The sequence below is a fragment of the Pituophis catenifer genome, unplaced genomic scaffold, assembly GCF_029215685.1.
Source record: "Pituophis catenifer annectens isolate HBS135680 unplaced genomic scaffold, rPitCat1.0.hap2 SCAF_9, whole genome shotgun sequence".
Lineage (NCBI taxonomy): Eukaryota > Metazoa > Chordata > Lepidosauria > Squamata > Colubridae > Pituophis > Pituophis catenifer.
This window is the reverse complement of record NW_027256889.1, coordinates 25,328,962-25,905,677: the sequence shown is the minus strand read 5'-3', so window position 1 is coordinate 25,905,677 and position 576,716 is coordinate 25,328,962. Positions and strand designations below refer to the sequence as shown.

The 576,716-nt window shown below is 42.4% G+C and overlaps 1 protein-coding gene across 1 annotated transcript; it reads left to right on the top strand.

Annotated features, from left to right (window-relative positions):
* Nucleotides 1–183,398: 183,398 nt before the first annotated feature.
* Nucleotides 183,399–512,960, top strand: ADGRB2 (adhesion G protein-coupled receptor B2). The gene is made up of 30 exons (XM_070949232.1): nucleotides 183,399–183,491; nucleotides 267,241–268,063; nucleotides 326,786–326,869; nucleotides 346,882–347,046; nucleotides 389,405–389,569; nucleotides 405,687–405,851; nucleotides 408,704–408,805; nucleotides 413,247–413,353; nucleotides 419,920–420,114; nucleotides 423,176–423,244; nucleotides 423,365–423,473; nucleotides 425,367–425,513; nucleotides 428,105–428,180; nucleotides 428,287–428,413; nucleotides 431,267–431,310; nucleotides 456,541–456,667; nucleotides 458,597–458,700; nucleotides 461,182–461,284; nucleotides 469,319–469,469; nucleotides 471,009–471,078; nucleotides 471,628–471,694; nucleotides 474,823–474,908; nucleotides 485,650–485,821; nucleotides 489,238–489,333; nucleotides 491,668–491,707; nucleotides 492,953–493,617; nucleotides 499,354–499,389; nucleotides 506,800–506,904; nucleotides 510,850–510,903; nucleotides 512,778–512,960. The coding sequence occupies exons 1-30, from the start codon at nucleotides 183,399–183,401 to the stop codon at nucleotides 512,958–512,960; spliced, it is 4,530 nt and encodes a 1,509-aa protein (XP_070805333.1).
* The last annotated feature ends 63,756 nt before the right edge of the window (nucleotides 512,961–576,716 follow it).

Genomic DNA, 576,716 nt, shown 5'->3' with positions numbered 1-576,716 from the left:
AATGCCAGCGAGGTAAGGAAGGCACAAAGAATGAAGCTGACACTAAACAAGAAGTATGTCTAGCCTTCAGGGATCTTTGTAGGTGGGCCAGGAAGGGTGTACAAAAATTCAAGGCAACAGCCATGTCCACACAATCAGAGCTCCATCCCTTAGTAAATGTGTATTGCAGTTGTCATCTTGACTTTTTTGAACCCTTTAGGGCAGTGATGGCTAGCCTTTTTGCCGTCACGTGCCAAAAACGGGGGAAGCAGGGCAGGTTGCATGTGTGCATGCCCACAGCCATAATTCAATGCCCCCTGCATCCCGCGCATGCATGTGTGACCCCCCACCCTCCCCCCTCTTTTGGCATGCAACTGCAAAAAGGTTACTGGTGGGCCCGGTAGGCCCGTTTTTCGTCCTCCCCAGGTTCCAGAGGCTTTCTTGGAGCCTGGGGAGGGCAAAAACGGCCTCCTTCCCCCCACCCCCCGGAGGCCCTCTGGAGGCTGAGAACGCCCTCCCAGAGTCTCCATGTGAGCCCTGTACTTACCTGACATCCAAAACGGACTGCATGGAGACTCCTGGGAGGGGAGGGCGGCGTGGGTGGGGCCAGCCGAAAATCAGCTGGCTGGCGCGCACATGCGTGCTGGAGCTGAGCTAGAGCAACAGCTCGCGTGCCCGCAGATATGGTTCTGCATGCCACCTGTGGCATGCGTGCCATAGGTTTGCCATCATGGCTTTAGGGTCATCCTGATACCAATGAAGTAAGAGAACAAGGGACTGTAAATGCTGTAAGAGGGCAATCTATAGATTGTCCTCTACTTACAACAGTTCATTTAGTGACCATTCAAAGTTACAACAGCACTGAAAAATGTGACATGACTGTTTTTCACCTCTGTTGCATCCCCGTGATCATGTGATCAAAATTCAGATGCTTGGCAACTGGTTCATACTTATGACCAGTGGCTGTGTCCCAAGGTCACCTTTTAAGGCCTTTTGACAAGCAAAATCAATGGGGTAGCCAGATTACTAATTTATCAACTGCAGTGATTTACTTAACACTGACAAGAAAGATCGTAAAATGGGGCAAAACTCACTTAACAAATGTCTCACTTAACAACAGAAAACTTGGCCTCAGTTGTGGTGGTGATTCGAGGACTACCTGTATTATCCATTATCTACTTGCAATTCCATAATTTGCTGGTTCCCAGATAAGCTGTGCATCCTGGCTTGTGGCAGGGCATAACAGATTCTGTAGTCTAAATGCATGATTAACTCTCTGTCTTTCTCTGCCCAGAATGAAATGAATTGGAAAGCACTTTGACCTGGATTTGAGGGCAAGAATGAGCAATTATACTTTTGTGCAAAATTGGCAGCGTGTTGTGTGTTTGTGAGTGTAGATATACATACATAGACATGCATAGACACACATGCATAGACACACACCTCATCCAAAATCTGAGTTATATTCTGTCTTTTTGCTGTAACATGGAGCATATAATCACCCCAGAGTTTCAACCTGCTGATTTTATTACCATAATCATAATCATTATAAAAATAAGAGAGGAAAATAATTTATAGCATCAGCTTCTCTTGATTGGCAGTATAGGGTTTCTTGGAGCAAAGGGGGCTACTGTTTGGGGACTGAAAAGCAGAATCCAGCTGTTTTCTGCAATGCATCTGGGATCCTTTCTTACTTCCCCATAATCCCCCTTTTCCACTCCATTGCAAGTCTCTGTATCCTTTGTATTTTGCAAGGTCCAGGTGATATCTTCCTCCTACTAATATATAAACCATCATATGGCTCTCCGACATAGGGAGCAGATTCCTGCCCTACCTTTGCTTTAAGTATCTGTTGTTAAATGGAGACTTCCTTGCTCGCTGGGGTGGCTGCTTGCCAAGTTGAAACAAAGCAAGGGGGAAAGAGCTGGGTTACAAGCTGTGGGTAGTGAAAACAAGATAAATGAAGAATTCAGCCCTAATGGAATATCAAAATAGCAGGTGGACTAACTTTATACTTGCAATTTCCACTCCAGCAGATTCAAAGTGGATTTGGACAAGGAGTAGATCGTTTTCAAGGAAAACCCTTCAGCTCCTTCCAAGAAACTCAGTTTAGGTTTGATGGGGTTCATGAACTTTCTCAATGGGCTTCGGTGTGGTTTTAGGTTAATCCCAGAGATAGAGTATCTAGGTCGGAATTCAGAATGAATTCAAAATGAAGCAGAGGCTGGTCAGGCAGGACTCCAGCAGAATATTAGGAAACCTAGCAGAGCTCAAAACTCATTTTCAGGAGATGACAGTTCTAAGCAAGGGGCGATGTGTATGGCTTGGCATGATTATATTCATATTCCTGACCTGATTAAGGTAGGATTGGCATGTGGTTCTATGTGCTGTGAGAATGGAATTATACCCACCGTCTCATTTTCTGGGTTGGCCCAGTTGACTGAACTATCACTGACCCATGGCTTGGCTTCTCACAACAAAGTGCAGGTTCTTGACCCTTTGACCTGCAACAGTGCAGGTTCTTGACTCCTCGACCTGCAATAAATATTTCAATAAAAAGAGAGCAGCACTGTGCAAAGTTTAAAAATATCATAGAAGGATTAGCACATTATTACCTGTCCAGAAAGAATAAAAATGTCTTAGCCTGGAGCTGAGAAGATGTAAAGATGGTCACAAGCAGAGAGTGGGAAACGATCACTCATAGGGCTTTCTATGAAATAAGGCTTTCTCCTGGGTAGCTGCAATGGTATGTAGGAATGACCTTGGGAGACAGAAGGAAGCGCTGCAGACTAGGCAACTGTCAGGCAAGTATTAGTTGAGCCTGAAGGATAAATGTGGATAGGGCAAGTCTCAGAAGGGATCCTCCCTAGATTGTAAAAGTGATGGGGTAAAAGAGATGCACTTTCCGACTTGCAAGAATCTGTTAGAGCTAATACTTCTGGGTGTGCTTCTTCTCCAGACTACCTCACAAGGCTGGCAATAGATGCTGCCTGAATCCCATGATAGAGGGTATCTGGGGCAGATCTTCCAATGGTGATCCTAGACATAAGGAAATATCAGGCCCAAAGAACAGAATTCTGTGGAATTACTTTTGAGTTGTTCCTTATTACAAACAGAATCTTGCCAGAATAAAGCAATTATTTGCAATAACCATAAATATATTTTGTGAATTGCTAGGGAAGGTTGGTCTTAGCCCTCTTCCTGGCTATCAGAAAGTCTAAACTCTGCTTTCACTTTGCCCTGTGGGATTCAACCCCTTCCTCCTGAGACTACAGACTACATTCCACCACAGAAAGAGGTATTCCTTCTCCCCATATTGCAAAAGGATTTATAACTTAATACCAGCACCTTGAATTTGGATCAAAACATGTTCAAAAACTATGTTTTGTGTTCATACTACCCAGTATTTTGAATTTGCCAAATTTAATAGTTTAAATCTTCTGAGCAATCCCACAGATAATTTATTTAGACATATGTATGTATGTATGTAAGGGACGTGGTGGCTCAGTGGCTAAGACGCTGAGCTTGTTGATCGAAAGGTCGGCAGTTCAGCGGTTCGAATCCCTAGTGCCGCATAACGGGGTGAGCTCCTGTTACTTGTCCCAGCTTATGCCAACCTAGCAATTCGAAAGCACATAAAAAATGCAAGTAGAAAAATAGGGACCACCTTTGGTGGGAAGGTAACAGCGCCTTTGTCGTTGAGTCATGCCGGCCACATGACCACAGAGATGTCTTCGGACAGCGCTGGCTCTTCAGCTTTGTAACAGAGATGAGTACCGCCCCTTAGAGTCAGGAACGACTAGTACATATGTGCGAGGGGAACCTTTACCTTATGTATGTATGTATGTATGTATGTATGTATGTATGTATGAATGCATGCATGTATGTATGTAATTTAGAAACTGCCCATCTTCTTCACAGAGCAACTCTGGGTGCTGTACAAATAAAGCATGAAAGCATAAAAACTGTATATAAATATTATATGAAAAGGCAATTAAAACCAGAGTGGCGTAATTAAAATCCCAAGTTAAAAAGGCAGTGGGAGGACTTTTAAGCACTAACCAGCCCCATGGCTGCATGCTCCTCTATGAGCCCCAAGTGAGGCAGCAGAGCCAGGTCTTCAGACATCTCTGGAAGGCCAGGCAAGTGGGGAGAGGCAGGGGTGAAATGCTACCGGTTCGGGGCGGTTTGCCTGAACCGGTAGTAAAAAAAACGCTTTAAAAAGTAAAAAAAAAGTTGCAACGATCATGGGGCACAGTTGATTGTCTGAACTTTTTTTTTTTTTACTTTTTTAAAGCATTTTTTTAACTACCAATTCAGGAGAATAGGTAATAAAAAATGCTAAAAATTTTTTTTAAAAAAGGTTCCGACAATCAGCTGTGACAATCAGTTATGCTGCGCTATTGTCGGACCTTTTTTTTTACTTTTTAAAGCATTTTTTTTACTACCTATTACCCAAACCGGTATTATTGTGTAAAGTTTGTTTTTGAACTCTCTGTGACTCTGTGAGGTTCCTGCTTGTTGCAGGAGCCATTTTGTGTGAAGTCCAGCTGCTTTTGCATTGTGTGTGAGTCAGTTGGGTAGCTTTTGTGTTATATTTGTGTAAAGTGTGATAGTTGGTTTTCCCGGTCACATGACTGCCAAGCCACACCCACCCAGTCACATGACCAAGCCACGCCCACAGAACCGGTAGGGAAAATTTTTGAATTTCACCACTGGGGAGAGGGCACCTTACCTGAGTGGAGAGAATGTTTCAAAGGGTGGGGGCCACAGCAGAGAAGAGAAGGCTCTCTTCCTGAACACTGGCAGTTAAAATTATTTGACAAGTTCTGCAATCTGCCTTCCCTGCCGGACTGGGTGGGACAGATCCAATGCAATGGGGCAAGGAGCATGAATGTGAAGGACACTTCCCCAAACAGTGCAACCCCCCCCCCAATATTTCTGAAAGCCATGAAAAACTATTCCATTGTTTTGCTACACTCAGCCTCGCTTATCTCCTCCGTAATTCCCTCCAGTGTTTATAGTCCTGGAAGAGTTTTCTGCTACAAGCTCTCTGTTTATGCAAGAGCCTTTTCCAGCTTCTGCAAGTGATAAAACAGGCAGCATGGAGCCGCTCAGCATTAATAAGAACCCAGCAACGAGGTGATGTGAAATTGCCCAGCCTCCATCAAGCGAGCGCCGTGATCTCCGCACCACGAACCATTTTGTCGAGGCAAATCTAAGCCATCTCCCAAAAGGCTAGATGAGGTTGGAAAAAGAGGTAGATATTCCTGGCTAATTTTAGATGACACAGAAGAGGAGGGGAGCACAAGGGAAAGGTAGAGAGAAAAAGAATCATGCTGGTAATGCCAGATTAAATATTGTGAGTTATAAATAGGTTCTCAGATCCACGTGGGTAACAGTCAATCTCGCTTTTGCAACGTTTGTGATTCGAAAGGGTGGGCTCCTACTAGCCAAGACACCCTTTCTTTGGCCAAAGAGACAGACCAACACATACATATTTTCACATTTGTTGGGGCCAAATAATTGGCAAGTGTCCCCTTCCCCCCCCCCCCGGGAAATATATGGTGTATACAGTGCCTTATAATTGGCAGGAAGCCTCTGACGATATTTTCCACCAGGGATGAAGCATAGCTGAAAAGAACCAGCTAATTCAACTCCACTAAGTAGCTAATCCTGTGGTTCCCCCGTACCAGCACCAGGAGATCCAATCCAAATTCAGAATTTGACATCTCTAAGAATGCAAACATATAAACAGTTCAGAGTTAAATTTCTGGCAGATACAGGAGTATTAGATCTCAGGGAAATCTTGGGTGGAACCAGACTAATTGAGAATAGTCCCTAATGCCAAACAGCCTTCCAAATTATCTAGTGCTTAATGATTAGAAGGATTTTATTGGGACCCTTTCCATAGCCAGACCTTTTTTAAAAAAACACATTTTCTCTCCTCCATCTCTCCCGGGGTTGGTTTGACTGTTATTATTTCTATTGTTAACTGTTTTAAATCTGAATGATGAAGGTGGGAATTGCTCTTGCTCAGCTTCCAGTGGAGCAGTTTATAACACACGTAAAATAAAATAAATAGAATAGATCCAGGGCTTCTGAACGTATGCCTCATTTCCAACTTATTCTGAATTCATTAGCATGAACTGAGAATCTCCCTACAGGAAATCCTTGAGTTATGACCACAGCGAGCCTGCCCATCACAGCGGTAACTCATGATTGTAAAGTGGGTCAGCCATGTGATGAAACCGATTTTGCACCCATTTTATAGGGTGGTTTGTTATGAGCACGGTTTTGTCGAAAGTAAAAATGCAAGGTCATTATGAAAAGTGGTCAGATGCCCGTGGGACACTGCAAATAGTAAATGTAAATTGTACAATGTAAATTGTAAATGCCTGGTTGCCAAGCACTCAAAGTGTGGACACATGACAGTATTGAGGGGAGGGAAAATCATTAGAACTTTGGATCCAGAGTCATAAGTACCAATGGTGAAATCTTCCGCGGGCTGCCACTAGTTTGCTGCCCGCACATGTGCGGTGTGTACGAAATGCACGCTTCGTGCAGAAAAAGGAGCCTTTTGAAGGTAAGTAGAACAGCGAGGGGGGGAACAGCTGTGCCACATGATTTAGATTTGCTAGAAAGCAGGATTTCCTGCTTTCTAGCGAATAAAAATTGTGTGGCACAGCTGATTATCAGAAATACCAGTTCCGATGAACCGGTGGCTTTATTTTACTACTGGTTTGCCCGAACCTGTGGGAACAGGTAGCATTTCACCCCTGATAAGTACCCTCCAAGTAGGTCCATCAGAAATACAAATAGTTGCTTATGACTGGTCATAAGCCAAGGACTACCTGTATTAGCATTTTAAAATAAAATGATGATGACATCATCCTTAGGGATGTATTTCCCCCCCCCTCCTTTATTCTTTAACTGAGAAAGAGATCACAGTTGGGCCTCTTTTTATCTCTTTCTTCCCCAGGCATCATGAGTACCTTTAGGCAGGGGTGGGTTCTAAATTTTTTTACTACCGGTTCTGTGGGCATGGCTTATTTTGTGGGTGTGGTTTGATGGTCATGTGACAATTATTTAGGATTTAGCAGAGGTACTGGTCTACCAGGGTTTTAACTGCTTGCAGAGCTGTACCGATCTACCCATTTATTTTTGCAGGCACTGGTCTACCCATTTATTTTTGCAGGCACTGATCTACTCATGTATTTTTGCAAGCACTGGTCTACCCATTTATTTTTGCAGGCACTGGTCTACCCATTTATTTTTGCAGGCACTGATTTACTCATGTATTTTTGCAGGCACTGATCTACTCATGTATTTTTGCAGGCACCGGTCTACCCATTTGTTTTCTTTTAACACTGATCAGCTGTAGGGCGGCCCTTTGAAGCCCTGCGGCAAGAGTTTAAACAGTTTTTTTTCCCTCTAGCCATCAGCTGGGACTCAGGAGGCAGCAATAGATTGGGGGTGGGGCCAAATAAAAGGTAAGAATAATGTGGGGGGGGCAGGTGGCAGGGGCAGGAGGGCAGGGGGGCAGAACCGGTTCGGTGATGTCATATCGTCACCGCTATCAGCTCGGTGGAACCGGGCCAAACCGGGAGGAACCCATCACTGCCTTTAGGGATATTTCACTGTCAGGCCTGCCAACAATTAAACCTCTAAATAGAAATGATCCTCAGCTCCATTTGTTGGGAAATGTATATTTTTATTAGAAGTCAAGTGTTTTGCTGTAATGCATAGCCAGAACTGAGAATCAAGTGCCAAAATCCCTAAATTCAACTTTTCCTTCTCTTAACTGCCTCCCATCACTGCCCTCCCCCCATGATGAATCAGGTTCAAGCAAGATGTTTTCAGAATGGTCACTTCAAGCATGGATTGGTATGCAGCTGCATTCTTCTCCCACCCAGGTGTCCTTGAAGCAGCATCTAGGGGAGATACAGATGTTACTTTCATTTTCCCCAAGCATTCCTCCTCCCATCTATCCTCCCCAGAGTTCATGGCCGACTATCACTACATGGTAGTGAAGCACACAAGGGAGCATAAGGTGACAGCTGACATGTGACGCAGAAGAGGTCTACCCAAGATCTTTGTTTGTTTGTTTCCAAAAGGAGGTCATTTTTCCCAAACAATGAGATTTTCTGAACTGTTCCCAATATTTAAATTGGACATGTTGACTTTGTATAGATGATTTAAAAGCTGTAACAATGCTGCCGCTTTGCATAACATTGGACTGTGCAACACTGCAGACTGGCTAGTGGAATCAGGGATTACAGAAGGAAGACGAGATCAGAAGGACACCGTGTGCTCCATGAGCGAGATGGTTGTCATGCTAATAAGCTATCTTGCTTATGAAGGTCCATTCTGGTCACCCAATTTTGTCTCACTTTTGTGGATTCACCCCAACAGTGAAAGTGCCTTTTGATGTTGCCATAGCTAGCTGTGTCTGCAGAGATGGGGTCAGAAAAGTCAAGATGCACAAGCATGGGATCAAAGGTGACCAATTATGTCGCTGAGGCCACCAATGTGCCTTTTTGATGCCACTTCTCTGGACACCTCAGACCACAGCACTTCTGCTGATACTACTGCACCTCTTCATGTCCAGCTTGACTCCTTTTCTTGAGCATTTCATGACAGTGTCCAAAGAAGCTTTGGACTGTCCTCACCATTTCCTTCCTCTCTGCTCATCGCCCATCCTTGATCAAGCAGAGTGGAATTTAATGTTTCTTATTCAGAGCCCTTTGCCTCTAGCCAGAAAAGCCAGCGAAGTATCCAAGCAACCAGCACGGATATTGGAGCTAATGCCATTGTTTGCAGCAGGCGCTTGCAAATGACTTTGCACACACCAGCATGCCAGAAGAGGCTCCTGCGTATGACTAGACAATGCACCCTCCTGACATCACGTGCCACCAGCAATTATTTTTAACTCATCAGCATCATTCTATCATAACAGAAGAAAATAAACCCTCCAGGGTTGCAGCATTATCAAGGAGATCACAAACAACAATGCTCGATCTGACCTAGATGGAGAAGATAAAGGTCAGAGTGGCTACATCTTTGCTTGGATGGTGCGTTTTTGTGGCCTGGAGCAAGGAGAACACACCTAAAAGGCAGGGGTGGGTTCTAAATTTTTTTACTATCGGTTCTGTGGGTGTGGCTTATTGTATGGGCGTGGCTTGATGGTCATGTGACAATTATTTAGGATTTAGCAGAGTTATTGGTCTACCAGGCTTTTAACTGCTTGCAGAGCTGTACCGATCTACCCATTTATTTTTGCAGGCACTGATCTACTCATGTATTTTTGCAGGCACCGGTCTACTCATTTGTTTTCTTTTAACACTGATCAGCTGTAGGGCAGCCCTCTGAAGCCCCATGGCGAGAGTTTAAACAGTTTTTTTCCCTCTAGCCATCAGCTGGGACTCAAGAGGCAGCAATAGATTGGGGGTGGGGCCAAATAAAAGATAAGAATAAAGTGGGGGTGGGGGGCGCGGGCGGGGGACAGAATCGGTTCAGTGACATCATATCGTCACCGCTACTGGCTCGGAGAACCGGGCCGAACCGGGAGGAATCCACCACTGCTAAAAGGGCATAAGTTCAATCATAGGATGTGATTGCCGTCTTGCCTTTTCGACTCCTACCAAGGTAGAGATGCCCCATAGAGGTAATCCTTCTTTAGTGACATTTGCAGTTACCTTTTCTTCACCATGGATCCCTTTTAAAGACCTTTTGTGGCCAAGGGACCCCTAAGACTTAAGATTTAAATCATAACATTTTTTTTTCAAGCCTTCGCAGACCTCCTGTGATGACATCGCGTCCTGCCCCAGGGGTCCACAGACCACAGAATGAGAATCACTGACGGCATTGGTGAAAAAATAACTTTGTGACCAGCCCTCTCATTTTCAAGCTTTTTATGATCCTTACCTACCCAGAGTTGCCCCTAGCCGAGAACATAAATAATCCTTTTTTAGTGACTTGCCTTGTTTAGTGACCATTATGGCAGTGATGAAAAAATAACTTTACAAGCAGTCCTCACATTGACAACCTTTGCAAGGTCTATAAAATAAAAGAAAGCTGAAGTAAGATCTTAACCACAGTCACGGTTTCCCTCATTGACCGCTCCACATAATATCCAAGTTGCCAGTCCCAGTCATGGTCACTAAATGAGGATTACTTCTACTAGTTCTGGAAGCCAAGATTTGCTTCAGAGACAGGCAGAGAGAAGGGAAAACAAGGGAGAAATGGAAGAGTACCTGTTTAAAAATTATAGGGCTTGTCAGTGAAGAATAACAATTCTTCAAATCACAGTTTTAACATTTAATGGAAGGCAGTATTTCCCAAAGAGTCTCTACCAGCTTTCTAAAGCACTTAATTCTGTCTCTCTTGTCAGCTTTCCATCTCTCTCTGGATCAGCCGGGAGGGTAAGAGCAATTTTTGAAAAAGCCCTTTTTCTTTGCAGGGAAAGGAAGCTGTGCTTGCGCTACTACAAGCCTTTTCCTTCTCTCTCCACTCCCTTAAATTTAATGGATCCCAACTGCGAACTGCCTGGTTACCATCTATATTCCCCATGCTATAATGATCCAGATTATTTTCTTTGCTTTAAATTAAAGGTCACAGGAGGAAAAAGACGCTGCTGGATTTCACAAAAACAATGTAGTTGACTCCTTCCCTCCCGCCCTCCTCCCCCCCAAGGATAAATGTAGAAAGCTGCTCTTTCCATATTTATTCCCTGGCAAAAGGGATATTAGCTTTCCCTAGGATACTTTGTCATGAGTTCTAGTTGTGGTATCGGTTACATGCATAGGACAAGGGGCCCATGAAAAATGAGGCACTTTGCTCTTTAAGGCCTCCCCTCAAAATCAAATAATTCAGAATGGGCAAAGTACTCACTGAAGGAAGCCAAAGAGACAGGCTTCATCTATATAACTGGCAACAGTTCCTACAAATGGAGAATGACATTCTCCCTCCCCCAAAGGTAAGTACATTTGTAGGAAGTTTCAGGGTGTGCATTTGGGTTACTCCTGAGGAGTTTCCGGTGAATGTTTGAATGGAATCCAATTTCCAAATTGAACAGCTGAGTGTTGTGGTCCGCCAGCAGCCTGCGGAGCTGGCAGCAGAGTCGTACAGTGGGGAGGAACATGGGCCAGTCCTGGAGTCTGGGGAAGGCCCGGACAAGGGCTCTGCATTGGAGGCAGAGATGGGGCCAGAGCCATCTGAGAGTTATGTGCAGACTCCGGAGCTTCCAGAGTTGGATATCAGAGAGGCAGAGGAACAGGAGGAGCCTGTTCCTAGTGCACACATGCACAAAGCTGCCAGAAGGCATGAACAGTTAAAACTAAAGGGATGACCTGGGAGTAAGGCCTGGAGATGATAAGCCCCTTAAGGCTTAAAAGAGGAGCAAAGGCACATGGGCTCTTTGCAGGAAAGCAACATTGTTAATTCTGTCCCCAGTTGGCATCTCTGCTTGATGTCTCCTGCAGGACTTTTTGCAACTAATTGGGACTCAGCTGTTAATGAACGTAATTCACAGCTGTTGCAATAAGAAAGGTTTTTGGGACTACGTGTGTGTTTTAATGACTCAGGAAGCCTAGGTCACAACACTGAGTCTGTTCAAATCAGTGGACCAGGAGGCTGAAGCAGACCCCAAGTCAGAATTTCTGTCCCCCTCTGACCCACACAAAAAGACCCCAAAGGGGGAGACTTTCTGCAGCAACACAAGTGTTCATTGCATGTATCCGGCCCAGGGGCCGTAGTTTGAGGACCTTTGATTTAGTGCAATATAAAAAATGCAAATAATTTTTCTGCGGACCACCAGTGGTCCATGGACCACCAGTTGGTGACCGCTGGTCTACTATATCTTAAAATAGTGGAGTTTTTCCTAGGGATTACATGGCAGAAATCCCAGGAAAAGCATCTTCCCCAATTATTTAAATACTTCCAAATTATAAAATCTCTAATCTGAGGGTATGAAAATAAGCATGCACCTTCTTAGCATCTATAGACTTTCCTTCTTACTGTGAGTTCTGGTCCCACTTTAGGTACAAAAGCCAGCTGGGTGACTTTGAACCAATCAGCAGAAGATGGTGGACACAACAATGCAATCAAAGTTGAATCTGAGTCTTTTTGTGCATTGCATCATCAATTGAGCTATCAAATATGCCATCTTGGATGTTTTTGGGCCACAGTCTGTGGTGGAATGTAGTCTGGATTCCTAGGACAGAGGTACTGCATTCCAAAGATGCAGAGAAGTTACGAAAGTTTGCTCAGAAGAGAATTAAGAAGGCTCCTCCCCAGGGGTGAAATCCAGCAGGTTCTGACAGGTTCTGGAGAACTGGTAGCAAAAATTTTGAGCAGTTTGGAGAACCAGCAAATACCACCTCTGGCTGGCCCCAGAGTGGGGTGGAAATGGAGATTTTGCAATATCCTTCCCCTGCCACGCCCACCAAGCCACGCCCACAGAACCAGTAGTAAAATAATTTGGATTTCACCACTGCTCCTCCCTAACAATTTCCAGGGTGTATCTACAGTGATGCAAATAGTTGCTTTAGTTGGGCAACATTTCAGTTTATAGGTGAAGAAAAATAAGAGTAAAGTAACTCCAGTGTCTTTTTGGTTCTTGGTGCCTGGTACAACCTGTGGATCTCTGGTGGGGCCAAACATACTGTACATCATACTTGTTAGGATGGATTAAGCATGGATTCACTGTGATGATCAGCTGATTATCACTTCATTTGGTAAAAATGGTCACTTGAGTTGCCACAAGGTCTAGACAGTGTTAAAGTTACATGTTTCTTTTATGGCAAGCACATCTTCCATAGAAGTATAAGCTATGCAGAGGAACTACCTTTGCCATCGAGAAGGAAGGAATATAAGCGTCTTCTGGAAAATGCATCACTAAAGAGTAATGTTTAAAATCTTCTCTTGTTGAGGGAATGTGACCTTGAAAAAACATCTGATATCAAAACACCTATGGCAGTGATGGCTAACCTTTTTGCCATCGCGTGCCAAAAGTGAGGGGAGTGCGGAGGTGTCACGTGTGTGCATGCCCACACCCATAATTCAATGCCCCCACGCCCTGCCCTCCTGCACATGTGCGTGCAATCCCTCCGTGTTCCCCCCACTTTTGGCACGCAATGGCACAGTAGGCCTGATAGGCCTGTTTTTTGCTCTCCCCAGGCTCCAGAGGCTTCCTAAAAGCTTGGGGAGGGTGAAAATGGCCTTCCCTACCCCCCAGAGGCCCTCTGGAGGCCGGAAATGGCCTGTTTCCTGACTTCCGGTGGGATCAGAAGGCCTGAAAATCAGCTGGCCGGCATGCACATGCACACTGGAGCTGAGCTAGGGCAACACTTGTGTGCCCGCAGATATGGCTCCATGTGCCACCTGTGGCATGTGTGCCATAGGTTCGCCATCACGGGCCTACGCTATAACAGAAGACACATTCCTCACTAAACTGGCAGTTCTTTCCCATACATTGGGGCTAAACTAAGGTAGCCTCTCTTCCAATAATTCTGCATACAAATCCTCCAAAAAACCTCACTGTAAACTTCTGAAAAGTTTTCTTCTTCCAGGAAGGCTGAGCAGAGCCCTGGAGAATTTGGATCCAATATGTAAAAGAGAACAGGTGGGGGATCTGCTTATTAAGATTGCTTTTATTAAGACTCCAGCATTTAGATGGCTGGTTTAAACATTCCCTTTTTAATATTATAATTTTAGGGGGCTGAGATAACTTTCCAAAGCCGTTATGGTTTTGCAAGAATCAAATGTTTGCTGTGAATTAAAGTCTCCTGTCTGGTGGACAAAAATGGGGATGTGCTGATAGGGACTGGGAACAGGGGAGTCGCTGTTGACTGGGTTTCCACCAAAGGCTATCATTGTCTTACAAACATGAATTGTGCAGTTAGTGCCAAGCTGAAAATGGATTTACTGTTTTTTCAAAGATTCTCAAAGCTTTCTGGCAGTGAAACAGAAAGACTTTATCATCCGCCTCTGAGTTTCTATGGCAAGAAGGGAATGCCGATGACCAACTCCTGGGCAATTAACCAAGCTGATCAAAGCTCATGATTTGTTTCACAGCTTCTATTTCTTTCAGCCATCCCAGATTCACACAGAGTGTTTTGACCCAAGTTTGCCAGGGCCTGTTGCTTGGCCTTACTTGCCATTTCAATTTAGAAGCAGACATGCTGACACACACATACACCACATTAAAAGGGTTAGCATGACCCCATAAACATTGGGTGTAGCTCAGTGGTGGGTTCCTCCTGGTTCGGCCGAGCTGGTAGCAGTGACAATATGACATCACCAAACCGGTTCTCTTTGTTCGGGAGCTGGGCCCTCCTGCACCGCCCCCGTGTTATTCTTATCTTTTATTTGGCCCCACCCCAATCTATTCACTGCCTCCCAAGTCCCAGCTGATTGGCTAGAAGGAAAAAAATTGTTTAAACTCTTGCCGTGGGGCTTCAAAGGGCCACCCTACAGCTGATCAGTGTTAAAAGGCAGTGTGGTGGTAGACCAGTACGCTTGGAAAACAAATGGGTAGACCGGAATGCTCCAAGAACAAATGGGTAGACCAGTACAGCTCTGCAAGCAGTTAAAAGCCTGGTAGATCAGTACCTCTGCTAAATCCTAAAGATTGTCACATGACCATCAAACCACACCCATAAAATAAGCCACGCCCACAGAACCAGAAGTAAAAAAATTTAGAACCCACCCCGGTACAGCTTCTTGTTCTGCATTAGAAGCTGTACCCAACTTTGGGCTAACATACAGAAGGCGACCAAAATCTGGGACCCATAATTCCTGAGGGAATGAAATTTGGGAAAGTCGTGGCCGCTTCAGCTGCAGAGTTGCTGTGGTTACATGATCCTCATTTTCAATGTTCCATGACTGTTTCCCTGTTTAAACATTTTATTAGATTATAGAATAAAATACAAAATAGAAAAGCAAATAGAAAGACACAGTGGGGAGGGAGAGAAGGGGAAAGAGAAATGAGGTGGGACGGGGGAAAAGAAAAAAAAAGTGTTGACTTCTGACTCCCTCCGTTGCAGTCAAATAAAGCATTAACATCAAACCACAACTTTTTACTTTTCCATAATAATATAAACTAGCCATTTCTGTAAAAAGAAATCAATCTAAATGATAAAACCCAAAATCAAGGTTTCATTTTTTTTCCCCACCTCGAGCGCAAAGTCCAGAAGTGGTCTCTATGTGGCAACAAAAGTACTTGCATTCTTTTCTTTAATCAAAATGGTCAATTTAGCCTTTTCTGTCAACTCCATCAGATTCTGTAGCCATTCGTCCATGGTGGGAATCAAACTGTCCTTCCATTTTTGTGCGTATAGTATTCTTGCTGTTGTCAACATGTATAAGATCAAAGTATTTTTCCATTAAACCCAAAAGAAAAGTTTCTGGTTTCATCTTTATCTTAATTTTTTCTACATTAAAATATGAATCTTACTCCAAAATTTCTTTGCTTTGTCACATGTCCCTTCTTTACTTTTATTTGAAATATCTTTATACATTCTAGATAACTTCTCTGGTGTTAAATACCAGCGATACATCATCTTATAGAAATTCTCTTTCTATAAGAAGAGTTTAATGTTTAGTGTAAATTTTAAACCTTTCATCCACATATTTTCCCATTGTTCAAGCATCACATTATATCCAAAATTCCTTGCCCGCTGAAACATAAATGTTTTATATGTTCAGTTTCCAAATTCAATTTCAGTAACATTTTATAAATCTTAGCAATAATATGTTCATCACTACCACACAGTAAGATTTCCAGTTCATTTTTAACAAAATCAAACCCATAACTCTTTTTATTTAATTTAATTCTTTCTTTCAGTTGCTGATATGTAAACCAATGGCAAACATAACCTAATTCAAGTTCTTCCCTCAACTTTAGTGTAGGGTGACCAGACTTTAAAGCTATTATTGTACCATACGTCCACCAGTCTGGCTTCACCATCATTTCTTTTCTTTAAAAAAAGCTTCCTGAGGAGATACCCAAAGAAGCAACTTCGTAGACAATTTTGTTTTATATTTATTCCAAACTCTTAGTATGGCACATCTAGCAAAGTGATTATTAAAATCAATATTAACTTTAACTTTATCATAGCACAGATAACCGTGCCATCCAAACCTTGATTCTCTGGTTTCTCTTCAGATCGTATAAATCTTTTCCCCGTTCCATGACAGGTTCCCAGCCACTCTCACAATCCCTCAATTCTTTTCCATCCAACAGCAGCCTCTTACCTGTCGGAAGGGAAGGGAAGGGAAGGGAAGGGAAGGGAAAGGAAGGAAGGAAGGAAGAAAGGGAGGGAGGGAGGGAGGGAGGAAGGAAGAAAATTTCACACATCCTTCCTGGTCCATACTATCCTTGACTCATGTATCACTTCCTGCACACCCCCATGCACCCTTCCCAACTGAGCTCCCAGTGCCCAGACACTCATAGCACCTCTTGCACACTCCCAAGCACTACCAGGCATCCTTTCTTACTCACACTACTACCCTACACACCCTCCCCAACTTATGTGACACCTTTATACATTCCCTCAACCCCTTATTGACTCACACTGCCCCACTCCCATGCCCTACCCAAACTGTGTGGTATCTCTCATACATCTCTGTGTATCATTCCTGATCTGCACTCCACTGTTTCCTTCCCTACTTGGCAGCAACCACAATTTCCCCAAATTTAATTCCCTTGACCATCATGGTTTCCACATTTTGGACACATTCTGTAGGTTAGCTCATGTGAGGTTTCTTGGTTCATACAAAATGATGTACAGTTAAAAGTTATGACAATGAGATTTTAGTAATAAATAGATAATAACTATTATTTCTTTTCTTTTTTCTTTTTGCTATTTATAATACATTACATTATTATAATGCATTATAGTATTATAATGTTGGTAGATGATTTGTAAAACAAACAAAATAAGATCTTGTTTCTTGTTAGAATCTGACTTAGAATGAACTATTCTGTATTAACTATTTAATATAACTATTATTTCTTATCCCTCAGAGAACTCCAATAATAAAGGTGAAGTTGTATATACAAGGAAAAATAAATAAATAACTGTATCGCAAGACATCTGTTGTGTCATTATTTGGGGAACATGTTCCACCCACAGTCCTCCTCCCCCAAAAGCTATTTTCTGCCTGAAAGTTCAAAGCAAGGAATGTTTGGCTCAGCCCTATTACCTCATGCTATGGATGGATCAAATCTGTCATTTCCAATTTCTTCCATTTTTTCTATTTAAAAAAACAAAAACGAAACAGCACCATCTCATTTTTATGAAAAAAATGTGTACATTGTGATAAGTGTTACCTAAACAAACCAACTAACTAAATTTAGTTTAGTTTATTTTCACTTGATCTGCACCAGCCAACTTGGGCAGGGGGGAGGTGGTGGGGAGCTTAGAACTGGTCTGCAGGGAGCCACTCTTAATCCACCCTTCGAGGACCATAAAATCCTCCAACCTCAGCACCTTCCAGATGTGTAATGTCATATGGGAATGACTTTAGGAGACAGAAGGAAGAGCTACAGTCTAGACAACAGTCAGATCTATGGCACCTGAGTCCATAGAAGGGATGAGAGCCTGGCAAAACATCACAGAAGACATCATCCCTACATTTTCTGGACTGTAAAGATTGGGAAGGTTTTCATAGCTGTAAAATACCAGGAGTTTGTTTTTTTTAAGGAACAAGTTGAATTGAAACTGGATATTTGGACAGATCGTACGGAGCAGATGATACGAAGCAAGCAAAGACCCTAACACGCGTCTTTTAATTTTATGTAATTTTATTGCATTTTAAAAAAATAATTAGAGATTTACCATATTTTTCAGAGTATAAGACGCACCTTCCCCCCCCCCACAAAAAGGGTGAAAATCTGGGTGCGTCTTATACTCCAAATATAGCCCCGCCCAGCTTCTCAAATGGAGGTTTCAGAAGCTGAAAAAAGCATCAGAAAAGAAGCTTCAGAAAAGAAGCCCCCAAACAGAGCTTCAGAGGCTTTTTTTTCTGAAGCTCTGTTTCGGAGGCTTTCAGAGGCAGGAAAAAAAGTTTTTTCTGAAACAGAGTTCCAGAAGTTTCAGAGGCAGAAAAAAAAGCAAGGCACAGAGCTCACAACCAAGGAACCTGTTGCTAAAATTCACCTCTGGGAACAGCTGATTGTGGGTATTCCAGGAGGCCGATCCACCTGCCAATCAGCTTTTTTCTTATTTTTCTCCTCAAAAACTAAGGTGCATCTTATACTCTGGTGCATCTTATACTTTGAAAAATACTGTATGTATTTCATTATGGTGCTCTCTTGCCTAAAAGATGTATTAAAGGTTTGATGATGGCACTCACTTCAATATTTAGGAAGTGCAAGAATTCCATACTCTGATCATGAAGATGTACATTGCATAAGAAAAAGAAAAAAGAAAAAGACAAGGAAAGCAGCAGAACTCTCCTGCACGTTACTAGCTCAGAAAAAAGTCGAGTTGGGCAATCAAGAAAGACAGCAGCCTCAGAGTTCCTCTTCCACAGTTAACAACAGAGCCGGATGAAGCTTTGATTTAAAGATTCAAGTCAACAGCGATTCGATCAAATCATCTCTTTGAATCACATCTTCAAATTGAATTGTCAAATCAACTCAATGCATGAAATTGAATCAGGTACTTTTTGAAACGAAACGAAACTTCAATAGACTTTCATGCATTATGTCGACACACTGTTCAGCTCAAATCTGATCAAATGGAATCACGCGTTTCAATCAGACCTTGGATGAATCCCATACCTCTGGTTCACTTCTGGACACAGCTACAAATTGGGCGCTCTGATTAATTGGTGGCCGTCTCCCCTTTGTAGGGTGGAGATGCTTTGAATTTCTATTGAGCAGAGAGAAAAATTCCTTCTAAATTTATATCCGGATTCCGGATCTGCGCACTTTCCGCCGTGCCCTCAAAACATTTCTGTTTCAGCAGGCCGGCCTGGCCTAACTTTCCCTTTATATTGCTTTTGATTTTATTTTAAACTGGGATGTCTTGAATTATCTAGGACCAGAATGTTTAATATATTTTAATTGGTTTTTTATTAACGTTTGTATTACATGTATTTTTATCGTTCGCTGTTCACCGCCCTGAGTCCCTCAGGAATAGGGCGGTATATAAATTTAATAAATAAATAAAATAAATAAATAAATAAATAAATAAATAAATAAATAAATAAATACATATCCAGATATATCAACACATACTGGGGTATGCAAATTGGTGTCCTCTGTCCGGCTCCTATTTTGGTGGCACATATCTTCCTTTTTCAGAATAAGGGATGAGCTGCTTCAATCCTGGAGCCTAGTGTTCCTTGGCAGCAATTCAAGGCCATGCTGGACCTCAGGGCTTCAAGGTACAAGAAAGTACTATATAATCCTATGGTTGGGGAACTTGCGGGTCTTTTGATCCAACCTCCTGTCCAGTGCAGGAATCCTAGACCTGTGATGGCGAACCTATGGCACGAGTGCCACAGGTGGCATGCGGAGCCTATTGGTGGGCACACAAGCATTGCCCTAGCTCAGCCAGCTGATTTTTGGGCCTTCTGGTCCCCTCAGAAGTAGGGAAACAGGCTGTTTCCAGCCTCTGGAGGACCTCTGGGGTCGCCATCATGGCCCTAGACAAATGGTTGTCTAATCCTTTCTTGAAGACTTGCAATGATGAGCACCCTGGGGTTCAGGAAGCCAACTGTTCAATTGTTTAATTGATTTCCCAATCAAGAAATTCCTCCTTAGTTTAAATTTGGATCTCTCACTGTTACTCTTCCAACTATGAGTCCTTGTCTTATTCTCAGGTGCTTGGGAGATTAAACCATCTCCTTCTTCCCTGTTGCATCATTTCATGTATGGGAAGACTGATAGTTATGCCCAGATTGGATTATTGTAATGCACCGTATAGGGGGCTTCCCTTGAAGAGTATTTGGAAGTTTTAGATGGCGGAGAATTCAGTGGCATGGACAGTTATGCATTCTCCAAGAGCTGCACATATTATACTTCTACTTCTCAAGCTATTTTGATTAGAATATTGAATTAGAAAGCATTTCATGCTAGCCTTAGAGTTAGACCAAATGTCTGAATGGGAGAAACCCTCCCACAAATTTCTCTGAAAATGAATTGCAAGGTGCAAGAGAATGAGATGAATTGCTCCTCATTCTCAGAGAAATCAATAGCTAGCAAATGTTCACTATGATGGAAGTCCCGCTAATTAGCTTCTGGTCCTTTCTCCCCTTTCTCTTTTAAAAAAGAAAAGACCCATGATCTATATATATAAAAGCAAAAACCACTCACGCATTAATCATGAAATCTCCAAAACCGTAAAGCCTACAAACTTGAAATTTGCCACGTATGTTCCTCTTGGCTTCTAGGTGCTCACTAAGAAAGGATTTTTTGAAATGACCATCACAGTATTAGTATTTCCTATATTATTATTAACACACTCTGATGCTAAGGAGTTCTACTCCCCCTCCCCACCTGAAAAGAAATCTGTTCCAAATGCAAAACACAAGCAGAGGAGAGAAGTTTCACTTTCAGTTTTACTTTCACAGCAGCAAACAGCTTTACTACAGAACAGTTGGGCTAAACCACGCCCAGCCTCCTTCTTGCTCACACAGCAAATACTGTTTGAGTTTCCAAATACCCCTCAACTGTCTCACACACTGACAGGATGCTAGCCAGATAAATAACAATGGATGCTGCAGCCCGAGACATTCTACTCCCCCTCTCCCTCTGTTCCAACTGCCAGTTGCATTATACTAACACACTCTGATGCTATGGAGTTACACATTCTACATTAAGTTTCAGGCTGCAAGTGTCAATTTATCAAGCCCAAGCACATCGTTTTGTAGCGAAGCACAGGCGTCCAGCTAGGCAATGAATTCCATGTATTTAGTTATTGAAAGTATGATGTGGCTGAGCAATCTCTTCCAGCTTTATCTAACCTGTAAATACCAAGTGTGTTCACATGGACATTCCATGAAGTGCCAGAAGAGAGAAAAAGCCTTGTTATGTGCAAGACTTTTTAAAGGTGAAAGCAAACGGGGAAAAGATGACTCAGACCCTTTTAAACTCAGTCCATTCTCAAAACAGCAATGCCATTCCCATCTGCTCCCATCTGGTCTGTCATATTTTTTTTTCTAATGTGGGAACATTTTTTAGGGAAAGAAAATGGTCTGGAAATCTGCCTTTCCAAATTGGGCAGGAGAACAAAACTATTGAGGATCCATGCATTGCAGCAGCATCTGCTGATGAAGGAGAACTCTGTTTTCTTGAAGAGCCTCAAATGTGGATTTGGAAATCCTGTGACAGGTAGGATTGAGCAAAGGTCAGAGTTATTTGTTTGAGATCTCTCATATTTCAGATGCTGGCTTTCCCTCATGTCTTCATCCTTTTAAATGCATCTTCTCGTTTCCTTGAACTATTGGTCCACCCACAGAACCCTGGTGTCAGCTTTGAAAGCCATATTAGCACCAGAAGCTTCCACGCTGCCAACTCCTTGTGCTTGGGAAAATAGGAGGGGGGGTTTAGGAGAGTGATTTGTAGTTAGACATACCCTTGGCCTTTTGTTCAAGGCCATGGTGTTTATGCATCTAGAGGATGGATGATGATTGGACCATGTGACAGACTGATGGGTGCAGGGGCTGGATTTGGGGCTTTGAGTTACTGAGGGAAAACCTCAGATTCGGGTTTTCTCAGATGTCCCAGTAAAAAGGTAAAGGTTCCCCTTGCATATATGTACCAGTCGTTCCCGACTCTAGGGGGCGGTGCTCATCTCCGTTTCAAAGCTGAAGAACCAGCGCTGTCCGAAGATGCCTCCATGGTCATGTGGCCGGCATGACTAAATGCCAAAGGTGCACGGAACACTGTTACCTTCCCACCAAAGGTGGTCCCTATTTTTCTACTTGCATTTTTTACGTGCTTTCGAACTTCTAGGTTGGCAGAAGCTGGGACAAGACACGGGAGCTCACCCCGTTACATGGCACTAGGGATTCAAACTGCTGAACTGCCAACCTTTTGATCGGCAAGCTCAGCATCTTAGCCACTGAGCCACCGCATGTCAGTATACCTATTCAAATAAAGGGAACTTTGAGAAATGCGGAGTTTTTTTAATTGAAGTGGGGCTTTCTGGAACACTGACAGCTGGCTTGTTCAGTCTATAAAAGGGAATGCATAGAAGAGGCATGCCTTTCAGAACTGTGTCCCAAGCTGTGGTAGAATATCCTTGGAAGGGTGGAGGGAAGGAGGAGATACTTCTGTCAGGTGCGAGCAACCAGCTCCATTTATGAAGGATGCAAGTCAGCAACTTTATCATGTTTTACTACATATATTACAAGACTCTCACCAGACTACTTGCCTTCCCTTGGGAACAATCAGATAAGGTTTTATAGAACTTTAGGGGGGTGGTCAGGCTTATGACACTTGTGGCTCTGCAAGGACTCAAGGCTAGTTCCTTGCTTGACACCTCCTCCCTGCCTGACTGTGAGTTTCCCAATAGCTACCTAGGGAATGATCAGATAAAAGGGGGAGGAGTTCTCAACTGAGTAAAGGGCAAAAGAAACTAAGAAAGGTAAAGTACTTGCAGATGTTTCGTTATCAAACTAGGTAATATGTACTAATGATGTTATCTAGTTTGGTAAAAAAATGTCTGCAAGAAAACCACCAAGCTTAGAGAGCACCAAGAGCCCCACAATTCAACTCTGAGCTACAAACATTCTCTTCTATCAGTATTTAGAAAGCCTCCACCCTAACGTATAGGATGATATAAAGAGACTGTGGAAGATTTGGATTTTGAACAAGATTCTGTACCTTCTGTTTAATGTAGCCTTACAATCAGGGGTGAAATGCTCCCGGTTCGGACCGGATCACCTGATCCGGTAGCGATGGTGGTGGGTGGTTTGGAGAACCGGTAGCAAAAATCCCAGCCCCCCTCCATGCCCAGCTGAGCCGCGCAATCATCAGAGGCTTTTTATTTTATTTTTAAAAGCATTTTTTCTATAACCTCTTCGGCCAAAAAAATGCTTTTAAAAGTAAAAACAAAGCCTCTGCCGATCAGGCAAGTCAGCTGGGATCCTCAGAGGCTTTAAAAAAAAATCCTCTGCCGATCAGGCAAGTCAGCTGGGATCGTCAGAGGCTTTTTTTTAAAAAATAAAATCCTCTGCCGATCAGGCAAGTTAGCTAGGATCATCAGAAGCTTTAAAAAAAAGAAAATCCTCTGCCGATCAGGCAAGTCAGCTGGGATCATCAGAGGCTTTTAAAAGCATTTTTTTACAACCTCTTCAGCCGAAGAGTTTGTAGAAAAAAATGGTTTTAAAAGAAAAAAAAAGTTGGCCACGCCCACTCAGTCATATTACCCCCACCACCACCAAGCCATGCCCACAGAACCAGTAGTAACAAATTTTACATTTCACCACTGCTTACAATAAAGTAGAATTAGCTCATCTGGTGATGTTTCCTCTCTGGTTTACTTGGAGGCTGACTCAACCCTTTGGAATGTTCCTACAGAGAGGTTTGGTTGGTCGATCTACTGATTCTTTACCATTTGCACTATGCTTGCTTTGTTTAATAAAGCATTTTAGGAATGATGTTGCTAATTAGGCCAAACTGATTTTAATGGCACGTTCACTTGTTCCTGGCTTTTTCATCTGGCTTAGAATTGAAACATTTGAACTAATAGAAAAATGATGCTTTAATTTTATATATGACTGAACGTCCTTTCTTCATCTCTCTTGATTTCCACCAGCCTTGAATTTGCTGTGAATGAAGGTCAAAGGATACAGACCTTCACTGGCACACAGAGACCCCGGGGGCGACTACTTTGGAAATTATTTCCCTGCATTTTCCAGATATGGCAGGTCAGTTAACACAACAAACCAATTTGGATCATACGTTTTCTGAGGCCAGAGAACAAGAAATGAATACCAAAGAAGCACAAAGGGTAGATGGGGCTTTAGTTAGCTTCTGGTCCTTTCTCCGCTTCTTGGGTTTGGGTCCTGACCTCTGTCATGTCAAGGCCACGAGGTTAGCAGCTTTTTGCATTGAAGTTAGATGATCAGCGATGGGAATTGCATCAGAGATGAGATGAAGCAGAGGGACTGGAGTCAGCACTGGGAACAGTCAAGTCAAGCCAAGCTATGCTACATGGCAGAGTCAAACAAGCAGATCTTATCCAGGCAGTCATAAGCCAACCTGGTTTATGGAAAAATAGAATAGAATAGAATAGAATAGAATAGAATAGAATAGAATAGAATAGAATAGAATAGAATAGAATAGAATAGAATAGAATAGAATAGAATAGAATAGAATTTTTTATTGGCCAAGTGTGATTAGACACACAAGGAATTTGTCTTGGTGCATACGCTCTCAGTGTACATAAAAGAAAAGATACGTTCATCATGAATCATAAGGTACAACTCTTAATGATAGTCATAGGGTACAAATAAGCAATCAAATCATACTAGGAAACAGTCAATATAAATCGTAAGGATACCAGCAACAAGGTTACAGACATACAGTCATAAATGGGAGGAGATGGGTGATGGGAACGATGAGAAGATTAATAGTAGTTCAGACTTAGTAAATAGTTTGACAGTGTTGAGGGAATTATTTGTTTTGCAGAGTGATGGCGTTTGGGAAATAAGCTGTTCTTGTGTCTTTTTGTTCTGGTGTGCAGTGCCCTATAGCATAAACTATTTCAACTCCTCCTCGGTAGGAGTTGAAACAGTTTATGTCGAGGATGCGAGGGGTCTGGAGATATTTCCACAGCCCTCTTTTTGACTCGTGCAGTATACAGGTCCTCAATAGAAGGCAGGTTGATAGCAACTGTTTTTTCTGCAGTTCTAGTTATCCTCTGAAGTCTGTGTCTGTCTTGTTGGGCTGCGGAGCCAAATCAGACAGTTTTAGAGGTGCAGATGACAGACTCAATAATTCCTCTGTAGAACTGGATCAGTAGCTCCTTGGGCAGTTTGAGGTTTCTGAAATTAAGAAACGAAAGTTGGGGAGAATGCAAAAAAACACCCTAGCAAATTAGGAGAGTGTCAGATCCCTAAAAGTGATATTGCCATTCAAGTGGAGGAAGGGGGGACTTGGATTCAATTTACTAGCATGGCCTGTGTCATCAGATATTTTACAACCTATATCCTGGCGCCAAGGAAGCCTGAGATTCCCTTTACCTGCAGGAATTTTTATGATAGCCATGTGGGTTGTCTCACTTTAAAGGGTAGTGGTGGAATGCATGTTTGTTCGGGTTCTCAAAGGAAATAGTAAAGAAAACATCTTCACACTTGTGTATTAGCTGAAATCTGCATTCTGACTTAAAGGGAGGGGTCTCTACCACTTTAATCCTACTGCTTTGCCTAAGGGGATTCAGATTGTGTTTTAGTTGGATGGCTTTCACTTCTGCTTAATAAAAGAATCCTTTTGAACAATTACATTTCAAGAGTTCGTACTTTCTTAAGTTGGAAGGAGAGGTATGTTGCTCCCGGTTCAGTCCGGTTCTTGCGAATCGGTAGTAAAAGTGGCGGGAGGCTCTGCACACCCACCCGGACGTCATCATGGCTGATCGGCACATATGCAGAAGCACGCACACTCCTGTTGTGAACCGGTAGTACTAAAGATAAGTAAGTAGAACCCACTCCTGGTATTCACCACCTTGAGAGACTTTTAAAAATAATACAGGTGGGATAAAAAAAACCCTCAAACCACACTGGGATGAAAAATAAGGACTCATTCTCTCCAGTAATATCAAGATATTGTAACCATATTTCCTTGGCTTCTCGGAAACCCAGATTTTAAGCTTTATTTGATCCGTAGCCAGAATATAAATTGTATACACCTGCTGCAGCATGCGAGCTGTTGACTATGGCATAATAAGCTTTATAGGTGTTTCAGTAGGGGGTAAATCTAAATCAGTGCTGCATCATTCTAGCTTTCATTAGAAACAAGCTGATATCTCAGGGGCTGACATTCTGAATAGATATATAAAAACCGACTGCTCTCACTAATGGAACAGATGTGTGACCTCCATACAATTTGAAAGTGTCTTCCTTTAGAGGAGGAAAGTGCCTTCCTTTGTATTCACAACTAATTAAAGAGAGAATTCCAAGCTGTTCTAATGTACAATTCACTGTCATCTTATGGTTTAGATTCTTCCTCTGTGCCAGCCCTCATTTAGAAATGAAAACACTTATTTAGTTCTCCTCTATACCTTCCACTTTAACATATTTATCCCTTCGCTTTTCTCTCTCATCTGTCCTGCAATCGCTTGGTCCCCAATTCCTCTCCCCCACCCTCGCTGCAGTGATAATTCTACCTATCGCTGTGACAACCCTGAGCTATAAAATCTTGGATTCTGTTTGATGATTAATTTACTAATTGCCTGTTCTTCTCCCAAGGCTGGCTGAAAATTAAGAAGAAAAGCGGGGCAACCTAAATATGATGCAGTCAAGGCTAAAGTCTTGCAGAGCCAAAATTCAACCCAGAAGACTTCATTGAGGTCACCTGTTGGGATGGACTGTAGTGATAGAGCTGTCTCCTAGGAAGGAGGGAACACATTCAGAGAGGAAAGGAAGACAAGAGGAAGCACAACCCGGAGCAGAAGTGGAGACAGAAGAAGAGAGCTGGGTTGCCACTCCCTAGAATCCCTCAGAGTATATCCATGAGGGAAGTAAAGGTTTAGACTGGCAAGATTCTGTCTTGGTACTGTACAGTTGTCCTTGAAGCCTCTCTGTCAGAGGCATCCCCCCACTTAGAGAACCAAGACAGCATATCTGGGAATTTGATTGCAGTATTATTATTATTATTATTTTTACAAAAAGTCCATTGAACAGCAGGCAAAATGGTAAGATGTTCTTTGTCTCTCCTAATTTGCTAGGGTGTTTTTTTTTTTGCATTCTCCCCAACTTTTGTTTCTTAATTTCTTAATTTACCCTCAAAACAACACTATAGAGCACTGCACACCAGAACAACTAGGCACAAGGACTGTTTTTCCCTGAATGCCATCACTCTGCTTAATAACTAATTCCCTCAACACTGTCAAACTATTCATTAAATCTGCATTACTATTACTATTAGTCTTCTCATTGTCCCTATCACCCATCTCCTTCCACTTATGACTGTATGACTGTAACTTTGTTGCTTGTATCCTTACGATTTATATTGACTGTTTCCTAGTATGATTTGATTGCTTATTTGTACCCTATGACTATCATTATGTGTTGTACCTTATGATTCTTGATGAACGTATCTTTTATTTTATGTACACTGAGAGCATATGCACCAAGACAAATTCCTTGTGTGTCCAATCACACTTGGCCAATAAAGAATTCTATTCTATTCTATTCTATTCTATTCTATTCTATTCTATTCTATTCTATTCTATTCTATTCTATTCTATTCTATTCTATTCTATTCCCAATGGGAAAATTTCTAACTAAAGTATCAGGACACCCACAATTAAAAAACAAAAACAAAAACCAACAATATCTCTGGAGGGTACAGGTTGTCCTTGACTTAGGACCACTGGAACATCCGTTTCTAAGCAATCCTGTCATTAAGTGAGTTATGTCCTATTTTATGATTGTTTTTGCCACAGTAATTAAGACTCATACTGTCATTAAGCGAATGTGGCTTTGTTTGTCGGAAGCCCTCGGGAAGATCAGAAATGATAATGTGACACTGCAACTGTCACAAATAAATGCTGATTGCCAAGCACCTGAATTTTTATCACAGGACTACGGGGGCACCGTGACAGTCATAAGTGCAAAGTGGAATTATAAGACACTTTTTAAAAGCAATAGAAATAGCACTTAGATTTACCGTATTTTTCGGAGTATAAGATGCACCTTTTTCTCCCCTAAAAGGGGTGAAAATATAGGTGCCTCTTATATACCGAATGTAGCCCCGCCCACCCACTGCCCCCCACCCTTTGGCCTCTGCCTCACAGCAGTTACCTCCTTGCAAGCAAACAGCAAGAAAAACAGCTCCTTTCAGCTTCAGCACAACCTAATTAGCACAAGTTCATTGGATCGGCCTCCCGACTCTCAGCTGATTTGCTCTCAGCTGTTTTGCACAGGGCTCTGCTGCTTGCTTGCAAGGAAGAAAATTGCTGGAGCAGATTTTTTTTGTTTCCCTTGTGCTAATCAAGCTATGCTGAAAACGAAATTGAAAATAAAGCAGGCTGTTTGCTATTTGCCACAACGAGGCAAAATTGCTCAGAGGGAGATTTTTTTTTCTTCTTTTCCTCACCAAAAAAGGTAGGTGCGTCTTATACTCTGAAAAATACAGTATATACCACTGCAGAGTGTTTTACAGCCCTCTCTAAGTGGTTTACAGAATCAGCCTATTGCCCCCAACAATCTGGGTCCTGATTTTACTGACCTTGGAAGGGAGAGTCAACCTTGAGCTGCTCAGGATTGAACTCCAGACTGTGGGCAGTGTAAACCTGCAATACTGCATTCCAAGCACTGCATCACCATGTACTATAAGTGTTGTAATTTCATTACAGTCATTAAACAAAGGTCGTAAATTGAAGGCTACCTGTATGTGGGGTAAAAGAGGACTTCTTAGAACTAAAAATGCCATGGGAAACAATTTTGCAGCCTGCTATTTTCTCAAATATTAAAAAAAAAAAAAAACACCCACCCACAACACTAATAACCTTTCTCTGAAGAACAGAGTGATTTATCTCTAAGCAAAATTCAAGGCAGATCTTCAGTTCCCAACTGGGCTGAGCCAGGCTGTTTAAAGAAAACTAAACCAATGCTAGATTTGCATCCAAGGAGTATTTAATTTAGTGTTTCTCAAATAATAGTCTTGCGGACATCTGAGAGGGCTTCCAGGAAAAGCTTTGGCCTTTCTCAGAGGTTGAGTTTGCATTACCTAAATTATCCAACATGTATAGTAAGAGATGAGAGGGAGAAAGAAAATTTAAGAGTGAAATAGAATCAAACCAAGTCACCGGTTGACTTGTCTGTCATTGTCTCTCAGCCCATCCCAGGATTATTTTTCTTGTACTGCAAGTGGATGTAACCACATACCAAACAAAAATATTATGGTAACTTCAGCTCTTGGGATCTTTGCACCCTTTCGTTTTTTGCATGCCCAATATTTTTGGGTTTCTGGTTCAGATCCAAATCATTTCCTCTTTAAACTGACTCCTTTTCACCATCTCATTTGGCGATAAATAAAAAAGTAAATTCCTACGTTTTTCTGTAGTTGTATTGCTGGGTAATAAGGTTATATTATTTTTTTATGGTAAAACCAATACAAAGTCAATTAAAAGCAAAGAGGTGGATGGGAACAAGGGCCCAGGAGGATTGAAGCTGCAAGCCAAGAAAAGCTTTCAGAAAGCCGAATGCAATGGGTTTTTTTTTTTTTTTTGCAGGAACAATTTATGAGCATTCCCATCACACCTCCTGAGAAATCCCACTGGGTTGTAGGGAAGAGATAAGGGTCCTATTGCATCCTGATTCTGCAGGCCAGCTGCTTAAACGTCTTTCTGTTCAGCAGCAGCACCAGAAGCAGGCGGACAAATGACAGCTGATCCCAGCTGAGGATGTAGCCCAGAGAATATAAATAAGAAGAGCTAATTGGAAGAAAGAGAGTTTATTGCATATTTTATTTTAAATCCCATTATCTGAACAGGATAGGCGAACCGGAATTGTCATTCTGGTTTGCGGAACAGGAGCATCTTAGGCAGGGCTGTACAAAAAGGTTGAGATAGCAGTCGGTGAGACTTTTTGCATGAAACAAAAAGGGAAAAAAAGAAAAGAAAAGAAATTATGATGTATGGATTTGATGATTAGAAGAAATTGTAGATAGGAAAAAAAATGAAAGTTATGTTGTAAGCTTAGAGTAAGAGGTTGATTTAAATTTAAATTCGTAACTGTTGTAAAAGAAAATTGGAACTTCCTTCCTTCCTTCCTTCCTTCCTTTCCTTCTTCCCTTCCTCCCTCCCTTTTCTTTTAACTTTGTTCTTTCTTTACGATTTCTCTTTTTCCCAGTCTTATTAGTTTGTCAGTTTTTATTTTTCCTTTTTAAGAATACAATAAGGTTATCATTTAAAAAAAAATGATATAATGGGCACAAGGCATAATCAAAACCCTGTTCCTTTTTTTATTTCATGCGTTGTGGGAAGATCTTTGCTCATGTGGTTGAGACTGCCATGTTGAATTTTTTTAGTCCTGCTGTGGATCCCTTTTGTAAAGAGGGCCTTGTTTTAATATTGTTCCTATAATTGCTTCAGGAAGAAAAGACTGTTTTTGGATGCTTGAATGCTTGATGTGAGCCAGGCTGAGATTCGATATTGTACCAGGCCTCCTGTATTGTCTAAGAATAGAGACCAAACATGGAGGACACTACATTTTCCAAGGAAAGGAAAACAGGGTTAAATGAGACACCTCCATCTCACGACAACTTTGCACCACCCAAAGCCAATTCAGGATTTCATCATCGACAACAAAACTGCCCTAGGATAACTTTCAGTCCTTGGGCCACTTATCAGTTGCAAAACGAGGGAAGGACATTTCAGAGGTTTTAGGGGGGAAAAAGGTAAAAAGTAGCCAGTCTCCTGATATGTCAAGTCCTATTATAATTCCTGTCCCTTACAACTGTTCCTGGGAGCAAGAAGAAGTTGCTGCCATGAAGCAATTCTAGGTGCACTTCAAAAATGAAAAAAATGTGCAATTCTTGCCTGTTCTTTGGAGAACTCCAAGAGAAGGAATACGATGTGAGATGGTTAGAAAGGATGTGCCAGAACATTAACATGATGTGCTGGCCTTTGCAGTTTTGATTTGGGGAGAAGTCTGTGTGTCTGTTTCAACGCTTCTTTCTTGGGTATTAAGAAGTTAACTTCTTAATACCCAAGAAAGAAGCTTTGAAATGGACACGCTGGTAAGAACTTCCAAAGAATTCCAAGAAGTAGAAATAACAGATTAACATGCAACGGGGTATGAGATACAGATAGTCCTCCACTTATGACTACAATTGGAACCAGAATTTCCATTGCTAAGCAGAATGGTTGTTAAGTGTGACACACTCACACTATGTTCCTTGCAGAAGGCCCCAGTTGGACATTTATTCTCCACAACTGGGTGGAGAGGAAACTAGAACCTCTCAAGCGTATCTCTTCTCAGCAGTGTCCACTAAGTGGGGGCAATATTTCAAAAGGTTAAGATGGCCTTCCCTGTGGTAGTCCCACCAAAAGATAGCTGAGAAACATGGCAAGGAAATTATGTGCTCAGACTCTTCCAGTGCCATGTTTTAAAATGTTCCTGGGTGTGCCTGTTTTTTTTTTTCTAATGTTTTAATTCATTTTGATTGATCTGACCACCCTTATTGCTACAGCAAAACCAGTAGAAATGGAAACCACACTATAAAAACATAAAACATACAATAGTAAATATATAATTTGTCCCCCTAGCAATTCTCACTCAGTTGGATGAAAGAAAATTGGTTTTCAACATTTATTTCTAAGGGGACGATAATTTCAGAGAAATTCTTATTAGCTGAGCGTGGTATTCATGCACTGAGAAGGAGTCCAAGGGGTGTGTGCAGAGAGAGAACAGTTGCAGGGGAGTCAAACAAATCAAGATAGTGGCCACAATCGTGGGACTGATGCCAAAGAGACAGAGCTTCAATTACATGGTGATGGCTATCATTTGTTTGGCCTTTAGGGATAATCTAGACAAGAAATACAATGAGAGCTATCTTTGTTGTGCCCAAGCCCAAAGATGACACAGTGAGATCCAACAGAATACAATTCTTTACTTCCTTACACCTAATAGACAGAATCTTGCCAGACTCAAGCTTACAATCTTCTTGAGTTACACATTCTGTTAGAGAGAAGTTCCTTGAAGATGGGCTCCAGCACAAGTCTGAAATCTTGGAAGAGTAAGCCTCTGGTCCCAATGACCAAACCCAGGTTGGATTCCATTACCACCTTCTAACCCAATAAATATATCTGGGAAATTCTATGATATGGCTAGCCTGAACTTCTTTGTCTTTCCTCCAACCAATTCAGGACTATACAGTCTCTTTCTTAAGGCCTCTCTCTGAAATGTGCTGCCTCCCTCTCCTTCAGTTGCACATTTCATTACAATGTTTATTGCATGGGTGTCAAACCAGGGGTGAAATCCAGCAGATTCTGACAGGTTTTAGAGAACCAGTAGCAGAAATTTTGAGCAGTTCGGAGAACTGGTAGTGAAAATTTTGAGTAGTTCGGAGAACCGGCAAATAACACCTCTGGCTGGCCCCAAAATGGGGTGGGAATGGAGATTTTGCTATATCCTTCCCCCAGGAGTGGGGAGAGAATGGGGATTTTGCAGTATCCTTCCCCTGGAGTGGGATGGGAATGGAGATTTTGCAGTATCCTTCTCCTGCCATGCCCACCAAGCCACACCCACCAAGCCATGAACACAGAACCGGTAGTAAAAAAAATTGGATTTCACCACTGTGTCAAACTCAGCACGTCACATTGCCTTCATGTGACATGTCCCATTTTTCCCATTTGTGGAGCTGGGGTGGGTGTGGCCTGCATGTAACGCATCCAGCCTGTAGGCCACCAGTATACACACCCCTGGTTTATTGTATGATTACATTAACAGAATCTGGCAAGCCTGTAAAACAACTCACCTCTCCTCTTACTCTCCAGAAAACTAGAGAAGATCCCTTTGAAATACTTCCCACCCCTCTTCTTCAATGGCTAAAATATCTATGATGGTTGTCTCTCCTGTGGCCTGTCTCCCAAGGTCACTTGCACATATCATGACACGTCTTCACTTTCTAAATGTTTTTGACCTGTGGACAGCTCTGAAATGATGAAAGACATCACTACAGAATGCATCTGCATCAGTGGTGGGTAGCCCCCAGTTCGGACTGGTGTTCTGCCCCAGCTATGGACCCCAAAGAACGCAGCCACACAAAGTCTGTACCAAAACTTAATTTACTAAAATAACTCACTCTTTTTCAAACAAAGGCTGTTAATAAACTTTTTTAACAGCCTACAAGAAACCAAAGATAAAGTAATCACAATCTTACTATGGTTGGCAGAAAGCCCAGAAGCAATTTGCAGAGAATCCAGACGCGAAGGAGAGTGAACTAAAGTTGTTCCCTACAAATTGCTTCAGTCGGCATTCCTCCTTAAATAGGTTAAGGGAGTGGCCAATTAGCCCCAAGCCTTACTCTCGAGGAGACCTCTTCCTGAAGAGCCACTCCTGCCTTTTGGCAGCTCCGCGCATCCGTGCATTGAGAAGAGGCTCCTCCTCTTCGTCCTCTTCACTTAAAGGAGCTTCTGGAGGTTTTGAAGGCCCTGGCTGAATCCCTGCCTCTGGCACCACATCTTCTCCAGCCTCCTCATTGTCTGACTCGAGTGCCAGCTGCACAGGCTGCTGGCGCAGCACCACACCAGCCTCCTCATTGTCAGAATCAGCTACAATCTGCACAGGCCACTGATGGGCCACAACAACCGGTAGTAAAACTGGCGGGAGGCTCTGCCCACTGACCCTGACGTCACCAGAAGCGATCTGTGCTTGCGCGATCCTGTTGCGAACCAGTAGTAAAGGTAAGTAGAACCCATCCCTGATCTGCATGCCCCCCCCTCTCCAGCCAGAAGAAGAACTCAGAAACACCATCAACATTCAAAATCAAGAATTTTGAAAGAATTAATCAAGTGCCTTTAGCATAAGACAGCAAAAGAGAAAACTCTCCTGTTCGGCCACCAATTTTTTTCAAAAAAACGTTTGAGAGACTTCATAGCACACTTCAGCACAGCAGTGGTCTTCTCTGCCTTTGAAATATCTCAGATGCTTTTCACCTGCTGGTAGAGTCACATGAAAGGCATCATCTTTGATTGATCATAAGACTTATAGCCCATTTGGTAATTGAGTAAATGGGTTTACCTATGGATAAAAGCAATGATCCTGAAAGGCAACGTCTTCTTTCTCTGCTTTCAGGTAAAAGCAAAATCTGGTTTAAGGATTGCATCTCATTTGAAATCCTGTCCACTTTGCTTTCTATATGTAAGCAAGGCAATCTTCCAACTGTGGCTGATTATCTCTAGATTGAAGAAAAATTGGAAAGTTTTCTGACTGTTTACATTCATGCTGTTTCACAACATATGGAGGCTTTGTATGTATTTTCCCCTAATTAATGTATCTTTTCATATAATTTGCTCACAAATTCCTCTTTTTTAAAAAAAATGTAAATCATTCTGCTCCCCTTCTCCAATACACGAGTTTCCTTGATTCAGGCTTTTCAAATGCAAATGCCTCCGCTGTAGTAAAATCTCTTCATTGCCACTTTTTTTCACACAATTTTCAGGAGTGCACTTTTCTTTCTTTTCAACGCAGGAAAGTTTGCAGCTGATTTTTTAACCCAGGAAAAAACTGAATGTTAGCAGGCTTTGCTGATGTTAACATTCTTCCCACTGTAAAGTCTGGCATAAGCACCTACTTTAAACATGTGGAGAAACTGGTTCTTCTAGGACAGGGGTCAGCAACCTGCGGCTCTGGAGCCGCATGTGGCTCTTTCATCCTTCTGCTGCGGCTCCCTGTCACTCAAAATATGCATCACAACTGCCATGTGTGATACCCTCTGGCACGCGATTTATTGAGCTTTTCAACCCCCAGTAGGCCAACCATGGATAAATCCAAAAAAAGAAAAGTTTCCAAAGAAAACAGAATGTTTAATTCAACTACATATGCTAGTTTTGTGGCTGTTCAAGAAATAGTCAGGCATGGGATGGGTTTTGTGGCTCCCGGTGTTTTCTTTTCTGTGGGAAATGAGTCCAAATGGCTCTTTGAGTGTTTAAGGTTGCAGACCCCTGCTCTAGGGTAAAGCAGATGAGAAGCTGATTTTCATTAAAAACTATAGCATGCATAGGTCTTTCTGAGTCCGATGAAATCTACCTGCCTTGAGATGGAAACTAACTGGGAATTCTAGAGAAACCAGACTTAAAAAGGCTGAAATTTGGCATTAGAGAATGTTATACTTCACAACCCTACATTCAATTTTATGTCAGCTTTGCCCATGGCAACGTTAGTCAAAACATAGCATGTCCCAGTAAGAAGGAAGATGAAACTCACATTACGGTCGGGCTAATATCTGGATGGACAAAGCTTCTTGAATGTGTTTCTAGATAGCTTTCTGCATTGATTGATGGATTCACCTCTTTGTTCCTTATCGTTCTTTTGTTCTGCTCTTGGGTGGTGTATAAATTCAATAAATTAAATTGAAAATTGTCTTTATTAATTTTCTGAATCTTCTGAATCTCCGCTAACAATGTGTGGACAATGAAGGGGGAAGAGGAGGAGGAAGAGGAAGAAGAGGAGGAAGAAAAAGAAAACAGAGAATGAGAAAGGTTTTTTTTTCACAATCATTGAGGAAGAGAAGGAAAAGGAGGGGTGAAGTATCTTTGTGAAAGATCAGATTCAAGCCTGCACTCAGATATGAAGTGGAAATGAAATGGCCTGTAACCCAAAGGAACAAATAGAAGGAATGAAACAATTAATTAATTAACAACTGTCCAGGCTCATGTAGCACATGATTAAAAAAAAAAAAAAGCAGCTAAGAATCTGTTTAAATGTGAAATTAAATTATTCTCCCTTTCAAGAGTTTTGCATTCTCTCTTTGTCAGAGCAAAGTGGAAGCTTTCTACTTGGTAAAGATTTAAGTGCATTTGATGCTGGGTAACGGATCTCGTAAGAAATTTTTTTCAACTTAATCAACAACTGGATTTGGAAGTGGCACATTACTGTATGTAGAGAGGAAGGAGAGAGAGAGAGAGAGAGAGAGAGAGAGAGAGAGAGAGAGAGAGAGAGAGAGAGAGAGAGAGAGAGAAAGAGAGAAAAAAAACTGTGTTGAAAATGATTGTCAAATTCTGTTTTCGTTTGGAAGCATCAAGTTTAGTCAAGTTTAGTCACTTTTCTTAAGCTTATTAAGTAATATATATTATTACCAGGGGTGAAATGCTCCCGGTTCGGTCCGGTTCGCCCAAACCAGTAGTAAAAAAAGGCTATTGGTTCGCCAAACCGGTAGTAAAAAATGTCTTTAAAAAAGTTCCGATGATCAGCTGAGTGACGCTCGATCATTGGAACTTTTTTTTTTTTTTACTTTTTAAGCATTTTTTTACTATCAGTTCTTCGGAACTGGTAGTTAAAAATGCTTTAAAAAGTAAAAAAAAAAAAGTTCCAAAGATTGGGCATCACTCAGCTGATCATTGGAACTTTTTTTTTTACTTTTTAGGCATTTTTTGCTGATGTAAAAATGCTTTTAAAAGTAAAAAAAGAGGCTCTGATGATCACAGCTGCGGCACGCGATCGTCAGATCCTTTTTTTAACCTTTTAAAAGCATTTTTTACAATCTATTCACCCGAATAGGTTGTAAAAAATGCTTTAAAAAGTTTTTTAAAAAAGGTTGGCCACGCTCATCCAGTCATATATATTTCAGTTTATATATATAAACTGAAATCACAGCTGCCAGTTCTCTAGCTGATGTTGGCCTTCATTTGCATCGAGTTCTTCCCAAGAACCTAGGATCCTGCCATGCATTGGCAAGTATCTGCGTGGATCTGAGTCGTATGGCTTTTTGTAATTGAGAGAAGGAAAATTTGTCAGTGCCAACTTTCTAAGTATCCTGTAGGACCACCATGGCTAGTTTAGTCTTAGACCATAGTCTTTCACGTCAATTGATACTTAATGAACTTCTTCAATTCTTTGTCTTTTATTCTATTATCTCCTGGTATTGCTGGAGAAATTATCCATGATTATTATGGTTCTCCACACAATCATCCAGATGTTTAGGATAGATTTGGTATATTTATCCACCTATTGAGTACTTCCCAAGGACCAGGGATATGCAGATGTCATTGTTTGGTAGAGTCACAGGATGTAAGCTCTTCCAAACAAAGCTGCCTTTTGCAATTGACTGATGGTGAATTTGTCAATGCTGTTAGTTTTCAAGTAGTGCACCAATTGTTTTGGGATTGCACCCAAAGCTCCTATCGCTATTGGTATTATCTTTGCTTTTTTTTTGCCACAGTTGTTCTACTTCTATTCTTTAGTTCTTTCTCTTCTATCCTGCTGTCTCCAGGTACTGCCATGTCCACTATATGATGATGATGATGTTTATGAAGTTTATGAAGTTCTCACTTATTTCCCATGATTCTCTCCTTTCACCAGCTTCCAATAATGCCAATGGCTCTGTGCAATAAATCTTTCAATGTTCCCCCAGGCAGATTGATAAAGACATTTTATTTCTCCATCTCCAAATCCTTTGCTCTAAATGAGAGCTTTCATTTCCTTGTCAAATTTGTTCTGATTTTTTGCTTCAGACTCTTAGTCAAGTTTTTTTAAAGACTTTTCCCCATCCTTCTGGAAGAAGGCATAGAGAAAAGGTAGGCTAGAGTACACTTAAACAATGGGGTCATGGTTTCAGATTCAGAATTCATGAGCAGAGATCATTTTGGACATGGAAGTTTTGAACATCTGAGTCCAAAACTGACAGGTTCCTCTGAGTAGACGTCCTCCAGATCTCTCGCTGTCAACATGCATCTGCTTAAATCTTTGGTAACTTTCAGAGAGAAAAGCTTTCATTAAGGAAAGCATGTGAGGTGATTTCTCCATTTTCATGTCCTCACTTAGAGACTGGACAAAGTTACAACAGACCTACCAACTTACCATATCTTTCGGAGTATAAGATGCACCTTAGTTTTTGGGGAGGAAAATAAGAAAAAAGCTGATTGGCAGGTGGATCAGCCTCCCAGAATATCCCCAATTAGCTGTTCCCAGAGGTGAATTTTAGCAACAGGTTCCTTGGTTGTGAGCTCTGTGCCTTTCTTTTTTCTTTTTTACTTTTTTTCTGCCTCTGAAACTTCTAAAACTCTGTTTCAGAAAAAACTTTTTTTCCTGCCTCTGAAAGCCTCTGAAAGCCTCCGAAACAGCTTCAGACAAGAAGCCTCTGAAGCTCTGTTTGGGGGCTTCTTTTCTGAAGCTTCATTTCTGATGCTTTTTTCAGCCTCTGAAAACTCCATTTGAGAAGCTGGGTGGGGATACATTCTTTTTTGGGGAGAAAAGGTGTGTCTTATACTCCGAAAAATAAGATATACCCCAGATTCAAAGTTCTGATGGTCATCTCCCCCTCCGGTCATCTAATCACATTTCAGGAGTTCAGAGACTGGGGTGCATTTATGGCTATTTGTAGTGTCTCCCAGTGACATGACTGCATTTTATGATGACTGCTGAAAACCAGCATTTATTTTCAGTTTTCAGCAAAACTGATTCATAACACTTGTAAATTGAGGACTCCCGAAACAGAAAACCAGCATAATTCAATGGCATTAAAGCCAAAGCATAACAGACTGATCTTCCAAAGGCAGAGGTCCCTTCCTTCCTTCCTTCCTTCCTTCCTTCCTTCCTTCCTTCCTTCCTTCCTTCCTTCCTTCCTTCCTTCTTCCCTCTCCCATCATTCCTGGACGCACGCCTTCGAAGGCATGATAAACGTTTGCAGCAGCTTAGGAGGCGTGCTAGGGATTAGCACTGAGTCACTGGACCACACCCCAGAGACTATATAATAGAGGGTAGTGGTCAAAGGATCCTTGTGACGAACAAAGCAAAACCTTGGACAGTCACTAAAGCCTCGTCCGGAACTGCTGGGAGGAATATTATTTCTGTTTGGACTTTCTTGAACGTTCGTATCTTATCTGTCTGTTTGTGAAAATAAAGACCCTTGACTTCCGGTGGCTCCGCGGACCGACGAGGACGGTCTTTATAGACCGCCAGCCACCCGATCTGTTAAAACCGCCCTGACAGCGCTAAACAGCTGTCCGGCGGTTTGAAAAAACTCTCCTTCGGGCAAAGAAGGAGAGGAGAGTTGGAGGGGGTGGGTAGAGCTCCCCGTAAATCACTGAATTAATTCCAGGGACTCGGAGGGTGAGAGCTCCCCAGTTCACCCCTCCCAGTGCTCCGGATCGCTGGTGCCTCTGTTTATCAGAGCAAGTCGTCTGCGTCCAATTCTGCCGGCAAACAGTGAGTTCTAATGATTTCTATCAAGGCAGACAGAGCGGAAGCAAGAGTGCAAGCTTTTTAAAAGAAACAGAACTTAACTCCGTGATTACATTGTTGCAAACGGAGCTCTCCTGAGCTGGAGGCTGGAGAGGAAGCCTTTGTGATGGGCGGAAGGGAAAGTGAAAGTTAAAGTGAAACTGTTTGTTAAGAGCCCTCTGTCTGAAGAGTAAACTGCTGGGGATTGAGCATAGCTTGAAGAGTGGATTGTTTTTTTTTTTGGAAAAACTTTGAAATATACTTTCTAAGACTGTTTATAAGATTCTGTGGCTGCAAAAGGGAAAAAACTATTTTTAAAATAAAATGGCTGCTAAACAACTAAAGCCACCAACTTCTAAAGGGGGAGGAGGTTCCCCTGTAGTGACTCAAAAACAACTTCCGGCTGATACACAGTCACAAGACCTTAAAGAATTTATAATGGGTGCCCTGAATAATCAGACAGAAATGATGAAAGAATTTTCAGAGGAGTTAAAGAAACTTACAAGTGTGGTGGAGGAAAAACATAATGAAATAAGAGATGATATTGTTTTTGCAGTTTCAGGACTGGCTACTCATATGTTAAAGATTGAGGAGAGAGTACGGGAAATTGATGATGCTAACTTGGAGATTGCAACTAAATTAGGAGAGGTTATGATACAAACAGAGAAAGTGGATGATGAAATGGTTATGTTACAATACAGAACAATGGAATTTGCCCTGAGGCTGAGAGGTTTGAAAGAAAAGAGTGGTGAAAATTTAAAAGATGTTTGCTCCAATGCTTTAGCAGAGCTGATCTCAGAAAGGCCAGAAGATGTGGCAATTCAAATGGACAAAATTTACATGGTTAATTCCTGGCTGGCAAAACAAAAGCAGCTACCAAGAGATGTGGTGATTTATTTTACAACAAGGAGAATCAGAAATGATATTTTGCAAGTTTCTTACAGAAACAAGATTAAAGTGGAGGGACAAGAGCTGGTGGTTCTGAAAGAGCTTCCTTCTAAAATGTTAAGAGACAGAAAGCAGTTTGGTTTTTTGGTGAATGAATTAAGAAACCAGCAGCTCCAGTACAGATGGGATGTCCCATTTGGGATAATAGTGACATATGCTGGGCAAAGATATCGTCTAAACACAGTTGGAAAGGCAAAAGATTTTTATGCTAATGTTTTAAAGGCTGGAAGGCCACCCTCACCAGGGGGTGCTAGTAAGCAATTGGAAATTATACAACAAGAGAAAGATGGAGGCCAACCACAAACTTATGCCCAAGCACTAACTGGAGGAGCCAAGTTGGATGAAGATCCACTATTGAGTGGAGGTCCACCACCAACTCTTGAGTCATTAACGATGGTACAGCTGCCAAAAGATCAACGATTGACAAGAGCTACTTACAAACAACATCTGGCACAACAGCCTCAAGATTCAACCCAACAAGCCCAAAAAACACAAGCAGTGGGAGGAGCTAGGCCGAAGTCTAAAATGGCGGAGGAGGTTCAGCTGATGCTCTCAAAGCTTGGAACGCCTAGAGATGGCAAATAAATTTTTATCTTGGAATGTTAACGGTTTAAATTCTCCACAAAAAAGAAAGAAAATATTTCACTACTTGAAGCAATTTCAGAACGATGTTATTTGTTTGCAAGAAACGCATATTAAATCTTCAGATCAAAAGTACTTGATAAATTCGAAATTAGGTACACATTTTGTGGCATCAGCACCAGAAAAGAAAAATGGCCTAGTTATATATGTTAAAAGAGGCTTAGTGGCCAATTTAATTGAGGCTGACACTCAAGGTAGATATATTGCAATTGAATTAACAACACAGAATGGGAAGCTGCTTGTAATTGGAGTATACGCACTTAATCAACAACAAGATAAATTTTACAAACTTTTACATACTAAAATATTACAATGGGATTATAGATCTTTACTTCTAATGGGTGATTGGAATGGGGTATTAAATACCCAGAAAGATAAAAAAAGTCTTTCCAAGATTTCCACGTGTGCCAAGTTGCCTAAATCTTTTTTTGATATCTTGGAGGATATGGAGCTCAGAGATATCTGGAGAGAAAGGAATGTATTGGAGAGTGATTTTACCTTTTTTTCGGATAGGCATCAATCTTTTTCTAGGATTGATTTTATATTAACTACAAATGATCTTTTTTCTAGGGTGAAGAGTACGAAGATATGTCCAAGAACTTTAACTGATCACAGCCCGGTTTGGGTGGAACTAGAGCAGGAAAGAGGGGAAAGGAGGTCTTGGAGGTTAAATGAGAATTTATTTAGATATGAAGATAACTTGTGTGAGCTTAAAAAACAAATGAAAGAATTTTTTATTAACAATATGAATAAAGGAACTTCGATGGAGATGGTATGGGATGCGTGCAAGGCATATATGAGAGGAACATTAATTTTTTTGAATAATAAATATAGATTAAAACAACAAAATAGACGGAAAGAGATAGAGGAGGAAATTAAAAAGAAAGAACAATTGCTTATAATTAACCCGGGAGATAAAAAGGCAAAAGATATGATTAATATTTTAAGAGAGCAATTCAATATGTTAATGGCTGGGCAAGTAGCAACCAGCATACAATATGCCAGACATAATACATTTTGTAATGCTAATAAACCGGGGAGATGGTTAGCTTACACGATGAGGAAAAAACAGAAATCACGTGCTATAGACAAGATAGAATTTAGGGGTAAAGAGATTTATCAGCAGAACTTAATAAAAAAGGCTTTTTTGGAGTTTTATACAAGTTATATGCTAAAGATGCAATCCAAGATGTTGATATTGATAGATATTTAAAGATGGAGATTCCTGAATTAACGCTGGAACAGAGAGAGAGATTGAATCAACCAATAACTTCCGAGGAAATAGTTGGGGCAATTAAACAATTAAAAATAGGTAAGGCTCCGGGAACAGATGGACTAACAGCTGTTTATTATAAACATTTACAATCTGAAATGCTAGAACCACTCAAAATTTTATTTAACAAAATACAAGTAGGAGGAGGGGTACCACCCTCTTGGAAAACAGCCTTTGTTTCACTAATTCCAAAGGAGGATTATAATTCCATTAAACCTGCTTTATTGGAAATAGATTCTGAGACGGAATTGGTTAAAGACTGTATGATTAAATGGGCACAAAACTTTCAAGAGCCAGTAATGATGGAAACTTGGGAAAAGATTTGGATTAGAAATGTGAAATTTACACAAGCACAAAATTTAAGAGAAAATTTTTATAAAATGTTTTATAGATGGCATTTAGATCCTAAAAAATTATCATGTATGTATTCTAATGTGCAAGCTAAATGTTGGAGATGTGACTGTGATGATGCAACTTATTATCATATATGGTGGACTTGTAGAAAAATCAAAGCATTTTGGATTAAGATTTGGTGGGTGATGCAGAATATTTTTAAAAAGAGACTGAAATTTACTCCACAGTTGTTCTTACTGGGTATAACTACGGACTGTACAGTTGCAGAGACTAAATTGATTCTGAACTTGATAACAGCAGCAAGATTGTTGGTAGCACAATACTGGAAGAAGGACTTTTTGCCTACTATTGATGACTGAATATTGAAAGTAACTAATTTAGCTGAAATGGCTAAAATTTCAGCATATCTGAAGGATCACACACAAGAAAGGTACATACAGGACTGGAGAAGATGGATTGATTATATACAAAATAAGTATCAGACCAAAAAATATCAAATAGCTTATGAATGATTTCTTTTATTTGTATAAGCGTTATATAAGTGATATTAGAAGTATTATGTTTAAGAAATAGGATTTTATATATGGGGGGTTAAGAATTTTTTTTATAGGGATGTTAGTTTAATGATTGGTTATGCAATTTAGATTATTGTTAAAGATCAATAGAAATACCTTGTGTTCTGCTCTGGGAAGTCGGGGAGGGGGAAGGGGGGTTGGGAGGGGGGGTTGTGGGGAAAATGTGTTTGTTTTAAAACTTTTTCAATAAAAAAAAAGAAAAAAAAAAAGAAAATAAAGACCCTTGGCAGACGGTGTGTCTATCGCTGCCAAGTCGGAGATAAGAACTGGGTGCGTTCCAAAGTGTTTCCTTAACCCTCGACTGGCTGTGTGTGTGTGTGTGGGGACGGGGACAGATCATCTTGTTCGTCACACCATACTCCATCGTTAACCCACGATGGACCAACAGCTGCAGCAGCAGATACAGCAAATGCTGGAGGCCAATCAGCTTCTGCAACAGCAAGTAGCACAGCTAACTGCCCAACTTGCTTTGGGAAATGCTCCTGCAGCTCCCCCTCCTCCCCCTCCCCGTCCGAGATGCCCAGTGAATGTGCCAGATCGGTTTTCTGGGCAGCAGGAGATGTTTCCGGCCTTCTTGGGACAATGCCAACTGTTTATGGCGATGAGGCCGGAGGATTTTCCGGATGACCGGGCTCGGGTGGCATTTGTTATCAGCTCCCACTCTGGCACTGCCGCCCGATGGGCCACGCCCCTGTTGTTGCAAGATAGCCCCTTGCTCCTGGACTTTCAGGGCTTTTTACAACACCTGCGCACCATGTTTGAGGACCCCCTCCGGGTGCAGACGGCAGCGAGGCGCATCAAGGACCTCCGCCAAGGCAAGCGCCCCCTGCAGGACTATATTGCAGAGTTCCGACTGCTAGGCCAGGATTCGGCTTGGAATGAGGTGGCGCTGATGGACGCTTTCCAGGACGGCCTTTCCGACGAGATGCAGGACGAGCTGGTTCGTGTGGAGGCGCCACCGACCCTCGACGCGCTGGTGACCCAATGCCTGCACATCGACGCCCGCCTGCAACGGCGACGGCCCCGTCGGGCTCTTCCGGAACCACCGACAGCGTCGGCACCCCCGCGTTTCGCACCAACAGCGCTCCAGACCGCACAGCGTTTTGTGGCGACGGCTGAGGAGCCCATGGAGCTCGGAGCAGCCAGACCTCAACTGACGGCCCAGGAGCGGATGCGGAGACGTCAAGGGGGGTTGTGCCTCTATTGCGGCGAGGCGGGACATTTTGCCGCCTCGTGTCCCCGGAAGCGGAGTGGACCGCTCAAGCCTGTTCCGGAGTCTCGACGCGACCAGCCGGGAAACGGGCCAGGCCTGGCCTAGGGGAAACTCTGGGTCAGGCACGTGACCATGCCCCGCCGGAGTCGGCGGCTGTGGACTGTGAGCCCCCTCGGCACCTGATTTTGAACACCCGGGTGTTGTTGGCTAACCGGTCGGAGGGGCTCCAGGCGCACGCGCTGGTGGACTCGGGGGCCACCACGAACTTTATGGACCAGGCCTTTGTGGCCCATTACAAAGTCCCCTTGGTTCCAGTGAACCCTCCATTGAGGGTCGAAACTATAGATGGGCGGGAACTCGTGGCGGGACCCATCAAAACCGCTACCCAGCCCTTGCGCCTCGCCATTGAAAACCACGAGGAGGCGATCCAGTTTTACGTAACGGCGGATCTGCACTTTCCCTTGGTCCTGGGGATGGCCTGGCTTCGGGCGCACGACCCTCAGGTGGCGTGGTCGAGAAACGCCATCTCGTTCCTGAGCCTGCAGTGTGTCGACCACCTTCGCCACACCTGCGCCGGCCAGGACGTCTCTGCCCCAAACGTCTCCTTGCCTCTGGAGCTGACGCCCTTCGCCGACGTGTTCAGCGAGAAGGAGGCAGACCGCTTGCCCCCGCACTGACCCTACGACTGTGCGGTGGACCTAATGCCCAACGCGCCCCTGCCCTCGGGACGCCTGTACTCCATGTCGGAGCCCGAGCTGGCCGCCTTACGGGACTTTCTGGAAAAGAACCTGGCCCGTGGGTTCATCCGGCCTTCGACCTCCCCGCTCTCGGCCCCGGTCCTCTTCGTTAAAAAGAAGATGGGGGACTTGTGCCTGTGTTGCGACTACCGGTGCTTGAACGCCATCACAGTGCGAAATCACTACCCCCTGCCGCTGATCCCGGAGCTGATGGAGAGGTTGCGGGAGGCCTCGATCTTCACTAAGCTCGATCTCCGAGGGGCCTACAACCTGGTGCGCGTGAGAGAGGGGGACGAGTGGAAGATGGCGTTCGGCACTCGGTACGGACACTTCGAGTATACCGTCATGCCGTTCGGGTTGACCAACGCCCCCGCGGTCTTCCAGCACTTGATGAACGATGTGTTCCGGGACATGCTGGATCGGTTCGTGGTGATCTACTTGGATGACATTTTGATCTATTCCCGGACCCCGGAAAGTCACCTCCAGCATGTCCGCCAGGTCCTGCAGCGCCTGCGGGAGCACCAGCTCTATGCGAAGTTGGAGAAATGCTACTTCTTCCAGACTTCCATAGAGTTCCTCGGGCACATCATCACCCCCGAGGGCATCGCGATGGACCCGCACAAGGTGGAGGCCTTGCGCAGTTGGGAACCCCCGCGTCGGGTGAAGGACGTCCAGCGTCTGTTGGGATTCGCCAACTACTATCGGACCTTCATCCCGGGCTTCGCCACCCTGACCTTGCCGTTGACCCAGCTCCTTCGGAAGAAGGTCCCGTTCCAGTGGGGGCCCCCACAGCAGCAGGCCTTCGAGGTCCTCAAGCAGGCCTTCCTCACGGAGCCAGTCCTGAGGCACCCCAATCCACACCGTCCGTTCGTGGTGGAGACGGACGCGTCCAATGTGGCGATTGGGGCGGTGCTGCTACAGGCTCCGGTGGATGGCGGCACTCTTTTTCCCTGCGCATACTACTCCCGGAAACTCAACCCTTCCGAGCGCAACTACACCATCTGGGAAAAGGAGTTGCTGGCCATCAAGGCCGCGTTCGAGGCTTGGCGACATCACCTCGAGGGGGCCCGACACCAGGTGGAGGTGCGGATGGACCATCGGAACCTGGAGCACCTCACCACGGCACGGAAGTTGAACCAGCGGCAGATCCAGTGGTCGTTGTTTTTTGCCCGGTTCAACTTCCACATCACCTACATTCCGAGCAACCTCAACCAGAGGGCGGATGCGCTATCCCGTAAGCCGGAATACTTTTGCCCCAAGGACTCCCTTCCCCCCCGGACGGTGCTGCCAGCGGACTCCTTGGCCGCGGTCCAGGAACCGGTGGACCTGCGGGCTCAGGTGCTGGAAGCGCAGCGACGGAACGACTGGTCGCAGCAGCGGAGAGCGGACGTCAGCCCCGTGTCCCCATGGACCATGGAGGAGGGCTTGCTCAGACATCGGGGTCGGCTGTACGTGCCCACGAGTCCGCTCCGAGCCCTCGTCATGAACCAGTGTCATGACAACCCCGCGGCGGGGCACTTCGGCTTCTTTAAGACTTTGAACCTGGTGACACGGACTTTTTGGTGGCCTCGGGTACGGCACGACGTGCACGCCTACGTGACGTCCTGTGTGACGTGCCGACAGGCCAAAGCCGCGTCCGGCCCCCCTCCCGGACTCCTCCAGCCGCTGCCGACACCGGAGAGACCGTGGGGAGCCATCTCCATGGACTTCCTGACAGACCTGCCCCTGTCCGCTACGTACACGACCGTCCTCGTGGTGGTGGATGCGCTCACGAAGATGGCACATTTCATCCCGTGCCGCGGCCTGCCCTCGGCCCGCACCATGGCTCGCCTGTTCCTGCAACATATCTTCCGCCTCCACGGCCTGCCGGACTGGGTGGTTTCGGACCGCGGGGCCCAGTTCACGGCCCGCTTCTGGAAAAGCCTGATGGCCGCGCTGGAGGTGCAGGTGTGCCTGTCGTCGTCGCACCATCCGGAGACTGACGGGGGCACGGAGAAGGTCATCGGCATACTGGAGCAGTACCTCCGCTGTTTTGTCAACCAGCAGCAGGACAACTGGGCCGAGTACCTTCCCCTGGCGGAGTTCGCCTTTAATAACTCCCAACACACCTCCACCCAGATGACCCCGTTCCATGCCAACGTCGGATACCATCCACGGCTTTTCCCGTTGACCATCATGGACTCCCCTGTTCCCGAGACCCGGGACTTCCTCTCAGAGCTGCAGGCGGTGCAGCAACTGGTGCGGCGGCAGCTGATCCGGGCGAAAGAGGATTATAAACGGTTCGCCGATCGCGCCCGTCGGGCGACGCCACCGCTGGAAGTAGGAGATCGGGTGTGGTTGTCCACGAAACACCTCCCCATGGACCGGCCGGTACGGAAACTGGCCCAACGCTTTATCGGTCCCTTCCCTATCGAGGCGGTCATCAATCCGGTGGCCTACCGGTTGACTCTACCCCGCTCCATGCGGCTCCACCCTGTTTTTCATCGGTCCCTCCTGGTCCCTGAGGCCCCCGCGAGCCATCTCCGCCGCCCGCTGACGCCTGCCCCCCCAGCCGCAGCCGACGAGGATGACGCCTCGACGTACGAGGTGGACAGTATCCGGGACTCCCGTTGGCTGAAGGGGCGCTTCCAATACCTCATCGCCTGGAAGGGGTACGGGCCCGAGGATTTCACCTGGGTGGATGCGTCTGCCGTTCAGGCCCCTGACCTGGTGCGGGCTTTCCACGAACAGTTCCCGTCCCGACCCCATCCCGACCGTCAGACCCGGGGGAAGGGCCCTGCGGTGGGGGATAGTGTTGTGGCCCCGCCCTCTGAGCCTGTCCCATCGGAGGAAGAAAGCTCCGAGCATGAGGAAGAGGAGTCAGCCAGGCCTCCCTCTCCAGGCCCCTCCCCTCTGGCATTGTCTCAAGTGCCGGTCGAGGGAGAGGAGACAGCTGATTCGAGTCAAAGTGATAATGAAACATCATTCCTGGACGCACGCCTCTGAAGGCGTGATAAACGTTTGCAGCAGCTTAGGAGGCGTGCTAGGGATTAGCACTGAGTCACTGGACCACACCCCAGAGACTATATAATAGAGGGTAGTGGTCAAAGGATCCTTGTGACGAACAAAGCAAAACCTTGGACAGTCACTAAAGCCTCGTCCGGAACTGCTGGGAGGAATATTATTTCTGTTTGGACTTTCTTGAACGTTCGTATCTTATCTGTCTGTTTGTGAAAATAAAGACCCTTGGCAGACGGTGTGTCTATCGCTGCCAAGTCGGAGATAAGACCTGGGTGCGTTCCAAAGTGTTTCCTTAACCCTCGACTGGCTGTGTGGGTGTGTGTGTGGGTACGGGGACAGATCAGGTAGGAACAGATGAGTTGCATGCCAAAGATCCAGTACAATTCCCAGCAACATCAGTGTACAATACATTGAACTGTAGCTATACAGAATGGACTCCATTCACCTACCAGAAGATTAAACCACCAGAGTCTAACCAACATGAAAATCTCTGTACCATATGAATGCAGCTACTAGATTTGTGACCAGCTGGGTTGTGCAGGTTGGGTAAATGGAGGCAGAAGAAGGCATTTCCTTCTGTTGTCCTATTCACAATTCAGTTTGGGGATTCTTAGCCCCCCAGAGTCACTTCAGAATGAAATGGGAGGCTAATTAATTAATTAATTAATTAATTAATTAATTAATCAAGTAGATGCTCCTTAATTAGTTAATTAATTAATTAAGGACCATCTATTTGAGGATCCACAAGAATGCAACAATTCAGGATCAGAGAGGAAGGGATCATAATGGCTGAGGAGCATGGTTGTCATGAGAGTCAATAATACTAAGATTGTGGCTGGGATTGTGTGGTTGAAGATTCATTCTGTTTACCTCTGTCAATCTGGTTCACACTGTTGTTTGGTCTAGTGGTTAAGGGACCAGGCTAGAAACCAAGAAATGGTGAGTTCTAATCCTGCCTGCCTTAAGCATGAAAGCCAGCTGGGTGATTTTGGAACAGTCACTTTGTATTGTGACTGGTCCACCTCAGTATTGTGTGTATTTTCTGCCTTGAGTTATTTGTAAAAAATAATAAAGTTGGGCTATAAATAAACTGATCACACAGCTGCAACCATTTGTTTTTACCATCTTGGACAGCCCTACCGGGGAGGCCAACATCAGCATCTTCTAAATTAAGGGGGGGGGCAGACAAATAGCCTACCAATAGTGTTAATTCTGAACTTTTGTTCTTTTCAGAATAAAAACTGAAAAACAGCCCCCCCTCCCACTTTTAGAAGGAACCAGGCACGATTTGGTGAAAGAAGCCACAAGTTGAAAAAGGTCAATAAAAGAGCCAGCCCCATTGAGTTCCCTGCATTTCCACATTAATATATTGCCTGTTTTAAAATGTCATCTGTTGTTTATCCTCATCTTTTGTTAAAGCTTGGCATCACCTGATTGGATGATCCGGATGATTTATTGGCTTGTCTTGGTATTATTAGGAAATGACACGGCTACTCAGGTGTAACTCCGTTGGTTAGACAATCTTAATAGAGCTGTGGAGATGTTTGGGGCCCAGAATCCTTAGCAATTGGCTGTGTGTTTTTTTTTCCTTTGTTGAAACAAGAAGATTTATTCTTTTTTTTAAAAAAAAAAAATAAGGTCATTATTTGGGAGAAGATGAGAAGTGACAAGAGGGGAGGAAAGCAGCTTGCTGCTTCTGCAGTTGAAAATGTCTTCCCGGTAGCTAGAAATCCATCAGCAGGAGAACGGAATTCATTTCATTTACATTAATAACTGGAGCTACACAAAATGCAATCACAACCATGTGATTGATGCCCCACCCAAGGGCAGGACTTTGATGATGGCTGCCATCTTGATACTTTTGATCACATTCTTGTGGTTATCCCTGCTGTGGCTTGATCTTATTTACCAGATCTTGCCAATGTCCACTGTCTATTGAATTTGGCAAGTATAAACAATCTCAAAACTGCTGACATTTTCTTCCTAGTCCCCATCCACCACAATCCCATCTGCAAAGGTAATTTGGGGTAGACGCCATTTTAATGCCTTTTTAAGGGAGGATTTATTTATTTATTTATTGGTTCGATTTATATGCCGCCCTTCTCTGGAGACTCAGGGCAGCTTACAACGTGTTAAGCAATAGCCTTCATACTTTTGTATATACCTGCTTAGTAGGGCTTTCGCCCCCCCCCCCCAGCGGTGTTCTATTTTATACAAAGTCAGCTTATTGCCCCCACAATCCGGGTCCTCATTTTACCTACCTTGGAAGGATGGAAGGCTAAGTCAACCTTGAGCCTGGTGAGATTTGAACTCACAGTAATTGCAGGCAGCTGGTGCTACTTAACAACTTTAGTCTGCTGCGCCACCAAGGCTCTTTTTGTAGGTTACACTGACCTTTGCACCAGGGATGGGCAAAAAATAAAGATGGAGGCCAAACCCACATGATTGAATTCCAATTCTCTTTTTGTGTGCATTACAATGTATATATACACTGCTCAAAAAAATAAAGGGAACACAAGCAGAATTTCTTTTTTATCTTCTTTTTTTTTCCTTTTTTTGTTTATTTATAAAAGATGTAATGGAAATTGTGAATTGAGCTTGTGAAAGGAATGTAAGCGTGGTAACCATCTATGACCGGATCGAGATTTTTGCTCTTGAAAGTTATGTTTTTATGTTTAAATTTGAAAAAATAAATAAAAAATATTTACAAAAAAAAAAAAAGTGTTTAATAAGGCTATTTCATTCATTCAGATCTCGGATGTCTTCTGCTTGTGTTCCCTTTATTTTTTTGAGCAGTATATATATTTTTGAAAGAGAGTTTTGCTGACATGGTTGTCTCCACTATCTTAATTCCTTCATACATCTGGCTAGGTCTGGGATGGCGAACCTATGGCATGCGTGTCACAGGTGGCATGTGTAGCCATATCGGTGGGCACACGAGCTCAGCTCTGGTGTGCATGTGTGCGCTGACCAGCTGATTTTCGAGCCTTCTGGCCCACCAGAAGCAGGCTGTTTCCTGTTACCGGAGGGCTTTGGGGTGGGGGAAGGCCTGTTTTTATCTCCCCAGAGCCTTTCTAGGAGCTTGGGGAGGGCAAAAACGGCCTTCCTCACCCCCACCTCCTCCAGTGGGACCAGAAGTTGGCAAACGGGCCATTTCTGGCCTCCAGAGGGCCTCCGGGGTGTAGGGAAGGCCATTTTCGCCCTCCCCAAGCTCCTAGAAAGGCTCTGGAGCCTGGGGGAGAGAGAGAAATGGGCCTACTGGGCCCACCATGCCATCACGTGCCAGGAGCGGTGGGTGGGAGGGTGGTCGCGCATGCATGCATGGGGGTGGGGCACATAGAATTATGGGTGTGGGCGTGACACCCACTTCCCCCTGCTCCTGGTATGCGATGGCAAAAAGATTAGCCATCACTGGGCTAGGTCATAACAAGGGCTGAGATGTTCATAGAGTAGAAGAAACCTTTTTCTCTAAACTCTGGGGGTCCAACAACCTCCTTAAACTGATAGGCATGTCAGGGACACTCTCACAAAACAGTCGCTTAAGAGATATAGTTAGTCATAAGCTGTCAGATTCAAGTAACCAGGAACAGGAGTTTAGTTCAAAGCAGTTCAAGTGTATTACATGCTATTTATACACAAGAATCTGATCTACTAAGGGTCAAGGCAAATTGATACTAGACAGTGGTGGTTTGCTACCGGTTCGCCCCGGATCGGGCGAACTGGTAGTGGCGGCGGGAGGCTCTGCCCACCCGCCTGGATGCTTCTGTGCATGCGCAGAAGCGTTGCGCGGCCAAGCGAGCGAATCGGTAGCGACAGGTTTTGAAACCCGCCCTTGGTACTAGATAAGAGTCAATAAAATTCATGGGGGCTGGATTTGGATGTCATATGGGAACCTAGTGATTCTAAACTAATGACACGTTTGACCCTGCCCTCAGGCTCCAGCTGGTCATCGCCTACATCAACTCTTATTTGATTGTTTGACACTTTGTTTAGTGACCCTTCCAAGTTATGAAAGTGTAACTTGCTGTTTATGGATTTTTCATTAAAAATGAATAGAAATGAATTGGCGATATCTTTCTTTTTTCTCTTTTTTATATTTCTTTTTCTAATTTCCCTTTTATATTTCCAACATTTTTTAATCATATGTAATTTTCCTTTAATGAAAATAATATTAAAAAAACAGCTTTATGACCAATTTTCACATTTATGACTGTCACAGCATCCTGCGGTCATGAGGCTGCCTTTTTCAGGCTTTCCAACAAGCAGAATTAATGGAGAACATGGAAGTGAAATCACACATTGTGGTTGGGTGATGTCTTGCTTAACACTACGGTGCATCACTTAACGACGGAAATGGCACTGTAAGCCTGGCATGGTCATATGGTTTTGCAATTAGTGACTGTGGCATTTAGCAGCAGTGTTGTGGTTGGTAAGTAAGGATTATTTGTGGTTAATCCTTGTATCTACCTATGCTTTAATTAAATGACAAATGAGACCAATGCCAGTCTGGAGACAGTCTTGCAAAGAAAGCTGTTGTTGGGGCCTATGTTTTTTTACTCTATATTATATCAGCTCTCCATTTAATTTGATTTTTGGAATTAAAAATGTAAACAGCAGATGCAGAAAAGGACAGGAATAAACAGCACACCAGCTGATGACAGGGCTGATAGAAAAGAAGTAGAAGATAACAAGGAGCTCTTCCCAACTCCCAGGTGGTGTACAGGAAGTCCTCCTTTTTTCTCCCAGCTTCCTGAGATGCAAAGCTGTTTGTTTTGTAGGAAGGGAAGTGGGAGCTGCTGGAGTCACAGCTGATTGCAGAGATATTTGCACACCCACCCCACCCCCACCGCTTGGCTCAGAGAGCAAAGAAGGAGAAGGAAGCTGATCAAGAGGCAGAACGCTGTGAAAAATCAGAACGTGTTGCTAACCTCGCCAAAGAAGAAGCCAAACAGGAAGATGATGAGCCAAGGATGAAAGATGACTAATGAGCGAGCAGTAAAAGTTGCCGTTGGGCTGGTAAGAATGCAGTGGAGTTTCTGGACTTCAGCAAGCAAGAAGCAAAGGAAGAAAAGGAAGATTAGAAGGAGAAAGGCAAACTGAAAGCAGCCCCTGGTAATGGAAAGATCTTCCAAGCTACAGATGGGACTTAGGTTCATTTGGAACTGAATCTGACCCTCCAAATTCAAATTCAAATCTTTATTGTCAGTGCACAACCTATGTACAATGAAATTGGATGAGCTCCCTCAGTGCATCCCCCTCCCCAACACAATTCAACTCACAGTGAAGGCAGAAAACCCAATAGATCATATTAACAAAACACCCAGTCCTATTGCACCAGTGTGAACATATTACACATTGCACCGGCCCTGCAGTCCATCATACTACATAGTTATGATGTGATTTCTCATTCAGCCCACGGATAAAAACTGTTCTTCAGCCTGTTTATGCAGCTGGCTATATTTCTATATCTCCTTCCCGATGGTAGGAGGGTAAAGAAGTGGTGACCAGGGTGAGAGCCATCCCTGAGGATTTTCCTCACTCTTCTAAGGCAGCAAGCCCTAGCGGTCTCATCTAGTGGTATCAGGGTGCAGCCCACGAGGTTTTGTGCTGTAGTCACCACCCTCTGTAATGTTTTTCTATCCGCGGCTGTCAGACCAGCATGTCATACTGTGATGCAATAAGTGAGGACGCTTTCTATTGTGGACCAGTAAAAGGAGATCATCAGTTGTTGTTCCACCCTGTTTTTAGGCAAGACCCTAAGGAAATGGAGTCTCTGTTGGGCCTTCCTGGCCACCTGGATCGTGTTGCTTTTCCAGGTGAGGTCTTCGCTGAGATGGACTCCCAGGAATTTAAAGGAGGAAACTCTCTCTACACAGCCCCCCTCGATGTAAAGTGGGGCAGGTTCCTTTCTCTTCCTCTGGAAGTCCAACACCATCTCCTTGGTCTTGCTGATGTTCAGGTGCAGGTTGTTTTTGAAGCACCATGTGGGAGGTTTTTGAACCTCCCCCCCCCCGTACACTTTTTTGTCTCCACCTCTAATAAGACCCAGTATAGTGGTGTCATCTACGAACTTAATGATCACAGTGGATGGGTCTGACGGTACACAATCGTGTGTGTACAGTGAATACAGGTAGGGACTGAGCACACAGCCCTGTGGGGAGCCAGTGCTAAGCTTCGGGGGGGTGGATATGACAGACCCAACCCTCATTGTTTGTGGCCGGTCCCTCAGAAAGTCCCTCCAATTCAGCAAGAATGTCAGGTGGAAGGGAGAGGTGCTTGGTACAGAGATGAGGTATCCAAAGTGCATCTAAAGTATCATCCATCTCAACTCTGATTAATGGAATCTTCTTCACTGAGAAGATGGAGGAACTTCCAGCTGAATGAGATTAGGAAAATAGTACAGATAACCGTTCATTTAGTGACCATTCAAAGTTACAATGGCACTTACTTACGACCATTTTTCACACTACCATAGAAGCATTCCCATGACCACATGATCAAAATTCGAATACTTGGCAACTGGTTCATATTTATGACAATTGCAGTGTTCCAGGGTCATGTGGTCACTTTTTATGACCTTCTGACTAGCAAATTTAATGGGGAAGCCAGATTCACTTAAGAACTGTGTTACTAAACTGACAACTGTAGGTGATTCACTTAACAACCATGACAAAAAAGTTCGTAAAATGGGACAAAACTCATTGAACAACTATCTCACTTAGCGACAAAAATTTTGGGCTCGATTGTGTGGTCATAAGTCAAGGAATGCCTGTAATTGTGCAGTTGGAGAAGATCAGCATAATGGAATAGTGGGACAAATAAATCCAATCCCAACTTAGATAATTCAGAATGATCAGACTTGGACGGTGAAAGAAGCAACATGGTACAAAATTAATGACATGATCATCATCGGGGATAGAATCAAGATCACGTGAAGTCTTAATGCCACTTTATAAGGCCTAGGTAAGGCCACACTTGGAATACTGCATTCAGTTTTGGTCTCCACAATGTAAAAAAGATGTGGGGACTCTAGAAAGAGTGCAGAGAAGAGCAACAAAGATGATTAAGGGACTGGAGGCTAAAACATATGAAGAACGGTTGCAGGAACTGGGTATGTCTAGTTTAATGAAAAGAAGGACTAGGGGAGACATGATAGCAGTCTTCCAATATCTCAGGGCCTGCCACAAAGAAGAGGGAGTCAAGCTATTCTCCAAAACACCTGAGGGTAGAACAAGAAGCAGTGGGTGGAAACTAATCAAGGAGAGAAGCAACCTAGAACTAAGGAGAAATTTCCTGACAGTGAGAACAATTAATCAGTGGAACAACTTGGCTCCAGAAGTTGTGAATGCTTCAACACTGGAAGTTTTTAAGAAGAGGTTGGATAACCATTTGTCTGAAGTGGTGTAGGGTTTCCTGCCTGGGCAGAGGGTTGGACTAGAAGACCTCCAAGGTCCCTTCCAACTCTGTTATTCTATTCTATTCTGTCAGTAGAAATCAACGGGAATCCCCATGTATGCAGAGCAGAAGAACAGATACAGCAAACAAGTTCATGGAAAAGCATACTGGAATAGATTTCTCCAAATCAAAATTTCACTAATACAATTGTCCCCTTTTCTGTTTCCTTGCAGTCTTTTAAAATTCAAAATAAATAAACACATAAGGCAACTGAAAAGAAGATTTCAGTTTATGCACAGAATCATGTCATATAAAGTTGATGATGCCAATTGGCTTTATATGTGCTATAGTTCTCTCACTCTGTGCAACCTAGCTCTGAATATCCAAATTAGGTTGAGTTGGCCTACCATTGTCAATTCAATGAATGTCAAATCAACTACAAATTGACATTGCAATACTTGGTGTAGCTGGTTTTTTGAAAAGCCAATTATCCTTGCATGTTTTAAGTTGCCAGCTGTTTATTGCTTGCTCCCAAATGAGTGCATTACAAGTTTTCCACTGCTTTTGTTGACAAAGGCTTTTTTCACGCTTCAGTTCACAACCTTCCACTGTGAACACAATCTGTCAGCGAGGCAATTTTTGGACATGGGCTTAGCCCCCCTTTCAAAAGAGTGTTCAAAATATCTTTAAATAAACAGGTCTAGTAGCCTTCCAACTTGTTCAAAAATAGCCTGAATTTCAGGCTGTTTGCTAGCTTCCTAAAACCAAAGGGGATTCTTTTTATGGATGCTTTTTTGCAGAGTTCTCTTTAGCAAGATTTATTGAGAAAGGGTTGCATTAGTATGGAGAGATGTGAATTCGGCGTGAATCCAAAATTCAATTGCTCACAACCTTTGAGCACAAAGGGGCAGGAACAGTCTGCCCGCTTTTTATCTAAGAAATCACTAATTTCAAATTACTTTCTTCTGCCTGTCTTCCCAGACACACTCACTTAGAGGACATGTTTTTTAATTCTTCCTTCTGGATGTAGTTATTTAGATGCTAGGCTTTGCTGGTTCCTGAAATATCATTTTTGTTTTGTTTTAATTAGAGAACTTACTTTACGAGTCATTGCTCAGGTTAGCTTCCCATTCTTTTTTTAAAATAATTTTTTATTAAATATTTACAATAAAATTAACACACAATAATGATTGAAAAGCAATATAGGAAGCGAAACATAGAAACACCTAAACACAGGACTAAAACCAAACAACAAACAAGACTAACTGAGAGTTAAACTCACTCCCCAATTGATATTAACTAATATCATCCTAGCCAAACATTTCAATGCAATCAAATTCTTTTTACTAACTACAAAACAATTGGTCTGTTTTATCAAAATTATAAAGAGTTATAAAGCCTAGTAAATATCTAATTAATCTAATTAGGCGATCTTATCACCCTTCTCCTAAGTTTAACCTTATTTTGAGCCAAACAAAACATCTGTCCCAACTTCTATTATATACTGAATCTTTCTTGTCTTTTAAGATAGACGTTAGCCTGTCCATCTCAGCACATCGGAGAATCTTGTTTATTATCAGATGGTCAGGGGGGGTGTTTGCATCTTTCCACAGTTGAGCAAATGCCATTCTCGCCGCTGTTGAGACATGGACAAATATATACCAATCCTTCTTGTCGATGTAGTTCGGTCTTATTCCCAGTAAGTAGAGGTCTGGGTGAAGCTTCCCATTCTTGATCTGCATATCAGCCACAAACAATTGCCCATCAACTCTATCTATCTATCTATCTATCTATCTATCTATCTATCTATCTATCTATCTATCTATCTATCTTTGTCCTTAGGTTGCCATCCAAAAGTAATACAACAAAGAAGGAAGAAGGTTGGGAAGGAGAAGAGTCCCTAATATTGTAGGATATAAAATTGCTCAGATAATTTTGTTGGGAATCCTCCAGTTCATTTTCTGCAATCCCTCTTTAGCTGAGCCTACATACTGATAGAGTATCAGAGTAAGTGATGGCACCTGGCTAAGCTGCTCTGGGTTCAGAAGCTAAACAGGAGGGAAGGACTCTCTTCTCCTTGTAGGAAGTAGACTGTAAGGCAGGGCCTAAAAATATAACTCATACAATCAGAAGAAGAAAAAACAGAAGGGAGTTCATTCTCTTCCTAAAGCCTCCTGTGGTCACACAGATGAAAGAGGCAAAAGGTGTTTCAGGAGCCGCTTTTCCCAGAGTTATTTCCAGAATGCCCAGCTGTGGTATAAATAGCCCACTCCACTAGGGCAGGGGTGTCAAACACACATCATCACAGTGGCCTCATGTGACATATCGCGACTTCCCCCTCCCTCGCTAAATCAGGCATGGCCAACGCATGACCCATACAGCCCCGAGTTTTGAGTTTGATAACCCCTGCACTAGGGCTTCCTCCTCCTCCAGTGTTGATGTCCATATTGGCATTCCATGCGGGGTGCATAGAAACACAGAAATTCCAGTGATCTGTGGCAGGAGCTGTCAAACTAAAGTCCAGTTAGTTACAGCTGGCTGAGAAATTGCGGGAGTTGAAATCCATGCATCTTAAAGTTGCCAAGGCTGAGAAACACTGATCTAGTTAGCAGCCCAGATCTGCATCATCACTGCATCTTCATTACCCCTAGTCCAGGGCAGTGGTGGGTTCCTCCCGGTTCGGCCTGGTTCCACCGAGCCAGTAGCGGTGACGATATGACGTCACCGAACAGTTCTGCCCCCCCATCCCCCCGCATTATTCTTACCTTTTATTTGGCCCCACCCCCAATCTATTGTTGCCTCCTGAGTCCCAGCTGATCGGCTAGAAGAAAAAAAACTCTTTGAACTCTTGCCGCGGGGCTTCAAAGGGCCACCCTACAGCTAATCAGTGTTAAAAGGCAGTGTGGTAGTAGACAGGTGCCTCCAAAAACAAATGAGTAGACCGGTGTCTGCAAAAATAAATGAGTAGACCAGTGCCTCCAAAAACAAATGAGTAGACTGGTGCCTGTAAAAACAAATGAATACACCGGTACAGCTCTGCAAGCAGTTAAAAGCCTGGTAGACCAGTACCTCTGCTAAATCCTAAAGAATTGTCACATGACCATCAAGCCACGCCCACAAAATAAGGCACGCCCAAAGAACCGGTAGTAAAAAATTTTAGAACCCATCCCTGGTCCAGCGGTCTGCAACCTTAACACTCAAAGAGCCATTTGGACCCGTTTCCCACAGAAAACACCGGGAGCCACAACACCCTTCCCGTGCCTGACTATTTCTTGAGCGGCCACAAAACTAGCAAATGTAGTTGAATTAAACATTCTGTTTTCTTCTGAAATTTTTCTTTTCTTGGATTTATCCATGGTTGGCCTACCGGGGGTTGAAAAGCTCAATAAATTGCGTGGCAACAGGTGTCGCACATTCGCGGTTGCGACGCATATTTTGAGTGACAGGGAGCTGCAGCAGAGGGGTGAAAGAGCCACATGTGGCTCCAGAGCCGCAGGTTGCTGACCCCTGCCCTGGTCATTTCTCAGCTGATGGTCAATCACTTGGTTCACTAATGGAATTCCTTGCTGTGAGATGAAAGAATGGATCATCAAGAAGGCTTCATGTATAGATGGTACAAATGTGCATTGAGCCATGGTGACACAGTGGTAAGAATACAGTATTGCAGGCTAACTCACTGCTCACTCCAAAAGTTCGATTCTGAATGGCTCAAGGTTGACTCAGCCTTCCATCCTTCCGAGGTTGGTAAAATGAAGACCTAGATTGTTGGAGGAAATACGCTGACTCTTTAAACCACTTAGAGAGGGCAGTAAAGCACTGTGAAGCGGTATATAAGTCTAAGTGCTATTGCTATTGGAGTATTGGAGTGCTGCATGCTTATTAGCACAGTCTAAACAGAAGATTTACATTCAGGGATTGCAGGTAATCCTTGATTTACAACCACAATTGAGCCCAAATTTTCTGACATTTTTGGATCTCTTCCAACCCAATCATCCATACCTGGATGGTATATAGAGAGTTTCAAAGAAAAACAGATTACCATTTAATTAATCAGGAAATTTTTCCTTGGGGTATGGGGTAAGCAGAAGGATTGTTTTTAAAATGGTGCAAAATTTTCAGCCTCACCTATGTGTGATGGCCACAGCCAAAATCCTTTATCTGAATCTCTGAAGTATCTTCTTTCATTCTTCTTCACTATATTTAACCCCAAAGTTCTTCCCACCAAAATCAATCTGCAAGATGGCAAAAGGTATGCCTTCAGTTGATAGTCTATGAAGGACAGTAAAAAAAAATTCCCTAATTCTAACTATTTTAAGAAAATAATTATGGTTTACCACTTTCCTTTTGCCTGGAAATGACAAAACATTGGAAATCAAATGATATACTTCAGAACAGGAAGTGGAAAATTGCATCAGATGAGATAGGCTGATTGGAGACGATCAAAGCGTTCATAAAGCTGGTGCAATTTATAGGTATATCTCAAATGCATGCAAGGAACATTTATCAAATCAGCTTTTAGCTCATCAAATTATACTGATTTTTTTTCCAGAGATTGAGATGCACTATTTGTATGAAAAATAGGGATTTTTTCTTCTTCTTTGGATTCTTCTGTTGTTAAAGCGCTCCATTAAAGCGCTCCTTTAAAGCGCTCCATGGCATAGGACCTGGGTATTTGCGGGACCGCCTTCTGCCGCCGATTGCCTCCCACCGACCAGTACACTCCCACAGAGAGGGACTCCTCAGGGTGCCGTCAGCCAGGCAATGTCGGCTGGCGACCCCCAGGGGGAAGGCCTTCTCTGTGGCAGCTCCTGCCTCTGGAACGATTTGCCCCCGGAGATACAAAGGATATCGGATCTCCGGGTCTTTCGCCGTGCCCTAAAAACTTTTCTTTTCCATCAAGCAGGGCTGGCGTGAACCCCCACCCCATTTTTTTTTTAGCTTTTTAAATTGTCAATGGGTTTTAGTTTGAATGTTTTAAATTCTGGGCCAAAGTCATATAATTCTTTTAAAAATTTTAAATTTTGTATTGGTATGTGTTTTAGTTCTGGCTGTGCACCGCCCTGAGTCCACTAGGAAAAGGGCGGTATACAAATTGAATAAAATAAAATAAAATAAAATAAAATAAAATAAAATAAAATAAATAAATAAATAAATAAATAAATAAATAAATAAATAAATAAATAAATAAATAAATAAATATGGCTTGAGATTTAAAAGGAAAAAAAGCCAACTCTGACAAATCTTCAGAAAGGGCCCCTTTTTTGCCACTATTCTTTTCTTTCAGAGGAAAAAGAAACAAAGGTCAGATTAAAAGAACTGCCACGTAAATTTTGCAAAGAGTCAGCGCTCAGAAAGAGAACAAGGCCTGGCCCCTGGCTCTTGTATTTCAGGCACCCGAGCTGAGCTTTTGAAAGGTGCAGCCGTTGATCCAATCAAGCTAGTTTTCTCCTGGCCATTCATCTCCTTGATATGACAAACTGCTTGCTTGTTCCAGCAATACATGAATGGCGGAAGGTGGGCAGCGATTGGCAGATGAGAAGGCAAGGCATCATAAGCAGAAATAATTTTACAGCCAGGAGCTGGAAGGGAGGGAGATGAATCAGCCCTCCATTTCTCCAGAGGAAATAACCAAACAAGTTCAATTAATCCAACATGTTTGTACTTCCACAAATGTTTTGTTACTAATAATATTTCGGCAGGACTCATCCATCTTGCAGATGTCTACAAGCTCCTGATAGGCGGGTATGCTTCAAATTTGGGGACATAAGGATGAGAGAATCACATATATAAGTATAAGCATGAATTGAATACATGAAATGAATACAATTAAAGAGAACATTAGGACAGGGATGGTAGGCACGCATGCCCCTTACGGACCTTTTAGGAATGGGGTGAGGTCAACAGTAGACAGTTTAAGGTTAAAATTTTGGGGGTTTTGGGATGACAGTCAGGTAGTGCATTCCAGGCATTGACCACTCTGTTGCTGAAGTCCTATTTTCTACAATCGAGTTTGGAGCGGTTCACTTTAAGTGTGTATCTATTGTGTGCTCGTGTATTGTTGTGGTTGAAGCTGAAGTAGTCATTGACAGGTAAAACATTGTAGCAGTTGATTTTATGAGCTATGCTTAGGTCAGACTGAAGGTGGTGTAGTTCGAAATTTTCTAAGCCCAGAATTTCAAGTCATATAATGTCAGAATGATAAGAGGCAGGATCCAGATGCTCTGGGGGGGGTTTTCCTCCTACTACCAACCTGTTCCCATTAAAGATTGAACCCAAACAACCCCTAAATTACATTAAATCAAAACAAACCAAATCTTTATTATTGTCAAATAGATCAGAATAACAGAGTTGGATGGGACCTTGGAGGTCTTCTAGTCCATCCCTCTGCTCAAGCAGGAGACCATATATAATTTCAGACAAATGGTTGTCCAGTCCCTTCTTAAAAAGGGATGGAGCACCTACAACTTCTGAAGATAAGCCCTCCCACTGGTTAATTGTTCTCAGTGTCAAGAAATTTCTTCTTATTTCTAGGCTAGTTCTCTCCTTGATTATTTTCCATCCATTGCCATAGGTTAGAATATGGAATAGGTTGATCCCCTCTTCTTTGCAGTAGCCCCTTAGACTGTTTTGAATTACTACAAGATTTGGAGTGATAAATTAAAATGGATCCATTTTATTTTACCTTTGTAAAATTGGAGAAGGACAAGGAGGCATCAGAGAGAAAATCAAGAGCTGTTTTATTATTTGGGAAGATAAGCAACAATAATTACAAAAATACAGCACCTTCAGAAAGACAAAGGTATTTGAAACACATTCAGTGCAGGGGTGAAATCTAGCAGGTTCTGACAGGTTCTGGAGAACTGGTAGTGGAAATTTTGAGCAGTTTGGAGAATCAGCAAATACCACCTCTGGCTGGCCCCAGAGTGGGGTGGGAATGGAGGTTTTGCATTATCCTTCCCCTGGAGTGGGATGGGAATGGAGATTTTGCAGTATCCTTCCCCTGGAGTGAGGTGGGAATGGAGATTTTGCAGTATCCTTCTCCTGCCATGCCCACCAAGCCACGCCCACCAAGCCACACCCACAGAACCGGTAGTAAAAAAATATGGATTTCACCATTGATTCAGTGCCTTGATCAAAAACGCATTTGCATTGCTGACAGTTATTAAGAAAAAATATTTTTAATATAGCTAAAGTGTTGATCAGATTTGACTGAATTTGTCTTCTGTGATAGACATTGTAGGAGGAGAGTCATGCTACTCTGTGTTAGCCAAAAATCACAAGGAGTTAATAGCAAAACTGATGCAGGATTTAAACTGAGAGTTAAATTTAAACCATCCCAATTTAAACCCTAGATCAATTTAGCTGGTGCACACAATTAACGCAATCTGCTGTAGCTCGTGAAATGCATGCCTTTTAATACAATTTGTTACGTTAATCGGAAAAGGAGCTATCAGGCTCCTGTTCTTTCGCCATAGATTTTTGAAAAGCTCTTCACTGTTATTTTAATTTTTCAATCCAAATAAATCTCTGTCCCAAAAGAGCATGCTGAGAATGGTATATATGGCAGAACCTGGAGGCAGCAGGCAGTGCTGGAGCATCTGGAGGAAACTTGCCAATGGTTTGCAATCCTGGGAAGCTAGGAGAGACTGCAATTAGGATGTGGCAGCTCAGGAGCAACAAATCGCACATGACTGGATTAAAGAAGGACCAACACAAACATGTCTTTCTCCATCAAAACAAGTTAACTACAAAGAAACTCAACTACATCAAGGGTCCCCAATCCCCGGGCCACAGCCCACTACTGGGCTGTGGCCTATTTGGAATTGGGTTGCGCGAGTGGCTGGCCAGAATGCATCACTGGTGGGTTGCCCCCGGTTCGGACCGGTTCTCAAGAACTGGTAGTAAGACTGGCGGGAGGCTCCGCCCACTGACCTGGACGTCATCATAGCAGAAGAGCGCACGTGAAGTGAGTGATTGTGTGCGGGCGCGATGCGAACCCACCACTGCCCTAGTTCTTCTTTTCACTAGACTAGACATACCCAATTCCTGCAACCCTTCTTCATATGTTTTAGCCTCCAACCCCCTAATCATCTTCTCTGCACTTTTTCCAGAGTCCCTACCTCTTTTTTATAATATGGTGATCAAAACTGGATACAATATTCTAGGCGTGGTCTTACTAAGGCTTTATAAAACGGTACTAATACATCACGTGATCTTGTTTCTATCCCTCTGTTAATGCAAGCTAAGACTGCATTGGCTTTTTTGGCAGCTGCAGCACACGGAAGAAATGGGTATATAGGAAAGAAAGATCTCCAAGGTCAGCCAAAGCAAGGGGAAAAAAAAAAAAACCAGAAGCAAGGTGAAATTTACACTGAGGAGGGGACAAACAGCTAAAATGAAACAAAATGACAGGCTAGGAAAATGACATCCATTTTCACCGTGCTCAGATTTCTCTTGCAACCATTAAGGCTTCATGATCCAAGAGATTACTTTTGCACTAAAAATGATTTTCCTGGATTGAACTGCCAATCCTGTTGCTTTCGAAAGGGATGAAAAATGGGTCAAGAAAGTAGACTATCCCCTCTTTTGTTCTTTCTTTCTTTTTCTTTTTCTTTTTTCTTTTTTCTTTTTGCTTCTTACAGGAAATAATCAGTAGCAAAGAGACAAGGCAGATCTGAGGACGTGATGGAATATTTTGGCAAGTGGGGGGAGGGTCTCATTGTGGCCTGCAAACAACACCCGGCAGACTACCAGAAAATAATTGCAAGCAGGAATGAATCAGAAGGGGAGGGGAAGGCTCTGATAAACAATGGGATTTTTTCCCCCCAAAAAAATTCTGATCGCTGGAGACTTTGAGCAAAGAGAAACATTCTTGATGGGGAGGGCAGGTGGATGTCATTAATATGAGCAACTCTGTCCACAGTTTTCTGCAATTTCCTTTAGTGCCACAGTAAAGACAATACCTGCTTAGTTACAGGCGCCCTGTAGCTGTCCGTTCCCAGAACACAGCACAAATGAACTGTCACGCTGGCAAAGAGAAAGGCTGCTCAGGGCTACTCTGCTCTGGAGCGAATATCTTCTCTTTATCTTCTCTTTCTGTTGTTTTCCATTTGCGTACATCCTTACACAGCATTACGAATCCATCCGTAAATGCTAGAAAAATATCTCTCTTTCCCCCCCCCCTCCCTCTACCAGCTCTCATCTGATTGGGTGAATGGGAATTTGCTTTGGAAAACCTTTCAAAGGAAAAGAAGATTTCAGAGAAATTCTCATGACTGGAGTGGGAAGTTTCTGCCCTTTAGAAAGAAGGGGTTAAGGGACTTTCCCCATATTCCAGTCCAGATGTCAGCCCCTGCCAGGTAAACTATACAGGAAACGCGGCCAGATGAGCTAATTCTACTTTATGGTAAGGCTGCATTAACTGAAGATACAGAAGGTTGCAAAACTGAAAGTACAAACTTTCAGCTGCTACTTTTAACCATCTGATCAGGTTGATTGATTAGAGTGGGTCCTTCTTAAATTTCTTCCTCTGGTTGTTAAGCCACTGGGGACTCCTGCCTCTCTTGTCTGATTGTTCCTTAGTATCTCTTTTCCTTGTCATAATCATAAGTTTGTCAAACATATATAAGATAACAGGTAAAAGTATAAACATAATTTGAATACATGAAAACAGTAAGTAAAAAGGAATATTAGGACAGGGACGGAAGGCATGCTGGTGCACTTATGCACACCCCTTACAGACCTCTTAGGAATGGGGTGAGGTCAACAGTAGACAATCTAAGGTTAAAGTTTTGGGGGTTTGGGAAGAAACTACAGAGTCAGGTAGTGCATTCCAGGCATTGACCACTCTGTTACTGAAGTCTGAACAGAGTGAACTGCCCAAGATCACCCATCTGGCTTCATTTTGTTTATTATTTTATTTTATTTTATTTTATTTTATTTTATTTTATTTTATTTTATTTTATTTTATTTTATTTTATTTTATTTTATTTTATTTTATTTTATTTTATTTTATTTTTTTTATCGTATTATCGTATTATTTTATTTTATTATTGTATTTCTCACTGCTATTATTTTTACAAATAATTCAAGCAACAAACTTGCACAACACGTCTTCCTCCTCCTATTGTCCCCACAACAAAAACCCTGTGAGGTGAGTTGGGCTGACAGAGAGAGGCACTGGCCCAAAGGTCACCCCACTAGCTTTCATAGTCTAAACTGGGACTAGAACTCACTGTCTCCTGGTCTAGTACCCCCACCATCATACCAAACTGGCTTTCATTGCCTTCAAATCTAACTTGATGCATGGTGACTGCCTGGACAAGATTTAGGAGGAAGATTTGGGGGGTTAGAAAGTTGGAAGTCACTGCATATCAGACATAAGTACAATTGAGAGAGTCCAGAGGTATTTTATGAGAAGAGTCCCCCATTCCTCTAACCGCAATAAAATACCTTATGCCACCAGACTCCAAATTTTGGATTTAGACAACTTAGAACTACACTGACTTCAGTCTGGCCTAAGCATAATACATAAAATTATCTGCCACAATGTCCTTCCTGTCAACGACTACTTCAGCTTCAACCACAACAATACATGAGCACACAATAGATACAAACTCAAGGTAAACCGCTCCAAACTCGATTGCAGAAAATATGACTTCAGTAACAGAGTGGTCAATGCCTGGAATGCACTACCTGACTCTGTAGTTTCTTCCCCAAACCCCCAAATCTTTAACCTTAAACTGTCTACTGTTGACTTCACCCCACTCCTGTAAGGTCTGTAAGGGGTGTGCATAAGAGCACCAGCGTGCCTACCGTCCCTGTCCTAATATTCCTTTTTACTTAACTTTTTTCATGTATTCAAATTATGTTTATACTTTTACCTGTTATCTTCTATATGCTTGACAAATAAACTTATGATTATGATTATGATTATGATTAAGTCAGTGCATCACTTTGATTTTCTAGAAACTGCTTTGGGAGACTGAAAATAAGTGGCCTCTGTTATACCAGAACATTCTTGAAATCCTCCTAAATTGTTGGATTAACAGACCCTTTGTTGCAAAGAGTGAGTCAAGGTTTTTTGCCTCCCTCCCAGCCCGCATTTTATAGCACAGTTTTCACTGTGAGTCTCAATTCACCATACGTATTCTAAAAACACGACTCCGCCCCTTTTTTTGTTAGTCCTTAGGCTTCTATTCATGTATTTTTTTAAAATCAAATTTGCATGGCAGAGTTGACACACAGACAACAAAGGGGAAAGGCAAGGTCGGAGTTGCATGGTTCCCCTGGGCAAATATCACACAGAGTCTCAGTCATGCTGATAAGAAATCTGAGCTTTAGAAAGAGAAGAGCTCAGGGATGTATTTGAGCAAACAGACACCTGTTTTCCTTGTAACCTCAGCAGCCAAGTATTAACAGTTGGCATTGGAAATGGTAACAGACTTTGTGGTGCTAAAAAGCCCGTAGCAAATCTTCCATGTAAACCTTTCTTGGGACTGGAGTGAAGTTTCTCCATTACTGCACATTAAAAGCCAGTTTGGTCTACCCCAGAGGTGGGTTTCAGCAGGTTCTGACCAGTTCTGGAGAACCGGTAGCAGAATTTTTGAGTAGTTCAGAGAACTGGCAAATACGACCTCTGACTGGCCCCACCCCTATCTATTCTCTGCCTCCCGAGTTCCAGCTGATCGACAGGAAATGGGGATTTTGCAGTAACCTTCCCCTGGAGTGGGGTGGGAATGGAGATTTTACAGTATCCTTCCCCTGGAGTGGGGTGGGAATGGAGATTTTACAGTATCCTTCTCCTGCCACGCCCACCAAGCCACACTCACAAAATCAGTAGTAAAAATTTTTGAAACCCACCACTGTACTACCTTTAGTAGTAAAGGTACAGGCTGGAAAGCCAGAATCTGGCTTTCAAGTCCTTCCTTAGCCACAAAAGCCACCTGGGAGATCTTGGGCCAGTCACTCTCTCTCAGATCAACCCAACAACCACAAGGTTGTTGTTGTGGGGAAAAATAGGAGGAAGGAGGAGTATTAGATATCTTCCCTGTTCTGAGTTATTTATAAAGTAATGAAGGCTGGATAAAAATCAAATAAATAAGTTTACTAGGAAACAAGCTTGACACAAAGGAAACTTTATCATGTCATGAAGCAAGAGCCTTGGTAGTACAGTGGTCTAAGGCACCCTGTTGTTAAGCTGGTTATTAAGACCAGCTGCCTGCAATTACTGCAGGTTCGAATCTCGCCAAGGCTCAAGGTTGACTCAGCCTTCCATCCTTTCTAAGGTAGGTAAATTGAGGACCCAGTTATGGGGGCAATAAGCTGACTTTGTATAAATATACAAAAGGATGAAGGCTATTGCTGAGCACATTGTAAGCCGCCCTGAGTCTCCGGAGAAGGGCGGCATATAAATCAAATTAAAAAAAAAAAACTGATATGACTTTAGATAACTAAGAGCCCCTCCCCCCAAAAAGCCCTTTTTGGATGGTTGGAGAAAACAGAACACATCAGAAAGAAAGAAAAAAAAAAACAGGTGCAATGGGCAGCCCATTACAAACTGTATCTTCAGATCAACCAGGATCCTTAACTGTCTGTTCCCTTTGCTCCCTGTTAAGAGCTTCCTCCTCCCAGATCCCTGTGTCTGTGACCAGTGACTGGAAAGTCCTTATTTTGAGTCTAGAACAGGGCTGTCAAACTTGCAGTCCACAGGCCAGATGCGTCATGCACTTGCCACACCCACACATGCTTTAGCGGAGGGAAAAAAAAGTTGTGATACATCACATGACAACACCGTGACAATGGCGAGTTTGATACCCCTGGTCTACAGTGTGCAGCAAGAATTGGTCATCCCAACTTCTAGCATCCAACATGCTTCAAGGATTTTTCAGCATTCTTTTCCATGCAGGACAGGTAACACCAAGGTGTAAGTAAGATATTTAGATATATATTGTTCATAAACCAGGTACCAGGATTGGCATCCAATGGAAATGCCAAGGTTCCTTTGGGATGGGAAACAATGTGAGCACACCGGTTCTCTCTGTCTAAACTTACTGATATCTGGATGTTTCTGATTGGAACTGGTACACTTCAGTTATATGAGGTAAGCCCCAGCCTCATGTTTCATCCTTGGAAGTTTTCATCAAAGTGTGCATTGGTGAGAGAGAATGCATTGACCAAAGTCTGCATTGGTGGGAACATGTGCAAACGAAACAAACAAAATGTTAAAAGTTATTATATTTATGTAGTTAATTACCAAGCACATCTAAATTATATTAAAATAACCAAAATATCTTTATGATCCCCAAAGCATGTCACAACTTTTGAGCACCCCTAATGTTTGGAAATTGAAAGTTGAAAAATTTGACACGCCCTAAAATTATGCATTGTTAGAATTTCTGTTTGTATGAAGCATCACAGAGCAAACAAAGGGTACAGTCACCATGTGCTTTACTGTTCATCTATATATCTGTAACAGGAAACAGGAAACTCTGCTTAGAACAAAGAGCATAGAGCATATACCATAGATCCAGTAAATATTGCCATCTACTGGCTGAATACTACTGTAGTTGTTGCATAAAAATACATTCCAACAATGAAGTCCAACATGAATTGACCAAAGCCTGCACTGACAAAAGTGTGCATTGGTGTAAGCCAGTGGTGGGTTGCTCCCGGTTCTGTCCGGTTCTTTAGAACTGGTAGTAAAAGTGGCAGGAGGCTCCGCCCACCCACCTGAATGTCACAATTGACGATCTGCACATGCGCAGAAGCATGCACACTCTCTGGTTGCGAACCGATAGTAAAGGTAAGTAGAAACCACCCCTGGAGTGAGCGTGTGCGTTGGTGAGAGTATGTGTTTCATTGCATCACATTTTGCATCCACTTTAATTCCAAGGCGTTCTGAAGAAGGGAAAAGGGAGGAGAGAAAAAGATCACGTTATCCAAATCAATTTGGCTGCCTGGCTTTGAATTGGATCTCTGTTTCTGCCTCCCACATTCCAGATGGAGGCTTTGAAATGCACCAGGGCCCAGAGACACCCTGCTAGAACAGGAGAGCCAGACAGGAAATGCGTATACTAAGAAATTGAATTTTTATCGGTTTCTCTGTAGATGGTGTTTATTCATATGCTAGCTATTCATTGTCCGACTTCTCTTTACAAAATGGCTTTCTTCCTTTGCCTTAAATTTGTTTGCATAGATAGAAGCTGCTTTTTCCTGTTTTCAGCATTTCTTCATCTAAAGAAATGCTATTTTCAACGATGTGCTGAATTTCCCAGTTAGATCTCTGAGCTGTTTGCATGATACATATTAGCATGTTTCTCCAGGCTGGATTATTTTCCATCACAAACATCTAAATGTGGTGGTTGGGAGCATCTGTTGCTCTCAAAAGCTTGGCCGTTTGAAAGGTGTCAATCACTCCAGCTTCCCTTTTGTCCGTATCACTGAACCTGGTTGTAAAAAGATGGGTGAAGCAGTCTATGGTTTGCAGGCAGGGCCAGATATAAGCCTCAGCTTTGGAAAGCTGCAGAGGGTCTTTTCGCCAAAGGCTTAACAGAGAAGAAGGCCGTGTGCAAGCGAACATTTTCTTTATTTTTATTTTAATAGACGGTTTAATGGGCAGTTTGCAATAAAGTACCCTAAAAAAAAAACAATTTCAGTTAAAACATATGCGATCAAATCACATACAAAATAAAGTTGGCATATCAAATCACATAAAACTAGGCAGCAGCAAGGTGGCCTTTCAAAATCAAAGCAATATGAATTAAAATAGGATTAAGCTACAGTTCAAAATACAATTAAGCATTAAAAAGCCTGGGAAAATAGGAAGATCTTCATCTGGCAACAAAATGATGCTAAGGTAGGCACATCCAAGTCTCTTTGGGGAGAGCATTCCATAGATGGGGTGTGATCCACCATAGGAAAAAAGACCTCTTTTGATCCAAGATCTCAAGATCTAGGTAGGTACATATGGAGCACGGGCTCCTTCAAATAATTTGGTTCACAACTATTCTGGATGTCAAAACCAAATTTATTTATCAAATTTGTTTGCTGCTCATCTCACGGTGCGAGGTGACACTGAGTGGTTGGATGGAGAAGAACTTTATAATATGTTTGCATCCACCAGTCCCGATGAGCAGGGCTATTAGCTGCCCTATTTTGAACTATCTGAAGTTTCAGAATTGTTGTCAAAGGAAGTCCCACATAAAAACACAGTGCAATAATCCAATTGGGAAATTACCAGAACATGAATCACTGTTGCAAGACTCTCTTTGTCCTGGTAAGGTCACTGTTAATAAATCAGCCATAATGGATCATATGCACCCAATGCCACCAAGGTCACCTGTCCCTCTAGTGCAGGAGTCAGCAACCCGCAGCTCTGGAGCCGCATGTGGCTCTTTCATCCCTCTGCTGTGGCTCCTTGTTACCAGTTGGCTCCACAATTGATAGGGCTTTCAGTTAGGACAGGTAGAGGAAAAAGGACACCGTGCTAGGAGGAGACTCTATGGTGAGGTAACCAGACTTCCTATTGGCAGAGGAAAAAGGACGCCGTGCTAGGAGGAGACTCTATGGTGGGGGAACTGATCTTCTGGTCGGCTCCAGAATTGAATGGGGGGCTTCCGGTTAGGACCTTTGTGGCTCTTTGAGGGTTTAAGGTTGCCGACCCCTGCTCTAGTGTTAGTGTTGGATGTAGGACCACCTCCAAGCTGTCAACCTGCTTCTTCCAGAGCTGGACAGATGCACCATCCACAAACCATCTTGTTGGTCTTAATCTCACTTTGCTGGCTTTCAACCAGTTTATTTCTCTGCTCAAGCATTGGTTCAAAACATCAACTTGGCAAGAATGCTGCCACGATGTATCCCAAAGTCCCAATCGGGTGGGGAAGGCGGCAGATCTATTTTTGGACAAAAGCCAGGAACCAAGCAAGAATAAAACCTCTTTTAATCCATTAATGAAGAAATGTGAACGTTGGGGCTGTTTAATTCCCACTTTTAATCTGAGCACAAGTATTTGCAAGGGTGAGAAGCCGCAGCTGATGGCTGATGTGAGCACTTGTTCCCAGTTTCAGAGCCGTCTTCCCAGCCCAGTCCCCTCTCTGTTCCTCCTGCTTTGCAAATGAAATTGCACTGACTGATTCTGTATCCCTCCCACCCCCCGACCCCCTGCATTCTTCTCTTCTGGGAGAGAGAATCTGTAAGGAGCAACATTGCCAGGATTAATGTTCCTGTATTTTAAAATAATAATAATATGGCAGATAAAAAGTCTGCAGGATTCCACTGACAGCAATTTCTTTTTCCTTTCTCTTGGTTGTAATTATATTTGTATTTTGCAGAAATGCAAAGCACTTATATGAATAGCTGTCCCATGAGAGTGAACGAGGGAAGCTAGACTCTATGAACAAGAAGGACAAATGGGTTTTTTTACACACACACACACACAGAGAGAGACAGACCAACTTTTGAACCCAAATCCATCACCACTTCCAATTTGCCTTGTACAAGAGAGCTGTAGTTCAACTGATTGAGAACCTATTTTGCATGCAAAAATTCAGCCTGAAGTTTTCTTTTTCCTAAGGTTGCAAAAGTCTTGGGTGTAAAACTCAAGGTGTAGCGCCTTTGAATTGTTCTCAATTATTCAAAAAGATGTGGAGACTCTAGAAAGAGTGCAGAGAAGATCAACAAAGAGGATTAGGGGACTGGAGGCTAAAACATATGAAGAACGGTTGCAGGAACTCGGCATGTCTAGTTTAATGAAAAGAAGGACTAGGGGAGACATGAGAGCAATCTTCCAATATCTCAGGGGTTGCCACAAAGAAGAGAGAGTCGAACTATTCTCCAAAGCACCTGAGGGTAGAACAAGAAGCAATGGGTGGAAACTAATCAAGGAGAGAAGCAATTTAGAACTAAGGAGAAATTTCCTGACAGTGAGAACAATTCATCAGTGGAACAACTTGCCTCCAGAAGTTGTGAATGCTTCAACACTGGGAGTTTTTAAGAAGATGTTGGATAACCATTTGTCTGAAGTGGTGTAGGGTTTCCTGCCTAGGCAGGGGGTTGGACTAGAAGACCTCCAAGGTCCCTTCAACTCTGTTATTCTATTCTATTCTATTCTATTCTATTCTATTCTATTCTATTCTATTCTATTCTATTCTATTCTATTCTATTCTATTCTATTCTATTCTACTCTACTCTATTCTATTCTATTCACATTCACAACATTTTCTTCATCTCTCTCTCTCTGGGAGATACCTTCTGGATACTCACTGATGCTTTGGAACCAAATTATATTCTCTCAAGTTTTAGTCCTGCTCTGTTCTGTTCTACCAGGTATAGTAACATAATTTCTGCAAATGGGCAACATTTAGAATGAACAGGATTGAAGATTAAATTAGCCTTTGGTGGATCCACAGATGGCCAGCTGAATTCTGATTTCAATTGAGATTGTAAGATAAGCAACGCAGGTCATGGGTATTGTGATCAGGAGATTCACGCAAGTCAATTTTTTCAGTAGAGTCTTTGGTGCTTTCTGAGCCGGTTGTTTGCTTGCATATATTTTGATACCTGACTAAATGTGATTTGTTTAATTTTGGCTGAATGTGAAATGCTTCTTTGTGGATCATCATGTTGTCCCAAAGGCAGTGGTGAAATCCAATTTTTTTTTTATTGAAAAGTTTTATGAAAAATACAAACATTTTCACCCCCCCACCCTTCCCCCCTCAACCCCCCCTCCCCTTCCCACCCTCCCTTCCCCTCCCTCCCCCCACCCCCCTCCCTAGACTTCCCAGAACGAGCACAGGGTATAGCATTCACAAACCAAAAACTAAAATGTGCTAACAAATTATTACATTTCATATTCTCCCTAGGTTCTTAACTCCTTATAACTCAGAAAAAACAAACATAAACCACTTAATATTATTTCATTCATAAGCTATATGAATCTTCTTCCAATTTTTTTTAATTCCGGTTCTGTGGGCATGGTTTGGTGGGCATGGTGTGGCGTGGTGGGCATGGCAGGGGAAGGATACTGCAAAATCCCCATTCCCTCCCCATTCCTGGGGGAAGGATATTGCAAAATCTCCATTCCCTCCCCACTCAGGGGCCAGCCAGAGGTGGTATTTGCCGGTTCTCCCAATTGCTAAAAATTTCCGCTACCGGTTCTCCAGAACCTGTCAGAACCTGCTATATTTCACCCCTGCCCAAAGGTGCTTTTCAAAAGGCAACTGGCCATTGTTGTTTTTTGCTTGAAAATGCTTCATTGCCAATCACTCTCTCTCAGGCCAACTCACTTCACAGTATTGTTGTGGGGGGAAAAGAGGAGAAGAAGGGAGTATTATGGATGTTCACCACTTTTTTCACCACTCATTACTATACTTATAAAGTAATAAAGATGAGATAAAAATATAATAAATAAATAGTAGTGGAGTAAATGCCCTTTTTATTTTTGGAGACTGAATTGCCACCACATGGAGCTTTCCTAGGGCTGCCTCTTCTGGGCAATTAAGAAAACCCAATTGGAATAGGCCTTCCTTTGGGATTTAAGAGATACCTGAGTGGCCTGGAGCCGTTTTTTATTAGACAGCCTTATAAATTAAGTAAACGAAGGTGGTGGAGAATTTTGCTGTTGAGCTACAAACTGCTAGAGAGAGCTTGGCACTATGAACAGCTCACCAGTTAATAACACACACATTTGGCACCCTGTAAGTAAAATAGGAAAACACCCCATTGGACTCCTGGGGACTTACTTGAAATTCTCTTCTCCTTGGAAAGGAAATTTGAAAAATCATTTATCACCAAATTGAATAAGAATTCATGGGGGGGGGAGGGGAAATGCAGATTATTTTTCAATTCCCGTTTCGTTGCTAGTTCCCATTCTTGGCATGCGTGCTGTTTCTTTCTCTCACCATTCTTTATCCCCTCCTCTCTGCTTATTGCTGATTGCGTATGTGCATGTGCATTTTAAAGACACAGCCTTGTGGAGATTTACAAAGCAGCAGGAGTTGAGTTGCTGTGCATGGCCCAGATATAACTTGAGCTGACAGATTATTAGCTGACTGAAAAATAAGGGAAGGGAAGAGAAATGGGGGGAAATAGCTGCTTTGTCTAATTGTAAAGAAGACCTGCATTAGTTCAACGGAACAAACAATAGAGAAGCTTTTAAGCATCCAAGAACTTTGCATCTGGCATGTTGGTTAAATTCCTGGCAGTGGCACCTGATGGGGACACAGAAGAGGAAACAAAATGACAAAAGTTGCATTCCAATGGTGTCCCACCTGTTCTGCAAGTGTGTTCTGATGTTGTGTGTACAAAAGGAGCAGATTTTGTGGCATGACCGTCCAATGCCTTTGAACAACTGCCAGTTGTGTGCCAGTTATGACCATTCCTAGACCAATGTGCCCTTCTCTCAGTCACCCATATCCTGGTCATCTGGACTATTGCAATGTGCTCTACAAGGGACTGCCCTTGAAGAATATTCAGTAGCTTCAACTCGTTCAGAATAAAACAGCCCGAACAGTTTTGCGCAAGCCAAGTCTTATGCATGTGTCACCTATTTGGTGGAACTTGCATTGGCTGCCAATCAGGTTCTGGGTACAATTCAAAGTCTGATTATCACCTTTAAAGCCATACATGGCTTGGGGCCAGGCTGTTTGAAGGACCATCTCTATCCACCCAGCCCATCAGAATAGGAAGGGAGGGTGTATTATGAGTCCCTCCTATTAGGCATGTACATTTGGTGGGATCATTTTACAGGCCCTTCTCTGTGGTGGCCCCTTCTTTAGGTAACATCATTTCCCCAAAGGTATGGTTGGCCTGCATTCTGTTGCTTTTCCCAAAGGCCCGGAAGATGTAGTTTTGACAATGGGCCCCGGGACCCAAAAAGGAGACGGAACTGATCAAGTGGTTGGAATCTGTGATATGCAGAAAGAGGACCCTTCCTAGCTTTTTACATGGCATATCTAATAGTTATGCAAATTTGTGCTTTAGTCTGGCAAGATTCTTGTCCATAGGCAAGCAACAACAAAGAAACTACTCTGAGTAACTCCTTGTGTTGTTCTCGGTTCCTTGAGCCTGACAACAGCCCACTTATGTTAGCCCTAAATTTAATATTGCCGTTTGGGGAGGGAAAGAGCATTTAATGTCAGAAAGAGTTTGCTAGCACGCTTTAAGATTAATAAATTTTATGACAAATTGTAAGCTTTCGTAGGATGCTGCTCACTTCATTAGATGCATAGAGTGGTTTACGTTTATATAGGGTTAGAGCTAAATGCACAGTGGGAGGCAATGGGGCAGAAAGGTGAGGGGGGAGACAGGTTGGTTAAACAATTAAGAACCTTGGGGGACAGATTGCAAGTAGTTTCTCAGTCACCAATTGCAATGTGTGAAAACCCTTTGTGTTTATTCAGATCTTCTGAAATAACCTGAAACGTCTGGATGCATGTGAGTTCAGCTGTCTCACATTCAGCCAAGTGGGCAAAATTTCTTTGTTCCAAAAATGCTTCTTGGGGTGGAATGTTCTGGGATGACAAATGGCCTGCAATTACTTTAAGCCGGGGTGAAATGCTCCCGGTTCAGACTGATTCGGCTGAACCGGTAGCGATGGCGGCTGGTGGTTTGGAGAACTGGTAGCGATGGTGGCGCAAGGCTCCACCCACCCGGGCGTCATTACTTCCTGGTTTTAACCAGGAAGTAACCTGTTTTTTACCCTCTGCAGATGCACATGTGCATGCACAGAGGGTCTGCATGTGCACATGACTCATGCGCGTGAGCAAGCAAAGTGTGCACTTCCGAACCAGTTGGGAAGGTAAGTAGATTTCAACACTTGCTTTAAGCTGGTGTTGAGTTGGTGTCAATTTGATATCCGCTAATTCTTTTGCACCAGTATGAGTCCAAACCAGAGGAACATTGCTGGCAGAGGATGGCCTACACCTGGTCAGAGGAAGAATATGTGAAGGCACCTTTAGCTTTGTATGCATCCTTGTTGGAACTTGTTATGATCCAGATTGCCTAGGCAGAGGCAGGCTTCAATAGAGTCCTTTATTGCTCTGTTAAATTCCACAACAAAGAGCCCTACAATGGCTGGAAAGACTCTTCCACAACATTCCCTGAAGGCAGCCACCCATAGTTCCACAAACAAAAGTGAGTAAGCAACAAAATCAATTCACAAAGGCAGAGAGGAAGTCCAAAGACAAGGTGCAAACTCATGGGGCAAGGCAAAGATATAAGGCAAGACACAGGCAGAAACACAAGTCAAGGCTGAATTTTTACAAGGCCAGGGAAGTACACACCAAAGCAGGGGTGAAATGCTACCAGTTCACACCGATTCAGGCGAACCAGTAGTAAAAAAAAAATGCTACCGGTTTGTCTGAACCGGTATTTCTGACGATCAGCTGTGCTGTGTGATTTATATTAGCTAGAAAGCAGGAAATCCTGCTTTCTAGCAAATCTAAATTGTGCAGCACAACTGTTCCTCCCCTCGCTGTTCTACTTGCCTCCTTAAGCCTCCTTTTTCCACACGAAGCATGTGTTTGGTGCGCACTGTGCATGCATTCAGTGCGCAATGCCCATGTGTGTGCATGCAGTGTGTGTTTGGCGAGCACTGTGCATGTGCTGGCAGCAAACTGGTGGCAAACCGCAGAGGATTTCACCACTGCACCAAAGCAAAATAATTGTTCCCCACAAAGGCACCCTCACCCAGCCTCTGCTTAAGTCAACCCAAGCCAGATGTTCCTTGTGAGGAGGGTGGGGTGACCTTCTTTGAACTTGCCTCCATTGTACTCTCCATGCCCTGGGATTAGTTGGGGAGGCAGCTGTTCCTCATCAGAGGGGATGGGAGGATACATGGGAGGATCAGCTGCTGCCACTCAGCACCCCTGCCGGTCAGCAGCTGATCCTCCCATGTATCTGTGAGGGCAGACAGCTCCCCATCCGGTCGACCACCTCCCCCCAATGCCTGAGAAGCCAGGGGCAGCATCATCCTCAGCCCCTGACCCAAGGGTGAAATGCTCCCAGTTTGGACCGGTTCAGCTGAACCAGTAATGATGGCGGTTGGTGGTTTGGAGAGCCAGTAGTTTTAGTGGTGCAAGGCTCTGCCCACCCACCTGGATGTCATTACTTCCTGGTTTTAACCTGGAAGTAACCAGTTTTTTACTCTCTGCACATGCGCAGAACGGTTTGCACATGCGCAGAGGGTCTGTGCACACGGCATGTGCACTTCCGAACCAGTTGGGAAGGTAAGTAGATTTCGCCCCTGCCCTGGCCTCTCCAACCATTCCAGGGAAGACATACCATCCCCATCGGGTGGTCCTCCTCCGAACTAGAATTCGATAGGGCCATCACAGAACTTGTGATGGTACTATGGATAGAAATATGAGGGCAAATTAAATTTTGGGGCTTGTTGCAATGTATAGTTCTCACTGTTGTCCTGGTTTCTTCTTGCATGTCAGAATGTGCTTCAGGTTGGGCTTTTACAATGCTCCTAATTTAGGCAAGACCTATTTCGGTGATAGTTATTACCATGACAGGAGTGGAATAACAGTAATTGTTGCTTTATCAGATGTGATTATAACAAGCACACATAGATCACATTCCAGTGTTGCTAAAACCTAAATAATCTTTCTTAAAATAAAATCCAACATGTTTCTCACCTGTTCTATTTTAAATGGCTCTAGCTTAATGGTCCATATGCTGCTTGATAACAATTAATAGCAAAAAAATTAAGTTTGGCTCTTGGTCATTTGTTGATTTGAAGGCTCTGTAATCCCTTTTTCATATTGTAGTTCAAAAACAACAGACTCCTCATATGGGGAGGCTGGAATTTGAATTATTTGTACTCAGGCTGGAAAATCACACATCAAGAGTGTCCATAGGATACGGTAACAGAAAAGCTGAGATGATGAACATGACAGTATGATCAAAATTCCACCTGTTTTAGATGTGCTACAACTATTGTGTCAGCCATCTTGACATTTTTGACTGTGGTCAGATTGGAGATGTCTACTCTTAGACATCTCCAATCTTCCTGTAAAAATAACCCTAAAGACAGAAGGATCTGACCTTATTTTCTATTGCCAAAAAAGGGAACACCTTTCCTTAGATCTCCACTCCAACGTTTGCTCATCTTGAGTAGTGGGACATTTTCCATCAGATGGTGATGGAAGGGGTTGAAGGTCACCTTCACCTTCAAACATAGAAAATCTCTCAGTGTCTTCTGGCCAATTCCTCTCTCTCAGCCCAGTCTTCCTCATAGAGTTGTTTATTTATTTCTATTTATTTATTTGATTGTTTCCTGCCTTTATTACTTTATAAGTAACTCAAGTCAGCAAGCATGCACAATATTACTTCCTATTTTTCCCACAATAACCTTGTGAGGTGGGTTAGGCTGAGAAAGTGTGACTGGCACAAAGTTCCCCAGCTCGCTTTTATGCCAAAGGCAGGACAAGGACTAGTGAGTCCTTGTCTCTGTCTCCTGATGATTGTCACCCAAAGTCACCCAGCTGACTTTCATATCTAAGGTGGGACTACAACTCACCTTCTCCTGGTGATTGACCCAAAGACATCCAGCTGGCTTTCAAGCCTAAGGTGGGACTAGAACTCACAGTTCTAATTATGAGGATAATCAGTGGAAAAAGGTTTATACATGCTACCTTGAGCTCCTGAGTGAAAGATAAACCAAGCAGTCAACAAATAAAGACAAGTCTTTATGAAAATAGACTGAACCTCATTTGACTCACCAAATGTGGAGCCCAAGAAATCAGGTGGAAGATTTTTCTGCATTTCTCCAAGGAAAGAGAAGTTCTCCAACTATTTCTGAAGCAGTAAGAGTTTTCTTGAAAAGGAATTACATCCAGGGATGAAATGCTCCCGGTTCGGACTGGATCGCCCGATCCGGTAGTGATGGCGGGTGGTGGTTCGGAGAACCAGTAGCAAAAATCCCTGCACCCCCACCCAAGCCCAGCTGAGCCACACAATCATCGGAGGCTTTTTTTTAACTTTTAAAAGCATTTTTTCTACAACCTCTTCGGCCGAAAAAATGCTTTTAAAAGAAAAAAAAAGCCTCTGATGATCGTGCGGCTCAGCTGGGATCATCAGAGGTTTTTAAAAGCGTTTTTTTCTACAACCTCTTTGGCTTTTACTTTTAAAAGTTAAAAAAAAATTGGCCATGCCCACCCAGTCACATTACCCCCCACCAAGCCATGCCCACAGAACCGGTAGTAACAAATTTTACATTTCACCACTGATTCCATCTAGGTTTTTTTTCCGGGTTGCCTTGAAAAAAAGAAGTTTAGGACAATATAGGTGAGAGAATGGTGCAATGAAAAAGGGACTTCATATGGTCAACCCTCCCCAAGTTTGCTTCAGAACTAAATCACTGCAAAGCACCATGCTGTTCCGTGAGAATCTCTCACATTTTCTTTCCATTTGAAGAAAGTTCTCCAGCAAATTTTCTTTCATCAAATGGAATAGTTTAAAAAAAAAAGGGGGGGGGAGATAATTTCTCTGCCCAGCAGGCTCTTTGGACCAGTTGGAATGAGAAAAACAATGCCAACTGGAGGATGCTAGACATCTTCTCTATAACCAATTATGGAACGGAGATATTTGAAATCATGCAACAGCTTTCTCACAGCAGCACAATTGTTTGCCGGCAGGAGAACAGCTTTGCGGAGACAAGAACTGTGGCAAGCATAGGATCGGCATTAATAGAAAGCACAGAACTGTGCTGGAAAAAATAATTGAGGAGAGCGCTAAACTGCCTTCATATTGCCTTCATATGGTTTGGAGGTGTTACTGTTTCAGACAGGAAGGCTGTGTAGAGAGTGGTGAGGACGGCAGGAAAGATTATTGGAAGTTATTGAAACTTCCTTCTATCCAGAATGTGGCATATAAGCAGTGTGTGTGTGTGTGTGTGTGTGTGTGTGTGTGTGTGCATACATACATACATACATACTACTGAAATTCCATTCATAATGAAATACACACACACACACATACATACACCAGTGGTGGGTTTCTACCAGTTCGTATTGTGGCCCATCAGCGGCCTTTGCAGCTAGTAGCTGATTCCGACAGCAAGGAGGCTGGTGTGGTGCTGTGCCAGCAGCCTGTGAAGCTGGCACTCAAGTCAGACAATGAGGAGGCTGGAGAAGATGTGGTGCCAGAGGCGGGGATTCAGCCAGGGTCTTCAGAACCTCCAGAAGCTCCCCTAAGTGAAGAGGATGAAGAGGAGGAGCCTCTTCTCGATGCACGGGCACACAGAGCTGTCAAAAGACAGGAGTGGCTCCTCAGGAGGAGGTCTCCTCGAGAGTAAGGCTTGGGGCTAATTGGCCACTCCCTTAGCCTATTTAAGGAGGAACGCCGACTGAAGCAATTTGCAGGGAACAACTTCATTCACATACCTTCATGTTTTGTCTTGCTTATCTTATCAGCTTCCTGCAAATTGCTTCTGGGCATTCTGCCAACCACAGTAAGCTTTCAGTATTATTCTTTGAATTCTTGGTGGCTGTTAATGCAGTTAATTAACAGCCATTGTTGTAAAGCTGGGCTGGCTTGAGTTAAATTTTAAATTGATTTTAAATTGGGTTGTTTTAATTTACGGCCAAATATTTAATTATTTTAATACTGTTTTTAAATTTTGTATGCTCTGTTTTTACCTTGGCTGTGCACCGCCCTGAGTCCTATTTGGAAAAGGGCGGTATAGAAATTTAATTAATAAATAAATAATAAATAAATAATAAAAAACTGGTTTATTTAGTAAACTAAGGTTTGAACGGACTTTGTGTGTGCTGCATTCTTTGGGGTCCGTAGCTGGGGCAGAACAGTTCGCACCGGTTCAGGCAAACTGGTAGCATTAATTTGGTCTGGGTCACCAAAACGGTAGCAACCACTGGCTGGCCATGCCCCCAAACCGGTAGCCTGGTCACCGCTCGCTTGCCCCACCCGTCCGCATGAGTGCCGGGAAGCGGCAGCTGGCAGGCTTCTCGCAGTCACATCGAAAAAGGAAAAGCCTCCCAGATGCCTCTTTGACAGCTGCTTTGTGGCTGTGGTGGATGGCCGCAGGCTGCCAAAAACTACCGGAGGTCGCCAAAAAAGCCGCTGCCATCACATCCCATTGCCTGCTGTGTCGCATTCAGACTGACACGTCCCATTGCCTGCTGCATCAGTCCGAGCGCGATGCAGCAGCAATGGGATGCATGTGCATGGCCAGCGTGAAGAACAAGGTGGTGATGGCAGTGGCTTTTTTGGTGACTTCTGGTAGTTTTCAGTGGCCTGCAGCCAGCCGCCACAGCTGCAAAGCAGTTCTCAAAGGCTTTTTCTTTTTTGATGCAACTGCGAGAAGCCTTCAAGCCACTGCCTCTTTGCCAGCCATTTCCCAGCAGCAGCCACTGGCTAGAGGCCACCGAAAACTACCAGAGGTCAGCTTGCCTTCCAGACTCCAAACCAGCCACCGCGGGAGTAAGGTAAGCAGCCCAAAGAAAGAGGCAGTGGTGGGGGAGGAAGCAGGACTAGGGCCTGGGCCGCTGAAGAAGGGGAAACAGGGCGATGCGTGCAGCTGGTGAAGGGAGGGCAGGGTGGCATGCAGGAGGAGGCCAGGCCTGGGCAGAAAATAAGTAGATAGGTAGAAATCCAAAAAACATTCCTACCTTTTTCTGTGGGTGTGGCTAGGTGGGGTGGTCATGTGACTGAGTGGCCATGGCCATGAGTGACATCAAGTTGGCCATGCCCACTCAGTCACATGACCACCAAGCCATGACCACCCACCAAGCAAGCCACACCCACAGAACCGGTAGTAAAAAATTTTGAAACTCATCACTGATATATATACATGCATACATACAAGTTACTGTATATATTCTTTTGAGTGTGGGCATCAGAATTTCATTTTTAATATGTGCCAGTGTGTTCACAGAAAAAAGTGGCAATAAAGGTTATTGTATCTTCCCTTATCTCATGTCCAAATGAAGGATATAAGCAAAATGATTATCCTCAAGGGACCAGAGATTTGCTGCTATGAGAGGCAATTTGTACTTTCTTGGAGTAGATTGTGGCATGTAGGAGCATTGTGCTGTGGCTAATTTATTTATTCATTCATTTATTCAAAACATTTATACAGTGAATTCTGCATGGCTTCCAACCAACTAATTCAGAAACGTGCAATGTGTTGGAAAGATAGATAAGTTGAATGAACACAAGAAGATGATGGTTAGTCTTCTTCAAACTGGAGAAGCATTAAACAGCAGATTAAACAAGAGAACCTTCTGAATTAAATTAGATAATTTAACTTAAATTAGGTAAATGCTCTCCCATCCAACTTCAGGGACTCCATCATTGCTTCGTTAACAGTTTCTATTCAAGACTTGGATCTAACAACAGGAAGCTGAACTATCCGGGAGAAACGGAGAAATCTAGCAAATCTGAAATTTCAATCCTGAGTTGGTTGTCCACCACCAGAACCCAATCCAGTAAGGGATATTTGTGCTGATTTGGAAAACATCTTGTTGCTTCATGGAGATAACCCAGTTGCAGAATTCATTCATTTTCTGGATTTGTACCAAATGGTAGGTTCTGGTTTTGTAGAACAGATTAACCTATTGTGTCATGTTGTGCAAATATATTGCCCAGGGCTTTACCTGACCTGGTTAAGAATGTTGTGTGGGATTGCCAATAAGCCCAAACCCCCAAAATTGCAGATTATCCTGTAATAAATGGGATACGGTGGGTCAGTGGCTAAGATGCTGAGCTTGTCGATCAAAAGGTAGGCAGTTCAGTGGTTTGAATCCCTAGTGTCGCGTAATGGGGTGAGCTCCCATTACTTGTCCCAGCTTCTGCCAACCTAGCAGTTCGAAAGCACGTAAAAAATGCAAGTAGAAAAATAGGGACCACCTTTGGTGGGAAGGGAACAGCATTCCGTGCGCCTTTGGCATTTAGTCATGCCAGCCAGATGACCACGGAGATGTCTTCAGACAGCGCTGGCTCTTCGGCTTTGAAACGGAGTTGACCACCACCCCCTAGAATTGGGAATGACTAGCATATGTGCGAGGGAAACTTTAACTTTACCTGTAATAAATTGGCAGCATCTGGCCAGGAAAGGGATCACCCAAAGGGTAGCTATTGTGGGGAGGGAGGGGGGTGGAGGGAGGCAAATGCTATGCTCAGAAGTTTTTGGGAAATATCAAAAGTAAAGATGACCAGGAGGAAGGAATGGAAGAAGAAATTGTTAAGGGAGGAGAAATGGCAATTCAGTCTCAAAAAAGTGGAAAGAAAAAAAGAAAAAGGAAGGAAGGGAGGGAGAGAGAGAGAGAGAGAGAGAGAGAGAGAAGAAAGAAAGAAAGAAGGAAAGAAGGAAAGAAACTTACAATTGTTTTGGTTTCCTTGATTTTAACTTGCCCCATCCACTAACCAACTGTGGGCTATGCTGGCTCTTGTCTGACCATTCCCTTGGTAGCATTATTTGGCCCAGTCTCCCAAGGTCTTTCCCACATACCCTGACACTTTCTCCAGTGCATCTTTTTGAACACTGGCTGGACTAGATGACACGATAGCAGTGTTGCAATATATACGAGGTTGCCACAAAGAGGAGATCAACCCATTCTCTGAAGCACCTGAAGGCAGGATAAGAAGCAATGGATGGAAACTAATCATGAAGAGAAGCAATCTAGAACTAAGGAGGAATTTCCTGACAGTGAGAACAATTAATCAAGAACAACTTGCCAGACTTCCAGTTTGTCTGCCTCCGACGAAAGACGGTCCCTTTTTTGGACCGCCAGCCCCGCTGCCTGTAGAGGCGCTTCGATTTGAAGAAGTGGCTTGAAAATTCCCAAATCTCTAGGATTTGAGGAAGAGAGTGGGCAAGGAGCAGGTTGAGCCCCTGTGAGCCCCCAGAAAATCGCTACTGGGGAGGAAACAGGCGCGGCTCCCTTTCAACTTGCTGAGACTCCGGACGGCGTGGGACGACTCTGCCTAGCGCAGAGCAAGTCGGCTGCAGCAACCTCTCAATTTAAATTTAAATGAAACTAACTTCAATAATCATCGGAAGATAATAACTTGAACCTCTAAACTTCTAAACTGCAAGTATTGTTATTTCTGTGACTTTTTGACTTAAAGTACAAGCGTGATCGAGCGGAAGCGGCTTGAAAAATGGCGCTCGGCTTCAGCATTACAGGCTGAAAGTGAGAGTGGATTTCTAATGTTATTTTAACCAGCTACAAAGTTGCGCTGTCTGTAACAAGGAGGAAAAAGAAAAGAGAAATTTTTTAAAAAAATAAGCCTGAGATTGCTTCAATTTAAATTCTATTTCCAACCTGATTAAACCTGGGGGATTTTTTAGAGGACTTTGTGGTGGTGGAAAAGGAAAAAGGATATCCTTTTTCAGAAAAGCTAGTCTACGTGGCAGAATGGCCTCCAAGCCTAAACAGGAAGGAAAGGCAGCAGGGAGGGGGATCCCCCACACGTAAACCTGAGCAGCAGCCTCCTCCCAGCCAGCAGAGTCAAAAAAAAGATTTTGATGTTGAAAGTTTAAAAGATTTTATTACTCAGGCTTTGGATGATAAATTTCAAAAATCACAACAGGAAATTAAGCAGGAAATTAATGAAATTAAAAAGGTGGTGCAAGAGAAATATGACAAGGTGACTAATAAATTAATGAATGTGATGTCTGGCCTGCCAGAAGCTATTATTAGAACGGATTCTAAGTTGGAAGAATTTAAATCAGAAATGAATGTTAAAATGAAGGATACTGATTACAAAATTTCTGATGCTGATAATAAAATGCAGAGAGTTGAAAACAAAATTACGATGATGCAGTTCAGGTCCATGGAATTCGCCATTAGGCTTAGAGGTATTAAAGAGAATGATCGACAAGACCTGAGACAGATTTGTGCTGATGCTCTGGCTGTGCTGTTAAAAATTAATTCTGAAGAGATTTTTTACAAAATAGACAAAATTTACAGAGTGAATTCGTGGGTGGCCAGACAAAGACAACTGCCTAGAGATGTGGTGATATATTTTACAGACAGAAGAATGAGAAATGATATTCTGCAAAAGTCTTTTCTCTCTGCTGTGCAAGTAGAGGGAGCTCAGATTGGAGTCTATAAAGAATTGCCACCCAAGATGTTAAAAGATAGAAAAGATTTTGGTTTTTTAGTGAATGAATTAAAAAAACAACAAATACCATTTCGGTGGGATGCCCCAACTGGTATAATTTAGAGGTACAATGGAGAAAGACATCGATTAAACACTGTTGAGAAGGCGGAATACTTCTATTCTACTGTTCTTAAAGAGAGATCACCATCCCCACGTACATCCACTGTGTTGGAGATAAAGGAGAGTGACAAGGAGAAGCAACTTCAGCAAGAGATGGAAGAGCAGCTTAAGCAGGTGGAACCAGAGGCAGCGGAAATGCAGGGTGCTACAGGAGGTTTTCTGGAGGAGCCCCTGTTAGAATCTTCTCCAATTTTGACTACAAGAGATGTGGCTTTGGACCTAGTCTGGATGGCTGAAGCTAAAGACCAGCGTGTAACTCGAGCAATTTCTAAGCAACTTAAAGAAAAGCAACAACAGGAAAGACCTAAGGTACAACAATACAAGAAGGGAGTCAAGAATACTATACAAGAAAGTGAAGCCATGGGGGGAGCAAAGCCAAAGACTTCAGAAGATATTCGGCAATTCTGCTCGTCGCTTCAAAAAAGTCTACATGATGAATAAGTTTCTATCCTGGAATGTGAATGGATTGAATTCTCCACAGAAAAGGAAGAAGTTATTCACATATTTGAGACAATTTAATAATGATATAATTTGCTTACAAGAAACTCATATCAGAACACAAGATCAAAAATACTTGATAAACTCAAAACTAGGAACACATTTCATAGCTTCAAATTTAGAAAAAAAGAATGGTGTGGTCATTTATATAAATAAAAGACTGTCAGCTAAAATTATAGAAGCAGATGAAGGTGGCAGGTTCATAGCAATTGAACTGCATACAGTAAATGGCCATATTCTAGTGATTGGAATTTACGCTCCTAACCAACAACAGTTTTACAAAAAACATCACTTTTACAAAATTTTGCACACCAAAATACTGCAATGGGATTATAGATCTATTTTAATCATGGGAGATTGGAATGGAATAATTGACTCCAAAGTAGATAAAAAGAGTTTGGCGAAGTCAAGGATTAGACTACCACAGACTTTTTTTGACATGAAGGAAGATTTGGAATTAAAAGATATTTGGAGAATACATCATCCAAAAGAATTGGACTTTACTTTTTTCTCTGATAGACATAGATCTTTTTCTAGGATTGATTTTATTTTATTATCAGATGATTTACTTGTCAAGACAAAAAGAACAAAGATTTTTCCAAGAACTCTAACCGACCATAGCCCAGTATGGATAGAAATTGAGATTGGAAAGATTGAGAGAAGATCATGGAGATTAAATGAAAATCTGTTTAGATATGAAAAAAATATAATAGAACTTAAAAAGCAGATGAAAGAATTTTTTGAAATGAATTTGAATAAGGGTACCCCAATTGAAATTGTGTGGGATGCGAGTAAAGCGTATATGAGAGGGGTACTCATTCATATGAATTCTAAACACAAACTGAATCAACAAAAGAAAAGATTTGAAGTGGAAGCAGAAATAAAGAATAAAGAACAGTTACTTATTAAAAATCCAACAGATGAAAGAATACGTGGTGCTATAAAACTTCTGAAAGATCAATTTCAAATGCTTATGGCGGAACAAACTGCAACAAATTTACAATATGCGAAGCATAATACATTTTGTAATGCTAATAAACCGGGCAGATGGTTGGCTTATACATTAAGGAAGAAGCAGAGTATATGGACTATTGATAGCATCGATATTGGAGAGAAAGAAATCTTTTTTGTAGATTATTACAGTTATTACAGATTATTACAGATTATTATTAAGTTTTTGTAGATTATTACACTAAATTATATGCTAAAGATGATATGCAGAATGGACTTATAGAAAAATATTTAGAAAATAAAAGAGTCACAAAAATTACCAACCAACAAAAGGAAAGAATGAATAATCCTATAACAGTTGAGGAGATTATTGCAGCAATTAAACAACTAAAAACAGCTAAAGCTCCTGGAACGGATGGCTTGACTGCGGTGTATTATAAAACCTTGCAAGCAGAAATGGTGGAATATCTTAGAGACTTATTTTGTAACATACAACAAGGGGGTAAAATACCCCCATCATGGAAAACAGCTTACATTTCTTTGATACCAAAAGAGCAAGCAGGTCCTAAAAAACCTAAGAATTATAGACCAATATCTCTTCTGAATAATGATTATAAAATATACGCAAAAGTATTAGCCAACAGGTTGATGCCAATTATTCAAGAGGTGATTCATGATGATCAAGCGGGATTTATAGAGGGCAGATATATGAAGGACAATGTAAGGCAAGTTATAGATTTATTGGAATATCTTGAGAAGAATAAACAGATCCCTGCAGTGCTGGTTTTCTTGGATGCGGAGAAGGCCTTTGATAGAGTGGACTGGAATTTTCTATTAAAGACTTTAAAAAAGATGGACTTTGGGGATCAATTTATACAGGCGGTTTCAGCAATTTACCAAGAGCAAAAGGCACAGATTATTATTAATGGAAGTTTGACAACAGACTTTAATATTGAAAAAGGAACAAGACAAGGTTGTCCGTTATCCCCATTGTTATTTATTTTAACACTAGAAGTCTTGTTGAATATAATACGGGACTCGAATATCTTGAAAGGTATAGTGATAAGGCAAGAGGACTACAGAATAAGGGCATTTGCAGATGATCTGGTTGTTACCCTAACACAGCCGATGGAATCAATAATCCAGATGAAAGACATTATAAAAGACTATGGCACAGTATCAGGATTTAGACTGAACCAGAAAAAAACTAAGATGATAGTTAAAAATATGACACAAGATCGAAAACACGAACTTGAAAGGAGGGCAGGTTTTGAGATTGTACCAAAGGTTAAATATTTAGGAGTTCAGGTTGCAGAATCAAATATGAAATTGTTTCAAAATAATTATGAGGTGTTGTGGCGAGATATACAGAAAGATATGGAGACTTGGAAAAAACTGCAGCTGTCTTTACTTGGAAGAATAGCAGCAGTTAAGATGAACATTTTGCCAAGGTTTCTTTTTTGGTTTCAAATGATTCCGGTGCTTAAAAGTGATAAACAATTGAAAGAATGGCAAAGCGGACTGAATAAGTTTGTCTGGAACGAGAAAAAACCGAGAGTGAAATTGAAAATTATGCAAGATGTTCCAGAAAGGGGAGGTCTTAAACTTCCAAACCTACAGTTATATTGCGAAGCAGCAGCTTTGACTCAAGCAAGCGATTGGTTTGGAAGGAAAAAGACTGGAATATTGAATATAGAAAGTTTTGATCTTGAATTTGGTTGGCATGCTTACTTATTTTATGAAAACAAAGTGGATAAAGTATTTAAAAGCCATATACTTAGAGACTCTTTGATGAGAGTTTGGAAGAAGCACCGAACCAAATGGGATTACAAAATACCGCTATGGCTGGATCTTGGTCATATCATGTGGAATACAAATATAATGTCACTCGGGGGGGGGGTTATATAAAGAAGTTCTTTTTACAGATGCGGGCAGATGGCAATTGAAGACATTAGAAACACTGTTGGATGAAGGGATTAATCTAACTTGGTTACAGTATAATCAACTTCAATTGAGATGGAAAGAGGACCAAAAAATTGGTATAATGTTGCATGAGGAAGAATTGGTTAGACATATAAAAGAGAAAGGTCCAATGCATATTAAAAGGCTTTATAATGTTTTGTTAGAAAGGGATTCAGAAACTGAACTGGTTAAAGATTGTATGATTAAGTGGGCACAAAATTTTGCAGAGCCAGTGGTGTTGGAAATATGGGAAAAAGATTGGGTTCAGAATGTTAAATTTACACAGTCGCAAAATTTGAGGGAAAATTTTTATAAAATGTTTTATAGATGGCATTTAGACCTCAAGAAATTGTCGTGTATGTACCCTAATGTTCAGCCAAAATGTTGGAGATGTGACTGCTTAGATGCTACATATTATCATGTTTGGTGGACTTGTAAGAAAGTTAAGGCTTTTTGGATAAAAATTTGGTGGGTCATGCAGAATGTTTTGAAGAAAAAAATTCAATTTTCTCCACAATTGTTTTTACTGGGTATAGTTAAGGGTTTTACATTGGGTGAAACAAAGTTGATATTGTATATGATAACAGCAGCGAGATTACTGATAGGTCAATACTGGAAAAATGCAGTTTTGCCCACTATCGAGGAATGGACTTTGAAGATGGCCAGCTTTGCAGAGATGGCGAAGATTTCAGCATATCTAAAAGATCGCTCACAAGAGACTTATGAATGGGAGTGGAAAAAGTGGATAGATTATGTGCAGAACAAATATCAAACTAGGAAGTATCAAATAGCTTTTAACTGAAAGTATTATATAGAGATAGAAATATTTGAATTTTGTGAAGATGAAAAATTATATTGGGGATGGAGGGGTTCAGGTTTTATAAAAAGGGGATTTTGATTGGATTATATTTTGTGGAAGTCCGGGGGGGAGGGGTGGGTTGGGGGTGTTGGGGAGGGCTAGGGGGGGTTCGGGAGGGTTAGGGTGGTTGGGGAGGTTAGGGTGGGTTGGGGGGGGAAATGGGGAGAAAATGTAATTGTAAAACTTTTGCAATAAAAAAAAAAAAGAACAACTTGCCTGCAGAAGTTGTGAATGCTCCAACACTGGAAGTTTTTAAGAAGAGATTGGACAACCATTTGTCTGAAATGGGATGGGGTTTCCTGCTTGAGCAGAGGGTTGGACTAGAAGATCTTCCAACTCTGTTATTCTGTTAGATTGACTAAGGGCCTAATCCAGATTCAGATCTCATGCTCTTAGAATCTTATTTTGCATCATTTTGTGACTTTCCGATAAATTTTATCTTTCTGCCAAAGATTCAGTACAAAGGTTTAGGAGATTTTCACCTCCACCTCTCTGGTTCATGAATCCATTTTCATTTATCCTGATCTGCTTTCTCCTCTCCCTCCCACAAAGCTGTCTGCCTTTCATTGCCCCCTCCTCTCCCCCATCCCGTCAACCTCCTCCCTTGCAAACAAACACATGCCACTGAATTAAGATTAGTTTATTCTGCCGCTAAGAACTCTGAGAGATGGTAATTCTCTTACAAGCAATTAAAGGGAACCGTTTCTCCACCATCAGCTCCATTTGGATATGGAAATGATTTTTAATTACTTGGAGCCTGTATCATTTTATCACCCAAATGTGTTTGAACTAAGTTTACCCATATTTGTAGGATGTTCTAATAAGCTTCATGCAAATTTTCAATCTGATTCATTGGTGTGGTTTTTTTTTTTCCCCCTGCTATCTTTCACTGGTAACAGTGTTGTCCTTTAGTGGTGTAGACTATTTAATTTATGGGTTTCTTAATGAAGCATAAAATTCTCGGCTGGCATGACTTCTTCAGCTGAGGGGAGAAAGTACCCGATCATCTAAAGGGAAAAAAAAGCACTTACACCTTTCCAATAAAAAGGCCAGTTAAACACTGCATCTCCATGACTGCTTTTCTTTTCCTCATCACACTTCATCAATTAAGTGGCTTAAGATCTAATAAGCATAAATTTGTCTTAATTAATTCCATTTACATATATTTTGACCAGCATTAGTAAATATAGATGAATGACCAATTTGGGCTTGATTTTTTTTAAAATAGGAAGGTATGGATTCATTCTCTGTCTGAAGATTCAAAACGTTTATAATGCGGTGACCGGGTTCATGCATCATGCAAAGCTATGGCTTTTAATCACAATTTGTTGATTAGGGCATAACTGGATGAGTTTTCACAAGCCAGTAAGGGCACAAAGCATGGCTTGCAAATCACCCTGGTTGACTCCATGCAACATGATAAATCAAAACCCAATAAATGGTGTGGGAGCATAGGGGGATGTACAAATTAGGTCACTGAATGCTTTCCTCCAGAATCATCAGAACTAATACAGGGACATGTGTTTTCTAAGGTGCAAAATTTCATATCTGTCACCTATTGTGTTTCCCCAACAATTCTGGAAGTGGATGAAATTTCAACATAGATAAACAGTTACAGGTAGTCCTTGACTTATGTCCGGTTGCTTAACAACCATTCAAATTTATGATGAATGGTCCCAGAGGTACTGTATTTTTCGGAGTATAAGACGCACCTTAGTTTTCGGGAGGAAAATAAGAAAAAAGCTGATTGGTGGGTGGATCTGCCTCCTGGAATACCCCCAATCAACTGTTCCCAGAGGTGAATTTTAATTTTTTGGTTGTGAGCTCTGTGCCTTGCTCTTTTTTTTTTTGCTTTTTTTTCTGCTTCTGAAACTTCTGAAACTCCATTTCAGAAAAAACTTTTTTTCCTGCCTCGGAAAGCCTCAGAAAAAGCTTCAGAAAAAAGCCTCTGAAGCTCTGTTTGGGGGCTTCTTTTCTGAAGTTTCATTTCTGATGCTTTTTTCAGCCTCTGAAACCTCTGTTTGAGAAGCTGGGCAGGGCTACATTCAGAGTATAAGACGCACCCAGATTTTCACCCTCTTTTTTTTGGGAAAAAAATGCATCTTATACTCTGAAAAATATGGTACTTACAATCTGTTCTCAAAGTTACAGTGGTCACATCCATCTCTGCAATAATGTCATCACATTTTGGGCAGTTGGCAAATAGCTCATCAATAAGGCCATTTGCAGTGTCCCACAGTCATGTGATCACACTTTATGATTCCCTCTCCTCCTCACTCCCCCCCAGTTTTTGACATTTACTTCTGGTTTCCAGCAACTTACAGCATTCATTTAACAACCGTGGCATTCATTTAATGACCATTATATTCTTTTAATGATTGCAGTGTTCACTTACAGACTGTCACAAAAAACATCAAAAAATTAAGTTATGTGATGCCTCAATTTACGACTGTGATAACTTACTTAAATATGTATGTTTGTGTGTACGTGTGATTGAAATGAAATACTGATGCCTGCTCTCAAAAGAATATATACATAGATATTCTTTTGAGAGCCAGCTTCAGAGTTTCATTTTTTAATGTGTGCCAGAAAAAAAATGACAATAAAGGGTATCCTATCCTATCCTATCCTATCCTATCCTATCCTATCCTATCCTATCCTATCCATCATCTTAAATTCTGACCTTAATTATGAACATACGTTGGAAACTATGTGTACTTCTTGGGGATATCTACCATATTTCCCCAAAAATAAGACCCTGTCTTATATTTTTTTGAACCCCGAAATAAGCGCTTGGCCTTATTTTTGTGGGGGGAGGGCTTATTATTTTGGGGCGCATGGAGTAAGATGGGGCTCCTCTTGCCATTCTATCTGATTTCCAGCTCTGGGTTTAAATATTTTTAGGAGGGCTTATTTTCGGGGGGAGGCTTATTTTAGCGCATGCGCTCAAAAACCCAATTGGGCTTATTTTTTGGGAATGTCTTATTTTCAGGGAATCAGGGTATATCCACTTAAAAATTTTGTTCCAGCTATAGAAACCCAATGTTCCCACTTAAAAGTTCTGGAGCATCTTTCCCAAAGGATTCTCAGTCCCTGAACTTGGAATTATTTCTCTTGGGGGACAAAATATTCTGTGGTAATGTCCTTTTCTATGGCTTTTCAGATTTTTACAGTCCCTGATTGCTATTTTCTCTTTTCAAGCACACTTCCCACCAAAATGAACAGCGCCATGACTGCAATGCCTCCTGCCGCAGGAAATCATTCCGTAAACCAACACCAAGCTAACTGTTGTGGCCCCGCCCTCTGAGCCTGTCCCATCGGAGGAAGAAAGCTCCGAGCATGAGGAAGAGGAGTCAGCCAGGCCTCCCTCTCCAGGCCCCTCCCCTCTGGCATTGTCTCAAGTGCCGGTCGAGGGAGAGGAGACAGCTGATTCGAGTCAAAGTGATAATGAAACATCATTCCTGGACGCACGCCTCCGAAGGCGTGATAAACGTTTGCAGCAGCTTAGGAGGCGTGCTAGGGATTAGCACTGAGTCACTGGACCACACCCCAGAGACTATATAATAGAGGGTAGTGGTCAAAGGATCCTTGTGACGAACAAAGCAAAACCTTGGACAGTCACTAAAGCCCCGTCCGGAACTGCTGGGAGGAATATTATTTCTGTTTGGACTTTCTTGAACGTTCGTATCTTATCTGTCTGTTTGTGAAAATAAAGACCCTTGGCAGACGGTGTGTCTATCGCTGCCAAGTCGGAGATAAGACCTGGGTGCGTTCCAAAGTGTTTCCTTAACCCTCGACTGGCTGTGTGGGTGTGTGTGTGGGTACGGGGACAGATCATCTTGTTCGTCACCCCATACTCCATCGTTAACTCACGATGGACCAACAGCTGCAGCAGCAGATACAGCAAATGCTGGAGGCCAATCAGCTTCTGCAACAGCAAGTAGCACAGCTAACTGCCCAACTTGCTTTGGGAAATGCTCCTGCAGCTCCCCCTCCTCCCCCTCCCTGTCCGAGATGCCCAGTGAATGTGCCAGATCGGTTTTCTGGGCAGCAGGAGATGTTTCCGGCCTTCTTGGGACAATGCCAACTGTTTATGGCGATGAGGCCGGAGGATTTTCCGGATGACCGGGCTCGGGTGGCATTTGTTATCAGCTCCCTCTCTGGCACTGCCGCCCGATGGGCCACGCCCCTGTTGTTGCAAGATAGCCCCTTGTTCCTGGACTTTCAGGGCTTTTTACAACACCTGCGCACCATGTTTGAGGACCCCCTCCGGGTGCAGACGGCAGCGAGGCGCATCAAGGACCTCCGCCAAGGCAAGCGCCCCCTGCAGGATTATATTGCAGAGTTCCGACTGCTAGGCCAGTCTTCGGCTTGGAATGAGGTGGCGCTGATGGACGCTTTCCAGGACGGCCTTTCCGACGAGATGCAGGACGAGCTGGTTCGTGTGGAGGCGCCACCGACCCTCGACACGCTGGTGACCCAATGCCTGTGCATCGACGCCCGCCTGCAACGGCGACGGCCCCGTCGGGCTCTTCCGGAACCACCGACAGCGTCGGCACCCCCGCGTTTCGCACCAACAGCGCTCCGGACCGCACAGCGTTTTGTGGCGACGGCTGAGGAGCCCATGGAGCTCGGAGCAGCCAGACCTCAACTGACAGCCCAGGAGCGGATGCGGAGACGTCAAGGGGGGTTGTGCCTCTATTGCGGCGAGGCGGGACATTTTGCGCCTCGTGTCCCCGGAAGCGGAGTGGACCGCTCAAGCCTGTTCCGGAGTCTCGACGCGACCAGCCGGGAAACGGGCCAGGCCTGGCCTAGGGGAAACTCTGGGTCAGGCACGTGACCATGCCCCGCCGGAGTCGGCAGCTGTGGACTGTGAGCCCCCTCGGCACCTGATTTTGAACACCCGGGTGTTGTTGGCTAACCGGTCGGAGGGGCTCCAGGCGCACGCGCTAGTGGACTCGGGGGCCACCACGAACTTTATGGACCAGGCCTTTGTGGGCCATTACAAAGTCCCCTTGGTTCCAGTGGACCCTCCGTTGAGGGTCGAAACTATAGATGGGCGGGAACTCGTGGCGGGACCCATCAAAACCGCTACCCAGCCCTTGCGCCTCGCCATTGGAAACCACGAGGAGGCGATCCAGTTTTACGTAACGGCGGATTTGCACTTTCCCTTGGTCCTGGGGATGGCCTGGCTTCGGGCGCACGACCCTCAGGTGGCGTGGTCGAGAAACGCCATCTCGTTCCCGAGCCTGCAGTGTGTCGACCACCTTCGCCACACCTGCGCTGGCCAGGACGTCTCTGCCCCAAACGTCTCCTTGCCTCCGGAGCTGATGCCCTTCGCCGACGTGTTCAGCGAGAAGGAGGCAGACCGCTTGCCCCCGCACCGACCCTACGACTGTGCGGTGGACCTAATGCCCAACGCGCCCCTGCCCTCGGGACGCCTGTACTCCATGTCGGAGCCCGAGCTGGCCGCCTTACGGGACTTTCTGGAAAAGAACCTGGCCCGTGGGTTCATCCAGCCTTCGACCTCCCCGCTCTCGGCCCCGGTCCTCTTCGTTAAAAAGAAGACCGGGGACTTGCGCCTGTGTTGCGACTACCGGCGCTTGAACGCCATCACAGTGCGAAGTCGCTACCCCCTGCCGCTGATCCCGGAGCTGATGGAGAGGTTGCAGGAGGCCTCGATCTTCACTAAGCTCGATCTCCGAGGGGCCTACAACCTGGTGCGCGTGAGAGAGGGGGACGAGTGGAAGACGGCGTTCGGCACTCGGTACGGACACTTCGAGTATACCGTCATGCCGTTCGGGTTGACCAACGCCCCCGCGGTCTTCCAGCACTTGATGAACGATGTGTTCCGGGACATGCTGGATTGGTTCGTGGTGATCTACTTGGATGACATTTTGATCTATTCCCGGATCCCGGAAAGTCACCTCCAGCATGTCCGCCAGGTCCTGCAGCGCCTGCGGGAGCACCAGCTCTATGCGAAGTTGGAGAAATGCTACTTCTTCCAGACTTCCATAGAGTTCCTCGGGCACATCATCACCCCCGAGGGCATCGCGATGGACCCGCACAAGGTGTAGGCCTTGCGCAGTTGGGAACCCCCGCGTCGGGTGAAGGACGTCCAGCGTCTGTTGGGATTCGCCAACTACTATCGGACCTTCATCCCGGGCTTCGCCACCCTGACCTTGCCGTTGACCCAGCTCCTTCGGAAGAAGGTCCCGTTCCAGTGGGGGCCCCCGCAGCAGCAGGCCTTCGAGGTCCTCAAGCAGGCCTTCCTCACGGAGCCAGTCCTGAGGCACCCCAATCCACACCGTCCGTTCGTGGTGGAGACGGACGCGTCCAACGTGGCGATTGGGGCGGTGCTGCTACAGGCTCCGGTGGATGGCGGCACTCTTTTTCCCTGCGCATACTACTCCCGGAAACTCAACCCTTCCGAGCGCAACTACACCATCTGGGAAAAGGAGTTGCTGGCCATCAAGGCCGCGTTCGAGGCTTGGCGACATCACCTCGAGGGGGCCCGACACCAGGTGGAGGTGCGGACGGACCATCGGAACCTGGAGCACCTCACTACGGCACGGAAGTTGAACCAGCGGCAGATCCGGTGGTCGTTGTTTTTTGCCCAGTTCAACTTCCACGTCACCTACATTCCGAGCAACCTCAACCAGAGGGCGGACGCGCTATCCCGTAAGCCGGAATACTTTTGCCCCAAGGACTCCCTTCCCCCCTGGATGGTGCTGCCAGCGGACTCCTTGGCCGCAGTCCAGGAACCGGTGGACCTGCGGGCTCAGGTGCTGGAAGCGCAGCGACGGGACGACTGGTCGCAGCAGCGGAGAGCGGACGTCGGCCCCGCGTCCCCATGGACCGTGGAGGAGGGCTTGCTCAGACATCGGGGTCGGCTGTACGTGCCCACGAGTCCGCTCCGAGCCCTCGTCATGAACCAGTGTCATGACAACCCCGCGGCGGGGCACTTCGGCTTCTTTAAGACTTTGAACCTGGTGACACGGACTTTTTGGTGGCCTCGGGTACGGCACGACGTGCACGCCTACGTGACGTCCTGTGTGACGTGCCGACAGGCCAAAGCCACGTCCGGCCCCCCTCCCGGACTCCTCCAGCTGCTGCCGACACCGGAGAGACCGTGGGGAGCCATCTCCATGGACTTCCTGACAGACCTGCCCCTGTCCGCTACGTACACGACCGTCCTCGTGGTGGTGGATGCGCTCACGAAGATGGCACATTTCATCCCGTGCCGCGGCCTGCCCTCGGCCCGCACCACGGCTCGCCTGTTCCTGCAACATATCTTCCGCCTCCACGGCCTGCCGGACCGGGTGGTTTCGGACCACGGGGCCCAGTTCACGGCCCGCTTCTGGAAAAGCCTGATGGCCGCGCTGGAGGTGCAGGTGTGCCTGTCGTCGTCGCACCATCCGGAGACTGACGGGGGCACGGAGAAGGTCATCGGCATACTGGAGCAGTACCTCCGCTGTTTTGTCAACCAGCAGCAGGACAACTGGGCCGAGTACCTTCCCCTGGCGGAGTTCGCCTTTAATAACTCCCAACACACCTCCACCCAGATGACCCCGTTCCATGCCAATGTCGGATACCATCCACGGCTTTTCCCGTTGACCATCATGGACTCCCCTGTTCCCGAGACCCGGGACTTCCTCTCAGAGCTGCAGGCGGTGCAGCAACTGGTGCGGCGGCAGCTGATCCGGGCGAAAGAGGATTATAAACGGTTCGCCGATCGCGCCCGTCGGGCGACGCCACCGCTGGAAGTAGGAGATCGGGTGTGGTTGTCCACGAAACACCTCCCCACGGACCGGCCGGTACGGAAACTGGCCCAACGCTTTATCGGTCCCTTCCCTATCGAGGCGGTCATCAATCCGGTGGCCTACCGGTTGACTCTACCCCGCTCCATGCGGCTCCACCCTGTTTTTCATCGGTCCCTCCTGGTCCCTGAGGCCCCCGCGAGCCATCTCTGCCGCCCGCCGATGCCTGCCCCCCCAGCCGCAGCCGACGAGGATGACGCCTCGACATACGAGGTGGACAGTATCCGGGACTCCCGTTGGCTGAAGGGGCGCTTCCAATACCTCATCGCCTGGAAGGGGTACGGGCCCAAGGATTTCACCTGGGTGGACGCGTCTGCCATTCAGGCCCCTGACCTGGTGCGGGCTTTCCACGAACAGTTCCCGTCCCGACCCCATCCCGACCGTCAGACCCGGGGGAAGGGCCCTGTGGTGGGGGATAGTGTTGTGGCCCCGCCCTCTGAGCCTGTCCTATCGGAGGAAGAAAGCTCCGAGCATGAGGAAGAGGAGTCAGCCAGGCCTCCCTCTCCAGGCCCCTCCCCTCTGGCATTGTCTCAAGTGCCGGTCGAGGGAGAGGAGACAGCTGATTCGAGTCAAAGTGATAATGAAACATCATTCCTGGACACACGCCTCCGAAGGCGTGATAAACGTTTGCAGCAGCTTAGGAGGCGTGCTAGGGATTAGCACTGAGTCACTGGACCACACCCCAGAGACTATATAATAGAGGGTAGTGGTCAAAGGATCCTTGTGACAAACAAAGCAAAACCTTGGACAGTCACTAAAGCCTCGTCCGGAACTGCTGGGAGGAATATTATTTCTGTTTGGACTTTCTTGAACGTTCGTATCTTATCTGTCTGTTTGTGAAAATAAAGACCCTTGGCAGACGGTGTGTCTATCGCTGCCAAGTCGGAGATAAGACCTGGGTGCGTTCCAAAGTGTTTCCTTAACCCTCGACTGGCTGTGTGGGTGTGTGTGTGGGTACGGGGACAGATCACTAACCTTGGTTGATCATTAAGGCTACACAGGATCAGATCAGGTTAATACTGTACTTCCATATTGTAGTCAAGAAACCTAGATGGTGTCCAAGAAGTCACTAGAAGTTGGTTTGACTCAAGAAAACCCTGACAATATTTGTAATACTGAAAAATAACAATAATTCCATATTTGTGATTTTACAAGTGATATTCCTTCCTGCATTATGCTCACTTTGGAAACTTCTACAGAAATTATTTTCTTTTTTTTTTACATCAGTGATTTATTTTTTTTAAATTCCTTAGATTTCTTAGGTTTCTAATCAAAAATCTAATTTGATTTTTATGGGGATCCTACTGTGATTTAGTTGCTGTTAATAACAAATTTTGTATGGTAATGCCTAATATTTCCTGGGTTTGTAAACTATCCATAGGATTGATAGATTGAAGGTTGTGAAGGCACATATCTAGATAACAAATTCCATATCTTATTTATTTTGATTGAGAAGCAACAATGTCATTCAAATTAAGAAATGTGGAGTAAGGATGAATATGTCAAATTATTTTTTCTGTTATTATTTTTGTTGACCAGATGTTTAGACTGGGTTTGGCATCCACCTTTCAAGGACTTGGGATAGGCAAATGTTGTTGTTTGATGGCGTTAAAGGTATTGTTGTGGATGTAAGCTGTTCCAAGTAAAGCTGCCATTTGCAATTGACTGATGGAAATGTTGTCAATGCCAGTGACATTCACATGGTGCTCCACATGTTTTGAGATTGTACCCACGGCACCTATTACTATTGATACTTGCAGAACTATTTTGTGATTTTCTCCCAGTTCTTTCTCTTTTGTCTCAAGGTAGTGCCACATCCACTATCCAGACATTTTTTTGTCTTTCTTATGGACAGTTGTTAAGTTTGGCTTGTTATATGGCAAATGCTTCTCTGTTTGAATTCTAAAGTCCCACAGCACTTTAACTTTTCTATTACTTTGTCTATTTTTGGTCCACCAGTTCTTGCAGATCTTCCAATGCACCATTGTTGCTACTTTGTTGTGCTGTTGTTTGTAATCACTCTGTGTGATCTTCTTGCAGCAGCTAATTATTATTATAATTAATAATAATTGTTAGATCCCATGAAATTTGCATACCGAGCAAATAGATCAACAGATGATGCTGTTAATATGGCTCTGCACTACATCCTACAACATCTTGGATCTCCAAAGACCTATGCAAGGGTCCTCTTTGTAGACTTTAGTTCAGTATTCAATACCATCATATCGGACATTCTTCTAACTAAATTAAATCGGCTAGTGGTACCTGAACACACTTGTAAGTGGATCATAAGCTTCCTAACAGACAGGAAGCAGCAGGTGAAGCTAAGCAGAATCACATCAGATACCTGTACAATTAGCACCCCCCCTCCCCAGGGCTGTGTGCTCTCTCCACTTCTCTTCTCTCTATATACCAATGACTGCATCTCAAACAATCCATCTGTTAAGCTACTGAAGTTTGCAGATGATACAACAGTGATTGGTCTCATTCGAGACAACAATGAATCCGCATACAGATGGGAGGTTGAACAACTAGCCTCATGGTGCAACCAGAACAATCTGGAACTGAACACACTCAAAACCGTAGAAATGGTGGTGGGACTTTAGGAGAAACCCTCCCTTACTATTACCTCTTACAATACTAGACAACACAGTATCAACAGTAGAGACCTTCAAATTTCTAAGTTCTAGAAGACCTAAAATAGACACCTAACATCAAAATCGTCATCAAAAAAGCACAACAAAGAATGTTCTTTCTGCGCCAACTCAGGAAGTTCAAACTGCCCAAGGAACTGCTGATACAGTTCTACAGAGGGATTATTGAGTCTGTCATCTGCACCTCCATAATTGTCTGGTTTGGTTCTGCAACCCAACAAGACAGACACAAATTTCAGAGGATAATTAGAATTACAGCAGAAATAATTACTACCAACCTGCCTTCCATTGAGGACCTGTATACTGCACAAGTCAAAAAGAGGGCTGTGAAAATATTTACAGACCCCTCGCATCCTGGACATAAACTGTTTCAACTCTATCCTCAAAACAATGCTATAGAGCACTTCACACCAAGACAATTAGACACAAGAACAGTTTTTTCCCGAATGCCATCACTCTGCTAAACAACTAATTCCCTCAACATTGTCAAACTATTCACTAAGGCTGCATTACTATTAATCTTCTCATTGTTCCTATCACCCATCTCCTTCCACTTGTGACTGCATGACTGTAACTTTGTTGCTTGTATCCTTAAGATTTATTTTTTTTATTAAAGAGTTTTACAGAAAGGAAAAAAAAAATTACAAGTATTTCCCCATCCCACCCTCCCTTCCTTCCCCCCCCCCGAACTTCCCAGAACAAAATACAGGGTATACAATTGACAATCATATGCTAAACTAAGCTAATAAACTAAGGATTCCTATCCCCCCCTTCACACTTTAACTCCCCTTTTACTAACTAATCATCAATACTCTTAATTTTTCTATTCATTCATAAGCTATTTGATATTTCTTAGTCCAATATTTGTTTTAAATATAATCAATCCATCTTCTCCATTCCGATATATATCTTTCTTGTGAGTGATCTTTCAAATATGCCGAAATCTTCGCCATTTCTGCCAAATTCGCTACTTTTAATGTTCATTCTTCAAATCTTCCTTCTTCCAATATTGCGCCATCAAAAGTCTAACTGCAGTTATTAAATTTAAAATCAATTTAGTCTCTATAACTGTACAATCTGTGATTATACCCAGCAAAAACAATTGTGGAGTAAATTTTATCTTCTTTTTAAGAATATTTTGTATAATCCACCATATTTTAATCCAAAATGCTTTAACCTTTTTACAAGTCCACCATATATGATAGTAAGTAGCATCATCACAATCACATCTCCAACACTTAGATTGTAAATTTGGATACATACAAGCCAACTTTTTAGGATCTAAATGCCATCTATAAAACATTTTATAAAAATTTTCTCTTAAATTTTGTGCTTGCGTAAATTTTACGTTTCTAACCCATATTTTTTCCCAAGTTTCCATCATTATTGGTTCCTGAATATTTTGTGCCCATTTTATCATACAATCCTTAACTAATTCCGTTTCTGAATCTATTTCTATCAATACATTGTATAATCTTTTTATATGCATTTGACCTTGATCTCTAATTTGTTTTACCAAATTTTCCTCGTTCTGCATGATACCAATTCTCTGATCTTCTTTCCATCTAGCTTGCAACTGACCATACTGAAACCAAGTTTGAATTATTCTTTCTTGTTTTAATGCGTTTAAAGATTTTAACTGCAATAACTCCCCCCTTCCATTTTAAGAAGCTCTTTATAAGTAATCACCTCTTGCTTTTGTTCTATACTTATATTCTCTATCGCATGTCTGGGTATTGCCCATATAGATATCTTATAATTTAACTTATATTGATACTTTTTCCAAACTCGTAACAAGGCATTCCTTAATATATGGCTTTTAAAGGTCTTATCCACCTTTTTATCATATAATAAATAAGCATGCCAGCCATATAACAAATCATATCCTTCAATATTCAATATTCTTTCTTCTGTTGAGTTAATCCAATCACTAATTATTGTTAGGACAGCTGCTTCATAGTATAATCTTAAATTAGGCATTTTAAGACCTCCTCTTTCACGTATATCTTGCATTATTTTTAACTTTATTCTCGGTCTTTTTCCTGCCCAAACAAAATTATTAATACCCTTCTGCCATTCCCTCAGATTTTCATCTTTCTTGAGTATTGGTATCATTTGGAACAAAAATAGAAACCTAGGTAGAACATTCATTTTTATTGCTGCTATTCTTCCCAACAGGGATAATTGTAGTTTTCCCCAATTCTCCATCTCTTTCTGTATTTTTTGCCACAACATTTCATAATTATTTTTATATAATTTTACATTTGAGGCTGTGATATATACCCCTAGATATTTAACCTTTTTTACTATTTCAAATCCTGTTAGTCTTTCTAGTTTTTCTTTTTGCTTTGCCATCATGTTTTTAGTTATTATCTTTGTTTTTTGTTTAGACTTCTGCGCATGTCTAAGATGGCGTCCCGGCGCTGAATCCCGGATCCTTGGGGGGCAATGCCTCGGCTTGGGGGGACTTCGGGGGGGTCATTTTGAACAGCTATGACCCCCGTTTGGGAAAGAGAGCACCTGGGGATCCCATTGAGAGCTTTGTTAGCTCTCCGGACCATCCCAGCTCCGAGGAGGACGACGTTGAAGCGCCGGCGGGTGAGGGCGTGAAGGATGCGGCCTGCGGGGGCGGCACTAGCACCGGCGGCTACGGGCAGTCGCGGCGGCGGCGGCGGCGGCCCCCTGACGACGGCGACGTTTGAGGCCCCTACGGAGGTTCCCCACGCCCCTGGATGCCTCGAGGAAGATCTAGAGGCAGGGGGGGGCTGGGGGCGTCCGTGGGGAGGTCGATGGCGGCAGCGACGATGGTGGCGGCGGCGGCCGCGGCGGCGGCTGCGGTGACGGCAGCGGATGTCGGGGCGGCTCCCAGCGGCTTGCAGACCTGAACTACAGCATAGGATTCTTCAGCAGCAGCCTTAGACTGAGCTCTGGGAGACTGGAGAGTGTTGGACCCTTGGGGGAAGGGTTACCTCCATGGGGACCCAGAGACACCCCCCTAGGACGAGCTGGATGGGGGGGGAACAAAATAGGGCCGCATTATCCATCAGATAATGGTTGAGGGATTGCAGGGGTCGGAAAAGAACTACAAACCTATGCGGCTTGAATTTCCCCTCCCTCTTCCATCCTTTGGACCGAGTTTAGGCCTATGGGCCTTACTACGGTTGCAGCTACCCATCTACTTTGGCCTGCTGAATTATTCCAAATTTTCCCCCTTTTACATCTAGTCTGTCTGAACTCCCTGCCATGTAAAATCTCTTCAACGTGAATTTACGAACTTAAACCTCCTTCTGAGCAGGATACTTGGACCCCCAGATGCTACTAATCCCAGGAGGGATACTGGTTCTATGGACATAAGGCCAGTGGGAGGCGGACTATGGCTATCTTCACGCCCGGATTTCCATCAGAGTTTCCATGGGTGGCCTAGGTGAGAGCATGGCTGCCCTGGAACCTCCGGGGTCGAAGGATATGTACCTCCTTGGCCATTGTCGTGAGAGGACAATGGGCTTGATGGCCTAACCATGGACTAGAATTCTCCCTATGTCTGTAGCATCAGCGGTACTCCCTTCCCTTGGACTCTGTCTCCCCTGATTATATGTATTCGGTGTCGGAACTCCTCGCCCTGCGAGATTCTCCCCACTCGCAGGTTTGGCCCTCCACATTATCGAGGGCCTATCTCGATGACGGACTTTGGAGTCCAGAGAGATGGCATGGAGCAAGGAAGAATTTGTGGGGTTTTTTAGGGAAATTTTTTAAGATTTTAAGGGGTTCTGGGAGGGGGGTTTGTAATGATCTTTCTAGAGAAATTGGGAAGAAGACTCTGGGGGATGGGGGGGGAAATCCACCAGGGTCAGAGCCGAGCCCGGCACAGGGTAACGATTTGGGAGGTGTTGGTCGAGGGACTGGGAAAGGGATGGGGGACGATACCTATGAGGTCTGTACCATCAGCACGGTAGATGGGAGGGGCAGATATGGCGGGAGCAGGGGACCATATCATGTGTTGGGGGCTCGCACTCGCTGTTTGAGAGCAATTGCTTGCCCCGGTCCCCATGGCTCCTCTTGGAGACTAGGTGGCTTAGATACTCAGGATCTGGGCCTTCGGCTGATGTTATGCAATGCCAGGTCCGTGGTTAATAAGGCCCCCCTCATTCACGATCTTATACAAGAGGGAGGAGCGGACCTGGCGGGTATTACGGAGACCTGGTTGGGCCCGGAGGGTGGCGTCCCTCTGGTTGAAATGTGCCCACCAGGCTTCAGAGCATTCCATCAGCCGAGGGCCCAGGGGAGGGGCGGGGGGGGTGGCGGTTATTATTAACGAGGATCTGGATCCGAGGGAGACCACTGTGCCTCAGATAGCCGGATGTGAGTCCCTCCTTGTGAGGTGGGGCCGTGGGGTTCAGATGGGCTTATTGCTTACGTACCTGGCTCCCTGCCGCGTGGCAACAGCCCTTCCTGAGCTACTCGACGTGATAGCCACGGTGGCAGTAGATACACCCAGGCTTTTAGTCATGGGTGATTTCAACTTGCCATCTGTCGGTGAAACGTCTGAGGTGGCTCGGGAGTTCATGGCTTCCATGACGGCCATGGACCTGACCCAGTTAGTTCATGGCCCTACTCACAGGGGAGGTCACACTCTGGATCTGATTTTTGTCTCTGGCCAGTGGTTGAGTGGTCTTGTTATAGGGGATATAGACATGGAACCCTTGTCATGGACTGACCACTCACTCCTTCGCCTAGATCTTCGAACCGCGACCCCTCGCCGCAGGGAGGCGGACCCAATTAGATGGATCCGCCCCAGGCGCCTGATGGATCCTGATAGGTTCCAGACGGAGCTTGGGCCATTTCCTGAGGATCTAGCACATGACTCGGCCGAGGACCTGGTAGCCGCCTGGGATCGGGCGGCTGGTGGGGCCTTGGACCGAGTTGTGCCTTTGCGGCCTCTGACCCGATGCCGATCCCGGGTGGCTCCTTGGTTTACTGAGGAGCTGAGGGAAATGAAGCGCCGGAAAAGATGCCTGGAGAGCGGTTGGAGGGCCAGTCTCGCTGAATCTGATCGAACACTGGTAAGGTCGCATATTAAGGCCTACCTAGTGGCGATAAAGACGGCAAAGTCTAATTACTTTTCCGCCTCTATTGCGTCATCAGGGAATCGTCCGGCCGCCCTGTTTAGGGTGACCCGCGCCCTGCTCCATCTGGGAGTGCGGGAGGATCCCTTAGAAGGCAGGGCGGAGGATTTCGGACAATACCTGTATGACAAAATCGCTCAGATCCGGGGGGATTTGGACTCTGACTGGGTAGATCAGGGCAGGGTGACGAGGAACAGTCTTGAGAATGTTATCTGGGAGGAGTTTGATGCTGTGACTCCCGATGATGTGGACAGGATTTTGGGGAGACTTAGTGCGGCCACATGTTTACTGGACCCGTGTCCCTCCTGGTTGGTACTGGCTTCCTGGGAGGTTACACGAGGCTGGCTCCAGGGCGTCATTAATGCTTCCTTGAGTGAGGGTCACTTCCCCGCTGCCCTGAAAGAGGCGGTGGTGAGGCCTCTCCTCAAGAAGCCGTCCCTGGATCCAGCAATATTGGCTAACTATCGTCCTGTCTCCAACCTTCGCTTCATTGCGAAGGTTGTTGAGAGTGTGGTCGCGCAACAGTTTCCACAATTCCTGGAGGAAACATCCTATCTGGATCCGTTCCAGTCGGGTTTCAGGTCTGGGCACAGCACGGAAACGGCATTGGTCGCGTTGGTTGATGATCTCTGGAGGGCTTGGGACAGGGGTTATTCCTCTGTTCTGGTCCTATTAGATCTCTCAGCGGCTTTTGATACCATCGACCATGGTATCATGCTGCACCGGCTGGAAGAGTTGGGGGTGGGAGGCACCGTGTTACGGTGGTTCTCCTCCTTTCTCTCTGACCGGTCGCAGTTTGTGTTGGCAGGGGGGCAGAGGTCGACCTCGAGGCCTCTCATTTGTGGAGTGCCGCAGGGATCGGTCCTCTCGCCCCTTCTGTTCAACATTTATGTGAAGCCACTGGGCGAGATCATCCGTGGCTTTGGGGTGAGATACCACCAGTACGCTGATGACACCCAGCTGTACATCTCCACCCCAGGCCACCCCAACGATGCCCTTGAAGTGATGTCCCAGTGCCTGGAGGCTGTGCGGATCTGGATGGGGAGGAACAGGCTCAGGCTCAACCCTTCCAAGACTGAGTGGCTGTGGCTCCCGGCATCCCGATATAGTCAGTTGACTCCATCACTGACTATTGGGGGCGAGTCTTTGGCCCCCACTGAAAGGGCTCGCAATCTGGGAGTCCTCCTGGATAGGCAGCTGTCTTTGGAGGAACATCTGACGGCTGTTACCAGGGGGACCTTTTATCAGGTTCGCCTGATTCGCCAGTTGCGGCCCTTTCTTGATCGGGATTCCCTGTGCACAGTCACTCACGCCCTCGTCACCTCTCGCCTTGACTACTGTAACGCTCTCTACATGGGGCTCCCCTTGAAGAGCACCCAGAGGCTCCAGCTGGTCCAGAATGCAGCAGCGCGGGTAGTGATGGGAGCAACATGGCGCTCCCATGTAACACCACTCCTGCGCGAGCTGCACTGGCTCCCGGTGGTCTTCCGGGTGCGCTTCAAGGTGTTGGTTATCACCTTTAAAGCGCTCCATGGCATAGGGCCTAGCTATCTCCGAGACCGCCTGCTGCTACCGATGACCTCCCATCGACCCGTGCGCTCCCACAGAGAGGGCCTCCTCAGGGTGCCATCAGCCAAACAATGTAGGCTGGTGGCCCCCAGGGGGAGGGCTTTCTCTGTGGGGGCTCCCACCCTCTGGAATCAGTTGCCCCCGGAGATAAGAAGAATCCAGGACCTCAATGCCTTCCGTCGTTCCCTGAAAACCTATCTTTTTCAGCAAGCCGGGTTGGCTTAAGAAGAAATTTTAAAAATTTTTAAATTCTTTTAATTAGTCTGTGATTTTTAATTTTTTGGGCCAAATTTTATATATATTTTTAAATGTTTTAATATTTGTATTCTATGTTTTTTATCTTGGCTGTACACCGCCCTGAGTCCTCAGGGAGAAGGGCGGTATATAAATTCGAAATTAAATTAAATTAAATTAAATTTATTTTAAATCCAGACATTTGTCCATATTGGCTAATTATATCCATTAAACCTATAGCTGATTGTACTGGTTGAGTTAAGGTAACAACCAAGTCATCTGCAAATGCTCTTAATCTATAATCATGATGTCTAATTTTAATTCCCTTTATTTTATTTGTCCCTCGTATTTTATTCAATAAAGGTTCCAAAGTTAAAATAAACAATAACGGTGACAAAGGGCATCCCTGTCTTGTTCCTTTTTCAATTTTAAAAGTTTCTGTTAAACCACCATTAATTATTATTTATGCTGTTTGTCTCTGATATATTGCTCTAATAGATTGTGTAAAGTATTCTCCAAACTGCATCTTTTCTATTATTTTCAATAAAAATTGCCAATTCAATCGATCAAATGCCTTCTCCGCATCCAGAAAGATAAGCGCTGCAGGGACTTGGTTGTTCCTTTCCAGATATTCCAATAAGTTTACAATTTGTCTTACATTACCTTTCATTTGTCTCCCACTTATAAATCCAGATTGGTCATTATGGATCATTTGTTGCATAATTACCATTAACCTATCTGCTAGTATTTTAGCAAAAATCTTATAATCAGTATTTAAAAGCGATACTGGCCTATAATTCTTAGGTTGACTATGATCTTGGTCCTCCTTTGGAATCAATGAAATAAAAGCTGTTCTCCAAGAAGGGGGTACATCTCCTCCGACTCGAAATAGTTCTTTAAGCAGTTCTACCATTTCTAACTGCAAATTTTTAAAATAAACAGCTGTCAATCCATCTGTGCCTGGAGCTTTACCCCTCTTCAACTGTTTAATTGCTAAAATAATTTCCTCCAAAGTTATTGGTCGGTTCAATCCTTCTCTCTGCTCTGATGTAATTACAGGAATATTCTCCTCCTGTAAATATCTGTCTATGTCTTTACCTTGAATTATATCACTAGCATATAACTTTGTATAGAATTCTAAAAAAGCTTTTTTAATCATATTTTGTTGATATACCTCTTTACCTTTGAATTCTATCTTCTCTATAGTACGTAGCTTTTGTTTCTTCCTTAACAAGTAGGCTAACCATCTACCTGATTTATTTGCATTACAAAAAGTATTATGTTTAGCATATTGTAAATTAGTTGCCACTTGGTCTGCCATAAACATATTAAACTGCCCTCCTAACAAATTTATTGTTTCCTTTATTTTCTTATCTGTTGGGTTCAGTATGAGTGCCTGCTCTTTCATTTTTATTTCCTCTTCTAAATCCCTCCGTTTTTTTTCTTGTCTTCGTCTATGTATCCTTAAGATTTATATTGACTGTTTCCCTATGACTATCATTAAGTGTTGCACCTGATGATTCTTGATGAATGTATCTTGTCTTTCTATGTACAGTGAGAGCATATGCACCAAAGACAAATCCCTTGTGCGTCCAATCACACTTGGCCAATAAAGAATTCTATTCTATTCTATTATTTGGCCAATCTGACAATATTTCCTTCAAATATTGCTCACATTAGTTAGTTCACATTAAAATATCTCTTTATTTTGGTGTACATTTCTCCAAACACATGGATGTTTCTTTGCAGTCTGGTGTAGTGTAGAAAATTATGCAAACCGCTTTCTCTGATGTAATCTTTTGGGGTTTTCCTTTGATGAGTATATGCTTGTAGATACTTTTTTAAAAAAATGTTATAAATAATAAACAGCCCTGCAACATTCAAAGAACAGCAAATGTTGGCATTTCTAAACCCACAATAAAATAACTCTGATCTCTTTGGCTGCAAATCAGGAGTGAAATCCAGCAAGTTCTGACAGGTTCTGGAGAACGGGTAGCGGAAATTTTGAGTAGTTCAGAGAACCGGCAAATACCACCTCTGGCTGGCCCCAGAGTGGGGTAGGAATGGAGATTTTGCAGTATCCTTCCCCTGCCATGCCCACCAAGCCATGGCCACCAAACCACACCACGCCCACCAAGCCACGTCCACAGAACCAGTAGTAAAAAAATTTGGATTTCACCACTGCTGCAAATGCTGATCTGCTTTGGTTTGTTTCTGATTTTAAAAATGCAGAATTAAGCAAGTGGGTGTTCTTTACAATTCCTTAAGTAGAGATGGACCCATTTCCACTTTCTATCTAACGGACTGTAACTCTGGTGCTCAAACCAAGATATTGTGGAGGAAAGTTCTGAGCTTGCTAAGGATACCACACAGAAGTTCTAACTTGGTTTTTCTTAACCTGTCATCTGGTTTTGGATGAGCTGAGGATGGTTTTCAAAATTCCAGGAAGCACAAGAGCTGGGACTTTAAGGATTAGAATCCTTATACATCTGGAAGCAGAGTCCAGGCTGGGAAAGGCATTGCTAAATCTCTCGTGAAATAATTCTGATCTCTTTGGTTATGAAATGCCTCCACAACCTGCCTGAGGGCACTGAAATGCCTTTTGCAATATTTTGTAATGACAAAGCTATTGGGAGGCCCTGAGGAGACAAATGTCAACCATGACTTTCTGAAGCTCATTCTGTTCTTCAACAGTTGTGAGAATCTGCAGGGACTCCATGGGGAGGTAGCCGAGTTGGACTAAGTGCTTAGTCACATTAAAGCAATTGTTGGCTACGATGACAGGGTGCCATCACACCTTTGCAACCTCCTGCTCTTTCAGCTTCTCATCGTGTTTTGTTAGACAGAAGCTGTCATTCTGGATTTACAAAAGGGTAGCCTTTTTTTTTTTTTCAATACCAGGATTTCTCTCCTTTTGAACTGGCTTGGCCAGGCTGGTCAGCTTTCTTCTAAATATGGAAAGGCTATAAATTTGGTAAACAAACAAACAAACAAACAAACAAACAAACAAACAAACAAACTGTATTCTCTAAAAGGAACACCAGGCACAAATAAATAGCATCTTAAACTGGTGAACTTATTTTGTTTTCCCCAAAAGAAAAAAGGAAATTATTCTTCTAGATGTCATGATTAGGCCAGTACAGAAGTTGGTAGCCTGATATTCTTACGATATTTGACCCACAAAGGACACAGAGGCAAAGAAATATTTTCTCCCAAAAGTGGCCCATTTCTCTGGTCCATAGAAACAAGACAGTCAAACTTCTTATAATCCTTCTTTCGATGGAGAAGAACACATCAGGGTATCCTGATATTTCAGTCCCTATCAATGTCAGCTAGGATGCTGTGTGAAAGAGATTATGGAAGTCTACCTTGCTGGGAACCTTTGGGGTTGAGAAACAACTCATGGAGTTGTTATTGAGGAGAAACAACTCATGGAGAAGATCATTTGGTTCTGTCTGCACCTTATCTCTCCCACTTACAATCTTTTCTACCCAAATTTGGTGATTAATTCAGATCTAGGAAAGAGTTTCAGACAGCATACGCCCAACAGGACTTTGGGAATCAAGACAAAATTTACAACTCCAAAGCACCAGAGTGCAGGACAATAAGTAACAGGTGGAAACTTGTTAACGAGAGATCAACCTAAAACTGAAAACAAATTTCCTGACAGTGAGAACAATTAATCAATAGAACAGCTTCCCTCTTAGAGTTCTGAATGCTCCATTACTGGAGCAGTGGTGGGTTGCCCCTGGTTCACACCGGTTCTATAGAACTGGTAGTAAAACCGGTGGGAGGCTCTGCCCACTGACCCCAACGTCATTAAAATGCTTCTGCGCATGTGCAGAAGAGCGTGTGCGGCCCCATTGCGAACCGGTAGTAAAGGTAAGTAGAACCCACCCCTGCTCCAGTAGGTTTTCAAAAATAGAACAGGCAGCCATTTGATTGGGATGGTAAAAGGTCTCTCGCTTTGAGCAGGGGGTTTGTCTAGAAGACCTCTGAGATCCCTTCCAGCCCTACAATTCTATAAGCCCACTTCCACTCTCTTATGTGAGAATGGCTGCAGGTGAGTCACAAAGAGGCCTCTAGCATTTTGCAGGGAAACGTGGGCAAGTTGCTGAGCACATTGTAAGCCGCCCTGAGTCTCCGGAGAAGGGCGGCATATAAATCAAATTTATATAAATCAAATTAAAAAAAAAAAGTCAAGAAAATATCCATTTAGAGGCCTAGACCTCCAGTATCTCCTTCTTTTCTCTTGATTAATCTGCTAATTATGCTCTCCTTTTGGGGAAGGCTGTCTCTGGAGGCTGGCTGCTTTTATCGATGTTTTCTATACAGGCAGAAGCGGCATTGTTAGCCTCATTCCTGCTGGGCACCCTTTCTCCCTGTCAACCCAGCTCAGATGCACTGATGTTGCATGCGTGCACGTACGTACACATGTGCACACACACGTGCCCCTTCTCTCTCCCCCCTCCCACCCAAGCTTCTTAAATAGCAGCAGGCAAAATCTGTCTTGACTTCTGATTCTCCTGAAACATCCTCCTGCTTTTTCTTTCCCAAGCAAAGATAAAGATTTTGTTTGATGGTCGCCAAGAATTCCAGAGCTGAAGAGCTGACTATTTGCACTCATTCTGACCGAAGCTGCATTGCTGGTAGGTGAAGTCATATTTGCAAAAAAACAAACAAACCCAAAACCCTTTAATAAAAATAAAATTGAGTGGTTGTGGGCAGAAGGACGTGAGCCCAGTGATGTAAATGCTGCAGCGTTGCTGGTTTGATCTCGGGTGAGCGCAAGCCAAATTTATTCACTGAACAGTGAAAAGGTCTCCAGCTTGGAGTCAGTCTGCTGGCTTGACAATCACTGAGAGGCTGCCCTTGCAGATCTGATTCACAGATAGAAATCAGCCAGATGAATAGCAGCATAGCCGATCAAAACAAATATTAACACAGCATGGACCAAAAAAAAAAAAAAAAAAAACAGGCATTAAGAACTTGTCAGAGTTAAAAGGCAAATCAACAGCAATTTCCATTTTAAAAGCAACAAGCAAGATTTTGCAGAACTGAACCAGAGGGCGCTGGTCCCAGGAGATGACCAGACAGAGCAGAAAACCAAGCTCTACGTGCCGGGTGGTGTGAGGTCCAGTTGAAGGACAACCCACAGTTTTTGGTAATTTGTTTCCTGATTGAACCCTTTTTCCCATTAGGAAAATGTTCAAAGTTCAACCTGCATCTCCCTTCCGGTAATTTAAGATCCTTTCTTCCACTTCATCTGCCTAAGGGATTAATTGTGGGAGATGTACACAGTACATTAAGCATAAATGTATCAACGAGCTGGCTAAACATGATAGGCTAAACCATACAAAGGAAAAGAAAAGCCAGACATTATCCTGTCAGTTTATGTTGCACACAGATGCAGCAGTTACCTCTTTACCTGTCACAATTGTGAGTTTAATGCAGGCGGGGGTTCTACTTACCTTTACTACCGGTTCACAATGGGATCATGCACGCCTTGCTTCTGCGCATGCGCAGATCGCCGATGACAACATCCGGGGCGATGGGCGGGGCCTCCCACTGGTTTTACTACCAGTTCTTGTGAACCGGTCCGAACCAGGGGCAACCCACCACTGGTTTAATGTGAGCCTGGTTTATTCTATCCCACATCAACCTTCTCTTCTACAGGATTGGGTAGGAACATAGCTAGTTCTTGATATGACTTAAGTTTCCAATCCTCTCGGTTGTCTCTTTCTCTCTCTTTTCTTCTTTGCAGCTGTTATAATTTTCTGAATCTTTTTTGCATAAATATATTTTTACATACAACTCTATGTATGGAGTTTCTAGTACAACTCTGGGGCTGGAAGAGTTGGTAATGAACAACACTAGGCTCAACAACTGCTTAGATCTCATCTTCTGCGATAGTCTAAACTCAATTTATGGCCTACAAATTAAAGAACCCTTTTCCAACAGTGAGCATGATTGATTTTTGTCTCAATTTGTGTCCTTGCAAAGAGAGTCATAATGGTGGGACTCCAAATCAGAACTTTAAAAAAGCCAATTATGATCTCATACCTGCCGACATCGAATCTCTTGATTGGCACCTTCTGTTCATGGGTTGTAATACTGCAGAAGACCATTATAACACTTTTTGTTCAAAGTCTGTAGAGTCATTAACCTGTACCTGTACCTGTACCAATAATAATCCCTAAAGCCAAAAAAACAAAAAAACAAAAAAAAAAACAAATTACCCATAACAATAAGAAAGCTATAATCCAAGAAAAAATCTTTTTGGCGAGAAAACAAAACTGGCTATGTGGCTAACTTTAAAAACCACTATAAAGCCTTATGCAGATAAAGGCAGAATGTACCAATCACCATTGCAAACAGGAGGAAGAGCTGTTACACTCGGAATCCACCCGAGCCTTCTATACTTTCGTAAATGCCAAACTTAAAGACTCGAAAACTATTCCACCCCTAAAAGGGCCTAATGGGGAAGACTATAACAATGAAGCTGTTAAGGCCAACCTCTTCAATACATTCTTCAGTTCAGTCTTTGTCAACAGCAATGTCTGCTGCCCCACATTTCCTAGTCATACCATAACTAATTGTAACAATTTACTACATATTGATTTTACAGTATATAACGTTGAAATGGCACCATGCAACCTAAAGCCATCTCTATCTATTAGCCCCGATGGATTATGTACCTACTTCTTAAAAAAACTTGCCACTGCCATAGCTGAACCTCTATGCACAAACTATGAGGTATCTTTCAGAACCAGTTTCTTGCCCAACCTATGGTCATTAGCCACAGTCATACTTATCTTTAAAAAGGGAGACCCTAGTCTAATAGAAAATTACAGACCAATCTCTTTGTGTTGTGTCACTTGTAAAGTCATGGAATCAATTATAAACCAATCCATCACCCTCCACTTAGAGACAAACAACCTGCTCTCTAACAAGCAGTTTGGTTTCAGAAAAAAAATGTCCTGTAATCTGCAACTCCTGCACTGCAGAAACATTTGGACCACACATCTTGACCAGGGTAAAGCAATAGACTCAATTTACATAGACTTCTGCAAAGTCTTTGATTCAGTGGTGCACGACAAACTACTGTTGAAACTAAGTTCTTACGGCATTTCTGGAGCCCTGCACAAATGGATAGCCGCATTCCTGTCAAACAGGCAACAAATAGTCAAAATAGGGAGGGCCCTATCAAATCCGGCACCAGTTAACAGCGGTGTCCCCCAAGGCAGCGTTCTAGGATCCACACTCTTTCTGCTTTACATCAACGACCTATGTGATCATATTAAAAGCAGCTGCGTCCTCTTCGCTGATGACATAAAATTATTTAACACCACTGACAATGCTGCTGCCCTACAAAGTGACCTTGACCATGTGTCAGAATGGTCACACATTTGGCATCTCCAAATCTCAACTAATAAATGCTCTGTCCTAAACATTGGCAATAAAAATCAGAATACTACATACAAGTTGGGAGGAAATGACCTTGTAGACGACCCTCACTCTGTCAAGGACCTAGGAGTACTCATCTCAAATGATCTCAGCCCCAGAGCTCACTGTAACAGCATTGCCAAAAAGGCATTAAAAATTGTTAACCTAATTTTGCGAAGCTTCTTCTCCGGTAACATTGCATTGTTAACTAGGGCATACAAAACCTTTGCCAGACCAATTCTCGAATACAGCTCATCTGCCTGGAATCCACACTGTATATCGGACATTAATACAATTGAGCGGGTCCAGAGGTATTTCACGAGAAAAGTACTCCACTCCTCTACTCACAATAGAATCTCTTATGCCACCAGGCTCAAAATTTTGGGCTTGGACAATCTGGAACTGCGCCACTTGCACTCTGATCTAAGCATAGTACACAAAAAATGTCTGCTACAATGTCTTATTTGTCAATGACTTCTTCAGCTTCAACCTCAATAATACACGGGCAAACAATCGATACAAACTAAAGTTTAAACTACCTACCATGGACCTCACCCCATTCCTAAGAGGGGGCGTGCATAAGCGCACCACCGTGCCTACTGTCCCTGTCCTACTATCCCCATTTATTTGTATTCATTTCCTTTGTTCATGTCCATGTTCATATTTATACCTGATGTTCTGTTCCCCTTCCCCACACAGGCAAACACACAACCAGGCATGCCTGCCAAGATTTTATTAAGCAATCGGACTAGAAACCCTTGCAGATAAGAGTTTTGGCAGTAAACTGTGAAATGCCTGCCAAGTCAGTTTTCACTCACAGTCAGCAAGAGAGAGAGTTTCTCCTCAGTCCGGTTCAATAGCAAAAAGTAATCCACGAAGCAAAAGTTGGCTAAGGTCCAATTCAAATATGCACAAGCCAGATTTCAGGTAACATGATGTGACTCTCAGGTTTTTAACTTTGACCATCACAAAGCCTGAAGAGCAATCACACCCACTTTTATTCCTTGTGGAGTGTGGCTCAGTGACTCAGCTCAATCTCTGGCCCTCCCATGCCTCTTTCGTTGCTGTGCATGCTTCTCCCTCTGATGCTGCCTGGGATCAAGCCAGGATTCATCATCCTCGCTCCCTATCTGTTGTTGTTCCGATATGCTTTCCTCCTGGCATATCCCAGGCTGTTCCTCTTGGCCTTCAGATGAAACCTGAGGCATTGCCAGAGAGGAGGGTCCTGGAGAGGGAGGCCTTGTCAGTTCCTCCCCATCACCTTCTGAGTCCTCTTCCTCTGTTAGGACAGACTCGGGAGTCGGGGTCACAACACCTGCTATCTTGTACATGTTTGACAAACTAACAAATAATTTAAATAAATAAATAAATTTTGAGCAGATTAGTTTTTTTAAAAAACTATTCAAGCATCTAGCTTTCATGATTAAATTAGTTCAAAATGCATAGCTATGAGAAATCCTGGTAATTACAAAAACTGATTTCATCACAAAAGAGCTGAGCCAAAAATCATCAGTGTTAAAACCAGTGGTTGGTTGCTCCCAGTTCACACCGGTTCGCAAGAACCGGTAGTAAAAATTTGTAGTAGTTCAGAGAACCGGTAATAATATTGGCTGGCCACACCCCCGAACCGGTTCCCGGCCCGGTCGCTGCTTGCTTACCCCACCCACCTCATCAGAGGCTTTTAATTTTTTTTATTTTTAAAAGCATTTTTTAAAATGCCTTTTCAAGCCTCTGATGATCCCAAGTGAGTTGCCTGATCGTTAGAAGCTTCTAAAAGCATTATTTTTCTGCAACCTCTTCGGCTGAAGAGGTTGTAGGAAAAAAAAATGCCTTTAAAAGCCTCTGGCAATCCCAGCTGAGTTGCCTGATCGTCAGAGGCTTCTAAAAGCATTTTTTTCCTGCAACCTCTTAAGGTTGTAGAAAAAATGCTTTTAAAAGTAAAAAAAAAAAAAAAAAAGTTGGCCATGCCACCCAGTCACATTACCCCACCAAGCCACACCCACAAAATAAGCCACACCCACAGAACCAGTAGTAAAAAAATTTAGAACCCACCCCTGGTTAAAACCATTTGTCATGGCTTAGATGTTTTTAATACTATGATTCCTTTGTGGACCCAATATTGAAAATGTGATTTAAACAATGCAAAACCCATGCTTTGCATTTTGCCATGATTTGCAAAACATTTTCTTTATATAACTTTCAGTCAAACTGTTATTATTTAACCGTGTCTTAATACTGTTCTGTAACAACTGATTTCCAAAACAAACCAGATCTCTCCAGAAAACTATCATATCCTCACCTATGATAGTTATCATTGAAAAAGAAGAAACCACAATGTTTTTTTCTTTTTTTTTATTGCAAAAGTTTTTCAATTACATTTTCACCCCTTTATAAATTCCAATTTGAGTTCCCTCCACTTGCACAGAGGAAAGAAAAGATTTTTGCAAAATATCATTTCTCATTCTTCTATCTGTGAAGTATATCACCACATCTCTAGGTAATTGTCTTTGTCTGGCCACCCACGAATTCACTCTGTAAATTTTGTCTATTTTGTAAAAAATCTCATCAGAATTGATTTTTAACAACACAGCCAAAGCATCAGCACAAACCTGTCTCAAATCTTATCGGTCACTCTCCTTAATACCTCTAATTCTTATAGCAAATTCCATGGACCGGAATTGCATCATCGTGATTTCGTCTTCAACTCTCTGCATCTTATTATCCACATCAGCAATTTTAAAATCAGTGTCCTTTATTTTGACATTCACTTCTGATTTAAATTCTTCCAATTTAGAATCCACTTTAATAATAATTTCTGACAGGCCAGAAACCACATTTGATAATTTATCAGTCACCTTGTCATAATTCTCTTTCACCAAGTTTTTCATTTCACTAATTTCCTGCTTAATTTCTTGTTGAGATTTTTGAAATTTATCATCCATTTCCTGTTGAGATTTTTGAAAATTATCATCCAAAGCCTGAGTGATAATTTTTTTTAAATTTTCAAAGTCAAACTGCTCTACAGGCTTGTGTGTGGGGGATCCCCCCCCTGCTGCCTTGCTTTCCTGTTTTTTAGAAGCCATTTTGCCACGTAGGTTAGATTTTCTAAAAAGGGAAATCCTTTTTCCTCTTCCAGCACCACAAAATCCTCTAAAAAAGTCCCCCAGTTTTAGTCAGATTAGAAGTAGAATTAGACTTGTGTAAGATCAGCTTGTTTTAAAAAGGGATTTTTTTCCCCCTCTTCTCCTGTGCTTGCTACAAGCAGCGCAACAATGTAGCTTATTGGGATAGCTTTAAGAAATCACTCTCCCTTTCAGCTTGTTAACTTGTTAACGCTGGAGCGGCGCCATCTTTTCAAGCCGCTTCCGCTCGCTTTAGTTTTTAGTCAAATCGGGAAGTCACAAAGAAAAGAGAATACTTGCAGTTTCTTGGTTTCAGGGTTCAGGTTTTTTTCCCCGCTAGTTGATAAAGTTAATTTCAATCGATTTTCGTGTTTGCTGCTGCCGGCTTGCTCTGCAGAAAGCAGAGTCGTCCCACGCCGTTCGGAGTCTTCGCAAGTTGGGAGGGAGCCACACCTGTTTCCTCCCCAGTAGCAAACTTCTGGGGGCTCACAGGGGCTCGACCTGCGCCTTGCTTGCTCTTCTCCTTCAAATCCTTCAGATTCTGGAGTTTCCAAGCCGCTTCTCACGATCGAAGCGGCTCTACAAACGGCGGGGCTGGCGGTCCTTAAAAAGGCACCGTCTTCACCGGAGCCAGAAAAACCGGAAGTCCAATGTTTTTTTTCCGTATTATGGATTCCTAATTCTGCAGGTGGCAACACCTGGTTGATCCCTGGGCTGGAAAGTTAGGCAGAATTGGGTCTGGTAAATATTTAAGTGAGAGACTACAAAAAAATTCCAGAAGATCAAATGAACATCTGGGAAAGCAGCTGCACCAAACCATTTTTTCTTTCTTTCTTTCTTTCTTTTTAAACCAACTTTAATACGTGTCAGACAGAAATAAAATTAAAGGAATGGGGGGGGGAAGTGTTGGGAGGGGATGGATCAAAGGGGGAAATGATTTAAAAGTTACAAGGAAAAATTTAGAAAAAAACAAATACAAGAGGAATAATTTCCAACTTTCTTCAGCACAGATACAACTACTGGTATATAATAACCTCTTACTCTAAGTCTTAAAGTTGCCAAGTTTGGAGACCCCTGCTCTAAGTTAAAGCAAAAATATAATATAAAAATGTTCAATTTAAACAATCAAATAATACTACAACTGTTATAATAAAATGATCTCTTACTCTAAGTTTAAACATAAACAGTTATAGGATAAGGTAAAGGTAAAGGTTCCCCTCGCACATATATGCTAGTCGTTCCTGATTCTAGGGGCCGGTGCTCATATCCATTTCAAAGCCGAAGAGCCAGCGCTGTCCGAAGACGTCTCCGTGGTCATGTAGCCGACATGACTAAATGCCAAAGGCACACAGAACGCTGTTCCCTTCCCACCAAAGGTGGTCCCTATTTTTCTACTTGCATTTTTGACGTGCTTTCGAACTGCTAGGTTGGCAGAAGCTGGGACAAGGAACGGGAGCTCACCCTGTTACGCAGCACTAGGGGTGAAATATTTTTTTCAGAGATTCTCACATTTACAAATAAATCAAGTTTGATTGTTTGAGCTACTGATACATTTTTTAAAAAAGTTTATGCTAAACTTTGATTTTTGATCCACATTCCTCCAAATAATAAATATATTTATAAATAATCTTACTTAATGCATCCAGTTTTTGCAATTCTCCCAAATAAATTGCACTCTGCAATTTATTTTGTGAAAATACACGTTTCTGGAATGTTTTATTTATTTTTGGTTTGTTGTTACAATGAGAACTTGATTGATAGACCATTTTGGGGGAAGGGATTTTATTCTTCCCTAATGTCCATTAAATATAAAATCACATTGCATAATGACATCATTGTGCAAATTGCCATTTGTATCAAACTACATTCTATGCATATGATGCAAATTGATGCACAGGAGGTAATTTGCATGATTTACATAATAGCACCATTATGCAAATGATGTATATCATTCTGAATAAGGTATATTATACTTTTTTTTTGCTGGAGAAGTGGCTCTTGTGGATTATTTCGCATACAATGGATACATCTGATATTTCAGGGATTATCCAAGAAGACATGGATGCTTTGCTTCAGTTTGTTAAAACAAAGACATTTCTGCATTGCAATATTTGGAGAATTGGAAATGTTGAGTACAGTAAAAAGCTAAGCTTTAGGATGAATTTTGGTCCTCCCATTCAGCTATGAAATAAATATACAAGTAGTCCTAACTTAAGGACCATAACTGAGCCCAGAATTTTGATTAAGTCATTCCAGCCATTAAGTGGGTTACTACATGACTTGATTTGATTGTTTTTATGACAGTTATGATCCTTAAGTTGTTCCATTCTCAAACATTGCAAATTGTAATCATATGACTGGGTTGCTGCCACCGGTCATAAATGTGAGCCGGTTGCCAAACCTGAAATGACATCACATGACTAGTTGTGGGTGCAAGAGTCATAACTTTGAGGTTGAACCATAAATAATTTTTCTTTGGGGTGTGTGTGTCTGTCATTACTTAGAACAGTTAATCGAGGACTACCTGTATTTCTTTCCCAGCTTAGTCCAGATGCCTTTTCAAACGTTAGGGCTTCTGGATTGCTGAAGGGATGACTCAGCTTCTCCAAATTTATTGTAATGGTGAGTCAGAAGCAATGGTGGGTTTCAAATTTTTTTACTACCGGTTCTGTGGGGGTGGCTTGGTGGGCGTGGCAGGGGAAGGATACCATAAAATATCCATTCCCACCCCACTCCAGTGGAAGGTTACTGCAAAATCCCCATTTCCTCCTGATCAGCTGGGACTCGGGAAGCAGAGAATAGATGGGGGTGGGGCCAGTCAGAATTTTTACTACTGGTTCTCTGAACTACTCAAAATTTCTGCTACTGGTTCTCGAGAACTGGTCAGAACCTGCTGAAACCCACCTCTGTTCAGAAGGTATCCATCCTTTGAGTGTTGATTCCCTTGTGTGAGACCTCTTCAAGCCTCTCAATGCAATGAGCTCACTCTACTTCTGCTAGTTCAAATAGGCTTTTTTTTCCCCTAATGGGGTTTAAGGGCTTTGACTCTACAACATGCAGACTTGGGTGAATCACAATTCAAACAGCAGGAACAGGAGACAATGCTTTGTTCTCAGCACACAAAGGACTGTTGTGACCCTCTGTTGTCCCTTTGCTGAAGAACAATGATCAGCCTTCTGACTGGCTTGAGGGCTTGAACATTCATTTATATGTGACTAATGCATGAAGTGATGTTCTCGGTTGGAAATTTAGTACATATGTTGCATTCCAAAATGTGATTCAGGTTTGAGATGAGGGTCCATCCAGACAATGTCCAGATCTACTCTTACCTACATGGACACCAGACTCATTGTGAAGTGTAACTTCAACACTGATGACAAGGTCTTCTACGCATCCCAGCACACAGGTCTCCTCAAAATATTGCCAAATGGGAACCTCCTCCAATATCTTATCCACATTGCTTTTTTTTCCATCAGCTGTCTGTTGGTCATTCAAACACCCCACATAGATGTGATGGAATGTAGTCTGGATTTCCAAGAGGGCAGGCCAAAAGGAAGTGAAGCTTAGCAATAGCACTTAGACTTATATACTGCTTCATAGTGCTTTACAGCCCTCTCTAAGCGGGTTACAGAGTCAGCCTCTTGCCCACAACAATCTGGGTCCTCATTTTACCCACCTCGGAAGGATGGAAGGCTGAGTCAACCTTGAGCCTGGTGAGATTTGAACTGCTGAACTGCAGCTAGCAGTCAGCTGAAGTAGCCTGCAGTGCTGCACTCTAACCACTGTGCCACCTCGGCTCTTAGAAACTGTGATAGGGAAGAAGAGGATAAAAATGGCTTTTCCCTAGAAATTCTCAGAGTGCATCTATCATTATGCAAATAGTTGCTTTAGTCTGGCAAGATTTTATTTATTTATTTATTTTTCATATTTGTATACCGCCCTACTCCCGAAGGACTCAGGGCGGTGAACAGCCATAATAAATACAAATACATATAGAAGTTAAAAACTATTAAGAAACAGATTAAGTAATTTAGGATCAAAGATTAAAAAACATCCAAATTTATCTAAAGAGGTTTAAAACCCAATTTAAAAGACAGTTTAAAAGCCAATTAAAAAGGGAGAGTTAGGCCAGACCAGCTTGTTGGAATAGAAATGTTTTCAGGGCTCGGCGGAAAATGCGTAAGTCTTGGATGTTTCGTAACTCCGGGGGAAGCCCGTTCCAGATGGTAGGTGCCCCCACAGAAAAGGCTCTCCCCCTGGGGGCCGTCAGTCGACATTGTTTGGCCGACGGCACCCTGAGGAGTCCCTCTCTATGGGAGCGAACTGGTCGGTGAGAGGCTATTGGTGGCAGGAGGCGGTCTCGTAAGTACCCTGGTCCTGAGCCATGGAGCACTCTAAAGATAGTAACCAAAACCTTGAAGCGCACCCGGAAGACCACTGGGAGCCAGTGCAGCTCGCGCAGGAGGGGGGTTACATGAGAGCGCCACATTGCTCCCATTACCACCCGCGCGGCCGCATTCTGGACCAGTTGGAGCCTTCGGGTGCTTCTCAAGGGGAGCCCCATGTAGAGAGCATTACAATAATCCAGGCGTGAGGTGACAAGGGCGTGAGTGACCGTGCGTAACGAGTCCCGATCCAGAAAGGGATGCAACTGGCGAATCAGGCGAACCTGATAAAAAGTCCTCCTGGCTACGGCCGTCATATGCTCTTCAAAAGACAGCCGTGAGTCCAGGAGGATGCCCAAGTTGCGAACCCCATCTGTGGGGGCCAACGACTCGCCCCCAATAGTCAGAGATGGCGCCAACTGACTATATCGGGACGACGGAAACCACAGCCACTCGGTCTTGGATGGGTTGAGTCTGAGTTTGTTCCTCCCCATCCAGATCCGTACGGCCTCCAGGCACCGGGACATCACCTCGAGGGCATAATTGGGGTGGTCTGGGGTGGAGATGTACAGCTGGGTGTCATCAGCGTACTGATGGTACTTCACCCCAAAACCACGGATGATCTCACCCAGTGGCTTCACATAAATGTTGAATAGAAGGGGCGAGAGGACCGATCCTTGTGGCACCCCACATATAAGGGGCCTCGGGGTCGACCTCTGCCCCCCTGTCAACACAGACTGCGACCGGTCAGAGAGAAAGGAGGAGAACCACTGTAGAACAGTGCCCCCCACCCCCAACCCTTCCAACCGGTGCAGCATGATATCATGATCGATGGTATCAAAAGCCGCTGAGAGGTCTAATAGGACAAGGACTGAGGAGCAACCCCTGTCTCGAGCCCTCCAGAGATCATCAACCAATGCGACCAATGCTGTCTCTGTGCTGTACCCGGGCCTGAATCCCGACTGGAACGGATCTAGATAATTCGATTCATCCAGGTACTGAGGCAGTTGTCGTGCAACCACACTCTCAACAACCTTTGCAACAAAGCGAAGGTTGGAGACAGGACGATAATTTGCTAATACAGCTGGATCCAGGGAGGGCTTCTTGAGGAGGGGCCTCACCACCGCCTCTTTCAAGACGGTGGGAAAGACACCCTCACTCAAAGAAGCATTTATAATCTCCTGGAGCCAGCCTCGTGTCACCTCCCGGGAGGCCAGTACCAACCAGGATGGACATGGGTCCAATAAACATGTGGTTGCCTTTAGTCTGTTCAGTATCCTGTCCACGCTTTCGGGAGTCACAGGATCAAACTCTTCCCAAATAATATTCTCAGGACCTGCCCCTGTCATCTCCTCTGGATCAATCCAGTCAGAGTCTAGCCGTTCACGAATCTGAGCAATTTTGTCATACAGATATTGTACAAAATCCTCAGCTCTACCCTCCAAGGGGTCTTCCCGCGTCTCTTGATGGAGCAGAGAGCGGGTCACCCTAAACAGGGCGGCTGGGCGATTATCTGATGACGCAATAAGAGTAGAAAAGTAGTTATTCTTCTCTACTCTTATCGCCACTAGGTAATTCTTAATATGAGATCTTACCAGTGTTCGGTCGGATTCAGAACGACTAGCCCTCCAACTGCTCTCTAGGCATCTTTTCCGGCGCTTCATCTCCCTCAGCTCCTCAGTATACCAAGGAGCCAGGTGAGACCGGCGCTGGGTCAGAGGCCGCAAAGGCACGACTCGGTCTAAAGCATCAGCCGCCGCCCTATCCCAGGCGGCCACTAAGTCCTCAGCCGAGTCGTGTGCTAGAACCTCAGGAAATGGCCCAAGCTCCATCTGGAATCTCTCAGGATCCATCAGGCGCCTGGGGCGGAACCACCTGGTCGGTTCCGCCTCCCTGTGGCGGGGTGTGGCGGTTCGAAGGTCCAGGCGAAGGAGGGAGTGATCTGACCATGACAAGGGTTCAATCACTATATCCCCTATCTCGAGATCACTCAACCACTGTCCAGAGACAAAAACAAGGTCCAGTGTGTGTCCCCCCATGTGAGTAGAGCCATAAATTAACTGGGTCAGGTCCATAGCCGTCATGGAAGCCATGAACTCCCGAGCCACCTCAGATGTCTCGCCAACTGATGACAGGTTAAAATCCCCCATGACCATAAGCCTGGGGGTGTCAACAGCCACCGCGGCTATAACATCAAGCAGCTCAGGCAGGGCTGCTGCCACATGGCAGGGAGCCAGGTACGTGACTAGCAAGCCCAACTGCACCCTATGACCCCACTTCACAAGAAGGGACTCACATCCAGCCGTCTGAGGAACAGTGGCCTCCCTTGGTCCAAGACCCTCGTTAATAACAACCGCCACCCCTCCGCCCCTCCCCTGAGACCTTGGCTGATGGAAAGCACGGAAACCTGGTGGGCACATATCAACAAGGGGGGCTCCCCCTTCCTGGCCCAACCAGGTCTCCGTAATACCCGCCAGGTCCGCACCCCCCTCCTGAATAAGATCACAAATGAGGGGGGCTTTATTTACCATGGACCTGGCGTTGCACAGCATCAGCCAAAGGCCTGGGGCCCGAGGTTCCGTACAACCTGGGGAACGAGAAGAGCTTTGAGCTTTGAGGGTCGGAGCGCGCCACCGCTTGTAAACAGCGAGGACGCACTCCCGTAGGATGATGTGGCCCCCTGCTCCCGCCATATCTGCCCCTCCCACCTACAGTATCGATGTTATGGGCATCTGTATCGTAAGATCTAATCATCTCCTTGACCCCAGAGTTCACACCTCCCATGCCATGCCCTACGGCTGGCCCAGATACCCTCCCCCGCGGGTCTTGATTGATGTCAGGCCCCAAGAGTGGGGTAATGATCAGTTCCATCAGTCCATGTTGAGGTGGGGAGAAAGATCACACCTGTGGTCCCTTACCTGGGAATGCCTCAGAGCTCGATAGCAATAGCACTTAGACTTATATTCCATTTTGTAGTGCTTCATAGCACTCTCTGGGTGGCTTATAGTATCAGCAGATTACTCCCAACAATCCGGGTCCTCATTTTACTGACCTCAGAAGGATGGAAGCCTGAGTCAACCTTGAACCAGTCAGCATTGAACTGCAGACTTTGGGCAGAGTTAGCCTGAAATATTGCATTCCAACCACGGACCAATGCTTTTATACCTTCAGAATGGAATGGAATGGAATGGAATGGAACAGAACGGAACGGAACGGAACGGAACGGAACAGAACAGAACAGAACAGAACAGAACAGAATAGAATTCTTTATTGGCCAACAGTGATTGGACACACAAGGAATTTGTCTTGGTGCATGTGCTCTCGGTGTACATAAAAGAAAAGATACATTCGTCAAGAATCATAAGGTGCAAGACTTAATGATAGTCATAGGGAAACAGTCAATATAAATCTTAAGGATACCAGCAACAAGGATACAGTCATACAGTCATAAGTGGGAGGAGATGGGTGATAGGAACGATGAGAAGATTAATAGTAATAGTAGTGCAGACTTAGTAAATAGTTTGACAGTGTTGAGGGAATTAGTTGTTTAGCAGAGTGATGGCATTTGGGAAAAAACTGTCCTTGTGTCTAGTTGTTCCGGTGTGCAGTGCTCTATCGCGTTGTTTTGAGAGTAGGAGTTGAAGCAATTTTTGTCCAGGATCTGAGGGGTCTGTAGATATTTTTACAGCCCTCTTTTTGACTCGTGCAGTATACAGGTCCTCAATGGAAGGCAGGTTCTGTTTAACATCTATATGAAATGGCTGGATGAAGTGATCTGTTAGCTTTGGCTTTGATATCATCAATATGTTGATGAGTGTAGATGTCAGTCCTGGTTTGTGCAAGTGAAGCTGTCAATATAATGATCTGGTGTTCTGGTGCCTATTGGTGTCCTGCCCCATTTGATTTTTTATGAGGCTGTGGATGCACTCTGACAATCTCACCTTTATCTCTTGCTTAATACAATCTTAACAGTGTTCGTCCTGTTCAATGCTGGTCCAAAACCTAAAGAAATCCTGGAAAAATCCTGTTGATACCTTGACATCCTGTGAGTTCAAGTTTATTTATTGGACTATTTTTCTATCCCAGCTGATCTTCCTACTGAGAAACAAGAAATCCAAGAAGAAACCAGCACGGCTCCACAAAGTTGTCTCTGACAAACTGAAAGACAAAAAGGACAAGTACAAAAAATGGAAAGAGGGACACATAACTAAGGCAGAATATCAGCAGATAGCCTGAATCTGCAAAGGCAAAGTCTGGAAAGCAAAGGCTCAGAATGAACAAAGACTTGCAACAAAAGTCAAAGATAATAAAAAAAAAAGTTTCTTCCAACATATAAATAACAAGAAAAAAATCAAGGAAACGGTCGGTCCACTAAAGAGAGAAGTTGGCAAGGAAGTAACTGGCAACAGAGAGAAAGCAGAACTGCTCAACTCATTCTTTGCATCGGTCTTCATGTGAAATGAAATTACAACCCCTTTGATGGCGAACCTATGGCTTCTGCTTGAGCCTGTTTTCCTATGGCAGGAAGACTGGGGCTGCTTTCTGCCTTTCTTAAGATTTTTTTTCCTCCTCTTCTCCAGTCCTCCCGGCTGGACTACTGAAATCCTCTCTACATGGGGCTCCCTTTGAAGAGCACTTGGAGGCTCCAACTGGTCCAGAATGAAGCTGTGTGGGTAATTATGGGTGCAACTCAGCCCTAAGTTTACATAGGTAAAACCTGGCTAGAAAGAATATGCATATATATATATATATATATATATTACCCTGCCCAAGCCAATGGAATCTTGGAAAGTATATAATTTCTTTCCAACCTTCTGTTAGGTTGGGCAGATTTTTAAAAAGGGTGTAAGGGTTGAGTCTGTTGGAGATTGTTCTCCAAAACGATGAGACCAAATGTGGTGTGTATGCAGAAGCCAGCAAAAGAAAAACTGAATTTAAAATCAGACTGGATAGTCGACCTATTCTCCAAAGCCCCTGAGGGCAAGCCTAGAAATAACAGGTGGAAGGTCATTAAAAGAGAAGCAACCTAGAACTGAGGAGAAATTTCCTGTCAGTCAGAACAATTATACATACCTTGGATGTATACCCTGGAATACCTTGACTTCAGAAGTTTTGGATGCTCCATCACTGGAGGCTTTTAAAAAGAGATTGGATAGCCATTTTTCTGAAATAGTATAGGACAGTGATGGCTAACCTTTTTGCCATCGCGTGCTAGGAGCGGCGGGGGGGGGGGGTTCACACACATGCATGTCCACACCCATCATTCTATGCTCCCTGCCCCTGCGCATGCACATGCTCCCCCCACTCCTGGCACATGATGGCACAGGTGGCACAGAGCCTTTCTAGGAGTCTGGAGAGGGCAAAAATGGCCTTCCCCACCCCCCTGAAGGCCCTCCAGAGGCCAAAAATGGCCTGTTTGCCAACTTCCGCTCCTAGAATAAGGTGACCAGACGTCCTGCTTTTGGCGGGACAGTCCCGCTTTTGAGCAATTTGTCCCGCGTCCCGCGGCGTTTCAAAAAAGTCCCGATTTTTCTTGAGCCCCAGCTGATGGCTAGAAGAAAAAAAAAAACTGTTTAAACTCTTGCCCGGGGCTTCAAAGGGCCGCCCTACAGGCAATCAGTGTAAAGCAGTTTTTTTTTCCCCTAGCTAAGCTTCAGAAACGAAACCGAAACCGAAACCAGGGTCTTTGGTGCAGCGTGACAAAATGAGGCAGAGAGAGATTTATTTTTATTTTTATTTTTATTTTTCCTCCCCAAAAAAGGTAGGTGAAAAACTGCAAACAATGGGAAATTTAGGAGGAGAGTTCAAGATTTTAAAACACAAAGGAAAAAAAGCTGTATTTAACTAGGGAATTGTAATAATTGAGATACTATTAATTGTATATTGTGTTGAAAGCAGAAATGGTTAAGTTGTGGTTCGGAGGAATATATGGGAGAAATTATTTGGTTTATTATTATTGGTAAATATAATTAATTGATTTGTAAGAAATTGGATTGCATGGAAATAATTGGAATATTCATGTTCATATTGATTAATATACAAAAAAGATAGTTTTATAATTAATTGATTTATATTAAAATGTTGAATTTGTATTAAACAACTGTATTACATAATTACATAATTAAACAATGTGAGGATGGATATAAAAATAGATGATAATGGGAAGGGGTATAATATAGAATAGAAGGGAAAAATTGAATTTGATTAAGATTAGAGATGAGGATGAAGGGTAATATTGGTTTTTTAAAAAAATAGATGAGGAATAAATATGGCAAAAAGGAAATATAGAAATTGTAAATTTAATTGAAATGACTAAACGCTGTTTAAATTTGTGAACCAGCCAAATATTCTGTTCAAAGAAAATACATTGTATGTTTGTATGTGTGTTTCTAATTATTGCTATTTATTCATATTTGTTCTCTTTTATTCTTTAAAGTTTAACAATTCATTCTTTATCTTAATATCTTTATATTTGCTTGGGGTTGGCTTTCTTCCCTTTCATCTTTTTTATTGTACAGCAATCTTTCTCCTCAAACCTACCACCTCTCTCTTTTCTTTCCTTCTTACTTTCTCTTCCCCCACCCTCTTTTTCTCCTCCCTACTTCCTCTTTCTTTCTCCTTCTCCTCCTCTCTTCCTCCCTCTCTTACCCTCACTCCTACTCTAATTTCCATTCCTTCATCCCTCTCTATTGCTGTAATCCTTTAATGCATATGGACTACTCAGAGGGCTGAAAAAGTTATTTTTGACTGGTCCTCACACTTTTGACCAGTCCTCGAACTTATGACTGTCCTCACATTTTACATTTTTGCCCTATCTTGTCATCATGGTGAAGAGAAGCAGTTGTGAAATGAGTGACATGGTTGTTAAGAATGCTGCATGGGCATAAATGTGAGGATGGTCATAAGTGTGAGGACCAGTCAAAAGTGCGAGGACCTGTCAGAAATGACTTTTTTCAGCCCTCTGGTTAGTCCTTTTGTGCATATGGACTACTCAGAGGGCTGAAAAAGTTATTTTTGACTGGTCCTCGCACTTTTGACCAGTCCTCGAACTTACGACTGTCTTCACATTTTACGTTTTTTTCCCTATCTTATCACCATGGTGAAGAGAAGCAGTTGTGAAATGAGTGACATGGTTGTTAAGAATGCTGCACGGGCATAAATGTGAGGATGGTCATAAGTGTGAGGACCAGTCAAAAGTGCGAGGACCTGTCAGAAATGACTTTTTTCAGCCCTCTGGTTAGTCCTTTTGTGCATATGGACTACTCAGAGGGCTGAAAAAGTTATTTTTGACTGGTCCTCGCACTTTTGATCAGTCCTCGAACTTACGACTGTCTTCACATTTTACATTTTTTTCCCTATCTTATCACCATGGTGAAGAGAAGCAGTTGTGAAATGAGTGACATGGTTGTTAAGAATGCTGCACGGGCATAAATGTGAGGATGGTCATAAGTGTGAGGACCAGTCAAAAGTGCGAGGACCTGTCAGAAATGACTTTTTTCAGCCCTCTGGTTAGTCCTTTTGTGCATATGGACTACTCAGAGGGCTGAAAAAGTTATTTTTGACTGGTCCTCGCACTTTTGACCAGTCCTCGAACTTACGACTGCCCTCACATTTTACATTTTTGCCCTAACTTGTCATCATGGTGAAGAGAAGCAGTTGTGAAATGAGTGACGTGGTTGTTAAGAATACTGCACGGGCATAAATGTGAGGATGGTCATAAGTGTGAGGACCAGTCAAAAGTGCGAGGACCTGTCAGAAATGACTTTTTTCAGCCCTCTGGTTAGTCCTTTTGTGCATATGGACTACTCAGAGGGCTGAAAAAGTTATTTTTGACTGGTCCTCGCACTTTTGACCAGTCCTCGAACTTACGACTGTCTTCACATTTTACGTTTTTTTCCCTATCTTATCACCATGGTGAAGAGAAGCAGTTGTGAAATGAGTGACATGGTTGTTAAGAATGCTGCACGGGCATAAATGTGAGGATGGTCATAAGTGTGAGGACCAGTCAAAAGTGCGAGGACTTGTCAGAAATGACTTTTTTCAGCCCTCTGGTTAGTCCTTTTGTGCATATGGACTACTCAGAGGGCTGAAAAAGTTATTTTTGACTGGTCCTCGCACTTTTGACCAGTCCTCGAACTTACGACTGTCCTCACATTTTACATTTTTGCCCTATCTTGTCACCTTGTTGAAGAGAAGCAGTTGTGAAATGAGTGACATGGTTGTTAAGAATGCTGCACGGGCATAAATGTGAGGATGGTCATAAGTATGAGGACCAGTCAAAAGTGTGAGGACCTGTCAGAAATGACTTTCCAGCCCTCTGAGTAGTCCCTATACACATAGCCATGGCCACCCGGTCACATGACCAGCTAACCACGCCCACCCAGTCACATGGCCTCCAAGCCACGCCCACACAATAAGCCACGCCCACAATGGTGTCCCTCTTACCAATGTTAAAATCTGTTCACCTTACCCTATACACATAGCCATGGCCACCCAGTCACATGACCAGCTAGCCACGCCCACCCAGTCACATGACCAGCTAGCCACGCCCACAAAATAAGCCACACCCACAATGTCCCTCTTTACCAATGTTAAAATCTGGTCACCTTATCCTAGAAAGGCTCTGGAGGCTGGGGAGAGAGAAAAACGGGCCTTCACCACCACCACCCGAGGTCCTCCGCAGGCAGGAAACAGCCTGTTTCCCTACTTCTGGTGGCCCAGAAGGCCCAAAAAACAGCTGGCCAGCATGTGTATGCCATAGGTTCACCATCATGGGTACAGGATCTCCTGCTTGAGCAGGGAGCTGGACTTGGTCCTCCAAGGTCCCTCCCAACTCTGTTATTCTGGTCTATGTGGCAATATTATTCTGTATTCTGATCAGGGCTTTGGGAAGAAACATCTCCCCAAATTTCTCGTGTACATTCCCATGAAAGCAATTGTAATTCTAAGGATTGAAGAGAATCTCAGAAACTCTGCAGGTATTATTTACCTAATACTTCTGGCTAGGTTCCCAGTTACACCAAACCATAAACCTTGGTTTGTGACTTACTATGGTTGTATTTGCACTACAGTAGTGGAATTTGCTTTTGGGTTTTTTTTGGTTTTCACCCAGTGAATGATAATTTGCTTTTAAAATGTCTTTCAAAGCAGAATTTTGGAAGATCTTCCTGGGTAGAATAGTGTGCAGGTAGTGCTCAACTTACAATCATTTGTTTAGTTTAGTGCCAGCAAATGTGGAAAACTCAACAGTGGCCACAGGATTGGAAAAGGTCAGTTTACATTCCAATTCCAAAGAAAGGCAATGCCAAAGAATGCTCAAACTATCACACCATTGCATTCATTTCACATGCTAATAAACAGTGGTGTGAATCCCAACAGTGGTGGGATTCAATATTTTTAACAACTGGTTCTGTGGGCGTGGCTTAGTTGGGGGTGTGGCTTGGTGGTCATGTGACCGGGTGGGTGTGGCTAGCTGGTCATGTGACCGGGTGGGCATGGCTATGTGCATAGGGACTACTCAGAGGGCTGAAAAAAGTCATTTCTGACTGGTCCTCGCACTTATGACCATCCTCACATTTATGCCCATTGCGGCATTCTTAACAACCGTGTCAGTCATTTCACCACTACTTCTCTTCACCATGGTGACAAGATAGGGCGTAAAACGTAAAATGTGAGGACAGCCGTAAGTTCAAGGACTTTTTCAGACTTCTGACTAGTCCATATGCACATAGGGACTATTCAGAGGGCTGAAAAAAGTCATTTCTGACTGGTCCTCACATTTTTTACCAGTCCTCGCACTTATGACCTTCCTCACATTTATGCCCATTGCGGCATTCTTAACAACTGTGTCAGTCATTTCACCACTACTTGTCTTCACCACAGTGACAAGATAGGGCACAAAACATAAAATGTGAGTACAGTCGTAAGTGCGAGGACTGGTCAAAAGTGTGAGGACCGGTCAAAAATAACTTTTTCAGCCCTCTGAGTAATCCATATGCACAAAAGGATACAGCAATAGAGAGGGATGAAGGAAGGAGAAGAGAGATGGAAGAAAGAAGGAGAGACAGGGAAGGAAGAGAAGGGAGGAAGGGAAGGGAAATTAGAGTAGGAGTGAGGGTAAGAGAGGGAGGAAGAGAGGAGGAGAAGAAGAGGGGGGGAAGAGAAAGTAAGAAGGAAAGAAAAGAGAGAGGTGGTAGGTCTGAGGAGAAAGATTGCTGTACAGTAAAAAAGATGAAATGGAAGAAAGGCAACCCCAAACAAATATAAAGATATTAAGATAAAGAATGAATTGTTAAACTTTAAAGAATAAAAGAGAATAAATATGAATAAATAGCAGTAATTAGAAACACACAAACAAACATACAATGTATTTTCTTTGAACAGAGTATTTGGCCAGTTCACAAATTTAAACAGTGTTTAGTCATTTCAATTAAATTTACAATTTCTATATTTCCTTTTTGCCATATTTATTCCTTATCTATTTTTTTAAAAAAAACAATATTACCCTTCATCCTCATCTCTAATCTTAATCAAATTCAATTTTTCCCTTCTATATTATACCTCTTCTCATTGTCATCTATTTTTATATCCATCCTCACATTGGTTAATTATGTAATATTACAGTTGTTTAATATAAATTCAACATTTTAATATAAATCAATTAGTTATATAACTATCTTTTTGTATATTAATCAATATGAACATGAATATTCCAATTATTTCCATGCAATCCAATTTCTTACAAATCAATTAATTATATTTACCAATAATAATAAACCAAATAATTTCCCCCATATATTCCTCCAAACCACAATTTAACCATTTCTGCTTTCAACAATATACAATTAATAGTATCTCAATTATTACAATTCCCTATTTAAATAGAGCTTTTTTTCTTTTGTGTTTTAAAATCTTGAACTCTCCTCTTTTTCCCTAAAAAAGAACTACCTCTTTAGGGAAAACTACCTTTCCACTAAAGGTAGTTTGCACCTACCTTTTTTGGTGAGGAAAAAGAAAAGAAATCTGCCTGCCTAATTTTCCAACGTTGCAGCAACAGTAAAGCAGGCTTTTACTTTCAGTTTTGTTTTTCAGCATAGATAGGGGAAAAAAAATCTGCACTCTTTGCAAGCAAGCAGCAGAGCCCTGAGCAAAACAGCTGAAAGCAAATCAGGGAGAGTCGGGAGGCCGATAGAATCAAGGGGCTAATTAGCCTATGCTGAAGCTCCGCGGGCCAATAAAATTACAAAAAAACACCGAACCGTTTGTTAAATTGCTGGCTCGCTCGCCCCTCGCCCACCACTATTTATTGGCAATAAATAGTGGTGCGGAGGGGCGGGGCAAGGGGCGGGGTGAGCCAGCAATTTAACAAAGGGTTCGGCCGAACCCCCTAGAACCGGCAGTATCCCACCACTGCTAGTAAAGTTATGCTCAAAATCCTTCAAGCTAGGTTCCAGCAGTATGTGAATCGAGAACTACCAGAAGTACAGGGAGAATTTCAAAGAGGCAGAGGAACTAGAGATCAAATTGCTAACATAAGCTGGATCATGGAGAAAGCTAGAGAGTTCCAGAAAAACATCTACTTCTGCTTCATTGATTATGCTAAAGCCTTTGATTGTGTGGATCACAACAAATTGTGACAAGTTCTTAAAGAGATGGGAGTACCAGACCATCTTATTTGTCTCTTGAGAAACCTATATGCGGGTCAAGAAGCAACAACTGGACACAGAACCACTGATTGGTTCAAAATTGGCAAAAGAGTCTGGCAAGACTGTATACTGTCGCCCTGCCTATTTAATTTATACGCAGAGCACATCATGAGAAAGGCGGGGCTAGATGAATCAAAAATTGGAATTAAGATTGCCAGGAGAAATATCAACAACCTCAGATATGCAGATGATACCACTCTAATGGCAGAAAGTGAAGAGGAACTAAAGAGCCTTCTGATGCGGGTGAAGGAGAGTGCAAAAGTTGGCTTGAAACTCAACATTAAGAAAACTAAGATCATGGCATCTGGCCCTCTCAATTCCTGGCAAATAGATGGGGAAGAAATGGAGGTAGTGACAGATTTTATTTTCTTGGGCTCCAAGATCACCACACTTGGAGACTACAGCCAAGAAATTAAAAGAGGCTTGCTCCTGGGGAGGAAAGCTATGGCAAATCTAGACAGCATACTAAAAAGCAGAGACATCACCCTGCCAACAAAAGTGCATATAGTCAAGGCTATGGTGATCCCAGTTGCAATGTATGGCTGTGAAAGTTGGACCATAAGAAAGGCTGAGTGCCAAAGAATTGAGGCCTTTGAACTCTGGTGCTGGAGAAGACTCCTGCGAGTCCCTTGGACTGCAAGGCGATCCAACCGGTCAGTCCTAGAGGAGATCAACCCTGAGTGCTCTTTAGAAGGCCAGATCCTGAGGATGAAATTCAAATACTTTGGCCACCTAATGAGAAGGAAGGACTCACTGGAGAAGAGCCTAATGCTGGGAAAGATTGAGGACAAAAGAAGAAGGGGATGACAGAGAACAAGGTGGCTGGATGGAGTCACTGAAGCAGTCAGCATGAGCTTAAATGGACTCCAGAGGATGGTAGCAGACAGGAAGGCCTGGAGGAATGTTGTCCATGGGGTTGCGATGGGTCAGAAATGACTTCACAACTAACAACAACAAAAAAGTTACAATGATACTGAAAAAAAAGAGACTTGCAACTGGTCCTTACAATGGTCACGTCATTCCCATGATCATGTGATCAAAATTTGGGAACTTGGCAATCTATGTATTTGCAATGGTTGCATTATGATGAGAGTCATGTGATCTCATTATCTGCAACCTCCCAGCCATCCTCTAACAAGCCAGTCAATGGTGGAAGCCAACTTTGCTTATTAACCATATGATTCAGTTAACAGATGCAGTGATTTGCTTAACAACCATGACAAAAAAGATCATAAAATCAGACACTCAACGCTTAGCAATAGAAATACAGTTCCCAATTGTGGCTGTAAATTGAAGACTATTTGTACTTTTTATTTTTGTGCCGATTTAATGGTAATGTGTGTGGCACAATGGTATTTGTGAACGTGCTTTTTCCCCTTTCAAGACCTTAATAGGAAATTCTTCCTGGTAGGTGGGTTAATTTCAAGATTTATTATTATTCTTATTATTTTGAACAGCAGTTGGAGAATTTTTCCTTTCAAAGAAGAAATCTGGAGAAGCTATTTATTCAGTTCTGATTACAGAATTAGTGGATAATTTCAAAACGTTCTCTGTCTCCAAATCAAGTTCACACTTTTGCATTATGCTGAAACTTAAACAGATCAAATTATGTCTTGATGCATCATCTCCAAGATAAAGAATGATTGAATCAAACAGTTTAGTGAATAAGGCACAATTGACTGAGGTCTTCCAATAAACTAAATTAGGGACCCTGGTTTGTTACCAGCAAATAGCTGTGTTCACCTAAAATATGTGAACTATTTTAATTCAGTCATGCTTTGCTTGCATCTGAACTGTGCTCTGTAGTTTCTCCTCCCCACTCCCCACTATATGTGTGTGTGTGTGTGTGTGTGTGTGTGTGTGTGTGTGTGTGTTTCTACACTTAATCTCTCCCCTCATCCCCTCAGCTCAAGCTGATGAAGGGAGGAGAATTTGTGGCTCAGAGGATAATACAACTGCCTAACATGCAGGCAGCTTAAGTTCGAATCCAAGTAAGGGTATGGCTAGCTGATGAGAGTTAAATAGCTTGAAATAAATCTATACTAGTCTCCCTTTATTTCTTTATCAGCAAAATATAAATTTGATACACACACACACATTCCAGATCAGTTTCAAACCACAATTTGACCAGTTCATTTACACCTGGTTTTGCACAACACATCACACTTATTTAATGCCAAGCTTGTGTGTGCGTTTGGTTTCTGGCTAGCTTTGGGTGCTGTGTGATTGCAACCAACTTGGTTAACTTCTGGTTCAGTACCAGCAACTGCTGTGCCATCTTCCATTTGCTGGTTGCTTGGGCTGGAAGTGCTGCAAATCCAGGAGTGAAATCCAGCAGGTTCTGACAGATTCTGGAGAACTGGTAGTGGAAATTTTGAGTAGTTTGGAGAACCAGCAAATACCAGCTCTGGCTGATCCCAGTGTGGGATGGGAATGGAGATTTTGCAATATCCTTCCCCTGGAGTGGGGTGGAAATGGGGATTTTGCAGTATCCTTTCCCTGCCACGCCCACCAAGCCACACCACGCCCACTAAACCATGCCCACAGAACCAGTCGTAAAAAAAATTGGATTTCACTACTGTGCAAATCTATCTTCTCTTATCACTTCATGGCTTTCCTATCAGGGATGTCGGCAAGGTATGATCAAGAAAGTCAAGATGGCAGTTCCAATGGTGCAAACAAACCTCTGCATGTTTTTTATATGCATCACGATGCACTTAAGAACGGCCAGAGGTTGATCCAGCTGCCACAGCCGCCATTTTGAATTTTGGACCCAAACTCTCTAGATGTCCCAGGCTCCTGACTCTGCAGACTTTGTCTTTGTTATGTATTGAATACATATAGTTGTGTTAAACCCTGCTAAAGTGAAACTTAACCTTTAGATGACCCTAACTGTTAACTTCAACTGTTTTGGAGGGAAACTTAGATAGGGTTGCCAAGCCTGCTTCCAAAAAATAGCGGACAAGCGGGGGGCGGGGGGGGGGGTTAAGTAGTAAAAAAATAAAAAAAAATTTACAATTAAATTATACATTTTCTTACAAACATTTTAACACGTATTAAAATAATCACTTCAAAACTTTACTTAAAATTCAAAACATCAAATATAATATGTAAAATATTAAATTACATTTTACTTTGCTGTCGTGTGTATTTTTTATTTGACTGCGCAGCTTTGATCAATTCTTTGTGTTTAAGGAATAATTCTTTAATTTCAGTACAACGTTGAGAAATATTAAAAAATATACAAAGTTCACTTCGAACTGATGGTACAAGAAGTCGGTTACAAATTTCCCATGACTCTGAAAATTCGTTCAATGTTTGCATTTGATACCGGAATTGATGCACAATACTGGAACAGTTTCAGTAAACTCGGAGCTGGCTCTTTCTTGAAAAAGTATGTCCACTTATCAAGGGATGAATTGCCCTGCAGATGAACATAAACTTCTTCTAAGGCAGAAATTTCATCGAAGAGAGTGTTGGGTGGAAGTTCTTCTCGCCATGGTGATAATAACCAGATGTTCATCATTTCTTCTAAAGTTGGAGGATTATTGCGATCAATTAGATTGAAACAACTTAGCGTCTCATATACTGAATTGGTGAAATTATACCACTTTTCTAGGTACGCAATGGCTCTTTGATACACGTTGATGGCTTCTTTCTTGAACTTTTGCAAGGCATTCTCAGGCAAATGTTTTTTACGTAAGGCAAATAAAACTTTCATTCCAAAAAACTGCTCATCATATTTTTTTTGCAAAGAATCACGCAGCTTACACATGATAATGTGAAGCTCACATGCAAGAATTTTCTTGCTTTCCAGCTTCAGTAGGGTGTCTTGCATTATTGACATGAAGAAGTACGTGAAATATAAATACAATTCTGAAATTGTTGGTTCATCGTCCTTTGCGAGTTCATTTTCCTGATCCAAAATAAGGTTCCAGATAACCTTATGGCACTCATCAGATCCAAGAGAAATAAAATACGATTTTAGAGGTATCCAGTTTAAAAGAAGTCTTTCGACCGCTTTAAACAAACTTAACCAAAGTGTTGGAACATGGCGCAAAACTTCATGGAATTCTGACTCGCAAAACTTACGTACCATTTCATCATAAAGCTTTTGAATAAAAAAAATGTCCACTATTTTGTGAAAAAAAATAGTGAACATAATGTGAAAAAAGTGGACTGTCCGCTCAAATAGTGGACACCTGGCAACCCTAACTTAGAATACTCATATTTGGGTAGGCTTTTTCAAGTATTATGATTGGTTGAGGCCCTGTGGGCCCAAAGTATAAAATTACAGGAATCTGTCTGTTGTTGCTCAGTTCCAGTTCAGTCAATAAATGCTGTTGCATCTATGCTGTCTGTTCTTGCCTACCGCATCCCACAACATAGGATGCCAGATGGCAGAGAGGCCCCCATCGCGTACTATTCTAGAACGTTATCACCGGCTAAAAGGAACTATGCCCAGATAGACAAGGAAGCTCTCGTCATAGTGGCTGGCATTAAGAAGTTCCACAACTTCTTATTTGGGGGAACCTTCACCATCTTTACAGACCACAAACCTCTGCTTGGTCTCTTCACAGTTGACAAACAGACACCATAGATCCTGTCGCAGCGAATGCTACGATGGTCCATTTTCATGACCGCATACTCATGTTGGCTAGTTCACAAGCCAGGCAAGGAAATGGGTCACGCCGACGCTCTCATCCTACTGCCTCTACTGCAGACTGAGCCGTATCCAGCCCCAGCTTGTCGTATTCTGGTGATCCAGGATCTGCCTGATGCATCCCTACATGCAGGGGACGTTGCAGCTGAAATCATCACCGACAGAATGCTTAGCCGTGTTCTCAACTGGGTGTTAAGGGGATGGCCAGAGGCCTGGCCAGGCTCTGAGTTCCAACACTACGTTTCTCAAAAAAACTGTCGGCCCACAAGGGATGTGTGCTGTGGGGCAGCAGGGTCATCATTCCACCCAGTCTTCGCTCCAAGGTGCTGGATTCCCTACAAGAGGGGCATCCTGGAATTGTTCGGATGAAGGCTCTAGCCAAGAGCTACTTGTGGTGGCCAGACCTGGACAAAGACATAGAGAAGCAAGTAAGGAGTAGCCAGGTCTGCCAAGAAACCCGATCGGAGATGCCACAAGTATCAGTATACTGCTAGGAGACCAAGCACAACCCATGGTCTTACATGCACATTGACCTTGTGGGATCCTTTCAGAGGCAGGTGTTTCTGATAGTAGTGGACAACTATTCCAAGTGGTTGGAAGTAGTACCGGTCTCATCGATGACAACGACCAGGGTCATCCGAGAGTTGTGCCAGCTGTTTGCCACACATGGTCTGCCAGATGTAATTGTGTCCGATAATGGGGCACAGTTCACAGCAGCAGAGTTTCAGTCATTCCTCAACACCAGCATGATTTGGCATGTAACATCCGCTCCACCCAGTGGAGTTGCTACCGGTTCTCCCCGGGTCTTGCGAACCAGTAGTGGAAATTTTGAGTAGTTTGGAGAACCGGTAAATACCACCTCTGCCTGGCCCCGCACCCAATCTATTCACTGCCTCCCGAGTCCCAACTGATCGGCTAAAAGGAAAAAATCAGGGCTCACTTGACAAAGAAGAGGAAAAAAAAACAAGACACCATAGCTTTAAATTGAGAAGCCAAGAAGCCTCCCAACTGATTGGCTAGAACTGAGCCGCTCCTTGTAAACCGCTCAGTGGTGGGAGATTGGCAATTGAGGCCAAGCTGCCTGAAAGCGGTTTCCAATGCTCTCAGTGGAGGCAGAGCAGCAAAAAATTGTTTAAACTCTTGCCGCAGTACTTCAAAGGGCCGCCCTACAGCTGATCAGCAGTAAAAGGCAGTGTGGTGGTATATCAGTGTGCTCCAAAAACAAATGGGTAGACCGGTACGGCTCTGCAAGCAGTTAAAAGCTGGTAGACCAGTACCTCTGCTAAATCCTAAAGAATTGTTTGCCACATCAAACACACCATCAAACCACACCCACAAAATAAGCCACACCCACATAACCAGTAGTAAATAATTTTAGAACCCACCCCTGGCTCCACCCCATCCTCGTCGCCACTATTATGTTATGGGATGCAGTAGGCAAGAACAGACAGCATAGATGTAACAGCATTTATTGACTGAACTGAAACTGAGCAACAACAGGTAAATTCCTGTAATTTTATACTCTGGACCCACAGGGCCTCCACCAATCATAATACTTGAAAAAGCCCGCCCAAATATGAATGTTATAATTTTCCCTCCAAAACAGTTGAAGTTAACAATCACCTAAAGATTAGTTTTACTTTATCAGGGCTTAACACAACTATATGTATTTAATACATAACAGCCTTCATCTGCTAAAAATGAATTCCTGATGTGAAAAGACATCTTCCCCACCTTTGCATAATCCCAGAGCCCTTTATGAAACGCAGATATGTTTTCATTCAGCTCATCCTGTTAGTGATGGAAGGATGTGTATGTATTGGTTGCTACAGTAACCAGGGCTGGAGAATGACAAACCTGACTACGATCAGCCAGCAGGAGAGATTTACTCACAACTTCTGTGGGCCTGCAGTGGCAGCGTTGCTGGCAGGCTGGAGTCAGCTGGAGAATAGAGAAACTTGCCACTTCTGCGTCTTCCTTTCATTGCCCTAGTTGGATTCATACAACAAGTGGACATGACCTTCCAGATGACTCTCACACTGTCAAGGACCTTGGAGTATTCATATCAAATGATCTAAGTGCCAAAGCCCACTGTAACAACATCGCCAAAAAGGCATTAAGGGTTGTAAACCTAATCTTGCGTAGCTTCTTCTCTGGTAATATTACACTATTAACGAGAGCATACAAAACATTTGCTAAACCAATTCTCGAATACAGCTTATCTGTCTGGAACCCACACTGCATATCGGACATTAATACAATTGAGCATGTCCAGAAATATTTCACAAGACGAGTCCTCCACTCCTCTGCTCGCAACAAAATACCTTATGTCACCAGACTTGAAATTCTGGGTTTAGAAAATTTAGAACTACGCCGCCTTCGGTATGACCTAAGCATAGCTCATAAAATCAACAGCTACAATGTCCTACTTGTCAATGACTAGTTCAGCTTCAACCACAACAATACACGAGCACACAATAGATACAAACTTAAAGTGAACCGCTCCAAACTCGATTGCAGAAAATACGACTTCAGTAACAGAGTGGTCAATGCCTGGAATGCACTACCAGACTTTGTGGTCTCATCCCAAAACCCCCAAAATTTTAACCTAAAACTGTCTACTGTTGACCTCACCCCATTCCTAAGAGGTCTGTAAGGGGCTTGCATAAGTGCACCAGCGTGCCTACTGTCCTTGTCCTAATGTTTCCTTTAATTGTATTAATTGTATTCATTTTATGTATTCAATTCATGCTTATACTTATATATATTATCTAATATGTACTCGACAAAATAAATAAAAATAAAAAAAACATACTAAGCTTAGTGTTTCATGCAAACCAAACTGTGACCTCTTCAGTGAAGCAAATCATCCCGCAATCTCTATGCCACCATAAGGAGCCATGGTGGCACAGTGGTTAGAATGCAATATTGCAGGCTAATTCTGCCGACTGTCAGGAGTTCGATCCTGACCGGCTCCAGGTTGACTCAGCCTTCCATCCTTCCGAGGTCAGTAAAATAAAGACCCAGATTGTTGGAAGCAAATATACTGACTCTGTAAACCACTTAGAGAGGGCTGTAAAGCACTGTGAAGCGGTATATAAGTCTAAGTGCTACTGCTATTTAACAGAGAATTGGGGAGTCCACATTGTCAATCCTGAACTAATGACAAAGATGTTCAGAAAAGGTAGACCATCTTTTAAAGCTTCCATCCAATAGAGCTGTTCAGATGTTGTAGGTAGACATTAATGTCCAAATACAACTGGGACCAGGATTTCCATTGCTAAACAACAGTAGTTGTTAAGTGAGTCAGGCCCAATTTTACTATTTTACTATGGTCGTAAGCAGTGGTGGGTTCCAAATTTTTTTACTATCAGTTCTGTGGGTGTGGCCTGGTGGGCGTGGCATGGCTTGGTGGGCGTGGCATGGTGGGCATGGCATGGCTTGCTGGGCATGGCTTGCTGGGTGTAGCAGGGGACGGATGCTGTAAAATCTCCATTCCTACCCCATTCCAGGGAAAGGATACTGTAAAATCTCCATTCCCACCCTCTTCCAGGAGAAGGATACTGCAAAATCTTCATTTCCTCCCAATCAGCTGGGACTTAGGAGGCAGAGAATAGGTGAGGGTGGGGCCAGTCAGAATTTTTACTACTGGTTCTCCGAACTACACAAAGTTTCCACTACCAGTTCTCCAGAACTGGTCAGAACCTGCTGAAACCTACCTCTGGTCGTAAGTCAAGAACCACAATAGCATACACAGCAAAAAAAAAATAAAGATAAACAACAAAAGAGGAAAAAATTAATGGAAGAACTCAACATATATGAGTCACAATTACAGAAACAGCCTGACGACAAAACAACAAGGGAAAAATTGAATCGTACTAAACATGAGTTGAACTTAATTTCACAAGCAGAAATCGCACAGAAAATGAAAATGGTCAAGCAGAAATACTTCGAATATGCAAACAAAACAGGTCGCTGGCTGGCATACAGACTGAAGAAAGAGAGGGAAAAAAGAATAATATACCAATTGCAGGATGAAACAGGACAACTATATAGTATGAATTTAGATAAAAAACGTATAGTAAGGGAATTCTATCAAAACCTCTACACACAAGAAGAGACTCAAGACCAAGATATTATGGAATACCTACAAAAAGCAAATATCCAGAAATTAGAGGAATCCCACAGAGAAATACTGAATAAACCAATAACAATGATGGAGTTGATGGAAGCCCGAAAGAAACAGAAGAACAACAAAGTCCCAGGTCCGGATGGAATTCCAACGGAATTTTATAAAAACTGCCAGTCTGCAATAGACGAACTACTACTACAAGTTCTCAATGAGGCACTGCTGGAAGCAGAAACACCTAAATCTTGGGCCGAAACAATTATCTCACTCATCCCCAAAGAAGATACGGATCCGACTAAAGTCCAAAATTATAGACCCATCTCGCTGTTAAATGTAGATTACAAACTATTCATGACAATTATAGCACAGAGGCTGAAAACAATTATACATAATTATATACACCCCGACCAAAATGGTTTTGTCCCAAGGAGACAAATAAAAAACAACATGAGGACAATAATAAACGTTCTCGAATACTACGAGCAAAACATCAATAATCAGGTAGCGCTAATCTTTCTCGACGCGCAAAAGGCGTTCGACAATTTGAACTGGAAATTCCTTATAGCACAACTGCAGATTATGAATTTCGGCGACAAATTCCTGAAAATGATTAAGAAAATATATTCTTCCCAGACAGCGAGAATTATAATTAATGGAGATATGACCGAAAAAATAAGCATCCAAAAGGGGGTAAGACAAGGATGCCCGATATCGCCTCTACTGTTTATAATCTCACTGGAAGTCCTTCTAAAGGAAGTAAGAAAGGAAGAAGAAATAAAAGGACTGAAGATAAGGAATGAGGAGTATAAACTCCAGGCTTTCGCGGATGATGTGGTCTTCATAGTGGAACAACCGGAAGTAGCGGGAGTCAAATTATTAGAGAAGATAGAGGAGTATGGCAAAGTGGCAGGGCTTAAGATCAATAAACAAAAAACCAAAGTCTTGACCAAAAATATGACAATGACACAAGAGGAAAAATTAGAAGAAGAATTAGGAATGCAAATTGCGAAGAAAGTAAAATATTTGGGAATTTGGCTTACTACAAAAGCAACAACTATTAGAGAGGACAATTACATTAAATTGATGAAGCAAATTAGAAAAGACTTGGAAAGATGGAATAAGGTACAACTATCATTTCTTGGCAGAATAGCGTCTGTAAAGATGAACATATTACCAAGACTCCTGTATCTCTTCCAAGTGATACCAATTGCTCCGGGAAAAGATTTCTTTAAGGATCTCAACAAGACAATAATGAAATACATCTGGCAAGGAAAGAAAGCTAGAATTAAAATAAGATGCTTACAGGACACAAAGGAGAAGGGAGGCCTAGGTCTACCAGACTGGGAGCTATATTACAAGGCGGCGGCATTGAATTGGATCAGAGAATGGATAGATCTATCAAATAGGAGAACGCTATACTTAGAGGGATTTGATCTGAGTCGAGGTTGGCATGCCTTTCTGTGGGAAGGCACAGACAAGCAACATCCGTACTTCCAGAGACATGTAATAAGAGGTGCACTATATAAAACATGGCAAGATATCAGAAGGCAACACTATAGTAAAATCCCACGATGGTTGTCGCCTATGGAGGCGCTAATTTATCCAAACACTATAGAAATAGGAAAGATGCGGAAATATCAAGAATTGTTGAGTAGTGGGGGAGACCTACTTACGAGACAAGAACTGGAAAGACGAGGCATTATGATTGATTGGTGGCCATATCTTCAAATTGAGTCAAAATATATAGCAGACATTATGATTTTCAAAGCCAACCAAGTGAACTAGATAAAATTTTAAAAGGCACAGATGAGAAAATAATATCTAAAATTTATGGATATTTAATAAGGTATAAATTAGAGGAGGAAACAGTGAAAGAAAACATGGTAAGCTGGGCAAGAAATATAGGTCACAATATAGAGTTGGATAGATGGGACAAGCTATGGGCAGAAAATTATAAGATGACACTGTCGATTCCATACAAAGAAAATTTATACAAGATATTTTATAGATGGCACCTTCCTCCGGCACGTTTGGCTAAAATGTTTCCAAACACATCACCAATGTGTTGGAAGTGTAAGACACAAATGGGGACATACTACCATCTCTGGTGGTCTTGCAGGAAGGCACAACGCTACTGGCAAGAGATTAAGAGAATAATCGAAGAAACAACGAGGCAAAGTGTAGAAATGAAACCAGAATTCTTTCTATTTGGAATGACTACACCACAGTGTACCAAGGAGATAAAATATCTTACCATCCACATATTGACAGCGGCACGTATAGTGTACGCTCAGAATTGGAAATCCGAGATAATACCAACAGAAGAAAAAATAATAACAAAAATAAATGAATGCGCAGAGATGGATAGGCTCACAAAAGAGCTCCAAGATAAAGAGAACACTGACTTTTATTTAGTTTGGCAAAAATGGTACACATGGTTAGAAAGAAGGATAGGGCCAACAACATAGGACATTAGGAGAACATAACTCAAGAATTGTAGAAATAGATACATGAGATGAGCCGTAGGATTGTATAAATAAATGGTTAATATGTTTGTAGAAAGATATTGTTGAACTTCAATGAATATATTAAGGTATAAGCAAGTGAATTTGTAAATAGTATGATTAAGGAAAATTGGTTAAATGGACATTAATCACCGATGCGAAGGTTTTCTAGAAGTTAGTCGATTGACTCTTTGTTAATGTATAAGTGTTTACATGTATTTGTGTTTTATGTTTGTTTATGTTAATAAAACTTAAAAAAAAAAAAAGAACCACCTATATTTTTTAATATTGGTTTTGGGGGGGGGGGGTTAAAGACAAAAGGAAAGCCAAGTGATGCCTTAAATCTCTGCAAGGCTTGAGAATTATTTTGCTCCTTCCTGGGGCTTTTTCATTCAGAAAAGAGAACTGAAGCGATGATAGAAAGAGTATATCTGAAGCATTGCCTGAAGAGGAAGTTTCCTTAAGGGCTTCATCAGGCTGTTGAAATGATAAACCCTTTAACCATCGAGCCTCATTTTTATCTATGAGCATATTAATTAAAATTCAGCTTTAAAAAAGAAAAAGATAACAAAATGGAAAATTGTTCTCTCAGCCTGGACCAGAAAGCAATCTATTTGTAATGAGAGCACACCCTTATTTTCTTGAGGGGATAAAGGAACCTCTAGCTGTTTTTGCAAGGGGGAAAAAAAAAGCAGATTTCATTTGCAGAAATTTACTCACAATCATCACTACTAGCAGGCAGCTGACATGTTATTTGAAACAGGAATCACCTTTGGGGAGAGAAAAGGACAACATGACAACAAACCCAAACAGTTACAGCTGGCTTGCGACTGTCTTGTGCACAACAATGTCACGATGGTCCAGGTGTTATTTTAGTTTCTAAAATGCAGGAAAAACTTGGAATATTTCATCTTCAGGCAGAGAACAGCTGTTGCTCTCTGAAGCTTTGCAATGGCAGCTTCAGGATTTGAGGGACGGAGTCGGCAGCCCAAATGCTCATAGCTGTGATTGAATCACACATTTGATCTGAGTTACACATCTAACAGCTGTATTTCCCCATCTTGCTAAGCTTGGTTGATTTATTATTATTATTATTATTATTATTATTATTATTATTATTATTATTATTATTATTATTTATTTTATTAGTCATATTTCTATGCCGGCCACTCTCCGAGGACTCTGGGCAACTTACATCAAAGACAGTATACTAAATAGCATTTTGCCCCCTAACAATCTGGGCCCTCATTTTACCCATCTCAGAAGGATGGAAGGCTGAGTCAATCTTGAGCCGGTGAGATTTGATCAGCTGATCTGCTTAGCAGTCAGCTGAAGTAGCTGCAGTACTGCACCCTAACCACTGCGCCACCTTGGCTGATTGTAACCTGACTCTGTTTCTTTCTGCCCTGACATCAGATCAGAGGTGGGTTTCAGCAGGTTCTGACCAGTTCTGGAGAACCAGTACCAAAAATTTTGAGTAGTTCAGAGAACCGTTAGTAAAAATTCTGACTGGCCCCACCCCCATCTATTCTCTGCCTCCCAAGTCCCAGCTGATTGAGAAGAAATGGGGATTTTACAGTATCCTTCCCCCGGAGTGGGGTGGGAATGGAGATTTTACAGTATCCTTCCCCTGCCATGCCCACCAAGCCACGCCCAACAAGCCATGCCACGCCCAACAAGCCACACCCACAGAACCGGTAGTAAAAATTTCTGAAACCCAACACTGCATCAGATCCAAGCCCAAAGATGACACAGCAAAATCCAATTGAGTCCAATTCTTTACTAGTTTATAGCTAAATATCTATGGAGATGGTCATGGTCAGGGGTGGGATTCTGCCAGTTTGGACCAGTTTGGGTGTACCAGAAGCTTCGACGATCAGCTGAGAGTGAACCGGTTCGCTCCAACGATCAGCTGGACCCGCCCACCCACCCCTGCGCTATGCCTACCTTTATTTCCTTTGTTTGAAGCCCAGCTGATCGGCGCGGTAGCGTGGATTGCCACCCCTCAGCTGTTTTATTCACTGGAGCTGCAGTGGAAGGTGCTGTTTTCAAATGTACTGCGCACTCGTGGATTGCCCATTTGGCATGTGTGCAAAGCATGCATGCGAAGCAAACCGGTTGTTACACCAGTGGAATCCTACCACTGGCCATGGTTGTCCCAAAGGTGCTTTTTCAAGAGGCAAGTGGACTTTCTGGTTTTTCTTTGAAGACGTTTCACTTTTCATTCAAGAAGCTTCTTCAGTTCTGACTGGATGGTGGGAAATAGAAGTATATAGAAGGAGTATAAAGGTAAAGGTTCCCCTTGCATATATGTACTAGTCATTCCCAACTCTAGGGGGCGGTGCTCATCTCTGTTTCAAAGCCAAAGAGCCAGCACTGTCGGAAGATGTCTCCGTGGTCATGTGGCTGGCATGACTCAATGCCAAAGGCACACGGAATGCTGTTCCCTTCCCACCAAAGGTGGTCCCTATTTTTCTACTTGTATTTTTTATGTGCTTTCGAACTGCTAGGTTGGCAGAAGCTGGGACAAGTAACGGGAGCTCACCCTGTTACGCAGCACTAGGGATTCGAACCACTGAACTGCCAACCTTTCGATTGACAAGCTCAGCGTGAAATCCTTCCATTCCCCACCATCCAATCAGAGATGAAGAAGCTTCTTGGATAAGTAGTAAAACGTCTTCAAAGAAAAACCAGAAAATCCAGTTGCCTCTTGAAAAAGTACCTTTTAGATAGCTTATAGCTAATGAGCAGAATCTGATAAAGCTACAAGTCCTCAATTTATGACTGGTTCCTTTGCAACCATTCGAAGTTATGATGTACCACCCCAGCCAAGGTGCTTATGACCAATTCCAATGGCTGCCCCAACCTTGTGGTTAGTCAAACCTCATTACAGCTTTGGGTGTGCTATGCAACACAACCACATATATTTCTGACTTCATTAGAGCCAGAGGATTAACAAGAAGTTGGAATTCTTCAAATTCAAACAGGAGAGGCCTTCGAAAGTTCATCCTTCTCAACAACGTCCCCTTCAATCTTTTCGTTTGGTACGATCATACATTATTTCCTAAACCAGAGGTCGGCAACCTTAAACACTCAAAGAGCCATTTGAACTCCTTTCCCACAGAAAAGAAAACACCAGGAGCCATAAAACCCTTCCCATGCCTGACTATTTCCTGAGTGGCCACAGAACTAGCATATGTAGTTGAATTAAACATTCTGTTTTCTTTTGAAACTTTTCTTTTCTTGGATTTATCCATGGTTGGCCTACTGGGGGTCAAAAAGCTCAATAAATCGCGTGCCGGTGGGTATCACACATGGCAGTTGTGATGCATATTTTGAGTGACAGGGAGCCGCAGCAGAAGGGTAAAAGAGCCACATGCGGCTCCAGAGCCACGGGTTGCTGACCCCTGTCCTAAACAGACTGACATTAGTGTTGTGGGTGGGGGTTTTTTCACAAACATTATTATACTACTAGATTAGAATTTTGTTTAGGTTCCTTCAAAATAAAAAGAAGAAAAAATAACCTAATTGATAAGAAGCCTGAAGCTGAAACAACTTTCTGACTTGATACATCGAGCGACCCTTTAGATAAATCTGCACCCTTGTCAATATTTTTATTCAAGCTGAACAAGTTGCCCAACTGAACTTCTAATTGCAGCCCGATGTACTCCAATTTAGCTGTAAAAGTGTAAAGGAGTGTAAAATCTGCATTGATTTCAACAAGGGGTGAGTATGTAGAGCACTCGCCCTAAACAAACTGATTCAGATTCAGGATAATTCCCTCCCACGTTGTTTAATGTTGATCAGTCTCTAACAAAAATTAATGTTCTAGGGCTATTTGGAAAATTAAGGCTTTGGACAAACTTTTATGGCACCATAGATCCCATAAAGCAGTATTTCTCCCCATGCTGGCTGGGGAATTCTGGGAGTTGAAGTTCGCACAATCTGAAACTTGCTGAGAAACACATTAAAACCTCCAATCTGGAGGGTGAATCTTCCCATTGTTCATTCAACAACGGAACAAACTTGCCTCAGAAGGTGGTGATCTTTCCTTTGCAGGAAATGGAGTGTTGCTAGTCCTGTCATGGATGCTTATAATAGATCCCTGAACTAGATGATCTCATAGCTTCTTTCCATCTCTTCCTTTCATTCTGTCATCCTAGGAAAGGATTTAATCCTGAACTTCCTGCTTAGTGATCTCCATTTGCTCCTTAGAAAGATTTTATCTTTGAAAAGAAAGAACCGTCACCATTCTTGTTTCCTCTCACAACACCGTCCGCAGGTGCTTTTTTTATTAATATTATGATTAAGAAGGGAATCAGAATGGACACAGAGGGGGCGATTTATCAACAAATGCAAGAAACATCTAAGAAATGCAATTTCTTTCGTGTTCAAAAGTATTTTCTAGCAACATACTCTACCCAAGTGTACTCAGACGCACTGAACAATTTTCCTTAGCTCTAATCATCTGGTATAATTCAAGGAAATCATTAGAAATCCCCTTGGAGGCAGTTGGGCAACAGCAAGTGGGAATGCCTTGATTGGGTTCAAACACCATGCTAATCCAAGCAGCACTTTCTTTGGGGCTTAATGTGTTGCAGATATCCAGTTGTTATGGTCTGTAAACTCTGGTTTTCATAAAATCTGTTTTATGAATCAAGCCAACTGTGGCTTATTCAGTAAAAGATATGATGGCTCAGAATGAATTAAGACTTGCAACAAATGCCAAAAATAATTTTAAAAAGTTTCTTTAAAAATATAACAAACATGGCGGGGGGGGAACCCAGAACAATAGGTCTCCTAATGGGGAAGATGGCAAGGAGGCAATTGGTATGAGGGAGAAAGTGGAACTGCTGAATTCATTCTTTGCATCTGTCTTCACACAAATGGGGGGAAAATGGTCCAGCTACCAAAATAATAATAATAATAATAATAATTTTATTTCTATACCGCCCTTCTCCCGAAGGACTCAGGGCGGTGTACAGCCAGTTTAAAACACAAGACACAACAATAATTAAAAATTAAAATAATTAAATAGATTTGGCTGCTTTAAAAACTCTAAAATTTAAAATACCCCAATTTAAAATTATTATATTGACAGCCCTGCCTGGCGGAACAACAAGGTCTTCAAAGCGCAGCGGAACACCCGGAGGTCAGAGATCTTGCGTATTTCCGGGGGCAGTTCGTTCCACAGGGCTGGAGCTCCCACAGAGAAGGCCCTCCCCCTGGGTGTCGCCAGCCGACATAACTTGGCTGATGGCACCCTGAGGAGACCCTCTCTGTGGGAACGGACTGGTCGGTGGGAGGCTATTGGTGGCAGAAGACGGTCTTGAAGGTACCCGGGTCCTGTGCCATGGAGCGCTTTAAAGGTGGTAACCAACACCTTGAATCGCACCCGGAAGACCACCGGAAGCCAGTGCAGCTCGCGCAGGAGGGGTGTCACGCGGGCACAGCGGGTTGCGCCCATAACCACCCGCGCGGCCGCATTCTGGACCAGTTGGAGCCTCCGAGTGCTCTTCAAGGGGAGCCCCATGTAGAGAGCATTACAATAGTCCAGCCGGGAGGTGACAAGGGCATGAGTGACCGTGCGCAAGGCATCCCGGTCCAGAAAGGGCTGCAACTGGCGGATCAGGCGAACCTGATAAAAGGCCCCCCTGGCCACGGCCGTCATATGCTCTTCTAAAGACAGCCGTGCGTCCAGGAGGACACCCAGATTGCGAGCCCTCTCTGTGGGGGGCAGGGATTCACCCCCAATAGTCAGCGATGGCACCTGCTGACTATATCGGGACGCCGGCAACCACAGCCACTCGGTCTTGGATGGGTTGAGTCTGAGCCTGTTCCTCCCCATCCAGGCCTGTACGGCCTCCAGGCAGCGAGACATCACATCAAGGGCATCGTTGGGGTGGTCTGGGGTGGAGATGTACAGCTGAGTATCATCAGCGTACAGGTGACACTTCACCCCAAAACCACGGATGATCTCACCCAGCGGCTTCACATAAATGTTGAACAGAAGAGGCGAGAGGACCGACCCTTGTGGCACTCCCCATGCGAGATGCCTCGAGGTCGACCTCTGCCCCCCTGCCAACACAAACTGCGAGCGGCCGGAGAGGAAGGAAGAGAACCACCGCAAAACGGTGCCCCCTACTCCTAACCCTCTCAACCGCTGCAGCATGATACCATGGTCGATGGTATCAAAAGCCGCTGAGAGATCTAATAGGACTAGGACAGAGGAGCAACCCCTGTCCCGAGCCCTCCAGAGATCATCCACCAACGCGACCAATGCCGTTTCTGTGCTGTGCCCCTGCCTGAAGCCCGACTGGTACGGGTCTAGATAGATAGCTTCATCCAGGTGCCTGGGCAGCTGTCGTGCCACCACACTCTCAACAACCTTCGCCACAAAACGAAGGTTGGAGACCGGACGGTAGTTGGCTAATTCAGCCGGGTCCAGGGAAGGCTTCTTGAGGAGGGGCCTCACCACCGCCTCTTTCAAGGCGGCGGGAAAGGCACCCTCACTCAAGGAAGCACTTATAATCCCCTGGAGCCAGCCTCGTGTAACCTCCCGGGAGGCCAGTACCAACCAGGAGGGTCCAATAAACATGTGGCGGCACTAATCCTACCCAGAACCCTGTCCAAAAGCAGCACTGCAGGATATAAAATAAGAATGCAAGTCAAAAGAGACAGCTATTTGATGGGAATGGGATAAAGCTCCTGCCTTGAATAGAGGGCTTTGGACAAGGGATCCCTTCCAATCCTATTATTCTGTTCTCTATGGGACCACCTTTCCCAAAGGATATCTAACTGTTCTACCACATCAAATAGGGTGGGCACTCTCTTGGTCCATTCTCCTAAATATTGCAACCTTATGGGAGCTAGGAAGCATTCCTTTACCTTGGCAGTCCATGCCCTATGGGGCACCTTGCCTTCTAGTAGATGGCAGGTCTCTACTCTCTTAATGGTAAAGGTTCCCCTCGCACATATGTGCTAGTCCAGCGGTTCTCAACCTGGGGGTTGCGACCCCTTTGGGGGTCAAACGGCCATTTCACAGGGGTCGCCAAAGCCCTCTCTTGCCCCCCCCACGCCTTCACTCACCCTCACTCTCTGCTCTGTTGGATCGCCGGCCATTCGCTTACCCCGCCCACTCCCAATCTATTGCTGCCTCCTGAGTCCCAGCTAATGGCTAGAGGAAAAAAATCTGTTTAAATTCTTGCCGCGGGGCTTCAAAGGGCCGCCCTATAGCCAGTGGTGGGATTCTGCCGGTTCTAGGGGGTTCGGCCGAGCCGTTTGTTAAATTGCTGGCTCGCCCGCCCCTCCGCACCACTATTTATTGCAAATAAATAGGTGTTTAAATTTTTAAATAAATTTGGTGTTTTTTTGTAATTTTATTGGCCCGCGGAGCTTCAGCATAGGCTAATTAGCCCTTGATTAGATCGGCTCCCGACTCTCAGCTGATTTGCTCTCAGCTGTTTTGCTCAGGGCTCTGCTGCTTGTTTGCTTGCTGGAGCAGGTTTTTTTTTCCCCTAGCTATGCTGAAAAACAAAACTGAAAGTAAAGCAGGCTGTTGGCTTTGCTGTTGCTGCAACGTTGGAAAGTTAGGCAGGCAGATTTCTTTTCTTTTTCCTCTCCAAAAAAGGTAGGTGCAAACAATGGGAAATTTAGGGAAAAAGAGGAGAGTTCAAGATTTTAAAACACAAAAGAAAAAAAGTTCTATTTAACTAGGGAATTGTAATAATTGAGATACTATTAATTGTATATTGTGTTGAAAGCAGAAATGGTTAAGTTGTGGTTTGGAGGAATATATGGGGGAAATTATTTGGTTTATTATTATTGGTAAATATAATTAATTGATTTGTAAGAAATTGGATTGCATGGAAATAATTGGAATATTCATGTTCATATTGATTAATATACAAAAAAGATAGTTATATAACTAATTGATTTATATTAAAATGTTGAATTTATATTAAACAACTGTAATATTACATAATTAACCAATGTGAGGATGGATATAAAAATAGATGACAATGGGAAGGGGTATAATATAGAATAGAAGGGAAAAAGTGAATTTGATCAAGATTAGAGATGAGGATGAAGGGTAATATTGGTTTTTTACAAAAATAGATGAGGAATAAATATGGCAAAAAGGAAATATAGAAATTGTAAATTTAATTGAAATGACTAAACACTGTTTAAATTTGTGAACCGGCCAAATACTCTGTTCAAAGAAAATACATTGTATGTTTGTATGTGTGCTTCTAATTATTGTTATTTATTCATATTTGTTCTGTTTTATTCTTTAAAGTTTAACAATTCATTCTTTATCTTAATATCTTTATATTTGTTTGGGGTTGGCTTTCTTCCCTTTCATCTTTTTTATTGTACAGCAATCTTTCTCCTCAAACCTACCACCTCTCTCTTTTCTTTCCTTCTTACTTTCTCTTCCTCCCCCTCTTCTTCTCCTTCCTCCTTCCTCTTCCTTTCTCCTTCTCCTCCTCTCTTCCTCCTTCTCTTACCCTCACTCCTACTCTAATTTCCCTTCCCTTCCTTCATCCCTCTCTATTGCTGTATCCTTTTATGCATATGGACTACTCAGAGGGCTGAAAAAATTATTTCTGACTGTCCTCGCACTTTTGACCAGTCCTCGAACTTTTTACGTTTTTGCCCTATCTTGTCATCATGGTGAAGAGAAGCAGTTGTGAAATGAGTGACACAGTTGTTAAGAATGCTACAATGGACATAAATGATGACCAGTCATAAGTGTGAAGACCGGTCAAAAGTGCGAGGACCTGTCAGAAATCATTTTTTTCAGCCCTCTGGGTAGTCCTTTTGTGCACATGGACTACTCAGAGGGCTGAAAAAGTTATTTTTGACTGGTCCTCGCACTTTTGACCAGATCTCGAATTTACGACTACCCTCACATTTTACGTTTTTTGCCCTATCTTATCACCATAGTGAAAAGAAGCAGTTGTGGACTTCCGGCGGTGACGTAGAGTCGTGGCGGCACAGAAGAGAAGAGCTCTCTCTCTGTTGCCGATTTTCCGAGCTTTGGCGCCTGCTTTTGGCGGAGACCGGTCCCGAAGAGACCGGGAATAAAGAGGGGAAGCTTTGGGGGAGGCGAGGAGAGGTGCGATCTCCCGCCGTACCGTAAAGAGCCCTCAATCCAGGTTCGGGAAGAAGTCGGCTGGCGCGGTGAGCACAGTCGGCCCAGAGACCCGAACGAGCCGATTGAGACCATCGGGAGCAAAGGAGGGAGCACAGTGCAAAATTGCGGAGGTTGAACAGAAACGGAACTAATTTGGATTACTAATTTCAGCGCAAAACAGAGGAGAAAGTTTCTTTTCTTTCCGGAGGGACAGCGTGAAGAAGGAAGATCTCAAAGTGTAACCGGGCGGCAACTGAAAAGGCGAGCAAAAAGGAAGGGGCAAAATACGGAGCAGTGAAGAAAGTCTAAAAAACTTTACAATAGACAAAACGAAGGTGAGGAGAAAGAACTTAAATAGAGGAGATTAAAAGAAGAATGGACTCTCTTTTACCCCGTCTTTAGCTGCCTGAGCGGAAGGAGTGAGAAAGTCTTGGCAAAGTAAGGATTATATATAGTGACTGTGCAGAATAGAGGCCGCCATACTGTAACTGGAAAAGACTTCAAGAGTTGTAAAAGAACTGGCTTTTTTTCTTTTTTCTTTATTGAAAACATATCGAGCCCAACAAAAACATTGAAAAGCACTGCTCTAGCTTATCATCATTTTCTTTTCTTAAGTATAGATGAATTATTATTAATGCTATTTATTGGAATTAATTAATTAAGAAATATAGAGTGTATTTAATCAATTTAGAAAATATTTACAATACATAGAGATTTAGAAGTACTATTATTAGAATATCATATTACTATTAATTAATTAATTATTATATATTAACCAGTAGATATTATTAGAATATTTTCTGTTAGTGGATTTTATTGAATAATTAATTATTAGATATTAAGATACTAAGAATTGATCAATTGTATAGTTTTTAACTAGATAAGATATTTATTTATATATATATTTATATTTGTAGCTATATTTATATTCATATTTATATTTATATTTATATTCTCATCACATTCTTAATTGATTTATATATAATTTCATACAGAGAGAATTAATTATTTAAAAGAATCTATTCATTTAAAGAAGGGTTAGTGGATTGATCTTTTATAAGGAGGGGGGAAAAAGAGAAAAGAAAAGAAAAGAATTATAGAAATTATAGAATTTGGATGGTGATTTGGGAGAAAGTTGATAAAATACTGGGAGAACAATACAAGATTTTGAAAGAAATGACTAGCACCACCACAACCACGTTGAAAACAGCTAAGAAGCCAACACCATTTTTAACAGGAACAGGGGCCTCCCCAGTGACACAGAAAACCTTGGAGGGAATGTTTGCATCAGACAAGCAACCCAGTACACCTAATATGCCAACAATGCAGGCCACGCTTATAACAATTCAGGAAACTATGGTCAAAATGCAAGAGTGTATGACAAGAAACCATGAACAATCTAGAAAAGATATGGACGAGGTAAAGAGAGAAGTTAAGAATGACATTCAAAAGATTGATGGAAAAATGGACTTAATACAAGAAATCATCCAAAAAAATGATCAAAGGATAAAAGAAATAGAACAAAAAACTGAATTGACGGAAGAAAAATTAGAAGCATTAGATACAAAAATGACAGGATTAAATAAGGAACTTGAGAACACTGTGGCCCAATTAGAAATGGAGAAGGCAGCATTCTATTTGCGTTTCCAGAACGTAGCGGAAGACCGGGAGGAAGATTTGACGATGGTAATGGCTGAGATGATAGCAGAGGCACTCCAGAGAGAAAAAGACGAGATAATTAATGAACTAGATGAAGTCTACCGAGTCCATACTAACTACGCCCGACAAAACAAACTCCCTCGGGAGGTACACATAAGATTTGTAAGAAGGAAGGTGAGGGATATTGTATATAAGATAACAAAGGACGAACCGATGTACTATAGAAATAAAGAAATAATTACCCTAAAGCAAGTACCTAAAAGAATACGAGATTTGCGAAGAGATTATTGGTTCCTGGCCACGTTACTAAACAGAAGATATATACCATTCAAATGGATAACCCCGGAAGGAATGTTAGTATCGTGGCAGGGAAAGAAAATCAAGGTGGATTCGCACAGTAAAGCAAAAGAATTATATGACCAAATGATGGGGGCTGAAGTAACAAATGGTAATAAAGAAGAGGAAGGACGATATATCAAAGGAAAACAGAAGAGAGATCGGGAAAGAACACCACAACAAGGAGGGAAAGCAGATGAAGGAGAGACCCAGGAAGAGGAAGGAGTACAGACAAGAGGCAAAAAAAAGGAACAGGAAGAAATAAAGAAGAAACAACAGGAAAGTTAATAAAAAAAAAAAATGGAACGGACTTTAAAAATACTATCTGTAAATGTTAATGGACTTAATTCACCATCCAAACGACACCAAACTTACAAAAAAATTTTGAAACAAAAATCAGACATTGTGTGCCTCCAGGAGGTACATATAAGAAAACAGGATATTAAATATATACAATATAAAAAATTAGGTAAAGAATACGTTTCATTGGCAGAAGAAAAAAAAAGAGGAGTGGTGGTATATATCAAAGAAGGAATAGACAGTAATATGAGGTATGTAGATACAGAAGGTAGGATAGTCATGGTAGAACTAAATCTTGAGCTCAAAAAGATATTATTGGTAGTAATATACGCCCCAAATAGTCAACAATTAGAATTCTACAAAAAAGTGCATGAGAAAATTATAGAACAAAAAATGGAGAATGTCTGTCTGATTGGGGATTTTAATGCTATATTAGATGTAAGAAAAGATTATGAGTGTGGTCAACAAAACAAAAATAAAAAAAATGTATTACCTAAAACCTTTATGGATATGGTGGAAGAGTTAGATATGGTAGATAGCTGGAGATGTCTTAATCCCGAAGCAAGAAATTATACATATTATTCGAATCCGCATAAATCATGGTCAAGGTTGGATATGATTTGGGTAACTAAGATGTTAATAATGGAAATAGAAGAAGTAGAGATTTTACCAAATAATTGGGCTGACCACAACCCGATAATGATGAAGTGGAGAGGTCAGCAGAGAAAGAAGAATAGATGGACTATGAACACACAGATTCTGCAAGAAAAAGAATATAAGAATTATATAGAAAAGGAGTTAGAATGGTTTTATAAGGAAAACACAAAGCAACACACTTCCCTACAAAACCTATGGGATACAACCAAAGCATATATAAGAGGCCTCACGATATCATATAATGTAAAACGGAGAAAAGAGAGAGAGAAAGAATATAACAAATTATTAGAAGAAATTCAAAATTGGGAATGTAAATTGCAAAGAAACCCAGGGGATGAAAAAATAAGGTTAAATTGGTTAACAGCAAAACATAACCTAAACATATTAGAGCAGGGGAAATATGTAACAGCATTGAAATATACAAGACAAAATTACTTTGAAAACGCAAACAAACCAGGGAGATGGCTGGCGTATAGGCTGAGGAAGGAAAGAGAAAAAAGAACAATTCAGAAATTACGAGATGATGAGGGAAGGATTCAATGGGCCCTAGAGGAAAAAAAGGACATAATAGTCCAATATTATCAAAAACTGTATGAAAAGGATATAGTAACAGAGGAGGAAATTGAATACTATTTAAAAGGGGAGGGATTGCAAATATTAACAGAGGAAGAAAGAGAATTATTAGATAAGGAGATTACGATGGGGGAGCTAAAAGAGGCACTGAAGAGGCAAAAAAATAATAAAACCCCGGGGACAGACGGTTTACCAATAGAATTCTATAAGACATTTGGAGACTCATTAAATGGAATACTGTTAGAAATATACAATGAGGCCCTAATGGAGGCAAAGCTACCCAACACATGGAAAGAAGCATACATTTCCTTAATATCTAAAGAGGGGACAGATACCACACTAATAAAAAATTATAGGCCGATTTCTTTGTTGAACACTGATTATAAAACTTTCATGAGCATAATTGCCAATAGGATGAAAATAATATTACAAAATAAAATACACCAGGATCAAAATGGTTTTCTGCCTACAAGGCAGATAAAAAACAATTTAAGAATAGTATTGGATGTTCTAGAATATTATGAGGTGCATCCAGAGAGACAGGTAGCACTGATCTTTCTGGATGCACAAAAAGCTTTTGACCAAGTTAACTGGCAATTTATGAAGCAACAAATTAAAAGTATGAATTTTGGAGAAAAATTCACTAAAATGATAACATCGATATATCAGAATCAGAAAGCATGTGTTTTGGTGAATGGTGACCCAACAAAATTCTTTGGAATAGATAAAGGAGTAAGGCAGGGATGTCCACTTTCCCCTTTACTATTCATTTTAACATTGGAAAATTTATTAATCAGAATTAGAGCAAATAAAGAAATTCAAGGATTAAAGATCAAGAGAGAGGATTATAAGGTCCAAGCATTTGCAGACGACCTTGTTTTTTTCGTAGAAAACCCATTAGAAACAACCCCAAAATTAATAAAAGAGATTGAAAAATTTGGAAAGGTAGCAGGTTTAAAAATTAATAAAGAAAAGACAAAAATGATAACAAAAAACATGACAATAAAACAAGTAGAGAAATTAGTAAAAGAATCCGGTCTGCAGACAGTAAAAAAAATTAAATACCTAGGGATAAATTTGACGGCCAAAACGACAACAATAAAAGAAGACAATTATGATACTTTAGTCCAGAAAATAAAGGAAGATTTAGAAAAATGGGGGAAACTAAAACTGTCTTTATTGGGGAAAATAGCAGCAATAAAATCAAACATACTGCCAAGACTCCTTTATCTATTCCAAACAATTCCAATAAAATTAGATAAGAAATTCTTTGATAATTTGGATAAAATAACTAAAAAATTTGTGTGGGAAGGGAAGAAATCAAGAATAAAATTGAATATACTACAAGATGATAAAAGTAGAGGTGGATTTGGACTCCCGGCATGGGATAAATATTACAAGGCTGCCAGTTTATTATGGATTAAAGATTGGATAACCTTAGATAATCAAAGATTGCTAAATTTAGAAGGGCATGATTTAATGAAAGGATGGCACACCTTTATATGGAGTTCAGGAAATAAAATATATAAACATTTTAATAACCATACAATCAGGAGATCCTTAATTAACACATGGCTACAAATTAAACAAAAACACTACATGAAAATTCCTGGTTGGCTATCGTCTATAGAAGCAATAACTCACCCCAACATATTATCAAAACAAAAGATTCTAAAATATAGGGAAATAGTAGATGTTCAGGGGAATTTGAAAACTAGGGAAGAGCTCAAAGAACAAGGAATGGAAATAGACTGGTGGCCCTACTCGCAAATAAAAGTAAGATACAGAAAAGACCAAGAGAAAGAAGGAATAGATTTAAAACAAAATCAATTAGACAAATTATTAGAATCAAAAGAAGGGAAGCTAATCTCAAAAATTTACAAATATTTACTCGAATTCGATCTGGCAGAAGAGTTGGTCAAAGGGCAGATGGTAGCCTGGGCGAGGAACATAGGGCATAATATACAATTAGAAGATTGGGAAAGAGCTTGGGAAGATAATTATAGAATGACAAAATCGGTACCATACAAAGAAAATCATTATAAAATGTGGTACCGATGGTATCTGCCACCCGCAAGATTAGCAAAAATGTATCCAAATGTGAACCCGGTTTGCTGGAAATGTAAAAAAGCACAGGGAACTTTTTACCATGCTTGGTGGCTTTGCCCAAAAATCAAAAAATATTGGAACAAAATAAAAACATGGATAATAGAAATAACAAATCACGAAATTGAATTAACACCTGAAGTCTTTTTACTCGGCATGATCAATAAAAATATTAGGAAGGACATAAAATACCTAATACTCCATATTATAACAGCGGCAAGATTAGCATTGGCACAACTCTGGAAAATTGACCGTTTGCCAACTGATCAGGAAGTAATACAGAAAATCTATGTATGCGCAGAGATGGATAAATTAACCCTAAAATTACAGGATAAGGAAGATTCAAATTATTTTAAAATATGGAATAGCTGGTACCAGTGGATAAGTCAGAGAGAGGGAATGCCTAGAGATGAAAGTTAGGAGAAATCAATGTAAATAAACAACTGCACTGTCAGAGAGATATAGAAGGAAATATAGTCACTGTGTGTATATATATATATGTATATATAACATTAGAAAGTAGTTGATAGATGAAATTGAGCACTATATATGTATAGTATATGTACTTGTAATTTGTGTGTTTGATTAAGAAAAACTTGTTCAGTTTTTCTTATAATTGTTTTAAATGTCTTTTTTTAAATATGAATAAAGTTTGTTATAAAAAAAAAAAAAAAGAAAAGAAGCAGTTGTGAAATGAGTGACATGGTTGTTAAGAATGCTACAATGGGCATAAATGTGTGGATGGTCATAAGTGTGAGGACCAGTCAAAAGTGCAAGGACCTGTCAGAAATGCCTTTTTTCAGCCCTCTGAGTAGTCCGTATACACATAGCCATGGCCACCCGGTCACATGACCAGATAGCCACGCCCACCCAGTCACATGACCTCCAAGCCACACCCGCAAAATAAGCCACGCCCACAGAACCGGTAGTAAAAAAATTTAGAACCCACCCCTGGTTGGGGGTCACCACAACATGAGGAACTGTATTAAAGGATCGTGGCATTAGGAAGGTTGAGAACCACTGTGCTAGTCGTTCCCGAGTCTAGGGGGCAGTGCTCATCTCCATTTCAAAGCCGAAGAGCCAGCGCTGTCTGAAAACGTCTCCATGGTCTTGTGGCCAGCATGACTAAATGCCAAAGGTGCACGGAACGCCGTGACCTTCCCACCAAAGGTTGTCCCTATTTTTCTACTTGCATTTTTATGTGCTTTCGAACTGCTAGGTTGGCAGAAGCTGGGACAAATAACAGGAGCTCACCCCGTTACGCGGCACAGGGATTCGAACCGCTGAACTGCCAACCTTTCTACCAGTTCAAATAGGGTGGGCACTCTCTTGGTCCATTCTCCTAAATATTGCAACCTTATGGGAGCTAGGAAGCATTCCTTTACCTTGGCAGTCCATGCCCTATGGGGCACCTTGCCTTCTAGTATATAGCAGGTCTCTACTTTCTTAGCCTTCCTTAAAGCTTTCAAGCCCTGGCTGAAAGCACTGGGAGAAAAGATATGATAATTGCACATTAGAACATTGACTTGGCACCAGGTTGTTATTTTTAATATTTGGATAGGTTGTTTTGATATGATTGAATATATTGTTTTAACTTTGAATTGGGAGGTGCCTAGAATTCCAATGGGGGATGTAAAAGTTTTACATAAATAAATGAATAAATAAAATACTAATACAATGTGCAGATCAACCCATTGGTTAAGATTAACTTGGGCTACTGAATTATCCCATGGTATGGGTTGAGAGAGTACTGCTTAAGCATGTTGTGAGAACTCAACCATTGAATCATCAATTAGCCAGTCATATTTTAATTTCAGGTTTATGCAATCCTTCAGCTTGCAGTGTCCTGTGAACCCAAGACATTGCACTAATGGAAGAAGACATATTTCAACTAATCATGGCTAAGCCATTGTCTCCTGTTGCAGTCCTTGGCCAGCCTTTGCTTGGAGAGCTGTCTAAGGTGCTGAAACTAAGCCAAGCACCATTCTTCTAGGACAGGAGTGTCAAACTCACATTGTTATGGCGGTGTCAAGTGACGTATTGGAACTATTTTCCCCTTCACTAAACCAGGTGTGGGCATGGCCAACATGTGACACATCTGGACTGCAGTTTCAGCCCTGTTCTAGGATCAGCAACTGAGAGGTGTATGCAGCTATTTTCAGAGAGTCATAACATAGCCCTCACTTGACACATTTCTCACTGCTGATCCTCCAACCAACATTGACGTAACTGCTAAACCCACTCTTTCATTATCTGTCTCTCCCTCCAAAGCGTACTTGTTTGATGAAGCTCAAGACTCCACGATTTCAACTTCATTGCAGAGAAAAGAAGATGAGGACAAGTCACTGCAATTAAATTGACATTTACCTGTCAGTCTGTGTTCTCTCCCTGTCCCCCACCAATAATTGTAAGAGTCTGTATGAATTCAGGTGGATGGGAAATTCTCAGAGGCAGGAACCTGTCCTTGTTCAATGCTGACGGTTGATCTGGATCTGGGAAACAATGTTGATACTCATGGTGTCATGCAAGCATCATTTCCAGGTGAGATATTTCAGCCTGCTGTTTTTAGGATGCCACCATGAAAAAGCTGAATCATCTCCCTCCACACACTCTCTGCCAAGATTCATTGTGTTTCATCAAAACGAAGAGCAAAGTTGGTCTTTTCTAATGCAATTCTGCAGTCTTGCAGAGCTAATGGATATTTCCTTCCCCTACTGGCAAAAATCCTATTCTCCCACTGCTTCCTGGGTTTTTGCACTCAATTGCTAGTACCTGTGTGTAGGCTTTGACCTTCAACCACCCTCGGTAGCAGCCTTGGTTGGAGGTTCAAGAAAAGAGGCTGGAAAATTTGCCAGACTGTCTTTTACCCTCCACCAAGGGTTTCAAAGGCAGGCAGAGAGGTAGCTCTCTAGACAGAAACTATGTCCCAACCTGGATGACGATGGGCTCTCAGGCAAGGACGTCTGTGGCAGGCGGCAGTTGCAGTTGTTCCACTGAAGCCTCATTCTTTTTACATGCATTGTGCATGTGACACATGTAAAAAAAAAAAATCATACGGAGCTTCATTCACACATTTATGGCCACATTGTTCAACTTCTGCTGTAGGCGAAGTGGTCGCAAGAACATGACTGTTTGCTTACAGGCATAGAAACATCTTCTGCCAATTCTTGGTTTGGTCATGTTCTTGGTACTCTTGTTCAGGGTTCCTCAGTTCTTCACCCTCAGGTTGATTTTGTTGTGGCTCCTGGAATCTTTTTGCTCCCCCATCTGCTCGACTCTCATCTCCTCCTCTCCCCATTTCTGACAGCTTGCTGACTCAGCAATTATCTATTGGCTTAGAGCAGAGGTCTTCAAACTTGGCAGCTTTAAGACTTGTGGACTTCATTCTGGGAGTTGAAGTTCACAAATCTTAAAGCTGCCAGGTTTGGGGACCCCAGGTTTAGAGGCTGTATTTGCATAATTTGCTCATCCCGCAACTGAACTACCATATTTTTCGGAGTATTAGATGCACCGGAGTATAAGACACACCTTAGTTTTTGGGGAGAAAAATAAGAAAAAAGCTGATTGGCAGGTGGATCAGCCTCCTGGAATACCCCCAATCAGCTGTTCCTAGAGATGAATTTTAGCAACAGGTTTCTTGGTTGGGAGCTCTGTGCCTTGCTTTTTTTTTTTTTTTTTTTTTTTGCTTTTTTTTCTGCCTCTGAAACTTCTGAAACTCCGTTTCAGAAAAAAACTTTTTTTCCTGCCTCTGAAAGCCTCCAAAACAGAGCTTCAGAATAAAAGCCTCTGAAGCTCTTTTGGGGGAGCTTCTTTTCTGAAGCTCTATGTCAGCGTTCCAAATTAGGCTCTCTTCCAGCGCTGACATAACAAGATGAAGCAGGAGCTTGATTTATTGCTGAGATGAACTTTTACCTAGTTTTGTGTGTGTACAGATAGGGTTTCCTGGGAGACGAGGAGGGGGGGGCTACATTCCTGTGAAAAGAACGTGCCGGGATGTAGAGATGGATATGCATGTTGGCCAATGGGACATTGGGGTTGGAGAGCGGAAGAGGAGGGGGTTGGAAGGAGGGGCCAGTTTGGCTGCAATTAGAATCAGGGATGTCGGCTTATTTCTGTTCTTAATAAAAAATGATTCATTAGAGACTGCGCTTGAAAATGAAACTTATTTTAAGATAGAACCGAAACCTGACACTCTGTTTGGGGGCTTCTTTTCTGAAGCTTCTTTTCTGATGCTTTTTTCAACCTCTGAAACCTCCGTTTGAGAAGCTGGGCGGGGCTACATTCGGAGTATAAGATGCACCCAGATTTTCACCCTCTTTTTTGGGGGGGAAAGGTGCGTCTTATACTCCGAAAAATACAGTAACATGGGGGTTTTTTGGGCTTGCACAACACAGCAGACCATATAAGCCAATCAATTGCATTGGATTTGTGTAAGAGTGTCAATCACAAAATATCCAAATGATGTCAAACCCTGCCTTACTTGTGAGTGAAAGCAGCCACTGAGCCTTTGACATACTCATTGGCTATGTTCAACTTTTTAACTCACTGAATGAAACAATTACTGTGTTCTGCAAATTCAACTCAGGTATTCTGTCTTATCCTATCCTCCTCCATAATGCCATGCCCCTTGCATTTTTCCCCCTAAAGCAGTGGTTCTCAACCTTCCTAATGCTGCAACCCTTTAATACAGTTCCTCATGTTGTGGTGACCCCCAACAATAAAATTATTCCTAAAACCTTTGAAAATATGTGTTTTCCGATGGTCTTAGGCGACCCCTGTGAAAGGGTCATTCGACCCCCAAAGGGGTCCCGACCCACAGGTTGAGAACCACTGCCCTAAAGTGTATTTATCCATATCAAAAAAAGTTTTCCCTCCACACTTTTCCCTCCAGCGCTTTGGATTAGGTTTTCAATCTCCACATCCCTGCTTTGTAGCACAATAAAGCAAAAATGCTAGAGCTACCATCTCTAAACTACAAAAATATGGATTGCCACCAGAGGGCGACAGAGCTTTGCATTTTTCGGCATCCTTTGCTGACATCTAGTGGTCATCTGAAGTTTTGAAGTCCAGATATGGTAAGCATATTAGATGCCTCCTATACTTCCCATGAGGACATGACCAGCTTTTTCTCTGAAAGGATAATGGAATCGCTCTATTTTCTTAGAATAATCCACTCTTCCCAAATGCAGCTGCCATCCCAATTACAACCTGTGTTGTTCAGCCAGAGTTAAATCTGAGCCAGAGGAAAATCGAAATTTGCGTTAATTGCTTTATAATGCTCTAATGGAAACTTTTAATTTCTTTATGTGCAATAAGAAGCATTCCTTGAGAAAGGACATGGTCCCTCCGGCCTAACTTAAATACTTTTATAAAGGAACTGTTTTGTTTTGTTTTGTTTTGTTTTGTTTTGTAGGGGACCAAAATATTCTGACAACAACCACCAGGGGGCATGTTCTAAGCATCTAGGAAATTTGTGCCTTCAAGTCAGTTTTGACTCCCAGCAAAAACACCCAAACTTCTTACCATATCCTAATCCTTCCAAAAAGGGCAACTTAATGTAACTTGTCAAATCTTCTCAAGAAACATACCCTTCAGGAAAAGGAACACACTGCTGTCTTATTCTTTAACAACTACTCCTGGCTAGGATATTTTCAAATCTTATTTAATGGTGTTAGCTTCTACAATCCATATAAAATTTAATTTAGGCTGTTGTATTAGGCCAGGAAGCTTCTCAGATAAGCATCAAGGAAGATTTAACTTTACACAAGGCTTTAAACACATTGCAAATCCTTCAAAGCGCTACACTTACGGTTGCACCTGCCCACTTTGCTTTCCACAGCGTTTAATATTTGGTTTTAAATAACTTTCCTCCTACTGCCCTTGTGAAGGAACAAGTACAGTTTGCCGTGACTTTTTGGAATGTGTTTTGTTTGTGTAAAAAAAAAAAAAAAGAAATGAAATGAAATGAAATGAAAAGAAAAGAAAAGAAAAGAAAAGAAAAGAAAAGAAAAGAAAAGAAAAGAAAAAGGCAAAAGGGTTTCTCCATCCATTCCTTCAAGCTCAATAGGCAGAGATAATTCCTGTACAGAAAATATTGCATTCTGCCGTGAAGCTGTTATGGAAAGGCAGAAAGAAAGAGGTGGAAAATTTAATTCAGCATCAGAAACACTGAGGAACATACAGATGTTTAGAGTCCAGTTTTAGGGCTGAAACATCATAGAGCCTAAAGACTTACTATATTTTTCGGAGTTTAAGACGCACCTTTCCCACCCTAAAAGGGGGTGAAAATTTAGTCTCTGCCTCCCAGCAGTTTACCTCCTTGCAGCAAGCAGCAAGAAGGAACAGCTTGTTTCAGCTTCAGCACAGCCTAATTAGCATAAGTTGATTGGATCGGCCTCCTGACTCTCAGCTGTTTTGCGCAGGGCTCTGCTGCTTTCTGCAAGAAGGTAAATTGCTGGGAGCAGATTTTTTTTTCTTGTGCTAATCAAGCTATGCTGAAAACAAAAATGAAAGTAAAGCAGGCTATTTGCTGTTTGCTGCAAGGAGGCAAAATTGCTGAGAGGCAGAAGCAGATTTCTTTTTCTTTTTTTTCCTCTCCAAAAAAGGTAGGTGTGTCTTATACTCTGAAAAATACGGTAGGTCTTAAGAAGTTTCCAGTCATCTGCTTTGATTCTACAAGCTTCCCTACCTCAACTAACTTTTTGATCCCACGGTAGTCACTTTGTGAATGTGCCCACAAGGTACTCTCAAAATTCCAAACATCATCTGAGCTGAAAAGGTTATCTGCCTATGTCCCAAACCCTTGGGAAACATAGTTACACACAGTGACACCTTAGTACTCAGCTGCTTTGAAACGCATCATATTTGGTACTCAACACATTTTGATGCAAAAATTTTGTCCCGGTACTCATTGTTTGTTTGGTACTCAACATGCAAGCTTGAACTTGTCAGTATCCACTGCCTTGTGACTCACTATATTATTCCTTATGGGAAATATTTCTTTGGTACTCATTGTTTTTGGTACTCATCACATCTCCTGGGATCAATTAACAATGAGTACCGAGGCATCACTGTATTACTTTCTCCCAGCTCTCTTTTCAGCTCTATCTTGTTTATTTAGATATTGTGAAAGTTGGCAAGTTCTAATAAAACAACAAATCCAACAAAATTCTTATCTGGCTCCACTCTTTGGTATACCAGGATGAGATGCCGCTTGAAGTTAGAGCGGATATCAAAGTAGCTTCTCTGTGTGAAGTTCTCCTTCCTTGCTACACAATATCAATCTGCACTCTGTGGTAACAGCCTGGCATTCATTTCTCCATTCTCTTTTCACATTTCTGGCTGGCACAAGGTGGGAAGTCATCCTAGCATGTGGCAACACTGCTCATTACAGAAACAGAGGATGCATAAAAGAGGTTCAACACAGTTGTTTTTGGGCACAAGGGTTACGCTTGAGCATTGGAAGTCAAGCTTGACTTGAAGGAGATTTTAGCATTTTAATGCTCTTCCTGCAGCCAAAGATAATGATTCCAGGTCAACAGCAACTGATCTCCAGGCGAGGAGTGAAGAATAATCAATAGAAGCTTATGGTACTTTCATAGGTTGCCATTTCCTCTCCTAAATCCCTTCAAATGCTTTTGAAGATATGATTGTCTTCATCTGTGCCAGTCTTGGACAAAGAGAGACATAAAACAGCAGCTCCCAATCACAGAAGCTGCCAAAAGTATCGTTCACTAACTGCCTAGTCCAGGGGTGAAATGCTACCGGTTCAGACTGGTTCAGAGAACTGGTAGCGATGGCGGCGCGAGGCTCCGCACACCCCCCCCCGGTTGTCATTACTTCCAGGTTTTAACCAGGAAGTAACCTGTTTTTTACCCTCTGCACATGCACAGAAGGATTTGTACATGCACAGAGGGTCTGTGACATGCGGTGCATGCACTTCCAAACTGGTAGGGAAGGTAAGTAGATTTCACCTGTGGTCTAGTCCCTAATTTACAACAGGCCCTAGATTTTTTTTTTTTTTTTTTGGAAAACCTTGCCCCCTTCAGAGAGTTGTACTAGAGGTAGGTCAAAAAGTGAAGAAGTGATCATGACTACAGGTAGGCCTCAACTTACAACCAAAATTTCTGTTGCTAAGTGAGATGTTTCTTAAGTGAATTTTGCCTCCATCTTATGACCCTTTCTTGCCACTTTGGTTAAGTGAATCATTTCAGTTGTTACTTTAGTAACAGGGTTGTTAAGTGAATCTGGCTTACCCATTGACATTGCTTGTCAGAAGGTCGCAGAAAGGGATAACATGACCCTGGGATGCTGCAACCATCATACTGTAAGTATGAATTTTGATGACGTGATCATGGGAATTCCGCAATGGTTCTAACAGTGGTGGGTTCCTCCCGGTTCGGTCCGGTTTGGCCAAGCCGGTAGCGGTGACGATATGACATCACCGAACCGGTTCTCCCCCCCCGCCCTCCCACGTTATTCTTACCTTTTATTTGGCCCCACCCCCAATCTATTGCTGCCTCCTGAGTCCCAGCTGATGACTAGAGGGAAAAAAACTGTTTAAACTCTTGCCGCGGGGCTTCAAAGGGCCGTCCTACAGCTGATCAGTGTTAAAAGCAAACAAATGAGTCGGGTCGTAAGTGCGAGGACCTTCCAGAAATGACTCTGACCAGCTAGCCACGCCCACCTAGTCACATGACCTCCAAGCCACACCCACAAAATAAGCCACGCCCACAGAACCGGTAGTAAAAAAAAATTAGAACCCACCCCTGGGCTGTAAGCATGAAAAATGGTTATAAGTCACCTTTTTCAGTGCCATTGTAAATTAGAGCAGTCACTAAAGGAACTGTTGTTAAGTTGAGAACTACATGTATACAGTCAAAGAGCTGATACTTTTTAAGGGGACACACATGCATCTTATGAAATAAGAAGGGGGGTTTTGATCTAATGGATGTAACTGACATCTTTATTTTGGGCAGCCCCCTCACACACCCCAGCTGGGTACACTAAAGGCGAGAATGGTTATTCCTTGCCAGTGTTTGCATGTTGTGGTCCGCTAGCAGCCTGCAGAGCTGGCAGCAGAGTCAGACAGTGAGGAGGCTGAGGAAGAACATGGGCCAGTCCTGGAGTCTGGGGAAGGCCCAGACGAGGGCTCTGCATCAGAGGCAAAGATGGGGCCAGGGCCATCTGAGAGTGATATGCGGACTCCGGAGGCTCCAGAGGTGGACAGCAGAGAGGCAGAGGAACAGGAGGAGCCTGTGCTTAGTGCACGCATGAGAAGAGCTGCCAGAAGGCAAGAGCAGCTAAAGCAAAAAGGACGACTCGGGAGTAGGGCCAAGAGATGATTGGCCCCTCCCATAAGGCTTAAAAGACCAGCAACAGCTCTTGGGCTCTTTGTCGGAAAACGTTGATAGATTTATTTCTTGTCGGCATCTCCTGCTTCTGAACTTTTGCCAAGAAAAGCCTTTGGCAGGTTGCCAAAGTAGACCAAGGTCGGTGATAAGGCTGAAGAATTGTGTTATGAAGAATTTGTTTTGAATTAGTTTAGACCAACTGAGTTAATTCTCAGCTGTTCTAATAAAATCTGTTTGTTTAGAACTGATTGCGTCTGATAATACCTACTTGGTATTACTTGTCACAACATTGCAGTATGTGTTAATATGATTTGTGAGGCCATTTTGCAAAGCTTCTGAGCTGCTTGCATAAGACAGCAGCTGTCTGGTCCTCAAGATGGCATTGTCCATGTGCACCAATGCCATGAAGCGCCAACTCCATGGAACACCAGCTATCCATTTAGCCACCAGTAACGTGGACCATCAGCTGCCTGGTGATCTGTGATAAGGACAACAAGGGTGGGTTGGGAAAAGTGATGTAGAAAGCCTTAAAAATCAACTTCGTAGTTTTCAGGAGCAAATTAGAATGCCAACTAAAGTCACATGGCACATCTACTGTGTTTCCCCGAAAATAAGACCCTTTCTTATATTTTTTTGAACCCTGAAATAAGTGCTTGGCCTTATTGCCATGCGCTCAGAAGCCCAATTGAGCTTATTATCAGGGGGTGTCTTATTTTGGGGAAAACAGGGTATTACCCATACTTTAATTCCATCTATCCCAACTAGATCAATTCCAGATATGTTGGGACTAAAAAAAAAAATTAAGAATTGCCAAGCAACTGTGGGCAATTTTATGACAAATTGCCAGCCACAGGGGACCTCCCTTTGAATAGATCCCCACAAAATAGCTGCCAACATATGAGATATAGACACCTATATTTATTAAAGAATTGATCACTGTTGGACCTTCAATGCATGCAGCTCTTTTCCTGTAACTGTGTTCACGCAGCTCACAAACAAGCCAACCAGAATTTATCCTTGTGTGCTGTGAGAACTTAACCACATTTGCTCAGTACAGAATTCAGCACGCTGGATAGATCCAGAAAAATAAGCTTAATAAGCAGAAATGAAGGTGTAGGTCTCCCCTGTCCTATTGTCTTTACCTCTAGGGGGAAGTAGTCATCTCTGTTTCTTAGCCAAGAGAGCCAGCATTGTTTGAAGACTCTTCCATGGTCACGTGGCCAGCATGACTGTACAGCCAAGGTGCATGGAATGCTATTAACTTCCCACTGAAATGGTACCTATTTATCTACTCACATTTACATGCTTTTGAACTGCTGGGTTGGCAGGAACTGGGGCCGGTAATGGGAGCTCAAACTGTTATGTGGTGCTCAGGTCTCAAACCCAGGCTGTCAGCGTTCCAGCTAACAAGCTCAGCATCTTTAACCACTGAGCCATCTCATCCCCTCTCCCCAACTTACTGAGCATGGCTCATATAAGCCTGGATGTGAATCTAACCCTAATTAATTAAAATCCCCAAAGGTCATATTCTTCCATATGATCAGCTGAGGAGCCCCTTTCTAGGTGATGGTGGTGATGATGGAATGGGAGAGAACTAGTGGCATCCAGATGTTTTCCCCAACCCTTGTTTTGGGAAATCTCCCCCTTCTCCTTTAGCAAGGATTTGTTTTTATTAGCCTCTATTCTCCATTGTTCTGATTATTTTCTGTTTGTTGTTCCCCGTGATATATGGTTCTATTGATTGCCACAGCATTCTAGCTTTTGCGATTATTTTCTCCCCATTGATGTAACCTATCTTAAGGAAAAAGCAGGGCAACATTTTCCACCACAAGTCAATCATGCCCTTTTTGCTAATCAAATTGCTTTTTGATTCAGCCTGAAAATTAAAAGGCTGTGTCAGGGAGACAAAACCGTCAAATGTAAGGTCACATCAGTTGCAAAGTCATGTTTGCATTTTAGAACTCCAACCATAACTGAGTCCGGTTGGCACTTACCCGTAGAGTTATTATGGGATGTTTTATCCCTAATGCAGCTGCAGAATTTCAGCATTTGCATAATATATTAATCCCTGGGAAGTGCCCATATTGGACACTTATTAATTGCATTTATGAGAATATAGCTGTATTATTGTGTGCTAGTCTTTCTCTGCTAATTGCTTTTAATTACAGTTTCTTTCTTCCTGCTTATTATCACATAGACACTAATTTGCCATTATTGGTAAGGCGCACTTAAGCAGGGATGGCAGCTCAACTAATGATGATCTCTCACTTGCAGTCATCAATAACAAAAAAGTATTCGTCTCATAATGAACGGAGCCTTCTAAGCCATTTTATAGATCGTATGAAAGCTATTCCAGATGTGTTGGGGTTTCAACCTTCCCAGCCAGCCCTGGAAGGTTGGGAATGGAAATCCAGAACATCTGGTGGAATACTAAAAAACCAAACAAACACAGCTCTCATGTGATCCACCAGAGGGCAGCAGTACCTGGTTAGCCCAGCCTCCTGTTCCAAACTGCTACTGTGAGGAGACTCGCAAGCAGGGCAGGACTGCAGATGTATTTATCTTTTATCTTCCTTTTTCTTTTGTCTTTGGCCTTTGTTATACAGTCTCTAAACATGGGGGCTCCATTGATCTACAATAGCAATTGGATCTGCTCACCATAAGCTCAGGGTTTTTTTTTTGTTTTGTTTTGTTTTGATCCGATAGGAATAAGCTGCTCCCCTGGTTACATCAAAGCAAGGCAACCGTATTCTTACATAAGCGTTGTGTGGTTTTTGTTGACTGTCAAATGCACGGAACCCCTGACTAAGGTGAAGCCTGATGGGTTGACTCCTGACTTGATGTGTCATGTCAATTTAACCATTGGTTTTAGTCTGCGTGCTGCCAGGGTGGGAAACGATGACCCCTTTACCATCCATGAACTTCAACTCCCAGAATTCCTGAGCCAGCATTATTCCATCACTTGCAGGAGAGGGTTTTTTCCCCCCACCTCTCCACTCAAAGTGATGTTTTATTCCCCTTTCATCAGCTGCCCTGGTGGTAAATGTTTGATCTTTGGACCATTCCTCTCCATTTTCAGAAGGTTCTCTTCTCCCATTCAAACGTTTCAGGAAAAATTCTGTGACATCACAGTAGCTTAGCCAATAGGCATAATCGATGGGAGGCCTTGAGCATCTCTGGACAACATCATTGTGTAAAGAGGGTGGACGCCTCCCAGGCCAAAAGATACTTGGCTTCCAAAGCCTGGAACTCATGGCATGTTAGATCTGGTCATACATACATGAGAAAACAAATACTGGGTTCCCATAATATGGTAAGCCTCAAACACACTACTCCATCACCAGCTGGGCACCAGCTCCCTCTTAAAGGGAGAGCAGCTGTCCAGTTTGTTAAAAAGTTCTGTTACCCCAGTGGTGAAATCCAATTTTTTTTTTACTACCAGTTCTGTGGGCGTGGCTTGGTAGGCATGGTGTGGCTTGGTGGGCGTGGCAGGGGAAGGATACTGCAAAATCTCCATTCCCACCCAACTCCAGGGGAAAGATACTGCAAAATCCCCATTCCCTCCTCACTCCTGGGGGAAGGATATTGCAAAATCTCCATTCCCACCTCACTCTGGGACCAGCCAGAGGTGGTATTGGCCGGTTCTCCGAACTGCTCAAAATTTCTGCTACCAGTTCTCCAGAATCTGTCAGAACCTGCTGGATTTCACCCCTGTGTTACCCCCTTCATTGAAGTAACAGATCATGTCATCCTCTTGATATCAAGAAGGACACGAGAATCTTCACACTCTTTGCCTATACAGAGATTTCTCATTTGGAAGTTTTGAGCCCTTGCTGGAATTTTTTTAAAAAAATTAATCTTCTGAATAGTTTTACTAATTAAAACTCTGTGAGACTGGTTAATCTTGAGATTAACTGGTTTCACTCTATGCTGCTACTGGAGAAGAACAAATTCAATCTACCGATGATCTTAATAAGATCTCCATCGTTTTATCACAATTACCTAATCATATTAGTATTATTGATTATGCATTTGTCTCCAGAAATGGATACAGATGGGATCTGAGCAAAACAAACATTTATCGTTAATGGTTTACGAAAAATAAGAGGGATTATTGAGTTATCTGAGAGGAGCTTCCATAATTTAAGAGTTGTTGCGTGATCCTGTTGGCCTTGTTAAAGAAATGGAAGATGAACGCAGCTGTGGTAGGACTGTATGGCTGCATCTAAGTTTTCTGTCTGTTTTTGTGGGAGGTCCAAACAAGAAAGCAGAATGGAGAGAAGAATACAATGGTGTGGCTGACTGAACATGGATTCAGATCAGGGGTGAAATCCAGCGGGTTCTGACAGGTTCTGGAGAACCGGTAGCGGAAATTTTGAGTAGTTTGGAGAACCAGTACCGGAAATTTTGAGTAGTTCAAAGAACCAGCAAATGCCACATCTGGCTGGCCCCAGAGTGGGGAGGGAATGGGGATTTTGCAATATCCTTCCCCCAGGAGAGAGGAGGGAATGGAGATTTTGCAATATATTTCCCCCAGGAGTGGGGAGGGAATGGAGATTTTGCAGTATCCTTCCCCTGGAGTGGGGTGGGAATGGAGATTTTGCCGTACCCATCCCCTGCCACACCCACCAAGCCACACCACACAACGCCCGCAGAACCAGTAGTAAAAAAATTTGGATTTCACTGATTCATCAGTGTGTCTATGGCATGACAGGAAGAAAGAAATATTTTTTCTGTTCCACAAATGTACAGATTTAGGGGTGTACCCCTCCCCAAATGAATGGACTCAGTTACATCTACAATGGATGCACCACTGGAGACAAATTATCCTGGGGGGAGAAAATCTATCCATGTCATTGCTGTGAAAGTCAACATTGATTGGATGGCATGCAATCAATCACCATTCCTCAACTGTAAACATCTTTAAATGTTCATTTTAACTGTGAGCCATGCTTCCTTATGAAAAGTTGGCCTCGGGTGTGCATTTAAGATACTCCTATAATATTTAGGTTGTTTAATTTTGGATTATTCACCTAACATTCAGCCTGTTCTTTAATTTCTAATCTATCCAATAGTTTTTAGAGTAAATAAATGTAAATAAATCCCAGGGTTATGTGATCCACCGTTTGCTCAGGAAGATAAATCTATCTCAGCATCTACTTTTGTCCTATTATTTCAGCACCATTGAGAGTGTCCTGACATACAGCATTCTTGCATGATATGGGAGCAGCTCTGTAGCGGATATAAAAGCTCTACAGAGAATCATTAAAACTGCCCAGAATCTCATCAGGCTTCAGCTACCAGCCTTGGACAACATCTTCGAATCTCACTGTTTGAGAAAGTTGCATAACATTCTCAGAGACTCTTCCCATCCTGCTTACAATCTTTTTGGACTGTTGCCTTCTGGCAGAAGATACAGAACAATTAAAACTCGGACCACACGTCTTCTGAATAGTTTTTATCACAGAGCTATAATCGCACTCAACCATGAAGTAAAGGGCCACCTCAGCGAGCTGCCGGACAGCATTACTTGGTCTGTTGTGTGGATGTTTGGGTGGATTGGGGTGGAAAATTTGTGGTGGGTGGGAGTGTGTTTGGGGATTGTTATGTGTGTTGGGCCTGGTCTTTGGGTGTTAAGTGAATTTCGTTGTATGAGTATACTCAGTGGTGGGATTCAGCCAGTTCGCACCAGTTTGGGAGAACCGGTTGTTAACTTTCTGAGCAGTTTGGTGAACTGGTTGTTGAAAGAAATCATTAGGGCAGAGAACCGACTGTTACATTATTTGAATCCCACTTCTAGGTATACTGTGTATACACGTACAATGACAATAAAGTTATTATTATAACTTTATTCCAGCAGGCTTCCGACAAGCAAAGTCAATGGGGGAAGCTGGAGTGGCTTAATGAACATGTGATTCATTTAACAATGCAGTGATTCGCTTAACAACCACGGCAAAAAAAGGTCATAACATTGGGCGCCACTCACTTAACCACTACTTTGCTTCACAATGGAAATTGTACGGTTGTATGTCAAGCACTACCAGCACTCAACCCCATTTTCACACCAACCATTCTGTTGTGCGGCTCCGGTATTAATAAACGCCTGAAGAAACCAGATGCGAAGAGCGATGATGACCTTTAAAAGATGTAAGAAGGAAATATTGGTCACTTGTAATAGAGAAGCAAGCGAAATGGCCTCGACGTACAACCTGCTTTTACAAAAGTAATTACTGCAATCATGATCTTAATCAGTTGTCCCTTCTTCTCAAAAGCTCCAGATTTAATCCAGCTCTCTCTCGTCTTGAATTTGCTTACCCTTTCTCCGGCGACAGTGGAAATAGACTGACACTTGTAATTCCAACAGATTACAAAAGCAGCAGACTGGAAAAATACACTCTGGCTAAGTGGGAACATTGGTTCAAAAAGGCACAAGGCTGTGTTCACACATTAAACCACAGGTAGTTCTCAACCTAGTGACCATTCAAAGTTACAACAATGTGAAAATAGGGACTTATGACCATTTTTCACAATTAGAACAGTTACAGCATCCCCATGATCACCTGATCAAAATTAGGACACTTGGCAACTGGTTCATATTTTATGACTGTTGTGGTGTCCTGGGGGGGAGGGTTGTCACGTGATCCCTGTTTGCAATAAGTAAAGTCAATGGGAAGCCAGATTCACTTAACAAACCATGTCGTTAACTCAACAACTGGAGTGATTCGCTTAACAACTGTGGCAAGAAAGGTTGCAAAATGGGGCAACTGTCTCGCTTAGCAGCAGAAATTTTGGGCTCAAGTGTGGTCATTAAGTCGAGGACTACCTCTTAGCCAAGGCTTGCTCAACCAGCTTCCTATCAGATTCCAGTTGTGATCCAAAAATGCTGCTTGCCAACGGTAAAGGCCTACCTTGTCTGACACCAAGGTTCTTTCAGGACCATCTCCTCCACCGAAATTGGAGAAACCCAGGAGAAACTCCTTTCCTCCAATAGTCACACTTATTTTATGGAGCAATGCAGGAATGAAATGCTACCAGTTCGGACCGGTTCGGCCGAGCTGGTAGCGATGGCGGCAGGTGCTTCAGAGAACCGGTAGCGATGGCAGTGCGAGGCTCCGCCCACCCATCTGGTTGTTGTTACTTCCTGGATTTAACCAGGAAGTAACCTGTTTTTTTATCCTCTGCACATGCACAGAAGGGTTTGCGCATGTGCAGAGGGTCCGTGCGCTCATGTGACGTGCATGCGCAGCACATGCACTTCCGAACTGGTAGGGAAGGTAAGTAGATTTCACCCCTGGAGCAATGTCTGCTTAGAAATTAGCTTAGCCCTGATTCTCTTTAACTTTCTGCAAACTCCTGAAAACTAAGTTATTCCAGAAGACTATGAGGAGCAACACAGCACCCAGTTTGATAGCATTAATGCTGTGGGAAAGTTTTATGCAAGCTTCCACCAAGGAGGTTTTCTTTACATGCTTCTTTTGCCTGTAATTACTGTCAACTGCCAAGTGTCTTGTGATCACAATATAAATAAAATAAATTGAACAAACCACTCGCTGGCTGGGTACAAACCAGGGATGTGCAAAATTCTTTAAATCACTCACAACACAAGTGGTGGGTTGAAGGCTGTGCAACAAGAATTGAGAAATAGGACACAGAAAAAGGAGGGACCAGGGGAAAACCCTATGACTGATTTGGTTTGGTTGAAATTAATTAACCAGGATTTACTTCCTAAGTATTTAATAACCTTCCCTTTATGACACAGTAAAAGTTATAATTTGCTGGCCATTTTCAAAGCAGCTTGAGGGCTTGGTTCTGCGTCTTTGTCTCATATGGTGTTCATACAAGACATTTCACTGTTTCCCAAATACCCATTTTCTGGCGTTGCGGAATATTTGGACCATCAACTAATCAACTGTCTCGATGTTCACACAGCAAATTACCAAGTCACCAAGCAGGAAACCAAGTTACAAGCAATTAAACTTTGCAAATCATGCAAATTATGCAGATGGGGAGCTGATCTTGAATGCAGGAGTGAAATGCTCCCGGATCAGACTGGATCGCCTGGTTCGGTAGCGATCTTGTCTGGTGGTTCGGCAATCCGATAGTGTTTGGTCTCTCCCATAAGGCTTAAAAGAGCAGCAAAGACTCTCGGGCTCTTTGTAGGAAAGCAAGGTTGCTAAATCTGTTTTCCAGTTGGCATCTCTTGTTTCTGAACTTCATGGGGCTTTCCCAAGAAAGGCCTTTGGCAGGGTGCCAAAGAAGATAAAGGTTTGCGATAAGCCCGAAGGACTTTTTCTGAAGGACTTGTTTTGGAATTAATTTGGACTAAACTGGGAATGAAGTAATTCTCAGCTGTTATAATAAAATAGTTTTGTTTGAGACTAATTGTGTCCTGTAATGACTAAGTGAGCCTAGGTCACAACATAAATAAATGCATAAAATGTACAACATTTTCATTTCAAAATGCATCAAGAACTGAATTCGGCAAGGTTTGAAGCAACTGGGTACCAATGTACCACCATATTTCCCTCTTTTTCCCCCTGATTTTTATTTAAAACTGCAATCCCTCATGCTGTTTGTGACTTCTTGTCTGGACTATTGCAAGTGCTTTACATGGGACTGCCCTTGAAAACCATTCAGAAGCTTCAACCAGGTTATCTGAGGGACCTCTCCTCCCGATGGTTTACCTGCCCAATTTGGTCCAGCAGGTTGGCCATGTTCTGGTTCTCTTCAGCCAAGTAATATTGACTGGAGAAGACCATGAGATGCTGTAGCTGTAGCCTCTGGAAAATTCAAAGCTTAACCTTGACCTATTGGCCTTTTGTAAGATCTTGAAAACCTGCCCTTGTGCCTGTTTCCTTGCTATAATGATATTTAATGATGTTTTTTCTTCACTGCCATATGGATTTAGACTTGTATTATATTATAACTGTTTTGGGGGATTGTTTGCTACCCAAAGACACTTGTTTGAGATGAGCAGCTATAGAAATGGAATAAATAAATAAAAGCAAAAAACTATGAAATCTTATCAACCATGATTTATATGCCACAATGGTTTATAATTTGTTAAGCCAAAACAAAACACCTTAGAGCTTAGAAAGATGGTCTGATTCACACCACAAAACCATAATGTGGTTTGTTTGGTCTCAGCTTAGCCATTGTGGCTTATTAAGCATGATTGGCAGCAATCTTCCTGAACATGGTGTGCTCCAGATGTGCTGGGACTCCCAGAATTCTCCAGCCAGCTCTGTATGTGCAAACACAGCCTCTGATTTAACCAGCTCTCCATTTGCTGTATAATCCAATTTTATGTGTGTGCTTAACTTTGATCTCCTTTTGGGTTTCCATTTCTTATGCCCTAGTTTATTTGTAAAAAGAAACTTTTCAGGTAGTCCTCAAATCACACCCATAATTGAGCCCAAAATTTATTTTGGGCTCAATTATGCTAAGTGAAACATTTGTTAAGTGAGTTTTGACCCATTTTAGGGCTTTTCCTGCCACAGTTGCTAAGTGAATCACTGCGGTTATTAAGTTAAATGTTTGTTAAGTGATTCTGGCTTCCCCATTGACTTCTTCCTGCGCCAACTCAGAAAATTCAAACTGCCCAAGGAGCTGCTGATCCAGTTCTACAGAGGAATGATTGAGTCTGTCATCTGCACCTCTATAACTGTCTGGTTTGCTTCTGCAACCCAACAAGACAGACACAGACGTCAGAGGATAATTAGAACTGCAGAAAAAACAATGGCTGCCAACCTCCCTTCCATTGAGGACCTGTATGCTGCACAAGTCAAAAAGAGGGTTGTGAAAATATCTATAGACCCCTCGCATCCTAGACATAAACGGTTTCAACTCCCACCCTCAAAACAACGCTAAAGAGCACTGCACACCAGAACAAATAGACACAAGAACAGTTTTTTTCCCAAATGCCATCACTCTGCTAAACAAATAATTCCCTCAACACTGTCAAACTATTTACTAAGTCTGAACTACTATTAATCTTCTCATTGTTCCTATCACCCATCTCCTCCCACTTATGATTGTATGACTGTAACCTTGTTGCTGGTATCCTTACAATTTATATTGACTGTTTCCTAGTATGATTTGATTGCTTATTTGTACCCTATGACTATCATTAAGAGTTGTACCTTATGATTCATGATGAACGTATCTTTTCTTTTATGTACACTGAGAGCGTATGCACCAAGACAAATTCCTTGTGTGTCCAATCACACTTGGCCAATAAAGTATTCTATTCTATTCTATTCTATTCTATTCTATTCTATTCTATTCTATTCTATTCTATTCTATTCTATTCTTTGCTTCTCAAAAGGTGATCCTGGGGACACTGCAACCATCATAAATATGAGCCAGTTGCCAAGCATCCAAATTTTGATCACCTGACCTTGGAGTTGCTACAGCGGTTGTAAATGTGAAAAAGGGCCATAAGTCATTTTTTTTCATGTGGTTGCAAAATGAGCTGTTGTAAATCAAGGATACCTATAATGCCATCCAGAAGCAGGTCCAGGGGCCCTCCAGAGATGCAGGGTTCCAGCTCCCAGCATTCCCCAGAGCCGCACTGCTGGGAATTTTCTTCACTAGTACCAGAAAGTGTTTTCACTTCCAATGATCCAGCAACAGATTACCTCTGTTTTTATTCTTTGGGTGAGTTTAAGGTGAGAAATGTGGTTCGTGCAACACACTAAACCAAGGCTAATAAAATGGAAGATAAAACAGAAGGAGAAAACAGATAAATCATGTTATTGTGATATTCACACCTCATTTCAGCCTAGTTTAGCAGGTTCCTGAAAGCTGCAGTAAGGTCCGAATGCAGTAGTCGCCTTCCTTCCTTGCTTGCTTACAACCTTTCCATGACAAGCGACGGGCTCCAGGTACCTTTGCTGACCTCCCTATTTTGAAAGTACTGTGCCGATTCTTCGCACAGGATCTCCCGCATCTCCCTGACCCTTAATCGGAGCCCGGCCAGCTGTCCGTCCTTTTACTAAATGTACCACAGCTAGAGGAATCAAGGCTTTTAGGGCCATACGCCTGCCCACCTTAAGAGGACTTTGGCCGGGCTTCCCCTCCTTGCTCGCGGGTTTCCCGCATCTCCGACAGGGAGGACACCCCTCGCTCCCCACCCCACACCTTTCCTTCGGAAAAGGAAAAGCCGGTTCGGGGTCCGGGACTAAGGGCTGCGGGCCAAGCCGGTTCTCCCTCCGAGCCAAGCAAGGTCGCTCTTGACCAAGCTGGCCACGGATGGATGCAGCTCTCGGCCACGTCTGAACGGGTCCCGGCCGCTGGTTTCCCTCCATCCCCCCCACCCCACCCCCGCCGCAACTTTGATCTAAGCGGGGCCACCTTAAAGCCCCCGGGAGTCGTTCCCGCGTCTCCCCCGCGCGGGGTCCTTCCGCGCAAACTCTTGGCCATGCCTACCGCCGCCGCCGCTCTCGCACTCACACGCAGCCGGGCGCCGACCCTGCTGGAGCCGAAGCAGCTGCAAGCGGTTGCGGCGGCGAGAGCGAGCGAGCGAGCGAGCCGGCAGCCCGGGTCGGGCGCGCGTGCCTGCCTGCCTGCCTTCTGCTTGCTTTCAGCCTGCAAGGATGCAAGCCAGCGGCCGCTCGGTCTTTTCCACGGCAGCTCCGCTCCTCCAACCCCAACAGCCCAGCCGCCGCCGCCGTCCAAACTGGGAGACGCTGGTGCGATAGTTCAACCGGCGCACCGAGGGAGTAGGGAGGGGGGAGCTTCCCCCCTCCTCTCCATTCCCCCCCCGGAGAGAGGAGGAGGAGGAGGAAGGTGGAGACTTTATTCCCCTTTCCTTTCGCCTCTCCCCCCACCCCCACCCCACCCCCTGAAATTAACGCAAGAGCTTGGCGGGCGCCGCAACTTCAAAGGAGCTTTAATATTAAAGGACTTGTATCCACGCCTCCCCTCCCCCCCATCCCCCCCACCCCCAAGGGATGGCAAACTTCAACTCTCTCGCTGCCTCGGTTGGGAAGAAGAGCTTCAAGTCCTTCTGAATAAAGATCAGGTAAGCAGCGGCGGGAAGACTTTGCCGGGAAGGGGGAAGACCGGGCGGGTGTAGGTGGTGGGTAGGTGGATGGCAGGGCGGGGGCCACGCGGAAGGAATCGGCCTCTGGGTAAGCTAGCCCACTGCCCTTTCCCCGCGCCATCGCTTCCCCCCCTCACTTGTCACAGAAACAGAGAAAAAAATGTCATGTAAAACAGGTGCACAGCAAGTTGTTTTGGCAGAAGGAATTCTTTTTTTCCCTCCGCCGCCCCCACCCCCAATTATAGCAACCTTTCCTTCTCGCCCCCACCCCTCACCCCCCGTTTTCCGCCGATCCGCCTTCCAACAACCCCATCCTGGTGCCGAGAGAGAGAGAGAGAAAGAGAGAGAGAGAGAACCGGGCTGCAAAAATGCCGTCTACTCAATCCGTCCCCCCCCCAATAAGAAAACGACCCCCCCTCTTTACATATTCTTTCAGTGTACGAAGTTTGGTTGCGCTTCAAGCGGAAATCAAGGAGGGGAAATGAAAGTCTTTCTCTCCCCTAACCCTCCCCGATCTGTTCCTTGTTTCGAATATATTTTATGAATGAGTCAACCCCCCCCCACTCCCCTCTTCTCCCAGGATGAGTGGACTTGAAGTTTTTTTGCTTGGCTTCGGTATTGATGGTGTCGTGGGGAGGCGGCGGGGGTCTCTTGGTCCGACCAATACCTTCTTGTGGGTCTTCTTAATCCCCCACCTTTTTTTTTTTTGGCTGGGGAAGACCCAGTGTACAAGAGCCCGTTTCGTCTCCCACCTCCCAACCAGCTCTCCTCGCCCGCTCCCCCCCACCCCTTCTTCCTTCGTTCCTTTGCTGCATTTCTGATTGTGTCCGTGGCTGAGCTTCACGTCCTTTTTCACCCCCCCCATCACCCCCTCCCCCGGTTACTGGCATTTTTCACGCGACGCAAAAGATCCCCAATAAATCGGGATGCTTCCCAAGGAGAACGGTGGAAGAGCCGCCCCCCCCGCCCCCCCTCTCCTTTGCGTGTGTGGATTTATGGATGCCCAAACCGTGCGGGGTGGTGGGAGGGGGGGGGTCGAGGTGGATTTTCCCAGCCGCTGGCTTTCTCCGTGGGCATGCAACGCCTCCGATCGGTTGGCAGCCGACGTGGGTGCGTTTCGACTACATACAGATGATGGAGGGGTACCTAAGTCGGCGATTGCGGGAGGGAGGAGGGGAGGGTTGCGATGGGAAGGAGAGATCGGTGGTCGTGGGTTGTTTTACCCCCAGGCGGGCCATGTGCCTAATTTTTTGGCTCTCCGCGGAAAGCGGCGAAGTATCATTACGAGTCGGAGAAGTAGAAATTGGATTAGCCATCTTCGGCGGTTTAATTGCTGTAGCACTCTCTCTTTTGCAATCCTGCATCTTTTTTCGAAGGGGAGGGTGCAATCCCTTTCCCCGCGCCCCTCCCTCCCGGAGCGGATTGAAACAGTGCCTGCTCTGAAAGGATAGGATGGGATGGACTCGCTTCTTGGAAACCTCACTACCAACTACTGATTTTTATGTATTTTTTTTAGTATTTCCACCCCCCTCCCGCAGTTGTTCTGTATTCTTTGGCGCCTGCTAGAGGAAAAGAGAGGAATTGCACCTTGTGCTCCTGTCCGGAACTGGTTCTCAATGCGTGTAATCACTGAGGTTCTCTCGCGCTATGTGTCAGCTTAGTCCTTGTTGTTTTTTTCCCCCAAGTGGTTTTAAAGGTGGGGAATGCTGGGAACCTGTTGCCACTTGAAGTTGCAATAGCCTTGCATTGTGGCAACGCAATGGCAATGCTACAGGCTTTGCTAACAGGCAATGCTACAGTTAAATAGTTTTGGAGATGTTGGGAAAAAGGTTAGACTTTGTTGGTTGGCTACGTTCTTCTTTGGCTTGCATTGAGCAGCTTCTCCCACAGACATCAAAATAATCCTTTCCCTGTGTGCCTAGCTGACATCTCAGAAGCCCTCAAGGAGACCATATCTGGGTCTTAACTACAACCTTTGTCTCTTCCCATTGGAGAATCTGCAAGATCAAAGCTTCAACGGTTTTTTTTTTAAAAAAAACACATCTCTGATATTGCTATCTTTGTGTCGACTTTCAGAAACTCCTGTTCCCTGGAAAGGGAATCTGTAGGATTTGCTGTTTCTTCTCCTCCTCCTATTTCAGTACAAGGCGTTGCATGGAACTTCTTTGATGGATGAACTCATGGTTCATGGAGACTCTGGAAGAATAGGAAAAGGACTTGCTTCCTGGGCACCCCGGCTTCAGCTGCTGTTAGCTAGAGAGGTGAGAAACATCAGCCGAGAGTCTGAATGTGTAAATTAACCCAGTGGAAATGACGATTTGGCTGCTGGCAGAGAAGGGTTGTGAGGAGTCATTTGTATGCAAGCTTTTGTCTTCCTTCCCCAGTTTGCACTCTCGGTTGGCATTCTGCTCTGGTTCTTTGCACACTTGCCTCTCTGCATACAAAGGTTCAGATGTGGAGGAGGCTTCTGGACACACTTTGGCAGCACACTGGGTTTTGGCTCGATTTAAGAAGCTCCATGCATGCTTCACTGGTTTTTGTGATTACCCAGATGAATCGGGAGAAATGTCTCCTGCCATATCTGTCTGGTTTGCTCCGAAGATATTTGGAACGGCATTTGAGGTTAGAAGCATGAGCCAAGCATCCTGCCCTTCCTCCTCCTCCCTACCCCCATTCAGATGACCTCTTGGCCAGGAGATATTCCCTCTTGGTGGAAAGGACCCTGCCTTGGGTTGGCCTCAACCCCTCTGCGCACCATAAAAAATGGTTGTAATAACATTTTGCAGAATCCTTGGAAGAGTTGCTAAGACACATGTCCAGCATTTTGCATTCTCAGATGTACTGCGGTATGGATGATGATGATGATGATGATGGTGATGATGGTGATGATTAGGGTTGTTCACACAGTCAGCCAGATATTGAGAGTGGATTTGGCATTTTTAACTATATATCGAGTTGTGGAAGCAGAGTTGTAGCTGAACGATTATAGAGCTGTTGCGTTGCCAGAGAACTTGGAAGCATGAATGGGTTCAGCTTAACTCCTTACTGACCTGCGGGTGTCACTACCTATGTAAGAAATGGGAAGGGCTCACACCATGGGATAACCCCCCCCTCCAAGCATGTCCCTCAGCTGACTCAGTTTAATGTCACTCTTTGCAGCTTTGCATTGCGAGACGCACTGTGCACTTGGTCCATTGCAAGGCAGGAACAATATTGTGTGCTGAGAGAAAGAACGTAGCTTGGTAGACCTCTAAAGTGGGACATGAGTTTCCACTCCAAGTTGGTGGTGGTTAGAAGCTGCTGGTGAAGCCCTAAACACATGCGGAGAGCCATTGGCATCGCTATGGTTACTCATGAAGATGGGGGGGGGGGGGTAAGAGAGATGGGGGAGAAAGGGAGCTTAGTACATTTTATGCAGCACATTATGGGATGGCATTGGATGGTGTAAAAGGTTTTCAACAAAGGTTTTATCCTAGAAGCTTTTCTTTCTGCATTCGAAGTTGAGGAGGTGAACGTTTCTCGGGTGTGGAATCAAGTTTTGGATAGGTTTTGCTCAGATGTACTAAGATAGCTTTCTCCAATATGATGCTTCCCTTGATAGGTTGGCTTGTGGTACCCAGCATCTCCCAGCTGGCCTGGCTGGCTGTGCAAAGGGATTTTTGGGCTGGTCTTGAAATTTCAGACCGTAACTGGTGGATCTGTCTTGAATGTCAAGGGAAAGGTACCGTGCAGGTTACTTTTGGTTAAAGCCATGAAGAAGGGCAGAGAAATTATCATTATTATGAGAGCCTAGGAAAAGAAGAAGTCTAGGAAAGAACCATGGAAAGTAACATGATTTGGAAAACAAGGAAGTTCCTGTAGCTGAGGAGCTGAAAAAAAAAGGCATATATTGATTTGGAAAGAAATGCCCAGCACAGCTTTATTTATTTATTTATTTTGGTGTGGGGGATCTTTTCTTTCCATCCTACATAAAAATGAGGAACGCAAGAATGCCCACACTTGGTTCCTGGTTTTGTAGCCAGGACCTGAACTCTGCTATACAGTTTCTCCAATGTTTTCTTCTCCTGCGAGACATATTTATTTTATTTCTTGGAGGTTATTGGGAATTTTTCCTCCCTAATTTCTCATAGGGGGTGCTTTGAAGCTTATTTTATTGTCGGGACTAGTGGGAGATCTGCTATGATTGGCACTCTGCTTCCTGCGATGCCTCTCTTGGTGTCTCTGAAGCCTCTCTGGTTGTGCATAAGATTCAGTCTGGAAGAGAGACCTTCACCAACCCCTCAGGATGCATTTCTCCTGAAGACAGGAGTGAAGTGTGGAAAGCCAAGGAGGTTTTGCACTGGAGGAGGGAGGAATTTATACTATGTAATGAAAGACAGGATGAACTAGAAATAGAATAACAGAGTTGGAAGGGACCTTGGAGGTCTTCTAGTCCAACCCCCTGCCCAGGCAGGAAACCCTACACCACTTCAGACAAATGGTTTTCCAACCTCTTCTTAAAAACGTCCAGTGTATCTCTGGGGGCAATTCATTCCAGAGGGCAGGTGCCCCCACAGAGAAGGCTCTCCCCCTGGGGGTCGCCAGTCAACATTGTTTGGCTGACAGCACCCTGAGGAGTCCCTCTCTGTGGGAGCGTATTGGCCGGTGGGAGGCTATCGGTGGCAGAAGGCGATCTCGTAAGTATCCAGGTCCTAAGCCATGGAGTGCTTTAAAGATGATGACCATCACCTTGAATCGCACCCAGAAGACCACCGGGAGCCAGTGCAGCTCGCGCAGGAGAGGTGTTACATGGGTGCGCTGTGTCGCTCCCATAATCATCCACGCGGCCGCATTCTGGACCAGTTGGAGCCTCCGAGTGCTCTTCAAGGGGAGCCCCATGTAGAGAGCATTACAGTAGTCAAGATGGGAAGTGACGAGGGCATGAGTGACTGTGCGCAAGGCATCCCGGTCCAGAAAGGGACGCAACTGGTAAATCAGGCGAACCTGATAAAAAGCCCCCCTGGCCACAGCCATCATATGATCTTCTAAGGACAGCCGTGCATCCAGGAGGACACCCAAGTTGCGAGCCCTCTCTGAGGGGGCCAAGATCTCACCCCCAATAGTCAGCGATGGAGCTGCTTCTCTCCTTGATTGGTTTCCGCCCATTGCTTCTTGTTCTGCCCTCAGGTGCTTTGGAGAATAGCTTGACTCCCTCTTCTTTGTGGCAACCCCTGAGATATTGGAACACTGCTGTCATGTCTCCCCTAGTCCTTCTTTTCTTTAAACTAGACGTACCCAGTTCCTGTAATGGTTCTTTATATGTTTTAGCCTCCAGTCCCCTAATCATCTTTGTTGCTCTTCTCTGCACTCTTTCTAGAGTCTCCACATCCTTTTTACATCGTGGCGACCAAAACTGAATGCAATATTCCAAGTGTGGCCTTACCAAGGCATTATAAAGTGGTATTAACACTTCACATGATCTTGATTCTATCCCTCTGTTTATGCAGCCCAGAACTGTGTTGGCTTTTTTGGCAGCTGCTGCACATGGCTGGCTGATATTTAAATGGTTGTCCACTAGGACTCCAAGATCCAGGATGTTCCCCAGCACCTCCCAGCCAACAATTCAATAAGTTTAAGAACACCATATTCAGTCAGAACAATTTATCCTCAATTCTCTTCCCCAGTAAATTGATGGAGAAAAATGCAGATTGGCTTTTCAGTCATGGCATTGAAATTAAACCCAGGAATGTCTGCCTCCAGTCCTTTGGCTGGAGGCCTCCAGCGTACAGAATCCTTCTTTTTCCATTGCAAGACAGAATTTACCATGAGTTTAGAGAGTAGCAGCTACAGCAGAGATAGTCCTTGACTTGTGACCATTTGTTTAATGTGACGAAGTTACAGTGGTGCTGAAAAAAGTGACTTGCAATCAATCTTTGCATTTATGACTGTTGCACTGTCCTCGTAGCCACGTAATCAAAATTCAGCTGCTGGGAAATTCGGCATTGATGACAGTTTGCGGTGTCTCAGGGTCATGTGACTGCCGTTTACAATTTTCCCAGGGATCTACTGACAAACAAAGTAGTGGGGGATGCTGGGAACAACCCCATGATTCACTTAACAACCACAGCAAACAAGTCATAAAATTGGGTGTTTATTCGCTTAATGACTGCATGACTTAATGATAGATGTCAGAGTCCCCATTATCACCATAAGAGTGCAGTAGTTAGAATGATGGCGCAGTAGTTAGAATGCAATATTGCAGGCTAATTCTGCCAACTGCCAACAGTTCAATTCTCACCAGGCTCAAGGTTGTCTCAGCCTTCCATCCTTCTGAGGTTGGTAAAATGAGGACCCAGATTGTTGGGGCCGATACGCTGACTCTGTAAATGCTTAGAAAGGGCTGTAAAGCACTGTGAAGCTGTATATAAGTCTAAGTGCTGTTGCTAAATTGAGGACTTTGTATGTTTTAGCAAGGCAAGAGGGAGTCTGTGCAGACTTATTCTCGAGGTGTCCAATGCTGCCCTTTGTCTTCTTATGAATTATGGAGTCCCAGCAGTAATTTGATGAAAGGGTCTGTTTTATTCAACTCCTTTCGTTGCTCCTGATGTGACAACTATCACAGAAAGATGTTATATGTGATCAGGAACACCCTAGTCATCTTATTTCGACCTAGACTTGAACCCAACTGTAGAGTTGGCTAGGCTAGAATTTGGGAGACTTTGATTAAATTCACTTTTGATGTGAATTGACCCAGTTTGCCCTGGGTCATAGGTGTCCTCTCCACCCCATCCCAGCCACCCCCAACTTGGTGGCTCTAGAAGTGGGGCATATCAACTCCCATAATACTATCTCCATCTGATAGGCTTTGGCCTCTGGATATGCCAGAACCTCATTGCCACCTAGTTTCCTTATCACCCTGGTTTAACTCTGATTTGTAATCATAGTTGCTTTTGCAGGACATGTCACCATAACCTTGGTTTATGAGCCACAGCATCCTGCAAATGCAGGGCAGCTCATCTTACTTGTCCCTTACTAAATGTTAGAAGACTACCATAGCAACATCGCCCAAATGTAATTGAAATAATTATATAATTGGTGTAACGTCTAGATGTGTTTGATGTCACTTACCTAATGATTGGAAAAAAAGTATAATCCTATCATTTGGATGGTGATATAATATGTGATGTCACCTACTTGCCCCCCATCCAGTGAATTACCCATGAGGCTTAGCAGAATGTGTGGACCTCATCTCTGCCTTAGGAGCAATAAAGCATCCCCTTCAATTCGTCTGGCAGCTACACAAAACTACTGAAATCGTTTTATCGAAACCTAGTGTTGTTTATTCTAATTTGCAGTGGAATTTTGGATCGAGGTCCAAAATCTTGGAGACCGATCTTTCATAGATACGCAACTCTAAATCCTTTTCCTTTTCTTTTTTGAACAAACACGATTGGCTTTTGATTGAATTTCTTTGAAGAGTGCTTTATAATTCTCAATAAATAAGGATGCTTCATTTTTCTTGGACTGCGTACAGAGGGGCAGTGATGTATTTTCAAGGCTCTTGCATCTCTGGCCAGCTGCCCTCTCTAAACCTCACTCCAATTTGTCATCTGGAACTTGAAAAATAGGTTTAATTGTTCTAATAATTGCACTAAATTTGCATAATTCAAGATAGTGTAATCATTTGCAGATAAGCCTGTGAAATTGGAATGGATGCTTTTTTTAAAAAAAATAGCATTATCCATATCATGGTTGGTTGCTGCTCTCTGTTTAGGAAAATGAAAATCCACTTTGGTGTCCTTTTCCTGCAGGCCTGTATTTTTGGAATCTAGAATTAGGCACCCCCTCCCTTCCCCCTCCCCTTCATTCTATTACTTGAGGCTTCGGGGCTTGAAAGAGGTTTGCACCTGAAATATGGTATACTTGTGAACAATGGAGTCACCTTAATTGGTTTAGTAACATGCAGTTTTTTTAGTGGATCCAGGAATGCAAAAACACACTGGTTAATATTTCTTATGCTGTCCAGTCACTGTCTAGGAGTCAAGTTTAATATTCCTTTATTCTAGAAAATATGAGGATTTGATGTCAAGGTGAACTTGCATAGCAAGCAGTTACTTGAAATTTGCAAGGTTTGAGAATTCAGAGAAAATTGGAAAACTAAGAAAGTGGAAGTATTGGTGTGTGTGTCTCTCTCTCTGGGGATGGATGGATAGATGGATAGATAGATAGATAGATAGATAGATAGATAGATAGAGTAGATAGATAGATACTGTAGGTTAGATATATAGACCTAGATATAAAGTAGATATATAAATAGATATAGGGTTTTTGTGTGTTTGTGTGTGTGTAGCAAAAAAATTGTTTTCAAAATATAAGGATAACTAGGTTGAATGACATTGAAAGGTCTAACGAAGACCAATAGTAGAAGGCGCAAACAGGACATTGAGATAATATGTTCTGTTTAGTTTTCTCTTATTAAAGACAATCTGTCTTTTCCTGGGTTTATTTAATCCATCCTTCCTATCCACCTGCAAATGGAATCAGGGTTGAGAGGGGAATCTGAGCAGTTGCTTCCCAACCCCTCTGGAAGGGGCCAGGGTTGTTTTAAACCCTTTATTTTAAAAAGTTAATAAAGTCAGCAGGGAAGACTCAGAAGGGAATAGTGGAAGCCCTGGGAAGGCTGTGGGAGGAGCAAAGGAGCAGAGTGGTTCATAGATGAAGGTTTGGGGCCATGGTTACCTCCCTCCCCAGTCTATGAAACCTGTTAATAGGGATAATTGTGTCTCTTTAGGGTAGAACATTGTCTAACCCTGGATTGGCCCACAGCCTTGTTGATGCAGGTCAAATGCTGTTCAAGACCATTCATAGAATCATAGAAGTGGAAGGGACCTTGGAAGCCTTCTAGTCCAAGGCAGGAGACCTTACGGTATCCCAGACAAATAGCTATCCAATTTTTTTTTCTTGAAAACCTCCAGGAATGGAGTTCCCAAAACTCTGGGAGGAAAGCTGTTTCATTGGTTAATTGTCAGGAAATTTCAACTTAGTTCCTGGTTGGATCTCTCCTTAACAAACTTCCATTCCATTCATTCTTATCCTGCTCTCCAGTGCTTTGGAGAATAGATTGACTTCCTTTTCTCTGTGAAACCTTCTCAAGCCAGCTTTATATCACCCCTGATCCTTCTCTTCATTAGGCTACATATACCTACATATACCTAGTTGCCTTAACTGTTTCCATACAGTCTGGCCTCCAGATCCCTTATCAACTTTGCTGCTCTTCCCTACACACTTTGTAGACTCTCAGCATTATTTTTTCTTTGTATCATTCCAACTAGAACTGGATGCAGTATTCCAAGTGTGTCCTCACTGTTTTAAAGTCTTAAGTGCAGAACTTCACTTTTCTCACCACTGAACTGCATCTTGTTGGATAGGGTCCAATGCGCAAGTCTATCAAGACTTCTGGATCTTGAATCTATCTTCCTAAGTGTTAGCAATTTCCCCCAGCTTGGTGTTGTCTGCAAATTTGAGGAAGCCCTCTCCTGTCTTCTCACCTAACTCATTTGTGAAGATGTAGAACAGCACTGGGCCCAAGACAAAACCTTAAGGGATCCCACTGCATGCTTCCTTCCATGTAGATGTAGTTCCATTTAGAACTACATGTTGGGTGCAGTTGGTCAGCCAACTGCAAATCCATCTGGTGGTGTTACTATCTATCCCATATTGTTCTATCTTATCAAGGCTGTGGTCTATTTTATCAAATGCCTTGAAATCCAAGTAAACTACAAATTACTGAAATCCAAGTAAACTATATCCATAGCATTTCCTTGATCCGCTAATGTAATGTATTGAGTCTGCTCCTAGAGCAGACCCCCTAGGGGCCGTTGATGAAACGTTCTGTTCACGGATTGGTTAGCCGTTTGACAGCTGCATATATAAGAGCTGTCAAACAGAGTTCGCGGTCTTTTTTCCTTACCTCAGTTATGCGTGTTGTCAGTTACGATGTGAGTTATTAAACAGTTACCTGAGAAGAATACTCGCCAGTTGCCATTCTTCAGATGACCATACAGTATTTATTAGCTAATTTAGTCACTTTTTTTTTTGAAGAGCTGTTATGGTGCAGTGGTAAAAATGCAGCAATGACAGCTCCCCATCGTCCGGTGCGTCCCCACAAGGAGGGCCTCCTTGGTGTGCCGTCGGCCAGGCAGTGTCGGTTGGCGACTCCTAGGGAACGGGCTTTCTCTGTGGGCGCACCTACCTTATGGAATCAACTCCCCCTGGGGCTACAGATGGCCCCTGATCTTCGCTCTTTCCGCCATGACCTCAAAACATGGTTATTTCGCCAGGCTGGATTGGACTGAAGGGGTTTTAAGGGGAGTTTTAATGGTTTTTAACATTTTAATATTGAATTTTATGTGTTTTATTGCTGTGAGCTGCCCTGAGTCCTTTCGGAGAGAGGGCAGCATATAAGTTTAATATTAATTAATTGCAGGCTAATTCTGCAAAATGCCAACAGTTCAGTCTTGACCGACTCAAGGTTGACTCACCTTCCATCCTAACGAGATCTGTAAAATGAGGACCCAGATTGTTGGGGGGCAATATGCTGACTCTGGAAACTGTCTCTCTAAAAGTGCTTAGAGGCTTACTTTTTCCTGCTTTTCAAAACCAAGTGCCCAACATGTCTGCTGCTGTTAAGAGTGTGCTTGTTGTATTTCTGCTTGAATTCTTGTTCAGAAAATAATGACTCATGCAGCGAAACAGTGCCCCCAAAGATAGAAATAGCTATAGAATAGCACTTAGGCATATACCGCTTCGTAGTGCTTTTACAACCCTCTCTAAGCGGTTTGCAGAGTCAGCATATTGTCCCCAGCAATCTGGCTCCTCATTTTACCAATCTTGGAAAGATGGAAGGCTAAATCAACCTTGAGCCAGTGAGACTTGAACTGCTGGTAGTTGGCAGAATTAACCTGCAATGCTGCATTTTTACCACTGCACCATCACAGCTCTATAATTCAGTTTCCCTTGCATTCAAAGGCAACTGATTGATCCAGCTCTGGTCACCACAGGGGTGTGTTCTCACTTGAATGTGGAAAGAAAGGAATTTGGAAATGCAGTGAGGGCAGAGCACAAACAATGCAAACTGGTATCTCTCTTGTAAATTCCGTCTTCCAGAATGCAGAGAAGTTGCTCTCATTTTGGACACTCTGAGAATCAAGGAAAGCAGGACATGTTTCACGATTAGTGGCCCTCTGAATGGATTTCAAAAACAATTTAACTCCTTAGTTGTGGAAACTGCTTATAGACAACTTTATAGGACACGTTGTAGAGATATTCTGTACCTGAAGTAATAGTGTAAACAGCTGGCTAGTGGCATGGGATTCAAGAGGCTTTCATGTTTTACTCCCTGATTGATTCAGGTCTAGAGCAGGCAGTCCAACTTTGGTTAATAGTTAAGGGGTACTGCTTACTTTGACCAAGAGGGGCATATTAGTGGCTAAGATGCTGAACTTGTTGATCGAAAGGTTGGCAGTTCAGCGTTCAAATCTCTAGTGCCACATAACAGGGCGAGTTCCCATTACTTATCCCAGCTTCTGCCAACCTAGCAGTTCGAAAGCACGTCAAAAATGCAAGTAGAAAAATAGGGACCACCTTTGGTGGGAAGGGAACAGCATTCCGTGCGCCTTTGGTGTTGAGTCATGCCGGCCACATGACCACAGAGACGTTTTCGGACAGCGCTGGCTCTTTGGCTTTGAAACGGAGATGAGCACCACCCCCTAGAGTTGGGAATGACTCGCACCTCTGTGCGAGGGGAACCTTTACCTTTTAATACTTCTGTTCTGGAGCATCCTTGCCATCTGTGCGGATGCTAATTAAAGACCCCATTGGCAGTTGTTGGGCTCCAGGGGAAACACTTGGGGATAAGTTCAGGGGCCAAACCTTCCAACAACCTTGAGGAACCAGGTAGAATTCTAGGATTCCAGGGATCAAAGGAAACCATGAGACTTCCCAACCCTCTTGGTATAAGCAAATGTAGGAAGCCAGGTTTTTTAGCATAGTTACTAGGATGGGGTGGGAAACCATCCTTCCAGTTATTCCCTAAAAGACATCGGATTTGTTGCTGTGCTCAGTGAGAAGCCAGTGATCATGTACAAGAACACTGTGAGAAACAAGGAAACCTCATGACTTCCTTTCAAACAGCCCAGGCAGTTTACTTCTTTCCCACTGTGATCAGCAGCAGGAAACCAGCCTTCTGTTTCCATTGACCAGCAAATGAGCTCACTGGAGCTCTCTCTCTCTCCCTCTCTCTCTCTCTCTCTCTCTGTTGGTTTTTTTTTTGTGCGTGTGTGTAACAAATGTTTGTGTGACTGAAGACCACTGATGGGCCACTTCTTTGTTAAGGTTAAAAGCTGAGGAGATCCTGCATCCTTACGATCTTTTATTAAGAGAGTCATCTTTATTTTTTGAAGATATCTAGTGGGGGTTCATTTATGATGAGGATGATGATGATGATGATCCCTAACCAGAATTGCAAAACAAAACACATTAAAAATAGAAATGAAATGGAACCAAAACAAGATAAAATGTTACAATTGAGGAGAGCTTCACCGGTGGGTGAGACAGGTCTGCCCAATTTGACAGGCAGTATAATCAAATTAGGGGAGCGGTGGCTCAGGGGCTAAGACGCAGAGCTTGTCGATCGAAAGGTCGGCAGTTCAGCGGTTCAAATCCCTAGTGCCGCGTAATGGGGTGAGCTCCCATTACTTGTCCCAGCTTCTGCCAACCTAGCAGTTTGAAAGCACATAAAAAAAATGCAAGTAGAAAAATAGGGGCCATCTTTGGTGGGAAGGGAACAGCGTTCCGTGTGCCTTTGGCGTTGAGTCATGTCGGCCACATGACCACGGAGATGTCTTTGGACAGTGCTGGCTCTTTGGCTTTGAAACTGAGAGGAGCACCGCCCTCTAGAGTCGGGAATATGCACATATGTGTGAGGGGAACCTTTACCTTATAACCAAATTTCCCTATGTTCTAGGAGACTGAAATCTATGATCTGATTACAACAAAAACAAAAAAGCCAATTTGTCAGCTTAACCATGCAGTCAAAATAAACATAGCTACCTTAGACCAAACACAACCGTATTTATTTATGTCCTGCCTTTATTATTTATTTATATAAACAACTCAAGGCGGTGAACGTACATAATACACCTTATTTTCCTCACAACAACAACAACCCTGTGAGGTTGGGTGGACTGAGAGAGAGTGACTGGCCCAAAGTCACCCAGCTGACTTTGTGCCCGAGGCAGGACTGGAACTCAACATATCCTTGTTTCTAGCCTGGTGTCTTAACCGCTCAACCAAACTGGCTCACTATATACCTTATATTTATACTCTAACAATTCTATCAGTGAAGAGCAAACCCAGCAAGTGCGGGAATTCAGTGTTTATTCAAGGGCAACAACAGTGATTGTAAGACAATTCTCTCACACACAGAAAAGAAAAGTAGATTTTCTTCCCTTCTTAATCTTCCTCTATTATCATAATTTCAGTAACTGCAAGATGAACCTTCCATTATAAAGGTAAATTATTTAGAAGAGGAAAAATTGTAGTTCTACTTTCATTTAAAAGCAGTATGATTTAGTAGTAAAAATGACTTATGAATAGGTTAAACCTCTGTTCCATCTTGTTTCTTCTGGGAATTCATTATAATTTTCTTAAATGAATGTTTTTTTGTGCAGGGCTGTTGAGAGGGTACCAAGAGAAGGTATGTGAGCTGCTTGAGCATTAAATAACAGATTGTTTGATTATGTGCCATCAAGTTAGTGTTGACTCTTATCAACATGTAGACTTCAATTATGATCTGTCCCTAACCTTCACTCCATTCCACTTGCTATTGTTCTTCCTCCTTTTCTCTTTCCTTCCACCTTTCCCATTAAGAGTTTTCTCCAGGGAGCTGAGTCTTCATAATGTATGCAAAGTAGAATAATTTGAATCTGGTCATTTGTGCATTGAGTAAAAATTCTGGGTTGGTTTATTTGATGATCCATCTTTTTTTTTTTTTGACTGCCCAAAACTATTAAATATTCTCAGGAATTTTCAGGCCCAAAGAAACAGGAGCAACATGTGGACTAACTTCTGAGTAGTTTTTTTTTTTTAAATTGTTGTTCACCTATGGACAGAATCTTGCCAGACTAAAGCAATTATCTGCAATAACTGTAGATATACTCTGTGAATTGTTAGGGAGGGTCTGATCTTGCTCTCTTCCTGCCCACCAGACATTTGAAGCTCCACTACCTCTTTGCCCTTTTGAAGAAAAAAAATCCTCCCTCTTGGGATTCTGGAGTATATTTCCATCACAGGAATCTTCTCAAAGACCAAAAGCATCAACACTCTTCCTGCCCTGTTTCTTCAAAATCCAACTTTCCCTTCCACTCAAGTAACAGGTGCTTCAAAATCTGCTTCCTTCCCCCTCTTTTTCAGATTAAAACCATGCTACTGCCCTGATTTTAGGGTTTTCCCCATTCATTTTCCATCTCTTCCATCTCCCATTCCTTACTCTATGCAAAAGGTAAGATGCTCTTGAGATATGACCTAGGTACGTCACTCCATTTCTCAGGTAGGCATTCAGTCTTTTTTTATTTTTTTTGTCAAAGAGAAATCCTTCATCTCTGGGAAGTCTTTATGCCATGTCTCCCATTTGGAAAATAAATTTTAAGCTGACAGGTATGGTAGAGTAAATCCTCCCAAAGGATCACAGGTTTGCTAACAACAGGATCTCTTTCTGGCAAAGGCTACATCTATGAAATGACAGCAGCCAAGTCAGAATTCCTGGGACAGAAGCAGATGACATGTTAAGGAAGTGAAGGAACCGCATTGACTCGCAACTCAATGGGACATCCCCAGATAATTTCTGGGCAATCTCTTCTTTCTTCCTTGCCTAGGGGTAAAGGCCCGATAAATCTTCTTTCTGTTTTTGCTGCATGAAATAGTAATGTACTGGCATAGGTGCAGTGGTGGGATTCAAATAATTTAAAAACTGGTTCTCTGCCCTAATGACCAGCTGGGTAGGTGTGACTCGGTGGTCATGTGACTGTGTGGGCATGGCCAACTCAACGTCACTCACATCAATGGGCACTTTGACTTATCGGTTACAATGTAATAAGGGTTAAGCAGAGAGGCAGTTTCTGTAAGCAGGGCAATAAAGATTAGGCTAGAAACATCAAAATGTTTCCTCTCTACCTTCCTTCCAGGATTAGCCCTGTAAAGTGGAAAAAAACAAAAGGATATTTCTTCCAACAACCAGTTCTCCGAACTGCTTAGAAAGTTAACAACCGGTTCTCCCAAATAGGTGCGAACTGGCTGAATCCAGTTCAGCATAGGTGTTTTGTGCAGTTTAGCTGATCTTGGTTCTGAGCTCTCATTCACAATTCTGTGAAAAAAGATCCGGAGAAGTATAGCTTCAAAGATAAAGTTTCATCTGCATTTGCATTTGCTAGACCAATTCTCGAATACGGTTCATCTGTCTGGAACCCACACTGCATATCGGACATTAATACTGTACAATTGAGACAATCCAGAGATATTTTACGAGAAGAGTCCTCCATTCCTCTACCCGCTATAAAATACCTAATGCTGCCAGACTTCAAATTTTGGGCTTAGACAACTTAGAACTACGCCGACTTCAGTCTGACCTAAGTGTAGTACATAAAATTATCTGCCACAATGTCCTTCCTGTCAATGACTACTTCAGCTTCAACCACAACCATACACGAGCAAATAATAGATACAAACTCAAGATAAACTGCTCCAAACTTGATTGCAGAAAATATGACTTCAGTAGCAGAGTGGTCAATGCCTGGAATCCACTACCTGACTGTGGTTTCTTCCCCAAATCCCCAAAACTTTAATGGGACCTCACCCCATTCTTAAGAGGTCTGTAAGGGGCATGCATAAGTGCACCAACGCGCCTACCATCTCTGTCCTAATATTCCTTTTTACTTACTCTTTTCATGTATTCAAATTATGTTTATACTTTTACCTGTTATCTTATATATGCTTGACAAAATAAATAAATAAAATAAATAAAATGGGTGGCTATGTCTGGCTGGGATATCAGTCTGCAATCCCAGTTGGATTGCAAGAGGGTTTCCTCTGTCCTTCTTTTCCTACTCACAAACAGATGTAGACATTAAGCTTATGTTTAAATCACAAATTGAAGGTCTGTTGTAGCTACATCTACCAAACCTCATCTTGATACTCTTGGAAGGCCTTGGTTTTCATTCTATTCTTTACCTTTCTTGGTTTCTAAGAATCTTGATTAGGAGAATGCAAACTCCTTTGTCCTGAATGTGAGACAAATTTTCATGGTGCGCTTGTATTCTGTTATGCTATTATTTTTAATAATAATACTAAGCAGCGATAGGAGTAATGATAGGGATAGTCAAGTAATAATATTTAGCTAGAGAGAAGAAAAGGTATAATGTGGGCTCCAGAGGCAATAGTGAAATCAAAATGAAGATTCAAATGCTAACAAAATTGAAATTAAAAATGTTGACATGAATAGAAATGACAAAATTTTTCTCAAATGATTGGGTGGACTTTTGTTATGTCACAGAATAAGGGGTGTAGTGACCTAGTGGTTAAGACACCAGGCTTTTCAATCAAAAGTTTGGCTGTTCGAGACCCAAGCAATACATGACAGGATGAGTTCCCATTCTTGCCCCAGCTCCTGCCAACCTAGCAGTTTGAAAGCATGCAAATGTAAGTAGATAAATAGGTACCACTTCGGTGGGAAGTTAACAGTGTTCCATGTGCCTTGGCATATAGCTATACCAGCCACATGACCACGGAAATGTCTTTAGACAACACTGGCTCCCTCGGCTAAGAATCCGAGATGAACATACACACACAGAATCAGACATGACTGGACAGGGGAAATCTTTAATCTTTGCCTTTAATGTCAATAGAAGTCTAGCGATTCAAAGCAGGAAAGCAAATTTGGCATGTTCCAAGCTGAGGGGAAGAATACAGTGGAAAGATTGCATCTTGTAAGAAGTGCCTCCATCTGTCTGGTGAAACATCTGCAGAAATCAATATCTGATTTTGGCCTAAAGTAGGAGTTGAAAGGATAAAAGCTGAACACAAGGAACCATTCATGGCAGGGGTGGGTTCTACTTACCTTTACTACCGGTTCGCATACGCAGATTGCTTCTGATGATGTCAGGGTCAGTGGGCGGAGCCTCCCACCGGTTTTACTACTGATTCTATAGAACCGGTCCGAACCGGGGGCAACCCACCACTGATTCATGGTGGTTCAGCTGTCTTCATGATTATGCAAAAGTCAGGTGTGGATATATGTCGTCAAATCAGGTTTCTAAAGTAGTTCAAAGCTTCTTAGGAATCTCAGAGTCAGAATGTCTCCTGGATCACGCCCACACCTCACAATGTTACTTGTGATCAATGTTTCATCAGTATAATTTTCTTCCATTCCTTCTTATCCATGGAAGTCAATAGCTCATTAATTGAGAGTGCATAAGGAAACCTGTTAAACAAAATAATTTTCTCATTATATTTAACTGATTACTTTTGCTGCCTTGAATGAAAAACATTGATTCCTCTGAACATGGTCCTCCCTTAAAAGGATCCTAAGGAATCATGATAACATGCTTTTACCTCCAAAGAAAATGTTTCAGGTGAGCCCAGACCTCTCAATTCATGCACACGTTCAGAACTTTAAGTGAATAACATGGCGTGTTTGGTTGAACCGGCTCCTAAAAATGATGGTGGATCAATCTCTCTGGGGCTGGGTTTCTCAATCTTGGCAATTTGAAGATGTGTGGATTTCAACTCCCAGAATTCCCTAGCTAGCAGGGGAAATTCTGGGAGTTAGAATCCACAGATCTTCAAGTAGCTAAGGTCAAGGAGCATTGTCCTGCGGCTTATACTTGCAAAGCTGAGGGAAATGGCAGTTTCGCCTGGAGATCCTTTCTTTGAAGAGCGGGAATTGATTAAACTTCAACAAATGATAGGCAGCCTTTTCAGGCATGAAGGGTCACCAGGTCACCATCTCCCTTCAAAATGGGGTGGGGGGGGAAAGATTGGCAGAAATCTGCCAACATCTTGCCAAAGTTCAGTGATCTTCTTTCTGTGAGCTTTTGCTTCTTCGTAGAAGAGCATAGTCAAAGGTTTAGGCACATTCACTTGAAATTCCAGAGAATATCGCACAAGAATACCAAAATCTTGGGAGATTTGGATTTTTTTTTCATTTTTAAAGGAAACCACTAAATACTGAGGTTCTGTGGACTCCATTTAGGGGTGCTTAGGCTGAGTTTTCAGTTCCTTGATTAGGCACTTTCGTACCTCTTTCATTCTTCTCCCTTCTAGGTAATAAGATTGTTGCTCCCCGAGTGTCTGTCTCTCTCTCTCTGTGTGTGTCTCTCTCTCTTTGTCACACACACACTCAAGGGGCCCACAAAAGCTCCTGCAACTTTCTTTTGCCCTTAATTGATATTCTGCATCGTCTTGGCGAATTATAACAAGGCCATCAGGGAATGCGCCTTGTTTTCAATTGCTGATATGCCTATATCAGGAAAATATCTACACACTTTGAAAGAAGTGTGATTTTTTTTGAAAGAAATCTGTCCTGGGACAGCGAACCGATGGGGCTGTTTTCTCTGACATTGTGTAGTGCAAATCTACTTTCAAGGTAGGGATTTTTTGAAATGCAAATGTGCGTATCATCAAAAACCCTAGAACATTTTCTCTCCTTGCCTGTCAAATGGAATCCTTGGTGATTTGTAAATGTATCATGAAAAAAGGGAATCCCAGAAAAATGTAATCTGTTGAGAACCCATTTTAAGGCTTGCAAGTTTGGAATTTCTTTTTCCCAAACCACCAGTCTTGTTTCTTTTTTTAAGGGTAAAAGACATAGCCAAAAAACTATACTAATTGTAATGCTTTCCTTGACATTTTTTGGGTGTTTTGACTTAAAATTGGTCTGAAGTTGAGATTTACCATGTTTCCCTGAAAATAAGACCCTTATATTTTTTTGAACCCTGAAATAAGTGCTTGGCCTTATTTTCAGGGGAGGTCTTATTATTTTGGGAAATATAGAGCAAGGTGGGGCTCCTCTTGCTGTTTTACCTGATTTCCACCTCTGTCTCCCTAACCTAACCAGAGAAAATGGCGGGGACCAGTTGCGCATGTGCTTAAATATTTTTGGGGAGGGCTTATTTTTGGGGAGGGCTTATTTTTGGGGAGGGCTTATAGGAGGAAAAAATTGTTTAATATGAATTGACCTCCAAAACATATATAAAAGCTAGAATACTATTTGTGATCCTAATTATTCCTGGAAAATAATTATTGAATGTCTCCCATGTAACTTTCCTTTTCTTTATCAAACCTCCTTTCATCATTCTCTTCTCCAAACTGAAAAGACCCAATTTCTTCAGCCTGTCTATTTTTTAAATAAATAATTTGGATTAAGAGCATTAAGAGCAACAAGAAATACAAACTAAATTTAAACTTAAATTAAAAATTTAAGTTTAACTTAAATTAAAAATTAAAAAAAAAGAGAGAAATAAGAGAAAAAGCGAAGAGTACAATAAGGAAAGAAAAGAGAAGAAAGTAGGGAAAAAGGGCAAGATATAACAAAAGACACAAAGGTATAGAGTCATATGACAATGAGATGGATGCATATACATTTAAATTTTATTTAAATTTATAAAATTTATCAAAGTACTAAAAAGATAAAGAAGTAGCTTCCAGTATTCTTCGCAGCACTTATTGTATGTTAACCTCTCTCTCTAAAGTTACATGATGACTTTCTTTGATCTATAATCTATTTTGTCTAACCATCAAAACCAGAAATCACAAGATCATTTTTATGCAAAAAGTCCTTAAGTGGGTTTCAAGTCATCAATACATTTTATCAGCCTATTCCCATGGGGCATATCCTCCAGCCGCTGTATCATCTTTATCCCTTTCCTCCAAACCCTCTCTGAATTTTTGATATGGAAACCAGGATCTCAAGGTATGGCTTCACCAGTTCAAGAGTAGATGGGAATAAGGACTTGAGACATCTTTGGCATAAGATCATGAAATTGGTTTTGATCTCCTGGGGACCCAAATGCATATAGTTCTTTCATCCTGTACTTTTTGTGGCTATCACTACTTCAGATCTGGAAAAGATTCTTGAAAAAGATTACCTTTATAGCAAGCCCTGAAAAGGGTTGCCTTTATGGAACATGATGTATCTAGGGATACAGTAATTCCTCTTGGGATCATACTTGTCAGGCCCAAACAACCAAGAACAACATGTGGAGTGACTTTTGAGTAATTCTCTTACATTAAAGGAATGCCTACAAACAGTTATCTTGCCAGGCTAAAGCAGCTATCTGTAGCATTAACAGAGGGATACAATCAAGATCAAGTGAGGTACTAATACCACTCTATAAAGCCCTAGTAAGACCACATCTAGAGTACTGCATCCAGTTTTGGTCACCACACTATAAAAAAGACATTGAGACTCTAGAAAAAGTGCAGAGGAGAGCAACCAGGATGATTAGGGGACTGGAGACTACTAGTCTAGTGAAGAGAAGGACCAGGAGAGACATGATAGCCATCTTCCAGTACTTGAGGGGCTGCCACAGACAGGAGGGGGTCAAGCTGTTTTCCAAAGCACCTGAAGGCCAGACAAGGAACAATGGATGGAAACTGACCAAGGAGAGATTCAACCTGGAAATGAGGAGGAACTTTCTGACAATGAGAACAATCAACCCATGGAACAGCTTGCCTTCGGAAATGGTGGGAGCTTCATCACTGGAAGTTTTCAAGAAGAGACTGGATGGCCATTTGTCAGAAATGGTGTAGGGTCTCCTGCTTGGGTGGGGGGTTGGAATAAATGACCTACAAGGTCCCTCCCACTTCTGTTATTCTGTTATTATTCAATGATACATCTAATAGCTCTTTAAGTTGTAGAATCTTGAATGCTCAAGTCTGAGAAAAACAGTGCAATACTTTCCATAGCTGTAAGTTTAGCGAGTTGCCAGAAAGCTCATTGCTAAGCAGTGTGGTGGTTCAGTGAGGCATCATGAAACCGCATCTGATTATGTGACCTTTATTGCTGTGGTCATTAAGTGAATCATCACAGTCATTCAGTGAGACATTGCATGACCATAAGTTGCAACCTTCCCTGTTGGCTTCCTTCCTTGACTTTGCTGGTCGGAAACCATCTGGAAAGGTTGCAAATAGCGATCACATGACCCTGGGCCTCTGCATATTCTATATTGTAAATCTATTCTGGTTGTCAAGTGCCCAAAATTTGATCATGTGACTGTGAGGATGCTGCAGTGATTGTAATTGTGAGTGCTGGTTGTAAGTCACTTTTTTCAGTGCCACTGCAACTTTGAACAAGTGCACGCATAGAAGAACACAAGAACTCAGTCAGAAAAGAGGAACCAACTTCTTCCCTGGTCCAACACCTTAAAGCCACAGGACATGATATTGACTTTAAAAAGACCAGAACTATCGCCAAAACTGAACACTTTAACAACAGAATAATCAGAGAAGCCATCGAGATAGAAAAACGCCCACACAGCATGAACAAACGAGACGATACCTCCAGCCATTTGGAAACCCGCCCTTATTGACAAACGAGTCCCTAACACGACGAATGACACCAGACCCACACTCACGAGAGCCACACAGGATGTCACCACCACACATCCACGCAGAAAGCAGACTCAAACCCACACTGATAATGAGCCACGACCAAGGACCAGAAGCCAGACCGCAGCTGCATCATTAGCCACTTTAAACCCCTCCAATCCATACATGAAGCAGACTGACACCCACCATGAAGAGCTCGCACGGCCACAAACACGAAGCCAAACAACAGCAACGCAACTCACCAGCTCAAATCCCCCTGCAACTCAGACTAACCCGAGCACAACCAAGCCCCCACCTAAACAGAACACACCCCCATCCAATCAGAGCACAGCCAACCCCCATCCAATCAGAGCACAGCCAAACCCCAACCAATCAGAACACACCTCCACCCAATCAGAACAGAGCCAAGCTCCCACCCAATCAGTTCACACCCCCACTGGCAGTTAAAAGGAAGAAACAGCTGCGATCACATATTGCTCCTAGAAGCACGAAGTCGAAAACACCAGCCTGAAGATGACGAATGAGACTTTGTCGAAACGTCGCCAAGACACTTCCAATTTTATGCGGGAGAAAACCCGAATAACCAAAGACATACATACATACATACATACATACATACATACATACATACACTACTAAGGTCTGTGATTAAAGCTTTTTTTTTCTCTCAAAAAGAAAGAAAAAAAAGAAAGAAAAATCTTTGGTCCCAGGAACATCAAGCTGGTGACAGCTATTTCAGGACTCCTTCAAAGAAATCTGTTTCCTTCCCCACAGCCAGGGAAGTTTCTCTAATTTGCTTTTGGAATTAATAGTTTGAAGTGAATTGGACAAATTGAAGTGGCTCTCTGCTGCAAAAAAAAATATTCGCTGCTTTTCTTTTTTAGCACGGTTGCTGCTGAGCGAGATAATAACAACTCTAAACAAAAGCTAATTTTGGGGGGAGGCTATTAGAGAGCTAATAGACTCTCTCTTGGCTATGGAAAGATCTAGCTTGGTTTTCTCTTGTCCCACTTAGAGCCTAGCTTAGAGATCCAAAATCACCAGCAAGGGTATCTTCGTAAAGTCATTTTGGGGCTTGAAGCTGTATGGTAGCACTTTAGTAGAAGAGACCAGCATCTGCTCACATTGCCAATGATATGACAATGGCTGGGGCCCACTTAAACCAGGGATCCCCAAATCCTTCAGATGTTTTATTGCCTCCTAAACATATATTAAATAAAAATAATTTAATTACTACTGTAATTAATAGTGCCACAAATAACAACAACAACATCTGTAATACTACTACTACTACTAATAATAATATAGTGAAAGAAAGCAAAGGTAGTACTAATAGTAATAGGTTCCTTGGATGCAATCCCAAAACAACTGGAGCACCCCTTGAATACCATCAGTATTGACAAATAATTAGTCAATTGCAAAAGGCAGCTTTACTTAGAACAGCTTACATCCCGTAACGATACTTTTAACACCATCAAACATCCACATCTGCCTATCCAAGGTCCTTGGGAAGGATTCGATAGGTGGATAAAAATACCAGATCCAGTCTGAACATCTGGCTGACTGTGCCATAAACCATAATAGATAAAGGAGTCCAGTAACAACTCAACAGCTGATAAGGCAACTGAAGGCTGCCCTTGCTGGTGGCTGGCCATCCAAATTTGGATAACACTGTTTGGCATGGAGTCTTCAGAGTCCCCAAAAGATTAATTGATTCCAATCAACCTTCCATCATTTATTTTCATTTCATAAGTTTATTTGTCAAGCATATATAATATAACAGGTAAAAGTATAAACATAATTTGAATACATTAAAAGAGTAAGTAAAAAGGAATATTAGGACAGGGACTGTAAGCATGCTGGTGCACTTATGCACGCACCATACAGACCCTATTCTTAGGAATGGGGTGAGGTCAACAGTAGACAATCTAAGGTTAAAGTTTTGGGGGTTTGGGGAAGAAACCAGAGAGTCAGGTAGTGCATTCCAGGCATTGACCACTCTGTTGCTGAAGTCCTATTTTCTGCAATCGAGTTTGGAGCGGTTTACCTTGAGTTTGTATCTATTGTTTGCTCGTGTATTGTTGTGTGGTTGAAGCTGAAGTAGTCACTGACAGGAAGGACATTGTGGCAGATAATTTTATGTACTACGCTTAGGTCAGACTGACGTCGGCATAGTTCTAAGTTGTCTAAGCCCAAAATTTGGAGTCTGGTGGCATAAGGTATTTTATTGTGGTTATCAACCACATATTGACCTCCAGCCATTTATCAGCTCCTTAGATAGTCCACGAATGGACGGAGGTCAGTGTTAATCACTTTGGGGGACCCTGACAGAGACAGAACTTGAGGAGACCCACCACAGAGAATGGGAAGAAGATGATATTCACTCAGTGCTGCCTTTTGCAGCATTTTCTCCTAGTCGTAGGTGCCACCACCCACCTTGGTCTGAAGCGGTTGACGAGATATTCTTCAGCTCAGCCTTAGCAAAAGACACCCACATTTGTTGGGCTGAAAGTGCATCAGTCTCTGAACAGGATGTTGGGGTCATTCCTGCAAAAAGGGATGGGTCAAGCAGAAAGAGATTTAAAAGGATGGGTGAATGTTCTTCTCTCCTTGTATTTATTGTTCTTTATTGATAGTGTTGAGCCAATTATACCATTTATTCCATATTCTGTAGTAGTCTGTCTCTTCTTTTTCTTTTATTTCTTTTGTTAATCTGTCCATCTCAGCGCATTCTAAGATCTTATATATCAGTTCTTCTTCAGTTGGGATTCTTTCCTGTTTCCAATTTTTTTGCATGTTATTCATGCTGCTGTTAAGATGTGTAGCATCAAATATTTTATTTCTTTGGGGTATGGTTTTGTAAAGATTCCTAACAAGAATGTTTCTTGTTTCTTTTCTATTTGCTGTTCTGTTATTTGTTCTATCCATTTCTCAATGTTCGACCAAATTTTTTTTTTTCTAGCCAGGTTTTACCTACGTAAACTAAGTTGTTCTGCAGCCCTGGTTCTGTGAAATCTCATTCACAAGCTTCTGGGCTTTTTTTCTGTTGACAAACTGCAACTCTGTGTTGCTCTCTGGGAGACTCAGATAGCTATTTCTGCCTTTTAAGGCATCGTCAGTGAGCCACACCCACTTCTCAGATATCCTCCCTGTAAAGGTACAATGTGTCTTTTTCTTTTTCGTAGGCTTTTATATACACACACACACACACACACACATACATACATATATATATATTATATGTATTGAGTGGTATAATTATGTATATAATAGGAATGTAGAAATGTAAAATAGTAAAGATATAATCAAAATATATAGATCTCTACAGGGGGAAAGGGGGGAAAAAAGAAAAGAGAAGAAAAGGAGAAGGAGGGGAAAAAGAAGGAGTAATAGACTAAGAAATAGGGGAAGAAGAATAAAGTAACAGATGGAAGACCACTATGAAACAATGCTTAAAAAGGATAAGCTATTTATATGTCGTATGTTGTGTAAATGTCAAATTTGTGTTAATAAATAATAAAATTTATAAATTTTTTAATAAAAGGATGGGTGAATGAAATCATCTAGATACATCTTACAGTATTGCTTTGATGATGCTATCTAGGCTGGTAGCAAAACATCTGCAGGAAAAAAAAACCAAGTTCAGAGAGCACCAAGAACCTAATAATTCAACCCTAAGCTTCATATATTTTCAACTAGTGCAGTAGTACTTCAATTATTTAATTGTTAACTCCTAATACATATTTATAGCAATCTCTACCCTTTCGTATCTCAGTTGATTCTCGTGTCTGAAATAAATAGAAATGCATGTAAGAGAAAAAAGAAATCCATCAGTTTTTCTGCCTTGCAGGTGCATTCTCCAGATGGAGGAGGTGAGAGAATTAGAAATGGTTAGAAATAGTGTGAGAATGGTTGCTGGTCCCACAGAATCTGTGGACAGCAGTATCCACAGAGGAACAGGATGCCAAAGCAGCATGGTGACATCATGACAGAAGTCCCACCCCTTTTGAAAGCAAAGATCCCCAACCTTTTGGCACCAGGGATTTGGTTTCATAGAAGACAATTTTTCCACGGATCTGGGGGTGGGTGGGAGGAGGACGCAATTTAGATCCCATGCAATTGTGGTTTTGCTCACCTGCCACTCACCTTCAGCTCATATGATTCCGGGACACTGTCAGAAATGTGAGTCAGTTGTCAAGCATCCCAATGTAAATCAGGAAACCCTGGGGATGCTGCAATGGTCATAACTGTGAAAAACGATCATAAGTCACTTTTTTCAGTGCTGTTGTAACTTTGAACGGTCACTAAATGAACTGTTGTAAGTCGAGGACAACCTGTATATCTTAAATCTGAAATAAATAAGTAATTTCTCCCTGGCACAGCGAAGCAGCAGGGCTGTCGTGCCTGTTGATTTCCTTGTAGGATCTAGTCTCCTTGGTGACATCTTTTATCAGGTGGAACATTTCCTTGTGATGGCAAGGATCCTGCAAGTAAGAGAGAGAGGAGAGGGAAAAATAAGGCAATTTTAGCCAGAGGAAGGCATTACTATTAATCTTCTCATTGTTCCTATCACCCATCTCCTCCCACTTGTGACTGCATGACTGTAACCTTGTTGCTGGTATCCTTACGATTTATATTGACTGCTTCCCTATGACTATCATTAAGTGTTGCACCTTACGATTCTTGACAAATATATCTTTTCTTTTATGTACACCGAGAGCATATGCACCAAGACAAATTCCTTGTGTGTCCAATCACACTTGCCCAATAAAGAATTCTGTTCTGTTCTGTTCTGTTCTGTTCTGTTCTATTCTATTCTATTCTATTCTATTCTATTCTATTCTATTCTATTCTATTCTATTCTACATTCCTATGTTATTCTATTCTATTCTATTCTATTCTATTCTATTCTATTCTATTCTATTCTATTCTATTCTATGTTATTCTGTTATTCTCTTCTATGTTATTCTATTTTCTATTCTATTCTATTCTATTCTATTCTATTCTATTCTATTCTATTCTATTCTATTCTATTCTATTCTATTCTATTCTATTCTAGTCCTGCTTTTCTTCCCTCTGATATAAGACCCATTGATTGTGAGATTAATTTCTATTGGCTCCTGGAATCTTCCAGGGAGAGACCTTAGCTGTGCTTCAAACGCGTGGCTAAAAACTCAGGGACGGGGACAGCCTGCCCTGCCTGGGTACAGCTTGTGTATATTCAGAGCGTAAAAATAACTTTGCATGAGTTATGCAAATGACACCACTTTGCATAACTGCCATCTTGACTGTTTTACATTATCATTTGGTTGTTGCTTTGTTTTTGCTGGCTCTGGCTTCTGAGGTGGCATCAAGCTTGAATTCCTTATATAGGTAGTCCTCAATTTGCATCCATATTTTTTTTAGCAACCGTCTGCAGCTACAACTGCATCCAAAAAAGTACTCACAATTACAACCATTGCAGCATCCCAGTAGTCCTATGATCAAAATTCAGGTGCTTAGCAATTGGCATGTATTTACCATGGTTACAGCATCCTAAGGTCACATGACTGCCTAGGATTACCTTCCCAGCCAGATAAGACAATAGAGGAAGCCAGGTTTGATTAATAACTATGTGATTCACTTAACAACCAAAAAAATAATACAATTGGGCATGACTCACTTAAAACCACTTTGCTTAACAAAACAACAGAAATTCTTAAGGCCCAGTGGTGGTCATAAGTCAAGGACTTCTGTACTTCTTCATACTTGAGGGGTAGAAAGTTGCTTATCTTTTTCTTTTTTTTCTTTTTTCTTTTTTTTTTTAAAAGCAGAATCTTGTAGTACTGTGTGCTGAATTCTGCAGCCAGGCCAGCGATGAAATCCAAATTTTTTTACTACCGGTTCTGTGGGCATGGCTTGGTGGGTGTGGTGTGGTTTGGTGGGCATGGCTTGGTGGGCATGGCAGGGGAAGGATACTGCAAAATCCCCATTCCCTCCCCACTCTGGGGCCAGCTAGAGGTGGCATTTGCCGGTTCTCCAAACTGCTCAAAATTTCCGCTACCGGTTCTCCAGAACCTGTCAAAAGCTGCTGGATTTCACCCCAGAGCCAGGCTCTTGTAACATCACACCATGTGTAGAACATAGCCAGAGCATTAAAGCATGCCAAATCCAGACTTCTCAGATAAGAATTTGGGGAGCAGAAGTCATGCATCATGAAGACCCCAGTATTGGGGAAAGCTGCACAAGACAAATTCAGGCTGAATTTAACTCGATACCCTGTCCTAATTTGGGTGTTCCTTCCAGCATCCTTTCGTCCGTTGTGCTGAGTGCAGAATTTTGAATTGTCTCTTCTGTCCTCCCAATTTTGATGGACTTTTTTTAGGATTAACAGATTAACAGAGTTGGAAGGGACCTTATAGGTCATCCAGTCCAACCTCCTGCTCAAGCAGGAGACCTTACACCATTTCTGACAAATGACAGTCCAATCTTTTCTTGAAAGTCGCAAGTGATGAAGTCTCCTGTGCCTGCTGGCTTGCAAGTAGATCTCATCTCCTAAAGCTGAACAATCAACCACCAGTCAACCAGCCAAGCTGTATGTACACAGAAGAGGAGGCCCATAAAGAAAAACTGATGAATACAAAGCCCTGGAGACATCTGCCTTTACAGTTTCGTGGGAATTTTCTTTCCCCATTGAAGTAGCTTCTGCTTTTCTGCCTTATTTGCAGGGCCCTTTGAAGTCTTCAGATGCAGTTTTGAAGTTGGAGGTTATCTCAATATTAGCACTATTGCTGGTAGTGCTAATTTTCTGTTGTGTGACTTTCTGAATTCTGAAACAACTTGAGTGCTCACCCTTCCCAATCTGAAAAAAGCCCCATAAATGGAGATGTTTTCTCCAGATTTCTTCTCTTGAAATGGAGTGGAAGTGTGAGAACCAAATACAACAACATTCTGTCTGAGAAAATTTCATAAAAAAAAAAATCTCTTTTGAAAATACTTGAAAGAAATGTCCAAAGTAAATCAAACAAGACAGGTGATAAATGATAAATTAATAGATCAATAGATTGATAGAAAAAGTTTTAAACAAGAACATAAAAGCTAACACAAAGTAAAGAAGAATAGTAAAGAAGAAAGTAAAGAAGAAAAAAAAGAAAAAGATCAAAGAAAAAGCAAAAAGTGCAAGAAAGGAAGAAAAGTTGAAGAAAAATAGAAAAGAAAGAAAATAAGATATAAGGAAGTGGCTTCCAATATTCTTTACAGCAGTTAGAAATAGAGTTTTACCCCTCTCTTTAAAGTTATATCACCCTACTCTTCTTTTTACAATCTATTCTATACTGTCTAATTTGTGGGTGTGTGGAATAATACAATCTTTAAAGGATAAAAATTAACAAAAACTAATATAAAGAACAAAAGAAAGAGAAAGAGATCAAAGAAAAGGCAAAAAAATGCAAGAAAAGAGGAAAGCTGACGAAAAATAGAAAAGAAAGGAAAAAAGGAGAGCGAGGGCAGATTTTCAAAGTATGTTATACAGGCACCTGCACTCAACCCTGACTTATCCAGTGAAGTTTACCTGCTGTGAAGTGCAAAGAAAATTGGATGGCATCTGTGTGCTTTGATGCCACATCAATCTGAGAAATTTCTCTGGCAACTTAAAAGGTTTGATAAGGCTGGACATCTCTAAGGAAGTGCTTAGTGTCTTTCTTTCTCAGCAGGACAAATATTTCTCTTTTGCACTATCCATTGTGCAATACAATGGGGACTAGACACTCTCCATTCATTTACAGAATACAGAATAACAGAGTTGGAAGGGATCTTGGAGGTCTTCTAGTCCAGCCCTCTACTTGAGCAGGAGACCCTATATCCGTGACGGCGAACCTATGGCATGCGTGCTGGAACTGGCACACAGAGCCACTTCTCCAGGCATGCGAGCTGTCACCGGTTGCTTTTCCAGGTTCCAGCACTCTGGCTAGGTGGTCTTCAAGCACATGGGAGTGCTGGAAACTGGAGGAGCAGTCGTACGATGTGCATGCTCGCGCCGGAAAGATGATCTTCCGGTTCCCAGTGCATGCATACGCACCGGCCAGCTGGTCTTTGTGCATACATGCATGCCAGAAACCGGACGATCAGGTGGCTGATGTGCATGCACACCCCAGAAACTGGAAGATCATCTTCCTGCCACGTGCATCTGGACCGGGTGACTGCTCTTACGGGTTCTGGCACATGAATGCGCGCACACCAGGGGTGGGTTTCTAAAATTTTTTACTACCGGTTCTGTGGGCGTGGCTTATTTTGTGGGCGTGGTTTGATGTTCATGTGACAAGTAATTCTTTAGGATTTAGCAGAGGTACTGGTCTACCAGGCTTTTAACTGCTTGCAGGTCTGTACCAGTCTACCTATTTGTTTTTGGAGCATACCGGTCTACCCATTTGTTTTTGGAGCGCACTGGTCTCCACCACACTGCCTTTTACCACTGATCAGCTATAGGGGGCCCTGTGAAGCTCCGCGGCAAGAGTTTAAACAGTTTTTTTCCTTCTAGCCAATCAGCTGGGATTCAGGAGGCAACGAATAGATTGGGGGCGGGGCCAAATAAAAGGTAAGAATAACGCGAGGGGGCAGGGGGCGGGGGGGCGGGAGGGCCCAGCTCCTGAACAAAGAGAACCGGTTCAGTGACGTCATATCGTCACCGCTACCGGCTCGGCCGAACCGGGCCGAACTGGGAGGAACCCACCACTGGCGCACACTCACTCCCATTTCAGCACCGAGTGCCGAAAAGGTTTGCCAGCACTGGTTTATATCATTCTGGACAAATGACTGTCTAATCTCTTCTTAAAATCATTTCCTCATATTTTATTTCCATCATTTCTTGATGTCCACCTTTCCTGAGAAAAAATATTTTCCGGCCAGAGTGAATTGCTATCGTTGAGAGGAGGGATACAGAAGAAGAAGATAGAAGAAGCAAATGATTTGAATCTCTTTCAGTAGTGGATGGAGTCTGTGCCAGGAACAGAAGCTAATGGATCCCCTGGAGCTAGACATGGCTGGGGAGAATCCATCCCTCCTGGTTCTTTTAGACCTTTTAGTAACCTTCAGTATTATGGGTCATGATCACGGCATCCTCCTGGGCCACCTGCATGGATTGGGAGGTGGAGTTTGTTCTGCCTGTGCCAGTTTGGAGAATCACAAAGTTCGCCCCATTTTCTATTGCTTTCTAATATCAGCATAAAGGTGTTAGATGAGGTCAGCTGTTAGTTCAGAGTTATGTATTACTGCTTAATTTGAAGTTTGTGGCTCTCCTTCAGTCCCAAACCTAGAAAGGTGTAGTGTTAAAAGGTTGGCCAAGGACCAGAAAGACCCAGGTCCTAATCCATTATCAGCCACCAAGTCTAATCTATCTCACAAGATTGTACTGTGGGAAAACAGGAGGAGGGACCACTACCCTGTTTCCCTGAAAATAAGACCCAACCGGAAAATAAGCCCTAGCTAGCTTGATTTTTCAGGATGCTGGTAATATAAGCCCTACCCCCAAAATAAGCCCCAGTTAAGATCATCAGCTAGATGGATACAATTAGTACTGTATTTCCCGAAAAATAAGACCTAACCAGAAAATAAGCCCTAATGCAACTTTTGGAGAAAAAAAATAATACAAGACCTTATTTTCAGGGAAACATGGTTATGTACATTACCTGGAGCTCCTGTATAGTATATATAAAAAAGTACAACAAACAAACAGCTCCATCCTGGATTGAACTGGTGATATGGTTGAAGACTTGACTTGGTACCTGGAGGCTATAAGGATCCAAATGGAATAAAAGGATATGATGTTAAATCCTAATAAGGTTGGATTCCTGCTCCTCCAGGCAGAATCCACCTATGCATTTAAGTAGTGAGTTTGGTTGTGGTGGTGCCCCTCAAGGAACAATTTGTGCAATTGGAGTCTTCCTAGGTTCTGTGCTACTGCTCAAGAAGCAGATGTGAGCTGTGCCATGGGGAGGGAAGGGGAGCTAAGCCCAGCCTTGGCTGGTGGACCAGTTGCTGCCCATTCTGGAGAGGGAGACTTTAGCAAAAGTAGAATACAGAATAAGAGTTGGAAGGAACCTTGGAGGTCTTCTAGTCCAACCCCCTGCTGAAGCAGGAGACCCTATACCCATGGTGGCGAACCTATGGCACGCATGCCACAGGTGGCACATAGAGCCATATATGTGGGCATGCGAGCGTTGTCCTAGCTCAGCTCCAGTGCACATGTGCATACCGGCCAGCTGATTTTCAGGCCTTCTGGTCCCACCAGAAGTCAGGAAACAGGCTGTTTCCAGCCTCTGGAAGGTGGGGAAGGCCGTTTTCGCCCTCCCCAGGTTCCTAGAAAGCCTCTGGAGCTTGGGGAGGGTGAAAAACGGGCCTACCGGGTCCACCGTGCCATCATGTGCCAAAAGTGGGGGGAGCACGGAGGGTACCATGCGTGGGGGCAGAACTCATTTAATTATGTGTGTGGTTGTGCGTGTGCGCGACCACCCCGCATTCTCCCCACTTTTGGCACGCAATGGCAAAAAAGTTATCCATCACTGCCCTATGCCATTCCAGATATCTTTTGTCACTTCCTGGCGAGGTGTTTCAAGGCACTCTTTCTGTGATTACCTTTGAAGACTACTCAGAAACTTCCATTCCCCACCAATCCAGTCAGAACTGAAGAAGCTTCTTGGATGAGAAACAAAATATCTTCAAAGAAAAACCAGAAATCCAGTTGCCTCTTGAAAAAGGACCTTTGGGACAACCATGACCTAGATGACAGAGAATCTCCAGAGATACCCAGAAACTGCACTTGTTCCAAAATGTAGCAACTTACCTGTTAGCCTGTGAAAGCTGCTCTTGGTGCAGCACACATCACAATAATGCAAGCCTTGTTTACCTCGTTTACCAGTAGGTGTTAGATTCAATCTAGTAGTAGATTCAATCCATTTAGGATGCTTGATTCAGGTTGGGATTCCAAGGGCTCTCAGAATCCCAGCCTGAATCCCAAGAGAGAGTCAGGGGAGACCAGGGCCAATTTCTTTTTTCTGTAATAGCCCTTCCTCTACAGAACAGTTTCTTCCTAACCCATTGGAGGGCTCGATGACTTCTGAGCTTCAGAAACATCATCCCCATAGAACTGTTTCTGAGGGGCATTTGATTAAGATCTATCATCTCAATCTTTAATATTTTTGAGTGAATTATTAAGTGGATTACCGGTTTTCGTATATTATGACATTTCTGTTTCTTTTGAGATGATGACAGTTAAGATTATTTGGCGTTTTTCAATTGTCCATGGAGCTCCATGGATAAATGAGGCAGTGGGAGTGCTTTGGCACAAGGGGGCAGTGTGCTGCAGATGCTGAAGAAGTCAGGATGATGAATAACGGCTTGAGATGACGCTCCCATGAAAGAAATGCATCGTTGAAGAGGGGAGCTGCCCCCGTGTTTCTTCTCTTTCAGCTTGAGTCCTTTGGTCTCAGAGAGCTAGCGAGAGGGATCTAAAGACTTAAGCTTGCATTCTCTGATTCTTCCTCATAACATCTTTGCTCCTATCTTCCATTTCAGTCACAGTGGATAGAACTTAGTTGAAATTGTACAGGTATTCCCAGGACTGCTCCAGCTGTATTGCTATTCCTCATGCAAACACACAGTTGCATCTGTGTGACTTGGTTGTTCCTCTAGGCCCGTGATGGCGGAAGTGGCGGAAGTGGCACGCAGAGCCATTTTTCCGGGCACGCGAACTGTCGCCCAACTCACCTGCGGCTGTGCATGTGTGCGCGCCCCAGATGGTGTTTGGGCCTCCAGTGTGCAGGCGCGTAATTCAGGGGACCAGGCTGGTCTTTGGAGCTCTCCTGTGCATGTGCGTGCGTTTGCACATGTGTGGGAGAATGCTGGTGCACAGCGCGCGCATGCGGAGATGGCATTCACCTGTGCGCATTGCATGTGCAAAAACCACATGCATGCACAGATGGTGCGATTGCATGTGCAGTGCATGGGGGATCCACACAAAAGCACACATGCACAGATGGTGCAATTGCGTACACAGTGCACAGTGGGGTGCGTGTGTGAAAGCTGTGTGCATGCTCAGATGATGTGGTTGTGTGCGCAGCACACGGTGGGGGCGGGCACGAAAACTGTGCACATGTGTAGATGGTGCTGTGCGTGCAGTGCATGGGGGAGGAACCACGCATTATTGTGGATGGCACACACGTGTGCAACGCACCCAAAGCATGAACCTGTTCAGCACTCTGTGAGTAAAAGATTCGCCATCACTGCTCTAGGCCCTTTACAGTCATTAGTGTAGAAGATAAGGCCTTGCAGAAGAGATTCTTGTAATCCAGGAGAATGGAACCATGACAAAGAGAATCAAATACTAAATCTAAGTTATATGCCTATACTAAGGTGACCAAATTTTTTACAGTGAGGAGAAGGACACATGCGTGTGTGCCATGTCATGTTTCAGTAAGAAGTAAACAAAGCCACTTGTGCACGGCACACTCTCTCAAAACAATTCTCCTGTGTGGAGCGCATGCGTCTCATAATCGCGTCTCGCCGCACTGACCGAGCCTTGACGAATCGTCATGTCAAATACAAATATGTCACATCACACGCAACGGATCGGATCGGATCGGCATCGATTGAATACGGAGATTTACAGATTAGTTTTCAAATATTGAAAAGGAGGACATGTAGGAGGACACTTTTCGAGAGAGGACAGAACTTACAAAAGAAGGATTGTCCTCCCTAAAGGAGGACGATTGGTCACCTTACCTAAACTTATATAAAATATAAGATATAAAAATTCCCTTCTAATACTTATGGGTGATCTGTGTCTTCCTTAAACTCAGGTTCTTTATCAGAGCCCTGGGAGTCCAAGAGTTCTGCGCAGTATCTTGGTGCTCCTAACACTGCACTCTTGGACAGAGAATTCTGGTGTTCTTTCTGAAATCTGTTGGAGTCACTTTCCCAGCCCCAAGTGCTCCTACCATCACTAGAGCCACTTCAGTTCTGACTTTCCACATCCTTTCCAGTTTCTCCTCCTGGCCCCGGTACTTCTCCAGGTTCTCATACACCTTCTTTACACCTTCTTCATAATGTTGCTATCACTTGGCATTGTAACATCTGTCACCACCGCTTCTTCTGATCCTTCTCTACTACCAGGAAGTCTGCTTGATTGGCTAGCACCTGCCTGTCTATCTGATCTGGAAGCTTCACAGGCAGGGGTGAAATCCGAACCAGTTTGCTACTGGTTTTGTTCTGCCCCAGCTATGGGCCCCATAGAACGCAGCACACACAAAGTCTGTACAAACCTTAGTTTACTAATTAACGACTACTAATGAGCTTTCTTAGTAGTTGTTTGAACACAAGTACAATTTTAAATCAGTCTTTTCTGAACAAGGGCTGTTAATTTAACTTCATTAACAGCTGACAAGAATTCAAAGAATAATAACTCAGTTCTGAGGCACAGTATTTCAGATAACCATAATCTTACTGTGGTTGGCAGAATGCCCAGAAGCAATTTGCAGGAAAACTAATAAGAGAGGAACAAGAGCCAAATCAAAACGTTTCTGGAATCAAGACGCAAAGGAATATGAACAAAGTTGTTTCCTGCAAATTGCATCAGTTGTCTCCTTCCTTAAATAGGCTAGGGGAGTGGCCAATTAGCCCCAAGCCTTACTCTCGAGGAGACCTCCTCCTGAGGAGCCACTTCTGCCTTTTAACAGCTCTATGTGCTTGTGCATCGAGAAGAGGCTCCTCCTCTTCTTCCTCTTCACTTATGGGAGCTTCTGGAGGTTCTGAAGGCCCTGGCTGAATCCTCGCCTCTGGCACCACATCTCCAGAATCAGCTACCAGCTGCACAGGCTGCTGACGGGCCACAACAGGTTTGCTGGCCACGCATGCACACCAAATGCATGCTTTGTGCGCTAGCACAGTGCACACCAAACATGCACTGCACGTTTAAAAAGCTACTGGTTCAGGTGAACCAGTAGTTAAAAAAAGCTATGATCCGACGATCACCTGTGCCACTCGGTTTAGCTTTGCTAGAAAGCAGGATTTCCTGCTTTTTAGTGAAGCTAAACTGCGCACCACAGCTGATCCCCCCCCTCGCTGTTCTACTTACCTTCCCAAGCCTCCTTTTGGAGCATATTGCCTTGGAAGTGATGTCCCAGTGCCTGGAGGCCGTGCGGGTCTGGATGGGGAGAAACAGGCTTCGACTCAACCCTTCCAAGACCGAGTGGCTGTGGCTGCCGGCGTCCCGGTATAGCCAGCTGACGCCATCGCTGCTTATTGGGGGCGAATCACTGGCCCCCACGGAAAGGGCCCGCATCTTGGGCGTCCTCCTGGACGCATGGCTATCTTTAGAAGGGCATATGACGGCCGTGGCCAGAGGGGCTTTTTATCAGGTTTGCCTGATACGCCAGTTGCGCCCCTTTCTGGATCGGGACTCCCTATGCACAGTCACTCAAGCACTCGTCACCTCTCGTCTGGACTATTGTAACGCTCTCTACATGGGGCTCCCCTTGGGGTACACCCGGAGGCTCCAACTGGTGCAGAATGCGGCTGCGCGGGGGATTATGGGAGCGACGGGGCACTCCCATGTGACTCCTCTCCTGCGTGAGCTGCATTGGCTTCCGGTGGACTTCCGGGTGCGCTTCAAGGTGTTGGTGATCACCTTTAAAGCGCTCCATGGCTTAGGGCCAGGGTACTTACGGGACCGCCTTCTGCCACCAATAGCCTCCCACCGGCCAGTTCGCTCCCACAGAGAGGGCCTCCTCAGGGTGCCGTCGGCTAGACAATGCTGGCTGGCGACCCCCAGGAGGAGAGCCTTCTCTGTGGTGGCACCTACCCTTTGGAACAATCTACCCCCAGAGATACGAGTGATCTCCGACCTCCAGACTTTTCGTCGGGCCCTAAAAACTCATCTCTTTCAGTTAGCCGGTCTCTCTTGATTTTATGATTTTATGGTTGATTTTAAATTTTGATATGGATTTTAAATTGACAAATTTTAAATTATGGGCCAAATTTAATTATTTTAAATCTATTTTTAATCGTACTTTATGTATAAATGTTTTATTTTGACTGTTCACTGCCCTGAGTCCGAAAGGAGAAGGGCGGTATAGAAATTTGAATAATAAAATAATAATAAATAAATATTGCTAGGGAAGGTAAGTAGAACAGTGAGGGGGGGGATCAGCTGTGATGCACAGTTTACCTTAGAAATACTGCTTTCTAGGAAAAGTAAACCCCACGGCACAGGTGATCGTCAGATCATAGCTTTTTTTAAATATCGGTTCGCTCAAACCAGTAGTTTTTATCTCTACCGATTCACCCGAACTGGAGCAAACTGGTAGCATTTCATCCCTGTTCACAGGACCTTATCCCTGTTATTCGCCGCAGCCTTCTGTGGAATCTCCCATCTGGACTTGGGTAGCTCTAGCCCTTGCCCTGTGCAGATGTTCCTGTACAAAATGCCAGCTACTTGACTGTGCCATTCATTGTATACTGTCCCTGCCTGCATCTTATATCCTGCCCTTACGTTTTACACTGTCTCTGAGGCCTCTCTGCATAGTTTACACCTCAAGTCCTGTCTAGTGTGGTAGAGCCCAGCTTCTATGGATCTGGTGCTTAGTGCCTGTTCTTGTGCCACTATGATCAGTGCCTCAGTGGAGTTTTTCCAGTCCTTTCCAGTCCTTTCCATTCCAATCCAGTCTTTTCCAGCCATTGGTAGGATTTCTCACTGGTCCATCCCAGGCAGAGTCCTGCTGTTTTCCCCTCCCATGTCTGGTGCTGCCTCAGATATTCTCTCAGCAGCTCATTTATATACAGCCTACTTCACCAGCTCTAGGCAACTGCCAATTAAAAAAAAAACCCTAACAATATTATATCATAAGTAAGATAAACATATTTAAAAATGATATCTTTGGATTTTTTATATTGTGATTTTATAGAGGTAGTTGGGTTTAAATACATCCTTCAAATTCTATCAAAATTTACAAGCCATTTGGATCTGTTTTATTCTTTTCTGCTCTTATCAGTAAGAAGGAATATGTTTCTGTACCCTCAGTGCAGTAAAATCTGTTTAATAACTTGCAGCCTCTGATAGGAGATTGCAAAAAGTCCAGATGCCATCATTTACCCCATGTTAACGGAACATATCTAAACTTTAATAGGACTGTATTAATTAGTGATGAGGCATTTTATTTTTCTGGTTAACAGTTAATGCTGCTGGCCTTTTGGCTGTAATAAAGATGAGCATATCTTGATAGAAATATGAATACATGGCGGCCTTATTAAAGTCTCCATATCTAAAAAAGAACAGTCTTCACCAGTTTTCCACAACTTCAGAGATAGAGCTGACCTGTTTTTCCAGAAAGAAAGGTCCCAAATCCCCCAACTCCTACAGGTTGGGCACCAAATCATCCTGTCTTTGTTATAAATGTAGGATAAGTAGAACCTACATGGAGAAAATCATCCCATTGTTTGTTTGTTTGTTTGTTTATATAATATGTCACCCTTCTTGCTATCCAATATAATATGTGTGACCACAAAGTATCGTATTTTTTGGAGTATAAGATGCTCTGGACTATAAGACGCACCTACCTTTTTTGGTGAGGAAAACAAGAAAAAGAAATCTGCCTCTGCCTCCCAGCAATTTTGCCTCGTTGCAGCAAACAGCAAACAGCCTGCTTTACTTTCACTTTCATTTTCAGCATAGCTTGATTAGCACAAGAAACAAAAAAATCTGCTCCCAGCAATTTACCTCCTTGCAGCAGCAGAGGCCTGCGCAAAACAGCTGAGAGTCAGGAGGCCAATCCAATCAATTTATGCTAATTAGGCTGTGCTAAAGCTGAAATGAGCTGTTTCTTCTTGCTGCTTGCTGCAAGGAGGTAAACTGCTGGGAGGCAGAGGCCAAAGGGTGGGGGCCAGTGGGTGGGCGGGGCTACATTTTAGGGGGGGGGGGGAAAGGTGCATCTTATACTCCAAAAAATACAGTAGGTATTGCTAAGTGTTGGACTCAGTGTTGGGTTGCTCCTGGTTCTGTCCGGTTCTTTAGAACCGGTAGTAAAAGTAGCAGGAGGCTCCGCCCACCTGCCCGAATGTCATAATTGACGATCTGCGCATGCCAGAAGCATGTGGGCGCTCCCATTGCGAACCGGTAGTAAAGGTAAGTAGAACCCACCCCTGGTTGGGCTGGACCTTGGTACTTACCATCCAAACATGTAAATGCTTTCCAGTGATGGTTTCTGGAATTGTCCAGGAAGAATGCTTGAGAACCAGCGGTTGTGTGGTTGACAGCCTCATGCTACACATCTTTTGTTCAGCCGTGTGCCTGAATAGGTGATTGCCATAGCACAAAAAGACTTTTATGGAGGTGAACAAAAAAAGTACCATTAGCAGGTTGCAAATCAAGTTTTGGTCTAGGTTGAATTGCTATTTCAATGTGGCTCTTCAGTCCAGTTTGATTGAGAAGTGGGGTTGATTTGCTCCAAATTGATTAAGGGAGCTTTGGCATCATTACTTTCAGTCACATTTGATGGTTTGAATCGAATCTCCCAACTGAATGTTTGCCCTGAAGGAGTCTTTGATGTTGCTTTGATGATTTGTTGACAGGAGGAAAAGAATGAGGACTAGTAGTTTATTGGTTAAGGTGTTGGACCAAGTCTAAGGAGAGCTTTCTCAGCTGACTCTAGCCTTGAGTGTTGTTGTGAGGAGAAGATAAAAACCAGTCCCCATGTGAGACACTTGGACCACCTGAGGAAGAGATGGGATATTAATCATATCCATCCATCCATCATACTAAGTTCATATTGTGCCAAGGAAATTAAAGGGACGTGACTCGAATTGTGGTTTGATGTGGAGATGTTATCTTCTTTGTTTTCATTGAGACAATTGTCCTCCCCCAATGATTCTGCAGTGATTTCAGAGGGGTGGAAGGAGAGCCAGCTTCACTTCTAGACCACAGCTGGTTTGGTTGCAGAAGGGACATCAGCCAAGGAGCTGATTCTCACCCTATCTAGTGAATTGTGAGTTCTGTAACTCAGATGTCCTCACTTGACATACCTCCTTGTTTTGCTGGAAGAGGGTGGGGTGGGGGGAGTGATTTCTTTGGGGAAATTGAGTTTTTAATGGCACCTTTAGAAATTCCATGGGGAAATTAGCCTTGTGTGCCTTCCATGGTTTTTCTTGATGCTTCATTATCGCAACAAAACAGGCGAGGTGGAGCTGGGCTGGGCTCGGTTTCTTCTCTGTTTCCTTTGCCTCTGGCTCTCAGAGGGGGTAGGAATTAATGGGAGGGGAGCTGGTGGGGGTCCATAGCCTGAGCCCCTGGCGGTTTCCAGCAGGGAGATCTGACGTGACTGTCTCAACCAGGTCTGGCACTGCAGATTGTCTGCCATTGTGAAGGAGCCTGGCGTTAAAGGAACTTCATCTCTATGTGGAGAAAATGAGAAATGCATTTTTTGTGTGTGTAAAGAAAAAGGCTGTGCAAATATGGGTGATGTAATCTCTTATTTTAATAAGAAGATGAAAAATGGTGGGGAGTGGGGGGGAGAGAAGTACAATAATCCATAAGTCATGCTTGTTCCAGTCTCTCAGTTTTACTGCTTTAATATAACTACAGCACAGAAGAAAAACAAAATAGAAAAATGCATGACACACAAGAATATATGATGCAAACAAACCAACCAAAGTCGCAAACCAAAACAACAACAACAACAACAACAACAAAAAACCAACAACAACAACTAAGTGACAATAATTACAACAGTGTGAACATTACTGGAGCTCATTTTTCATACAACAAATCAAATCTCCTCCTCATGGAATCGTATCCAGATTTTCCTTTAATGTTGATAGGGAGGCAATGCAAAGGGCTGAGTTTTTGACAACTTTAAAAAAACCAACTTCTGGATTTGGTACACAACTGTCCTTCTAGTAATGCAGTGATCTTATTAGCAATAATCCAGGCATGGTAAAGGTAAAGATTCCTGTCACACATATGTGCTAGTCATTCCCGACTCTAGGGGGCAGGGCTCATTGCCGTTTCAAAGCTGAAGAGCCAGTGCTGTCCAAAGACGTCTCCATGGTCAAGTGGCTGGCATGAGTCAACGCCAAAGGCGCACGGAATGCTGTTCCCTTCCCACCAAAGGTGGTCTCTATTTTTTCTACTTGCATTTTTTACGTTCTTTCGGACTGCTAGGTTGGCAGAAGCTGGGACAAATCACGGGAGCTCTCCCCGTTATGCGGCACTAGGGATTCGAACCGCTGAACTGCCGATCTTTTAATCAACAAGCTCAGCATCTTAGCCACTGAGCCACCGCAGCCCTAGGCATGGTACCAAGTACCAGGCATGGTAGAGTCATTCATATGTCATAGATTCCAATTTTGTGGTGTATAATTCAGTAACATATTACAGACAGTCCCCTGATGTACGACCATTTGCTTAGTTTGAAGTTATGACAGCATTGAAAAAAGTGACTTAAGACTGGTCCTCACACTTATGACCATTGTAGCATCCCATGGTCACTGCTTGGCAACCGGTTCATATTTACAGCATTTGTAGCATCCTTCGGTCACATGATTGCTATTTGCAACCTACCCAGCCGACTTCTGACAAACACGGTAAGTCAATGGGAAAAAAACCAGATTCGGTTAATGACCAAGGCAAAAAAAGTCCATAAAATTGGGTGCAGTCACATGATGACTTACTTAATGGCCATATCACTTAGCAATGGAACCCAGCTGTGGTAGTAAATCAAGAACTATCTGTACTTTAGCACCTTTAAATCCTTTAGCTTTCTTCCAAGAACCTGTTTCACCATAATAAAAATGTCCAGTCAATGAAAGGACATGATTAAAGCATGTGCATTAATGCACCTTCTGGAACTTTTGGCTTGGGATATTTATTATTATTATCTCTTTTATTCATTAAACATGAAACGCAGTCAACTGGACATTTAAAAATGTATCACAAATATCATTGACTGGTGCTAATGGTTGATATGGGTTGCTGCCAGCATCCTAGGTATCAACCAAGTATCTTCTTAAAATGTACAATGTTCCAAGTATCACAGTTTTTTCTTGAATAATAATAATAATAATAATAATAATAATAATAATAATAATAATAATAATAATAATAGTTGTTGTTATTTCTTTTATTCATTAAACATGAAACTCAGACACAGACTCAGAAAAAAGATTTTGATATGGGAGACTTAAAAGAATTTATTTCTAAAACTTTGGATGATAAATTTCAAAAATCTCAACAGGAGATAGATGATAAACTTCAAAAATCACATCAGGAATTTATGCAGGAAATTAATGAAGTTAAAGACATGGTGAAACAGAATCAAAATAATGTGACCAAAAAAATATCAGAAGTGGCGTCTGGCCTGGCAGAATTTATTGGGAAAGTTGATTTTAAAGTTGAAGAACTTAAATCAGAAGTTAATGTTAAGATGAAAGACAATGATTATAAAACTGATGAAGTTGATAATAAAATGCAGAGAATTGAAGATGAGATTGTTATGATACAATTCCGGGCGATGGAATTTGCCATACGGCTTCGGGGAATTCGAGAGGAGGAGAGACAGGATTTGAGACAAGTTTGCTCTGAAGCCTTGGCTAAGATTTTACAAGCTAATCCTGATTTGGTATTTCATAAAATAGATAAAATTTACAGAGTGAACTCTTGGGTGGCCAGACAAAGACAACTGCCCAGAGATGTGGTCATATACTTTACTGACAGAGAAATTAGAAATGATATCCTGCAAAAATCTTTTCATACTTCTGTACAAGTGGGGGGTTCACGACTTGAAATTTTTAAAGAATTACCTCCTAAAATGTTGAAAGTTAGAAAAGAATTTGGTTTTCTTGTTAAGGAATTGAAAAACTTACAGATACCCTTCCGGTGGGACGCACCAGCTGGGATAATTTTTAGATATAAGGGAGAAGGATATCGGTTGAATACCGTGGAGAAGGCACAACACTTTTATAGTACTATTCTTAAGGAAAGAACACCATCTCCACGTACATCTACAGTTTTGGAGATTAAGGAGAGTGAAGAGAGGCAATTGAAAGAACAGTCTAAGCAGGAATTAGAAATAGTGCAAGGTGCAGAAGGAGGTTTTCTGAGTGAGCCCTTGTTGGATTCTTCTCCAATTTTGGATTTGATTCAGTTGACTGAAGTTAAAGATCAACGTATAACTAGAGCTCAATCCAAGCTACTTAAACAAAAGCAACAACAACAACAGGAAAGACAAGACAAGAAGGCAGTTAAGAGTACCGCACAAGAGAGTGGCGCTATGGGAGGAGCGAGATCGAAGCTCTCGGATGAACTTCAAATATTTTGCTCTGCGCTACAGAAAGAGGCTGATGACCTTTAAATGTCTATCTTGGAATGTTAATGGGTTGAATTCAGCACAGAAAAGGAAGAAATTATTTACATATTTGAAACAATTTAATAATGATATAATATGTTTACAAGAAACGCATATCACAACTCAAGATCAAAAATATTTGATAAATCCAAAACTAGGAGCACATTATATATCTTCAACTTCGCAGAAAAAGAATGGTGTGGTTATTTATGTAAATAAAAAATTAACAGCGAAAGTTATAGAAGCAGATCAAGATGGTAGGTTTGTAGCAATTGAATTGCTTACAGCAAATGGACAAATTCTTTTGATTGGAATTTATGCTCCCAACCAACAACAGGACTATTTTTATAAGATGTTATATACTAAAATATTGCAATGGGACTATAGATCTATTTTAATTATGGGAGACTGGAATGGAGTAATTGATTCTAAACTAGATAAAAAGAGCTTGGCAAAGTCTAGAATTAGACTACCACAGACTTTTTTTGATTTGAAAGAAGATATGGAATTAAAAGATGTTTGGAGAATACATAATCCAAATGAATTGGACTACACTTTCTTTTCTGATAGACATAGATCCTTTTCTAGGATTGATTTTATTCTGTTGTCAAATGATCTACTTGTTAAGACAAAAAGAACAAAGATTTTTCCAAGAACTTTGACTGACCATAGCCCTGTATGGATAGAAATTGAGATGGATAAGGTTGAGAGACGTTCTTGGAGATTAAATGAGAACTTGTTTAGATATGAAAAAAATACAATAGAACTTAAAAAGCATTTGAAAGAATTTTTTGAAATAAATTTGAATAAAGGTACCCCAATTGAAATTGTTTGGGACGCAAGTAAAGCTTATATGAGAGGGGTACTTATCTATATGAATTCTAAACATAGACTGCTCCGACAAAAGAAAAGATCTGAGTTGGAAATGGAAATAAAGAATAAAGAACAGTTACTTATTAAAAATCCATCAGATGAAAGAATACGAAGTGCTATAAAACTTTTGAAAGATCAATTTCAAATGCTTATGGCGGAACAAGTTGCAACAAGCCTACAATACGCGAAGCATAACACATTTTGCAACGCTAATAAACCGGGCAGATGGTTGGCTTACACATTGAGGAAAAAACAAAGTGCACGGATTATCGATTGTATTGATATTGGAGGGAAAGAAATCTTTCAACAAAAATTAATTAAAGAAGCTTTTGTGGACTATTATACTAAATTATATGCCAAAGAAGAGGTGCAGAATGGACTTATAGAAAAATATTTAAATGATAAGAGAGTTACAAAAATTACCGATCAACAAAAGGAAAGAATGAATTATCCTATAACAGAGGAGGAGATAACAGCAGCAATTAAACAGCTAAAAACAGCCAAAGCTCCTGGCACGGATGGTTTGACTGCAGTGTATTATAAAACTTTACAAGCTGAAATGGTGGGACAACTTAGAGATTTATTTTGCAATATTCAACAAGGGGGTAAAATACCCCCATCTTGGACAACTGCTTATATATCTTTGATACCAAAAGAACAAGTTGGTCCTAAAAAACCAGAGAATTATAGACCAATATCTCTTTTGAATACAGACTATAAAATTTATGCGAAGGTATTAGCCAACAGGTTGATGCCAGTAATCCAAAAGGTGATTCATGAGGACCAAGCGGGATTTATTGAGGGTAGATATATGAAGGACAATGTAAGGCAAGTAATAGACTTATTGGAATATCTTGATAAGAATAAACAGATTCCTGCAGTGCTGGTTTTTTTGGATGCAGAGAAGGCCTTTGATAGAGTGGATTGGAATTTTCTACTAAAGACTTTAAAAAAGATGGGCTTTGGGGACCAATTTATACAGGCGATCTCAGCAATTTATCAAGAGCAAAAAGCACAGATTATTATTAATGGAAGTTTGACGACAGAGTTTAAAATTGAAAAAGGAACAAGACAGGGATGTCCGTTGTCCCCACTTTTATTTATTTTAACATTGGAAGTCTTGTTAAATACAATACGGGACTCTAAAATTTTGAAAGGCATAATGATAAGGCAAGAGGATTATAGAATAAAGGCATTTGCAGATGATCTGGTCGTTACCCTATCACAACCAATGGAATCAATAATCCTGATGAACGACATTATACAAGACTATGGTAGAGTTTCAGGTTTTAGACTGAATTCAAAAAAGACTAAAATGATAGTTAAAAATATGACACAAGATCGTAAACATGAGCTTGAAAGGAGGGCAGGTTTTGAAATTGTACCTAAGGTAAAATATCTTGGAGTTCAGGTTGCAGAATCAAACATGAAATTGTTTCAAAATAATTATGAGGTGTTGTGGCGAGAGGTTCAGAAGGATATGGAGACTTGGAAAAAGCTGCAACTGTCTCTACTTGGAAGAATAGCAGCAGTTAAGATGAACATTTTGCCAAGATTTCTGTTTTTGTTTCAAATGATTCCGGTGCTTAAAAGTGATAAACAATTGAAAGTCTGGCAGTCTGGTGTGAATAAGTTTGTCTGGAACGAGAAGAAGCCGAGAGTGAAATTGAAAATTATGCAAGATGTTCCAGAAAGAGGAGGTCTTAAACTCCCAAACCTACAGTTATATTATGATGCAGCAGCTTTAACTTTAACAAGTGATTGGTTTGGAAGTAAAAAGACTGGAATATTGAAAGCAGAAAGTTTTGACCTTGAATTTGGATGGCATGCCTACTTATTCTACGATGACAAAGTTGATAAAGTATTTAAAAGTCATATACTTAGAGACTCTTTGATGAGAGTTTGGAAGAAGCACCGACTCAAATGGGATTACAAAATACCGTTATGGCTGGATCTTGGTCATACTTTGTGGAATACAAATATAATGTCACTCGGGGGGTTTTTATACAAAGAGGTTCTTTTTACAGATGCGGGCAGATGGCAGCTGAAGACATTACAGACACTGTTGGATGAAGGGCTTAATCTAACTTGGTTACAATATAATCAATTACAACTGAGATGGAAAGAGGACCAAAAAATTGGTATTATGTTGCATGAGGAAGAATTGGTTAGACATATAAGAGAGAAAGGTCCAATGCATATTAAAAGGCTTTATAATGTTCTGCTAGAAAGAGATTCAGAAACTGAATTAGTTAAAGACTGTATGATTAAGTGGGCACAGAATTTTGAAGAACCAGTGATGCTGGAAACATGGGAAAAAATTTGGGTTCAGAATGTTAAATTTACACAGTCGCAAAACCTGAGAGAAAATTTTTATAAAATGTTTTATAGATGGCATTTAGATCCCAAAAAGTTGTCATGTATGTACCCTAATGTTCAGCCAAAATGTTGGAGATGTGAATGTTTAGATGCCACGTATTATCATGTTTGGTGGACCTGTAGGAAAGTTAAGGCTTTTTGGATAAAAATTTGGTGGGTCATGCAGAATGTTTTGAGGAAAAAAATTCAATTTTCTCCACAGTTGTTTTTATTGGGTATAGTTAATGGTTTTACACGGGGTGAGATAAAACTGATATTGTATATGATAACAGCAGCAAGATTGTTGATAGGTAAATATTGGAAGAATGAAGCTTTACCCACTATCGAGGAATGGACTTTGAAGATGGCCAGTTTTGCTGAGATGGCGAAGATTTCAGCATATTTAAAAGATCGTTCACAAGAGACTTATGAATGGGAATGGAAAAGGTGGATAGAATATGTTCAGAACAAATACCAAACTAGAAAGTATCAAATAGCTTTTATTTGAAAATAATGTATTAGAAATATTTTAATGTATTAGAAATATTTTAATGTAAAGAGATAAAGAGGAAAAATTATACAGGGGGAGGGATGGGTTTAAGCTTGTTTATTAGTGTTATTAGTTATGAGTATATAATAGGGAAGTCTGGGGGGGGAGGGTTAGGGAGGGTTAGGGAGGGTTTGGGGAGGGAGGTGGGGGGGGGTGAAAAAAGGGGTGAAAATCTAATTGTAAAACTTTTGCAATAAAAAAAAACATGAAACTCAGTCAACTGGACATTTAAAGATATGTCATAAATACGATTGACTGGTGCTAATGGTTGATATGGGTTGCTGCCAGCGTCCTAGGTATCAACCAAGTATATTCTTAAAATATATGATGTTCTGAGTAGCGCAGTTTTTTGCAGTTCCACTGGTGTTATTGCAGGAAGCTGCAATTTCTTGATGTGTTTTGTAAAATTCTTGGACATGGTACCAAGTGCCCCGATGACAATGGGTATCACGGTTACATGTTTCTTTCATAGCCTTGTAGTTTCGATGGCCAGGTTATTATTATTATTATTATTATTATTATTATTATTATTATTATTATTATTATTATTATTGACAATGTGTGATAATCATTCAATATGCAATAAGTGTCTAAGGAATACAGAATAGCAGAGTTGAAAAGAACTTGAAGATCTTTGGGTCCAACTTTCTCTTCAAGCAGGAGACTCTGTACCATTTCAGAAAAATGGTTGTCCAATCTCTTCTTAAAAACCTCCAGTGATGGAGCACCCACAAATGCTTGAGGCAAGAATTTTGTTCCACTGATTAATTGTTCTCACTGACAGGATATTTCTCCTTAATTCTATGTTGGATCTCTCTTTGATAATGTTTCATTTGTTACTATTTGTCTTGCCCTCAGGTGCATAAATCATATATCTGAAACAGAGCATACATTATTATTTTGTGCTGATAATATTACAGGGCTTTTAAATAATTATCAGAACTATTTACCTCATTTTGTGGAGATAGTATAGCAATATGGTAAATATTCTGGTTATACTGTACATTGGAATAAATCTAAAATCTTACCAACAAGCAACAGTTTCTATGGAAATACTAAAAAAATGAAATTTCATTTTTAAAAAATTTAGATCCTACTAAATATTCAGGAATAATTGCTAAGAAAAGGTACTTCTTGGAGTACTGGACTATTTCTAACTGCATAACACAGATTAATAGTGACATTCATAGATGGCTGAAAATACCAATGAGCTTACAGGGAATAATAAATGTGAAAAATTCCCCAATTGGTATAAGTTTTGAAAGAAGGATTCCCATATAAATATGGAGGGCTTGGATGTATCTCTCTTTTGTACTGGCATGATTATGTTAAATATTTGACATTTTGGGTCCAACTGAGAGTTCTTATTTGGCATCTTTAAAATTGTGACAAGTTCATAGTTCTAAGCATAGCAGGAATTCTATTGCATGTCCAGAACAATAGACCTTCTGACCACACTTGGAATACTGGATCCAGTTCTGGACACCATGATACAAAAAAACATTCAGATGCTAGAAAGAGTACAGAGAAGAGCAACAAAGATGATTAGGGGACTGGAGACTAAACTATTTGATGAATGGTTAAGGAAATTAGGTATGTCTAATGAAGAGAAGGATTAGGGGTGATACGATAGCTGTCTTCCAATACTTGAGGGACTGTCTCAGAGAAGAGAGGGGGTCAATCTATTCTACTAAGCATCTGAGGGCAGGACAAGAAGGATAAGATAGGATAGGATAGGATAGGATAGGATAGGATAGGATAGGATAGGATAGGATAGGATAGGATAGGATAGAATAGAATTCTTTATTGGCCAAGAATGATTGGACACACAAGGAATTTGTCTTGGTGCATACGCTCTCGGAGTACATAAAAGAAAAGATACATTCGTCAAATTTAAATATTTAAATTTAAATTTTTATATTTTTTTTAATATTTTTTTTATTTTTATTAAATTTCTATACCGCCCTTCTCCCGAAGGACTCAGGGCAGTGTACAGCCAGAAATAAAATCATGACAATAGAAAAATTAAAAACAAGTTAAAACAATTAAATCAATTGGCCAAAAATTCTAATAAAATATTTAAATTTATATACCACCCTTCTCCCGAAGGACGTCAAGAACCATAAGGTACAACACTGAATGATAGTCATAGGGAAACAGTCAATATAAATTGTAAGGATACCAGCAACAAAGTTACAGTCATATAGTCATAAGTGGGAGGAGATGGGTGAGGGGAACGATGAGAAAATTAATAGTAGTGCAGACTTAGTACATAGTTTGAATGTGTTGAGGGAATTATTTGTTTAGCAGAGTGATGGCATTCGGGGGAAAACTGTTCTTGTGTCTAGTTGTTCTGGTGTGCAGTGCTCTATAGCGCCATTTTGAGGGTAGGAGTTGAAACAGTTTGTGTCCAGGATGCGAGGGGTCTGTAAATATTTTCACAGCCCTCTTTTTGACTCGTGCAGTATACAGGTCCTCAATGGAAGGCAGGTTGGTAGCCATTGTTTCTTCTGCAGTTCTAATTATCCTCTGAAATTTGTGTCTGTCTTGTTGGGTTGCAGAACCAAACCAGACAGTTATAGAGGTGCCGATGACAGATAATTAAAGAGAGATTCAATCTAGAACTAAAGAGAAATTTCCTGATAATGAGGACAATTAATCAATGGAACAGCTTGCCTGCTGGAATTGTGAATGTTCCATCACTGAAGATTTCAAGAAGAGACTGGTCAGCCATTTCTCTGTAATGGTATAGGGTTTCCTGTTCAAGCAGGAGGTTGGACTAGATTACCTCTAACGTCCCTTCTAACCCTATTACATTCTATGTTCTATTGAATAAGAACTTAAGTTTTGCTCTTGTTTTTATGAGAAATTGACTTGTTGGAATTAATTTAATTTAAAAATATTGGATCATCACCTCTTTTGCGGTGTGGATGAGTGGGCTGTGTATCCTGGATCAGCTAAATGTTCATTTAGCCCATACTTTTCAAACTTTTCAATATTTTAACCAAAAAGGTTTAGTTTGACAAGAACAGTTTATTAAGTTAAAACATTTGTAATGCTCTCTGTCTGGAATAGGTGTTTTGGCTGCCTCTGAAATCTCAGGAGAAATAGACAAAGTTTCCTTTAAAAGCCAAACAAGCATTTCAGCTTCTTACACAGAATACTAAAATGGTTATAACAGGAAAAATGGCTAATTTACACAGAGAATTGGAGCTTCATGTTCTACAAACTTGGCATTTAAAAAAGTTAGATACATTTCCTGTGATCTTAAAATGAGGTTCTTAATCCATCAAAACATTATTTGAGCATTTTACTGAGATTCTGCATTAGACATTCAAATAGATTGGTTTTTCTGGCTTCTGCTAAACATCATCATTTGCATCACCATGCAGCCTTCCATCTCTTCCTCTTCAAAAATTGTAAGCAAATGTTGTGATCTAGGCCCAAGTAGTTATTACCAGACACAATCAGTCCTAAACAAACATATTTTATTAGAACAGCTGAGAATTACTTCATTCTCAGCTTAGTCCAAATTAATTCCAAAACAAATTCTTCATAAACAGTCTTTCGGCCTTATCACCAAACTTTGTCTTCTTTGGCACCCTGCCAAAGGCTTTTCTTGGCAAAAGTTCAGAAGCAAGAGAGGCTAACAAGAAACAAATGTAGCAACGTTGCTTTCCTACAAAGATCCCAAGAGCCTTTGCTGCTCTTTTAAGCCTTCTGGGAGGGGCCAATCATCTCCTGGCCTTACTCCTGAGACGTCCTTTTTGCTTTAGCTGCTCTTGCCTTATGGCAGCTCTTCACATGCATGCACTAGGAACAGGCTCCTCCTGTTCCTCTGCCTCTCTGCTATCCACCTCTGGATGCTCCAGAGTCCATGCATCGCTCCCAGATGGCCCGGGCCCCATCTCTGCCTCCATGGAGAGCCCTCGTCCGGGCTTTCCCTGACTCCAGGACTAGCCCATTGTCCTCCCCAGCCTCCTCACTGTCAGATTCCGCTGCCAGTTCCACAGGCTGTTGGTGGACCACAACAGCAAAAATCTTGTGGTATTATTCTTACTGCATCATTTTTAGCAGGCGTAAACAAGAGATATTTACACCTGCTTTGTACCTCTGATGTTCTCAGCCACACACTACTATGGACTGCAAGCAGGAGGACTTCTAGCACACTTTGAGCTGCAAACTAAAATTGTTTTGCAACTGAAGGCCTGCCAGATGTCCTGCTGCTTGCAGTCCATTTTATTGTGTGGCTGAGAACATCAGAGGCATCAAGCAGGACTAGATACCTTTAGGTCAACTCCTGAGCCAAGAATTATGTTGGATGTCACATGAATACACTACCATGTATGCTTGGATATAAGCCCAACTGCCAAGAAGCTGACCCTAGAATTTTTATCCAAAATACCACAGAAAAATGAATCACCAACCAACATTTTTCATGATGTTTTGATTAAAAATTTGAGTGTTTCCTTTTTTGCAGATGGGCTTATACACAATTACAGGTAGCCCCTGTTTAATGTCTGCCCGTTCAATGATTGTTCAAAGTTCTAGTGGCATTAGACAAGGGGCACTTATGATGTAAGTCCTCTTAGTTATGGCTATTTGGGATTTTTACTGCCAGCTTCTGAAAAGCAATGGGGAAACCGGTGGGAGGTCACAAATGATAATCATGTGACTGTGGGATGCTGGGACTACACAGGATTTGTCTAACGATGGCAGCTGGGACTGCTGGAACTTCCATCGTTAAGTCAGCAGCACAATAATTTGATGTTGTGTCCTAGAACTGTTTAACTTAGTGACAGAGTTCCCAATCCGATTTACTGTTGGTAAGTGAGGACTATGTGCATGTATAGTAAATACAGATATTTTTAAAAAGTACAGGTAATCCTCGACTTACAACAGTTCATTTAGAGACTGTTCGAAGTTGCAACAACACTGAAAAAAGTGACTTATGACCATTGCAACATCCCCATGAACACATGATCAAAATTCAGATGCTTGGAAACTGACTTACATTTATGATGGTTGCAGTGTCCTGGGGTCATGTGATCACCTTTTGTGACCTTCTGACAAACAAAATCAATAGGGAACCAGATTCACTTAACAACGGTGTTACTAATTAAAGAACTGCAGTGATTCACTTGACAAATGTGGCAAGGAAGGTTGTAAAATGGGGCAAAACTCATATAACAATTTTTTCGATTAGCAACATAAATGTTGGGCTCAATTGTGGTTGTAAGTTGAGAACCACCTATATTGCCATTCATACTCATGGATAATAAACTTATCCATGGATAAGCTTAACCTAATTGTGGAGGTATATTTATAAACTGTAATTCTTGGCCTATTTGCAAGCACATAACTTGGGGAAAAGTTGTAATGATTGGTACCTTGGATATATATTTTGAATTTTATGTTATTTATATAAATTGGTCCCCTCACTCCTCCAGTTCCCCCACCATATCCCTGTGAGGTAGTTTGTGTTGAGATTTTTTTTTAAAAAAAATAAAGAGCTAAAATTTAACAAATACTGATCATTTAGAAAGAAGAGAGAAGAATGAATAAAGAAAGCAAAGCCAAATCTGCAGAATGAAAAAGAAATGCAAATAAATTACTTCTGACTTTTATGATTTTTGTTCTTAGTTGCAAAATCGTGTCTGACCTCTTGCGACCCCATGGACAACATTCCTCTGAGACCATTTAAGCTCACACCAACTGCTTCAGTAACTCCATCCAGCCACCTCGTTCTCTGCCATCCCCTTCTTCTTTTGCCCTCAATCTTTCCCAGCATTAGGCTCTTCTCCAGGGAGTCCTTCCTTCTCATTAGGTGGCCAAAGTATTTGAGTTTCCTCTTCAGGATCTGGCCTTCTAAAAAGCAATCAGGGTTGATCTCCTCTAGGACTGACCAGTTGGATTGCCTTGCAGTCCAAGGGACTCACAGGAGTCTTCTCCAGCACCAGAGATCAAAGGCCTCAATTCTTTGGTGCTCAGTCTTTCTTATGGTCCAACTTTCACAGCCATCCATTGCAACTGGGAACACCATAGCCTTGACTATGTGCACTTTTCTTTTATGATTAGACATAAGTATAAATTTACATTTGCAGTATGTTTTTTTTCTATTATTTATTACATTTCTGATCATCAAATCCATATCATAAGAAACTTTCAATCAGCATTAAAATTAGTCAATATCTTGTGTTTGAACAAAGTGGTCAATTTTCAACAAATCGGCCAGCACCATCAATTTCACCATCCATTTTGTCTTGAGAAGATTGTGACTGGCTCAAAGTCCCTGACTGAATTTCTAGGCTGATAATGGCCAGTAGGGGAAAAAGTCATACCATCAATCATTTCAAAAAGTTTTGTGATAACATTTTAAGCAATATGCCTCTCAAAATGAGGCCGAGTGGTTTCCATGGGGAAGATATTCCAGTGTTAATACTTGAGATGGGAGAACGTATAATTTCCATCCATAACCCAGATTTTCAATTCTTAGCATTAAATTCATGTTGGTCTATTTCTGGATTCATTGGCAATTTCATTTTTTAAAACTGCCCTAAATGTAATTGATAGCTAATGTATGTGTTTCTTTTGCTCGTACTTTCTGTATGTATGAGCCTTGTTGTTTATTCTACATTGGAACATTTGGAAAAATACACATTTTAGTTGATAGAATAATCAGCCTATTAGGAAAGTAGAACACTTTGGCATGCATTTTCATGAAAACATAGTTACTGTTGCTTTTCAAGTGATACACAGACCAAAATATAGTTATCTTTCGCAGTTCTTACTTCTCTTAAGTGTCATGATGCTGTTCTCCCATTAAAAAAAAAAGGTTAATATTAGGGAGAAATGCACAACAAATGTATAAGGGGGGAAAAAACCGAACATCTATTGTATTCAGAAACATTGCTCACCAAAGTGCATCTTGGGGGAAAAAGCCCAGGAAAAAGAACATGAATTTTTACATGATGAAAGATAACAGATTGTTCCACCCCTAGTTCTATATGCTTTTGTCAATCAGTTTTATAAAGCTGATACTATCTCAAAATGTTCCAATTTTTCAACATTTGGATGCCCGCAGGCAAGTAACCATAGTGGTTATTTATAAACCAGCAGCCACTGGCAAGAGGGAACGTGTTAAAACTGTATTTAGCATTCTTAGAAAAACCATGTATAATGTTGCCACAGTGAAATCATACCAGGGAGATCAATAGGTTTTCTTGCCCTGCATATCACTGGGTTTCTATACAGTTGTCCTCAATAGTAACTGAGCCTGCAAGTATGATTGTTAAATCGTGCCAATAGTTAAACGGATCACCATGTGTCCATGCCAAATGTGAAATCCAAATATTTTTACTACCGGCTCTGTGGGCGTGGCTTGGGCATGGTGTGACTTAGTGGGCATGGCAGGAGAAGGATACTGCAAAATCCCCATTCCCTCCCCATTCCTGGGGGAAGGATATTGCAAAATCCCCATTCCCACCCACTCTGGGGCCAGCCAGAGGTGGCATTTGCCAGTTCTCTAAACTGCTCAAAATGTCTGCTACCAGTTCTGCAGAACCTGTCAGAACCTGCTAGATTTCACCCCTGGTCCATGCCCAATTCTATTACTTTTTTCCCAGTGGTCATTAAACAGGTGTCTTAGTCATTAAGTGTATTCATTGTCCACCATGGGTGAGGTGTTTCTTTTTTCTTTTTTACCAGAAACCAGAAGTAAATGCCAGTTTCTACCAAAAAAAAATCACAAATCACAGTCACACGATTGTGGGAAGCTTCAAACTACCATAAATGCCATCACATCTTTGAGTCCAGCCTATAACTAGCCATAAGGAGATCTGTCATAACTTCAAATGGTCACTAAGCAATTTGGTCATAAGTCAAGTACTGATGATGACGATGATGATATCCATTCAATTGTGTCCAATTCTTGTTGATTCTATGAGACAGGTTTCTTCACATCATCCGATCTTGTACTATTTCTTTGAGTTTTTCTATCTTTTGACTCGTGGAGTCCATCCACTGTTGGCCTTGTTTCGTTAGGTTGAGTACTACCTGTATTTAAATCTTTCTTTGGAAGCAAAGGATCATTTTGTTCTCTGCATCCCTTTTCCATCCCACAGTCTCTCCAACCGAGCCATGTTATTCCCCTACCAACAAATTGAAAAGAAGGAAAGGAAGCATTGACATTTCCTAAAAATAAAATCTTGGTCTAATTCACAGATGAAATGAAGGTGCAAAGAGCAAAGAGGAATGAAGGGATAAAGTTGTGAAGAATGTGTGTGCTTCTTTAAGGGAAGGCAAGAATAGGGTTTTATATCCGGATGAATTGTGCTAGCAGAAGTCTGGTCATCTATCAAGTGGTAGCAGATTTTATTTATTTATATCCCGCCATTATTATTTTTATAAATTACTCAATGTGGTGAATACACACAGTACTCCTTCCTCTTATATCCCCCAGAACAACAACCCTGTAAAGTGGGATGATCTGAAAGAGAGTGATTGGCCCAAAGCAACCTTTGGTGGCGCAGCAGACTAAAGTGCTGTTAAGTAGCACCAGCTGCCTGTAATTACTGCGAGTTCAAATCTCACCAGGCTCAAGGTTGACTCAGCCTTCCATCCTTCCGAGGTAGGTAAAATGAGGACCCGGATTGTGGGGGCAATAAGCTGACTTTGTATAAAAAAGAACACCGCTTAGGAGGGGCCAAAAGCCCTACTAAGCAGGTATATACAAAAGTATGAAGGCTATTGCTTAACGCATTGTAAGCTGCCCTGAGTCTCCGGAGAAGGGAGGCTTATAAATTGAACCAATCAATCAATCAATCAATCAATCAATCAATCAATCACCCAGCTAGCTTTCATTCCCAAAGTGAGACTAGAACTTGCTGTTTCCTAGCTGCTAGCCTGATGCTTTCACCACTTTAGCAAACTGGCTCTAAATTCTTGCAAAAAGCAGAGCTTGGACTAGGTCAGGGATGGGCAATTAATTTTGCCAATGGGCAGCATGAGAAACTGGGACTGTTCTGGTGAACCACCACCAGGGGTGGGTTCTACTTACATTTACTACTGCTTCGCATCGTGCCCGTGTGCGCAGATGCACAGATCACCTATGATGATGTCCGGGTCAGTGGGCGGAGCCTCCCGCCGGTTTTACTACCGGTTCTTGTGACAACCGAGGGTAACCACCACTGACCACCATCCTATCCTGCTGCTACCCTGCTCCCAACCCCACACCCTCTCCACCCTCATGATCTGGACAGGGATAGTCCAAGGATGGGAAGTAGCCCTTGGGCTGTAAAGTCCCCAGGTCTGGATTAGGTGATGTCCACAGTCCATCCAGCTCTTTACTTTCCATGATCCTGCTACTCAAGATTTAGGAAGGCTTGGCCTGTGTACCTGGCTCTGTGTTCTCTTCAGTAGTGAGATCGATGTAGTCTCGGTACATTCACTGTCATTTTCCATAATTTATCCTATGACTCAGCCTCGATATTAAATCAAATTTCTTGGCTGAGCCCTGGCACAAAGGAAGCCCAGGGCAATGTCCTATTTCACATACTGATTGCAAATGATCACCAGTGGCAGATCTACACAGGAGTCGGGTCCTTGCAACATGATGTCGGTGGCATTCGGGGAGCACATCCAAGGCAGACGCCAACCCATACGCTATTTTCCTTCAAATCATCTGCAGCCTCCATTTTTTTTACAGGAGGTCTTTCAATTAAGAGCAGCTTCTTTGTGCTGCCAAGTACAGTGTGTTCCAAAGTTGCAGTGCTATTAATTTCACTTGTTTGATATCGTGAGGCACAGGTACACACTGTTAATATAACAAGGAAAATCAAGCCAGGGAATTGATAGGCACACAAAACTGCACCGCGGAGTTACTTCAATGTGCAGTTTGCCCTAGAGCAGGAGTCCCTAACCCCTGGTCTGCGGACCGCTACTGGGCCATGGCCCAATGGCAACCAGGCCGTGCAAGTGGCGGATGAGCAGGGAAAGCTACATTTGCACAAGCGGTGTGAGCACACACAAAATCATGGGACCTGCTTTTTGATCAGGGTGGGCTGTATAGAGAACTACGCTAATGAATAAACGAAGAACCATTTCTGAGCAAGAGGCCATTGGACTTTCTATTTTTTCTTTGAAGACGTTTCACTTCTCATCCAAGAAGCTTCTTCAGCTCTGGATGATGGGGAATGGAAGGATTTATTCTCCTTGCAGACAGCTGGTCATTTGCATCCTTTTGGTGAGTCATTAAGGCCGCCTGTCCTTAAGGTTTATCTGTGTCCTCAGCAGTGGTGGGTTGCTCCTGGTTCTGTCTGGTTCTTGCGAACCAGTAGTAATGGCGGCGGGAGGCTCCGCCCACCCGCCCTGACATCATCACTGATGAGCTGTGCATGTGCAGAAGTGCGCGCGCTCCTGTTGCAAACCGGTAGTAAAGGTAAGTAGAACCCATCCCTGGTCCTCAGGGTCCCCTGAGTGGTGCAAATGGTTGTGGAGCCTACTTGGAATTGCTGAAAGGACTGTGGTGTAGACTGGAGATAGATGTCGTATCCCACCCCTCTGTTGAATCCCCCCCGCCTCCGAACACAAACTATGTTCAGTTTTGACCAGTGGTGGGATTCAAATAATTTAACAACCAGTTCTCTGCCCTAGGGATCAGCTGGGTAGGCGTGGCTCGGTAGTCATGTGACCGTGTGGGCATGGTCAACTCAATGTCATGTTAACAGCTTCACCTTAGCTGTTACAATGTAATAAGGGTTAACCAGAGAGGCAGTTTCTGTAAGCAGAGCAATAAAGATTAGGCTAGAAACAACACCAGAATGTTTCCTTCCTGCTTTCCTTACAGGATTAGCCCTGTAAAGTAGGAAAAAACAAAATAAGGTTTCTTCCAACAACCGGTTCTCCGAACTGCTTAGAAAGTTAACAACCGGTTCTCCCGAATAGGTGCGAACTGGCTGCCTCCCACCACTGGTTTTGACACAGATGGCCTCATTGACTTCAAAGAAAAACCAGAAAGTCCAATGGCTTCTTGAAAAAAAGTCCCTTTGGAACAACCACCATCTGGATGACTGAGAATCTCCATTGACAATTCTGCACAATTTTCACAGTGGGGTTGTGCTGCTTCTGCCCCCAAACGGAGGTCTAAACATTTATTTTTTGCTCCTTCTCCCTGACCTGCAATGAAGGCTTCCGGAAACTCTTTCTTTCCTCACACATCAGCTTGTTATCTTGATGGGAGTCAAATTTCTGACTGGGGTCATTGAAGTCTCTTAGTATCTGGTTCTTGCATCAATGGTGCTAATAGGCCTGTCATTCAGGTGAGGGCTGCCGAGAGAAATCTGAGCATCGCCCTTCCTGATCCATGGAGGGTGAAATGCGGAATTTCAGCACCATGCCTGTGTTCCTGAGAAGACACGGCCACCCACCTATTTTTCACTGCTGCTTGGCCCAGCTTCTGCAGCAATTTACAGGTAGTCCTTGACTTATGACCACCATGGAGCCCCCACGTTTCTGTTCCTAAGTGAAATGTTTGCAAAGTGAGTTTTGCCCCATTTTACGACCTGTCTTGCCACAGTTGTTAAGTGAATCAGTGCAATCCCTAGTATAGTTCTCCTGCGTGAGCAGTGGGGTTGGACTAGATGACCTCCAAGATCCCTTCCACCTCTGTGACTGTTACTTCGAGTTAAGTTAGTCACATGGTTGTTAAGTGAATCTGGCTTCCCCATTGACTCTGCTTGTCAGAAGGTCGCAAAAGGGGATCACCTGATTCCTGCAACCGTCATAAATGTGAATCAGTTGGCCAAGTGTCTGAATTTTGATCTTGTGACCACGGGGATGCTGCAATGGTTAGAAGTGTGAAAAACCGTCATAAGTCACCTTTTTTCAGTACCGTTGTAACTTTGAATGGTCACTAAATGAATTTTTGTAAGTCAAGGACTACCTGTATATGGAAAGAACTCCTGGGATTTGGCAGGGCAGGTGCAGAATTTGGGGACTGGGTGTTATTTATTTACAGTATGCTATTTATTTGCTTCCATCCCATTATTATTATTATTATAAATCACTCAAGCTGGTGGTGGAATGTATCTAATACTTAAGGTGACCAGATTTTAACATTGGTAAAGAGGGACACCATTGTGGGCGTGGCTTATTTTGTGGGCGTGGCTTGGAGGTCATGTGACTGGGTGGGCGTGGCTAGCTGGTCATGTGACCGGGTGGCCATGGCTATGTGTATAGGGACTACTCAGAGGGCTGAAAAAAGTCATTTCTGACAGGTCCTCGCACTTTTGACTGCTCCTCACACTTATGACCATCCTCACATTTATGCCCGTGCAGCATTCTTAACAACCATGTCACTCATTTCACAACTGCTTCTCTTCACCATGGTGACAAGATAGGACAAAAAACGTAAAATGTGAGGACAGTCATAAGTTCGAGGACTAGTCAAAAGTGTGAGGACCAGTCAAAAATAACTTTTTTAGCCCTCTGAGTAATCCATATGCATAAAAGGATACAGCAATAGAGAGGGATGAAGGAAGGGAAGGGAAATTAGAGTAGGAGGGAGGGTAAGAGAGGGAGGAAGAGAGGAGGAGAAGGAGAAAGGAAGAGGAAGTAGGGAGGAGAAGAAGAGGGGGAGGAAGAGAAAGTAAGAAGGAAAGAAAAGAGAGAGGTGGTAGGTTTGAGGAGAAAGATTGCTGTACAATAAAAAAGATGAAAGGGAAGAAAGCCAACCCCAAACAAATATAAAGATATTAAGATAAAGAATGAATTGTTAAACTTTAAAGAATAAAAGAGAACAAATATGAATAAATAGCAATAATTAGAAACACACATACAAACATACAATGTATTTTCTTTGAACAGAGTATTTGGCCGGTTCACAAATTTAAACAGTGTTTAGTCATTTCAATTAAATTTACAATTTCTATATTTCCTTTTTGCCATATTTATTCCTCATCTATTTTTTTAAAAAAACAATATTAGCCTTCATCCTCATCTCTAAATCAAATTCAATTTTTCCCTTCTATTCTATATTATACCCCTTCCCATTGTCATCTATTTTTATATCCATCCTCACATTGTTTAATTAGGTAATTATGTAATACAGTTGTTTAATACAAATTCAACATTTTAATATAAATCAATTAGTTATATAACTATCTTTTTTGTATATTAATCAATATGAACATGAATATTCCAATTATTTCCATGCAATCCAATTTCTTACAAATCAATTAATTATATTTATCAATAATAATAAACCAAATAATTTCCCCCATATATTCCTCCAAACCACAACTTAACCATTTCTGCTTTCAACACAATATACAATTAATAGTATCTCAATTATTACAATTCCCTAGTTAAATAGAGCTTTTTTTCTTTTGTGTTTTAAAATCTTGAACTCTCCTCTTTTGCCCTAAATTTCCCATTGTTTGCACCTACCTTTTTTGGTGAGGAAAAAAAAAAAGAAATCTGCTGCCTAACTTTCCAACGTTGCAGCAAACAAGCCAACAGCCTGTTTCACTTTCAGTTTCGTTTTGAGCTTGGTTTGCACAAGGAGAAAAAAAAATCTGCTCGAGCAATTTAGCAAGCAGCAAGAGCCCTGCGCAAAACAGCTGAGAGCAAATCAGCTGAGAGTAGGGAAGCCGAGCTAATCAACGTGCTAATTAATCTACACAGAAGCTGTAAGGGGCTGTTTTTTCTATTTTTGCAGGCATGGGTCTACTCACTTGTTTTCTTTTAACACAGAACAGTTGTAGGGCGGACCTTTGAAGCCCCGCGGCAAGAGTTTAAACAGTTTTTTTTTCCTCTAGCCATCAGCTGGGACTCAGGAGGCAGAATGAAAAATTGGGACTTTTTTAAAACGCCGCGGGACGCAGGACAAATTGCTAAAAATTGGGACTGTCCCACCAAAAGTGGGACATCTGGTCACCTTACTAATACTCCTTTGTCCTCCTATTCTTCCCACAAAAACAAGCCTGTGAGGTGAATTGGACTGAAAGACAGTGCCTGGTCCAAGGTCACCCAATAGGCTTTCATGCCCACCACAGTCTCCTGGTGATTGGCCCCAAATTACAGTCTTTCTTATTTAAGGCAGGACTAGAATTCATAGTTTCCTGGTGTGATTGGCCCAAAATTATCCAGTTTTCCATGTCTAAGGCAGGACTAGAATTCACTGTCTCCTGGTGATTGGCCCCAAATTACAGTCTTTCATACTTAAGGCAGGACTAGAATTCACCGTTTTCTGGTACGATTGGCCCAAAATAACCAGTTTTCCATGTCTAAGGCAGGACTAGAATTCACCGTCTCCTGGTGCGATTGGCCCAAAACTACCCAGTCTTTCATGCCTAAGGCCGGACTTTTCTTTTAAGAGCAATCCCTCCCTTGACCTCTCTATCACTTTCTGGTTTGTAGGAATCCACTTGGAGGGCTACAACTGGCTGTAATACATAGGAATCAAAGTTGGAGAAAGCCTACCAAATGCTATGAATATGAACTGATGGTTTTGATTTTGAATTTTTGCAAACTGTTCCCATTTCCCAACCGGGGAGCTGAGTCTGGAAGAGAGATCTTTGAAACCCAAAGGAGGCTCCCTAGATGTTCATGCAAAGCTTCTTATATGTTTGATCTTTCCGAGTCACAAAATATGCTTCGCGGTGTGTCTTTTAAAGCCCCTAAGCGATCAGCCACCAGGGATCTGAGAGTATGAAACAGTGTGCCCAGATGCATAAACTGATACAAAGTTCACTCTTTATTTATTATTCCCCCTATTGCCACAATTCATCTGGAATAAGAAAAAAACAACTATTGATTTGTCTCCTCTTTGACAGTTGCTCTACACTTACCTTTTATAGAAGCAAATTGGTTCTGGGATCAGTACAATGCTTGCAAATGCCTCCATTCAACTTGGTCCCTTATTCCTAATTGGTGAGCGCCTTCCTTCCTTCCTTCCTTCCTTCCTTCCTTCCTTCCTTCCTTCCTTCCTTCCTTCCTCCCTCCCTCCCTCCCTCCCTCCCTCCCTCCCTCCAGCTCCTTCCCTCTTCCCTCCCTCTATTCCTGTCTTCCTTCCTTCTTTCCCTCTGCTCCATCCTCTCTCCTTCCTTCCTTCTTTCCTTCCTTCCTTCCTTCCAACCAACCAACCAACCAACCAACTAACCAACTATCCAACTCCTTCTCTCCTCCCTCCCTCCCTCCATTCCTGTCTTCAATCCCATGGGAGTCATGGATCCTGGATTTTGTATGTGTCCTATAAATTAGTCCATGTTCTGCCCCAGCTACGGACCCCAAAGAACGCAGCACACACAAAGTCCATACAAACCTTAGTTTACTAATTTAAATCAGTCTGTTCTGAACCAAGGCTGTTAATTTATTTTATTTATTTTTTATTTTTATATGCCGCCCTTCTCCGGAGACTCAGGGCTGCTTACAATGCGTTAAGCAATAGCCTTCATACTTTTGTATATTTTTATACAAGATCACCTTATTGCCCCCACAAACCGGGTCCTCATTCTACCCCTTAGAAAGGATGGAAGGCTGAGTCGACCTTGAGCCTGGTGAGAACTGAACTCGCAGTAATTGCAGGCAGCTGGATGTTAAATGCTGCCTTAGTAGGAGGCATTAGCCTCGTATGCCAGTCAGGCTCTGTTAATGAATCCATTAATAACTGTGATCTTACTGTGGTTGGCAGAATGCCCAGAAGCAATTTGCAGGAAACTGATAAGAGAAACAAAATCCAAACACAAAGGAATGTGAACAAGTTGTCTCCTGCAAATTGCCTGTCATCTTCTTCCTTAAATAGGCTAGAGGAGTGGCCAATTAGCCCCAAGCCTTACTCTCAAGGAGACCTCCTCCTGAGGAGCCACTCCTGCCTTTTGGCAGCTCTGTACGCTCATGCATCGAGAAGAGGCTCCTCCTCTTCTTCCTCTTCATTTATAGGAGCTTCTGGAGGTTCTGAAGGCCCTGGCTGAATCCCCGCCTCTGGCACCACATCTTCTCCAGCCTCCTCATTGTTTGACTCGAGTGCCAGCTGCACAGGCTGCTGGTGCAGCACCACAACAGCCTCCTCGCTGTCGGAATCAGCTACCAGCTGCATAGGCCACTGACGGGCCACAACACCCCATTTGTGGTCCAGTGATTACAAAACTAGGGATCCTTGGAGCTCTCTGAGCTTGCTTGTTTTCTTGCAGATGTTTTATTATCCTAACTCAGGGGACTGTGACCTTAAACACTCAAAGAGCCATTTGGACCTGTTTTCCACAGAAAAGAAAACACCAGGAGCCACAAAACCCTTCCCGTGCCTGACTATTTCTTGAGCGGCCACAAAACTAGCATATGTAGTTGAATTAAACGTTCTGTTTTCTCCTGAAACTTTCCTTGTCTTGGATTTATCCATAGTTGGCCTGCTGGGGGTTGAAAAGCTCCATAAATTGCATGCCGGTGGGTGTTGCACAGTGGCAGTTGTGACGCATATTTTGAGTGACAGGGAGCTGCAGCAGAGGGGTGAAAGAGCCACATGCGGCTCTAGAGCTGCAGGTTGCTGACCCCTGTCCTAACTAGATAACATCATCTGATGTTACCTGATTAGAGTAGTTAAACATCTGCAAGAAAACAGGTAAGCTCAGAGACCACCAAGGACCTTCATTTCAACCCTGAGCTACAAATATTATTCTTTATTGATTCCAAAATTGTTGGCCCTTGATTTATACTTTTGCCCAATCAAAGTTTACAAACAGTCAAAAAGACAGGAGAGCTTTAGTCGTATGTAGTAAATACGTTGCTTGTTTTTTTGAAGAAAGAATTAGATGAATATTATTTTACTCTCGATTATGTGTACAGAAGTTGATGGTTTAAGCAGCATCCAGCAGTGCTACTTAAACTTGAAGAGAAGGAATTGGTGCATTGGAAAGGAGAGGCCAAGCATTTGGTATTCCTGCCATGATGGACAGTCTCACATTCACTTTTTACTTAGTTCATAGTGTTGTTAGTAGTGTATCAGCTTCCAAAGTCTCCTGCCTTGCACACTTTAGAGAAAAGTGCTGGATATAAATCTGGCAATGTCTATGGGAACAATTATTTTTTTTTCTCTGGCAACTGGAACCAAAGGACTGCAAGTTCTGAACTTCTACCCAGGTATTCCTCTGAAAATCCAGTAGCATCGAGCAGTAAATCTCTTCTCGTATTGCAGCCGTTCAAGATGCCAATAGAAGAAGGTTTCTTTAAGTTTAAATGCAAGCAAGTGCATAAATACAAGCAGGTTGCATTTCAAGCACATCCTTAGAAAGCCAGCATCTCTGGCAGAAGATTGCCTGAACTTTGCAATCTAGAAAGTTTGCTGGTATAGGGTGCTAGAGGAGCGTGCTCCATTTCAATTTCATTAATGGCACGTGGAATTTCTCCACGCGGACATTACAAATTCAGTGAGCCTTCCCAAATTTTAGAAGTTGTAATCTCGGTGCTGCTTGGGGACATGAGGTTGAAGAAAGCTTCAAAAGAATAACTTCCAGTGAAGCAATACAGGTAGTTCTCAACTTACAACCATTCATTCAGTGACCAGTTACAAAGGCCCTGAAAAAGTGACTTATAACTAATGACTGGTCCTTGCACTTACAACCATCATAGCCATCCCCCATGGTCATGTAATTAAAATTCAGGCACTTGGCAACCGGCATGTATGTATGACAGTTGCACTCTGTCAGCGAAAAACGGGCCATGCAGAGGCCTCTAATCCAGAAATGTATAACTTCACTGTTCAGGACTATAAGCAGCATCTACAAGTCTTTCTAACTGTTTTTCCAATTATAATTTTAATGCTTCAGAAATGAAAAAGCAATCAATACATCCATGGAGATAAATGCTGTGAACTTTATTTCATTTTAACTAATTTAAAAACAAATAACTGAAATCAGATTTCATTTTTATCCTGTTTTCACACATTTAGTGGGGAGAATGGCCTGTCATTCAAAGATCAAGTGTGGTTTTCTATTCCCTCTTTTCTACCCAAAAAAAAAAAAAAAAATCCATATCCTTGTTTTAGTCTAAAGGAACACGATCAGCTAATTTCAGAGGAGTCCTGGCTACTTGCTAACTCAGCAAGAAGCTCTTCATTTATTCCAGGATTGCTGATTATATTTTACACATTTTTAATTTATTTAATTAGTGAGTTTCCCTTGTAGACTTAGTCCCATATCTGTACCAGTCTAGCTATCAATCACATTTAAATCTTTGACTTAAATATTATTAGTATTAAAAGTAATCTTAATTGCTTTGGCTCATTACTGGTTTAAAATAAATTTTCTCTCCAAAATATTCCTCTAAATTTTGTCTGGTCTTGGCAGTCTTGAATAGAAGACAGTTAGTAAAAAAATATTCATATTCCACAATACCCAGTACCTGGCATTCTGTACCCTTTAACTCTTGATTGTTTGCAATTTGACAAATTCAGATTCCATAGCTTTTTTCTTAAAGTTAACATGGGAGATGATAAGTCATAAGTTTATTTTGTCAAGCATATATAAGATAACAGGTAAAAGTATAAACATAATTTGAATACATGAAAAGAGTAAGAGTAAAAAGGAATATTAGGACAGGGATGGAAGGCTCACTGGTGCGCTTATGCATGACCCTTACAGACCTCTTAGGAATGGGGTGAGGTCAACAGTGGACAGTTAAAGGTTAAAGTTTTGGGGGTTTGGGGAAGAAACCACAGAGTCAGGTAGTGCATTCCAGGCATTGACCACTCTGTTACTGAAGTCGAATTTTCTGCAATCGATTTTGCAGCGGTTTATCTTGAGTTTGTATCTATTATTTGCTTGTATATTGTTGTGGTTGAAGCTGAAGTAGTCAGCTTCTTGCCAAGTAATCAACTTGAAGCTTTGAATTAAGAAAGATAATTACAACATGGACAGCATTTTCTTCTTTACTTTACTTTTGATGCTCCTTCCAATTAATAGATGTCTGAGACCAGTTGTGAGATTCAAGTAATTTAACAACCAGTTCTCTACCCTAATAATTTCTTCCAACAACCAGTTTGCCAAACTGCTCAAAAAGTTAACAACCGGTTCTCCCGAAATGGTGCGAACTGGCTGAATCCCACCACTGTCTGAGACTAGTCATTATGATGTCCTATCAATAATGCAAATGAGATTATGTCCATAGCTCCCTTTCCCCTCCTTTAGGAACACCCGTGTACCACAAAATTAGTACATGGGTGTTCCTAAAGGGTGATCAGTGATACATAATCCTCAATTTATGACCCCAATTGTGATCAGAATAGGCATTGGTCTTACCTTGAAGGCCAAATTTCTTGATAGTTGTGTCATCGTCCAGATGTGGGCTGCTTCAGTCGGATCTGTTGCTGGCTGAGCCATAGTTTTTTTGACCACGCCCCTTGCTCCTCCCTTTGGGGCCCAGTTTGGCGAAGAAGGCCACAGGAACAAGCTCCAACAGGAACCATCATCCTCAGAAATAGAAACTGGTCCAACGGGACAACTGGAAATAAACTCCTTTAACATTAACAAAAAACAAACTGTACAGGCCCTGAGACAGAGGGAGGGGCTGGACGATGACACAACTATCAAGAAATTTGGCCTTCAAGGTAAGACCAATGCCTAATTTCCTTGATCCAGTTGTGTCATCGTCCAGATGTGGGACATACCAAAGTTTTGGCAGTCCTAAGGGCGGGATGACGAAGGGCCTGGGGAGACCCCTGACCGGTGCACCTGTTGCAAAACCCTCCTGCCAAATGTCGCTTCCGCAGAAGCAAAGACATCTAACTTGTAATGTCTAATAAATGGCGAGGGGGTGGACCAGGTGGCCGCCCTGCAGACCTCCTCAAGGGAAGCCTGAGTTGCCCAGGCCGCCGATGTAGCCGCACTCCAGGTGGAGTGAGCAGTAATTTGACTGGGAATAGGAACCGCCTGGGCTTGATATGCCGAGGCAATACATGCTCTGATCCAGCGACCAACTGTTGCAGATGAAGCTTTATTCCCTAAGGATCTTGGCAAGAAAGAGACAAACAAGGCCTCGGATTTTCTGAAAGGGGCAGTTCGTGTAATGTATATTTTCAGAGCCCTCCGCACATCTAAGGTGTGCCACCTCCGTTCCAAGTTATGGGAAGGTCTAGGACAAAAATTGGGAAGAATAATGTCCTGAGTCCTATGAAATAGTGAATTAACTTTAGGAATAAAGGAGGGGTCCAGTCGTAAGATGACGGTGTCGGGTCTGAATATGCATAGATCTTCCCTAACAGAGAGGGCTGCCAGCTCTGAGATACGGCGAGCCGAAGTTATGGCCACTAAGAAAGCTACCTTAAGGGTGAGGAAACGAAGATGGACCGTGCGGAGGGGCTCAAAGGGAGATGCCGTCAAGGCGTCAAGGACTCTGGGTAAGTCCCAAGTGGGATACCTATGAATCGAGGAAGGCCGTAAGAGCCTGACACCTCTCAGAAATTTTCTAATAATGGGGTGGTGAGTGAGCGGCTGTTCAGAGGGCTTGGATAGGGCCGTAGACAGTGCCGCCACATGTCTTCTAAGGGTGCTGTGGGCCAGACCGCGGTCCAAGCTATCCTGCAGGAATTCTAGGACCTGAGGAGGGGAGGCTAGCAGAGGATTGATCTGGTGGGACCTACACCATCGTACAAAAGCTACCCAGGTGATATTGTAAATCCTAATCATGGACCTGCGTCTACAAGCCTGTACAGTAGGAATCACCCTATCTGAATACATGTCCCGCTTTAGGAGGGCCCTTTCAAGTGCCAAGCAGTCAGTTGGAGCCACTGAGGCTCCGGATGGGTCAGGACTCCCTGCCTCAGGACGATCTGGTCCGATGGAATCCTCCAATGGTGTGATATGGAGAGATTGACCAGATCCGCAAACCACGGGCACCGTGGCCAGTGCGGAGCTATCAGGATTATTTCCGCCCTGTCAGCGACCACCTTCTGGAGCAGAGCTGGGATCAGAGGCAGAGGTGGGAAGGCATAGTGAAGACCGGGAGGCCATGTGAGGCGGAGAGCATTGATCCCTTCCGCTCCCGGAGTCGGGAACCTTGAAAAGAAGTGAGGAAGTTGAGTGTTCAGATTCGTTGCAAAGAGGTCTATGCGTGGAAACCCGAACCTGTTGCATATCGCTTGGAAAATGTCCGGATGGAGCTGCCACTCGGCATTGTCTATCTGAGTCCTGCTGAGGAAATCTGCTTGGATGTTTTCTGTCCCCGCTATGTGATCTGCTTGGATGGAGAGGAGATGTTGCTCGGCCCACTTGCCTAGACGAAAGGCTTCCTCCATGAGACATCTCGATCTAGTCCCCCCTTGACGATTGACATGTGCTTTTGCAGCTACGTTGTCTGTCAGCACCAGAACGTGATGGTTTTGAACAAGCTGTTGAAACTGTATGAGAGCTAGGCGGATGGCCTTCAGTTCTAGCCAATTTATGGGGTTGGACAGGTCTGATGGAGACCAACGACCTTGAGCCACATGCGATTCGAGATGCACCCCCCCAGCCATGAAGACTGGCGTCCGTCGTGAGGGTGATCCTGTTTTGGTCCATGAAAAGACATCCCCTGTCTAGAGAAGGCGATGTCCACCAGTGTAGTGATCGCCTGACTGATAGTGGGACTCTGACAGTGGCCATGGTGTGAGCTTGTTGCTTTCGTTGGAAAGGCAGTAGAAACCACTGTAGGTGTCGGGCATGAAGGCGTGCCCAGGGGACGATCTGAATGCAAGAGATCATTTTGCCTAGAAGTTTTGACAAGGTGGCCAATGGAACAGAAGGGTTTTTGTGAATGTGAGCTATCATGTCTTTGATGTCGGCTCGGCGTTCCAAGGACAGGTAGACTGCGCCTTGATGTGTATCTATGATGGCCCCAAGGTGGACGAGTCTGTGGGTTGGTACTAAGTGGCTCTTCTTGTAGTTGACTAGGAACCCGTGTTCGGTCAAGGTTTGAATTGTGATGTGTAGATCGTGTAAAGCTTGGTCGTGAGATGGAGCTAGAATCAAAATATCGTCCAGGTAAGCCTGGAGTCTTACCGGTTGTTGCCTCAGGTGAGCTGCTACTACTGCCAGTACCTTTGTGAAGACCCTTGGTGTGGACGCCAGGCCGAAGGGAAGGGCCCGGTACTGTAGATGTTTTCCTGCGTAGCTGAAGTGGAGATATTGCCGATGCCTTGGAAGTATTGGGATGTGAAGGTAGGCCTCTGTGAGATCTATGGAAACTAGAAAGTCTTTGGGACGAATCCCCTGAAGATTAGAGGTTAGTGAACACATTTTGAATCTGTGATACACTATGTAAGAATTGAGAGATTTTAAATCCAGTATTGCCCTCCACCCCCCCGACCGTTTTGGAACCACAAACAGGATAGAATAAAATCCCTGTTTCCATTCACTTTGAGGGACCTCCTCTATGGTGCGAATATGCAGGAGATGTTGAACCGCTTGGTCCATCAGGAGGCGTCTGGACTCGCTGCTGTAAGGTGGGCATTGAATGAAACGTGTCGGAGGTGTGGATAGAAATTCCAGGGGGAGGCCAAATGTTACTATGGATAGGACCCAGAGGTCTGGGGTAGAGGCTTTCCACCTGTCTGCAAAGAGAGTCAGGCGGCCTCCAATGGGAAGGTTTGGTGATGAATTACGGCCGCAGGACTGGCGGTAGCCGGAGCCACGAAAGGGCCGCTTGGACTGTGTGAATTGTCTGCCCCTATCCCGAAAGGACTGACGGTCCAAAGACCGGCTTGATCCCTGAGGGAAGCCCTGTTGGGAGGTGTTTCCATGGTAATAGGGACGAAAGGATGCCCTCTTGTAATAAGGATAAGATCGTCTGTCAACACGTGTAGATGTTGAAGGAAGAACCTTACGCTTGTCCCGTGTTTCAATGAGGAGGGGCTCAAGTGACTCACCAAATAATTTCGCTGCAGAATATGGAGTTGCAGCCAAACGCCATTTGGCCCGAAGATCTGCTGGCCACTGACGGAGCCAGATCATCCTGAGGGCTGATACAGTAGAGGCTAGGGCCCTAGAGGCGAATTTAACCGAATTTAGAGTGGCATCTGCTGAGAATTGAGTAGCAGCTATGATTTTATTAATATCCTGATGGAGGCGAACCTCACTAGGGGGCACTCTTGCTTGCAATTGCTGAAGCCAAAGGATGGTTGATCGGTTGAAAAAGGAGGCTGAGGCAGCCGATTGAATTGCCCATGCAGCAGCCTGGTGGTTCTTCTTGCACAGGAAGTCTAATTTTTTATCCTCTGGTCGTAGACCCTCAGAAGTATCTCCTGTCACATAGGAGGAGGGAGACGAAAGAGCTGCTACAGGACTGTCCACAGGGGGGACTTGCAACAGTTGAGCAAATTTGGGTGCAACCGTATAATACTTCCTATCTGAAGCAAGGGCAGAGGCCAAGGTTGCAGGGCTAGACCATTGTTTCTTAACCACGTCTGTAAATAATTGAGGGATTGGAACAAAGGATTGTTCAGGAGTAGGTTCAGCAAAAAGTCCCTTTTTATGACCCTGGCTATCTTCTTGCAATTCTTTAATGTAATCATCATTGTCTAGAGCTGCAGTAATGCGTGCCTTATGTAACAGAGACTTAAATTTGTGTGGAGGAAATAACCCTGTAAAGGCAGGTTGATCTTGAATTACGCCCTCATCATCTGATAAATCAGAATGGTGATCCATCTCCAAAGCAAAGGATTCACTAGCCCTTGAAGCAGTAGGGGAATGAGAGCCAGTAAGACTAACTGCAGGAGATACTCTAGCATGAGTGGAATGCTCAGAAATTATTGATCCAGAATTATGTCTTTTATAGGCATCCTCCACTCGAGAAGCAATGGCCCTTTCAATTAAAACTTGTAAGTTTTCTGGCAGATTTTTAAAAGGGTCCTCTGGAATCTGATCTTGCAAGGGAAACTCCCTTGCAGCCTGTGCTGGTGTCACATTTCTGCTAGGATCAGGAGAAGCCGGGGAAATTATTTGACTTGCAAATGGATTTTGCAGAGTGCTCTGTTCTTCTTGAATAAGAACCCTCCCTCACCTTCTGAAGACCAAGCTTGGTGAACTTCAACAACAGGAAGGGGGGGAATAGCGGGGGGAGGAGAGGTTTTCTTACTGGGAACAATAGCTTTTGAAATTTGCTTCTCTAAAGCCTTATGCCTCCTTTGCAAGTCTTTTCCCTCTGATTTAGAAGAGTGCTTGCGCTTGCAATCTGCTTTTTTCCCCTGAGGCATGGTATTTCCCTCCCCATGGGAAGAACGCTCTGCCCTTGCAATAGTATACTCACTGCGACCAAGATGTCGACTGTAAAGATTTAGTTTCACTTTCGCCACGTGGTAAGGTAAACAAAGCAGAGGATCTGACGTTAGCTCACTGGCTGCCAAGTAACACGTGAGCAGAAGAAACTTGCTCTAGAGGTGACTGTCCAGGAAACCTAGAAACAGCCCCTATAAAGCGCCTTTACAGCCACAAAAAAACCCCGGCTGTGATATTGCCACGTGGAGAGTGTAAGGAAACCTTACAGCTCTCCTGTATAAGCTCCGTTGGTGATATAGGAGGATCACTGGCTAAAAAAGGGTTAAAAAGCCTCCTATTGACTCATTGGTGGCAAAGCGGCAATTATCACCTTTCCAAAGTGCCGCGGCGCTTCAAAGGACCGCCCTGCAGCTGTTCTGCTGTCCCGGGAGCTGAGGGCAGGGGCGGCGGCCTATTTTAGCGATTCTGGGGTTTGTCCCAGAATATCACTACAAACGGTGGTGGTACAATGGTTTAAGCCCCCTGCGGTGTTGTTGGTGGTATAGATTTAAAAAAACCCCACCAAAGGGAAGAAAAAAAAATTTAAAAAGACGCGCGAAGAGGCTTCCAAAATGGCCGCCGCCTGGAGCTATTGAAGAGCCTGATAGAACAGGCTGCTCCAATAAGAGGTATACCGGTAGGCTATTATATGCAAAATAAAACTAAAAATATTTCTTAACTAGCCTAGTAGACCGGAACCTCTGAAAATTACAAGAAAAAATTAAATAGGAAAATAAATGAAAGAAATAAGAAAATAAAAGGTCAAAAAAACTTACAATTTAAATGCAATCGAACAGACCTGGGCTGAGAGCCAGATCTGTAGGCGGTGTTACTCTCAGGCCAACTGAGCCTAAACTGGGCCCCAAAGGGAGGAGCAAGGGGTGTGGTCAAAAAAACTATGGCTCAGCCAGCAACAGATCCGACTGAAGCAGCCCACATCTGGACGATGACACAACTGGATCAAGGAAATTTTCCATTGCTAAGCAAGGCGGTTGTTAAATGAATTGCGCCAATTTTACCACCCCAGTTGTTAAGTGAATCACATGGTTGTTTAAGCAAATTCGGCTTTCCCCAAATTTGTCTTTGCTTGTTGGAAGCTGGCAAGATTGCAGATTGCAATCACATCACCTCTGTATTCCCATGCTGGTTGCCAAGGGCCCATATTTTGATCACATGACCGTGGGGACGTTGTGATGGTCGTAAACATGAGGACTGAGCATAAGTCACCTTTTTCAATGCTGTTGTAACTTCAAACAATCACTAAATGAATGGTTGTAAGATGAGGGCTACCTGAACTGCCTTTCGTGTGTCTGAAGCAATACTTCCAAAATATTTAGAACCACACAGAATCAGGGGTGCCCAAACTTGGCAGCTTTAATACTGGCGGACTTCAACTCACAGAATTTGCATAGCTGTCTGGAGAATTCTGGGAGTTGAAGTCTGCCAGTCTTAAAGCTGCCAAGTTTGAAGACCTCTGGAATAGATGTGTTGTGATGCCTGTGGACCTGGCAGCAGCGTCGGACAGTGAGGAGGCTGTGGAGGACAATGGGCCAGTCCTGGAATCAGGGGAAGGCCCGGATGAGGACTCTGCGTCGGAGGTTGAGATGGGGCCAGGGCCATCTGGGAGTGATGCGCGGACTCCGGAGCCTCCAGAGGCGGACAGCAGAGAGGCAGAGGAACAGGAGGAGCCTGTTCCTAGTGCACGCATGCAAAGAGCTGCCAGAAGACAAGAACAGCTGAAGCAAAAAGGATGACTCGGGAGTAAGGCCAGAAGATGATTGGCCACTCCCATAAGGCTTAAAAGAGCAGCAATGAGCCATTGGATTCTTTGTAGAAAAGCATCGTTGATTCCAGTATTTCTTGTCAGTGTCTCTTGAACTTTGTGGGGGTTTTGCTAAGAAAAGCCTTTGGCAGGTTGCCAAAGACATCAAAGGTTGGTGATAAGGCCGAAGGATTTTTTTTTTTTTTTTTTGGACTAAAGCTGAGAATGAATTAATTCTCAGCTGTTTTAATAAAATAAGTTTGTTCAGGACTGAATTGTGTTTGGTAATCACTACTTTGGCCTCAGTCACAACAAGATTCATGCTGAATCTGATGCTGTTATGAGGTGTTTGGAAGACATTGAAATAATATTTCAGTTAATTCAAAGATGTCTTTAAAGATTTTCAGACATCCAGGTTGTCTCCAAGGTGTGTTTTTTTTTTTAAAGGCAGCCTGACTGTTTTCTCCTTGAGGAAGAAGAAGAAAACATTTTGCATCTCATCTAAGAAGCTTCATCAGTTGGGATGGCAGGGAGGGGGATGGAAGCAAAGGTTTTGATAAGGCACTGATTAGTACGTATCCTTCTCTTTCCCCCCCCCCACCCCGGCCATCACAACTGATGAAGCTTCTTGGATGAGAAGTGAAATGTTTTCTTCTTCTTCAAGGAAAAAAACAGTCCAATTGTCTTTGAATTATTTCAAAGGTGCTTTTATAAAAGATATTTCATGGAGAAATGTTGGATGCCTATATCTAAAGAATGCATAACTGATGAAGCTTCTTGGATGAGAAGCGAAATGTTTTCTTCTTCCTCAAAGAAAAAAAAAACTGTCCAATTGTCTTTTATAAAAGCACCTTTGAAATAATTCAAAGATCTTTCATGGAGAAATGTTTGATGCCTGTATCTAAAGAATGCATCTGTTTAATTGAAGAATATACTGAAGAAAAGGTGTAGTGTAGGAAAAGGTTCTTGGTTGGGATCAGAGGTGGGATTCAGCAGGTTCTGACCAGTTCTGGAGAACTGGTAGTGGAAATTTTGAGTAGTTCGGAGAACCAGTAGTAAAGATTCTGACTGGCTCCGCCCCCATCTATTTTCTGCCTCCCGAGTCTCAGCTGATCGGGTGGAAATGGGAATTTTGCTGTAACCTTCCCCTGGATTGGGGTGGGAATGGAGATTTTGCAGTATCCTTCCCCTGCCACGCCCACCAAGCCACACCCACAGAACCAGTAATAAAAAAATTGAAACCCACTGCTGGTTGGGTTTCCGCTGGTGAGGGCATCCTCTTGACAGCAGCACAAGGATGAAACGGGTGAGTCATTTTGGACATGCTTCTGACATTTTCCAGCCATTAAAATAATTCCAAGGGCTGTTTGAAAAATCAGCTTAGTGTTGATAAAATTGAATCTCTAAACTGAATCAGCTTTTTGAAGTGGATTGATAGTGCAGGTAGAATTAAATCAGATCTCTTGGAATTGATTGTGTGATTTGAAGGCCTTTTGCAATTAGATTCCACCCCCCCCCCCCAAAATTGATTCAGGGTCCTGATTTAATCGACCCCTCACACTTGATTTTCAAAATCAAATTGAAATCTGAAATCAACTCACTCCTTTGAATCAAATTGACAGGGAGATCTGACTCACCTCGTAATTTGTCTATAACTATACAATTAGAAAAGGATGGCAATTGTAGAGGGAACAGAAGCACAGTAAGCAGCGAGGTGATTTTTTCAGAAGCGAGTTGCCATTGCCATCCTCCCAGAGCTGAGACAGAGAGATTGGCACAAAATCTCCCAGCTGATTTATGAGCCTATGGTGCAGTGGTGAAATTCAAATTGTTTTACTACCAGTTCTGTGGGTGTGGCTTGGTGGGTGTGGCTGTGGATGTGGCTTGGTGGGCATGGCAGGGGAAGGATACTGCAAAATCTCCATTCCCTCCCCACTCCTGGGGGAAGGATATTGTAAAATCTCCATTCCCACCCCACTTCAGGGGAAGGATACTGCAAAATCCCCATTCTGACTCCACTCTAGGGGAAGGATCAGTGGTGGGATTCAGCCAGTTCACACCACTTCGGGAGAACCGGTTGTTAAATTTCTGAACAGTTTGATGAACTGGTTGTTGGAAAAAATCATTAGGGCAGAGAACCGCTTGTTAAATTCGTTGAATCCCACCACTGGGAAGGATACTGGAAAGTCCCCATTCCCTCCCCACTCCTGGGGGAAGGATATTGTAAAATCTCCATTCCCACCCCACTCCAGGGGAAGGATACTGCAAAATCCCCATTCTCACCCCACTCTAGGCCAGCCAGAGGTGGTATTTGCTGGTTCTCCGAACTACTCAAAATTTCCGCTACTGGTTCTCCAGAACCTGTCAGAACATTTATTTATTTATTTTTATTTATTTTATTACATGTATTTATATGCCGCCATTCTCCCGAAGGACTCAGGGCGGCGAACACAAGTTAAGAAACAAGTACAATAAAATCATAATTTAATCCAAATAATTAATTAATAGTAAATAATAAAGCCCAGAATCAGTCTCAGCCTATTTGTTTGAAAAGCCAAGTCTTCAAGTCCCGACGGAAGGAACGGAGATCAGGAGCCATCCGGAGCTCAGTAGGTAATTCATTCCAGAGGGTGGGAGCACCCACAGAGAACGCCCTACCCCTGGGCACAGCAAGGTGACATTGGCTCGCCGTCGGAACCCTGAGGAGAGCAGCCGTATGTGAGCAAACAGGACGGTGAGAGGCAGGCAGGAGAAGGTCATGCAAATATCCCGGACCTAAGTCATGAAGGGCCTTATAGGTGAGGACTAGCACCTTGAAACGGACCCAGAGAACCACTGGTAACCAGTGCAGCTCACGCAGGAGGGGTGTTATATGGGAGTAACGAGGGGCTCCCATAACAACCCGTGCAGCTGCATTCTGGATCAGCTGAAGTCTCCGGGTGCATCTCAGGGGCAGGCCCATGTAGAGGGAATTGCAGTAATCCAAGTGGGAAGTAACCAGGGCATGAGTGACTGTGCGCAGGTCATCTCGGTCCAGGAAAGGGCGCAACTGGTGCACCAGGCGAAATCCAGAACATGCTGGATTTCACCCCTGCTACGGTGGGATTAGAACTCATGGTCTCCCAGTTCCTAGCCTGATGCTTTCACCACGGGATAACACCATAAATCATGGCCACATGAGCTTCAGGCACTACATATGGCCATAAATGGCCCACTCTACTGGAGATAGGTGAATAAAAATGCAATAAGCAAGCAAGTTAAGTAAAGCCAGTTGCTTAGCATCCAAAATGTGGTGACATCAGAACTTCAAATCTGGATCATAAGTCCCTTTTGGGGGGTTTGTCATAACTTCAAATTGTGGCTTAGTGACTAGCCATAAATGGAGAACTATTTGTAGTTAAACAAGCTGCAACTCCAGCCATCAAACTCTTAGAAGTTTCTTATTAGTAGGTATTCCCCTTTTACATTCATTCATACATACATATTCCCTTTCTCACACCTCGTTTAGTATGTGTAGGCGTGCATGAGTACCTATATATGTACCTATATATATATACAGTATGTGCATATATACATGTATGTATACACACATGAACACACCAGGGGTGAAATCCAGTAGGTTCTGACAGGTTCTGGAGAACAGGTAGCAGAAATTTTGAGCAGTTCAGAGAACAGACAAATACCACCTCTGGCTGGCCCCAGAGTGGGATGGGAATGGAGATTTTGCAAGATCCTTCTCCTGGAGTGGGGTGGGAATGGAGATTTTGCAATATCCTTCCCCCAGGAATGGGGAGGGAATGATGATTTTGCAGTATCCTTCCCCTGCCACACCCACCAAGCCATGCTCACAGAACTGGTAGTAAAAAGAATTTGGATTTCACCACTGAAACACACTCATCTATATGGGAGACACTTATTTAAAAAAGTGAGATCATAGCAAAAGGGATGGGACTCAGCTGCCTCCTGTCCAATCACTTAGGCTGTGAATTGTTCTCATCTCCGTACTGCATAATCGCGTCATCTGCATAAGTATGTTCTGCGTTTTGTGTCCCCCAGTCCCTGGTCACACAATACTAAGCAAGATTTTGGGAACTTGCCTATATATGGGGTTGGGGTTGGGAAGCTCCCCACCCCCTTGCACCAGTGAGTGTTTTATTTTGTTGAGATTTATGAACATACATTTGAAAATCCGAATGAATTTAAAAGCAATTTCAGTAAGTATCAACCCACAACTAAATTGTATCATTAAACGAGTTGTCACAGCAGCAATAAACCTGCTATTTGTTGGGAAAGGAAGTGGCTTGTATAAGAAGGGCAATTGTAGATTCTCGGCAAAATCTTTTTTTTCAGCTGGACGTACAAAGATGCTTAGAAATTCAGATTTCCCAGAATGAATCTTGACAGACAGCGTCCCACAGTTATCAGAATCACTGATTGTGACCTACTACACAGCTTGTGTGAAGCCATGGCTGTTTAACCACAGCTGGTTTGCCAACTGCAATTAACTCTGTTCCAGCAACACATAAAAATATAAATTTCCAGCTTTTTCTTTTAATCTGGACCATTTCATTCTCCTGAAAACCACTTAAGCACTTTTATTGTAGATGATGGCTGATGAAAGTTACATTTGTATAGGAAAGGAGTAATAAAAACGGAAGTGTTTCTAGTTATTTATTGTGTTCGTCCATAAAACATTTCACTGATCACAGCAAATTTACCTGCATTATAGTAAATTATGTGAATATGACATGGAAGATCATAATAATAACAATCACAGATTTTTCCCCCACTGCAGAACTCTTGAGGTCCCTAAAGCCCAGATTCAGAGCCTCTCATAAATCATGGTATAGAAGTCATGATTTAGAAGTTTTGCAAAATAAGCTAAACCGCTAATGAAATTATTTTGGGTTTTACATCTCCTCTGATCTCACCTTTAGGTCAAGTGAGATTCCCAATGTCATCTCCATGAGCTTAGAATTCGGATGACCCCCTGCAATCCTTTTCAGTGACCCGCATCTCTTCCCACCATCCTTTGCAACCTGATATGTTACTTCAGTTGAAGGCTCTGTCCTTCCGGATGATTTGTGTTTCCTTGTTGCCTGAGGGTTGTTAATTGTTCTGAAGTCTGGCTCTGGTTAACGAGACTGTCAAAGCTCTTTGACCCCAGGGCCAAAGTCAAGATGTTAATTAAAGCCCCTCCTTCTTCTGGAAGAAAACAGTAAAAGTCTGGATCGATATACAGGAGCGACAGTCACCTTGTGTCCTTTAAGGAACCCACAACCGCATTCTCTGCATGGAGAGAGGGAGGCTGGGGATGAACCTGACGGCACAATTAGGAATCTCCCCAGCCGGGTCCTCTGTGCAATTTCTGCTGCTCTCCGAAATGGCGGAAGCAAGGCAGGGCAGCTGTTGTGACAAGGAGAGGGTGTAAGCCGTGACCTGGTGCTCTCTGGGTCTGCGGGGCCTTTGCCCCCAGCATTCTCAGCCCAGAGGTGGGAATTGTAGTCCTTCCATTTCTGAAAGGGGTCAGGCTGGAGAAAAACAAACATTTGATTTGTGAGATGTTCGACAACTTCGGCAACGGTCCCAGTTTAACCTCTTTTTAAACACTGTTGAAAGGTTTTCTTGGCAAGCCAACAATGATCCAGAGGATTTAATTTAGGAGGGTGGCTCTCTTAACACACCCAATTGAGCCTGGGGCCCTTTTATAGGTCCATAGCATCCCCCACACTACTTTTGGGGGGGGGCAGGAAGGGAACTTGGACCCTGATTGCTCTTATCTACCCTTTGTACATGACCTATCTGGGATGTTGAAACCATAAAGAAGAAGCTCTTAGCACATGCTCAGAAGCACTTTTCCTTTTGTGGTAGCTGAATTGGGGGATTTTGTGCCTCCATCTCTTCTGGATTGGGGATTGTAGTTTCCAGTTTTCTTATAAAGGGTACATCTGAGGATACCCAGTGGACATCAGATTGGGCAAGGTAGCTGGTTTACAATAATCCTTGACTATCAACCATTTGTTTAGTGACCATTCCCATCCCAAAGTTCACAAGACCAATATTCTGATGGCAGCTGGCATTTGTGATGGTTGCAGCATCCTGGGAGGGTCACTTGATCACCATTTGTGACTTTCCCAGATGGCTTCCCACAAGTAAAGTTAGTGGCAGAAGCCAGAGTTCCTTAATGACCATGTGATTGACTTAACACCTTTAGTCAGAGGTGGTATTCAGCCAGTTCAGACCAGTTCAGGCGAACCGGTAGCGGAAATTTTGAGTAGTTCGGAGAACTGGCAAATACCACTTCTGGTTGGTCCGGCCATGCCCCACCCCACCCCGCCCTATATATCTTGCCTTCGCCACATGGCCCAGCTCATATCTACACCTCCATGCTCTGTTCACCAAAGGTAAGCATGCCGTCCGCTTGCCCTTTTCCTTGGGTTGGGGGCCAGGGACACGCCATTCCCCCACTCCAGCCTCTTCCTGCATGCTGCCACCCCCCTCTGGCCTCAAAGTATGCCCCCCTGGACCAAAGCAATTTATTTATGCCCCCTTTTCTTTCTTTTTCTCGTTCTCCTTGTATCTCACAGCCCCTTTTCCCCACTGGCTTTCCTTCCCTTAATTTCCTCTTTTTTCTTCTCTTTGTACCTTAACAACAATGGATCTCAACTGTGGTCATAGTTGACCCAAAGTCTGCCTTAGAAATATGTCTTATTGTTGTGGATCAGGAGTTTCCTCCCAGACTAATTCAATGAATGACAGTGATATTCTCATAAAAGAGAAGTTCTTCCAAACCATCCCATTTATATCATGTCCTTCAGGAAGCTTAAAAGCAGCTGTGGCCTGTAGCTTATGGTATCCTACCACTGGATATGGGGGCTATACATATTTCTGTTTAATAAAGGCTGATAGTCTCAACTTCCATGGCTTTCTCCAGTATCTGAAGTAGCTTTTGCAGGATCCAATCTGAATTGGTCACCAGGGACCAGAAGTTTGTTCTTCCAACCTTTCGGACTCGTGCTGGAGCCCATCTTCAGGAAACTTCTCAATCTGCAGCATCTGCACACCGGGCACACATTCTATGTGTATTATTGATGTGGTGCCTGGTTGTGTGTGGCTTTTAGTTATTGATTGGGGTGTTGATGGCCAGCTGTTAGTTCTTGATTGTTGTTTCCTTTTGCTGCTGTGCCCTCCCCTCCTAGGTATCTGGTAAGCTGGTGGTAAACCAGCACTCCTTTTGACTGACAAGGGGCCATCAACACCTCAATCAACAACTAAAAGCCACACACCACAAGTACCACATAATGTTCTGCCCCAGCTATGGACCCCAAAGAATGCAGCTCTCACAAAGTCCGTTCAAGCCTTAGTTCACTGAATAAACCAGTCTTTTACAACAACGGCTGTTAATTAATTGCATTAACAGCCTCCAAGAATTCAAAGAATAATAACTGAAAATTTACTATGGTTGGCAGAATGCCCAGAAGCAATTTGCAGGAAGCTGATAAGATAAGCAAGACAAGACACGAAGGTATGTGAACCAAGTTGTTCCCTGCAAATTGCTTCAGTCGGCGTTCCTCCTTAAATAGGCTAAGAGAGTGGCCAATTAGCCCCAAGCCTTACTCTCGAGGAGACCTCCTCCTGAGGAGCCACTCCTGCCTTTTGGCAGCTTTGCGCACCTGTGCATCAAGAAGAGGCTCCTCCTCTTCGTCCTCTTCACTTAAAGGAGCTTCTGGAGGTTCTGAAGGCCCTGGCTGAATCCCTGCCTCTGGCACCACATCTTCTCCAGCCTCCTCATCATCCGACTCGAGTGCCAGCTGCACAGGCTGCTGGCGCAGCACCACACCAGCCTCCTCGCTGTCGGAATCAGCTACTAGCTGCACAGGCCGTGTATGGGCCACAACACATAAGTACTACACCTAGTATAGCCCAGTGCATACATTCTGGAGATTGAGAAGTTCCCTAAGGATGGGCTCCAGCACAAGTCCAAAAGCTCGGAAGAACAAACCTGTGGTCCTACTGACCGGCTCAGATTGCATCCTGCAACATTATCCTGGGACACGTATATTTGCCTTCATTTGCGCACTAGCTTTTGTTTTACTCGCACCCTTTTCTCCAGCCATCTGAGGTTGTTCCCAGCTGCATTTTCAGAGCTGCCAAGAACAACAACAACAACAACAACAACAACAAAAAAAACCCACACACAATGCATGGGGCTCTTTGAGGAACAGCCCTGCTGTTCCTCGAAGAGCAATCAACCAATGGAACAGAAGTTGCCTTCGGAAGTTGTGGGAGCTTCATTCCTGGAAGCTTTCAAGAAGAGACTGGATTGCCATCTGTCAAAAATGGTATAGGGTCTCCTGGGCGGGGGGGGGGGGGGAGGTTTGGACTAGATGACCTACAAGGTCCCTTCCAACTCTGTTAATCTATACCTGTATCTAACTTTGATTTGGAGATAGTTCCGTCCTACTTAGCCTTAATGTCGGCAAATGTCCTGAGTCAGGCAGGAAATGTTGTTCTGCTGTGAAAATGTGCAAGCTTTGTTTCCCTCCTCCTCTCTTTCTCCTTGTTTATTTTCCTATCTATATGCAGATCTTTCCAGGTAGCTCTGTTTGTGAGAGTGGCTCATTTGTCTTAGTGTCAGGGGCTGCCTTCCTGGCTCTGGAGAGAGATGGGGAGAGGAAGGGTTGGTGGGACACTAGAACAGGTCTGCGTAGGAGATGTTTTCCATGCTCTCTAGCCATATTGCACTTTCAGCCCCCAGCTGTGTATGACAGCCACTGACAGCCTGTGACAGCTCATCAGGAGTCAGAAAGTCCCTGTAGGCCAACACCTGCCACCGTCCCCAGTTGCAACCAGCTTGGCTTTCCAAACGGCAAGGGGAGGGCGTTAGCTTTTCTTTCTTTCTTTCTTTCTTTCTTTTTATTCCTGTGACTTGCTTTACAAAAATGCACAAAAGCGGCATCTTCCATTCTTGATAGTGAGCCTGCTTGGATTAGAAGCCTGAGAAAGAACTGGTCCACCAAGCAAAAGGCAATCATCAGAACTGGGAACTAACAGCCTTTTGAAAAAAAAATCTATCATGGTTGTGGACCAAGAGGGTCTCAAATAATCCTGTCAATGATCCCATCTCTTCCCAAAGATGCTTCCCCCCAACCCCCCCCCCCCCCCAAACACAGGGGTGAAATCCAGCAGCTTCTGACAGGTTCTGGAGAACCGGTAGCGGAAATTTGGAGTAGTTTGGAGGACCGACAAATACCACCTCTGGCTAGTCTCAGAGTTGGGAGGGAATGGGGATTTTGCAGTATCCTTTCCCTGCCATGCCCACCAAGCCACACCACACCACACCATGCCCGCCAAGCCACGTTCACAGAACCGGTAGTAAAAAAAAAATGGATTTCACCACTACCACAACAGGACTATCTTGGTTTTTTTCCTTGAAAATGTTTTCAAGGAAGAAACCAAGAAAGTCCACTTGCTTTTGGAAAAGCATGACCTGGATGATTGAGAATGTCCATAGACATCCCAACTCTTCCTTCTTTCTTCCTGGAAAATCTAGTCTAATCTTTCGTTCTTGGGTCTCGTTTAATTGATCAGCACCTCCAGCTGCTGATCTCATTTGCTTGGTGGCATAGTCCAGGTCAACATCTATTGGAGGAGACTTATGATGTGGCTCTAGATTTATTTTCTGGCATGGTGACATCCTTGTTCACTTATCCTTTGAAGGAGATTGGATATAACGGCGCAGGGTGGGCCATAATCCAGTTCTCCAAGAGATTTCCCTATAAGTACAAGTTTTTCTGTCAGCTGATAGTGTGTATAATAGCTGGTAGGCAGCAGCCACCAAAAAAACAGTGGACAAGCCTCATGATGCCATTAGTGCATGTTGAAAACACTTTCAGCCCTTCAGCTAAAGCTATGTTTTTCAAGCTTGGCAACTTTAAGCTGCATGGATGTCAATTCCCAGAATTCTCCATCCAGCATTCTGGAAATTGACATCTGTATTATCTTAATGTCGCCAAGCTTGAAAAGCATTGAGCTGAAGCCTGAAACCACAAAAAATGACATTTTTGATAAAGAAAAAATGCCATAAATAAAAAAAGGGCTAAGATTCTTAGCCGGTGCCTCGGAATTTGTTCTATTTCTTTCCCTGGTTATGGGATTCCTTGTACAGCTGGCAATTCTGCTGGGTTTCCACTCCCTTGTCAGGTTGGAAAATTGCCCAGTTCTTCAACTGTGTATCCTGTGGGGTTTACGAGGCCAAGGCCGGACTCTTTATGACTCTATAAACAGCACTTACCCGTGTCCAGGATGTTTGTGCTTAACGGTTTGGTAGATTAAAAAGAAAATGTGGCATGCAGGATTGGTGGGTGAAAATCTGAGCTTCAAGAAAGCCAAGCTTCTGCTGCTTTAAGAAGCATACTGCTTTTTAAAGAACTCGAAGGCAATAGATTTTCTCCCAGTTGGTTGAAATTCCTACCCTGCAGCAGTGGTGAAATCTGAACCGGTTTGCTGCAGTGGTGAAATCTCAACCAGTTTACTACCGGTTCGCTGGCTACTACATGCACCAAATGCGATGTGTGCGCACACAGTGCATGCCAAAAGGAGGCATGCGGTAAGTAGAACAGTGCATGGGGGGGGTGATCAACTGTGGCACACAATCTTTTTTTTTTGTTTTAAAAGCATTTTTTCTACAATCTCTTCGGCTGAAGAGGTTGTAGAAAAAATGCTTTTAAAAGGCTCCGACGATCCCAGCTGAGCTGCGCGATCATAAGGGGCTTTTTTTTTTTTACCTTTTAAAAGCATTTTTTCTACAACCTCTTTGGCCAAAAAATGCTTTTAAAAGTAAAAAAAAAGCCTCTGATGATCGCGCGGCTCAGCTAGGATCATCAGAAGCTTTTAAAAGCATTTTTTCTACAACCTCTTGGGCTAAAGAGGTTATAGAAAAATGGTTTTAAAAGGGAAAAAAAAAAGTTGGCCACGCCCACTCAGTCATATTACCCCACCACCACCAAGCCACAGAACCAATAGTGACAAATTTTACATTTCACCACTGTTACAACCATTTGTTTAGCAACTGTTCAAAGTTACAACAGCACTGAAAACGCTGGCATCAGTGATCAGTCTTTGCACTTATGACTGTTGCAGCATCCACATGATCACATGAAAAAAAAATGCACACTTGGCATCTGGCGAGTATTAATGACAGTTGCAGAGTCTCGGGATCCTGTGATTGCCACTTGCAATCTTCCTAGCTGGCTTCCAACAAAGTCAATGAGGGAAGCCAGATTCCTTTTAACGATCATACAATTCACTTAATCATTGCAGTGATTTGCTTCTCCACCATGGCAAAAAAAATCATCATAAAATCGGCCATGACCAGGGGTGAAATGCTCCCAGTTCGGAGCATTTAGGTAGTGATGGTGGTGGGCAGTTCGGAGAACCGGTAGCAAAAATCCCTGCCCCGCCCCCCATGGCCAGCTGAGCCGCGCGATCATCAGAGGCGTTTTTTGTTTTAAATGCCTCTGACGATCCAAGCTCTGACGATCCCAGCTGAGTTGCCTGATCGGGAGAGGGTTTTTTAAAAACCCTCTGACGATCAGGCAACTCAGCTGGGATTGTCAGAGCCTTTTGAAAGCATTTTTTTACATGGTTTTACATGTAAAAAATGGTTTTAAAAGTAAAAAAAAAAATTGGCCATGCCCACCCAATCACATTACCCCCCCCCCCCACTAAGCCATGCCCACAGAACCGGTAGTAACAAATTTTAGATTTCACCACTGGCCCTGACTCACTTAACAACCACCTTGCTTAGCAAACAGAAATTCTGATCTCTATTGTGGTTGTAAGTCGAGGATTGCCTGCATTTCTAACACGGTTCTTCTTTAGACGGAGAAGTTCCAATTCTTCCATCTCCTCCTTGTTTTCAGTGGTGGCACACAATCCCATCCAAAACTGTACTGTATGACTTTTACCTGAATGTAGGTATCTTCTCTTGCTCAGAACCAGGTATGCCAGTTGTTATTTCAACCCCTCTGGGCATAATCTCTATACAGTATCTGTATCAGTGTTTGAGGTGGGGCGGGGAAAGATGTGGGCAAATTCATTGGTCATAAATCTGAACTTCTCTGGGAGCTGAGATCTATAGAAGTCCTGGTTGGTCAGAAGGCACTTCTGCATTGCTTCCACGTTAGGGCCATCCTCAGGTTTTGATAACAAAAGTCAAGTTGTTGGCTGCAACCGGGTGATTGAAGATCTTCACTTTTTTATGTGCACAAGTGGGTTCTATTTACCTTTACTACCGGTTCGCAACGGGATCACAGAAGCTTCTGCGCATGCGCAGATTGCCGATGATGACATCCGGGGCAGTGGGCAGGGCCTCCCACTGGTATTACTACCGGTTCGAACTGGGGGCAACTGATCACTGTGCACAAGTATGATGAATGTCACACCCTCATGGCGTATTTTGTTTTGGCTTATTTTTTTACTGTCATGGAAGCCTTATGGATTGAGCACGAGATCATTGAAAGAATGAAATTGTATGTGTTATTAAGAGCTGGGTGTGGAACTGTCCTTTGGGAAAACCAAGTCAGCCTTAGCTTTCTTTATCTCTTAAAGAAAGCAAGTTGGGAGGAAGAAGGAAGAAGAGGAAAGGCATTGCTGAGTCTAATGTTCATGTCAAAAATGTCATGCTTTGCCTGTGGATCTCCAAACACCTCTAGACCTGATCTGTCTTGTTTCTGCCATGGGATCCATTGGTCTAGATTTGTAATGAAAACAGAATGTCTAAACCAAGCCAATGTCCAAGGTTCAAGAGATTCCTCCTTCTCCTCCCCCTTCCCCTCCTGCCCCTCCCCCACCTCCTCTTCCCCTCCCCTCCTCCCCTTCCCCCTCCCTTCCTCCTCCCCCTCCCTCCTCCCAGAATTAAAAATAGAGGTAACATTCTGATTTTTTAAATGCACATTTTAAAAGGCTTTGTTGACTCCATTACATAGGAGGAAGTATTAGATATGTTTGCCATCTTGAGATGCTGTATTGATAAAGTAATAAAGGCAGGATAAAAATCTAATAAGCAAAATAAATACCCAAGTCCTGCCTTTACACCTTGATTTGTACCAAGGAAACACAGATCCTGCTGCGGCTTCTCCCCATCCTCTGGCGTAACCGTTTTCTCTCTTTTCTCTCCTGAAGGGCAAATGTCATAGGATGAACCCTGCTGGACCATTCTTACTGTCTGTGATATCGTGTCTGGTGTGGCTCTCCTGGGGCTTTGATCCGGCTCCAAGTGCTTGCTCGGCCTTGGCCTCTGGGGTCCTCTACGGATCCTTTTCCTTGAAGGACCTCTTCCCCACCGTCTCCACCGGCTGCTCATGGACCCTGGAGAATCCGGATCCAACCAAATACTCTCTGTATCTCAAGTTCAACCGGGAGGAGCAAGTCTGCACCCACTACTCGCCCATGGTGCTTCCGCTGGACCATTACCTCTCCAATGATACCTGCAACCAGCCCAGAGCGACCGCCCTGCCCCAGGAGGGGAGAGAGGAAGAGGAGGCGGAGGAGGAGGAGGAAGTGGGCTTGGAGCTTTGCCAAGGCGGAGGCCCCTTTGCCTTCTTTCACTTCGACAAGAACTTTGTGCAGCTCTGCCTGGCGGAGGAGCCCGAGGCAGCCAGCCGCTTGCTGCCCCCCGAAGCCGTGGAGTTCCGCTTCGTCGAAGTTCTCTTGATCAACAACAACAATTCCAGCCAGTTCACTTGCAGCGTCCTCTGCCGGTGGTTGGAGGACTGCCTTCGATTGGGTGCCAGTCAGCCCTGCAGTCTCTCACAAACGGGCTGCACCTGCCAGACGCCGCGGACTCTGCCGGCTCCTCCCGTGGTCAACCAGACGCTTTCCAATGCCCTGACGCCCCCTGCGGCCACCACTACCACCACCAGCAGCAGCAGCAGAAACAACTGCTGCATGACCCAATTGCATTCTGGGAATGCGAATGATGTATATTCTCCGGAGATTAAGCACGGTAAGGGCAGGTGGAGATGAAGGGGTTGGTTGACTTTCTGCAATGGCCATTTGGCTGTTGTGAGGACTACAGGTAGTCCTCAGTTTACAACTGAGCCCAAAATTAATGTTGTTAAGTGAGAAATTTGTTAAGTGAGTCCCCCTCCCCCATGTTACATCTTTTCTTGCCACCTTTGTTAAGTGAATCACCGGAGTTGTTAAATTAGTCACATGGTGGTTAAGCGAATCTGGCTTCCCCGTTGACGTTGCTTGTCAGCAGGTCGCAAAGCATGACCCCCAGGCCACTGCAACTGTCATAAATGCAAACCATTTGTTGAGCATCCAAATGTAAATCATGTGACCAAAAGGAGGCTGCAATAGTCATCAGTGTGAAAATGGTTGTAAGTCACTTTTTTCAGTGCTGTTGTAACTTTGAATGGTCAGTAAACGGACTTTTGTAAGTTGAGGACTATCTGTATTCCTGGCAAACGTTGCTGGCTAAATATTTCAATGCAGAGGTTTCCAGTGGATCAATGTTTCTCAACCTTGGTAGGTTGATTCTGGGAGTTGAAGTCCACCCATCTTCAAGCTTCCACTGCTTTGGATGAAGGGCACATTTCATTAGTATTATTAATTTTTCATGGAGACCATGCGGGGTTGGTGTCACCTTTTACAAAAAGAACTTACTCTACTAGGTAGTTCTCTACTCTCTTTTTCCTTCTGGAGCTTTCTCTGCTTTCTGCTTCTCATATTGTTTGGTCTTTTTTTTTTTATTTATATTTATATTATATTTAGATTTATATATTCTCCGGAAACTCAGGGCGGCTTACAATGTGTTAAGCAATAGCCTTCATTCTTTTGTATATTTATACAAAGTCAGCTTATTGCCCCCACAAACTGGGTCCTCATTTCACCTACCTTAGAAAGGATGGAAGGCTGAGTCAACCTTGAGCCTGGCGAGATTCGAACCTGCAGTAATTGCAGGCAGCTGGTGCTACTTAACAGCACTTTAGTCTGCTGCGCTACCAAGGCTCTTTCTTCTCCCTAGACCAGATTTCACCAATTTCGCATTCTAAAAAAAACAATATGGATTGGATTCTTCTTCTTGTATCCTCTTTTCTCTCTCTTTTCCTCTCCCTTCACCCTCCCGGCACTAACATTTATTTTTCTAAAGACCTTGAACTTTATCTCGAATGCTATCAAATGCTGAAACACCAAATCTGGGGTATGAGAAGAGGGCCACATGTAGCTTTTAAACTATTTGTGCCAAAATTTGAGTGGGGAACAAGCTGATTTGTATTTTGTTGTATTCATTTTCATTTCACAAACTGTTGCGCAAATCAGGAACAGGGCTTTGCTTTGAAAAGATGTTTTGTGATCAGGAGCTCCAAAGTGAATAAAAGTGCACCTATTAGGCTAGTGTGTATCTGTGTGTATATGAAAATAACACAGAATTTCTTTGTAAAAGGCATCTGTGAGCAATGCATGCGTTTGATAGATGCATATACACATACACTTATTTAAAGTTGCCAACATCTGTGAGATCAGGGGTGGGTTTCAAAACCTGTTGCTACTGGTTTGCTTGTGGGCGTGCTCGCGCTCGAGTGTGACGCTTCAGTGCACAGAAGCTTCTCGGTGGGTGGGCAGAGCCTTCTGCCCAGGGGTGAAATATAAAATTTGTTACTACTGGTTCTGTGGGCGTGGCTTGGTGGGGGGGTAATGTGACTGGGTGGGCGTGGCCAACTTTTTTTTTTTTTAACTTTTCAAAGCATTTTTTCTAATGCTTTGAAAAGCCTCTGCCGATCAAGCAACTCAGCTGGGATCGTCAGAGAGGCTTTTTAAAAAATGCTTTGAAAAGCCTCTGATGATCCCAGCTGAGCCGCGCGATCATCAGAGGCTTTTTTTTTTTTACTTTTAAAAGCATTTTTTCGTTGGAAGAGGTTGTAAAAAAAAAAAGCTTCTGATGATCGTGCGGCTCAGCTGGGCATGGGAGGGGGGGATGCAGGGATTTTTGCTACCAGTTCTTCGAACCACCCGCCACCATCGCTCCGGATTGGGCAATCCGGTCCAAACCGGGAGCATTTCACCCCTGCTTCCGTCGCCACTGCTACCAGTTTGCCCAATCCAGGGCGAACCAGAAGCAACTCACCACTGTGTGAGATGTAGTTGGAATCAATTATAAAGAACTGAGAAACAAAGAAATAGATTGTGGTTTCAGGTTCAGGTAGTTCTCAACTTTTGACTATAACTGAGATTGCAATTACAGTCATACGTCATTGCAGTTGTTAAGCAGGTCATCATGTAATGAGACTCGACATTACAACCAGTTTTTTGCAGTACTTGTTAAGTGAACACAGTGGTCATTAAGCAAATCCATTTTACCCCATGGGCATTTTTTTTTTTTTTTTTGCTGAAAACCAGAAGTATGCACTAGAACTGACAAAGAAAAAAAAAACAAAACAGAAAATCATGGTCATGTGACTCCAAGACACTGCAAACATCTGTAAAAATAGGCCAGTTGTCAAGGGCCCAAAGTGCAATTATGCGACGTCTGTTATAACTTAAACATTGGGATCCTTTTGGAGGGTCCATCATAATTTCAAATGGTCACTAAGTGACTGGTTGTAACTTGAGGATTGTCTGTACAACTACAAAGATATCCATCCTCCCTTCACCCTAACTTGCCGTCTGGAGCTGCTTTGCTTTCTGCTTCTCTTGGTCATTGACTGATGAAGTAACAAAACTTTGGATGAGTAAAAAAACATCTCTGATTAACAAACTTTGGTTCAGTTGCCATGATTTAACCTTTTTTAGATATTTTTGGCCTGGATTATTGAGTTTTCATTGACATATTTCAATGCATTTTGGGGGAAAAACCCTGTAGTTGGTGTGGCAAGAGTTAGGATATTCCAGTGACTCTCTGACTCCCTGTCTAACTATTTTTTTAAATTTTGACTGATGAGGTTACTTGAATGAGTAATGAAATGTATCAGATTAACAAACTTTGCTTCAGTTGCCATGATTTTTAGACACTTCTTTTGCTGTTTTCCTCTCTCAAGTTTTATCAGATTGGGAATCCTAGACAATTTGGCTTGGATGCTCCATCAGCTTTTGCAACTGGAAGGAACCTTTGAAAGAAGGGTGTGTATTGTAGGAAGTTGCCATGGACATCCCCTGAGAAGGGCGGCATATAAATCAAATTTTTTAAAAAAATGTTTTAGTTTATGGTTTCTTGAGTTTCCATCTTGGTGTCTTAACCAGTACACCAAACTACCTCTCATGTGCTCTGTTAGCTTTAGTATTTGTTTTATTTTATTGTTTTACTATTTATTTGTTGTGTTTTATTATTGTAGGTTAGCCATTTTTATTTTGCTAGCTTGGCATCACCCTGGAATGGTTACATGGAACGTGATCCAGAATATATCTTACGATAATAAATAATAATAATAATAATAATAATAATAATAATAATAATAATAATAATAATGAGAAGGAGAAGGAAAAGAAGATGATATTGTGGGACTTTAGGATTCAGATTGACAGGCACTTGGTCTGCAACACACCTGACATAACAATAGTTGAAAAGAAAAAAGTATGGTTCATTGACATTGCAATACCTGGTGATGCACGGATTGAAGATAAGCAGCAAGAAAAAATCACAAAGTACCGGGACTTGCAAATTGAAGTTGAGCGACTGTGGAAAAAGAAATCGTGTGTTGTCCCAATTGTAATTGGAGCCCTTGGGGCAATACCCAAAGGGCTACCCCGCTATTTAGAAATTTTAAATTTACTGGACTTGAACATTTTGACTCTACAAAAAACCACCTTACTCGGAACAGCTTACATCCTCCGACGATACCTTAACAGTTCCTAGGTCCTTGGTTAGGACTCGAGCTGCTGAGCTATTAACCAGCCTCAAAGGCTGTGAATCTCACTAAAATATTAAATAATAATAATAATAATAATAATAATAATAATAATAATAATAATAATAATAATAATAATAATAATAATAGTACATTTAGGGATGCAAAATAATCTTGCCCCACATTTGCATGGAAACAGATTTGGAAGTGACAGCCTCCGAGGAATCTAGGATGGGACAAATGCCTGCCAAAAATCCTGATTGGTATGTTTCCTTGACCCAGTAAGAAAACAAATCTACTGAGTATTATTTTTGTTTTGTTTTGTTTTGCTTGCTTTCTTAAAAATGTACGCTGTGACCAAGGGACCTCATTTCAGTTTTGTTGAACCTTTATGAGTGTTTACAACGCCAACAGGCCAAGATTATTTTCCACAGTGCTGCCTGGAAAGACTTTATTTCAGAGGAATTCCCAGGAGCTCCAAAGACAAAGAAAATGCTAGCAGAATCTGTGATACCATTCTGATTTTTTAAAAACAAAAGGAAGAGATTCATTGTAAACAGTCAAGGAAACCTCTTCATGGAAAGAGGTGCTCTGCACCTTGAAAACTGGAGATGTTTCTTCACTTAGACATTTATTTATTTATTTATTTATTTAATTAAATTTTTATACCGCCCTTCTCCAAAATAGGACTCAGGGCGGTGCACAGCCAAGGTAAAAACAAGACATATATACAAACATGGTGAATCTAAAAAACTATTTAAAATAATTAAATGTTTTGGCCAAATTAAAACCATTTCCAATTTAAAATCAATTTAAAAATTAAAAAATTTGGTCAAGCCAGCCCAGCTTGTTGGAATAAATAGGTTTTTAGGGCCCGACGAAAAATCCGGAGGTCTGTTATTATGCGTAATTCTGGGGGGAGGGTGTTCCAGAGGGTAGGCGCCACCACAGAGAAGGCTCTCCCCCTGGGGGTCGCCAGCCGACATTGCCTGGCGGACGGCACCCTGAGGAGGCCCACTCTGTGTGAGCGTACTGGCCGGTGGGAGGCTATTGGTGGCAGAAGGCGGTCTCGTAAGTACCCCGGCCCTAAGCCATGGAGCGCTTTAAAGGTGGTCACCAACACCTTGAAGCGCACCCGGAAGACCACCGGGAGCCAGTGCAGCTCGCGCAGGAGAGGTGTCACGTGGGAGCGCCTCGTCGCCCCCATGATCCCCCGCGCGGCCGCGTTCTGGACCAGCTGGAGCCTCCGGGTGCACCCCAGGGGGAGCCCCATGTAGAGAGCGTTGCAGTAGTCCAGGCGGGAGGTGACGAGGGCCTGAGTGACTGTGCGTAGGGAGTCCCGATCTAGAAAGGGACGCAACTGGCGTATCAGGCGAACCTGATAAAAAGCCCCCCTGGCCACGGCCGTCAAATGATCTTCCAAGGACAGCCGTGCGTCCAGGAGGACGCCCAAGTTGCGAGCCCTCTCCGTGGGGGCGAGTGATTCACCCCCAATAGTCAGCGATGGCGTCAGCTGGCTATATCGGGACGCCGGAAGCCACAGCCACTCGGTCTTGGAGGGGTTGAGTTGGAGCCTGTTTCTCCCCATCCAGGCCCGCACGGCCTCCAGGCACTGGGACAACACTTCAAGGGCATCATTGGGGTGGCCTGGGGTGGAGATATACAGCTGGGTGTCATCAGCGTATTGATGGAACTCCACCCCGAAGCCACGGATGATCTCACCCAGCGGCTTTACATAAATGTTGAACAGAAGGGGCGAGAGTACCGACCCTTGTGGCACCCCACAAGCAAGGTGCCTCGGGGTCGACCGCTGCCCCCCTGTCAACACAGATTGCGACCGGTCGGAGAGGTAGGAGGAGAACCACCGCAAAACGGTGCCTCCCACCCCCAACCCCGCCAACCGGTGCAACATGATACCATGGTCGATGGTATCAAAAGCCGCTGAGAGGTCTAACAGGACCAGGATAGAGGAATGACCCCTATCCCGGGCCCTCCAGAGATCATCCACCAATGCGACCAATGCCGTTTCCGTGCTGTGCCCAGGCCGGAAGCCGGACTGGAGCGGGTCTAGATAGACAGCTTCATCCAGGTACCGGGGAAGCTGTTGCGCCACCACACTCTCAACAACCTTCGCAACGAAGCGAAGGTTGGAGACTGGACGATAGTTAGCCAAAACAGCCGGATCCAGAGAGGGCTTCTTGAGGAGGGGCCTCACCACCGCTTCTTTCAAAGCGGCCGGCAGGACCCCCTCACCCAAAGAAGCGTTAACAATCATCTGGAGCCAGCCTCGCGTCACCTCCCGGGAGGCCAGTACCAACCAGGAGGGACACGGGTCCAATAAACATGTGGTCGCGTTCAGCCGTCCCAGGATCCTGTCCATGTCCTCGGGAGTCACAGGATCGAACTCCCCCCAGATAACACTCTCAAGACCTGCCTCAGTCATCCCGTCCGGACATACCCAGTCAGAGGCCAGCCCTTCTCGAATCTGAGCGATTTTGTCATACAGATATTGCACAAAATCCTCAGCTCGACCCTGCAAGACATTGTAAGAGAATGACTATTGTAGGTATATATTAGGAAACTGATAGCACCATTTCTGGCAAACAATTTTTATTAAAAGGCATCCATTTTTTTGAGCTTCAGCTGAAGCCAAAATAGCTCATAAAAGCTTAGCATTGGAACAAAACTCGTTAATCTGAAAAAATGCTATTGGAATCCTTCTGGTTTTTCACTTACAAGTACAGAAGCCAAGAGCTGGGCTACAATCCATGAGGGAATCTTGCATTGCAGATCCTTCAATGAGCTACAGGATTGACCGGTTCCCTCATGGTCCCTTTTTACCATAAGAACCTTAAAAGGTTCTTGCCCATCTTGTGTTGCCCATCCTTGAAAATGTTCATTTTTCAAGTAAGTAGCTGGTGCTTCTTGAAGTAGTTATGGGCTGAGTCACTCCTAGATGTTCCCTGTTGATTGTCTTGCTGGTGAAGAATCAATGAGCATAAGACTTTTCCTTGCTCTGCTTTGGTGGAGAGGAAAACAATTTACAAAGAAAATAACCCCTTTTCCCGTGCAAATTATCCTGACTGTGACAGTCCAGGTGCTTGCTATTCTAAGCCAGAATATAAAGGAGCTTCAATTCAAACCTTCCAGATTATTAAACAGGTGGAATGAGGCCATTTGCTTATTTTGAAAGATGGATAGTACACACAGAATGAAGAATTTTAAAAAAATCTTCCTTTCCTGGGATGGGTGGTACTTTTTGAACTTCTGGTTGGATGCATCTTCTAGCAGGGGCAGATAATTTCTTATGGAGAGATTATCATTTTTGCTTTCCCACCACCATCTAATTTCAAAGTACCTTCTATAAATCTTTTTGGTTATGTGTACTAGACAAATCCCATTTAGGGGATTCCAATATTACCAATAGAAGAAACACTCAGGCTACTCAGCCATCAACAGGTACATAGAGGCAAGGAACATCTACATACCATCAGGGGTGAAATCCAGCAGGTTCTGACGGGTTCTGGAGAACCAGTAGCAGAAATTTTGAGCACTTCGGAGAACCGGCAGCGGAAATTTTGAGTAGTTCGGAGAACTGGCAAATACCACTTCTGGCTGGCCTCAGATTGGGGTGGGAATGGATATTTTGCAATATCCTTTCCCCAGGAGTGGGGAGGGAATGGAGATTTTGCACTATCCTTTCCCTGGAGTCTGGTGGGAATGGAGATTTTACAATATCCTTCCCCTGCCATGCCCACCAAGCCACACCCACCAAGCCACGCCCACAGAACCGGTATTAAAAAAAATTGGATTTCATCACTGCATACCATTCAAAAGAGACAATCAAAAAAGGAAAAGACCATAAATCCTCCTCACCAGCAATCAGCAGAGATTAACACCAAGATTAATACTTGACGAACAATCAATCAGTAAACAATACCCTGATCAAGCAACAACTAATTGAAACAAACAGTAAGCAGCAATCTAATTAAGGAATTACCAAGAAGAAAACAAAACTGAAACAGGATGTGTTTAAACAGGAAAAAAAACACCTATTCATTTATGCGGTAAATTTTTGTGAAGGACCTATACACCTATGTAAAAGTAGCTAGAGGAAGATTAGTTTGATGACCTTATAAACCAGTGTTTTTCAAACTTGGCAATTTTAAGATGCATTGGATTTCAATTCTCAGTATTCCCCAGCCATGATTGGAATGGAGAACTTAGTAGAATATCAATTAGTTGGAATTTGACTTCCTGGGTTCTCTTTCTTTCAGAGATTGGAAAATTGAAAGATAGCTTTTACAATGACTAACAATGGCTATGGAGAGACATTTCCATTATTATTTTTTTTAACTACAAATCTATTGCTGAGATCCATGGTGGCACTGAAGTTAGAATGCAATATTGCAGGTAATCTCTATCCACAGCCTGAAGTTTGATCCTGATGGGGTTCAAGGTTGACTCAGCCTTCCATACTTCCAAGGTTGATAAAATGAGGACCCAGATCATTGGGAACAAGAGGCTGACATTATAAACTGGTCAGAGAGTGCTGTAAAGTACTATGGGGCAGTATATCAGTGCTATTGCTTTTGAAAGTAGGGGTTGCACATCTCGAAAGAAGGGTTTGAGAGAGACAACTGGGAACCAGTTGGATGACCAACTTCCCATGTTTTTGTAACCTTCTGAAGATGCCTTTGGCTGCCTAGTTTTGTAACCATCGTTTTCCCAGGTAGAAAATCCCATCTGTGATCAGTATTCTACTGGAGTCTGTCTGAAAAGAGTGACATGAAATTAATCTTTCAGGGGAAAGACAACTCATACGAGTTGTTATCCTTGATGGACAGATGGAATGACGTTACAATTCATGCACAAAAGAAATTAAGTCTGCCCAGCTTCACTTGCCAACAACACTGTGCTCTCCCCATGTCAGAGTGTCCTGTCCTTCTGGTGAATGGCACAAGAAGGCGAGGGGTGAAATTTCTCATCCTTCTTCGCTACAGGCCTGCAAGTAATTTGCAACCACTGAATTGCTTTCTAAGGGCAGTATCTCAAGCTCTCTGTTACCTTCCTCAAATTATGTTTGACATTCAATTAAAACCCCAAGGCACCTAGACATAAAATGTTAGTGTAGCTGGGTGGTTAAGAGGGTAATGTGTTTTTTTCATTTGCAGAGTCATCACTCGCCAGGGCCCTGGGGGGTGGGGGGAATTGAACTCATCCATGAAAACTCATTGACCACAACTAAGGAAGGGCATTGGAGGGGGCAGATGGTATCTAAGCAGCATGGAAAAGTTGCCTGAGTTCTAAGGAATGTAGTGTTAGAAGAATGTTGATGGCCATATTTATTTTTTGAAGTGGTAGCCCTACTCTCTTCTGAGAGGAGGCAAGGTGGCTTAGATAATGTAGGGTGGGATAAGAGCAGGCAGAGCTGGGCACGGCATGGAGTTAAGAGCATCATCAGTTTAGAGTCCTTGCATTATCAAAGAGATTCAGGAGCCCTATCACTCCTGAATTCTGTTGACCCTTATTTGGTACCAATTTATTGTTAAATTTTAGATGACCAGAATCTTGCGTATAGGTTTGAATCATTCTTCTAGGCTGTAGCCTTATGAATGGCCCTGTTTCTTCCTGCCTGACATTAGGGGAAAGTATGGTTTCAAAATAAGTTCCTATGCCAGCTGCCACCTCACGCTTGTGCTTCACAACCATTCAGGATCAGCTGCCACGAACGCTAGGGTGGCTGGATGGAAGGGGGGCTTTGAGGGAAATGAAATTTCACTGTATCTCTCTGAGATGGGCTTCAAGGACAACTGGCTGTGATTGGAGTGCAGCTGCATACCAAACCTTTGCATGCAGTGACCCTTCTAAAAACATCTTATTTGAATTTGACTTGGAGATGGGGACCCAGTGATTGAAGGCAACTAAGGGAGAGAAAAGTTAGACTTGGCGATTGTGGTGTGTGGTTTCTCAGTTCTGCCTATGCAATATTGTAATTCACTTGAGTTCTAGTGTCCTATACTTTCTTAATAAATGGAGTTAAGGATTACTTAGGAGTTCAAGCTGAGGCAGGTCTGACATTCTAGATCCGTGATGGCGAACCTATGACACGGGTGCCACAGGTGGCATGTGGAGCCATAATAGTGGGCACGCGAGTGTTGCCCTAGCTCAGCTCCAGCACGCACTGGCCAACTGATTTTTAGGCCTTCCAGTCCCACCAGAAGTTGGGAAACTGGCTGTTTCTGGCCTCCAGAAAGCCTCCAGGGGGATGGGGAAGGCTGTTTTTGCCCTCCCCAGGCTCCTAGAAAGCCTCTGGAGCCTGGGGAGGGGGAAAAAACGGGCCTACCGGGCACACCGGGCCATCGCGTGCCAAAAGCAGGGGGAAGTGTGTGTGTGGGGGGGGGGGGGTGTCACATGCACATGCGTGGGAGGGTGGGGTGAATTGAATTATGGATGTGGGCACATGCACTCGCGACCCCCCACACTCCCTCCGCTTTTGGCACGCGACAGTAAAAAGGTTAGCCATCACTGTCCTAGTTGGTATGCACAAAGATGGAAGGACCGGATTGGAAGAGATGGTGAAATTGACTGCTTTGATTAAAGAGAAGACTTTATCTAGCTTTGTTTCTACTTGGAAACCACTTCTGGATTTTTTTCCCCCCTGGAATTGAAAGAAATGAAAATGTAACCTTAGGTTTTGATGCTTAATGATTGGCTTGTGATGATAGAAGTACTGTTTGCTATCATTTAATTTAGTTCAAAGGATCATTGCTTTTTAGGGTTTTATCTGAATTGAAGAACATCAGAAATAACTCTTTTCTATAGTTTTTTTTTCCTTTTTCTTTCGACTCCTCCTTTTGTTTCAATTTTGTTCTTTTCTCATTCCCTGCCCTTATTTTAAACTCTTTTTTCTTTGATTTTTTTGAAATTCAATAACACTTTTTAAAAGAAGTTTCTAGATGGATTCTTACAATTTTGCTTTTTTTCCCCCAGTGGCTTTTCTAACAAAATTGTTGTTGTGATGTCCTTAGTGCTCTCTGAGCTTGGAGTCTCCTGAAACTGACAGCCTAGCTCAGAGATCACTAAGGGTCCCATCGTTCAACCTTGAGCTACAAATATTCTCTATTGGTAAAATTCCTATCCTCAGAACTGGGTGTCTGTCTCCATCAAGTTTTTTCTTCCCTCTCTGCTAGTCTCTGGAATCAGCTGTTTTCCAACCTGATAAAGATGCAGGAGATTGTGTTATGCAGGCAACCAGTTTCTGAGTTCCTGTTTATCAGCAAATAAATGTGTCAGGGAATGAAGAGTTAATAGCTGTAAGCTGATGAGAAGTTGTAAGCAGAGGCAACCAGAAGCTGATGCAATGAAATAAGGCAGCAGAGTTACTGCCACTTTAAGAAGCTGGGTAAGAAGCTGCTATATAAGGGAAGCCATTAGAGGGCGTTTCCTTCTCCTCATGCATTATACTCATGTTCTCTCTCGTCATATGTCAGTAGCTGTATTTAACCACATATAAGTCTGTAAATATTTAACTAGATAAAACCACTGTTATTTATCTTAAAGGCTCTATGTGCTGTGTTTTGCTCCTGGATTTATCTCATAATATTAGTTACACTGCCTAAACTCTGACAAAATGTCTGATAGAAATTCAGTAGTCTCCATCCTAAGGTCCATAAGGATACATTCAAAATGGGAATAGTTCAGTTGCTGGAATTCTTGAAACATCTTCTCCTTCATTTCAATCCAGAGAGATTTGGGCACATGTTCAGGCACCTGATAGGACCTTCACATGGAAGGAGATGATTCTGCAAGTAAGCTGAAGGGTCTTTCTCTCCCCTTCCACTGGCCTCATATAATTCAGTTATAAAACAAGATATCACTTTCAAATTTTCTTTTAACAAAGAGAGAGAAAAAACTGGGTGACCTTCTTATGGTTACAGCATGCAGATCCTGTCCTATATTTAAAAGTTTAAAATCTTGGCATCCTGTTACTACTTACCTTCAACAAGACTTGCTCTAAAATAAATATACCTATCCTATAAGATCTGAGAGTATGGTCTTACTGAGAAGTTCCATCTGCAGAGACCCCATAGGGATCTTTCCATGTGGGCCACTCCTTTTAAGAGACCCCACATCTCCTTTTACAAGTTAAAACCTGGTTATGGAGACACATTTGCGGGATGTTAAGTATGGTATCCATTCCTTTTGGACTGTGCCTCTGTGGTTTATTTTATTTTGTTGTGTTTTTCCAATCCATATTATTGATAAACTGTACTCAAAATCATTTGAAGGGTGGAGCCATCGATGGATGGATGGATGGATGGATAGATAGATAGATGATAGATAGATAGATAGTTAGAAGAGAGAGAGAGAGAAGAGAGAGAAAGACTCTTGAGACCCTGCAGTTTAGAAACTTCTCTCAGGAGGTTGTAGAACAATAGAGAAAAAAATTAGAAAGCAGGGAGGGAACAATATCGTTCTCTATAGTGTTAGACTTGTGAGGTTGTTTAGACAAAAAGCACAACCAGGAAAATTAGCTCTATCTGTATCTGTCAGATGTAAATGCCTTATTCTCTAATGTGTAAATAATGTATATATGGAACATCAGGGGTTAACTTATTCTTTGGACTTTAATGTATTCATAATTTACCACTCCCATTCCTGGCTCCACCCCTTGTATATATAAGGAGCCATCCTCCCCATTTTCATTGCTTCTATCTTGAATATTCAGCGAATATAGAATGCCTATTATGATTAAAGAGAAATATATTTAAATCTCTAACTTCTATTATCTTTATTGAGTCTGATCCTGAAAATATTGCAACAAGCTGGTAGCAGAGGATGGTTAATTGACTCAATAAGTAATTAAAAATGTCCAAGAAAGATAGGCCCAACACCAGGGCCTACAGCAAAGAAATAGAAACTGATCAAGAGACAATCAACGAATCCACTAATGCGATTTCGAGAGAATCCGAAGAATACACCACTGAAGAAGAAGAACTGATGAGTGAAAATAACGACCAGGAAGAAATCGAGATAGAAAATAACGAACTCAGGTCAGAGATATTAAAGATACTAAAAAGCCAAAAGAATGATGAAAGCCTCATCGCGGACCTCCAGGAGATGCTGAGAAACAGCGGAGCAGCGAGAGAGAAAAACGTCATTAAAGAAAAACCCAAAGATCAAAAAACTGTGAGTGAAATGACTACTGAGAAAATAGTTGTAAAAAAGAAAAGATGTGACATCGCGCGAAATTTTGAATGGCAGCCATCTTGGTTTCAACGAACTTCAAAAGAGAGTGAAGCAGAGCCAATCAAAACGCTCAGTTCAAAATTTCTGGCGCGAAAAACGCTATCAGACGAAGAAAGTGAAAAAGAAGTCTCAAACTCTTCAGATGAACCAAAATCAGAAAGTGAAGACGATTTAACAAAGTCTCAAGTAAAGTCAGCAATGAAAACGCTTTTTGCTGCTTTTGGGCCAAGATTGAAAATTTCCAAGACATCAACAAAGAAGCAAGAAATCAAACCGACAACTCAAGACCTGCACGCTCCCATCCTGACTTCGAAAACGACGACACCCGAGCCCAGAGAGCCATGCCGATTCCGTCCTACACCGCAGACAGAATCGAGTGCCAGCGCACACAAGAGAAAGAGAAGAACCGTCGCCATCACCAAAGCCCCAAAAACCGAGCCAGAGACCGACTCATCTGAAGAGGAGCGGATCGAGAGAGCTGAAATGGAGAGAACCTTCCACAACGGCGCCAAAGAAGAAATGAGCAACGCGCATGTGCAAAACTACGTAGACGGCCCCGAAAGACTTGAACTGGCCAGAGAACCGCGCAGACTCGTTACAAGCATCCCAATGCCGTTCTGTAATTTCCTGCACTTGAGAGACCACGGACTGCCTCAGGTTGTAAGTAATGGACAGAATAATGTAGGGAATTTACCCAGTGACTTCCCAAAACTTAGAGTTGATGGCATTAATTTACAAGAGTGGTACCAACAGCTTCAGGTTATTTTTATGAAAGAAAATTTACTATTCTTTATAACTAGTCCTCCAAGAAGACCTTGGACTTTAAAAATAGATTGTTTACATCATAGAGCATTTTTCATAATAATTTCTAGCGTGTCTCCTGCAATGTATCATAGCATCAAACCAAACCTAACTGTATCAGAAATAATTCAATGCATGTTTAATCTATTTCACAGCGATAGCGTAGCCACAACCACAAGAATGTCTAAGGATTTCTTTTCTTCTAGAGTGAAACCAGGGGTTTCTATAAGTGAGCATTTGATAAATCTAAACAAAATAAGAGCTGAGCTGCAATTGAGGGGGGAAGTGATTTCAGATCAAACAATGAAAAGTGTTATTATCAATTCACTTGATCCATCATGGGATAGCTTTATGTCACACTTAGATACCATTAATTTGGGATATTTATCAATAGAAAGTCTATCTAACAAATTGATAGCAGAAGACAATTCAAGAAAAAATCGTTTCAGTAACCAAACAGAACACAAATCTTTTAGGAAAGTAGTCTTTCAAGATAAATATAATGAGGCCTTTAGATGCCACAATTGTGGATCCAGGGAACACAGTAGAAGAGATTGTCACAAAGTCCCAAGGGAGAGACATAGACCAGAATATAGGAGCAAATACAATTACAGACAATCTTCCACAGATAGACACAAATATAGAAGTCCACCAAATTACAGAGAAAGTAGAGGGGGTAGAGAAAATTCAAAAGAGAGAAAATCTGGGTCACTAAATGGGCTAAATAAACAAGACAGCACCAGAACACAACAAGATGAGAACAATAATTGGCTTATTGATTCTGGTGCAACAAATCACACCACTAACAACAAAAGTATATTATCTTCATTTACAGAAGATAAGTTTGTGATAAAGGTAGCTAATCAAGAAAAGGTTCAAGTATTAGGCAGAGGAAATGTGACCTTGCCTGGTTTAGGGAAAATAGAGGGGGTATTATTAATCCCAGAAATACCTCACAACATACTGAGTGCTATAAAACTAAGCAGAGAATCTGACATCAATATAGTTTTCTCAAAGGGGAAAGCAACTATAGAAAAGAACAAAACAAATGTAGGCACTGTGATGATAAAAGGGGGTCTACCCTATCTGATAACCAAAGAAAGATGGTTACATAACATTGATTCAAATATGGAAGATTGTATTGAAGCAGATGATGAAAATGTCAGTAACAGTGACAATGATGAATGTAAAATAACTCATGATAACAAAAATACACACAATGAGAAGAAACCAAAAATAGGTAAACCAATTCATGATGAGTGTGCTCACATCTTACATAGGAAGTTAGGACATGCAAGCTTTCCTGTAGTACAAAAAATGACTGAACACGCAGAAGGTGTCAAAATAAAAAATTGTGAAAATTATTTGGAATGCTCAGTATGTAAATCCACCAAACTAAAAACCAGTCCCAGACCAAAAAAATCTAACAGATCAACCAACAATATTTTTGATTTGGTACATATGGACTTAGTTGGTCCATTAACTCCATCAATTACCTATAGAAAACGTTACTTCCTAACAATAGTGGATGATTACAGTCGCTATGGTTTTGTTTACACATTAAAGCACAAGGATGAAACCTTTCAGAAATTTAAGGAATTCTACAAACGCATAGAAACACAACATAATATTAGAATAAAACAAATTATGACTGATAGGGGATGTGAATTCATGTCTAAAGAATTCTCCCAATGGTTAAAGGATAGAGGGATGCTACATTTCACGTCCAATCCATTTTCTGCATTTCAAAATGGGATTGCAGAGAGAAAGAATTCCACACTACAAACCATGATTAGATGCACATTAGAGGATGCTGGTTTAGGCAAACAATTTTGGTCAGAAGCCTTACATTATTCAAATTACACTCAAAATAGGACATGGTCCAGCATTGTGAATAAGACACCATATGAGGTGATGTACAATAGAAAACCCAAATTAGCACACATGCACATATTTGGAGTTACTGCAGACGTACACATACCTAAACAATTGAGGAGAAAGGGAGAAAACGTATCCAGGAGATTAAGATTCATGGGATACGAAACTGGAACCAAAGGGTACAGATTCATTGATAATAATAACAAATTTATAGTATCCAGAACAGCTGTGTTCCATGAGCAGGCCAATTGGTCTAAATTGCACCTTAATGAAATATTTCCTAATAAAAGCAAAGATAATATATCTTGCGAGGAAGGAACAACAGAAATTCAAAGTATTAACAAAAGTAAGAACAAAACCAAAACTTGGACAAATAGTCAGCATAAAATAAAGACAGACACATTAACAAAAAAGGAAGCTAGATATTTGCATGACAACCATAGCAAACCTGAAAGAAATATTAGAAACAATAGAAACCAAATACCAAATAAATACAAAGATTACATAATGCATATGGATAGAGAACAAATAACACCTAATACATATGAGGAAGTATTGAAACTTCCCCGTGAAGAAAGAGAAAAATGGGAACTAGCTATGGAAAAAGAGATGGAAAGTTTACAAGGATTAAATGTATTCACACCTGCGATCGCACCTAAGGATAAAACAATTATAGGTACCAGGTGGATTTATAAAATTAAGAATTTAGAAGGAGGTAATACCTTATACAAGGCCAGACTAGTTGCACAAGGTTATGCACAAAAATATCCAGAAGACTATACTGACACATATTCACCAACAGTGAGAACAGAGAGTGTCAAAACAGCTCTTGTAGTAGCATCTGCACTCAATCTGGACGTGTTTCAATATGACATACAGACTGCATACTTACACGCAAAATTAGATAAGGAAATATATGTAAGAGCACCACACAGTCAATACACTAATAAGAACGAAATTTGGTTATTAAATAAGAGTCTGTACGGATTGAAGCAATCTGGCAAAAGATGGTACGATTGTTTGGTAAAAGTACTTAAAACCATGGATTTCAACGCCACCACTGCTGATAACTGTTTCTTTGTAAAAAAGAGTAATGATCATATTGAATTTGTATTAATTTATGTGGATGATATTTTATATATTGGAAAGCATAAAGAGAGCAGGGAAATCTTTGTAAATAAGTTAAACGAACACTTCTCATTGAAATCACTAGGTAGAGTGAACAAATACCTTGGTGTACAAATTAACAAAACAAAAGGGGGATTCAAACTTACTCAGAAAGATAAAATCATTGAACTCCTAAACAAATGTAACTTAAATAATGCCAAAACATGTGACACACCTATGCAAACTGATTTTCTCAGAAACATTGATGAATCTTCCCCTGAGTTTAAAGACAACACATTTTACAGATCAGTTATAGGTTCACTCCTTTATATATCTAATTGGACTAGGCCAGATATTGCATTACCTCTCAATTTATTGTCAAGATATGTTAGCAGACCAACCTTGTATCATTGGGAAGCTGTCAAAAGAATTTTAAGATATCTGAAAAGTACATTAGATTTTTGTTTAATATTGGAACCCAATAATGACAAAGAACCAAAAATTACTTGTTATGCTGATGCAGATTGGGCTGGTGATACATCATGCAGAAAGAGTACCTCTGGTTATGTTTTTCTATTGAACGATTGTCCAGTTTACTGGTATACTGGTAAACAAGAACTGGTAGCCACTTCTACCACAGAAGCGGAATATGTTTGCTTGTCTAAAGCTGCAAATAACCTTGTATGGTTCAATGATTTGATCACAGATATTTGGAAGAAACCTACTTTACCATTTATTATGCATGAAGACAATAAAGCGGCCATTGAAATATCTAGATCCGATGCAATTGGACAAAGGTCCAGGCATATTGATATAAAATTTAAGCACGTGAGACAACTATCTCAAGACGGATTCATCAAAGCAATACATTGTGATACTTCTGAACAATTAGCTGACATATTAACAAAACCCTTACCTTCTAAACAACACAAATATTTAACTTCTAAATTATATGTATTATATTGTCCTGAATCTGAATGTAACTGGTGTTGTATAACGAACCGGCATTTAGAGGGGGATTTGTCAGATGTAAATGCCTTATTCTCTAATGTGTAAATAATGTATATATGGAACATCAGGGGTTAACTTATTCTTTGGACTTTAATGTATTCATAATTTACCACTCCCATTCCTGGCTCCACCCCTTGTATATATAAGGAGCCATCCTCCCCATTTTCATTGCTTCTATCTTGAATATTCAGCGAATATAGAATGCCTATTATGATTAAAGAGAAATATATTTAAATCTCTAACTTCTATTATCTTTATTGAGTCTGATCCTGAAAATATTGCAACAGTATCATAAGGTTACATTGCAATACTGACATTATTTCTCCCCCCCCTCCTTTTTTTTTTTTTTTTTACTCTCCAGAAAACTAGAAAGTGCCCCTTCTGAAGTGTTTCCCATGTCCTCTCTGTTTCTGTGGACCGAGATACTTTTTTCTCCATCTGTGGTTCTCCCTCATGTCTCCCAAGGTTTTTCCCACATACCATTATGTCAGAATATTCATGACTGGAAAGACATGGTAATAAGGTCAGCCAATTGGGAGCTGAGACAGACTGGAGCCGGGGCATGTTTTAGACGCAGCTTCTGAGTCTGTGCAGAGAAAATGAAACTAATTACTCTCTCTCTGCTGTACTCTGTGTGTATGAACATGTCAGCTGATCTGAGCTGAAGAATCAACTGTTGGTGTTGTAAATATACTTTATGTGTTAGTATGAATATAAAGAAGTTAATGATTCAGTTATCTGTGTGTGCTTCTGGATTTGATTTTTGCAAGAAACTCTGACACATTACGCATAGATATGAAAGCTACACCAAGTTTGGAGGTCTTCTGTATTTTGTTAATCTTGAACCCTCCCTCTGAGTCTTGCATTGGAACCAAATTCTCCCCTGGTTTCATCTACGAACAAAATGGCTTCCAAGATCTTGCACAGAGGTCTTTTCTGGTAACCAGAACTGCTGGAGGAGGCCTTGGAGGGACACAGTCTCGGATGAGGTGACCTGTGATAGCTCAGAGCCCCCAATTGCATTGCCCATACAATGCAGAGGGCCTCATTGAAGCTGAACAAGGCTCACCTAGTATTGGCTTATTTGTTATCTCACGTTAACGAGATAAGCTAAAGGCCTCGTTCTCAGGGGAGAGAAATTTATAGGAAACAGGAGAACTGATTACTGCATTGCCCTCCAGGACTTGCTTGTATGCTAATATCCCGTAATAGCCAAGAGCCCAAGATAGAATCTGGACTGTCACTGAGTCACATTTCCCCTTTGCAGTGAATTTATGAAGTTGACTTTGGAGATCTCCAAGTCTTTTGCTCCAGCCCTCCCCAGTGTGTAACCTGGAGACAGTCCTGCTGAATCCCCTTGCAAGGCTTTGTACAGCTTATTTAACAGCAGACGTGCCGTAGAAGTGAGAAGCATGATTGTTTTAATCAAATCAATATTTCCACTCAAAGGAAAATATAGAAAGTCTGAAGCCCAGCCAGGCCTTAAGAAAAGCTTTCTCTGTTGTTCTTTGTTGAGATAAACAGCCCTCCCCTTCAGTCTTTTTGCTCATTGTATAAGAGTCAATATAGGTAGACTTTGACATACCAACCATTCATTTGGTGCACATTCAAAGCTGCAATGGCACTGAAGAGAGTGACTTTCAGCCGGTCATTGCACTTAAGACCAGGGGTGAAATGCTCCCGGTTCGGATTGGATCGCCCGATCCGGTAGCGATGGAGGCGGGTGGTTCGGAGAACCAGTAGCAAAAATCCCTGCCCCCCCCCATGCCCAGCTGAGCTGCACAATCATCAGAGGCTTTTTTTTTACTTTTGAAAGCATTTTTTCTACAACCTCTTCGGCCAAAAAAATGCTTTTAAAAGTAAAAAAAAAAAAAAAAAGCCTCTGATGATCCCAGCTGAGTTGCCTGATCGTCAGAGGCATTTAAAAGAAAAAAAGCCTCTGCCGATCAGGCAACTCAGCTGGGATCGTCAGAGTCTTTTAAAGCATTTTTTTATGCCAAAGACATTGTAGAAAAAATGGTTTTAAAAGTAAAAAAAAAAAATTGGCCACACCCACCCAGTCACATTACCCCCTCCCCCACCAAGCCATGCCCACAGAACCAGTAGTAACAAATTTTAGATTTCACCACTGCTTAAGACCATCACAGCATGAATCACTTAACTGTATTGATACATTTAACCATGGCAAAAAAGTCATAAAATCAGGTGCAACTCACTTGCTTACCAACCAAAATTCTGGTTCCAATTGTGGTCGTAAATTTAGTGCTGCCTGTATGGTGGATAGAGATTCCTGCATCATGCACGACCCAGGTTAACAAAATTCAGTTCTACGTTCATCTAACATGCCATTCTCAGAGACTCTTAGCGTGAGGGTCTGCTTCACACAACATGGTTGCACAATTGCTGGGTCCCCACAATATGGTGAACTGTAAATTACACCACCTTATTTTAATCTAAACTCTTGTTTGGGACAAACTAAGTTTAGCGTCTATACATGACTGAGGTGGGAAAATTCAAAAGATATACAGATTCTTGAAAACTCTTGTGAAAAAGGCCCCTTTTCTTACAAGCTGAAATTAATGTGGCAGGAAAGGTATGCTTTAGCCTTTTTCTACATTTGGTCTCTTTCTATATCCACATTGACTGGTGGCCCAAAAGATGATCCTGGGACATCATTTCTTCTTGGAATGAAACTCAGTTTCTTCATGTGTTAGCACAAACTTGGTGCAAGAAGGCCAGAGAAAATGTTTGCCTCTGAGATGCTATATTTATAATTTGGAAGGAGTTTCTTCTCAGGGTGGGTGAGAAGGTGTGTATGTGTGTGTGTATACACACACATCAAGGGTCGGTTCCAGTGGTGAAATCTAAAATTTGTTATTACTGGTTCTGTGGGCGTGGCTTGGTGGTGGTGGGGTAATGTGACTGGGTGGATGTGGCCAATTTTTTTTTAAACTTTTAAAAGCATTTTTTCTACAACCTCTTCGGTGAAGAGGTTGTAAAAAATGCTTTCAAAAGGCTCTGACGATCCCAGCTGAGTTGCCTGATCGTCAGAGGCTTTTTTTCTTTTAAATGCCTCTGATGATCAGGCAACTCAGCTGGGATCGTCAGAGGCTTTTAAAAGCATTTTAAAGCCTCTGATGATCCCAGCTGAGCCGTGCAATCATCAGAGGCTTTTTTTTTAACTTTTAAAAGCGTTTTTTCGGCCAAAGAGGTTGTAGAAAAAATGCTTTTAAAAGTAAAAAAAAAAAAAGCCTCTGATGATTGTGTGGCTCAGCTGGGTACAGGGGGTATGGGGGGGGGCAGGGATTTTTGCTACCAGTTCTCCGAACCACCTGCCTCCATCACTACCGGATCGGATGATCCGGTCCAAACTGGGAGCATTTCATCCCTGGTGGGTTCTACTTACCTTTACTACTGGTTCACAATGGGGCCGCACTTGCACGCTTGCTCTGCTCATGCGTGTGTGCCTCTGTGCATGCACAGAAGTTTCCTGATGATGTCAGGGTCGGTGAACAAAGCCTCCCGCTGGTTTTACTAGTGGTTCTATAGAACTGGTCCGAACTGGGGGCAACCCACCACTGACAGACACTTATTCCTTGAATAAGGAAAGAGCAAGGTAGTGCAAAATGAGCCAGGTTATGTCACCCATGTGGGTAGCCCCAGTTTTTGAATGTTTATAGGCTTTCAGTTGTAGTCTTAAACAACAACTCTTTTAGGATCTATATTAAAGGTGAAATCCAGCAGGTTCTGGAGAACCGGTAGCGGAAATTTTGAATAGTTCGGAGAACCAGCAATTACCACTTCTGGCTGGCCCCAGAGTGGGGTGGGAATGGGGATTTTGCAGTATCCTTCCCCTGGAGTAGAGTGGAAATGGGGATTTTGCAGTATCCTTCCCCTGGAGTGGGGTGGGAATGGAGATTTTGCAGTATCCTTCCTCTGCCACACCCACCAAGCCACGCCTACCAAGCCACACCATGCCCACCAAGCCACGCCCACAGAACCGGTAGTAAAAAAAAAATGGATTTCACCACTGATCTATATGATTGGTTTTATTTCATTCCCATTCAAAAGAAATGTGGAATGGGCAGTTATGCCATGGATGTTTGCAATTGAAGCCAAACCTCAGGTACCGAAGAAATATTCTGTCATGGCCCAGGAGTCTGATTCTGAAGAAGCTGCTCCAACTGAACACAGGTGATGTCAGCTTCAGGAGACTCCAAGCCAGGAATTACCTGAAGTTTATCAAGCACAGACACCATCAGAACAGGTGGAACAGTCAGATGATGACATACCACTTCCAAGCCCTCATATATGGAGAGCAGAGCCAAGATGCTCAATGAGGCTCCTTGCCAAGCATGAGAGTGACTCTCTTGATTAAAGACAGCTGGCTACAGTTTGATTTAAGAGACACCTCTGGCCCATGATACTCCATTTCAAACAAGCAACTCATATTCTGTTCTGGTGTATTGTTCTGAGTTGTTCTTATTTGTGAAACTCTAACCTTGGATTGGCTGAGAAACCTGACTTAGGTCTCTGAACTTTGGACTGGATTTTGACTATTCTTCTGTATACACCTCCTATTGAAAGCAAAACTACCAAGCAAGCTTTCTTTCCCAGAGATTTTATTTTACATTTCTTCCCCTGTCTACTACTATCTGTTCAGCCTTGAGTTGATCCCTGTCTAATCCTCCTCTCCCTATTTCTGTAGGGTGTATATATCTATCTTGATCAGGGTTACCTGGACACTTTCCCACCATAATTTTACCCAACTTCTAGCCCAATAGAAATGATAGATGTCATCTATCATTCCTGAGATTCTGATAATTCAAAGATAACACATTAGGACAGGGGAAAGCTGTTCTGAAGTTGCAAGCAAAGTTTCATGTTCACCCAGGGACATATGAGTGAAATAAACAGTAGGGGAGCATGCTTCCAAGGTAGATCCTTTGGGGATCAAGAAATGATTGTCAGAGGATGTATAACTGTGGTATTGTTTGGCTGCTATTAATTCCTGGTATGCTGAGTTCCAAGCTGGCTGAATCAGCATCTTCACACCCTTAATTCTGTAATCCTTTAGTGTCATAGTTTCCAGCTGTTCCTCCAAGCTCTGGATATAGCTTTGGCATTTCTTCTAGTTCATTTATCACTGCTACTTGCAGATGTCACACAGTTCCTTCTCCATCGGGACCCAGATCGCTGGTATGGAGTATTGTTTACTTGATACACAAGTGAGTTCTGGGAGCCCATGATGCCTTCTGTGGGTCTTGGATATAGACTTATCGAAATGGCTCTCAGGATCGTTGGAAAAGAGAGAAATGAAAGACCAGTGTGGATTCTGCCTCTTCTCTTTCAGTCACCAGCTTTGGAGACGGCAGCTCACTGAAGAGGTTAAAATGGAGGTAGGAAAAAAAAAAACAGCAGGTAGCTATAGCAACTGACAGCTGAAAGAAGTTGCCTTTAGCAATGCTGATTAGGATATATTTGTGTGTATGCATGTATGTGTATATATACATATATGTAAATACGTTTTTAGAGTAATTCTATTAAAAATATAGAAAGTTCAAACTAACAAAAACTCATATACACTAATAAAAAGAAAGAAAAAAGAAAAAGACAAAGACAAAAAGTCAGGAAAAAAAATCTAAATAAGTAGTTTTCAATTTTCTTTATAGCTGTTACATGTATAACTTTACCTCTTACTCATTGATTATGTGTGTGTGTGTGTGTGTGTGTAGATAGATAGATATAGATATAGATATAGATATAGATATAGATATAGATATAGATATAGATATAGATAGTATATATATACTGGAGCAGTTTTCCAAACAGGAAAACATATTTTCATTATGTAGTTCCTAGATTTATCATTAGATGACAGGATGAAGGGACCTAAATTGCTTCTTGGTGTGAAATTCAGTTCCCAGCGGTGTTAGAACAGCCGTGGTGGTGTAAGAGGGCTACAGAAAATTCTTATCTCTGAGATGCTGAATGTAATTTCCTTGCAAAGGTGGTCTGCCTCCCCTTCAGGATGCCATTTTCAGGATCAGGGTTTTGTTGGTCTCAGAATAATCCTGGTGTTGGGAACGACTGAAGGCAAAGGATGAGATGATTAGATAGTGTCAGTTATGCAATGAACATGAATTTGGACAAACCCTGGGAGACAGTGGAGGACAAGAGGGCGTGCTATAGTCCATGGAGTCTCAAAGAGTCGGACGCGACTTAGTGACTGAACAACAACTACTCAGACTAACTAGTGAAAAGTGGACTTTCTAACATTGTGCTCTTGCTTGGTGCAGCTGAATAAAAGCTATGATGTGTCTTCTCCAAGCTGGTATCTTTTGGGCCACAATTCCAGGAATAACTGGCTTGCTTGGTCTAGAGCTGTCCTGACCAGCATTTAACAGATATAACAGATTGACAGAGTTGGAAGCAACCTTGTAGGTCATCTAGTCCAACCTCCTGCTCCAGCAGGAGTCCCCACACCATTTCTGACAGATGGCAGTCCAGTCTCTTCTTGAAAGCTTCCAGTGATAAAGCTCCCATAACTTCTGAAGGCAACTTCTGTTCCATTGATTGAAAAAAAAAAAAAAATCAGGGAATATTAGGAAAAAAAGGAAATGGTAAAATCAGTGGAGATTGGATTTGGGTGGGGGGTGATAATTATAGCAGAGGCAAAATCCAACTAGCATTTTCCCACCAAAGTATTTGAAGTATTTTTTTTAAAAAATATGAAATGAACAGGACTTACTACCCACATTGTAATGCAATGCATATTTTTGTTTTTGCAGCACTTCCTGGAATTACCATGTAATTAGGCAGCAATGATGCTTACATGGTCTGCCGCCCTGAGTCTTTGGAGAAAGGCGGCATATAAATTGAAATAATAATAATAATTATTATTATTATTCCAGGAAGCATTGCAATGAGGTATCTAAGGCACAAAAAGAAAGAAACCAAAGCCCTGGGCACCATGTGCATTTTCAAAAGTAAGTAAAAACCTTCTCTATCCCTAAAAGACTAGTGAATTTATGTCTAGATATTTTATTCAAAATCTGGACATAAATCTTCTGGAATAGAATTCTGCCTTGCAAAATGAGCAGTTAAATGGATCTGATTTACAACAATCCATATATCTTTTGATACCTGCCAAGGAGCTAGGAATAGTAATGATGAGTTTCACCTGAACATTGCCAATATGTCTCCCCCCACTCTTTATGGGGGTCACAAAATTGGTATGGTGTAAATTTCAATCCAGCACTCAACAACTTTACGAATCTTCTCATTCAGGCCTGTAGCAGGAATTCCCTTTCAAAGAGAGTCTTTGGAGATTCTTAGTCATCCAGATCATGGTTGTCCCAAAGGTGGTTTTTCAAAAGGCAATTGGATTTTGGTTTTCCTTGAAGACATTTCACTTCTCATTCAAGAAGCTTCTTCAGTTCTGAATGAATGGTGGAGAATGGAAGGAGAATGACTTCTGTCTTCACAACAAGGAAAAACAAAGGTCCAGTTATCTTTTGAAAAACCACCTTTGGAATCTTTTAAAGCAGGGGTCACCAACCTTTCAGACCTCAGGGACCACTAAATTCATAATTTTAAATCCTGCGGACCACTAATATGATTTGCCTAATGACCGACTGGGTGGGTGTGGCTAGGTGGTCATGTGACTGGGTGGGTGTGGCCAACTCAACGTCACTCACATCAGGGGGCACCTCGACAGCCTCTACTCACCCCTCCCCTCCTGGCCATTCCTCACCTGCCCACCCAGGCTCCTTAGGGCCCCAACAGGAAGCAGTTGTTGGAGCTAAGAGAGAGTTGGCAAAACAGCTCAGTTCAAATTGGATCTGACTGAGAAGGAGGCTCAGTAGAAGCACCTCATTGAGGACTAGGAGCATAGGCTTTCCAAGCAGAGGGAAGACCTGCAGGAGTGCAAGGCCAGGTACCGGTGCCTGAAGGCTCAGCGGGCTGAGATGGTCAGCCAGTTCCAGGCCATGATGCAGTCCGACTGGAACAAGGCCCTCCGGCTCTTCGCCACCAGCAGCAATTCCCTCCAACCTTCGCCCAAAGCCCCACACCAGGAGGCTGGAGCAGACCCTGTTGGAATTTCTGCTCCCCTCCAACCCACACAAGAAGACCCCAAAGGGGGAGACTCTCCGCAGCAACACAAACATTCATTGCACGTATCCAGCCCAGGGGCTGTAGTTTGAGGACCCCTGATTTAGTGCAATATAAAAAATGCAAATAATTTTTCTGCGGACCACCAAAATTTTCTCATGGACCACCAGTGGTCCACGGACCACCAGTTGGTGATCGCTGTTTTAAAGAGTGCAGAAAATTCAACCATTGGAATTTCTTTTTAATGGCTAGTGCATCCTGGTTAAGTTAGGGTGAGAATGATGTTGGTCTTGCTGGGTTAGGGGGGCAAGGAAGCCCATTCTCTTGACAAACCAGACTCCTTAGCAGTCTACTGTGGCTGTGAAATCTCAAATTAATCTTCCCTTCCTTCTGTGCTTCCTCTAGGACTGCTATTAGTAGCATCCAGGCTGATAAGCATGTTTACTTTTTATTTATTGCCATTTGTTTTCTTCTGATGTGAAGGACATGCTAAGTAAATAGCAGGACTGTTTACAGCTTCTGGCCGGCCAAGACAAACTTACAACTAATGGATAGTCAGTAACTGCCCATATCTATCATAAGACGGTGGAGATTTGGGTAAAGGAAGCAAAATTGCTGTGTGTAATTGTTAGACAGTTTAGCAGCAATACGACAATAATGACGACAACCAGGGGTGAAATGCTCCCGGTTTGGACCGGATCGCCGGATCTGGTAGCGATGGCGGTGGGTGGTTCGGAGAACTGGTAGCAAAAATCCCTGCCCGCGCCCTCCCCATGCCCAGCTGAGCTGCACGATCATCAGAGGCTTTTTTAAAAAAAAAACCTTTAAAAGCATTTTTTCTACAACCCCTTCTGATGAACAAATGCTTTTAAAAGTAAAAAAAAAAAGCCTCTGATGATCGTGCAGCTCAGCTGGGATCTTCAGAGGCTTTTCAAAGCATTTTTTTCTGCTTGGCCGAAGAGGCCGAAGAGGTGGTGAAAAAAATGTTTTGAAAAGTCTCTGACGATTCCAGCTGAGTTGCCTGATCGGCAGAGGCTTTTCAAAGCATTAGAAAAAATGCTTTGAAAAGTTAAAAAAAAAAAAGTTGGCCATGCCCACCCAGTCACATTAACCCCCCCACACACACACACCAAGCTATGCCCACAGAACCGGTAGTAACAAATTTTACATTTCACCCCTGACAACAACAATGTAGATGATGATACAAAGAAGAAAAGATCTCACATTTTCATCGATAGCTAAGCAGGGCTAAAAGGAAGCCATGTTTTGAAAGATGGTTGATTGGATTTGAGGAACAGGGAGGTGAAGTACAATTGGAGCAAAAATCCTAGTTGATACTACAGATATTTGCAAGGGGAGAGACATTATATGCATCATGGAGTATCTGACATCATTGTGGCTTGAAACAAGACATTTGTGATTGATATGAAAAGGCCTCTTAGCTGTTTTTTGTCTTTTGCTTGCAAAGAAAATTCTCTGGCTTTATCAGACTGAACAAGAGTCGGAAGGAACAGAGAGTTTATGTGTCTCATATTTCTTTCACCTTCCTTTGTTCTTTTCTTCAAGTGTTCAATGCAGATAAGTCTGTTCTTAGTGCACATCATTAAACCATAGTAAAAAAAAAAAAAAAAAAATCAAGAACAGTGAAACAAGCCAGTCTGAAAGCCAACACAAATTTCACTTTTCCATTGAACCCTATACCGTAGTTGGAAGGGACCAATTTGATCCTAAAATCCCATTCCCTACTCATTGCAGAAATGGAAATTAAATATCCCAGACAAAGGACTATTTAGTCTCCTGAGGGGTGAAATTCTCCCGGTTCGGACCGGATTGCCCGATCCAGTAGCGATGGAAGCAGGTGGTTCGGGGAACCGATAGCAAAAATCCCTGCCCCCCCCCAATTGCCCAGTTGAGCCGTGCGATCATCAGAGGCTTTTTTAAAAAAAATTAAAAGCATTTTTTCTACAACCTCTTTGGCTGAAAAAATGCTTTTAAAAGTTTTTTAAAAAAGCCTCTGATGATCGCATGGCTCAGCTGGGATCATCAGAGGCTTTTAAAAGCATTTTTTCTACAACCTCTTTGGCCGAAGAGGTTATAGAAAAAATGTTTTTAAAAGGAAAAAAAGCCTCTGATGATCAGGCAAGTCAGCTGGGATCGTCAGAGGCTTTAAAAGCATTTTTTAACAAGTAAAAAAAAAAAAGTTGGCCATGCTCACTCAGTCATATTAACGCCCCCCCCACCAAGCCACGCCCACAGAACCGGTCGTTTGTACCTGCTCATGTTTTTAAAAAATCACGATCTCATGACAAAAATGATTATAGATAATCCTTGATTTATGCCCACAATTAGGACCAGAATTTCTATTGCTAAGCAAGGTGGTTATTAACTAAGATATTATTGATTTTACTGCCTTTTTTTTTTTTACCATGGTTGTTAAGTGAAACTTCCCCCATTGCTGGTAGCCAGCTGGGAAGGTTATATGACCCTCCCGGGAGTCACATGACCTCGGGATGCTGCAACTATGGTAAACATATGTCAAGCACCTGAATTTTGATCCCCTGACAGTGGGGATGGTGCGATGGTCATAAGTGTGAGGAGCGGTCAAAAGTGATTCTTTTCAGTGTTACTGTAACTTCAAACAGTTATTACAGCTAAATGAATGGTGGCAAATTGAAGATTACCTGTATCTCCTTGGATCTATACCTCTGATGGCAAACCTATGGCATGCGTGCCACAGATGGCACGCATGCCACAGATGGCATGCAGAGCCATATCAGTGGGCACGCGAGCATTGCCCTCGTTCAGCTCCGGCGCGCCAGCTGATTTTCGGGCCTTCCAGGCCCACTGGAAGTTGGGAAACGGGCCGCTTCCAGAGGGCCTCCAGGGGTGAGGGGTGGGGAAGGCTGTTTTCACTCTCCCCAGGCTCCTAGAAAGCCTCTGGAGCCTGGGGAGAGCGAAAAACAGGCCTACTGTGCCCACAGTGCCATCACATGCCAAAAGTGGGGGGAACACGGGGGGCTGCGCACACATGTGGGGCACATCAAATTATGGGTGTGGGCACACGCATGTGCGACCCCTCCCACGCTCCCCATGCTTTTAGCACACGATGGCAAAAAGGTTAGCCATCGCTGATCTATACTACCAGCAGAGTTCTGAAGAGGGCAAATTCCAATTTTCTACATTCATGGATGTAAATATGGCACCAACAGAAGTATAAAAATCTCCTTAATAAGTGTGTGCAGATCTATAAGTGGGTGCTTTGACTCATCAAAGATTTGAGACAAGCACTAGAGGTGTATAAAGCTGTTTGAATTTAAAAGACAATTTTGAGTTAGAAACAGCTGGTCCAGCTGGAAAAGTCTTATGATTAAATTGTTCAGTTCCAACCCAAAACACCTGTTTCCAATTGAAAGATGTGTCATTTTGAGTTTGGGATGGTTCCAAGGTGCTTGGAACAATTTTGGAACATCTTGATAAGGTTAGAACAACCCATTTCAAGCTCAGGACTGTTTAAGATTTGAGTCATATGAAGCTCTTCTTTAAAACTATTCCATGAAATAGAGCAGTGTCCATTTATTGATCAAATTTTTATTCTTCTGGAATTGTAATTAGTCTCTTGGCAGATGACAAAAAGACAATAACACCCATAATAATAATAATAAAAAAATATGTACTGCACAGAATCCTCAAACAATCCCCAAACACTGTCTGAAAAACCCCATCTTCAACTGTTTCTGGAAAATTGATAACATTGAAACCAACTGAGTCTTCTGCAGGAGGCTACTCCCTAGGTCCAGACACATCACAGAGAAGCAGTGCCTCTGGTCCTCACTGTCCTAACTTCTCATAAATGTATCCCATTTCAAGTTAAAACAGTAGAATCCTTTCCTGTACTCAGTCACAGGAGTTTCTGAAGATAAACTGCAACTGGTTTGGCCAAGTGAAGTGAACCACCCCTCCTTTTATTCATTGGCCAGATGTTTGGCTGATCACTTAGAATACCTAGCCCCCTCCTTCTCAAGAATATCTCGATCACCTCCATTTTCTGAGCATTTCCCTTATGACTCAATGACCTCTGAAGTTTCCAGGCCTTTTTTATTGAGTTGGGAAGACTGAAGAATCTTCATTGGACTCAGGTCTGCACTCCGAAAACATCTGGGCCTAGTACAAAGAAAGACAAAGATGGAACAAAGCCCCTCCCCCCAAATGTAACAGTCATGTTTGAGAAAGGAAGACCTTGCTAGTCTCTGGGTAATTAGAGCATCTCGGAAGCTATAAAGCACTGATGGCAAACCTTTTTGCCATCACGTGTCAAAAGCAGGGGGAGCTCGGGGTGGGGTGGGGGTCATGTGCACACGTGCCCACACCCATAATGCAATGCCACCCCATGCAAGTGCGCATGACCCCCTGCGCTGCCCCACCCCCCACGCATGCACCCCCGCGCCCCCTGTTTTGGGCCTAGCAGGCCTCCCTGAAGCCTCCGGAGGCCAGAAACGGGCCATTTCAGGACTTCCGGTAGGCCCATTTTTCACCCTCTGGAGGCTCCAAGGGTCCAGAGGCTTTTCTGGAGCTTCCAGGAGGGCGAAAAATAACTTTTTCAGCCCTCTGAATAGTCCATGTGCACAAAAGGACTACCCAGAGGGCTGAAAAAAGTGATTTCTGGCAGGTCCTCGCACTTTTGACCAGTCTTCGCACTTATGACTGGTCATCATTTATGCCCATTGTAGCATTCTTAACAACCGTGTCACTCATTTCACAACTGCTTCTCTTCACCATGGTGACAAGATAGGGCAAAAACGTAAAATGTGAGGACAGTCGTAAGTTCGAGGACTGGTCAAAAGTGCGAGGACCAGTCAAAAATAACTTTTTCAGCCCTCTGAGTAGTCCATATGCATAAAAGGATACAGCAATAGAGAGGGATGAAGGAAGGAGAAGAGAGATGGAAGAAAGAAGGAGAGAGAGGGAAGGAAGAGAAGGGATGAAGGAAGGGAAGGGAAATTAGAGTAGGAGGGAGGGTAAGAGAGGGAGGAAGAGAGGAGGAGAAGGAGAAAGGAAGAGGAAGTAGGGAGGAGAAGAAGAGGGGGAGGAAGAGAAAGTAAGAAGGAAAGAAAAGAGAGAGGTGGTAGGTTTGAGGAGAAAGATTGCTGTACAATAAAAAAGATAAAAGGGAAGAAAGCCAACCCCAAACAAATATAAAGATATTAAGATAAAGAATGAATTGTTAAACTTTAAAGAATAAAAGAGAACAAATATGAATAAATAACAATAATTAGAAACACACATACAAACATACAATGTATTTTCTTTGAACAGAGTATTTGGCTGGTTCACAAATTTAAACAGTGTTTAGTCATTTCAATTAAATTTACAATTTCTAGATTTCCTTTTTGCCATATTTATTCCTCATCTATTTTTGTAAAAAAACAATATTACCCTTCATCCTCATCTCTAATCTTAATCAAATTCAATTTTTCCCTTCTATTCTATATTATAGCCCTTCCCATTGTCATCTATTTTTATATCCATCCTCACATTGGTTAATTATGTAATATTACAGTTGTTTAATACAAATTCAACATTTTAATATAAATCAATTAGTTATATAACTATCTTTTTTGTATATTAATCAATATGAACATGAATATTCCAATTATTTCCATGCAATCCAATTTCTTACAAATCAATTATATTTACCAATAATAATAAACCAAATAATTTCCTCCATATATTCTTCCAAACCACAACTTAACCATTTCTGCTTTCAACACAATATACAATTAATAGTATCTCAATTATTACAATTCCCTAGTTAAATAGAGCTTTTTTTCTTTTGTGTTTTAAAATCTTGAACTCTCCTCTTTTGCCCTAAATGTCCCATTGTTTGCAGTTTTGCACCTACCTTTTTTGGTGAGGAAAAAGAAAAAGAAATCTCTCTCTGCCTCATTTTGTCACGTTGCAGCAAAGATCCTGCTTTACTTTCAGTTTTGCTTTTTCAGCATAGCTAGGGGAAAAAAACATTTGCTCCAGCAATTTACCTCTTTGCAGCTAGCTAGCAACAGAGCCCTCCGCAAAACAGCTGAGAGCAAATCAGCTGAGAGTCGGGAGGCTGATCAAATGAACTTATGGTAATTAACCTATGCTGAAGCTGAAAGGGGCTGTTTTTTCTATTTTTGCAGGCACCAGTCTACTCATTTGTTTTCTTTTAACACTGATCAGCTGTAGGGCGGCCCTTTGAAGTCCCACGGCAAGAATTTAAACAGTTTTTTTCCCTCTAGCCATCAGCTGGGACTCAGCAATAGATTGGGAGTGGGCGGGATAAGCGAACAGGGACCAGCGATCCAACAGAGGCAGAGGGTGAGGGTGAGTGAAAACCGTGTTTTCCCTTCCCATTCTCCTGCCGTTCCCTAGCTTGTCCTGCATTCTTTCCAAAAATCGGGACTTTTTTAAAACGCTGCGGGACGTGAGGCAAATTGTTAAAAATCGGGATTGTCCCGCCAAAAGCGGGACGTCTGGTCACCTTATTCCTGTCGGATCTACCTTGCAAGGTTGACATCCAGTCTTGGAAGTCTGAAGGTACATCTCTCTCCCCGTGTCCTTTACAGCCCAAGAAAATGAGGAAGTGTCAGGTCAAAATAAGAATGACACGGGGCAGATTTTCCAAGCTGAGTTCTTAGTGTTTCACACATAGAAAAAATATATATAGCCAGACTGAAAACTCTACTCTCTGTATCTACAATATACTCTGAACTATTAGGGAAGGGCTGTGACTGAATTGTCTCTTCCTCCTCCTCTGGAATACAGCCCATCCCTCATGGGGGGGGGATGTCTGCATTCCATCCTCTTGCTCCACTTGCATTCCTGCTGCAGGCTAAGCTGCAGGGGTGAAATCCAGCAGGTTCTGACAGGTTCTGGAGAACCAGTAGCGGAAATTTTGAGTAGTTTGGAGAACTGGCAAATGCCACCTCTGGCTGGCCCCAGAGTGGGGTGGGAATGGGGATTTTGCAATATCCTTCCCCCAGGAGTGGGAAGAAAATGGAGATTTTGCAGTATCCTTCCCCTACCATGCCCACCAAGCCATGCCCACCAAGCTACACCATATCCACCAAGCCATGCCCACAGAACCGGTAGCAAAAAAAAATTGAATTTCACCACTGCTGAGCTGCCTTTTATCTGACTGTTCTCCTGGCTGCATCTTGTTGTTGCCCTGTTTCCCAGGGTCCTTCCCGCATAGCATTATATCTCCTCTTTGGGACAGGACTTTCTGGAAAACATCTTCATTTATATGTTATCCCTAAATTCCAAAGCCATTAAGGGAGTTTCCTCAGTCCATTGGAGCTGGGTGTTTTGCTTGCTGGTTTTCCATCTTTTTAAATACCCCATATTTGTGACATTGAAGAGAATTAGAATAGAATAGAATAGAATAGAATAGAATAGAATAGAATAGAATAGAATAGAATAGAATAGAATAGAATAGAATAGAATAGAATAGAATTTTTTATTGGCCAAGTGTGATTGGACACACAAGGAATTTGTCTTGGTGCATACGCTCTCAGTGTACATAAAAAGAAAATAGACATTCATCAAGAATCATAAGGTACAGCACTTAATGATAGTCATAGGGTACAAATAAGCAATATAAATCAAATTAAAAAAAATTATATTAGGAAACTGTCAATATAAATCGTAAGGATACCAGCAACAAGGTTACAGTCATACAGTCATAAGTGGGAGGAGATGGGTTGTGGGAACGATGAGAAGATTAATAGTAATGCAGACTTAGAAAATAGTTTGACAGTGTTGAGGGAATTATTTGTTTAGCAGAGTGATGGCGTTTCGGAAAAAACTGTTCTTGTGTCTAGTTGTTCTGGTGTGCAGTGCTCCTATAGCCTCGTTTTGAGGGTAGGAGTTGAAACAGTTTATGTCCAAGATGTAAGAGAATAATGTATGACTAGACTCCTAGCTGCATCAGTCCCTTTGGAGTGTTCCAACCATTTCCTGTAAAATTGGAGCATTATTAACTACATCACCATCACCTCCACTTGTCTTGGAAGACTGTTTTGAGTACGCAGCAGAAATTAAAATCCATCTGGAAGCTTACCATTTTTATATGCAGACTTTTTTAACCATTCACCTCAGGGGTCTTGGCTCTTCAGTCATTATATTTTATTTTTCTATTTATTACAAATGGTCTTTAAAACAGGTCAGTCTTGGATGCAGGTGTAGGAAGTACCAAGAAATAATATTCACTGCTAAGCTTTCTAATTACATCAGAGATTCTTCTTAGGTACCTTTCCCAAATTGGTATCCTGTGGGTATGCTAAGGACTTCAGCTCCCAGAATTCCTAGCCATAAAAAATAGGGATTCCGAGAACTTCAGTCCAATACAGAAGGCACCAGATTGGAGAAAACTGTTGCTCCTTGGACTTGATCATTGCCCTTGTTCTTCAGTCTTCCTGAAGCTAAATTCATTTAAGATGACGGTATTATGTGGAATAAATGGAATCATTCTTGTGGGGTGGCAAAGTGGGCCAACCATGTAACTTCTTGTATGGGTTCCTTTGTAGGTATTTCTGGGCAAATATTGAAAACATAGTTGATTTAACTGAACTAGGCAGATGGCAGGTGGGAATATTGTCATTGATTCCTTTATCTCTCTCTCTTTCTCTTTTTCAAGCACCGTTGAGAGTCTCATGAATACTTTGAGGGTTGATAGGGACCAGGACTTCAACTCTGGGAGTAGCCCAGGAGCCTTTGAACCAACCACTCTGTGGTGGAGCTGAAACTGACAGAGTCAACGCCTCCGTAGGTGCCCCCTTAGCCAGAAAAGACAGGATCAAAATAGAATGCCAAATAAATGTCCTTAAATGCATTGACCTTGTGGTTCACCCCTCCAGCAGATCTCTTGTGGAATGCAATCTCCTTGAAAGGATGACATTTTTGACCACCTCCTTGTAGACACCTTTCTTGGCCATACCTTTATCTCATCCTTTCTGGAGAACAGGATGGGGTAGATTAATAATTCTGTTGGGTAGATTAATTCTAAAGTCCTGAATTTCTAAGGTGGGTCAGCAGTTGTGGACAGAGGTGTGAAGCTGCAGTACATTCCTCCTGTTGGTTTTATTCTTTGCTACCAAACATTGCCTGATTAAGTTATTGTGGCCCAGCGCTACTCCCTTGGCACTTTGCTCCCTTCCTAATAGATCCTTCAGCCTCCGGAATGACCCTCTGTTGCTCTTTTCCTGGCTCATTTCCTTTCATCACTGCTCATTTTTGCTTCTGTCGATCATTGGGTGACACCGTCTGGCCCCCATTACCTCCACACAGAGAACCGCATGGCTCTTCCGGTATTTACGGTTAGAAGCGCCCTGAAGACGCCAGGATCACATTACAATCTTTCTCAGGCAGAAAGTCAAATGATGAATCCCTTCTGTGAACCGGGCTTTTTTTTTTTTAATGTGTCTGTTTATTATATAAACCAGAGATGGATTATTACAGATTTTGAAGCCATGGTGTTACGAACTTCTAGGGTGGAAATGTGGCATTCCTGAAATGGAATCACTGCCAAGATTCCTGCCTTTTATCCTCCAAACCTATCTCTGCTGCTCTTTGACCCAGCCAAGTTTCTGCTTGGAGATCCTTCTACAAGAGGCTTTGTCAACTGGCTACAACCCTTTTTTTCATCGGGATGGGTCATTTTCTAGCAGCTAGAGAAATAGATAGCAATTTTTTTGCTGTCAGCTTTGGAAGCCATATTAGGCTGGAAGCTTCCATGCTGCCACCTTCTCATGTGTGGGAAAGTAGGAGGGGGGATTTAGTAGAGGGGTTGCCTTTAGACATAATAGCATTCTTCATGTCGGTCAAGGTCAGGCTGATCCTGGAGAAGGAGTGGTCGGAGTGCTGTCTCAAGATGGGACGGATGGTGATTGGAGCATGTGATCGACTGAGGAGTGAGGGGATGGTTTTGGGGTTTTTGATTTACTGAGGGAAAACTCGGACCTCTCGGATTTGAGTTTTCCCAGATGTGCCAGTTTACCTATTCTAGTAAATAGAACTTTGAAAAATGCTTGCTTCAGAGTTTTTACTTGGAGTTGGGTTTTTTTCTGGAATGCTGACATTGCTGCTTTTTTGGCGGTGTTGGAAGATGGCTTGTTTGCTTGCTTGATTTATTCTTCTAGCTGTATCCAACTTACTTAGACCTGGGAGGGATATTTGAGACCATCACATCCAGCCTCTTACTCCCTTTTTACCCTCCTTTTTTTTCCGACTCTGTAGTTTCTATTTGGGGTAGATTCAGGGCAACTGGATGAGCGTTTATGGCCAGATGTCCTTCGTGACACCTATGTGGAGTTCACAGCAGATATTTTTTTTTTCCTTTATGCTCTAGGAGGGGAACATCTGCTGCTACCTAAGATTGAATTCTCAACTTTCTAAGTGGGAGGCAAGCATCTTCATCCCTAGGCCACCATGCCACTCCACATCCAGCCTCTTACTCTGTGCAGGAATTCAAATTAAAGCATCCCAGAATGATGCCATCTGCCTGGACACATCTGGCAAAAGAGAGACCACCACTTCTCTGGGTGATTGGTTTCACCACCAGCCTGCTGTTCAAAATTGTTTTCCATTATGCAACCAGAATGCCCTTTCTTCAATTTAAACCCATTATTCTGGGTTTACACTCCCGGAACGATAGAAAAAAGGTCTTGAATGTCTTCTCTATGACATTCTTCCACCCAGGTGCTTGGAAGGAGCTACCATAACCGTAGTCCCAGTTTAGTCTTCTCAAGGCAAATACTGCCAGTTTCCTTATTTATTTTTTCAGTTTCTTGTGAAAACTCAGCACACTAGTGGCTCCTCAGTGTATGTTTTGTTTGTTAGTTTTGGAAAATCAGTGAGAAATCACACAGCTGTTGTTTGGCAGTGTGCCAGCAAGTTTTAGTGGCACAATTTTAGGAGAGCTCCCTGAGTGACAAAATATGGTTTGAGGAGCTGCCTGTCTATCCCAGTTTTCTATGCAAAGCATCCTAGAATTTGTTTGCTATTTATTAAGGTCATACCTTGCCCTTGCATTAGAAAAAAATAGCACTCAAGAGAGTTAACAGTAAAAGCCTGATAAAATAGCAAGGCTATCATGAAAACTTATCCAATATAGCACACACATAAAATCTTAATGGTACCAGCCTCCACCAGTTTAAAGCACACAAGAGCAGCAGGATTACTGAAATACCAGAGCCGTGAGCCGTGTCTAAATAAAAATAATTTTATCTGCTGGTGGCACTGCATTGTACTTAGTGGACCAATAGTCAAAGAAGCTGTTACAGTTGATAGAAGAGAAGATTTATAGCTCAGGATTGAACTGTGGATTCCTTGGTGCTCTCTGAGGTTGTTTTCTTTCAGACATTTCATTACCCAACCAGATAGCATCATCAGTACTAGAAGAGAGTGGTGTTGTTATAGCTGTTATAAGAAAAGAATCATGGCCTGTGTCAGTGTTCCAGAAAAACCCCAACTCCAATTAAAAACTCTGAAGCAAGCATTTCTCAAAGTACTATTTATTAGAGTAGGTATACTGCAAATTTAGGGAAAACCCGAATCTGAGAGTTCCAGGTTTTCCCTCAGTAAATCAAAAGCCCCCAAACCACCCCCTCACTCCTCAGTCGATCACATGCTCCAATCACCATCCGTCCCATCTCGAGACAGCACTCTAACCACTCCTTCTCCAGATGCAGGATCGTCCTGACCTTGACCAAAAGGAAGAATGCTATTTTGTCTAAAGACAATCCCTTTACTAAATCTTCCCTCCTACTTTCCCACACATGAGAAGGTGGCAGCATGGAAGCTTTCAGCCTAATATGGCTTCCAAAGCTGACAGCCGGTTTATATCGAATCCTTGTTAGACTAAATATACTTCATTTTCTTAGTTGTTCATTGCATGATTTAGCTCCCAGACCCTTTATCTTGGTTGCTGTTCTCTACACTCTTTCTAGCATCTTCTTATATCTTTCTTTCTCTTAGAGTACTATTGTCTTTCCTTGACTAATTCAGAAATAGAGATCTGGGTGGAAGATAACACCAGAGTTGACTCTATTGTGCTCCAGCCCATTTGCACACGGACATTTTTATGCACAATTGCTTCATCCACAAGATTGTTTCCCAAGATCTCTCTGAAAAACATTTCTAAAGCAAATAAAGACATTTCTCTTTCATCCTGATGAATAGACACCAATAGTAAAAGTGTGGTGGGTTTTTTTTTATCTGTGGAGCCATACACAATACGAAAAGCATCTTTGGGATAGTTTAGCTTGGAGCCCTTTCAAGCTCCATAAACATGTAATAGTGTTGACACCTTTTTAACGGAGCAAGGCAATCAACAGACTTTCACAGAGTAAGCAGTCAGAGATGTGTGGAAATAGTTTGGTTGCTTTAACCATGCCAAGAAGTGACAGTTCATCTCTGTAAAAAGCAGAAATACAATTTTCAACACGATGGGATTTTGTAAGTGGTTAGAATTTAAGAAATCGCCAATAGATAAAGCCCATTTTCTTTCTACAGTAAAAGTGGAGTGAGGCAATGCTTTGGCCATCCTGCAGAGATTCTTTACAAAAGGGATGAAGGGATCATCAGGGAATTGTAGAGTTGAGAGGCACTCTAAGGATCATTTAGTCCAGCTCTCTGCAATGAATAAAAAGGTAAAGGAGTCTCTGTGGATTTTACTCCACTAGTCATAGCCATCTTTAGGGAATGGTGCTCATTTTCGTTTCTAGGCCATTGAGCCAGGGCTGTCCAAAGATATTTCCGCAGTTATGTGGTTAGCATGACATCACACCACTGCATGGAGCGTGCAGCAAAACACAAAGAGCTGTTACTTTCCACCAAAGTGCTACCTATTTATCTAATCGCATTTGCATGCTTTCGAACTGCTAGGTGGGCAGGAGCTGGAGTGAGTACCGGGAACTCATGTCATTGCACGGTGCTCAGGTCTCAAATCTGGGCTGTCGGCTTTCCAGTTGACAAGTCCAGTGTCTTAACTGCTGAGCCATTAGTAAGAAATCTAATTCAACCATCTATAAGTGGTAATTTTCCACCCCTACTTAAAATAACTTCCAGAGATGAAGACCCCACAATCTCCATAAGTTAAAGGTTTACCAATACTGTACAGATCTTATTCTCAGCAAGTTTTCCTTACGTTGAAATGAAATGTAAATACTGCAACATGTATCTGTTGTCTCTGATCCTAGTTTTTGTGGCATTGGAAAACAGTTCCTGGTTATCCCAAAGGTGCTTTTTTCAAAAGGCAACTGTACTTTCTTGTTTTTCTTTGAAGATGTTTCACTTCTCATCCAATAAGCTGCTTCAGCTCTGATTGGATGGTAGAGAATGGAAGGATTTATATTCCTTGCAGACAGCTGGTCCTTTGCATTCTTTTATCTATGTCATCAGGGTCACCTGATTGGTACAAATGGGTGTGTGGAGTGCTTTGCACCAATAGGTGACCTTGATGACATAGATAAAACTTGAGGTGGCTTAACAACTCTCTTAAAGAGTGCAAATGACTAACTGTCTGCAAGGAGTATAAATCCTTCCATTCAGCCAGAGCTGAAGAAGCTTCTTGGATGAGAAGTGAAACATCTTTAAACAAAAACAAGAAAGTCTAGCTGCGTCTTGAAAAAAAAAGCATATTTGGGACAACCATGACCTGGATGACTAAGAATCTCCATAGACAGTTGCTGATTATCTTCCTTGTAGCACTATAATGGTATGGGGAAATGACTTTGGGAGACTGGGCCTAGGGAATGGTTAGATAAAAGATAACCTAGTCTTCACCAGATAATGAATGGGAAAGAGGCTGAGAAGAGACCCTTCCTAAATTCTCGAATGATAAAGGAAATGGGAGAATTATACTTTCAGATTTGCAAGATTTTGTTATTGTAGCCTTTCAATAGACTTAGCTCATTAGCTCATGTATCCTCTCTGGTCTACCTGATAAGGCTGACAGGCACTTTTTTTGATACCTGAATACTGCTATCCTGTCCAGTGGTGGGTTTCAAAATTTTTCTACTACTGGGTGTGGCTTGGTGGGCTTGGTGGGCTTGGCTTGGTGGGCGTGGCAGGGGAAGGATACTGCAAAATCCCCATTTCCTCCCAATCAGCTGGGACTTGGGAGGCAGAGAATAGATGAGGGTGAAGCCAGTTAGAATTTCCACTACCGGTTCTCCAGAATTGATCAGAACCTATTGAAACCCACCTCTGATCCTGTCTCTTCTCCATGTTCCTTTCTCCACCCTGAAAGTCATCTATTCCTTCAGTCTGTCCTCATAAGGCATGAGCTCCTTATCTTAGTTGCCTCCTCTGGACTTGCTCTAACTAATATCCTTCTGGAAGGTATACCTCCAAATATGGTAGTGCCAGTGCAGTGGAACAAGTATTTCACCTGATTTTGCTACAGTGCTGCTCCTAATGCAACTTGGTGTGTTAGCCCTCTGAGTAACTGTCTCACATTTCTGGCTTATGTTCAGATAGTTTTTAATGACCCACACTCAAGTTTTTCCAGTGTAGTATTTCTGACTCCTTCCAACTTGTATGTTGGGTTGAGAGGAATGAAAAGGCTGGCTAACCTTGAATCACTGATGGGAGGAAACGTCTGAAAGGAGATTTTTCCCTAAAACTTTGCAGTATTTATCTAGTAACTATGTAGTGAGTGCTTTAGTTTGGTGAGATTCCTGTCTATAGACAAGCAGCAATAAACATAAAATTCTGATCAGCTCCTGGTGTTGTTTTCTGGTTCCTTGCAGCTGGCAGTATGTGGGCTCTACATTTTTCTGCTCTATTGAGGGACATCTCATTTCTTTCCACTCAGTCTTCCAACTTGTCCAGTTTCAATGGCAATTTCATTCTTTTATCCTGGATGTTAGCTAGAGCTCACTATGTTATCCATAAATTTGGCAAGCAACCCATGATTCCCATTATCTTGATCATTAATAAAAATGTTGAATAATCCTGTCCCCAAGACTGATGCCAGTGGAAACCTACTGGCTATTACTTAGCAGCTCAGTGTAGACCCATTAATGCTGACACTTTGAATGTGATCAGCCATTCAGTTGTGAATCTTCCTTGCTGTAGTGACATCCAGACTAGAGCTTAAGTTCTACTTTCCCCTGCACTGATGAGAATACTTAACTTGGTAGAGGCTGTCCTTGACTTACAACCATTTGTTTAGTGACTGTTCAAAGTTACAATGCTGAAAAAGCTACCAATGACCAGTCTTCACACTTACAGATGTTGCAGCATCTCCTCAGTCATATGATCATGATTTAGGAGCTTGGTAAATAGCATATGTTTATAATGGTTGCAGCATTCTAGAGTCGCATGATTTCTATTTGTGACCTTCCCAGACAGCTTCTGACGAGCAAAGCCAATGGGGAAGCCAGCAGGGAAGGTCACAAATGGCAATCATGTGATGTCTCATTTAATATCCATAGCAAAAAGTTGTAAGATTGGGTGGTGATCATGTGATGCTTCACTTAGTGACTGCACTGCTTAACATTGAATTTCCCAGTCCCAGTTGTAGTCATAAATTGTAGGCTACCTGGAATGAAAATCTTGCAGGAAAACAGACAAACTCAGCAAATACCCATCAAGTATTCTGATCTTCTTTAGCCCAGAGTCTATCTGAGTAGATAAACTCTCTACTCAGTTTATCTTTGAGTGCTTTCCCCAAAGACTGTCACTCATGACTGTGATTATTTAAGATAACTATGAAGCCCCAATGGGCAGTTTTGCTTGGGAGCACTGGCAGTTTCTCATTTAGAATTATTTTCTTAAATGAATGGGGAAAAGATCCTAGTAGGTGTCAAGGGGATTAAAAAGACACATTGCTTATCCATGAGAACATTGAAAACCAGTGGTGAAATCCATTTTTTTTTACTACTGGTCTGCTAGTATTTTTTGGGAGATGGCTGAATACAATAGTAGAGAGCAGTGATGAAATTCAATTTTTTTTACTACTGGTTCTGTGGTAATGGCTTGGTGGGCGTGGCTTGGTGAGCATGGCAGGGGAAAACCCCCATTCCCTCACCACTCCTCGGGGAAGGATATTGCAAAATCTCTATTCCCACCCCACTCTGGGGTCAGTCAAAGGTGGTATTTGCCAGTTCTCCAAATTACTCAAAATTTCCGCTACCGGTTCTCTGAACTGCTCAAAATTTCCACTACCGGTTCTCCAAAACCTGTCAGAACCTGCTGGATTTCACCCCTGTTGAAAACCCATGGAGGTGCTGTCCAGAGGGAAACTCATAACTCACTGGTTAGCATGAGAAGACCCTTTGCATCTCTGCTCAGTGCTCTTTCTGATTTTCATTCAGGATGCTTTGCTGTGCTTGAGAGAGTATCGACTCTGTATGAATTTGAGATCTTACAGTTTTGCATCACATGCATATTTGGGCACAGAGTCTCCTCAGTGACAGGCCCTTCCCTGCAGTTTGTTTATGTCTCCAGATAAAACCTACTATTCTGGGTTTGGGAAAATCTGTTTTCCCCAGATTATTCTGTTTTCTCCTGAAAGACCTAATCCATCCACTTCTGTTCTGAGAAGTGATCAAGTAGTAATACTGCAGGTTAAAAAGGGAACATTCCAAACAACACTGGATTGTTTTTTTCCATGAATTTGTGATCTTTTGTTGAGATCCCTGATCTCGACTACAGGACGTTGCTGAGCTGAGAACTTGAGTGAAGAGAACTTCTTTGTTGCAATATTTTCAGGATCAGACTCAATAAAGATAATAGAAGTTAAAGATTTAAATATATCTCTCTTTAATCATAATAGGCATTCTATATTCGCTGAATATTCAAGATAGAAGCAATGAAAATGGGGAGGATGGCTCCTTATATATACAAGGGGTGGAGCCAGGAATGGGAGTGGTAAATTATGAATACATTAAAGTCCAAAGAATAAGTTAACCCCTGATGTTCCATATATACATTATTTACACATTAGAGAATAAGGCATTTACATCTGACAAATCCCCCTCTAAATGCCGGTTCGTTATACAACACCAGTTACATTCAGATTCAGGACAATATAATACATATAATTTAGAAGTTAAATATTTGTGTTGTTTAGAAGGTAAGGGTTTTGTTAATATGTCAGCTAATTGTTCAGAAGTATCACAATGTATTGCTTTGATGAATCCGTCTTGAGATAGTTGTCTCACGTGTTTAAATTTTATATCAATATGCCTGGACCTTTGTCCAATTGCATCGGATCTAGATATTTCAATGGCCGCTTTATTGTCTTCATGCATAATAAATGGTAAAGTAGGTTTCTTCCAAATATCTGTGATCAAATCATTGAACCATACAAGGTTATTTGCAGCTTTAGACAAGCAAACATATTCCGCTTCTGTGGTAGAAGTGGCTACCAGTTCTTGTTTACCAGTATACCAGTAAACTGGACAATCGTTCAATAGAAAAACATAACCAGAGGTACTCTTTCTGCATGATGTATCACCAGCCCAATCTGCATCAGCATAACAAGTAATTTTTGGTTCTTTGTCATTATTGGGTTCCAATATTAAACAAAAATCTAATGTACTTTTTAGATATCTTAAAATTCTTTTGACAGCTTCCCAATGATACAAGGTTGGTCTGCTAACATATCTTGACAGTAAATTGAGAGGTAATGCAATATCTGGCCTAGTCCAATTGGATATATAAAGGAGTGAACCTATAACTGATCTGTAAAATGTGTTGTCTTTAAACTCAGGGGAAGATTCATCAATGTTTCTGAGAAAATCAGTTTGCATAGGTGTGTCACATGTTTTGGCATTATTTAAGTTACATTTGTTTAGGAGTTCAATGATTTTATCTTTCTGAGTAAGTTTGAATCCCCTTTTTGTTTTGTTAATTTGTACACCAAGGTATTTGTTCACTCTACCTAGTGATTTCAATGAGAAGTGTTCGTTTAACTTATTTACAAAGATTTCCCTGCTCTCTTTATGCTTTCCAATATATAAAATATCATCCACATAAATTAATACAAATTCAATATGATTATTACTCTTTTTTACAAAGAAACAGTTATCAGCAGTGGTGGCGTTGAAATCCATGGTTTTAAGTACTTTTACCAAGCAATCGTACCATCTTTTTCCAGATTGCTTCAATCCATACAGACTCTTATTTAATAACCAAATTTCGTTCTTATTAGTGTATTGACTGTGTGGTGCTCTTACATATATTTCCTTATCTAATTTTGCATGTAAGTATGCAGTCTGTATGTCATATTGAAACACGTCCAGATTGAGTGCAGATGCTACTACAAGAGCTGTTTTGACACTCTCTGTTCTCACTGTTGGTGAATATGTGTCAGTATAGTCTTCTGGATATTTTTGTGCATAACCTTGTGCAACTAGTCTGGCCTTGTATAAGGTATTACCTCCTTCTAAATTCTTAATTTTGTAAATCCACCTGGTACCTATAATTGTTTTATCCTTAGGTGCGATCGCAGGTGTGAATACATTTAATCCTTGTAAACTTTCCATCTCTTTTTCCATAGCTAGTTCCCATTTTTCTCTTTCTTCACGGGGAAGTTTCAATACTTCCTCATATGTATTAGGTGTTATTTGTTCTCTATCCATATGCATTATGTAATCTTTGTATTTATTTGGTATTTGGTTTCTATTGTTTCTAATATTTCTTTCAGGTTTGCTATGGTTGTCATGCAAAAATCTAGCTTCCTTTTTTGTTAATGTGTCTGTCTTTATTTTATGCTGACTATTTGTCCAAGTTTTGGTTTTGTTCTTACTTTTGTTAATACTTTGAATTTCTGTTGTTCCTTCCTCGCAAGATATATTATCTTTGCTTTTATTAGGAAATATTTCATTAAGGTGCAATTTAGACCAATTGGCCTGCTCATGGAACACAGCTGTTCTGGATACTATAAATTTGTTATTATTATCAATGAATCTGTACCCTTTGGTTCCAGTTTCGTATCCCATGAATCTTAATCTCCTGGATACGTTTTCTCCCTTTCTCCTCAATTGTTTAGGTATGTGTACGTCTGCAGTAACTCCAAATATGTGCATGTGTGCTAATTTGGGTTTTCTATTGTACATCACCTCATATGGTGTCTTATTCACAATACTGGACCATGTCCTATTTTGAGTGTAATTTGAATAATGTAAGGCTTCTGACCAAAATTGTTTGCCTAAACCAGCATCCTCTAATGTGCATCTAATCATGGTTTGTAGTGTGGAATTCTTTCTCTCTACAATCCCATTTTGAAATGCAGAAAATGGATTGGACGTGAAATGTAGCATCCCTCTATCCTTTAACCATTGGGAGAATTCTTTAGACATGAATTCACATCCCCTATCTGTCATAATTTGTTTTATTCTAATATTATGTTGTGTTTCTATGCGTTTGTAGAATTCCTTAAATTTCTGAAAGGTTTCATCCTTGTGCTTTAATGTGTAAACAAAACCATAGCGACTGTAATCATCCACTATTGTTAGGAAGTAACGTTTTCTATAGGTAATTGATGGAGTTAATGGACCAACTAAGTCCATATGTACCAAATCAAAAATATTGTTGGTTGATCTGTTAGATTTTTTTGGTCTGGGACTGGTTTTTAGTTTGGTGGATTTACATACTGAGCATTCTAAATAATTTTCACAATTTTTTATTTTGACACCTTCTGCGTGTTCAGTCATTTTTTGTACTACAGGAAAGCTTGCATGTCCTAACTTCCTATGTAAGATGTGAGCACACTCATCATGAATTGGTTTACCTATTTTTGGTTTCTTCTCATTGTGTGTATTTTTGTTATCATGAGTTATTTTACATTCATCATTGTCACTGTTACTGACATTTTCATCATCTGCTTCAATACAATCTTCCATATTTGAATCAATGTTATGTAACCATCTTTCTTTGGTTATCAGATAGGGTAGACCCCCTTTTATCATCACAGTGCCTACATTTGTTTTGTTCTTTTCTATAGTTGCTTTCCCCTTTGAGAAAACTATATTGATGTCAGATTCTCTGCTTAGTTTTATAGCACTCAGTATGTTGTGAGATATTTCTGGGATTAATAATACCCCCTCTATTTTCCCTAAACCAGGCAAGTTCACATTTCCTCTGCCTAATACTTGAACCTTTTCTTGATTAGCTACCTTTATCATAAACTTATCTTCTGTAAATGAAGATAATATACTTTTGTTGTTAGTGGTGTGATTTGTTGCACCAGAATCAATAAGCCAATTATTGTTCTCATCTTGTTGTGTTCTGGTGCTGTCTTGTTTATTTAGCCCATTTAGTGACCCAGATTTTCTCTCTTTTGAATTTTCTCTACCCCCTCTACTTTCTCTGTAATTTGGTGGACTTCTATATTTGTGTCTATCTGTGGAAGATTGTCTGTAATTGTATTTGCTCCTATATTCTGGTCTATGTCTCTCTCTTGGGACTTTGTGACAATCTCTTCTACTGTGTTCCCTGGATCCACAATTGTGGCATCTAAAGGCCTCATTATATTTATCTTGGAAGACTACTTTCCTAAAATATTTGTGTTCTGTTTGGTTACTGGAACGATTTTTTCTTGAATTGTCTTCTGCTATCAATTTGTTAGATAGACTTTCTATTGATAAATATCCCAAATTAATGGTATCTAAGTGTGACATAAAGCTATCCCATGATGGATCAAGTGAATTGATAATAACACTTTTCATTGTTTGATCTGAAATCACTTCCCCCCTCAATTGCAGCTCAGCTCTTATTTTGTTTAGATTTATCAAATGCTCACTTATAGAAACCCCTGGTTTCACTCTAGAAGAAAAGAAATCCTTAGACATTCTTGTGGTTGTGGCTACGCTATCGCTGTGAAATAGATTAAACATGCATTGAATTATTTCTGATACAGTTAGGTTTGGTTTGATGCTATGATACATTGCAGGAGACACGCTAGAAATTATTATGAAAAATGCTCTATGATGTAAACAATCTATTTTTAAAGTCCAAGGTCTTCTTGGGGGACTGGTGATAAAAAACATTAGGTTTTCTTTCATAAAGGCAACCTGAAGTTGCTGATACCACTCTTGCAAATTAATGCCATCAATTCTAAGTTTTGGAAAATCGCTAGGTAAGTCCCCAGTATTATTATCCCCACTACTTACAACGGAGGGTAGTCCATGGTCTCGTAAGTGTTGAAAGTCACAGGATGGAGTGGGTATGCTGTGCATTAGTCTGAGTGGTTTTTCTTCATCATAATGTCTTCTGTAGTTCTCTGAATGCATCTGCGCATGTGCATAGTTTGTATTTCTGTCGAAGTTGTCGTAGGAAGCCTCTGTCGCTGCAGTTTCTTCGTAAGGTTCTTCCTCCGACGATTCGGTCTCCATTTCTATCTTGATCTTCTTGCCGATGGCTGATGCTTGCCTCTTTTCGCCAAAGCCGCTCCGCTTGAAGCTCTCCACCTCCGGAACCGTCTGCGGTGTGGGAAAAAACCTGCAGGGTCCTCTGGGCTCAGGTGTCGTCATCCTTTCTGTACGAGTTGAATTGGATATGTTCTGGTTTTTCTTTTTGCTTGCTTGTCTTTTTACTTTTAGGTCATTGGCTTCCGTTGATTTTTTCGCCATTTTTAAATTTGGATCAGAAGTTCTAAATAGTTGTTTCTTTATCGCTTCAACTTTCAGTTCAATAGATGTTTCTTTTGTGTCCGTGTTTGATCCTTCTGAAGAATAAAGATTTTCTTTACTATTTTTTGTACTGTTTGATTCTTTTCGCGCCAGAGATTTTGAATGGTGTATCGTGATTGGCTCTGCTTTGCTTGTCTCAGTGGCCGGTTGAAGACAAGATGGCTGCCATTCGAAATTTTGAGCGGGATCTCTGTTCTTTCTTCTCGTTATTTTCTCTTTTATAGATGGGTTGCTCACCGTCTTTGTTTCTTTGAATTCAGCTGTCTCGATGCTATTTTCTCTCGCTGCTTCGTTTTCTTTCAAGAAGTTTTGAAGGTTCGCGATGAGATCGTAGTCATCCTTTTGTATTTTTATTATTCTCAGTATCTCTGATCTGAGATCGTTGCTTTCTATTTCTTTCTTATACATGTTTATTTTATTGAGTCAATTAACCATCCTCTGCTACCAGCTTGTTGCAATATTTTCAGGATCAGACTCAATAAAGATAATAGAAGTTAAAGATTTAAATATATCTCTCTTTAATCATAATAGGCATTCTATATTCGCTGAATATTCAAGATAGAAGCAATGAAAATGGGGAGGATGGCTCCTTATATATACAAGGGGTGGAGCCAGGAATGGGAGTGGTAAATTATGAATACATTAAAGTCCAAAGAATAAGTTAACCCCTGATGTTCCATATATACATTATTTACACATTAGAGAATAAGGCATTTACATCTGACATTCTTTTTCTACAGTAGACTCCAAACTGGGAAAGGCATCAAGGTTCCTCTTCCCCTTCCCCCTTTTAGGCTTACAGCTGAGTGTGCATCTTTGTCGTGCTCTTAGATTTTCCTGTTAATTTCACGCAAAGTGCTCTTGATGGATCTCTTGTTATTTTTTGTGAGCTGTGCCATAAATTTGTGACATCTCACTGTAGCAATCTGTTAAGTGCATGTTAGAGGTGGGGGAGGATGAAGAAGGACAAGCTGCTGCTGAGCTAGACAACCATGTGCAGGCGAAGAAGTATAGCACTGCTTTATGATGTGGTGAGCAGGTTCTGCTTGTAGGTTGTGTTTCTATCTTATGCTAATTACCTATGGAGAGGAAACCAAGAAAGAGGTTATACGCTGATGACACTCCACCAACGTGTATTTATTTAATCTGCATTTGCCTTTTTGCTGGCAGAGAGTGGCTGGTGGAGTGACAATAGGGACAGCGAATGTCTACCTATCTGCTTCACGGTCACTGTATTCAGACCTACCCAAGTCAGTTAAAAATTGGTCATATTTATACAACAGGCTTAACATGGTTAGATTTTACCTTGAGGTCTACCCCCAAATAGTGGGCAAGATCAAAAGACAAATAACTACTTTTTGAAGAACTACACATTTAAGAAGATGTTGGATAACCATTTGTCTGAAGTGCCAGGGGGTTGGACTAGAAGACCTCCAAGGTCCCTTCCAATTCTGTTATTCTATTCTATTCTATTCTATTCTATTCTATTCTATTCTATTCTATTCTATTCTATTCTATTCTATTCTATTCTATTCTATTCTATTATTCCATTCCATTCCATTCCATTCCATTCCATTCCATTCCATTCTATTCTATTCTATTCTATTCTATTCTATTCTATTCTATTCTACTCCAGTGTGTTTAACACTAGTCGGGGTACATACAGAATCTTGTAACCTATCCAGGGAATTTCCCAAGCTAAGTTTTAATGAATGGATTAATGGATTCTTTTTGAATCATCTGAAATACTCCCTTAGATATTTTTGAGCTGAAGTATCAACTGGTGTGCTTTCTGATTCCTGATTGCTTCTGTCTACTCTTTCTTCCATTCTTTTCCATTCTCCCCAGGATCACATGTGGTTAGTTATCTGGTAAACTTAGGGTGTTGTTTGAATGCAGGCTATTTTGGTGGCTTTGTGAGTTAACTTCTTGTGCAAAACCAGAGAATGAATTAATTCAGTGACCAGGTTAAATATATTGTGTGAAAACAGTCTTTCTTTCTCTCTCTTTCTCTTATTCTGGAGTATTGTTTACTTTGCTGTTTGAATTAACTTTAGAGGATGAGGGTGCTTCAATATTCAATATTCCTTCTTAAGAAATGGTATGCAATTATCTAAGGGATTTTGCTCTCTTTTCATAGTTGAAAACTCCCCCCCCCTTTTGAAAAAGAGAGGAACTAATAGTTACTGCTTAGTGCAGTCTCATGCCTTAACTAGTCCTGAATTTAGACTTTGACTAGGATCCATATTGGCTGAGGCTTTCCAAACTAGGAGAATTTGTATTCTAGATCCCTCCACTTACCAGTTCCAGTTTCAATTTATTCTTTATTGATCAGTCAAATAAACATCAAATTGTAACATGTAATCAGATGATTAAAAAAAAGGGCAATACAGAGTATTGCAATATCTAAATATTTCGCAAAATAATCAGACCAGATCATCCCCTTGGTCACAATCTGATCCACCCACAATATTCATTCAGCTATAAATTCTATTCTGGGCTGCAAACTTGCATGTCTTGTCCAAGGTTGTGTTATACAAGTTGATTGATATGCTCCTGCAATCTTGGTTTTTCTATTTTTTTTAATTATTCTTATTTGTACTTTAGCATTTTTATGATTGTTCTACTGTTTAATTCTCACTGTGGTTGCACACCGCTCAGATTCACATTCTGTGAGATGGGCAGATGTATAAATCTGTCAAATAAATAAATAAAACAGGTGTCTCAGTGCCTGAAGGAAAAACAAACAAACAAATAGATCTTTCCAAAAAGTTAGGAGAGTTGGGGGCCTGCCTGACCTCCCTCTTGTGAGAGAGGGAGAGATTGCTGACTGTCCAAGTCTTGGGACCTGCTTGAAGGAGGTAGGATAGTGAAACGATACTGGTTCAGGCCGGTTCGCCAGAACTGGTAGTAAAAAACATAAAAAAAAAGTTCTGATGATCAGCTGAGCGACGTGCAATCGTCGAAATGTTTTTTTTTTAACTTTTTTAGCATTTTTTTACTACCAGTTCTGCAGAACTGGTAGTTAAAAATGCTTTTAAAAGTAAAAAAAAAGTTCCGATGATCGCGTGGCTGTGATCGTCAGATTCTTCTTTTTTTTTTTACCTTTTAAAAGCATTTTTTAACTACCGGCTCAGGTAAATATGTAGTAAAAAATGCTTTAAAAAAGTAAATAAAAAGAGACTCCGACAATCCCAGCTGTGCCACGCAATCGTCAGAGCCTTTTTTTTTACTTTTTAAAAGCATTTTTTACTACCTATTCGCTTGAGCCAGTAGTAAAAAATGCTTTAAAAAGATTTTTTAAAAGGTTCCCACAATCACATGCCACAACTGATCACACCCCCCCCCCCCCACGCTGTTCTACATAACTTCCCAAGCCTTTTTTTTGGTGCACACTGTGTGTGTGCGCGCATTGGGCATGTGCACATGCAGCACATGTTTGACGTGCTGTGTGCATGCACAGCCAGCGAACCGGTAGTAAACCAGTTCAGATTTCACCACTGCTATTGAGGGTGTTCCAATGAGCTGCCCTGCCAGCGTGGCTTTGAAGACTGTTCTCTGGCAGAGGCAGCCCAAGAGGGCAGGTGAGGGGGTCTTCTATTTGTGATGTCCCACATTTGCATATCTGTTTTAAATGGAGAGCCTGATGGAATTTCCCATCCCTCCTTACCAAGAGTCCAAGCCAACTGTTTGCAAATAATAATAATAATAATAATAATAATAATAATAATAATAATAATAATAATAATAATAATAATAATAATAATAATAATAATTTTATTTCTATACCGCCCTTCTCCTGAAGGACTCAGGGCGGTGTACAGCCTATTTAAAAACACAGACAAAACAATGATATAAAATTTAAAATAATTAAATAAATGGCTCAAATTTAAAACCCCAATAAATTTAAATACCCCAATTTAAAACTATTGTATTGATAGTCCGGCCTGGCGGAACAACAGGGTCTTCAATGCGCAGCGAAACACCCGGAGGTCAGATATCTTACGAATTTCCGGGGGCAGTTCATTCCACAGGGCTGGGGCTCCCACAGAGAAGGCCCTCCCCCTGGGCGTCGCCAGCCGACATAACTTGGCTGATGGCACCCTGAGGAGACCCTCTCTGTGGGAACGAACTGGTTGGTGGGAGGCTATTGGTGGCAGAAGACGGTCTCGGAGGTACCCGGGTCCTATGCCATGGAGCGCTTTAAAGGTGGTAACCAACACCTTGAATCGCACCCGGAAGACCACCGGGAGCCAGTGCAGCTCGCGCAGGAGGGGTGTCACATGGGCATAACGGGTTGCGCCCATAACCACCCGCGCGGCCGCATTCTGGACCAGTTGGAGCCTCCGAGTGCTCTTCAAGGGGAGCCCTCAACTTATGAGCAGTCCTCAACTTATGACTTCAATTGAGACCAGAGCTTCCGTTTGCTGAGCAAGGTGATGTTGTGGCCCGTCAGCAGCCTGTGCAGCTAGTAGCTGATTCCGACAGCGAAGAGGCTGGTGTGGTGCTGCGTCAGCAGCCTGTGCAGCTGGCACTCGAGTCGGACAATGAGGAGGCTGGAGACGATGTGGTGCCAGAGGCAGGGATTCAGCCAGGGCCTTCAGTTCCTCCAGAAGCTCCCATAAGTGAAGAGGAAGAAGAGGAGGAGCCTCTTCTTGATGCACGGGCGCGCAGAGCTGCAAAAAGGCAGGAGTGGCTCCTCAGGAGGCGGTCTCCTTGAGAGTAATTGGCCACTCCCTTAGCCTATTTAAGGAGGAACGCTGACTGAAGCAATTTGTAGGGAACAACTTTAGTTCATTCTCCTTCGCGTCTGGATTCTCTGCAAATTGCTTCTGGGCTTTCTGCCAACCTTAGTAAGATTACGATTATTTATTCTTTGGATTCTTGTACGCTGTTAAGAAAGTTAAGTGATATACTGATAGTCCTCGATTTACAACAGTTCATTTAGTGACCGCTCAAAGTTACAACGGCACTGAAAAAGTGACTTACAACTGTTTTGCAGATTTACGACCGTTGCAGCTTCCCCATGATCGTATGATCAAAATTCAGATGCTCGACAACTAGTTCATACTTATGACTGTTATTGTGTCCCAAGGTCATGCAAACCCCTTTTGCAATCTTCTCACAAGCAAAATCAATGGGGAAGCCAGATTCACTTAACAACCAGGTTAGTAGCTGGTCAGCTGCAGTCAGTGGTGGGTTCCTCCCGGTTCAGCTTGGTTTGGCCGAGCCGATAGCGGTGACGATATGACGTCACCGAACCAATTCTCTTTGTTCCTTCTGTCCCCCCCCATTATTCTTACCTTTTATTTGGCCCCGCCCCCAATCTATTCACTGCCTCCCGAGTCCCAGCTGATCAGCTAGAAGGAAAAAAAACTGTTTAAACTCTTGCCGTGGAGCTTCAAAGGGCCGCCCTAGAGCTGATCAGTGTTAAAAGGCAGTGTGGTGGTAGACCAGGGCGCTCTAAAAACAAATGGGTAGACCGGTGCCTCCAAAAACAAATGAGTAGACCAGTGCCTTCAAGAACAAATGGGTAGATCGGTACAGTTCTGCAAGCAGTTAAAAGTACCAGAGGTACTGGTAGACCAGTACCTCTGCTAAATCCTAAAGAATTGTCACATGACCATCAAGCCACGCCCACAAAATAAGCCACGCCCACAGAACCGGTAGTAAAAAAAATTAGAACCCACCCCTGGCTGCAGTGATTCACTGAACAGGTATGGCAAGAAAGGTCGTAAAACGGGACAAAACTCACTTAACAAATGTCTCACTTTTGGGCTCAATTGTGGTCGTAGGTCGAGGATTACCTGTAAATCAATTGCATGGTCATTTATTTTATCTGGCTTCCCCATTGACCTGGCTTGTGAGAATCTGGCTGGGAAGGTCGCAAATGAGTGTGAAAAACCATCATGTCATTTTTTTCAGTGCTGTTACAACGTCAAAGTATCACTAAATAAACTGTTGTGAATCAAGGACTATCTGTATGGATAATCTTCCCCTTAAACAGATAAATATTCTCTGCCTGTCTTTACACACATACACACACATACACAACTCTTTACTTATTTCACTTATTTCAGTGGCTTCCCTTTTCTGTAGTCATCAGATAGCATTCCTTGCATGAGAAACTCAGATCTTCGGCTCCACACTACTGGCCTAGGTATCATCTCTGCCACGTCTTTTATCTCCTGCAGAAAGCTGCAGAAGAAGAGAAAAGACAGGATTGCAGAAGTGAAGAATGGAAGGAGGGGAACAGGCAGCCCACGCTGCGTAAAAGGAGAAGTATTCCACCACTTTGTGTGGACCGGAGATTCTTTGTCTCCTCTGTACAAAATCACTTGTCTTCTCTACCACCTCTTGCCAGATCTGTTTTCATTGGAGAAAGCAATGAAGTGGCACCTTCCTCTTCCAAAGCTCCCATAACTGGGCTTTGGCCCATCTGCTCATCATCCTGAGCTAGCTGGGGATTCTGGGAACACTCTGGCCATGAGTTTTGTGGAAGGTTTTCCAAGGCTTGGCTATAAATAACTTGCAACAAATTATATTTCATGGTGGATTTGGCAGAGGTCCTTTTCAAGGTTCACCTGCAGCTGGTTTCCTCACAGAAGGCAAGTTAGACTGGCAGGGGACTAATGGCATTATGAATAATTAATTATTAATAATTAATTGTGGCAGGGGAAATTCCTGCATGGAGTTAAAGTGGAACAAAATGGCCCCTTCCCAACTCATCTTCCTGCAGCAGGAATCGGCTGCTAACATATCAGTTTTGGGCTCTCTTGCATTGTTTTCATTGATATACTGTATTTTTCGGAGTATAAGATGCACCTCCCCCCCCCCAAAAAAAAGAGGGTGAAAATCTGGGTGCGTCTTATACTCCGAATGTAGCCCTGCCCAGCTTCTCAAATGGAGGTTTCAGAGGCTGAAAAAAGCAAACGAATCTTCAGAAAAGAAGCTCCCAAACAGAGCTTCAGAGGCTTCTTTTCTGAAGCTGTTTTGGAGGCTTTCAGAGGCAGGAAAAAAAGCAAGGCACAGAGCTCACAACCAAGGAACCTGTTGCTAAAATTCACCTCTGGGAACAGCTGATTGTGGGTATTCCAGGAGGCCGATCCACCTGCCAATCAGCTTTTTTCTTATTTTCCTCCCCAAAAACTAAGGTGTGTCTTATAGTCTGGTGCGTCTTATACTCTGAAAAATATGGTACTTGTAAGTCTGAGCTGGACATTTTCCTTGCTATGTTTTGATTCAGAATTGAGGTCCTTTGATATTGCAGAGTTTTTAATGAAACTGCCCATTCATCATGTTCATATGTTTTATGACACACAACCCAGGATTCCACCCTATCCTGGCTGTGATGCTGAACAGGATGAATACCGCACAATTTTCGTTTTATTTATAGATGTATTTATATCCTGCTTTATTCTTTTTATAAACAAATCAAGCAGACCAACATATCTAATACACCTCCCTCCTCCTATTTTTTTCCACAACAGTCCTGTGAGGTAGATTGGGCTGAGAGAGAGTGAATGGTCCAAAGCCACCCAGTCAGCTTTCCTTCCTAAAGCAGAACTAGAACGCTTAGTCTTCTGGTGACTGGCCCAAAGTCACCCAGCTGACTTTCCTGCCTAAAGTGGGACTAGAACTAACAGTCGCCTGGTTTCTAGGCCAGCATCCTAGGCTCTCAAAATGGCTTTCGTGGAAACTTACCTTTTCCAGGCTACGGTGACAGAAGAGTTTGCCTTGGGAGGTCAAAAAAGTTAAGTGGTTGCTGTGATGACTGCACAATTGCAGCCTTGCTTCCTTTTTTTTTTTTTTTTTTTTTGGCAGGCAACCATAGGGTGAGCACAATACAGCAGGGGTGAAATCTAGTTACCTTCCTTACCAGTTTGGAAGTGCATGTGTGCGCATCACATGTGCACGCAGACCTTCTGCGCATCCGCAAAACCTTCTGTGCATGCGCAGAAGGTAAAGAACTCATTACTTCATGGTTAAAACAAGGAAGTAATGACACCCAGGTGGGTGGACGGAGCTTTGCTCCGCCATCGCTACCGGATCACCGAACCACCCGGCACGATCGCTACCAGTTCGCCCGATCCGGTCTGAACCAGGAGGATTTCACCCCTGCTATACAGGCACAGAAAAGTTCTTTCTCTCTTCCTCCTTCAGTGGCCACAGCAGACCGAAGGAGTGCATGGTGAACTGTGCAGAGCCATACACGACTCAGGGTCTTCTCCTGCCCCCACAATACCCTTATTTACATTTGATTTCTAATTTTCCCCTTCACATGGGCAGGACGGGGAAACTGTCCTGCCCATGTGAAGGGCCCGATGTGGCCCAGGGGCCATAAAACGCTGAGGTCCCTTCTAGATATTTCCTAATACGAAGGGGAAAGAAAAATAAGTCGCTAACTCCTTGAAAAACAATTTTATTTAGCACATGGCGATGTTATATTAGCCAGGAGGCTACAGTGTTAATACAAAGTAGTTGTTTGGCTGAATACCCATTTGGGTAGTTTAGAAACACTCCCATGAATATCATTCTTGTCGCTAAATCCTAATATAAGTTGGTTTCACAGGATATTTTAGAATTTCAGAGTTGAAAAATGGAACCTTACACATATTCTCTCTCTCTCTCTCCCTCCTTCTCTCTTCCCCATCTTATAAATGCCTTAATATTCCTCTCCATCTTTCTTCTTGGTCCAAGTTATGTAGGGCTGGCTATTTATGCTGATGCATATAAATACCTCTGAGAGTGAGGCACTGGTGAAATCTATTTTTTTTTACTACTGGTTCTGTGGGCGTGGCTTGGTGGATATGGCAGAGGAAGGATACTACAAAATCTCCATTCCCTCCCCACTCCTGGGGAAAGGATACTGCAAAATCCCCATTCCCTCCCCACTCCTGGGGGAAGGATACTGCAAAATCTCCATTCCCTCCCCACTCTGTGGCCAGCCAGAGGTGGTATTTGCTGGTTCTCTGAACTGCTCAAAATTTCCGCTACCGGTTCTCCAGAACCTGTCAGAACCTGCTGGATTTCACCTCTGGAGTGAGGGTAAATGTTTGTTCTCAGAGCTTTTGGGTTGGTTTCCAAACATGGCATTACCAGGCTAGGTAACAGCTTCAGCAGAGTTTAGGGGGTGTCAGTGTTCTTCTGTTTATAAGAGCTTCAGGCCTGGGTGTGTCAAGTGAGGGTTCTGTGATGGGTCAGCTGTGAGTCATCAGTGGGTCTTGTGATAAGGAGATTATATCAGGTCAGGAAAACCCCACCAACGGTTTACCTCTCAATGACCCTGACCTGATGTATTCTCCTTATCACAAGACCCACTGATGACTCACCACTGGCCCATCACAAGACCAGGGGTGAAATGCTCCCAGTTCGGACCAGATCGCCTGATCCAGTAGCGATGGCGGCGAGTGGTTCGGAGAACCGAAAGCAAAAATCCCTGTCCCCCCCACCCCCCGGCATGCCCAGCTGAGCTGCGCAATCATCAGAGGCTGGTTTTTTAAACTTTTAAAAGCATTTTTTCTACAACCTCTTTGGCCGAAAAAATGCTTTTAAAAGTTAAAAAAAAAAGCTTCTGATGATCGCACGGCTCAGCTAGGATCATCAGAGGCTTTTAAAAGCATCTTTTTCTGCAACCTCTTCGGCTGAAAAAAAATATAGGAAAAAAAATGCTTTTAAAAGCCTATGATGATCCCAGCTGCCTGATTGTCAGCCGAAGAGATTGTAGAAAAAATGCTTTTAAAATTAAAAAAAAAAAAAAAGTTGGCCACGCCCACCCAGTCACATTACCCCACCACCAAGCCACGCCCACAGAACCGGTAGTAACAAATTTTACATTTCACCACTGCACAAGATCCTCATTCAACACACCCACACCTGAAGCCTTTATGAACAGAAGAACATTGACATCCCCTAAGCTCTTCTGAAAATGTTACCTAGCCTGGAAATGAAATGTTCAGAAACAAATCCAAAATCTGGGAGACCGATCCTACACTGGAGCTACAGATATTTATCACTATTGCAAACCTCTGAGAGTCTTTGCATGATGCTGCTTTTCTTCAGATCTCTTCTCAGATCCATTTTTAAAATAATATCTTTGACACATTTCATCAATCCCATATGGAAACTGACCCTAAGACAAGGGTCAGCAACTTGTGGCTCTGGAGCCGCATGTGGCTCTTTCATCCCTCTGCTGCGGCTCCCTGTCACTCAAAATATGTGTTACAACTGCCAATGTGCGACACCTGCTGGTACACAATTTATTGAGCCTTTCAACCCCCGGTAGGCCAACCATGGATAAATCCAAGAAAAGAAAAAGTTTCAAAAGAAAACAGAAGGTTTAATTCTACTAGTTTTGTGGCCGCTCAAGAAATAGTCAGGCACGAATATAATAATATTGTTAGAAAGAAAGGGTTAGTATATGGGGGGGTGGTACAAAAGGATGGTAAAGTATTATATAATCTGTTATTAATTTGGGTTTTATTTTGGAGAAGCCACAGGAGGAGGGGAGGGGGAGGGGGGTTAGGGTGGAGGGGGGGAAAAAGGGGGAAAAATTTGTATTTGAAAAACTTTTTCAATAAAAAAAAAAAGAAATAGTCAGGCATGGGATGGGTTTTGTGGCTCCCGGTGTTTTCTTTTCTGTGGGAAATGGGTCCAAATGGCTCTTTGAGTGTTTAAGGTTGCAGACCCCTGACCTAAGATGTTACTGTGATATAAGGAATGCTTTCTGCAGTTCCATTCCACTTCACCCTCCCTTCTCTTCTGCTGCCATTCTGAGGACCCTCCTGGTTTGAAAATGACAGTCAAAGCTTGGGTGGTGGGGGCAGAAAACTGTTTCATGTGCCTTTTGCTTAAGTGCATGAACATCGCTGTGGTTGATGCTGATACCCTGATTAAATACCTGTAGGACAGGAATAGTATGTTGCACTTTGGGAAGACATTTGCACAGGCCTTTCCTTGGTGAGAGCTGATAAGGTCTCCTCTCCCTCCCTCAGCTTTGAGGTTTTGAGTTCATGGTTCTCTCTGTCTTTTTAGGTAATGGTGTGCAAGAGGATCAGAAGGTGAAAACCCAGTGGCCACGTTCTGCAGATGAACCAGGAGTGTATATGGCACAAACAGGTAATATATTCGGTCATCAAGTCATGGTTGAAAGTCTCACCAAATTTTCTTGCTAGTTAGTTAGCTTAGTTTATAGCAGTGTTTCTCAACCTTGGTAGCTTGAAGATCTTTCAAGATCTTCAAGCTTCCAAGGTTGAGAAACACTGGTTTATAGATTAGCCCATAGGCCCGTGATGGCGAACCTGTGGCACGCGTGCCACAGGTGGCACGCACAGCCATATCTCTGGGCACACGAGCGTTACCGTAGCTCAGCTCCAGCTTGCATGCGCGTGCCAGCCAGCTGATTTTCGGACCTTCCAGGCCCACCGGAAGTCCAGAAACAGACTGTTTCTGGCCTATGGGTCGGGAAGGCAGTTTTCGCCCTCCCCAGGCTCCAAGAAAGCCTCTGGAGCCTGGGGAGGGTGAAAAATGGGCCTACCGGGCCCACTGTGCCATCATGTGCCAAAAGCGGAACGTGGGGGGCACATGCACATGTGGGGGGGGCAGGGCACATTGAATTATGGTGTGGGCACACGTGTGTGCGACTCCCCCATGCTCCCCCACTTTTGGCACGCAACAGCAAAAAGGTTAGCCATCACTGTCATAGGCCACATCAAAATACAGAGTTCCAAACAGAAATTGTTACTAAAATCCTATAAAAACAATTTTTGTTGCTTGTATCCTTAGGATTTATATTAACTGTTTCCTAATAGGATTTGATTGCTTATTTGTACACTATGACTATCATTAAGTGTTGTACCTTATGATTCTTGACAAATGTATCTTGTCTTTTTATGTACTCTGAGAGCATATGCACCAAGACAAATTCCTTATGTGTCCAATCGTACTTGGCCAATAAAAATTTTTTATCTATTCTATTCTAAAATGAAATTGGAATAAAATACAATCATTTAATATATAGACAAGTAAAATAAGATAGTTACATTTCACTATCGCCCTTACAATCTACCCCAATCAGTCCCACATATGCGGATCTCAACTGAACCATTTTACTCAAGTACTGTGCCATATTAAATTTTCCTGCTGAAATTGAAATATGAAATTTGCATATTTTTGAACAAGGGATAAAAAAAACCCTGTGGCATAATTTTAAGAGAGGCTTAAAAAAATATAAGAGGAGCCTTCCAATTGAGCTCAATTCCTTGCCTGGACTGTCTGCTGCCTTCTTCTGAAGTGCTTCCTCACCTTTACAGCCTAGCCTACAGCATGTGGGCTTCCTAACAGACTTCCATGCGAGAGCAGACTAGCTCAGGGCGGCTCAGGTTGCTTGAGAATTAGCCAGCCTTCCCAATCCAATAAATTAAATAAAAATAAACGAGTAAGACTGTTAAGTGCTGCTACGTGTCTGAGTTGAAGGTGGGGAAGGTGGGAAGGGAGGAAGAAAAGGAAAGAAGAGTGAAGGAGAATGAAATGGGAAGGAAGGAAACCGGTGGTGGGATTGATTTCTTTTTACTACCTTTTCTGTGGGTGTGGCTTGATGGGCGTGGCAAGGGAAGGATACTCTAAAATCCCCATTCCCTCCCCACTCCAGGGGAAGGTTACTGCAAAATCCCCATTTCCTCCTGACTTGGGAGGCAGAGAATAGATGGGGGCGGGGCCAGTCAGAGGTGGTATTTACCGGTTCTCCGAACTACTCAAAATTTCTGCTACTGGTTCTCCAGAACTGGGCAGAACCTGCTGAATACCACCTCTGAAGGAAACATAGAAAGAGGCAGGCAGGCATGGTATGGTATGGTATGAGGCTGAGGGAGGGAGGGAGGGAGGGAGGGAGGGAGGGAGGAAGGAAGGAAGGAAGGAAGGAAGGAAGGAAGGAAGGAAGGAAGGAAGGAAGGAAGGAAGGAAGGAAGGAAGGAAGGAAGGAAGGGATCCTGAATTTTCCTATAACTGAGGTCTGCAGCCATGAGAGGAGTTGTCTGTGCTGGCCTAAACAACATATAATACACATTTGGAAAATCATTTTGAGGCAAAACATACTAAGCATTTTAAAGAACATGATGATGGAAAAATGAACACTATAATATTTCAGGCTTCTAATTGGTCCAGCACATAGATAGCTTGGATCTAATTACATGAAATAGCTCTGCTAAGGGAGACTTAAATAGGGAAGAAACTTTCTGGAGCTCCCAAAGAGCCAGTGTGTTCAATTAGATTATGATTCATATTTATGCTCATTTAATAACATTACTGTATCAGCAATTGCCCTGACAATGACCACTTTCATTATATCCAGCGAGTGAATCCTAAAGTAACTACAATATTTCTAGTTGTTTTTCATTTGTCCCATTAGGACCATAAGAGAAATATGGCTTTTGAAGGAAATTTCCTTCTGGACGTTCATCAGAATTAGGTTTTGATTTGGTTTGAAAGAAATTTCCAAGGCTGTCAGGGAGTAAACTTCCATCAGCTCAGGTTGGAACTAAGTCAGGAATTGTAAGCATTTCTGGAAAACAGCTTGAATCCCAGCCAGAATTCTAATGGGATTTTAATCCTGACTTGTTAACAGATCGTTTTGGCTTGACAGCTAATGCTAGGCAGACAAATTCTCCATTGTTCTCTACCAGATTCTCTCCTCTCCTTCCCTCCCCCCCTCCCCCCCTCCTCTCCCCTCATAAAGGAATTTGATTTAGAAATGTCATGTATAATTGAAGAGTTTCAGATACATTCTCAAGACTGGAACATAATTTTCTTGTACTTATTTAGTCATAAAAGCCTGACTGTCATGTCATTCACTGTCAATCCTGTGGCAGTGTGCAGCCTCTTTGGCTTCCCACATTGCCATCCTTTTCCCAGGAAAAAATCTCAAGGGGATGGTTCTGTAACTATGCAACTTCCACCACTGAGTGGAAAGTTCTGCTTTTAGAAGTTCTTGGGGAATTTCTTCTTCCTCTTGAGGTCTCTGCCTCCATCTGTGGTGGTGAAGAAGTGGTGAAATCCCTCTCTGGACAGCTGCTGTTTGTCCAGGCTCCTATGCACCAGAATGACTCCCATGTCAAATCCAATAAAAATTATCCAAATAAGCAGTGGTGGGATTCAAATAATTTAACAACCGGTTCTCTGCCCTAATGATTTCTTTCAACAACCAATTCACCAAACTGCTCAGAAAGTTAACAACCAGTTCTCCCGAAGTGGTGTGAACTGGCTGAATCCCACCACTGCAAATAAGTATTCTAAAGTCAAGTAAAATTCAGACAATTTTTTTTTCTTCCTTGGCACTTTAAAGGTATGCAAAACCTGGAGTTTACCTAGCCAAGAGTTAGGTACTTCCACATTTGGTAAGGCTCTGCATTTTGTCAAGGATTACCATTTCTCTACACTTGTTCTCATAACTTATTATTCCTTTTAAGATGCGTTGAGACTGACAAAGGGTGAAATTCTGGAATTTGTCCAGATTTATGTGGAAGGCAACCAGTGGGGGAAGTAGTGGGAAGCACGTAGTATTTTTTTCCCTTTCTTTTTCTTTTTTCCCTTTTTCATTCCTAATGAATCCTAAAAAACCTTTTAGAAGCATCAGCATTGCGAAATGCAGATTAGAACATTTGCATTACTAAGAAAATTAGTTTCTGAATCAGACAATTATGGAGTCTAGCAATCTCACTTGCTTTGATGAAATTGGTGACCTTCTTTTTCAGATTGGTTCTCTGTATCTCAATTTCATAACGGCTGTCAGGACCGATCTTTGTGTGTTCAGGAAAAGCTCTGTGAATCCTCATTGCTCTGAGACCTGCTAGATGTAACATGCCTGGGTTTGAGGACTCAAAAGGAAGGTTTAATGTTTCAGATGTTGGACTTCATCTTCTCAGGTCCTGAATGGGGGTGTGGGTGGAGTCCACCAGGGTGACTAAGGATGTCAGTTTGTATTAGGCACAATCCCAAAGGTGCTTTGTCAGAAAACAACTGGACTTTCTTTGTTTTTGCTTGAAGATGTTTCACTTCTCATCCAAGAAGCTTCTTCATTTCTGATTGAATGGTGGAGAAGGGAAGGATCCACCATTCAATCAGAACTGAAGAAGCTTTTTGGATGAGAAGCAAAACTTCTCAAGCAAAAACAAAGGAAGTTCAGTTGCCTTTTAAAAAACAATATTTGGGACAATGATGACCTGGATGACTGAGAATCTCCATAGACATTAGACTCAACCAGACTCAACCAGAGATGCTTGAAGTGAAGCTACCAATCTCACCTCTTCCTTTGCGTTGGATTGCATTATTTTTTCAGTTGTGGAATTTAGCATGAATAGGATAGGATAGGATAGGATAGGATAGGATAGGATAGGATAGAATTTTTTATTGGCCACGTGTGATTGGACACACAAGGAATTTGTCTTGGTGCATACGCTTTCAGTGTACATAAAATAAAAGATATGTTCATCAAGAATCATAAGGTACAACACTTAATGATAGTCATAGGGCAGAGGTGGGCAACTATGGCCTTTTATGACTTGTGGACTTCAATTCCCAAAATTCCTGAGCTAACATGGCTGGCTCAGGAATTCTGGGAGTTGAAGTCCACAAGTCATAAAAGGCCGTAGTTGCCCACCCCTGTCATAGGGTACAAAGAAGCAATCAAATCATATTAGGAAACAGTCAATATAAATCGTAAGGATACAAGCAACAAAGTTATAATCATACAGTCATAAGTGGAAGGAGATGGGTGAATATTTTCTCAGCCCTCTTTTTGACTCGTATAGTAATCAATGCCTTCAATGGAAGGCAGGTTGGTAGCCATTGTTTTTTCTGCAGTTCTAATTATCCTCTGAAGTCCATGTCTGTCTTGTTGGGTTGCAGAACCAAACCAGACAGTTATAGAGGTGCAGATGACAGACTCAATAGTTTCTCTGTAGAACTGGATCAGCAGCTCCTTTGGCAGTTTGAGCTTTCTGAGTTGGCGCAGAAAGAACATTCTTTGTTGTGCTTTTTTGATGACGTTTTTGATGTTAGCTGTCCATTTTAGGTCTTGAGATATGGTAGAACCTAGAAACTTGAAGGTCTCTACTGTGGATACTGTGTTGTCTAGTATTGTTAGAGGTGGTAGTATGGGAGGGTTTCTCCTAAAGTCTACCACCATTTCTACGGTTTTGAGTGTGTTCAGTTCCAGATTGTTCCGGTCGCACCACAAGGCTAGTTGTACAACCTCCCGTCTGTATGCGGATTCATCATTGTCTTGAATAAAACAGATTACTGTTATGTTGTGTTGTAAATTTCAAATTTATAAAATGCATAGGCCATATATATATATATATTGAGAAAGAGGTCAGCTGGCGCTCTCTTGTCATTCTTCCAGCAGCTTGGAGTTGTTCAAACTTTGAGAGAAAAGAAGAACTGCCAGCTCTTTAGTTTAGTAGCTTACTTAGCCCTGGAAGATGCTCTTACTTCTCAGCGCCTCCTTGAGCCTTAATAATCAGATACCATTTAATTAAGAAGCAGCCTCCAATGGCTGAGAAGCTGCATCTCATCTTCAATTCCGGTGAGTCCCCGGGGGACCATCATTTTCATGGCGACAGCAGATTGAGGAGAGGCGCGATCCCCTTCCTTCCTCCTTCTCCACCCGCCTCTTCTCCGGTGCAGCCGAGTTTAATTTGCTCCATTTATGTGTTCTCTTAGTGCCTTCCTTGGAGACCTATAAAGAAAACAAATGTATTAATTGTTTAGCTTCTATGTATTTATTTAGCAAATTCGTCTGGGTAATGTGAATGCCAGTCATTCTGCCTCTTCTCTATCCTTCTCCTTGTCTTTGATTTATAGTTTCCAAGCCATTGTGTGCCTTGCAGTGGAAGACAAATGGTGCAAAAAATCCAGGAGTTTAGCAAGATGGGCTAGGCCAGATGTGCAAATACAGATACGGGCTGGTTTTTAAACCTTGCTATCTAAACTAGCAGGATGTCTACATTGACTGAAAGGTCAGACACCAGCTTAGCACACAGTAGCTCTGGATGAGGGATATCTCTGTGGTTTTTCTTTGGGGGAGGGGGATAGCAAGGAGAAGATTGGGGTTTTTTTTGTCCTCCTTATCAGTAATAACAACAATCCCCCCCCTTAATCAGTACCAGCACCAATTCCTAGCATGAAATTCAGTGTTTGGCTGCATTTTAGAATAGGGCAGAAAACAATCATGAATAATTAAACCTGATTCAGGACAAGAATGATAACAAAATAAAGAAAAATAGTTTCCCCTCCCCCTGGACAGCCCCAGCTGTGTAGCAGGATCAGGACTCAATTTTTCTATTTAAGAGGAAGTGAAATTGGATGGTGAATACTTTATTTTTCCCCTTGGAGACTACAGAAAGAAGGCATGTGAGGAAATGAAGGCAAGCTGAATGTCCCAAGATCTTGCTTAAACTATGGGGTCTCTCTCTCTCTCTCCCTCCCTCCCTCCCTCCCTCTCTCTCTCTCTCTCTCTCCTTCCTTCCTTCCTTTCCTTTCTTCTCTCTCTCTCTTTTTCTTTCTCTCTCTTTCTCTCTCTTTCCTCCCTCCCTTCTTTCTTTTCTCCTTCCTTCCTTCCTTCCTTCCTTCCTTCCTTCCTTCCTTCCTTCCTTTCTTTCCCTCCCTTCCTCCTTTCTTTCTTTCTTTCCTTCCTTCCTTCTTTCCTTCTTCCTTCTTTCCTTCTTTCCTCCCTTCTTTCCTTTCCTTTCTTCTCTCTCTCTCTCTCTCTCTCTCTCTCTCTCTCTCTCTCTTACTTTCTGTCTTTCATTATTTGCTGTTATGTTCTGAATTTTGCCTTTACTGATCATATTCTGTCAACAAAAGGGCTCCTTAACTTAATAGTCATTTTGCCCTCATATCTGAAGGTCAACTTTCTGCTGGAATGGCTTCCTCACATAGATTTCCTTTCAGCTACTGCTAATTCATTCTCTCTCTCTTTCACTTTCTTTCTCATGTTCTTTGGAAAATATTAGCCACCCACATCCCCTCCTCCTTCCTCCATCTGTTCCTCCATAATTTAAATGGACGTCTTTTACTACAGGCCTGTCCAATAACTTCAGATAGATCATCAAGTCTCATCAAGAAGCAGATTGTTGTAAATGACTTGTCTGCCCAAGGTAGACAGAAAGAAAGGCTGTCTGACTGAGATTCCCATTTGAGACTGGGGGCTGCAATGGCTAGAAATATGAAGTGTAAATGGCAGATTACACCTTCAACTGTGAAGGGTGTATCTGTGTCTGAGAATGGGGGGGGGGGAGCTTTGGATATCAGTGCAAATTATTACCAGTGGTTTTTGGAATCTGCCACAGCTCTTCCTAATGTCATAAAAACAATTTAGAAGCCCCAGTGAAGGTATAGGAATGAGCACAAAGAAAAAGTCCACATAAGAATCTCATTTCCCATCAATCTCTCATGGAAGGTGTTCATACCTATCTGACAGTTTTGTCTAGCAGGAATTGTACTCTGGATCTGGGGCACAGAGGTCTAGCAGTTAAGACACTGGGCTTCTTGACCAGAAGGTAGGCAGCTTAGACCCAAGCACCACATGATGGGGTCAGTTCCTGCTCTTGCTCCAGCTCCTGCCAACCTAGCAGTTCAAAAGCATGCAAATGCAAGTAGATAAATAGGTACCACTTCAATAGGTAGGTCACAGCATTCTGTGTGCCTCAGCATGTAGTCATGCCAGCCACATGACCATGGAAGCATCTTAAGACAATGCTAGCTACCTTGTCTAGGAAACAGATGAGAACTGCCCCCTAGAGTCAGACATGTCTGGGCAGAGAGAACATTTATTTTTTACCTTTATATTCTGGATTTATGTAGGTTACGAATCATAATGTGAAGTATGCAGATGACATGGCAGTGGTGGGTCTTATCCGGGATGACAATGAAGATGCTTATAGGGAAGAGGTGAAGGCTCTGGTGGACTAGTGCAATAAAAGTAGCTTGGTTCTAAATGTTGATAAAACAAAGGAGATCATTGTAGATTTTAGAAAGAGGCGACATAGTCATACTCCACTCAGTATCAAGGATGCAGCTATAGAGGTTGCCAACAGCATTAAATATCTGGGGGTGCAGATAACTAACAATCTGAACTGGTCTCTCCATACATCATCCTTAGCGAAGCATCTATTTCCTGTGTCGGATGAGAAGAGCACATCTTTCTCCATCTCTCCTGGCCATTTTTTACAGAGGCACAATTGAGAGCATTTTAACAAACTGCATGACTGTTTAGTTTATGGCAGCAGCATCTCAGATAGAAAGTCCATACAGAGAGTGGTAAGGACAGCTGAGAAGATTATAGGAAGCTCGCTTCCTATTGTTCAAAATACTGCTTATAAGCGCCATGTGCTTAGAGCTCGAAGCATTGTTAGAGAACCCATTCACCCACCCTATGGTCTGTTTCTGTTGCTCCCCTCTGGGAGGAACGTTCGGAGTATTTCTAACAGGACTGCCAGATTCTGTAACAGCTTTGTTCCCTCTCCCTTCTGCCTGGTAAACTCACAAGATTCATTTTTCTCACCATGTACATGTATACATCTGAACTAGACTGTGTTGTTTCTCTGTGTCATATAATATATATGGGTACATACATTTACTTACTTACTTACTTACTTACTTACTTACTTACTTACTTACTTACTTATTTATTTATTTATATGTTTATGTAGTGTATATTAGAGGTGGTGGCCCTTTGAGAGCTGCATGCAATGAAATTTCATATTAATGTATGATGATTACTGTACATTCAAAGTGACAATACAGTTATTCTAAGTCTAAGTCTAAGTTGTACAGAAAGCAGCAAAGTGGCTCCAGTTCAATTTAGTTTTGTTTGTGGGAAAATATAAAGACTACCCCAGCAGCAAAATTCATATTTGCTGCTGGGGTAGTCTCCAAGTTCACTCAGAATGTTGTGTTAGTGAAAATTCAGCCCTAGGAAAAATAAAAGCTACCTTGGGTATACCCATCATTCAAGGAGCTGTCCAGCACAGTGGTGCTGAAACTTTTCTTTGTGATAGTAGTCTCCTTGCAGGTAATCCTCAATTTACAGTCCTAATTGAGGCCTCAATTATCATTGTAAGTCATGCTGGTTGTTAAGTGGATCATCAAGTGACCACATCCTATTTTACAACTTTTTTTTTGTGATGGTTGTTAAGTGAATGCAGCAGTCATTAAGTATGGAACATTTTTACGGGACATTTTTCCCCCAGAAATTTGGAAGTAAACCCTGTTTTCCAGCAAAAAGATCATAATCATGCTCATGTGACCATAGGACACTGCAAAGAGCTAAAGTGTGAGGCTGGTTGCTGAGTTCCCAAAATGATGTGACATGACTGCAGGGGGAGGCAGCTGTTGGAACTTTGAATCTGGGTCATAGGCAGCTGTTTGTGGAGCCACGGTGGCACAGTGTTTAGAGTGCAGTACTGCAGGCTACTTCTGCTGACTGCTAGCTGCCTGCAATTTGGCAGTTCAAATCTCACCAGACTCAAGGTTGACTCAGCCTTCCATTCTTCCAAGGTGGGTAAAATGAGGACCCAAATTGTTGGGGGGGGGAATATGCTGACTCCGTAAACTGCTTAGAGAGGGCTGTAAAGCACTGTTTAGTGGTATATAAGTCTAAGTGCTATTGCTAGTGTTATCTGTCGTATCTTCAAATGGTCACTAAGCAACCAGTCATAAGTCAAGGACTACTGTATTAGCCTTTCTCAATTCAGTGCCCTTTGTTGGACTACAAAGTCCACAATACCAATAGCAGAGGATATTTATAACTTGGGGTTCAATAGTAGAGTCCTTGTTGCTCTCTGAGCTTGGAGGTTTGCCCAACTAGGTAAGAAGTAGGTAGGTGGAGTGCACTGATGATGTTATCTAGTCAAGTAATGAAGCATCTTTAGGCAAATAGCCAAACTTGGAGAGCACCAAAGATTCCACAAAATCCATAATTCTCAGACAACAGAACCATTGAATGTATTGGGAGAATACTAATTGTTTTTATGACTGCAGAGTAGAGTACTTTAAACTCTCCCTGGGTGTCTTTGTCCCATGAATGTTCTGTTTGCATTCTTAAAATGCTCTCTAGTTAATGCCAAAATGCATTTAGCATCACACTAAACGTGTGACCTTTCCAATAAATTAATACCCCAAATGCCTTTTTGCCACTTGCAAAATGTAAATTTAAAAAGAAAAAAATCCAATTTGAGCCAACAGGCAATAGCGGTGTCTGCAGTACCAATCCTCAGAATGATATACAGTGCAGCAAGTTCAGGCAGTATTGGACAAGATAAGTTGCAGATGTGTGTGAAAATTCCAGGAAGTACTTTTCTTCTGTGAAGTTTGGAAGCACTTTCAAAACTGCAGGGTTGTGAGGCCACGTTCCTTTGGCAAATGGCGCAGCTGGGCTTCCTCTGCACCACCAGAAGGTCTCTTCAGTGAGGTGAAGTAATCAGCTGAGGTGATGAGACAGATGTGTAGAGGTAGGTCAAAAGTCACGGTGCCAGGCTTCAAGCAGCACACTGCCTTAGCTCATGCGCGGTGGTCTTTCCTGCTTCTATGATCTAATTCTTGGCTTTGATCTGCATTATCTCACCTTCAGAGGATGGTATCTTGAGAGGGGGATGAATAAATTATCCAATTAAAATATTGTTACTGTCCAGTCTTTTATCTGTTGGTGTCAAACTGTATAAAAATAAAGCTCTCGGAGAGACATCTTGGGAGACATCTTGGAACAGAGCAAAAGCCTGGACCTCTGATTTACAACACAGATGCACTGAATCAAAATACAAGTCTTAAATGCTGGTTGGAATGCAAACTGCGGCCACCCAATTCAAATCTTCATCATAAAGTAAACTATAGAAATAGCAACAATGCTTAGACTTATATACCACACTTTACAGTGCTTTACAGCCCTCTCTAAGTGGTTTACAGAGTCAGCATATTATCCCCAACAATCTGGATCCTTGTTTGGAAAGATGGAAGCCTAAGTCAACCTTGAGCCGGTCAGGATCGAACTGCTGGCAGCCAGCAGAATTAGCCTGCAATACTGCATTCTAACCACTGCGCCACCACAGCTCTGAGTGAATTTCTTCATGGCTTTCTTAAGAAAATAATGGAGGTGATAGTGATAAACATAGATACTATTCTGAGGGGAAACAGTAATTTCAAAAATATACAGGTAATCCCAGTGGTGAAATGTAAAATTTGTTACTACCGGTTCTGTGGGTGTGGCTTGGTGGTGGGGGGGGGGTAATGTGACTGGGTTGGCTTGGCCAACTTTTTTTTTTCTTTTAAAACCATTTTTTCTACAACCTCTTCGGCCAAAGAGGTTGTAGAAAAAATGCTTTTAAAAGGCTCTGACGATCCCAGCTGAGCCGCACAATCGTCAGAGGCTTTTTTTTTTTACTTTTAAAAGCATTTTTTCGGCCGAAGAGGTTGTAGAAAAAATGCTTTTAAAAATAATTTTAAAAAGCCTCTGATGATTGCGCAGCTCAGCTGGGCATGGGTGGGGACAGGGATTTTTGCTACCTGTTCTCTGAACCACCCACCGCCATCGCTACCGGATCAGGCAATCCAGTCCGAACTGGGAGCATTTCATCCCTGGGTAATCCTCAATTTATGACTAGCCACTAAGTGACTGTTTATAGTTCTGACAGACTTACCTGGAGGTTGCTTAAAATCCAAATTTGAAATCCTGATGGTTGCCCCCCCCCCCCATAGTCACATGATTTTAGTTGCTTGGCAACCGGACCACATTTAGGTCTATTTGCAGTGCCCCATAGTCACATGACCCTGTTTTACGATGGTTTTGCCAAAAATTGGCAGTAACTTTTGGATTTTGGCAAAACTGGCCTCATAGTGAACCATTAGTTCACTTAATAACCCCAGTGGACGCTTAGGACCCTGGTGGTCACTTAACAACCACACACAAAGAAAGGTCATAATATAGAATTGGTTACTTTATCATTTGTATTCCATCAGAAGACAATGTGATTAGAAAAAGCATGGAGTGGGCGGAAATGGATAAGCTTACGAAGGAGATACAAGAAAAAGAGGAAACAGAATACTACCTAGCCTGGGAGAGATGGTATAAATGGCTGGAGGAAAAGGGGAAAAAAGGACAAGGAAAGATTAAATAACGGTTGAATTAGGAGTAGAAATATAAGAACAAATGGGAAGAAACAAAAATTGTTGAAAGGAAATTGGGTACATGTTAATGTCTAATGTAAATAAAACAATTAGAATAATATAATACATTATAGTGGTATATATATGATATATTAGAAATATATGTATAAAAGATGTACTAGGATAAGAGAGAGAAAATGTATAAGTATGGATTACCAATGTGAAACTGTTGAAAAGAAGAAAGTGTTGATATTTCTTTTTTTTTTAAAAAAAAAAACCTGTTTAATAAAAATATTTTTTTAAAAAATAGAATTGGTCACATGATGACTTGTTTTATGACCACAGGCACCATTACAGTCATAACTCGAGGACTACATATATCTCATTGGATTAATACCCTTGTGATTTTGGTTATTATTCTCAGACGCAGGCAGGAGGCTGAAAACGTCGTTCTGCCTCAGGCAGGTTGAAAAATATCTGCAAAAGAAACATTTTTTTTTTTTACATTTTGAGAGGTGAGTTAGTAGGATCTGGTGCTGCTGTCCTTGGAAAAGCTACATACGCACATCCCAAGGGGTGGGATCCCACTTGGTGATAGATTTGTTAAAATAAAAAAAAAATGTTTGTGGTTTGTCATGCTTTGGGAATTCAGCCATAGATTCCGTACTTTGAGTGATCCAGGTCATTCAGTGATGGCTAACCTTTTTGCCATCACGTGCCAGGAGTGGGGGGGTGTCACGTGCACACGTGCCCATACCCTTAATTCTATGCACCCCGCTCCCATGCATGCACGCAGGACCCACCCGCTCCCCCTCTGCACCAGGCCCGGTGGGCCCAGTAGGCCTGTTTTTCTCTCTCCCCAGGCTCCAGAGCCTTTCTAGGAGCTTGGGGAGGACAAAAACAGCCTTCCCCACTCCCCTGGAGGCCCTCTGGAGGCCGGAAACAGCCCGTTTGTCAACTTCCGGTGGGACCGGAAGGCCTGTTTTTTGCTCCACCCCAAAAAAACAGGAACGGGCCTCCAGAGGGCCTCCGGGGGAAGGAGGCTGTTTTTGCCCTCCCCAAGTTCCTAGAAAGGCTTTGGAGCCTGGGGAGAGAGAAAAACGGGCCTTCCTCACAACCCACTGAGGCCCTCTGTAGGCAGGAAACAACCTGTTTCCCTACTTCCAGTGGGCCCAGAAGGCCCAAAAAAGGCTGAGCTCGCGTGCCGATAGGTGGCACATGTGCCATAGATTTGCCATTACGGTACTAGAGTATGGGTTAATGCACGGGGAGGGGGCAACTATGGTCCCTTCATGACCTGTGGACTTCAGCTCCCAGAATTCCTGAGCCATGCTGGCTCAGGAATTCTGGGAGTTGCAGTCCACGGGTCGTAAAGGGACCATAGTTGCCCATCCCTGGTATATTAGTTTGGGTATATTATATTATGTGGACACAACTCTTGGCTTTTATTTTCCCATTTGCAGAATTTACTGTCTTGTATGAATTCAGCCACTGTGTGAAGATGATGTCCAGTGGTACCTCTGCCAAGAGAAAGCATAATAAAGGACTGTAATAAAGCTGCCAAGCCATAAACCATGATTAAAAGCCATGTTGTCTGAGTGCATAGCATACACTGCTCCTGAAGAGGCAGGGTAAAAAAAAAAAAAAAGTCAAAATGGTGCTTGCAGCCACATGAAGTAAACCTCACCCCCTTTTTTATAAGCCTTATTCATAGCAGACAAACGAGAGACAGAGCTTTAATATTGTCACAGCCACCATCTTGATTGACACCTCCCCCCAGTGGTGGGTTGCCCCCATTTCACACGGGTTCTATAGAACCGGTAGTAAAAACTGGCAGAAGGCTCCACCCACCAACCCCAACATCATCAAAATGTTTTTGCACATGCACAGAAGCGTCTGCGCTTGCGCAGAAGAGTGCACGCGGCACCGCTGCAAACTGGTAGTAAAGGTAAATAGAACCCACCCCTGCCTCCTCTCCATGCATGACCCTACAAAGCAAGCCAACAGATGTTTTTAGCCTATTGCATGAAACCAGACCTTTCCTAGTTACTTCTATGGGGTTGTTTCTGTTTCTCATTGCTTGTCGTTGGCTATTAGTCTAGCACCGTGATGGTGAACCTATGGTATGCGTGCCACAGGTGGCATGTGGAGTCATTTCTGTGGGCACACGAGCCATCGCCCTAGGTCAGTTCCGCCGAGCATGCATGCGCACCTCCTACCGGCCAGCTGATTTTCGACTCTCTGCCGCACATGCAGGAGAATCACACGCATGCCCGTGCTGCCCCTCCCAGAAATCTCCACGCAGCCTGTTTTGGATGCCAGGTAAGTACAGGGCTCGCACGGAGGCTCTGGGAGGGTGAAAAATGGGCCTATGGAAGACAGGAAATGGGCCGTTTCTGGCCTCTGGAGGCTGGGGGTAGCAGTTTCCAGCCTCCGGAGGCTTCAGGGAGGCCTGCTAGGCCCAAAAGAGGGCATGGGTGGGTCACACGTGCCTGTGAGGGGGGATAAGGGAGTGCAGGGGGCGCGCGCGCCTGCGCAGGGGGCAGGGCAGCATGCGGGTGGTTATGCACACATGCACAGGGGGACAGGGCGTGCGGGGATCATTGCATTATGGGTGTGGGCACGCATGTGTGCACAATAGCACGTGTGCATGTGTTTTTAGCACCCAAGGAAAAAAGTCTAGCAGAAAAGAGGATGTAGTGGTAGAATTCTAAATTTTACCACTTCGCGTTATAACACCGTTTTATACTTTCCTCTGTTAGAAAAATGGTAACACGAAAAGAATCTGCACATAGAAAACTACCATATGAAATGTAACCAATGTAACACAATTTTCACCTTGATTTCATTCCAGGGAGTTCTCTCTGTCTCTCCATCTCCCTCTCCCTCTCTCCCCCCTCCCTTTCTCTCTCCTTCCCTCCCTCTCCCTCTCCATCTCTCTCTCTCTCTTTCTCCTATCAGTAGTCCGTGACTTACAACTTGGACCAGACTTACAACCAGGACCAGAATTTCCATTGTTCAGGCTTCCAGTTGTTAAATGAGTCATGCCCAATTCTAAAACCTCCTTTTGCCACAGTTGTTAAGCAAATCACTGCAGTTGTTAAATGACTAATATAGTCATAAATCAAATCCAGCTTCCTGTTCTGCCCTAGCTACGGACCCTAAAGAACGCAGCAGACACAAAGTCTGTACAAACCGTAGTTTACTAAATTAAATCAGTTTTTTTTTTTCAAACAAAGGCTGTTAATTAACTTTCTTAACAGCCTGCAAGAATCCGAAGAATAAATAATCTTAATCTTACTATGATTGGCAGAAAGCCCAGAAGCAATTTGCAAAGAACGAAGATCAAGGCACGAAGGAGACTGAACAAAGTTGTTCCCTGCAAATTGCTTCAGTCAGCGTTCCTCCTTAAATAGGCTAAGAGAGTGGCCAATTAGCCACAAGCCTTAGTCTCGAGGAGACCTCCTCCTGAGGAGCCACTCCTGCCTTTTGGCAGCTCTGCGCGCCCGTGCATCGAGGAGAGGCTCCTCCTCTTCGTCCTCTTCACTTATAGGAGCTTCTGGAGGTTCTGAAGGCCGTGGCTGAATCCCTGCCTCTGGCACCACATCTTCTCCAGCCTCCTCATTGTCTGACTCGAGTGCCAGCTGCACAGGCTGCTGGCGCAGCACCACACCAGCCTCCTCACTGTCCGAATCAGCCACTAGCCGCACAGACCGTATACGGGCCACAACACTTTCCCCATTGACAGAAACCAGTTGGGAAGGTCACAAGCGGTGATGACACAGCCCAGTGAGGCTGCAAGTGTTGTAAATATATGCCAATTGCCAAGTGCCTGAATTTTGATCACATGACCAGGGGAGACTGTGTCATTTGTAATTGTGAGGTTGTCATTTTTTTTCTGTACCGTTGTAACGCTAACAGTTACTAAACAAAGGATTGTAAGTCAAGGACCAGATCTGTCTATCTACATACAATGCCTGTCTCTTTATCTGTCTGTCCATCTATCCTTCTATCTATCTCAAAGCCATTTTGGAACTACCAAAAACCTTGTCATCTCATTGGAATTTCTAAAGCAAAGTGTTGCAGTTCACATGATACAGGATTGTGTCCACAGTGACCAATCCATTTCTGTCATGTTCACCGGTGCAGATTTGTTTGCTTAGCCGCAAAGGCTTGGTTCTAATTTTTCATATATGACGATTATTAAAAGCTAACATTTATAGTCCAAACTTGCTCAGTCTGCTCAATAAACATCCCAGAACCAAAGTATAAGTGGAGTTTTATCTTAAAAATCCCTGATTTAAAGCAATTTCTGCAAATTCTAGTGTAAATGGAACTGACTGCCTGTGAATCAATCTTTAATTGCCCAAGGTCTTTTGCTATTTACACTCTTGGTCTGACAAAATTCCTAGCTCCAACAATAGATCAAAGTATATTTAAAATGCATATTTTAGGTAGAAGGAAATTAATATAATATATATTTATATATTTACTTTTCTTTAGTAATTGCATGTTTTATGCCTTTCCCTTTGAAAGTTCAAAGGCAGGATAAAGAGGGTTGATCACTTATTTCCACCCCCACAAACACCCCCCCACACACACCAACAATCTAGCAGAGTAGCTGAGTTGGAAGGAAGAGAATGGCCCATGTTATCTTAGTAAACTCAATCGTTGATTTACACTGGGCCCTCAATGAGTCAAAGCAAACACATCTTTAAATGCTCTACTATAAAATGAGACATTTTAATTCAGGTTGAAAGAAAAACTTTAAACCACAATGTTGATGCAACGGAGTACTTGATTGATCCATCTGTGTGCAAGGAAGGAGACAAAATTTTTGCTAGTATTTTTTGTGAGATGGCTGAATACAATAGTAGAGAGCAGTGGTGAAATTCAATTTTTTTTTACTACCAGTTCTGTGGGCGTGGCTTGGTGGGCATGTTGTGGCTTGGTGGGCGAGGCAGGGGAAGGATACTGCAAAATCCCCATTCCCTCCCCACTCCAGGAGAAGGATATTGCAAAATCTCCATTCCCACCCCACTCCAGGGGAAGGATACTGCAAAATCCCCATTCCCTTCCCACTCCTGGGGGAAGGATATTGCAAAATCTCCATTCCCTCCCCACTCCAGGAGAAGGATATTGCAAAATCTCCATTCCCACCCCACTCCAGGGGAAGGATATTGCAAAATCTTCATTCCCATCCCACTCTGGGACCAGCCAGAGGTGGTATTTGCTGGTTTTCTGAACTACTCAAAATTTCCACGAGCAGTTCTCCAGAACTTGTCAGAACCTGCTGGATTTCACCCCTGGTAGAAAGTTATATCTAGCTCAGGGTTGAACTGTTGGGTTCTTGATATTCTCGGAGATTGATTGTTTTTCTGCAGATCTTTTGTTATCTGGCTAGGTAACATCATCAGTGTATGGGAGCATAGTTCAATTGGTTGTCTCAAAGTTGCTTTTCAAAAAGGCAACTGGACTAATTTGATCCCCCCCCCCTTGAAAATGTTTCACTGCTCATCCAAGAAGCTTCTTCAGTTTTGACTGAATGGTGGGGAATGGATGGCTGCTGATCAGATTAATAACCAGATGACTGCTAAGGAATATAAATCCTTCCATTTCCCACCATTCATAAACATTTCAGTTGGTTCAAAAGGCAGCGGCCCACATGGTTTTGTGCAGGCCTAAGTGTGCACATGTGTCATCTCTCCTGAGGGAGCTCCATTGGTTTCTGATTTTTTTTAAAAAAAATTTGATTTATATGCTGCCCTTCTCCGGAGACTCAGGGCGGCTTACAATGTGCTAAGCAATAGCCTTCATACTTTTTGTATGTTTATACAAAGTCAGTTTATTGCCCCCACAAACTGGGTCCTCAATTTACCTACCTTAGAAAGGATGGAAGGCTGAGTCAACCTTGAGCCTGGCAAGATTCGAACTTACTTTAATTGCAGACAGCTGGTGTTAAATTACAGTGCCTTGTCTGCAGAGCTATCCAGGCTCCAGGTTCCAACTCAAAGTGCTGATTGTCACCTTTGAAACCCTACTTGGCTTGCAATCAGGTTATTTGAAGGATCGCCTTCTCCTAGTTACATCTATCTGAGCTACCAGAGCAGGGAGGCAAGGAATGCTAGAGGTCTCCTCTTCATCTGGAGGGACCCAGAAGAAGGGCCTTCTCTGTGGTGGCTCCCTCCCTGTGGAATATCATCTCTGCAAAAATAAAATAGGCCTCCACTTTGACACTCTTTAGCAAAGGGCTGAAGACCTTGTTGTCAATGTTCTGACTGACAAACCCAACAGGCAAGCACTAGTGAGCCTATCCAATCTCTGAAAGCAAAACTTTATTGAATATATCATTTCGGCACTGATTAGGGCAAAGCCAGATCTAGCTAATTCCCACGCAAACCCCAACAATTAACATATAGAATTCTCCCTCCCCTTATTAGTTCAGCTTGTTATGAGAAAAAGTCTTTGGCTTTAGAAAACACCTGCTGGACTGTCCTTGGCTCTCACCCTCATCTTGATGTCTGGAGACTACATTCCATCTCCCCCTTCTCTCCCCCCTGGTTCATTGACAAGCTGAGAAGCCATAATGGTTGCAACAGCAAAAGCAAACTTTGAATTTTGACACTGGTTTTGCCAATTGGCCTGGAGAACCCAGAGTGGAATGGAGCCCATCAAGTGGCTTATCTGATTGGTTGTTGTCATCAGAGAGGTTATTGCTTTCTATCATTTTCTATCAGGTTTTTATCTTCGTAAATTGCCCGGAGTCACTGAGAGTGAGTTGGATGGCCATACAAATTTTCATCAATCAATAAATAGTTCCAGTCTTGTTAGGAGTTTGGCTTCCTTGAATGCTCCTTGATTAGGGTATTGTTTCTCTGATGCTGTTTCATGCTTACTGTATCTGTGTGTTGGCTGTTAGGGAGTGTTTCTTTGACTTTTGGTAGTAGCTTTTTTTAAAAAAAATGTGTGTAGCATTTTTAGCTTATAGAGCACCTCACAGTGCTTTGTAGCACTCTTTGAATAGAATAGAATTTTTTATTGGCCAAGTGTGATTGGACACACAAGGAATTTGTCTTGGTGCATACGCTCTCAGTGTACACAAAAGAAAAGATACATTAGTCAAGAATCATAAGGTACAACACTTAATGATAATCATAGGGAACAAATAAGCAATCAGGAAACAACATCAATATAAATCGTAAGGATAAAAGTAACTAAAATTACAGTCATACAATCATAAGTGGAAGGAGATGGGTGGTGCGAACAATGAGAAGATTAATAGTAATGCAGATTTAATAACTAGTTTGAATGTGTTGAGGGAATTATTTGTTTAGCAGAGTGATGGTGTTTGGGAAAAAACTGTCCTTGTGTCTAGTTGTTCTGGTGTGCAGTGTCCTATAGTGTTGTTTTGAGAGTAGGAGTTGAAACAGTTTACGTCCAGGATGCGAGGGGTTTGTAAATATTTCCACAGCCCTCTTTTTGACTGGTGCAGTATACAGGTCCTCAATGGAAGGCAGGTTGGTAGCCATTGTTTTTTCTGCAATTCTATTTATCCTCTGAAGTCTGTGTCTGTCTTTTTGGGTTGCAGAACCAAACCAGACAGTTATAGAGGTGCAGATGACAGACTCAATAATTCCTCTGTAGAACTGGATCAGCAGCTCCTTGGGCAGTTTGAGGTTTCTGAGTTGGCGCAGAAAGAACATTCTTTGTTGTGCTTTTTAGCACTCTCTGGGTGGTTTACAATGTAGAAGCATTATTTGCATATTGCCCCCAACAATCTGGGCCCTAATTTTACAGACCTTGGAATAATGGAAGGCTGAGTCAACCTTAAACCATGTCAAGATCAAACTCCAGGCTGTGGACAGAGTTTGCCTGCAAAACTGCACTTTAACCACTTTGCCACCAGGATTTAACTTTCATATCCATTTTTCTTCCTATTGATGTGCTTGGACATATATGTCTCTCTTTCTCCCCAGGAGATCCAGCAGCAGAAGAGTGGTCCCAATGGAGTGTCTGTTCCCTTACCTGTGGGCAGGGCACCCAGGTGCGAACACGCTCCTGTGTCTCCTCACCCTATGGGACTCTGTGTAGTGGCTTGCTGCGAGAGAGCAGGACATGCAACAACACTGCCATTTGCCCAGGTAAGTGAAGAGAAAACAGAGAGTAGATATCCTTCCTTCTTCTTGCCTTCTTGCTGCTTCTTTCCTTCCCCCAAAGTTGTCTGTTGACCATGGTTACAGGCAGTCCTCGACTTATACTATGTTTTCCCAAAAATAAGACCCTGTCTTATATATTTTTTTGAACCCCAAAGTAAATGCTTGGCCTTATTTTTGGGGAGGTCTTATTATTTTGGGACACATGGAGTAAGATGGGGCTCCTCTTGCCGTCTTACCTGATTTCCAGCTCTGCATTTAAATATGTTCGGGGAGGGCTTATTTTTGGGGGGACGCTTATTTTAGTGCATGTGCTGAAAAGCCCAATTAGGCTTCTTATCAGGGGATGTCTTATTTTTGGGGAAACAGGGTAACCATTCATTTAATGACCGTACAAAGTTTCAACAACACAGAAAAAAGTGACTTATGACCTATCCTCGCTCTTATGACTGTTGAAGCACCCCCAGAGTCACATGATCAAAATTCAGGCCCTTGGCAATCGGCATATATTTCCAAAAGGTGCAGCATCCCAGAGGTGCGTCTTTCCCATTTGCAATCTTTGCTTCGCAGTCTGACTAGCAAAGTCAATGGGGGAATCTGGATTTGTTTAATGACGATGTGATTACTTAACAACCATTTTTCACACTTATGACCATTGCAGCATCCCCATGGTCATGTGATTTACATCCAGATGCTTGACAACGGGTTCATATTTATGACCATCACAGTGTCCCGGGGTCATGTGACTGATTCCCTTTTTGCAAACTTCTAACACGCAAAGTCAAGGGGGAAGCCAGGTTCATTTAACAACCGTGTTACTAACTTAAGTACTGCAGTGATTCACTTAACAACTGTGACAAGAATGGTCGCAAAATGGGGCAAAACTCACTTAACAAATTTCCCACTTGCCAACATAAATGCTGGGCTCAATTGTAGTCAAAAGCTGAGAGCTACTTGTATTGCAATTTGGTCATGGGGCTACTCTTGAAGAGTATCCAGAAGTTGCAGCTGGCGCAGAATGGGACTGCATGGACAATCTTGGGACTCCCTAGGGTTGTGCTCATACAGCTGGTCCTCGACTTACAACAGTTCGTTTAGTGACCATTCAAAGTTACAACAGCACTGTAAAAAGGGACATAGCCATTTTTCACACTCCCCGCAGAATCCCTGTGGTCACATGACTAAAATTCAGACTGTGGAAACTGGTTCATATTTATGACGGTCACAGTGTCCCAGGGTCATGTGATCCCCTTTTGCGACCTTCTGGCAAGAAAAATCAAGGGGGAAGACAGATTCACTTAACAACAAGTTACTAAGTCAACAACTGCAGTGATTCATTGAAAAACTGCAGCAAGAAAAAGTCATAAAATGGGGGGAAACTCACTTAACCAACATCTCACTTAGCAACATAGATGTTTGGGCTCAATTGTAATCCTAAATTGAGAACTAACTGTAACTCTGCTGATACACAAGTTGCATTGAGTGCTACTTTGCTTCCAGGTCCAATTCAAAGTATTGGTTATCACCTTTAAAGCCCTTCATGGCATAGGACCAGGTTACCTGAGGAACCATCTTCTCTCAATTACATTGTTCCATCCCACCTGGTCGGGCAGGTAGACCATGTTATGGATCCTGCTGATTAAAAAAATTCAACTTGCTGGTGTCAACCGTCCGACTAGTGAGCCCAAGAAAAGTAGGCAGTCTCAGGAACTTTGAACTCCCAAAATCAAAACTTTATTGGAGATGCCATTTTGGTACTGAAGAATCAAAACCAACTCTGGGTTTTCCTGTGCAATGCATGCATAGTTAAACAATAGCTTTCCTTTTCCCCACCCTTGGTTAGTCACAATGTCCAATTATGAATCGTTCTTTTGTTTTGAGAACTGTTTGCTTTTCTGTCAGTGGCCTTGGTGGGTTCTTGGCACTCACGGTCCATCTCTGGCGCATCTGCATGCTTTTTCCCTTTCCCTCCCCCACTTCTTTGGCAAGTTGAATAGTGATAAGTCCTAAACATTTCAAAAGCAGTTCAGCCAGGGGTGAAATCCAACAGGTTCTGGAAAACCGGTAGCGGAAATTTTGAGCAATTCAGAGAACCGGTAGCGGAAATTTTGAGTAGTTCGGAAAACTGGCAAATATCACCTCTGGCTGGTCCCAGAGTTGGGAGGGGATGGGGATTTTGCAGTATCCTTCCCCTGGAGTGGGGAGGGAATGGGGATTTTGCAATATGCTTCCCCTGCCACGCCCACCAAGCCACACCATGCCCACCAAGGCACACCCACAGAACCTGTAGTAAAAAAATTTGGATTCCACCCCTGGGTTCAACCTTGGCAGTGGGATCCAGGAAGAGAGAGTCTTCTCTGCCATTGCCCCTACCTTTAGCCATAGAGGTGAAGTGAAGCAGGCCCCCAGTCTCCTGATTTTCAGAAAGAGTGTTATGACCTATTGGCATGGGGGCTGAAGAGTGATATGTAACCTTGTGGATGGCTTATGTCTTCAGAATGTTGCTTTACCTTTTTTTTAACCTCTTTACCTTTTAATATTTTAAACTTAACCTTTAAAATTATGTATGTATGTATGTATGTATGTATGTATGTATGTGTGTGTGTGTGTGTGTGTGTGTATGTATACACACCATATTTTTCACAGTATAAGATGCACCTTAGTTTTTGGGCAGGAAAATAAGAAAAAAGCTGATTGGCAGGTGGATCAGCCTCCCGGAATACCCCCAATCAGCTGTTCCCAGAGGTGAATTTTAGCAACAGGTTCCTTGCTTGTGAGCTCTGTGCTTTGCTTCTTTTTGTTTTGTTTTTTCTGCCTCTGAAACTTCTGAAACTCTGTTTCAAAAAAAAAACTTTTTTTCCTGCCTCTGAAAGCCTCCGAAACAGAGCTTCAGAAAAAAAGCCTCTAAAGCTCTGTTTGGGGGCTTCTTTTCTGAAGCTTCGCTTCTGATGCTTTTTTAAGCCTCTGAAACCTCTGTTTGAGAAGCTGGGCCGGGCTACATTTGGAGTATAAGAAGCACCCAAATTTTTACCTTCTTTTTTTGGGGAAAAAGGTGTGTCTTATATTCTGAAAAATACGGTACTTTTACATTTTATACATACATACATACATACATACATACATACATACATACATACATACATATTGTAAATCTCCCAGAGTCACTTACATGAGATGGGTGGTGTAGAAATGTGATGAATAAATAAATAAGTTGTACTTGTACCTTTGTATGAAGTCCCCTTGAAGCAAGAGATTGTCCAAAAAACCCATGTCTTGGTTCCCATTTTGATATAGCTTTGTGCTTGCTTTGATCTAGCCCCAGAACATGCTCTATCATAAATCACTCCTCCATTCAGGCTCTCCTTTGTCTCCCCCTTCCTCTGCTAGTTCAGATCTTGTTCACACATAGTAGGAAGTCAATAGGTCTGATTACAGGCCATGACCTGTAGTTACAATGGAGAATTAATGAAATAATAACCCCAAAGCTGGAAAGTTGGACCATAAGGAAGGCTGAGCGCCAAAGAATTGAGGCCTTTGAACTCTGGTGCTGGAGAAGACTCTTGCGAGTCCCTTGGACTGCAAGGCAATCAAACCAATCAATCCTAGAGGAGATCCACCCTGACTGCTCTTTAGAAGGCTAGATCTGAAGATGAAACTCAAATACTTTGGCCACCTAATGAGAAGGAAGGACTCACTGGAGAAGAGCCTAATGCTGGGAAAGTTGGAGGGCAAAAGAAGAAGGGGATGACAGAGAACAAGGTGGCTGGATGGAGTCACTGAAGCAGTTGGCGTGAGCTTAAATGGACTCCAGAGGATGGCAGAGGACAGGAAGGCCTGGAGGAACATTGTCCTTGGGGTCGCGATGGGTTGGACATGACTTCGCAACTAACAACAACAAACCCCAAGGACTCTTAATGATAAGCATGTTTGTAATCTGTGCTATTTCATTAAGGCATTTTCCACCCTTCACTTTGTAAGTCCCGGGCCTGTAGGTGACAGGCAAAAATGGTTCCCCATCTCATTCTGTTTCACCTCCCATTCTCCAGAACTCTTGGTATTTATTGCATTTTTAACTTAAAAGCAAAGTTTGCTCTGCTGTCTGTTTGGATAAGATGCTGGTACTCTAAATTCTGATCTTGCTTTGTCCATCTGGGCTCCGCAGCAAGTGCCAACCGATTTCTGCCTCGTGATCCCTCTGCCATGCTAAGTTTTTTTCAAAGGTTCTTTTAATGAAAGATAAATGAGAAAATTGGATTGTTCCAAAAACAAGTGCCAGACTCCAGCACCGTCTTTGTTTCCAAGAATGTTCTGAGCCACATCAGCCCCTCAGACAATGTAAATGGTGCTTGAATGAATGAATGAATATTTTTATTACAGGCACTGTCCCGAATTGCAAACAAAAAGTGCATTAAAAACAAAATCAAAACAAAACGATATAAAATGTTACAACTGGTGGTGAAAGCATTGGTGGATACTCAAAAGTCTGCCTAATTTTTATATATCCATTTTTTTTTTTTTTACTACCGGTTCTGTGGGCATGGCTTGATGTGTCTGGTGTGGCATGGCTTGGTGGGCGTGGCTTGGTGGGCATGGCAGGGGAAGGATACTGCAAAATCCCCATTCCCTCCCCACTCCTTGGGGGAAGGATATTGCAAAATCCCCATTCCCTCCCCACTCCTAGGGGAAGGATATTGCAAAATCTCCATTCCCATCCCACTCTGGGACCAGCCAGAGGTGGTATTTGCCAGTTATCCGAACTACTCAAAATTTCCACTGCTGGTTCACCGAACTGCTTAAAATTTCCGTTACCGGTTCTCCAGAACCTGTCAGAACCTGCTGGATTTCTATTGGTGTATATACAGGGGTGAAATCCAGCAGGTTCTGAAAGGTTCTAGAGAACCGGTAAAAGAAATTTTGAGTATTTATATATATATAGGTGAAACTTGAAAAATTAGAATATCGTGCAAAAGTTGATTTATTTCAGTAATGCAACTTAAAAGGTGAAACTAATATATGAGATAGACTCATTACATGCAAAGCGAGATAGTTCAAGCCTTAATTTGTCATACTTTTGATGATTATGGCTTACAGCTCATGAAAACCCCAAATTCACAATCTCAGAAAATTAGAATATTGTGAAAAAGTTCAATATTCTAGGCTCAAAGTTCCCACTCTAATCAGCTAATTAAACCATAACACCTGCAAAAGGTTCCTGAACCTTTAAATGGTCTCTCAGTCTGGTTCAGTAGGAATCACAATCATGGGAAAGACTACTGACCTGACAGTTGTGCAGAAAACCATCATTGACACCCTCCATAAGGAGGGAAAGCCTCAAAAGATAATTGCAAAAGAAGTTGGATGTTCCCAAAGTGCTGTATCAAAGCACATTAATAGAAAGTTATATGGAAGGGAAAAGTGTGGAAGAAAACGTTGCACAAGCAGCAGGGATGACCGCAGCCTGGAGAGGATTGTCAGGAAAAGGCCATTCAAAAGTGTTGGGGACTTTCACAAGGAGTGGACTGAGGCTGGAGTCAGTGCATCAAGAGCCACCACACAGAGACGGATCCTGGATATGGGCTTCAAATGTCATATTCCTCTTGTCAAGCCGCTCCTGAACAACAAACAACGCCAGAAGCGTCTTACCTGGGCTAAAGACAAAAAGAACTGGTCTGTTGCTCAGTGGTCCAAAGTCCTCTTTTCTGATGAGAGCAACTTTTGCATCTCATTTGGAAACCAAGGACCCAGAGTCTGGAGTAAGAATGGAGAGGCACACACTGCAAGATGCTTGAAGTCCAGTGTGAAGTTTCTACAGTCTGTGTTGATTTGGGGAGCCATGTCATTTGCTGGTGTTGGTCCACTGTGCTTCATTAATTCCAGGGTCAATGCAGCCGTCTACCAGGAGATTTTGGAGCACTTCATGCTTCCTTCCGCAGACGAGCTTTATGGAGATGCTGACTTCATTTTCTAGTAGGACTTAGTACCTGCCCACACTGCCAAAAGTACCAAAACCTGGTTCAATGACCATGGGATTACTGTGCTTGATTGGCCAGCAAACTCACCTGACCTGAACCCCATAGAGAATCTATGGGGCATTGCCAAGAGAAAGATGAGAGACATGAGACCAAACAATGCAGAAGAGTTGCAGGCCGCTATTGAAGCATCCTGGTCTTCCATAACACCTCAGCAGTGCCACAGGCTGATAGCATCCATGCCACTCCGCATTGAGGCAGTAACTGATGCAAAAGGGGCCCAAACCAAGTCCTGAGTACATATGCATGCTTATACTTTTCAGAGGTCCGATATTGTTCTATGTACAATCCTTGTTTTATTGATTTCATGTAATATTCTAATTTTCTGAGATTGTGAATTTGGGGTTTTCATGAGCTGTAAGCCATAATCATCAAAAGTATGACAAATCAAGGCTTGAGCTATCTCGCTTTGCATGTAATGAGTCTATCTCATATATTAGTTTCACCTTTTAAGTTGCATTACTGAAATAAATGAACTTTTGCACGATATTCTAATTTTTCGAGTTTCACCTGTATATTTATATATGTGTGTATGTTTATGTATATATATATATGTATATGTTTATGTATATGTTTATGTATATATATAAAGATCAGAATTTCCCAGGTGTTTCACCATGTAAGGAGTTACAAGGTGAATCCTTGAGTCCTTATATACTGTAGATAGTCCTTGACGTATGACCACAATTGTGGCCAGAATTTTCACTAGCAAAGTGAAAAATGAGCTAGCAAAGCAGTTAAGTGAGATATGCCCGATTTTACTATCGGTGCTTTGCTCAAAACATTTTCCATCTACCCTGAAAAAAATATATGAAAGAGTAGATTGGAAGAATCCTGGCAATCTAAACAAGTGTCTGAGGGAGCAACCTTCTCAGTTTCCTTTCTGGGAAATGGGTGGTTTGTGATTGACTTCAGTAGACCTTGACTTGTTCCAAGTTATAGGGGAACTGAAAATAGTGACGGTCAACCAGTCCTTCCATTTAACAACCAATGCAGCATCCCCATGGTTATGTGATTAAAACCCGGCACTTGGCAGCCAACATGTATTTAAAATGACTGCAACATCCCGGGGTTATGGGATTACCATCTGCGACCCTCCCAGATAGCTTATGACAAGCAAAGTCAATGGAGAAAGCCAGATTTGCTTAATGATCACATGATTTGCTTAATGACTGTGGCAAAAAAAATTTTTTTGTTGAATTGGGCACAATTTACTTAACAATTGCCTTGCTGAGCAAAGGAAATTCTGGTCACAACTGTGGTCATAAATTGAGGATTATCTATATATCCCTCATGGTCCCCATTGAAAAAATAGCTACAGTGGCATGGTGCGAGCCAAATTCCACTCCAACTTGCCCGCCAAAGCCATTGGACACTGGATCCAAGTGATGCTGTATCCATCTAGAGTCTAAATGTATGCTGCAAATAAAATTGAAAGTATATTTTAAAAGAGAGAGAGAGAGAGAGAGAGAGAGAGAGAGAGAGAGAGAGAGAGAGAGAGAGAGAGAGAGAGAGAGAGAGAGAGAGTAGGTACATATTCGACTATCCCAGTACATTTATGAATGCCTACAAGAAAGAATGTATACATTTGAAGATCCTAGTAATAGGATATCTTTGTTACTTAAGTGTCAAATGTCTTATCTGGCATTGAATAGTTTGTTCAGCTGACAGGTGATTCCTGGCTCCCTGAGGCTGAGTCACTTATCTGGTGCTTTTTTGGCTGAAAATCCAGCAGGGAAAACTGTACTTATAAAAGCAGTCAGTGTGTGAAAGGAATGGAATTCCTACTAGTAGTCAACATTGGTAGGCCAAGACAGACCCAGATAAGGGTTGAGGATTCCAGGAAAGTTCAGAGCATTAGTGATGACTGAAAAGAAGAGGAAGGAAGGAAGGAAGGAAGGAAGGAAGGAAGGAAGGAAGGAAGGAAGGAAGGAAGGGGGAGGAAAGGAGTTGGATGGTTGAAAGTAAGGAAGGAAGGAAGGAGAGAAGGAGAGAACAGAGAGAAGGAGATGGGTGGGTGATGCCCTATCCTGATTTCCAGCCAGGCTGCTCTCAGATCAGTCTTGCTTTGCTTCCACACACCCTGGTTTCTAAAGAGACACAATACGATTCCTGTTGGTTATGTGAACATCAGCTCTTCAAGGTTGTCCAGCTCAGGAAACAGACTCCATTAAGAAGATTAGAGCTAAGCTTCATTGAGCTAGGCTATATGAACAGAATCTTGCAAGTTTGCTCCCCTCTTCTTGCACTACCTTTTCTCTTGGGAATTCTGCTCTATTTGTTGCTGTAACAGTTTCTAAATAGTTCCTCTCCATGGCTTCTTATAGTGGAGAAGACTCTGGCATAAAGTGTGGCTCACAAAGCCCAGGAGTGATGGATTCTGATACCAACTGATATCACTGTTGTTGGGGCCACCTCACCATCTTCTCGTCTTGATCCTTTTCCAACTTTAAGGATGATTTTTCAGCCAGGAAAGGACAATACTAGGAGAGATTTAGATCTTAGGGGGTCTGGTTGGGCCCTGTAAGCTACCTATAGCCTCTAACTTAGGGGTCTTCAACCTTGGCAACTTTAAGCCTGGAGGACTTCAACTCCCAGAATTCCCCAGCTGGGGAATTCTGGGAGTTGAAGTCCTCCAGGCTTAAAGTTGCCAAGGTTGGAGACCCCTGCTCTAAACCCCTTCAAAGCCCCTTGAAAGCCAGGGGATGTCCTCTTAAATAATGTGCAAACCTTGTTCTATGTTTAACACATAACTTCCTTCCACAACCAAATTGTGAGACATTGCTGTTTCATCATTTCTCCAACCAGCATTTTTTTTAAAAAAAAAAATTGTATCCCTGTTTTCATCTTCTATTTTAGATAGTAAAGAAACTGCCTCAATGAAAATCAAATCTTGTTTACAGTTTGTGAAATAATCTTTCTCTTCAGCCTGTTCTAAGTTACATTGACACTGAAAAAAGTGGCAGTTGGTCCTTGCTCTTGGGACTGATGCAGCGTCCCCTGATTAAAATTTGGGTGATTGACAGCTGGCATGTATTTAGGACAGTTGCAGCAAACTCAGGGTTTTCTGATTGTCATCTGCAACCTTCGCAGCTGACTTCCCACAAGCAAAGTCAATTGGGGGGGGGGCAGATTTGCTTAATGGCCATATGATGTATTTATCAATCTGAAATAATTTGCTTCACAACTATAGCAAAAAAAGGTGATAAAATTGGGTGCAACTCACTTAACAACCGCTTTGCTTAGTAACAGAAAACCTGATTCTCAGGGTGATTGTAAGTTGAGGACTGCGTGTACTGAAATAATCTGCTTTCCTACAGATTGGGCTTCTAGTCTCAAAGCTCAGAGAGACAGTGAGACAGAAGATCAAGGACACCTCCTTCCATTGAGATAAGATTAAATTTCTACCCCATATACCTTGTCCAATATTTATTGCTCATTAATTGATAAGTGAGAACTTTAGCTGCACTGTTGACCTTCGGTAATAGAGTTGTACCAGACTTCATTCTCCGCAGAACCTCTTTTATCTTGCACGAGCTTTAATTCAATTCTTCTCCTGTAGCTATTGCCGAGGCACGCCTGAAATTTTCTGTAGCTATTGTCTTGCCTGAGATTTCATTATGAATTCTTTGCATAACCCTTCCCAGCGGAGAAGCGTCCTGATAGCGTGGAACAGGAGTTCTCAAAGCCACTTTCTTCCCACTGCATCGCTCACCTCTATATTTTCCCCACTCTCTTGTTTTTTTTTTGTTTTTTTGTCAATTGAAATCAATGGTGCAGTAAACGAGAGTGTGAGCAGACGCCTCAACTACGCTGAGGACACTTTGGCTTACATTTCAACAGATTAGTGCCTCGAAAGGAAAAAAATGCTGAACCAGAAGGCAGCGCGGAAAAGGGCTCTGTGCAAACAAACAAACACGCAGGGATTGACTCCTTTTCACCTTTTCTAGGACTGTTGTTCTGATGTTATTGTTTTAGTTGATTAGGATGTTGTATGAAGCAGCCTCTTGGAAGACTTCATGATTAAATGCACTGGACAAAGTCAACAAATGGATTAATCGACCAGCCAGGTGAATTCGGCTGAGTTCCCCACAAAAGTTTCCTCATTTAATCATATTGCTTCATCTGCTTCAGGGTTGTTTTTTTTGGGGGGGGGGGATATAAAATAGAATAGAGCAGAGCAGAAAAGAATAGAAGAGTTGGAAGGGACCTTGGAGGTCATCTAGTCCAACTTCCCGCACAAGCAGGAGAGCCCATACCATTTCAGACAAGTGGCTGACCAGTTTCTTCTTGAAAACCTTCAGTGATGGAGCGTCCATGATTTCTGAAGGCAAACCCCTCTACTAGTTGACTGTTCTCACCTGTTCTAATTTCTCTTTAGTTCTAGATAGCTTCTGTCCTTGATTAGTTTCCATCTATTGGTTCTTGTCCTGCCTACAGGAGCATTGGTAAATAAATTGACCCCCCCACTTCCTTGTGGCAACCTCTCAAATACTGGAATACTGCTTTCATGTCACCCCTAGTTCTTCTTTTCACTAGCCTAAGGTAAAGGTAAAGGTAAAGGTTCCCCTCACACATAGGTGTTAGTCGTTCCTGATTCTAGTGGGCGGTGCTCATCCCCGTTTCAAAGCCGAAGAGCCAGCGCTGTCCGAAGACGTCTCCATGGTCATGTAGCCGGCATGACTCAACTCCAGAGATGCACAGTACCCTGTTACCTTCCCACCAAAGGTGGTCCCTATTTTTCTACTTGCATTTTTTACGTGCTTTCGAACTGCTAGGTTGGCTGGGACAAGGAATGGGAGCTCACCCTGTTATGCAGCACTAGGGATTCGAACTGCTGACCTTTTGATCGACAAGCTCAGCGTCTTAGCCACTGAGCCTCCACGTCCCTTCTTCACTAGCCTAGACATACCCAATTCCTGCAACTGTTCTTCATATGTCTTACTCTCCAGCCCCCGAATTATTTTTGTTGCTGGGGCTTTTTCTTATTGTGCTTGAGAATTTCTTTTAGGTTCCTTGGGGTAGCTTCCTTGGAGTAGCATTTTATCGTTGGAGGTGGGGGAGGACACATTGTGCAGTGAAAGACAGGACATCCCCTTGTAACTAAACCAGTACAGGAACAGCATATAGGTAGTCCTTCATGTATAACCACAATTGGGACTGGAATTTCAGGCACTAATCGATGTGGTCATTAAGTGAGTCATTGTTTGATCGGACTCAATTTTGCAACCATTTTTACCATGGTGGTAAGTGAATCCAGTTCGGGAAGGTTGTAAATTGTAATCATTTGATTCCAAGATGCTGCAACCATCATAAATGCAATCATGTGACCACAGGGGTGGGGTGATGTGACAGTCGTAAGTCACTTTTTCCAAGGTTGTCATAACTTCAAACTGTCATTAAATGAATGGTCAGTACATTGAGTACTAGGACTATTCTACCCAGGAGTTCTCTAATAGCTTTTTCTTCTTTGAGGGACATTTTGAAGGCTTCCTTTTCCCTGAACTTCTTTCCTCCTTTGAAAGAAAATTCTAAAATAAATTTTTGGGTAGAAAAGGAAAATGCTGGCTTCTATTTTTATTGTTCTGATGATCTTACTTTCAATTGTTCTTCAATTGATTCTTTGTGACAAGATCCTGAGCAAAGTAAATCAACAGTTTCACTGCAATCTTCATAGCAAATTAATGATTCTTGTGGAATGAACAGCACAGGCTGAATCCTACTTGTTCCCATGGAAGTGTTCCTAGGACTGTAGCTTTCAAACAAAATGGAATGGAATGGAATGGAATGGAATGGAATGGAATGGAATGGAATAGAATAGAATAGAATAGAATAGAATAGAATAGAATAGAATAGAATAGAATAGAATAGAATAGAATAGAATAGAATTATTTATTGGCCAAGTGTGATTGGACACACAAGGAATTTGTCTTGGTGCATATGCTCTCAGTGTACATAAAAGAAAAGATACATTCATCAATAATCATAAGGTACAACACTTAATGATAGTCATACATCAAATCAAATCATACAAATCATGAGGATACAAGCAACAAAATTACAGTCATACAGTCATAAGTGGAAGGAGATGGGTGGTGGGAACGATGAGAAGATTAATAGTAATGCAGACTTAGTAAATCATTTACAGCGTTGGAATTATTTGTTTAGCAGAGTGATGGCGTTTGGGAAAAAACTGTTCTTGTGTCTAGTTGTTCTGCTGTGCAGTGCTGTATAGCATCATTTTGAGGGTAGGAGTTGAAACAGTTTATGTCCAGGATGCGAGGGATCTGTAGCAGGGGTGGGTTCTACTTACCTTTACTACCAGTTCGCAATGGGGCCGCGCACATGCGCAGAAGCATTTTGGTGATGTCAGTATCGGTGGGCGGAGCCTCCCGCTGGTTTTACTACCAGTTCTATAGAACCGGTGCGAACCGGGGGCAACCTACCATTGGTCTGTAAATATTTTCACAACCCTCTTTTTGGCTCGTGCAGTATACAGGTCCTCAATGGAAGGCAGGTTGGTAGCCATTGTTTTTTCTGCAGTAATATAGAGATAGGAAACTAAGGGAGTGGGGCTAAATGGGAGGAAAGCTTGACCCTCTCTTATTTTTTTAAAAAAAATCTAATTCCTATAGCTGAAGAGAGAAGTTTAATTCAAGCTTAATTCAATTACCTCCATTCAAGATAAACTGATCCTAGGGAAGAGTTTGAAGTTGAGCAATGGGCATAATGAAAGTAGTAAATATTCATCTCCTGCATGGTTGTTCCCAGTCCACAGCTTTTTATTTCCAGCAATAAACCATGCACCTACCTTCTAGTTATAGGTCTGCAGAAATGCAGTGTGGCTGCACCAGCATCTTCCAGTTTGCCGGGGGTGGGGGGTGGGGGTGGGAGGCTGTAAGGATTGACTCCCAACTGAATCAGAGGTGGGTTTCAGCAGGTTCTGACCAGTTCTGGAGAACCGGTAGCAGAAATTTTGAGTAGTTCAGAAGACCAGTAGTAAAAATTCTGACTGGCCCCACTACATCTATTCTCTGCCTCCCGAGTCCCAGCTGATCGGGAGGGAATGGGGATTTTGCAGTATCCTTTCCCTGCCACGCCCACCAAGCCATACCCACCAAGCCATGCCACATCCACTAAGCCACACCCACATAACCGGTAGTAAAAAAAATTTGAAACCCACCACTGAACTGAATCCCACCCACAGAGCAAACCTGCATAGCATTGCATTGTTCAACTTGATTAGATTAGGTTCAAAAGAGAAAGTCAAGGCAATTTATCAGATTCAGACTTCTAGCTAGCTGGGAAGCCCAGACAATCTAGGAATCACCGATCTCATGATTTCCTTAAGGCAATGTCTCTCAGCCTTGGCATCTTTAAGATATGGGAGTTTTCAATTCCCAGAATTCCCCAGCTGGTTAAGAAACCCTGCCTTATTAGGGAGAAGAAGATTCTCTTCTCTAGATTTATGATTTGGATGGTGGGACCACAGCTGTGAAAGACCACATTCAGGGCTGCAGTGCGAAGGCTTTTGGATAAGGTGACCAATTGTCCTCTTTCAGGGAGGACAGTCCTTCTTTTGTAAGTTCTGTCCTTTCTTGAAAAGTGTCCTCCTACATATCCTCCTTTTTGATATTTGAAGACTAATCTGTAAACCTCCATATTCTATTGATGCCAATCCGATCTGTTGCATGTGATGTGACATATTTGTATTTGACATGACGATTCGTCAAAGCTCGGTACAGTGTGGCGTGACATGATTATGAGACGCATGCGCTCTGCACAGGAGAATTGTTTTGAGAGAGTGTGCTGCGCGTAAGTGGCTTTGTTTACTTCTTATTGAAACACGACACGGCACACACACACGTGTCGTCCTTCTCATTGTAAAAAAGTTGGTCACCTTACCTTTGGAAGCACACCTGGTTGAAGATGGCAATGGCACTTAGACTTATATACCGTTTCACAGTGCTTTACAGCCCTCTCTAAGCGGTTTACAGAGTCAGCCTCTTGCCCCCAACAATCTGGCTCCTCATTTTACCCATCTTAGAAGGACGGAAGGCTGAGTCAACCCTGAGCCTGGTGAGATTCGAACTGCCAAATTGCAGGCAGCCGGCAGGCAGCAGAAGTAGCCTGCAGTTCTGCATTCTAACCACTGTGCCACCATGGTTCTGAATACACACTTCTCCTCCTGGAGCTCGTGCCCTGTTATCACTTGAATTTTCCTTTTAGGATTACAGCTTTCAAATGTGCTGTGTTGTATACTACTCAATGCTCATCACTTTTTAACCATCCAAATCACGAAAAATGATTTAAGGAGCATCAGTACCTAGTTATTTGCAAGTAGCAAGGTCAAAGCTCCTTCAAATTGGCCTCTACTCGTCCTAACATGGGATAATATAGAAGGGGATTCCCTTTGCCATCTTCTGGGGCAGGTATGATTAAATTAAGTGTGTGTGTGGGAGGAGAGGATTGTACCTATTTATTAAAACGTGTTAACCTACTGCCTATTGAAGATTTTCAGCAATATGTCATTAAAAACCAACATTAAAGGCAATAATTAAAATCGAGTACCTTTTTAAAAGGTGCATTTTTAGGTTGTGTGGTTGTTAAGGTAGATTGTCAAGGAGAAAATCTATCCATGTGGTTGCTAAGAGCTGATATCAACTTGACGATGCATGAACATTGCACTAGGATGAGGAAGGATGAGTACACAGATTATGTAGATAGAAACGAGCTTAGAAGTCATGGAGGAAGTAGTTTTAAAACACGTACCCAACTGCAAGAGGAAATGGTGTAAGTTGCCCAGAATCATTACAGTGAAATGGCTGGTTATGTAAATTAAGCCAATGTATAAATAGGGTCTTAATTCATTCTGCATCAGTTGTGGCATCCTAACTGGCGTGAATGCAAGACATTTTTTTTTATTCCACCAAGAAAGTCATTCAAGGTGTCACATTGTGTCTCTGAGGATTCTGTAATTGAACTCTGGGAGAACGGAGATGATACATATCAGCCTCTTCAGACTCAAAACAACTCAGCAGGCCATGAGTTTGCAGATGCAATACATGCTGGAAAAATGGCTTTCTTACTTCATGTTGTTTCCACAGTGTAAGCCTTCAAATGGGTTTCACGCTGTGCCTTATCGGATTTGAGTTGAGTCCACCTCTATCTGCTCCCTCATCATCCCCCTTACCTCTGCAGCGCCCATCATTTACGCATTACCTCTTTCATCACTTAATGAAGGACCATTAAAGTCAGTGTTTGGTCTCCTGAGGTAGGGACTTTGGGGTTTTAGGTCAGGTCACTTAAGGGGGCCATCTCTGAAACAAGCTTAAGAGGGCTCCAGGGAAGAATTGCAGGGGTGGGTTAGAAAGTATCTAGGTATCAGACTCCCCTAGAAAAGTAACAAAGGACTTTTCCTAAGTCCTTTTAGAATTCAAATAGCATTTTGGGGGGGAGCCACCCTCATTGATTCAGAGCCCCCCCAAAAGGAAAGATGTAGCCAGTGATTCAACCTTCACTACTGATATACAGATAGTCCTCAACTTACAACAGTCCATTTAGTGACCATTCAAAGTTAGAATGGCACTAAAAAAAGTGATTTGTGACCGTTTTTCACACGACCATTGCAGTGTCTCCATGGTCATGTGATCAAAACTCAGATACTTGGCAGCTGTCTCGCATTTATGTCCGTTGTAGTGCCCCAGAGTTATGTCATCCCCTTTTGCGACCTTCTCACAAGGGAAGTCAATGGGGAAGCCAGGTTCACATAAAAACCGTGTTACTAATTTAACAACAGCAGCGATTCACTTAACAACTGTGCCAAGAAAGGTCATAAAATGGGGCAAAATTGATTGAACAAATGTTTCACTGAACAAGAGAAATTTTGAGCTCCATTGTGGTGGTAAGTTGAGGAGTAGTTGTATCTTTTCTTTATTCATTTTTTAAGCACTTTGGCAGGGTTTTCTTTTTTCTTTTCTTTTTTCACTTGATAATGCATCTTTGTGTATTGTTCTTTCTCCCCCTCCTTTTTTTTCTGTTGTCATTTTGAAAGCTGTAAACATTATTTTAAAAAATTGGGGAAGTGGTTTCCTGAGGTAGGGAGCTTAGATTATGTCTCTGAGAAGGCCACACAGAGAAAGTGGCTTTTTTACACCTTTTGTCAAGGACTCTTTCATCTCCTTCCTTTCTTTGGTAAAAACTGGTCTCTGCCAGTCCTGAAAAGCTTTTAGTAGCTTGGTCTTTAAAATATATATATATGAAAGAGTTTACCAATGATTAATAGTCTGCGCTCATGATGGCGAATCAGTGTTGGGTTGCCAAGCCTGAAAACATCAAATGGAGCTGAATTTGCTGGCATCCATCAGGGCATTTGTGAGAGACCTGGATTTTTGACACCTCCTTGTCATTGGGACTCATCAAAGGGTACCTTTCTTCCATTTTTCTCATCAGGGTGCTGTGAGCAAATTATTCTTTTTGAACCCGGGTTTTCAGCTTCATTTCATGTAGAAATGAATAACAAATTCATTGAAGAGCCTTGATAGTACAGGGGTTTAGTGCACCCTGTTATTAACACAGCTGCCTGCAATTTCTGCTGGTTCGAATCTCTCCAAGGCTCAAGGTTGACTCAGCCTTCCATCCTTTCTAAGGTAGGTGAAATGAGGACCCAGTTTATGGGGGCAATAAGCTGACTTTGTATAAAATATACAAAAGAAGAATGAAGGCTATTGCTTAACGCATTGTAAGCCGCCCTGAGTCTCCGGAGAAGGGCGGCATATAAATCAAATTAAAAAAAAATAAAAAATGTGGGGCCTTGTTTGGTCATTTGCTGAGGATTTGGAGGGGAAAAGTGGTTCCTAACAGCATGCAATTGGCATGTCAAAAAAAAAAAAAAAACTCTGTGTAAGAAACAGGAGACTTCTATAGGTATAATGATACCTTACCTTTATTAAACCTGATTGGAAATCAGAAAATAGCAAACTGGCCTTCGTGGTTTCACGAAAAATGGTTCAGCCAATGTCGCCAAAAGGTGTTCGGTTTGATTTAGAATAGTGCAAACTGCAGCAGGTAGCAGAAGCCAGCTGGCTGTGGTTTAGTGTTAACATATTGAAGCAAACTATGGCTTAGCTCAGTTGGAACACAAGCCACAGAATCTATCTTTGGACATGCTGTTAAAAATAGCCACCAATGGAGGAAAGTGGACCAGATTGTTTTGTGGTAAGCATTGTGGTACGTGCCAAATCTGCAGTATTTTTAATCGTATTGTATTCTTCATGGAATCATTATCCTGCCTTGGACTCAGTGCAAGTTCCACTTAGCATCCCGAGATGAAGAAGTTATGACCACTCTCTAGCCAGCAATTATTCAGGCGTGCTTCAACTGTTAATCTGCCAATGTCTGGGTCTCTGGAGGAATGGAGCGATCAGAATTTAAAAAGACAAAGCAAGAACAGAACAGGATAGAACAGGCTAATCCTCTAGCAAAGCTGTGGTAATTTTTAGAAGGTAACCGGTTATTGTCAGATTTCAGGAAAGTCAAAGTATTTACTTGTTTGTTTGTAAAATGTATTGTCCGCCCATTTTACCACAGAGTAACTCTTGGAGGCTTACAATATTAAAAAGATAAAATTATACAAAATCTATAGTCTGCTGAGCCTGAATGGCACAGCAGACTAATGCTACTGTTAAAAGGTAGTATTTAGCTTCCAGCTGCCTGCAATTACTGCGAGTTCAATTCTCACCAGGCTCAAGGTCGACTCAGCCTTCCATCCTTTCTAAGGTGGGTAAATTGAGGACCCGGTTTGTGGGGGCAATAAGCTGACTTTGTATAAAATATACAAAAGTATGAAGGCTATTGCTTAGCGCATTGTAAGCCACCCTGAGTCTCCGGAGAAGGGCGGCATATAAATCAAAATAAATAAATAAACAAAAATAAACAAAATGTTATAAAGATCCAAATATTCAGTCCTAGCTAAAGTAACAGAATAATAGAGTTGGAAGGGAATTTGTGGGGTCTTCTACTCCAACTCCTGCTCAAGCAGGAGACCTTGCCATTCCAGACAAGTGGCTGTCCAGTCTCTTCTTAAAAGCCTCCAGTGATGGAGCACCTACAGCTTCTGGAGGGAAGCCATTCCACTAGTTTATTGTTCTACTGTCAAGAAATTCCTCCTTAGTTCTAGGTTGGTTCTCTCCTTGATAAGTTTCCATCCATTGCTTCCTGTCCTGCCCTCAGGTGCTTTGGAGAATAGATTGACCCCCTCTTCTTTGTGGCAGCCCCTGAGATATTGAAATACTGCTATCATTATTGCTCCTAGTCCTTCTCTTCACTAAACTAGACGTGACCAATACCTGCAACTGTTCTTCATATATTTTAGCCTCCAGTCCCCTAATCATTGCTCTTCTCTGCACTCTTTCCAGATGGGGAGAGAGGAAATAGGATGAGAACTGGGGAAGTGAGATATGTTATTAATCTTTCAACGATGCCCAATGTGAAACCTCCATTTGAAGCTCAAACCAACTGGCAGAGCCAGGGAAAGTCAGGAGGATTGGAACCGACTTCTCGTCAGGGGGCAAGATGTTCCAAAGGGCAAAGTAAAAACATTTGATCAGATTAACAGAGTTGGAAGGGATCTTATAGGTCATCTAGTCCAACCCCCCACCCAAGCAGGAGACCCTACACCATTTCTTATAAATGGCAGTCCAATCTCTTCTTGAAAATCTCAAGTGATTTGGCTTAAGTATAAATGAAATACAGATGAAAGTTAAGTAGAAAATTGCCTAGTTCTTTTCCAGATGATTGCCCTGGTAGAATCTGATATTTCTTGATAGTTGGAAATTTCAGCAGTGTTTTCCAGACCACATTCAAAAGCCATTCCCTCAAATGTCCACCTTTGCATTTTCTTTGGCTAGTGAGAAATGTGTTTTAGGTAACAATGGAAAAATCCATTTTGACTTGGAGTATCAATTTGCTCAGTTGGAAAACCTCTGGACAAAGTATAAAAATAAGATCAGAAAAATAGAGCAAGAACCCCCCCCCTAAAGAAACAAACTTCACCCCCTTAAGCTGACCTCCAACTTCATTGGAATTTCCCAAAATATCTGGCTGAAATTATATCACAACTAGGAAAGTTGACATTGTTTGAATGGGAGGGAATTTGGGGGGCATGTAGTAGAGGTTCTCAAATAATGGAATGTATTTGTAATGGAATGTATTTGCCACATACCTGGTGAAGAACATGTTCAGACACATAAAAACTTGTATCTTCTGGAGATACTCCCTTCTCCTTGCATCTGAAGGCAGAACAAGATGTAATGGATGGAAACTAATCAAGGAGATCGCCAACCTAGAAATAAGGATAAATTTCCTGACAACGGGAACAATTAATCCATGGAATGGTTTCCCTTTAGAAGTTGTGGGTGCTGCATCACTGGGGGTTTTCAGAAGAGATTGGACAGCCATTTGTCCAGAATGGTATAAGGTCTCCTGCTTGAATAAGGAGTTGGACTCCCTTTCAACTCTGTTATTCTATTACTTGCTTTAACCTTCCAGAATGCTTTTGTACTTCACCTCTTAATATGGCCATTTTAGAATTGAGATATTTGATTGTGAATGTATTAACAGCGGCTAGGATTGTGTTTGCTAAAAATTGGAAAAATGAGAAAATACCAACGCAGGACGAAGTTATTAAGAAAATAATGGAATGTGCTGAAATGAGCAAATTGTCATTTGAAATTAGAGAACAAGAAGATAAACAATACTATAAGATATGGGATCTATTTTACCAATGGCTAGATAAAAAAAAATATGGAAATGAAATATGATAGAGATTTTTACTATACAAGAATTGTAGAACTATGTGAAATAATTACATATAGATGTATGATTATTGGATAGATTCAGGAGGTGGAAATGAATGTTATAAATAAAAATTAACTCAAATCTTAGAAGACTTTGAATGATAATGAGGGAAGAAATAGTCATATTCAAACAAATATGAAAAAGAGCCTTGGTAGTACAGTGGTCTAAAGCACCCTGTTATTAAGACCAGCTGCCTGCAATTACTGCAGGTTTGAATCTCGCCAGGCTCAAGGTTGACTCAGCCTTCCATCCTTTCTAAGGTAGGTAAATTGAGGACCCAGTTTGTGGGGGCAATAAGCTGACTTTGTATAAATATACAAAAGGATGAAGGCTATTGCTTAGCGCATTGTAAGCCCCCTGAGTCTCCGGAGAAGGGCGGCATATAAATCAAAATTAAAAATAAAATAAAATAAAATAAAATGATTAATGAGGATAACAATATATAGATACATATTAGGTCGATGATATGAGAATCTAGATAAACTGTAAATTGTAAGCTATGAATTTGGTGAATGATGCACAAAAGACTTGTAACCAACCGACACGCTGTTTGCAATTGAAGATAGTTTTATGTTTGTTTGTTTAAAAATAAAAAAAAAACTTTTTTTCAAAAAAGTTCAGGGTGGGTGTGTAATGATGGTGATGCTGGTTCTTGGTTAATCTTAAGCAAACATCTTGATAACAGATCGATCTATTACCAAAGCATAAGATGGAGAGAAACCATTTCTCCCGGCAACAAGAGAAAGACATGTAGCCCTTACATACCTGGTGGTCGGGAGAAATTGGTACAAGCAATTGAACTGTGATTTCACTATAAATAGCCCTTGGGTTTGATTCACAGCAGTCTCTGGAATTATTTTAAAATGGCTTCTTCAGCTTTCCTATAGTAAATCAACTTATCAGAGATTTCATGTCCTTGAAAATGTATTATTGCTTTTTCTTGCCTGGCCAGTCAAAAGAAGCTTGATGTGTACAATGCTGAAGACAGGGATTATTATTGTGGCTACCCTACCAATTTAATTTTGGAACAATACCTTTGGGCCCTATAGGGGGGCTCGGGGGCATTTTTGGAAATAAATATGGCGCTAGAGGGTGACTGTTTGCTTTGAGGGGAGGCCTTAAGTGATGAATTGACAGAAGATGCCAATAATTAAAGAAACACACGGCTTGCTCTTCCATTTCCCCAGCCTACAGCCCTGTAGAAGGTGAGAACTTCTAGAATATCCAGTTATTTGTTGTGCTGTGTAGGACATCTGAGAGCTGTAGACCCCAAACCTAGAAAGCTCTAGATTAGGGGTGTCAAACTCACAACCTGCAGGCCAGATGCGTCAGGTGCTGGCCCCTGCCCCGTCTGGTTTAGCGAAGGGGAAAAAAGTCACAATATGTCACGTGATGCCGCAGTGACAACACAAGTTTGACACTCCTGCTCTAGACGCTTTTTAGAGAGACTTCTGAGGAGGGTTTTCCTTAAAGCAGAGGCAGCTGGCCTTTAAAAGTTACCCATCACATTTGACAAGAGAAAAATGGACCGGGTGATTTCTCCTTCTTAAGGAGAGGAAGTTCTCTACCATTTTGGAATGAAAACAGTGTCACTGTTGAATCTCCCCAGGTATGAAATCTACTTACATTCCCTACCGATTCGGAAGCACATGCGCCACATCTGCGCGGACCCTCTGCGCATGTGCAAACCCTTCTGCGCATGCACAGAGGGTAAAAAACAGGTTACTTCCTGGTTAAAACCAGGAAGTAATGACGACCGGGCAGGTGGGTGGAGCTTCGCGCTGTTGTCGCTACCGGTTCTCCAAACCACCCACCGCCATCACTACCGGCTCGGCCGAACCGGTCCAAACTGGTAGCATTTCAGCCCTGAATCTCTCTCTGAGAGAAGTTCTCTCCTGATCTCCCTTCTTATCTCTGGAAAGTAAAAAGGCAGGAAAGCTTTGTCCGAAATCTTTTTCTCCTTGGAAATAATGTGGAAAATCAGATCTCTTTCATCGCATCCAAGTGAGGCCGAGAAGAAAAAAAGTTGATGAATAGATTTTTTTCTGGATAGATTTTTCGAGATAGATTTCAGATATTTATTGCTCTTTTGAGGGATATAGATACCTGAAGGGCCGAGTTTGAAGAGCAAGGGAGGGCCAAATTATAAAATGAGGATCTGATACAATTTTGCAGCTATCCAAATTAGGTTACATTGCAAAAGTGTGCAAGTCCATGAGCACAATTATTCCTGGGGTAGGGTAGGGGAAAAACAGAGAATGATTAAAAAGTGATATTAAAAACCACCACCCAAAATAGCCAAAAAGAAAGGTTATTTCCAATTCTCTTTGATACAGATAGTTATATAATAAAATGCAGTCTTCTTTTAGTTTAACAAAAGAAAAATGTGAAAAGATATACATACTGAACGATCAAATAATCTGAACGAGCAACAGTACAGGCAGTCCTCGATTTATGCCTACAATTGAGCCCCAAATTTTTATTGTTAAGTGAGACATTTGTTAAGTGAGTTTCACCCCCATTTTACAACATTCCTTGCCACAGTTGTTAAGTGAATCTCTGCAGTTGATAAGTTAGTAACCTTGTTGTTAAATGAATCTGGCTTCCCCATTGACTTTGCTTCTCAGAAGGTCACAAAAGTTGATCTCTGCTTTGTCAAGCATCTGAATTTTGATCACCTGATCATAGGGAAGCTGCAAAGATGGTAGCTATGAAAAATGGTCATAAATCACATTTTTCAGTGTCATTGTAACTTTGAATGCTCACTAAATGAGTAAATTGAGGGCTATCTGTATTGCAGGAGATGACCAGGCTGAGCCTGAGGGAGGATTCAAACATGTTATCAGTCTCAAATCCCTTCTCTACCACAAGCGATTTAAGGCTAGCCGACCTTGAGTTCCATTGACTCTTTTCTACCACTAATTTGCTGTGACTGTCAGTAGTTCAGATTCTTGTAGAGAGTGTTGGCATGAAATAAACCTGTACTTATTTATTTCATTTTGGCTCCTGACTTCTTTCTATCATTATCTCTTAATCTGAACAAAACATATAGCCCATAAATGCATCATCTTAGCAATTCTAAAAATACACATATATTTCTATAATAAATATATATATAACAGAACATCCCCTACTTTCAGATTAGACAAATACACAAACATCTAAATTTCATATATAGATAAAGGTAAAGGTTCCCCTTACACATATGTGCTAGTCATTCCCGACTCTAGGGGGTGGTGCTCATCTCCATTTCAAAGCCGAAGAGCCAACACTGTCCGAAGACGTCTCCATGGTCATGTGGCTATCATGACTAAATGCCAAAAGTTCATGGAACGCTGTTACCTTCCCACCAAAGGTGGTCCCTGTTTTTCTACTTGCATTTTTTACGTGCTTTCGAACTGCTTGGTTGGCAGAAGCTGGGACAAGTCACGGGAGGTCACCCCGTTTTGTGGCAGCACTAGGGATTCAAACTGCTGAACTGCCGACCTTTCAATCGACAAGCTCAGTGTTTTAGCCACTGGGCCACCACACCCCTAAAAATTTCATATAGATAGATAGATAGATAGATAGATAGATAGATAGATAGATAGATAGATATAGATATAGATATAGATATAGATATAGATATAGATATAGATATAGATATATAGATATATAGATATATATATATAGATATATAGATATAGATATAGATATATGCATATTCTCTCTAGCCAGGTTTTACCTATGTAAACTTAGTTGTTCTTCAGCCCTAGGTTCTGTGAAATCTCATTCACAAGTTCTTGGGCCCTTTTTCTGCTGACAAACTGCAACTCTGTGTTGCTTCCTGGGAGACCCAGATAGCTATTTCTGCCTCTTAAGGCGTCCTCAGTGGGCCACACCCACTTCCTAATTATCCTCCCTGTAAAGGCATAATGTATCTTTTTTCTTTTTTCATAGGCTTTTATGTGCATATTCTCTCTAGCCAGGTTTTACCTATGTAAACTTAGTTGTTCTTCAGCCCTAGGTTCTGTGAAATCTCATTCACAAGTTCTTGGGCCCTATGTAAACTTAGAACAACTAAGTTTACATAGGTAAAACCTGGCTAGAGAGAATATGCACATAAAAGCCTATGAAAAAAGAAAAAAGATACATTATGCCTTTACAGGGAGGATAATTAGGAAGTGGGTGTGGCCCACTGAGGACGCCTTAAGAGGCAGAAATAGCTATCTGGGTCTCCCAGGAAGCAACACAGAGTTGCAGTTTGTCAGCAGAAAAAGGGCCCAAGAACTTGTGAATGAGATTTCACAGAACCTAGGGCTGAAGAACAACTAAGTTTACATAGGTAAAAGCTGGCTAGAGAGAATATGCACATAAAAGCCTATGAAAAAAGAAAAAAGATACATACATACATATATATATATATATATATATATATATATATATATATATATATATACAGTACATACATTTCATATATACATACATTTCATATATACATACATGCATGCATACATACATACATACTCTTAACAGTACACAGCATTGTATACTGAGTGCAATGAATGCCAATAAACGAGCCACATACATCCTTTGCACAATTGTGCCATATAATTATGTCATTCTAATGTCATTGTAGCTTCTAATAGATGCTACTACTGGTCAGCCACAGGACTGTGGGATTCTGGGTCAGGGCGTGGAAAATTGCTAATGCTGGCTATGAACCCTTGACTGGAGTGTTGCAAAAATGATGAATGATTGACTGGACTTTACTCTGACAGATGTTTCTAGAAACTGAACTAGCGATCTTGTGGATGCAATTTCCATGGTCTCTCCATGTGCATCAGATTCAGGATACATCTGGTTCCCCTTTCATAGCCTTTGAGAAGAATATAAAAGGCTGCAGATGTGAATAATGTTTGGGTCTTGTTTGTACCACTGATTTAATTTCACATCATGTTTTATCTTCGTCCAATGATATGGATTTCAAAATATACATTTTACTAGGCTGGATAATTGTTGCACATTGCATGCACAATTGGCTTAATTGTATCACAATTTAACTTGCCATAGTTTGATGTGTGTGTGTGTATTTGTGTGTGTGTGTATGTGTGTAGTTTTCTGTACATTTGTTATTGTCGTATTTCATGTAATTATACTCAAGCAAAATTTAATTTTACTTTTTTTTTCAAAGAGATTTTTTTATTTTTTTGCTGTTCTAAGGTCCCTGAAAAACATTTCAGGCTACAGCAGAACATGATTTTGATTTTATTTTGAAAAAAGAAAATCATCTCTAGGAAAACCTAAAGCAAGGCTTTGCACGTTTGTCATGCTTTGTGCCAGTTTTCCGATTGTTTTCTTATGCTTGGCAACACAGTCTATCTGTCTTTCTGCTTTCTTTCTACCCAGGGTTGAATTTCCCTATAAAATCCCAAAGGGTGGGCCTGAGAAAGCTCTTCTCTTTGAAAATTATATTCATGTAAATGTATTTTTTAGCTAGGAGAAAACAGTAAAAGAAGAGAAAGCAAAGTGGTTTTCAGCAGTAGGAATGTTCTATCTTTAAATGGCAATTGTAAATCCTTTAAATGTATAAATCCTCTAAATAAATATCTAAATAGAATTGTACTTCCAAAACAGCTGGAAAGTAGAAAGTTTTTGAAAGGTTGATCTAAATTGCTGGCTTTTGTTTATAAGATCTTTAGGGATTTAATTTGGGAACATTGCAATTTATGCTTTGATATTATTTATGAAGCTGTTGCTACCCTTTTTTTAATTCACATCAATTTTGGGGGCCACTAGTCTCCCAAGCCTGATGCTAAGAGAAATTTTGAAGGATGGTTCTGCATCCATGTCCAGCTGAGTCACAATTTTGCAATTTGTGGAGGAGCTGATGGAAAAGGAAAAATAATTGGTTCTGGACAAAAGAAAGAAAGCTGATGTTGAGCATATAACTGCAGGGTGGATATTAGGACAGAAATATATTGGATTGACTTGAAAAAGAGCATAAATAATTTACCGCCAATCTGCACTCAGCTGGAACTTTTCCCAATATATCACCTATTTATTTATTTATTTATTTTATTTTATTTACTTATTAGTTTTTTTATCCCGGCACCTTCCCCGGCACCTGGATGAAGCTATCTATCTAGACCCGTACCAGTCGGGCTTCAGGCAGGGGTACAGCACAGAAACGGCATTGGTCGCGTTGGTGGATGATCTCTGGAGGGCTCGGGACAGGGGTTGTTCCTCTGTCCTAGTCCTATTAGATCTCTCAGCGGCTTTTGATACCATCGACCATGGTATCATGCTGCAGCGGTTGAGGGGGTTAGGAATAGGGGGCACCGTTTTGCGGTGGTTCTCCTCCTTCCTCTCCGACCGCTCGCAGTTCGTGTTGGCAGGGGGGCAGAGGTCGACCTCAAGGCGTCTCGCATGGGGAGTGCCGCAAGGGTCGGTCCTCTCGCCCCTCCTGTTCAACATTTATGTGAAGCCGCTGGGTGAGATCATCCGTGGTTTTGGAGTGAAGTGTCATCTGTACGCTGACGATACCCAGCTGTACATCTCCACCCCAGACCACCCCAACGATGCCCTTGATGTGATGTCCCGCTGCCTGGAGGCCGTGCGGGCCTGGATGGGGAGGAACAGGCTCAGACTCAACCCCTCCAAGACCGAGTGGCTGTGGCTCCCGGCGCCCCGATATAGTCAGCAGGTGCCATCGCTGACTATTGGGGGTGAATCTTTGCCCCCCACGGAGAGGGCTCGCAATCTGGGTGTCCTCCTGGATGCACGGCTGTCTTTAGAAGAGCATATGACGGCCGTGGCCAGGGGGGCCTTTTATCAGGTTCGCCTGATTCGCCAGTTGCAGCCCTTTCTGGATCGGGACGCCCTGCGCACGGTCACTCATGCCCTTGTTACTTCCCGGTTGGACTATTGTAATGCTCTCTACATGGGGCTCCCCTTGAAGAGCACTCGGAAGCTCCAACTGGTCCAGAATGCGGCCGCGCGGGTGGTTATGGGCGCAACCCGTTATGCCCATGTGACACCCCTCCTGCGCGAGCTGCACTGGCTCCCGGTGGTCTTCCGGGTGCGATTCAAGGTGTTGGTTACCACCTTTAAAGCGCTCCATGGCATAGGACCCGGGTACCTCCGAGACCGTCTTCTGCCACCAATAGCCTCCCACCGACCAGTTCGTTCCCACAGAGAGGGTCTCCTCAGGGTGCCGTCAGCCAAGTTATGTCGGCTGGCGACGCCCAGGGGGAGGGCCTTCTCTGTGGGAGCCCCAGCCCTGTGGAATGAACTGCCCCCGGAAATTCGTAAGATATCTGACCTCCGGGTGTTTCGCTGCGCATTGAAGACCCTGTTGTTCCGCCAGGCCGGACTATCAATACAATAGTTTTAAATTGGGGTATTTAAATTTATTGGGGTTTTAAATTTGAGCCATTTATTTAATTATTTTAAATTTTATATCATTGTTTTGTTTGTGTTTTTAAATAGGCTGTACACCGCCCTGAGTCCTTCGGGAGAAGGGCGGTATAGAAATAAAATTATTATTATTATTATTATTATTATTATTATTATTATTATTATTATTATTATTATTATTATTATTATTATTATTATTATCCACTTTTATCACTTTATAAGTAACTCAAGACACCAAAAATGCCTAATTGTCAATGTTCCGACTAGGGGTCGGTTCCACTTACCTTTACTACTGGTTTGCAAAGGGGCCGTGCACGCACATGTGAGAAAAGCAAGCATACGCAGAAGCTTCCTGATGATGTCGGGGTCGATGGGTGGAGCCTCCCACCAATTTTTCTACCGCTTCTTGCTAACTGGTCCGAACTGGGGGCAACCCACCACTAGTTCCGACCAATGCCCTAATAAAAGCAGGAGCTCCTTCCTCCTCCTATTTTCCTCACAACAGCAATCTTGTGAGATGTGTTGGGCTGAAAGGAGTGACAGGACACACAGAATACATATATTTCATTTAGCTAACAGGTGTCCCTTGTCAAGCCCAGCCTAAGAACGACAGAGAACAATCAAGCCAAAATTATTTATTTATTTATTTATTTTTAATTTTTTTAATTTGATTTATATGCCGCCCTTCTCCGAAGACTCAGGGCGGCTTACAATGTGCTCAGCAATTTATTTATTTTGTTGCATTTCTATGCCGCCCAACTCCCAAGGGATTCTGGGCGGCTTATACCTGCTTTATCTTTATCTGCTTATACCGAACAGACAGAATCTTTCCCGACTAAACCTTTTCTATTTTCATCCCAGTGGATATAATTTGAGAGATTCTAGGGAGCAGCTAACCTAACTCTCTTTTTCTCTGTCCTATCCAGCTCTGGGGTGTACTATCTCCTCTCCATCCCCCCCCCCTTGGATTGTGTTCCCTTCTTCCTGAGAAAAACAATTCCACTGTAGTTCCACATCACATCATTAGACTATCGGCAAGGTTCAACTAAACCAGGGGTCAGCAACCTGTGGCTCTGGAGCCACATGTGGCTCTTTCACACCTCTGCTGTGGCTCCCTGTCACTCAAAATATCCGTCACAACCACCAATGTGCGACACCTGCTGGCACGTGATTTATTGAGCTTTTCAACCTCTGGTAGGCCAACCATGGATAAATCCCCCCCCCAAAAAATCAGAAGAAAACAGAATGTTTAATTCAACTACATATGCTAGTTTGTGGCAAGAAATAGTCAGGCATCGGAAGGGTTTTGTGGCTCCCGGTGTTTTCTTTTCTGTGGGAAATGGGTTCAAATGGCTCTTTGAGTGTTTAAGGTTGCAGACCTCTGAACTAAACCATAATATGCTTGCCTATTTATAACTAAGTTCTGATTTTGAATTTTGATGTGGTTTCACACAGCCTTCTCCGACCTGGGTATTTGGCTGTGGTGTGAACCTTAACATTCAGACTAGCTCCTGCATTCACTGCTGAAATTTGTAGAACTTGAAGATCACATGTCTTTGAGGATGGGTAGATTGAACAGGCTTTGCTGTGTTTTGTGAACCTAGCACAGTTGTGACATACTCAGTAAACCACTGTTTGGTAAGCCATGGCTTAGCATGATCTGTCAACTCAATAATCCTCTGCAGATCTCTCCTTTAAAACTTGCATCAATTGACTTCTATGTCCTAGTGTGAAAGCTGGTTTTGCTAAGATCATCAAAGAGGCTGAGAATACAGGGACAAGCGATAACCTTCCTTCCTGCCCCTTGCATCATGCAAGTGGGAGAATGATGTGCAAGAATTGAATTTTAATTCCACTATAAATAGGGCTTGGATTTCAGACTTGGCAGGCCGTGGAATTCTTTCGAATTCCTTTCTCAATTCTTACAATTAGTTTATTTATCAAAGTTCTGAATCTTGAATCACTGCTTGAGCAACTTCCTGTTCTAATATCTGCTGAGAGACATTTGACAGCAAATGTTAAAATAAGGAGAAGATCCTTACCCCTTATGGTTCTAATTTTATAAAACATTCATTATGGCTTGCTCATTTATATTTATATGCCTGTGGGTTTTTAAAATTCTTTTTTACTTTATTTTCTTGGTGTTTCCACCTCTCATTTCTCGTGAAGTGTGACTCACACATCTTTTGTGAGGTCTCAGTTTTGAAACCTTCTGGAGGCAGTCTGACAAATGGGTAGAAATAAATGAAAATCAGCATGGCTTAAACATTGTCAGCACTAATTCATGCTCTAACCCCAATTATTTTGGAAATTCACCAGATGCATTTGAAGTCAGTAAGGTTTACTTCCTTGGGTTATTTGAGAATCAGGATATGGGCAGGCAGGCATTTCAAGGAATCTAGTGGTGATGCATCAGAAGCAAGAAAAATGCTAGATCCCAGTCTCTTAAGGGAACCTTTATTTATATTTTCCATCCTTCTGGGTGAGCTGAGTTGATTATAGAAATGCACTAGTCAGTGTCCCTTCATCCTTCCAGATTATGTTTTTTTCACACTGGAGAAAGTGGGGGAAATGGAGACATCTTGGCTTTTCTCAATGAGTCCTAAAACAATATTCAAAGCTCTAATGTACCAGCATTCATCATTCAACAGAATTCATCTTTCAAGGAACAGACCAAGGGTCATTGCCAATGCACTTAATATCAATTTTAAATAATCATTTGGGTGATCTCACGCACTAATATCCTAGAACACAGAATCATAGGGGTGGAAGGGAGCTTGGAGGTCATTTAGTTCAACCTCTTGCTCAAGGCAAGAGAGCCTATGCCATCCTGATCAAATGGTTGTCCAGTCTGTTTTTGAAAACCTCCAGCGATGGAACATATACAACTCTGGCAGGCAAGCTGTTTCATTGATTCATTGTTTTCACTGTCAGGAAATTTCTCCTTAGTTCTAGGTCAGGGGTCACCAACCTTTCGGACCTCAGGAACCACTAAATTCATACTTTTAAATCCAGCGGAAAACTAATATGATCTGCCTAATGACCGACTGGATGGACATGGCTAGGTGGTCATGTGACTGGGCGGGTGTGGCCAACTCGATGTCACTCACATCGCGGGGCGCCTTGCTGGCCTCTACTCACTCCTCCCCTCCCAGCCACTCCTCACCTCCCCGCCCGGGCTCCTTAGGGCCCCAACAGGAAGCAGTTGTTGGAGCTAAGCAGCCACCACGAGAAACAGTTGGCAAAACAGCTGGCTCAACAGCTGGCTCAGTTCAAATTGGATCTGACTGAGAAGGAGGCTCAGCAGAAGCACCTCACTGAGGACTACGAGCATAGGCTTTCCAAGCAGAGGGAAGACCTGCGTGAGTGCAAGGCCAGGTACTGGTGCCTGGAGGCTCAGTGGGCTGAGATGGTCAGCCAGTTCCAGGCCATGAGGCAGTCCCGCTGGAAGAAGGCCCTCCAGTTCTTTGCCACCAGCGGCGCTTCCCTCCAGCCTTCGCCCAAAGCCCCACACCAGGAGGCTAAAGTACACCCTGAGTCGGAATTTCTGCCCCCCCCTCCAACCCACACAAAAAGACCCTGAAGGGGGAGACTTTCTGCAGCAATACAAAAGTTCATTGCATGTATTTGGCCCACTGGCCGTAGTTTGAGGACCCCTGATTTAGTGCAATATAAAAAATGCAAATAATTTTTCTGCGGACCACCACCAAAATTTTCTTGTGGACCACTAGTTGGTGACCGCTGTTCTAGGTTGAACTCTCTTTAACGAACTTCCACTCATTAATTCTTGTCCTGCCCTTTGGGGCTTTGAAGAATAAGTAAACTCCCTCCTCTTTGTGGCAGCCCCTCAAGTACTGGAAGGCTGTTGTGTCCCACCTAACCCTTCTCTTTGATAGGGTAGACATATCTAGTTCCCTCAACCATTCATCATATTATTTAGACTCCAGACCCTTTAGCATCTTTGTTGCTATTCTCTGCACACTTTCTAGAGTCTCAGCATCTTTTTTGTATTGTGGTGACCAGAACTTTGAAAGATGATCTCAGTTGTGTAGTATCGATTCTCGTGATCTTGATGGTAGTTTCAAAACTGATCTTTTGGCAGTTGCAGAGCATTGCTGGCTCATTCTTGAGTGATGGTTCACTAGGACACCAAGATCTCTCTCACAGACAGCAGTATTGAGCCAGGTACCACTTATTCTATATCTGTGAATTTGGCTTTTTCTGCCTATGTGCAGGGCCTTAATTTCTCACCACTAAACTGCATCTTGTTGGATATCTAAAACTTGGAAAATAGTGGGAGCTTATCTTGCAAAAAGAAACCTTCAAAGTAATGTTCATAAATTGATTGGAGAATGATAAAAGATAGAAAATGACCAACATGCATCAGCTTGGATCTTTCTTCTCGAGAGAAAATGTGAAATACTCACTTAACAACAGAGTTAAATGTTACCAAGTTGGGTTCCATTCTTGATAAATTTTGAACAAAGGCTCATGATTTCAACTTGTCTTCAACAATAACTTATAGTTTTTCCAAGGATGTTCCAGTGATTTTCATCTTCTCCATCTGCTTCCCCTTTCTGCTTCTTTCAATCTTGCCAAGGATAGTTATCCATCATGTCACATCTCATGTCCAAACCATGTGAGGGTTTGCTTATAGATCGTTACTTCAAGAGAGCAGCCAGTTTTTATTTGCTTCAGGATTGATTGACTAGTTCTTCTTGCAGTCCAGGGGGCTCCTAGGAACCTTCACCAAATCCATAATTCAAAGGAGTTTATTTTCTTTCTCTTGCTCTTTCTCAGTGTCAGATTTCACAGCCATATGTTATCACTGTAAAGATCATTGCTTTAACTATTCTTGTCTTTGTTGTCATAGAAATATCCTTATCCTTCATGATTGTGTCTAAATTTGTCAATGCCCTAACAGTAATCTCCTTTTTACTTCTCCATCAAACTGTCCACTTTTAGTTATTTTTGTGTGCATGAAAACAAAGCAACTAATCACCTTCTTTTCTCCACTGTCAACTGTAAATTCATTAATCAAGTGACTGATACTACCTTTGTTTTCTACTATATAATACCGGTAATAACACAGATGTATTTATTTATTTGATTTCTATACTTTCTATGTATTTCTATAGATTTCTCAGGAAACAACTCTGGGCAGTGTATAACAGATGTTTCACTTTCCAGTTTGCTTTCATAATTTAGTAGTAGTAGTAGTAGTTTATTCATTGATTAATCTTGTGTGCTTAGCAATAAAATAAGATAAGGAAAGGTAAAATTCAGCACATATTATACATTCTGTAACAAAGTAGGTAGAAGGAAACAGAATGATATACTGGTAATACAGATGTGGTAACACAAGAAGTCAGTAATCAGATAAATTAATCTCCCTTATCCCAATTTGTTCTATGTATCTGGTTCTTAGGATCACTACCTTAGTTATAAACTTAGCAGTCTTCATACAATATGTACATTTGATCCCAGGAGGAAATATGACAATCTGTAGTTCAGATCCTAGTGGGCTGTTCTTTCCAATAGCAATGATAAATATTTAAGCCTAGTGTGGCATATAATAGACAGTTGAATAAGATATGAAAAAATATTTTCAATTACTGGGGTATCATATATGCAGGTTCTCTCATAATATGGCAACTGGTAGAAGCTTCCATACTTAACTGTGGAACCCAACAACTCAACTCTTTCTCTAGAATAGGCCCTCTTAAAATTTCTGTCAGACTCAATGACAGTTATTTTTCAGGTTGAAAAACAGTTTTATTCTTAGCCAACCAACCTAGGGATCTATTTTTAGCCAATAATTCCATATCGGTTTGAGCACTAATATCTAGGACTCTCTGTTTAAAAATTTCCCTTGTCTGAGTGGCCCTTGAGAGTAGAGGCTAGGTAGAAAATCCATGTTGGAAAATTGGCTGACCCAGAAGTTGGGCTGGACCATACTTACAATATTTATTCTATTAAGTATATCTTAGGAAGTCTATCAGATCCTCAAATGGATCCTCTACCAGTATGTGAACATTTTAGTTATAAAATGACTATTTAAGGAATAGATAGATACCTGTTTCCACTCTGACCTTAGAGGCAGATATGTTCCTGTCAGTTCCCAGTATTCATCCTAAAAAATGGGTCTGATATAATTCAGTAAGTTATAGCTTTATTAAGGCCCCACAAGGTCAGCATTGGGACTATTTTTGCCCTGAATGCTTTCAATATAGGGCTGCTTTCATCATGAAGTCTTATAATTCTACGTATTTTTTTCCACAATTATTTAACTGTCCCAAGCTTTCAACTTTAAAGTGTGAAATAACTACAGCCATAAACCAACAGAAACGGATGTCCAATCACCATCAAGGCAGATGAAATGTCCTCTTAAAAATGCATGTAATCTCTCTTCCTTTTGATTCACAAATTATTGTTATTTCCATTTTTCAAATTGTTAAATAAAGTGAGTTAGTTTCCACTTGTCATATTCCACCAAGCCACACCCACCAAGCCATGCCACGCCCAGCAAGCCACACCCACAGAACCGGTAGTAAAAAAATTTGAAACCGACCACTGCATACAGTCATAAGTGGGAGGAGATGGGTGATAGTGATATTGTACAAACTCAACCATTGAACTAAATTATATACAACAAAGTTAGATTAAGGGATTAGAAGCAATTTAAACTTTTCGGTGTGAGGCAGTGCATGAATGCTTATAAAAAATTCATAATCAATATTTCATTTGCAGTCCTGAATTAAGATTCCAAAGGATGTTGATAGGCTGGAACGCAGCTGAAACCAACACAAGGGAAGTCAAGTAAGATAAATGAAGGTTTTGCAAATCTGGTACAGATATAGATGGGAGAGATCAGAGTTGGCAGCAGAAAATGAGAAGAAGATTCAACTGTTTCAGTGGAAAAGCTGGGAATAAGGCAGCAGTGTGATGCAACTGTTAAAAAAAAATAGAAAAGAAAAATTTTAGGCTGCATGTAGAAGCCAAATATTTTAAACCTGGAAAAAGGGAAGTTTGGGCGAGACGTCCTCTAGGCAGAAGATGGAGCAACATTATGTTTTTGAGTGGAAATGTCAGTCATACAGATTTGGGCTGAATATTAAGAGAAGCTTCCCAACCAAGGAAATTTTTCAACGGTGAAACAGCCTGCCGGGAGAGCTGGCAGGGCTATGAGATGGACAGTCACTTGCCAGCAATACTGCAGTTTCATCCTTCATTGAAGATCCTGCAATGTGCAAGGGGCTGGACTAAATCACCTCCAAGGCCCCATTATGATTTAATGAGGCATTTTTATTGGCTTCTACCTATAGTAGCAGAAGCAGATAGCAGTTTTTGCACAGCTTCAGCGAGGAGAGGCCACCATCCTCACCAGCTGCTGCAAACCGCTTCATAGAAACTATCCAGAGCTTTCCCCCTATTTTTGTCAACATTCGTCTTGTCCTTTGGGTACTGGTGCTGTTCAAAAGAAGACTTCAGGCCAGGCTTATGCAAGATGCACCAGCTCCTTCAGTTCACAGCCATTTCTTTTGAGCTGCCAGGGCCTCTAAGGGAGGCCAAGTAGTACCATCTGGTCTAGTGGAAAGGCTGCTTTTTCTTAGCTACTGCTTTTTAAATTTGCATCGCTTAGGATTTGGGGCTATTAAGAGGACTCCAGGTTTCTGGCTAATGAGAAGATCAGATCTTACCACCAAGCATGACTAACTATGGTGACTAACTATGGGGAAGTAGTTTCAACAGCTGGCAGAACCTCATCCACCTTCTATGAATTCGGAAGCTAAGCAGGGTCTTGAGCAGGGGTCAGCAACCTGCAGCTCTGGAGCTGCATGTGGCTCTTTCATCCCTCTGCTGCAGCTCCCTGTCACCGCCACAATTTTGAGAGGAGCTTCCAGTTATGGGGAGGAAAAGCACGACAGACCAGGAAGAGACTCTATGGCAAGGGGCGGGTTTTCCAGTCAGCTCCACAATTGATAGGGCTTTCAGTTAGGACAAGTAGAGGAAAAAGGATTCCGCACTAGGAGGAGACTCTATGGTGGGAGAACTGGACTTCCGGTCGGCTCCAGAATTGAACAGAGGGCTTCCTATTAGGATCTTTGTGGCTCTTTTAGTGTTTAAAGTTGCCGACCCCTGGTCTTTTTTTTTTTTTTATTGGAAAAGTTTTACAATTACATTTTCTCCCCATTTCCCCCCCCCCCATCCCTCCCTAACCTCCCTAACCTCCCTAACCCTCCCTAACCCACCCCTCCCCCCTGGACTTCCACAGAATATAATCCAAATCAAAATCCCCTTTTTATAAAACTTGAACCCCTCCACCCCCAATATATTTTTTCATCTTCACAAAATTCAAATATTTCTATCTTTATATAATACTTTCAGTTAAAGCTATTTGATACTTCCTAGTTTGATATTTGTTCTGCACATAATCTATCCACTTTTTCCACTCCCATTCATAAGTCTCTTGTGAGCGATCTTTTAGATATGCTGAAATCTTCGCCATCTCTGCAAAGCTGGCCATCTTCAAAGTCCATTCCTCAATAGTGGGCAAAACTGCATTTTTCCAGTATTGACCTGGTCAATACCTGGTCTTGAGGATGAGTAGAAGGGTGTCAAAACTCTAAGCCAGTGACTTTTTCAGCACCAAGTGCCAAAACTAGAGCATGTGCACACGCATATGCACATGTATGCACCGGAGCACCGGAACCCGGAAGAGAGCAGCTGACCAGTGCACATGTGTGCGGTGGCCAGCTGTTCTCTCAGGTTCTGTTGCATGTGCATGATGGAACACAGAAGAGCAGCAGGCGACAGCTTGCGTGCCCACAGAGAGGGCTCTGCGTGCCACTTCTGGCATGCGTGCCATAGGTTCGCCATCATGGCTCTAAGCTAAATAGAGAAGAAAAAAAAAAACAACCTTGGAAGAAGGTAGTGCCAACCATCTCACAATATTGCTGAGAAAGTTATAGTTGTGTCCAGGACATTACCAGAAGTCAACATGGGTTTGTTTTTAAGAACTGGCAGAAATAAATATAAAGGAGTCCAGATCAGGGGTGAAATCCAGCAGGTTCTGATAGGTTCTGGAGAACTGGTAGCGGAAATTTTGAGTAGTTTGGAGAACCGGCAAATACCACCTCTGGCTGGCCCCAGAGTGGGAAGGGAATGGAGATTTTGCTCATTCTCCTTCTCCTGCCACACCCACCAAGCATACCATGCCCACCAAGCCACGCCCACAGAACCAGTAGTAAAATAATTTGGATTTCACCACTGGTCCAGATTAAGGAAATCTCCTGACAGGTAAAGGGAGAGAGACCTCATGAGTTAGGCAGGGAAAGCAATCTATGGAATTATATTCTTCCAATCAGACCAGATACAGTAGTTGCTACATGTTGTTCTTCAAAAGTTTCCTTTTCCACTTTCTTAGTCTAAGGTTGATTTTCATCAGAAACATAATGTTGGCACTCAGCCTGCTACTTCGCCAATCCATCGTCTCTCATTTACATCGAGGTTGAGCAAGACTCAAGGTCCTCACTCGATAATTTTGTATTTATAAAATCAAGAATAAAATGGAATCTTACTGGGGGAAATGGGGGAAATGATCAACTCATGTTTTATATGGAAGCCTAAAAGCTGGACAATGTTGGTGAGAGGGAATCAATCAAAGTGATGAAGAAGGCTAGAAGAGGAAAGGGCAATGGATTTGAATATTGCTGATGATGCTGTATTCCAATTTGTCAGGAACGCTGAGGACAAATCTAACCATCATAGGTCACCAATGTACCGATAGCACCTTCTCTAAGATACCTCTTCCAATATGATGATGACGGTGATGGTGATGAAGATGAATAATAATAATAATAATAACTTTATTGTCATTGTACGTGTATACACAGTATACCCATACAACGAAATTCACTTAACATCCAAAGACCAGGCTCAACACACATAACAATCCCCAAACACACTCCCACCCAGCACAATTCCCCACCCCTAAACCACCGAAACATCCACACAACAGACCAAGATGATGAAAGATGAAAGATGAAGATGATGCTTTTCCAGGGCCTTAATGTATCTCCTAGTACTGGGTTGTAAAAGATTTATCCCAGTCCCACCACATTGTTTTCCTCTGCCTGTCTTTCCCTCTTTCCAGATAACACAGGGAAAGAAAGAATCGAGGACACCCAAGATAAGTAATAGCTTTTGGAGACCAGAGATTGGAGGACTCTACAAGCAAGGAAGACATAGCCTAGAACAGATTTTAGTAGGCTTTTTAAAAAAAAAAAAAAAAAAAAAAAAACCAAATCCCTGGAAGCCAGAAGTCTTTTCAAGACTTCTTCTCCCAGTTTCAAAGCCTCTTCTAGACTCTCCTCCTTTTCAGATACTTTCCTATGATGAGGTGCCATCAAGGCTTTCTTTTCTCCTTTGTCCTCTACTTGTTAAGAGAGGACTCATGAAGACTTAGATAAATGCATGAGAGACTCCGTGTGTAGCTCTGGACCAGGAACTGAAGTGTCCTCTTGTGCTTTGTTTTGCTAGCTTCATCTGAAATAACTTGTTCCATTAAATTTGCTGCTTCTGCCAGCAAAAACAGCAGCCATGCAGTTAAATGTCACAGAGTTGAATAGCGATTCTTCTTCTGATAGAGCTGCTGTCCACAACAGCTTATTGCTCCATACATTTTTGGCTTGCGGAGGGGCAAAAAAGGATATTAAATTTGACCCTGTGGATCTTTGTTCCTAAGCAATGTATTCATACCCCAATATTTTTTTAAAAAACAAATGTTAAAGTTTATTATAAGTTAAAATACAAATACAAACAAAATTTTAACACATTAGAAAGAAAAAAAAGGAAGAGGGAGAAAGGAAAGTAAGGAAAGAAAGAAAAAGAGAAGGGGAGGGAGGGAAGGAAGGAAGGAAGGACTGATTTTTTTCAGTGCAATAGAATACAAAAGTTACAACTTACAACCTTTCTAGAACAACAACAAAAACTGTAATCATCAAAACCTAAAATTAGAGTGCTATTTTGTTCATTTTTGAGTTAAAAAACAGAAGAAGCTTCCGAATGGAAACAAAACTAGATAATGTTTTCTCTTTTAATTAACACAGTCAGTTTTGCCCTCTCTGCCAACTCCATCACCTTCACCATTACCGTCCATTGTGGGAATTAGTGTACCTTCCCATCTTTGTGCATATAAGATTTTCGCTACTATAGTAAGTTCCAAATTTTCATTCAAACTCTTTGTCCATCAAACCTAAGAGGAAAAATTAAAGGTTCATTTTTATATTTAAAAATCTAAATTATAAAAATCTGATCCCAATATTTATTTGCTTTGTCACAAGTCCTGCAGAGATGATAGACACAACCCTCAATGTGAAAACATGTGGACAAATGGATTTAAGTGCACACTCATGCCCCAATCATGTTATAATTTGGGATTTTCCTTCTTACAGCATTGGCTGCTACTGACAGGGTCTCCTAATGAGGAAATACACAATGTTGTTGTCTTGGACTATCGCAAAATGTGGCTAGGAGAAGAATAGGATATGCTCAGTGGTGGGTTTCAAATTTTTTTACTACCAGTTCCGTGGGTGTGGCTTGATGGGCATTGCTTGGTGAGCGTGGCTTGGTGGGCATGGCAGGGGAAGGATATTGTAAAATCTCCATTCCCTCCAAAATCCAGGGGAAGATTACTGCAAAATTCCCATTTCCTCCCGATCAACTGGGACTCAGGAGGGAGAGAATAGATGGGGGCGGGGCCAGTGGTGGGTTGCCCCTGGTTTGGACTGGTTTGCAAGAACCGGTAGTAAAACCAGCGGGAGGTTCTGCCCACTGACCCGGACGTCATCATATGTGATCCGCGCATGCGCAATGCAAACTGGGCGTGATGCGAACTGGAAGTAAAGGTAAGTAGAACCCACCCTGGGTGGGGTCAGTCAGAGGTGGTTTTTACCAGTTCTCCAAACTACTCAAAATTTCTGCTACCGGTTCTCCAGAACTGGTCAGAACCTGCTGAAACCCACCTCTGGATATGCTGTTATCATTTCTGTATTAATGTGTTGTCCTGCATAACTGGGCAAAAATCAAAGAAGTAAGAATTACACAAATAGCATTAAAGTCACTTTAATGCTTGTTTGAGATAAATACAGTAAATTTATGTTTTTGGTATTTAAACATTTGCAACCATACGTTTTAGCAAAATACTTCTAAAATTACAGCAATCATATCAGTTCAATACATCCTCTTTCATATTAAGCTGCTATTTGTCAGTGTGTTATTTCGTATCTTCCTTGCAGCCATTGTATACAATGCAACTTTTTTGTTACAAGTTCATCTCCATCACACAACAGAAAATAGATTTTTTTTTCTTCCAAACTAAAAAATATATAGTTGGAGTAACAAGGATGTAATGAATCTAGCTCTAAATTCTGGATAAAGTTTGCTATGAAATAAGTAATGGGTCAAATCTTCTACTTGTAAGTTATTACAATTGCATAAAAGGTGTACAGTTCGTAATCCTTTGTAACTTCGATCCAGATAGGCTCTTGGCAATACAGAATCCTAGAACCAAATTCTAAGGAATCCTCAGACTCTTTTATAAGGAGTTAAGTCCATTAAGTCAAAGAATCTCTTTTGAATCCTTTGAAATGCTTCTTGGCAGGTTTCTACCCACTTGGGCTGAGCAGCCATTTATGAGATAAGCTGTCAATTGTTTTGTCTGCTGTTCTCTCTTCCATTCCTTTCCAGCCTTTCTGTAATTTCTCACCATCAGCTGCTTATTTTATTCGGTTGATACTTTCAGTTTTGAAGTCTAAGCAAGCACCCTAATTTTATCCATCAGCCTTATGCATTGTAAAACTCATCAATCGCTTGTTTCAAAAACCTGCCCAGGAAAGATCATCCCCCTCAAAAGGGCTCTTCCAAGGAGAACATGGTTATGTTCATAGATATACTGTGTAGAGGGACATGGTGACTCAGTGGCTAGGATGCTGAGCTTGTCGATCGAAAGGTCGGAAGGTAACGGTGTTCCATGTGCCTTTGGCATTTAGTCATGCTGGCCACATGACCACGGAGACATCTTCGGACAGCGCTGACTCTTCGGCTTTGAAACAGAGATGAGCACCGCCCCCTAGAGTCGGGAACGACTAGCACATATGTACGAGGGGAACCTTACCTATACTGTGTAGAGAAGGAATGGCAGAGCCTGGAGCGGAGTCAAAAGATGAATCAGCATTGAGTCTCTATGTAGCCATAAGCAGGCTAAATCCAACCCCTTCCCCCCCCCTGAATTCTGTTAACCCTTACCTTAGTGTCAGAATAGTGCTAACCATGAGTTGAGTGGATTCTTGTGCCTAGGCATGAGCAACAAATCAGTTTAGTTGGAACCTCACATGTGGTCCTGGTCTTTCGCACCTGACAACTGTTATTAAGGTTGAAACATTAATAAATGCGATAAAACATAGAGGGGATTAACAAGGTTAGGCAGAACTTGCTATCACAGCCCTCCCCATATACAAACAATGAGAATTAGTAACTTTAAAACATTTATTTCTTTTATTTTTTTATATTTCTCCTATGTTCAAACATTTCAGAGATTGATGTCCTTACCAAGTAGGTTTGACTGGTAACTCTGTCCTCCCCATTTCAATCTCTCTCTCCTATTGGAGCTGGAAACTATGATCTAACCAGCCTCTTTTAGTCTCAGCAACTTTAAAATGTGTGGACTTCAATTCCCAGAATTCTCCCAGCCACCAAAATTTTAAATTGAAGTTCATACACCTTAAAACGGCTGAGGTTGAGAAACACTATCATAAACTATGGTGTACCATGGGTTGAAAAATCTGGTTTACATTATGTTGGTTCTTAGATTTCCCTGTCTATTTTTCACCGCCTTCCTTCTCATGGGGCTCTTGTGGTCCACCAGCAGCCTGCGGAGCTGGCAGCAGAGTCGGACAGTGAGGAGGCTGGGGAGGAACATGGGCCAGTCCTGGAGTCTGGGGAAGGCTCGGACGAGGGCTCTGCATTTTTTTTTTTAAATTTGATTTATGTGCCGCCCTTCTCCGGAGACTCAGGGCGGCTTACAATGCATTAAGCAATAGCCTTCATACTTTTGTATATTTTATACAAAGTCAGTTTATTGCCCCCAAAAACTGGGTCCTCATTTCACCTACCTTAGAAAGGATGGAAGGCTGAGTCAACCTTGAGCCTTGGAGAGATTCGAACCAGCAGAAATTGCAGGCAGCTGTGTTAATAACAGGGTGCGTAGACCACTGTACTATCAAGGAGGCAGAGATGGGGCGCATAATCTGGGAATTATGCGTGGACTCCGGAGCCTCCAGAGTCGGACATAAGAGAAGCAGAGGAACAGGAGGAGGCTGTTCTCGGTGTGCACATGCACAGAGCTGCCAGAAGGCAAGAACAGTTAAAACAAAAGGGACAACTCGGGAGTAAGGCCTGGAGATGATTGGCCCCTCCCATAAGGCTTAAAAGAGGAGCAAAGGCACATGGGCCCTTTGCAGGAAAGGGGCCATGAATTGTTAATTCTGTTCCCAGTTGGCATCTCTGTTTGATTCTGGACTCTGTTTGGCTTTGCCAAGTAGGTATTTGGCAGTGTCAAGGGAGATAAAGGTTGGTGATTATCCCATAGGACTTCTCCCGAAGGACTTTTTTGCAACTAATTGGGACTAAGCTGTGAATGAACGTAATTCACAGCTGTTGCAATAAAAGAGGTTTTTGGGACTACTCATGTGTTTTAATGACTCAGGAAGCCTAGGTCACAACAGGGGCATGGTGTGGTTGTTGGTAGGAGCCTGCTGAGTTGCGTTGTTCTTCTTTGAAGGAAAATACATTGTAGAACTCACACAGTTGCTCATCTAGTCCCATCATATTGTCCATTCAGCTCAAGTTAAGTTTGAGGAGAAGCTTCATGAGGGATTCTTGCTTCGGGAGTTAGAGGGGATGGAGATGAGTTGGTTTGAACTGAAAGAGGAACTTCTTGATTTCCTGCCCCGTACTCAATTTTTCATGAAAGGACTTTTCCTTGTGCTTCTTTGTGACAGTGGAAGGCCAATGGCTTGACTGGGGATCTTGGAGCCGGTGCTCAGTGACCTGTTCCAATGGGACTCAGCAACGGACCCGTAAATGCAGTGTCTTGGCTCATGGCTTGGCAGAGTGCAAAGGAGCTCATGCTGACGCCAGGGAGTGTTACAATCCAGAATGTTCAGGTAAGGAAGCCCTCTTTATTCATTGCCTTAAAAAAAAAAAAAAAAAAAAAAACCAGGCAAAGGCCTGGGATAAATCCAGCACAATGGTAGATGGATTTGACTAGTTTGGGTATGCATATCATTCCTCACGCAGCTCAGCAAGATTGAAGAAACATGAATTACAGATACCTGCAGAAAGGTATCGCTAATGATTTTTTTGTTTTTAATTCTGTTCTGTTGTGTCCAATTCTTGGAGAAGGGTCTAAGACAGGGGTCTGCAACCTTAAACACTCAAAGAGCCATTTGGAGCCATCTCCCACAGAAAAGAAAACACCAGGAGCCACAAAACCCTCCCCGTGCCTGACTATTTCTTCAGCAGCCACAAAACTGGCATATGTAGTTGAATTAAACCTTCTGTTTTCTTCTGAAACTTTTCATTTCTTGGATTTATCCATGGTTAGCCTACCAGGGGTTGAAAAGCTCAATAAATCGTGTACCGGCGGGTGTCGCACATTGGTGGTTGTGATGCATATTTTGAGTGACAGGGAGCTGCAGCTGAAAGAGCCACATGTTGCTGACCCCTCGTCTAGGCTAACTCGCCATGGCTGACTCACCATGGTCAACTGACCCCGGCTGACTCGCCATGGCCAATTCAAGGCAGGATAACTCAAGAGAGGACAAGTGAATTGCAGTGGGCCTTGTCTTGCTTTAGTTTTCTCAGGTTAGAAGTCCTGGAGGCTGAGGTGAGCCAGAGCATGGAGTCACTTGGACAAGAGGGACAAATATAGCATAGCTGGCTGGAGAATTCTGGGAGTTGAAGTCTACAAATCTTAAAGCTGCCAAGTTTGAAGACCTCTGCTCTTGTCCCTCTCTTGAGTTATCTTGCATTGAATTGTCCCACAACAAGTTTGCGATGGCGAGTTGTCCTGCAGCAAGTCAGCTGGGGTGAGTCAGCCACAGCGAGCTGTCCCATTCTACTTGGAGACTGCCTGGACAAGCCCCTGCAGTTTTCTGGGCAAGATTTTCAGAAGGAGTTTGCCATTGCCTGCTTCCTAGGGCTGAAAGAAAATGACTGGTCCAAGGTCATTCTGTGGGCTTCATGCCTATTAGAAGTCATGAGGTCCTATTTTCTAGCCTGATGCCTCATTATGATACCAATCTGGCTCTCATGTCTGATGCTAGTCTTGGATAAACACAGCATCTTGGAAACTGCAAGAGGACTTTTTCAGCCCTAGAATAGAATAGAATAGAATAGAATAGAATAGAATAGAATAGAATAGAATAGAATAGAATAGAATAGAATAGAATAGAATAGAATAGAATAGAATAGAATAACAGAGTTGGAAGGGACCTTGGAGGTCTTCTAGTCCAACCCCCTGCCCAGGCAGGAAACCCTACACCACTTCAGACAAATCGTTATCCAACATCTTAAAAACTTCCACTGTTGGAGCATTCACTACTTTTGGAGGCGAATTGTTCCACTGATTAATTGTTCTCACTCCTCACCTGTCAGGAAATTTCTCCTTAGTTCTAGGTTGCTTCTCTCCTTGATTAGTTTCCACCCGTTGCTTCTTGTCCTGCCCTCAGGTGCTTTGCAGAATAGTTTGACTCCCTCTTCTTTGTGGCAGCCCCTGAGATATTGGAAGACTGCTATCATGTCTCCCCTACTCCTTCTTTTCATTAAACTAGATATACCCAGTTCCTGAAACTGTTATTTATATGTTTTAGCCTTCAGTCCCTTAATCATCTTTGTTGCTCTTCTCTGCACTCTTTTAGAGCAGGGGTCCCCAAACTTGGCAGCTTTAAGACTTGTGAACTTCAACTCCCAGAATTCTCCAGCCAGCATAGCACAACACAGTCTAGTTCAGATATATACATGTGTAATTTCCTTCCCCCTCATCAAACCACTGACTGTGCCATCGAATTAGAACCTGGGGCCAAGTTGCCAAAACCCAGAATGTACTCCATGGCGCCTGCGGAAATGACCGAGTTGAGGAAGTACATTGATACCAACTTAGCCAGAGGATTCATCAAGACTGCAGAATCTGAAGTAGCAGCCCCCATCTTGTTTAAAGAGAAGAAAGATGGGGGGGGGGGGGGCTGAGATTATGTGTTGATTTTCGAAACATCAATGCTGTTTGCAAACAAAATCCCTACCCCCTACCCCTAATGAAAGACTTGTTGAACCACTTATCAAAGGGCAAAATCTTCACCAAGCTTGACAGAAGGGAAGAATGCTGTTATGTCTAACTATATTCACTCTCCTAAATCCCCCCTCCGACTTTCCCAGGCATATGGAGTTGGCAGTGTGGAAGCTTCTGGTGGTAATATGGTTTCCAAAGCTGACAATATGTACATGGCAAGAAAAACAAATCTTGTGAGTTTATCAGATGGATGGCCTATGGAATAAAGCTGATACAGAATTGGGTAGTCCTGCTAGAAATACTTGGAAATCTCCTCCCAGAGGGGAGCAAGGTCCACAGTACCCTTTTAAGCAGGAAAGAAGTTGGATGTTCATGCCACCAATATAACTAGTTGGCAAACACTGATAGTATGAAACCAGTATACAGGAGGGAGGTCCCTGTGGGGAAGATGCAAATGGGTCAAAAGCTGGAAGATGGCAAATGTGTCTATTGTGATTACACATACACAAAAGGGATGGGGCTTTGATTGAGTAGCATGTTGAAGATTTTGATCCACCCCTTCCTTCTAAGACTAAGCATCTGATAAATTTGATTTCTATTTCCTGGACTTGTTGCTCTTTAACTACAAGTTTACCATTTCTTCCTCACTGCCCGAGGTGATCTATATCTCTTGGAGGAGTCTGAGGTTGCTGAGTTCAACAAATAATTTTTCAACAGCTCGTCCCCACTGTCTCATTGATCTCAAGACCTTGATGAGGAAAATGAATTCTTCAGTCAAGCAAAAGCAGGGTTTTGTTTTGTTTTTTAAATGCTACCAAGCTTATTTGCCAGTTTGGCCTACAGGCATTTTTAAAAACAAACAAACAAAGCAACTGAGATGAAACAGCAGAAAAAGAGATAGCATTTAGCTAGCGTTTTAAATTCACCAAGGATGAAAGATGAATAGAATTTCTTTTTATTTGTTTCACTTTTATCAAGCAATTACTTTAATGAGCTCAAGTGAGCATGGGGCCAGTTCTTGTTTTATTCTCATAACAACAACAGGTGTGAGATAGGTTAGTGTGAGGGGAAAAAAGAACGGTTGGCCCAAAGACATCCATCTGGTGGTTGAGTTTAGACCAAGGATACACAAAATGTCATACCTGTTTACATTGACATGTAAAACCACCTTGTTTTGACCTCAAAATAGTTGCTTCAGTGGGAAAAGAAATCTCTTTGCTATTTAAAACAAATTCATTTGATTAGTTTGGAGGTGTTTTGTGATAGAAATAGAACTGGTTCCTAAGTGGGGTTGCCCATTTTGAACTTGAGAGAAAATCTTTTTTTTTTAAAAAAAAAAATTAAAGTCTTATTCATGCACTCAAAATAACTTTCATTTTCAATCTAATACTTTGCACCCTCCATTAACCCCTAAACCTCTCAGAACTATCAAAGTCTAACTGTTGCCAATAGACAGGTATATTTTATATATACAGGTATAGATATTATTCGAGGGGAATGATGGCTCAGCATTTAAAGATGCTGAGCTTGTCAGATAGAAAGCTGACAGTCTGGGTTTGAGACCTGAGCTCCACACAATGGATGAGCTCCCATTTCTTGCTCCAGCTCCTGCCCACCTAGCAGTTTGAAAGCATGAAAATGCGAGTAGATGAAAAAGTACCACTTTGGTGGGAAGGTAACAGTGTTCCATTCATGCTGGCCACATCACCATGGAAATTGTCTTTGGTCAGCGTTGGCTCCCTCGACCAAGAAATGGAGATGAGCATCATGCCCTACAGTTGGACATGACTGACAGGGAAACCTTCACCTTTTACATATTATTTGAAGTCAACCTATGACCTCAATTGAGCCCAAAAATTATGTTGCTAAGTGAGACAGTTGTTAAGTGAGTTTTGCCCCAGTTTATGAACTTTCTTGCCACAGTTGTTAAGTTGTTAAGTTAATATGGCTTCCCCATTGACTTGTCAGAAATTCATAACAGGTGACACATGATCCCAGGACACTGCATTCATTGTAAATATGAGTCAGTTCCAAGCATCTACTCTAAATTTTCATCATGTGACCACGGGGATGCTGCAACAGTTTTAAGTGTGGAAAATGGCCATAAATCACTTTTTTCAGGGCTGTTGTAACTTCAAGTGGTCACTAAAGGACCTGTTATAAGTCGAGGACTACCTGCAATGAATTAAGCAGAAGCGAGCTTTGCTGAAGGTATCTGAACAGCTGCCCAGTGAGACAATTCCAACTCTGCCATGAAATGTTTTCATGAGGACTGAAACCCAGCCATGCTTTGATCCTTGAAAGTCTTCTGCTAAGGAGTAGCCATGATGTGGGACCCAAAGTTCTTCCTTGCTGCATCAGGAATACCTGGAGAATGCCTACTGACCTAGATGGTAGCCAAATGGGAAGAAGATAGTCTTCAAGGATCTCATAATCCTGACTCCTTTCCTTGGCCAAACTCTCTCAGCTTTTAAGAATTCAATTATAAATTGTGCCCCAGAATATTGGGTTGATGCTATCCAAATCCTGGGCTACAGGCTTGGCAAGTCACGGTTAACATCCCCCTATCTTCTGCCAATCGGTTTGGAGCAACAGCTGTTCTTTGTAAAATTACATGCAGCAGGTTTGAAGGTGACAGCCATCAGACAGTAGTGACAGATGCCTTTGGGTTGCTTCTGCCTACCTTTTCCTTATCTTACCTTAGAATCAAGTTTCATTTGCCAGTTTTTACTGAAGAGTGACAGCTGGGTCTGGAGATGGTCACAGCATTTTAGCTAATATCCCTTAGATCAGTGTTTATCAACTTCTGCCACTTCAAGATGTGTGGACTTCAATTCCCAGAATTTCCCAGCCAACACAATTGTCTAGGGAATTCTGGGACTTGAAGTCCACACATCTTAAAGTGGCAGAGATTGATAAACACTGCCTTAGTTCTTTCTCCCTGAAGCTCAGCCAGTGTCTGACTACTATTGTTAATCCCTTTTGAGATTATTTCATAGGTTTATGTGGGCTCTCCTTAATCCTGCAAGGTAAATCATTGTCTCTTCCTGTTTCCAGTAACTGTGTGGTCACCTTGTTCCTTTCTCAGGTTCTGAAGGGTCGTCCTCTGAAATAAGACTAGAATCCAGGTCTCTAGAGTTTTGACTTTGGCTGGGTATGGCGTTCCTCTGGAGCAAGTTTATCATAATTTGTTGTTATTAGTTGTGAAGTCATGTCTGACCCATCGTGACCCCATGGACATCTTGCCTCCAGGCCTTTCTGTCCTCTACCATTCCCCAGAAACCATATAAGCTCACGCCGACTGCTTCAGTGACTCCATCCAGCCACCTCATTCTCTGTCGTCCCATTCTTCTTTTGCCTTCAATCTTTCCCAGCATTAGGCTCTTCTCCAGTGAGTCCTTCCTTCTCATTAAGTGGCCAAAGTATTTCAGTTTCATCTTCAGGATCTGGCCTTCTAAAGAGCAGTCAGGGTTGATGTCCTTAGGACTGACCGGTTTATCACCTTGCAGTCCAAGGGACTCGCAGGAGTCTTCTCCAGAACCATAGTTCAAAGGCCTCAATTCTTTGGCGCTCAGCCTTTCTTATGGTCCAACTTTCATAGCCATACATTGCAAATGGGAAAACCATAGCCTTGACTATACGCACTTTTGTTGGCAGGATGATGTCTCTGCTTTTTAGCATGCTGTTTAACTTTGCCATAGCTTTCCTCCCCAGGAGCAAGTGTCTTTTAATTTCTTGGCTGTAGTCTCCAAGTGTGGTGATCTTGGAGCCCAGGAAAATAAAATCTGTCACTACCTCCATTTCTTCCCCATCTATTTGCCAGGAATTGAGAGGGCTGGGAGCCATGATCTTAGTTTTCTTAATGTTGAATTTCAAGCCAACTTTTGCACTCTCCTCCTTCATCTGCATCAGAAGGTTCTTTAGTTCCTCTTCACTTTCTGCCATTAGAGTGGTATCATCTGCATATTTGAGGTTGTTGATATTTCTCCCAGCAATCTTAATTCCAATTTATGATTCATCTAGCCCCGCCTTTCTTATGATGTGCTCTGCATATAAGTTAAATAGGTAGGGCGACAGTATACAGCCTTGCCAAACTCCTTTTTCAATTTTGAACCTATCAGTGGTTCTGTGGCCAGTTCTCACTGTTGCTTCTTGACTCGCATATAGGTTTCTCAAGAGACAAATAAGATGGTCTGCTACTCCCATCTTTTTGAGAACTTGCCACAATTCGTTGTGATCCACACAATCAAAGGCTTTAGCATAGTCAATGAAGCAGAAGTAGATGTTTTTCTGGAACTCCCTAGCTTTCTCTATGATCCAGTGTATGTTGGCAATTTGATCTCTAGTTCTTCTGCCTCTTCGAAACCCTGTCTGCACTTCTGGTAGTTCTCAGTCCACATACTGCTGGAGCCTAGCTTGTAGGATTTTGAGCATAACTTTGCTAGCATGTGAAATGAGTGCAACGGTGTAGTAGTTTGAGCATTCTTTGGCATTGTCCTTCTTTGGAATTAGAATGTAAACTGACCTTTTCTAATCCTGTGGCCACTGTTGAATTTTCCAAATTTGCTGGCATATTGAGTGTATCAATTTTTCTGCATTGTCTTCTAAGATTTTAAATAGCTCAGCTGGGATACTGTCACCTCTACTAGCTTTATTGTTGCTCAGACTTCCTAAGGCCCATTTTACTTTGCATTCCAGGATGTCTGGCTTGAGGTCAGTGGCCACCCCATTGTGGTTATCAGGGATGCTAAACTCCTTCTTGTATAGTTTATCTGTGTAATTTTGCCACCTCTTCTTAATCTCTTCTGCCTCTGTTAGGTCCCTGCCATTTGGTTCTTTATTATGCCCATCTTTGCATGAAACATTCCCTTCATATCTACAATTTTCATATCTCTTTTAGCTATTCTCTGGAATTCTGCATTTAATTCTGTGTATCTTTCTCTTTCTCCCTTGTCTTTCACTCCCTTCTTTCCTCAGCTATTTGCAAAGCTTCCTCAGACAGCCATTTTGCTTTCTTGCATTTCTTTTTTTTGGGGGGGCGATGGTTTTAGTTGCTATCTCTTGTACAATGTTGTGAACCTCCGTCCATAGTTCTTCAGGCACTATCAGATCTAATTCCTTAAATCTATTTGTCACCTCTACTGTATATTCATCAGGGATATGATTTAGTTCATATCTGAATGGCCTAGTGAACCCTACTTTCTTCAATTTAAGCCTAAATTTTGCCACGAGAAGCTCATGATCTGAGCCACAGTAAGCTCCTGATCTTGTTTTTACTGACTGTATAGAGCTTCTCCATCTTTGGCTGCAGATCACATAGTCAATCTGATTTCTGTGTTGACCATCTGGTGATGTGTAGAGATGTCTCTTGGGTTGGTGGAAAAGAGTATTTGCTATGACCATCGTATTCTCTTGACAAAATTCTACCAGCCTATGCCCTGCCTCATTTTGTACTCCAAGACTAAACTTGCCTGTTATTCCGGTTATCTTTTGACTTCCTACTTTGGCATTCCAATCCCCCATTGATGATAAGGACATCATTTTTTGGTTTTAATTCTATAAGGTGTTGTAGGTCTTCATAGAACCAGTCAACTTCAGCCTCTTCAGCGCCAGTGGTTGGGACATAGACTTGGGCTACTGTGATGTTGCCTTGGATTCGAACTGAGATCATTCTGTCATTTTGGGGATTGTATCCCAGTACTGCTTTTCCTATTTTTTTATTGACTATGATGGCTACTCCATTTCTTCTGAGGGATCCTTGCCTGCAGTAGTATACCTGATGGTCATCTGAATTAAATTCACCCATTCCTGTCCATTTTAGTTTGCTGATTCCTAAGATGTCGATGTTCAGTCTTGTCATCTCTTGTTTGACCACGTGCAACTTGCCTTGATTCATGAACCTTACATTCCAGGTTCCTATGGAGAAAAAAATCTTTACAGCATCGGACTTTCCTTTCACTACCAGATGCATCCACAGCTGAGCATCCTTTCGGCTTTGGCCCAGTCGCTTCACTCTTTCTGGTGCTACTAGTACTAGCCCTCTGCTCTTCCCCAGTAGCATGTTGGACACCTTCTGACATCAGGAGCTCATCTTCCAGCGTCATATCTTTTTGCCTTTTGCTAGTGTCCATGGGGTTTTCATGGCAAAACCATGAAAGTGGGTTGCCATTTCCTTCTCCAGTGGATCACATTTTGTTAGAGGTCTCTGCTATGACCTCTTGGGTGGCCCTGCACAGCATAGCTCATAGCTTCATTGCGCTGTGCAAGCCCCTTCACCACGACAAGGCAGTGATCCATGAAAGGGTTATCATAATTACAGAATACAATTATAGAAAGATTCCCTACAAGCCAAAAGTTAAGAAGTAGAATATCTTATGAAAAGGAGCTTATATGGAATTAGCCTGGGAAAAGGAAGGGATATTTTCAGATATGGCAGAAGAAGAAAAGATGGATATGCGTTTTGTATCTTCTAAATAGATAGCAACCTCCTCACCCTTCCAGTCAAGAAACTCTTAGAAAAAGAATCAAAGGTAGAAGGAAATTTTATCTTAATATGTAAAGGAGTAAATAGTAAATGAGAGCTAAAGTACGTACAGCAGTGGTGGGTTGCTATCGGTTCTACCCAGATCAGTGAACTGATAGCGGCGGCAGTGGGAAGCTCCACCCACCTTTGCCAGATGCTTCTGCGCATGCGCAGAAGCATCGCACGCAAGCACACGAGCTAACCGGTAGCACTACTGACGTACAGCATATCCATTTACCAAGATTCAGTAATCAAAGTCTTTTTCCTTGCAAGAAACCCACCTAAAGAGACAGTGAGAATCTAAGAGCTTTGATTGTGAACTGTTTTATAAGTTGAGCTAGACACATAGCCAAGATGCAGGTGAGAATCCAGTTTTTATCCAGTGCATCAAGCAAAAACTGTCCCCACCAATGCCTGAATTCATTATTCTATAGAGGACTATTAAGGTTTCCTGTAGGTAGCCTTCTTAAAATCATCCGGCACTTATTATGGCTTTTATGTAATTGTAATACCAAGGACAGGGGGCATAGTGGCCAAGTGGGTAAGACACTGGTTGACACTTGTCAACCAGAAGGCTGGTAGTTTGAGACCTAAGTACCACATGATGGAGTGAGTTCCTGTTCTTGTCTAAGCTCCTGCCACCCTAGCAGTCACAAAAGTATGCAAATGCAAGTAGATAAATAAGTACCACTTTGGTGTGAAGCTAACAACTTTCTGTGCACCTTTGGCATATACTGTATTTTTTGGAGTATAAGACACACCTTTTTCCCCCAAAAAAGAGGGTAAAAATCTGGATGCATCTTATACTCCGAATGTAGCCTTGCCTAGCTTCTCAAACTGAGGTTTCAGAGGCTGATAAAAGCATCAGAAATGAAGCTTCAGAAAAGAAGTCCCCAAACAGAGCTTTAGAGGCCTTTTTTCTGAAGCTTTTTCTGAGGCTTTCCGAGGCAGGAAAAAAAGTTTTTTTCTGAAATGGAGTTTCAGAAGTTTCAGAAGCAGAAAAAAAAGCAAAAAAAGAGCAAGGCACAGAGCTCACAACCAAAAAATTAAAATTCACCTCTGGGAACAGCTGATTGTGGGTATTCCAGGAGGCCGATCCACCCACCAATCAGCTTTTTTCTTATTTTCCTCCCCAAAAACTAAGGTGCGTCTTATACTCCGAAAAATACGGTAGTCATGCTGGCCACATGACCACATGATCTTCAGACAATGCTGGCTCACTTGACAAGGATGAGCACTACCCCCTAGAGTCGGGCATGACTGACAAGGGAAATCTTTCTTTACTTTTTAATGCCCAAAAAGGAGATCCAAGGTTCATATGCCTCAGTGCACCAGCATGAAAATGATTAGTTGCTGCATCAAAGTTGTGGCTATTTATGATTCTGAGCCCAAGAGACAATGATGATGATGACAAGTTGACAGATTTCCCTATGGGAGGACTTTGCAGCTGGTTAAAAGATTTCTGAAGCAGGAGATTTGGCAACGGGAATTTTCCAAGGACCACTTAGGAGAGCAAAACTATTTCCAGGACCAAGAAGTTCACATTCTAAAGGAATCAGGACTTCTTTTATCTTCAGCAAAATCAAACGGTAGGATATTTCCTAGATTAGGTCTAAGAACTGGTTTCCAGACTGCTATGGATTGAAGTGCCTGTTATGAAACCAGCCAAATTCCAAATTATCAGTGAAGAGACCCACCTTCCTACCAAGAGAAATTTCCTGACAGTGAGAACAATTAATCAGTGCAACTGGAAGTTATGGGTGCTCCAACACTGGAGATTTTTAAGAAAAGATTGGACAGCCATTTGTCTGGAATGGTATAGGATCTCCTGCTTAAGCAGAGGGTTGGACTAGAAGACCTCTAAAGTTCCTTCCAACTCCAACCGTATTCTATTATTTCTGAATCATCAGGAGACTGTTTAAAAGAAAATCAGAGTCTTTACCACCTACCTGGAGATAGATTGATTCTAAATGGGAAACGGTTCAGTTGCTGGAATTCTTGTAACTCCATCCAGTTCATCTCAATAAATCTTGCTAAATGCTCCCCAGGAAATCCTGCTTGGGAAAAAAAAAAAAATTAAGCAGCTGCTGAAAACCCTGGTGCTAACCATAGGCTGTTCCCAGCCCCAACATCCATTCACAGCCATGCTACTGCCAAAATCCGAAAGATTTTGCATTTTGAGTGGTCTAATTAAGGGCTGAAATGAGTTCCTGCAAATTTGCAGAGGGTTAATACACTTGACCACTTTAAAAATTCAAACCCCATAAAAAAGAGATCCCACCCCTTTGGTAACTTATGCAGCATAAGATCTTTGCCATTACAAAAGCAACTTGTAGCTCCCATACTGAGTAAGCTGCCCCTTCCTCCCCTAGACCTTTATAGCAGTAGGCACATGAATGAGACGATGTCACGGCGAGACCCCTGCATTTTTAATGCTAGCACTCCAAAAAGAAGACAGAAAAGCACGAGCTTTCTCCCCCATGTGCTATCATTCTTTGCATGATGACTTTTGTTGAACGCTTATTGGGAGCATTAAAATATATAATTTCCTGGTTGGAACCTGTAATATTTCAGTTGAGCAAAATGTTAAGAGATCAGGTAAGGGAAGAGTGGAGCGGTCCTTTGCAATTTTTGCCCAAAAAAATATAGTAGTGTGTCATAATAAATTTAATTAACAAAGGCTCCTTTGTGCGGAAAGTATCCCCCCATGAAGGATGTTTCCTCCTGTGTATTCGAATGATTCTCAGCATTAAACTGAGCTGCTTCTAAGCATTCTCCCTTGGAATCATTGCATTTTTGTATTAGATGCCCATTGGATTGTTCCTGATGCGAAAAGATAACTGAACCAGCTGCTTGCTGTATTGCCTTATGAGTAGGCAAAGAGACAGCAGTCAACTTCCACAGAAACTAATCGCTTAGATCAGGGGTCGGCAGCCTTAAACCCTCAAAGAGCCACAAAAGTCCTAACCAGAAGTTCCTGTTCAATTTTGGAGCCGACCGGTTCCCCCACCATAGAGACTCCTCCTAGTAAGGGTCCTTTTTCCTCTACCTGTCCTAACCAAAAGCCCTATCAATTGTGGAGCTGACCGGAAAACCCTCCCCTTGCCATAGAGTCTCCTCCTGGCAAGCCATGCTTCCCCCCTCCCTAACTGGAAACTCCTCTCAAAATTGTGGCGCCGACCAGCGACAGGGAGCTGCAGCAGAGAGATGAAAGAGCCACATGCAGCTCCAGAGCCACAGGTTGCTGACCCCTGGTTTAGATCATCTAGTCATTCCTGGAATAAAAGAGTTTGGAGTTGATCCTGAAGGCATGAAAGAAATTACAGAGAGGGACTTAAAGAAGTGACTTCACAGATGGGTGAAAGAAATTCAAAGTAGCCTGGCCTTGATTTTGTGTAGTACAAGATGGATCAGAGAAAGGCTTCCATAATTCCATTATCCTACCCTATAACCAGGGTCAGGTTAAGGCCAACTGATGCAGGGTCCTTTGTGCTCTCTGAGCTTGGTTGTTTTCTTGCAGATGTTTCAATCTGGTAGCATCGTCAGTGCTAGAACGGAGTGGGGTTTGCTCTATATATACAAGTGACTTGCCCTGTCAATGTTGGCAGGAGTGGTCTTGATTAGATGTTGTTCAATGTTAGCTTGTTTGTCTAAGTTGGTAGCAGTAGCAATAGCACTTAGAGTTATATACCACTTCACACTGCTTCACAGCCCTCTCTAAGCGGTTTACAGAGTTAGCATATTGCCCCCAACAATGTGGGTCCTTATTTTACCCACCTTGGAAGGATGGAAGGCTGAGCCAACCTTGAGCCGGTGAGATTCGATCTGCAGAACTGCAGCTAGCAGTCAGCTGAAGTAGACTGCAGTACTGCACTCTAATTACTGCACCACCTCGGCTCTTAGTACCTGGTAGTTCCTTGATTGTTGCTGCTTGATTGTTGTTCCAGTGTTAATCTTGGCACTAATCTCTGTTTATTAGGGTGCTGATTGCTGATTGTATTTTGGTCTTTTTGTTTCCTTTTTAGCTTTTTGATTGCCTCTCTGGCATGTTTGTTTATATCTATTGCCTAAGCCAGAGGTGGGTTTCAGCAGGTTCTGACCAGTTCTGGAGAACTGGTAGTGGAAATTTTGAGTAGTTTGGAGAACCGCTAGTAAAAATTCTGACTTGTCCCACCCCCATCTATTCTCTGCCTCCCAAGTCCCAGCTGATCAGGAGGAAATGGGGATTTTGCAGTAACCTTCCTCTGGAGTGGGGTGGGAATGGAGATTTTACAATATCCTTCCCCTGCCACGCCCACCAAGCCACACTCACAGAACCGGTAGTAAAAAATTTTGAAACTGACCACTGGCCTAAGCCCAGCCCAACATTGGTGCCTGTCATCCCTTCCATGGCATAACTGACAAGACATTAAGACACATTCAGTATTGAAAACTAAAGTTGAGTATGGCAGTGAAAACATTAATGACAGGATAGTTCATAGAATCTTAGGGACCTTGGAGGTCTTCTAGTCCAACCCCTTGTCCAAGCCAGGAATCCTTATACCATCCTGGTTGCCCAAATAAAACCATCAGTGATGGAGCATCCACAATTCTGGGAGGCAAGATATTCCATTGATTAATTGTTCTCACTGTCTCTTGATTTCTAGGTTGAATCTCTCTCTGATGAGCTTCTACTAGATAAAAGGAACTAGTGGTTCCCACCCCCTCCAATCCCTTGGTATCCTACCCACATCCTTATTCTGCTTAAAGGTTAATCCATTGCTGTCTACATAGAGAGGCTACAATAATAGAGTAGCATCTCTGTAATGTCTGTTTCTTGACCTGGCCAACCTCAGATGGGTGACACCCAGTGAAGAAAACCTATGACCTTTCTTTGGGGGCCACACACTTCCAGTGTTGTCACCTAGTGTTGTGACCTAGGCTTACTGAGTCATTACAAGACACAATTAGTCCCAAACAAACCTATTTTATTGTAACAACTGAGAATTATGTTAATTTCCAGCTGAGTCCCAATTAGTAGCAAAACAAGTCCTTCGGAAGAAGTCCGAGATAATCACCAACCTTTATCTTCTTTGACACCCTGGCAAAGGCCTTACTTACTTGGCAAAGCCCCACTAAGTTCAGAAACAAACAAGAGACGCCGACTGGAAACAGAGTTAGTAACGTTGTTTTCCTGCAAAAGGCCCCAAGTGCCTTTGTTTCTCTTTTAAGCCTTATGGGAGGGGCCAATCATCTCCTGGCCTTACTCCCGAGTTGTCCTTTTTGCTTTAGCTGCTCTTGCCTTCTGGCAGCTTTGTGCATGTGTGCACCAGGAACAGGCTCCTCCTGTTCCTCTGCCTCTCTGATATCTGACTCTGGAGGCTCCAGAGTCCATGCACAACTCCCAGATGGCCCTGGCCCCATCTCTGCCTCTGACGCACAGCCCCTCGTCTGGGCCTTCCCCAGACTCCAGGACTGGCCCATGTTCCTTCCCAGCCTCCTCACTGTCTGACTCTGCTGCCAGCTCCGCAGGCTGCTGGTGGACCACAACATCTAGAGGAACTCTAAACAATGGATTACATTCCTCTCAAGAAGTTTAATTTCTTCCTGTACAAGGACATGTGGGGTGATGAATGCTTCCAAAACAAAATCTGAGACTAAAAAGAGGTCCACTACCATCAGAAATTTGGGAAGAATATAGTATTTGCCTATGTGAGAGACCCAGCCCAACTCTTGTCTTGACAAATAGCCAAAAGGTCATGGGTGATCATACTGTTTCTTACTGTTGCTTTATTTTGGCAATTACCCTGTATCTCAAGATTCTCTGGATCTAATTTGAAGCTAACAGATTGAATAAGAGAAGTTGGAAGGGAGGGAAATGCAAGCGAGGTAATATTTAAAACAAAATGTTATCAATCAATTAAATATGTGAAACTAGGAGTAATGTGAAATACGATTTTGGAAATTAGCTAAAGTAGAGTTTTGCTCCAGGTTAATAAATATGGTAGGAGTGGAGGAAGGTATTATATTAGAAAACAGTTGAAACAAAGCTTGGAATTAGTTAAAAATTAAAATAAGAGTTAGGAGTGGAGGAAAGCACGAGCTGGAAAACAGTTAAAGCAACGCTGTGGACCAGCCAATAAACAGAGTTAGGAGTGGAGGAAAGCATACGCTGGGTAACAGTTTATATGAACTGTGAACCAGTTAAAAATAAAAAGGTAGGAGTGGAGGAGACTATACCTGGGAATCAATTGAAATATAATTGTGAACCAGTTAAGATTCTCTGGATCTGATAAAGATGCATTCTTGAAAAGAGAGTACCTCCTGAGGGATGGGAAATGAATTCCATTTGTTAAGTTACCCCTTGTGATCGCAACCCTGGGTGAGAAGAGAGGCCATTTTAGTTTAAATGAGATCTGAATTATTGATAAATGGGTTTAATCATTTGTGGAATATTTAATTAAAGCAATTATCAGCCAGCCCCGTTGCATCCCTCTGATCGAAAAGGTGTCCTTCCATCTTCAGAGCCCTTCTATCTGGTCCTCCAGCTAAGAGGAAAGCAAATTAGGAGACTATGCAAGGACATGTGTGAATAATCTCTACCTCACACAAAGCTTAAGTCTAAGAAACCAATTTAGGGTAACTTATCACAATCTTATGATCTAGATGAAGAATGGCAATTAAAATGGGTGATGTTTAATAACTGTAATCAATCAGATCATGGAGATAAAAAAAAACAACAACACCACTTCCAGAAATGCAGCTGCCCTGAAAAAATATGGAGCCACCTGAATAGCATCAGGACAGACCATGTCAGAATGAAGGCGAAGCTGTTTAAATTGGGAATGGCCGAGAACCTGCAACGGGACTATGGTGTACCAGAACAAACAATAACACATATGGATTGAGAATGTCTCCTCAGGAAATTTCAAGGCATCAGGGATGATCTCATTGCAGCTACACCAGAAGCAGTTAGATCAGTGTTTCTCAACCTTGGTAGCTTGAAGATGGGTGGACTTCAACTCCCAGAATCCCCCAGCCAGCACCCATCTTCAAGCTTCCAAGGTTGAGAAACACTGAGTTAGATGATTAGCTTCTTTAGCTATTGAATTATAACATCTATCCTATTGCAACTGTATGGTGCTGTAGTATGCTGATTTTTTCCCCATCTTGTTTCATCTTAATTTAATATTTTATCTTGTATCTTGTACCGTCTACATATTTTATATATAAATACTTGCTGACGCTCTACTTAAACTTATATTTGTGTTTGTATGTATGAGTTTTGTTAATGTTTTATATCAGGGATTACATGATCTCTGTATATGCCACATGATAGATAGATAGATAGATAGATAGATAGATAGATAGATAGATAGATGGATGGATAAATAAATATTAATATGGGTGAATAAGAAAAGGGAGCAGAGAGTGTGTGCCATGGAGTTCAGAAGCCCCTAATCCTTTCTATCTTCTACTTGCTTGTCTGCAGCTGCAAGCAAATGGGGTCCATGGAGTGAATGGAATATGTGCTCCAAGACTTGTGACACCGGCTGGCAGAAACGTTTCCGGATGTGCCAGGGGATGGGAGCACAAGACTACCCCTGTGAGGGCAGCGGAGAAGAAGTGAAGACCTGCAATGAGAAAAAATGCCCAGGTATTTGGCATTATAGCATTTAGATTTATTTATTCATTCATTCATTCATTCATTCATTCATTCATTCATTCATTCATTCATTCAATTTATATACCACCCTTCTCCTATTGGACTCAGGGCGGTGCACAGCCAAGGATAAAAAACATACCAATACAAAATTTAAATCAATTAAAAGAATTATACAGCTTTGGCCCACAGTTTAAAACAATCCAATTAAAACCCAATTTACACTTAAAAGCTAAGAAGCTAAAAAGAACTAAAAAAAAGGGGGAGGGGTTTCACGCCAGCCCTGCTTGATGGAAAATAAAAGTTTTTAGGGCACAGCGAAAGGCCTGGAGATCTGGTATCCTTCGTATCTCCAGGGGCAAATCGTTCCAGAGGGCAGGTGCTGCCACAGAGAAGGCCCTCCCCCTGGGGGTTGCCAGCCGACATTGCCTGGCTGATGGCACCCTGAGGAGTCCCTCTCTATGGGAGCATACTGGTTGGTGGGAGGCTATCGGCAGCAGAAAGCGGTCTCGCAAATACCCAGGTCCGATGCCATGGAGCACTTTAAAGGTGGTAACCAACACCTTGAAGCACACCCAGAAGACCACTGGAAGCCAATGCAGCTCGTGCAGGAGAGGCATCACATGGGAGCGCCCTCTTGCTCCCATAATCCCCTGCGCGGCCGCATTCTGCACCAGTTGGAGCCTCCGGGTGCTCCTCAAGGGGAGCCCCATGTAGAGAGCATTGCAGTAGTCCAGGCAGGAAATGACGAGCGCCTGAGTGACTGTGCATAAGGAGCCCCGATCCAGAAAGGGACGCAACTGGCGAATCCAGAAAGGGACGCAACTGGTGACTCAGAAAGGGATGCAACTGGTGAATCAGGCGGACTTGATGAAAAGTCCCCTGGCCACGGCCATCATATGCTCTTCCAAAGACAGCCGTGTATCCAGGAGGACACCCAAGTTGCGAGCCCTCTCCGTGAGGGCCAATGATTCACCCCCAATAGCCAGCGTTGGCATCAGCTGGCTATATCGGGACGCCGGAAGCCACAGCCACTCGGTCTTGGAAGGGTTGAGTCGGCCTCCAGGCACCGGGACATCACTTCAATGGCATTGTTGGGATGGCCTGGGGTGGAGATGTACAGCTGCGTATCATCAGTGTACTGATGGAACTCCACCCCAAAGCCACGGATAATCTCGTCCAGTGGTTTCACATAAATGTTGAACAGAAGGAGCGAGAGGACCAACCCTTGCAGCACCCCACAAACGAGGCGCCTCGGGGTTGACCTCTGCCCCCCTGCCAACACTGACTGCGACCGGTCAGAGAGATAGGCAGCCCTCCTTAAAAAGGAATGGCAGAAAAGTTCTCTCGTGGTTTTCTACTGGTTTTAATTCAGTTTAATGTGGGTGTTCTCAACCTTGGCAAATTGAAGATGTGAGTCATGCTAGCTGGGGAATTCTGGGAGTTGAAGTCCATACATCTTAAAATGTATGAGGAGAAGAAATTGCAAATTGTGCGGGATTGAGAGCCACGGTGGCACAGTGGTTAGAGTGCAGTACTGCAGGCTACTTCTGCTGATCACCATCTGCCAGCAGTTTGGCAGATCAAATCTCACCAGGCTCAAGGTTGGCTCAGCCTTCTATCCTTCCGAGGTCAGTAAAATGAGGACTCAGATTGTTGGGGGCAATACGCTGACTCTGTAAACTGCTTAGAGAGGGCTGTAAATGCCCTTTGAAGAGGTATCTAAGTCTAAGTGCTATTGCTATTGAAAGATAACCATCAACGAAGGACTGAATGGTAGCACCTATTTTACCTTAAATTTTATTCAAATCTGAACAGATGCTACCAGAATCCTATTTCCCCCCCTCCCCATCTTATGCTAACACAGCTTTTCTTCTACAATATGCATGACTGGGCATTCATTAGTGTCTGTGGCCATTTTGTCATCTCACAGGGGCAAGTTGACATAGGTTGTCAATCTTGTGAGGTACTTCAGATAAGAGGCAGACCCAGATGTATTAGCTTTATCTTTGATGTAAGGTTACATCAACAGAATCTTGCAAGTCTGAAAATGCATCTCCCCCACTGGGGAGGGTCTCTTCTGAGACATTTGCCCCCATTTGTCTGAGACATTATTCTTTGTGCTCAGCTGTCTTTTATCTGACAATTGCTTAGTCTGCAACCCTTCCTCCTGTCTCCCAAGATCTTTCCCAGGTACCATTACACGGTTTCATTCTTGGGGATATATTCTAAATCAGGGGCCAACAACCCTCGGTCTATGGACCAGCACCGGTCCGCAGCATGCCAGAAACTGGGCTGCACAAGCAAGCGAAGCCCCATCTTCAGGACATAGGCAGCACACGAAACCATGCTCCCTCCAGTCCCCAGTGCCCAAAATATTGGGGGCCACTCAGGGGTGAAATCCAGCAGGTTCTGACAGGTTCTGGAGAACCGGTAGCGGTTCAGAGAACCGGCCAATACCACCCCTGGCTGGCCCCAGAGTGGGGTGGGAATGGAAATTTTGCAATATCCTTCCCCCAGGAATGCGGAGTGAATGGGGATTTTGCAGTATCCTTCCCCTGCCACACCCACCAAGCCACACCCATAGAACCGGTAGTAAAAAAAATTGGATTTCACCACCAGGGCCTCTGTTCTAAATCTCTTGCCTTTGAAATAAATGTAAAGGCACATTTTAAATTAGATGTGAGAATTGGTAGGGAAAAAATGAGACAATTCATCTGCACTTACTTAATTTGGTAAAAGACCATTACATCTGCTATGTCCCCATCATCTTATCTTTGGGCTAACTTTGCTAGGTGGGGGTATTTGTTCTGCTGCTCTACTAGTTCCCTCTTCTCTCCTCCCAGCCTTCCATGAAATGTGCAGGGATGAGTCCATTGCCCTGATGACTTGGAAGAAAGCTGCAGCTGGAGAAACAGTCTACAACAAATGTCCATCAAATGCTACAGGTAGGTAGATACTTGGGTAGAGATTGACAATGTAGGTTCTCCAAATCGGAGCCTAAAACACAGCAGAGGACAATTGGAAAGAAGGGGTGGATTTATGAATGAGACACCTTTTCTAAATTGGATTTCACTCTGAAAATAGAGGGCCACTTTAGTTCACTTGAATGGTTACCACCTTATGGACTCCAGATATATCAGACTATTGGTCCCATCATGGTCAAAGTGACTGGGTTAGATGGGAGTTACAATGCAACCCCATTTTTTTTTTCCTTTATTGAATACTTCAAAGAAAATTACATATACAAGAGGAAATATGAAAAAAGTAAAATAATATAATATAATACAGATAAATGAACTGGGGACTTTAAAATGTCAGGGAGGTCTTAAATATCATTAACGTTATGAATTATTAAATATACCATATAAATCATCTTAAGAGACTAAAAACCCCTCTTAAATCTAAGCTAAAAATGACTAGCAAAGACCACAGTCAACATAATATAAACTGAATAAAATTGCACATTGTAGTAAATTCAAATCCATCTTAATAAAAATTTGTTTGGATTTAGATAAATTAAATGCAGATTCCATGCATAAATAAAGCCCATAGACGTAGTACCACTCTTTATTTTAAAACAAAGTCTCGGAATGGTTCTTACTTGAAGTTGCAATCTCGGATATATCCCAGAGATGCTTTTTCAGGAGGCAACTGGACTATCTTGTTTTTTCTTTGAAGACATTTCGCTTCTCTTCCAAGAAGCTTCTTCAGCTCTGACTAGATGGTGGGGAATGGAAGGAATCTCTGATAAGGTTTGCTTTTCAACTAGGAAGCAATTCTAGATGTTGAACAGTGGCAATACCAGTAAAAAGAATAATAACAACTGTAATAACACAAGGGCTATCAGTAGATTCAACTCAATGTAATTCGCTCTGATCTTGATTGTAGGAAATATGACTTCTGCAATAGAGTAGTAAATGTCTGAAACACTCTACCTGATCCTGTTGTTAGTCTCTCTAATCCCCATACCTTTTACCTTAAGTTGTCTTCGGTGGACCTTTCATGTTTCTTAAGAGGTCCCTAAGGGGGTGTGCATAAGCGCACCAGCGTGCCTACCATCCCTGTCCTACTGTCTCCATTTATATGTACTCATTCAATGTGTTTATGGCTATCTTTTGCCTATGTATATCCTTTTATTTGTGCCAACTTTTTTCATGTTTCCATGTCTATGTCTATACTGTTACTTGTTTCCTTGTACTTGTTGATAGGTAGGTAGGTAGGTAGGTAATAGATAGATAGATAGATAGATAGATAGATAGATAGAAGACAGAAATTGGTTGTATACACCAACTGGTTAGCTTATAATACAACCCTGGTCAATCCTCCTTCAATTTATTGTAGACCAGTGTCATTCTTTCTTCTGAAAGGAATTTCCGAATTTTGCTTCTGACCTTCGGTTTACAATATCTCACAATGGAACATTCTTCACTCTAGTGTTGTGGAACATGCCTTGCCTTCCACCCATCACCAAACTTTACTGAATTAAAAAAAAAGAATTGATTTCCCATAAGGTGCATTTTCTTGGAGGAAAAAGGAACTGCTTTCAAATTTCTAATTCTGAATTTGGAGAAAGCTATACTTTTTGCAAGCCTTCTTTAAAGACCATTTTTGAAACATGATTGCTTTGACCCATGATGAAAGGCAGTGGTGGGATTCAAGTAATTTAACAACTGGTTCTGTGCCATAATGATTTCTTCCAACAACCAGTTTGCCAAACTGTTCAGAAAGTTAACAACCGGTTCTCCCGAAGTGGTGTGAACTGGTTGAATCCCACCACTGATGAAAGGTGTCATATTTTAGTAGAATTGAAAGAAGCAAAATTCTTCAATATTATCCTAATACTTTATGAGAACAGTACTAACCTGGGTCTCATTCAAGATGCTACTTGTCACCTTGCATGAAATGGGGCTAGGTTATTTGTGAGACCACCCGTCCAGGGGTGAAATCTACCAGTTCTGACTGATTTGGCCAAGCCAGTAGCGATGGCGGCGGGGGTTTTGGAGAACTGGTAGTGATGGCAGTGTGAGGCTCCGCCCACCTGCCTGGTTGTTGTTACTTCCTGGTTTTAACCAGGAAATTACCTGTTTTTTACCCTTTGCGCATGCAGAGGGGTTTGCGCATGCACAGGTCTGTGCGCTCACATGACGTGCACGCAAGGCGTGTGCACTTCCAAACCGGTAGGGAAGGTAAGTAGATTTCACCCCTGCACCCGTCCCTGATGGTTTCTGCCAGGCACCCCTGTCAAGTGCAAGGAACCATCATGACTACATGAGCAGATCAAAGTAGGGCCTTTATTGTTGTTCTCCTCTTTATAAGAATCTCACCAGACTAACTGTGAGATTCTCTTGGGAACAGGCAGATAAAGACTTCAGGAGTCTGGCCTCTGTGATTTCCTCCCATGGAGTGACTCTAAGTTAACCAGCCTCTCTCCCTCTGTTGTTGTGGAATCTCCCCCTGTGGTTTTGTGGAACCTCCCCCTTTATCTGGAGATTCCACATCTGCAAGCAATGCTATTGATGCCCCCCCAAGAGATGTACCTTCTCTATTACATTAACTGTCTTCTAGAGCAGCCCCTGATGGCCACAATCCTATTAAGCTTTCAGAAGCTGTTCCCCTAAGCTTTGTGCTGGGAATGTTGATAGAATTCTGATTTAGCTGTGTGGTTTTGTGTGATAAGTTCCTAATGAAATTTTTAGGGGCCACGACCCGTTTTCTTATGAATCAGAGCAAACATAGTTTGGTTATGTTTTATGTCAATTTGCTGCCCGGAGTTCCTTGTATAGATGGAAAACTTTATAAATTTGTTAAATAAAGAAATAGAAAGGCCCATGCTTCAGCTAAAAAGGAATAGCTTGGTTTCTATCTTCTAAGAGGAAAACAAACAAATAAACAAACAAACAGGGTGTAATCAAATGTTTGGGGAAAGTACTACAAATAAGGAACCTCAGTCTGTCCTGTGGTAAGACAGGCAACCAATAAATTTAATAAATAAAATAAAAATAATGTGATCCCATTCACTTTGAAGAGCTTTGGGTTGAAAATGTAATGCAATACTGTATTCTTTCTTTCTTTCTTTCTTTCTTTCTTTCTTTCTTTCTTTCTTTCTTTCTTTCTTTCTTTCTTTCTTTTGTTATTTGCAACTGAAAATGCTTTAATAAGGCAATTCAGGCAGAGAAAGACATGCTAAATCTGTCTGCCGTAAAAGCAACAGAAGGTGCCCAGTTTAAAACTGAGGAATTGAGGATCTGTTGCTAAGCCTTCTTATTTAAATGCCCACCAAATATCTGCAAGGGTCAAGGATGTCCTTAGAGGTTCAGAAGAAGTCAAGATGGTGGGTTCCCTATGCAGTTGTGGCCATTGTCTTGACACTTCTGAACTCCCATCTCCCTAATGGGAGTCAGAGTTTCTTAATTCCTTGACATCTGGATTACAGGGCAGGTGACAACCCATTAAGGTCACTTCAAACACAAAACCCACTTCAAAGAACATCAGGCATAATATACAGTTAGAAGATTGGGAGAGGGTATGGGAAAATAATTATAGTATGACAAAATCGGCAGCATACAAGGAGAACCATTATAAGATGTGGTATAGGTGGTATCTAGCTCCCTCGAGACTAGCGAAAATGTACCCGAATGTAAATCCTGTGTGTTGGAAATGTAAAAAAGCTCAGGGTACTTTTTTCCATGTTTGGTGGCTTTGCCCAGAAATAAAGAAATATTGGAAAAAAATAAAAACTTGGATAGTAGAAATAATAGATCAAGAAATTGAATTAGAACCAGAAGTTTTCCTATTAGGCATGATAAAAAGGAATATTAGAAAAGACATAAAATATTTGACACTACACATAATTACGGCGGCCAGACTGGCTATAGCACAACTGTGGAAAACAGATCGTATGCCAACAGATCAGGAAGTAATTCAAAAAATCTACACATGCGCAGAAATGGATAAATTAACTCTTGAATTAAAAGACAAGGGAGACTCGAAATATTTTATAGTATGGAATAGATGGTATAAGTGGATAAACCAAAGGAAAAAAGGGTAAAGATAAAAATTAGGGGAAATGCAAGTAATAATAATAATAATAAAAAGCACCGTCAGATAGATAGAATAGGTAAATAAGTCACTGTTTGCATATTTGTATATATGTGTTTATATAATCACATGTATTTAGTATGTTAGTGTAACTGTGGATGGAAAATGTAAATGTAAATATTTTTAAATTCAATAAAGTTTGTTTTTTAAAATTAAAAAAAAAAAGGTCACTTCAAACCCATCCCTCTCCATCCTAACCCCTGAGCAATAAGTGACTGAATTTGATGGGGCTGGATGTATTGGCCTTTTGAGTGATGGGCATAACCAGTGACTTTCTTCTTTTTCTAGGATCTGCCAGCCGACAGTGCCTGCTCAACTCCCACGGTGTGGCTTACTGGAGTCTGCCCAGCTTCGCACGCTGCATTTCCCACGAGTACCGATATTTACATCTTTCAGTAGGTGCAAATTTTGGCAAGGCAACTGTGGTACCTGGAAATCCCCTCTTCTGTACCACTAGACCCACCTCCTGCCTGGTTCAGAGAAGGGCTTGACATGGGGAAAGTGGAGGAACAGAACTGCGGGCAAGATACATAAAATATGTAATATCCAGCTGTTCTTCTCTTTGCAGTAGTGTCAACATCCAATGTGAACTGAGTCAAGATATGAACTTGCAACCTGGAATGAGCGAGGAATTTTTCCCTCCTGGGATCCAGGGTTTCGGGGCTATCTAGAAACGAGGGTTAAAACAGCCACGCTCCTACCTTGGAGAGGGTTTTTTTTTTGTTTTTTGTTTTGCTATATTAAAAGAGAACTGAAAGTAAGCACATAGGTGCTTATGTCAAAAAGAAATTAATCTAGGAAGGCAGCAGAGTCTCTGGAAAGTGTGCAGCAGTGTGATGTAGCTACCAAAAAAGCCAGCACAGTTCTAGCTGCATTAACAGAGGGATAGAATCAAGATCACATGAAGTGTTAATATCATTTTATAATACCTTGGTAAGGCCACATTTGGATACTACATCCAGTTTTGGTCACCACAATGTAAAAGAGATGTGGAGACTCTAGAAAGAGTGCAGAGAAGAGCAACAAAGATGATTAGGGGACTGGAAGCTAAAACCTATGAAGAACAGTTGCAGGAACTGGGTATGTCTAGTTTTATGAAAAGAAGGACTAGGGGAGACATGATAGCAGTCTTCCAATATTTAAGGGGCTGCCACAGAGAAGAAGGGGTCAAGCTATTCTTCAAAGCACCTGAGGGTAGAACAAGAAGCAATGGGTGGAAAGTAATCAAGGAGAGATCCAACTGAGAACTAAGGAGAAATTTCCTGACAGTGAGAACAATTAATCAGTGGAATAACTCACTTCCAGAAGTTGTGGGTGCTCCAACACTGGAAATTTGTAAAAGAGATTGGACAACCATTTGTCTGAAGTGGTATAGGGTTTGCTGCCTGAGCAGGGGGTTGGACTAGAAGACCTATTCTATTCTATTCTATTCTATTCTATTCTATTCTATTCTATTCTATTCTATTCTATTCTATTCTATTCTATTCTATTCTATTCTACTCTACTCTACTCTACTCTATTCTATTCTATTCTATTCTATTCTACTCTACTCTACTCTACTCTACTCTACTCTACTCTATTTTATTCAATTCTAAAGAGAAACCTCCAACTCAAAGGCAAGAACTTCCCTCAGCCACACAAGTGACATCTTTGACTTATAACCATAATTGAACCCACAATTCCGGTCATATATTGCAATGGTCATAAAATGGCTCACCAAATTATTATGCCTGATTTTATGAGCTTTTTTTTTTTTTTGTGATGGCTGTAATGCAAACACCATGGATGCTAAGCAAATGTCATGATCATTAAGTGGACACCATGGTCATTAAACAAACACTATGGTCATTAAACGAATCCATTGTTCACTATGGGTGGTTTTTGCCAGAAAGAAGAAGTGCACGCTGGTTTCTGGCAAAAAAAAAAAAAAAGCATACACTGCAGTCTTATGACTGCTGGGGGGGAGAGGGCAGATGTCAGAACATCAAATCCTGGGCAATTGTAACTGAACAGTCACTAAGTGATTGCCTATAAGTCGAGGACTATCTGCAGGCTTCAGGCAGCAAGAGAAAACCATCAAATCCTGGAGCTGTAAGACCACTCAAAGCTGAGGGATGGAGGAGGAAGAGAGGCTGCTCTGCCTTCCCACTGCTATAGCTTTACAGCCATTTCTAGTCATATTTAATCTCCAAATCTTTGTGTTCTGTTTCAATGTTCCTATTCCCATGCTTGTAGCTGTATGTTTCGTTATCTTAACTATTTCTTTGCTCTTTAAATGTTTTCTTTTCCCCATAGATCTTCAGCTCTTGTAGCCAGTCTCAGTCCATTTGCACATGAAACCCCTTTTCCCTCCCTATAAAGACAGACGGTCCCAGAGCAGCCTTTTTCTCTTCCTTCCCCAATCACTCATAGTCCTCTGTCTTTGGAGCTGCGTCAGGTCCAAGGAACCAGGACGGATACGCAGAGTTACCTCTGAGTACTTTGCCTATAGACAGAAATTGTGCGGGACCAAAGCAATTATCTGCATAATTATTAAATTGTACCAGTGGTGAAATCCAAGGTTTTTTACTACAGGTTCTGTGGGCGTGGCTTGATAGGCATGGTTTGGCTTGGTGGGCGTGGTTTGGCTTGGTGGGCGTGGCAGGGGAAGGATACTGAAAAATCTCCATTCCCTCCCCACTCCTGGGGGAAGGATATTGCAAAATACTCATTCCCTCCCCACTCCAGGGGAAAGATACTGCAAAATCCCCATTCCCTCCCCACTCCTGGGGGAAGGATACTGCAAAATTTCCATCCCCTCCCCACTCCAGGGGAAGGATACTGCAAAATCCCCATTTCCTCCCCACTCCAGGGGAAGGATACTGCAAAATCCCCATTTCCTCCCCACTCCAGGGGAAAGATACTGCAAAATCCCCATTCCCTCCCCACTCCTGGGGGAAGGATACTGCAAAATCGCCATTCCCTCCCCACTCCAGGGGAAAGGATATTGCAAAATCTCCATTCCCACCCCACTCTGGGGCCAGCCAGAGGTGGTATTTGCCGGTTCTCCGAACTGCTCAAAATTTCTGTTACCGGTTCTCCAGAACCTGTCAGAACCTGCTGGATTTCACCCCTGAATTGTACCCTGTGAACTATTGAGAGGCTCTGCCGTCCCTCTCTTTCTGCATTCCAGAGATTCCAAGTTTCTTTGTCTTTGCTCCCTGGGAAAGAGCTCTTCCCTCCTGCAACCCTGGACTATATTCTTCCACAAGCTAGTTATTAGACCTCTAGACCAGTGGTGAAATGTAAAATTTGTTACTACCGGTTCTGTGGGAGTGCTTGGTGGTAGGGTAATGTGACTGAGCGGGCGTGGCCAACTTTTTTTTTTTAACTTTTAAAAGCATTTTTTCTACAACCTCTTCAGCCACAGAGGTTGTAGAAAAAATGCTTTTTTTAAAAAAAAAGCCTCTGATGATTGAGCAGCTCAGCTGAGCATGGGGAGGGGGACAGGGATTTTTGGTACCGGTTCTCCAAACCACCCACTGCCATTGCTACCAGTTTGGGTGATCCAGTCTGAACCAGGAGCATTTCACCCCTGTTCTAGATCCGGACTGCTGCATGCAGTGGCCTTGATTGGCTTTTGTGGGTTTTCAGACAGTAGTTGGACTGTCTTCCTCCCCCATCACTTGGTTCTGCCTCTCCATGGTCTCGCAGCTCTGAGACTTGACAGAATGCCAAATAGTAGCGTTAGAAGGGAGTTCTTCTAGTCCAACCCCCTCCTGAAAGAGAAAACCCTACATCATTTTGGAGAAATGGCTTTCCAGTCTCTTCTTGAAAACAGCCACAGATGGAGCACCCACAACTTCTGGAGGCAAGCTGTTACTCTGTTTAATTGTTCTCGTTGTCAGGGAATTTAGTTCTTGGTTGGATCTCTCTTCAGTGAGAGAGATCTTCCACCTGTTACTTCTCGTCCTGCCCTCTGGTGCTTTGGAGAATAAATCGAGCCCCTCTTCTCTGTGACAGCCCCTCAAATATTGGAAGAGACTTTTTCTCTTGCTGCCTGAATTTATTTATTTATTTTATTTTATTAAATTTCTATACCGCCCTTCCCCCGAAGGACTCAGGGCGGTGTACAGCCAGAAATAAAACCATGACAATATAAAAATTAAAAGCAATTTAAAACAATTAAATAAATTGGCCAAAAACTCTAATAAAACAACCCATTAAAATAGTAAAATATTATTATTATTTAGGCCAGCCCTGCTTGTTGGAATAGTAATGTTTTTAGGGCACGACAAAAGGTACGCAGGTTGGGAATCCTACGAATCTCCGGGGGCCAACACCTTGAATCGCACCCGGAAGACCACCGCAAGCCAGTGCAGCTCGCGCAGGAGTGGTGTTACATGGGAGCGTCGAGTCGCTCCCATAATTACCCACGCAGCCGTATTCTGGACCAGTTGGAGCCTCCGGGTGCTCTTCAAGGGGATCCCCATGTAGAGAGTGTTACAATAGTCCAGATGGGAAGTGACGATGGCATGAGTGACTGTGCGTAAGGAGTCCTGGTCCAGAAAGGGACACAACTGGTAAATCAGACGAACCTGATAAAAAGCCCCCCTGGCCACAGCCGTCAGATTGTCTTCTAAGGACAGCTGCGAGTCCAGGAGGATGCCCAAGTTGCTAGCCCTCTCTGAGGGGGTCAAGATCTCATCCCCAATAGTCAGTGATGGAGTCAACTGACTATGACGGGACACCGGAAACCACAGCCACTCAGTCTTGGAGGGGTTAAGTCTGAGCTTGTTCCTCCCCATCCAGACTATTGAAGACTGCTAAAGATGCCTGATGTTGGGTTGGAGGTTTCTCTGCTCTCTCCTTGGCTGCTGTTTTGTCTCTGCCATCTTCCTAGCTTAACTCCTTTCTTGACACACAAATAGACATGCTTGCTTTCAGTACACTTTTTGCAAAACAACTCTTCAGTGAAGAAGCGATGGGGTGGGGACAGTTTTAAACCTTCTCCCAAGGTAGTACCAAATTCAGGGGTGAAATCCAGCAGGTTCTGACAGGTTCTGGAGAACCGGTAGCAGAAATTTTGAGTAGTTCAGAGAACCGGCAAATACCACCTCTGGCTGGTCCCAGATTGGGGTGGGAATGGGGATTTTGCAGTATCCTTCCCCTGGAGTGTGGAGGGAATGGAGATTTTGCAGTATCCTTCTCCTGCCACACCATGCCCACCAAGCCACACCATGCCCACCAAGCCATGCCCACAGAACTGGTAGTAAAAAAATTTGGATTTCACAACTGAGCAAAATTCTGGATCCCAGGAGGGAGAAAAAAATACTTTCTAATTCCAGGTACAAGTGGACTCTTCCATAGATGTCCAAGACCAGAATTCCCAGAGCAGGGAGAATTACCATTTCCAGTCATTTTCCTCAAAATCCCATATTGATGCTTTGTCTTTCTTGCACACCTTCACACACACACACCTCACACCAGTGGTGGGATTCAAATAATTTAACAACCGGTTCTTTGTCCTAATGACCAGCAGGGTAGGTGTGGCTCGGTGGTCATGTGACCGTGTGGGCGTAGCCAACTCAATGTCACTCAGGTTGATGGGCGCTTCGCCTTAGCTGTTACAATGTAATAAGGGTTAACCAGAGAGGCAGTTTCTGTGAGCAGGGCAATAAAGATTAGGCTAGAAACAACACCAGAATGTTTCCTTCCTGCCTTCCTTACAGGATTAGCCCTGTAAAGGGGGCGGGAAAAAACAAAATAAGATTTCTTCCAACAACCGGTTCTCCCGAATAGGTGCGAACTGGCTGACTCCCACCACTGCCTCACACCAAACTTTAAAAACACGTAGAGGATCAGGTTTGTCTCCCTCTTTCAAATCCTCACATAAAACCTAGTTCACTCAGTAACTGGTAGCTGGTGTTAAAATGGATTTTTATCAGATTTATAACTTGCCCTTTCATTCAGAATAGAAACGGTGTATATAGTACTTCCTCCTTCCCAGCAACCCAGTGTGGGAGGCTGGGTTGAAAGAGAGACACTTGTTCAAAGTCACCCAGGAAGTTCCATAGATGAGGGAAGACTCAAACCTGGGGGGGGGGCTGCTCTCAGTTCAGTACCACTCACTACATTTTACTGGCTCTCCTTCATGCTGTGATAGAAAATAAGAATGCCTACAAATACTCTGGCAATAAAGATGAAGGAAAGGGTGTTAGGCATTATTTCATCAGATTAATATTGGCTGAGCAGCATAATCCTATGTGTCTTGATTTCTCAGTGAATTCTCACAAGGGGAAAATTGAGGTTTGTGTTAATCTGGCTGAGCATAGAAGCTGTTCTCCTTAGCTGAATTGCCAAAAGTTGCTTACCTGGTCAATCTTACTAATTCAGGTCTTAAGAAGTAGGGAGAAAAATAAGGATCATGCCTTAGGGAGAAAATTGAAGAGATCCAGAAACCTTGCATTTCTCCGTTTCTGCTGAGTTGTTTCCTAGGATTTTGTCTCCGTATTTTGTGGCTAGAATTTAAGAAGAGTTGCTTAAGCTTTCCTAGAAGCTCTTGAAAATTTTAACCCCTGACCTATGAAGGTATTCATAGAGAGTTGAAGTTTTGGTATAGAGAAGTCAATCCTGGCTCTCTGTCTTAAATGGGGCAAGGATCCAAATCAACTAAACAACTTTCAGGATGTTAGGTTCGGCTCCTGATGAAATTCAGTTCTCTTTATAAGTTCTGTGGAGGTCCTCTTCCCAAAGTTGAGGAGAAAGAGCATCTGGTGCTAATCAGTTGGTGCAGAATCAGTTGGCTTCAGAAGGAGCAAACATCCCAACTACCATAGCAGAAATCTCTCAGATCTTCATCATTATATTTGAGGAACAAGTGGAAGTCCTAGGATGCTTGTAATTACATTTTTTCATATGCTGGACCTGGTTTTAATCCATGATCTGACCTTGTTCCCTTTCTCTCCCTTTCCATCTCAAGCTCCGTGAGCACCTGGCTAAGGGCCAGCGCATGCTGGCAGGTGAGGGCATGTCACAAGTGGTCCGTAGCCTGCTGGAGCTTGTTGCCCGCCGAAGCTATTACAGTGGGGACCTGCTCTTCTCAGTGGAGATCTTGCGCAATGTCACAGATACTTACAAAAGAGCCACCTATATTCCTTCCTCAGATGATGTGCAGGTATTATGTTGACATCCAAAGGAGAAGAAACCATTCTTTGACTCTAAGTTCATGAGGTCATTGGAGCTCAAGAGACTGGCTGCATTGCATATGCTAAGATTGGGAGCATGATGTCCAAATAACCTCATGCTTGCTGACATCATCATGCAAAACTATGACTCACACGGTTGCTTCTAAATGCAGCATGTGCATAATAATGCCATTGAGCACATATTATTATTTTGACATCAGAGTAAAAATAATGACTCTGTAGGGATAGCTACTGCTGCTGGGATGGGCCTCCTAATATACCCCAATAACTTAATATACTTATTCTTCATCTACTTATTACACACAGAAATACTCCCTGTAAAGCATGGATCTCCAAACGTGGCACCTTTAAGACTTTTGGACTTCAACTCCCAGAATTCCATGGCTGGCTGGCTGAGGAATTCTGGGAGTTGAAAGCCACAAATCTTAAAGTTGCCTAGTTTGGAGATCCCTGCTGTAAAGGGAAAGCTGATCACTACCATTTGGGTTTACTGCTATTGGCAGCACAACTTTTAAAGATTGAGATTATTGTGATTATTTATCCATCTAGCACAGCTTTATATGCTCTCAGTATGGGGAATTCCATTTCATGGAGCCTGTAGTAAAGTCTCTTTCCCAGACCCTCTCCTGCTTTGTTGATCAGAGTCCACATACTGGCCCAATTGAAGAAAGTGGGAAGGTTACCCGTTCCAGAATCACATACAAGTAGCCCTTGACTTACGACTACAACTGAGCCCAGAATTTATATTGCTAAGTGAGAAATTTGTAAACTGAGTTTTGCCCAATTTTATGACTTTTCTTACCACCTTTGCCAAGTGAATCACTGCAGTTGTTAAATTAATCACACCGTTCTTCAGTGAATGCGATGTCGCTGCAATGTCCACCAGAAAAACATTGTCAACTGGTGCCAATTTTTTGGAGATACCTATAACAATTATTGGAAAAATACATTTACTCACATACTTATCGCATCTCCATTCATGTAAATTAGGGAGTGACCCAAAAGGTTTGAGATCATGTATTTCCATAACAGGGAAGTTATTATTCAGGATTAATGTCAGTATTATTTTTAATTTATTGTATGTCTATTGCTGATTGAGGACCATAATAAAGTATTTATTCTATTCTATTCTAAGTGAATCCAGCTTCCCCATTCACTTTGATTGTCAGAAGGTCACAAAAGGGAGATGACATGATCCCGGGACACTGCAACCGTCATAAATGTGAACCAGTTGTCAAGCATCCGAATGTAAATCACATGAACCATGGGGGATGCTGCAATGGTCATAAGCAGTGGTGGGATTCAAGTAATTTAACAACCGGTTCTCTGCCCTAATGATTTCTTTCAACAACCAGTTTGCCAAACTGCTCAGAAAGTTAACAACCGGTTCTCCCGAAGTGATGCGAACTGGCTGAATCCCACCACTGGTCATAAGTATGAAAAATGGTCATAAGTCACTTTTTTCCGTTGCCGTTGTAACTTCGAATGGACACCAAATGAACTGTTGTAAGTCGAGGACTACCTGTACTGCTTTCCCAAATAAGGGAAGAATCGGGACCATTTCTCTTTTTTTTCTCCATTGGGAAGATACGATAGCTGGAGCCTCCATGCAGAGGCTGAAACAAGGCAAAAATATACAGTATGATGTCTCCTGTACAAAGGGTTCTCACCACCAAGCCCCAGTCCTATGTGGTCATCCCGTCCGCTGAGAAAAGTGGATGTGATGCCACTGCATCATGCTTGACCTTGTTAAAAAGAGATTGAGAAGATTATGGGTTAGGAAGCTGAGTTGTGGAACCAACCCCTTTCTATAGGAGTTGAACGAACTAGGCCAGTGATGGCTAACCTTTTCCGGACCGAGTGCTCAAAGCGTGTGAACGTGGGTGCGAATGCATGCGCGTGTGCCCAAACTCCCAAAATGCAATGCACATGCACCCCCTGCGCATGTGCGTCATGCATGCATGCACCCTCCATGTGCCCCGCCCCCTGCCCATGGGTGTGCATCCCCCACATGTGCCCTGCCCCACGCTCATGCACTCGTGGCTCCCCATATGTGCCCCGCCCTCCATGCATGTGTGTGCCCTCCACATGCCCCCAACCTTTCACACATGTACGTGTGCCCCCCAGCATGCGCCCTGAACCCCATGCATGCGTGGCAGAGACCCGAAGACCAGCTGGTTCTGCAGCAAAACTGAACTGGGGCAACAGCTCACGTGCCCACAGAGAGGGCGCTGCATGCCACCTCTGGCACGCAGGCCATAGGTTTGCCATCACGGAACTAGGCCATCATGGGCAGACATTATATATCTATTTGTTTAGGCACCATGTGACAATAAAAGCTCTTCAAATGAGTTTTTCTAAGCACAACCATCCAGTTCCCATGTGGCTGACAATGACTAATCAACAGTTTGTTTGCAAGAGTTTCTTCAGCTAAACCTGAACATGTTAAGGCTGAACTTGTATGCAAAAGCAGTTTTTCTACTTCTGATGTATGCCTCACCAGGAGGCATTTTGGAGAAATGCAAAAGAAACACATTATGATGACTAGTGGGATATCTCAGGCGGATTCTGCCTCTTAATTTTTGAGCCTGTTCAGAATGCAGCTTTACACAAAGGCAGGGAACGATAAAAATTGCTTAATGTTAACTTGTATACAAACAGAGCCGTTTCAGCCTTCAAAATAAATAGAACTCTTTTTTTTTTTAAGAAAGCTTGCAATATGGGCATCACTCCGAACATGCACACACAATTGGGAAAGGGCAAATCTATACAAAATTTTATATTTAATAACAGCAGAAATGACTTGCAAACACAGGGGGTCCTAGAAAATGCCTGTGAATGTTTAAAAAAATGAGCATGAATATTCAAGCAAAAGATTTTCAGCCAAATATATAAAGAGATATAAAAATGGGGTTGAATGGAATTTGCTGCTGGGAAATTGAGAAAACTGCCTAAGGCCAAATTGCCATAAATATTACAACTGTTTCTCCCCGTCTGCTCTTTCCTTCACTTTCTCCTCTCTCCCTCCAGCGTTTCTTCCAGGTTGTGAGCTACATGGTAGATGCAGAAAACAGGGAGAAATGGGAAGATGCACAACAGGTGGGTTGCTGGGCGTGAACCTGTACCTCTGGTGGGATTCGGAAGTCTCTCATTCCCACCGAAGTGAGAATTAATTAATGGAGGTCTCCATTAATTCTGATTCCTCCATCCCCTGCACAGGTGTTGCCTGGTTCCGTCCTCCTCATGAAAGTGGTTGAAGATTTTATCCATCTGGTAGGAGGTGCCCTCAAGGCTTTCCAGAGTTCCCTTATTGTTACAGACAACTTGGGTAAGCAACTAGAAGGGACTGGACAGATGAATAGTTTCTTTGGGGTTTGAGACAAGGAATGGGCTCTGGGCAATGATAGTCTTCTTCAGGCTCAAGCTTTTCTAGTCCATTGGGAACTTCATGGTAGAGCAGAAGGAGGTGATTTACAAGATGTATGCAGCTCCCCAGTATCCATCTTATGGTTTCTGGAAATATTTCTAGTTATCTTTATAAAAATTGTGGGATGTTCTGCCTTGTTTTTTCCACCCCCACAAAAGTTCACACAGCTATTTTCCACTTAAGTCCCTTCTTGAAGATAGTGTTTCAAACTTCTTTCCTGCTTCTTTGGGATGCCACCATATCCTAAAATATATGTCCCTGTATTTCCAAGAGATTGAAAACGTTTGTAATGGCGCTTAAGCAAAAGAGGTGAAGTGCAAAAGGCGAGGCAGGCAGGATATCAATCTCCAAGCTGGACAAGAGCAAAAGGCCAAGTTTCTTCCAAAGTCTTATATTTCTTTTTTTCTGTTCTGGAAATTCTGTCTCTCACTCATTTGTCCTACTTTCTTCTGTGTCCTACCATCATTGATAGTAAACTAGTTTGCATCCATAGCCTCTGATAGTGAATTTCCTAGCTGTTACTGTAGAACTGGCCCAGGAAATCCTTCTAGGCCAAGAATGACTTAGGACTTCTGAGAGCCTTTGGTTGACATGCTCACAAAATGCCTTCCGAGGGAAAAATGCCTGTTCCCAACTGGCTCCCTAGTGCAGTGGTCACCAACTAGTGATCTGTGGACCACTAGTGGTCCATGATAAAATTTTGGCAGAAACATTATTTGCATTTTTATATTGCACTGAATACTATTTCTCTTTTTTAAAAAATAATATTAGTGGTCTGCAGGATTTAAAATTATGAATTTAGTGGTCCCTAAAGGGGACCTGAGGTCCGGAAAGGTTGGTGACCCCTGCCCTAGTGGGTATGGTAAATCACAGAACACCCATTCATCAGAAGGTGAAGGAACTCATCTCCATTTGGAGATGCTATCTATGATTCCAGTAAGACTTTGAGGGACCCAAAGGTGTTTCTCCAAAATAATATATAGGTAGTCTTCAACTTTTGGGACTGGAATTTGTGTTGCTAAATAAGGTTAAGTGACTCACATCTGATTATATGACCATTTTGCCATGGTTGTTAAAAGGATTGTTGCAGTTAAGTGAATCATACAATTGTTATGTGAATCAAGGTACCCTCATTGACTTTTGTTGTGGCCCGTACGTGGCCTGTGCAGCTAGTAGCTGATTCAGACAGCGAGGAGGCTGGTGTGGTGCTGCGCCAGCAGCCTGTGCAGCTGGCACTCGAGTCGGACAATGAGGAGGCTGGAGAAGATGTGGTGCCAGAGGCCGGGATTCAGCCAGGGCCCTCAGAACCTCCAGAAGCTCGATTGGGAAGGTCGCCAATAGCAATCACATGACCCCAGGATGTTGCAACTGTCATAAATACATGCTGGTTGCCAAGCCCCCAAATTCTGTTAACATGGCCATGGATGCTGTGATGGTCATAAACATGAGGACTGGTTGTAAGTCACCTTTTTCAATGTCGTTGTAACTTATAAGTGCCTAAATGAATGGTTGCAAGTTAAGGACTACCTGTAGATGTTAGCAGATAGTGTTTTGTTAGCTTTACAGCATGTCTGCTGTATTTTTTAAAATTAAAATAACCTTTATAAACCTGTAGTGAACTGGGAGCTTGATGGCCACCAAGGAAGGTGTTCCACCTCTGTTCTGTCCCTGCTCTAGAAGGCCATGACGTTAAGGATGAGGATCAAGTGTGCTTTATTTCCTGATCTCTATCCCAGAGTGACACCCAGCCCTTCTTTCCTGTTCTCCTCTCTTTCCCCTTCCCTCCCTTGGCAGTGATTAGCATCCAGAGAGAGCCGGTGTCTGCTGTGTCCAGTGATATCAATTTCCCCATGAAGGGGCGTCGGGGCATGAAGGATTGGGCCCGCCACTCCGAAGACAAGATATTCATTCCCAAAGAAGTGCTCAATCTCTCCTCATCTGGTACATAGCCTCCACAAGGGACCGACTCATTGAGGGTGGGTGGAGTTGGAAGGAAAAGGAGACCCAGGAGTAGTGGTTAGAGGAAGGATGGGCAACTTGAATAAGGCATGTGCTCCCAGATGCTCTTCTGCCATTCAGTTAGGAAAGTGTGACACCGGAAAGATTGGCAAAAATGTTCAAAGATAAATCAACAAAACGTTGGAAATGCCACCAGACATCGGGAACCTACCATCACATGTGGTGGACATGTCCAGAAGTGAGGAATTATTGGACAAAAATTTGAAGATGGCTAGAGAAAATGATACAGCAACACATTGATCTTAAACCGGAGTGGTTCCTGCTGGGTATCTTACTGAAGAAATTCAGTAAAGAAAATACATATTTGATTATACATGTAATAACGGCAGCAAGAGTGGTACTTGCACAAAATTGAAAAGCAGAAAAAATTCCTACAAAGGGAGAACTAATTAAAAAAATATTAGAATGTGCAGAAATGAGTAGATTAACATTAGCAATAAGAGGGAAGGAAGAATCAGAGTATTACAACATATGGGGGCAATTTTATCAATGGATAGAGACTGAATATAGATAATAGACAATTAAAAATAAGAAACATGGGAAAAATATGTTGCAATAGATTAAATTTAAGTGTAAGAAGAAAGATAAATATGTACTAAGAAAATGATTATAAATGTTGAATATGACGACACAAAAATTTTGTACCCAGATGTTACACTGATTGATTGATTAATTATGAATTATTTGTTTTTTTAAAAAAATTAGGAAACTGTGGGTCTTTCTGAAGAATGCTAGGCTTTAGAAGAGGTTCTCATCAAGCTGCCTAGGCCAGTGTCTCTCAAGTTTGGTAACTTTGAGATGGGTGGACTTCAACTCCCAGAATTCTCCAACTCAGGAATTCTGGGGATTGAAGTCCACCCATCTCAAAGTTGCCAAGGTTGAGAAACACAGGCCTTTTTGGCATTGTCGTTTTGCTGAGGCCCTGCTGACATTTTGAGGGTAGTCCCTAATAGAGCCATCAAAGTGATGAAGCTAACTATAAGCTTCATTATAAAAAAGTTTTTCTTAGATATGAGCCTTCTGCGTATTGCTCTTAAGAATAGGGAAAAAGGACAATTTACCCTTTGAAAACAGCTTTGACCTGATAAAGACTCATAGAAATGATCTGTTTATGTATATGATCTATGAACCGTGTTCGAGTTTGAGTCTCACCGGCTCAAGGTTGACTCAGCCTTCCATCCTTCCGATAATGAGAACCTAGATTGTTGGGGAAAATATTCTGACTTTATAAACCGCTTAAAGAGGGCTGTAGAACACCTATGAAGCGGCATATAAGTCTATGTGCTATTGCTCTTAAGGTCAGCAAAGTAGAATAATTGAGGAATAATGCTATTCCCAAGAAAGAGAAGGAAGAATTGCAAAATGTTCTGTTCAGTTTTTTTTAATCCAATCTTTATAGATAAATTGGAAAGATTTCAGAACATTTTAGATTTATTTGCTGAGACATGCCTGCCAAAACACCAGTTTTTAAAGCCAGATTCTTTTGTCTCTGACATTATTGCTAATCTTGCTTACAGACATTTTTATATAGGCTGGACTGAAGTGTTGTTATTATTATAACTGACTCACAGAGCTGGATGTGATATTTCTAATTTTGATTTGGCATTCCAGTTACAGATTCTTTCCCTGCTATTGTGAAAGTCCAAATCTCTTTCTCCAGATTTCAAATCAGAGGTGGAAATGTGAGGCTTAGATATTTATAGCCCCATTTATACAATGTGCATGCATATGTTATAAAGCTGAAATGAATGCATATGTGCAACCTGCCATATGCTTGAGTTTCCACTCAGAAACCAGAAAAATTACACCACGGTATAAAAAAAAAAGATACTTGAAAATCCTTATTGAGTTGTAGGTTGTAAGGATTTGATTCTCTCTTGAACTCTATATTGGTTCAGTTAATGCAGATACAGCTTGCTTTGGTCTTTCACACAAGCATTAGCCCTAGAAAGGATTCTCCAGACAAATATTCAACTGATGCAGTTTCTCCAGGAACATGACAGAGGCAATCCTACCAGCTGCACAATTTTTCCACCACTTCTTTCTTTGTTCAGTACCCTGTTTCCCCAAAAATAAGACATCCCCTGATAATAAGCCCAGTTGGGCTTTTGAGTGCATACGCTAAAATAAGCCTCCTCCCAAAAAATAAGCCCTCCCCAAAAATATTTAAATGCAGAGCTGGAAATCAGATAAGACAGCAAGAGGAGCCCCATTTTGCTCCATACACCCCAAAATAATAAGACCTCCCCAAAAATAAGGCCAAGCGCTTATTTTGGGATTCAAAAAATATAAGACAGGGTCTTATTTTCAGGAAAACATGGTATATAAATCTCTTGATACATTCTTGAAATCTTACAAATGTGTTTATTCTGGCAATTGTAGTTTTGGGGTCTTCTCATTGCTCTGAGTCTTGTTTAACACAACAAAGTCCTGATTTCATGTCCCACAAATGGCCCTTTAGCTGCTGCATTAATCCTTGTGGCTCTTGTCTTTCTTTCTCCTTCTGTCTGAAGAAACAGATGACTCGGCTTATTTTGTCATTGGCGCCATCTTGTATCGCACTTTGGGATTAATTCTGCCCCCTCCTAGGTGAGTGCATCTATCAAATTGCTTGCAAAAAGCAAGTCCATCTGGTAATGTGTTTGCAGCAATACGTCTGTGGTGCATTTTTATTCTGAATGCGTTCTCATTCCAGTGACATTGCCAATTTCACCAACAGAAGTCCTTTAGCGGTCATGTCCAAAGTTCTCACGGTGACGGTGAAACCACCAACGAAGGCTGTGGAACCCTTGATCACAGTCGAGTTGTCCCATATTATCAATGTAAGTGTGGGGTCTTGTGGCACTTTTGCCTTTGAGTTGGGTAGACTAGTCCACCCCAGTATAATTAAAAGACAAGCTCTTGACTTAAACATCCCATTATCACTTTATGCTACAAAAAAATGCTCTGTGGCTGGAGGTTGAGTAACCAAGCCAGGGCCAAACCTGGTATGTATGAAGAGGGAACCCTGGATGCAGAAGAACAGATCTAGCATCGTTTTGCTGTCCGAGAACATAGTCAGGACAAAGCATATGTGCAACCTGGCATATGCTTGAGTTTCCACTCAGAAACCAGAAAAATTACACCACGGTATTAAAAAAAAAGATACTTGAAAATCCTTATTGAGTTGTAAATTGTAAGGATTTGATTCTCTCTTGAACTCTATATTGGTTCAGTTAATGCAGATACAGCTTGCTTTGGTCTTTCACACAAGCATTAGCCCTAGAAAGGATTCTCCAGACAAATATTCAACTGATGCAGTTTCGCCAGGAAAAATGACAGAGGCAATCCTACCAGCTGCACAATTTTTCCACCACTTCTTTCTTTGTTCAGTATCCTGTTTCCCCAAAAATACAGTTTCAGGAGAACATAGTCAGGACAAATGTCTATACAGGTAGTCCTGGACATATGACCGTAATGAAGCCGGACCATTAGGGTCATAAATTGTGACAGTCATAAAGCAGGTCACCTGATTTTATGACATTTTTTTGTAGTGGTAATTAAAACAAATGTCACGATCATTAAGCAAATGCCACAGCCATTAACCAAACCAATGCTTCGCCAGGAGTACAATTTTGCTAAAAAGAGGAATTAGATTTTGTCAAAACTATTTGTAAAATATATGGCAATGGGGCATTCCCAACAGCCATAAATGTGGCCATGTTACCGAGCAAAGTTTGGTCACATGACTGTGGAGGGGGCCCAACCATCAGAATATTGAATTGGGTTGTAAGACCCCATTTTCAGGTTGACTGTAACTCAAGGACTACTTTGAAACGAGACTTTGATTTCCCTAATGAGCAGCGTATATATAATGACCTAAGCATAGTACATAAAATTATCTGCCACAATGTCCTTCCTGTCAATGACGACTTCAACTTCAACCACAACAATACACGAGCAAATAATAGATACAAACTCAAGGTAAACCTCTCCAAACTCGATTGCAGAAAATAGGACTTCAGCAACAGAGTGGTCATTGCCTGGAATGTACTACCAGACTCTCTGGTTTCTTTCCTAAATCCCCAAAAGTTTAACCTTAGACTGTCTACTGTTGACCTCACCCCGTTCCTAAGAGGTCTGTAAGGGGCGTGCATAAGAGCACCAACGTGCCTACCATCCCTGTCCTAATATTCCTTTTTACTCTTACTCTTTTCATGTATTCAAATTATGTATATACTTTTACCTGTTATGTTATATATGCTTGACAAATAAATTTAGGATTATGATTATGATAAGAGTTTAACAGCCCATAAACATCTGTAGAGCAAAAAACTACTGAGAGAAAGTATTAGAAAAATAAATAGTATTGGTGTGTTTGTGTATGTGATCTGTCTGTCTGTCTGTCTGTCTGTCTATCTCTATCTAGTAGAGTGTTTCTCAACCTTGGAAGCTTGAAGATGGGTGGACTTCAACTCCCAGAATCCCCCAGCCAGCTGGGGGATTCTGGGAGTTGAAGTCCACCCATCTTCAAGCTTCCAAGGTTGAGAAACACTGATCTAGTATAGCCTTTATTGTCATTGTACATCATGTATGCAACGAAATTGGTTTTAGCCTGACTGGTGCAATCCATGACAAAAAATACAAACAACATAAATAGTATAAAGAATGCAAGTAATTGGGCGGGGTGGGGGAGAAAAAGAAAGAAAAAGAAAAACTAGTCATAGATTTCCGCCTGTGCTTGGAGTGCGGTATCTCCATCCAGTACTTATGACCACAATAGAGCCCCAAATTTCTGTTGTTAAGTGAGACATTTGTTCAGGGAATTTTGCCCCATTTTACAACCTTTCTTGCCACCATTGTTAAGTGAATCACTGCAGTTGATAAGTTAACAAACCAGTTGTTAAATGAATCTGGCTTCCCCATTGACTTCGCTTGTCAGAAGGTTGCAAAAAAATATGATCACATGACCTTGAGACCCAGCAACCGTCATAAATATGAACCAGTTGCCAAGCACGTCCTGAAGTTTGAGGACATGATCGTGGGAATGCTGCAAAGTTCGTACATGTGAAAAACTGTCCTAGGTCACTTTTTCAGTGCCGTTGTAACTTTGAACGGTCACTAAACAAACTGTTGTAAGTCAAGGACTACCTGTATTTCATTTTTATCCCTGAAAAAGTGCTGGAGAAAAAAAGTCAGGATTTTATTTTTATTTTTATTTTTTTGCTTTAGTTAGATCCGTATAAGGGTTTCACCCCATCTGTTGTAATTAAGAGAGAAAGGGAAGAAATTCTCCCTTGGTGTAATTATTCTTGAAATTTATACTTCATTTCTGCCCTGCCTTTTTTCAATACTTTACCGTCTATCCGGGAACATAGGAAACAGCAACATACTTTGATGTGCATTGAATGCTTAGGCAGCCTCTGAAATCTTTACTGATATTCCCTCTGAAGGTAGAAAACCAACATCATAATTAGAATTTAGTATCTGAAAAGGAATGAATGGATGGATGGATGGATGGATGGAAAGTGGAAGGAAGGAAAGTGGGAGGGGAGGAAGGAAGGAAGGAAGGAAGGAAGGAAGGAAGGAAGGAAGGAAGGAAGGAAGGAAGGAAGGAAAAAAAGAATATATGGATTTTCTAGGTGTACCATGTCTTGTTCCTCGTTCACATCATCCTCTTTCTACTTATCCTCCAGGGCACCTCACATCAACAGTGTGTGACCTGGGAATACACTAAAGCGTGAGTATATTTCATCTTGCTGCATTCAGTGAATTGTGTAATGAGGCCACTGTGCCAATGATTGACATGCATGCGTGTCTGCAAGTTATTCAACCAATACCCTACTTTCTTAACTCAAGACCCTTAACAAAAATGAAAGTACAAAACAAAGAATCAAAAGTTTCAAAGCATAAACTCGGAGAAGCTCCTGGATGCCTTCACATATCCCAAGCTTGCAAGATTATCCATTCATCTGTCTTGTTCCTTCATCCATGTTTCTTGTTTCTCATTTCCATCCTCCCAAGAATTGGGTATCCTTCTAATGTTGGAAGAGGATCTACAGTTGAAAAAGAAAGCCTTGCCTTTGTTCAAATCTTTGTTCTGCAATCCTGCAGATAACCGGAGGGTGGCTGATTATACTCTTGATTTGCTCCCAAAATAAGTGTAGGAGGACAGCTTTTGGTCTAGAGTGGCAAAAAATATCAGAAATCTGATAGCGCCCTTTCTGATTAGCATTGTGATTAAAAATCATAAACTTTTTTCAGCTGCATCTCACTTCATCATATCCATTGAGTGAGTAGACCAATGTAGGATTTAAACTGGAGAGGGCAGGAGAGGAAGGGAGGGAGGAGGAGATAGGCTGCTTACCTGTGAAACAGATTTTAAGTGCGTTATTCAATTCAGTTCAAATCTTTATTGTCAGTGCACAACATATGTACGATGAGATTGGTTGAGCTCCCTCAGTGCAACCCCCCACAATACAACTCACAGTGAAAACAGAAAATCGCTAACCCGATAAATCATATTAACAAAACACCCAGTCCTATTGCACCAGTATGATGCAGTCCATCATACTACATACCGTGTTTTCCCAAAAATAAGACCCTGTCTTATATTTTTTTGAACCCTGAAATAAGTGCTTGGCCTTATTGCCATGCACTCAGAAGTCTGATTGGGCTTATTATCAGGGGATGCCTTATTTTGGGGAAAACAGGGTAGTTATGATGTTATTTCTTATTCAGGAGTCTGACAGCCCAAGGATGAAAACTGTTCTTCAGCCGGTTTGTGAGGCTGGCTATGCTTCTATATCTCCTTCCCGATGGATTGCATTGTGTTTGTTGAGGATGGCTGAGATTGCCTGATACCTTTTGATATATTCAGATCAAATATATCTGTTGATGAGATACTCATATGAAATATGAATGCACATGTCAAAAGGTATCAGGCATTCTCTAAAGGCTAGTCAGAAAAGATGCTACCACCATGATGGCGAACCTATGGCACGCATGCCACAGGTATCACGTGGAGCCATATCGGTGGGTACGTGAGATGCGCCAGCCAGCTGATTTTTTGGCCTTTGGGGCCCACCGGAAATCAGCAATTGGGCTATTTTCGGCCTCCAGAGGACCCCCTGGGGGGGGAAAGGTTGTTTTCACCCTCCCCAGACTCCTAGAAAGGCTCTGGAGCCTGGGGAGAGCAAAAAACAGGCCTACCGGGCCCACTGTGCCGTCACATGCCAAAAGCAGGCGGAGCGTGGGTTGTGCGCGCATGCATGGGGGGGCAGGGCGCGTAGAATTATGGGCACATGCACACGCAACCCCCCCTCGCGCTCCACCCGCTTTTGGCACACAATGGCAAAAAGGTTAGCCATCACTGTGCTACCAGATGCTTCCCAATTTTTTCCCAGCATGAGAGAGACTGCAGCTGTCACCTGGGAAAAGTTTTTTCCCAGATTTACTCAGGCAAGGAGTCCTTGAAATGATATGTCGTACCAAGTTCTGGGCCTGGGTGGGTGTACTTTCTCAGCAGAATCTTCTATGGAGATGTGATAATACCATTCTAGAATGAAGAACTTCCAACATTATATACATTGTTGGACTGGAATGTCAACAGTCATGTGTTACCCCTTTCTCCATGAGGTGCACTGGTTGCCATTTTCAAAGTCCAAAACAAGGTTCTTGGTTTTCACCTTTAAGGGGCTTCATGGCACCTGTGGAGCACGAGAAATCAGGAAATCCAGGCAGTTCAAATGAATGTAGAGGTTTATTGCAAATTCAAGCTCTCTATAAGAATCAGAACTACTAACAGTCAAAGCGCATTGGCAGTAGACAAGTGCCAATGGATTTCAAGATGGGTTGGTCTTAGATCTCTTGCGGCCACAAAGGGACTCAAGACGAATGACGTGTTTGACTCCTCCCTTGGGCTCAGCCTGGTCATCTCTTATAGCATTTGGGGGACCATATTTCCCAGGTTACATTAGCCTGTCCCATTAGATCTGCCAGAAAGGGCATGTTGCAGGTATCGTTGGTTAAGAAGCTTCATTGGATGGGTTCCAGAAGACATGCCTTCTCGTCTGTGGTGCTTATGGAACATTTCCTCTGCCCCCACCCCACAACATTAAATTAGTTCCATCCATTTTGATATTCCAAAAAAACCTCAAGATCTGGCTCTGTTGTCAAGCCTGGGGATAAAATAGCTCTATCGTTCAGGTGGCCATTTTTAATCCTCCTGTATTTTTTGCTTTTATCATTTTTATTAATATGGACTTTGCTTTCTTTGATGTTTTTATATTTGTTGTTTTTTTATCTGATTGTTGTGTACCACCCAAACTCGCTTCCAGTGAGATGGATGGCTATATAAATTTGATTCATAAATAAATAAACCTGATTCTTCAAAATTTATCTGATAGCTCTGCTGCCGAAGATGAAATGCAGGTTATTAGTTCTGGAGAAAAGCAGAGAATTTCTGCTGGCACGTTGCTCATTTTTTCAGACGGAAGATTACAGATGGCCTTTCTGTTGCATGCCTAGTTCGGCATTTCAAGCAGAAGTGGGTGGGTCTGGGCCAGAAGCTAACTTTAATTTTCTTTCACTTATATTTAAATTTAATCAACATTCATCATAGCTGATGTGATTACTCTCTAGTCATATACATGGTGATTTTCCCCTTCGATCATAATTAAGCATTACAGTTTGGCAGCTATTTTTGCAGACTTCCGATATCATCCCTCCAGGCTTTCGTTCTGTTCTTTCTCTCCTCCACCTGGTTGCGTTGAGCTGGAGCATCCCATGTTTCTGAGATTTCCCAGGGTGATGTTGGTCAAATGGCAAAACTCACTTCTCCCTCTGTGAAATAAGGATAATATCAGGCACATTTATGTGCTAAGATATGATGAAATAGCTGAAGACATGACAGCAGTAGTGACTTTGAAGGCTGGGATCTGCCCAGGGGAAGACAAGGAAACCAAGTCAACAAATCTTAGCTAATGTCAGCTCCCTTCCAGATTGATACTTAAACTCAAAGGCTCGCAGGCAGAGATTGAAGGACGTAGCTCTTGATAAGATAGTTTTTGTTACCAATACTAGAAAAGCTATTAATATGAAGAAAACCAACAGCTGCAAACTCAAGCCATATATTTAGCAAACCCAAGGTTCATTCCTGATACATTGCTATTTTTTTGTTAATCCATGCACCCCAGAACTCTGAGAACCAATTATTTTTTCAGTAGAAGTGCATATTATTATTCCTGCTGATTGGCTTGTTCTCGGGAACCTTTACTCCTGACCTAGCTCATGTTAACCCTTGACAGCTAATTAATAAAAGCAGGCTTCTGAATTAGTAGCTGACCATCTCCTCAGCTATTCTTATAATAACAAGTTTTTTGCTTCTTCCCTACCTACCTCAGCACAATGTATGTTCACAATATGGATATATTTCTCCAGAATCTGTGTTATATTTGTGTAATAAAATAACATGGAATAGTAAATTAATCTTCCCATGCTAGGTTCAGGCAAATGTGCACAGTCCAACTCTTCTACCATCCCACTGCATTTTTTTTTTTTTCAAAGCAGTGAGATCAGAAAATTCATTTTGGAGAAAATGTGATTTCTTCATTTTGCATTATCTAGTTCTGGAACCGAAATAATGATAATAACTTTATTGTCATTGTACGTGTATACACAGTATACCCATACAACAAAATTCACTTAACACCCAAAGACCAGGTCCAACACACATAACAATCCCCAAACACACTCCCACCCACCACAAATTCCCCACCCCTAAACCACCCAAACATCCACACAACAGACCAAGTAATACTGTACTCACTGATGGTGGTCCTTTAGTTCATTGTTGAGTGCAATTATAGCTCTGGGATAAAAACTATTCAGAAAACTTGTGGTCTGAGTTTTAATTGCCTTGCCCTCAACCAATCAGGAGTAGGTACCTCTGAAGAAGGAGAGCTGGCCATTTACCTGGTGCTGAAATGTCCCTAATCTAGAGATTCTGAGAATACAGGTCATCCTCAATTTATGAGCACAATTGGGACCAGAATTTCTGTTGCTAAGCAAGGTAGTTGTTAAGTGAGCCATGCCTGATTTTACAATTTTTTTTTTGCTATGGTTGTTAAGTGAATCACTGCAGTTGAACTATGTAGTTGCTAAGTGAATCCAGCTTCCCCCCCCCCATTGACTTTGCTTGTTGGAAGCCAACTGGGAAGGTCACAAATGGTGATCAGATGATCTGGGATGTAAGTACATGCTGGTTGACAAAGTCCCAAATTTTGATCATGTGATGATGGGGTTGCGGCAACGGTGGTAAGTGCGAGGACTTTTGCATCACTTTTTTTCAGTGCCATTGGAACTTTGAATGGTCCCTAAAAGAAGGGTTGTAAGTTGAGGATTTCCTGTATCCTTCATTATCTATACTAAAAAGACCCTAGCGGTATCTCTGCTCCATTCTTGCCCAGACTCAAACAAGAGATCCTTTTTATTTTTATTTATTTATTTATTTATTTTATTTTTTATTTTATTGAATTTAATAAGTCTTCTCTGCCTCACAGTGCTAATAACACCTATCAATTAGTGGGCACATCTTACCTGCAAGCTTAATTCATTGTCCTGTAGCTTGCAAGGAGGTAAATAAAGAAAGAGAACAAAATAGCATAGTTTTTTTCTTCTATATATGCAAGAAAAGTAGCTTTTAGGGTGCCTTTATGTCTTTGCTTGGGTCTCCAGAACACAAATTAATCATTGCCAAGTGGCAAGGTTGCTGGTTCAGATCTTGTAAAACAAGATTCCTCATCCAATGTACCTTCAGTATGTTTGACTTCAATTCTTATTATCTATTTCTGGCTAGAGGTTATGGGAGATTAAGACTGACACATCTAGAGGTCACCAAGGATTTTGTTGAAGCTCTAGGAATTGCACAGCCAGGCAAATTCATACAATACCTGAGACTAAAGATACACAAAATGCAGTTGGTATAGAAAAGCACTCTGTGTCACACCTGCCCTCTGGAATAGCACTCCACTTCCCAGAATTCATGTGCTTCCCACCCTATTGGGATTCTGGAAATCCTTAAAAACCTGGTTCCCACCCCTGATTCTGGAGCAGGGTGACTGCTGTGCTGTGTCAGGTATATTTTGTGCAGCCCTGTGGTTTGTTTCTCTAGATCAGGGGTCCTCAAACTTGGCAGCTTTAAGACTTGTGGACTTCAACTCCCAGTTGAACTCTCAATTCTGGGAGTTGAAGTCCACAAGTCTTAAAGCTGCCAAGTTTGAAGACCTCTGCTCTAGATGCTTCTTGTTTCTTTTATTTATTCATCCAGTTTTTACCCCACCTTTATTCCTTTGTAGGTAACGCAAGGCAGCAAACATACATAATAACCCTTCCTCCTCCTATTTTACCCACAGCAACCCTGTGAAGTGGATAGGGCTGAGAGAGGGGGACTGGCCCAAGACTCCTTTCATGTCTAAAGTGGGATTAGAATTCAACCATCTCCAGGCGATTGACTCAAAGTCACCCATCTGTCTCTCATGCCTAAGGCAAGGATAGACTCACTGTCTCCTGGCAATTGGCCCAAAGTCATTCAGCCAACTTTCATGTCTAAGGCAGAACTAGAATTTACCATCTCCTGAAGATTGACTCAAAGTCACCCAGATGGTTTTCTTTTCTAAGGCGGAACTAGAATTCACCATCTCCTGGTTTCTAAGTGAGCACCTTCACCACTAGATCAAATTATTTTGGGGTTGGGTTTTTTTTGGGGTGGGGGATCTAATATTATTTCTTCTACCCTGTTTCCCCCAAAATAAGACATCCCCAATCGGGCTTTTGAGCATATAGCAATAAGGCCAAGCGCTTATTTCAGGGTTCAAAAAAATATAAGAACAGGGTCTTATTTTCCAGGAAATACGGTATTTGTTTATAATGTAAGCTACATAGAGTCACTCTGGAGTTGGGCAACCTTAAATCAATGAGTTGCATGAGTAAAGAAATAAACCAGCATTTAGTAGATGGCAGCCTCTTCAGACCCTGAACCCATATTATGGGGCATCTTCTATGAATACCATTTACTTTCATTTTGGTATGAACTGGATGCGAAAGTTGGCCTTCAAAATTCATCAGTTGTAAGGGAGCTTGTCAGACGTCTTGAAGCTTTGACATGCTTGCTGCTGCCATCCTCATGTTCATTTTGGCACAATCAGATGGGGAAACTGCCAGAAACATAACATAATTAAGAAGGAAAAAGAGGGGAAAGGAGGTACCCTGCTGGTATGGCAGAGGAGCGACTGGCTTAATTACTTGCAATTTCAAGATAGAATGTCAGTTTTAGAAGTGGCAGCTGTAGATCTTTTTTGCTTTCCTCCTTTACTGGGGCTTGTAAGCTCTTAAGTTTTTGTATGAATTTCAAGAGCTTTAAAAACAATTTTTTAAAAAGAAATTCATTCTGCATGTAAGAGGCAGTAGATTTTCTTTACTTTAAACTCCTCCTCCCCCTCCTCCTCCTTCTCCTCCTCTTCCCCTTCCCCTTCCCCTTCTCCTTCTCTTTCTTTGTCTTCTTCTTTTCCTCCTCCTCCTCCTCCTCCTCCTCCTCCTCCTCCTCCTCCTCCTCCTCCTCCTCCTCCTCCTCCTCCTCCTCCTCTCCTTTCTCCTTTGCATAAAAACTGGGAATGATGGGATTGTGTTCCAACACAGCTGGAAGGCATCAGACCAGCAAAGATTGATGTACACCAATGCACAATGAATCTTGGATTTTCTATTACAGGGTAATTCTATTTTATATCAATATAGAGAGGGAAGATTATGGTAGCGGTTCAAATAATTACCATAATCTTCCCTCTTTGTACTGATATAAAGGAGCACCATGTCATGGGGGAGGGGAGGTAATGCTGTCATTTCTCTGTAGAAAAAAAAAATAATCCCCTTTGCTCATCATGACTTGATAGATGTGAACAGATTTCTGTAAAAAAAAAGAAAAGAAAGAAAAAGAAAAAGAAAAAGAAAAGAAAGGAAACATTTTCAGTTCTGAGCTAAATAAAATTCACTGCTACTTTCTTCTCTCCATCCTGTTCTTTATCTCAGGCTGTTCCTAAAATGACTTTCTCTCTTTCCATATTGGATCTTGTTTCTAATCCCCAAAGTTGTTTTTGAGAAAAAGAATTAAAAAAACAAAATATGGCACACCCACTCTTGGTTGAAGGAAGAGGGAAGAGAATGAGAAGGCTTACCTCTTTCTACTTATGTCTTTTCTAGAGGGGAAAAAAACTGTGGGCTGGATGTGTAATGAGCTGATAGAGAAAAGCAAAGTACTCTGATTTTCTTTAATTGGACAACTGTGTATCCAAGAAATTTGGTCTTCATTTATCTCCAGATTGTCCAGACCCTCAATTTGCAGTTTGCTCATCATCTGCAAGAGTAATTAGTACCACACACTTAATTAGGTGCCATCAAGATGGATTCTAATTGCATGGACAAATTCCCACCTGTGTCTAAGAATGTGTCTCTTCCAAGTGTAGTTCCACATGTTTTTGATCCCATCCTTCCATTCTATTGATTATCTCTTCCTACTGCTTCCTTCATCCTGACCAATCCCTTTTTTCCATCTCTCGTTTACCCTCATTACATTCCCAGAGTATGTGAGAAGTGATTGTCACATGGAGGTTCACAAAGAAGATCCTCATAAAAATGTTCTCTACTTATCCAGAGATGCTGGGCTCATATAAGCAAATGCAGATTTACAATTTGATTGATTTCTCTACCTGAACAAAAAGCTTTCCAAACTTTCTGTCTCATACATATGCAGAAAAAGGTTGTTCTTGGTTGTTCTTAAGACCATTATTATATAAACTTTATACATTACTTTTGTGATTGGGATGGCCTATAAATCAACCACATCAGTAATTCATCCCTCCCTCCCTCCCTCCCTCCCTCCATCCATTCATGTGTATATATATATACATACATACACACATACACACACACACACCCATATATAGGTAGTCCTTGACTTACAATAGTTTGTTTAGTATTGTGGCCCGTACTCGGCCTGTGCAGCTAGTAGCTGATTCCGACAATGAGGAGGCTGGTGTGGTGCTGCGCCAGCAGCCTGTGCAGCTGGCACTTAAGTCGGACAATGAGGAGGCTGGAGAAGATGTGGTGCCAGAGGCGGGGATTCAGCCAGGGCCTTCAGAACCTCCATTCCCTTAAGTGAAGAGGATGAAGAGGAGGAGCCTCTTCTTGATGCACGGGCACACAAAGCTGCCAAAAGGCAGGAGTGGCTCCTCAGGAGAGGTCTCCTCGAGAGTAAAGCTTGGGGCTAATTGGCCACTCCCTAAGCCTATTTAAGGAGGAACGCCAACTGAAGCAATTTGCAGGGAACAACTTAGTTCACATACCTTCATGTCTTGTCTTGCTTATCTTATCAGCTTCCTGAAAATTGCTTCTGGGCATTCTGCCAACCATAGTAAGCTTTCAGTTATTATTCTTTGAATTCTTGGCGGCTGTTAATGCAATTAATTAACAGCTGTTATTGTAAAAGACTGGTTTATTTAGTAAACTAAGGTTTGAACGGACTTTGTGTGTGCTGCGTTCTTTGGGGTCTGTAGCTGGGGCAGAACAGTTTAGTGACCATTTGAAGTTACAGCAACACTGAAAAAAATGACTTATGACCATTGCAGCATCCCCGTGGTCACCTGATTTACATTTAATTGCTTGACGGTGGGTTCATAATTATAACCTTTGCAGTGTCCTGTGGTCATGTGATCACCTTTTGCAATCTTCTGACAAGCAGAGTCAATGGGGAAGCCAGATTAGTTTAACAACTGTGTCACTAATTTAACAACTTTGTTAATAGAATAGAATATATTTTTTTATTGGCCAAGTGTGATTGGACACACAAGGAATTTGTCTTGGTGCATAAGCTCTCAGTGTACATAAAAGAAAAGCTACCTTCGTCAAGAATCAGAAGGTACAACACTTAATGATAGTCATGGGGTACAAATAAGCAATCAGGAAACAATAGCAATATAAATTGTATTATATAAGTGATTCATTTAACAAATGTGTCAAGAAAACTTGTAAAATGGGTCAAAACTCACTTACTGTAACAAATTTCTCACTTAGCAACATTAATTCTGGGCTCAGTTGTGGTCGTAAGTCAAAGACTACCTGTATATGTACTGTACATACATTCAAATCCAGTTCAGAAGTCCAGCTGGCTAGGCTATATATGAATTTCAGAGTTGAGGTGGTAAATCTACCATATACAGAGTTTTTTTGATGTATATGATGTTTCCAAAGTAGTATAGTTCCTATTCACTATTATTTTTTGTAAGAAGGCTTGACCAATCTCAGCTTGGTAGACTTTTCTTGCTTCCTACCACTTTTCCAGTTGAGTGTCACTGCTTTACTGTCATGTTTTAAGAACCTACTCTTGGGTCTTCATAAAAATCTTCTCTCTGGTATTTTTTTTCAATAGCTGCAGAAAATGTCATCAGCCAGGACATCAACTCTGGCTTTATGGTCTCCTTTGAGAGGGTCTCACATATTCCACATTTTATCCATGACCATTCATACTTTAATACAAATACATAGCATAGGGTGTATTTATAGGAGCCAAACAGCTATGAATCAGCGGGCGCGATAACTAAATCGTAACACTGGTAGCAGTATGATAGACATTCTAGCTGATAGTCTTCTCTAGGGAGCAGTCAGCCTTTATTTGATCTAGAACTAATTGACTGTTTCTTTCTGTAGTCTACAGTACTCTTAGTTACTATTTTTGCTACCATAATTCAGAGGCATCTGTCTATTTTCCCTCACTCTTTTTTTAATATTCAGCTTTCACAGTCACAGATTAGTAGTGGGAAAAATACTACTTGAACTATTCTAGTTTGCTGGTTACTGCCTTACCCATGTAACTCCTGACTGCAAGTGACAATTTAGGTGAGTGGGCAAATACAGACCAGGCCTCTGGAACAGGACAACATCATAATATTTCTGTCAAAGAAAGAGTAGAAACTCAACTCAATCATTTTTAGTGAGCCAAGGCAACACCATATAATAGCTGTTGGGTACAAGTGGGAGATGTATTTGGATTTTTCTATATCAGATTTTAATCTGAACTAGAGTAGAATTAGGTGGTTTGTGGAAATAATGTCTCTTTGAAAATCACATCCTTAGTATTTGTGCAAAGATGGAAAGCAGAGAAAATCCCTACAGAGGGAGAAGTAATTAAGAAAATATTGGCTTGTACAGAAATGAATAGATTGACTTTGACAGTTAAAGAAAGAGAGGAATCTGAATATTTTAAGATAGGGGGACAATTTTATCATTGGTTAGAGAAAAAATATGTATATAGGGTAATGTTGTAATGAAACATGGGAAGACGAAAGAGGAGAGAGAAGATTGATAAATGTACTAATAGTAAAGCAAGAAAAGAGGGAGAAATGTTACAATAAATGGAACGATGATATTATGAAATGATTAACATTGGAGGAACAAGAAGAATACACAAAAGATGTATTCAGATGATACACTGAATGACTGATTATGTATTGTATGTTTGTTTGTTTATAAAAAAAAAACTTAAGAAAAGAAAATCACATCCTTGAAGCTTTTGTCTAGTTTTTAGCACTCATGTCATCTCTGCCCCAGTGAAGCAAAGGCTGACTAACTCTTTTTGAAGGCAGAGACACACAACTTTGTCTCAATAGAAGAGAATATTTGTAACTCTGGGTTGAACTGTGGAGTCCTTGGTGCTCTCTGCTTGTTTTCTTGCAGACATTTCATTACTAGATTTAGTAACATCTTCAGTGCCAGTGAGTGTGAGTGTTTATATACAAATGACATCCTCTGTCAGTATTGGTGGTTTCTTAACTAGACTACTGTTTACTGAATTGGTAATTCTTTGACAGGGGTATTTACTGCTTGGTATTAATCTCTGCTTAGCTGGGTGTTGATTGCTGATCTTGTGGTCTCTTAGTTTTTTGATTGTTCTCTTTTGAATGGTAATACCAATGAGATTGTCCTCATCTCATTCCCAGCCTACTAGAGAGGCAGTTTTAGGAATATCATCAGAAGTTGTGCCTTCTGTTTTCTGCCAGCCTAGCGGTTCTGTTCAGTCCATCTGCTGCATCGAAACACTGAATTACAGTGTATTTATTGCTCATAGACAGTGGAATGCTGGATGCATGAATAAAGAACATCCAGAAGTCATAGAGAGGTGCTGGACTTCCTGGAATAGGGAAATTGAAAAGTGGCACTTCGGAGAGGAAGTCAGTGGTGGAGGGAGTGTTATTACAAAAGTCCATTAGTGGAATAGAAAAAATGGAAAGCAAACGGCACTTGCTTTCCCAGGATAAATGGGAAGGGGACACAACCAGTCAGGGGCCATCTGGGCAGCTCACATGGCCACACCACTAACATGTCACATGACCACCAGCTCACATGTCAAAGCAGAGGAAGGGATTGAAATCTGGACAACAATTTCTTATATTGATTTCCTTCCCATTCAGCAATTTAAGATCAGTGTACCGAAAAGCCAAAATCTGTACTTTTCAACTAGTGTAAATATACCATAAATTTAATTTATCAATTTCCCTTTCCAAAACTCACTCATGAGTGGTTGGACCGAGCTAGGTGAATTTTTCTGCAACATGAAAATGTGGACCTATTTTGATATTGTTTTTTTAAGGAAGCTTCTTCTTTGAATCCTTTCCTGACTTACCTTCTTAGAGCAATTATTTTTTCCAAGTGAAAACCAAGTCTATATATTTGTGATGTAGTAGAATGTAGTCTGGAATCCCAGAAGGGAGGAATTCCTTCCTAGAAGGCAAAGAGACTGTGGAGCTGGGAAAGTTTGGTTGGTAGGAAGAGGGTTAAATTGGCTCCTACCCAGGGGTGAAATTCAGCTGGTTCTGACAGGTTCTGGAGAACCGGTAGAGGAAATTTTGAGCAGTTTGGAAAACTGGCAGCAGAAATTTTAAGTAGTTCAGAGAACCGCCAAATACCACCTCTGGCTGGCCCCAGAGTGAGGTGGAAATGGAGATTTTGCAATAACCTTCCCCCAGGAGTGGAGAGGGAATGGAGATTTTGCAATATCCTTCCCCTGGAATGGGGAGGGAATGGGGATTTTGCAGTATCCTTCCCCTGGAATGGGGTGGGAATGGAGATTTTGCAATAGCCTTCCCCTGGAATGGGGTGGGAATGGAGATTTTGCAGTATCCTTCCCCTGCCATGCCCACCAAGCCACGCCCACCAAACCAAACCACTCCAACCAAGCCACGCCCACAGAATCGGTAGTTTAAAAATTTGGATTTCACCACTGCCCCTACGTAGCAGTGAAGAACAATAAAGGAAGCTAATCTTAAGTAACTTCACGTGTTGGTCTTGGGTCTGACATGTACATCAGAAAATCACTTTTCTCCCAGCCATTTCTGGATTTTTATTTTGTCTAACTTTCCTAAGTGTCTTTCCTACACAATTAGATAATAGTCTTGGGGTAGCACTTGTAGCACTCTCAATTGTGAGTGGCAGCCCTCTGCTTTTTTAAAAAATAAAGAATAATACTTTCCTGCCATCAAAGTAGTGGCTGGATTGCTGAGGAGTCCCTGAAATTGCCATGAAAACTTTAAGCCCTTCAGAGAATTCTGAGATAGGTTGCAAGGTGTACACTCAGATCTCATGAGCCATGCATCACAGTCCACTTCCATGAGCGTCAGTGCATCCATAAACACAGCATAACTTTCTGCTACACCTTGCAGAGAATTGATAACTTGGAGCTGGCAAATGTTTATTTCAGGAAATTTCATTCAGCCTTGCTTTAATTTCTTTGACTCAGAATCCTAATAACTTCCCAAAGGAGGGTGTTAGGGAGCAAGTTAAAACTTTAGGGATGAAAAGATGGATCAATGGATCTCACAAGTTGATGGTTCTGTGTGTCTTCTGCTTTCTTCTCCCTGGGGTAGTGAAGTTATCAGATTGATCATTATTTGACGGGGTCATGGCTGCTTTAAATTTCTCTCCTTTATGGACACGTGTGTTTAGTTAGGACATTTATTTTATGTCATGTAGGAATTTTTATGCAATGTCTAACATAGACAGCAGGGACACAATGGCTCAGTGGTTAAGATGTGAGCTTGTCGATCGAAAGGTTGGCAGTTCAGCGGTTCGAATCCCGCGTAACAGGGTGAGCTCCCATTCCTTGTCCCAGCTTCTGCCAACCTAGCAGTTCGAAAGCAGGTAAAAAATGCAAGTAGAAAAACAGGGACCACCTTTGGTGGGAAGGGAACAGCGTTCCGTGCGCCTTTGGTGTTTAGTCATGCTGGCCACATGACCATGGAGACGTCTTCAGACAGTGCTGGCACTTTGGCTTTGAAACGGAGATGGGCACCGCCCCCTAGAGTCGGGAACGACTAGCACATATGTGCGAGGGGAACCTTTACCTTTTAACATAAACAGCAGAGGTCCTGCCAAACAATTCAAGAACACGATGAATAATTTTCAGACTACTTTATTAGAACATTTTTTGCAAGCATATGCCCAGTCACATGTGCCCGGTATAGTCCTCGAAAAGGAAGAAACAGATCAAAAGACAACATTCTCCTCCTGCACCGTCCTAGTAGATGAAAGAGACATGGGAAATGGTTAAGAGGTCATTGACAGAAAAATCTCAATCTTTCCAAAGCTCTGTGTTCATCTTTTTTTACTCCATGGATCAAAGTATCAGTTCTGATTCTCAAAACAAATGTTAGTTTTCACACTTTGTTCCTGCTTTGTACATTCTCTTAGTGAAAGTTTTCAGTTCATTTCCTTAAGGACATAAAAATCTGCTTATGGTTCTTTAGCGTGCAATCATGATAGACAGACAGATGCTTCCTTTAAATTTGTTTCTGTTCTAACATGGTGCCAGTTGATGATTAAACTTGTATAGTTCAAGTCATATCTTCTTGTTTCCTTTCCTCGCCTTTTCTGGTTAGCTAATAAAACAAGGACATAGATACAGCACTGTAGGATCCAGAGAGAATATAACAGGAGGATACATACAGAGAACAGAATAAAACAGAATAAACAATTTACAACTGCTATCCCAAAGGTGCTTTTTCAGGAGGCAACTGGACTTTCTTGTTTTTGCGTTGAAGATGTTTCACTTCTCATCCAAGAAGCTTCTTCAACTCTGACTGGATGGTGGGGAATGGAAGGACCATCCAGTCAGAACTGAAGAAGCTTCTTGGATGAGAAGTGAAACGTCTTCAAAGAAAAAAACAGAAAGTCCAGTTGCCTCCTGAAATAGCACCTTTGGGCCAACCATGACATGGATGACTGAGAATCTCTACAGACATTTACAGCCTTTGCATCCCCAGTCATATGATCAGAACTTGGGCCAGTGGTGAAATCTAATTTTTTTTACTACCAGTTCTGTGGGCGTGGCTTGATGGGTGTGGCAGGGGAAGGATACTGCAAAATCTCCATTCCCACCCAACTTCAGGGGAAGGCTATTGCAAAATCTCCATTTCCACCCCACTCTGGAGCCAGCCAGAGGTGGTATTTGCTGGTTCTCTGAACTGCTCAAAATTTCCGCTACCAGTTCTCCAGAACCTGTCAGAACCTGCTGGATTTCACCCCTGACTTGGGCCCTTGGCAACTGAAATGTATTTATGATGGTTCCAGCATCCTGAGGTCATGTGATCATCAATTGCAACCTTCCCAGCTGGCTTCCAATGAACAAAGTCAAGGGGGGAGGAAAGCAGATTCACTTAACAACAACAGCAAAAAAAAAAAAAAAAAAAAAAGCCAAAAATCATCTTGTTTAGCAATGGAAATTCTGGTCCTAATTTTGGTTGTAAGTCAAGGACTACTTGCATACTATAAAAGTATTGCTACTTGGAAATTACGGCTAGTCCAAAATGCAGCAGTCTGCACATTTTTGGGTTTATGAAAAATGAGATCACGTAACACCAGTTTTATAGATCTGGCATTAGTTGCTCATCAGTTTCCAGGCAGAATTTAAGATGATAATTTAACTTACAAAGCTCTTTGAGGTTTGGTACTAAGAAATCTGCAGGATCGCTTTCTCCAAACACTTCTGGCCAGCTATTTAAAATAATGAGTGAGAAACTGCTACAAATCTTACCTTTTCACTGCTTTTAGTGAAGTGAAAAAGCACTGCTTTCCTGCGGCAACCCTACAGCTTCTTATGGAGATCAGACCAGCCCCATCCTTGTGGACATTTCAGAAATGGTTGAAGATGGAATTGTTCTGAAGAGCCGTCTTCTAATTTTATAACCCCATCTTTACTGTCGTTTTCTTGTTCATTTTCGTGGGTTCTGTTATGTTATTTTTGTCGTGATTCATTAAGTTTCCATGTTTTTTAAACATATTACTGTGGTTGTTTGAATTGGCCTTTCTAGATTCTGTGTAAGCTGTTGAGGGTCTTTTTGATTGTGATGAGATAGAAATGTGTTTACTAAATGATGCAGAAATATTATACAGAGAATACATTTCATGTCGGCCTTCCCTTCCCCTCGTCACTCATCTTGTGGTCCTTCGTGATCAGGGGTGTCAAACTGGATTTCTTCAAGGGCCAGATCAGCATTGTAGTTCTCCTCTGTGGACCGGCGGAGTAGTGGTGCAGGGAGCTGGGGGGGAGGGGTGGAAACGGGATGGATGCTTCCTGCAGCACCCTGCCAGCCAAAACAGGGTGCAGGGAGACATGCTTGGCATCCCCTTGGCACCTCATTTTTATTCTCCATGGCCTCTGCAGCACTCTGCCAGCCAAAAACGGGCTGTGCAAACGTCTCTTGAGGCCCACATGTGGTCCCTTTTTCAGCCACCCTGGCTTCAAGAAACATTCTGGCACAGGGGTGGGTTCTACTTACCTTTACTACTGGTTCGCATTGTGCATGCTTTCTTCTGCACATGCACAGAAGTTTCTGCACATGCGCAGATCAACTTTGATGACATCCAGGTCAGTGGGCGGAGCCTCCCGCCAGTTTTACTACCAGTTCTTGTGAACTGGCCAGCAGAGTGTTGCAGAAGGCTGGGGAGGCTGAAAACGGGGCACGTGGGGAGACTGCACATGGCTCATTTTGGCTAGCAGAGGCACCACAGGCTGGTCCTTTGATATTTCCAGGCCAGCCCCATGGCATGGTTTTAAGCGGGCCAGATTCGGGACAGAGCCTTGAGTTTGACACCCCTGTTCAAGATTATTCTTGACTCACACTTTAGGTTCAGTGATAGATGCAGCATGAAGATAGTATCTCCTTCATCTTTTGGTTTCTGCTATCTGCGACCTTTTAATAGATGAGCCATATCACAATTCCCCTTAGCCAGTTGGTGACGTGAGTGGCCAAACTGAGGAATTTTTGCAGTCACACGTGTAAAATGTTCTGGAAAAACCACAATGCCTTTGAAGTCTCTGCATCTTACGTCAAAAAATCACTTTCCATGGGTGCATCGTAGCAAGGACGCTGTGCTGATTAAACAACACAGGAGCTTAAGAGGCAGGGAAATGGCAGTTTGCCAACTATGATAGAAAATGTTTCCCTTTTGCTCAGTGAATGAGTGGACAGGGAGAGTTAACAATGGCTTGGCAGGGAATTTAAGGGGAACTCCCAAACAAATGTTCCCTCTAAGTCAAGACTTTTCTTGGATAAACAGAGTGTCTGATAAGGAAACAAGAAGGAATACAAGCTTTTCTGCAGGTGTTATTCAAAGTGAAACAAAAGTGAATAGCCAGGGTACTCTAAATGCCATTTTGTGTGTGTGTGTGTGTGTGTGTGTGTGTGTGTGTGTGTTTGTCTTGATGCTTTCTGAGCTTGGTTGTTTCCTCGCAGATGTTTCATTACCCAACTAGGCACCATAATCACTGCTAACTAGCCATGCTACAATCTGCAAGAAAACAGCCAAGCTCGGAGAGTACCAAGTACCTGCCCCCATTTCAACACTGAGCTATAAATATTCTCTTCTATTGATGCCATTTTATGTGCTGTAAGCAGCAAAAGTGGCAATTAAGTTCCAACTGCCATTAACATCTGTAGAACCCAAGGGATCAGGCTTCTGATGTATATGCCTCAATTAGGATCCAAGATCCAAGAAGCAGCCCAATCCAAATTTCTAAGATTTATTCTTCAAGTAACTTGGAATATCTCTACCTCCTTATTATACCTGGAATTTGGATTTGACTCAAGTGAGGTCTTTTAGCTTAGATTCTGAATTCATTAATTTTCCAAGAGGGAACTTTAGTTTCTGAAATGTACTTGAATATTAGTTGCTCAGTTGGTAGCTGGGCTGTTGATTTGACCTCCGAGCTTGGCAATTTGGTTGCAGATGTTTCATCACCATTCAAGGAAACATTATAAGTGCACTTTGAATTGTGCTCATCTGTCCGAGCACTGGCCTTTAAATACCTTTTTATGAGATGCAAATTGGTGAATGTTGTTTGTTCGGACAGCCAATCAAACAGTCCGAAACCATGACTCAGAAGTATCTGAACAAACAACGTTCACCAATTCAAAGCACACGACGATGTCTCCTTAAATGGCGACAAAACGTTTGTAAACAAATTGCCAAGCTCGGAGCTCAGACCAACAGCCCAACTTTAGTTTTTTTCACCCTCTAGGACAATTTCTGTTCCACTCAGCAAAAGGACATTCGTCTTGACCTCAGGTAGCATAACTTCTCAGCATGTAAAGTAATTTCTCTAAGGCAGTCTTACTCAGCCTTGGCAAGATTGAAGGGTATGGACTTCAACTCCCAGAATTACCTAGCCTGCATGCTTAAATCCATACACCTTAAAGTTGCCAAAGTTGAGAAACACTGCCCTAGGGCCAGAGGGAGCTAACTGTGATGACTCCCTTGGACAATTCCCAGATACCTCTTTAGATGTCAGTTCAAGGGAGGATGAGCTGATTCCTGGCACATCAGGAACTGAGTTAATTGATGGCTCTGAATAGCCGTCCGGAAGGGATTTGGCTGGGGAAAGCTTGCAGTTGCAGGCAGCCAATGAAGATGAGGAGGAACTGCCTTCTCCACCTGATCCGAGAAAAAGTAGGGCAGAGAAAAAGGCAGGAGCAGAGAAGGTCAGACAGATTACTTTTTACACCAGATTTTACACCCTGATTTAGTGCAATATAAAAAATGCAAATAATTTTTCTGTGGACCACCAAAATTTTCTCATGGACCACCAGTGGTCCACGGACCACAGTTGGTGATCACTGCACTAGATTATGGAGGAATCTCTGCTGGTATATCAATTCTGCAAGGAAACCACCAAATTTCCACACGGAGAAGGATTTTCTCCTTGACAGGATGTAACTCCTTCCCTTCTTGGCTAATAGAGGGCAGATATAGGGCAGACTGAGCTTATTAGCTATGGTTTACTGTCCTGTCCTCTCAGTACAATGCGGTGTGCAGATTTGATAATTCTTTCACTGTTGCACTATTATGGCTGTTCTTACAAAGAGAAAACTCAATTTCTCTTGGCTGACATGTCCCTAAGTATCCGAGAAGGTAGTCACGTTTTGCACAATTATTATTTGTATTATGACAACTTTTGTTATACTATACCTATCATCATGATAGTTATCCTTCCTATAAACTCCTTTTTTACAACCCTGTAAATCCCTTAATCTGGGGTACAGTCAGGGTGACTAGCTGGAGCTGAGTGTTTACTGGCTGGTTGCCCTTCCTGACACCATGTGGAATTTGCAGCAGATATTTTTTTTCTTTAAGTCCTAGGAGAGAGAAACATCTGTCACTACCTAGGATTGAACTAGGCAATGAAAACTAGTTTAGTGTAGTGCAGGGGGTCAGCAACCTGCAGCTCTGGAGCTGCATATGGCTCTTTCACCCCTCTGCTGCAGCTCCCTGTCACTCAAAATATGTGTCGCAACCGCCAATGTGTGACACCCACCAACATGCGATTTATTGAGCTTTTCAACCCCCAGTAGGCCAACCATGGATAAATCCAAGAAAAGAAAAGTTTCAGAAGAAAACAGAATGTTTAATTCAACTACATACGCTATTTTTGTGGCTGGTCAAGAAATAGTCAGGCACAGGAAGGATTTTGTGGCTCCCGGTGTTTTCTTTTCTGTGGGAAATGGGTCCAAATGGCTCTTTGAGTGTTTAAGGTTGCAGACCCCTGGTGTAGTGATTAAAGGCATCAGGCTACAAATCAGAAGCTCATGAGTTCTAGTTCTTCCTTAGGCACAAAGCCAGCTAGTTGGCCTTGGGCCAATCACTTTCTTTCTGCCCTACAAAAGAGGCAATGGCAAGCCACTTACTTCCACAAATCTTGCCAAGAAAACTGGAGGGGCTTTCTGCAGTCTCCAAGACTTAAGAATGATTGAGCACTCACACACGTGCCTGCGCACTCAAGAACCTGCATGCATATGCACCACACACAAACACGCACACACACGTACACACTGTCATATAGAAGCCTAGGCTATTTTTTTAAAAAAATAATTCTGAACATAGCCATATTTCTTGATCATCTATTTACAGTTCATGATGTTTCAACACCATGTTAAAGATGGAATTTTATTTACATTCTCTGTTTTCTATTCTAGCTTTATCTTTTTATTCATTCTTAGCTTCTGCTTGCTAATTTGCGTTGATCTTATTATTTGGTCTCAGTCTATAAATAAAATGCAGTCAAATCAGTAGTCTTGACTGTACATTCTCAGTGCTTAGAGTTTAAGAAATAAACAAAATGAGTTTCATTTCTTGGTAAGGAAGGATAATGTAGCAATCGCTTTTACAGAGACTTGGTGGGATGACTTCCATAATTAGAATAGAGCAATTAAAGAGTGCAATTTGTTCAAAGGAAAAAAAGCAATAGAAACAAGACAATTTGTTACAGTGTACTTTCTGTGTTTATGTATACACACACACACATATGTACATATGCATATATGTATACATATGTACATGTGTGTGTGTGTGTATAACAATAGCACTTGGACTTATACTTTACAGCTGGATGTAAAGTATGAATAAACATCAATAAACAGATGTTATACTTTACTTGGACCATAATGCTTTACAGCAGCTTCTGAGTGGTTTACAATGTCAGCATAAATGAGGAGCATCTGGTCATCCCAAAGGTGCTTTTTCAAAAGGCAAGTGAATTTTCTTTGTTTTTCTGTGAAAATGTTTTGTTTCTCATCCAACAAGCCTCTTAAGTCCTGAACTGATGAAGCTTCTTGGATGAGAAGTGAAATCTCTTCAAGGAAAAACAAAGAAAGCCCAGTTGCCTTTTGAAAAAGCACCCTTGGGACAATCATGACCTGGGATGACTGAGAATTTCTACAGACACCAGGAGCATCTGAGTTAAAATAAACCGAGGAACAATAAAACAGAACAAGTTGCGTGTTATCTGCTATTAGCTGCCCAGCCAAGGAGAAGATGTGCACAATGCAGGCAGTGGTGAAATCTAAAATTTGTTACTACTGGTTCTGTGGGCGTGGCTTGGTGGGGGGTAATGTGACTGGGTGGGCGTGGCCAATTTTTTAAAAAAACTTTTAAAACCATTTTTTCTACAACCTCTTTGGCGAAAAAAATGCTTTCAAAAGGCTCTGACGATCCCAGCTGAGTTGTCTGATCATCAGAGACTTTTTTTCTTTTAAAAGCCTCTGCCAATCAGGCAACTCAGCTGGGATCGTCAGGCATCGGCTTGGATCGTCAGCTTGGATCGTCAAACTCGGCTTGACGATCAGGCAACTCAGCTTGGATCGTCAGAGGCATTTAAAAGAAAAAAAGCCTCTGATGATTGCGCAGCTCAGCTGGGCATGTGGGGGGGGGGGGCAGGGATTTTTGCTACTGGTTCTCCGAACCACCCACCTCCATCGCTATCGGATCGGGAGATCTGGTCCGAACTGGGAGCATTTCACCCCTGAATGCAGGGGTGAAATGCTCCCAGTTTGGCCCGGTTTGGCGCGAGGCTCCACCCACCTACCCAGTTGTTGTTACTTCCTGGTTTTAACCAGGAAGTAACCTGTTTTTTAGGGTTTGCACATGCGCAGAAGGGTTTGCACATGCGCAGAGGGTCCACGTGCGCATGTGCACTTCCGAAACGGTTGGGAAGGTAAGTAGATTTCACCCCTGGTACAATGTCTTCCTTAAAGCAATCCTTCAAAAAAGCATGAAACCATCATAATGGGAGGCATCAATTACCGAACATCTGCCATGGTCCTGTCCTTATTGACAACTGTCTCTTTCTGTGGTAAGGGAGCAAGCAAGAAGATCATTGGCTGTCCTAGACTTAATGCTAATCATTAGGGAGGACTTAGAAGAGGAAGTGGAAGTAGCAGAAAAGTGACCTTCTATGTCAAAGTGCTTGATCTTAAGTGGAACTACAACTGTGTGATCTCAAACACACATCTTGGACTTCAAAATTAGTGGCTTTCAAGCATCTCTGAACCTTGATATGTTGGACCTAAAAACAGGAGAAGTAGGATGGGTGGGAATTCCTAAAGAAAGCAGGATTAATGCCACCATTGTAACAATGTCAACGAGGGAGGAAAATAAATGACAGCAAAAGCCAACGTGGCCACACAACAAAAAACGTTAGTAAAAATCTAAAAGTTAAAATAATAATTAAAAAAAAACCATGCATAGAAGAAATTGAAAGAAGGTCAGGACACAAAGAAAAAGTGCAGATGGGTAGCCTCGGAACCGTAGAGCTGGTGTCAAGAATGTGAAAGCTCAGAGTTGGATGAGGTTAACAAAGGATGCTAAAAATAACAGGAAGGGCTTCTTTAGATAAATTCAGAATGAAAGAAAAAGAGAGAGAAAAATCAGTATATTAGCTGCTCAGTGTCAGGGGCAAAATGTGAAAGTAAGAAGGGAAAAACGGAGCTACTCAGCTCCCATTTTTGTTATTCTTCTCCAAAAAGGGGGAAACAGTGTCCATAAAGCAATGGGTGTACCACCACAGCAAGTGGCAATGATCTTGGATAGGCCAAATTTGTCTTGCTAAGGAAATTCCTGTCAAATTGAAAGCATCATCACATTTGAACAATCTTTTATACAATATTATCTGCTAAATCCTGGACAATTAGGTTAGTATCAGATGAATGGATGACAAAAAATATATTGTCTTGGTTTCAAAAATGGGGGGGAAAGAAAGATGTATTCATGACTCCATATACCATGACCCAAGCAGGCACACCCCATATGTACCTCATTGTATCTGCAGATGTGTTCAGAGATGGCTACCGTTAATTCTGGAATGGTAACTCATGGGAGCATCAAAAATGGAGACTACAAACTCTCAACTGGGAGAAGATAAATGTCCACTAAAACTTTGTATTTTCTTCTCATTCTATAGCAGTTAGAGTAGGTTCTCTTGCCAGTCCATCATGCTTTCTATAGAATGCTTCTACCACCTTCTCATTTCCTCTTTCGCTTTTCTAAATCAACATTTGGTGATTAAAAACATTTATTTAATGCCTGTGCCATCCATCTCACTATCCAGAGTGATTCTGGGCAGTTTACAATGCAATGATATACCCAATCCTCAATCATTTGAAGTGTTTTGTCTTTGTATTGTTTTATTCTTCTAATGTGCAATTAAATTTCTCAGGAGTAAACATCTCAGATTGCTAGTATCTTTTATCTTTTCTTTGTTCCCTAAATTGCCTCCCTTTCTATTCCAACTTCCAACCTAAGCTGTTAGGAATGGTGCAACATACATTTCAAACTAAGGTTGATGATTTACACATACGATTTTCACCTCTCCATTTCTTTCAGCCAATGTAATATACTATAGTCCTGTTCTAATCCATTCTGCATGCACCAGTTTGGGACAGTTAGAATATTCAGCTAATCCCGCAGTACCCACATAAATGTTAAAAATGGGATTATATCTAGATTCACATGAACATATGCTCAATCTCTTAGGTCTCTTAAATCTCAGTCTCTTAACTCTCTTTCAGTCAAAACCAACATCCCACTGAAAATTGGGAGTTGGGAGTCCACAAGAATATGTATATGTGTATCTATATTCATAAGCTTATGTGCATGTGTGTATTTGGAGAACAGCTGGGTTAAAATAAATGGAATAAAACTGATACAGTTGGTGTCATCTACTATTCAAAGGAATGCATATTTGCATTGGAAAATATGTTTTTCAAAATTGTTTCATCAAAGAGATTAGTAGAGACTATAGGTTAGGAAAAAAAGGAAGCCCTGGATTTGAGTCATAATATGTTTTGCTTAGTTCTGGAGTCATTTGGGCCTGGAAGTTTTTTATTGGTCTTTTCCCATTCCATGAAAGTTCATTGGTGTAGGGATGTGTAAAGTAGCCTTGATTCAGTTCAAATTTCAAATCAGTTTGGGAAATGATTCAATTCAGTGTAGATTTTCCAACTGATTCAGAAAAAGAGCATTTGCCCATGTGTAAATGACATTCCAATTAATGCCTCCAATCAAGTTAAGTTAATCAGGTCATCTTCAAAACTGAATCCCAAAATAAAATACAGGTAGTCCTCAATTTACAACCACAATTGAGCCCAACGTTTATGTTGCTAAGTGAAACATTTATTGAGTTTTGCCCCATTTTACGACTTTTCTCGCCACGGTTAAGTGAATCACTACAGTTGGTAAATTAGTAACACGGTTGTTAAGTGAAACTGGTTTTCCTCATTGATTTTGTTTGTCAGGAGGTCACAAAAGGGGATCATATGATCTGGGGACACTGCAACCATCATAAATATGAGTCAGTTGACAAGCTTCTGAATTTTGATCACGTGACCCTGGGGATGCTGCCGTGATCATTAGTATGAACAACAATCTTATTTTTTTCAGTGATGTTGTAACTTTGAATGGTCACTAAATGAACTGTTGTAAGTCGGGGACTAGCTGTATACAAACACTAACTTACTTTTTTATACCAGGTGAACTCACCAGGCTTAATACCTCCAGGAAACCTGACTCTGTATTGAGCAGGCTACTTATCATTCAAGTCAACTTTCCTTTCTGTTGAGCTCAGCTCTTAGTGGTGTCACATTCACATAGCTTCCATGGCAATTCCAATATGGAAATGGGTTCCCATTGTATTCTTACTGGATCTTTCTCGAATAAGTCCAACCTCAACCCTGGGGTTTATTGTGGTCCATCTAAACCTACCAAAACCCAACCGTACTTAGCTTCAGAGTCCAAATATTAAAATATCCTGCAAAGCTATAAGCACACAGCAGCCAATGATCTTTCAATTCAGGTTCTTCAGTCTAATCTCTCCCAACCCTCTACATCATCACCCTTCACGTAAAATCTCGACCGCAATGCAACAAAACTTCCCTCCCCTTCCAATCTTCCTCCCTCAAGGAAATGTTCTGCAGCCCTGGAAGAAGTAGAAGGAGGAACAGGCTGGCTGCACTCTCTGCCTGAGGGGGAGGGAGGGAAGACTGCTCATCCCAATCTCTGGGTCAGGAGATTAAGGAGGCAGCCTCCATTTAGACTCCAGGACAGTGGTGAAATCCAAATTTTTTTACTACCAGTTTTGTGGGCGTGGCTTAGTGGGCGTGGTGTGGCTTGGTGGGCATGGCAGGGAAAGGATACTGCAAAATCCCCATTCCCACTCCACTCCAGGGGAAAGCTACTGCAAAATCCCCATTCCCTCCCCACTCCTGGGAGAAGGATATTGCAAAATCTCCATTCCCACCCCACTCTGGGGCCAGCCAGAGGTGGTATTTGCCAGTTCTCCAAACTGCTCAAAATTTCCGCTACCAGTTCGCCAGAACCTGTCAGAACCTGCTGGATGCCACCCCTGTTCCAGGATCTGCCACCCATTTGCTACCAGCCAGCTGGAGTTGGCACAAAATGACACATTTTTAGGAGGGCTCTTGCAAAGGGTGGAAAACAGGTCCCAAGCAGGAGAGATGTGGATGGTGAGCCATGTGTTTGATTGCTCAGATTCTCCTTTTTCTCTCTCCCCCTTTCTCTTTCGCCCTGGGCCATCAATCAGAGAGACTGGCTCTGGGAACTGGGACACCGAAAGCTGTCAGACGGTGGAAACCCTCTCTGCTCATACCAAGTGTCAATGCAGACAGCTCTCGACCTTTGCCGTGGTTGCTCAGCTTCCCAAAGACCTGGTAAGTGGGGTTGAGGAGGCTAAGGGGCTCCTCTGGGGCTAAGGAAGGGCACAGGGGAAGCAGACTGGGTGGGCCCTGTCCCATGCTTTGAGGTAACCACTGCCCAGGAAGATAAAAAAGAGTTCAAATTTGAGGTTCTACTAAAGGAGAAGAGAGGGTGGGGAGACGAGAGAGTCCTGATCCTGACCTTCAGCAGACCAGCAGGAAGTTCTGGAAACTGAATGGGAATAGCTCAGGAAATCCAATTTGAAGATGGTTGTTGAATATTCTTTGATGAGACCAAGCTGTGCAGATAGAGCTTGGAATGACTTTTGGTGTCTCTTCTCCCCATTCAATTCTGGGCATATTATATACGATCAGAAGAAGCTATGTTTAATTTATGTCCACTGTGAAATTGCAAGGACATCAAATTTCATTGGGATTGTCCATTCCTCATAAATAGGAATGCACACTGCTGTTTTATATGCATACAGCGAGACTTTCCTGTTCTCTTATCTTTGCAATCTGGGTTAAAAGAAATAGAGAAACAATAAAACTAATATGGTTGTGCAGTCTTGGCAATCAAGAGTAGTATCTAAATGTGGGTGATCTGTTAATTCAAATCTCATTTCCCTGGGAATTATCTAGCTAGGCTTGGGCTGTTTCCCTTCTGTGATTTGGGCAGAATTGTGATCATCCTCATAGTTTTGTGGCAATGCTTGCTGTTACAATTGTGCTATGATAATATTATGCAGAGTGGTTACACATTCTAAAGCACTAATATAAATATTAGATATTTATTAGTAGTATGTGGCATGCAATAATTGCTGTAGTTTCTACTAAGGATAGATAAATCTTCTGCATCCAATTTGTGACCCTCTCTTGGTTTGCTTATAAATTGATTCCGCCGCATTTCCATATTAATCTGCAATTTTAAAAACCTGTACCATAACTGCTATTAAATAGATATTTTAATACATATTTAATGCGCATAAACTGCATTTTAAAGATATTATCCAAAGCATGTGCTGTTTCTTTTCATTTTTCTTGTAGCCAAGACTTAGTTTTGAGCTGTGTGCTTTGAGCCCGCAAACTAAATGGGTCAGATGGTATTGAATTCCTAAGTATCAGATGCCAAGGCATTCCTCTGGTGGGTTCCTTCTGCACAGGGACGTATTCACACATATGCTTCACGCCAGCTCAAACTTAGATTGCCTTAGCTGTGCCTCCTCATTCCATTGCTCTCCTCTCCCTCCCAAACACTTGCAGAATACATAGATTGGCCTCACCCAATATAATAAGATAGCATAATAATTATATAATTATAATTTTATATATTATATAATTACTCCATAATTAATACTACAGATCAAATTGCACTCTGTAGCTATAGTTTCATACAGCGGTAGAAGGTTTGGAGCCAGATCTCTTATAAGACTGTTTTGGTTCTTCTAACTCAGGGGTCAGCAACCTGTGGCTCTGGAGCCACATGTGGCTCTTTCACCCCTCTACTGCGACTCTCTGTCACTCAAAATATATGTCACAACCGCCAATGTGCGACACCCGCCAGCACATGATATATTGAGCTTTTCAAACCCCAGTAGGCCAACCATGGATAAATTCAAGAAAAGAAAAGTTTCAGAAGAAATAGAATGTTTAATTCAACTACGTATGCTAGTTTTGTGGTCGCTCAACAAATAGTCAGGCACGGGAAGAGTTTTGTGGCTCCCGGTGTTTTCTTTTCTGTGGGAAATGGGTCCAAATGGCTCTTTGAGTGTTTAAGGTTGCAGACCCCTGTTCTAGCTAAAGAGCAGATCTTGGCTTGTTTTTGGTCAGTACCGTTGGTGCAGCATCATACTGTGATGAGCGTGTCTTCCTTTGTACATGGAGTTCCTCCAACATCAGATGTCTCCTTCGCAATAGAGCAATTATTTTCGTCTCTTCTCACAGGCCATGGATTCTGGCAGTTCTCCATCAGTCCCTCTCATGATCGGCTGTGCAGTTTCCTGTATGGCTTTGCTGACCTTGCTGGCAATCTATGCTGCATTTTGGAGGTATGTTGGCCCAAGAGCTATGGTTGGAAGATGTAGGTTTGCAAAAAAACCAACCATGGTTAATTTCAACAGTAGGTGCAGATATAAAGCAGAACCACAGGGAGAATTGCATTTTAAGAGATGGGGATGATTATTTTGTGGAAGCCAAAATAAAATACTCTATAGTACACTGAATAAACAGACTATCAAACTTAGCCTTTTCGATACTCTGGTCTTTAAATTTTCACATTTGATGTTAAGAGTCTGCTAAGACATTTGGTGCCAAACCTGAAGACAGTGATTTGTTCTCCGACTTATCATTTTTCTCCTCTGGTCTTTCAAGACCTCTATATTCAACAGCATGAGCTGAATATAGTAAATAAAACAAAGTGGTCTGTAACAGGCAGACTATCTGCAGCAAGTTGAGCTAAGGATTTAATTAAAATTCAATTTTAATTTCATCCACAAAGGATGGCATTTTTGTTCCTGACTCCCACTTTTGAAAGTGTGAATCTATTCCACAATTGGGATCAAGAAGGTTCAGGCAGATGTAACAATTACTGAAGATTAAAGAAGAGTTTGGAAACTCCCCACAGAGGCCCTCTTAAAGCATTATCTGAGCACTGTGGGGGATATTCTTCTCTGAACTTGTCCCACAATTCCACCAAAGCTGGTGAAAGCTTTCCACCCTCAAAAACAAAACAGCTGCAGAGCCAGCACTCACCTACCCATAGAATTAACACCATACATGATTGTGGTGTGGGAGGAGTGTTGCTAAGTCTAAAAAAAGAACCCTACAATTGTTGGGTGGCATTAAATCTTCCAGGAACACCAGGCAATGCATACATGAATTAATTTCCTCCCTCCTGCAACTTTAACCTTATGAAAACCCATAGAGGTGGTACTCACTTAGTAGCTACTTATTCAGAGATCGTTTAAACTCACGACAGCACAGAATAAGTCATGCCTATGACTGGTCTTCATCATTGTGGCTGTCACATCATCTCCAGAGTCATAAGATTGTGATGATATAGGTTCTTGGTGGCTTGTAAACAGTGGTGGGATTCAGCCAGTTCGCACCACTTTGGGAGAACCGGTTGTTAACTTTCTGAACAGTTTGGAAACTGGTTGTTGGAAGAAATCATTAGGGCAGAGAACTGGTTGTTAAATTACTTGAATCCCACCACTGCTTGTAATTATGACACCACAGCATCCTGCGGTTGTGTGCAGCCCAGCTTCTAACAAGCAATGCCAGTGGAGAAGCTGGACAGAAATCACAAATGGTGCCCACGTGACATTGCACTTAACAACGGTGTGGGACACACTAAACAGTGATGGCCAGAAGTACTAAAACTGCTGTTGCTAAGCGGTGTGGTGATGTGACATCACACGTTACAACTGGCCTCAATTGCCATCATTAACTGGAGACCACCTGTATGAGCAGAGAGATAACCAGGTTAAAGATACCATGTTTCCCCAAAAATAAGACCCTGTCTTATATTTTTTTGAACCCTGAAATAAGCATTTGGCCTTATTGCCATGCGCTCAAAAGCCCAATTGGGCTTAGTATCAGGGGATGTCTTATTTTTGGGGAAACAGGGTATATATATATATATACCCATCAGTGGTGAAATCCAATTTTTTTTTACTACCGGTTCTGTGGATGTGGCTTGGTGGGTGTGGCTTGGTGGGCTTGGCAGGGGAAGGATACTGCAAAATCTCCATTCCCACCCCACTCCAGGGAAGGATATTGCAAAATCTCCATTCCCGCCCCACTCTGGGGCCAGCCAGAAGTGGTATTTGCCGGTTCTCCAAACTGCTCAAAATTTCCACCACCGGTTCTCCAGAACCTGTCAGAACCTGCTGGATTTCACCCCTGATACCCACACATACATATACACATATAGTACAAACACACATACTAATCACAGTCCATTTTGAATACATAGCAGAAAGAAGAGTCTTGAGAATTAATAAGGTAGATGCTATATGGCTGTGATGGCAAACCTATGGCCTGCATGCCTTTGGTGGCACGCAGCGCCTCTCTGATGGCACGTGAACCGTCGTCCCAATTCAGTTCTGCTGTGCATGCACGTGTGCTTCCCGCTGGCCAGCTGGTCTTCGGGTCTGCTGCGCATGTACGGGGGGCAGGGTGCATGTGGGGCGTGCGCACGCATTCATGGTGGGCAGGGTGCTTGCACAGGGGGCGTGCATGCATTGCATTTTGGGGGTTCAGGTGCTCTTTGGGCACTCAATCCGGAAAAGATTATCCATCATTGCTATATGGTATAAAGCTATTACAGAATCTAGTTCTTCTTCTGCTTCGGATAGCACGAAGCCTCCTCCCAGAAAGTAACAAAGAAAAGGATGTATAGCATCCCAGACATTACTATGGATCCTGCTCTAGCAGCACTTATATGCCATGTCCTGGATAGAAGGAAGTGAACTTCCAAGGTCCAGATATGTTAAAAAGGCTCCCTCACCCGTTCTTTTGTTTTCTAGGTTTATCAAATCTGAACGGTCCATCATTCTTCTGAATTTTTGTCTCTCTATTTTGGCCTCCAATGTGTTGATCTTGGTGGGACAGTCCCAGATGCTCAGTAAGGTGAGAAAAATCATTTCCTTCCAAAAAGGAGGACATATGATGGCTTCTGTCATCCTTTTATGTTTAATCGTACTCTGCTTCAAGATTATTCTTATGGATTTTCGTTATTGGGTACCTTTATTTTTGGTGGAAAGCCAAAAAATAATAAACCAAATTGGAATCTAAAATGAATTAGCTTCCAAAATGTGCTAGATTTTGCTTTCTAATTTAGGCAATTGTGGGGTTTAATTAAAAATAAAAGCATTTTCCCAGTTATCAGTTTACCTTCCTGCCTGGTTGTTTTCTTGTCAATCAAGGATTTGACAGGGCATCAAGGAAGGCAGATTTTTGTTTCTCTGAAGCTTTGTGAGTTATTGTAGACTATAATACATTCACAAAGTACATATTCCATTGTGTTGTTTCAAACCTAAATGTCTTAAGAGTTGTAAAGTGCTTCAGACCCAAAGGTGTTAGGCAATCGAAGAAATGATTATGGCTGCTTTAAAGACCTGTTTGAATGGAAAGTAATAATTAAGTTTTCTAAGAAATTAAAAAGTAAAAGTAAAGTAATAAAAAAATACAAAAAAAAAAAAAGAATGAAAAGAAAAAGACATAGAATTATGCTTTCCAACCTTCTGTCTATCAAGCAATTAGTATCTTAAGCCTTTGTGCCTTTTTTATATATATACACACACACACACCTGCTATATATAAACATTAATGTGCATCTTAGTGTTGATTTTGATCTAAACTATAGAATGAAGAATTGGAATACAGCATTTTGGAGTATCAATAGGTCGAGGTATTAACAAATTTAAAATAAGCTTCTTACAATTTAAAAAAAATGAAATTAATGCATCAGAAAATACAATTTTGTGCTTATTGAACTGCTCAAAGAATGCTTAAACAGGGAGGACATTTTGAGACTGGATTTGTTATGTTATAAAAAGTTTAAAGGTTCTTTAACAGATCCAGGGTATGGATTCACTAACCTGTTTTTTAAAGTTCTCTGTGTTAGAAATTTTTTAAAAAATGTTGATGTGGTCTAGATTTTTTTGATAAGTTTAAGGGTTTAATTAACTTTCTGTTTTAGTTCCTATGTAGATTTTTTCTCTGCTATTTTTGCTTTTCTTGTGTTTTTTCATGTTTATTTCATTTTAATAATTATGAAATATCTAAAATATCTAGATATTCATTTGGAGATGTAGGAAGGGATTTTTCTGCATGTAAAATTCAAAAAGAAGAAAAAAAGAGCTGCAAATGAGTACTAGTGTGCCTATGTGTTCCAAAACCCTTTTGAAAAAAACACAAATCTGAAATGCCATTATATATGCATACTTTTTTTTTAACTGTGCTAAATAGGTCAACCCCCATTTCTGAGAATCAAGGTTACCCCTTTATCTTACTTCTTGTTTTCCTTCTCCTCTCAACATTTCCATCCCAACTTCTGTAGTGCAATCAATTTCAGTCTTTTAGGACCAGCAATAGTGTGTGTACCACTTTTCTGCGGCTTTTATTTCTGTTCCATTTGGTTACAAAGATTTGGAAATCTGCAACAACTCTTTGGATAAAGAGCTGGGGAAAATGTTAAGTGCTCACCCAAGGCAATAAATAGCCCTACTTTGCTAAGTTTCACCTATGGGGAGAAGAACTAAAACCTTCCTTCCATTTGCTGTGATAATTTTGGTCCTGAGCACACCATAACTACCAACTCTTCTTCATAACTCTGTCAGGTTAATCTGACACAGGAAGACCAAAGTCTGTTGAAGCAGCTCTTTCGGCATACCATCATTCCCTGACTCATTTGCAAATGGCCTGATGAATAATAAATACATCACTGCCCTGTAGCTAGCTAGTGAGTTAATTGTAGTTGTTATTCAGTTGCTAAATCATGTCCAATTCTTCACAATCCCATGGACCGTAGCCAGGGGTAAAATCCAGCAGGTTCTGACAAGTTCTGGAGAACCGGTAGCAGAAATTTTGAGCAGTTTGGAGAACTGGCAAATACCACCTCTGGCTGGCCCCAGAGTAGGGTGGGAATGGAGATTTTGCAGTATCCTTCCCCTGGAGTGGGGTGGGAATGGGGTTTTTGCAGTATCCTTCCCCTGCCATGTCCACCAAGCCACATCATGCCCACCAAGCCACACCCACAGAACTGGTAGTAAAAAAATTTAGATTTCACCACTGACCGTAGCACACCAGACCGCCCTGCCCTCCATTATCTCCCGGAATCTGCCCAAAGTCACATTCATTGCACCGACACTATCTAACCATCTCATCCTCTGCCTTCTTTTCCTTTTGCCTTCCATCTTTCCAAACATCAGGGTGTTTTTGCAAGGAGTCCTGTCTTCTCATTTGGGGGCCAAAGTATTTGAGCTTCATCTTCAGTATCTGTCCTTCTAAAGAACAGTCAAGGTTGATTTCCTTTAGGACTGACTGATTTTATCTCCTTGCAATCCAAGGGACTGTCAAGAATCTTCTCCAACACCAACTTAATTAGTTAGTAAACTTATATGCTGCCCCTCTCACCCAGAGGCTAAACCCTTAAAACAATAAGTAATAACATTAAAATTGGTTTAAAATTAACAAGATGGGAAGGAAAGGAGAAGGATGCACACAGGGGAGGAGATGGCATCTTATTTAAGTCCATTAGCCACGTCCATTTGAGAATGACGTGCCTCCACTGGGGCCTCAGGCCAATTGGCAGAGCCAGATCTTCTGGACCTCAAAGAGCACCATGTTCCAAAGGACAGTAGCCACAGCAGAAAAAGCGCCTTTCCTTGATTGCACCAGCCAGAATTCCTCGATGCACAGGTTCCACAGCATGCCCTTTCTGCCAGCATGGTGGGGCAGATCAATCCCATTGGGGTGAGATGGTTCCTCAGATAGCCTGGACCCATTTTTTTCTTGAACCAGAGAAAGCCTATTGTAATCCCAAAAGAAGCAATGGGTGTACCACCACAGCAAGTGGGAATGATCTTGGATAGGCCAAATTTGTCTTGCTAAGGATGTTCCTGTCAAATTGAAAGCATTTGAACAGGGGCTGGAAATAGACAAAGGGGTTGGTTATTCTGGGTTGTTGCCCCTCTTGTGCGGAAGTGAGAGTTTTGCTGGTGTCAAAAAGTACTGCAGTCGAATGACAGCTTTTCTAGAGCTGCTTTACCAGTTTGGCCCATCAAAGTAGACCGCCCACAGAACCATTCTTTCTTCTCAGATTCCTGCAGAATCTGTTTGAAAAGAGAAGAAAAGGCTGGAAAAAAATAAAATGAAATAAAATAAAACAAGTGTTCTGGGGATGAGAGATGTTCTATTGTACTGCTGCAGTCTCTTTACGAAAGTCCATTTATAGCTGATGAAGTGGGAGAATGGAAAGCAATTTACACCCAGCAGCTGGTGCGTTTTTGAAACAAGGTATGCGTGGCCCATCCAGTGGGAGCCAGCTTTGATGTTTCCAAACACTGATAATGGTGTGTATGTGCAAGGGAGGGAGGGAGAGAAGAGAGAGAGAAAGGGAAGACAGATAAGAGAGGAGAGAAAGAGAGAAAAAGGATACCATAGGTATTTATGCGGACTTGATTCTCTTTGCTGATTCAGTGAGACATTTTGACCAGATCTTGCACATTCTGATGCCACCAAAGAGATCTCCTGTCATAGAATAGATAAAGATACAAAGCAAAGGCAAGACATTTCTGGTTGAAATCTTACTTCACCCATATATTTACCAGGGAATCAACTCCTGTGGCTTGGATTCACACATTGCAATAAATAATAGACCCTGGAACTGTGTAAGGAAAAAAATGGTTCTGTTGCTTTTGGTTTCTTTCCATTTGTCTTCCTCCTTGGACTCCAAGCTGGTCATAAGACCAACTTAGTCTACTGAAGCAGGGAGCTTCAGGAAAGAATCAGCACATGACTTGTGGACATCTCCCAGGCTTACAATCCCAACTTGGCTTTGGTTTAATACTTCCTCGATGGACACATTCATGTGGTGAATGCATTTCATGTCCCTCTCGTGTGCAATAATGGGGGGGGGGGGCTCAGCTCCTTTTCCAGAGGATGGATTTGAGCCCAATGTGTCCTTTTGCCACCTTGTCCATCTATCCAAAAACCTAATCAAAGCCTTGATTGATTAAAGCCAGAGGAGATGCAGGAGGGAGGAGTTGGGAAAGCAGCCATTTTGCAACCTGCGAGGAAAAACAGGGTGGATTGTTTCCGAGGTTTGAAATTCAGCTCAATGATGTCTCGAGGGCCTGCTCTTAAATTCAATAAATGTCAATCTGCAAACAAACAACAGCTAGAGCTCAGCATCATGCTTCGGGAGTTTAATATATATATACATGGTGCAAGAAACCATTTCCATAATGCCCAGAGTTCTTGTGCACAGTAGGAACAATCTCTCTCACTTGGCATTCCTTTTTAAGGAGTGCCACAGACACACCTCCAATTGCAGCAGATTTGCAAAACAACTTTTGTTTTCTTGCCATCCTTCTCTAATCCAGGAATCTAAGGTTTCCTTCCTGCCTTTTGCTCTCAGCGGCCATCAGTTTCAGTGACTCCAGTGGATGTTTCAATCCACTCGTTGCTGCAGTAATTCATTTATTTGATTTTCTAGATCAGTGGTTCCCAACCTTTTCTTCGCCACAGATCCCTTTTAAATAGCAATAACAGTTAGATTTATATACTACTTCACAGTGCTTTCCAGCCCTCTAAGTGGTTTACAGAGTCAGCCTCTCGCCCCCAACAATCTGGGTCCTCATTTTACCGACCTTGGAAAGGTGGAAGGTTGAATCAACCTTGAGCCGGTGGGATTCGAACTGCCAAATTGCAGGCAGTCAGAAGTCAACAGCAGTAGCCTACAATATTGCATTCTAACCACCACGACTCCTATCTAGCTCATACCGTGGCCACGAAATACCATGACCACATACCACCAAGACTTAACTCAAGATTTAAATTGTAACATTTCTTCAAGCCTTCGCAACCCCCCTGTGATGACATCATAGCCCCGCAGGGGTCTGCAGCCCACAGATTGAGAATCACTCTTCTAGATGATGTCACAGTTGTGCTGCTGAAATAATGATGAGGCTGTGGGCTAGGGAGAGAACTTGCTTTTAATTACAAGCAGAGATCAGAAACAAGCAGAAAAAATTGTAGCTAGAGTAACGAATACCAAGCAAAACTGAAAAGAAAAGAAAAAACATTGTTCAGGTCATAGTTATGGCTGCCATATAAAACCTTTGCAGCTTCACATGTGGTAGAAGTGTTCTTCTATGATAAAATATTAAGACAAGGTTGATCAGATGGGCCTCAGGATTTCATAGAGGAACAATGCATTGCTCCCTAATATACAACAGCCTTCCCTGTAGTATGTGTCAATGGTGAAATCCAATTTTTTTTACTAACGGTTCTGTGGGCATGGCTTGGCGGACATGACAAGGGAAGGATATTGCAAAATCCCCATTCCCTCCCCACTCCTGGAGGAAGGATACTGCAAAATCCCCATTCCCACCCCACTCTGGGACCAGCCAGAGGTGGTATTTGCCGGTTCTCTGAACTACTCAAAATTTCGCTACCAGTTCTCCAGAACCTGTCAGAACCTGCTGGATTTCACCCCTGGTATGTGTCCTCTAGATGTTTGCAGCTGCACTTGTCAGAACTCCCTCATAGCATGGACATCATCTGGGAATTGACTGGGGTTGCAGGAAGCTAAACAGATGGTAAGCTTGAGACAGAAAGTTCCTGGCTTAGAAGTGATGACTTGACTGTAAACTCAAGGTTGGCCTTTGCTAACCAGTTAGGAAATAAAGCCAGTTAAAATAGGGAAAAATGTGCTACAGGATGAGCAGTACTGCACCATAGATTCGCACTGCGTTAAATGTGTAATAAACAGAGTCCTCAATTTATGACTGGTCACTTACCGGGCTCATATTACCATATGTGGTGGACATGTGCAGAAGCTAAAAGATACTGGACTAAAATCCACACATGGGTGGAAACAATGACACAAGAACACATAGACTTTAAACCAGAGATTTTTTTATTGGGAATTGTACCTGAAACATATAATAGAGAATTGAGATATTTGACTGTGAATGTATTAACAGCGGCTAGAATTGTGTTTGCCAAAAATTGGAAAAATGAGAAAATACCAACGCAAGACGAAGTTATTAAGAAAATAATGGAATGTGCAGAAATGAGTAAATTGACATTTGAAATTAGAGAACAAGAAGATAAACAATATTATAAGATATGGGATTTATTTTACCAATGGCTAGATAAAAAGACATGGAAATGAAATATGATTGAGATTTTTTTTTAATGTAAGAAATGTAGAATCATATAAAATACAATATAAAGATGTACTATTATTGGAATGATTTAGGAGAATGTATGGCATAATACAAATTGACTCAAATCCTAGACTATTTTGTATGAAAGGAGGGAAGAAACAGCCATAGTTAAATATATGTCTAATGAGGATAATAATATATGAATATATACAGTATGAATAGAGTGAAGATGCACAAAAGATTTGTAACCAACCGACACACTGTTTGTATTTGCATTGAAGATGGGTTTTTTTAATTTGTTTTTTATATATGTTTAAAATAAATTTTTTGTCAAAAAAACCCCAACAAATTATGACTGGTCACTTAGGGACCGTTCAAAGTTACAATGGACCTCCCCATGGATACTTATGACTCAGTTCTGTGGGGGGAAAAAGCCACCTGCAGTCATATGACTTCATTGTGGAGGGCTGGCAACCAGCCTGCAATTATGGCCATTTGCAGCATTGTGGTCATGTGACCGCATTTTTATGACATTTTTGGAAAAAGAAAAGAATGTTTAATTTCAGTTTCTGGCAAAACCAGCCAGAACAATCTCTGCAAAAAAATGTCATAGAATTGGGTTGTTCACGTAGGTGATATATTTTACAACCCTCATGACTTATGACCACAATAAGCAGGCTCCAGTATGGTCGTAAATCAAGGACTACCTGTAAAAGACTAATTGATATCATCAGTACGAATAGCATCGTTGTTATTATTGTTATTAAATTGACTTCCTCCCATGGCAAGGTGCATATTTTGTAGGAAATGCATAGGGCCCTGCAGGAAAGACAAGAGGAATGGGTGACAAAAATGTGCGTTGCAAGACACTACAACCCAACGCAAGCTGTACCTTTTCATACTTGTGTCGCACAATGCATGCTTTGTCATTTTGCTGTTCTCATTATTAGGCACAGAAACCTGTGAGCGACTGCCTTTTATGATGAAGGCTCTCTTCCTCTTCATCCAGTTTGTTTGTTTGTTTGTTTGTTTGTTTGTTTGTTTGTTTGTTTGTTTATTTATTTATTTATTTATTTATTTATTTATTTATTTATTTATTTAATTTTTATTCCGCCCTTCTCCCGAAGGACTCAGGGCAGTGTACAGCCATACTAAAACAACATATACCCATAAAATTTAAAAACAGTTTAAAATATATTAAAAATTTGACCCTTATATTAAAAAACTACAAACACCCAATTAAAATTCATTTTCTAAGCCAGCCCAGCCTGTTGAAATAGTAAAGTCTTAAGGGCATGGCGAAAGGTACGTAGGTCAGGGATCATGCGTATCTCCGGGGGCAATTCATTCCAGAGGGCAGGTGCCCCCACAAAGAAGGCTCTCCCCCTGGGGGTCACCAGTTGACATTGTTTGACTGACGGCACCCTGAGGAATCCCTCTCTGTGGGAGTGTATTGGCCGGTGGGAGGCTATCGGTGGCAGAAGGCGATCTCGTAAGTAAGGTCCTAAGCCATGGAGCACTTTAAAGGTGGTAACCAACACCTTGAATCGCACCCGGAAGACCACCGGGAGCCAGTGCAGCTCGCACAGGAGAGGTGTTACATGGGTGCACCGAGTCGCTCCCATAATCACCTGCGCAGCCGCATTCTGGACCAGTTGGAGCCTTCAAGTGCTCTTCAAGGGGAGCCCCATGTAGAGAGTGTTACAGTAGTCCAGACGGGAGGTGACGAGGGCATGAGTTGACTCCTCTTTTCTTTCTCCTCCAGGGCATCTGCACCATGACAGCTGCCTTCCTCCATTTCTTCTTCCTCTCTTCCTTCTGTTGGGTGCTGACCGAGGCTTGGCAATCTTACTTGGCTGTCATTGGCAGAATCCGAACTCGGCTAGTTCGTAAACGCTTCCTCTGCCTCGGATGGGGTAAGAGAGAAATTCTCCTTCTCATCTAGAATTGTATTTTATTTTATTGTAAGTATCAAATTTATTTGCTACTCATCTCGTGGTTCAAGTGACTCTTGAGTGGCCTGATTGCCCTCAGTTCATCATTGGATGGTTGAATTTGCACAATATGTTTAACCAGATCAGCAAAAGGCATAGCAGCTGCATTCTCACAATAAAGGTAAAGGCAAAGGTTCCCCTCGCACATATGTGCTAGTCGTTCCCGACTCTAGGGGTCGTTGCTCAGCTCCGTTTCAAATCCGAAGAGCCAGCACTGTCCGAAGACGTCTCCGTGGTCATGTGGCCGGCAGGACTCAATGCCAAAGGTGCACAGAACCCTGTTCCCTTCCCATCAAAGGTGGTCCCTATTTTTCTATTTGCATTTTTTACATGCTTTCGAACTGCTAGGTTGGCAGAAGCTGGAAAAAGTAACAGAAGCTCACCCCATTACGCAGCACTAGGGATTCGAACCGCTGAACTGCTGACCTTTCGATCAACAAGCTCTGCGTCTTAGCCACTGAGCCATCATATCCCTAATTCTCACAATAGGCTATGCTTATTTGGAGTTAACCATAGTTTATTTTGGGATGTTTTGGCATGTTATGAGAATCAGGACCCAGGTTAACTTTGGATTCTCTGAGTTGTGTAAACCCTGAAAATGAGTCTAATTTAAGGACCTCTTTAGAAAGTTAGGAAATCCAGAACTGGAGTAACAAAGTTCTGCTTGGCCTCTGCTTCAAGGTCTCCAACTGCCACTCTTTGACTGGTTAAACTGGCAAACTGTTCTATCATTAACTATTCTGTTTCTATCTTTTGAAATAGATTCTATTATTTCAAAATAGAATCTTGAAAGGCTGCCGAAGCAATTCCCAGATCAGCTGATACTTAGAATAATTAAGGCAGAGTTCCTTTGAGTCTCTTTCTCACACTTCCCTCTTTCCTGGGCAAAGCAAACTTTTCTGTATGGATCCCACTCCCATAATTACCCTTCTCTGTCCTCTCCATTCTGGGAATCTTCCTAGACATTCCATCTCTCCCTCCCTCCCCCTCCTCCCTCCCTCCCTCTGTGTGTGTGTATTTCAGTGGTGAAATCCAAATTTTTTAACTACCGGTTCTGTGGGCGTGGCTTGGCTTGGTGGGTGTGGCAGGGGAAGGATACTGCAAAATCTCCATTCCCTCCCCACTCCTGGAGGAAGGCTATTGCAAAATCTCCATTCCCACCCCACTCTGGGGCCAGCCAGAGGTGGTATTTGCTGGTTCTCTGAACTGCTCAAAATTTCCGCTACCGGTTCTCCAGAACCTGTCAGAACCTGCTGGATTTCACCCCTGGTGTATTTGTATATGCACATGTATGCATATACACATAAACAGTCAAACCTTGCCACTTAATGACATTTCCCCATTCTTGGCAAAAAAAAAATCTTTTAAGATTTCAGCACTGTCCCCTGAAAATTCTCACAATTTCTTGGGCAGTCTTACAATGTCCTAAAACATTTTATGTCTATTTTCTTTCCTGCCCAGGTCTGCCAGCCTTGGTAGTTGCAGTTTCAGTTGGCTTCACTCGGACTAAAGGATATGGAACAAATAGCTAGTAGGTTTCCTTGGGATAGAAGGATTGGAGAGCGGGGCAGATTAGAAACTAATGCAGTGTTGAATAGTTACTCCATTTCCATTGCTTGTCAATTCCATGAAGGTGAGGGTGAGAAGGGACTTCAAGGTACAAAGATCCATATTGGAAAGTGCCCCAAATCAAATATCATCTGATGAAGATTGGAGAGATGGGAGGTCACCTTACTGGCCAATGTCCAATGAGCCTCATTTTCTCTTTCTGATTTTAAATAACACCCTCTCATATCTTTGCACTGGACTGATTACTGATTACTTCCACCTTCATTTTTGATAATCTGGCCAGGCAGTTTTTAGATCCCATCAATGGCTCTTCTGATCACCCTAAGATCCTTTTGATCATTCCAAAATTCACCATTAAAGGTACAGGAAGATGGATCTCTTCTTTAGAGGAGATGGAACTAAGGCAAGATGGGTTGGTCATGTGGGGAGTCATCAGATATGGCAATTCTTTGGATGCTTGTTCCTGCTCTTGTTTAGTTTTGACATGGTGATTTTTTTCTTTTCTCTCCAGCTGCTGGCTGTCCCTTGAAGGAGGATTGCTGTATGCTTTTGTTGGTCCTGCTGCTGTGATTGTTCTGGTAAGAACTCAGATACATTTCTAGGGCACCAATGATCTGACTTGGGTGGATCTCATTCTTTGTTGTGACCTAGGCTTCCTGAGTCATTAAAACACACAAGTAGTCCCAAAAACCTCTTTTATTGCAATAGCTGTGAATTATATTCATTCACAGCTGAGTCCCAATTAGTTGCAAAAAGTCCTTCGGGATAATCACCAACCTTTATCTCCCTTGACACGCTGCCAAAGACCTACTTGGCAAAGCCACATGGAGTCCAGAGTCAAACAGAGATGCCGACTAGGAACAGAATTAACAACGTTGCTTTCCTGCAAAGGGCCCATGTGCCTTTGCTCCTCTTTTAAGCCTTATGGAGGGGCCAATCATCTCCAGGCCTTACTCCCAAGTTGTCCCTTTTAACTGTTCTTGCCTTCTGGCAGCTCTGCGCATGCGCGCACTAGGAACAGGCTCCTCCTGTTCCTCTGCCTCTCTGATATCCAACTCTGGAGGCTCCGGAGTCCGCGCATCACTCATCGCGCAGCCCTGGCCCCATCTCTGCCTCTGATGCAGAGCTCTTGTTTGGGCCTTCCCCAGACTTCAGGACTGGCCCATGGTCCTCCCCAGCCTCCTCACTGTCCGACTCCGCTGCCAGCTCCACAGGCTGCTGGCGGACCACAACATTCTTTCCCATTGGTGGGGTTTCCATTTCATTGACTTTATTGTGAACAGTCAAGAACCTATAAAGGCTTACTTAAAATCACACTTTTTGACTTGAGTTGATGGAAAAAATAGAGAGCAGTAGTAAGAGGAGGGGAGGGAATAGAAGTCCAAACTTTCCAGCCCGGTCTGGATGATATCCCTAACATTTCCCATTGGTGCTGGGTGCTTTCCCTCTACCTAGACATTTCTTAACCAAGTGAGGATGGGAGCCAGGATGGAAGGCCTCACATCTTCTGAGGAATAAGAGGGACTGTTTGGATTGGTAGAAGAAAAACCGCCCTCCTTGGGGAGTTTAGTGGCCACCAAAAATTGCATGAAGAGCCAGTCAGGCTAAAGAGTGGAATTCATCCCACTTCCTCAGCTTTTGAGAGAGAAAAAATGATATGATCACTACATCATAGGCTTTATCCAAATTGGATTCAGAAGGAGAGGAACCTTCTGTTTTCATTTCCATCCCTGGAAACTGTGATCAAAGCTATTAGACACAGACACACTGTGGATAATTTGCTTTTGAATTATCTAGTGTGCCATATGAACCCTTACTACCAGTGCTTATTCAACAGACCAAACTGAAACATACCTTAGCCCTGTGCCTCATTGAGCCAGGATCTCGCTGAACTCTGTGCTTCCCTAGCTTAATCTGCTTTTGCAGTATAAAAATGACACCACTTCTCTTGAGATAAAGGTACAAGTTTGAAAAGGGCTGTAATATTCCCAGTACAGATATCTTAAAAGAATGATAAAGTGTGTAGTAAAAATTAATGAGAACCAAGATATAAAAGCCAACATTAATGCAACTAAATCCAGCTGTTCTAGTTAACAAGTTTACTTCCTATGAAAATCCTTCCTCCTTCTTTCCCCCCTCCCTCCCTCCCATCCTCCCTTCCTTCCTCTCAAAGTTCTTGAGAACTTAATTAGAATTTCTTATTGAACTTTTTTTTTTAAAAAAAATACTTTGTTATTAGAGGTGGTGGGGGAGAACTTCCTACAATGAGTTCCTCAGAGTCAATTTATTGAGGAGATGGGCATCAAATTTAATAAAATAAATAAATAAATCATGTAAATTTAATAAATAAATAAAAATAAATAAATAAACAATGTATTTCCTTACTAAATGGTGAAGCCACAGAGACTGCAGACAGCAAGAGAGACAATGGTGTAATGAAAAGCAGGATATTCACACACATATCTTGCCTTCCTGATTATTCAGAAAATATAAGAAGAATGGTGAAGAACGGTGAAGAATGACAAAGAAGGATGAATCTCACTGATATTCTCTTCTTGCCTGAAAGCAATATCAGGAAACAAATCCTCTTTTTCTCAAATGGAATCAGCATACCTTTTTAATAATTGGTATACTGATTTCCCTTTATTGTGGAATGTTGGCTTTTATGTTGTTACAGTCACTTGATCATCCGTTCTATATTTTATAGCCAGAGCGTCCAACTTTGGTAACTTTAACACTCGTGGACTTCAGTTCCCAACAGCTGGCTGCTGAATTCTGGGAGCTAAAGTCCATTGATCTTAAAACTGCCGTGATTGGATACCCCTGAAAATTTAGAGCAAATAATGGTTTAGTATAACTTTATTGTTATATCCATACAATGAAATTCACTTAACACCCAAAGACCAGGCCCAACACACATAACAATCCCCAAACACACTCCCACCCACCACAATTCCCCACCCCTAAACCACCCAAACATCCACACAACAGACCAAGTAATGCTGTCCAACAGCTCACTGATGGTGGCTCTTTAGTTCATTATTGAATGCAATTTTTATCTGGGATAAAAACTATTCAGAAAATGTGTGGTCCGAGTTTTAATCGTTCTGTATCTTCTGCCAGAAGGCAACAGTCCAAAAAGATTGTAAGCAGGATAGGAAGAGTCTCTGAGAATGATATGCAACTTTCTCAAACAGCGAGATTCGAAGATGTCGTCCAGGGCTGGTAGCTGGAGCCCGATGATATTCTGGGCAGTTTTAATGACTCTCTGTAGAGCTTTTTTGTCTGCTGCAGAGCTGCTCCCATACCATGCAAGAATGTCAGGACACTCTCAATGGTGCTGCGATAGTAGGACAGAAGTAGATGCTGGGATAGATTTATCTTCCTGAGCATTCTCAGGAAGTACAGCCTTTTCTGTGCCTTCTTCACAAGCATGTTAGCATTCATAGTCCATGAGAGGTCCTCCAAGATATAAATGCCCAGAAATTTAAAACTACCAACCCTTTCCACCTCCTCGCCATTTATGTACATCTCTCTTCCTCCTGAAGTCAATTATAAGTTCTTTAGTTTTTTTGGTGTTAAATGTAAGATTATTTTCTTTACACCACCATGTCAGCCCTTGTACTTCCTTTCTATAAGCAGACTCATGGTTTAGAAAGGAAAGAGTTCATGATCACTGCTTATCACAAATTTCTCTCCTATCCAGGTCAACATGCTGATTGGGATCATCGTATTTAACAAGCTGATGTCTCGAGATGGCATCTCAGATAAGTCCAAAAAGCAGCGAGCCGGGTAAGTCCCTGTGCAGTCTCAGCACCGACCCATGGAGATAGGGATGCACTTTTAAGCAAGTTTCCATCTTGGGTTGCCAGTAGCAACCATGTTTCCTCCCACCCTCTCTTGCCTAACCAATTGAAGACACCAAGAGAGAGAAAAAGAAAAAGAAAAAGGAAGAGGAAGAGGAAGGAATAGAACAGAAGAGTTTTTTATGCACCCCCTTGAACTGGATTCTTTCAGTATATCTGGGGAACAGATGTGGACAGGCATTCCTCAACTTACAACCACAATTGAGATCAGAATTTCTGTTGTTCTGCAAGGCAGTTATTAAGCACATTGCACTCTCTTTTATAATTTTTTCTCCCGTGGTTGTTAAGGGAACCATTGCAGAAGTTGAGTGAATCATGGTCAGTTCAGCTTCCCTGTTGACTTTGCTTGTCGGAAACTAGCCAGAAGGCCAGAAGCCAAATGGAGGTCACATGACCCTAGGATGTGGCAATTGTTGTAAAAAAGATGCCAGTTGCCGAGTGCCCAAATTTTGGCCATGTGACTGTGGGGATGCTGCAATGTTTGTAAGTGCAAGAACGTTTGTAAGTCACTTTTTTCAGCATCTTTATAACTTCAAATGGTCATTAAACGAATGGTTGTAAGTCAAGGAATTCCTATATACAAAAACAGTTGGTCTGAGTAGAAACCCGCCCCTACCCCCAAAATAAATTCCTTATAAATCTCATTTCAGTTGAATTCTGGTAGCAACTTGTAAGGGTCTGGGGCCTTCTGTGATGCTTCCAAACCTTTGTTCAGCTTTTTGAAATACTGCTCGTATTAATGAAAATAATATTTTTAGCCTCCAGTGACACTTTGACAAATGTATTCCTAAGAGGATTCTTGGAAGTCAGTTTGTATTTTTGATTTAGGTAAAACTCAGTGGCGTCTGTAGGGAGGAACTATGCCTGACAGTGAAAAATCAATATACTTAACACATCTTGTCCTATTATCTCCAAATTTGGGGCTAAAATCAAGAGGATAATCAATAGCCAGCATTGATTGCTGCATGTTAAAGAAGCATATGTCCTTCTGGGGTATGTCCCCAGTATTTGGTATTTATGAACACCAGGAATTAGACATTTTAAGCTTGGGGCTGGATGAAGATTTATTATATTAGGTCTAGAAGAGCACTGCGCTTGGCAGTGGAAGATCAATATATTTAGCATATCTTTTACGTGTGCCTATGTAGACACAGAAAATGCAATGCAATTTTTTTCTTAACTCTTGCGGGTAATATACCTCTGAAAGTAAACGGGTTCTTTTTTTTTTTAATGCAGGTAGTCCTCCACTGTATGGGAACCTGCCCATTATGGTTGTAAAGAGGATCACAACCCATTTTTACAATCGTTTTTTGCAGTGGTCATTAAGTTTTTGGCAGTGGTCATAGAGCAAATGCTGCAATTGTAAAACCAACCAGTTGCTTGCTATGGGTTGTATTTGCCGAGAACAGGAAGTAATTGTCAGTTTTCAGCAAAAACATCATAAAACACAGTCAAATGACCCTGGGACCAGGGGTGAAATGCTCCCGGTTCGGACCGGATTGCCCAATCCAGTAGCAATGGAGGCAGGTGGTTCAGAGAACCAGTAGCAAAAATCCCTGCCTCCTCCCCATGCCCAGCTGAGCCTCACAATCATCAGAGGCTTTTTTTTAACTTTTAAAAGCATTTTTTCTACAACCTCTTCGGCCGAAAAAATGCTTTTAAAAGTAAAAAAAAAAAGCCTCTGATGATTGCACAACTCAGATGGGATCGTCAAAGGCTTTTAAAAGAAAAAAAGCCTCTGCTGATCAGGCAACTCAGCTTGGATCGTCAGAGGCATTTAAAAGAAAAAAAGCTTCTGCCGATCAGGCAACACAGCTGGGATCGTTAGAGCCTTTTGAAAGCATTTTTTACAACCTCTTCGCCGAAGAGGTTGTAGAAAAAATGGTTTTAAAAGTAAAAAAAAAATTGGCCATGCCCACCCAGTCACATTACCACCCCCACCCCCACCAAGCCATGCCCACAGAACCGGTAGTAACAAATTTTAGATTTCACCGCTGGGCGGGATGTGTGTGTCTATTGGAACTTTGGAACCAGGTCATAAGTACCTAGAGGGGAATTCATTGTGACTTCTGAACAGTGTCTTTTATTACCTCTTGCCCTTTTTCCCTACTTTCTTCTCTTTTCTTTCCTCATTGTACTCTTCGCTTTTTCTCTTTTTTCTCTCTTTTTTAATTTTTTTTTTAAATTTAGTTTGTATTAGCGTTTCTTGTTGCTCTTAATGCTCTTAATCCACATTATTTATTTAAAAAATGAACAGGCTGAAGAAATTGGGTCTTTTCAGTTTGGAGAAGAGAATGCCGAAAGGAGGTTTTATAAACAAAGGAAAGTTACATGGGAGACATTCAATAATTATTTTCCAGGAATAATTAGGATCACAAATATGTATTCCAGCTTTTATACATGTTTTGGAGGGTCAATTCATATTAAACAATTTTTTCCTCCTTGCCTAGCTCCAAGAACATACCCTCTTTTCCTGAAAATAAGACATCCCCTGATAATAAGCCCAATCGGGCTTTTGAGCACATGTGCTAAAATAAGCCCCCTCCTGAAAATAAGCCCTCCCCAAAAATATTTAAACGCATGTGCAGCCGGTCCCCGCCATTTCCTCTGGTTACCTCTATGTGCCCCCAAAATAATAAGACCTCCCCGAAAATAAGGCCAAGCGCTTATTTTGGGGTTCAAAAAAATATAAGACAGGGTCTTATTTTTGGGGAAACATGGTACTGTAAATGTGGGCTGGTTGCTGAGCACCAGATGTAGTCATGTGACCACAGGAGGGGGGTGATGGTGTCTATTGGAACTTTGGGACCAGGTCATAAGTACCTTGAGGAGTATTCATTGTGACTTCTGAACAGTCACTAAATGGCCAGTTGTAAGTCAAGGACTACCTGTAGAAAAAGATGCTTAAAAATGTTTTAGTGACCCACAAACCTCTCATTGTCCTGCCAGATTTGGGTTAGTCAGAAAGACATGAAAATTGCCATATAAACACAGTCACCTTAGCAATGGATCCCCCCAGAAAACCTTATTTTCCATTCATAGTTCAAATAAGATTATAAGATTTCAAATAAGGATGTGCCGTGGTGGTGCGGTGGTTAGAATGCAGTACTGAAGGCTAACTCACTGCTCACTGTCAGGAGTTTGATCCTGACTGACTCAAGGTTGACTCAGCCTTCCATCTTTCTGAGGGCAGTAAAATGAGTCGGGGGCAATAGGCTGACTGTAAACTGCTTAGAGAGGGCTGTAAAGCACTGTGAAGCAGTATATAAGTCTAAGGTCTAAGTGGGAAGGAAGGAAGGAAGGAAGGAAGGAAGGAAGGAAGGAAGGAAGGAAGGAAGGAAGGGACAATAGGCTGACTCTGTAAACCGCTTAGAGAGGGCTGTAAAACACTGTGAAGCAGTATATAAGTCTAAGGGCTAAGTGGGAAGGAAGGAAGGAAGGAAGGAAGGAAGGAAGGAAGGAAGGAAGGAAGGAAGGAAGGGACAATAGGCTGACTCTGTAAATCGCTTAGAGAGGGCTGTAAAACACTGTGAAGCAATATATAAGTCTTAGGGCTATTGCTCTTGCTATTATGGGGGAATTAGTTAACATGCAGGACTCTTCTTTCAAGTGAAAGCCATGTCATTTTCAGATGTTTGCAATTCCTCTATGTAATTGGCACCCCTTTTCTTGAATTGTTCATGAGATTATCTTCCTCAATTTTTGAAAGATACAGTAAGTGAATTTTCCTGGAGGAAGCAGAAAAAAGTACTATGTCCTGGAGGACTCTTAAAATTGGAGGCCCTCCTTGATGGAAATGCCCCACTGAATATGACTTCGTTTGCCGCCATGATGTCATTTTGATACGTTTATGGGGAAAAAAAACACCAAGAGCTAAGAACAAATAACATTTATTGAAGAAAAGTTAGAAAGAATAAATCAAAAGTATGTTGGCACCAGCTGGCATTCAATAACTAGTCCTATTTATAAAACCGAAGTTCAAACCTTCTTGATGTTCATGTTCCTTCCTGTCCTACATAACAGATCGCCTGGGCCCCCCTTTTTTGAGCTAGTTGGCGTGCTTCCATCTGTGCTCTGTGGAGTCTTCAGATTTGCTTTTCTTTTATTTCTCACTGACTGTGAGATGCAAGTCACAGGAGCACATATGATGTTGCTTATGCTCTGTGAATTCCATGTTTAGATGTTAGCTTGGAATTGTTGGGAGGTACCTCAGATTGGCCGATGGTATAATCCTCAACTGGGAGGAAATTTGTCTTAGCCAGGATGAGGAAGTTGAAATCCTTTGGAGGGTTAAGATTTTATTTATTTAAGCATGGATTGGATACATAAAATAGATACAAATAAAAGAAACATTAGGACAGGGACAGTAGGCACGCTGGCGCTCTTATGCATGCCCCTTACAGACCTCTTGGGAATGGGGTGAGGTCAACAGTAGACAATCTTAGGTTAAAATTTTGGGGATTTTGGGATGAAACCACAGAGTCAGGTAGTGCATTCCAGGCATTGACCACTCTGTTGCTGAAGTTGTATTTTCTGCAATCGAGTTTGGAGCGGTTCACTTTAAGTGTGTATCTATTGTGTGCTCGTGTATTGTTGTGGTTGAAGCTGAAGTAGTCATGGACAGATAGGACATTGTAGCAGATAATTTTATGAGCTACGCTTAGGTCATACCAAAGGCAGCGTAGTTCTAAGTTTTCTAAGCCCAGAATTTCAAGTCTGGTGGCATAAGGTATTTTGTTGCGAGCAGAGGAGTGGAGGACTCTTCTTGTGAAATATTTCTGGACACGTTCAATTGTATTAATGTCCGATATGCAGTGCAGGTTCCAGACAGATGAGCTGTATTCAAGAATTGGTCTAGCAAATGTTTTGTATGCTCTAGTTAGTAGTGTGATATTACCGGAGAAGAAGCTACGTAAGATTAGGTTTACAACTCTTAATGCCTTTTTGGCGATGTTGTTACAGTGGGCTTTGGCACTTAGATCATTAGATATGAATACTCCAAGGTCCTTGACAGAGTGAGGGTTATCTACAAGGTTATGTCCACTCAGCATGTATTTTGTGTTCTGGTTCTTTTTGCCAAATTTGAACCTTTCCCTTATTTTCAGAAACATATTGTAATAAGGCTGGGAGTGATGTGTTTACTGAAGATTTGTAACCTAAGAGAAAGAAATTGACAAGTGGAGTTGTGAAGTAGACCAGCCTTCCAAAGGGTGACTTCTGCTGGTCTCCCAAACAGAAAGCCCAAACACAGACCTTGGGATCATCTGGTGTTGCCTCATCCTAGGCAAAGTGTTTCTAACTATTATTTGTTTTTGCAATGGTCAGATTTGTACTTATCTTTATACAGATATTCATATTTATCAAAAGAACATTACAAATTCAAATGAGCAAAATTAAAGGCTTAAAGTATGATAGGAACAATAGGCACGTTAGTGCACTTACTCTCTCCCCTGGAAGGACCTCTTAAGTATGGGGTGAGGTCCGCTAAAGTTAAGTTATAATTAAAACTAGGAAAGCTAGTGGCTGAAACAACTGAACCAGGTAAAATGTTCCAGACTTTGATAATTCTGTTACAAAAATTGATTTTTTTTACAATCGAGTTTGGAATGGTTTACGTTAAGTTTCAAACAATTATTTGTATGCGTTATGTTACAACTGAAACTAAAAAACTCATTTACCAGTAAAACATTCCTATGTACAATTTTGTATGCAATGCCTAAGTCTAACTACAAACGTTGCAGTTCTAAGTTTTCCAAACCAAAAATTTTAGGTCTATTAGCATAAAGTATTCTACTGTGGACAGGAGAGTGCAAAACTTTTCTTGTAAAATACTCCTGAACTCACACAATTCTTTTAATGTATGAATCTTGTCTGTGGTTGGAGAGGTTTATTTGCTAACTCTCACGGATAAGGTGGAAACATCCCCCAGATGTTCTGCTGCAGAAAAAGAAGTTTTGTACCTGCTGATCCTTTCTGCAAGCTAAGCCATTTCCTTCTCGGGGAAAGAGGGGAGGGAGGGGCAGGGAAAGTGGGAGGACAACGGTTAAATTGGATTTCATCAGAGCTCACACTGAGCACTTGAAAAGCCTCCAGCATAATGAACACTCCAAAATCCAAATCTATTTAGTTATGCAGTGTGAGGAAAAGAAACAGACGATGAGCAGCATCTCTGAAATCAGCACTTCCCATACAAAGCATCCTGGTTGTCTGGACCAATGTCAGAGGACTTAGACTGCACAAGTGGGCTGGGTCACATGGCAGAAAAAGCACCTTCGCCACCAGCCAGGACTGTGAATGTGATACGTCTCACCTGCGCTTTTTGCAATACAGGTAGTCCTCAATGTATAACCAAACTCTGGATGAGAATTTCCATTGCTAAGCATGGTGGAACACGGTGGCTCAGTGGCTAAGATGCTGAGCTTGTCGATCAAAAGGTCAGCGGTTCAGTGGTTCGAATCCCTAGTGCTGCGTAATGGGATGAGCTCCCGTTTCTTGTCCCAGCTTCTGCCAACCCAGCAGTTCGAAAGCACGTAAAAAATGCAAGTAGAAAAAATAGGAACCACCTTTGGTGGGAAGGGAACAGTGTTCCGTGTGGCTTTGGCATTGAGTCATGCCAGTCACATGACCACAGAGACATCTTCGGACAGTGCTGACTCTTTGGCTTTGAAACGGAGATGAGCAGCGCCCCCTAGAGTCGGGAACGACTAGCACATATATGCGAGGGGAACCTTTACCTTAAGCACGGTGGTTCAATAGTCATACCTGATTTTACCACCTTTTTCACCACAGCTGTTAAGTGAATCACTGCAGTTATTAAGTGACTTAATGCAGTCATTAAATGAAGCCAGCTTCCTCCATTGATTTTGCTTGTGAGAAGCTGGCTGGGAAGGTTGCAAACTCTGCAACCTTCCTAAATCCATGCTGGTTGTCCCACACCCAAATGTTGATCATGTGACCATGGGGATGCTGCGGCAGTCGTAAGTGCAGGTAACAGTTGTAAGTCCATTTTTCATTGCCATTGTGACTTTGTAATATTTGTAAGAAGAGAAGGGAAGGGAAGGGAAGGGAATAGGAGTTGAGTTGAGTTGAGCTGAGTTGAATTGAGTTGAGTTGAGTTGAGTTGAGTTGAATTGAATTCTTTATTGGCCAAGTGTGATTGGACACACAAGGAATTTGTCTTTGGTGCATACGCTCTCAGTGTACATGAAAGAAAAGATACATTCGTCAAGAATCATAAGGTACAACACTTAATGATAGTCATAGGGTACAAATAAGCAATCAGGAAACAATATCAATATAAATCGTAAGGATACCAGCAACATAAATGGAAGGAGATGGGTGATAGGAACGATGAGAAGATTAATAGTAGTGCAGACTTAGTAACTAGTTTGACAGTGTTGAGGGAATTATTTGTTTAGCAGAGTGATGGTGTTGGGGAATAAACTGTTCTTGTGTCTAGTTGTTCTGGTGTGCAGTGCTCTAAATCGAAGTCTACTTGTATTCTGTGGACATTCCTGCCCCTGAGCAAATGCACTGGGCTACCTTCTGCTCCCAACTATTTTGCCTTCAGCATCCAGGGAGCCGGCATGGGATGTTTAAGAAGGGTTTAATTTTTAAAGGTGATTTTTTTTTTTTTTTTTTTTTTGGAAAGCCCTGCTTGCTGAAAAGGCACTTTAGAAGACGTCTGCATATGTGAATCGCTTGCGCTGGCAATTCTTTTGGCAGGCAGCAGCAAGCTATAGCAAGTCACCCCAGCAACCCAGGGGCTGGGAAACTTTTTTTTTCCCCATTTCTCTCGCAAAGCGACAACTGCTTGTGGCTTTCCAAATTAGCCCTAGCAAACTCCTTGGCCTCCTGTACAGATTGTGATGGCCTGGAGTACAGCTGTGCCCTGTTGGTGGCTCCTTGTTTGTTTTAGCAAAGCTTCTTGCAGGAAACTTTGGTGATGCAATAATCTCAGGCTTTCAGCAGCTCAGATCTCCTTGGAAGAAAACAAATCTGATTCCCTTTAGTGAACTGGCAGTCTGCCTCTTTGAGAACAGCTCGCTTTTCCTTCACCGTGTTTTCTCCAAATCTACATGGCTGGAAACGGCCACTGCGTTTCCTTGCATTTGTTTTAACAAGCATTTAACAACCAAGCAAGGACGCTGGAATTAAAAGACAGAGTTAATTAATCGCATGCATGAACTACTGACTGCTTGCCCCCCCCATTTCTCTCTCTCTCTCTCTCTCTCTCTCTCTCTCTCTCTCTCTCTCTCTCTCCCTCCCTCCCTCCCTCTCTCTCTCTCTTCCTTGCTTTTAACGCATGCAAAGGACAGAGAGAAGAGGATGTAATGCAGACCATTACATATGGAGAAAACAATGAATCTTTTTTCAATTCTCGTGGAAAAGATGAAAAGAGTTGAGTGTACAGTTGAGCAGGGACATCAAAAAGGATATTTCTTTTTTTACATTCTTCTCAAATCAACTTCCAATCCATTCCAAAATTGGTCAGGTTTGCAATCTGGGCAAAATGACTAGGTGTCAACCAGGTGCATTTTAGCGTTTATTGATAGAAGCCCAGTTTCACTGCATGCCTGGCTGAGATATATTGTTCCCATCATCTCAAAAGAAACCTCAGTTGAGCCTTTGCCATTTTGAAGTGCAGGAAAATTTGACAACAGGAACTCAGTGTGAAAATATTCCAGCAATAAGACAGTGGAGGTTTTTTGGGTTTTTGTTTTTAGCCTGGAGCAAGTAGAGGAAAAGGGAGTCATATAAGAGATACATATAAAATCATGCAGGGTGCATTTTGCATTGTAATTCAGGATCCATCTGTTAGAAGGAACCATGTGGGGATTTAGAACCATCTTTTTCACACCACGTAGAATTAAATTGTGGCCTTCGGGCCAGGGGTCAGCAAACAAAATTGGGTGGTTGTAAAAGTGGATTGCATAGATTCATGGCAGGTCAGATTATCCATGGCTTTTTAGTGCTTCTGGGATCAGAGATAGCAGAGCTATTATAGACCAATAGTGGGAGCAGCCATCAGACTCTTAGCCATGTTTGTGAATGTTCTGAAGGCAGCTGGTTGTCCACTGTGTTGATGCAAGATGTTGATTCAGATGGGATCTTGACCTGATCTAACAAGTCTTATCTTATGTTCCATTGTGTAGAACAAGGAATGAAGAGTTCCTTTGTAACTTCCTAGTCATGTCTGTGTTATTGGTGGTCTTTCTTTTTTTAATGTGGAATTTTTGTTGTCTAGTTGAGTTGAGTTCTCTGCAGATTTTGTGGAACTGCGTGAAGCTTAGGAAGCAAGCTAATCCTTTGCCCAAAACAAAGTCTAATTCAAGGCAATGAGAGAAGCACTGAGTTTGTAAGTCATCTCAGATTTGAATAACTTGATCCAAGACAAGGATGCTTGAAGGAAGAAAGTCTTAATGAAGGAAATGAATTGAACGAGAAAGAAGAAGCAGGATCTTGCTGGTGAATTCTTTTCTGCAAGAACCCCTCATGAAACTGGAGAGCTCTCATTTCATACCACTATTCAACCTCGGAATCCTAAAAATCTGGGTTCATGCAGAGTAGAATCTCACTTTGACTTCAGAGACTGACCATATTTCTCAAGCATATTCATCCTCAAGCTGTTGCCTCCTGGGTATGTTGAACTTCTGTTCCAGTCATCTTCAGTACCATATCCTATAGCCCAGTAATGGCTAACCCTTTTTTCATCCCATGCCAGGAGCGGGGGTGGGGGGTGTTGCACGCATGTCCACACCCATAATTCTATGTGGAAGTTGGCAAACGGGCCATTTCTGGCCTCCAGACGGTTTCCGGGGGGTGGGGAAGGCTGTTTTCACCCTGCCCAGACTCCTAGAAAGTCTCTGAAGCCTGGGGAGAGAGAAAAATGGGCCTTCTCCACCACCCCCTGAGGCCCTCCAGAGGCAGGAAACAGCCTGTTTCCTTACAGAAGGTCCGGGAGGTGACCTCGCGTGCCCACCAATATGGCTATGCGTGCCACAGGTTCACCATCACGGATATAGCCTGACTGATTGATCAATTGACCATATCAAGAAACAATAAGGATCAACCATGCTGAAATAGAATTTTGAAAGATAATATAGTGGGGTCCATGGTGCTTTCTGAGCTTGGTTGTTTTGCAGACCTTGGTTGTTTTGTAGACGTTGTCTTGCGGATATTTCATTATCCACCTACATAACATCATCAATGCTGGAAAGGAGTGGGGTTTGCTCTCTGTTTATATACAAGTAGTTCACCCTGTCAGTTGTTGTAGGAGTGTTCTTGGTGGTTCCTTGATTAGACTATTCTTTACTCTTAGTCTGGGTTGGTATAATTTTTTGAATGGGGTATTGATTGTTGATAAGATAAAATGAAATGAAATTGAGATAAAATAGTGTGGTGTTATGGATGCCATGTGCCTTAACAGCACCAGGTTGAGATAGGGGAGTGGGAGGTAGACCTGAAGCACCCTGAGCTGTCTTTTAGTGCTTGTTCATCATCCAATGCGAAACTGCTGACCAACATCAGCCTTCCCGCAAAATGGTCCCAAGGCCTTTATCCAGCCAGCCTGTAGGCATTCCCCACTCTTTCCCCAATCCCCAATTTCCTGCAAATGGCTGCTGGGCCTATCCCTCTCACCTTCTCTGCTCCTCCTCCCCTCCTAGGGCATCGCTGTGGAGCTCCTGCGTGGTTCTTCCCCTCCTGGCGCTCACCTGGATGTCGGCTGTGCTTGCCATGACTGACCGGCGCTCCATCCTCTTTCAAGTCCTCTTTGCTGTCTTCAACTCCGTTCAGGGCTTCGTCATCATCACCGTCCACTGCTTTCTGCGCAGGGAGGTGGGCATTTAGAGTTGCCAGCTTGCTGGGTGTTCATTGGGCTGGAGGTGTTCCTGGGGTATACTTGAACAGGCCAATCTTGAGAATGGGGATGGGTAGTCCAAATCATTGACAATTCATATAATTTGCCCAAGCCCGTTGTTCAGCCCACTTTCTCAAAACTAAGACCGGTTCCGTGGAGAGAGATGCAGAGGTGGGTTTCAGCAGGTTCTGACCAGTTCTGGAGAACTGGTAGCGGAAATTTTGAGTAGTTCAGAGAACCAGTAGTAAAAAATCTGACTGGCCCTGCCCCCATCTATTCTCTGCCTCCCAAGTCCCAGCTGATCGGGAGGAAATAGGGATTTTGCAGTATCCTTCCCCTGGAGTGGGGAGGGAATGGAGATTTTACAGTTTCCTTCCTCTGCCACGCCCACCAAGTCACACCCACCAAGCCATGCCATGCCATGCCATGCCATGCCATGGCCACCAAGCCACGCCCACAGAACCGGTAGTAAAAAACTTTGAAACCCACCACTGGAGAGATGGTTCCGCAGACCAGAAGGGGCATGCTTTCGCATGCTGCCTGCATCCGAAGGATGGCTTTTCCCTTGTTTGTACAGCCTAGTTCCTGGCATCCCACAGCCCACTGCTGGTCCACAGACCAGGAGTTGGGAACCCCTATGCTACAGAGCAAGAAACATTTCATTATAGTGAAATCAATTGAGCTAAATGCCAGCAGTGTAAAGCCAACGCAATCCTAAATTGCATTAACAGAGAAATACAATCAAGATCAAGTGAAGTACTAATACCACTCTATAAAGCCCTAGGAAGGCCACACCTAGAGTACTGCATCCAGTTTTGGTCACCGCACTATAAAAAAGATGTTGAGACTCTAGAAAAAGTGCAGAGGAGAGCAACCAGGATGATTAGGGGACTGGAGACTAAAACGTATGAAGAACATTTGCAAGAATTGGGCATGGCTAGTCTAGTGAAGAGAAGGACCAGGGGAGACAACTTAGCAGTCTTCCAATATTTGAGGGACTGCCACAGAGAGAAAGGAGTCAAGCTATTTTCCAAAGCACCTGAAGGCCAGACAAGGAATAATGGATGGAAACTGACCAAGGAGAGATTCAACCTAGAAATGAGGAGGAACTTTCTGACAGTGAGAACTATCAACCAGTGGAACAGAAGTTGCCTTCGGAAGTTGTGGGAGCTTCACCACTTGAGACTTTCAAGAAAAGATTGGACTGCCATTTGTCAGAAATGGCATAGGAGGTTGGACTAGATGACTTAAAAGGTCCCTTCCAACTCCATTAATCTGTCTGCTAAAAAAAAATGGATCAAGTATTTTGGCAAACTCCAGGATGGATCTCCTTTAGCAGTGACCATCACACTGCCTCTGAAAAAGTCCAAGCAAGGAAATCCATCCTGAATGGAAGAATGGGAAGCCAGGGAAAGTGGCTTGTTAGAGTGCAGGACAAGACAGTTGCATGTTGCCCTTGGCCAATTCACAACTTAAATATTTTCTAGGGATTTTACTGAATTCTCTCATTGTATAAAAGAAAATATGACGGCAATTTCTCTTCAGTTGAATTCAGCTGAAACAGGTCCAGTAGAAAACAATGCAGGTGATTGCCCCATCTTTTGCTCAAATTCTCCATCAGTCAGTCCAGTTAATGGCCATCAGGTACATGGAAGAAGGTGGATTCTCCTGTCCTTCAACCTTCTTATACTGTTTTTTCCCTATTTCATCTATTTTGGCTCTGAAGGCTGGAATCCCCTTTCCAATGTCCTATTTCTCTTAGTGTGAGTCAACTTGTGCAATTCAGTATGTCAGCACTGCAATTCCCAGAATTCCCAAAACAGTATGCCTTAAGATATGTGGACTGCATGCTGGCTGGGGCATTCTGGGAATTGAAGTCAATGCATCTTAAAAGTTACCAAGGTTGAAAAACACTGTCATACAACTTCAGTCCAAGAATGTGATGAGGACAGTGCCTATTGCAACCAGCTGCTCCCCTACTATCCTCATTCCCTAGTCAGAAAGAAGGAACATTGCACAGCTGTAGCCTTGAAAGCAACTTGGTCACTTGGATATGTGACAACTGACACCTGGGTCCTAAGCCAATTTGAAACAATATTGGCATATCAGGGCTTGTTGCCAGAGAGAGTCTGAATTTTTAAAGGAAAAATTAAAAAGGAATTTTTAAAAGAGAAAAATGGATAATAAAGATACAAGATTGCTAATCAGGCTAAGCTCCTAAAGAGACTCCAGGTAAAAGTGGAAGTACTTATGAAAACATGGTTAATATAATATCTGAAGCAGTTGGGAACAAAGCAGGAGCACCCACCTGTTCAGAAATGAGGAACAGTGTCAAAATGGGAGGCAAAACTGGGCAGTGGAAGCCCCTCTCTCTTTCCCATGTGTGTTATTCATGTTAAGGGGTGGGGCTTTGAATGCCCCATAGTGCCAGCCATACTGATATCTCTTCCAAACTGCAGGGAAGTTGCTAGCAGATTCTATTTACTTTCCTGGAATTTCCCATGTTCCTTCTGCTAATTCCAGGAGAATCCATGACCATCCAGCTGTCCTCTGGTTTCCCCCATCCCTTTAGGGTAGATGAAAGCAACACCTTCAGCCCAATTCTTGGATCATTTGGAGAGGGGGGAGAGGGGAGTGAAATGAGGTTTCACTTCTAGAGGTTTATGGATTCTTTTTACCTTTCCCATAGGGGAAATGGGTGACTGAAGACATCCATGCCATCCTTGCAATCCCTTTAACCAATAATGGTAGTGCCAAAACTGGTAGTGCCATTGATCATTTTCCCTATATTCTTGGAGGTCTAATTAACAAAATTTACCGGGTTAAAAAAACTGGTCCCTTCCCAAACTCAACCAGTGGGAGACCCAGGAGTAGGATCAGAGGTGGGTTTCAGCAGGTTCTGACCAGTTCTGGAGACCCGGTAGCAGAAATTTTGAGTAGTTCGGAGAACCGGTAGTAAACATTCTGACTGGCCCCACCCCCATCTATTCTCTGCCTCCCGAGTCCCAGCTGATCAGGAGGAAATGGGGATTTTGCAGTAGTAAAATAATTTGAAACCTACCACTGAGTAGGATCCTTTTGCAGACCCCCACATTCCCTTCATACATTGACTTCTCTGTGTTAGGGCAATAAGAGAATTGTCTGGTATCCTGCACAGGTCAACTGGCTGCTTTCTCTTGAACCCAAGACCAAGAAATGTCTTTGCAAGCCATCAACACCCCTTTCCACATCATTTCTTCTTTTCCATAGAAGTTGGACACAGGTTCTATGTAGGGTTAACTTGGGAAATGTGCCCAATTTTATCTTCCAGAACTTAAAAATGGAAAATAGGCAGTGGAGGAAGAGCATCGTGTTATCAAGACTTGGGGTCAAATGATCTGTCTGTCTTCTGCAGGTCCAGGATGTGGTGAAATGCCAGATTGGGGTGTGTAAAAGTGATGAAAATGAGAATTCACCAGATTCGTGCAAGAATGGACAAGTCCAGATCATGGTGAGTGAGTGTGGGCTGTGTTGTGAGAAGAGAAGAGACAAAGTAGAACAGCTATAGATGCACAAAAGGTCAGAGTCTTGCACTACAGGCTGTGGGGTTAAAACAGGATTGTGTACCTTGAAGACCTAGGATTGAGTGTACTTCCCACAAGTTCTTCAGAATGGCCTGATACTTCCAAAAATGACCAAATTTCTTTTAACGAACAGGAAGAGATGACAATATGCTGTTGTAATATCCTATCAATGCATAATTGGGGAATTGTATGAATTGTATTTCATTTTAACTCCATTTAAATGTGGATGAAAACATATGTAGTCTCTCTCATATTCTGTTGAGAGAGAAGTTCCTTGAGGATGGGCTCCAGCATGAGTCCAGAAGCTTGGAAGACTAAAGCTTTGCTCCCAGTGACCCATCCAGATTAGATCCTGCAACCTATGTAATTGTCCAGCCCCATCAAAGGCTGAAGATGGTCCTTAGGGTGAACAAAAATGGCATATTTTTCTCTTGCAGCCCTTCAAAGCCAGAACTTCTGGCCTTGCTTTGATCTTTCCCTAGTTCTCCCCATACCCACATTTCACCCATGTGAGGACAATGGGCAAACGTGAATGTCTCAGTCTCCCACCAACTCCTGGCATCTCACAGAACCTTGGATGCTAAGCATTAAAGTATGTGGACCTGTAAGAATTGTGTGCTGAAGTGTGAAGCCTTCTACAGACCTTTAACTTACACACATAACTGTGCTGCCAGTTGCATATGTGGAGATTACTGAACATTTCTGTTATGATCAAGCAATTTTCCTAACCTTCAAAGAATTGCAGGTGTGCTCTCTTATTTATACGTGTGCTCTCAAAGATAGAGCTGACAGCTCTAAAGGGGAAGAGATGACATTTAGACTTTGACCTAGACTATGACTGGAGTTCTTTGGTCTTTGTGTGAATTGAGTGAAGCCAGTCGCAATGGTTTATATACTATGATTTATTTCTTAATGCATGTGTAAACCCAGCCAATTTATTAAACAAACTGTTGTCCTAAGTTTTTTATGATGCTTGGTTTTCGCTTAATATTTAGGAGAATACAACCATTGCAAATTTAAAATTATGGATTACAGCTAGGATAATGTGGAAATCCAGACATTTTGAATATAGTCTACAAACCATGATAAAAAAAAAAGCAATCCCAAATGCAGTATGTGAATCCTGTGAAGAGATAATAAGATCAAACTTACTTGAGAGTAAATTAAGAGGTCCATAGCACACACTTGTGTGTCTTTTAAAGCCATCATCCGGTTGGCCTTGTTTATGAGATAGGCTTTGTCATTTTGGCCAGGCACATGTCCATCTTTATGCCAGTTTCGTGCTGATCAGTCATCAAATATTAACTCGGCTATTGGGGGCTCAGCCAAGCACGCATAATATCACCATTTGAACTTGGCTTTCAAAATAGACTAAATACTTAAACACGCAAATGGTGTTCAAAACTTTTCAAGTGGGTTTTGTTCCAATAGGACAGAACTTAAAACAAGTTGCTTATTCCAATATAGGGACTGACGGGAACTTATCCCAATTCCTTATTTCTTCATTTTTATCCCAGGATCGCACATGGAGGTAGGATGGTAATCCATGCTGAGTGTTCCTTATCTCAACAAATTAGCAAGCTAGCAAACAAAGAAATAGAAGGGCTGCAAAACACATTCATTTGTATTAAATTGTTACTTTGTTTGTTTGTTTATGACATAGGAATTTTTATTTATTTTCTTAAATCATCTCTTCTTCAGCTTTGCTGTAGGTTGGGTGGTGAGTAGCATTCAGTGTTGATAATCAGCCCGCTCGTGCTCTTACATTGAAACGTGATGATCAAAACTTGTTTTGAATTCCTGTTCATTAGAGCAGAATATTCAAAACAACAAAGAAAGGAAATTTTTGTTTGGTTCCAAGCTTTTGGCCAAAACGAATATACAAGGTGCTAGATGAAAAAGCTTCAAACACTCAGAACAGCCATTCCAAACTCAGAATATTTTGTTTACCCTTATTTTTCCTTATCCCCAAAATAATTTAATCCATATGGAAAGTCCAAAATAAGCAATATAACTGAATCTTGTTTGCTGTCCATGATGCATTCATTTCTCCACTCCCTCCTTCTCTTCTCTTCTCTTCTCTTCTCTTCTCTTCTCTTCTCTTCTCTTCTCTTCTCTTCTCTTCTCTTCTCTTCTCTCCTCTCCTCTCCTCTCCTCTCCTCTCCTCTCCTCTCCTCTCCTCTCCTCTCCTCTCCTCCTCTCGTCTTTTCTTCTCCTGCCTTCTCTTCTCCCTTTCTCCCCCTCTTCCTGTGTTTTTATAGACAGATTTTGAAAAGGATGTTGACCTGGCGTGTCAGACAGGTGAGGGCCTCTCTCTTCTTTCCTGTGGGAGAAAAAGAGGGTTTGACTGTGGAATGATCTTACTGCATGATGGAGAAAGGACCAGTTTTACTCCCTTCCCCGAGTGTAGAAGAAATTCAAGGTCTTTTAGGATTGCTGAAAGTTAGGAGGTCAGGATTTGATGGGTTTGGACATATGGTGCAAAAAGAAGGAAGTGGGTTGCAAGAGAAGGAAGTTTTCAGTGTGAAGCCCGGCCAGATTAAATCTAATGGTATGACCAGGTCAGTCTATGTACTGTACACATGTACCAGTAATTATTACTATCCAGTCCAATTTCTCTTTCCTTTCCCCATTATCTTCCACACCATTAATTCAGCCTGAAACTAACATCCGTATTATGCTGAAACCAGTTCTATAATTTGTCCATTTTTGTATTCCCCTTCCATTTTATCCCCTTATGTTTAAGATTTCTTTCAAATTTCACTAAGCTGGTTTCCAGCTGACTGTATGGTTGGAAGAATTAGAAGAAGCTACCAAAAAGAGGAATTATTTTCTGTGACCTCCCTCTGCCACTTTTCTGACTGCTCACTCTTTCCCAGTTGGAAAAAATCCCAGCAGAGAGATCTTTAAGTTGGGGAGTCAAAATCTACAAAATGGAGGAAACAACATCACAATGGAAATCTTGCCCCTTTTTGTAGATCTGTATGTGTGCCTCTCACACAAGATAGTGTACCACATCTTGCAGATTATTTATCCTGGGAAGGAGGTACTTCATGCAGATGTGATGGTGCAATGAAAGACAGGCACAATCCTTGACTCTCCTAAATGCAAGGGTGCTCCAAAGAATTTTACCAAAATTCTCCTATATATATTTTTTGGAAGTTTGAAAGCAAAGTCTTCTTTCGTCAAATAGAATGAGAATTGGTAGAGGGAAGAAGCAGATTTCCCCCCTCCCTTGCTAGCACTCTTAATATTGAACTCAGAAGAACTTAGTAGTTTCCCTGAGCTCCAGGTTTCAGGGTTCTCCACTCCTTCCTTAAACAATCAAATTTCCAGTCTCAGAAAAATCCATTTCTCTGCACCTAGGGCACTGGGACCTGGGTTAGGTATGACAGGCACACTTCTATCTCCACTAGAAAAGTTTAAAAAATAGAAAGAATCCCCATTAAATAATTGCTCCTTCTCCTTCTCCAAACCCCTTGACAAATTGTCAATGCACAGGGAGTTCTGTTTCATAATCTGTCCAACCCTCCTCTCCTCTCCCAGTCCTCTTTAAAGAGGTTAACACGTGCAACCCAGCTACCATCACCAGCACATTGTCGCGCATCTCCCTGGACGGTGATGAGGATCCAAAACTCAACACCAGCTCCGAAGGTGGCCTGGGCTTCTCCACCCTCCCTGGGAACATCCCACCCACTTCCATCCTGGTCCAGATGCCACAAATGACCCACAACGTGGTGAAAGGGCTGAAGGAGCTCAGTGACCCCCCTGCCAAGAAGGACGTCAACGTGGATGTAGCTCATGGGCCGGTCTACCTGTGCAGTGACAGCAACCTGCGGCAACTGGATTACAGTTGGCTGCATTCGCAGGAGCCTTCCCTTGAGAGCAATTACATGGTGCTTCCCCGGAGGACAGTGAGCCTTAAGCCTTTCACCAGGGAAGAAGGAAAACTCAACATCAAGTTGGATGAACCTCCAGGCCTGCCTCAGGGCCGGCAATCAGTGGAGGCCGAGGCTTACCCCAGCTTTGCCTCCATGGACCACATCAACGTGAACTTGAACCAGCCCTATGGGACAGTCAAGCACCCATACGGCCTTCAATTCAAGCAACACCCCACGGTGCGGCAGATCCTGGCCTCAGAGTTGTCAGAACGAAGCCGCAGCATGCCCCGCACCGTACCTGGCTCGGCCATGAAAGTGGGCTCCCTGGAGGTAAGAGTCCCTCTGGGTCCACACAAGCTTCTTTGATGTTGAATTAAAGCAACGGCAGCTGATCTCTGGCCTGGGCAGAGCTTCTGGCTCAGGAGTTTGCTTGTGCAAGCATGGGTTCATAAGTGTCCAAGTGGAAGGTAAAGATTAGAGGTAATCCTTGGCTTGTGGTCATAATGGACCCTGCCCATCACAATCGTTGCTGGGATGGGCAGAACATTGATTGATTGTATGTAAACCCTTTTTGCAGGGGTCATTAAGCAAATGCCTGGTTGTTAAACATGCCAGTGGTTCACGATGGGTGTGGTTTTGCCAATAATCGGAAGCAAAACCATCACAAAAGGCAATCATATGACTGCTGGATGCTGCAAATGGCCAAAAATTCAGCCCAGTTGCCAAGTGGCTGAACGTCAGTCATGTGACCACAGGGGAGGTGATCATTGGTACTTCGAATCTGGGTGGTATGTAACTTCAAAAGGTTGCTAAGCAACCAGTTGCAGATCAAGGATGACCTGTATCTAACTTAGTGTGGAAGGCTGAAAGGACTGCAGAATCCCGATTAGACTATTCTTTGAGCTGTTAAATACTTCTGCATACCTGCTGAGAGGTAAGTCCAACTGAGTTTAACTAGATTTATTTCTGTTTAGGAGCATGTTGAATCGTTGACTTTTGCCTTGTCCTGGGTCCAGGATGAGGAATTACCACAGAAGCGTTTTTACTGTGATACCATCATATTTTCCAATGCTTCCTAGCCTTTTTCTGCAACTGGTGTAGGATCCAAAGATGGTAGAGGACAGCTGAAGCGTCTTCCTGTTTCCTTCCCTAGATGTTCCATTATCTATGATTTTATCTTGACTTAAGATACTGGGGAGGAAAAGGACTTTAAGCTATTTCTGTTGTAACAAGGAATTGCAGTTTAGAACAATATTACAGCCTTGAAAAGAAAAGAATGACATGTTTGATAGTATTGTCTCCAAAACTGTTGTCAGGACCTAGAAAATACATCTCATGGAAAAAAATGTTTCTGATCTAGACATCTCCCAGTGTCATGTTTTCCATGTGCAAAGTTTTTCCATATATTTTATGTAAAGTAGTATAAGTTACAAGAGTTTCTCCTCATAGGTTGCATACGTGGGTTTTGAAAACACTATAAATGCATTTGATGTGCACAGGTGACCATGTGAGGAGAGGTGGTGGTTGCAAGATGTAGATCTGCATACAGCAATTCACAAAAAAGGGTGTTTCCATGTATACAAGTTGATATTTGAGACCAAGGGGGTGCTTGCATACACGGTGGTATGTGCATACATTTGGAATCATTTGTCTAATTAAAAATGCTTTGACTAGACAAAGTTGGACAGGTTCTTTGCAACTCAAACTTACCCTGGGATTGCTAATGGCTTTCTCCCCAAAGGCTCTAGAAGGTGAAGGTCCAAATTAGTGTTTCTTAAGCTTGGCTATTTTATGCTGTAGACATGTCAGGCATAATCCTAAAGACGATAGAGTGAAATCCAAATGAATCCAGATCTTTATTTGCTTACCTCTAATAGACAGAATCTTGCCATACTAAAGCTATTACCTGCTAATCTAATACATATACTGTATCCTGGCAGATTCTAGGCCCGTGATGGCGAACCTATGGCATGCGTGCCACAGGTGGCCTGTGGAGCCATATCTGTGGGCATGCGAGCATTGCCCTAGCTCAGTGTGCATACACATGCTGGCCATCTGATTTTTGGGCCTTCTGGGCTCACCGGAAGTTGGGAAACGGGGAAAGCTGTTTTTGCCCCCCCGGATCCTAGAAAGCCTCTGGAACCTGGGGAAAGGGGAAAACGGGCCGTTTCCAGCCTCCGGAGGGCCTCCGGATGGGTGGGGAAGGCTGTTTTCGCCCTCCCCAGGCTCCAAGAAAGCCTCTGCAGCTTGGGGAGGGCAAAAAACATGCCTACCATGCCTACTGTGCCAAAAGCGGGGGGAGTGCAGGGGACTCATGCGCGGGGGGGGGCAGGGTGCATTGAATTATGGGTGTGGGTATGCACGCATGCAACAGACACACTCCCATACAACCCCCGCTTTTGGCATGCGATGGCAAAAAGGTTAGCCATCACTGTTCTAGGCTGTGGCTACTCTGAACCTTTTCCTTCCTACACCATCCTGTTCAGGACTGTGCTGCCTGTTGTTTTGAGGCCCTCTCTGGAATGTATTGCCTCCTCCCTGGGTAATTGCAGTCATCTTGTTAGAATTCTCCTCCACTCCTTCTCCAGTTGCGGATTCCATCACAGGTCATGGGAGGACATGGACTCTCAAAATTTCCCAGACAGGTTTTTCTATCATGGGTAGAAAAGGATTTCACAGATTTGTAGACCTCAATCATCCCCATGGGTTGACCAGCCAAATCTCAATTTGAAAGCTGCAACAAAGGGGAGTCTACCACAATTTCAGCAGCCTGTTCCAGCATGCAGTGCTTTTACTACCCTGACAGTCCGTCTCCCATTGAACCTGAACCTTCTTTCTTTTAATTTCAACCATTTGGCCTTTGTCCTCCTCTCAATTTTGTTGGAGAAAAACCTGACCCTTCTTGCATGTGACAACCTGTTAGCTGCTTAGTCACCATCACAATATTTCCCTTTGGTCTTCCTTTCTGCAAGCTGAACATGGCCAGTGCCTTGAACCAGGGGTGAAATGTAAAATTTGTTACTACCGGTTCTGTGGGCGTGGCTTGGTGGTGGGGGAAATGTGACTGGGTGGGCATGGCCAACTTTTTTTTTTTAACTTTTCAAAGCACTTTTTCTAATGCTTTGAAAAGCCTCTGCCGATCAGGCAACTCAGCTGGGATCTGAGACTTTTCAAAGCATTTTTTTTTACCACCTCTTCGGCCAAGAGGTTGCAGAAAAAAATGCTTTGAAAAGCCTCTGAGGATCCCAGCTGGGCCGCGCAATCATCAGAGATTTTTTTTTTTTACTTTTAAAAGCATTTTTTCATCTGAAGAGGTTGTAGAAAAAATGCTTTTAAAAGTAAAAAAAAAAAAGCCTCTGATGATCATGCGGCTCAGATGGGCATGGGGGTGGGCAGGGATTTTGCTACTGGCTCTCCGAACCACCCACCGCCATCGCTACCGGATCGGGTGATCCAGTCCAAACCGGGAGCATTTCACCCCTGCCTTGAACCCTTCTTTGTCTTCTGGGAGTTCCAGATCCCCATGGTGACTGTCCTCTGAGCTTGCTTCAAATTCTCTGTGCCCCTTTTAACAAGGAATGCCCAGAGCTAGAGATGAGCACCCCATGTATGGATTGATCAGTGCAGAGTTACCATAGAGCTGAATGCCATGCTTACTTATCAGGTCTCCAAGAATTGAGAAGAATACAAAGAATGTTATAGAGTCGAGGTGGCGCAGTGGTTAGAGTGCAGTACTGCAGGCTACTTCAGCTGACTGCTAGCTGCAGTTCGGCAGTTCAAATCTCACCAGGCTCAAGGTTGACTCAGCCTTCCATCCTTCCGAGGTGGGTAAAATGAGGAGCCAGATTATTGGGGGCAATATGCTAACTCTGTAAACCGACTTAGAGAGGGCTGTAAAGCACCGGGAAGTAGTATATAACTCTAACTGCTATTGTCTCACCATTTTGAACCAGGAGCTTGTAATATAAACCCAAAATAAGTTTTTAATATGTTCTACTGATTTATGGTTGAGCATGAAGTATCAGCCATTATTCCTGAGTGTTCCTCAGTGCAGGAAGAGCTTGCATGCCTCCCTCTCAGGCCCCAAGGATCACGGAAGACATGTGGGATTACTTCTGAGCAGTTCCCTTGACTCTTCTTCTTCATGAGCAGGCAGAAATCTTGCCAAGCTAAAACAACTACAGGTAGTCCTCAACTTACAACAGTACATTTAGCGACCGTTCAAATGTACAACGGCATTGAAAAAGTGACTTATGACCATTGATCGCCATTGCAACTTCCCCGTGGTCAGGTGATCAATAGTCAGACATTTGGCAACTGACTCATATTTATGACAATTACAGGGTCCTGGAATCGTATGATTACCTTTTGCAAACCTCTGACAAGCAAAGTCAACAGAGAGGCCGGATTTGCTTAACAACTGTGTTACTAACTCAACAATGGCAGTGATTCATTTAACAGCTATATCAAGAAAAGTCGTAAAATGGTCTCACGGAGCAACATAAATGTTTGGTTCCATTGTGTTCGTAAACTGAGGACTACCTGTATTTGCAATCACTATAAATATACCCTGGGAATAATTAGGGAAGAACCTTTAAAACGCTCTTCCATCTGACTAAACTCTCTATGTTTTGCTGCCCCTCTCTCCTGGGAATCCAGACTACATTCCACCACGTGAATGCCTCCCAAGATGGTCTTAGCCTTTTTCAACTTCTGCACTAAATCTGATTGGACAATCTTCCCCGGAGTTAAAATGGATTGTTCAACCAGTTTGAGCCTGTACCCGTGACTGTGTCTGTTTTCCCTGCAGAAACTGTTGCCTGCAGCAAGTGGTCTGACTTTGAATTCAAGGGCAGGCATGTGAAAAGCAGAGCTCGCTCAAAAAGCATAAAAGCAGTCCTTTGCCCATCTATTTCAGAAGGCTTTTCCCTGCATCCTTAGACCACATGGATCCCTAACTTGATTTAATCTGCATTTAATCCTCCACTTTTTCCTCTGATGTTTAGTGAATATGCTGTGAGCTTGCTCCCTCCCCCTTGCTGAAGAGTTTCTCTATTTGGTACTGCCATGGAAGTCACAGCTTTTGCATTTTTATTCTCACTTTTTTTTTTTTTTTAGGAGAAAAAGTTGTCCCTTCAGACAAACCTCGGGGGGAGGGAGCAACAAAACAGCAACTTCTGAATGGGTTCACAGGAGGGAAGAAGGAAGGTGAGGGTTTTTTGGGGGGTAGAAGTAGGGAAGAGCACCACAATTGAAGTATGGCAATGGGGCTGAGCTTCAAGTTGGCAGTGGGATCGAGATGAACAGACAAGGAGAAGAAAGGGTCTGCCCTCTGGATTCTATTCTCATCGTCTTGGACTTCAGGAAAGGGTGGCATGAATTATCTTTTCCACTATTATGTGGAAGACACTAAAATGGGAAAGTTGTGCTGAAATGCAATCAACTCCCTATTTTTGCGGTCAAATGCTAAAACTCAACTTCTTCCCTTCCATTTGCTCTTCCAATATTGGGGTACATTGAAAGAAAGAACTCATCCAAGTGATATGAGCTTCTCAAAACTGGAGGCCATTGAAAAATTGTCATCTAAGAGCCTGTTGGAAGATGCAGCTAGAATAGTAGTTTTTTTTTAGCACAAACAGCTTTGGTAACCCATTTTGTAGCCACAGACAATTGGCTAAAGGACATGGCCACCAAGCTGCATTAGGGTTGACCAGTGGTGGGATTCAAGTAATTTAACAACCGGTTCTCTGCCCTAATGATTTCTTCCAACAACCAGTTTGCTAAACTGCTCAGAAAGTTAACAACCGAAGTGGTGAGAACAGGCTGAAACCCACCACTGGGGTTGACCCTGTTCTCTGCTCCTGTAATGCTTTGGAGATAACTTTCTCCTCCTGCTTCTTCTAACCCCCTTCCCACACTTCCATCTCTCTGTGTTCTGATGATTTCTTGGGTGCCTTCCAACCATCCGCTCTCCAAAACTCCATCTAAGAATTAGACAAAGTAATGTTTTCTTTTTTTCCCTCCTCCCCCCTTTGTGGTATGCTTACTTCATGCCTCCCTCCCCAGAGGAAAAGACTACGGTACTCTGACCTGGATTTTGAGGTGAGTGCCCACCTGGTGTATAATTAAGTGAGTTGTGCCCTGTCTAACTGCTGGCCAGACAGTTGTCTAAATTCTGTAATGATACCCCTGGGATGGGGAGTGTCCAGTTGACTTTGTTCAGATGGGATCTGAATTCGGGGGACAATTGTCTAGATGGGAGCTCTGTCTTTATATCCTTGGTGTGGAGGATGGGCTGGAGTGGTAGGTGCCCAGAATTGGTGGCACAGTAGTTAGGATGCAGTATTGCAGGCTAATTCTGCCCACAGTCTGGAGTTTGATTCTGAAGGGCTCGAGGTCAACTCAGCCTTTCATCCTTCTGAGGTCAATAAAATGAGGACCCATATTGTTGGGGACACTGTAAACCACTCAGAAAGTGCTGTAAAGCACTATGGAGTGGTATATAAGTCTAAGTGCTAGTGCTACTGTAAAATATTTACTCCTGTCTAAGATTTAATTATCTCTTGGACAACCATGAGTGTGTCTGAAGTTATCATCAAGCCAATGAGAATTTTATTTCATGGGTAAACCATCACACAGAGAAGTTAGGTATCTAACTTTCCTTCTCCAATAGGGAAGGGGATCAATTAAGATAATCAGGCCTGGAGTTTTAGGGAATCTGATGGCTTTTGGGAGGTTCTGGAAGAATTTCCAGAATCAGTGAACTTTTGTGAACCTCTGTTGATTTATTGAATGGAAACAGAATAAGTCACTGATAACAATGATCACGAAGTCCTCTCTCTGGGACAGTGAAGTCGAATATCTTTGCTTTTTCAGGAAACCACTAGACTGCAGACACTCTAAGAGTCATTCATTCTTATTACTCAGTGGTGAAGGTTGCAGAGAAAGCTTTCTATGCAATCTCCACTGCATCCTCAAGAAGCTGTCCAGCAGAGCACTTTAAAGTGATTAAGGGTTTGTTGTCATCTGTTTTGGAAAATCTGATGTTGGAACCTTCAGGGATCTGCTGTGACAGATTTGTGAGGCATTTAGAGCATAAAATCACTTGTCTTCATATTATCATGAACTCTGGATTTGACGCAATACATATTAAGATGTTGTGGTTATACCTGGCCAATCTCTATGAGATCACTTTCCATTTCCAAGTCTCAGGGAGACTCAATAAGACTCTTGAGGAACCATATGCCTTCCTAAATCCTGCCCATTATTTGAGGTACCCTAAGGGAGATGACTAGGTAGATCCAGAAAGTGGTGAAGAAATCTTTGTGTGATGGAATACCATTTTTCCAATCAAGGAAAGATGATCTATGTTGCTGCAGACATTCTTAGAGGATGCTGATTATCTCAAAACCTTTTGGCCTGGTTTGAAGAGAAAATCATCAAGTATGGTAGATGACTTCCTGTGGAAGAGAGACAGAGGAACTCTCTTCCTCCTAGTTGGTCTTTCAGTAGCTTTTGATAATATCAATTAATATCCTCCTGGAGCATTTCTGAGAGTTGGGATTAGGTCCTTCCAGTGATTCCAGTAGGTCTTTCAGGGAAAATTTCAAAGTATTATACTACCTTAGCTATGCTGAGAGATGTCCACAATGGTACTTAGCATCTGTACAAAGCCATGGGATATAGTCATCAATTCGGGGATGAAGTATCATCAATATGCTGATATATGTCGATATCTTCAGAAATTGATAATGATGCCTAACTCACAGGACTCAAAGTGTTTGCAATACAACAAAGAAAACTATATTGAAAAAAATTATGCAGTATTAGCTGTACGTTCCCATGCCTCTGAAACAATTCATCCTTAAAAACCGAATCCAGACCGGATGGAAATCAAGGCTGTGGGGAGAATCCAAAAATTAGGAAATTTGCTTCAACTACAGGGGAGGTAATCCCTCCTGAAAGAGTAGGTATGTTATTTGAGGGTTATCCTAGATTATCACTGTCATTGGAGTCTAAAGAAACTTATCATGTATCAGCTAAGCTACTGTATGTCTTGGTGTATAGCTACCAAGTCAGGCTACAGGTCTTAATTTTGATGTACAAATGACCAGGACACCTGACAGATTGTTTTGATTGCTAAGATCAACTGGGAAAGTCCTCCATTGGATGCCAAGAACCACAAGCCTCCTCTGAAATGTTCTCCCTCCGGAAGCCCTTGAATTTCAAAATGTAAGGGTGAAAGTGAGCTTGGAGAACATCTAGTCCAACTTTCTGCTCGTAAGGGATACAATTGTAATATCTCCAACTGATGGCCATCAAGAGATTGTATCTGTTAGGCACTTTTTAAAAAGTCTGCTTCTTCCTTAAGGCATTCCTGTTTTGTGATTGTTGTGATTTCATTTTTGTCCTGTTCTTCCGTCACCTTTTAAATTGAATAACTTGTAATGTTTCAGTCTGGGTTTTTTTGTATTTTAAATCATTGCAAACTGATTTAAGATCTGTAATTGTGGGTAGCACTGAAATGAAAATAATGGAAACCCCCCTTGCCTGCAGATCTTCTGAAATTTCAGGAAATAATGGGGGGAGGTTTTATAAATGCCTACATATTCTTGCCAATTTACTAATCCCAGAACTCTTGGGAAGGGGGGGGGGGAATTGTGTCAGTGCAACCTGCATAAAACTGTTATAGACTTTGAGGGCAGAATACCCAGGACTCTGCTGTCAGTCTGCTTTTAACTCAATGTCAGTTGGTTAAGAACAGGAATAGGTGAATTTGTCAAGTTTAATTTTGCTCAGATTCTCATTTCTAGATCAGCTGGGGGGCAGCAGGAGGGAAAAGAAGTTAGGACTCTACTTTATAAGGGCCTCTCTTCTAATGCAGAAATGAGCACGTACTGTTTTTCTAATATAAGCTTTCCTTTCCAAATGAGTTCCCTTCCTTTAATAAATTTCAGTTATTATTATTATTATTTTTTGCCAATATAAGCATTTTGGGCTCATTTTCACAAATACCTGCATTTCTTAACATCTGGGTTGGGAAACAGCTTTGCAAAATTCAGAAAAATGTTAAGAGATGGTTGCATTATAGTTCGTGTCTTGGTTCTGGAAATAAGCATTCAGGAAATCTGGAATAAATGCAAACTAAACAGATTTTTCAGCAAGCCGGGGAAAAAAGAGCAGCATCCTTCACCTTCAGCGCAGGGCTCAATTTTATTTATTTTCTTAAACCGCACCCATCTTGTTTCTTCTCTCCCCCACTTTTCATCCCTGCAATTGCACTGAGTTGTGGAAAAAACATTTGTGACCACATTTCTGGATTGATGCAGGGCAGAATGAGCTCTTTGTCTCAACTCCCATTAGCAAAATTACAAATTACAAGTCAACTTAAATGCAAAACCTTCAAAACCAGGAACAGCAAGAGTGGGGTTGATTCCCAGATACATTCCTCGGTAATCAAGTAAATGACTAAGACATCCTTTCCCTGAATACTTCCTAGTCTAGCCTGACTTTGAATGTCTCTGGGAATCAGGCAGGCCTTTGCACTGTTCCAGTTGTAGCATCTCAACTCAACTGGACAAAGTAAAATGTTTATGCATGCAAATTCTATGCAACCTTCTTACCATTCCAGATTGCCCTGATAAAATCAGGCCCAAGGACTAAAAAAGACATGTGAAGTCGCTTTAGAGTAGTTTCCATTATTATTCTTTACCTATAGACAGAATCTTACCGGACTAAAACAATTATGCGTAACTGCAGATATATTCTGCAAAGTGCTAGGGTGGATTTATTTTAATCCTCTCCCTGCCAACCAAAGTTTCCAAGCTCCGCTGCCTCTTTGCCCAGTGGAAAGCAGCCCCTTCCTCCTGGGAATCCAGATTACATTCCACCACAGTGCATCTCATGATGAAGCAGAGTAGGGCAGTGGCTCTTTCATACTTGCATGGGAACTAACCATTTGGCAATTAGGGAGAAGACTAAAATGAAATGGGTTAAAAGTTAAAGAGTAGCAAAAAATCATTCTCCCCTCTGCTTGCTGGGTGTGGCTGCCTTCTAGGCAATTTGATCCATGTTGTAAATTTAATTTTGTTCCTCAAAATGCTTTCTAGGCATTTTGATCCATGTTGTAGGTTTAATTTTGTTCCTCACTACTGCTTTCTGTATCTTACGTTGTGATATGTTACCAGTCGGCTGATCGTTATGCTTTATGATGGGTGTTACTGTTGGCAGTGTTCTGGAAGATCTGTTTATTGATTGTTGTTTATTTGTTATTTTTCTGTGCTACTGAATCCTTTCAAACTCCCTTCAACAAAAAACATAAGCACAATAAAGCATCCATGGTAAAGAATGCTCACTAAGCTCGATAATAATGCAAAACACTATATCACAAAAGCAAAATAAACCAAATGATACCGACCATGGATACACAATTCCCAAAGTACAGGTAGTACTTCAACTTGCAGTCACAATTGAGCCCAAAATTTCTGTTGCTAAGCGAGTCATTTCTTAAGTGAATTTTGTCCCATTTTTTGACCGGTCTTTCCAATATGGCCATGTAAATCACTGTAGTTGTTACATTAGTAAGAGGGTTGTTAAGTGAATCTGGCTTCCCTATTGACTTTGCTTGTCAGAGGGTCGCAAAATGGAATCACATGACCGTCATAAATATGAGTCAGTTGCCAAGCATCTGAATTTTGATCGTGTGATGCTGCAATGGTCATAAGTGTGAAAAACAATCATAAGTCACTTTTTTTCAGTGCCGTTGTAACTTTGAACAGTCACTAAATGAACTGTCGTAAATGAAGGACTACCTGTATTGATGGAGAACAGTCCCAGAGGCCCTCTCAAAAAATTTAGTTTTCCAGTTTCTGGAGGACTGTTTCCAAGGTTAAGTTTCTGGTTTTAGCCTCTCACCTCATGGAATGTCCTGGGCCTCTTTGAATTACTTGAATAGACATATTTTTTTGTGTATTAAAAGCACAGCTGCCCCAATCTCATAGGAAAAGATTTCTGAGTGGTTTATTCACACAACCTTCTGTGACCTTCAGGTTTACAATCTGAAAAAGGTGCAAAGCACAAGAGAGAAATTTGATGGGAGACAGGAGAACAAGAACACGCTGAAGCCAATCTTTGATTCTTACAATTGCCAGTGCAATTGTAATGCACCTGAAAACTATTCTTCTCCTCCTCATCATCACAAAAGAAGACAGAAACAGTTCAAGGAGAACATACCCCAAACCACTGGTCTTTCATCTCAGCCTTTTCTGATAGAGGAAGCCTAGTCTGATCACAATGTTGGACGAAATGCATAACAGCTCAAGGATGTGTTTGCCTTCACATCGTAGTCTTCTCACAAGTCAGAACCTCTAAAGATCTATCAAATCTTTAGAGGTTCAGATCTCATTTGACCAAAATTTTAGGAAGCTCAAGAGATTGCAGGGGATGCTCCCAGGGGATGATCTCTTTCTCAAATTCCCGGCAGACTGTTTCTGCCTTCTGCCAAGATACTCTCAGAACTAGTCAATTGTGTATTTTAATTTTTTTAAAAAAATCCCTTTGAAAAATTAGGCAGTCCTGTTTTGCTTCCTAGTTACTGTCCAATTATTTTCTGCTTGTGCAACATCGCTGTTGGGAATTCACAACGCAATAGTCTTTTAAAGTTGTACTGGGTTGGTTACTCCCAGAAATAATAAGCAAAGGCTGCCATAATCCATGAGGGTTCTTTAAACAACTTACTTACAAAATTTACTAACAAAAAAAAAAATCATCTCCAGCCAACAGCTGGCAAGAGGAAAAAGCTCTCCACCCCAACTCCAGATGTTGTTTGTCTTAAAAAAATAAAAAGCTTGACATGAAAGAACATGTAGAGTAAGGAAAAGTCATGAATGAACTAAAGGGTAGGAAGGTAAGCAAAAGGATTAAAATTAAGGGACTTGGTGCACTGATGAGGTTACCAAGTTACCATGAAACCTCTATAAAAAAAGTGTCTCTGGAGATTCTTAGTCATCCAGGTCATGGTTGTCCCAAAGGTGCTTTTTTCAAGAGGCAACTGGACTTTCTTGTTTTTTCTTTGAAGACATTTCACTTCTCATCTAAAGAAGCTTCTTCAACTCTGACTGGATGGTGGGGAATGGACAGCTGGTCACAGGCTGGATTCATCACAGGCAGGCCACACCCACCCCAGCTCTGCAAAAGCAAAAAACGTCACGATATGTCACATGACACAATCAAGTTTGACACCCTTATTTTAGAGAGTCATTGAGGCCACCTGGAGATTTATCTCTATCATTGTAAAAGACAAAGGCCACTCAATGCAAAGCTTTCAAGTTACCATAAGCAGGAGGGAGGGAGAACTGATAGAGCTGATTGACTTCCCTAACTGAAGCTACATTCCATACATGCTTTCTTTCCGCAATCAGAAGAAGGGTGTTGGATTTCACAGACAGCCAAAGTGGTTAATTGGAGAATGTGATTTATGACATGGCCAGGGAGGAGGGGAGAGACAGGGTCATAGGGGAACGTAAATCTACGTGGAATTAGTTCTAACTGCATCCGAACATTGCCGAAATGGTGCTCCTAATAAATGACTGTATTTCTTTTGAAGTTTGGCTCATGGCTCATGAATTAATTAGGGCATCTTTCAGAAACTTCACACTCTTTTGAAGACAGCAAAGTTCAGATTTTGGACAGAGAGGACCGCTGGTTTGAAAGAAGGGACGAAGAGGCCAACTATGTCAAAATTGAACAGCCCTCTCTTAACAGGGGGAGGGATGCAACATCATCAATCTCCAGTCTACATCACAGTCCTTTCAGCAGTTCCAAGAAGGCTCCACACCCATTTGCACTACTCAGGTGACCCTGAAGACACAGATAAACCTCCTAGTGGCCTCAATGACTCTCTAAAAGGATGCAAATGACCAGCTGTCTGCAAGGAATATAAATCCTTCCATTCCCCACTATCCAGTCAGAGCTGAAGAAGCTTCTTGGATGAGAAGCAAAATGTCTTCAAAGAAAATCAAGAAAGTCCACTTGTCTCTTGAAAAAGCACCTTTAGGGCTCTACAAGAAAACAACCAAGCTCAGAGAGCACCAAGGATCCACAATTCAACCCTAAGCTACAAATATTCTCTTCTATCAGTACTTTGAAGTTGTTTGCCCATCATAAGTGCTCATGCCCATTTTTCGTAGGCATCCTGCAGCAGAGAACAGGGAAGCATACAATGGGAGCTTTCTTGATACCCTCTTGAAGTTTAGCTCAGCCATCAGAAAGTTTTGACCTAGTGTCGACATCCAGCATAACAATCTGAACCTCCCCTTGCTTAGAAAGATGATGGCTAAGCTAAGCCTCAAGAGGTTATCAAGAAAGTTCCTGTATTTAATTCTTTTTTCATTAGCCACACATTTTGGGTGAGAAGATGTGAGGGATAGAGCTCTTCAAGCCAAACAGTGACCTCTCTTTTCTCTTCTCTCTCCCTCGTTTCATCTCGGGGATTATTGCTGTGAACATTTGCAGAAAGTTATGCACACAAAGAAACGCCATTCAGAACTCTACCACGAGTTGAATCAGAAATTCCACACTTTGGATCGGTATCGTGCTCCAGCCACTAATGCTTCAAAGGTAAGAATGGGAAGACAGGAATAAAAGGCAAATCCGCAATGAGGTAAGGCTCAAAAGAGCTGCAGGCTTAGAAGCAGGTTTGACACCTTTGAAAGAAAGTCTAGGAAGGGAGCACTTACCGTATTTTTCGGAGTATGAGACGCACCTGAGTATAAGACGCACCTTAGTTTTTGGGGAGGAAAATAAGAAAAAAGCTGATTGGTGGGTGGATCGGCCTCCCTGAATACTCCCAATCAGCTGTTCCCAGAGATGAATTTAACAACAGGTTCGTTGGTTGTGAGCTCTGTGCCTTGCTTTTTTTTTGCTTTTTTTTTTCCTGCCTCTGAAACTTCTGAAACTCTGTTTCAGAAAAAACTTTTTTTCCTGCCTCTGAAAGCCTCTGAAACAGCTTCATAAAAGAAGCCTCTAAAGCTCTGTTTGGGGGCTTCTTTTCTGAAGCTTTGTTTCTGATGCTTTTTTCAGCCTCTGAAACTTCTGTTTGAGAAGCTGGGCAGGGCTACATTCAGAGTATAAGACACACCCAGATTTTTACCCTCTTTTTTTGGGGGGGAAAGGTTCTTCTTATACTCCAAAAAATATGGTAGCCGACTGAGCCCAACCCTTGGCTCAGTGCAGGACTCCAAATGAGAGTATTCCTAATAGTATAGATTTCTTGACCACAGGGCAAGAGACATAGATGCTTAGTCACTATTAATGCAAGAGAAAAATGGCTGACTAGCCTCTTCCTGAACCCATCCAAGCTATGAAACTTTTCATCATCTCAGTATAGATAGTCCTTGACCCTGGGATGCGGCAAGCATCATATGCTGGTGGTTCTCAAGCGCCCACATTTTGGTCATGTGACCATGGGGATGCTGCAATGATTTTTAAGTGTGAGGACTAGTTGCAAGTCACTATTGCCATTGTAACTTTGAATGGTTGCTAAATAAATGGTTGTATGTTGAGGACTACTTTTAATACCTTTATGTGTAGACCTCAACGCGGAGGAAATAATGTAATTGATACAAAGCATTCAGTTTAAGGGGTTGATTGCCATTCTATTTTCCAAGCTCCTTACATGTACAAATGCACACCACCAAAAAAAACAAACAAACCCCAGATTGTGTTATATCTATTAATCATGATGAAGAATCATTGCCAAGATAGCACCTCCATGCTGAAAGATGCCCAGCCTTTAGATCAAAGGTTTCCAACCTTAGCAACTAAGACCTGTGGATTTTATGCTTCCTGGGAAATTCTGGGAATTGAAGTCCACAAGTCGTAAAGTTGCCAAGGTTGAACATCCCGATCTAGATATTCCCTTGTGATTAAGGAACTGCAACTGACCAAACTCAGGTGTTTGATTGAAGTCTCACAACCTTTCCATAACTTATGGGCCCTTCTACTAAAGCTCTTCTCTCAAGCCAAGTGTCTAGAATTTACACAACCAGTAGTATAAATGATTGGATTTCTTGATTTTTTTTTTAAACAAATGAGTGAATTACTTTGTTAAAGAATGATTTTAAGATGCATTTAATAATAATAAAAAAGATTATCTTTGAAGTGTCTTGGCTATCTCAAGAATGTATCGTAAGTGCTGGATTTCAGCATCAATATGCTGAGAGTGTAAAATAAAAGAAGGGACAAATAGTTTTGGTTTGCTCCAGAATGCAGTTTTTTGGTTCAATAACAATAAGTAAGCTAATAAAGGAAAAGAAATAAGGTTTACTAATGTGATATTGACTTATATATCAAATATTATAGTTTACTGATGTATGAAGAACTTGGGATTTATTGGACATGGGCTATAACTAAAAATTAGTTAACTTTAATGGAAAATTCCACCTGATTTTAATATTTGGATTGACGAATTGTGTTCAGTCTACCACTATGTTCTGATCACTACAATACAAAAAAAGATGCTGAAACTATAGAAAGACTGCAGAGAAGAATAACAAAGTGGATAGGCAATCTGGATGCTAAATCATATGATGAACAATTAAGGGAACTAGGTATGTCTAGTCTAATGAAGAGAAGGACTAGGGATGACATGATAGCAATCTTCGAGTACCGTATTTTTCAGAGTATAAGATGCACCTTAGTTTTTGGGGAGGAAAATAAGAAAAAAGCTGATTGGCAGGTGGATCGGACTCCCGGAATACCCCCAATCAGCTGTTCCCAGAGGTGAATTTTAGCAACAGGTTCGTTGGTTGTGAGCATTGTGCCTTGCTTTTTTTTTTGCTTTTTTTTCTGCCTCTGAAACTTCTGAAACTCTGTTTCAGAAAAAACTTTTTTCCTGCCTCTGAAAGCCTCTGAAACAGCTTCAGAAAAGAAGCCTCTGAAGCTCTGTTTGGGGGCTTCTTTTCTGAAGCTACTTTTCTGATGCTTTTTTCAGCCTCTGAAACCTCCATTTGAGAAGCTGGGTGGGGCTACATTCGGAATATAAGACACACTCAGATTTTCACCCTCTTTTTGGGGTGAAAACAGTGCGTCTTATACTCTGAAAAATACGGTACTTCAGGGGCTGTCACCAGAAGAGGGGTCAACCTATTCTCCAAAGCATCTGAGAGCAGGAGAAGAAGTAACAGATGGAACAGTCTTAAATAGAGATCCAAATTAGAATTAAGGGGAAAAAATTCCTGACAATGAGAACAATTAATGAGTGGAACAGCATGCCTCCAGAAATTGTGGATGCTCCATCACTGGAGGTTTTTAAGAAGAGACTGGAATTAGTCTGGAATGGTATAGGATCTCCAGTTCAAGCAGGGGACTGGACTAGAAGACCTCCAAGGCCCTTTTCAATCTGTTCTTCTATGTTCTATGAATTTGTATGACACTGACATAGAGGAAAGATTATCAGGTAGTCCTCGGCTTAGAAAAGAATAGAATAGAATTCTTTATTGGCCAAGTGTGATTGGACACACAAGGAATTAGTCTTGGTGTATACACTCTCAGTGTACATAAAAGAAAAGATACATTCGTCAAGAATCATAAGGTGCAACACTTAATGATAGTCATAGGGAACAAATAAGCAATCAAATCATATAAATCGTGAGGATACAAGCAACAAAATTACAGTCATATAGTCATAAGTGGTGCATAACAGTTCATTTAGTGACCATTCGAAGTTACAATGGATTATGACCACTTTTCACCCTTATGACTGTTGCTGCATCCTCATGGTCATGTGATTTATTTTTGGATGCTTTACGACTTACTCACAGTGATGACGGTTGCAGTGGCCTGAATCACGTGATTCCGTTTTGCGACCTTCTAACGATGGGTCAATGGGGAAGCCAGAGTCACTTAACAACCCTGTTGCTAATTTAAGAACTGCAGTGATTCACTTAACAAATGTAGCAAGAGAAGTCATAAAATAAAGCAAAACCCGTAAGCTCAGAAGACAAAGCCTCTGGTCCTGGTGACTGATCCAGACTGGATCCTGCAAATTTCTCACGTAACAACATACATTGTGGTAGTAAGTTGAGGACTACCTGTAGATTAAAAACAAACTGATTGCATCCACACCCACAGATATACATTATATTTATGTGACAAGGGAATCGGACTTTTACTGCAAGAAATGTCTAACTTTGTGTGACTTTGGCTGAATTCAGGGGTGAAATCTAGCAGATTCTGATAGGTTCTGGAGAACCGGTAGTGGAAATTTTGAGCAGTTCAGAGGACCGGTAGTGGAAATTTTGAGTCGTTTGGAGAACCGGCAAATATCACCTCTGGCTGACCCCCGAGTGGGGTGGGAATGGAGATTTTGCAATACCCTTCCCCCAGGAGTAGGCTGGGAATGGGGATTTTGCAGTATCCTTCCCGTGCCACGCCCACCAAGCCACAACCACAGAACCGGAAGTAAAAAAATTTGGATTTCACCACTGGCTGAATTCATCATGAGGTGGAATGAAATGGGGTAGACCTTAACACTAAATACTCATTTGGGCTCTTTTCATGCAGAGAGAAAAGCGATGGAGTGTCTCTTCAGGAAGTGGCGAAAAGAATATGACCAGCGTAAGTATTCTTTGAAGAGCCAGAAAAGACATTTGCACCACGCAAGAGGAGATAGAAACATCCTGAAGTCAAACTCAATTCCCGCCTGCTTCAGCCAGGCACTTTTCTTGGCAGTAGGACAAAAGTAATTAGCAATTTGCCTGGCAGGCTTTTTTTTCCCACACACGGCTTCCCTACTATAAAGATTTTCACTACACTTCGCTTCATGTAATGAGGGAAGCCATCCATAGAGCTTTTCCCATAAACCGTAGTTCAATGTATCTTGAATTGTGGAGTCCTTGGTGCTCTCTCAGCTACTCAACTAGGTTACATCTTCAGTACTAGTGAGTGTGGTATTTGTTCCCTGTTTATATACAATAGTTTGGCCTGCTAGTCTTGGTGAGGGTGTGGCTTTCTCCTCAGCAGTTTCTTGATTAGGATACTGTTTTCTTTTCGTTTGCCTGGTGTTAATCCCTGCTTCTCTGAATGTGTGGAGTCCTTGGGGCTTTCCAAGCTTGGTTGTCTGCTTGTAAATATTTAATTACACAATTATATCACTTCGCTTCTTGATTATATATAGTGGGGTTTGCTCCCTGTTTATATATAGTAGCTTGCCTGACAAAATCAATCTGAGTGTGTGTTTTCTCCTTGATAGTACTTTGATTAAGGTATTGTTTTCTGATTTCTGCTGCAGAGAGCATATTCTGGTCTTTTCATTTCCTTCTCAGTTTTATTACTGTCTCTTCTGAATGATGTGTAAATGTGGTTTATCTCTATGTGTCTACTGATGGCTGACTTGTCTGAATTGCAAACTCCAGAAATTCCCAGCAGTTTTGGATTTAGCTTGCTGTAGGATAAGTAGCAATTAACACCAGATAAACAATTAAGGAGAAAAACCACACCCCCACCAATACTGGCAGGGCAAGCTACTAGCGAGCAAACTCCTCACTCATGAACAGTGATAATGATACCTAGTTGGATAATGAAATATCTGCATGCAAACAACTAATCTCAGAGAGCACCAAGAAATCCACCAGTCAATCCTGAGCTACATATATTCTCTTCTATTGAAATATGTTTTTGTAAGACTTTATTAAATTTCAACAAAAAATAAAATATAAGGAAACAGAAGAAAAATAGAAAAAGAAAAGATCAGAAAAAGAGCAAAACCAGCAGTGCAGGAAAGAAAAAGAAAGAGAGAGAAAAGAAAGAAAGAAAAGGAAGGAAGGAAGGAAGGAAGGAAGGAAGGAAGGAAGGAAGGAAGAAAGAAAGAAAGAAAGAAAGAAAGAAAGAAAGAAAGAAAGAAAGAAAGAAAGAAAGAAAGAAAGAAAGAAAGAAAGAAAGAAAGAAAGAAAGAAAGGATAAGATTCCAACTTTCTTGGGTAGAGATTACATTAACCTCTGTAATTTTACTATAAAGTTAATGATAATATACCATAGTTCTACTGTGTTTCCCCGAAAATAAGACCGTGTCTTATATTTTTTTGAACCCTGAAATAAGCGCTCGGTCTTATATTGCCATGCGCTCAAAAGCTCGATTGGGCTTATTATCAGGGGAGGTCTTATTTTGGGGAAAACAGGGTATAATCATAAACATTATAATTATCAAATCCCCAAATTAAAATTTCACTTCTTTCAGAATCAAGCAGAAAGTCCAATAGAGGTTTCCAAGCAAAAGCAAATCTAGGCAAAGTATTGTTTAATAAAAGCAATCAATTTCCACCATTCTTCTACTACAATCTTGAATTGTATGAACCCAGCTCTATCTGAAGATAGAGTATAATGAATGTGGGGAGGTTTTGGCCAAAGAGCACTGGGCACCTTCAATTGGACCTCTGTGGGCCATAGATGATATTGTTCCCACCCTGAGTCTCCTTCCTCTTCTCCTTCTTCAGCAAGAGGTTACCAGCCCAGAGAGCCAGCAACAGAAGCAAAAGTCTTGGAGTACCTTCAAGGCCATGACGCTGAGCTCCCTGCCCTCCAAGCCACGAGAAAAGCTCGAACTGCACTCGGCCGACTGGGAAAAGCATTGCATGAGCCTGGATCTGTCAGAGGGCGACTTCCAAACAGAAGTGTGAGCCTCATGGACTCTGTGACTTAGCAGCCTATAAATATATATAAATATAAATATATATATATATTTTTCACACTGACACTTTGGAAAAATCAAGCAAATCAGGACAGACAAGAGTTTCTTCCCCTTCTGGTGTTTTTCTGGGGAGACTTTTTTTAAAACTCAGCCCTCTCTTTAGACACACCTCAAGGAGGAAGGCGAGGAGCACCACAAATGCTGGGCCACTTCCCCAGCTGCCAAGCAGGTGCAGCCATGCTCACCTTCCCACACACCTTTCTCTGCTCCCCTTGCAGATCCTAGGGGGACATATTCCTTTCTGCATCACTACGTCCCCTCCCTCCCTCCCCCCTCACTCTTCCAATTTCCCCACTGTGGTTCTCTTCTGGGACACAAAACCCAATCGTATTCAGGGGGCTCCATTTGCCCCTCCCACAGGGCAAGGGGGGGTAGCAAGAGATCCTGCCCTTTTTAGGGACTAGAGAACCTTCCTTCCTTCCTTCCTTCCTTCCTTCCTTCCTTCCTTCCTTCCTTCCATCCATCCATCCTTTTAATTCTTTCATCTTTCTTTTCCTTCCTTCCTTCCTCCCACCCTCCATTCCTCTTCCCTCCCTCCCTCTTTTGTTTCTTCCTTTTTTCCTTCCTTCCTTCCATCCATTCATCCATCCCATCCATCCTTTTCATTCTTTCACCTCTTTCTTTTCCTTCCTTCCTTCCTCTCACCCTCCCTCCCTCTTCCCTCCCTTCCTCTTTTGTTCCTTAGTTCCTTTCCTTCCTTCTGTTCCTTCCTTCCTTCCTTCCATCCATCCATCCATCCATCCTTTTCATTCTTTCACCTCTTTCTTTTCCTTCCTTCCTTCCTCTCACCCTTCCTCCCTCTTCCCTCCCTCCTTCTTTTGTTTCTTCCTTCCTTTCCTTCCTTCTGTTCCTTCCTTCCTTCCATCCATCCATCCATCCATCCATCCATCCTTTTCATTCTTTCACATCTTTCTTTTTCTTCCTTCCTCTAACCATGCCTCCCTCTTCCCTCCCTTCCTCTTTTGTTTCTTTCTTCCTTCCTTTCCTTCCTTCTGTTCCTTCCTTCCTTCCTTCCTTCCTTCCTTCCTTCCTTCCTTCCTTCCTTCCTTCCTTTCCTTCTTTCTTTTTCACTTTTGTTTGTTTTTTTAAAATCCAGGTATTTCCTTACACCATGCACTGTGTGCCCTAAGAGCATTCTGGGATAAAAGTCACCACCAGACATTTTCTCTCTTTCCCAATTGCAAATCTCACTTAGGGAATAGAAGCAGGAAAGAAAACCTTACTACTTTCTCAATTCACACCCCCATCCACCCACCCACCCGTGCGCACACACAACTGTCTTCCCACCTGTTTCTCCCTACCGAAGTCCTCTCTGTTCATCCGCAACCCTACTTCCTATATATCCCTGGCCAGGCGGGTGCTGTATTTGTTGGAAATAAAAAAAGGGAAAAAAATCACTCAATGAATTGTCTGCTACTATTGTCGTCTTTGAATTAATGAGAGTCACTACAGTAAAGAAACCATACCTGTACAACATGAAATATAAATTCAAGAATGTGTGCCTTTTAAAAATGTAGTAAGTCTTCCATTCATCCTGGAGAAAAATCAGTATTTTTCAACCTTGGCAACTTTAAAATGTGCGGACTTCAATTCCCAGAATTCCCCATCTAGCATGGGGAATTCTGAGAGTTGAAGTCTATACCTTTTATTAAAATTGCCAGTGTTGAGAAACAGTGATCTGGTGGTCACTAACAGTTGATGCCAACTTGAATTCTGAATTCTTTTTATAGCATGAGGTATATTTTGAGGGAAATCAAATGGTAAACTTCAACTATTTGGATAAAATTGATCCAAGTTGGACAAGAAAATGTATCTTTTTTTATAATGTAGGATCTTTTTCCTTGGAGAACTTGAAGCTTGGAAATGTTCTTTGGACCCCAAGATCAATCAACAAGGTTCAAAAGAAGTTTCAAATAATTTTAGAGAGGGGCACTTAGCTGTTGTGGTCCGCCAGCAGCCTGCAGAGGTGGCAGCAGAGTCGGACAGTGAGGATGTTGGGGAGGAACATGGGCCAGTCCTGGAGTCTGGGGAAGGCTCGGACGAGGGCTCTGCGTCGGAGGCAGAGATGGGGCCAGGGCCATCTGGGAGTTATGTGTGGACTCCGGAGCCCCCAGAGTCGGACAGCAGAGAGGCAGAGGAACAGGAGGAGCCTGTTCCTAGTGCGCACATGTACAGAGCTCCCAGAAGGCAAGAGTAGCTAAAGCAAAAGGGACCATTTGGGAATAAGGCCAGAAGATGATTGGCCCCTCCCATAAGGCTTAAAAGAGAAACAAAGACACTTGAGCTTTTTGCAGGAAAGCAACGTTGCTAACTCTGTTTCCAGTCGGCATCTCTTGTTTGTTTCTGAACTTCATGGGGCTTTGCCAGGTAAGGCCTTTGGCAGGGTGTCAAAGAAGATAAAGGTTGGTGATTATGCCGAAGGACTTCTTCCAAAGGACTTGTTTTGCAACTAATTGTGACTCAGCTGGGAATGAATGTAATTTTCAGCTATTACAATAAAATAGGTTTGTTTGGGACTAATTGTGTATTGTAAGGACTCAGTAAGCCTAGGTCACAACATTAGCCATCTTTAGGCCTGCCACCCTCCCCCCCAATATATTCCAAAGATCCGATCTTGTGAAATGGGCAATGTATTGTCAAGTAGCCTGAGAACAAGGTAGAAAAACAGAAGCCTTTTTTTGCAGGGGAAGAAAATACAGGAAATCCTCGACTTACAACCACAGTTGAGCCCAAAGTTTATGTTGCTCTAAGTGAGAAATTTTCTAAGTGAATTTTGCCCGCTTTTTCTTGCCTCCTTTGTTAAGTGAATCACTGCAGTTGTTATAGTAGTAATAATTTCCCCATTGACTTTGTTGGTCAGAAGGTTGCAAAAGGCCCCGGAATACTGCAATCATCATAAATGTGAGTCAGTTATCAAGCATCTGAAGGTAAATCAGGTGACCATGATGGGGGGATGGTGTAATGACCACAAGTGTGAAAAATGGGCATGTCCCTTTTTTTCAGTGCCGTCGTAATTTTGAATGGTCACTGAGTGAATTATTGTAAGCCTGTAATAAGGTCAGTTTTAGCATGGAGGGAGCCGGATGGCATTTTGCAGAAAAAAAAAAGGGGGTTTCATTTATTTTCTGTTCAGCTTAGGAACATTTCTATTTGAGGGACAGGATTACAGGTCTCTCTACACTTTGCAAGTTCAGCTGACGCACATCTCTGTGGCAGCTACAGCACCTTAGTTGCTGGAATTTTCTGCCTGTCAGTATTCCCAAAGTAGAAGTTAGCACAATCTGTGATGGTTTACTCAGCACTAAACCCCCACTAGACCCAGTGGAATTTAATTGTAGAGCTGGCCAAGCATGTAAGGAGCCCTGCTCAAATTGTTGCAAGCGTATGGAAGAAGGCACTCCACCTCTCTTCTGCTGACACCCTCAAATCCCGCTGCAACCCACCACCTTGTTCTTTTCTTCTGCAGAGGAGAATATATTAACCTTGGTAAGATCAGTCACCATGTACAATTGATGTTACGGGGGAAGTCTACAGGGCTCCCTTCTTTCCTGGAGAGTGTTAGTCTTAGAAGGGTCTCTTATCCTCCTAGTTGGAGGTGGACTCCAAAGCCCATGATCCAAGGAGAAAGAAGACACCAAGCCTGCCTTATCATCTAGCTGGGGAAAATAAACAGCTACCTAACTCTCCATCACCTCCCTTCACTTTACAGAGCCATAAAAAAGGGGCTGTGGGTACCAGCAGCTTTGGCCTTCAGACAGGGCTATCAATGGTGTGTGTATTTGTGTGTGTGTGTGTGTGTCAACAAAGTCAGTGTGGAAGCTACAACCAAATGGCTGCCATCTTTTTTGTCTCCCCCCCACCACCCAGTGGTGAGATTCAGTCGGTTCTCACCACTTCAGGAGAACGGTTGTTAACTTTCTGAGCAGTTTGGCAAACTGGTTGTTGGAAGAAATCATTAGGGCAGAGAACCGGTTGTTAAATTACTTGAATCCCACCACTACCCCCACCACCCAGGACGCCCCTGTCTATAGCTGATCTAGTCATATCTTGAGAAGAAACAGTGACATTTTATCTGTTTCATTGAAACTGGACTGTTCCTCTGCTTACAAATTCATGTTTGGGGGTTGAGAGAACTGAATGGATAATTGGACTAACTTCTCCAAGGAAGGGGTCATTGCCACCTGTTCGGACCAGTTTGGCTGAACTGTTCGGAGAACCGGTAGTGATGGCAGCGCAAGGCTCCGCCCACTCACCCGGTCTTCATTACTTCTTGGTTTTAAACCAGGAAGTAACCTATTTCTTATCTTCTGCGCATGCACAGAAGGGTTTGCGCATGCGCAGAGGGTCCATAGTACGTGCACTTCCGAACCGGTAGGGAAGGTAAGTAGATTTCATCCCTGGTCATTGTCCATGGATTTCTGAAGCATAGTAGCATCAAGTCTGCTGGGAAGAGTTCCTGCTGAGGTCTTCTCTAAGGAGGGAATGGAAGTAGAGGACACCAAAGAGGCTGCAGATCACAAGACAAAATGTTTATCTGTTCCCCCTTGGCCACAAAATAAGTACAAGAAACATACTCTACTTATTCCTGGGGAGAAATGGTAAAAGCTAATTCTTTTTCATGCAACTGAATGTGAACTGATATGGGAAAAAATGCAAGAGACTGTATGATTTATTTTCTGTATGACTTATTTACTCAATTTGCATGTCTGGCCAAGAATGTTCTGGATGACAAGCAAACAAAGGGGGGCAAAAGCAAAACTTTCCATTAAAACCAAACCAAAATAAAGCAAGTCAATAGAATCTCTGCAACCACCAATCCTGTATAACTCATATTGGGAGGAATGCCAGGTCTGTACAGTCTTCCAAAAGGCCAGTAGAGTTGGGGATGTCAGGATCTTTGGAGAAGCGAGAGGCTCTTCTATCAGACAGGCATTATGACAAACAAGGTTTGTTTCCTGGACCCACCAGGTGACATTGTCTTGCTAAGGGTGCCTGGAAGGAACATGCCCAGTCTGTCAGATCTGATCGAGTAGGCAGAAATCACTGTGGGTGGTAGTCCCACAAATAACCATCTAGGGCTGGGGTCAGCAACCTGCAGCTCTGGAGCCGCATGTGGCTCTTTCATCCCTCTGCTGCAGCTCCTTGTCGCCAGTCAGCTCCACAATTGATAGCGATTTCAGTTAGGATAGGTAGAGGAAAAAGGATGCCGTGCTAGGAGGAGACTCTATGGTGGGGGGAACCGGACTTCCGGTTGGCTCCAGAATTGAACAGGGGGCTTCTGGTTAAGGTCTTTGTGACTCTTTGAGTGTTTAAGGTTGCCGACCCCTGATCTAGGGCTTTAAAACTGACAACCTGCACCTTGAATTGCAGACAAAAGTCTATAGGAAGCTAGTGCAGTTCCTATGACGGTGGTTACTTACCACGATGCATCCAAAAACAGTGCCTGCTGCTGCATTTTTAGCCAGCTACAGCTCTGTGTGCTCCACAGATAGTCCCACATAGATTGCATTGCAATACTCCAGTTCAGAGGTGACTGAGGCACGAACAACTAAGAGCAGGACCTCCTGATCCAGGAATAGATGCAGTTGGCACACAAGGTATATTTCTGTGAAAGATCTCTGGGCCACAGCTGCCACCCGCTTCTTGAAGAGCTCTAAATCCAGGAGAACCCCAGGATTTCATGTCAATGCTGTCCAGTGAGTGGAACCCTGCTTGAAGTTGAATCTGGAAAGTCATTAGAACTGGACAATTTAAAATGCACAGCCACTCAGTCTTATTAAGATTGAGCCAATGTAGGTTCTTCCCTATATAGGTCCATCCAGCCCAGAGGTGGGTTCTAAAATTTTTTACTACCGGTTCTGTGGGCGTGGCTTATTTTGTGAGCGTGGCTTCATGGTCATGTGACAATTCTTTAGGATTTAGCAGAGGTACTGGTCTACCAGGCTTTTAACTGCTTGCAGAGCTGTACCGGTCTACTCATTTGTTTTTGGAGGCACTGGTCTACTCATTTGTTTTTGGAGGCACCGGTCTACTCATTTGTTTTTGGAGGCACCGGTCTACCAGCATACTGCCTTTTAACACTGATCAGCTGTAGGGCGGCCCTTTGAAGCCCCGCGGCAAGAGTTTAAACAGTTTTTTTCCTTCTAGCCGATCAGCTGGGACTCAGGAGGTGGCAATAGATTGGGGGTGGGGCCAAATAAAAGGTAAGAATAATGCGGGGGGGGGGGCAGAACCGGTTCAGTGACATCATATCGTCACCACTACTGGCACGGCAGAACCAGGCGGAACCGGGAGGAACCCACCATTGATCCAGCCTCCAGGCCCTGGGGAAATGCCTCAATAGCATCATTTGTATGGCCCAGGGCAGATATGAATATCAGCAATATATTAATGATACTTAACCTCATGCCAATAGATAGTGTCATCCAGTCAATCATTCAATCAAGCCTTGGGATGTGCCAGAAAAGCAGCAGCCTAGGGCCAGATCTTTCATGTTTATCAACACTGACTGACATCTCCACTCTACTTAAAAGAGACTGGACCTGATCCTGTAGATAAACTGGAGAGGCAGAACCTCATTATATCTTAAATGTTTTTGGACGAAATCAGGGTAAAAAAATATTTTAAAGGAAAACAACCAAGTGAAGTTATCTTTATGTGAAAGCTCTTAGCTGCTACCACCATTTTCTTCAGAGCAAGTGACCCCATTAATTGACTTCTTCTCAACTTTCTGTTGTTGTGACCAAGGCCAAAGTAGTGATTACCAAACACAATTCAGTCCTCAACAAACTTATTTTATTGAAACAGCTGAGAATTAATTCATTCTCAGTTTAATCCAAAACAAAATTCTTAATAACCAGTCCATCGGCCTATTCACCAACCTTTGATGTTTTTGGCAACAGGCCAAAGACTTTTCTTGGCAAAACCCCCACAAAGTTCAAGAGACGCTGACAAGAAATACTGGAATCAACGTTGCTTTTCTACAAAGAACCCAACGGCTCGTTGCTGCTCTTTTAAGCCTTATGGGAGTGGCCAATCATCATCTTACTCCGGAGTCATCCTTTATTCTTCAGCTGCTCTTGCCTTCTGGCAGCTCTTCACATGCGTGCACTAGGAACAGGCTCCTCCTGTTCCTCTGCCTCTCTGCTGTCTGACTCTGGAGGCTCCGGAGTCTGCGCATCACTCCCAGATGGCCCTGGCCCCGTCTCTGCCTCCGACGCAGAGCCCTCGTCCGGGCCTTCCCCTGACTCCAGGACTGGCCTATGTTCCTCCTCAGCCTCCTCACTGTCTGACTTCGTTGGCAGGTCCGCAGGCTGCTGGCGGACCACAACATCTGTTAGCTTTGCCACTTCTTCTTTTTCTGTCAATCTTCTCTCCTGATAAGTGTTGAGAGATTGAATTGGCACAGCAGAAAGGGTGTGTGGCTGTTGCTCCATCTGCTTGGCACCGGCCTCTGCTCATTTTAGCTTTCCTTTGGGTGGTGGGAGAGTGGTTAAGAGGGCAGAGTCTTTTCAGAAGGAAGGAAAATGCCCTGCTGCTTCCAACCTCATCCCCATCATGGAGGACTTTCTCTACAACCAGAGAGCAGAACATGTACCCTGTTTCCCCCAAAATAAGGCATCCCCTGATAATAAGCCCAATCGGGCTTTTGAGGGCATGGCAATAAGGCCAAGCATTTATTTCAGGGTTCAAAAAAATATAAGACAGGGTCTTATTTTCGGGGAAACATGGTAGGTGCACAAACATGGCTGTATCTGCACCCATAAATGTGAAATATTCATTATAATCTACAGGTAACCAGTGGTGGGTTCCTCCCAGTTCCACCGAGCTGGTAGCGGTGACAATATGATGTCACCGAACCGGTTCTGCACCCCGCCCCCCCACGTTATTCTTACCTTTTATTTGGCCCCACCCCCAATCTATTGCTGCCTCTTGAGTCCCAGCTGATGGGCTATAAGGAAAAAAAACTGTTTAAACTCTTGCCGCGGGGCTTCAAAGGGCCGCCCTACTGCTGATCAGTGGGAAAAGGCAATTTGGTGGTAGACCGGTGCCTCCAAAAACAAATGAGTAGACCGGTGCCTGCAAAAATACATGAGTAGACTGGTACAGCTCTGCAAGCAGTTAAAAGCCTGGTAGACCAGTACCTTTGCTAAATCCTAAATAATTGTCACGTGACCATCAAGCCACGCCCACAAAATAAGCCACGCCCACAGAACTGGTAGTAAAAAAATTTAGAACCCACCCCTGCAGGTAACCCTCGATTTACTACCACAATTGAGCCCAACATTTCTGCTATTAAGTGAAGCATTTTTAAGTGAGTCTGGCCCCATTTTATGACTTTTCTTGCCACAATTGTTAAGTGAATCACTGAAGTTAAGTTAGTAACACGGTCGTTAAATGAATCTGGCTTCTCCATTGACAGGTCATAAAAGGGGATCACATGACCCTGGGACACAGCAACTGTCATAAATATGAGCCAGTTCCCAAATGTCCAAATTTTGATCATGTGACTCGGGGAAATGCTGCAACGGTCATAAGTGTGAAAACCAGTCATAAGTCACTTTTTTTTCAGTGCTGTTGTAACTTCAAACAGTCACTAAATGAACTGTTGTAAGACTGTCTCTATTCATTTAATATCTCAAACTCTTTTAGAAATGAAAAGGGATCATGGCTTACACATGCAGGCTCAGTTCTTCTTTCCAAGGAAGAAATGGCCCTTAACCATGAAAAGAGAGAGACAGAGAGAGAGAGAGAGAGAGAGAGGGAAAGGAATGGAGTGGGAGAACACAAATAGGCACTTCTTTGCACTCGAATTCTGTGATGGGCTTTGCAGAGCATAATTATGGAGCTAGGCAGTGCTACATCTAGGTGGGTTGAAGGTTTTTGCATTGCTATAAGTAGGAGTGCAAGGCAGAAGGAGCACAATGATCCTGCCCAGTAATCCACCCTTGTAGATACCTAGAAGTGCTGGAAGAACTCTGTACCAGGGGTGAAATGCTCCCGGTTTGGACCGGATTGCCCGATCCGGTAGCGATGGAGACGGGTGGTTCGGAGAACCGGTAGCAAAAATCCCCATGGCCAGCTGAGCTGCACAATCATCAGAGGCTTTTTTTTTAATTTTTAAAAGCATTTTTTCTACAACCTCTTAAAAAATGCTTTTAAAAGCCTCTGATGATCCCAGCTGAGTTGCCTGATCGGCAGAGGTTTTTTTTCTTTTAAAAGCATCTGACGATCCAAGCTGAGTTCGCTTCTCATCCAGGAAGCTTCCTCCTCCTCCTCCTCCTCCTCCTCCTCCTCCTCCTCCTCCTCCTCCTCCTCCTCCTCCTCCTCCTCCTCCTCCTCCTCCTCCTCCTCCTCCTCTTCTTCTTCTTCTTCTTCTTCTTCTCCTCCTCCTCCTCCTCCTCCTCCTCCTCCTCCTCCTCCTCCTCCTCCTCCTCCTCCTCCTCCTCCTCCTCCTCCTTCTTCTTCTTCTTCTTCTTCTTCTTCTTCTTCTTCTTCTTCTTCTTCTTTGCCTCTTGAAAAAGCATCTTTGAGACACCCACATTCAAGTCACCTCTTGGACAACCTTAGTCAACCAAGAGAGAAATCAGTCTAAGGAGCAGGTGGCCAAGTTCACAGTTATAAGGATCCTATCCATTTCCTAAAGACCAACAGGTTCAAAGGTTATCTACTTCATTTATTCTGTCCTTTTAAATTGGCATTTTATGTCGTTATCGGAGGGGGGTGGGGAAATAGAATTAAAGGCAAATCCCTCCTCCCAAAATAAGCTGCAGGTCTCCCCCCTCCCATCATTAATGGCAGTAAAGACAGAAGCCCTTTTTATTATATCTAGCGCTTCTGCTGATAAACCAAACGCTGTATCTGTTTAACTCACTGTTTAATAGCCAAAAGAAGAATGGAGAAGGGACATCATCATAATAGTAGATCTAAAGTGGCCATTTGGGAGATTCTGGGGGGTGAGAAATGTGAGATGCGATGGGCTTGTCATTTTCCAATTCTGGGTGTTATTAATCAGTGCCAGAATGTCTCCCAACTATCCAATTCCTCTTCCTTCTATTTCATGCTAAGTTAACATTCTGGGAGAATCTGGAGTGCATACATTAGATTAAAAGGATCAGATGATGAATCTTTCCCATTTGAAAAGCTGCAACGTCCTTGCCAGAATTGCTGTGTGGCAACGTCTCCTGCTAAAACAACTTTTGACATCTAGATTTGGACTTATAAGCTTAAGTGCTCAAACCCCTTTATTTATAGAGGGTTTAACAGACCGTCTACAAAATAAAAAGCCTACAACAATAATTTATAAATGGTTGTGAAAGTATGTTAAATTACACATTCAGGAGTTTAGGTTGCGCAGAACAGGGAATTGGACTATCTAATAAATCCACGCTAAAGGAAAACTAGTATTTTGGCATCCACGAGTTGTATTCCTTAGGCAACGCATTCAGGAAAGCGGTTTTTGTGTATGTGTGAGTTCAAAGCACAACACTGTTTCATACAATGGGGTCTTACATTATAGGGGTTCCCTTTCCTGGCTAGAAATTAGCATGCATTTTAATTTCACTTTGGAAAGTTCATTGTTGGGGTTTTTTTGTATTTTTATGGATGTGCATGCTCCTTGGAACATGTATCAGTGGTGTGACAATTAGCTAGAGGACAAAGATAAAGGGCACCGTGTGTTATGCAAAATGGTTGATAGTAGAATAATAATAATAAAACAATATGTTTATGTTTCCCAAGTGTCAGGGCAGTGATCAGGTCCCTAGGCAATTGGTTCTTTTGGAGCCAGAGAAAATGAACCATCCAGTAAATAAAGGGATTTTAAAATGTATTATTAGCTCAAGCAAACGGATTCAGAAGTATAACGTAAGGAGCATACAAACCAAGCAAGAATGCACCCCATCTTTTCCAAGCTGCCAAGAGCTCCTTAATAATGACAGCAGAGATGCCCCAAAGGCAGTGGGGAAATCCAATTTTTTTTTACTACCAGTTCTGTGGGAGTGGCTTGGTGGGCATGGTGTCGCTTGGTGGGCATGGCAGGGGAAGGATATTGCAAAATCTCCATTCCCACTCCACTGCAGGGGAAGGATACTGCAAAATCCCCATTCCCTCCCCACTCTGGGACCAGCCAGAGGTGGTATTTGCTGGTTCTCTGAACTGCTCACAATTTCCACTACCGATTCTCCAGAACCTGTCAGAACCTGCTGGACTTCACCCCTGCCCAAAGGCATCCAATTTCAACAATAACCAGTGCTTGGTTCCGTGCAGAAGCTTCCCACAAATGACAACCCCAGGGAATAGATGAAAAAACTGGCACTGTGACTTCATGGCCCTGCTAGGCCTGACTTTGACTGAGTGGCACCTGACTTTGGGATCAGAATCGAAAGTCTGAGACGTTCACACTGAGAAAAGCTTTGAAGATACTCGAAGTCTTCCCTTCCCCCTTCCTCCTTTATTCAGTAAACAAGAATAAATTAAAAAAAAAAACCAGGCTAGCTCAGAATGAACTCGAAACATCTTGACTAGATCAAAACACATTACTAAACTCCTTAGAATAACAATGGTCTTCCGTATTGCCACTATTGTCTATTCTCTGCCAATTCCACAGTAGTGAACAAAGAGCCCGGGCGCAATGTGGCACATTAGTGAATATGTGAAAGCTGCTTCAATCAAAGCCTTTCACAGTCTGGGGTTTACTCAATCAGCTGAGCTGTAAACATCTGGAATTTGTTTGCAGTTATAATTTCTGTATCTGACCAATTATTTACAACTAGCTGGATGCCTGTGCTTTGCTACGAAACTATGTGCTCGGGCTTGATAAATTGACACTTACAGCCTGAAACTTAATGTAGAATGTGTAACTCCGTAGAATCAGAGAGTATTAATATAATGCAACTGGCAGTTGGAACAGAGGGGGAATGGGAGTAGAATGTCCCGGCCAGCAGCATCCATTGGTATTCATCTGGCTAGCATCCTGTCAGTGTGTGAGAGAATTGAGGGGTGTTTGGAAACTCAAACAGTATTTGCTGTGTGAGCAAGAAGGAGACAGGAAGGAGGCTGGGTGTGGCTTAGTTCAACTGTTCTGTATTAAAGCTGCTTCCTGCTGTGAAAGTAAAACTGAAAGTGAAACTCCTCTCCTCTGCTTGTGTTTTGCATTTGGAACAGATTTTTGAGGTGGGGAGGGGGAGTAGAACTCCTTAGCATCAAAGCGTGTTAATAATAATATAAGAAATACTAATGCTCTGTTGGTCATTTCGAAAAATCCTTTCTTAGTGAACACCTAGAAGCCAAGAGGAACATATGTGGCAAATTTCAAGTTTGTAAGCTTTACGGTTCTGGAGATTTCATGATTACGGCATGAGTGGTTTTCACTTTTATATATATAGATACCACATCCCTGCAAGGAATGACATATACTGCCTCAGTTGCTCTCAGGAACACTTGCATCCCAGTTGTAGCAGTTATGACTCAAGCCATGCATAGTAGCCATGTGGTTTGTACCAGTAAAGAAAGTGTTAACCCTTAGGAGATCACCTCAATAGACTTCTATTATATTTGCAGGTGGAAATCCATAACCTCCTTGCAAATGTTCTTCCTCCAGGAGGCTGTCTCTGGTTTTGGATGTCTCCTTGTGTCCTTTCCACCAGCTTTGACCAAAGACACTCAGAGTCTGAAAACCACCCAAACTGGCAGTAGAAGCTTTCTTCAAGCTTTCTTTGTCTCCCTTGAGATCATCAAATTGGCTGGAAGAACCAGAGAGCATCATGCTGCCAAAGGAACACCGTCCCAATCAACCAGTGCATCGTGTGCCTGGCTCCTACTCAGGGACCATCAAAGCCAACGATCCAGGACCATAATGCATGGCCAGGTACATCGCACAAGTCTTTTCTGAACAGGCACAATTCTGCCTGGATTGTGAGATGGCATCTGATTGCCATTCAACCTACTTAACCTAATCAGAGGGCTATCCAAACACTGTTGCTCGTGACCTGTTGGAAGGACACAAACAGGTAATAAAAGCAGATGGTCCCAAACCATCAATGACCTTTGTAGTTCTGGATGATTTTCTTTGAAGGTTGGAGGCTCCAGCAGAGAGAATTGGTACTATTGTTCTGAGGGGAGAGGAATGACAAGGGAAGAGCTGCTGTTGTCACTACTTTACATTCTGCCAGAGGGAAACCACGGCAGAGCTGGTCTTGCCCAAAACTGCAAAGAATTTACCCACTGCTTTCTGTTCCTCCCTGTTTCCCCCTTTCCCCATCTCTTTGCTGTCTTCTTTTCTTTGCCTGTTATTCTCCTCTGGCTTCAGGTTTATTCACTGGAGTCCCATTAGTGATCTGAAAATAAAAAAAAAATGAAAACAAAACAAAAAACAAACTAAGAAATGCTCTCTGACTGCAAATGGGTTCATTTTTTAATGGAAAGAGATGCTAGTCTAATTGCTTTCAGAAGCAGAATGAAAAAGCTAGTTTGCAGTGGGAGGGAGGAGGAGACACCATCACCCAGCGATCTTTCCTTTGGAGCAGTTGCTAAGTTTAGTTGCTCGGGTCTCTCCCTAACCCTCTCCCTCTCTCCCTCCTCTCCCAGCCTGCTCCCCAACCCCCCTAGGAACTGGGATGCAGCATTCCAGGTGGTAGCAAGGAGATACTGAAACATCAACTCTTTGTTGCTATTCACAGTCATCTGGATTTCTGTAGCCCTATTTCACTCTTCACCATTCAAAGGAAATATCTTGCAGCTATTAGAGGTGTTCAGAATTTCTACGGGATCTTTGTAATGAACCTTAAGTCAAGTTTTATAGATAGATAAAATGTATGAAATGCATGCATACTGGGAGCACATCCAGAGAAAGGGGCTCTGATTAGCAATTGATCCTAGAACCCTAGAGATGGAAGGGACAATTTACACCTTTAAGTCCACTCCTCTAATCAGTGTAGGAATCCAAGTTCAAGCATCCCTGTCCACCTTCTGCTTGAATTTACCCATCAGAGGAGAGTTTAACTTTAACCTTCCATGGAAACTTGTCATTTCTGTAACTGAGATTCATTACTCAGGGCCCTTCGCTATGAGATGATCAAGAAAGGGGTTTGCCTGTCTTTCTCAAAACCTTTTAAATATTGAGAAAATGCTACCATATATCTAGCTTGTTGGTGTTTTCTTAAAGCTAACCTCCTCCACAAGTTTTTGCAATGACTTTTCAGGTGTGGTGGAATGTAGTCTGGATTCCCAGGAGGGAGGGGCTGCCTTCCAATGGAGCAACACAGTGAAATTTAGATACTTTGGTTGCGGCGGGGGGGGGGGGAGATGGTCAAGACAGCTCCTTCCTGGAAGTTCTCAGAGAATATCGATGATCCAAGTAGTTGCTTTATTCTGTCAAGATTTCTCTCTATAGGCGAGAAACAATAAAAGAAACTTTTTAGAAGGATCCCAGTGTGACTTTCTTGGTTTTTGGAGCCTGATAACAGCCTATTTAGATTCCAGTCTTCTGATCAGCCTTGTAGTATTTCCCTTTACTAGTTCTCTAAATTTTCCTCAGTTACAGTGCTCAGAAATTGATGCAGTATGTGGTACCCCAATCCCAAGAAAATTGGTTTCAAGAGTAGATAATTTAAGAAAGAAAGATTAAGGAAAATACAACGTTGGCCCTTTCATGACAAAAGAGTAGCTTTGGAGAGGCGATCAGAACAAAAGGGGGTAAAAACTGAAGAATAATAGAACTCAACTGAAGATATCAAGGATTATCCTCAGGAGAAGGAATATCCTCAGGTTGACTCCTGTGTCCACCACCTTCAAGGCAAAGGTGGTGGACACAAGAGTCAACCTGACTTTTTTTGACCCGTCACATGAGGGCACGTTTGGGTGGGCAATCACTTGATGGAATTATTACATAAAGTTGGAAGGAATCTCTGAGGGATCTCATCTTTGAGGGATGTTATAACATTATTATGTATTGTAGCTCCTAGATTGAGAGAAACAACTAAACCAAATTATATTTTAAACCAGCATTTTTCAACCTTGGAACTTTAAGATGTGTGGACTTTGACTCCCTAGCCAAACTCATCTTAAATCATGTTGGCTGGGAATTCTGGGAGTTGAAGTCCAGACATCTTAAAATAGCCAAGTTTGAAAACATTGTTTTAAATTCTGGGATACTTGGCCTGTTTTGCCTGGGGGTAAACCCTTAGATATGTCCTAAATGAAATTTAAGGTAGCTCTTAATGGTAACTTTATAATTATCTGTGTTAATAACAAACACAGCCCAGTGAAGATATTTATACCAGCTTTTTCCAGAAGAATAAAGAGACAAGCAACTCATAGATTTTAAGCGCTTTGATGTTTCAAACTTCCCATTTCCTGATTCAAGTGTTCCTTAGAAAAATGTTGTGCAAAGCAAAAAGATTGACTTTTGGCAACTGGGGAAAGTGCTGTGTAATGGACTTTAATACAGCTCAGTGCGTGCCAAGAAAATGTAACACATCTCAAATACAGCCACTTGCCTTGCAGAAGCTATGCAAGAGTTGCTATTTGGGAATACTGCATCCAATTCTGGTCATCAAGATAGAAAAAAAGATGTTGAAACCCTGGAAAGTGTGCAAAGAAGAGCAACAAAGATGATAAGGGGTGCGGAGGCTAAATCATGTGTTGAGGGAGCTAGGTATGTCTAGCCTATCAAAGAGAAGGATTGGTGGGGGACTGTACTTGAGGGACTCTCACAGAGAAGAGAGGGTCAACTTATTCTCCAAAGTACCAGAGGGCAGGACAAGAAGTAATGGAGAGAAGCATGTTACAGAGAGATCTAACCTTGAAGTAAGGAGAAATCTTCTGGCAGTGAGAAAAGTTAATTAAGAATAGTTTGCCTCCCAGAGTTGTGGGTGCTCCATTTGATTGGGATGGTATAAGGCTCCTGGCTTGAGCAAGGGGTTGGACTAGAAGACCTCCAAGATTCCCTATGATTTAACAAGCAAATAAAATATACGTCCGTCCATCATCCATCCATCAATCTATCGATCCATCCATCATCTCTGTTAATCTCCTCCCATCCCCACTCCATTTCCTCTCCTAAAGTGTTTGTTTAAAGCAGGGGTCTGCAACCTTAAACACTCAAAGAGCCATTTGGACCCATTTCCCACAGAAAAGAAAACACCGGGAGCCACAAAACCCTTCCTGTGCCTGACTATTTCTTGAGCAGCCACAAAACTAGCATATGTAGTTGAATTAAACGTTCTGTTTTCTTCTGAAACTTTTCTTTTCTTGGATTTATCCATGGTTGGCCTACCGGGGGTTGAAAAGCTCAATAAATTGTGTGCCAGTGGGTGTCGCACATTGGTGGTTGTGATGCATATTTTGAGTGACAAGGAGCTGCAGCAGAGGGGTGAAAGAGCCACATGCGGCTCCAGAGCCACAGGTTGCTGACCCCTGGTTTAAAGAAATATCTCACGTCCTTGAAAATGATTCATTTTACAAATAGTTAAAAGGGCTGAACATTCTGTCTTGCCATTTCATTATGTTTGCATCCCCCCCCCCTTCCTCTCTCTCTCACACACACAATATTTACATGGTAGCCCATCTCACACAGGTGATTCTGGCTTCCATACAATGATGAAAAGTAACAAAGCCTACAATATACAACTCCTAGTGCCTGAGGCTAAAACAATGATCCCACTCATACACATGAAGACACACAAACCAGAGGAGGAGGAGCACAACTCTTCCTGACCCAAACACCTATGGAGAGAAAGAGAGAAACAATTATGTTACAGGCACACATTTCCTTTCCTTTCTTTCTTTCTTATTTTTATTTTCCATTTTTCCAATTTACATAACAATAAACATTTTTTAACAGTACTGTGTCATGTGTCTCTCACAGTTATTTACATTTATTTCTATACATTTTTGTTTCTCTATTCTAACCATTTATTTATTTATTTATTTATTTATTATTGGTTCAATTTATATGCCACCCTTCTCCGGAGACTCAGGGTGGCTTACAATGGTTAAGCAATAGCCTTCATACTTTTTGTATATACCTGCTTAGTGGGGCTTTCCCCCCCCCCAGCGGTGTTCTATTTTATACAAAGTCAGCTTATTGCCCCCACAGTCCGGGTCCTCATTTTACCTACCTCGGAACGATGGAAGGCTGAGTCAACCTTGAGCCTGGTGAGATTCGAACTTGCAGTAATTGCAGGCAGCTGGTGTTACATAACAGCACTTTAATCTGCTGTGCCACCAAGGCTCTTATACCACATCTCATAAAATTCTGTTTCTTCCTTGCCTTGAAATGAAAGGCAAGGAAGATAGAGGGACACATTTTCATTGTAACATGATTTTAGCTGAACTTGGCACTTATAAACGGACAAATTAGGGGAGCTACGCATTGTCTGTGTTTATATTTTTCGTCTGTTTAGTCCCCCTTTTGGGGTGGGAAGGTCTTACTGTAAATTCATCCTTTCAACTCAGTTGTGTGTATAGATAAAAAAAAGTACAATCTGTGCTAAGTTCAGCCTGGCTCCTGGCAATTATATAAGTGAAGGTACCCCTCAACAATCATTTGTTTAGTGACAGTTTCAAACTACAATGGTGCTGAACAAAAGTGACTTGCACTTATGACCATCGCAACATTTGTGTGCTCACTTGATTGCGATCTGGGCACTTATAAAGGATAATATTTGTAGCTCGGGGTTGAAATGAGGTTATTTGTTGCTCTCTCAACTTGCTTGTTTTCTTGCAGATGTTTCATTACTCAAACTAGGTAACATCAGCAGTGTTACCTGTAGTAAGGAGTGCTGTTTGCTGTCCATTTATAATCTAGTGCAGAGGTCTGCAACCTTTATTTATTATTCATTTATTGGTTTGATTTATATGCCGCCCTTCTCCGGAGACTCAGGGTGGCTTACAATGTTTTTAAGCAATAGCCTTCATACTTTTGTATATACCTGCTTAGAAGGGCTTTCGGGCCCCCCCTAAGTGGTGTTCTATTTTATACAAAGTCAGCTTATTGCCCCCACAATCTGGATCCTCATTTTACCTACCTTGAAAGGATGGAGGCTGAGTCAACCTTGAGCCTGGTGAGAATTGAACTCACAGTAATTGCAGGCAGCTGGCAGCTAAATGCTACTTTTAACAGTAGTTTAGTCTGCTGCACCACCTTAAATACTGAAAGAGCCGTTTGGACCCATTTCCCAGAGAAAAGAAAACACCGGGAGCCACAAAACCTGGGTGGACGTGGCAAACTCGATGTCATTTACTTCCACCAGCATTCTCTACCCATTAGGGCAGAGAACCAGTTGTTAAAAGACACTGGGAACCACAAAATCCTTTTGACATCTCTCTCTCTCCCCTCTCTCCCTCTCTCTCTGTATCTCTCTATGTCTCTCTCTCTCCTCCTCTCTCTGTATCTCTCTGTCTCTGCCCTGGCTGCTTCTCCATCCCCCACCGTCACTCTTACCTTCTCAGGCCAGGCAAGGAGTGACGGGGAGGGGAGGGCAAGGAGCAGGGCCAGCCAGTGGGATCACCTGACAGGGACCCACAGCAGAGGGCCCAAAGAGCTGCATGCAGCTCCGGAGCCACAGGTTGCTGAGCCCTGATCTAGTGACTTGCCTGTTTGTGTGGGTGGGGGCAGTCTTAGAGATTCTTTGGTTGGGCTGTTTACTGATGGCTCCTTGGCAGTTTCCTGAGTGGGGTATTGTTTACTTGACTGTTGGTCTGAAGTTAACTTTGGGGTTAATCTATGCTGATCTGGATGCTGATTACTGGTGGAAAGATGCTGGAGTCTGTTTGCTCTCTTTTGGCTAGTTTATTTATTTATTATTTTATTATTTATTTTTTATTATTCATATTTCTATGCCGCCCACTCTCCGAGGACTCTGGGTGGCTTACACCAAAGACAGTATACTAAATAGGATATTGCTCCCTAATAATCTGGGTCCTCATTTTACCCACCTCAGAAGGATGGAAGGCTGAGTCAACCTTGAGCCGGTGAGATTTGATCCACTGATCTGCTGAACTAGCAGTCAGCTGAAGTAGCTACAGTACTGCTCTCTAACCAATGCACCACCTCGGTTTGTCGGCTTGTCTCTTTTGCATAATCTGGGCACTTGCAACCAGTCCACATTTACAATGGTTGTTTTGTGGCTCCGATCCCCGAGCCCATCTTATCGGAGGAAGAAGGCTCCGAACATGAAGGAGAGGAGCCGGCCAGGCCTCCCTCTCCAGGCCCCTCCTCTCTGGCAATGCCTCAGGTGTCTGCCGAGGGAGAGGAGATTGACCAGGAGCCAGGTGTCTCCGATGACAGCGATGAGGGGGATAAGTCGTTCCTGGATCCACGCCAACGAAGGTGAGATAAACGTTTGCAGCAGATGAGGAGGCGTGCCAGGGATTAAGCTGAGTCACTGGACCACACCCCACAGGCTATATAAGAGAGTGTGGTGGCCATTTAGACTCTGTGATGGACAAAGCTAACTTCTGGCTAGTCACTTTGTACACTTTGCCTGATCTGCTGAAGGTTTCATGTTTGAGCTGGACTGTTTTGAAAACTGTGTGTATTAGTTGGTGTTATCTGGTGGAGGAACACTCCCTCTTCTTGTAGTAAAGCACTTGGCAGACGGTTATCGTATTGCTGCCAAGTTCCTGATAACGAACCTTGTGTGTGCCGAGTACTTCTTTAACCCCCGGCTGGCTGTTTGTGTGTGTGTGGGGACGGGGACAGAACAGGTTGCAGCATTCCAGGGCCACATGGTTGCCACTTGTGATCTTCCCAGAGAGCTTCTGACAAGCAACGTCTATGGAGATTCTCAATCATCCAGGTCATGGTAGTCCCAAAGGTGTTTTTTCAAGGGCCAACTGGACTTTCTGTTTTTTCTTTGAAGACATTTCACTTCTCATCCAAGAAGCTTCTTCAACTCTTGAGGTCTGACAAGCAATGTCAACAGAAGCTGGATTTGATTAACAGCTGGGTAATTCACTCAACAATCATGTCAAAAAAGACAATAAAAGCAGGCATGGTTCACTTAATGGCCACATCACTTAGCAATGGAAGTTCTGTTCCCAATTGTGATCATAAGTTAGGATCACAATTGACCACTGCTCACCAACACTGCTCTAACCTGTTCTCTTAGCCTTTCTCAGCTCAGTTCAGTTTGGCCCGAACTGCCATATGCCAAGGGGGCTAGATGTTTCTCCTGCATTTTTAAACTGTCTTCTGAAAGTCTGAAGCTGAGCCCTAGGATGCCTACACATCTCTGTTACACAGGTAAGAAGTGCTGCAGTGTTGGGGCGGGGAGGATATATCTCAGAGAACATCCTGCCCTCTGCTGTCTTTGCTTTGTGACTGAAAACCCCTCTTTATCTTATGCAGGTTCATTACCTCCCCATTACAGCGTCTCTCATCACTCATTGGGCCAGACGCCGCTGTTCCTGGAGAAGCCAATCCCTCTAAATTATGTCTCCTGCTGTTGCTGTTGCTCCCTTCACCAGTCTTATCTGCCTAAGGTGGAAACGGTGGGAGGGCAGTCAGCCAAGTCTCTGCTCTTTCTTTTGTATGTAGTCTGCCCCAGTGGGGTGCCTCCAGAAATGCTGGATCTACAACCCTCAAGAATCTCCAGCCAACGTGCTGGGATTGTGATCCCTCTGTTTCTGAAGAGCACTCAGGAGAAGAAGGCTAAAGTGCAAGTAGATATTAGCTTTCCTTCCAGACTGGAACATTAGAATTTCCCATAAAGGTCGTGAAATCTATATAGTATACAAGTAATGATACCCTGGATAGACAAAAATAGAGCCAGGAGGAACCTGGAAGGATGAAGAGTAGAAGTTTAGAAGTGAGGCCAAGTAAGTTCCAGGAGGTGGGAAGTAATGTGTAGTTTTGCCATAGGTAGTCAAAGCTGTGAAGTAGCTTAGAAGACGTTTCTTAACCAGTTATCTGACTGATGTTCCAAGAAGGGGGGAAATGGTTGGGTATCTGTGGGCCTATATTATACCCACACCCACAAGAGATGTTGTGGAGAGAACAGTTCAAAAGTTGTCCTTAGTGGACACATTTTATAGATGTTCTAATTTTCTAACTGTCGCTGAGTGTAAACAATAGATCTAATTCAGTGAAGATAAGGAGCCAAAATTAGGTAACTAAAGCAAAGACAAACACATTGCAGTGAAATGCTTTGCCTTAACTCCAATTTATCCCATAATATAATTCCTGCATTCAAATGACAGGGACAGCATGTGGCTCAGCAGTCAAGATGCTCAGCTTAATGGCTGGAAAGCTGGCAACTCAGGTTCGAGACCCGAGCATCATGCAATAGGATGAGTTCCCATCCTCACCCCAGCTCCTGCCAACCTAGCATGCAAATGCAAGTAGATAAATAGGTACCACTTCAGTGGGAAGATAATAGCGCTCTGTGATGTCATACTGGCCACATGACCATGGAAATGTCTTCAGACAGTGCTGGCTGCATTTGCATCAGTCCTGCTAGGGTTCTCAGTTCTGTTTTGGCTGTGTTTGCAGAATATGCTTAACAGCTACCAAAACAACTTGTTTTCTAAGTTTGCACAGATTCTGGAAGTGATAATGCACCAAGTGGGTTACATCCAATTCATATAACATGGTGAATGACCAAAATGTTAAACTAAGCTTAACATATTGTATCAATGCATCTATTAGATAAATTACACCCAACCTGGGTAAAAGTGGTTTTTCTTTGGGTAACAGCACATGAACCCTTTATCCAGCATGACAGGGACATTCAGATTGACTAAACGTTTGCCACAGGTACTAAAATATGTTCAAAAATCCCCCAAGATATTCCTTTTGATGAACAATGATGAAATTACCAGTCGTAATTTGTTAAAATAGCAATAGCGATAGCACTTAGACTTATACACCACTTCACAGTGCTTTCCAGCCCTCTCTAAGCAGTTTACAGAGTCAGCCTCTTGCCCCCAACAATCCGGGTCCTCATTTTACCGACCTCGGAAGGATGGAAGGCTGAGTCAACCTTGAGCCGGTCAGAATCGAACTGCTGGCAGCGGGCAGACTTAACCTGCAATACTGCATTCTAACCACTGCGCCACCAGGAAGGAGAATGAGAAAGATAATTAAGAGAGGAAGGAAGGAAGGAAGGAAGGAAGGAAGGAAGGAAGGAAGGAAGGAAGGAAGGAAGGAAGGAAGGAAGGAAGGAAGGAAGGAATAGCACTAGCACTTAGACTTATATACCGCTTCACAGTGCTTCACAGCCCTCTCTAAGCAGTTTACAGAGTCAGCCTCTCGCCCCCAACAATCCGGGTCCTCATTTTACCGACCTTGCAAGGATGGAAGGCTGAGTCAACCTTGAGCCTGGTGAGTTTCGAACTGTCAAATTGCAGGCAGCCGGCAGTCAGCAGAAGTAGCCTGCAGTACTGCATTCTAACCACTGCGCCACTGCAGCTCTTCATTCTTCCTAAAATGGCACGAAGATCATTCAGTGGCTGTTTTTTTTATCATACAGTAGTCCTCAAGTTGTGACCATTCGTTCAGTGACTGTTATGATGGTAATGAAGGAAAGAACTCGGCAGCCAGTCCTTGACGTTTAATACAATTTCTCTGATGAGTGGTTTTGGGTAAGGAAGGAAAAAGCCCTTTGGGAAGCTCTGCATTAGGTCTGTAACTGATGGATTTTGGTTAAAACTGATGGATTTGATGGCTCTGGGTGGCTCTGGGCCCATAACCAATGTTAAGGATATTGTTGTGTCACCACCAGAGTCATGGTTCATAAAGCAGAGTACCATCAGAAGTTTTTTTACGCACGGGAACGGTTTTGAGAGTAATTGTGAATAACATGCAGACAAACTGGTTTTATATTACTTTACTTAGAGGGTAAAGCGAAATCATAGTCATTTAACAATCCAAGTCTTAGCCATATAAAGTGCAATATAAGATCAATCCAGGGATATAAAATCTTCTTACCAGTTTGTAGAAAAATACAAGGAACATTCAGGAACAATATAAAAACAGTTCAATAAATATCAGGAAACAGTAATAAATAAACCATGATCAAACAATGACCATTTAGAGAGATCAAAAATAGTTACAGCATAGTAGCAGGTAAAAATATGGTGTAGTGTTCCCACTAACCACAATTAAGCTCTCCTTAAATACATTGACTACAGAGCTCATCCAATCAGGATGCAGAATGACTCAGCAATGTTCTTAAAGTAACATAATACATTTATATAATACAAAAATACAATGTTGGATTATATATTACCTGGCCAACTAGTTAGGCAATGACCATTTCCTAACAGTGTAGAGTTAACTGAAAGGACGAGCACCAGAGGGATGATCCCCTGCTGATGAGCAAAAAGTCACTATATTTGTTTCCTCTCTTTTTTTCTTCCAGATGGCTCTTGCCTTAGCAAATTACTTGCTACAGAAGGTTGAGTTGCAATTCCGTGACCCTCCTAGAAGGTGAAGAGTGTGGAACAAATGGATCACTTACTCTAGCAAAGATGGGTGTTTTTGTTTTGTTTTTTTGTTTTTTGTTTTAAACCAATGCATAATGGATCACCCTCTTCTCTGGTGAGTGAACAAAAGGGGAATTATTTAGATGGGAGCGAGGGAGACCCTATGTACTTTTCAGGTCATCCTTTCACATTGAGAACTTAAGCAACTAGAATATAATCCATTTAGTAATGTATTAACCATCTACTGAGAATTCGACTTGGGCATCAACCCTAAGCAAAATGTTCCCTGTTTGTAGGAATTTTCAAGTAAACTCTAATGTGGTTATACATTGTTCACACACACACAATGTTCACACATAGTCACACACTATGCACAAGGAGTTCCAAGTTCCTTATGCAGCTGGCTCAGTTTATACAACTGAGAAATCTAGATTGGCTCCCCCCCCTTTCTTTTCCACAAATGTTAAATCTCCCATAATTATGTTTAGCTGCTCCGTGTATTTGTTTGTTTGTTTGTTATTTAGCTGTGCCTTTCTCCTGTTCATCAAATAGCAACATTGTGAGTTTAATCCTTCTATGGCAGGGGTGCCCAACCCTCAGGCCCAGTAATGGGGTCACAGGCTGTTTGGAACTGGGCCACACAAGTATTGGGCATGTGAGCATGTGCAGCTCGACTTGCACAAGCAGCACGCACATGCGCTCGTGTGCGAAGTTCCATTTGTGCAAACGGCAGGCTGCTTGTACAGAACCATCCCCTCTCCCACCCACCCGCATCGCCACTGCCCCTTCTGCAAAATTGGGGACTGCTATTCTACTATTCTATAGAGTTCTGTTTTGAGTCTTGACAGACATAGATAGATAGAGAGATAAGGTAGGTAGATATGTAATAGCTAGCTAAGTAGATGAAGATAGAGACAGACAAACAGGCAGGCAGGCAGGCAGGCAGGCATAGACAGAGAGATAAGGTAAGTAGATAGGTAAGTAGTTAGCTAGCTAAATAGATGATTAGATATAGATAGATAGATAGATAGATAGATAGATAGATAGATAGGGAAATAGATAGATAGGGAGAGACAGACAGATGCCTGCAATTACTTCCATCCTTCCAAGGTAGGTAAAATGAGGACCTGGATTGTGGGGGCAATAAGATGACTTTGTATAAAAAAAAAAGAACACCGCTTGGGGGGGGGGCCCGAAAGCCCTAATAAGCAGGTATATACAAAAGTATGAAGGCTATTGCTTAAAGCATTGTAAGCCGCCCTGAGTCTCAGGAGAAGGGCGGCATATAAATCGAACCAATAAATAAATAAATAAATAAATAAATAAATAAATAAATAAATAAATAAATAAATAAATAAATAAATAAATAAATAAATAAATAAGTGAAAAATACATCAAAGATAGTTAGAAGTCATTCTTTTCTTTTTTCTTTTCTTTTTCTTTCTTTCTTTCTTTCTTTCTTTCTTTCTTTCTTTCTTTCTTTCTTTCTTTCTTTCTTTCTTTTTTTTCTTTCTTCCCCTTTCCCCTTTTTTAATTCTTTTCTGAAATCTTCTAGGTACTTGTAAGTCCTTCCAACTTTGAGCATATAAAAATCTCACTGCGGTGCTCATATATAAAAACAAAAATTTCTCTGATCAATGAGACATTGATCTAAACCAATATTCCTTTTAAACTAATGTTTAATTCCTCTAAAACATTTTTCCCCAAACTTGGCAACTTTAAAATGAGTGGACCGCAATTCCCAGAATTGGGACTTGAGTTGGTCGGGAAATTCTAGGAGTTGAAGTCCACTCATCTTGAAGTTTTCAAGTTTGAAACACTACTCTAAACAGAGAACAGAATAGTATTTACTTCTGAAACCAATCGACTTAGTCTTCTCTTGCAAACGTTCCTGCTTTTTCTTTGGAATCACTTTTTTTGGACTTCTGTGGATCATTATTTGTGTCTCCTTCACTGGGGCAGCTAAATAGCCTTTCGTGGCTCAGGGTGCCAGAATGGTAGCACCTAAATTGCTCACTAAGCCCAATTCTTGGTGAGCTGTGGTGGTGCAGTGGTTAGAATGCAGTATTGCAGGCTAATTCTGCCCACTGCCATCAGTTCGATCCTGGCCAGCTAAAGGTTGACTGATCCTTCCATCCTTCCGAGGTTGGTAAAATGAGGATCCAGATTGTTTGGGGCAATATGCTGACTCTGTAAACCACTTAGAGAGGGCTGCAAAGCACGATGGGGCAGTATATAAGTCTAAGTGCTTTTACTATTCATATACAATGGTGGGTTTTTTTATTTTTTTTTTGTGAGGGGGCTGTATAAAAAGAATTTGGCTGGACATTGACTTAGCTATTCATGTGAAGCTTTTTAGTTTTAAAAATTCATTATTCCTTTCCGCAGCAAAACACTAATTCCCAAATCAATGTGTCCAGATTTTGTTTTATAGCTTTGATCATGAATATGCAATGATTTAAGTGAGTGTGAACTGTCAAGCTGCTGCACATGTTTGGGCACTGCAATTTATTTTACACAGAGTTGCTCTGTTTTCCTGTAACATATATAGGTACTGACCTGTACAGCATTAATTTCTTGGTCTGGTCTACTACCATGTTCACATTTTTGCCATCATAAACAGTCCTTCAGGGCCATTCCTTATGCCCTCTGTATCTAATCATCACCTTGGTATGTGCTGTTGAAGACTTTTCTTTTTCAGAAAGAAATGAGCCAAATAACTTTTTGGTGCTTACGGATTAAAATATTTGTGTGTGTGTGGTTAATCGTTGTACAAATGGGCAACATTCTCCGCTGGCCTAAGGATAACAGTGGGGTCAAGGAGTCTCTGCTCTGTGCATCTCCATAGCTGTTGCCTGAAGCAGCCTTTCCTTTGACTAATGGTGGAAGTCAAACCATTGACTTTCTGATCTGCCTTGATCTTTGGTTCCATCTCCTAATTACCTTTCAGCCTCAGTTTTCTCCTTAAATCCAGAGCCTGCACAGCTCCTGGTTCCCTGCTCCCACTTCAGCAGATGACATTTGACAGGATGCTAAGAAAGTCTCCACTGCAAAGAAGCAGAACATTGAATCAACATGTGTTCTACATTCTGAACTTCTGAATTATCCCTGCGGGGGAACAAAAAAACAAAAAAACAACATCTTTAAGAAAAATATAAAGCTTTTCCTCTCACTCTCCCACAATTTTATTTTGCCCCATTTCCCCTTCCCACCCCCCAAATCCAAACAGATTCAAACTTCATAAATATGCTTAATAACTGAGCACTTAGCACTTAATGGAAATTCCTTTTTGCTCTCGTGATTAGTTCTGGGTCAGTAAAATACCATTTACAGCTTACAGAAACTGATTGCTTCTGACGTGGTGGGTTTCTTTCCGTTTCCCAATTTATAAAGTTAGGTTATAAGAAAAGAAGTAAAAATAGACTATACCAAAGAGCCTCCAGCTGGCGGATGGATAAGTTACATAGTAAGTGGATTCCATGCCTAAAGAAAGGGGAATTTCTCTGAGATGGGACACCATGGAGCACACTTTAAGCTGTAAGGGGAGCCACTCGCTCAAGAGAGCCTCCCTGGACCTCCTTTTAGACATTTTAATGAGGCTTCCATTTCTCTAATAACAATTTCTGAGCCTTCTGTGAAAGGATTATAGAATAGCAACAGCAACAGAACTTAGACTTATATACTGCTTCACAGTGCTTTACAGGTTCTCTAAGCAGCTTACGGAGTCAGCATATTTCCCCCAGCAATCTGGGTCCTCATTTTACCGACCTGGGAAGGATGGAAGGCTGAGAAAGGCAGGAAAAGGAATGAAAGGAAGAATGGACATAAAGAAGAGACAGAAGAGATAACTCTGACATACAGGTATATGGGAAGAAAGTGTTTCAAAACATAGAAATATGGAGCTGGAAGGGATCTTGGGGGTCTTATAGTCCTATCCCTTCTAGTCCTTATACCCTCCCAGACAAATGGATGCCCAATCTTTTCTTGAAAATGTCCAGTGATGGAGCACCCACAGCTTCAGGAGGCAAGCTATTCCGTTAAGTGTTAACCCTGACAGAAATTTTTCTTTCGTTCCAAGTAGGATCTCTCCCATTGCTTCTTGTCCTACCTTCAGGTGCTCTGGAGAATAAGTCAACCCCCTTTCTCTGTGACTGTCCATAAAATACTGGATAGAATAGAATAGAATAGACTAGACTAGACTAGACTAGACTAGACTAGACTAGACTAGACTAGACTAGACTAGACTAGACTAGACTAGAATAGAATAGAATAGAATAGAATAGAATAGAATAGAATTTTTTATTGGCCAAGTGTGATTGGACACACAAGGAATTTGTCTTGGTGCATACGCTCTCAGTTTACATAAAAGAATCGAAAGTTCATCAAGAATCATAAGGCTAAACATGCCTAATTTCCTTAACCATTCATGCTATAGTTTAGCTTTCAGATTCCTTATCATCTTTGTTGTTCTTCTCTGTACTCTTTCTAAAGCCTCAGCATCTTTTCTGTATCATGGCAACCAGAACTGGATGCAGTTACAGGTAGTCCTCGTCTTACGACCACAATAGAGCCTAGAGTTTATATCGCTCAGTGAGAAATTTGTTGTGAGTTTTGCCCCAGTTTACGACTTTACTCGCCACATTTGTTAAGTGAATCGCCGCCATTGTCAAATGATAACATGGTTGTTAAGTGAATCTGGCTTCCCCATTGACTTTGCTTGTCAGAAGATCACATGACTCCGGGACACTGCAACTGTCATAACTATGAATCAGTGGTCAAGCATCTGAATGTAAATCACGCGACCATGGGGATGCTGCAATGGTCATAATTGTGAAAAATGGTTATAAGTCACTTTTCAGTGCCGTTGTAACTTTGAACCGTCACTAAATGAACTGCTGGAAGTCGAGGGCTATCTGTATTCCAAATATGGCCTCACTAGTGCATGATAAAGATAGTTGTTATGATCTTGATGTTATCCCTCTGTTGAAGCAGCCTTGGACTGCATTGGCTTTTTTTGGCAGGGGTGAAATGCTCCCGGTTCGAACCGGATCGCTGGATCCGGTAGTGATGGCAGCGAGTGATTCGGAGAAACGGTAGCAAAAATCCCTGCCCACCCCACCCCCACCCCCATTGCCCAGCTGAGCCATGCAATCATCAGAGGCTTTTTTTTTATTTTTAAAAGCATTTTTTCTACAACCTCTTCCGATGAAAAAAATGCTTTTAAAAGTAAAATAAAAAAAGCCTCTGATGATTGCGCGGCTCAGCTGGGATTGTCAGAGGCTTTTAAAAGCATTTTTTCTTCAACCTCTTCAGCCGAAGAGGTTATAGAAAAAATGTTTTTAAAAGGAAAAAAAGCCTCTGCCGATCAAGCAAGTCAGCTGGGATCGTCAGAGGCTTTAAAAGCATTTTTTTTACAACCTTTTCAGCCTAAGAGGTTGTAGAAAAAATTATTAAAAGTAAAAAAAAAAAGTTGGCCACGCCTACTCAGTTATATTAACCCCCCCAAGCCACGCCCACAGAACCGGTAGTAAAAAATTTCCTCAGCAAGCTTTGCTGGCTGAGGAACTCTGGGAGTTGAAGTCCACAAGTCTTAAAGTTGCCAAGGTTGGAGACCCCTGCACTAGATTACCTAGATCCCTCTCACAGTTATTACTGCTGAGTCAGGTACTATCTGTTTTGTACCGACGCATCTGGTTTTTCCTACATAAGTACAGGGATTTACTTTTCTAACCACTGAACTGCATCTTATTTGATAGGGCCCATTGCTCTATTCTGTATATAGTCAAAGGGACACCATCTTAATGACCTCGCTATACATGAAGGTGGGAAACTCCTTTCTAGGAGTCTATTATTTACTCTAAGATGTTCAGTTCCTGAAATTTTTGTTGGTAGTCTCCTTTGATTCAGCCAAATGACTGAGACTGACACTATCTTCAACTTTTCTTGGTTTTTTTCAGCCTTTCTCAAGAAGCTGGATAATTGTGAAGGGGAGAGAATATCAGTTTCTATCAAGAAGCCTTTTTTTTTAAACAGGAGAATTCAAACTACAGAAGGATCTTGACAGACTTGAACATTGGGCGCTATCTAGCAAAATGAAATTCAACAGTGAAAAAAGAAAGGTTCTACATTTAGGCAAGAAAAACAAAATGCACAGGTACAGTATATGTGGCACCTCGCTCAACAGTAGTAACTGTCAGAGGGATCGTGGAGTCCTAGTGGACAACCATTTAGATATGAGCCAGCCGTGTGCAGCAGCTGCCAAAAAAGCCAACACAGTTCTGGGCTGCATAAACAGAGGGATAGAATCAAGATCACGTGAAGTGTTAATACCACTTTATAAGGCCTTGGTAAGGCCACACTTGGAATACGGCATCCAGTTTTGGTCGCCACGATGTAAAAAGGATTTTGAGACTCTAGAAAGAGTGCAGAAAAGAGCAACAAAGAGGATTATGGGACTGGAGGCCAAAACATAGGAAGAATGGTTGCAGGAACTGGGTATGTCTAGTTTAATGAAGAGAAGGACTAGGGGAGACATGATAGCAGTGTTTCAATATCTCAGCTGCTGCCACAAAGAAGAGGGAGTCAAGCTATTCTCCAAAGCACCTGAAGGCAGGACAAGAAGCAATGGGTGGAAACTAATCAAGGAGAGAAGCAACTTAGAACTAAGGAGAAATTTCCTGACAGTTAGAACAATTAATCAGTGGAACAACTTGCCTGCAGAAGTTGTGAATGCCCCAACACTGGAAATTTTTAAGAAGAGGTTGGATAATGATTTGTCTGAAGTGGTGTAGGGTTTCCTGCCTGGGCAGGGGGTTGGACTAGAAGACCTCCAAGGTCCCTTCCAACTCTGTTATTCTATTCTATTCTATTCTATTCTATTCTATTCTATTCTATTCTATTCTATTCTATTCTATTCTATTCTATTCTATTCAGATCTTCTCTGTCTATGGAGCTCCCCTCTGACTTTTTCTTTGCAGAATGCCCACAGAAAGAATTCAGTGGAATGCAAACGATGGACACCTTCAGTTGTATCTCCGAGCATCATCTCCCTCAGAAATGCATTTTGTTTGAATGAGCAAGAGCTGAAAAGTTGAAGTCTCCATTTACAGTGGTTGCGGTAGATGTACCCAAACATTATAGAGTAGATTAACAAGTTCTGCTGTTCCTAGCCATCTTTTTTATACTAGGAAGATCAGCAAAAATTGGTGTTTAGTTATTTGCATTTATAGTAGACTTTTATACTGAAGCATGTAGTTATCATGGTGAACAAATTTTAAATATAGAAACCCCCCAAATTACAATGAAGAGATTGCATAATAATCTAAATCTAATTTTTGGAGGAACAGAGGGCTTTGCTTGAAATGACTGGGAAATTCTCCCATCTGTACAGTCTCTTTTTCAACTTGAGGAATGGAGAAGGAAGCCACCAGTAGCTGTTGGAGTGAAATCAAGGTGAATAAGGCAAAGAGAATCAAGTCAAGCATGCATGATTGCAAAAGGCAAGGCAGAAATCCCTCCTATGCAGAAGGCAGATAAAAATAGACCATCTGCCTTCCAACCACAAATGAAGCCAGAGCAGGACGTTGATTTAGAGGGAGCTAAAACTAACAAAATCCTTAGATAACATCGATAAAACCAGCACCGTTCTTAGCTCGGAAGAGTTATATGGCACCCATCTCATTTTGTACTCGGTGGCTTTTGTAAGGGTGAATGGAGGATGATGGCGAGAGAGAGGCCACTGTCACGGGAAGCTCCTAAAGAGAATATTTATAGTTCTTCCCCAAGGATGCACAGTCTTCCAGGAATGGTTCACGGGAGTTCTGCAGTAAAAGCTGCTCCGTGTGTCAATGCAGGAAGTGCAAATCAAGATTGCTTTGTTGAAAAATATGGATCCAAAAAGATTTTCAGCATCCCTAATCATTTCCCCCTTTTCAACTCTGAATGTGTGCCTAATTCCAACGGGGGGGTGGGGGGTGGTTCTGCAAACGAATCTCCTGATGCACCTGGAACCTTATCTTAATTCTGCATTTCAAAAGGGCCGCAAAAGAAGGAATGCTGTGAATAAAAGCCAAATCTGGAAATAAGAGTATTCTTAAAAATAGTTCAGTTCTTTCTCCCGTTTGCATCTGACAGTCACCAAGTGAACAGATCAATACCCTGTCATGGATGCTTCAACTATCTTTAAATGTTAGGGGTACTTTTTTGCCTAAATTTTGAGCATTTGTGTATATGTGTGTGTATGCTCAAAAATTAGGCAAATATATATTCAAAAAACGATGCCTTTTGAAAAAAAAATGCCTTAGAACTTTCTAAATGCTAATTGTCAGCTTCTGCCTTGAAGTTGTGCTTGGGAGAAGAATCAGTTTAATAATTCTTCCTAATAAAGAAAAAACCTTTTAATAATTCAGATGAAAGTTAGTTGATAGGCCACTTTAGAATTCTGGGGTCCAATATTAAACCATAAGAATGCAAGTGCTTAGATGCCTCCAGTTACCAGCTGCCACTGCTGGGGGTTCATAAGAAATCTTTCTTATGCTAAGATCCAAAGAAGAAGCTCTTTCCATCAAATGACAAATGCAATTCAATTTGTTTAAGTGTAAAGCAATGCACATTGAGGCAATCGACCCTCCACCTTTCGCATATGCCAGGGATTGGATCTGTGTTGCTTGTAACTAGCCAGGGGGAAAAAAAAATTCTGGGGGTCATAGCTGATAGCTCAATGGAAATGTCAGCTCAGTTTCTGGCAGCTGTGAAAATGGCAAAACCCAGCCTAGGAATCATTAAGGGAAAGGACTGAAAATAAATCTGCCCACAATATAAGAACCCTTATGCAAATATATGGTAAGTCTGCATCTGGAGCATTGCGTATCGTTTTGGTTGCATAGTTGGAAAAGGGTAGAGCTGAAAACAGGCAAAAGAGGTAACTGAAAAGAATCAGGGGCTAAAACATCTTCCTTACCAGAAGAGGTAAGAAGGTTTGAGAGCACCTTCTAGAAGAGGAGGCTGAGGGAGGAACAGGATTGAGGGGAGATCAAATCATACACAGCAAGAAAGAAATGGGCAAAGTTTAAAAAAAAAACTCTCTCTAAAGATTTTCCTCAAAGGTCTATGGAGTTTGTCAGTCTTCCAGGTCATGGTTGTCTCAAAGGTGCTTTTTCAACAGGCAACTGAACTTTCTTTGTTTTTTTCCTTGAAGACATTTCACTTCTCATCCAAGCTGCTTCTTCAGTTTTGACTGATACATGCATAAGTCTACCCTTGCACAAAACTGTTCAGGGCCCAACATTCTGATCCAACTGAAGCTTCTGAATACTCTTCAAGGAGAGCCCCATGTAGAGTGCATTGCAGTAGTTGATGTCAGAGGTGACTAGTGTGTTGGTTACTAGATAGATAGAGCTTAGCTAGATCCATTAGGGCTGTTCTTGCACTTTGATGATTACATAATGGTCTTACAAAATCAGCTACTTAGATAACCATGCAGTAATGTTCTTTAGTGTGCTTATTATATATTATATTCAGAGATAGAGAGATAGAGAGCTAGATAGAGACCGAGACTAAGACTCAGACTGAGATTGAGATTTCTCTCTCTCAACTTGGACAACCAAAGTCCAGTTGCCCATATTCAATTCCCCCTAGTTCCCAACACATCATTGATCAAATCATCTATTTTCAGAGGTGCACTTTTCAGGTGGTTTTGTATATGCATGTGCATAAAAAAAAGTGCAAAATAAAATAACTTTTCATCTGGCTTCCGACTACCACACAGTTAATAATCCTTAGGTAGGATGTAAAAATCTGACATTTTTATTTTTTTGTCTCCCCCACTCTTCAGAGATGTTATCTATCACTCGTGGGCTCCCAGGAGGCGGAATTTTAAAAAAATAAAATAAAGCAGTCCACACCGCAAAAGGTTACCTGTCCCTGTTTTAAATGCTGAGTCCTTTCTTTGCTTCTCCATCGTATCGTGCCTCTCGTGGTCCTGCTATGCCCTAGCCTCGTAATTCCCTCCTGGCTGTAACGAGAAGTATCATTGTTCAAACATCAACTGACAAAATTTCCAATTCCTGTAGGAGAGAAACTCTCCGTTTCTCTATTTGACCTTCTACTTCTCAGCCCCGTTTTTTCTTTCTTCCTCTCCTTCTCTGAAGAAACTCAAAATCTATACACAGACTTAGATAAAGGCTTCTATTGTTCCCTAAAACAGCACTGGAAAACATTGGAGGTTGTTAGGAGTTCATGGTTCTTTATCTATGATTCTTTGGTGGTTTCTTTGGGTCACTTTCCAGCTTCTGAGCCTTGTACAACATCTTTGTACATTGCCATACCTCTATGATAAATCCCAGCTCTGGTAAAGGCCACATTTGTGTTTCTTGCTGCCTCTTTGATATATTGGTGGCTTGGAAAACCTGCAGGGCTGGTAGAGTTTGTCTTCTTAACTCAATAATTGGCTGGAGGTCATGTTTTTATTTGTAAAGCAGCTTGTTTTGATGCATTCCAATTTGTGAAGTTGAATCAGGATTATATTTTGTACTGTTTGCCTTTTATAACCACAGCGATGATAAAAGGCATTTGTTTTATTTGCAAAGTAAATAGTCCTTCTTTTTTAATTAGAGAAGTTAGAAAGCATTCAGTTTGTGGAACTTGAGTTAGGAGAAGCAACGTGGAGCACAAGGAAAGAAAGGGCATAGGGCAGGGGTCTGCAACAGGGTTCTACTTACCTTTACTATCAGTTCGGAATGGGATTGTGTGTGCGCGCTCACTTCGCTCACGCACGTGCCTTTGCTTCTGCACATGCGCAGATCACTGATGATGACATCCAGGGCAGTGGGTGGGGCTTCCTGCCGGTTTTACTACCGGTTCTTGCAAACTGGTCCAAACCAGGGGCAACCCACCACTGGTCTGCAACCTTAAACACTCAAAGAGCCATTTGGATCCATTTCCCACAGAAAAGAAAACACCGGGAGCCACAAAACCTGGGTGGGCATGGCCAACTTGACGTCATTCATTTCCACCAGTCACATGACCCACCCACCCCTTAGCCATGCCTACCTAGCCGGTCATTAGGACAGAGAACCCGCTGTTAAAAAAGACCAGGAACCACAAAAACCTTTTGACATCTATCTCTCCCTCCCTCCCCTCTCTCTCTCCCTCTCTCTCCCACCTCTCTCTCCGTATCTCTCTATGTCTCTCTCTCTCCCCCACTCTCTGTATCTCTCTGTCTCTGCCCTGGCCATTTCTCCATCCCCCACTGTTGCCCTTACCTTCTCAGGCCAAGCAAGGAGTGATGGGGAGGGGAGGGCAAGCGGTGGGACCAGCCAGTGGTGGGATTATCCAACGGGGAGCCACAGCAGAGGGCCCAAACAGCCGCAGGCTGCTGACACCTGGCATAGGGTAATAAAATCTAAAGGCCTGCATGATATTGCAGGCTCTGTGCATGATCACCTAACTTTCTAGCTCCCTTAATTTTCAGGGTCATTGCTTACAAGGTTTCTTATCATTTGTCCTCTAGCCAACACTTTATGATAACTCCAAACCCTACTCTGAAATCTCGTAATTTCTGGTTCTCATCCTATTATAAAGACTGAAAAAAATTGGTTGTGTTCACAACACACAAGGGTAATCTATTTTCTGTAGGTTAGTACAACACATAGAACCATCAGCTGATTGAAAGGGGTAGGTTTACATAACACACTAAACCAGGAACACCCCCAACTGACCTTAAATCTAAACCAGTTTAGTATACAGTGCAATTACAATGAGTAGATTTGTAACTGATCTGGTCAAACATGAGTAAATCCAGACACTCTGGTTCTATGCAAGTAGAGGATTGCACTCCACCCCCAGGGTTTACATTTTCTATTGGTGTCATGTACACAGGCTACGCGATGTGATAGGCCACATTTTTGTTGATGAACTTTATTTATTTATTTATTTACTTATTTATTTATTTATTTATTTATAAAATTTGTATGCCACCCTATCTCCAAGGACTCAGGGTGGCTCACAACAACAATCGACCAAGCAACTGTTAAAATCAACAAATATACACAAAAATATGAAAATTTTTTAAAAAAATTAAAATATACTACCCCATCAGTCCAGGCTGGGGAACATAAATAGCCAGGTTTTCAATTCACGGTGGAAGGTGCGAAGGTCAGGGGCCAACCGGAGCCCCAAGGGAAGTTGATTCCAAAGGGTGGGGGCGCTCACAGAGAAGGCTCTACCCCTGGGGGTCGCCAGCCGACATTGTCTAGCCGACGGCACCCTGAGTAGGCCCTCCCTGTGAGAGCGCACCGGGCGATGGGAAGTTGACGCTGGTTGCAGGTGGTTCGACAAATAGCCTGGGTTAACACCAGCACCTTGAATCTCACCCGGAGGGCAACCGGCAACCAATGCAAGCCACGCAGGAGAGGTGTAACATGGGAGTATCGGGTCCCTCCTGCAACAACCTGTGCAGCCGGATTGTGAAGGATATATTCTATTGGTAATAATCAGTTAAATTCAGAGATTAAGTGAATTTTCTTTCTTCCTCATTATAGAGCTGTAAAGTTGGAAAGAACCATAAAGCCTGGAAAGAAACCATAAAGATCATCTAGCCCAGGAGTATCAAACTCAATTTCATTGAGGGCCACATCAGGGCTGTGATTGACCTCAGGGGGCCTGGCAGGCATAGCTGACTGGGTGGGTGTGGCCAACTGGATGGGCATAGCCAGCTTGACGCCACTCCCCAAACTACTGGCATGTTTCCTCTTCTCACTGGGTAGACCAGGCCGAAGCCATGCGGGCCCAATGAAGCAATGCAGGTCGGATCCTTACATTTTCCAGGATGGCCCTGTGGGCTGGATCTGACCACATCACGGATTGGATCTGGCCCATTGGCCTTGTGTTTGACACCCCTGATCTAACCCAACCCTATGCAATGCACAGAAAAATCAGCTGAACTATCTATGATAGGTCACTCTCTAGTTTCTTCTTGAAAATTTCCACAGGTAGAGAACCTACAGTCTCCAAGATTATTCCATGGTTGTGCAGTTCAGGAAATTTTTCTTTATACTTAAATGAAATCTAGGTAACTGCAACTTATCCCTGTTACTTGTGGTGGCCACAATGAATTGTTCTCAACTATTTTTGTTATAGCTTCCCAGTTGTTATGTCTTCTTCTTTCCTCCAGACTGAGTTCCTACATCTCGTCCTCAAAGGCCACATCCTCTCATCCATGAATCACCTTTATTTATATCCTCTGAACCTTTTGTAAGTCTTGATGTTCTTCTGGAAATGTGGTTTCCCAGAATCTTGCACATATGCAGGTGTGATTCCTTCCTTCCTTCCTTCCTTCCTTCCTTCCTTCCTTCCTTCCTTCCTTCCTTCCTTCCTTCCTTCCTTCCTTCCTCCCTCCCTCCCTCCCTCCCTCCCTCCCTCCCTCCCTCGCAAACATTTCTTGCTACCATTCTGAGTTAATTGCTTGCTTAAGGACATCTGAAATTAGGGCAGGGGTCAAGTGTAGCCCTGGGACTATAAATTGCCAATTTCAGCCCTATAATGACAATTCCCTTTGAAGCTCTAAGAAGTGGGACAAGGCAAGAGCCAGTCTAAGTACCAAGGTTAAGAAGACCATAAGCCGGGATATAACTTGAAGAACTAGCAGCTGAGTTCAAAGGAAGATGAAATGTATTATATGCTAAGATGTTGCGGTAATGGAGAAAAAGATGTGTGCAGGATTTAAAGTTTGAGAGCCATTTTTAACCAGAAGACAAAGCAGCACAGATTCCCTGACTTCATTATTGGAGTTTTCTTGATGGTTTAAACAAATATGTGTTAATGAAGACAAATGCAATGAAGGCTGCACTGTGTGAGGGAGCAATTGTGGAAACAGCCTAGGAGTGGGGGGCAAACTAGATTCAGTCAGATATAGCTTGTTTCTCCTCTGTGTTGGGGGTGATGGTGTAAGCAGGGGCTTTTTTTCTCTGCAAAAAGAAGAATGCTGACTTAATTAAAGTTGGCTTCCATATTTCAGCAGCTGCCACAGGGCTCACTGGCAATGCCAAATTTGAGTAGTTTTGCTAACTTCATTGTCTTGAAAGGTTTTTTTCCTCAAGTCTGGCCTTTGAATCCCCAAGAGTATGGCTGGAGGCTGATAGATTGTGATTAGTTAACCAGGGCAAAGCTTTAAAGCTTGCAACTTCAGAGTCAGGCTTAATGCTGGGATCTACAGTAAGCTACACAAAGAGTGAATGTACCAGTGTGTGCACATGATAGCAGCAAGCAAAGGAGAGAGAGAAAGGAAGGAAGGAAGGAAGGAAGGAAGGAAGGAAGGAAGGAAGGAAGGAAGGAAGGAAGGAAGGAAGGAAAAAAGAAAGAAAGAAAGAGAACCTGCTGTCCAATTTAATGAAATTATTGCTTTGCACATGTATTTATGTGCATTCATCTCTACATTTTGTAGAGTTTGCTTCCTCATCAGTATGTTGACAGGAGAGAAGAGACCTCTTAGACTCACTCCGTTCCTTTCCCATAACTGCAGTCAAGATCACTTTTCTCCTTCCTATTAACTGAAAAGTGAGGGAAAAGGTTAAATAAATGGATCTGAGAAAAAGATACTGAAACATAAATACAGATGAAAGAATCTATATATTTGAAATGTGATAATTAATGCAAACTTGTATAGAAATAAGGAAGTGTATCAATTATAAAATAAAATTTGATGAAAATGTTTAAACTGGAGATGTCACACTATGTCCACTGTTTTTAGTTTGTATTGTCAATAAAAAAACTTTTTTTTTAAAGAAAAAAGAAAAACTAATGGATCATTGAACAAAGCAACCCAGAGTTTTCACTCAAGGCGCAAATGACCAGGATCAAATTATCCTATTTCAGGCTTGTTATGAGAAGACCTACCTCTTTGAAGGAAGCTTCAATGCTGGGAAAAATACTGGAAGAAAAAAAAAAGAAGATGATCAGAAGCAAGGTAGTTGGGCTCCATTACAATGGTGAGGGTTTCACTGTTGGAAGACCTGAAAGACAAGTTAGGGACAATTCATCGGGGGAGAAATCTATCTATATCAGGAGTCCTCAAACTTGGCAGCTTTAAGACTTGTGGACTTCAACTCCCAGAATTCTCCAGCCAGCTATGCTGGCTGGAGAATTCTGGAAGTTGAAGTCCACAAGTCTTAAAGCTGCCAAGTTTGAAGACCTCTGATCGATATGGTTCCTAAGAGTCAAAACAACTTAATAGCAGATAATCAATCAATCAGAACAAGGTCCTAGCATTTTGTTGTTGGAGACTATAAAAAGGTCTGTCAGATATCCATCAATATTTTAAGGGGCTGTGGGTCTCTATGGGGAAAAAACAGACATATGGTTGTGAAGATCTAGTAAGGAGATGGTTTCTGTCCATATCTCTCTCCAATCTGGTCAGAATCACAGAGATACTGAACCAGGAATGGAGTACGACCAGATAAAGAAGATGGAGAAACAACTGGGAGGGCTTGGTTGGAGCTGAACATATCCCTTAGGGTTGGAATTAAGTACACATACATTGGTGGTGAAAGTCTCACAGATTTCTAAGAGTGGATTTGCAAAAACCTGCCAAGTGCTTTGGCCACAAATTCTGTCCCAATGACAGCATGGAAGTGTCAAAAATTTACACCAAAATAAACTGTGTCTCTGTGAGAGGTTCTGCATATTTCTGAAAGTTGCCTGCAAAATATAGTGAGGGGGGAAAGAATGTACATCAAAGAAATCCATCTTCTAGTGATTTAGAACAAATTCATGACAAGATTGCAAATTAAGGTCTTCTTGCAAATGTTGAAAAGCCAACTGGAGTTCTTGCAGAGACATTATAGCTTCAGGGAGTTTCCAGCTTCCTGTACATTGGAACAATGTCTATGGGGAATTGGGAGGGGGGAGTGCATGAATCAATCCACCTTCTCCTGTTTATATACTTCATAGATATAAGTCTCTATTATTATCAGCTGGCTTGATTGGCGAGGTCCAGACATGGAAAATGTTCATATTCAAGCAAAGCCATTTCTAGGCTACATCAACAGAGGGATAGCATCAAGATCAGGAGAAGTGATAATGCTACTTAATATTGTATTGGTAAGACCACACTTGGAATACTGTGTCCAGCTCTGGTCACCATGATACAAAAATAAATAAATAAATCCTAGACCCTAAAAAGAGTGCAGAGAAGAGCAACTAAGAGAAGAGCTGAGGTGGCGCAGTGGTTAGAGTGCAGTACTGCAGCTACTTCAGCTGACTGCTAGTTCAGCAGATCAGCGGATCAAATCTCACCGGCTCAAGGTTGACTCAGCCTTCCATCCTTCTGAGGTGGGTAAAATGAGGACCCAGATTGTTGGGGGCAATATGCTATTTAGTATACTGTCTTTGGTGTAAGCCGCCCAGAGTCCTCGGAGAGTGGGCGGCATAGAAATATGACAATAAATAAATAAATAAATAAATAAATAAATAAATAAATAAATAAGATGATAAGCAGTCTGCAGGATAAATCATACGAGGAACAGATAATGGAACTAGGTATGTTTAGCCTACGGAAGAGAATAATTAGGGGTGACATGATAGCTGTCTTCCAATACTTGAGGGGCTTTCACAGAGAAGAGATGGTTGACTTATTCTCCAAAGCTCCAGAGGGCAGGACAAGAAGCAATGGATAGAAGCTTGCTAAAGAGAGATCCAACCTGGAACTAAGAAGAAATATCCTAATAGTGAGAACAATTAAGTAATACAACAGCTTGCCTCCAGTAGTTGTGGGTGCTCCATCACTGGAGGATTTCAAGAAAAAAATGGACAGCCATTTGTCTGGGATGATAGAAAGTCTCCTTGTATGGACAGGGGATTGGACTAGAAGACCTCCAAGTCCCCTCCTGCCCTGATTCTATAACCTGAGGTAATTTCTCATTTTCAAAGCACACATAAGACAAGATTCACCTTCAAGATTCTTCTTCCATAATGCTTTTTGCTGCCATTTGCCAACAACAACAACAAATAGGAATTACGTTAACATTTCCAAGGTTGAGAAACACAGCTCTCTGGCTTTACTAAATGTCAGGAAGAGAAAGTCAGAATCTGCAACCCTCCTACATATGGACAGATTAAAGTCTAATGCTCAGTCAAATAGAAAAGTGCATTGCACATATGTGTGCCTAGCAAAGGCTGTGCAAAACTTGTGGAACTTGTGGGAGGTGGGCAAGGGTGAAATTCAGCAGCTTCTGACCAGTTCTGGAGAACCAGTAGTGGAAATTTTGAGTAGTTCGGAGAACCGGTAAATACCACCTCTGACTGGCCCCGCCCCCATCTATTCTCTGCCTCCTGAGTCCCAGCTGATCAGGAGGAAATAGGGATTTTGCAGTATCCTTCCCCTGGACTGGGGGAGTGGGGAATGGAGATTTTACAGTATCTTTCTCCTGCCATGCCTACACCCACCAAACCATGCCCACAGAACCAGTAGTAAAAAAATTTGAATCCCACCACTGGAGGTGGGTCTGTTGTGGAGCAGGCTCAAGCAGACATACAGCAGAGAGAGAGAGAGAGAGAGAGAGAGAGAGAGAGAGAGAGAGAGAGAGAGAGAGAGAGAGAGAGAGAGAGAGAGAGAGAGGACAACAAAAAAAGAGAGAGACAAAGCTTCAATCACCTGCCATCTTTCAGCTGCCATCTTGACTTTACTGATTAGAGCCTGCAGAGACCTCAGTGCCTCTGCTAATAATTGTGATCCATTTCCATAATGCAGGCTTTTGCCGGGGAGTTTCCTTGGCTTCCCTGCCCAGCTACGTAACACAAGTCCTTTTACGAGAAGTGGCATGAGCTGCCATCTCCTGTTCTTTCCACCCAATTTCACAATATAATCTGTAAAATGAAATGGAAATATATTTAACCACAGAGCAACTGTTTTTGGAAGCACCAAAGATACGTTTAATGAGGGACCAGAGCCAGATAAAACTTCCCTGAGGATCTGAAGCCCAGGAAATGCACAATTCATGTTTCTGATTTTTCTGCGGTGTGCATTTAACATACTTGCACTGGTGAGTTATTCAGTAGGTAGGTTAAGAGCCGCCTTCAAGAAGAATGTCTCTTGAGATACAGGCATTGCATTTCCTGATAGATGGATGGCAAAGGGGGAATTATCTCTATCTAAAATAAGTGATTTATTTGTGATATTTCTACCCCATCTCCCCTCTAGAAACAGGGCTCCTCTTTGCTCCTGACAGCTAAAATAACACTCAAGGTTTTAGTGAAAAGCCGACCACCTCCCAATTAAAAATTCATCAGAGAAGATATTAAGTGATCAATACCACCATTAGCTTCAAACTCATTCGGTAAAAAAAAAAAAAGTTTAAAAAGAGGTCTTGGTTTTGTTTTGTTTTTTAAAAAGTTGTTTGTCTGCCAGAGGAGTTGCTTGCAGGATCACAGAAGGGAAATGAGCTTAGTTTCCTGTGACAAGGAGTTCCAGAAGCTGTGCCGATCTCCTGAAGACATCTTTTCTTATACTCCTGTTCAGTGGATCCTTCAGGGAGATGATGCTTCTCAGCTACCAGAGAGGTACAGAACCATAGTTAGTTCAGAAGTTCAACAAAGTTAGAATGGAATGGAATAGAATGGAATAGAGATACAACTGAAGGTGTCCATCGTTTGCATTCCACTGAATTCTTTCTGTGGGCATTCTGCAAAGAAAAAGTCAGAGGGGAGCTCCATAAACAGAGAAGATCAGAATAGAATAGAATAGAATAGAATAGAATAGAATAGAATAGAATAGAATAGAATAGAATAGAATAGAATAGAATAGAATAGAATAGAATAGAATAACAGAGTTGAAAGGGACCTTGGAGGTCTTCTAGTCCAACCCCCTGCCCAGGCAGGAAACCCTACACCACTTCAAACAAATCATTATCCAACCTCTTCTTAAAAACTCCCAGTGTTGGAACAACTTCTGGAGGCAAGTTGTTCCACTGATTAATTGTTCTCACTGTCAGGAAATTTCTCCTTAGTTCTAAGTTGCTTCTCTCCTTGATTAGTTTCCACCCATCGCTTCTTGTCCTGCCTTCAGGTGCTTTGGAGAATAGTTGTCTAATTACACACACAGCGTTTTCTGTGGGGATACGTATCACAAGATGGCGGTCACAACTGCAAGGTCAAAGCCAAAGCTATATTTATGTATCTCATATAAAAATGGAATGGGGCTTCAATCTTTCAGCCATCACTGCTCTCTTGACTTTTGTGATCCCACACACCCATTTTTACAATCTTTGCTTGTCATCTTAATGTCATCTTTATCAACCACTTCTTAAGGGTTTCTGCCACATTCCTGGATGTAACCAGCTTCTTTTCCATGCCTTGTTTCGATTTGTTCCCCTGGGGAGAAGTGTGTGTGTGTGTGTGTGTGTGTGTGTGTGTGGTTATTAGGTACCTATTTAACAGTCAAAGCGGAAAGCAGATTATCTCTGGCTCTCGTTAGTCAATTACTGTGATAAGTAAATACAATTGCAGCTGCCTTATGCATTAGCATTCAGGGGTGTTTTCCACCACTGTCACCTATCTCCAATTAACATGGAATTAAAAACAGAATGACTGAAAAGTCTATTAGGGAGAAAAACATCCTTGAGCAATTCTGCTTGCGGGTGTTTCCTGGATCATCCATTTTCTTTTCTTTTCTTTTCTTTTCTTTTTTTAAATTTGATTTATATGCCACCCTTCTCCGGAGACTCAGGGCGGCTTACAATGCGCTAAGCAATAGCCTTCATTCTTTTGTATATTTATACAAAGTCAGCTTATTGCCCCCACAACTGGGTCCTCAATTTACCTACCTTAGAAAGGCTGGAAGGCTGAGTCAACCTTGAGCCTTGGCGAGATTCGAACCTGCAGTAATTGCAGGCAGCTGGTCTTAATAACCAGCTTAATAACAGGGTGCCTTAGACCACTGTACTACCAGTTTTATTGGTTTTCTCCTCTCCCATCTTCACCCATATCTTTCTTTTTTTTTTTTTTTGAACAGAGTGTTGGTCGTTTCTTATCTTATACAATTAGTCAAATTCAAATACATTTTGCTCAATTACAATTTTTGTCAATATCGTCTTCCTTTTTTTTTTTTGAATATACCTCAGTATTTCTATACTTGCATATATAAACACCTTCTTTATTTATCCCTAAATTCTAACTTTGCTAGTTGTACATATTTATCCTCTTTTATTCTTTAACCATTCATTCTTTTTCCTAATATATTTATATTTGTTTGTTCAGAGCTGCCTTTCTTCCACTTCATCTTCTTTTTTTATTGTACAGCAATCTTTCTCCTCAAACCTAGCCTCTCCCTCTTCTCCTTCCAACTTTGTTTCCCCACCTTCTTCTTCTCTTCTCTACTACCCCTTCCCTTCTCCTTCTCCTCCTCTCTTCCCCCCTGTCTTACCTTCTCTCCTACTCTGCTTTCCCTTCCCTTCCTTCCTCTTTACTCTTCCATCCCTCTCTCTCCTTCCTACTCCCCTCCAGTTTCTTCATCTCTCTATTGATGTATTCATTTTCAATTTAATGTTTTCCATTGTGGAGTTCAGGCAGTCCCGTGGATCATCCATTTTCAAGTGTCTTTGCTTATCCTGCAAGAACCAGCAGAGAGAGGAGACTTCAGGTCTCTTCCATGAAATGGAAGACCTGGTAGGGCCAGGAGGGGGGAGTTCCCCTCGTGGATATGTGCGCACCAGGCTTCTGTGCATTCCATAAGCCGAGGGCTCAGGGTAGGGGTGGGGGGTGGTGGCGGTTATTATAAAGGAAGGTCTGGATCTGAGGGAGACCACTGTACCTCAGATAGCCGGATGTGAGTCCCTTTTTGTGAAGTGGGGTCGTGGGGTGCAGATGGGCTTGTTGATCACGTACCTGGCTCTCTGCCACGTGGCAACGGCCCTGCCCGAGCTGCTCAACGTCATAGCCGGGGTGGCGGTTGATACCCCCAGGCTTTTGGTCATGGGGGATTTTAACCTGCCATCCATCGGCGAAATGTCTGAGGTGGCCCGGGAGTTCATGGCTTCCATGACAGCCATGGACCTGACTCAGTTAATTCATGGCCCCACTCACATAGGCGGGCACACTCTGGACTTAATTTTTATCTCTGGTCAGTGGTTGAGTGGCCTTGATATAGGGGATATAGTCATTGAAACCTTGTCATGGTCTGACCACTCACTCCTTCGACTAGATTTTCTAACTGCTACACCCCGCCGCAGGGAGGCGGAACCGACTAGGTGGTTCCGCCCCAGGCGCCTAATGGATCCTGATACATTCCAGATGGAGCTTGGGCCAATCCCTGAGACTCTGGCTCATGACTCGGCTGAGGACCTGGTGGCCGCCTGGGATAGTGCGGCCGCCGGGGCCTTGGACCAAGTCGTGCCTTTGCGGCCTCTGACCCGGCACCGAACTCAATTAGCTCCTAGCTTCATCCTCTGATGAAGCGCTGGAAAAGACGCCTGGAGAGCAGTTGGAGGACCAGCTGTTCCGAATCTGACCGAACACTGGTGAGGTCTTATATTAAGGCCTACCTAGTGGCGATAAAAGCGGCAAAATCTAGCTATCTTTCTGCTCTTATTGCATCATCAGATAATCACCCAGCCGCCCTGTTTAGGGTGACCCGCTCCCTCCTCCATCTGGGAGCGCGGGATGACCCCTTGCAAGGTCGAGCTGAGGATTTTGTGCAATATCTGCATGATAAAATCACTCAGATTCGGGAAGGGCTGGCCACTGACTGGGTATGTCCAGATGGGATGATTGAGGAAGGTCTTGAGAGCGTTATCTGGGAGGAGTTCGATCCTGTGGCTCCCGAGAATGTGGACAGGATTCTGGGACGGCTGAACGTGACCACATGTTTATTGGACCCGTGTCCCTCCTGGTTGGTGCTGGCTTCCCGGGAGGTTACACGAGGCTGGCTCCAGAGGATTATTAATACTTCCTTGAGAGAGGGTGTCCTGCCGGCCGCCTTGAAAGAGGCGGTGGTGAGGCCCCTCCTCAAGAAGCCCTCTCTGGATCTGGTTATTTTGGCTCCAACCTTTGCTTTATTGCGAGGGTTATTGAGAGTGTGGTGGCGCGGCAGCTGCCACAGTACCTGGATGAAGCTGTCTATCTAGATCCACTCCAGTCCAGCTTCAGGCCTGGGCACAGCACGGAAACGGCATTGGTCACGTTGGCGGATGATCTCTGGAGGGCTCGGGATAGGGGTTGCTCCTCTATCCTGGTCCTATTAGATCTCTCAGCGGCTTTTGATATCATCAACCATGGTATCATGTTGTGCCAATTGGAGGGGTTGGGGGTGGGGGGCACCGTTTTGCGGTGGTTCTCCTCCTACCTCTCTGATTGGTCGCAATCTGTGTTGACAGGGGGGCAGCGGTCGACCCCGAGGCACCCTGTTTGTGGGGTGCTGCAAGGGTCCATCTCTTGCCCCTTCTGTTCAACATTTATGTAAAGCCGTTGGGTGAGATCATCCATGGCTTAGGGGTGGAGTTCCATCAGTACGCTGATGACACCCAGCTGTACATCTCCACCCCAGGCCACCCCAACAATGCCCTTGAAGTGATATCCCAGTGCCTGGAAGCCATGCGGACCTGGATGGGTAGAAACAGGCTCCGACTCAACCCTTCCAAGACCGAGTGGCTGTGGCTTCCGGTGTCCCGATATAGCCAGCTGGCGCCATCGCTGGTTATTGGGGGCGAATCACTGGCCCCCACGGATAGGGCTCACAACTTGGGTGTCCTCCTGGATGCACGGCTGTCTTTAGAAGAGCATATGACGGTCGTGGTCAGGGGGGCTTTTTATCAGGATCGCCTGATACGCCAGTTGCGTCCCTTTCTAGATCGGGACTCCCTACGCATGGTCACCTCCCGCCTGGACTACTGCAATGCTCTCTACATGGGGCTCCACCTGGGGAGCACCCAGAGGCTCCAGCTGGTCCTGAATGCGGCCACATGGGGAATTATGGGAGCGACGGGGTGCACTGGCTCCCGGTGGTCTTCCGGGTGCGCTTCAAGGTGTTGGTGACCACCTTTAAAGAGCTCCATGGCTTAGGGCCAGGGTATTTACGAGACCACCTTCTGCCACCAATAGCCTCCCACCGGCCAGCACGCTCGCACAGAGAGGGCCTCCTCATGGTGCCGTCTGCCAGACAGTGTCGGCTGGCGACCCCCAGGGGGAGAGCCTTCTCTGTGGTGGCGCCCGCCCTCTGGAACAACCTCCCCCCAGAGATTCGTACAATACCAGACCTCCAGACTTTTCATCGGGCCCTGAAAACTTATTTATTTCACCTAGCCGGGCTGGCTTGATCCCACAGTTTTGGTTAAATTTAATTGATTTTAATTGGGTTGTTTTAAATTGTGGCCAAAAATATTTAATTATTTTTAAACTGTTTTTAAATTTTGTATGTTCTGTTTTATTCTGGCTGTTCACCGCCCTGAGTCCTGCTGGAGAAGGGCAGTATACAAATTAAAACAAACAAACAAACAAACAAACAAACAAACAAACAAATAAATAAATAAAATGATGTCACCTAGCAAGACCCAAGTCACAGTGCCTGCCCACCCTATGGAACGTCATTTCCCCAATCCTTTGATGGTCCCAACTCTTCCATCCTTCCATAAAGACCATCCTATTCTCCCAAGTACAGACAGTCCTCAAGTTACAACCATTTGCTTACTGACTGACTTGAAAAAAAAGTGACAATCAGTCCTTACACTTAGGACCACTGCAGAATCCCATGGTCACATGATCAGAATTTGAGTACCTACTTATGACAATAACCCTAACCCTAATCCTAAGCTTCCTAGCTAGCTTCCAACAAGCAAAATCAATGGGGAAAGCTAGATTTGCTTAACGACCACATGATTCAGTTAACAACTGCAGTGAATTGCTTAACCGTTGTGGCAAGAAAGGTCATAAAATTAAGCATCACTTACCAACTACCTTGTTCAGCAACAGAAATTCTGGTCCCAATTGTGTTTGTATGTCGAGGACTACCTGTATTGGGCCAGACCACAGAATGAATAGAAGGCTTTTCAGCAAGGTGCACATTGAATGGACTCAGCTGCATCACTTATTATTGATATTTCTGTTATTCCATTGTCCCGTCGTTGTTTTTTAAAATGTTCCAAAGGCATTATATTCTGATTCAGTTCAATTCATATTTTATATATTGTTTTTAATTCCTTGGAAGTTTTTTCTTTTCCTTTTCTTTCTTTCTTTCTTTCTTTCTTTCTTTCTTTCTTTCTTTCTTTCTTTCTTTCTTTCTTTCTTTCTTTCTTTCTTTCTTTCTTTCTTTCTTTCTTTCTTTTTTTGAAGTTCCCTAGAGTCAAGCTTGCAAACTGGGTGACCATCCAAATCTAAGCAATGAATTGAATTGTGACCTGCCCAAAGTCGGTTGCTGAGATTGGCAGCTGCAGGAATCAAATAAATATAAAAACAAAAAATACATGCAAGAAAACATTCACTTATCGTTTGTATGTACAATGAGAGCCTATGCACTGGAGAAAAATTCCTTGTGTGGCCAATAAAGAATTCTATTCTATTCTATTCTATTCTATTCTATTCTATTCTATTCTATTCTATTCTATTCTATTCTATTCTATTCTATTCTATTCTATTCTATTCTATTCCTATTCCTTTCTTCTAATCCCATCCTATCCCAATCCTCTCCCCTCCCCTCTCCCCTCCCCTCCTCTCCTCTCCTCTCCTCTCCTCTAGTTCAGCACTTGTTTTCACAATGCCCAACTAACTGTCCAAGGAAGCCCACTGGCCTTCCAATATATGGCCTTCAGAATCAGTCCCATTGACATCAATGCTAATAACTACAGGTCCCCACGACACCTCCCACTTCCATGAAAAATTCCAAGGAAAGACTTCATGAGGCAGCTTCCTCTGTCTGCTTCTCCTCCCTCTCTGCCCACTCTCCCAAGATAGGGATGTGTGGACAGATAAGGGAGCTTTACAGTAATAATAAGTTGCGGGAACAGATAATGCCAGTATTCCCTCCCTCCACCATCTCCTAAAATAAATACTGTCATACAAAATAACAGGAATAACAGATTATAACAGAAGAGCAAGAACAAAATCCAAAACAAATTAAAATAATTTTTCATGCAGCATTAAATAAGGGTAAAAATAAACTATTGGAAACTTATGAATCTGCAAAGGCTACCAAGATACTTTATGCTTTTTACTGGAAATTCTGCCACGGCAGCTTAAACTATGAATTAAACTATTTCCTACAAGTCCAATGTTAGTTTCAGTTTAACCTGGGAAGTGTTTTAAAATACAGTTTGTTGCATGGATGCTGATACATCCAAGACATGAGTCATCTTAAGGTTTCTAGATTCTTTAATTATGATGGTTCATTTCTGTTACATAGATCTCTTAATCAGCCTAAAATCCAATTAATAAATACAACAATTTAAAAGTGTTAAACTGTCACAAAATTATATTTGATCTAATCTAAGCTGATTAACTTTAAGCCTTAGATGAGAAGTTTCTTCCAACATAAGAAATGTGTGTTGTTTTTAAAGTTTAATCTTATATTACTCTGCAAACCGTTTCAGGTATTATTTATATTCTGTCATTTCTATTTTCTTTTTCTAAGTTTTTTTTTTTAAATATTGATTATGTACCACCAAGTCATTGTTGACTCTTACCGACCTCATAGCTTAATTTTTATTTTATTTTTTTGTCATGACACTCTGTCTCTAACCTGGTCCTTCAGGTCATCCAACTTCACCCCATCATCACTAATTGAATCAATCTATCTTGCTGCTAGTTGTTCTCTTCTCCTCTTCCACTTTTCCCAGTATCAGATCCTTCTCCAGAGAGTTGATTTGATGTGATTTGATTATGTGTCATCAAGTTGATGCTGGCTCTTAGCAGTCACATAGATAGAAAGGAACAGAACTTCCTTTCTCCAGGAGGTTCTGTTCCCAACCTGGTCCTTCAGGTCTTCCATAGTGCCTCCATCACCGCTGTAATACAGAGGAATATACTGTTCTACAGAGGAATTATTGAGTCTGTCATCTGCACCTCTATAACTGTCTGGTTTGGTTTTGCAACCCAACAAGACAGACACAGACGTCAGAGGATAATTAGAACTGCAGAAAAAACAACGGCTACCAACCTGCCTTCCATTGAGGACCTGTATACTGCACGAGTCAAAAAGAGGGCTGTGAAAATATTTACAGACCTCTCGTATCCTGGACATAAACTGTTTCAACTCCTATCCTCAAAATGACGCTATAGAGCACTGCACACCAGAACAACTAGACACAAGGACTGTTTTTTCCCAAAACGCCATCACTCTGCTAAACAAATAATCCCCTCAACACTGTCAAACTATTTACCAAGTCTGCATTACTATTAATCTTCTCATCGTTCCCATCACCCATCTCCTTCCACTTATGACTGTATGACTGTAACTATGTTGCTGGTATCCTTACGATTTATATTGACTGTTTCCCTATGACTATCATTAAGTATTCTACCTTATGATTCATGATGAACGTATCTTTTCTTTTATGTACACTGAGAGCGTATGCACCAAGACAAATTCCTTGTGTGTCCAGTCACACTTGGCCAATAAAAATTCTATTCTGTTCTATTCTATTCTAATTGGTTCCACCTTGCTGCTGGTTGTCATCTTCTTCTCTTTCCTTCCACCTTTCCTAGCTTGCAATGGAGGTTCTGACAAATCCTTAACATATTTGATAATTCTGTAAAAGAGGAATTGCCTCATCATTGGAGCTATGATGCAATATGAACACCCTTGTGATATCATGGAGACTGTAACAATGGAGATTTTCAAACAAAGGTTAGATACCAAATGTGCATCCAAATGTATACAAAGTTAGTGCATGTTTTTTTTTTAAAGGATCAAGTTCTGCAACCGAATTTGACCTATTCATAAAAATGTGAATTAGAGAGAAATCTCAGTTTATACTTCTGTGTGTTTTGATAGAAGAACCCTGTTGATCAAGGATGTGGTCAAAAAAAGACAAAATGATAGCAATAACAGCATCCTTGCTACTGATTCAGATGAAAATACCCAACTGCACTCATAAGAGTTCAGTATTCTCAGGAACTAAAGAGCTGCTTGATGCGGGTAAAGAAGGAGAGTGCAAAAATTGGCTTGAAACTCAACATTAAGAAAACTAAGATCATGGCCCCCAGCCCTCTCAATTCCTGGCAAATAAATGGGGAAGAAATGGAGGTAGTGACAGATCTTATTTTCCTGGGCGCCAAGATCACCGCAGATGGGGACCACAGCCAAGAAATTAAAAGACGCTTGCTCCTGGGGAGGAAAGCTATGGCAAAGTTAAACAGCATGCTAAAAAGCAGAAACATCATCCTGCCAACAAAAGTACGTATAGTCAAGGCTATGGCTTTCCCCATTGCAATGTATGGCTCTGAAAGTTGGACCATAAGAAAGGTTGAACGCCAAAGAATGGAGGCCTTTGAACAATGATGCTGGAGAAAACTCCTGTGAGTCCCTTGGACTGCAAGGTGATCAAACTGGTCAGTCCTAGAAAACATCAACCCTGACTGCTCTTTAGAAGGCCAGATCCTGAAGATGAAACTGAAATACTTTGGCCATCTAATGAGAAGGAGGGACTCACTGGAGAAGAACCTAATGCTGGGAACAATGGAGGGCAAAAGAAGAAGGGGATGGCAGAGAACGAGGTGGCTGGATGGAGTCACCGAAGCAGTCGGCGTGAGTTTAAATGGACTCCAGAGGATGGTAGAGGACAGGAAGGCCTAGAGGAAAGTTGCCCATGGGGTCGTGATGGGTTGGACATGACTTCGCAACTAACAACAAATTCTCAGGAAATTTGCAAAGGCAATGGGCTCTCCTTCCCTCCAGATTGCCTAATTTTCGTCAGATCATTGTAGATTCAGTGGTCACAGTCCTTCCCTGAGGGGGCTGTGCTTATGGGCATCTGCTGATGCGGAGGATGATGGCACAATCACATTCCATGATTTGCAGCATATGAGGGTCAGGAAACATATGATGCCATTTTGCCTTCTACTGGATATCAGTGGCCATGGTCTTATTGGTCTCATGACTATGTTACTGTGATGCCCATCAATGTCTCTTGGCACGTGTTCCAAGGGATACCGCTTGGCTGATCCTCTGCAGTACTCAATCCATTGCATGTAACCTGCAGGAATTGTAACCTGTCTGTAATTAATATTGGAAGCAGACAGAAAAACAAAGAGTGGCAGGTTTAATTTACTCCTGGCCTCCTCCAGCACAGCAGAGCACTAAAATAAAAGATTTCGGTCATGATTCATTGGCTGACTAGTCTGTACTGCTTGTTTGGTGGGTCTCTGGAACCTTCCGATAAGCTTGCTTTGATCGCCTTCCTCCAGTGTTGCCCACCTGCCTTCTTGACATTCACTGTGAGATCTTTCTTGAAAGGTTCCTCTGGAAAGAGACAGCCCAGATCCAGCCTGCCTCAGATGTCTGCAGGAGATGGCAATTCTTTCAGAAAACTTATAAAGTACTGTAAGTTATAAAGGAGAAGGTTCTTGTTTAGATAAAATAAAAAGTGGGATGACTTATCATCTTGGCTTCCATTTAGACCTTGTTACCCCTCCTTGACCCTTGGATTTGTTCACACTTAAGCTTGTGGGGAGCAATTGTGTGTTGTGTAGGACTTTATTTTTCTGCGTCTGTCACTGATCCTTTGGAATATTAATTACCGACTGGGTTCTCTTGGTTATTCACTTTCTGTCTGCAGCAGCAGGAACTTTCCTTCAACAAAAGGAATTTGGTTTTTACTGTCCCAGTAGCTTAATTCCCATCACGTCACCCCCAAACAACTCTGGTTACTCCAGAGCATTTTGGAAAATAATAGTCATGTCTATCAATAGTGTGACTTAAAAGACTTTTTAAAGTTGAACTTGGTTCACAATGATGTGATCAATTTTCTTGATCACATTATTCCCCCCCTGGAATATGACTTTTGTCAAGGTTGAACCGCTTTTGAAATGTTTAGGTCTTTCTTATCCAGAGATGGGTTCTCTGGTTGTGAGCACGCACGCATGCATGCATGCTCACTTCATTCGCATACGCCCCTTTGGCAGGGGTGGGTTCTACTTACCTTTACTACTGGTTCGCAATGGGATCGCGCTTGCTTCTGCGCATGCGCAGATCACTTCTAATGATGTCAGGGTCAGTGGGCAGAGCCTCCCGCTGGTTTTACTACCGGTTCTATAGAACTGGCCCTTTGGAAGAAAAACAGAGCTTCAAACAGGCTCCTAATCAGCTCAGGAAGCTCCAGTGAGAACAGCAGGGGCGGCACAGAATGCAGCTGGGCCAACCAATGAGCCAGAAAGCAAGTTATAAATGGATAGCATAGAACAGGGGCAGGTGAACGAGCCCAGCCAGCAATCAGAGCTAAGGGTTTGCCCGAACTCTTGTGACCATGTAGCAGCCCGCCACTGGTCTTATCGCTATTTAACTTGCCAAAGAACTGGGGGAAGAGAAAGGGAGAAAGAATGCAGCCATGCCAGAGATGGACCGTGAGAGCCAAGAACCCACCAAGGCCACTAATGCAGGTGTCCGATAGGAAAGTGAACAGTTCTCAAAACAAAAGAACAATTCATAATTGGAGAATGCGACTAACCAAGGGTAGGGGGAAAGGAAGCTATCGTTTAACTATGCATGCATTGAACAGGAAAACCCAGAGTTGGTTTTGATTCTTCAGTACCAAAATGGCTTCTCCAATCAAGTTTTTTTGGATTTCAAAGTTCCTGAGAGTGCCTACTTTTCTTGGGTTTGCTAGTTGGATGGTTGACAACTTTTATTTTGACTTCCCAGTTGGTGGCTCTGCGATTGCCTAGTGAAGTTCAACTCTTAGCTTCCCCCTTTACCCCAATATCACTTCTTAATTCAGTCCTCCGAAATGAGGAGTCTATTCTCGGCAATATGTAAAAAGCGGTAATAATATAATTCACCATATGGTAGAACCTTCGGTGCTCTCTAAGCTTGGTTGTTTGCTTGCAGACATTTCATTACAGATTAGGTAATATCATCAGCGCTAGTGAGTGTGGAGTTTGCTCCCTGTTTATATATAGCAGCTTGCCCTATCGGATTGATGGGGGTATGGGTTTCTCCTTGATAGTTCCTTGATAAAGGTATTGTTTTCTGTCTGATTGTCTGCTGTTAATCTCTGCTTATTCTGGGTATTGGCTGCAGGAGAGGACATGTGGAGTCTTTGGTACTCTTTGAGCTTAGCTGTTTGCTTTCAAACATTTCATTACCCAACTAGGTAACATCATCATTGCCAGCAAAAATGGGTTTGCTCTCTATTTATATACACTAACTTGCCTTGCCAGTGTGGTGGGAGTGTGGTTTTCTTCTTGTAGTTCTTTGATTAGACTATTGATTAGGGTTGGCTTTCTCAACCTTGGCATTTTTAAGATGTGTGGACTTCAACTCCCAGACTTCCCTAGCCAGCATAGGAGAAACATTGGATTAGGTATTGTTTTTTGCTTGGAACGAAGAGGTAACTTGGAACTAGCAAAGAACAACTTCTCCTTCTCCTTCTCCTTCTCCTTCTCCTTCTCCTTCTCCTTCTCCTTCTCCTTCTCCTTCTCCTCCTTCTCCTTCTCCTTCTCCTTCTCCTTCTCCTTCTCCTTCTCCTTCTTCCTAGCATATTCCCGCAAGTGCAGAGTCCACTTTTCAAATAACTGAATGCCAATTTGCATGGTCAACTGTGTCTCCAGGGTGCAGGCCCATGGCTTGCACGTTGATGGTGTCTTGCCATCTCTGTTTTGGGTGCTTGCAAGGTCGCCGGCCCTTGACTTCTAGTTGGTAGGCAATGGAGGAAGGTGCTGCTCTCTGGACATGTCCATACCAACAGAGCTGTCCTTCTCTCATCTTTTCTATAATTGGTGCCACACCAAAATGTTATCGAATGTTATCGTCATTTGTGATGTGGTCAAGAAGGGAGAGGCCTGATATCTGATATGACTCACTAGCACAGTACTAATAATATTGCCCAGTCTGACAGTGAAAGCAAATGACCAAGTTCAGAGTACTAAGGACTCCACAGTTCAATCCTGAGCTACATATATTCTCTTCTAATTCTCGTCATCATACATTTTGTAAAAAACATTCTGTTGTCCAGAACTGGAAACCAATTTGCAAATTGTCTTCTTTCTAAATCTGAGACCAGGTCTGCCCAGTATATAGGGAGAAATCCCATTCTAAAATGTTCAGCCATGGAAGAGTTAAAAGAAAACCTCAATCTGACCTGTCAATCAAACCTACCCTGTCAATCTCTGTACAGGGCAGAGATAATAAAAACACAGCAATTAAAGCTGAACTGCTAATCAAGATTGAAAAGATTTGCCTCACAGGTGAGGCTTCAAAAACAGGAAGAACCAAAACTATCTGTTGCTCCTTGGAGTGTCTCTCTAAAACCAACTAAACGTTTGGTAAGAAAAGAAATCCCAAGCAGATGAAAATTATACTGACAATACTGAAAACTGCTCTGATGAAACTGTTAGTACTGCTTGCTCTATACCAGGGGTGTCAAACTTGATTTCATTGAGGGCCATATCAGAGTTGTGTTAGACCTCAGGGGGCGGGGTGGGCATGGCGAAGATGGGCATGGCCAGCTTGACCAGCGTGGCTATGGTCACTTGTGTCAAGGCGCCTGTGGCCTGAGTGCTCTGCCAGTGAAAACAGGCTCCCAAGCTCCATTTATGGCAGCAACAGCCTCCTGCAACCCTCTGCCAGCAAAAATAAAGCTTGGGAGGGCCTCACGAGGTCTGTTTTTGGACACAAAGGCCTCCTGCAGCTCTCTGCCAGTGAAAACAGAGCCCCCCACCCCCAAGCTCCATTTTTGCTGCCAGAGGGATGCGGGAGGCCATCACAGCCAAAAACGAACTTTGTGAGGCAGTGGTGAAATCCAAATTCTTTTATTACCGGTTCTGTGGGCGTGGCTTGGTGGGCATGGTGTGGCTTGCTGGGTGTGGCTTGCTGGGCATGGCAGGGGAAGGATACTGCAAAATCTCCATTTCCACCCCACTCTGGGGCCAGCCACAGGTGGTATTTGCCGGTTTTCCAAACTACTCAAAATTTCCACTACCGGTTCTCCAGAACCTGTCAGAACCTGCTGGATTTCACCTCTGTTGTGAAGCCCCCCCCAGCTCCATTTTCTCTCGCAAAGGCACTGTGGGCCAGACCTTTGTTGTTTCCAGAGTGGCCTCACGGGCCAAATCTAAGCACCCCATGGGCCGCATCTGGTCCACAGACCTTAATTTTGACACCCTGCTCTATACTAAGGCGTCCAACTTTGGCAACTTGAAGACCTTGGACTTCAATTCCCAAAATTCTCCAAACAGCAATTTTGGGAGTTGAAGTCCACAAATCTTCAAGTTGCCAAGGGTGGACAACCCCACTCTTCATCTTAAGATTCAAAGTTTCTGATCTATTGACAGGACTCAATTTCTTCAGAGAAGAGCAACAAAGATGATTAGGGGACTGGAGGCTAAAACATATGAAGAACGGTTGCAGGAATTGGGCCTGGCTAGTTTTATGAAAAGAAGGACTAGGGGAGACATGATAGCAATCTTCCAATATCTCAGGGGTTGCCACAGAGAAGAACAAGTCAAGTTATTCTCCAAAGCACCTGAAGGTAGAACAAGAAGCAATGGGTGGAAACTAATCAAGGAGAGAAGCAACTTAGAACTAAGGAGAAATTTCCTGACATTTAGAACAATTAATCAATAGAATGAATTGCCTCCAGAAGTTGTGAATGCTCCAACACTGGAAGTTTTTAAGAAGATGTTGGATAACCATTTGTCTGAAGTGGTGTAGGGTTTCCTGCCTGGGCAGGGGGTTGGATTAAAAGACCTCCAAGGTCCCTTCCAACTCTGTTATTCTATTTCTATTTCTTTCTGTCCATCTCACTCTTAACAGAATTATTCCCGGTCTAAACCAACATCTGTTGTTGGCAACAAGTGGGATGAGGAACAACGGAATCTTATTTATGCTTGATCAGTCAAAAGAGGCTTTCAGAAATACAGGGGCATCTTGTGTAACACTGGTAAGCTTGCCAAAAACACCAAGTTGGTGATTGCAGGCATGCAACTGAAACCCTTGTGTGTTGCCTGTACAATGCTGGTTAAACAAAAGGGACAGGGTTTTAACTGTATATAGCATGGCCACCACCGTGACATTGACTGCACCTTCCCATGGACGTAACTGATGATTTTATACTTATATTCATGGTCATATTCATCTGTTGGCCTAGATTTCTTGGTTGTGGCAGTAGCTGAGGGTGTACTTCCACAACCAAAACTAAGGATTGCAACCATTCCTGTAGTTGTCATTTCCAATTTCAGTAGTGCAGATCTGAGCTTATCCCCTGGCAGACTAGACGTTTCTGTCTCTTTTATTTTCAGCAATGCTGCTATTAAAACTGCTGCAATATGTTTTTCTATCCATTATTGGCTAAATAAAACTGAACAGCGCACATACACACACAAAATGTGCTCATTTTGTTATGTACGGTTTGCACATTTTTTTTTTGCAAGTTCTTTTCTTTTCAATATAATTTTGTGGTTTTTTCTCCTGTATTGCATATTAATTCTTTTATACATTCAATAAAAAAAAATCTTTTCTAAGTCATGCATATTATTTTTTAAGTCTGTCCATGACTGTTGAACTCTCTAATCTATTTCATAAACAAGGCCAGGTGTTTGTAGATAGATGCAATATATATATATATATATATATATAGGGAGGGGGAAACAAGACGAAGCGGGGGAGCTGAAGGTTTATTCTTAAAATGAAACCAGCTTTTTGCATTATATGATTTATCAAATGGGGATACGTTTTTCATTTCAGAACATGCTTGCAAATACATCCCCAGTAACCATTATCTCATGGAATTAAATTTGCTTTTTAACAGGATTTCTTTCACCTGTTGGCTGAATCTCTCGTCTTGGGTACACCATTTGCAAAGGGGCAGGGACGGAAAAATGCTAATGATAGAAAATGGAGATTGTTAACTGGGACCGTTCACCCTCTCTATTTGAATCTGGGGGTGCAAATCCGAGTGTCAACTTTGAACAGAACCTGGCAGCAGCCATTTTTCTGTTCCTCAGTTACCCCACAGAGGGGGAAGCGGGGAAGGACACCGATCTCTTTCTGGCTGAGTTGTACCATGGCATTGTAGAAAGCCCCACCCTCCCCCCACCTGAGAATAAAATATTTTGGAGAAGATTAAAAGAGGCAGAATATTGTATTTCCCCAAAGGAGAAATGGAGAAAAAAGAATCTTAACAAAGGCAGAAAGCAGCCCCAACAACCTCCAGCATATGCCTGAAGTCTTTAGAGATGGATATTTTGTGCCCATTAAGAAAGACTGGGCCAATCTATTCACAAACGAAGTGCATTCAGCTCCAACTAATGGGATTAAGAAGGACAGGACATGACCCTTTAGGACGTAATAGGATTAATCCACCACCATTAGAATAGCAAAAGACACCAAACTCACAGACATTGCACAACTCCCAGCAGCATCTCAGAACCCCATAAAAATCCATGTACTTATCAAACCAATTTGTCAGCTGTCCCAGAACTACATTCTGCTCATCAATAAACAGAGACCTTTTTTCCATGCTGCCTCCATTTTATTTCCAGTGCCTTTCTCCCGGATTGGAACCAGACCAGATTTTTCTTCCAACAGCATCTTCTTTGGCACCCATCCTCTGGTCACCTCATGACTTGACTACTATAACATGTTCTACATAGGAATGCCATTGAAGAGCACCCAGAAGCTTCAGCTGGTCCAGAATGTACTGGTAATGGTCAATGATGAGTATGCCTCAGTAGGCCAATTTAACATCCCTATTTTGCAGGCTGTACTGCTTGTCAGTTTGCTTCCTGGACAATTCAAGGTACTGGATGTTACAGTGTCTATTAATCCCCACACGACATTTGGCCTAGTTATTTGAGGGATCACTTATCTCCCACAGCATCTGCCCAACCAATCTGATCTATCCTATTGGTGCACTCCTGCTTCCTTCAATAAATCTGCCTATAACAGTGTTTTCTGATTTCCCACATTCGTCCTCCCTCCTCAATAGACAAGAAGTCTATAATCTTAGGCTTGATTCCCATAACGTCTATCATGTCTATATTCATCTATCTTGAAGATATCCAGAAGGAATCAGGGAATAAAAGCAAGCAACTACTGTAGTCTTTTCAATCTGGTCTCTTGTAAATATTTTGGGATTACCGATTTCAAAATTCCTACCTTTCCTTTTTTTTTAAGAGGCCAACAGGCAAAAATTAAGACAACAGATGCAGGAGGCCAGATACACGAGTACGTGGATCTCTTTCCCGATACACAAATCAAATATGGCCAAATATATTTTTTTCATATTTTTCTAGGGAAAGAACCTTCATTGGAGCAAATTAGAGGAGTTGATCTTCTCCTGCATACAGGTAGTCCTCAATTTACATACATTTGTTTAGCAACCATTTGAACTTACATCAATGCTAAAAGAAAAGTGACCGGTCCTCCCACTTACGACCATCACAACATCCCCACAGTCTTGTGATCAAAATTTGGGTGCTTGGCAACTGGCATGTATTTACAAAGGTTGCAACATTCCCGGGTCATATAATCACCATTTGTGACCTTTCCAGGAGGCTACCAACAAGGAAACTCAATGGAGGAAGTCAGATTTGCTTGATGACTGCATGATTCACTTGACAACTTCAGTGATTTGCTTAACAACCGTGGGAAAACAAAGGTCAAAAAATTGGACATAAACTCACTTGCTTTGCTTAGAAATGGAAATTCTGGTCCCAGTTGTGGTCATAAGCTGAGGACTGCCTGTATTTTAACTGTTAAAATACCAGAAAAGGAGCAAATTAACCCTTCCTTGACAATTTTTCTGCTATTGCTGCTGCAGGGGAGCTAAAGAAAATAGATAAGGAGGAAGATTTTTCTGCAAATGGGAACTTTTGTTCCCTGAGCTTGTGCTGGTTCTTGAAAAGGCCTCTATTGTTGCAACTCAAATCTTGCTTTAGAAGCCTAATTGTTATTTGCTGGCAGGGATTTTCAAAAAGGCCAGCACAAAGAGTGGGTTAATCCTTCCTTGCATGTTGCAATTAGGCACTGTGAAATTGGGGGTGTAGGAATGGAAAGGCACAGGCCAAATGGGGAGAAATGCATACAAGCATTTCCCAGCCATTGGACAGATACAGAGATATCAGGGTTGGGTGGGTAGATGAAGGATAGTTATCAAAAGATTACCCCTTACCACCAGTGGTGGGTTTCAAATTTTTTACTACCGGTTCTGTGGGCGTGGCTTGGTGGGCGTGCCATGGCTTGGTGGGCATGGCTTGGTGGGCATGGCAGGGGAAGGATACTGTAAAATCTCCATTCCCTCCCCAATCCAGGGGAAGGTTTCTATAAAATCCTCATTTCCTCCTGATCAGCTGGGACTCGGGAGGCAGAGAATAGATGGGGGCGGGGCCAGTCAGCATTTTTACTACCGGTTCTCCGAGCTACTCAAAATTTCCGCTACCAGTTCTCCAGAGCTGGTCAGAATCTGCTGAAACCCACCTCTGCTTACCACACAAGGTGCAGTTGATTCCAGATCCAAAAAGGGTCTGGACAGATTGACTATGGAGAAGTGCTTGAGTGGATCCTTTTGTCTATCAAGGAACCTTCTTAGATCTGTCTGGTAGAATCCTTCTGGCAGTAGTCAGCCTTTGGATTTCACCCATGTCACAAAAGGCCAGACAATGAAAAGTGTAGACATTGGTCTCAGGCAGTGGTGGGTTGCCCCCGGTTTGGATTGGTTTGCAGGAACCAGTAATAAAATTGGTGGAAGGCTCCGCCCACCGATCCTGACATCATCAGGAAGTGTGAGTGGCCCCGTTGCAAATCGGTAGTAAAGGTAAGTACAAGCCACCCCTAGTCTCAGGCCAGATCTACCATCTGGCAAACTCAGATGACAAATGATGGGAAATAACAATGATGGTTTTTCTTTCATGGGTCGTGTTACTTGCCCTCATCTTTCCTAGAACAACCTGTTACCTCGGTTACAGCAAGTGCAGCTTTTGCATATCCCATAATAAGATAATGTTTTTAAGTTTTTTCCTTCTCTACCCTATTTTTCAGTGCACAAAAATCATCAATGGGAGTTTCTGAAGAGCGCAAGCAGCCTTGTGCAAGAATGTTTGGCCTTTTGCACTTCCTGGGAACGAAGGTGCAGATCAGCAGGTAACCTGGTTTCTCTCTTGGACTTTTACTCAGGTCACAGACTTGGAGATTTCCTCCCCATCTTCTGCATTGCGATTGTGTTGCCTTCCTTCCTCTGGCAGGTGTGTTGTTTGTGCTTGGGATATGGAATTACAGGAAAGAAGAGTCTGACTTTTTAAATTTTAGTATGGTACAACCATCACAGAACCAAATGTTTCTGGTCTTCCGGGAATAGCTAGTTTGAACGACAGCAGCACTTGCAAATGATGGCCATGTGAGGTAGTCACATTGGCTCATGTGCCTCTCCATCTAATAAGCACACAGTTCTCCTCATGACCCAGCCAGCTGCCACTGCTGCCTCTCCACTAATTAATCTAACTCAACACAATGACTCAGTGGCACGGCATAGGGACATGTACAAATAATTATAAGAACAGGCATGGTTTTTTAAAAAAACCTTAAAGATCCATTGTGAGAAGAGAGCTTATCAAGAGAGAGCAAAGGGCAGCATTAGAATTTTTCCATGGCTGGAGAGAACAGCTGGGCTATCTAGGAGGGTAGGAAGGGTTACTCAGCATGTATCTCAAGTGCAGAGCTCGCCATTATGCCAGTCACATGCTCTGTTTTTGCAAAAGTATAAGATATTCTACGGAAAAGTACATGGTTTGTGCAGGAAGTATTTTTGATTGTAGAAAGCCAACTATACAATCTCTCTCTCTCTCTGATTACAGGGAATCAATTACTTGATCAAAAGGAAGTGTATAAGAAAAGGAGAAGGAAGAATAATGAGAGATAAATAAAAAGGAACAAGTATCACCTGTTGTTGGCTTCTATTATTTTGTTTGCCATTACTATGACACCAACATGCAGTTCTGATTAATGCTAACAGGATGTGTTCACATGAAACATTTCAGCTGGCTGCTGAATTAGCCTCATTTTCTGGTTTTGCACAAATAACTGAACAATAAAGTAACCCAACAAGCTGGGTACATTTAAGCTGTTTTTCAAAAGGCCCAGATGACGTTAACAAAGCTTAGTAGGATGTACAAATATAGCTGCTAGATTCATAACTGAACTGGTAAGTATATTGTGTGAACAGTGAAAATATTTCATGGATATGTACGTTTTAATAGAGTTACCAGATTGAGGGCTGCAGAAATGTGGATAACCACCAGATGATGTAAAGGAAACATTGAAAACTCTTAACTAGATTTTTTTCAGGTTTAAATAAAGAACACATAATCTTAAACCTTTGTATTTTTGCTCCATCTTGCATAGGTAGTTCGGTCCAACCAATAAGCCATGTCCCCAGAGTGTGTGTCAGGGCATATCATATATTTCTGGTTCATGAGTTATAGACCATAATATTGTAGGAAGTTAGCACCCACACCTGTCTTAGAAGAATGAAATATTTTAGGAAATATTAAAAAGGCAGAATATTATATTTCCCTGGATGAGAAATGGAGAAACATGTTTTAAAGACAAAGCAGCTTCCTGCCTCCCCCCCACCTTTGTCAATGGACCATCATCTGCAGCACAATAGGACCCATCTAGCAACAGAAACTCCCCACATGGCACCTGGGAAGATTACATCAGCCAGCAAGGCTAGCTATGACCTCTGACAGCAACCAATCAGGATACTCTTCCTGTGCCCCAGGAAGTTCAAAGCCAGAGAGGGTATAAAACCCAGAGACTCTCAGCATTTCTGCCCTTTTTCTGCTTAGGAACTCAAACCATGTGATCCTGTCCACCATTAAACCATCTTTCCAAGCATTTTTCCAAATGTCCATCTGGAACTGTACCAAGATGGACATTTCTTCCAACAATTTGTTGGATTACAAAGTTCTCTGGTACTCACTAAAATCCCCACAACTGAAGCGGAGTTAAAGAATACATGTAGTCCTTGACTTATGACCAAAGTTATAACAGACCAACCTGGGGAGCTCCTTACAATCCAGATTCGAAGTTCTCTCCCTCCTGGACTCACAGGAACAAACTTTGGATACTCGGCAACTGTTCCACATTTATAGTAATTTAGAGTATCCCATGGTCACATGACCCTGTTTTGCTATGATTTGTCAAAACCAGCATTTACTTTCCAGTTTTGGCAAAACTGCACCTAGAGTGAATTATTGGTTTGCTTAATGACTATGATAGGTGCTCTACAATCATGGTGGCCACTTTATGATCATAATGACCAGTGCTGGGTTTCAAATTATTTTACTAGCGGTTCTGTTGGTGTGGCTTGATGGGTGTGGCAGGGGAAGGATACTTTTAAATATCCACCCCCCCCACACACACCCCACTCCAGGGGAAGGATACTGCAAAAACCCCATTTCCTCCTGATCAGCTGGGACTCGGGAGGCAGAGAAGAGATGGGGGCGGGGCCAGTCAGAGGTTATATTTACCGGTTCTCTGAACTACTCAAAATTTTCACTACCGGTTCTCCAGAACTGGTCAGAACCTGCTGAAACCCACTTCTGATAATGACTTCTTTATAGCTCTTCGCTTAGAGACCACCACAAAAAAAGATGATAAAATCAGATTGGCCATGTGTTTTATGACTGTCATCACCTCCAACCATGGACTACCTGTAGTATTTAGCAAATTAGCAAGTTACAGTTAATCTCTGAATTCTTGTCCCTGAATTCCTGTACCCAGGCAAGTCAAGAGGAAATAATCACAGAAAGACAGGAAAGTGCTATAGAAGTGAAGCAAATAGTAGAATAAAACCAATAAATCTCTTTTTATGACCCCGTAATCTTTTAATTTGGGGTAGAGTCGGGATGTCTGAGTGGAGCTGAACATTTATTGGCTGGATACCCTTCCTGATGCCATACAACAGATTTTTTTTCCTTTCTTTTTTCTCTGCACCCTAGGAGAGAAATATCTGCCACTACCTAGGATTGAAGTCTCAACCTTCCAAGTGGGCAAGTGGGAGGCAAGCATCTTTATCGCTAGGCCATCATGTTGCTCTACTACAGGGGTCAGCAACCCATGGCTCTA

What these genes read in the sequence shown, in the direction of transcription:
- ADGRB2 (XM_070949232.1), top strand. Translation starts at nt 183,399, where the DNA reads ATGGATGAACTCATGGTTCATGGAGACTCTGGAAGAATAGGAAAAGGA. An exon ending in ACCTGGGAATACACTAAAGC is followed by an intron (nt 431,311 to 456,540) that starts GTGAGTATATTT and finishes GCCATCAATCAG; the next exon opens with AGAGACTGGCTCTGGGAACT. An exon ending in CTGCTGCTGTGATTGTTCTG is followed by an intron (nt 471,695 to 474,822) that starts GTAAGAACTCAG and finishes TCTCCTATCCAG; the next exon opens with GTCAACATGCTGATTGGGAT.